Source organism: Ambystoma mexicanum, chromosome 3p (genome assembly GCF_040938575.1).
Source record: "Ambystoma mexicanum isolate Mex_15411 chromosome 3p, UKY_AmexF1_1, whole genome shotgun sequence".
Lineage (NCBI taxonomy): Eukaryota > Metazoa > Chordata > Amphibia > Caudata > Ambystomatidae > Ambystoma > Ambystoma mexicanum.
This window is the reverse complement of record NC_090925.1, coordinates 1,263,716,646-1,264,293,361: the sequence shown is the minus strand read 5'-3', so window position 1 is coordinate 1,264,293,361 and position 576,716 is coordinate 1,263,716,646. Positions and strand designations below refer to the sequence as shown.

General features: G+C 46.2%; 1 long non-coding RNA gene across 1 annotated transcript; it reads right to left on the bottom strand.

Annotated features, from left to right (window-relative positions):
• Nucleotides 1–147,613: 147,613 nt before the first annotated feature.
• Nucleotides 147,614–459,916, bottom strand: LOC138579890 (uncharacterized). The gene is made up of 4 exons (XR_011304154.1): nt 459,792–459,916; nt 161,232–161,309; nt 160,998–161,076; nt 147,614–148,115 (listed from the first exon to the last, which is right to left on the bottom strand). It is a non-coding gene; the product is annotated as an uncharacterized lncRNA (long non-coding RNA).
• Nucleotides 459,917–576,716: the final 116,800 nt, after the last annotated feature.

Genomic DNA, 576,716 nt, shown 5'->3' with positions numbered 1-576,716 from the left:
ATAAGAAAACGGTCATTTGTTACAATATGCTAAAAAAAGGGACTTCCCAAAGAAGTCTAGCATGATCTAGACAAGGTAATAGGGATGGAGGCCAAGAGTTGGCTGGAAATTCAGGCACATAATGTACATTTTTGTAAGAGGAGGCAAGAGAAGGACAAGGAGAGCATGGAGCAGGCACAAAAGGCAGATGCCAAGCTTGTTCTGGAAACGCTAGAGAAGGTTTGTTTGGGAGGAGCAGAAATTACCAGCTCAAGGGAGGGTGAGCAGGGACAATCGGGACAACAGGACATATTGAATCAGGTATAACAGAAAGTTGGATGGATGGGAGGATTTCCACAAGGAAATAGGTTATTTGGCTGGCTCAAAGGAATGGGGCCCCAGTTTAACGGGCCAAAGGGAAATAACTATGAAGGATTGTATGTGATCCAGTGTTGGGCATGTGAAAGGATGGGACACGTGGCATGAGATTGTTGGTGCAGGCCACAGTATTTCAATGTGTGCCCAGCAAATGCAACCCCCGATCATGCAATATGCCCCAGGTTCTGTGCAATCGCAACAGGCACGGGTTGAACAGAACCTGGAGTCTGGGGCTGCACAGATCTATGCGTTTCAACCGACCATGCCAGCACAGGTACCAACGATCTACACCAATCACAGTTGCTCCCCAGGGACCTGGTGTTCGTGCACACCTTTGTTCAATACTGGAACGAACAGCGCTTTCATAGGTCACACTGCATGATTTTCACAATTCTGTCTGCTGTGAAGGTGGAGGGCAACAAGAGTTGGATACATATTGGTGACATGCAAAGGGATACCAGCATCCCTCCACTGGCACACGAGCAGGCTCAAAGTTAAGCATGCCCTAAGGATTGGCAGTTCATGCCAGCAGAAAAGGTGATCGAACAAAGACCAGTGATTGTTATTTTTAAGGATAAAGGGAAAAATGTGGATTTAAAATTAATATTAGGATGGTTGGTTATATGTTTTTCTCATCTTCCTTGTTATTGTGTACAGGTGTGGCAGACAGTATGGATGTGAATGTTTTTATCTAGTATTGTAGACAAAATACTATTGAGGTTGTAAAGAAGTGTTGACTCCGACTTCATGAGCAACGATGATGTAAATTCAGATCCGATTGTAGATAGTAGATGCACATGGCTTTGCAGAAGATAACGTATGGTACAGCCACATGAGGAGAGTGGGGAGAGAGAGCTGTAGGATTTTGCTACATCTTCTCTCTTATCTCTCATGCTTTTGGAGTCCCTGGGATATTTATCCAGAGCAAAATAGTTATTGGAGGCACTGTGCCTAGTGCATCTGGCTTTGTGCAGGGTCCACGGGCAGTTTCAAGAGCAATCAGTCACAGCATCTATCTTACGTGTTGATGATGAATGTTCAGTAACAGATCGTAAAGAGCAGAAGAATGGGCGCTGTATGCAAAGAGTCCAATTGCATTTAAAAGTGTCCATCATAATAAACAACCGATGGGAGCAAGGGGTGAAGAGTTGCAGAGCTGAAGGAATGAGGGGATTCCCAGAAGATGCTCAGAAGAAAGGGTTTCACAAATTAACCAAGAATGTGGAAATGTATGGAACAAGTATATCTGACATGGTTCAAGGAGCCAGAGAAATCTGTTAAGATACAGATACTCACACATTTTTCTCTGGGCCTCATCACAAGTTTGGCGTTATCTGGGCGTAAATACTGTCGAGCGGCATTAGCGTTAACGTCAGGAGTAGTCGCGCAGAAACCGCTGTATCATGAGTCGGCGGACATGTGCACACGTCCCGGGCATTAACGCTAATACCGCTCGACCCCAATAATGGGCGGAAGTGTGCTAACACCCAAAATCCCAGCCTAAATAGCACTAGCATCGCCGGTAGCCAACATCGCGCAGTAATAGCATGCAGGAAATGTGTTGCCCCCGGAATGGGAAACACTGCGGCTGCATTTTGGAAATCACAATCCATAAAAAATCAGAGCCCATGGCAGCCATCCAGAGCAACTGAACACAAGAAGTGTCACAGGAGCGTACAAGGTGCAAATCATCCCAGGATCATCTCCGTAAGATGAAATGTACAGAGTCTGAGCTCAACGTCCTTGTGGAGGAGGTGTTGGGGTACTATGAGGAGCTGTATGGGGCACACGATAAAAAAACAACTCAAATCGCAGCAACCAGATCTGGGGCACCGTCAGCAAGCAGGAGTCTGCAGTCGGCTGTGTCCCCAGTGATGGGGAAGACAACAGGAAATGCTTCAAAGACCTGGAGGTCCGGGGCATCCTAGCCCAGCATCGGACAGACTGCATGGCAACCAGAGGCGGATCACCACAACCGGAGCTCATGCCATGGGAGGAGCGTTGCAGCAGCATCATAGACATGGCAGGCATAGAGGGAGTCGGAAGAGTGGAGGCAGGCGCTGCCACCCAGGAGGCCAAAGATGAGTCTACCCCCTCCTAAATACTAAATGTAATGTGATCATCCCACCACACCACCCCCCAGTGTGAATATCCATGGGCCAGGCATTGCGACTGGGTGCAGTGTGAGTGAGCCACCACAGGCACCCGCACCAGCACCTATGTGCCAGTGCACCTAAGCCACCCCTGTAAAACTGAGCTGTGGGGAGGACAGCCAAGGCACACATCCAAGTGTCATGCAACACACAGCCATGGCGTGGTCACAGCAGTGCACCATTGCCAGATGGCCGTGTAAACCAGATGCTTGCCAGACTGTAAATGTCTACGCCAACAATGTACCCCTGCCATGCCACCACCGGGAAGCCACATCCCCAAGTTTCCCCCCTCCCGTACCAGGCCCAATATATACCAACACACTGCAAAATGCAAGCAGGCCAGGCCAGAGCATGAGTCAAACCACCCTGTGCAACCCGTCCCTTGTAAGTACAGCTATGCATGCCAAAACACATGATCGAATGTGACCTAATGCCATCCCCTATGTCCAGGCTTCAGGCATCACCTGAGGCATCCAGAGAGGATGAGGTGGCAGGGCCATCCCATCGAGCACCCTCCCACACGTCCACCAGCACCCCACAAAGGGGCCGACAGGCCACTCCAAGGCAGAAGGCCCATCTCACCACTCCACACTGCAGCAGTGCCACGCCACCACCAAATGTACAACCCTCCAGGGCCACACCAACGGCCCAACCCTCCAGGGCCACACCAACAGCCCAACCCTCCAGGGCCACACCAACACCAACGGCCCAAGCTGCCTGGGAGACATGAAGGCTGCTCTCTCCTCCTCATTCCCCCTAGCAGGGGAGGATACCCCCAACTGCCAGCAATTGATGCCCCTAAAAACCAGGCAGCGGGGGGATCATGGTCCCTGTTCACAGGACAGGAACATTTTAACTGAATGGAAAAGGGTTAAGGAGGTATACCTCCTGGAGGCGGGGCCTCAAAAGTAAATAATGGGCAGGAAGAGGGCAGTGGAGGTAATGACCTTTTAGCTAAACTAGGTGACTCCAGCTGCACAAATCTCTCATCATTTTGTGACACTAGAGAGAAGTTAAATTCTCAGTCCTCGCTCAACCTGCTGCACGCTTTTATAATCTTAGGACCCAACTACTTTCCTTGCATCAAAATAGCTTTTTATCTGCTCTGTCTTCCCTGCCTGCATGCATGATGTCATGAGAGTGTGGAATGATGTATGTGTGGACCTGTCGAGTGTTCCGAGTATTACATTTTGGAGAGAGCCAGATTAGAGAGTGGGTGTGCTGATGAATGTTCCTTTACCTACCTTGTGTTTTATACTATTACTTATCTGCCAGGAGCCTGCACTTGCCTGCACCTTTAACTAGGATAATAAAGAAGCTCCTTTGTACCTGTGGGTGGCTTCTTGTCAACTTACCTGCGGCTAGCCTTAACACTCTCCTTCATGAGTCTCCCTTACCCCTTATGGATAAATAAGGAACTGTTACCAGACCATCAATAGTCTAAGAATGCATCTATTATTTGTATATACGTGGCTATGTCTGTTATTACGTATTCCTTAAAACGTATAAACAATATTTAAACACAAAATAAAGCCTGTGATCGACAGTTATTTTGATGGACACAACACACACGCACCCGGTCACCACAAGACAAAGACTGACTCTACATGAAGACAAGCCATCTGCAGAGGGGATGCCTTTACTCCCAAAAGCTCCCACTCCACAAAAGCAACAAGCAAGTACATCTACACATCACTCAGGACCCAGTTGCAACTCAGAAGCAGGTGGAAAGTAAAGTAGTATCCAACACCTGAAAGGGGCACCTAGGGGTCCCTTACGTCTATGGAAACAAGGTGAGTCACCACACACGATAGATACGCCAGACATGAGGGTGTATTCCCAAAGCTAGGGTTTATTGCAAAGCAAATAGTCTCAGTTGGCCAACTCGGTCTCACGCCCCGCGACGTGTATCTCTAGACCCCGAGAGATGCAAGAGAGTGAATTACGTACATCAGTTACATATATACAAAAATGCATATCTTACAATCAGCTATGACATGTTTAACACCCCCCTTTATTGGGTTTCTTTGAACTCGGTGTGATGATGGACACTTTCGACAATTATGACACCTTCAAATATCTATTCTAGTAACAATATGCAATTTGCAAGTGCAGAGGCATCTTTCAGTTATTGAACAGAACACAGTGCTTCTGTTCTTGGAAGCGAGATACATACGGGGGAAGAATCACATTCCAAACCTTGCTATCTAAGAGGTGCTATTCGTGTCCTGGGAGCCGATACGCTCTACAGGGCTCAGTAAAGGGGGGCCGTAAGAAGAGCATAATTCAAGCCTTTAGCTGCTTTATTCTAACATATTCTACCATATAACGAGACTGGCTGGCAGCTGCGAAATGATTAAATGCCCTGCAGCTCTGCTTCAAGGCTACATTTGGGAGGGAGCCGGGCATTCTTTCCTGGCGCTGCCTACGTTGTGTTTCAACGAACTCTTGTTATCCTCACGGCCCTGCGGCCTTGTCCTTTCACGTGCAGACAACAATGTTTTACAGTCGAGCAGTGTAAGCAGAAAATGTGCTTCGAAGCAATAAGAACAGAAAGCAATGAGCAATGGTTAGAAAACAAAATGGCGATCCTTGTTACATCAAAATGGTCGTTCATTGGCAAACTCGGAAACCTATATGTCTGTCATATCGTGCATGAGACGGTTGGCCCATGGCCACCAAAATACGTTTGCCGTCAAATATGAGAGGTATCCATTTTTTCTAGACTGACAAACCCTCCTTTGGCCGTATGCCAAACGTCTCATTAATTCATTGTATCCTCCTCTGATGACAATAAGTCTGAAGTACTGATGTCTAAATTTTGCATGCTATTGTAAGCATCATCATCTTCATTAATTTCTATGGCCATCAATTCTTTTACTGTTTTCATCTCATTTGTATCTTGGTCAGCCCGACCATGAGTTTGTTTTCTTTTTGTCATCATATGCATACATCCCTTAGTACATCCCTCAGTTACCTCAGTGCAAACTATCGGTAGGCAGTGTATGCAACAACAGCACATTATGAATATTCCAAACACCACTACTAATATCGGAATCAACTTCCATCCCCAAGAACGCAGTATTCCCCAAAACTAGGACTCTGTTCCCCAGCCTCCTTCTCCAGTAGGGATTTCGGAGTTTAGGACATGCATTTTCTTTATCGCTTCGAAGATTGTAGGGGAATAGTCATCTACAAATAGACAACACACTGATCCCACTATTTTGCAAATTCCCCTACGATCAACCAGGATCACATTGAGAGCCATTCTATTTTGCAGCATCATTAACCTGATTCCTTTTTCTTCCAACGTCATGTTAAATAGTATATCTGTCGTTGTGTTTATGGTATTTTTTAGTATTCTGGACAGCTGCCTTATATTATAGGAGTTCACTATCTGGGACAAGAATGGAATGAATGATTTTGCTACGTCAGTCACTATCAAAACACATTTGCTACTCCTTTTGGCTCTATATCTGGATAGTCTGGCCATGTCTGCTGTTTCTAAGAGGAACACTCCTGGGAACAGTAGACCTAGGTAACATGTACCTCCCCAGTTTCTGGGCAACCAAGGATATGCTTTCTCTCCACATATAAAATAAACTGGATCTCCCACATATACTGGTTCTATTTCCCATTTTAATACCACTGTATTCATGCATCCAGTAACTGTTCCGACTGAAAAGGAGCCTTTCTTATTTAGACAAAAAGGGACAGTTCTTCGGTTATAATTCACTGTGTAAGAAGGGGGAACTGCATCTTTGTTCCCGTCTGTTCTTACACGAAACGTCATCACAGATGTTTTAACTGGTGGGGACAATCTATCTTGTTTATTTTGTCGTGATATCTTTCGCGTAAGGCTCTGGGGTCATCACTTGTGCTTTATGGAATATGGAACAACCCACAGGCCTCATAATTATTTCCTCAAACTCCTTCATGTTTGTTCTGTCTAATTGACCCGTACAACTCTTATTCCATTTCCGATAGAACATTGCACTTAAAGATGCACTACATGCAGAACTTAATGGTAATGGCTGTGCATACCAACCTATTCCTTTCCCAGCATGCTGTGGTAAATGGGCACACACCCAGCAATTTGTTTTCTTTAGAAGTGCATGTGTCATATTCATAATTAATAACGTGTTGTTCCCAAACCCTTCCCTGTGTCTTTCTTCCATTGGGGACAGAGTATAATTAATCACCTGAATCGGGCTTTCAGTAGTGGATATATTAACTATTGGTAAAAACATTCCCAATGGGTGTATCGATTCCGCATACCATAATACTAGGGCTGTCGTTATTGGTGCTATCACACTCATAAAGTACATAATTATTGTCAGTGCCAGCATACAATTCTTTTTACCATGTGTTTTTCTTAAGCTTACAGTCTTTACAATTAACTCATTCTCAGCAGCGGTGCAGGAGGAGGCTGAAACCGGTCCCGACATGTTTCTCATCGTCCTTCTTCTTCCTTATTAGAGTTCGTCGTGGATATCTCTCTTTGTTGCACTTGCTCTGATGTCAATAAGTTCAACGGAATTGTCACAGTTCAGTTCTGCCAGTCCTTTATAGCCTGGATTTGCTTATTTGTTTTTAGGCAAGATCACTTGTCCTTTCTCATACTGCTCAGAGGACTTTTGATCAGTTATCTATTGCCTTAGTACCATGTGCGCCCAGCTTGTCCGCTCTGGTTCCAGACACATGTACTTTTTATGATCGCACCGAAGAGCCGCGAGTCTTGAATTGTCCGACTTGCACAATTCTCACGCTTCTCTCCTCTACACCTCTAGTTCCTTCTCCGTCCATGAGCAGAACCAGAGGTTGACATAAACACCAAAGAACTGTGGATCACTTTGTCTTTCGAGGCCGCAAATTGTATCGCCTCACTCCTGGTATTGTGTGATCCGTGAACAGTGCCGTTGCACTTCCAGATTCAGGCTCAAAGTCAGCCTGTGGCGCTACTGTAGGTGCTGGTGTGCGCCGCGCCAGTAATGCAGATTCGGTCTTTGGCGTGCTGGCAAGGGCTGGTGGGCGCCAAAGGGGTACACGTTTAGTTTCTGCTGGTATTTGCAAGGCAGACTTCGTGTCGGCCAATAGTGATGTAGATTCTGCTGGGCAACGTTGGGGCACTCTTTGCTCTTCCCCCTTTTTGGCAATCGTCTCAGGCTTTGTTTCGAGTTTCACTTCTCGCTTGGGCAGATTTGGTGGTGGCTTACTGGCAACAGTGTCTTTCGTTTCTAAGACCGCTGTCTCTTCCCGGTCGTCTGGGTCAGGCAAGTCTTTCAGTGAAGTTGGAATCTTTTTGGCATGGGTGGCATGGATCCACGACTTCCGTCCATCCACCCGTATCACCGTCTGCATTGCCAAGAGTAGTTGATAGGGGCCACGCCACCTGGGTGCTAACGATGACTTTCTTTCAAAATGTTTAAGCAGCACCCAGTTTCCTGGCTCCATCGCGTGCCCCAGACCGTTGTATCTCACTGGTAAAGCCTCCTGCACCTGCTGATAAATCAAACGCAATTTTTGCATTAAAAGGCCACAATAAGTACTAAGCACAGGATGTTCTACCTCTATAAGTCTTTTTGGCTGAGGTGCGCACCAACCATTTGCCAGCTTCCCCATTACAATTTCGTACGGGGAGAGCCCAGTTTTAGCATGTACAGATTTACGCATGCATAATAGCGATTGGTAATGCATCCACCCAACTCAACTTGCTTCCTGCACATATCTTGCTTATTTTTGACTTGAGAATCCCGTTGTGCCTCTCCACAAGACCGGCCGAACTCGGATGCCTTGAACTATGGAATCTCTTATCAATCTGAAGACCCGCACATATCTGTAACACCACTGCGCCCACAAAATGTGGACCATTATCTGACCATAGGACACGGGGCAAGCCAAAACGGGAAAAATAGTCTTTAAGCATCACTTTTGCCGTGCTCATTGCTGTGCAGTCTTTTAAGGGATATGCCTCCACCCAATTGCTGAATGCACAGATCACCACTAAGACATATTTCAAATTTTGGCATCTCTCCATCTCTATGAAATCAAAATGGATCACCTCAAAAGGCATAGAGGGCGGGCCAAAACTGCCTATTGGAGTCACTGTTCCCTTTCCTACATTGTGTTGTAAACACGTGATACAGTTCTGCACCAACCTCTCTGCATTCTTGTTTATGTTTACATTCTGCCATACTGTAGATAGGTGCTGTATTATCTTTTTTGCACAGATGTGAGTAGGGCTGTAGGCCATTGTGACCATTGCAGTCACATATACGAATTTGTCAACATCCAGTTTCTAGTTCCCTTGTCCACCCAACAACCCTCCAGATCTAACTCAGCAGAGCCCTCTGCCCACCCTTGTATTTCATCGGCCGTAGCTGCAGCCTGCTATTCTTTGACAGTGGTAACTCCATTTTCTATCATACAGGGTACTTCCTCAGTCTGAACCGTCATCATTTTGATATTTAAATCAGTGGCAGTTTGTTTCGCAATACTGTCTGCAAATGCGTTTCCCTCTCCTATTTTGCATGTTACCTTTTTGTGTGCCTCGCATTTCACTATTGCTAGGCGCTTTGGAAGCGTGAAAGCAGACAGCAATCGTACAATTAAAGGGCCATGTTGAATTCTGGCACCATGTGATGTCAAAAACCCTCTCTCAGCCCAGAGTCGACCAAAGTTATGAACCACCCCAAAAGCATACTGACTATCAGTATATATATTCACATTCAAATTTTCAGACATCTCGCAGGCTCTGGTCAATGCTATTATCTCTGCGGCTTGTGGCGCGTTGTAGGGGATTCTTTTGCTTTCTTCAACGCTCTCTAGGGTAGTGATAGCGTACGTGCCAGTTGTCGTGCCATCAGGTAATTTAAACCAAGAGTCGTCACAAAATAACTCTCCATCTGGCTCCTTCTGTGGGGTATTGCTTAAATCAACTCTCCCCTTGGTTTCTTCCTCAGTGACCATTAAGCAATCATGGGGGGGTGATTCATTCTCACCAATTTCTTTTATGGGTAGTGGCATTAATTCTGCAGGATTCAAAGCGCTACACCTCATAATTTGGATATGGGGCGAGAACAAGATAATCTCATATCTTGTCAATCTAGCAGAGGTGAGGTGTTGCGTCTGTGTTCTATTTAATAGAACATCTATGGCATGTGGCACCATCAGAATTAAAGTATGCCCCAATACCAACCCTTCCGTTTGTTTCACTGACGCAGCAGCCGCCGCGACAGATCGCAAACATCATGGTAGTGCGCACGCTACAGGGTCCAGCGCAGAAGAAAAATAGCCGCATGGCCTATTTCTTCCACCTTGTTCCTGTGTCAAAACCGCCAATGCACATCCTTCACTTTCACACACAGTCTAAAAACCTTCTCATAATTTGGTGTGCCCAAAACTGGAGCAGAACATAATGCAGTTTTCAATTGATCAAATGCTCTCTGACATTCCTCATCCCATTGTAAAGGCATAACCGCATCCTTTCTAGTCAAATTCACCATCGGTTTCACAATTAATGCAAAATTACCGATCCATTGTCAGCAATATGAAGCCATGCCTATTATGGCTCTGACTCCTTTCTGTGTCTTTTGGAATAGGCATACAAGAAATACTTTCTATGCGTTCTGGCGTTAGTCTTCTCCCTTCTTTCGAATGTAGGTAGCCCAAATAAGCCACCTCCTTTCGATTATATTGAAATTTCTTCAAACTAGCTTCATGGCCATGTGCCGCTAGGTGTGACAGTAGTAATGCAGTGCTTTCTTTACAAATCTCCTCTGTGTCAGCAGCTAATAATAGATCGTCTATGTATTGCAAGAGTACGCAACCCACTGGTAAGTCTAGCATGTCTAGCTGCTCTTTCAATGCTCTACTGTAAATACTCGAACTTTCCGTGTAACCTTGCGGAATATGCGTGAATGTAAATGATCGTCCTCCTAATGTGAATGCGAACAAATATCTGCTGTCCTTGTCCACCGGAATGCTAAAGAACGCATTTTTCAGATCAACTACACTAAAGTATTCTGCTGAAACAGGTATCATTGTCAATATTGTAGTGACATCTGGCACTAAAGGAAATTGCGGATCTACTACTTTGTTTAGCGCGCGCAAATCAATTATGAAACGGTATGGTACTTCATTACCTCCTTTTTTATAAACTGGAAGAATCGGGCTGTTGCATGTACTGCCTGTAATGCCTTCAATTACCCCTAATTTCACCAAATCTGTAACAATACTCTTTAATCCTTTCTCACCTTCAGCCGAAATTCTGTATTGGGAAATTTGCGGTAGTGTAACACCCTCTTTCAAAATTATCTTTACTGGCTCTATTTTCAAGCATCCTACATCGTTGTCATGCATTGCCCATATACAGGTTGGCACTTTACTTAGTTCTCCTGGTAAAGTTTCAGACATGAATTCTGACAAAGGGGCATCTTGTGGCCAAAACATTAGGAACACCCGTTTGCCGTGCAATGTTTAACGGAACCTAACTTTTTCAACAAATTTAATCCCAACAGGTTCTCCCCACAATTTTCTGTTAAAAGGAAAGGACAATGTTCAATGAATGGTCCTATAGTAACTGGGACTGGTTGGGACACTGGGTTTATGACTGTAGCTGCGAACCCTACGGAAACATTCTTTCGCCCTGACAGTGGTATATCCGGAACCAAGTGATGGTCTATTGAACACTTTTGCGCTCCTGTATCTACAAGAAAGCGGTGCTCCTCATTCCCGACATTTCTACATAGGGTCCTCTCTGATTCACAGGAATAGACACTGGTTCCGACCCCTGTCCTGGGCTGTCCTATTGGGGAAATAACACATCGTCCGATGTGTAATCATTACTGTTACTGTAATACGTGTTTGGCTGTGTATCGAAAACGTTCCCACTCTTCCCTCTATTTCCCCCACTCTGGTTTCCATACTGTTGGTTTTGCTGTCCCTGACTCTGGTTAGGGGCACTTTGGTTTTGGGCTTGGTTTTGATTACCTCCATTATTGTGGTGCTGCTGCATACTATTCCTATTTGGTCCATTCGCTCCTTGGTGCCCTCTATGCTGTCTCCTCTGACCAGACCCATTTCTATTCTGCAGATGCAGACATTGCGCTCGCCAGTGTCCTTCCTCCTTACAATACGCACACTGATTTGGTCCCACTGCTCCCCATGCATATTTGAATTACTCCTTCCTTGTGCATTCCCTCTCCCTCTATTATGTCCTGCTACTTGCTGCAGTAGCACCTGTGTTTTCAATAGGCATGCTTTCAAGTCTGCCCCCACCTGTTTTAACAACGATCATTCGTCCACCATTTCCTTCTGCCCCGGCGATGGTAGCTGCTGCCGTCCATTATGTGACCCCTGCATTCCCTTCTGATGTCTCCCAATATCCTTACCCCTGTACCCAGGTGTAGTAAACATTTCGGCATAATCATTATCTAATTCATTTTTAAGTTCAAAAAGTCCATATACATGTTCTCTCACTTCTTCATCCCTCTCCCTACAGCGTGCTAATGCATTCAAATCTAACAATCGCTGCGGTGGTAATTTCCCAATTAACTGTTTCCATCTCTCCACCAAATATTCGCCCATGCATTCCAACACTACCTGTCTTTCGTTACTTCTTCGGAAGTCATATATCGAAGCCAATGTTGTCGTCCCATCATTCCCGTCTATATACATCTCTGCCTGTTGCTGCAATTCCACCTTCCTTTCTTTGCTGATCGCACTGCGAGTTACCCTCGTGCATCCACGTTGTTCAGTCCCGCCTCTCGCCCCCGTGGTTTCAAATTCTAAACCCGGGAGGAACGGACGGTACTGAGTCTGTATCTAAGGCAGGAGGTGCGGTGGGACAATGGGAACAGGGAGTGTCTGCTGTGGGCCTGGTTGGATAATAGGAAGTGTTACGTGCGCGGTCTGTGGCTGTGGGAGGGCTTGAGCTACAGGAGGTAGAGTTTGGGCTACGGGCGGGGTTTGGGCACTAGTTACTGATGTGTTTGGCCTCACTTCTGATTTTGGGCCTTGTTTTGTATGGGTCAATATGTTTTCTATCAATTCATCTGCTATGTGCAATTCTCGTTGTGGGTATATTTTTTCTATATTCAACTGGTCACGGCTACCTGACCTCCTTAGACTCTCAGTCCACTCCTCCTCTTCCTTCTCTTCCGCAACTTCACCTTTCGATTTATGCCTGCGGGCATGCTTCGCTTTACTTCTAAATCAGAGCATTGCTTCCCTTCTCCAGACCTTAACGATATCAAATGCTGCAGGACGCGCTTTTTTTCTTATCAACACCCTTTCCAAGTTATCTATTCTCGCTATCTCAAAACTACCATTAATCGGCCACTGATGGTCTTGTTGCTTTCTGGTTTGCCTATGCCAAGTCTCACAGAATATTATTGCACCCACTCCATACTTCACATACATCTCATATGCCGGCGTTCCCCAAGGTGGTGCAATTTGGCCATCTTCCAAAGATTGTCTAGCACAGTGGAAAAACCCTGCTACGGTGGACAATACCCCAGGCATGTTTCAACCTTCCCCCTGGTTAATCAACCTTACCTATGGCGTTTGATTTTGCAAAGTCAACTCTCAACCAATATCAGGATTACTTTGAATCGGGGAATGACTCACCTGATAAATCGGACACAAGTCGTTTGTATACTGACGGAACCCATGACGTCGTGTCTGCGTTTCTTGGCTTCCGCCTCGTTTCGGGACCCTCGCCTCCTTGTTCTATAGCCAGGCACGTCGATCAGGGATGAGATGTGTGCAGATCTGCAAAGGAATCTCTCATCACTTCTACAGGGCGCCCCGAACACCTCTTGATCCCGGCTCGATCGTCCCGTCTTCGCCGTTCTCCGCCTTGACACACTTACAACGTATGCGATGGAACAAGTGGGTGAGGGTCCCTATTCGGGCGCCATCTTGAAAGGGGCCCCTAGGGGTCCCTCACTTCTATGGAAACAAGGTGAGTCACCACACACCATAGATACGCCAAACACGAGATTGTATTCCCAAAGCTAGGGTTTATTGCAAAGCAAATAGTCTCAGTTGGCCAACTCGGTCTCACGCCCCGCGACGTGTATCTCTAGACCTCGAGGGACGCAAGAGAGTGAATTACATACATCAGTTACATATACACAAAATGCATATCATACAATCAGCTATGACATGTTTAACACCCCCGTTTATTGGGTTTCTTTGAACTCGGTGTGATGATGGACACTTTTGACAGTTATGACACCTTCAAATATCTATTCTAGTAACAATATTCAATTTGCAAGTGCGGAGGCATCTTTCAGTTGTTGAACAGAACACAGTGCTTCTGTTCTTGGAAGCGAGCTACATACGGGGGAAGAATCACATTACAGACCTTGCTATCTATGAGGTGCTATTCGTGTCCTGGGAGCCGACATGCTCTACAGGGCTCATTAAAGGGGGGCCGTACGAAGAGCATAATTCAAGCCTTTAGCTGCTTTATTCTAACATATTCTACCATATAACGAGACTGGCTGGCAGCTGCAAAATGATTAAATGCCCTGCAGCTCTGGTTCAAGGCTACATTCGGGAGGGAGCCGGGCATTCTTTCCTGGCGCTGCCTACGTTGTGTTTCAATGACTCTTGTTATCCTCGCGGCCCTGCGGCCTTGTCCTTTCACGTGCAGACAACAATGTTTTACAGTCGAGCAGTGTAAGCAGAAAATGTGCTGCAAAGCAGTAAGAACAGAAAGCAATGAGCAATGGTTAGAAAACAAAATGGCGATCCTTGTTACATCAAAATGGTTGTTCATTGGCAAACTCGGAAACCTATACATCTGTCATATCGTGCATGAGACGGTTGGCCCACGGCCACCAAAATACGTTTGCCGTCAAATATGAGAGGTATCCATTTTTTCTAGACTGACACACCCACACACTCAACGTAAGTTAAGATGCGGCAACATGAGTAGCGCAGTGCCCCCAAAACATAGCACACCACTGGCAGAAAATGACCTGTATAATTGAATACACTGGTTCTAACCGCATGCCGGGTCCATGGTGTGGTAGGCCATGGCACCAGTACAGCAAGAGCCAGTATGTCAGAATTCTTCCTCACAAACTTGACCCCGTAGTGTAGAGGAAGAATTCTTTCTATCAATATACCTCTCTGAATGTACAAAGGAACATACAGAAAGATTGATTAATCGAAAGACTGGAATCCTTGGAGACCTCGTGGCTGTGAAGAAAGATACAGTAATTAATAACCTGAATATTTATAACAAAATTCGAGCAAGATATCTATTACACTAACCTGTGAGTTTAGTGGCAAGACCCAGAATTATTAGGACAAGGACTCTAGTCAGTAGTCGTGGAATTTCCTGTAACAGAAACCACTGCGTGAGAACAGAATAGACTGAGGGATCAATGATACAAATAATAGCCTAAACCCCTATGTTAGATAAACAGTATGAGGAGGTAATAATATCCCTTGGATAGACAAACGTGAGAGAAAGGTTCCTATCTAACCCATATGGTTGGGAGTGACCCACTTCCCTGAACCAAAAAGTAACCAAAAATGAAGCACAAGTTACCATACCGCAATGGTTCCACTAGATCTCTCCCACGGTGCAGCTGAGGCTGAGTCCGGGTCTTCAAAGAAGCCTACGGGGTGGCCAGGATGGAAAACACAACAGTCCCACGTAGCAGCGGAGGCTGGCAGGATCCCGCGGTGCAGCTGAGGCTGAGAACTCCTATTCCCGCGGTGCAGCGGAGGCTGATACTATCCCGCGGTGCAGCTGAGGCTGAAACACTCCTATCCTGCAAGGAAGCGAGGGTTGAGAAAGTTATCGGTACAAAATACGTGGAAGTAACAAAAAGTGAGTACACAAGAAAGGAACTCAAACGAGGAAAAACCTGAAATCCGTATAGGCGTCAAAAAACAAGGGGACAAGAACAGCAAGCTAAATATCAGTCCGAAACAAGCGGGCGGCGACAGAACCAAGGAGCAGGCAAGTAGAGAGTCCAAGGATGAGTGCCGTACGTCGAAAAACCAGAAGTTCCAGGTACCAAGGCAGACTAGGGGAATCCAAATGCAGGTCCGAAAAACGTTAGCAGAAATCACAAAAAAAGGCACAGATCGAAGCAGAATACCAAAAAGGCTCCATCAGAAGCACTGATCTTAGAACAGGGCGGAGCTTAAGAAGAGCAAGTCATGTGACTAGTGTGTGCTTCCTGAACGCCGACTCCCTCCCCTTGACAACGGCTTCCACCGTTGCCAAGGTAACATCCAAGCCCTTCTGTATGAATCGGGTCGGAAACGCAGGAGTCTTTTGCCGTATTTCCGTACTACATTAGGTTTAGCAATACTCTTGGCGAATCGTGGAATTCTTGAAACCTGTCTCGAGTCCCGTGGCATGACAGTACCCTCCCCAAAAGGTAGACCCCCTCTCCGAGAAGCCCAGAAGTCGGCAATCAACCGTGGGGCATGGATATGATCCACGGGTTCCCAAGTACGGTCTTCCGGCCCATAGCCCTTCCAATCAACAAAATACCATCGAACACCCTTGGAAACTTTAGTAGAGAGGATCTTGCAAACCTCATATTCCTCCTCACCCTGTATCTGTAGAGGCAGTGGACATGAAGGCAGGGAGGTGTTTGGGTAGAATGGTTTCAGAAGGGATACATGGAATACCGGATGTATCCACCACTTCAGAGGAAGGCGCAGACGCACCGTCACTGGGTTGATTAATGCAGTGACCACATAAGGACCCACATAACGAGGCAAAAGGGCCCTTCGCCCCGGCAAGTGCAGATTCTTCGTAGATAACCACACCTTCCCACCCACAGAATAGCTTGGGGCTGGAGAACGATGAGCATCAGCATAGTGTTTGGTGCGTTCCTGAGCCAGTTCCAGATGTTGCTTAACCTGGCTACGGATCGACACCAAACTTTCCACACAAGAGGCCGCTGTGGAATGATTAGCAGGACAAACAGGGGACAATGGCAAAGACCTAGGATGACGTCCAAATAAGGCAAAAAAGGGCGAGGACTGAGTAGAGGAATGCAGAGAATTATTATACGCAAATTCCGCCATAGTGAGGACTGAGAGCCAGTCGTCCTGATATTGATGGGTCAGACATCTTAGGTATTGCTCCATGGTGGAATTCAAACGTTCCGTTTGCCCATCCGTCTGGGGATGATGTGAGCTAGAATTCCTGTCATCAATACCAAAAGAGGTAGTCAAGGATTTCCAAAAATGAGAGGTGAATTGCGAACCCCTATCCGAGATAATAATTGAGGGAAGACCAAAGAAACGGAAGACATTCTTTAGAAACAACTCCGCCAACACCGGAGCAGTAGGTATCCCATGACAAGGTACGAACAAGGCCAACTTGGTAAAATAGTCGATGACGACCCAAATAGTATCAAAACCGGACACCAAAGGTAGTTCAACCACGAAGTCCATAGATATCATATACCAAGGCTGGTCTGGTATGGGCATGGATTGTAGCAAACCTACTGGTTTAGCATGGGAACTTTTACACTGGGCGCAAACATAACAGTGAGCGATGTATTCAGTAACATCTCTACCCATGGAGGGCCATCAACACCACCGATGTAATAGATCCATGGTTTTCTTAGTACCAGGATGTGCTGCCACCCTAGAATCATGACACCAACTAACAGCTTTCTTCCGAGTAGTCTCATCTGGCAAGTATAACAAACCTTTAACATACGGAAGACCCCTGATGATATCAAGACTCAATCTTTTAACCTCGTCTGGATTTTTCTGCACCCAAACCAGCAGTTCAGAACGAAGAGTGGGTTTTAGAGTACAAGCTCATACCACTGATGGGGTAGAAGCACCTGCTTCTCGGGTCGGTTCAAAGAAGGAACACCATGCATACGAGATAATGCATCAGCTTTGGTGTGTAAAGCTCCAGGTCTGTATGTTAAGGAAAAGTTAAACATTGAAAAGAATTCATGCCACCTGGCATGTCGAGCCGTGGAACACTTTATCGATTGTAGGGCTAGTAAGTTCTTGTGATCTGTGAATACCTGGACTGGTACTGCTGAACCCAATAAATGATGTCGCCAGGTCATAAACGCATCCCTGATGGCCAACAACTCCTTTTCTGTTATGGTATATTTGCTTTCATAAGTTGTTAATTTTCAGGAATGAAAAGCAACCGGGTGTAACCCATGGGTATCTGGGCATTCTTGAGACAAGATAGCACCCAGAGCTATGTCAGAAGCATCGGCTTCAACCACAAAAGGAAGAGAAGGATCTGGTTGTTGAAGAATGGGAGCGGTTGTAAACACTGTCTTGAGATTAACAAAGGCATTAGTACAATCCTCTCCCCATATAAACGACTTTTTACTGCTTGTGAGAGCAGTTAAAGGAGCTGCCACTGTAGAGAAGTCCCTAATGAATCTTCTATAGAAGTTCGCAAATTCCAAAAAAGATTGGAGAGCTTTAAGTGATGTAGGTATTGGCCAATCTAATACTGCTTTGACTTTTGACTGACTCATTTGGATTCCCTTGGATGTGATATCATACCCGAGAAATTCCACTTCAGTGGCATGGAAGATACACTTCTCCAATTTAGCAAACAGACGGTTCTCTCGAAGCCGTTGTAAGACCTGGGTGACGTGTTGTACATGAAGATCATAATTAGCTGAGTAAACCAAAATGTCATCCAAGTAGATAACAAGGAATTGATCGATCATATCATGAAAGACATCATTTATGAAGTACTGGAAGGTAGCAGGGGCATTACAAAGTCCGAATGGCATAACTCTGTATTCAAAAAGGCCATATTTAGTTTTGAATGCAGTCTTCCATTCATCCCCACTACGAATTCTAACCAAATTGTAGGCCCCTCGGAGCTCTAATTTGGTAAAGATAGCTGAAGAACCCAGCTGATCCAACAAGACAGAGATTAGAGGAATAGGATATTGATTCCTAATAGTGATTAGATTCATAGCCCTGTAGTCGATACATGGAGGCAGATCCCCTTCCTTCTTAGGAACAAAAAAATAGGGGGGGAAGCCGCGGGAGACCGAGAAGGACAAATAAACCCAGACTTAAGAGACTGATCAATGTATTCTTTGAGCACTTGGTCCTCCTTGTGTGTCAATGAATAAATCCTCCCGGAAGGTATCTTGAATCCGGGAATAAGATCTATGGGGCAGTCATAGGGTCTATGAGGGGGTAAAACCATGGCACTTCCTTCATCAAATACGTCTTGAAATTCATCATACTCTTTAGGTAGTTCCCCTGTGAGCACTGCTCCGATGGTGGATGTAACATCCAGCAACGGACGACATGGATTATCTACTGGAGATTTTGACTGCCAACACTGGTTTTCACAGTGTTCCGACAAGAATTCAATATTGTTCGTGAACCAATCAATGGTTGGATTGTGTGCTCTAAGCCAGGGAATCCCTAAGATTAACTTGAGCTGTGGAGCTGAAATGAGATCGAATCCAATGGTCTCAGTATGCCCCTGACCAGTTTCCATAACAAGGTCAATAGTTTGATGGGTAACCAAGCCAGACAACAAGGAAGAACCATCTACAGCATTAACAGCCACTGGTTTGTCCCTCGCGAGAATGGGTAAGGCTAGCTCTTTGGCATATTGCAAATCGATATAGTTTCCTGTGGCACCTGAATCAAGCACCGCAGTAGCTGGAACCAATTTCCCAGGAGGGAACAGGAACATAACTGTCATAGTGAAAGGCGTAACCAAACTGGAGTCCATTAACATGGAAGGGCTCGACAAACGGACTCCTCTTATTGTCGAGCTTTCAAGTTTCCCTGTTTCTTCAGGGGTTTCTTAGTACACTACTTCAGGAGATGATCGGAAGCACCACAATAGAAACATAAATGGTTCTTTTTTCTATTTTCCCTCTCTTCTGGAGAGAGGGGTCCCCGTGTGGCTGCCCCAATTTGCATGGGCTCGGGTCCTCCTGCAGTTGGAATAGGGTTGATTGATACTGGAGGAGGTAACCCCTTTTTCTCACCCTTTCTAGCGGCCTTGCGGGCATCGATCTGCAGAACCAGTTCCAACAATCCTGGAAATGTGTTTGGGACGACTGGTACTAAAGCAAGGGTATCTTTTAATGAATTGGATAACCCTTTGTAAAAAAGCGAGGCCTTCTTATCATCCGGCCACCCTGTCTCAGCAGCCAGCTGATTAAATTTGGCCAAATAAGCCAGAAGATTTGAATCCCCCTGTTGTAAACTTAACAACTCCGACTCCATAACCAGGGCCTTGTACCGTGTATCGAAAACCTTACCCATGGCTGCAATCAATGCATCACAGTCGAACAGTAGAGGGCTACCCTCTTCCAATAAAGGGTTAGCCCAAGCTGCAGCAGTACCCCCAAGATGGGATAACAGGAAGGCGGCTTTGGTTGCGGAATCAGGGAAAGATCCTGGTCGACATAAGTAGTGCAACCGGCACTGATTCAAAAATGTCCTGAAGTGTTTAGGATCCCCATGAAACCGCTCAGGAGGAGCTAACGGAAACTGTGAGGTAACGTACACCGGTCCTGCCTCGGCCTGTGCGGCTGCAGCACCTGCACCCGAAGCGGATGGAGGTGGATGAACCGGAAGGGAGGGGGGATGCATGGCCGTTTGTATTTCCAGGATTTGTTGTTGGGTCGTGGCATGTGCATTAGCCATGTCAGTGCGCAAATCTGCCACTAACTGAAACAAATTAGCCAGGGTCTCATTAGATTCCATTTATAAGGTTTCTGATTTTGTCAGAATTCTTCCTCACAAACTTGACCCCGTAGTGTAGAGGAAGAATTCTTTCTATCAATATACCTCTCTGAATCTACAAAGGAACATACAGAAAGATTGATTAATCGAAAGACTGGAATCCTTGGAGACCTCGTGGCTGTGAAGAAAGATACAGTAATTAATAACCTGAATATTTATAACAGAATTCGAGCAAGATATCTATTACACTAACCTGTGAGGTTAGTGGCAAGACCCAGAATTATTAGGACAAGAACTCTGGTCAGTAGTCGTGGAATTTCCTGTAACAGAAACCACTGCGTGAGAACAGAATAGACTGAGGGATCAATGATACAAATAATAGCCTAAACCCCTATGTTAGATAAACAGTATGAGGAGGTAATAGTATCCCTTGGATAGCCAAACGTGAGAGAAAGGTTCCTATCTAACCCGTATGGTTTGGAGTGACCCACTTCCCTGAACCAAAAAGTAACCAAAAATGAAGCACAAGTTACCGTACCGCAATGGTTCCACTAGATCTCTCCCACGGTGCAGCTGAGGCTGAGTCCGGGTCTGGGTCTTCAAAGAAGCCTATGGGGTGGGCAGGATGGAAAACACAACACTCCCACGTAGCAGCGGAGGCTGGCAGGATCCCGCGGTGCAGCTGTGGCTGAGAACTCCTATTCCCACGATGCAGCGGAGGCTGATACTATCCCGCGGTGCAGCTGAGGCTGAAACACTCCTATCCCGCAAGGAAGCGAGGGTTGAGAAAGTTATCGGTACAAAATATGTGGAAGTAACAAAAAGTGAGTACACAAGAAAGGAACTCAAACGAGGAAAAACCTGAAATCCGTATAGGCGTCAAAAAACAAGGGGACAAGAACAGCAAGCCAAATACCAGTCCGAATCAAAAACACAAGCGGGCGGCGACAGAACCAAGGAGCAGGCAAGTAGAGAGTCCAGGGACGAGTGCCGTACGTCGAAAAACCAGAAGTTCCATGTACCAAGACAGACTAGGGGAATCCAAATGCAGGTCCGAAAAACGTTAGCAGAAATCACAAAAAAAGGCACAGATCGAAGCAGAATACCAAAAAGGCTCAATCAGAAGCACTGATCTTAGAACAGGGCGGAGTTTAAGAAGAGTAAGTCATGTGACTAGTGTTTGCTTCCTGAACGCCGACTCCCTCCCCTTGACAACGGCTTCCACCGTTGCCAAGGTAACTTCCAAGCCCTTCTGTATGAATCGGGTCGGAAACGCAGGAGTCTTTTGCCGTATTTCCGTACTACATTAGGTTTAGCAAGACTCTTGGCGAATCGTGGAATTCTTAAAACCTGTCTCGAGTCCCGTGGCATGACACAGTAGAGCAGGTCCCGTAATTAAGACAAGATGTAGTCTCACCAGCCCACAAGGCAATCAGTAGGAATATATTAGACGTAGCTAACTGCAGTGCTTAATTTGTGAAATAAATAAGTGGCAGGGATCAAATATTTTCTAGCACACCAATCAGGATGGGTGGCGTCCCACTCACTGTTGCCGCCACCCATGGCTACTCCCCTCAGTGCCAATAGGCCTGGGGTTAAAGCTGCAACTCCCTCTTGGTCTTTGGGGTTGCTGGATGTACTGACTATGGCAGATGTGTGGTTTACACATTTCAATGAACATAACATAAAATGACATTCTTGTTGTGCCTTGATATGAGTCAATTGTTTATATGAGTCACATGTTTAAATGTGTCTTTAAACACAATCATCGTTAACATTTTGCTCTGATTTTATTGGTGCTTCTTAGGTGACTGGCAGGTAAAATAATGAAGTTGCCAAAACACCACATCAAAATTGAACTGAGTCTGACACAATATGTGCAAGGGCTCAGAAATAAGTGACCAAGCCCCCCCCCCACCTCCCAAATTAAGCACTGGGTAGCTGTAGATAATCATAATACAAGGTCCATACGTCACAGACATCTGTGGGAGAAAACATGTTAGATGGAACACACACAACATTATAAGCATTAGTAACACACTACCACACAAAAATCCTAAAAACAGAGGCCACAACATAGATACCATGCACGCTGTATAGACTAAGTACCTGCCTTGCATAACCTCTAAACAGTGCTTGTATAATTGCAAGCATAGTCAAAGTAAAACTAACGTGAATGTAAGGTTGCCACCAAGAACGGCCCCACATCGCATTTGGGTCCTGAAATTCTGAAGAGAACAAAGTCATACATTGTATTCAGCACGTGTTGGGCCGACCCCAGCACACTCCGATGGGCTCCTAAACCAGACAGCGGGCTAATAAATCACACAGAACCTTCATAATAGGCCACATGTGGACAACGTAGGATTTTATGTTTGCCATCCGTACCCAGCTCCATAAAAGAGCATGTGCTCAAACGACAGCCAGGGACTGAAATTGGCAATGAGAACACTGAGGAAAGTGTGTGTGGTGGCAGCAACAGGGGTAAGAGCAGAGCAGGACTGGACAGCCCTGGAGGAAGGCAAGTCGGCCATTGAGAGCATGAGCAGGGCATACACGGCCACCGAGAGCGATATAATGTAGCACCGTAGCCACAACACGAATTTCAGGTGCAGCAGATCAAGTGTGGTTTCACTGATCCTCCTCCACACGTAAGCTGTAGCAGGCCAGCGTACTCAAAATTCCTACACGTCATAATTGAAGTGAAGAGCTCTCAGACCCCAAGCAGCTTCCCTAATTGGTGACGGTCTCCCACCACAACAGTTATTTATGTGGGTAGGCACATGGAGCCAGTAGGAGGGAATGCAGGATGCTTTAGAAAAGCTTTATGGAGGCCCAGACTGTTGCCGGGCACTACATGGTTAATGTTCGGCCCCCGCTGTTGGAGAGGCGGGGCCATTGACGTTGGGGCTAGGGAAGAGGAAGTTATGGGTAAGGCACAGAAAGCGTCAGTTAAAGTTTGATACTGCAGAAATAAAGAGGTGTGTTTGAAACTCCCTCCGCGTGAGTGCGTTCTCCTTTGGATACAGGCCCACTAACATTGGCGACAAGGTAGTTTCCTGCACTCCCCGGAGTCCTCCACAGCTGTCCGCTCCATCCGCGCGGGTGCCGACGCCTAGCGGCTTCCTCCTCCTCCTTCGGAGTCTCAGAGCGCGGGTGCGCCGACCTGGGCAGGACGCCAGGTCTCCTCCTCCGCCGCAGAAGACTGCAGGAGCGCTCCAGCCACGGCAACGTGCCAGGCCCTTCACTTAGCCTGCGCACCCCTGCTCCTTCTCTACCGCACTACGGCTGGTGCATTCAGCGACAGCAACGTGTCAGGCTTTCCACTCCGCCTGCACACAAGGAGCTGCATACGCGCGCAGAGCGCGCCAGGTCTCGGCAGTTTTCCAGCCCGCACAAGGCACTCTGCCTGCACACAAGGAGCCGCATAAGCGCACAGAGCGCGCCGGGTCTCGGCAGTCCACCAGCCCGCACAAGGTGCACATGTGGGCCACCCCTCCTCCTTAAAACCACTCTGTGGCCGCCACGGACGCTCCAAGCAACACACTGAAAGGGTACACAGATGTCAGAGATCCAAAAACCCACGGATCTCCGTTATTACAGCCCATAGTGCACACGGCAAGGCAATCCACTGCCAACATCCACGGTGACTGACCAAACAGATTCATTTCGGCTCAACAGGCCTAGCAACCGGGCATTTGGATAAGTACGCCTTAACCACGGGCCCACTGGCAGCACTGCCCGCCTCATCTACTCGCTGGTAAGATGCGCAGTACCCTCACCCGACCAGCATCATGAGAAATCCTGCGTCTCCCCAGCCTGTGCGCGCAGCAAAGTCTATTCAACTGCGGATGCCTCCACCATTCAACATGACGCCTCAAGCCACGAAAGGCCCCCGTTGGACTGAATGGATGGAGGATTTCCAGCATTGTGTGAGGGGGTCAGGAGATGGCGACTCCCCCAACATCAGAGACATTTTTCTGAACCTAGTCATTGGTGAAATAAAGACCATTGTGAAAACCATCCCCCTAGCGGAACAGAACAACTTCGCGGAACTCATCAAAGCGCTAGACAAACTCCTCATCATCGAAGTGAACCGAGACTAAGAAAGATACCTATTCAACCAGTGCTCACAGATGCCCCAGGAGATGGTGGACGAATTCATAACCCGCCTGAGAGTGAAAGGGGCGCACTGCCAGTTCAACGCATTTTCTCTTGAGCAGGCGATACGACTGAGAGTAATAGAAGGTTGCCTGTCCCCCGCAATTAAGAAGCAACTCTTAAAAAAACCTCTCACCATCCCCGAGGTCAGTGAACTCGCCCGCATCTATGGACGCCCAAGCTGCATCCATGGGTGGCACCGGCAACCCCAAACAAGATACCAACGAACTAGTTGCGGCCATACAGCCACCTTGCCAGGGCGACAGAGGGCAGTACCAATACAGACCACAAGGCTCACAAGCCCCGCGCCAGCAGAGACAATGCTATCGCTGAGGAATGTCTTTTCCACACTCAGGGTCTTGTCCGGCCCTATCACAACGCTGCTCCAACTGTGGGAGAGAAGGACATTTTCATTCAGTGTGCAGGGAAGGGATACCATTTCCCCCGTCACGCCCGCAACTGCCCACGAGAACACCTTTTCGACCACAACCTCCACAACATAGGCAACCGAGATACTATCAACAACAGCAAAGGCGATACGTCAGAGCGATCGATGAATACCAAGAGCCTGGGCACCCACCCATGCCCGATCAGATGGATCAAGCCAATTGTTTCACTGATGAATACGACAACCCACTGGCAGATTACAGGGCCGAAGAAGTTTATCAAGACGACTCAGTGCCCGCCTACAATACGCCCTATGATCCATACTATCAGGACGAGTTTGTCAACCTTATACTGGACAACGAGGAAGTCAGGGAAGCTCCCAAGATCCCAATCAAAATGGGAAACTGCCAATTTCAATTTATGGTCGACTCCGGAGCAACCGTAAATATCATGGGGGAGCAAGACTATGCCAGAATACCGAACCCCCCAGCACTCAACCCATCTCATTCGCGAATCTTCCAGTGGGGTGCCGCCACACCCCTGCAGACCGTGGGACACTTTACACACCGTTTCCTCCTGAACGGTCACCAAGTAGACACTACCATCCACGTCATTCGCTCGCTTGCCAGGAGTCGATGCCTGCTCAGTTATCACACGGCATCCCGCCTAGGCTTAATCGAAATTCATGTGAAAGCAGGAGACACCATAACTGCAACGTCCAACAAACTAAACACGAAAGACTCTGGTGGTACAGTCGCATACAGTCAATCTCGAGACCTCATCACGCAAGAAGACATCACAAGGAAATTCCCGAAGCTATGCAAGGGCCTAGGGAAGCTCAGTGGCCCTCCCATTAAACTGCACATCGACCCCTTGGTAAGACCGGTGCCCCAACACCCCAGAAGAGTGGGTTTCCACCTCCAGGAGGCAGTGTCAGACGTGCTCCAACAGCTGCTCGCCGATGGCATCATCGAACCTGCTACCGGGCCGACGCCATTGGGTGTCCCCGCTTGTAGTCGTACCAAGGAAGGCAGCAAGATCCGGTTTTGTGTGGACATGAGGGTTGCCAACACTGCCATTCAACAAGAGAGGCACCCTAGTCCGGCATCAAGGACATGATAGTGCAACGAAACAACGCCCATATGTTCTCCAAACTAGACCTGATCCAAGGTTACCACCAGTTGGAGCTACATCTCGACTCCAGGGCGATCACAACCTTCGCAACGCATGACCGGCTATTTAGATATCGGAGACTAAACTTCGGAATCTCGTCAGCAGGAGAGACTTTTCAGGAAACCATCCGCCAAATCATCAGACCAATCCAGGGCGCTTTGAACTACAGTGACGACATTCTGGTGTTCGGCTCGTCAAAGGAGTCCCACGACAAAGCGCTACACGCCACCTGTGAAGCGCTACAAATGGCGGGCCTCACGCTCAACATTAACAAATGTCGCTTTAGCAAAACGAACCTCAAATTCTTTGGACACATTTTTTCCAATGAGGGGATGATGCCAGACCCCGACAAGGTCGACACGATCACCAACTTACGTGAACCTAAGCAAGTCGGAGATGTTCGCTCTTTTCTAGGCATGGCAGGATACTGTGCAAGGTACATACCCCAATATGCATCCCTCACTGAACCGCTCAGTAGGCTTCTACAAAAAGAAGCTGCGTTCGCATGGACTCCAGCATGTCAACAGGCTTTCTCCGATATCAAAAAAGCCCTCACGGAAGCTCATCTCCTCGCCTACTTCAAACCAGCGTGGCACACTGAGGTGGTGGTTGATGCGAGCTTGTGTGGCCTCTGTGCCATCTTGGCCCAAACCAGCGGCGCAGATGTCTACCACAGGCATGTGGTTGCCTACGCAAGCAGAGCTCTGTCTACCCCGGAAGCGGCCTACTCCCAGGCAGAAAAAGATAGCCTGGTGGCAGTCTGGGCATGCAAACACTTTTACGAATTCCTGATTGGAAAACAATTCACCTTAATCACGGACCACCAGGCACTCCTCTCGCTGTTTGAGAACCCACGCACCAAGATGCCCCCAAGGATCGAACGGTGGGGCATTTGCCTGCAGGAATACAATTATGACATTATCCACCGACCAGGGGGCGACCTCAACCCCGCTGACTACTTGTCACGACATCCAGTGGGAGCCCCAGTTACTCGGAAAGGGGATGACCCCTACGTACAGTACATTGCGTCAAACTCACTTCCACCGGCTCTATCACTCAAGACGGTCGCTGCTGCACTGGCCTCAGACCCCACGACCTCCCTAGCCATCAGCCTCACTATGGCCAGCAAATGGAGAGACCACCACAGAGCAATGCTAGCCCACCCCGGTGTAAGCAAGCAAGAAATTGAGAGGCTGGCTAGAGTGCACAGTGAACTGGCCATGAAGGACAGCAACATCCTGCTCAGAGGGTGCCGGATTGTCATCCCAGCCACTCTAAGGAGTGAGGTTGTTCGCACCGCACATGAAGGTCACAGAGGGGGTGAAAACACAAAAAAACAGCTGAGGAAACATGTATGGTTCCCATTCCTAGACGAAACCCCTCCCCCGCTACAGTGCACACAGATACCTGATCGCCCCTGGGAGCGAGTAGCCATGGATTTCTATGGGCCCACGGAAGGGGGTGATTATCTCCTACTTCTGATCGACGAACATTCAAGATATCCAATAGTCAAAAAGGTTGCCACCACAGCTTTTCCACAGATGGCAGCGGTATTGGAAGAAGTGCTTAGCGAGTGGGGGATTCCCAAAACAATCAAATCTGACAACGGCCTGCCGTTCTGCGGACATGAGTTCAGGACACTGACACAACACCTAGGGTTCAGTCACATGAAAATAACTCCTCGCCACCCGCAAGCAAATGGGATGGCGGAACGCTTCATGGCGTCGATCAAAAAGACAATTCAGAGAGCCAGAGTTGAAGGCGTCAGCCCCCAACAAGCTTTATGTCGAACACACCACACAAGGCTACGAACAGGACGCCCGCCGAGCTCATGCTCCGTTATGAAGTGCGAACCCGCATCCCACATAACCTGTCAAGTGAGGAGGCTCCGGATGCCGAAATCCTCCAAAGAGACGCAGAAGCAAAAGAAAGAGCGAGACAAGAAACTGATGCTAGGCGCAGAGCTGCACCAAGAGACTTCCACATAGGGGATGAAGTATTAGTACAACAACCAACACCCAGGAAGACAGATTTCCGGTTCGCCCCAAGTCCCATGAGGGTCACTGCAGTCAAAGGGACGATGGTGACAGCTGAAGATCAGGACAAAGCCATAACAAGGAACTTTCAGCTGTTCAGACATTACAGCAGGAGAGAAGATACAGTGTTACCTCAGAGATCCCGTACCCCGGAACCAAGGTCCTCGAGAGATGACCCGTGGACCCCTCCCGAGGGAGATCCTGGAGGGACAGGACAAGACACAGAAACCCAGGATGCCTCGGGGTCAGCAGCCCAGGATGGGTGACCTCGGCGGACAATCAAGAAACCGACGCGCCTCGTCAAAGAATGTTAAGTTGATGTTCGGATTTAATGTCCGGGGGTGGTGTTGCCGGGCACTACATGGTTAATGTTTGGCCCCCGCCTTTGGAGAGGCGGGGCCAGTGACATTGGGGCTAGGGAAGAGGGAGTTATGGGTAAGGCGCGGAAAGCACCAGTTAAAGTTTGATACTGCAGAATTAAAGAGGTGTGTTTGAAACTCCCTCCACGTGACTGCGTCCTCCTTTGGCCTACAGGCCCACTAACACAGACTACAACGGCCTGCTTCAATGGAGCAGCTAGCATGTAGCTCCTGCTAATATTAATATGCAAGTGCCATAGGATACGGGTGCCCGAGGAGCTCTTTCAGCATAGAGGCATCACCTTGGGCAGGCACAGGGAAGCTATGCATATGAAATGAAGCATACTGCAGTGGAGTAACATTTCTGAAAATGTTGGGGGGGGCTGGGATGGGGTGGAGGGAGGGCGGGTGGTGGCTCTTAGGGATCGTTTCGGACAAATTGTTCGATAAAATTTGGTTGAATGGTAGATTTGACTGAATTCGGTCACCACCATTAGTTCGAAGCTGAAGATACCGAACATGAAGAGCTGGGGATATGGGGATGTCCCCCGCTCCTCATGTTCGGTATTTTTGACTTTGCCGTTCCTCAGCATTGGTGGTAGGGGACCCAAAAAAACAGAAGAAAAAGAGACACTGCGGAGTCAGATCCGACCCGCGTTAGATGGATGGATCTGACTCTGCAGGGTATAGGAGAGGTGGTGGATGGAGAAACGGTCAGTAGGGGGGGTTTATGGGTGTACTGGCGGTTTGAGGGGACATGGTTTTGTTTTTTGTACTAAGGCAAAAACCTATTCGCAGCAAAAATGACTACGGTCAATTTCGCCATAATTATGTACCTCGGTCAAACAACCTAAATCCCTGAGGAATAACACTAGACTACTACACCACAAGAGTCAATTTCTGACGCTCTGTTATAACTTTCATAAGACTGATGGCCTATCTTTAAAATTAATTTGGGCCCCCTCACATCTCCAGCCAACACACATATGCTTGCATACACTCTCACTCACACACAAATGTACCCAGCACCTCCATTGACATACACTGTGTGCACACAACATTTATATGTACATATACAATAACACATGGAAATAGTGGCGCAACGTCCATTGAGCAGACCAGACTTTATGACCCTCTTATCCCTGAAATTTTGGGCTAAGTTGACTTGACCTAGCTGAACTATAAAGCTATGGCCGAAAGAAACAGATTCACTGAAATGTCAGCAATTTTCCTTTAATTCAAAGGCAGAAGCCATCGGTTAATGCAGTGCAGTGGGTGACCAAGTATACCTGGCATCAATTTTTAAATGCCATATATCTCAAAACTTGGGTTCAGCACAGCACCTTATGTGTGTATGTGCAGACAGATTTTGGGCCTCATTACGACTTTGGCAGTAGCCATGCCGCTATTGGCGGCATGGCTGCCGCCAAAATTGGGTCTGGGTTCCCTGAATGGGAAATTACCGGGCCATTCCGAGTTCGGAGGGTCCGCTAATTCCTCCCTCCAGAAACCCGGGCCCGGACCTTCCCCATTCCCATTTGAGCCCCAATAGGGCTCAATGGGAATGGGAGAGGGAGCAAACAAAGGGCCGATTACGAGCGGCCCGTTGTTTGCTCCCTCTTCCCCTCGCGGGACCCGGTAAGGACTCCTGGTTTGACCAGGTGTTACTCACCGGGTCCCGCGAGGGGAGGTTGTAATGAGGCGGAATGGGTTTAACGTGTCCGCCTCCGTTACGGAGCCCGTTAACCTGTTAACCCGTTCCGCCTCAGTCGTAATGAGGCCCTTTGTCTACAAGATTCTGACTGATTAAAATGAAGGGGTATGTTTTCCTGTGTTAAAATGGCTCCAAGCAGTGGAATACCAAGCGGGAGAGGCGGGTGGGGGGGGGCAAGATGCTTTTACGAGCCAGACCGGGACATTTGTCATTGGGACACCTCTCCCGTTCGGCACATCAAAGAGGGCACCCAACGGCAAAGGTGTCCCGCTGGCAGGACAATGTGTGCTGAGCAATTCCTGCTCAGCACGCTCATTGTCTTGGCAGCAGGACATCTTACCCGTTCCGAATGGTAGAGGTGTCCTGCTGCCAGGACAATGTCCCAAGGAGCTCCGGGCAGCAGAGGGTCCTCACGTTGCTCTGTATCAACAGAGCATTACAATGTGAGCCATTAGGCACTGATGGGAGGGAGGGGGTACTATTAGCAGGGACTTTTGTCCCTTTAGAAATGTGAATGGGAGGGATTGATCAGAAGTAAGCAGGGTGCATAATGTTGCATGCTTTATGAAATAATGACTATGGGCCTCATTACAAGGCTTGCGCTCCCGTAATGAAGGGTTCTGGTACGGAACCGGCACCCATCAATACGGGATGAGCAATTACGAGGTTCCCTTTGCGGGACCCGGAACAGACGTCTGGTAATAACGGGCCATTTGTAATGTGCCCGTTATTACTTCCCTCCCCATTCCCATTGAGCCCTATGGGGGCTCAAATGGGAATGGGGAATGGTTCCTTCAAGGAGGAATTACCGGGTCCTCCAATGTTGGAATGACCCAGTTATTCATCATTGAAGGAACCCGGTAAAGGAGCACGGTTTGGAGGCAGTAATGAGGCCCAGGCTTTAAAACCCAAAGGGGATTTGTTAGGCTCACATTAATCTACATGATGCTATTGTGACTTTGCATGCAGAATCGGGAGAATACAACTAAAGCCATACTCCCATTGCTTAACATATTTCTGTGACAATGTATATAGTGTATGGCTAGTTTATTATGTAATGTGGTTTGCTTCCAAGGCATTACTATAAATAATTATTTAAGCACAGGAAATGTAAAGCAAAACCTTAATAAATATCTATATCAACTAAACCTGGAAAGATGTGCTCGGTTGCTTAAATTGTCCACATCCCAGTTTCAACATTTAAACAAGTGTGTGATCCTGAGCAAAATCATTCAATCACATTGGGCCTCATTACACGGTAGGCGGTAAACCATGGTGCTATTAGCACCATGGTTGCCGCCGGTACCATACTGGTACCACCATGGAGGAAAGGGGAATTACCACCCCATTCCAAGGTTGGCGGGGCGGTAATTCACCCTTCTTCCATGGCCCTTCCCCATTCCCATTTTTGCCCCATAGGGCATAATGGGAATGGGGAAGGAGCTAATTACGGTACCGCAAATTGCGGTACCGTAATTAGCACCAAGGTCCCTTTGCGGGTCCCAACTTTAACGGCTGGTCTACACCAAGGTCGGGTCCCGCAAAGGGACCTTGTAGTAAGGTGGTAAGGGTTTACCGGTACTGGTGCCCTTACCAGTACCGATAAACCCTTACCACCTACCGTGTAATGAGGTCCATTGTGCCTTATCTGCAGCTCTGCAAGTGACTCCGATTCACTTCAAAGCTTTTGTTAGTGTATCATGATATAATGGAAAAGCTTAATGACTATAAAGTGCAATTTAAGGTATTTTGCACCACAAAGTTATTTGTCACTTATATATGGCAAATTATTCCAAAGTCACTTCCATGGTGCCTCCAAGTATCAAGGACCGATGATGCGCCTTGCAATGTCCTTTTCTGTGAAGTCACTTCTTTTGGTGCAATCCATATAGTTATTAGGAAGTTTGCATGTATTTTTGCCACAGAGGGCTTGGACAGAGCCCTAATAGATGAGTTTCCTGCATCTGGAATGATCCTGCAGTTTTATTTTAGTTGTGTGTTAAAATGCCATCTTCCACTAATGTTACCAAAAAAGTATATTGGGGCAGGGATGGGCGGTTTGGGGGTGCCAATGAGACCATGTGTAATTCCACACATTCTGTTGCTCAACCCCCTTACCACCCCCCCCCCCCACTCTTACAATGCTGGATACTCCCCTGCTTAGTTTGGTAAGTGAAGCAGTTTTTGGTGGCCTGTAACCTGAACCATGACACCCATTTACAAATGTGCACCAAACCATCCTGAAAAAGTGCCTGCAAAACTCAAAATACTTTTTGCCGGTTTGGTGAAGATTATTTTTGGCAGCAGGGGGAAAGGTTATACAGGGCTCCTAAAGGTGTGCTTTTAACACAAAATCCCATACGGTTCCTTCTGCGCACCTAGAGCAAAAATTGCTTAACAAAGGTTTTCCATGTTTGGAAGGCATATAGCACTGCAATTCATTTCACAGAATTTGCAGAGTACGACATGATTTGGTCACAGGTTTTCTCAGCTTGACTCTTTCCACTCTATTTCGGGTCGGCGCTCCTTCCGCCAACTTCATTTTGAAATTAGGATGGTGGTGGTTTAGTAGCATCTGAAAAGAGGCAAGACTAATTTTAGAGGCATTGCAGGGCTGTGGCTTGCCACAGAGAATGCACCATTTGTTATTATTTTTTATTTTTTTTTATTTACTTGAATTTTAATTAAAAAATAAATTTTCAATTTTTACAAGGGTTTTTCACGACTTAAAGATTCCCGAAGTGAGCGCGTGTGCTTTTGAGTCCGGAGTCCTTTCATCCCAGTCTATTTTCTTGTTTGATTTTACATGCTACAGACATCTCCCTCTTCGGTAGTCAGATTCAGATCAGGCTTTTCTCTGGTTTTAAGTAGCCCTCTCGCTGGAGCCTATCTGGTTTATCATTCGAAAGGCTGCTTCTATTAGCTTCACCATTGTCAGGGACCAACGTGTTGTCTCTCCTGAGATTAGCCTGTACCACAGCATCTCTTTGTCTAGCATTGTTGCCCCTTGCAGACAAGGTTGAAGATATGTGTCTCTGCTTTGTTTGGTCTTTGGGCACTGAAGCGTCAAATGTTTCAAGGTTTCCACTTGGTCAGTATTCTTACATAGACGACAGCTGTTGTCCATTGCCCGATTGCGAATTTCTAGAATTTCATGTGTCCTCAGTAAATTTAGTCTAGCCTTCAAAATCGTGCCTCGCATACCTTTGTTTGGAAATTTCAGGCAATAATTTTGCGTTTTTTTCACTTTGTTAAATGTTGGTGGAAGGTGGGCCAATAGCTTGTTGGCACTGGCTTTTTCAGTTGTTTTGATCCAGTCCATCCATTCCATTTTCAGTTTTACCGGGTCTGGGTTGGATATCAGGTATTCTTCTGTACAGGCCATTTCGGTCAAAATAAGTTGCAGGCTTGCCGCCCAGTTCTTGAAAGCCTTACATGAACCACTCTTGAGTTCTTCTGCGATGATATTGTAGATTGGTAATGTATCTGTCATCAAGATTTTTCTCCATAATCTCATTTTACTTTGTTCTACCAATGAGGCTAAGGAAACGAGGCCCAGTTCTCGCCTAATCGCGGGCATGGAAGTTGACTTTGGTAGGCCCAGTACCGACTTCCAGACATGACCTTCCAGCTGCTGCCACACAGTTCTTGGGATGTTTAATGACGCTTCCATGCCATAAATGATCGATGGGACCACCTTCCCTTTATAGAAATTGATGGCCGGTAGCATGGAGAATTTACCAAATTTCCTGTCCACCGCTCTCGTCTGTGCTGTTAACGTTCCCACCTTGCTCCATAGGTGCTCTTGCATTGCTTTGTCTCTGGCCGATCCGTCGATGATCACCCCCAGGTATTTGAACTCATTCACGACCTCAATTTTTGTTTTGTTCAAATAGCATTTTGGTGGTCGCGCCAATTTCTTTGTTGTTTTTTCGAAAACTAGCATTTATGTTTTTGCTGTATTAATTTCCAAATGATTCATTTCCGTGTATTTCGCCAAGTTTGTTAATTTGCGTTTGAGTCCGATTTGAGTTTGATCGAAGATAATTGCATCGTCAACATACAGTAGTCGCGATATTTGTGCTTTTCCAATTTTTGGGGAAAAGGCTCGGATGTGTTCCTCATCAGTCTGGTAATCCCCTAGAAAAGCAATAAACAAGGCCGGAGCTAAGGGGCATCCTTGTTTGACGCCTCGCTTTACCGGGATCTCCTTTTACAGTACCCCTTGTTTATTCAATTTCACCCTGATTTTCGTGTCAGCATGCAGTGCTTTGATCGGCTTCAAAATTGCTGGTGGACAATCCCAGAATTTTAGCTTAGACCACAGTTTTGCCTGATTTATTTTGTCGAAGGCTTTCGACAGATCTACAAATGCCAGATACACTCTTGGGGCTCCTTATCTCACTTTGGCCTTTAGTATGTTGATCAGTAGGATATTTATAGAAGTGCTTCTGTTTTTCTGGAAACCTGTTTGGAAGGTATCGTTGCATCGAGCGGTTTTGGCCCAGATTCGAAGGTGGTCTAGTAGCTGTGATGCGAAAATCTTCCCCACGATGTCCAGCAAAGCTATAGGCCTATAGCTTTCTGGGTCATCTCTGCCACCTTTCTTATAAATGGGGACGATTACCGCCTTCAGCCAAGTTTCGGGGATCATATTAGTGTTCCTGCAGTGGGTGAAAATTTTGCTGATCACGCCCGCCCACGCTTTTGGTGATTTTTTCAAATCTACGTTGGTCAATCCATCCGGACCGGGGGCTCTTGAGGTTTTTAATTTAAGAATGCCATTTTCAATTTCAGCTACGTTCGATACATCTACCCACTCTGTCGTGGCATCTTCTTCACCCTCCGGTGCTCGCTCTTGCGGGAGGTCAAATTGGGCCGTTAGATACTAGGCCCATTTTTCCTCTGACACTGAGTTTGCAATTTCTGTCGCCGTGCTCGAGTTCGTTGTTTTAATAAGTGCCCAGAAATCGTTTGACTTTTTTGTGTTGAGGGCTCTCATCATTTGCTCGGCGTCTTGCTGGTACAATTGGAGTTTACGATGTTTTAGCCAGTGTTTGTAGCATTTTATTTCTTTTTTCCACTGCTCCCATGCTTCTTCGGTGTTAATTTTCTTTGCAATTCTCTTCGATTTCCAGACAATTTTCCTCTTTTCGACTACCAGTTTGTCATAGGTATGCTTTGGATGAACCGCCTGTCTTTGTTTTCCAGCGGCTGATCTTCTGAATGGAAGCAGCATCGGTAGATAGTTTGGACGTTGTACGCCCCCCTCTAGGGCGTCTACTTCAGTGGTCTTGCCATAGTTCATGGTTATCTTTATGATGTCTGCTTCCATTAGACGTATACGAGTTTGCTGGCTATTGACCTCCACTTGAAACTTATATTTTGGATTGACTGGATGCTTTCCTTTCGATGGTCACGTCAAGAGGTTATGGTCACTATGCGTAGTTCTTTGGACTTTAAATTCCAGGATTCCAGTCAGGAGGCCCTGGGAAGCGTAGGTATAGTCCAAGGTGGCTTTGGCGTTCAGGTTTTCCCAAGTTGGGATGTTCACTTGGTTGGGAAATAGTGTTTCGATGTTGTATAAATTTCTCGGTTTGGTGACCGACCTCCATGCCTTACCCCGTTTAACTGAGTTTCCTTGTGGGGCCTTGTCTTTTGTCTTCGAATGGAGTTCAGCACAATCAGCGTTCAGATCGCCGCACAAGATGATGTCAATCCTTTCAAACTCCGAGTATATCCAATCGATTGTTTCCCCCATTTTCCTGCAGTAGGTTTTTGTATTTGTCTGTTGGGGGTTGCAATATGTATTTATTATTTCTAGTTGGCTAGTATCTTCCTGTTCCCTCGCTGTCATTTGTTTGCTCCAGGTTGTGAGTATCACCAGCATCTCATAGGATTCCATTAGTTTCTTTGGCGTGGAGAAGCCGGAGCTCATTTTTATTGCTGTCAACAGCCCCAAAGATGGACCACCCAGCAGGCCTTTTATAGCCGGTGATATTTCCATTTCAAATCCATCTAGGGTCGGTTTCTCTAGTAACCATGTCTCTTGAAGACACACAATGTCCATGCTGGTTAGATCTACATCACTCACCGCTGTCAGGTGAATGTGCCCTCGTGTATTCCATGAGCCTAGGGTTAGTCTTTCGGGACCTGCATCTATCTTTGTAATTACTGATCCTGTCTGCGATTGTGCCGGGCACACAGTTCGCTGCTATCTCTGAGATTTCGGATTCAGGGTTGCTTTTAGCCATGACCAAGGACCTTGTGGTGTTGAAGCCACCTTTGTTTTTTCCAAGTTTCTCGCTTCATTTGACTCTGGTGATTTCCTGCCTGTTGTTCTTCTTGGGCTACGATTTGTTACCCTTTTCAGCTCCTCTGGGTTAAGCCGGGTGTTATGATTTTGCTGGTCGTTCTCGAATCTTTCTTTCTCTGTTTTTTCTCTCTTTTCGCAGGGCTTCCTGTTTTCATTGGTGATGGTGCAATGGCAATACCGCTGCGCCGGGTCTTCCTGACGGCTGTATCTATTAGGACTGGAATACCTCTTTTCCCGCCACTCTTTGCCCAGTCGATTTGTTTTAAATCGTTCTTCTGTTCTAGATATGTATCGATGTGTTTGTTCCTCCCTGTGTTTTACCTTGCTCGATTTTTCTTCAGTGTTGATGTCATGGGCGCTATTCCCGAGGGGCCAGGACTGGCCCAGCGCCCTCGGAAGCAGACCCGTCTTCCACTACTCCGGACCCAGCAGACCCCTACAGGGGCCCTTTGGACCGTGTCCTGGTGCCTTTGGCTCCAGGCTCATGAAGGGTTTCAGTCCCGGCGCCCTAGGCGCCGGGCTCATATTGATAAACAGTGTGATAATACTTGGGTGGACTTGCCTGAGGCAGACCATGCTGCATATTTACCCAGAACAATCCAGTCTGGTTGAAGTCCCCAGCCATCAGGGCTGGGAGGAACTATTCCCTCCATTCAGGAACTCTTTTCTTACCTGGGTGGAACCGGTGGAAGAACACACACTGGAAGCACTTCTCTGCTATTTAAACCACGCCCGATGTTGAACACGTGCTTCGCGTTATTCTGCAGCAGCAGCAGGACGCTCACCGAGTCGGCTCCTGCATTACAGGTCCAGAGTCATCTTCAGCTTCCGCGCAGCAACCTGTGGATGAAGAAAGACAGAGAACAATACTTACCAGATCCCGGAATCCAGTCACCGGCAAAACCTGCAAAGAATAAACATAAGGTTAGAAAAGTGCAACTCGCTCGCAGCCGCGCCCGCTTATCTAATCCATCCGTGATTGCAACGGAGCTAACCGCGGCCTTCTCTTTGGCAGCTTCTCTGCACCTGAAAGGCAAAGGACATAATTAAAAAGGGGTTCGGGTGAAGGCAGTCGTATTCATCTTAACTTACCAGTTTTTGCACGCGCAGAAGCGGCCACATCAACCGCAGCATCCCGGCACCTTAAAACTAGAAAAAGGACATTATTAGAGGTGCCATTAAAAGCAGCCAACGATCATTATACTTACGTGCATCGGCACGTGCAGTGGCAACGGATATAAAGCCCGCAGCATCCCGGCACCTGAAAACTAGAAAAAGGGCATTATTAGAGGTGCCATTAAAAGCGGCCAACGATCATTATACTTACGTGCATCGGCACGTGCAGCGGCAACGGAAAAAACTACGCCCACAGCATCCCGAGGCCTGAAACAAAGGAAAAGGGACATTATTGAGGTGCCCATCTTTTAAAGCCTAAAGACTACAGTATACTTACAGGCATCTGCTTGTGCAGTAACGGCGGCATCGCTCTTCGGCATCCCAGCACCAGTGCCACAACTAAGGCCGCAAAAGACTTGAGCCTCAACACTGAACTCATCCAGTGACGTAACTGGAATCCACGCACCCCTGCACCAGACGCAGGATGGAGAGCTCAGCATTTATACGCCTAAGGTGAGAGCTCGCCGAGACAAGTAGAAAGCTAGGCTGTGGGAGAAACTGGCGATTGGTGGGAGAAGGAATCCCATCAAACGGTGATTTACCCTTTTTCTTCCACCTGCAGAAAACTTAACCTGCAAGTCAGACATTCGATAAGAGGAAGCCCAGTCCTGAGAGTCGTCCGAGCTCTACGCTTCTCAATTGAAGAAACGATAGCAGCCCAGCCGGGATCAGCGCTTCCGTGGGAATCAGGTGAGCGTTACAGAACGCGAAGCCCACCAATATCCTCCTACCCAGGCGCTATGGAAACTTCCGACACAGACCAACTGGCCCAGTTATTAGGGGAATTAAGAGCTGAAGTTCATGCTGCCCGCCAGGAAACGAATGCCCTTAGGAGGGAATTGATAATATCAAAAGAACAAACTGATGATCTCGCCAGACAGTTATTACAGACACAAGCGGGGCAAACCCCGCTACCTAATTCAGGAGGGAGCTATATCCCAGCGGCTTCAGCTAATCCTGTTCAAATCAACCTACCCGGAAATGTGCCATTGGCACCGCCTGAACGCTTCTCTGGTGACCCTAAAAGGTTTGCAGTGTTTATAAATCAATGCCGATTGCACTTTCTTTGTAGACCTGAAGCCTTTCCGACTGACCAGACTAAGGTAGCCTTTGTGCTTTCGTATCTTAGCAGCAGTGCTGCTGATTGGTCGATCCCTCTGGTTACACAGGATGACCCGATCCTTCGTGATTTCCCGACCTTCAAGGCAAATATGGAAAGACTTTTTGCAAGGCATTCCCAGGGGCAGGCCCTGGACAACAAACTCCTTTCCCTACGACAGGGCAATCAAGATCTTTTGGCCTACATTGCATCATTCAATAGGCTAATCGTGGAAACCAGATGGCCTGAGGACAAAAGAATCACGCTTTTTCACAGGGGTTTGCGTGGCGAACTCAAAGACGTCCTTGCCCATGTAGTGAATCCTCCTCAGGATTGTTCAGAGTACATTGATTTGGTGCTCCAATTGGATCACAGACTACAAAACAGAAAGGCGGATCGATCCAGGTTTGAAACACAAGTGTTCCCTAAGCCTCAAAGTCACACCAAAGGAGTTGAAGCCGTCGAACCTATGCAAATTGGGGTTGTAAAGGGTCCCCTAACCCAGAAAGAACGCGACAGGAGACGACAAATGCAACTATGTCTCTATTGTGGAAATTCAGGACATTTTCTTCGAGATTGCCCAGTGAAACCACCTAAGAAGACAGTGGGAGCTTCTGATAAGAGTTCTGAAAAGCCTGAGCCGGGAAACGACCTCGCCCGACAAGTGTAGAGGTCCGCTTGCCGAGCGTAAAAACCAGTTCTTTGACCTTGCACTTCATAATGCCAATGGTCCTCGTAAACCCAGAGCAACCGGATCGTTTGCATGCAATTAAGGCATACATTGATAGCGGAGCAGTTGGAAATTATGTGGACCGCGAATTGGCTTCCGGATGAACTTACCTCTTTGTCCAAAGGTGGTTAAAGACGTCATTACCACGTGGATGGGACGGAAATCGCCTTCGGACCAGTGACCAATACCACTACTGAAGTGACGATACTAGGCCAAGACGGGCATCAGGAGGTAATTGTGTTCGACGTGATCAAGGCTCCTCAATTCCAAGTAATTCTAGGGATTCCTTGGTTGGAGAAACACAATCCTCAGATTGATTGGCGAGCAAAGACGATAAAGTTCCCAGAGTGCACACCAACTTGTTATCCACGACCCAACATTGGCCTAGCGTCAGTAATGGCTGACGGTCCACAATTACCTCTAGAGTATCGAGAGTTCCAAGATGTTTTTCAAAAGGAACAGGCTAACACCTTGCCACCCCACAGATCATACGATTGTCAGATAGATTTGCTACCCGGTGCAACTCCCCCTTGCAGTAGGATTTACGCCCTTACCGAGCCTGAGAACCTTCATCTGCGACAGTATTTAGACCAGTACCTGGCCAATGGCTTTATCCGTCCGTCGAAGTCCCCTGCATCCTCGGCTCTGTTCTTCGTACCAAAAAAAGAAGGCGACCTCAGAACCTGTATAGATTATCGTGCTCTGAACCAGATAACAGTAAAAAACCGGTACCACTTGTTAAGACGGATTTCTGAGCTCTGTCCTGGTGGCGCAGAAGTTCAGAAGGCCAACCTAATTACTTGGAACAGGGTAACCTCTGGACGAGCCAGACCAATCAAGGTAGCGATCGCGGCGGTCAAGACTAGGTCTCAAGAGGGGTGAGGGTGACTGAAAGCCCGCAATGAGCACACAAAGCAAGATCACTTACAAACTACTCCAAACAGTTGTTATATCAAAAATATATACACATTTATTTAAAGGCCTTTAAAACAATGACCATAGCGAGAAAATCACAGTATCACAATATTAAACCAACACATACCATATCAACACAATATATATACAAATACGACAGTCGCAAGCGTTATATGCACGAAATGTGTAGTCCACCTGCAAGGGAAGGAAAACAGGCAGTGCGATACAATGCTTTAGACTCAGTTCGCCTTCAGAGGCACCTAACTAGATGGAAGTCCGAGCCCTGCGAAGAGTGGAGCCTTGTGCTCAAAAGTACCTGCACACGCTGGTGCCAACGGGCAAAAGGAAAGTCTCTTCTAAGGAAATCAGGCAGTTCAGTTCAGTGCACAAATGAAGGAGAACAAGTTCCGCGACTCAAGTGCAGCCTCCACAGTGGGCAGAAGCAGAGCGCGAGTACGGCAAAAGGGTGCTGTTTTACACAGCGGGGAAAAGCAATGGGCTCCTGCAGGAGGGCGACCAGATCCTAGCTAAACTACTCACCGGTCCCTGATGCAAGCAGACCCAGGCTTCTCCGCGTCAGTTTCAGCAGCTGGCAGGTTCAGAAGAGCAGGGAACGCCTCGTCGTCGTGTTGAGTAAAAAGATGTCCCAATCGAAGAAACCTGCACAGTTTTGTCACCTCAGCAGGGCAACGGAGCGGCCGTGTGTATCTGAGCCAAATGTACACTACTCACTTCCGACCTGGGAACACCAAGTGTACGAAGCGTGTGAGAGTGACAAGGACTCGAAATACTACACAACCTGGCAGCGGTTACAGAGCAAGGCTCCCGTGTAAGCTGGTCAGTCAGCTGGATGGCCCAGAGACGCTTCCGAAGGCTTACTGGCAGGAGATGGTGAAGATGCCGAGAATAGCTGTTCCCGCTATTCCAAAGGGTCGAAGTACCAGTACAGGCCTTCTGGTTCGATCAAAGGTGAAAAGGGTTTCACAAGGCGACAGCAGTGCAGAGGAGGAGTCCTTCAGCGGGTCACCAGCGATTCCTCGGTCCAGCCTCTTGGTTGCAGGATACTTGGCTCCTGTATTCCTTCGTTCGTGAGAACTCAGGAGATCGACATGGTAGTGGTGTTTCCAGCCCCCTCTTATCCACGGTTCCCTTCGCGCCAAAACGGAGGGGACCCAATGGGAGATCCGCTCATCAACACTCACACCATTCGTGGACCAATCACGGACCACGGTGGTCCCAGGCATTCACACCATCCTAGACTCTCTGGCACCCAGGATGTGTATTGGGACCAGACATCCCAGCCCACACCCTGGAGGCACACAAAAGACATGTAGAAGCCCGCGAAAGCATCCGTGTTTCGCGGGAAAGTACATGCCCAAATAAGGAAGGCCCCGGGTCGGCTCGACCTGGGGAAGGTGAAGGGAGCAAGACGGTCAGCGGACAGGACAAAGGAGCCTCGTGGTCTGGCCATTTTGGGAGCCAGGCCACCATTTTGGGTTAGGCGCAGAAAACGCGCTTAGAACGCCAAAAGGAGCTCAAAATACAAAGAAACGATCGCTGCCACCATTCCCGTCCCTGAATCACTTGCACCGATCAAATACAATCCTAAACGAGTATCTAGGGCCTGTAGAAGGCTAGAGACCCAAGAGAGCTGTAACTTAGCTTACAGTGCCCTCTTGTGTCATGTTGCACTAAAGCCGCAACATGATAAAAGAAACTACGGGAAACAGCGTTCCCCGGTACTGACTGTCTTAAGGGCATGTCAGTTTCCCCGTAAGAAAGGAGCGAAAGCCCAGAGGAGTGTGGCAGAAGGCTGCACTTCTCTGGCAAAGTCAAGAACAAGGTGAAAAACAACAGCAAAAAGTTTAGGGGTTGCCACATGGAAGGAAAATTACCTACAATTACGAAATCTTTCCTAACACCACTTACCTCTGATCCCGGAACTCCTTGACCAGGTAAAAAACGCCTGTATTTATACTAAGCTTGATCTCCGGGGAGCTTATCACTTGGTACGGGTCAAGGAAGGAGATGAATGGAAGACGGCCTTTTGCACTAAGTATGGGCTATTTGAATACCAAGTGATGCCCTTTGGACTATGCAATGCACCGGCCGCCTTCCAATAGTTTATTAATGATGTCCTCAGAGAGCTCATTGATGTCTGCGTTGTCGTCTACATAGATGACATTCTTGTGTACTCCTCTTCAGAAGCTGACCATCAAAATCATGTTAGGGCGGTCCTTGAAAAACTTCGCCAACATAAACTTTTTGCCAAGCTCGAAAAATGTGTTTTTCATGTCACTGAGGTCGAATTTTTGGGATTTATTCTGACACCAAAAGGAGTCCACATGGACTCGAGAAAAGTAGACGCTATCCTCAAATGGCCGTCTCCTACTTCCGTGAAAGGCATTCAAAGCATGCTAGGCTTTGCCAATTTTTACCGTAGATTTATTCCAGAGTTTTCACGAGTGGTACAACCCATCACCGCCCTCTTAAGAAAAAATAAACGCTTTGAATGGTCCGCAGAAGCAGAACAAGCCTTCCAAGAGCTAAAGGCTAAATTCACCTCGGCGCCAATACTGAAACACCCACGCCCGGACCTCCCTTACATCGTTGAAACTGACGCCTCCAGCTTAGCAATGGGAGTAGTCCTATCACAAAGAGATCCAGAGACTAACCAACTGCATCCTGTGGCATTCTGGTCTCGGAAGTTCTCGGCGCCTGAGATCAACTACACCATCACAGACAAAGAGCTTCTAGCGATTAAATCAGCCTTTAAGGCATGGCGGCATTATCTCCTTGGGGCCAGACACACCGTCACAGTGATCACCGATCATCGAAATCTGCAGTATCTGAAAACCGCCAATGCTCAATCCTCCAGACAGCTTCGCTGGGCTCTATTCTTTGCTGAATTTGACTTTGTGATCACTTATCGCCCCGGCAACAAGAACGGCAAAGCGGATGCTCTTTCCCGAATTGGAATGGGAGATAACGTTGCCAATCCAGAACCTGTACCAATAATTCCGGAACAAAGGATCGTGGGTCTGATTTCTTCACAATCCATTGAGGATATTGAAGAAAAAACTAAACAACTTGTAACCTCACCAGACTTACTGAACTGGTTACAAAAAGGAAAAGATTTCACCGTAAGCAATGACTTGCCTTATTTCCAAGGACGATTGTTCCTATCACACGCCGATTTACAAAGACAGGTAATCTCCTGCTATCATGATTCATTAATTGAGGTTCACCCTGGCATTGCCAAAACCACAGAAAAGGTGAAGAGACACTTCTGGTGGCCTTCGTGGAGAAAAGACATAAAGGAATTTGTGATGTCCTGTGGTGTGAGCGCTCAAAACAAGGGTCAGAAGAAGAGGCCGGCTGGTCTTCTGCAACCATTAGACATCCCACCGTGTCCCTGGCATACCCTTTCCATGGACTTCATCACAGACTTACCCTCCTGTTCCGGGTACAACACCGTTCTTGTTATTGTGGACCTGTTTTCTAAAATGGCCCACTTCATTCCGCTAAAAGGCTTACCTTCAGCATCAGTCCTAGCCAAAGTATTTCTTGAAAACATCGTCCGGCTACACGGCTTCCCGTCAGTACTAATCTCAGATAGGGGGAGCCAGTTTATTTCCCACTTTTGGCATAGCTGTTGTCGATTAGCTCAAATCGATGTAAGACTTTCGACCAGCCATCATCCCCAGACCGACGGGCAAACCGAGAGAACAAACCAGACTCTCGAGCAATATTTACGATGCATGCTACAACAGTCGGAGAGTAACTGGAAGGACATCCTTTGGATAGCTGAATATGCTTACAACAATTCAGTTCATTCGGGTACCGGGAAGAGTCCCTTCTACATCTTGTATGGGATTCATCCTCGAACCTCCAACCTTGATCCACCTCAAGATCTTGGAACACCCGCCGTGGATCAATTGCACACCGTTATTACCCAAGCTTTTAAGGAAGTGACTGCACATCTACAACAAGCTAAAGAGAGGTACAAAAAAGGAGCAGATCAACACTGAAGCAATGCCCCACAATACCAGGTGGGGGATCAAGTCTGGCTGTCCACCAAACATTTATCGCTTAAAGGGCCTCGCACCTTCAACCCCAAATACCTGGGACCATATCCAATTACGGCCATAATTAATCCAGTGGCCGTTAAATTAGAATTGCCAACCCATATGAGAATACATCCTGTATTTCACGTATCTCTTTTGAAACCCATGCAACCAGATTGACCAATCCTCCAGAGCCCATTCAAGTGAATGGGGAGCCCGAATTTGAAGTAAAAGACATTTTGGACTCTAAAATCATCAGATCTAAGCTATTCTACCTAATCGACTGGAAAGGCTACGGACCTCAGGAAAGGTCATGGGAACCCTATGACCACGTCCATGCTCCTCGTCTAGTCCAGAAATTTCACCGAACCTTTCCCAATAAACCAAAACCCCTGGGGAGGACAAGTTTGGGAGGGGCCTTGAGGGGGGGTGCTGTCATGGGTGCTATTCCCGAGGGGCCAGGACTGGCCCAGCGCCCTCGGAAGCAGACCCGTCTTCCACTACTCCGGACCCAGCAGGCCCCTACAGGGGCCCTTTGGACCGTGTCCTGGCGCCTTTGGCGCCAGGCTCATGAAGGGTTTCAGTCCTGGCGCCCTAGGCGCCGGGCTCATATTGATAAACAGTGTAATAATGCTTGGGTGGATTTACCTGAGGCAGACCATGCTGCATATTTACCCAGAACAATCCAGTCTGGTTGAAGTCCCCAGCCATCAGGGCTGGGAGGAACTATTCCCTCCATTCAGGAACTCTTTTCTTACCTGGGTGGAACCGGTGGAAGAACACACACTGGAAGCACTTCTCTGCTATTTAAACCACGCCCGATGGAAAACACGTGCTTCGCGTTATTCTGCAGCAGCAGCAGCAGGACGCTCACTGAGTCGGCTCCTGCATTCCAGGTCCAGAGTCATCTTCAGCTTCCGCGCAGCAACCTGTGGATGAAGAAAGACACAGAACAATACTTACCAGATCCCGGAATCCAGTCACCGGCAAAACCTGCAAAGAATAAACATAAGGTTAGAAAAGTGCAACTCGCTCGCAGCCGCGCCCGCTTACCTGATCCATCCGTGATTGCAACGGAGCTAACCGCTGCCTTCTCTTCTGCAGCTTCTCTGCACCTGAAAGGCAAAGGACATAATTAAAAAGGGGTTCGGGTGAAGGCAGTCGCATTCATCTTAACTTACCAGTTTTTGCACGCGCAGAAGCGGCCGCATCAAGCGCAGCATCCCGGCACCTGAAAACTAGAAAAAGGACATTATTAGAGGTGCCATTAAAAGCGGCCAACGATCAGTATACTTACGTGCAGTGGCAACGGATATAAAGCCCGCAGCATTCCGGCACCTGAAAACTAGAAAAAGGACATTATTAGAGGTGCCATTAAAAGCGGCCAACGAACATTATACTTACGTGCATCGGCACGTGCAGCGGCAACGGAAAACTACGCCCACAGCATCCGAGGCCTGAAACAAAGGAAAAGGGACATTATTGAGGTGCCCATCTTTTAAAGCCTAAAGACTACAGTATACTTACAGGCATCCGCTCGTGCAGTAATGGCGGCATCGCTCTTCGGCATCCCAGCACCAGTGCCACAACTAAGGCCGCAAAAGACTTAAGCCTCAACAGTGAACTCATCCAGTGACGTAACTGGAATCCACGCACCCCTGCACCAGACGCAGGATGGAGAGCTCAGCATTTATACGCCTAAGGTGAGAGCTCGCCGAGACAAGTAGAAAGCTAGACTGTGGGAGAAACTGGCGATTGGTGGGAGAAGGAATCCCATCAAACGGTCATTAACCCTTTTTCTTCCACCTGCAGAAAACTTAACCTGCAAGTCAGATATTCGATAAGAGGAAGCCCAGTCCTGAGAGTCGTCCGAGCTCCACGCTTCTCAATTGAAGAAACGATAGCAGCCCAGCCGGGATCAGCGCCTTCGTGGGAATCAGGTGAGCGTTACAGTTGATTGTGGTTTTTATTTCTGATAATGTGAAGCCGCTTTTTTCCAATTCTCTAACTGCTATGGGGTTTATATATTGAATTCCAACCGCCTTTACATGAAGAAATGCCTTTGCTGTGTTACCTCTGTGGTAAGGCTCCACTAGTTTGATGTCTTCAGACTTGATGCTTTGTAACGTGTTTGTTTTGCTTATTATTTCTAGAATAGTTCTCCTATTCAAGACTATATAGTATTTAATTCTTTTGGTTTGTTCAATTTTGAAAACGCATTCCTTGTTATCTGTTCTTGCATATTTACTCTGCTGTCTGCTTGCGTTTTTGGCCTCTCTTATAGTCTCTGGAGTTGCTTGCGTTCTTGATCTGTACTTGTCCTCTTTGATGCCTTTGCGTTTGGCTCTTGACGCTCTTCGAGGCATACCCTCTCCTTGTTTTCATCAACTTCCCTCACGTCTTTTCGCTTACTGATTGTTCTTTAGCTGAGGTTTTTATTTCCTCCTCCTTTTCGACGATGAACACCTCCTGGTCTATGTCCCCAGGGTTTTCTTCCCAGTGTTGCGAGAGGTTTATCAAGTCTGAATCTTTCAAGAACTCTTCAGTTGATCTTGGGGAGCCCCTATTGTTGTACTTCTTTTTTGCTGATCCCACAATTTCTGAGCATTCCTTTTCTTGGGTCGCGTTCTTTGGATTCTACCTCTTCAGTTTTTGATTAGCTCCGATGGGTGATCGTGGCGGTATAATCTCCGGACCTTTGACTGTTATTTTAAGTATCCTTGGATTGCTTATAACTAGAAGACTTGGTTCTCCCGTTTTCACTGCCGACGAGGCGCTGGTACTTGGAGTGTCCCTGTTTTTCTCTTTTGCCTTTTCTTTTGGCTCCTGCAGAGTGTCCAGTTCTTTCAGCCTTTCTCTGATGTCATTTTGGTTCCGTTGTGTTTGGTCTGTTCCTGTTTGCCTTTTCTTTTCAGCTTGAAGCGAGTCTACTAGTTTGTTTTTTAAGATCTTTTTTGAGATCTTCTACTTTTTTCTCCCAGCATTTTTGTTGGTTGTTATTTCTTTCCTCTAAGGCAGTAATGTATCCTTCAATGTAAGTCATTTTTGTTGTTAGGTTTGCTAGGATTGCGGTATTATCATGTACTCCTTCTTTTATCACCTCATAAAGTTTACAAAAAGGGGCTAGGGCAATCGTAATAGCTGACATGACCGTGACCATATCCGATTTTTTGATTGGTGATTCTTTTAGGATTAATGAAGGTGTTTCACTGAGCCGTCTGGGTTTCGGGGATGGTATCGATGTCACTGGTCTTCCAGCATTTCGAGACCCCTCCATCGATACGTGGTCCATTGAGTGCTTTCCAGGTTGGTCATGTTCTGACCTATTGCCTGTCGCGGGTCCCCTATTCCTATGCCCTAGGTGGATATTTGTGTCCTGGGCCCCTGATCTAGCCAGGGTCAGAGAATCTTGACTCCTGTTAATGTGAATTTTTGTCCAGTCAAAACGATGATCATTACTCTGAGGGGCTTTTGTGCAGTCCACCTGTGTGACTGCCGGCCTTTCTGTGATTAGTGAATAGCCCTGTCGAACTCTTTCCTCCTCTTGTGGGGTCTTGTTTCTCTCTACTGGCTGGTCCTTTTCCATTTGTTTTGTTTCAGTTTTTAGTGCGATACTCTCTTCACCATGTTCCACCCCACACAGTTGGTTCCCTGTCGGGAGATCTAGTGAAATGGTGTCTTTTTGTGCTTGATTGTGCTCTGTACTTTCCCCTATACCCAATGATTTTTGAGGTGGGTAGGGTTTACTTGTCGGTGGGGTTGCAGCTTTTCCTAGTACCTGGTTGGTTTTGCGGGCTTTACTGGCTGGCGTGATGTCCTGTACAGCTTCCAAAATGTCTGCGTCTGACAGTTCTGTTTCCGTATCTAATTTTCTTTTCTGGTGTTTGCAGAAGAAGGCTTTTAGGGTGACTGACATTAGAGGTGTGGGAAGCCCTTTTGGTTGCACCGCACTTCTTTTCTGAGGTTTTTGCTGCCTGATTACGGCCCCTTTCCCTTGTTTTATTTTCTCTTTTTCTTGATTTTTATTTTGTGGTTTTGACTTTGTCGTAGTGGCTCGTGCCTTTCTTACTGTCATGAGTTTGTCTGCGTTTTTTATTTTATCATTTGTCAGCAGTTGTTTGACTTCTGCACCTGAGCCCGACTCTGAGTTTTTCTCCTCGTCGGATTCTATGTGGATAGATGCGTCCTCGTCGGTTTCCAGAGCGTCGTCACTTTCCTCATTTATTGGACCATATGTCCCTTTATTGTTGAATTCTTTAAGGTTTACAGGCTTTTGCCTTGCAGTTTGTCTGCCTTTTTCAGTGGGTAAGTTGAATATCTCATGTGCCAGGCTAGGGTCCCTGTGTACTATAGCTATGCTGCACTTCTTGTCCCTCTCAATTTGTTGGCTCACGTCCGTGGTCGGACCTACTTCAGCCAATTCACCGGCACATTCCACATTCACTCGCCGGCTTTGGCCTCCAACATCCTGCAGCGCTGCGCCTTGGGGGCTGTCGCTCTCACATGAGGCCGGCTCCGCCCCCCTAGGTGACGCACCCGCAGCCGACGGCACCAGCATCATCGCAACTCCCAGGGAGGCTAGCGCAGCCGGCGGCGCGGGATCCAATGGACCGGTGCCCCAGCTGCCCCCGCTGGCGTCCATGACCGGTGCGCCGCGCCGCTCAGGGTCCAACAGGAGCCGCCCTCCGGCCGCCACTGTTGGAGACCCGCTCGCCATGCCGGCGGTTAGCAGCGCGCTGCACACCAAGTCACACACGCCCCGTGTCAGGGAAGGTGAGTGGATCGAGTCCCCAGTGCTTCCCTTGTTGCTTTGCTGTTTTGCGGGGGCAAGCTTCGGTTTCTTTGATGTTTTTCTTGGTTTTCTTCCTCATCCGCCCTTTGCTCTCTTGGAGGCGAGTTCTTAGGCGACTCCCCTAAACTGATTGGGTCGCTATGGCAGTCCTTCATATTCCGCACCTTTGGGGTCGATTTCATGTTAGTATTTATGTTTTTAGTGTTTTTTGTGTGTTTAGTGCTTCTGAATCGACGGGGACTCAGCTCAGTGTCCATATCTGTATCCGTATCCGTATCCCCATCTGTGGCTATGACTGTGTCATCAGACTGTTCTTGTTCTCGCTCCTTTCTTACCTTTTTCATCTGTAGGAGCTTTATTTGCCTTAGAGATTTCTCGTTTGGCTCCACACCTCGCTTGATCCTCGCAGATCCCGCAGACTCCTACAGACTTCAACTCTCCTCACAACTCCGCTCACCGCTTCGCTCTCGGTGGGAGTTTTTAAGTCCTCCCACAATGGTAGTAGGCAGGGTAGAAAGACTGTAGAGACTCCTGCAGACTCCAACTCTCCTCACAACTCCGCTCACCGCTTCGCTCTGGGTGGGAGTTTTTAAGTCCTCCCACAATGGTAGTAGGCAGGGTAGAAAGATTGTAGAGACTCCTGCAGACTCCAACTCTCCTCACAACTCCGCTCCATTTGTTATTGTTAATGTGTCTTTATACCTGGGGCCTTAATGTGTACTGTGAGCTCTGCTCACATTGTCCAAAGGTGACACACGCCCTCACTAGGGTCAGCCCGCAGCTCAGCCCCCCAACAAACATACATAAACACAATTAAAAATTATTTAAAAAAATGTGCCTCTGCTCTGCTTTCAAATGCCGCCCGGGCCACGTCTCATGTTACACCGACCTAACCTCTTCGCACTCACGCGCCTCCAGACAGAAACCAGAACGCTGATTGTTCTTCCTTGTTCCTGTCTGTGTGTCGCACGAACACAAAGCCGGAAAGTGATTCTCTGCGCCGCGGCCCCTGGAAGTGTTGCTGTTAGCGTGGCAGCACAGGCGCCAGGCCCTTCAACACCCAGTTCAGCACCCTGGCTGACGGACTGGGCCATGCAGGTCATCCCAGCCCTGAATTTGTGGGGGCGCAGATGCCAGGCATCTCAGCATTATGTAATGAGACAGCGCAAGACTTTCTGGGCACCCCAGCAAGGCTTGCGTTGTCAAAATACATAATTCATGATTGAGACCCCCTGCCCTCCCCCCAAAAGTTGGGGGGGACAAACAGGCATGTCACAGAAGTTGGGGGGGATAAAACCCTCTGCCTGCCCTCTATAATCACGCCCCTGGCAGACTGTATGGGAGCAAAGGGAATCCGGATTACATAGGATAGCAAAATAGTAGGCAAGAACCGAGATCTCCACTCACCCAAGATGTAGGATAACAGCTGTGCTCTCAAGAGGCTAGCAAATCAACAGCAGGAGGGTAATCATCATATAGAGGGTGGTGGACGTCACTCAGGCTGACCCTCTGCCCCGCAGCACAGTCTGGTAATAGTAAGGCAGTTGCAGGGTCACTCATCACCAATGTTAAGGTTAGCCATCAGGTAACTAGACTTGGACCTACAGGTACAAAAGGAACCTCTTTATTCTTAGGTATAGGTGCAGGCAAGTACAGGCCCCAGCAGGCAGGTAGCAGCACAAAACACAAGGTAGGTAAAGGGACATCCACAGGCATGTTCTCTCACTCAGCCGGTCTCTCTCCAACTGTCATACCCTGTCCACTTGGCAGGACCACGCACGCATTATTCTACACTCAGAGCTCTCATGGCATCATTCATGAAGGCAGAACAGGTAAAAAGCACATCACAACAGAGTGGTTGATGTTGTCATAGATGTAGCTGGTCTCTGGGTGGGATCCTATTAGTTTTACAACAATTATGGTAAGCACTTTATTTACACTTCACCCCAAGTACCCATCGGACTGAAACATCATTGGCGTCTTCTAGATCTGTGCATACTGTGTAACATGCCCCTCCCACCCAGCCCCCTTTCCACCCTATGATGGCCAGGCGTCATCTTCATAATCTCTACTTCAAAGGATCTTCACTGCTGTATCAGTGACCACTGGCCTGGACTGTAAGGAGTGGTGCTGTGTTAACCATTACCTCTGGGGGTTAACTTTACCAAATGTACCTCCTGCGGTTAGGCATTCAGAGGGCGAAGGGAAGGGGGCATTCACATACTCTATTCTGTCCCCTTTGAGTATTTTATGGTCAGCATGATTGCTTGTGTAACCATTCTTCCTGCAACAAACAAAAGGCATTAGGTTCTTATGACACAATCGTGAGAGAGCGCCAACTAGCGAGGGAAGGGTAGCCTGTGCTATTTTGATTTTTTTAATAAAATAAAATGATACTGGTAATTCTGTTTCTGAGAGGGAGGCCTGCTAATCAGACCACCGTTCACAATGCTGCATGCCAGAAAAAACATAGTTCACTTATGTGCCATTGCTCTGACAGTCTCCTGACATCTTCAGCAACTGCCTTGCAGTGGCAGCAGGGCAAGTTCAGAGGTCGCATGGTATTCATGAAAGCTGCTGGATCAGAACGTTCCAACAGGCAGAGGTGGCTTTTTAGTTTTCTGCACCTCTGAGTCCAAACATAATAATTGTGTAACCTAGTCAGCCTGGCGGCACTTTCAATTGTGAATATAAGCCATGTTTGGTTATCACATGGTGGTTACTGGGGGCATGCATTATACAGCCACATTATTTGGGTATCATATTCATATCAGCTTGGCAAGCAGTGCATCAGCCATAACACGGTTTATGTGTATTAGCTGTCGGGCCTGGATGTCTGCACAGCAATGCAGGGCCGTCGCATAGGAAGCTACTTCTTTGATCCTCCGGTGGAATGTGATACCTTCCTCCCAGGGCAAAGGAACCCTCCCTGGGAGGTCCACTGGCAACTAGTGCTTCAGAGGCAGCCCTGACATAACAAAGCCACTCTCAAAGAAGGGTGCTGATCACTGGAGACGTGGAAAAGGGGTGAAGTTAGAGTAGGCAGAGGACATGTTTAGGTTCTTTACCCTTCCTGCCCTCTCAATTTCCTTCACACAAAGCACACTGTGTATGATGGCAGAAGGCAAAGGATGCTTGTTATAATAGCCTGGATTGGACCAATCCACTGTAGAATGTTACCTTTCTAAGACAGGAAATCCTGTGCCTAGTTGATTCATCTCTGTACTCTCAGAACAAGAAGGATTCACTGGGACTCTATTGGGAATACAGTCTATTTCAAAGTCCTCTATCACAGAGGTAAAAACAGAGCGCTCCAAGGCAGAGGAAAGCTTTGCCCTGTAACCATTCACAGGGCACACTGGGGGTGAAAATGATGTGTATGAAGGCCTCCCTGCTGCCTATGCATTGCAATCAGAATCCTATCCTGCTCACTGGAAGTGAAGGTTTCGTTGCAGGTGTCAGACATCCTTCCTGGAGTGGAAGGCCAGAACAAAGGACTCGCCTTGTCCCTGGAGACTCTGGCTTAGGCCCACCAGGAACTCGGACGCCCAGGATCTGCTCAGAATCCTGTTTACCAACTCAGGACCCATTTGGGCTGCCTCGACTGCACTTGAATCACACCAAGCCCCTAGAGGACTTGCAGTGGTGCTTTTGGCACTCTTTGTTCTTCAAGACCTGCGCTTCTTTTGAATAGGTCAACGTATTGGAGGTCTGCTTGTAGGGAACTATTTTAGCTCTTTCCACATCAGTGCCGAATGAGTGTATTTGATTGTAGCTGGGCTTGATATCCCTTACAACCATGGCAATACGATTGCTCTTTATATAATTATGCTCACAGTGTTTTATGTTTTGAATGACTTGATATTAATTGTCGTAATAATACTGTTATTGCAAATGGCATGTGGCCCTTCACTCTTGGCGAGGAAAAAATGGTGTGCTGTGTTTATGTGTAGGATTGTGGTGTCAAGTGACTTTTTTTGGCTGGCTAGGCGCTTGCAACTTGACATTTCTAGCCCTGTTGAAATTGAAACCGCTTGGAGCCGCCTTATGGTATCAAGCTCTTTTATTCTTCATTTGTTACATAGTCCTAGGTATTTGATCACCCTAACAATTTACACAACTTTTGTGTCCAAGTATCTTTTTTTTCTCTATATCATTTTAGGAGAAAAGCACATTATCTTGGCTGCATTCTAATTCATGCTCCAGCCTATGGATGGGCGCGTTCTTGAGCCGTTCGGAGATCACGGAGCCTAACCAGCGCCGCGACCCTCATTACAGCCGAGTCATTAGTAGCCTCCACGGCTCCCACGTCACACTTCATATGTATATAGACCACTATCCAATACCGCCCTTTTGGTTTTTTTTTATAAAGCCTCTCCTTTGCACGGATTCTTCTTGGCTCTGTTTATCCATTCACCTGTCTATGCTTTCTTTATTTATGCAGACTTTGTTTAAAGAGTAAAGAGAACCTATATTGGTTATTGCATGGCTCCAACAAACAGCTTCTCAGCTCTTTTCCAGTGGGTTGATGCTGCGCATTGATGAAAAAATTGTAATGTGACAGGCTAAAATCAGAACATAATACGACTGTCCCACACGTGTGAGGTGAGCATAGTTCAGACCCATACACACTTTTTTGTACAATAGGTGTATTTATGCCATTTTGTTAACAGTGACGGCTTCATTTCTGTCCAATATAGACTTATGTCTTGCAGACACCTTATTGCAGGAACATTCCCTGGCGCTTTTGAGACCAGCGGACAAGTTGGGTTAGTATTTAGCCCACGTTTTTCTTTTCTTTTCCCTTTCTTCGTAGTAAATCGTTCAGGTTTTGTTGCGCCTCATATTTAGTAGGCTAGGTCAGATTGGCCCTCTTGGTGGCGGCTCCCTCCCATATCACAGGGCTCGGATTCCCCTAGCTTCACCCACCTCTCGCCACTTAGAAATGTAGGACACTGGTTTATTATAATTGAGTGTTCCTAGGCATGTGTCAATTACACGCTATTTGGATTTAAAAGGTTAATGCAACTTGGCTATTGCAGGTGATGTTTTACCAAGTATCCCTCATTTTTACAATTTGTTGCATTGTTTATTGGTTTTGTGTATTAATGTCAATATGTGTATACTCTGTTTTAGTAAACCTTTTAGAATTCCCTGATGAAGACGTGGACTTAATAATTCCATCACGTCGAAACCGGTCGGATACCAAAGAACCTTTGAGATGTGATTTTATGAATTGTATTTATTAGTATTTAGATCCATTCCACCAATCGATGACATGTTGCTACATTTTTGATATAGCATGAAATCAGCTAATGTCGTTGTATGTCATCTTTTGAATGTTTTTTTCACACATCAAATACATTTTTGTGGATGTATTTGCTGTATGTATGAGAATGTATGTAGATAAATGAATGAAGTGTCCAATGCTAATAAATAATAATTTTGATACGCTACATTTAAATTGAGTCCTCTGGACATTTGTTCATTTCACTTTGGTATGATAATACCCTGGTTCAGAGTGTAGGGTTTCCCTGCGTCTTTTAGTATAGCGATTCCTTTTACATGGCCAGAGACTGACATATAATCCAGAAAGGTGACATAGAGTAGTCTCTGATTACCTGTAAGGGACATCTTTTTCTAATAATGACAAGGTCAGGCAGATAGCCAGAGTAGAACTCCCTTTACAAAACCATTTAGAAAAAGAGACACCACCTAGTGGAAATCTATCCATTTGTTTAATTGCTGTAGTATGACCTTAGCAATGATTTTTTCAGTTAGCTCCAATAATGTGATTAACTGATAGTTTCATGGACCTGTTCTGGATTTATTGGGTAACTATGCTCTCCTGACACATGTTTGCTATAGTCCCTGTCTTTGCTATTAGCTTCCTTAACTCGGTAAAATGTGGAGCATGCAGTCTCTACAATCGTGTTACTGAGTCCATTCTTACTTGGACCCTGTGAGAGCTTTAAACTTTTAGTTGTTTTTGTTAAGTCTTTTAAGGAGGCGATAGCTCTGTAAGGGTTGTTTGATGAAATAATGACCTATGTAGATAGTGTTTTAAAGAAGTACATCTTTGAGATGTTCTTTTCTCAATCTGTTTCCAAAATAGGATTTACTAGCAAAAAGTACCCGTACTTAGCATGGGTTCTGTAGACAGACATGATAACGCTAATCAATTGTTGAAAATCAATGATCCTGTAGGTGGCCCCTCTGCAAGAATGAACATGGCGCATTGACATCCAGACGTGGACCCCTTGCTCACTGTGCTCAGAGAGGCACAGCTCTACCTCACTGATGATGCCCAACAAGGCTGAAACACGTGTATGGGGTTGCTATTGGTACTCTTGTTCAGAATTGCCATAGCATTTCGGTGCTGGACTGCCCATGTGGGCGGGACAAAGACTGATATGCAAATTGATATTTCCCAACTGTGAAAGGTACAGTGAGCTAATGTGTGGCTGTGGACTCTCCAGTGGGTCCCTTCCCAAAGAACAGGTGAAAGGGCTATGTTTGTTCTCGCAGAGGGACGCCTATGACTACATTTTGATTGTTTCAAGGGCCTCGGGTCTAGTCACCCTAAATTTCCCAGGGTCATCCAGACATGGACCCCTTGCTCACTGTGCTCAGAGAGGCACAACTCCACCTCACTGATGATGCCCAACAAGGCTGAAACACGTGTATGGGGTTGCTGTTGGTACTCTTGTTCAGAAGGGAATTGCCGAATTGCCATAGCATTTCGGTGCTGGACTGCCCATGTGGGTGGGACAAAGACTGATATGCATATGGATATTTCCCATCTGTGAAAGGCACAGTGAGCTAAAGTGTGGCTGCGGACTCTCGAGTGGGTACCTTCCCAAAGAACATGTCAATGGGCCGGGTTCGTTCTCGCAGAGGGGTGCCTATGACAAAATTTCAGCTCAATATCCTGTCTAACATCAAAAGAGCAACTCGTACTAAAATCGCCCGCTATTATTACAGGATCGTTTGTATATCTAACTAGCAATTCATCTAGATGAGACCTCACTTACTTCCAAATCATGGTCAAACAAGACATTCCAGGAGGACCATATATAATTAGTATCCAAAAGTATTTTTGTCTCAGTGACCTTCGTTACTACAGTGCTTGAATTGCCATAGAGGCAACAGGGATTATGTTCTCTGTATCATAATTTCATGGAACACTGTGGTGCCATCTTAATCATTTTGGCCAACCCCTCGGCAGCAGGTGCCCACTTAATGCTGTGTTCTGATATGTCAACCTAGTTTATAAGCGAGAGATTTTCATACTTCGTCAAACCAAAGTCTCCCGAAATAGCACAAGATGAGCGGCAAAGCAGATTTAGGAGAACAGGGACTGGTGTATAAGTACAGTTACCAACACTGTAACAACAATGACGCAGCCACATAATAGAGCTCCTCAAAGAAGCATACAAATATACTATTTATTGAACCGTAACACAATAAGGTGAAACTCAAGGCTACCATATTCTACAAAGCACATATATATTATATATATATTACATGGCCTGCGGTAGCAGCCGTCTAGTTATGGATATGTTGCTCAACCAATAGGAAGAGCACTTTTTGGGAGGCTTGTAACTTTGCCCCACAGATGAATCCTCACAAAACTTTGCAAAAATAAATGATATGGTCCTGTCAGATTGATTCTGCAAAGTTTTGTGCAGTTTTGTGCAGGCGGGGCAAAGTTATAAGCGGGTCCCAAAAGCATGAGGTGTGTCCGATTTTTGGAAACGCAGAGAGCCCGAGCAAGATGGCGGTGCAGTTATACTGCTCTGATGAAGGCGGGCAAAAACTCACAATTATATATAAGTCATCCTGCATGGTTAGTGACCGCAATGCAAAGGATGGTAAGCGCAGGCTACAGACACCAGACTGGTGCTGATCCCAATCATTCATCTGGATGGGGAAGGTCTCATGTGAGGACGGCATGCGGAAGGCTGCACTGAGCCGGGAGAGGGACGACGGCTTAGTCACGCCAGACCTAGGAGCAGCCTATGTTTAAGACGGCCGACAGGCAGGAGAGAAACCACCAGACCTTCCCAACAGTGCGGTGAAGCGACAGAGGAACGGACAATTGCAGTTGATGAGGGAGCATGGGGTGGATCAGCGCGCACACCCCCCACTGCGAGTCTCCCGCTCGCCCCAGCCTTTCCCAGACGCACGGCAGGGTGGAGCGCGACAGAACCCCGGCTACTCATCACCGGAAAGGACCTGGTATTACATTAACAACATAGATGTGATGGGGCCAGCATTGCAAGAACAGCAGAGGTAGGTCCGCTCCCCTTTACAGCGTCAACCGGGCTGCTCACACAGAGTCAAAACCGTGAATGTAAGGGCGCCCATTGGATGGGGGTGAGGTGGGAGTTGTGCAACCTCACAAAACGCCGATCTTGGGTGGCGAAAGGCACCTGGACCAGATGAACCTTCCTTCTAACATGTATCACAGAGCTGGGTAGCAACAGAACGCTCCGCAGACAGCACTGGGCAAAGCGAAGAATACATGGCAACAATTGGAATGATACCTCAGTGGTTTCAATAATGTAAAGCGCTTTGTTAGGTCATAGTGCCGCCCTGTCTCCCTTGCTGGTGGTCTCATACTCTCAGGGCTGCCCCACGTTCTAACAACTGGCGGTAGGAGAATCCTCCATCACGACAGACACGGAGCACCAGCAATCCGCCCTGCCCATCCAAATGGCATACCTCCAGGGTCCTTAACAACCTGGCTGAAGGTCTCCTGGGTATAAACGGTTTCACCTCTACTTGTGCTCATTTGCTTACACTGAAGGGCCAAGCCTCAGGTTCAGTCAAAAACTCCAGCTAGCCAGGACCTTGCTTAAATCAATTCCCCATCACAGACAAACCCCCCGCACAATCTGCTGGTTTTGTTTGAAGCACACCCACTGGGCGTATACATCTTTCCATACTTGAAGCCCAAGTGGACGCTCTGAATCCTTTCTCTGCCCCTGCTTATTTAACCACCTAGCCTTGATCTGGGGGCTACCGGACATGCCACATGTGAGACGGGTGCAGAACTACCCAACGCGCTAAGCATCTGCGGAAACATCCCTGAACAGCAGCTGGAAACATGGTACCGCATCCCCCTCTATTGCATCGCCGGTCCACCACTGGGGCATGGCAAGGAATCCAACTGCTAACAGCACTAGCAGCAGCAGCGCTACAACCCCAGCAGAATTATCCATACGTCGATCTACGCACCAGCAAATCAAGATGGACATACAGAACCAACTACAAACACTGCTCACAGAAATAAAGGCAATTGGCCACAGCACTCAAGAAACAAACTTCACAGTCCTGGAAATCAAGCATGACATCCAAGACATGCAGACCTGTCTAAATGGCCAAGCAGAAGGCACAACTGACAATAAGTAATGGATTAGTGAACTTTAAGACAATAGCGCAGTGGTGGCCACGGATCTTGGCGGCCTCATTAAGGAAGTACAGTGCCTCGGTGTGAAGGTGGAGGACCAGGAAAATCGCTCACGGCGCAACAACCTCCGCCTCGTTGGCCTCCCCGAGGGGGCAGAGGGTTCAGATCTCGAGGCTTACGCATATCGCTTCTTTCAAGACCATCTTCATATACAACACCCAAGATCGCATGTCATTGAGAGAATCCACAGGGCCCCAGTCCCGTGACCGGAGGCAAAAGATCACCCGCGACCCATCACAATACAGCTCCTCAACTTCCAGCACAAGGTGGTAATACCACATGTCTATAGAGCAGCTGGCACAATCCGTGCAGAGGGGTCAGAAATCCATATCTTCAACGATTACTCTGTCGAAGTATCTCGACAAAGGAACAGATTTTCCCCCCTATTCACTGCACTTCAAGGTACAAACCACACATTCTATCACATATTTTCTGCAATCTGGTGCATTCAACTGGATATAAAATGGCACATTTTCGACGATCCAGAAGACGCGTGGCGATTATTACGGCAGCAGGGCCCAGTCTCTACAGACTTCCTGCCGAAGCAGAGGACTAAGGACCACCTCGTCAAATGGACGCTTCACAATGGCACCTTCAACAACAACAGCGTCCGAGAGGCAAGTGACAGCGTTCTGGCAGATGCCTACATGTGCCCGATCGTAAGGACTCTCGTCCTCCAACGTGAGAGATACTGGTCCATGCTGCTTTCCTCCATTCAACACCACCACACAAACCCAGCCAGAACTTATTGCTGCGCATAAAATGGAGACACCCAGAGTCAGAATATACATTTGATTATGCCATCCTTATGCACACAGAACAAACTAACCCATGAAGATGACAACAATACTTCCCGGCTTCTAAGGTGAGACATCCCCTGTACCCACCCCCAGGGTCAACCGGTACTACTGGTTGCTCCCAATGGATCACACCAGCATGCCAATTAGGAGGGTGAGGTTTGTATTATCTTCCCCTTCCCACCCAGGGCATGGGCTCTCAGGAAGTTGTTTTGGGATGTCAAAATCTTATCCCAATGTTGAAGTTACGGCCTATACGTTCAGGGCCTTATTTGTTATGTTAATGTTCCTAACCGCACACACATACAATCTTCTTGATCAGCACTTCTATCCCAGGAAGAACCATACCCACGCTCATCTACTCCCACTTGCACAACAACCTAAGATCCGAGGTAATGGCTGAACTGCGCCTAGTGACAATGTACAAGGGGTTGGTCACCCAATCAAAAGGCGGCAGGTCCTCAACTACCTGCTTGACACACAGTGCAATATCACGTTTCTACAAGAAACACACCTTGACGCACATGATTCAGGGAAATTGAACCGAGGTTGAGTCGGGACATCAGCACAATCAACGCATAGAGGAAATAGAGGAGTGTCAATCCTGATCCACAAACGTTCTCCGTTCCATGTACTCCACACTCGCTTAGACAAAGACGGTAGATATGTTCTAATTCAGGGCCTGATCTGACAGCACCCCCTAACTCTCCTGAACATATATGCCCTAACCAAGGACACTCCCACGTTCTTCACACAGATTTTCGCAAAATATCCACAATACATGGGGAACCTCACGTTTATCGGAGGGTATTGGAATACGATTCATGATGTGACAATGGACTGCCAGGGTACTCCCCTATCACAATCCCCAACCCCCCGCAAGCGCGCTACCTTACTGATCCTTATCATCGATTTAGGATTATTAGACATATGGTGGATTCTTCACCCACAACGCCGCGATTACACTTTCTACTCACACGGTCATAGATCATTCTCTAGGCTGGACTATTGGGTGACCCCCGGGTGGGCCCTATTTATTTATTTATTTATTTGATTTGTTACACGCCTAGACCCTGCGGTATCACGGCGAGGTTACAGACAGCTTGTTAAATTTCTTGTACAATGTTACAATGCAACAATTAGAATAAACAGTAGGGCAGATGACTCTAGGAACAGTGTAATTGCAAATTTAACAAAGTAATTGCAACTAGGGTCCTGCATAGTTCAAGGATAGTCATTTAGTTAGTAAGGTGAATCTGTCTTGGGTAGATGAAGGTGGGAGGGCCTAGTCAGTCAGTATTGGTTAAACAACCATGTTTTCAGTGATTTTTTTTTAAACTAGCAATGGTTTCCTCATTTTTGATTCTGAAAGGTAGGGAGTTCCAAAAGGTAGGGGCCAGGACTCTGAAACTGCTCCCTCCTGCTTTGGTACTTTTGTGACACAGGATTTCTAGTAGTGCCTTATTATTTGATCTGAGTGCTCTATTGGTCATTTTTTTCTTGATAGCATTGTTAAGGTAACTAAGGGCTTTGTTGGTGAGACATTTATATATAACACATAAGGTTTTGAAAAGGATTCTGGCTTTATTGGGCAGCCATTGATTTTCTTTCCTAATGTTAGAGATATGGTCTGATTTCTTTATACCTAATGCCGCTCTAGGAGCTTTATTCTGCAGCAATTGTAGTTTGCTTATATTAGCATTGGAGGTTCCTAAAATGAGGACGTTACTGTAATCGAGCTTGGTTAATACCAATGCTCTGGCTAGCGTTATGCAATTGGCGGGTGTAAGGAATTGACAGCTTAGAGCAATGAGTTTGGCCGTGTATGCTGTGGAGGATGAGAGGGCTGAGATGTGTTTACACATGGTGAGATTGGCATCTAGATGAACGCCAAGAGTTTTGACCTGCTTGAGAACTGGTATCAGGGTGCCGTCAATATTGATGTGTAATCTGGGTGAAGATAGCCTGTTCTAGCTTGGGATCCTACGACGAGGACCTCAGTCTGCTCATCATTGAGACAGAGCTGTTTATTGCCATCCAGTTTTGAATGATAGCGTAGATATTATTAATGGTCTGGGTATCTTGGGCGTAGTCCCCGGTGATGGGGATAAGGATCTGGGTGTCATCTGCAAAGTTTGTGTAGATGACACCCATGTTGTCTAATGCGGAGAAAAGGAGTTTGGTATAAGCATTATACAGGGTAGGGGAGAGGCATGCTCCTTTGGGTACTCCGATGGGGACTGCTATAGGGTCAGCTGCATCTTTCCCAATGGCGACTCTGGATGTTCATTCAGCTAGAAAAGATTTAATCCAGAGGGTGGCATCAGTGGAGAAACTGAAGTCTTTAGCTAATGTGTCATAGAGTTTGTCATGTTCTACAAGGTCAAACACTGAAGATAGATCCAGCAGCAGCAATATGGCCAATTTTCCTAAGTCTCTGATGGTGTCTATTTAGATATTTAGGTCAGTGAGAGCAGTTTCGGTACTATGGTTCGGTCTGAACCCGGATTGTCTAGCTCCTAGAAGTTTGTTCTGTTCGAGGTGGGTTTGTATTAGGTTATATGCTATTTTATCAATGATTTTGAGAAGGAATGGGACCGTGGTTATAGGCCTATAGTTGGTCAGAATTAGAGGGTCCAGCAAAGGCTTTTTTAGTAACAGCATGACCCACGCTTCTTTGATGCTGGCCGGGACCAAATTGGAACTGAAGGATGCATTAACAAAGTTAGTGATGATAGGGGTGAGGGTGGGTGCACATAGTTTGACTAAATGCGCTGGGAAGTTGTCACCTTTACAGTTAGATGCCTTTAGTTTAGCTATGATATTAAACACTACTTGTTGGGAGACTGGAGAGAAGTGGAAGGCTGGGGTATTGCATACTATGGGGCTGGAGTTGGAGTCCGCCAGAGTATGTTTTTCTGCTAGTATTTTCCTTTTAGTAATGATTTTACTTTGTAATAGTTGGATTTTAGCGGCGAGAGCATCTTGAATGGTAGTGCACCATTCTTTGCTTGGTTGAACAGGGTTGATGATCAGAATGGGGTTTTCCAAATCTTTGAGGATAGAAAATAATTCTTTTGAGTCTGAGGATGAATTACTGATCCTAATATTGAGCATGTTTGCTTTATGTGCAGTGATGGCTGCTTTGTAAATTTTATTTGCATGATTAAAGGCGTCAGTTGTTTCAGGAGTAGGAGATTTGTCATTGTTCACGCAAACGTTTAATTCGTCTAAGTGATACTAGTTCCTCGTTAAACCAGAACAAGGTTTTTTTGTCCGATTGTCTAGTTTTGGTGACACAGGGTGCTAAGGTGTCTATTGTATTTGTCTGTTTCCTTGTTTCTGCACTTATATAGCGCTGCGAACCCTCAGGTATCTGAGCACTGCTTAAATCTCACAGTGTGTGGTGCTCATTTATCAACCTCTGAAGGATGAAAGGTTGAATTTTACCCTGCCGGGATTCGAACCTACATCAACAGGCTCTGCACGGATGTCAAAGCGAGCGCTCAATTTGCTGTGCTATCTGACCGGCAGGATTTGTGACGCAGTTACGGTAAGTATCTGCAAGGGAGCAAGGGTTATCGCTTGTAATCATTTTGTCTGTGAGCGTGTTCTTTAGAATTGGGTTGAGGTTTTCCGCTGATAGTTTGCGAATATTTCTAGTTACATACAAGTACAACATGGTGGGCTTAGGTAGATCAGGTTCATTGCATGAGATAGAGAAATTAATGCTATGGTGATCTGTCCAGGGCAGTGGAATGATCGTTTCTATGGAGACTGGGGTATTAAGGGATAATACCCAGTTCAACGTTCTACCTTTATTATGGGTAGGTGCATTCACCAGTTGTGTGAATAACATGTCTTTAAGAGCATTACGTAAAGCTTCTGCTTTGATTTTGGCTGTCGTTGAATCCGAGGTTCAGGTCGCCAAGGATGATACATTTTGTTTTTGGTTTGATCAGTGGGGTTACTAGTAATGGTATGTCTAAGTCTGCCTAAGAGTTGTTATTAGGTGCTCTATATATCGTTACTAAATTAATAGTGCAGAAATATGTGTCATGATTCCTGCCCCTCATGTCCCCAGCCCTCCAAGATGTCAGGCTGGAGCCAGGCCACGATCACCTACTCGGCCCTCAAGGGCCTCTCCATCCCTCCAAAGACCCACTTGGAGTCAGACTTGGCGCTTGTGGCACCAGACTCACTCACTCCCATAGGATAACATTGGGGATTGGACTTGTAGTGCATTGATGGGGACAAGATGGATGCCCCCACATATTTCGGTTCCCAGAACTGCATGTGCGGTCTAGTCTTTTGGGTGTGGTTCAGCCCAGAGACACCTGGGATACCCAGAGACTATTTAAGCCACACCCAGGCTGAGAAACATGCTTTGTGTTTTCTGCACCTGCAGCGTGACACTCACATGTGTTCGGATCGGTCTCCAGTAGGCCTGCATCTTTCTTCTGCGCTCAGCTCCTGCAAGAACAAGAACACAGTTAGGAACAGCCTTACCTTGCGGCGCTTCTGCCCATCATTCATCGCTCCTTCTGTTCTGCGGACATCTTCGGCGGTGTCATTCCCATCCCGGCACGCCGCTTCCTAAGGAAAAGGGAAAAGAAAAGAAAAAAAGGCATTAGTAAGCATTCTGCAAATCTTCGCTTATTTTTAAATACTGTACGAGCTTCAAACGCTTACCTGAATCCCAGCCGCTCTGGTGGAACTCTGTCTCCGGAACTTCTCATCCATCTGCAAGAGGGTAAAGACACTCCAGGTTAGCATGGAAACATCTAGAGGCGCCGCATACCGCGCTTACCCACCGCATTTGTTCTTCATAACCGCCATCCACGCTGAAAACGTTGCGGCACCTAAAAGACACAGAAAAAGAACTGAGTTCAATGCAAATACAAAAGGGGCGCATCGCGCATCGTCCTCTCACTCACCTTCAGCGCTACTCATCTCAGCAGCACGCCGCCATCCCAGGACGCCAGCCATCATCTAAGGAAAGAAAGGAACGAAGTTAGAGAACTGTTCAAAAGACTCATTATTCTTACCTGTCGGACTCTTGTCAGTGAAGTAACTAGGCTGCAACGAGCCTGCATCAAACAACGCGCCCCTGCGCTGAAAGCAGGATGGAGAGCTCACTATCCAAGAAAACAAGGTGAGCTGTGGATCAAAGGGAAGGGTTGGACCCCAGGGAAGAAGGGGTTCAAGCTCACAGAGACAATAGGGAGTTAAACTCTACCAATCCTGTGTTTCAGGCCCAGTCTCCAGTCGACTAGCCTCCAGGGAAGGGTTCGAGGTCGTAAGAGGTCAGAACAGGCTGAGTGACATCCCCGTGGATACCAGGTGAGCGTTACAATATGTCGGCCATCTTGGAAAGGTTTCCAGGCATCCGTAGCATCATCTGGATGATCGTGATACAGTGCGCTTCACAGGCATCAGCTGATGCAGCTCCGGCTGCAGTGGTATAAGGCTGATGGATGATAAATGGGGAGATGATTATGAGTTTGTCTGGGACAAATCTAATAGAGAAGGCCCTGGAGATCGGGAGGAGGGAAGGGCTCCTGCCCTGCCTGAGACAGCCTATCACAAATTACCAATTGCACGATACTCTCCAAGATGGTCTCTGACCATGAACCAGTACATTTTCAGGTGGAACTCCCCAGGGACCCACCCAATAGGCCACCTTGGCGTCTTAACTTAAGGGCCCTGGCATACACAGATTTTCTCGAGCATTTTAACAAAGACACGGATCTGTTCTGGAAAACTAACCTGACCCCAGGCTTTTCCCCTGCCTCCTGCTGGGATACATTTAAATCCTTCCTTAGAGAGCAATGCATTTCACGATGGGCCCACAAACTAAAGATATGGAAGGAACGGGAACTCCATATCACTGCCATTATTACACTAGTAGAATCCCAACACAAACGGTCCGAGACCCCACCACCTTTGCTTGACTTAATAACTTAAGAGCAAAGCTCAAACAAATCACTACCCAAAGAGTACAAAAATCATTCACTAGCTGGTGTTAAAATGGATTTCTGAACTCTGACCTGGAGGGGCAGAGGTTCAGAAGGCTAACCTAGTTTCTTGGAACAGGGTAACCTCTGGACAAGCCAGACCGATCAGGGTAGCTATGGCAGGCGGTCAAGAATAAGTCACAGGAGGGGTGAGGGTGACTGAAGGACCTCAATGAGCACACAGAGCGAGGACACTTATAAATTACTCTAGACAGGTGTTATATAAAAAATATAGACACATTTATTATAAGGCCTTTGTAACATAGACCATAGCAAAAGAGTTACAGTAACACTAAGTAAACCAACACAAAACTATCAATACAGTGTATATACAAGACCATTGGGGTCTAAAGTGTTAAATGCACGAAATATGTCGACAACCTAGATGGGAAGGAAACAGGCAGTGCAGATAGTCGTTAGGCCCAGTTCGACATCGACAATACACATAACTAAGAGGCAGTCCAAGCCCTAAGAAGAGAGGAGCCTTGTGCTCAATAGTACATGCAATGCAAACGCAGGCGGTTGTTCCAATGGGCAGAATAGGGTCTCTTCACGGGTCTCTATCAGCTCGGGAAGGTGGATGAGGTGATGCAGAACAAGTTCCCACTATTCAAGAAGGACCTCCACTTGAAGGCAGAGGCAGTTCGAGAGTTCGGGATGGAGTCGCTATTTCGCAATAGCAGTGGAAAGGAGAGGGGCCCCCAGTGGCCAGTTGTGCATAAAATTGGGCCCTTGTGCTATGGGACCACCAGTTGGGGTACTGAGTACTCACCAGTCCCCGATGCAAGCAAACCCAAACCTCGGCAGGTCAGTCCACTTCGCTTGCAGCAAAAAGGATGTCGCAGCACCTTTTCGTTTCCGAGATACAGCGATGATTCCCAAACGGGAGAGTGGCGATTTCTCCGCTCCGGTGGATGAATCAACCCAGTTTCACTGCAGCAGGCTTCAGGGGCAAGAGGGTCACAAATGCAGCGGACTTGCAAAGGACGTTGCTGCGGCAGGACAACACGGTAACCGTGTTTACTCTGGTCCTGGCGCACTCATCTCACTTCAGACCTGGGAACCCCAAGTGTACGGAATTCGGTGTGAGGGTGCCGAGGACACAGAGCTAGCAGTGTACCAAGTTTTGAGGGCCTCCTCGAAAGGGCGGCGGTGACAGAGCAAAGCAACTGGGTAAGCTGGTCAGTCCACTGGTTGGCCCAGGGACACTTCCGAGAAAGCTTACTTGCAGGGTTTGATGAAGGTGTAGAGAATAGTTGGTCCCACTATTCCAATGGGTCGAAGCGTCTTCGCAGACCTTCTAGGAGGACCAGATCAGAGGGGTCCCATGGGACGACAGCGGGCTCAGGGTGCCAAACCTTTCAGCGGGTCACCAGCAGTTCCTCGACTCAGCTTCATAGTTGCAGGATACTTGGATCCTTTCCTTTGTTCAGTGAGAACTCAGGAGATCGACATGGTAGTGGTGTTTCAGCCTCCCCTTATCCAAATTTCCCTTTGCGCCAAAAGAGAGAGGACCCAATGGGAGATCTGCTCACAAACACACACTCCATACGTGGACCAATCATGGACCACGGTGGTCCCAGTCATTCATGGCACTCCAGACTCTCTGGCACCCAGGATGTGTGTTGGAACCAGACGTTCCAGCCTACACCCTGGAGGCACACACACAAGGCATGCAAAAGCCTGCGAAAGCATTGGGATTCGCGGGAAAGTGCATGACCAAATAAGTACTGACCCGTATCGACTCGACCTGGGGAAGGTGAAGGGGCAAGATGGCCAAAGGACAGGACAAAGAACCTCAGTGCATTGCCATTTTGGAGCCAGGCCACCTATTCTTGCCAAACGCGAATAAAACGTTTAACATGACAGGAAAGGGTTAAAAATAATGCAAAAAGATAGCTGCCACCAGTCCTTTCCATGACACATCTGCACAGTTCATAAAAAGTCCAGCGAGAGTATCTAGGGCCTTTCGAAATGACTATATACCCAAGTGTGCTGTATGGTAAGATAATTGCACACTTGTTACATGTTGCACAAAAGTTGCAACATGAGGAAAGGACTAAGGGAAACAAAGTTTCCCAGTACTGACTATCTTAAGGGCATGTCAGTTTCCACATAAAAGGGAGCGAAAGGAGTGCAGCTGAAGGGTGTGCTTCTCTGGCAAAGTCAGTCAATGGTGTCTAAACAGCAGCACACAGTTTGGGGGTTGACACATGGAGGGAAAATTACATACAATTATGAAATGTTTCCTAACAGATGGTCACAGACCTATTACTACAACGCCGACAGACCCCTTCATCTAATGGTGCTGGCGCTCTGCACCAGACAAGCCCCCAACACATATCTACCATCCGGGCTCAGTCTGGGAACCTGTTAACTAGTGAAATGGACATCAACAATCGCTTTGCAGAATATTATAGCGAACTATACTGTAACCCCAACCCAATCACCCCTGACTACAGCGATACGTTCCTTGCCACTCTTCAATTAAAATCAATTAGTGACGAGCAAAGGGTAGAACTTGGGGCACCGGTCACAGGAGAAGAAATTACTCAAGCCATCTGCTCTCTAACATCGGAAAAGGCATCCAGACCAGGTGGCATACCTATAGATTTATATAAAGCAATGATTGACCACCTACCCCATTACTTGAAACAGTGTTTGCCGAAGCACTGACACAGGGCCACCTGCCTAGGTCGATGTTAGCGGCCAACATAATTGTGTTCCATAAAGAGGGCCTCGACCCAGAGGACTGCGGTTCTTACCGCCCTATATCACTAATTAACGCTGATGCCAAAATATTGGCTAAATGCCTAGCACGCAGAATAGAGAAAACTCTCCCACAACTCATCCACAAAGATCAGACAGGCTTTATCACTGGTCGCCACTCAGTGGACAATGTTAGGCGATTGCTGCATGTACTTTTCGGAAGAGATGCCCCAGATGAAATGCTACTTACGTATGGTAGATGCTGAAAAAGCATTCGATAAAGTCTGATGGGATTTATTGTTTAGGGCACTTATAACATATGGTTTCCCCAACCCCCCCAACAATCCTAGGGCTAATAAGACTGCTATATATTAACCCCCAGGCCTCAGTGACCACTAACAGCAGAACTGCCTCGAACATGTTTACTATATACTCGGGCACAAGACAGGGGTCCCCCCCCCCTCTTTTATATGCATTGTCCATCGAGCCGCTAGCTGAAAAGCCATGCATGGACCCACAATGGAGTGGGGTGATGAGGGAGGCAGAAGAAAATCGAATGTCCCTATATGCTGACGACCTCCTGGTTTATGTTAGCAACCCCTTAGACTCGACACAACGCTTGCACAGCCTGTTTCACAAGAATGGACCTATGATGGGGTACAAAGTAAATTGGACAAAATCGGAGGTCTACCGTCTCAGACCTGATATACCTTGGGACCCAGGCGGGTTAGCTTCTTTTCGCCTCCAACTCCAATCCATCAAATACTTGGGGGTTCATACTGCCCGTCTGTCCAAGAAATTGCAGATTTGAACTACCCACCTACCCTGGTTAAGATCAAAGCGGACCTCCTGTCATTGACAGGCCGCATCAACACATTTAAGACGAACTCCCTCCCAAAACGTATGTACCTTGTGATGATGCTACCCATCAGCCCAACGCAACAAATGTACAAAGATCTTGACTTACAACTGACCAAATTCACCTTGCGAGGCAAAAAGGCAAAGGTCAGGCTTGAGGTTTTACAGTCCTCTAAAGTTGATGGGGAATTGGCAGTACCTTCCTGGCAGACCTATTTCCAATCTGCCCAAATATGCTGGACCAAAAGTTGGTTGGACACATCAGACACATCTAGCTGGAGGTCGATGGAACTCTCCCTACTTACAACATACACCCCAGCAGAAACTCCAGCCACCCCACTAAATAAACTTCCTAATCGTATCAGATCGCATCCAATTATAGGCCCAACACTGACACAATGGCATAGGATGAGACAGCAGCTGAGCTCCGACATCCGGGCACCTCCAGCTTGGATAAGCATTCAAGCCATCCTCTCGTACGGCCTAGAGCACACGTTACACAAGCATCAGTACTCATACTGGCCCGAGATCAGAGTACAAGATTTATACGACGGGATGTACTGATGGGGCTCCAAGAAGCTAGCAAAGCACTCCGGCTTCAGCACACAGAGTGGATTCATTACCTTAGTACACAAAAAGTGATTAGATCCAACACAACAAGTCAGTCACTGCAGAGCACTCGTTTCGGCAGGAGAACTAGAAATGGTGCAAAACCCAACCGAATACCCGCGAATATGCTAATTTTACACCCCGAATAATATCAAACGTAACACAACCCTTGTAGCACAATGGCCTGATGAACTCGAAATCTCAACAGAAGTGGGTGATTTATATGATTGCTTCAAAAACATAACACTGTCATCACACAAGATCTGCAACAGGGAAATTCAATATAAAATGATCCAAAGGCTATGCTACACACCCAGTAAACTTCACTGTATGGGCCTTATTCGCTTCCCTATGTGCTGGAGACAATGTAAAGAGGTAGGCACCTATGGTCATGCCCACTGATCAAAACATACTGGGAAACTGTCCACAGATGGATCTCCCACATACCCAATGTGACGATTGACCTAGCCCCGGGACCAATGCTGTTTGGGGCAGATGAAGCGGACTGGCAAACAGACCCAATTATAAGAAAACTGGGCCATGCTGTCCTCTTCTCTGCAAGCAAGCTCCTTATTATGCAATGGAAATCACCCAAAGCCCCTACGAAACATGCATGCTTATCGATGATTACCAAGATCTGCTTGCTCAAATGCTGCGTTATGAGACAGCGAGGCAGACTGGAACAAGCAGACCGTTTTATAGAAGTATTGGACACATATATCGAATAAGGTGACCAGTCAAGCAGGTGTACTGATTACCTAAGGCACTAGTGCAATCGTTCATAGTCCTCCCCCACACAACGCGCCTCACCACAGGCCACAGTTAACTGTGAAGCGATTCTAATTGTGCTAACGGGTAACCCCTGTCAGATTTTCTGGGAATGGATAGTCAAAAATACTTCAATTTGTGTGTATTATGATGGGTATTTTCACTCTTACAAATACAGTTGCGACTTATTCTTTGGGTGGGGTTGGGCTAATTATCATTATCATGGTTACATCCTGAATGAATGTATTGGAAAAGGGAAAGGCAGGGGAGTGGTGTTGGATTGTTGATATTACAACCCGGCCTATGTTCCAGGCTGACGGGATATGTACAACTGTTTATTGTATGCTCTGCAAATACTTAATAAAAAGAAGTTTAAAAAAAAAAAGATTTTGGGAAACGCCTGCCATGTTGGATTCGCGAACAGCGGCCGTTGTCCAAGAACAGCACAGTGAATACATGTTAAAAAACACAACATTGCACTTGTCAAACTAATGAAACAATCTTTGGGGAGGTGAGGGGTGATGAGGATGGGATGGGATATGGCCATAAAAAGCCCCAAAAACTGGTGATTTTTCAACTCCGACATCCGCGAACAGTCTGGATATCCGGAGCAGTCCTGTGATGTTCGCGAACATCTCAGCTGTTCGGGGACATCTATGCCTATTTCTGCATTACAGGATTGGTGAAAAGCAGTTTTTGGATGGCTTATAACCTTTGCGCCACACAATGAACCTGCATGAAATGTTGGAATATAATTCTAGACCTCACTCCGAATGGTTCTGCAAAGTGTGCTTCTGTTTTGCCAAGAGAGAACAAAATTAGAGGGGGGATCCTAAAATAATTCAAAGGCTTATAAATGTGGTGCCATTTGACGAATCTGCACAAATGTTTACAAAAATATTCTAGACCTAGATATGAATGTTTTTGCAAAGTGTGGTATGATTTTGTCAAGAGGGGGCAAAATTAGAGGGGGGGGGTCTAAACATTTTTAGATGTCTTATAACTTTGTTGCCGTTTGACGAATGTCGATAAAAGTTTTCAAAAAGATTTTAATGTGTCAGTTTTATTTTTAAGTGTCATTATGCGTGTGGCGGTCACGGTAACAACGGTGCCGGTAAGCTACCGGCACCGTTGTTACTGGACCGACACCCTCCGAGTTCTGTGGGCGGGTGCTGTCCCACTCGCCATGTCTGACCTGGCGGGTGGAACGGCACCTGTCCACAGACTTTGACGGATGTACCGGCACTGTTGCACACAGTGCCATTGCATCCGTCCTCCCCATTCCCATTGAGTCCTATGGCACTCAAATGGGAATGGGGAGTGACTTTTTCCAACGCCTGGCTCCAGCGACCGTCGGGGTTGTAATGCCCTGGTGATTCTCCATTGTCAGGTGCCGGAGAAGAACAACTCTGGCGGCAGCCGTGCCGTTTTATACAGCACGGCTACCGGCGGGGTCGGAATGACTCCCATAATGTAGGTACAAACAATAGTGATATATCTTTGGTGACTGAGGTATAGCCTGTGGCCAGGGGCAGTGGCCAGACTGTCCGGGTCATGGCCAAAGGCCAAAGGCCATGACCCGGACAATCTGGCAACTGTCCATGACCACGAGGAACCAGCAATGGGGTTAAAGTGGGCATGGCCACCAGGGGCTGGCTATGTGCTAAAGTCTTTTGAAATTGGGATAGGTTTGAATGGGAACAAAAATCTGCTCGTGGGTACAGGTTGAAGTGCTGGATGGGATTGCAGCAAATATGCACGAGGAGGGTCATCAAGAACTTCAAAGCAAGGTTTTGCAAATATGTCCTGCGTTTTATTTTTTTGAAAGTGTGAAAATGTAAGTACACCACATAGTGATATAATATTGGTGTCTGGGTAATGGACCTGGTCATCAGCAAGGAGAAATGTGTGCTGTAATTTGCTTATTGGGGCATGCGGCATGGCCGAAGCGGTAGGTTTGAATGGGAACAAATATTCTGCTTGCGGTTAAAGCCTGAAGTGGTGGACTAGATTACAACAAACTTAAATGACGAGTATTAGCATGGACCTGAAAGCATGTTTTTGGAAATATGTCTTGTGTTTTATTTTTCCAAAGTTTAAGAATGTAAGTAGAAAAACTGGTGATATACATTTGGTGTCTTGGGCCTGGCCCTTGGCAAAATCAAATGTGTACTCTGATTTGCTTATTGCGGAATGCGGCATAGCCGAAGTCCATGCCCCATGGATTTAGAGGCTGGCCATGGCTGTAAGCCATGAGCACTGGCCATTGGTTACATTATTAGGGTATAGTGGGAGCTGAGCTAGGATGCAGGGTAGGTGCAGTGAATAATAGGGGTGGTTTCGTTGTGCTGGGGTCATAGTTGAGCCTTCTGCAGTAGGCAATTGAACGATGATTTACACCCCCAGCATGCGCTGCTGATAACGACAGACATAAGTATGTGTTGCAAACAATATGTTTCTTAAAGGAGGTTTATATATGAAAAGAGGAATTATGAATAACATATATACAGTGATGTAACACCAAGAAACATTTTCACTTATAAAAACCTATTAAATTGACAGAAAAAAACGTTGTTAAAGGGATGTCACGGTTAAATGATGTAGGGTCTGAATATCATTTCCATTAAAACAAGGAACAAATTGCTGTTTTAGAAGTGGTCTTATCATAAATCCTACTGCCTCATCACAAGTTTGGCGGTAACCATTAAATGCGGTGGTAACGCTATTACTGCCACATTTAAGGGTCCGCCAAATCACAGGTTTGGCAGTATTTACCCCCAGCTCTGAGCTGGGGGCAAATCTGCCGCGATTTTTCTGATTTTTGGCACTATTACCGCCGCATTAATATCGCCAGCGGTAGTAGCGCCGAAAAATTCCCCATTGGGCCCACTGTACCGCTGCAGCTTCGTTCCTCATTCCCTCCGGCTGCCGCCTCGAGCTCTGCAGCTTCTACCGGGCCGGCAACATCAGCTGCAAGGGAAGAAAGCAAAAGAACAAACTTCAAAAGTGGAACGGACAGCAATACAAGACAACAAACATTACAATACAACAAAAACAGACGAGGAAAGACAAAGGCAAACAGGAACACTTACCTGAAGTATAGTGGCTTAGTCGCAGCAGGACTGGACTACCATGTGCAAGGGACCAGTGAAGGAACTCGATCCAGATCATGCCAGAAGCAGCAGGACGGAGTACTCGCCAAAACTAATCAACAGGTGAGCTTTCCAGGGACAGCGCATCCCACGGGTACCACGGTTTGGGAGAAGGGGTCTGGGAGGGGATCAGGCGCACAAGCTGGCATACTCACGCCCTCTATTCTCCACGCAGGAGCAGTCCCGAGCAGCATCACCTATTACCACTAGTCACCACATAAGCGCAGAGGGCAAAGTCGGACCCGAGCGACCTCACCCCCGGGAGGGCAGCAACCGTGCCCCAATGCCTCCGCAGAGACCACGTGAGCGTAACAGGCAGTTAATGATCAGAATGTCGAATGCTCTCGCATCTGCTTAATGGTAAATATCCAATCTTTTTGCTGCAAAGCTCGTTTTACACTGACAGGATTTTGAATAAGATCGTCCACCGAACGATCACACTGCTTCAACATTTGTCCTGCTTGATTGGACAAATCTTGTAGAAACTGACTGGTTCCACTTTTAAGGTGGGCTGCTATATCTGTGTAGATAGAGTCTTTACTGGGAGACCAGATTGACCTACAGAGCGTTAGTATCTTCCAAGCAAGATATGGTTTTAGGGAATGAAGCCCTAATTTGCACCTAAATGATGCTATGGAGCAGCTTGATGGAACATGGAGAAGTGTTTTCCAAATTTTACCATCCAAGCGTATCCAGTATAATGTGTAGAAAAAGGGTACTGTGTTGAGGTCATATAGAAGTGATGAAATGACTTTTGCTTTATAGAATGTTATCAATGGCCATATGGTGAATTTGCAGTAAGTATTATAGATCTTTTTCATTTGGGCTAATAACGGGATTATCTTAAACTCCAGATCCTCTTCCAGTAACTTTTTGGTGGTGACTGAGGAGAGTGTTATGCCTATGTAGATGAATTATGTAGCTACAGGCACAGTCTGATCATGAAGAGACCACTTAAAATTACTGGAACACTTGCGTGGTCTTCTAAAAGACATATTTTTTTTTTTTTAGAGAGATTCCCCCTTAAATCATTTACCACTGCATATGAGCCGAATGCAGAAAGGAGCCATTGTAATCCTCTAGGTGAGTAGTCAAGGAAGACCACATCATCAGCATACGTGATCCAGTGCAATGGCTGTTTTCCAATTCTGGGGCTAGTCAATGATAGATGGTCAAGTGCTTTGTTAAGGTAGGTTGACTATGTCAAGATTAAAAAGGCATGCAGCCAGGATGCATCCTTGTCTTACACCTCTTTCCGTGGTCACCTCTCTGGACAAGTCCCTGAGGGTATTTAATCTCACTTGAAAGGATGTGCCCGCATGTAAGCCTCTTAATATAGCCAAAAAGCCACTCGGAATACCCCAAAGATGTAATGAGGCCCAGAGGTGCTCCCTGTTAACAGTATCAAAGGCACTGGAGAGGTCTAGCCAGTGTCCATAAAGTACACGCCCTTCTTTTTCTGCCAATGATTGAGAGAGGATTGACATGACTAGACCATTAAGAGAGGTAGAGAAGCCTATCTGCAATTTGGATATGATGTTTTCTTTTGACAACCAATCCTCCAGATGTTTAAGTGCAATTGCTGCAAATACCTTACTGTCTGCATCCAAAAGGGCGATAGTTGGAAGGATCAGCCCGATCGCCCTTTTTGTAGATAGGTATTACGATAGCTGACTTCCATAAGGGAGGAAGCATAGACGATTTTACTCTAGAAAAGACAACCTTCAAAAAAGAGGCTCAGAGGCCAGGGTTCGATTTTAGTATCACAATTGCATTAGAGAGGCAATTTGGGCCTGCTACTCTATATGAGGAAGACTTATTTATGATGTTTACTATAATTTCCTCATCATAGGAATTTGCCATTCAGTTTCCAGATTACTACACTTAGAGGAGAGGGGGCTGCTATAAATAGCATCAAAATATTGACACCAGATGGAATCTGAAATCACATTGCTTTGCAACTTAGTCTGTGACATGTTTTTATTGTTAATTAACTTCCAAAGGTTACAACTTTTTATATTTTTGGCGGTCACAGTGAAATCTAGGCCATTTTGCCCACAGAGAATGCGCGTTTGAAGTAGGTCTTGGAGGAGAAAAGACGTCCGGAACTACGTCAAAATGAGAACTACAATGAAGGTTCACAACTTCATGAATAAAGACTGACGTAGCACGATTCGAGTAGTCGGGTTCTGTTATGAGATTTACTTGATAAGAAGTTGTGTTAGAAGCCACCCACGTCCCATTATCCAGTTGTGCAGCTCTAAGATCGTCGATCATTACGCTACTGCGCAGGTTGTATGATCTGGGCTTTTACCTGGCTGGACATGTCAGGCGCTGTGATTTTCTTTTCAATAACGGGTTGCAAAACGATTTCACAGAAATTGCAGCTAATGTCTTACCTTGCAAAGCCCAGTAACAGGCTCAAAGTCTCACAGCCCATCAGGCACTTTGCAAGCCACTTTGCGATGCGCATGTTACAGTATTGGTTGGGGAAGATGAGGTGGAGGAAGACAGCCTACTACTTGCTAAGAAAGGAACCTTTCTGAGAGCACAGCGGTGGTTGGATTTGGTGTAGCCGCGTATGGAGGTGGTCCGTATGGGTACTGTACAGGTAGTCCGTGACTGAGCACAACGTTGCACCTGGTGCATTTCACTTTGGTAGCTTTAGCCTTTGCTACATTCCCAGCAGTGGTAAAGAACTGCCACACCCATGATTCTCTCTGAGTGCTAGAAGTGCTAGGAGTGGGCACTTGCTCTACCTCATCTTCTTGGTCCTCTTCATTGTCTTTTGAAGTACTGCACTTCTTTTGTTGTGTAGGCCCCCCTTGGGTACGAGAGGTGGCAATAGCAGATGCCATTTTTAAAATAGCAGTTTTGCTAATACTCTTCCAAGTATGTGCTGTGTGCTAGATTGTTAATGGATAATGAGTAAGAATAGGTGTAGGAGCTGTGCAAGGGTACATTTTGAGCTTCAAAGGGCCTAAATCAGCTGAAAATGCAGTTCTGAACTGTTTGCGAAGCACGGATGTGTCTGCGAAGTGCAGACGCATTCGTGGACATGTCATCATGCCACGCGCGAGCTTGTGGTCACGTGACACTGTCTGAAAAGTCTGCGATGATGCCAGACGTTCGCAAACATCAACGAACACAAAAACAGTGCACAAAGTGTATAGAAGTGTTAAAAATTATGCTAGAAGGTGGGAAGGTGGGAAATGGCACAGTTTTAAGGTGAAACTTTGTAGATTGGACATAAATGTTGCTACATATATTGGGGTATAATATTAGTATGTATGATATTAGTAAGTTGTCGGAAATTAGCGTGCACTGGTAATGTGATGTCATCAGTGACGTAATCAATGACATTTGTGATGTCATCTTTCATGTCCCGGGTGTTATTCTTAGCATTGCACAGTGGTGGCACGAGTTATGGTTGCTTAGTTTACCATAGCTGGCGTATTTCTGGGGGTTTCGGTTTTACTTGTAACCATAACGGCCCTTTAACAAAGTTTTTTCATTGAATTTCATAGGTTTTTATTAGTGCAACTTAACAATAACATCCCTTTAACAAAGTTTTTTCAGTGAACATATATATATATATATATACATATATATATATATATACACACAGACACAATTGGTAATCTCAAAGTGAGATCATCTACACTGTACACTACAATCCAGTGATCTAAAGCAATGCAACAGAGTTTAAATTGCAGGTAAGTATCTGTAGGGTGGTAGGAAGTATCAAAGATACACTGAACACGTTTTGGCTACAGCCAACATGTAAGTGATCCATTTCAAAGCACACCTTGTAGAAAAAGGCAAAGGACCAAGATTAGGCGTAGACGCCCAATTGCACCACAATATGAGTTAGCCGGGTGGAATCCTAGGTTAGAACTCCACTGATCACAGCCAGATAAGAGTAGTGCTAGGAGTCAACTTTGTGCCCATGCAATCCTCAGTGGGGAGATTTGAACCAAATGTGGTAATTACTAAACCCTTTACTCCGATTTTCGTAGGGACCAACCCTGGAATACTCAGAATCCCTAGGAACACTTCTAATGCTGAACCCATTGGCCGGAATACAGTGGTCACAGATGCAGTGGCTGAATAAAGAGTCAGGATTGGGTCTTGTTTAGGTGGTGGTTCAGATTACAGGACGGTGCCAACACTCTTGCAACAGACTGGTCAGACATCAGCAGACAGCAGTCACAAAGAAGTGCACAGTAAAAAAGGTCCCCAGATCATTGTAGACAACTAGCACAGCAAAGAAACTCCTGTCAGGGATCTGCAGGCTTGGTTCATGGCAGTGGCAAAGAACAGGCTCCAGGCAGGTGAGCAGCAGTATCAAGGGACCATGATGTTGGGCGGCATGGCGAGGATCTGTAGAGTTCCACGCTCCAGTACACAGTGGGGACTATACAAGCAGTGAGGCCTTTTCAGTGGATTGGCAGGACACAGAAAGACCCAGGACCCTTTAGATGTCAAGATACAGGTGCAGTACTGGTTGATCTCACCAGTCCAGGGGAGGATGGCACCACAAAAGGTCGTCACTGGTTGCAGGAGAAGCTGACGCTTTACCAATAGATGGCTTGGGTAATGCTGTTTGTCCATAGCAGCCATCTGAGTCTTCAGTGCAGTCTTATCTTCTTTGGATTGTTGGCACCAGTGGTCGACCTGTAGAAAGGAGGCAGGTCTCTTCTTCTTATCCAAAATCCAGGCTTGGGAGCTGCCCCACCCCTCCAATGGAAAGGATTGGCACCATTCAAAAGGCAAGGGGCTGTCAAATCAGTGCTCAAATGTTGATTGGAACCAGACAGTCCCCATCTCAGACTTAACAGTTCATTCACACAAAGCACTTTGCCCAGGTGCCAAGCTGGACACAGTGAAAGTGCATACCCTTATTTGTGTGTTTCTGACCTGAGAGGTCAGGAAGATGGCCAGAAAGCAAGATGGCCAACGGACAGGGCCTAAAGCACAAGGAGCAACCATTTTGAGTATAAGGCCGCATAAATCGGCATTATGCGGTCAAAAAAAGATTGTGCATGGGGGTGTACCAGAAGAATGTGTAAAACACGATTCACTGACTCCAGCATGTCCTAGGAACATCCAGAAGGCATATCAAATGTTGCCAGAAGAAATGAAAAAGGGATGCAAAGTACCCCTGTAAGTAGTACCACTTAAGTCTCCGTCCACTGGTAGCCTTAGCGGGTCAACAGGGCCCCAAATACATGAATATAGAATGTGACGTCCATACCATCCCCAACTGCTCAGCGCAAAACACAGAACGACTAGTAGGCTGTCAATGAGGCAAATTCCTCCCCTGGGTATTGATTTACTGCTTGGAGCTACACAATGGGGTTCAGCCCCAGCCTCTCAGCAAGCAGTTCAATCTGGTGCAAATCTCAGCACCACAGGCCCTGAAGAAAGTGGTTGCACTCACACACTACTGAAACCAGTATGCCAATGTTCTCTTTGGGCTGTTTCCACTAACCCAGGGATCCCCCCAAATGTTTGTGTGCATATAACCTAGCACACACGTTTTGTAAAGTTTGTTTTATTACTTTTAATTGGATTTGAGTTCAATAAGCAAGGGAATTAAAAGCAATCAGGTCTCCTGCTTGAACTTGAACACTCTGGGGCACAGCGTGAAGTGTCGTTAAGTGCTTTTAGTTTTTGTTTCTATTAGCGATAGGGCAAGCCGCTCTATGTCCCCTCACCCTAGATAGGCGGCTCACCAGAGACATCTAGTGACACTCAGCAGCATGAGGGCACAGTTAGTATGGTTGGAGGGTCATTTAGGTTGTATACGACTACATGACTAACTAACTAGTAGTTAACTGTACCTGTACAGCGTTTGTGTGAATAACGTAGGGTTTTTGTACAGGTTACATACCCACTCATTGTGCCTTACTGCGTTTATTAGCCTTAGCGGAGTTCCGGGCAGAGTTCCAGTCTGCACCAGCTACTGTTTGGGAAGGACGTGCTTTTGTTGCTTCTCCTGTCTACATGCTATTTTTCCTGGCGACCTGCACCTTTAAGAAAAATAGCCTCCACTTCCTTTAAAAACTCTGTTTCCGTGCGGAGCACGCGCGGAGTTCCGGGCAGACTTCCAGTCTGCACCAGCTACTGTTTGGGAAGGACGTGCTTTTGCTGCTTCTCCTGTCTACACGCTATTTTTCCTGGCGACCTGCACCTTTAAGAAAAATAGCCTCCACTTCCTTTAAAAACTCTGTTTCCTCGCGGAGTTCCGGGCAGAGTTCCAGTCTGCACCAGTCCGCATCAGTATGTGAAGAGTGGAGCGGAGGCCTTTTGCAGCATTAACGGGAGGTAGGCTGTCTTATTCACTACTCCCGTTTGACTCTTACCATGACTCTCTGAACCAGCACTGCATCGCGACCTATTCGTACGGTCTGTCTGCTCTGCCTTCATCGCTGGGAAAAAACAGTGACCCCCTGTCCGAGGCGGCCTGTGCTCTACATCCTCCCTCCTTCCGCCTTCTTTCACCTCCATCCCCCCGGCCTTCACCCCCCTTGCACTCTCCCCTTCCTGCCTTCTCCCGTTCTCAGTCCCCCCCTTCTGTCCTCGTCCCCGTCCCCTTCTTCTTGTTTTCTCCCCTCCCTTCCCCTTCCCCTTCCTTTTCACTTCCCCCCTTTCTCCCATTCCCGTCCCTACCTTTCGTTGCCTTCTTGGCGCCCTCCGGAGATGGAAGAAGACCCGGAGAAGCGCCTCCTGCGAAGTGATCTAAAAAAAAATTGGCTTCTAACGCAGACCTCCTCACCCACGATTCCCAATACGGACCTTCCGGTGGCTGTTTTGACTGCTCCTTTGTCCAACTCAGTCCAAGAGATGAACTGCAAGTCCACTAGCCCTTTCATGGGGCAAGAAGGCCTTAGTGGAATAAAAGCGGCAAACTCTTTGCTTCCCGGAAGGACTCTCCCCACTTTGAATTCTGCGGCAACTAACTGTGTCTTCAACGGGCCTCTGTCACAGGCCACAGTGACAGGCCCCGGAGATCACTCAATCTTCTCCGCCGTCAACCACGGTCTGGGATTGCACACGCTCCCGCTAGCCAATGCCGCTTGCCCCGACACCGCTTCGGTGAGTGGTCTGCCCCCCGTGAGGGTCGGAGGACCCCTGGGGGAGGACCTGAGGGAAGTGGCTCTGGCGGGCGGTCTTGCTCGAGTGGTATCTCAGCTTGTCTCCACCGAGGCAATGCCGGGTGTGCCCAAGCCTCCTGAGCCATCTCCTCAGATGCAGCTCCAGCCACAGGATGTAACCCCCCTTGGGAGGTGTGACCAACTGACTGTTCGACCAGATGCTCTTCCCCCACAAACTATTACGGCCATGATGCACGCTCCTTTGGAGGACTTCACCACAGAATCTGACTCAAGGAAAACTCTACCTTCGTTGTCTTCCACAGTCCCAGCAACAATGGCCCCGTCTTCCGATGAACTTTCACATCTTCCTACTGGGGACTCACCTATGGGCCCTCCTCCATCTAGGGTCGACGAGCAGGACATGGCTGCCCGCCCTATCCCTCAAAGTATGAGAGGCCCCCCTGAGGCTAATTCAGAATCAGATTCCGATTCTATCTCGGACCTCTCCTCTGCATCCCGGGGGAATCCTAAGCCGTCCCTACAGCCTAACATAAAAAGACCTTTATACAAAAAAAAAGGGAAGGCGATTCAGTGAAATGTCCCGTCCCAAGGCCTTATTGGTAAAAGTTTCCCGTTTAATAAACCACAACAAAATCAGGCGGTTCCTAAAGGAAAGAACACTAAACAGACGAAACAAATGGGGCCTCCCTTAACCCATAAAAAAAGACCCTCAGGGGAAAAGTCTCCTTTCAACTCCCATGTTGTCGAATGCCCTTTTGAACTTCTTTAAGACACAGGGGAAAAGAAAGGCACTCATTGACTCCGAACCATCAGATGCAGAGATACTGGAAGCATTGGAGCAAACCCCGCCGGCCTCTAAGTGTAGGAAAACAGCAGGGGTGGCAGCTCCTAGCTCAGTGATAGCTGAGCCAGATGCTCCCCAGGCTCTGGATACTCGGCAAACCACTATAGCGGTCCAATCCACGGCCACACCGCCCCCACAAACTTCAATGATCACTACCCCAGTTCAACCAACATCTCCGCAACCGGATGTAGTAGCAGCTAATCTCACTATCCCGCTATGCAAAGTGCCGCGGTCTCCACTCCCTGAGGCTAGGCCTCTTCGGAACGGAGTCTCAGAGATCTTGGATCTCCTACAGCCTAAAGTATATCCATCCCAAAGAGAGATATCTGCACAAGTGTGGACTTCAGCCCACTTGAACACACCTAAAGCGGTCTCTCCGCCTCAGGAACCTGGCTTGAGACGGAGACATTCAGTTGCCAACTCAACATCGACAGAACCGAAGTCTACACCTGCCAGGAATGGAAGACCCAATGATGTCGAATCTCTGAGGCATAAAGAATCACCTACCATGAGGAAGGACATGACAACGATCATGTCTGCCATCACAATAGCAATGGCTCTGTTCTGCAAACTCCCTGGCGGATACATCAAAAGACAATACTGCACCTCTAGCTATCATCCAATCCAAGCTTACCTTCTTGGAGGGTTTCATCTCGGGAATTGATTTAAAATATGATATTCAACAAAAAAAAAGGGACTTGCCGGAGGCAGGCGTGGCCTGCTCCTCATCATGCACATGTACCAAAGGAGGACTTGTGGACGCGGTGGTCCACAAATCCACACAGACCTATGCATTTACAGACAGGGAGGATCTTGCACCTTTGTTCTGTAATAAACCCTCAGCTTCAACAATGTAAAATAGATCTACGGCGAGGGAAGCACTGACAGGGGGATCTGACTCCGGTCAGAGGCTTCCCCCGCCTGAGGGAATAAAAACACTAAAACTAAGCAGGAAAGAAGAGACGGTACGGTCGACTGCCCAGTCCCTACTCCAAAAACCAGAGATAAGCGGGATAGCCTCCCAGGTCCACCCAGAAGGGGGCACATCGTCCGTAAGGGGCAACCTGCCAGTCTCTATTACGGACTTAACTCAGTCGCCAAAATCAGCAGATGACTTTTTGGACTCAAGTCTTTTAGCAAATATCTACGTTCATCCCGATGAATCTCAAACAGCTGCAGACTCAAAGTCTACAGAAGCTCAGAAGCGGCCTATTGCTATAACTACCCCGCCACGGAAAGCTCACTCTAGGAAGACCTCAACATCCCATAGAGCAGCCCCGGAGGAAACTATGTTTCACCCGCCGGCCCCAAGGGACAGCTCTGCAAAGATAAATCGCCAAAATGGATCTCCGGAATCCCATCATAACAATTCACACAACCGTGTACAATCTCGAGAAGCGGACGTGAACAGGAAAAACCAGACCCGTCTGTTCAAAATTGAACAAATCTCCAGTAAAGACAATTTTATGATTTTAAACCAAAGAACAGTTTTGAAAATCACATCTTCGACTGTTAGGCTAAAGAAACTGAAATCTGATGATTTTAAATGGATTCAGCCTTATCACAGCGACAATAAGGCCAAGGCTTACCTGTTCATATACGCCGCTCCATTACAGGACCTCTCCCGGAAAGTAGGAGATGAATTAAAATCCTTGGGGTTCTTGTTATCAGAAATAATATCCCCGGAAAACACCAGTGATCGGACAGAAGATAGAGTCGCTGCCAGTAGCTATAAACCCCGAAGCCCGTCTCATTATCTCTCTGCATGGAGAGAAGCCTTAAAAACGCATTTCTTTGACTCAGTGGACAAGAATAAAGCATTTAGGGGCCAAAACCAACACACACGCCGCTCACCGGAAGTAACTCGCTGGACAGACAAACAAGTTCGTTCTCCCGAACCATCCCGACGAACAGACCATCTCGCCCGAACGTATGCGGCAGCTGCATCTGACTTCTCTAATAGAAGAGGCCGCAATGAGAAGAACAGGGACAGTCCGCCTGAACAATGTATGGACAAACACCGACCATATGTTCCGAGACATGCTACCAGAGTCCACTCACCGACTACAAGAAATGATACCCAAAGAAAATACCGGCAAGGCTCACCTACCAGGAAGAGCAAAGGCACATCTGAGATCTCGGAAAAAACATCCCCATCAGGTGGTCCTTGGAACTGGATCAAAGGTGCGCTGAATGCTAAACCTCCTAGATAGCAACCATCCTCCAAAGCCAGCGATGTGTGTGTCCAAAAGACTTTGACGCTGGCCTCATGGAACACGAGAGGACACACCCACTTAGCGGAACACAGTACCGTAGATCTAGCATCGTTTGATATTTTCTGTCTCCAAGAGACCTGGCTCCAAGAAAAACCGTCGATGGATGGATTTGAAATTGAGACTTCACCAGCTATCAAGGGCCTGCTAGGCCGCCCGTCTGCCGGACTTCTAATTGCGGTTCACTCAGGGCAGAACCTGAGAATCATCAAGACTATGAAGAGGTCATATGGGGTTCTGGCAGTCCTTATAGAGTGGAATTACAAGGTTGACAGCTTACACCTTGGTACTAAAAGCCGTCCTAAGCACCCTCTAGCTTTGATAACCACGTATTGGAACCCGCAAAGAACAACAGCAGCAGACTTCTGCCAAATCATGGCTGAAACCATAGATGAAATCATGCTGGAATGGAACACCCCGTTTGCAATAATATGCGGAGATCTTAATGCTAATTGCATCCACCCTAACCAACAAGCTCATGTGGACGTTCCCACTACGCAATCAGAACAGAGAGGTAAAGCCTGGATGAACCTCATGGCTGCAAGAGGGCTGCACAACGCAGCTTGGGTCCTGGGCAAAGACATTCACATTCCAACCTGGGAAAAAGGCCAGTTGATGGCAACTCTAGACTACATCTTTGTCTCACAGGAACTAACTGCAGAAACTCTCAACTACCAGGTGGTGAAAACCGAGGCAAGCGATCATAACATGCTCACTTTGGAATGGTCAGCCGATGTCAAGATGTGTAACCAGTATTCTCCTTCCATTGAAACGAATCCCCAACAAACCCGGCTTCGCCTTACTGCGGCCAATGTGCGTTCTTTATCCCAGCACTACGCTGAGATAGCTAAAACTCCTAACACTTCCGGAAAGACACAGAAGCCGAACCACCTTCCGTTTCTGATTGAACATAGAAAAAAGATGGGGCCTAGTAGGACTACTGTACCATCCTTTACTCATAATTACGACAAACTCATAGCAGAGAAAAAGAAGGAGTTAAGAAAACAAAAACCTAGAGCAATTACTGAAAACACACGGGTGGCGAGGGACGTGTGGGAAAACCACAACAAAATCTATAAATCATGGATAAGATCAATGAGAGCAGTCATATATCAAAACGACGCAGAAATAATGCTAAGAGTCCTTACCTCAAAAAAAACTGCCGACTTTTGGAATCTGATAAACCACTCGCATAGTAACACACATAACAACATGATCAACGCAGTGTCAGAAGCAGCCTGGGTTCAATTTTTTACAGCGCTTTTTATGACCCCAAATTCTACCATAAATCTGCGGGTAGAGTTGACGCAGTCACCTTGGGCCGATCTATCAGATAAAACAGACATATCCATGGCCATTCAGAAATTGAAATCCTCTAGAGCCCCGGGTTCTGACGGCCTCTCCAACTTGGACCTAAAAACTCACATTAAGGAATGGGTTCCCTTTGTAAGTCTTCTCTTCAAACACTGTGCCGATAGTAGGAAAATCCCTCTATCCTGGACCAAAGCCATAGTAATACCCATCTTCAAAAAAGGAAGTCGAGACGAACCAGGCAACTATCGGCCCATAGCTTTGCTGGATATTCTGGGAAAACTATTTGATTCCCTTCTGTTGGACCGTGTCCGCCGCTGGGCGCTCTCGTCCCCCTGCAGAGACCCCTTTCAGGTCGGCTTCAAGAAGAACGGAAGCACGACGGTAAACATCTTGATAATCAACATCTTGAAGGCGAAAATCAAACAAGGGGCCCGACAGTATACGCAACCTTCATCGACCTCTCGCAGGCTTTCGATAAAGTGGACAGAATGCTTTTTTGGACAAGCTAAAAAATTGGAAATGCCCAGATGCCATCTGAATCCCATAATGGCACTGCATTCCAACACCACGTTAAGTGTCCGTCTCAATAAACAAGGGACTCTGTCAAAGGAAATTTCAGCCAAAAGAGGAGTCAAGCAAGGCTGTCCGCTGGCCCCGGCGCTTTTTGTTTCCTTTCTGGGTGATTTCAAAGAGTCAGAATCCACTGTGCGCTCCTTTCCTCCGAACTTTGGTGGCTCCAAGCTGTCCCGCATCTTATATGCGGACGATATGATCCTGCTTGACCAAACGCCCATTGGCCTCCAATGCCAGCTGGACAACTTAGCCCAATATATGGACACCAACAACTTGGCCATAAATAAGCTGAAAACCAAAATCATGATCTTCTCTAAAAATCAGCCATCGATGAAAAACATCAGGCCCTGGTCTGTCCACCAAACAAAAATTGAAGTGGTTTCCCAATTCAAATACCTCGGAGTAATTCTTGATGGAAGTATTCAGGATGCTAAAATGCAAGACCATCTATGGGCGAAAGCAAGAAATCTAACGTCACAATTAAGAATGGTGGATCGCAAGTACGGCAAATTCTCTTTGATACCGGCCATTAATTTCTACAAGGGCAAAATGGTTCCGGCCCTGACTTACGGTATGGATGCTACACTTACCATACCAACCTGTTTCTGGCAGAAACTGGAGGGTTTCATTTGGAAATCAGTTCTCGGCCTCCCCAACTCTGTTCCCATTGTGGCCGTGAGAAGAGAGCTGGGCCTTCTATCACTGAGTGCCACGGTGAATGCTTCTACACTAGCACTATTCAGAAAGATTCTCATAAAAGATGGGCTCCCCATCTGTAACGTCATTGCTCAAGAGATGGCTTCAACGGAGTGCAAGACTCTTGTGAACTGGGCTGAACGCCAAAAAAACAAACTGCATGAGCTAGCGTGTACCACGGATGACCTTATCACCAATCCAGTAAGAGTCCGCAAAAAACTGAAAAATCAGGATTGGATAACGACTAACGATCAAGCATATGCTTGCAAGCTGCTGAGACATCTCCCTCCTACGTTCAATAGGCTAAACACTCCCCTAGCCTACTGCTCAAAATTTCCGGATAGGAAACTAAGATCTACTTTTTTAAGAGCACGCTTGAACATACTTCACACAAGAGAAATCGTGGGAATAAGACACCAAACTGCTACAAAAAGCTGTAGACTATGCAAGGATCCAGACTCTATTGAGTCAGTTCGCCACCTCCTTTTGAACTGTCCCTCTTTAACGAAAGAACAAACTGCTTTCCTGTCACCCTGCTGGGTCGATTGTCGATTAATAGAAGAAGACACTTGGTGGTGCCGTCTCATTTCAGGGGAAAAAACCTGCTGGGCTGTTGCAACATCCAAACTGTTTGAAGCAGCTTTGATTAAAATCAATGCCCTTGGGGCATAGCGTATCCTAGCCCATTTCCTCGCTCTAACTGCTTTTGCGAGGTGTGAGGTCCCTCATGGAAATTCTCTTTTTCACATAGAGGCTAACCGCAGTCTACCTGTCACTGGACTTGAACTCTGGTAACTTAGCTCTACACGCCTGATCTCTTCGGTCTATGTATAGCCTTGTAAAAATCATGTATTTTTGATTATGCACAAGTAAATAAAAAATAAAAAAATAGCCTTAGCCGGTCACCAGAGCCCCAAATACATGAGTTGCACTGGAAAGCGAAGCTAAAATGGCTTTATTTGCCTTACAAGGCAGCCACAGTTCCAGGACGCAGTCATAAAGCCAGGGGTCTCATTAAAATCAATGGAAGGAAATGTGGAAAACAAAACCATTGCTCTAGGCTCTAGGCTCTCGTCATAACATGATGATCATCTTTTCCTTTGAGGGTTCAACACTAGAATGTCCCTGTGCTACCTGGCCATGTAGACTGTTGCCTCCACCATGTTTTGTATTTGTACAGCATGCTGTCCGTGGAGGGTCTCTTGGCACTTTGATTGGGGTGGGCACCACCTATTCAGAAGTGGCAGTGAAAGCACTGACTTCCTGTGAGGATGAGGGCTCTGTTTATCATCAGTACCATGGGTGCAGAAGTGCAAAGACGCTCGCTCCTATGGCAAAAAATGCTGATGGCGCAGAATACAACAGTTGACTATAGAATCAGGAATGCAGATGCTCTAGTGAACTGCACATTTTGTGTCTGAAATCCTCCTTTGATTTGATTTCGATTTTGAATATTTATAAAACGCTCATGACAGACTTAACGGTAAAGTGGCGCAGCAGAAATTAGGAATCGACCAAACCAGAGTATTAGTTAAAAACATTTTCGAAGCAGGATTGGTCCCCATCACATGACAATACACTATTATTTGAACAGGAACGTTTTTAGTGCTTGATAAAGTGTCTCCAGGGCCCTAATCTCTCTTGCAATACAGTTTCAAAGTTTTGGGCCAAAAACAGAAAAACTTCTATCACCCCTTGACACACAGACAGATGAAGGAACTCTCAAGAGCAGGTGCTCTTTTGATCGTAAGCACTTCGAAGGTTGATAGCGGCTAATCCTATCGCTCAAGTAGGCTGGTGCTGATCCGTTTAAACATTAAAAGTTAAGGCGTGTCACCTTAAATGTAGTACGCTCTTCCACTGCCAGCCAGTGAAGTGCTCAACAAGATGGGGGATACATTAGCTGATTTATTCAGCCTGAAGACCAATCTAATGGCCATATTATGGGCCTTTTGGAGCCTATGAAGTTATTTAGATGGGATACCCATCAGCAGGCTGTTACAATAATCCAGATGAGCATTCGTTAAGGCTCCCACCACTGTTGTGTTATCTTTGTCTGTAATATATGGCAAGATCTGCCATAGCAATCGCAGTGAGTACAACATTGCCAGTACCTTAGCTCCTACTTTGCTCTCGTAAACCGGATTGTCTTGCCAAATACATCCCAGGTTTTTTACCATGGATGTGAAACCTAACTCTAAGCACAAAACGTTGGGAACTGACAATTATTTGAAGGCTGCGAGTAGATGTCGAGGTCCAAACAGTACAAGCTCTGTTTTGGAGGCATTCAGTTGAAGCTGGTTAATAGACATCCACTCACTAACTTCTTCCAGGCAATGTTTAACCCTAGTGAAGGTTACTTCAAAATCTCCAATTTTGATGAAGATCTGGGTTTTCGTCAGCATACTAAGGATAGTTCATCCCATGACACCTCAAGATCTCCATCAAAGTTTATAGGTACAAATTAAATAGTAGTGGTGACAATGAGGACCCCCTGCGGTACACCACATCTCGTAATAGTGGGATCTGAAATGAAACTGCCAAGTTTAACATGTTGTTGATGGGTAGTCAGGAACGATTCAAACCATTTAATGGCATGCTCTGAAACTCTGCCAACTGCCTTCAACCAATCAAGCAAGCAAGATGTTATGGTTGACCGTATTGAAAGCCGCAGACAGGTCTAGCATCACTAACAATGAGAGCTTGCCCCGGGTAGCAAGCTCTAAAAGGTCATCCTGGACCGCCAGCAAAGCCGTCTCTGTTCCAAACTTGGGTAAGGTAGGTTTTTATTCATGTTGCTAACGATGTCAGTGCTTCGGTGAAGGGTTTTCCTACCGTGACCGCTGCGCCTGGCAGGGTCAGATCTATTAGGTACAGCGGCTCCGGCTGGCAAACACGTAATTTACAGGTCTGCCGGTGAGCTTACCGATACCCTTGTTTCTGGACCGGCAAACCTGTCATGAGGCCCTATGTGTCTGTCAACACCCCCACCTGTTCATATATGGGAAAAAATACAATAGTAGCTACCAAACGTTGCTGACGATCAATGAGAACATGCAATTAAAAATGCTGCAGAGAATAGAGCCCTGGAGACTGACTCAGTTGGAATATGACTTCAAGATCATACACATGAAACGAAAAGAATGCAACCTGGCAGATGTCATGCCACAACATCCGCTCAAGAGGACAATACCAAAAGAATGCTTGCACAGAAATACATCAACTTCATCACACAAGGAACCAATGCAACACCTATGGTGCTGACAGAAAAAGACTCACGATGAGAGACAAAACACTGCAGGCGGTCCAAAACCTTATGCAGAACAAAGGTGGAGCAATGCCATAGACGAAGGACATATCTGACAGCGGTTGACAAAGAGGAACTGAAACTGTACAAGAACATACACGTTGAACTCACCAAATCAGTGAAAGAATAATTGTGAGAGGATCCGGGAGCGTAATCCCCAAAAGCCTGCACCAAAAGATAAATGGCACAGCATGTGAAGGGCACAGAGGTAGGATAGAAGCACAGGTAAGAGGAACCCTATTGCCAAATTCCAATGCACAAACAAACCCAACACGCCAGAACCATCACAAATGTCAAAGCTGCCCGAGAACATATGAGTTGATGTGTTAACATACTCCTCTGGGCCACTGAGGACCATTGGCCATAATGGAGCAATACCCATGGTTCCCCATCATAATGCAAATAACCATCCACAGCAGTAGGGATGGTCATCCCATTGTTAGACAACTCATTCTCTGCATGAGGAACTCCATGACAATACAAATCAGATAATGGCTCCTCCTTTAACAGAAGGGATTTTGCAAAATTCTGCAAACACATGGGGATGACAAAGAGATCATTCTGCTAGGACCTCAATCGAATGGGATAGTGGAACAATTCATGAGAGCCATTAAGGAGACAGTCTATAGAAACAAAGTGTGCAGGGCATCCCTGAGTCAAGCACTCTTTCAGATTACAGAAACTCAGCTCACAGCTCAAAAAGGGACTTGCCCCTCAGAGCTCATGCTAGGAGGAACATTGAGGTCACTTCAGCAGTCTTCTTCACATTTACTCCATACGATCTCTATATATTGATCTCACTCACCTTACACTCACACTCAACCCACTTTCTCCCACCAACCAATACCTCACTTTACACACACCTGCTCTGTCCTTCTTCTGCCTGGTCACCTACACATGTCTGTTTCCTTTGCCCTTCTTATCCTCCCACTTCCCTCTCCATTGGTTCCCTCTCTGGGTCAATTGCTGTCAGCTCTTTCCCCAGGGGAGGTGTTACAGGCCAGAAAGCATACAAAAAGGTTATTAAGCCCCACCTCTTTTACTTGCGTACACATATCTGCCTGTGTTTGTCAATGACTGCCCCACCTCTTTTCCATAGTGTGAGGACTTGGTAGGATGCAACTGACCTGATGCTGATAGAACCTTGATATGCTTTCTGGAGTGATTCTAGAGATCAAGCCCAACAGGTGTCCACCTTGCCCTAATAAACAGGGCAAGAGTGTGCACCCGATGGGCTGAGCCCAAGGGGAAAACCCCCAAAGGAAAACAAAACTGCAAATTTTGTGAAGAAGACAATGTTTCAAAGTGTAAAAAGGCAGCTTCAGTAAGCAGGAAACCAGATGGCGTATCACAGTATCTGGGTAATGGAGACAGAGAAGCGTCGGAGTCAAGCAGGGACTACGGAGCACATGCATGTAGAAGATCAAGTACGGGATGCATGAAGGCAGCCGAACAGGTAAGAAAGGAAAGCAGAGAGCAAGGAAGCCAGAGGCAGAGCAGAGAGCAAGTGCTTGCAGAAGCGAAGCAAAGAAGGCAAGGAACAATGAGGAGCAGCAGCTAAGGGAAAAAACAGGAAGCACAGCATCAGTTCAAGATAGTGATCGAAGTGACGCAAAGTGCTCACCTTCTGCCAGTGTTTTAAGGGGTAGCTTGACTGAGTTCAGCGTGCAGACTCTGTGACGGCAGGGAATCCGGGGCCATCTTGGAAAACAGCTGAAATGCTTCTCGAGCTGTGAAACGTAGAGCTGAGCCACCGCCATCTTGAAGGGAAGTAAACTCCATTAGGATGCTGCCTTCGCCACTGCTGCCAGAGAGACCATGAATTCCCTGCTTTCCTGACACGTGCACAAGTCTGCCTGTGTTTGTCAATGTCTGCCCCCTCTCAACATAGTATTTATTTTCATTTATTTTATTTATTTGGATTTCTAGAGCACACTACAGCCCACAGGCATCGAGGCACTATAATAAGAGCGTAAGAAGGCTTAATAAAGGGTTACAAGAATGCGTCCCAGCAACAATTACTTGGTACAGGTAGTTTGGTTACATATACAGAGATACATGCATGCAGGTGTTATAAGTGCAATGTCAGAGATACACAAAGTTGGTGCATGTGCATTGTCATACAAAGAGCCTGGTTTTGATGGCTTTCCGGAAGGCCACATGAGAGTCAATCGACCTGATGTGAAAAGGGAGGGCGTTCCAAAAGGTGGCGGCCATAGTTGGAAAACTGGTGCCACCCGCAGGTTTTTGGTACTGTGATCCTGTTGGAGTATGCCGCTCTGGTAGGCCTAGATGGAGTGGGTTTGGAGATCCTATGGACTATGTAGGGGGGTGCCAGGTCATGGGCACACGTTTGCATCAGGGCGAGTGTTTTGAAGACAATCCTTTCCTTGACAGGAAGCCAATGGACCTGCCTCCTGATCTCAGAGATGTGGTCTCTTTGTGAGATGCCTGTCGCAGCCCGGAGAGCGTCGTTTTGTGCTAGTTGAAGTTTGGCAAGATTCTTACGTGATGTCCCTACAAAGAGGGCATTGAGTCCTTGCCTTAGCTCGAATCCAGCTCTCTGGGAACATTCTTGATGCCAGCTTGGTAAACAGCTTGCTCTGTAGCCCTGTCGCAGATAACAGGTGGTTTCCTGTGGGTTTGGGAGTGAGCGCTGAGGTCGCAGGAATGTTACGCGAACCAGTGCATGTACTCGCAATGCTCCGGGTCGTGTATCGTGTGTGCTCTGCTGATGTCTTGTGTTGGCTGCTTTATGGCGCCGGAGTTCCCTGCTGTCTCTCGCCTGTTCCGATTGGGTTTTGCTTGGTCGATCGCTACCGCTGGGTATGCTGAATGTAATAGTCTCCTAGGACACACAGAAACAGACTAGCCAGCATTGTGCAGTACTTGCATGGGGTAATCGACAGTGGTATTGAGTGCAAACATGCAGGCACATGAAGAAGGTACAGGGACTGTGGTGGGACTGGCTCTGGTGCTAACCCTCGTATGCCTCCCACCCCAGGCTGAAAGGAGTCCCTATCCCCTCTTGACAGGGGGCATGCTCCTGTCCCTGTTACACTCTCTAAAGGTAACTAAGACTGAAATACATGATCACAGCAACCCACCGAAACTACGCAATAATTCACAATGATTCACACGTCAAGAAGAACAGGACTACAAGAATAAAAGAGGCTAAAGAAAGAAGAATGAGTAGAGGAAATGTCAGAACTAGCTGACCATAGACACGCCAATCAGGTAGATGCATGAACAGCTACAAAGATGCAGAGGATTGTGCCAAAGGAACAGATGTCAGCAAAGGAAGATCAAAATCAGGAGAGTTGTGAGAAGTTGAACCAAACCTCCCCTGGCCTCCTCCCTGCCCCTCAAGAGGGGTATGCCCCCAGGTAACGGACACCTCTTACTGCAAGGAGTTACTGGATAGGAAGTAGGGGATGAAAAGACACTTGTACACCTGACCCACGAGGTGAAGGCACGTAGAGACTAGCTCCAGATCTGTAGGGTATTTGGAGTGACGCTAATACCAGCAAATCCCCCATGGAGTCCTATAGGAACATTCTTGATGCCAGCTCGGTAAACGGCTTGCTCTGTAGCCCTATCGCAGATAAGAGGTGGTTTCGCGTGGGTTTGGCAGCGAGCGCTAGGTCGCAGGAATGTTGCGCGAACCAGTGCATGTACTCGCAATGCTCTGGGTCGTGTACCGCGTCTGCTCTGCTGATGATGATTTGTGTTGGCTGCTTAATGGCGCCAGAGTTCCCTGCTGTCTTTCTCCTGGTCCGATTGGGTTTTGGTTGGTCCATCGCTACCGGAGTCCTATAGGACTCCATGGAATGGGGATTTACCATCCTTACCGGTACTCATAATCTGGTGGTAATCCCACCAGATTGTGTGCCGGTAACGGTATTACCATTTGCCGGTATCCTGGCAGATTTACCGCCAGGATACCGCCAAAGTTGTAATGACCAAAAGATTCATGAACAACATACTTTTATCCTATGTTTCCATACCACTATGTCTGGTATGAGAAGATTGGGCAAATGCCTGGTCTGGTGCCTTGGCACCCCACATCACAAAGTGATACCCGGTGACCTGTCTTCCAAGCTCCATAGCACAAGACCCATGCCTGGTGTGCTTCCTCCCCCCACTCCCCCCCCACAACCTATACCTGGTGACACACTATTTGCTGATACGGTGCAATGAGATACATCTATTTGCCAGGATCACACACTTAAATCAATAGATGAACCCAGGATATGAGCCCGGCCTATATTTGAGGTTCACTTCTCTTTGAAACATGTGGCTAAGTCCTTGCGCGTCGGCTCCCGACGCACAGGGACTTAGCCACATGTTTCAAAGCGAAGTGAAGCTTAGGTGGGATTAACCCGGGGATCTACAGCTAATGACTTCAGCAAGAAATTATCCATGTGTGATGTTGTTTTAAGAATGCCATTGCACGTTTTTGACATAATTAATGCCCGGATTTGAAAAAGGCACGAGATGCTGAAACACATGTAATATTAATGGACTTTTCCACAGGAGTGTATTCATAAGAATTAAACAAACCACTTTTTCTTGAAACAATTTGTGGTGCAGTAATTTTTGAGAGACAACTTTAAACTGCTTATATCGAAGGTTGAGGTTTTGTTTCCCTCCGATTTCTCTCATAAGCATGACACACAACCGACAAAGGATTTAAGAAACAAGTTGCTGAGAATAAGAGGTTGATATTAATGAAACCCATTGAATTGAACAGTCTATATTTGAGGCACTTAAGCACTTGTGTTCTCTGCATGTGTTAATATAAAGCTGTCAAGCGCTAAAGTATGTTATATAGTGGGGACATGAAAAGTACACAAATCACATTACAAACCAGCCTGGCTAGTATATATTGATCCTTATGTAAGCAATAGGAGTATGAATGTAACTTTTTTTTACTCATCCTTAATTGTGGACTACATATACCAGAATGCAAAGTAAAGTCTGCATAAAAACCCCTATGTGTTTTGCAACTCTGCTTCCTAGCTGTAAAGAGACACAACAGCAAAAAACAAAACCTGTATGACAAGTTCACCTGCTCAGAGTCATTTTGGACAGAAGCATAGAACTACATAAATCTATATTGCGACACCCTAGCCAGACATCCTAGCGAAGTAAGGGAAGTAACTTGAACCATTTAACTACTCTAACTACCATGTGTAGAAACCTGACCTCCCTGACCTTCCTAACTACAATCATGGCCTTTGCTACCTACAGCACTAGCCCCCCCCACAGACAGAAACCTGAGACTTAGGGCAAGACTACCTTGCATTTATGAACCCAAATAGCGCAAACAATACTGTTAGATCCCCAACTATACAGACGGACTTGGATAAGCAAACTCAAGCCACGAAACCCTCAACTCCGACCCCGAATCCCACTCACTTTCATAAAAAGAAACACCCGAGTCGAAACAAGCACACAGATAAATCTGCAAGCTATCCTATTCCTAAGAATACTTTATCACTTACTGGATCCCTTATCAACGCCAGATCCATGGTAGCCCATGCAACTGAAATTGCTGACATACTAAACAACAGCAGCATCGACCTCCTTGCCGTAACAGAAACTTGGCTCCACGAGGCAGCAGGACCCTCCCTGATGCTAGCCGTATCTGACAATTACCAGTTCCACAGAGTAGATAGACCCAATGCTAAAGGTGGTGGCCTAGCCATCATCGCTAAAACTACTTTGCCTATCAGACTCACCACCTCACCTCCCTGTGCTTCCTGCGAAGTACTCTCAGCAAAATTGCAACTCTCTAATAACCGCACGCTAACTATTCACTTGATCTATAGGCCCCCAGGTCCCTTGGGAACCTTCGAAGATGACCTTACCACCCTGATAGCTAACAATACCCAAAATCACTTACAAACGCTGTTGCTGGGCGACTTTAACATTGGCTTCGATGAGCCAGATAATACAAATGCCCTCTCTATAACAGCTATCCTAAACGACCACGGCCTTACCCAAAAAGTCCTCACCCCCACACATGTTAAAGGTAGAACCCTTGACTGGGTATCTGAACTTAATTGCACCATAGTCATTACTGACATCATCCCTCAACCATGGACCGACCACTATCTAATAAATTTCACTGCCACACTTGACCTCCTAAGCCCTAAAATTATCAAAATGATACCACCACTCCCCACCAGAAGTAAAAAAGACATTACTACAGAAAAACTCATCCCCCTCCTCCTGCCTACTATCAATGGCCTGGAGAACAATACTGACCAAGACACCCTAGTAGACACCTTTAATAAAGCTATGTCTCATGCACTAGATACTATTGCACCACCCAAACTACGCAAAGCTAAACAAGAAGCCCACCTTAATGCTTGGTTCACACCCCAACTTAAGGACCTTAGAAAGCAGAAACGAAAACTCCAAACTATCTGGCGCAATTCGCCTACTGACGACAACAAAGTTAACTTAACCCAATTCACCAAATATTACAAGACAGAAATTATCAATACAAAAAAAAAATGTATTCAATGACAGAATTACTAATGCCAAATCTAATACCAAGGAACTTTTTGCCATCCTCCGGGAAATGGAATCCCCCATCCAACCAACTGACACGGTCCCCAAGGACAAGATATGGTGCACTAACATACAGAACGCCCTCTCGAATAAAATGTCCCCCTCCAGCTTAAAATAACTAATAAAAAGGGCGCCCTCTCTCCTACTGATCAACGAGCACCTCTAGTAACTGAACCAAATACTATCCCCCCTTTTAGCTTCAAACCTATGTCCATCATCGACACTGAAAAGGTTATCCTCTCACTGAAGCCTTCCAACTGTAAGGGCAACAGTTGCCCAGCTCAAATAATAAAGGACGCAGCCAGAGATTTAGCCCCGTTTATCTAGAAGCTCATTAACTCCTCTTTCAAATCCAACACAGTGCCAGCTAACCTAAAATAATCCTGGGTCCTCCCCCTTCTTAAGAAACAAACCCTTGATCCATCCATCCCAACTAATTATAGGCCTATCACCACTGTACCTTTCCTACTAAAAATCATCGATAGAGTAGCCTATCTCCAAATTCAAGATTACTTAGAAGCTAACCATCTACTAGGCTCACGCCAATCGGGCTTCCGCCCTCTCCATGGCACTGAAACAGCCTTGATAGATCTTAAAACTAAAATTGAGGAATTCAAGGATAGTGGGAAAACAGCGCTGCTACTCCTACTGGACTTGTCAGCAGCTTTTGATTTGGTGGATCATGCAGTTTTATGCAACCACCTCAAGCTCGCTGCCAATTTCAGAGGGGAAGCTATAGCATGGGTCCAATCCTTTCTAGCCAACCGCACCATGAGAATCTTTTCCACCTCTACCTGTGCCGATCCCATCCAAATTACATGTGGAGTCCCACAGGGCTCCTGTGTCTCACCCACTATGTACAACATTTTCACCAAGCCATTGTTCGACAAGTTGGACAGACTGGGTGTCACCTACACAAATTATGCAGATGACACCCAGATCCTCATACCCCTTTCGGGCAACTATGAAGTGGACCTGGCTATGGTGAATAAAATATACATCCTCATTCAGGCATGGATGGCCACCCATGGCCTCTGCCTGAACGACGATAAAACTGAAATCCTGCTCCTCGGATCAGACCTTAACCTTAACTAAACTCACCCCGGACTATGCCTCATTTAACATCGACAATAATACTATTAAGGTTATGCGAGAGGTTAAAACTCTAGGTTTTTACCTCGACTCAACTCTCACCCTTAAAAAGCAAGTGAACTCCCTCGCATCTACAACCACTTACACGTGTAAACTCATCCGTGCTGCCAGACCATTCCTGTCCAGTGCCAGCTGCCTCACCTTGGCCAATGCCCTTGTCATGTCCAGACTGGACTATTGCAACGCCCTATACTCAGGTGCAAATAAGTCGGTCATTGACAAACTCCAGAGATTACAAAATAATGCCCTAGGAGCAGCTTTGAATATCCCACGTAGAGAGCATATCTCCAAACACCGGACTGAGGCCCACTGGCTAAAGATAAAGGACAGAATCCTCCTTAAAACTGTTTCTCTCACATCCAAATGCCTCAACAATCAAGCACCCCCCTACCTAGCTGAAAGAATCAACTGGAGACCCTCAAACCGACTGACGAGATCTGCCAACACCTTCTTACTTGAAGTCCCGAGATTCAAACTTAACACAGCGGTTGGATCTAGCTTCCCTGTTAGAGCTGCACAATCATGGAACATACTCCCACCTGACCTCAGACGCCCATTACCCTACACTAGATTTAGATGTAACGCTCTCAAATGGCTGTACAACAATGATATGTAACGATATTCACCCTTATCTAGCTGATCATGCTATACATATGTTAAGACAGTGTTCTTCTACTCTTACCCATCTTGATCCTATATGTACTGTATCACTTGTATCATTTGTTGTAAGTTACCTCTGTTTTGTAATAGCCTGTGTCAGGCACTGTAACTAAGTTTCGAGTCTACTTGTATTGTTGCGCCCAGCTGCCCAAGGGCTTGGAGCGCATTATCAAATAAACAAACAAACAAACAAACTTATTATTATGTGCAATGTGTACAAAATGTGAAGTTCCACAAAAAAACATATTTTGCACATGTAAAACCAAACCAGCAAACATCATAGAAATAAACTACACAGTCTAAAAGGGGCAGGGGGCTTTATTTTGTGGCTGTTTTATTGTATTACAAGAATCCATATGTTTTGTAATTACCCAGAGATGGTGAGTAGGCTTTCAACTCAAGTCCAAATTCACCAGCCCAGTTCTTATCACCAACTGTTCACAGTTGGAAGTTTTTCAACAGACATTGGACCCTTTCCCGCTGCCATGCAGCTACAGAACTTGCCATACAAATGTCAAAACGTATTTGGAGTGTCCAGTGCCAGGTCCAGCTGTGGGTACAGCATGGCCACTCGACGTTGTGCGAGAGTTCAGAAGCTTGCAGAGCCCCAAGGATCACTGGTCTGTGTGTGGTGTAAGAGTGGTGGGAGGAGGGAGTTTGAAACATTCCAAGAGACAGACAGGGATTGTCCCAGGCTAGGTACGGTGCTTGGGCATCAGGGTAGGTGCCTAATGTTATATTTGCATCTCATGATTGTGGAAAACCTTCTTTCCATAGGATGCAATGGTGAAATCACACCTACCATTGAATCCCATGCATTGGGGATTTCATGGCGTTGCTGGAGGTGAAGCGTCAACAAACTTCCCTCCCCGTTCCCTGCCACTACCTGGCCAAGAAGCAGAGCGGTAACTTTGAAAAATAAAAGTGTGCGTGTGTGAGTGATGGGTGAATGTGTGTGTGTTTGTACCTGGTGTGGGGGTGGGGGTGTTGTGAATTGTCTGGGGTCTATAGGTGCAGGGAGAGGGAAAAGGTGGCTTGTAGTGCCCTGGGAGTGAGCAGGCTTTATTGGGCTACTTTCTATGGCACCAAATTCTCTATGAAAAAACAAAACAGAAGACGTGGGAAACATTGGGTGAGGTTTCAGCGGAGTCAATGGATCATGGAAGGTGGAGAATAGGGAAGTGGCGAGGAAGAACAGGTTCTTCAATGATCCCAGGACCAGTTAAAAGGCAAAGCTGGCATTTAAGATCAGCCTGCAAGGCAAGAGTTAGTAGAAAACTGCATTAATGTGACTCGGTTTTATGGGAATACTAGCAAAAAGTACCCCTGCTCCACACGGGTTCTGTAGACAGACATGACAACACTCTCATCAATTGCTGAAAATGAATGACCCTGTAGGTCGCTGTTCTGATTCACTTATCGCTTGATGTGCGTTGCACTCTGAAGTAAACCGCACTGAGAATGGACGTGTGTGGCTGGTATACATAGACCGGTGCAGACGTGGAGGGGAGGCGAGAGTTGGGTTGCTGCAGCATACCTGGACCTTCTGCGCGCTCTCCTCACCGGTCGCCTGACACTGGCGCGGTGCTTTGTGTTGCAGTGCAAATATCTAAGAAATAGTGCGTCCTAGTGCCTTTGTGGTTTTCGAGAGAAACTTCAAGTTCTGTTCCTCACGTCGAGACGCTCAAAATGAGCTTTGTCCGGACCTTCTACGACCACATTGATGTTTTGTCGATTATCGGCAACCATCTCATGTTTGAAGGGGCTGAAATCAGGGCAAATGTGTGGGGTGTCCAAATGTTCTGTAGCCAGTAATGTCTGAATGGTCCTAACAGGTAACCATGGTACAAAAGGTGGTGCAGATTGGTGGAACAGTGTGGAATTGTATAAGGAACAAACTAACAGATTTTCGGCTTTATATATATATATTTTATATATATATATATATAAAGATAGAGATGTGAAAAGTACGCAATGCATGCCAAAGCAACTTGACTTATTTTTAACTTTTAAAGATGTTAACCAATAGGACTACGACGATTTTTGTTTTATTTTCCCAATCTTGAAAGCAAAGAACCACAATACAAATCAACGTGAGCATATAGAATACCCATTTGGGATTTTCAAATGTAATTTCATTAGTTACATTTTATCCCTATTGTGATACGAAAAACGCCCTTTGGAACAGTTTCCGCATCACTAGAGGAGACGAGTGCATAGGCTGAGCAGATGAGCTGATGCACACGCTTTACAGCGAGCTTCTAGCTGTTTACGCATTTCTCTTGGAACCTTATATAAGAGGCAGGGTTTCAGAGACTCGCTGATGTTCCACTTGGAAGAAACTCTGCTGAGTAGGTGCTCCTTTCCTTGCAGTTTGCTGCTGCCTACTCCTTCACGCAGACCTTAAAGTTTGCAAGGCGGACATTTGTGGAGACGTTGCTGCACAAGTTGCAGTACTTTTTCTTGATTTGTCCATCCAACTGGCAGCTGCCAAACTAGTTGATCTGATTCCAATGGTGGCATTATTAAGTTCAAGGTAACTTGCCGAGTCTGTACAGGAACCCTGTCCCTTTTGTTCAATTACTGTATATTCTATTGGTTTATTTAGAGTAGTGTAGCAAAATGGCTTCTGTGTTTGTTCCCTTACAGCAGGTACTACAAATACTACTCTGGCCCCTAACTCCCAGAACAGCCGCCCTGCTAGCATCTCAGTGTGGTGGGGGTCCTGGGGGAGGTTTGCTGGAGTGTCTGTGTGCTTGGCCCTGTGGCAGAAGCCATGCCAGAGGGATTCACTGAGGTAACCTTGCCAGGAGACATCCAATGCAAACTACCATCCCTATTAGAAGCCCTGACATGAGACTGGCGAATGGAAAGGAAACGAAGGGACTGACGTTTGACCTGCTTACAATGCTTCTGTGTCTTCAGATGTCATGGATTGAAATGCAAGATTTAGGGCCTCATTACAACCCTGGCGTTGGACCATGGTGCTATTAGCACCATGGTCCATGCCGGATTCCACCATGGTGGATGGCGGATTTACCGCCCCATTCCAAGGTTGGCAGGGCGGTAAATCCCCATTCACCATGGCCCCTTCCCCATTCCCATTTTTGGCCCATAGGGCTCAATGGGAATGGGGAAGGCGCTAATTACGGCACTCAGCCTTTTACGGCGCCGTTAACCCCTTAACGCCAGGGTTGTAATGAGGCTCTTAGAGTCCGGTTGCTACTAAGGACGATTTCTGAGGAAAATATGTTGGCAGTTATATAAATATAGCTGAAAGGCAAGTTGGGCCTAAGATTGGATATATTTGTGACTTCAGGCATCCCCAGTGTCCTTGGAGGGCTATGAACCTCATTGAAAAACAAAAAAATAACTGTCATTGGCCTATAAGGTGCCCAGTATGTTCATAGATAGCTATCATTATATCCGTTTTGTATGTATTTTTTAACAAAGCTAGCACATCATTGTCAGATGACATTACTCCAGTTAGCAAATTAAATTAGCACTTATTTAAGAGGCACGAGCCAGTCAGGTGACCATGAATCGGGCTAAGAATGCTGCAGTTATTGGCTGGAGTTGGACGGCGTTCCATGCCTAATGCTGGCTCCTCGCTTTCTGTATGTCAGCTTCTTGACAGAGCATGTCCCTGCTGGCACCCTTCAGAACTGGACACACTCCTCTTCCGCTGACATCTCCACAAACATCCGCACACCTCCCACCTGCTCTCCCATTAAACTTCAAAAGCCCCCACCTAGCTGCCACCTCTCTGCAGGTGCCATCTCCATTGCCTCCCTCACTGCAGGCCACCGTGGTTATGGACAGTGAGCTACTTTTTCATTTGGCCTTGAGGGCATCTGGTTGCTGGCTTTTTCTTTTTGTGGGTGGGGGGATATGGCATGCATGGCTGCGCAAACCCCCCCCCCCCCCAGAAAAATAACCCATTAACCGCCTTGACATTAGGCCTGTGTGTTAATGGTGATAATGCCATGTTCTGAACTCTTTATGCGCTAACTGCCCTTAACCACATTAGAAGACCCTTGCTCTGCTCGTGCCTATGAACTTGGGCTGGCTGGCGAGCCCTTATCGGCAAGTAAAGGGGCAGCCAGGGGTTTTATGGGGAGCAATGTTACTCGGCGTCTCAGGTATTCCTTCAAGGGAAAGGCAGTGCCTTTTTAATGCAGTCTTCAATCCCGATGCAGTGAGGATGGGTTGGTGGCAGGAGGGTAGCAAGTTCTGTTGGTGTAGGGGAAAATGGCAAAGGATCAAAAGCTGGAGATCTTGGTTGTGGGGGGTGAGTCCCAAGGGGTTAAGGAGGGCTTGAGATCTGAGAGTGCAAAGTGGTGAGTTGCAGGATTTTAGTTAGGTTGGGGGCATGGATTAGCTTGGGGATGTATTTGAAGAAGAGGATAAATACTTGAAAGTGGTTTGCACATTAAAGGCCATCCACATGCAGGGGTGCGCATAGGTGGGCAAGAATCCAGAATGGTTAAAAAGAGTGCAGTGCAAAGTGAGGGAACTGAGAACTGGGGGTGTCCCATGAACAGTGACCCTCTTTTTTGTTTACAGGGGGCCTGACTCGAGAGGGTGTATCATATATAAAGCAAGAGACAAGAGTCAGCAGCTACCCCTGTTTAAAGACGATGGTCAGTGTTACAGCAGAGAACTAGGTTTAACAGATACTAGTCATAAGCCATGGTCAGAAAAAAGTATATATAATATTTATTATTGGAACACACATTTAAATGTTAGTAGGCCACTAAATCACACTGGGCCTTAAAAGAGGCATACATTAGCCCATTAGGGCCCAGTGTGATTTAGTGGCCTACTAGTATTTGTTAAACCTAGTTCTCTGCTGCAACACTGACCTTCGTCTTTAAACAGGGGTAGCTGCTGACTCTTGTCTCTTGCTTTATAGTTTGAGATTGCTGTCATAGAGAGTACCCTGGTTGCAATCCTTGGGGGGTGAGGTGAGGCAATCTGGTGGGAAGTATAGGGGGAGACAAAGTTGGGTGAGCCGTTAGAAGTTGGAAGGTAGATTCCCTCTGTTTTAGGGAGTTAAGTATCAGACAGAGTTGTGCCATCCAGGGGCAGGTGGCTGTTTGGCAGTCAGTGACACAGAAAGATAGCTGAGGGGTAAAGGAGGGCAAGGAGATGAAGGGTTGGGTTATGGGCAAAGAGGTTATAATGTGCTCTAGCACTTTGAAGCGTCCTCTATGCACTAGATGGAATTACCAGTAAATACAGGAACGCATCAAATTTAAAACCCTCGCAATCACCCACAAATGCTTATCCAACACAGCACCCACGTACCTCACCTACAGAATCTCCAAGGCGCCTACCACCAGACCTATGAGGTCCCTTTATACTGACTGCCTAGTTGTGCCCAAAGTCAAGAGATGTAAAGCTGGAGGTTCTGGCTTCCCATACATTTCTGCTAAACTTTGGAATGCCTCCCTCCCTTAGAGCTGAGAAATCTTACTGGCTATTCCGCAAAGCACTCAAAACACATCTCTTTGCATAATAAATACCTGTATCTGTCAATTATATGCCGGCAATAACATGCATGATCATACTGTTGATCAATACTGTTGTTCTTGGTTGATCCTACACTCTCATTACTGATGTATCTCATGTGAACTGCATGACAAGCTACACTTACCTGCCATGTACCTGTAACAGTGCCTCAATGCCTCCGGGTTGTTTGTGCGCTTTATAAATGAAATAAAGAAATAAATATCTCAGCCCAAATAACCAGACAGACCTAATCTTAGCAGAAATATGTCAAATATATGTGGTCCGTTCCTTCGACTTCCTTTGTGACTTGCACCCATCTCTCGAAATAGCCTTCTTCATCCAAGGCCAAGGTACTCCCTTATACTGCACGCGAAAACAGCTTCTTCATCAGTTCATCCATTTGCAATCCTAGGATCGTCTTTTGAGGTAGCAGGGTTGATTTCTTAACACAGGCCATCGTCCATTTTCTTCCAATGGCTGTCCTAAACGTTGTATGTATACCTCTTTTTGGCAAGCTTCTATGCATCTTTTCTACCTTGCGCTACAGCGTATTTACAGCTATTGGTCAGCACGTTATTTCATCTTCTTATATTCACGATCACTTTGTCTTTAGGTGCATGTTTCTCTTCGTGCTTCAGTTACATTGTCAGTTTAGCATATTTTTCATGTCGTTTCGGCATAGGTTCATACATATCCTTTATGGCACTAGTCTGTCATTTCAGACTTTACTTAGAGTTCACCCATATTACTCATGACCACATTCTGATATCTTGGTAGTGGGCACCCTTTCTGGTAGCATCCTTCTTCTGCTTCTACGTGAGGGTATAATCCAGGTTCAGACTGGGACAATAAATAGGTCCGGACACCCAAATAAAAGTGGCCCACCCCTCTCCTCACGACCCTCGACATCTGAAGACATCACCGGAAGTGATGTCATTTGACCCCACCCCAAAGTGACATCCTGGAAAGCGATGAAACACAACCTTTCACCCCTTGACAAAACAGGAAGTGGCATCAAATAGCATTGTCCCTAAGTACACTGCGAAAAATATGGTTATGATTTCACTAATGTGATATACATTTCATACAAGAATGGGTCACCATATGTATCATTAATATCTGTGTGTATAGATCCATATTGTCAAATTACTGTGAATGCAAGCAAACGTCCAAGGCCAAATGATAATATGTTATTGTCTTTTGGCTCACATAAAATTGCATATCTATTGTATGCTGATGATCTCGTGCTCATCTCTCAAACTCCAGTAGGCCTGCAGCACCTATTAAATGGCCTAGAAACATACGTAAACGAGAATCAGCTTGTCATAAACACAAATAAAACTCAAACATTAATTTCCAAATGGCACGCTAGTGTGAAGGTTAAATCATATCAATGGAAATTACACAAGGTTGCGCTTGACAAAGTGGTGCAATATAAGTATCTAGGTGTAATATTCTCAGCTTCTTCCCCAAATCCCTATTATGAATCTAACTTGCGAGGTAAACTTCACTCCCTAATCTCGCAAGGTAAAATTCTCATGGGAAAATCTGGCAAATTCACCATAAAACATGTTTTATCTTTTTACCATCAAAAGGTCATCCCGATTCTGACTTATGGTGCAGAATCTATGCTTCCGAGAAATGCATCATGCTGGGATAGACTGGAAGCACTTTTTTGGGAACAAGTGTTACATCTTCCGGGCTGCACTCCCCTCCGTCTAATCCGCTTTGAGTTAGGCTCTCTTTCAATGCAGTCACATGTCATCTGGAAATGCTGTGCTTTTTTGTGAAAATGTTTGTTATCTGTATCCCAACCGAATATTCTAGGCAAAGTGGCTCTCCACCTTTTGTCCCGACAGTCCATGTTCTCAAAAAGTTGGTGTAATTACACCCTAGATGCCATGGCGGGTGCCTCAATAGATATTGACTTGCTATTAACCAACCAAACTCACGCTAAAATTAAGATCCACTGGCATGACTGGTGCACTAATCAATCTAACTGTTTGAGGTACAAGGATTTTGATCGCAGGACATTTGGTCATGAGACTTTCAGATCCACGGCGGATTACTTGCTTAAATTTCCTTCATCCACTTTTCGCAATAAGCTCCTCCGCTTTCGATTAAATCTTTGGCCAACCTTAGATGTTTTGGTCAGGAGGAAACTAATTGTAAAGGATGAAAACATCTGTCACTTTTGTAAATCTCCTAACCAAAGAGAAACTTTGGAGCACTGTCTGGTCTATTGCCCTTATTTAGACTCTCTACGCAAAGTCCATTTTGGAAATTTTTTGATGATCTAAATTCACTCTCGGAGTCTGATATTTGGCCACAAATTTTTTCTTCACCTAGGTTGCCCATCAAAGTTGCGACTGTTCATTTTCTGAATGCGATCCTCCCCCAAATAGTCTAATTAGAATTCTTAATCCTCCTACTGATGTAAGAAAGTACCGAATATTCTCTACAAGTCCAATTAATTGTCATTATTCTAATTTTGGTTAGATTATACCCGTTTTTGTGTTGTATGTTGTTAAGTTATGTATATCTTTGTTAACTATGCTGCCTGTTGAACAATTCAATTGGATCTTATATTTTATATTTGTCAAAGGTTGTTTTAAATTTGTTATTAATTTTGTTGATTGAAGTTGTTTTCCGTTGAAATTAATTGTAATCTTTTGTAAATTTGAAAAGTTGATTTTATCAACTAAACAAATAAATATATATATATATATGTTATTGTATAGAACTTACGCTTAAGCTCTTTTTTTATAGACTAGATATGCATACAATATTACCAAACCTGTGTTGGTACTCATTTATCGACCTAAGAAGGATGAAAGGCTGAGATGGCCTTGCTGGGATTCGAACCTGCAAATCACACACATCGCAGCAGCAAGCGCTCAACCCACTGAGCTATCATATCGGCTATAGTAAAATTAGCAATTATTCTGTAGTGGATACCATTAAACAGGTAACTGAGATTTAACAGTAGACCAGTTAAGTTCATCTGCAGGTCTGGTCTAAGTTGGCCGCATGTCAAGCCTGCATGCATCTACTATCAGGCTTCAGAGGTTGGCAAAATAGGGAAATCAGCGCACACACAGGACATCCCATAGTCTGAGTACTCTTTACCTTATACATGCAAACAAACATCATGAACAGCATGCCAGTGAGATGTGAAAGATAGACACATTACAACAAAGCATTCATTGTGGCACAATGAAGTCAATGGCCACTTGATGTGCTATGGTCAAATATTTGTACACTGTACAGAAGCTTTCAGGCACAAGAATTTTGTCAAGTGACAGAGGACACTGAGATGGAATGTCTTGTGATGATCGTAACAGAGACAACGGCAGAAAAAAAACATGCTATTACTGCAACTTGCAAAAGGCAAAATACATAGTCCGAAATGGATGCTTATTCTTCTCTAAAATTGGTTGTTTATCACTAATATCACTAATACATATTTATCACTAATACAACAGCACAGTATCTCCAGGAGGCACCGTGCCTCCTGGAGGGCAGGCCCGGTGACAGCCGCCGGCCCGGCGGCAGCCCCGGCCCATCAACTTTGCATGCTGCAGCAGCATATGAATGATGCATGCATCATAATTTATGATGCACACATCATACATGCAAATAAATCATCAAAGCAAGGTAACGTGTTACCTTGCTTTGATGAATTATGCCATTGCAGTTATTTTATTTTCTCAAACATATATATATTTTCTTGTTTATTTTTCAAAACCGGCCCAGGCATTGTCAGAAACCGGCCCCCACTCACCAGGGACAATTTTGAGGGGCCAATCCAACCCTGTCTGTGTTATGCTTAATCCCCTCTCCTAGTGTGGCCCCCAGCACGTTTTGCTGGACTTCCAGGCCTTTTTCTTGTTCTCCTGAATGAGGGGAACCTTTTTCACCTCGTTCATTCTTTCCTGCTCTAATTATGGGAATTCTGTTTTACATGTTTTACTTTATTTGATGGAGTCTTGCTTTCCTCCATACCTTGCAAATGCATCTGTGTTAGAGGCTTGCAGCACACAGCACCCTATGTGCAGTGTTCCTGAGGGGCCTTTGCGTTCTCCTTTTTATATTCTATATTTTCCTTAAAAACTACTGTTCTTAAGGATAGGGGGATACTTATTATCCTTCCTTTTTGAGAGATCAGCACACCACAGCTTATGTGGAGTGCTGAGGAGATACCTTGTAACCCCCTTCTCTCTGCTCCTGTAACTTTTGGGTTACAGTAACAACCCTAATGTTATGGCTTGTGGCAGTGGACGTGTTCCACCGACTTTTGTGCAATTCTCCACCACAGACTGTATTCACAGCTGCGGTTATACACGGGAGGGTTACCTATGTTCCAACATGGGGGCTCCTTTCTTTTCTCGCCATTTCTTGTGTGGTTGTTCTTTGTTAGCCCTTCCTCTACCATCCTGGGAGAGGAGGTTTTGATGTGAGTTTTGTCTTTGGCGGGAACCCTTTGTGTACCTGTCAAGGCTCCAATGTGACTGCGAGGACAGGAAGCATGAGAGGATCCTAAAACTCCACTATCCTTTGTCTTCTGATGTGGCTGAATGGAACCAGTTCCCACTGGGGGGCTGGCTGTCTGGATTCGACAGCCACTGAGCCCTTTCTGTAAACTGCAGGTAGAGTTTGCAAAGGACTGAATGGGACATCCTGATAAAAGGTGAGTTTCCTGAGGCAGAAAACAAGTCAACTACTGGAACAGAAGATTGAAAGCAGAAGACGACTAGAGATGCCAGCAGACCCTTCCAGTAACCGCAACGAGACCACTGCTGTCCTGACCCCAATTTCAAATTGACAGAGGAGCTCCAAAGAGGATGATTCCTTCCCTTTGGCTGGTGAGACTAACTAGCAATAAGACGACCTGCAGAACGAGCCATCCCCTGACATGCTGTGACCTTTCAGGGCTGCAAACCGCCAATACCAGGGGACCTCAGACCCAATTACAGTGCATTGTCTTCCCTTGAATGAATCCTCCCAGAACTTTGTTGAGCTCCAGTTGGACTTCCAGAGACAAGACTCCCCTCCTCACAGTCCGCTCACCATAGTGCAGGACTGCAGAATTGCGGCAGATTGGCAGAGTAGTATCCGTTCACTGTTGGAGTTTATAAAAAGGTTCCAAAACTGCAGACCGATGTGGGAGTCCAAATAATTCATTGCTGAAGGTCCTTTCTCATGACAGCTGCTGTGACATCCATTCCAGAGTCCCTCCTTTCATCAGCAGGACCAAGTAACAGTAGACCGTGTCCCCCGCTGCTGCACAGGAAAGAATCCAGATGCATCTTCTGCAATACTCCTAAGGTGCTGTGGGGCTCAAGGTAGTACTTACCTCAAGCCAAATGTTGCTCCTGTGTGACTAGAGTGCTGTATCAGGTGTTTGGGTGTTCACCGATATGAATTGCCCAGGCCTAAAGCTTGTGGACATATAAGGAGTCATTTACAAGGTCCCTAATAACTTTTAGTATTCCACTAAAGCAACCTACCTGAAAGTAATTGAAGTACCCTGTGGAACTTTGCCTTTTCTGCTGCAGCACATGACTTTGCATCCCTCCTCAAAATGACTCTGAAGAACTCTGAACTAGTTAGGGAAGGGTTGCTTAAGCATTTGAATAATTGAAAAGTATTACAAAATAGTATTTTGCTGTTGCTCGTGCTGAAGAACCCTTTTCCTTACAACAGAATATTGTCTAAGGAATCTTAGTACCCCTGCCGTTTTATTCCAGGCGTTCGCCTGGTATATTTGTGTGAACTGGTGTATATGTAGTTTTTAACCATCACCTTTCTTATATGTGTTTCTTGTAGTGTTATCAAGTCTGCCCCAGTCCGCTTTATCTGTGTACCTAACTTCTTCCTCTTTACTGGGGTATTCATGCCCGAACATTATGTGAAAGAATTAGCAACGGTCTCATCTTAGCCATATTGTGTTCTCTCCCATAAGTATTTTGAACGCTCTGTGTATTCTTGACCCTCTGTGTTTTTACAACCCCTCTGTGTTGTTCCCCTTGTCCCCCACCCTCCTTCCCTTCTCCTCCCCACCCTTTCATTCCCGCCCTTAACCCCAGCCCCTCTATCCGGTCAAGGATCGGTATCCTCAGATACATCCCATCCAGTTGGGAACCAGCCCACATTTCTACCCGGACTGCTAAGGTTGCACTAACCTTCTGAGATTCCAAGCGGTGCCCCACTCCCTCCCCATTCAGGCCCGCATATTCCTACTCGATAGCCTCCTCTGTCACTCTTCTCTCCGGTTATTCGCTCGCCCGTTCTTCTCTGTCCTCCAGACTTTTCCGACTGTTATTGTAGGCTATTTTGTATGTCGAATAGATTTCACTTTTTTGTCCCCTCTTATTCCATGGGGGCCTTTCGTTTTGTCTCCTTTCTTTCTGTGCGCGGTGCACCATTCCCATGGCCTGTGTCTCTCTTGTTGGGACCCGTGGCTACAATCTACAGGCTCGTCCTCTCCTTCCTCAATCCCCACTATCGCCAGACCTTCAGTGCAAGCGGTCGCTCTTTGCTGTCTCCCGTCCGAGGGGAATAGTGACCGAAATGGAAGGTCGATTTGTAAGGGATTTATTTTTCCACTAGAGTTCTCGTTAGCGGCCCCATAGCTCTTCTTTTCTGGAGTGTGCTAGCTGCCAGATCTTGAAATAGGCTCATCTGCAAGCCTTTCATAGATATAGTAGCCTGGCACCTGGCTGCCCCGAGTATTGTCCCTTTTTCTTTGTAGGAGGCCAGCACAGCTAACACGTCTCTTGGCCTAGTCAGACCTTCCAGGATTTTGCGGCATGAAATGGCAAATTCTGCAGCACAAACCTTTATTTATTGCGGCATTTTTGCGGGACATTTTGTATTAACTGGAGGGTGTAAGATTCCCACATTGCAGGAAATAGGCAGAGTGCAAGGCTACAACAGAGCCAGGGTATCATTATTATGTATCTTTTGTATTAATTTAATAGGAAGAGTCTCAGATATCTCTGGCTTGGCAGAACAGTGTTTCATTTGGCTACATTTCTGGTTTAATGTTCATGCCTATTTAATAGTATTAACTAAATTGATCATTATCAATTGTAATGCTGAAAATATTCCCCTTCTATGTTCTCCAATCCCCCAAATACCCACACACCTCTCTCACCAACACACATCTCACTAACTCTCCATCACAACTTACATTCCTTAACCTCTCACTCTGTCATACAAATACTCACGTGCTATGTCACACTGTCAAGTCACAATTTGCACTGCCTAGCCCCTGCCACACTTCAAATCATACTCCCAACTCACACCTTACACTCTACAATTCCTCCCGCAATATACAGTCCTTCATTCTTTTGTGCTGCTTCTGCATCTTGCATCCTTCCTCCCATTCTATCGCACTCTTCCCTCATCCTTTTTCCCAATCTGCAGCTCACTGCCTCTTTCTGGCCAACCACTTCCTCTCTGCTTTCTGGCTCAGTGACCACACGCTTCCTCTACTTTCTGTACCTCTGCTCGCTCTCAGATTTCTGGTCCACCGCATCACTGCTTCCTCTGCTCTCTTGTGCAGCGCTTCCTCCTCTGACCCACTGCTCTCCCTCTGATTTCTTGCCTATCACTTCACATCTCACCCATTTCTTTCCCTCTCTCTCATAGTGAAACTATTTTTGTATTTTTTTTAAATGTAGATTTTGACCCAGTTCCTCAAATAATGGGGCATTTAAAAAAAGAACGGAGCATATGCTATTTTTAGACAACCCATTTTTGGAAATGAGCAGGTCACCTTATTCGCAAAGGTGACCGGCGCATTTCCACAGGCTTGATCTGTAGCGCAAATTATGCGCTGTCCAGCTGCCTTGAATGGTGTTCTGGGTTGTTTGACCGAAGTGTAATTATTTGCAGCGGAATTGACCGTAGTCAATTTCGCTGCGAATTGATTTGCACTTCAGCCAAACAACCCAAAATGTACCTTTCACCACCACCCCACCCCCTCCCCTACTTAACAGCTTGGTCGCTGCCACTTCCCCTGCAACCCTGCGGTGCCAGATCCGTCCCTCTAACGCGGGTCGGATCCGACTCCGCAGGGTCCCTTTTTCGTTATTTTCTTTTTTTTCTGTCCCCGCCTCCAATTTTGAGGAAAAAGGGGAAAACACTTCTGCAACCACCCTAGACCAAAAATACTGAACATGGGGAGCGGGTGACAGCCCCGCAACACATGTTCAGTATTTATAAAAATCGATCAAATAGTACTGGACAAAATAGTTCAAATTGTGACATTCGATAGATTTTTGTCATCAAAATGGGCAGTACTTTGAATAGAATCGCTCTCCCGACATTGTTCTAAAAGCTCCCAGCGCCTTTCACAGGGACAGGCCCTCCAGGTGCCTGCCGCTGTAAAATGCGACCCAAAAAATGCATTTTTATCCTGTTTGAGGAACAGAAATGCCAGCGACACAGCAGCGGTTCATACCTTAAAAGAAATGCATGACAGGGTCAAGAAAAACCCTGTCATGCAGTGGCAGCCCCACATCCCGTGCGCGTAGGGTTGCCTAGAATTTCTGCACATTTAAAAGTGCATCTTGCTTGGAAATGAGGGATGTGCTTTTAAATTGACAGAAACGCCACTTTATTTGATCAAGGAGGTGAAAAAGGCCATCTGAATGGGTGCGCATATAAAATGTGCCCATTCATGTGTCCCTTGTGGATTGGGCTGCACTTTTTTGGGGCGCAAGTGATGAGATGTGTTAGCGCATTTCATTTCTTGTGTAAAAATAAGTTGAGAACCTGAGTATTATTTTTTTTAAAACAGTAATTTTTGCAGATTACTTAAAAAAAAAAACTTTTTTTAAACGATAATGTTTTTGCACAAAATGGCCGTTTTTGCGGCATTTTGCGTAAAACTGCCATTTTCGCGGCATTTTGCGGGATCGCAAAATCGCTATAAGCTGGAGGGTTTGCCTAGTGCCCTCGCCGCTCCTCTTGGGACCCACCCTATGTATCCGATCGATCTGTATCTCCTCTGGGACGGTATCGGTCAGTAGTGCTGCGGAGCACTGCTGCGCCGTTGTTTTCAGATCTGCCTCAGAGTTTAATTCAGCCAGGCTTTTAATTCTTATGTTGGACCATCTTGATCGGTTCTCCAAATCCTCTGCATGAATTTCTAGGTAATGCGTAGCTGAGGATGTTTGTTCCAAAACTCTGAGTTCTGGCGCACCTCCTTGTCTAGTTCTGACAGGCCAAGATCAGCCAAGTCCACACTATTTCCTAGGGAGTTGATCTCCTCCCTCACTTCTTTCAAGGAGCTCTTTAACTCCTCTTTTAGATTTGCCATCTGCTCCTGAAGAGCTGTTGTCATCCTCTCCTCCATGCCCTTTTGGCAGGTCAGCAGGTCTTCTTTAATCAGGGCCATTTCCCCCGATGTGGGGGGATCTCACCCCCTTTTTCTTGTTTTCCCGATTCTGCAGGCGCTGTGTCTATAGGGGACCATTGCCAGCACCTCTCTAACTGGCCCCTCCTTGCGCCTTTCTTAGTATTCTGCACCACTGGGGTTTGCTTCCCCTTTGTCCCGGGCATCTTCTTGTGTACCAATGATATCCGGCTCTTCCCGGACTTTTCCAATGATTTGCGTCCTCGCGGGGGTCCAGCTGTTCTATGCCGCCTCCTTCCATGTTGGTTCGGGCCCACTTACTGGCAGTCCCCCTGTCCCCACGACTTGCCGCTTCTGTCTTCTTTATGGCCCCCAGCAAGCCTCCGCAGCCCCCCTTCGTTTGCTGGGGGGCCCGGCTTCATCCCTGGGCTCACTCTCTGCCCTCGCCTCTGATTTACGTGAGCCTTTTTTGGGGGAGGGGGGGAGGGGGCCAGGTTCTGGGACACAGAGGGAGCCGGACCACCACGAGGACCAAGAGTAATCGCCTCCTTTTTGCTGGCGACCCTGGAGGAGCCAGAGCGCTTAATCTTTGCCTGGTGTGTAAGTGCCGGGAGCTCTGCTCCAGGCCGAGCTGCCTCTACGCTCGGGTGCCGTACATCAACCCAGCTCTGTGTGCCTCAGTCTTCTTCCTGTTGTGGCTCCACAACACGCGGCCTTCCTCCTGCTTTCCTGCACCCCTGCGTTGCACTGCTGAGTATTGGAGCACAGCCTCGTCCTTTATTTAGCTGTGCCGCTTCACCTCATAATGGCCAGTTCTCTGCTGCAGCTCTCTCTCGCTCTCCGCCTACCGGGAGGGGAGACAGCCACCCACGATCTTTGGCCTCGGTGGGTTCTCTCCATGACTGCAATAGGCCGCTCCACTCCTCTGGCGACCCGCTTCCTCTCCGCACTGCATCCCCTGCCTGATTCATTCTTTTTCAGAAATGCCAGGCGCTGCTACTTTCTGGCCCTCGCTCACTGGCTGTGGTCCCTCTGCCATTATTTTGCCACAGCCTTTCTCACCAGGGTGCGAATGCTCTGTTTCCTGCTATCTGGGATGCTTGTTTTCTTCCTCCTTTCGTGGGCCTGGCCGGGAGCTTGGAGAGTGTGACTTCACTCCATCTTGGAATCCTCCGACCCACCTTTAACACTGTTCGCATATGTATTAATCCCTTCTTCGAAATACTGGGTCACCGCCCCTGTCTAAACAATGTTCTCATCCATGTCAGTTTCTTTAATATGTTCAATTGGGCTCTCCCGTGTTATCACTGTTACGTGGCATTTACCTTCTTGCACCCCACTAACCCGTCAGTTCTTCGGGCTTACAAAGTGACTTTGGCAGTTCTTGCGTCTCATCTTCTGCTTCTCTCCCGGTCTGCTGACTAGGAGTGCGTCCCATCAGCTGGTCAGCTCCCACTTTGTTTTCCTTTGCTCTGGGCGCCTCCAGTTGCCAACGGTCATGGAGCTGACGACGTAAAACCTCCACAAAATGGAGGAGGCAGCAGGGTAACCCCTGCGGGGTCATGCCGCCGGGAGCGGGGATCCTCACCCGGAAGGGTAAAGGGCAAGGGGGCGGAACGGCGCCAAGAAACTCAAGAGCCCGGAAAGCCCGCGAAGGGTAAACAAAAGGAATGGGGCGGGGCCTGCAGGACAAAAGCAGGCTGGATCGGGGACCATGCATCTCGCTCCTGCACTGGGACCCGGTCGCCGCCACCTAACAAGGAAGAGGAATTTCGTTTCCACCCACCCACCCACGAAATACGAGTAGGACGCACCCGGGTGTCGCTGTCGCAGGGCACCCAGGTCAGAGGATGACAAGTTGGCGGTGTTTGGGCAACCAAGCACAAATGATAGACTCCGGATGAGCCAGAAGGAAACAGAATGGGTCTTCGCTCTTCTGGACCAGCGCCTCTTGGGGGCCTAAACGGCGGGGGCGCCTGGTAGGAACAAATAAGGCTCAGCTTCCCCCCCAAAACAAACGGCGCTCTCCCCACCCACGAACCCCTGCACGGGCAGGATAGGACAGGTACAATGGGTCGGGGGAGTTGGGGGCCTACTATACCAAGTATAGGGGGAAGCAAAGGAAATCCGGCAAGCAAGCGCCACATGTACAGAATGAGGTCACTATGGTGTACAAATACTTCTGTTGTCATGGAAATAAAACTGCGGCCAATTTTGCCAATTGAAATCTTGTGTCATGCCAATTCATGGGGGGTTTAAAGCATTGTCTGCATGAGCAAAAGAATTGGGGGTAAAGGCAAATGGACGGCTGCAGGGGTTATCACGGCTCGGTCTCCCTGCACACCACTCATGTCAGCCTCCGTGCTCCTTCTTAGAATCAATCGGCTTATCTCTGGCATCCTGACCGCCGTGAGAACAGCCTCTTTCTCAGATCCCTGTCAGCTGTGGCGTTTTAAATTTCCTGCCATTGGTCCATATTTTCCAAAGACTACAGCGCTGTGTTGGATTACCGCTTCTGGGCATCTTCATTGCACCATCCTTCTTCTTTGTCTCAGTGAGGTGAGGGTGTAAATCGGGTGATTAGTTGTGAAAACCTGGGAAATTAGTATCTATGTCATAATAGGCCATACAGTTAGCTGCAAAGGTGCATGGGTGTCCTGTGGACCTATGGCTGCAAGATTGTTTTGGTTCAGTGGTTTCCTGCCTCTCTGGAGTTGCTCTTCCCCTACGTGCTACTCCTGCAGATAGCCATATAATTTATGCCTTTCCTGGCCACGTAAGAGAAGCTTCCCTCCAGAGAGTCAGCAACGACATTGCTAGACTTGTCTCACCCTGCGGAAATTACAGAAAATAAACCTGGCTAATATCAGTCTTCTTGAGATTCTGATTTAATTTGATTCTGACAGGTGAAATCCGAAATATTTGCAGCAACTCTGACTATGCTACCCCTCAGTTGCTATTTCTTTTTTTTAAACGTATTCTGTGAATGGAGCATAGCACAGCGGCAACGCGCTGGTCCTGGTAGCAAGCCCACGCAGAGCAACAGAGGTTCGAATCCAGGAATTGCGCTTAGAAACCAAACTCACGTACGTATTAGGAAAACCAATTAAATGTATGAGACTTTGAAACATCTGTTGGTGGGCTGTGGGAAGCTTTCGGAGGTTCGGGACCGTTTTATGGGGGAATACCTATTTTGTCATTACACTATGGAGGCTGATCTATTTTGTAACTGATGTTACTCGGGTTTATTAAATATTTGGGATTTGTAGAATGATATGTTGAAATTTGGTAACAAAACACTAATTATGTATTTAAATGAGGACAAATAAAATATACATTTTTATAGAATTGTCTGTCGCTATGGTATGTATGTCTTGATGTTTGTTTTTAATTGCACTGTATTTTATTTTATATTGTTTTCTTTTTGTATGACCTTTGTGAAAGGTTTATTTTAAACTAAAGCACAACCAATTCAAAAATATATTTTTACTAGTTTGACAATCGCACAGTGGCTCTATTTTCCAATGTATTCTTGTATGCACAATTCAGTATACTCAATACCAATGTATTCCCATTGTGACTGGTCATTTGAGGAGACTAGAGCGGAAGGCTGGGGCACACTCAGGGCCAAGCGAAGACCTCCACTATGCAATGCGACCACTGGAGGTGTTACATGGAAAATCCATCAGAGTTCACTCAGTCTCTCTCTTCTCAGTGCTTCCAGTCGATCCCATAGTTACCCCATCAGGCTAAAATACCTTTAGAGACCACTTATGGGTTGTGTAAGTCGGTTGCCAAGGAGGCTACTCCTTTGGTGAAGTACGATCTGGGGTAGCAGAAACATATAGCCATTAGCAAGAAAGGTTATGAGAAGAGAGGGTCAGCTGCTCGCTTGAAATTTGCCTGGTGGATTAGTCCTCAGAGAAGACAACCTCTGTGCGTCCCAAATCTGTGAAGGTCCCAGGCAGGAGCGCAGAGCGCAGCTCGAGATAAACCGAATGTGTTCTAGCAAAAAGGAGGACACCGCTAAACCGAATGTGTTCTAGCAAAAAGGAGGACACCGCTCTCCTGCACACAACAGTTCGACATTGCCTAAAGGAAAATATAGTGATGTGCAGACAAGGGAGCTGAAGAGCGCATCTACCCGACCGACTCAATCTGACTGGTTGAAAGATGGCGGATCGCTCTTTTCAGTCCTCAGCTCATGGAATCCTGAATGTCAATGAGTTAAGCATAAAACCAATTAGGACGGGAAAGCAACACTTGCAAGGAAGGCATCCCACAGATTGCTAGCCTATCCACTGACCTAAAGCCAAGTTAAAATGCTAGCCAATCAGTGTGCTCAGTGAGGAAAGTGGACCCTGTGCCACAGTAAACAATGACGCAGAAGCAAGCCAGAAGTATGGGAGTTAAGGCTGCATGCCAAGCTCCTCTTGTAGCAAAGAGAGGAGTTGGGAAAGCAGAAGGAGAGAGCAGGCAGTTTCCAAGCCAAAAAAGGCCACACTTTGACAGAATTAAAAGGAACAGGAGATGGTTAAGCTAAATAGGACAGAGTTAAGACTTACAGAGAAGAATAGAGGAAGTACACTGCTGAGATCCTTGACCCTGAAGCTGGCAGGAGCTGCAGCTGAAAAGAAGTAGAGGGTGCATAGGCAGCTGGGGGGACTCTTACCTAGATCCTGGTGGGAGCTGCAAAGCCACCATAGTAAAAAAAAGATGTTTGTATCCTTCAATGTCTGAGAGAACCCTATGTGCTCAAACTAGGAGGTAACACTTTGGCTGGGGGTTCTAATTACTGCAGCCTGAAAATGACCCAAGAAGTCCTACCCAAGAGGGTTGGGAATAGCAAGGTATTTCTCTGGTAAGAGTATAAAGTGACCCCGAGGGCAAAAGGGGTAATCGAACACACAAAATCAATTGGATTAGTTGCCAAAACCTCCATAACATTGCTCCCGAATATATGAACTCTTACGTAAACAAATATGTACCTACAACCTCATCCCAGGTTAACAACCTAACTACACCCAGGTTCAAAAGACTGAAACACGGAGGGAGATACCTTGCATTATTAGTTCAGAAAATCTGGAACTGCCTCCTCACAACCCTGAAAACAGAATGTACCCTCAAAACTTTCAAAAGGAATGTGAAAATCAGATATGTCTGCGTATATTAACCAAATAACCTTCACACCCAACATTGACACACATACTTGGCTTTACAGCAATTACACGTTGTGACTAGCACTTCTGACCCATGGCCATATTCAGATATTGCCTGATAAACTCGAAGCTGCCTGCCTTCGCCCTGCAAACTGCTATCTGACTTGTTCCAAGTCCATTTCTTTTACATTTGTTGTAACATGAGTCACCTGCACACGCCAGAATGTATGCAACCAATGGTGCCTCAGCAAAAGCATCAACAATAATATGTGGCCCAACTATCAGCTCAGATCTCTGATAACGACTGTAACTAAGCAGACTTATTGGGCGTGTAACGTCATCCGATGCTTCCTATTCCTTGTTTATATTTCACACCTTTGAACTGTACTCAATGTCCTATTTTGTTTTATTTGTATTTATTAATTTTTATATAGCGCTTTACACCAAAGCGCTTTACATAAGGACAAAAGTGAATACATAACAAGCATTAACAACATATGAATCAAGTATCATAAAACAGTATATGGAACAATTTACATGAACAAAATGGCATGATATGATATGGCATTCATAGCGCGCCTATACACAAGTGTTTCAAGGCGTGACGAGGCAAGGGAGGGGGAACAGAAGGAAGACAGACAACGATCCTACTGGGCCAGGTGTCATTCAGATTGCGCAAGTGCATAGGAAAGGGTAAGGGGAGAGTGCAAGGGGAAGAGGGAGGGGACAGTGCAGTAAAAGGATAATAGAATAAATAACAATAAGTAAAGTACGGCCAGCAGCTGGCAAGTGCAAGGGTAAGGGGTAAGTGCAGGCAGTGCTGGTAAAGGGACTGTAAGGATACCGAAAAAACAGTCCCCAAGTGCAGGGTTGCAGGAAGGCAGTGCAGGTGTGCAACTGGCGGGGAAGGGAGGAGACCTGGGCCCGAGATCAGAGGGTGGGCAGGTAGCAAGGTCAGTTTCAGCCAGGAAATCAGCAGGGGAGAGGAGGAGGAAAGCAGAAGCAAAGAGAAAGGTTTTGAGGTGCTTCAGGAACCGGAGATGGTTCTCCTCAAGCTTCAGGGGGGCAGGAAGGCTGTTGCAGAGGGAGGCCCCAGCCAAAGAAAGAGATCTACCACCAACTCGTTGCTTGGAGAAGCGACTGACCCGGAGTGAGTTGGAGGTGGAAGAGCGAAGAGCTTGAGAAGGAAGATATTTAGGAAGAGAGAGTTGAAGGTATTGAGACCCCAGGCCCCAGAAGGCCTTGTGGACAATGCAGAGGGTTTTGAACTTAATCCTTGCAGCCACTGGGAGCTAGTGCAGAGATTTCAGTCCTGAGAGATACGATCCCTGGGCTTGAGGCCAAGGACAAGTCTTGCAGTCCTGTTCTGGATGAGTTGCAGAGGGCAGAGGGTGGAAGCAGGCAGATTTAGAAAAAGGCTGTTGCAATAGTCCAGCCTAGAGAGAACCAGAGCTCTGCAGACAGTGAGCTTCTGGGGGAAGGAGAGGAAAGGAAGAATACCCTGAGGAGGTGCAGCTGGTAGTGTGACTTCTTAGAGATGTCAGAGATGTGAGGAGAGAAGGAGAGTGTGGATTCGAAGATGACCTGAGGTTTTTTGCCTCACAGGTGGGAGGAGGAAGAGGGCCAAGAGAGGCCGGCCAGAGAGTGACAGGAAAGGAGGGTGTGGGTGTGCTGATGAGGAGAATCTTGGTCTTACTGGAATTAAGGCAGAGATCATTGGCGGCACACCACTCCTGGATGGCGGAAAGACAGTCAGATATGAGAGAGGGAGGAGAGGTGGCTGAGGGTAGCCTGAAAATGAGCTGAGTGTCATCCGCATAGCACTGGAAAGTGGGGCAGAGCATGGCAAGAAGTGCCATGTATTGGTTGAACAGCCAGGGAGAGAGGTTAGACCCTTGGGGGACACCACAGGTAGAGATAGAGATGGAGGAGAGGAAGGACCCAAGTTGAACCTGGGAGGGTCGATCAGAGAGAAAAGAAGTCAGCCATGCCAGGACCTGACCAGTGATCCCCAGGTTATCATGGAGATGGTTGAGCAGGATGGCTTGGTTGACCGTGTCGAAGGCAGAGGAGAGATCAAGTAAGATGAGGACACGGGTTGTTGGAATCAAGGTTGGGGAGCAGGTTTTCACGGATGTACAGGAGAGCAGTTTCCGTGCTCCTGGCAGCTTTGAAGCCAGACTGATGATCAGTGGTGAGTGGTGTTGGGTCATGGTGAGAGAGGCAGCAGGGATATAGGATGTGGTGTAGGACCATGGCGAGAGAGACAGAAAAGGCGTTAGGATGGTAATTGTAGGGGGTAAGATTTTAGAGAAATGCGGACGGAGGAATAGGAGGAGATGGAGCTGATAGGGAGAGGGAGACAGTTCCATTGGAAAGGGGCAATAAGTTGAAAAGAACGGAAGCGGGATGGGGCACAAGGTAGGGGAAAAGGAGTAAGTAGGAAGAGATCGGCAAAGCAGATTGGGCGGAGTGGGCGAGAAGGAGTATAGAAAGTAAGGAGAGAGGAAAGGTATGGTGGGGCAAGACCATAGAGGGATTTAAAGACGAGGCAGAGAAAGTTGAATTTGAGATGGGAGTGAAAGAAGAGCCAGCCAAGAGAGGAGAGAGACGAGGAGTTGGAATCATGAGGAGAGAGAAGACAGAGTGAACGGATGGCAGAATGGTAGATGGATTTAAGAGGGGTTAGATGAGTGGAGGGGAGACCGAAGAAGATAGTGGAGCAGTAGAAGAGTCTAGAGAAGATGAGGGAGGAAATGAGGAGTTTAGTAGCATGGAAGGTTAGGAAGGGTCGGACTTTACGGATGTTATAGAGGTGGAAGCGGCAGGAGCAGGCAGTGAGAGAGATATGGTGGGAGAGGGAGAGGTTACAGTCGATGTGAAGGCCAAGATTGCAGGCGTGGGGCAGTTGAGAGGGGGAAAAAGAGAATGTGAGGAGGAGGGGGGGGAGAGTGTTAGCTGGGAAGAAAAGGACTTTCGTTTTGTCAGCATTTAGGGTAAGAAAGTGGGAGTACATCCAGGATTTAATAGCGGAAAGGCAGGAAAAGAGCCTGAGATGGATGTCAGAGGTGAAGGAAGAGAAAGAAAGGAAGAGTTGGGTATCAGCTGCATAGACATTGTGAGATATACCAAAGGAAGAGATGGTAGGAGCTAGGAAAGAAGTGTAGAGAGAGAAGAGAAAGGGGCCGAGGACAGATCCTTGGGGGACACCGTGGTTGAGAGGATAGATAGGGGAGGTGCTACCACCCGAAGAAACTGCAAAGGTGTGGTTGGAAAGATAGGAGGAGAACCAGTTGAGGACAGAGTCTTTGAGGCCAAAGGATGAGAGAGTGTTAAGGAGTAGAGGATGATCGACAGTATCAAAGGCGGCTGAGAGGTCGAGAAGAATGAGAATAGAGGAGTGTTTAGAGTGGCGGGCAGAGAGGAGAGAGTTGAGGACAGAGGTGAGAGCAGTTTCCATAGAGTGGTGAGGGCGGAAGCCAGATTAAGGAGGGGGGAGAAGAGAATGGGTAGAGACAAAGGAGGAGATTTGAGAATAGACAATACATTCAAGGAGTTTAGATAGAAAGGGCAAGAGAGAGATGGGACGAAAGTTGGAGACAAGGTGGGGGTTGGCAGATGGCTTTTTCAGGATAGGGATGATAGTCGCATGCTTGAAGGAAGAAGGATATGTAGATGTGGCTAGACAAGTGTTGAAGAAGGAGGTAAGGTACGGAATGAGGGAGAGGCAGTAGGATGAGTTTTAAATAAGAGGAGGGAAACTTCTGATGGAGTGACAGGAGTGAAGGAGGACATGGTAGAGGGTGGGGGAGGAGGAGGAGGGGAGAGTAAGAAGGGGAGCAGAGAATGTCTTGGCGAAGATTGAGGACTTTGTCATAAAATAAGTTGGCAAGATCAGTGGCAAAGAGAGGATAGGCAATGGAATGATCAGTGGTAGGGGGAGAGAGAAGACGAGTTAAGGTTTGGACATTTTGACGGGGTGGGAGGATTGGGAGTGGAGTAAGTCAGAGAAGTAGGTTTGTTTAGCAGAGTGAAGACAGTTGTCGTAGAGGGTATGATAGGAGAAGTAAGAAGATTGGTTAGAAGGGGAGGGGTGTTTTATCCCGTGTCGTTCAAGGTGTCTGAGGAGGCGACGCATGAAGGAAAGTTGAGGACAGAGACAAGGTTAGGCAGGTTTGCGAGAGGGCCGAAACAAAGAGAGAGGGTAAAGAAGGTCAAGAGTAGAAGTGAGGGTAGAGGTTAAGGTGGAAGATGCGTCATTGGCTGAGAGAGAGGAGAAGTGGGGGGAGAAGAGGAGCAGGAAGTATGGAAGAGAGAGGGGTCAAAGTTGCTCAGATCGCGTTGGTAAAAGGGGGTGGTGGATAAGAAGGAGGGAGGAGAAGAAGCAGGGGGAGTGAGGGAGACAGAGAGTAAGGAGTGGTCTGAAAGATAGTTGGGTAGGGTGGAAATAGAAGAAGCAGTGAATGAAGAGGTAAAGATAAGATCAAGAGTGGAACCAGAAAGGTGGGTGGGTGTGCAGGCAATGGAGAGGAGTAAGAAGATCGGAGTCCAGAATGGATAGGAGAGGAGAAAAGGGTGGGTTGGAGGAGAGATGGAGATTGAAGTCGCCCAGTACGATTAAAGGGGTGGGGCTAGGAGAGATGAGGCTGATGAGGTAATCAATATCCTCATAGAAGGAACCAAGAGGGCCAGGGGGACGGTAAATAATGAGGAAAGATATGGCATGCAGGGAATTAAAGATTTTGTACATGAATTCGAAAGAGGGGAGGACTGGGAGAGGAGAGGACTGGGAGAGGAGAGGACTGGGAGAGGAGAGGGACAGGGAGAAGAGAGACAGTTGGGGCGAAAGAGAAGGCCAATGCCAACACCTCGGCCTGAGGATCCAGGGACATGGGCGAAGGAAGAGGAGGAAGAAGTGAGGGACGCAGGAACAGAAGTATTGTGAGGGGGGACCCAGGTTTCCATGATACAGAGGAAGTAAAGGTTGAGGAGTAAGAATAGGTCAAGGACAGCAGTGGTTTTGTTGCAGATTGATCTGGTGTTCCAGAGAGTGACATCGATGTTGGGAGTACAAGCTAGTTGCGGGTAAATGAGGTTGTGACGTCTGATTGATGTGTTGGGGTACTGAGTAGAGTGGGAGTGAGGGGGTGAAGGAAAGTTAAAGGAGGAGATGGCCATGATGACGAGACAGAGATTGTTGAGGGGGGGTAGAGGAACGAGGGGAGAGAAGGGAAAAGGGGTGGAATTGATGGGAGGTGTGATGCATAACAGGGAGCGCAGGCCTACGAAAGTGTAGCGACACCGAGGGGTGACTAGAGAGATGAGGTGTATAGCGAGTGGGTTAATGTCAGGGTAAGGCTGAGAACGTAGAGAGATGTGTCTCACAGTAGGGGTAGTTCGTAGGAGGCAAAGAAAGACACAGAGGCGAAGAAGGCAAAGGCTGAGGAGGTCTAAATAAGGAAAGGTGAAATAGTGTTATAGTGGCAGTCCAACAGTGGCAGAACAATGAGGGATCCTAAGATGATAGTAGAGATGTCGGGTGGACTGAGGTGGTTGCTCCGGTACAAGCGGTAGCAGAGAGGCAGAGATGAACCGAGGTAGTTCAGTAGTGGCAGTCTAGCAGTTGTGGTACGATGGAGGAAGAGAGCAGAAAAGCAGAAGAACTTGGGGGGAGATAGAGTGTAGGATGAGGGAGCTTCAGTTAGTGGCAGAAATATCCAGGGGAGCAGAGGTGCAGGGGTAGTTGTGACAGATCTGGCGGTAGGTGTTGTAGAAGAGAAGGTTGGCAGCAGGAGAAGGCCGAGGGAGGGAAAGCACTGTTCCACAATAGGATGCAAAAATAGTGGCTGAGGTGAAGGCCTGTTGTGGGAGAGGAGCTGAGGAAGAGATATCAGGGGTACAGGGTAGTTGCAACAGCTCTGGCTGTAGCAGCTGTAGAAGAGAGGTAAGGGTAAGAGGAGGCTGAGGGAGGAAAGGCACTGAACCACTAAAGGACGCAGAGGTAGCTGCTGAGGTGAAAGCCTTCTGTGGGAGAGGAGCTGAGAGGGGGCACAAGAGGTCAAGGGGTAGTTGCAACAGTTCTGGTGGTGGCTGCTGTACAAGAGAAGGTTGGGGCAGGAGGAGGCTGAGGGAGGGAAGGCGCTGAGTTACTATAGGACGCAGAATAGCAGCTGAGGTGAGGGCTTGCTGTGGGAGAGGTGTTGAGGAGGGGGCACCAGCGGGTTGAGGGTGAGGCAGCAGCTGTTTGTTGAAAAGGGGTGTCAAAGGCTGTGCAGACACGGAAGAGGAGGAGGCAGGTGGCTACAGTCGAATGAAGCCCAGAATGAGAAGGCTGTGGAATTGGCACGTGCAGCGTCTACTGTGCAGGCCACTTAGTGGGTGAGGATAAAAGGGTGAGGTCAGTAGTGTAGTTGTGGGCGAACAGAGGCAGGGATGGTAGAGCAAGTTAGGGGTCAATAGGAAGAGCCGCCAAGCAGAGTTGTCACGCTGTGCATCAAAGAACACTGGTGATTCCATAGACCCGAAGGGCAGAGAGGAGGAGGAAGGCTGCCGGGGTGAGATGAGACCAGGTGTGAGGGGCAAACCAGCAGCAGTCAGGAATGGCCACGCGGCGATGTGGGTCAGAAGCAATAGGACCCAAGTCCCTTCAGCCGAAGATTGCAGACAGCACTGACAGAGAGGTGGAAGCAGCCAGGCAGCAGTTCCCTAGGCAGAGTCACTGTAGAAATGGCGAGGAGAGCCAGCGGCGGCCAGGCAAAGACTCACCTCGAGTTGGATGATGGTGAGAGGACCCAGCTTTTACTCAGGTGCTTTGTATCGGCACCGCTGCATGTTGGAACATCATAAATCTAAATAAATAAATAAACAACTTGAACACTCTTACCCGAGTAGGAATGTGTCGCACAGCTACAGAGACACCTAGGGGACTGCTCATCGTTGGTATCATATGGCAAGGACAAGCAGGCCATGCACTGAAGAGCCTAGGGCTTGAGCACACCAACAGCAGCAATGCATTTTTGACTCTGCATCAGTTAGAGGGTGGTGACTTGTACAGAATGGTTGTGCAGCACATTTCAGACGTAATAGAGCAGCAGAAGTGAGATGCCATGCGTGTATGTTTGGTTTAGCAGGTGAGGTCATTGTTAGAACATGGTAAAGTTTTGCATGTGTGGTTGGAGATGATGCAGTGAAAGGTCACACATTGTGGGCACTGGGTGCAGTGTTTGCGTACTGTCAGTATGGAAGAGGGTATGGTTGAAGTGCAGCTTATATGTGCTTGGATAGTGTGCTGTGTGCAGATTGTTTGGCGTAGGGGCAATGTTGTGAACATTTTGTGGTTAGGTTGGCAGTGACAATACCTTTTGAGTGGAAGTGGGTAAGACCATAGTATGTGAATGAAAGGGCGTAGGGGTGCCGGAGAGAGTGTAATGTTTGTAGATTATTGTAACTGTTGCTTTTTATGCTGCATAGCTGCTTTGTGGTGCGGAGGCTGGGTAGGAGTGCTGGTGCCAGTGGTGCGTATGTGCATAGTGGTAGATGGTGACATGCTGAATTGCATGGTTGCATTACGATGCGGGGAATATGTGCAAGTAACACACCCACTGCAACAATGCAGGTTTGACAGTGCATCAGGCACATGGTGGTGATCTTTGGAGAATGGGTGTGGAGCACATTGTAGACATGCTACAGCAGCACAAGTGAGTTGAGAAGCGTGTCTTGTGCATTCCATGGTTGTGGTGATAGTTGCAACATGCTACAGTATTTGGTGCACAGCAGGAGATGGTGCAGTGAGAAGTTGTGCAGTGTGGCCACAGGGTGCAGTGTTTATATAATGTGACTATGGAAGAGGGTATGGCTGAAGTGGAGCTTGTATGTGCTTGGCTACTCTGCTGCGTGCAGATTTATTGAAGTAGGTCCAATGTTGTGAAGATGTTGTGCTTAGTTTGCCAGTGACACAATACTTTGTGAATGGCAGTGGGTAGGGGTGCTGCAGGCTGTGGTATGTTTGTGGAATCAGCTAATTGTGACACGTTTTCATGAATGGGTGTTTTATGGGTTGGGGGAGTTTGGGTAGAAGTGCTGCTACGTATGTTACGTTTGTACATAATGTTAGCTGCCAACATGGTCGCATGCATGGATCCATAGTGTTGTGGTGGGTGTGGGCAAGGGCTGCACTGTTGTGTGCATGGCCAAAGGTGTGGTGGGTGCACCTCAGGATCTTTGTGGATGCTGCAATTGTGCATTCTTTAGCAGAAGTTTCTGGTGGAGGGGCTTTGGAATCAAATTGAACGTGCATTGAGAGTGTTTAACGGTAAATATGGAGTGGTGCACAGAAATGATAGTGTGGAATGGAGAGGTTTTGTATGTGATTGCAGCATGCGTGTTTGAAAATTTGACAGCACCCAATGAGCGAGTGCTGCAAAAATGCCAGTGCAAAGGGAAGAAGTATTGTGTCTGCTTTACTGGCCTGTGGCCTTCACTGTAGATGGGAAAGCGCACGTGCCACATACTGCCATTCTGAGCATGGTGGCATGCGTGTTTGAAAATTTGACAGCACCCAATGAGCGAGTGCTGCAACAATGTCAGTGCAAAGGGAAGAAGTATTGTGTCTGCTTTACTGGGCCATGGCCTTCACTGTAGATGGGAAAGTGCACGTGCCACATCCTGCCATTATGAGCATGGTGGCCATGGAAATTTAATTATGGGAAATTGGCAATTAGGTGTTTGGGGTGTGGTTGACAGGAAGGGGTGGTACCATTTTTTCCTAATACTGCGTTGTGAGGTTGGTAGAGATGGAGAGACGCACAGTGCTTATCGTCAGTGATACATGTGTGCACCATCTGCACAGGTGTTGTGTGCAAAGAGGCGTTGGTGGTAATTTTGGTTTGGAAGGAGTGGATGCTTTCTGGGCTGTCAGGGTGACTGCAGTTTTGGCGGGATGATTCGCCTTTTCAGATATTTTGCCTCCGTCACGAATGTAGACTTTGTCATGGTGCACTATGGAAGTCTACATTTGGGTTACATGTTGTGTGGGCGTTTAATCCGTCACCTGAAGAGGTTGCTGAATGCAGCGATGCAGATTTTTCCTACGGCCAAGGTTGTTTTCTCATGCATAACACCAAGAGGAGTATGGGCCCATGCCAGTGTAATTTGTCTCCAGCCAGAGGTCGGAAGGTGTGTTATGAACAGAAGCATGTGTGAATGTATTCAGACTACTGGCATGTTCTCCACCCACTATGAAATCATGAGGTCACAAAATATGCAGTGGTTCCGTAGAAATAGCATTCATATTAGCGCCATTGGCAACGCTGTTTTCTTTTACACTGTTAGCAGCATTAACCAGAATGTGGTAAAAATGTGAGGAGAGGCAAACAGACACGCATATAAAGAGAAAAAACAAAAAAAGTTTCTTGCCCGCAAAACAGAACCTTTATACATCTACGATGGAAGGCCCAATCCCCTACCCAGCTTGCTATTGCTGCCAAGGTGATTTTCTCATGCATACCACCACGATTTCTATGCACCTATTCCAATGATTGCTGTCGCCAGCTAGAGTCTGTAAGGGGTCTCATCAGCAGAACCATGTATACTTTTTTGTCCATTCGCTGGATGTTCTTCTGCAACAATGACCCCATTAGTTGTGGAAATGCGTATTTGTTCCAAGCAAAAGGCATTTTGTTGTCATCCATTGGTAATGCAGTTTTCTTTGCTCATCTACAGATTGTGCTGAAGAGTTTACTGTAACAATGTGAGCATAAAAAAACACAAAATCAAATAAAAACCGAAATAAAGTTGTTTCTCTAGAAGCAACTATAAAAAAAAAAGAAAAACGCTCTTTTGAAAGCTGCCCCTTACAACAAACTCCCTCTACCCTGGTTGCAATTTATTCCCCCACGCACGCACGCAGCACGAAAGCCACATCTGGGAACTTTCAGGATGGCAGTAATGGAAATGGGACTGTGAATGCAGAGGGATTGTGCAATAACATTTCTGGGCGTGGTGTGTACGCAGAGGACTGTTGTACAGAACTGATACTGTTACATGGGGAGCTCTTCAATGTTATTGGTGGATGCGTGTGCAACTTTTTAACATTTGCATTTTCATTGGATTTTGCATGTTAACTTCTTTTCATTTGCAGCTGGGGAGCAGGTGCAAGTGCATCTAGGTCACCTGGCCTAAACCCCGCCCACCTAGTGCCTTCCTGTCTGCCGCTCTTTTTCACCACTTAGCAAGCCCCACCCAACTGGTGCCTTCCTGCTTGCCGCCCTTTTTCACCACTTAACAAGCCCCGCCCACCTAGTGCCTTCCTGCTACCCGCTCTTTTTCACCACTTAGCAAGCCACGCCCACCTGGTGCCTTCCTGCTTGGCACTCTGTTTCCCTACTTAAGGAGCACTCCAGCTTCTTTTCCTTTGCAGATGGGGAGCAGGTGCAAGTGGATCTAGGTCACTTGGCCTAACCCCCGCCCACCTGGTACCTTCCTGCCTGCTGCTCTTTTTCACCACTTAGCAAGCCCCGCCCACCTGGTGCCTTCCTTCACCATCACTGTCTTGTGGCCAATGCTGGATTTGACTTTTATGGACTTCATTCATTCACGGTGCGTCACTCTTTCTCAACTCTCATGCTGGACTTCCTTTGCATCTTGTACTCATGGTGGCCCTGAATCATGCTGTTCCCATCTTCATCTTGTATCCTGGCTTGCAACATTATGTGTTACTACTGACTTCTGCAATTGTATTTGTTCTCCACTCTTGCGTCTCCACTCTTTTTAACTGCTTACTCTCTTTTCTCTCCTCCTTTCCTTTCACCCTTTTCCTATCTCCTCCCCTTACTTTCTTCTATGCACTTACTCTATCAGAATTGTCCCTGGACCTAATATGATAGCAACCTCGTCTGTATCCTCCACCCTCCCATTACTGTTTTTTTCCTCCCCACCACCCCTCCAGCACTATCTGAAATGTCATCATGCCTAGTATGATAGTCGCTTGTTTTTTTCCTCCCCTCCCTTTCGGCACCCCTCTCCCTCACCTTTTGTTTTTCTCCGGCTCTACCAGAAATGTCGTCAGTCCTAGTACGGTAGTTGCCTGTCTGTTTCCATTTCCTTCCCACTCTCCCCCTCCCTTCCTTATCTATGTCTTAGCTCTTGCACTATCTGAAATGTCGTCAGGCCGAGTACCATAGTTAATTTCACATCCTTACTGTTCATGGCCTGTAAGAATGTGGTTGTATTTTCCCTTGTTCCACCCCTTGCCTTGAAGCGCTTTGAAACACATTGTGTATAGGCGCTATATAAATAAATGATCATATTATATCATAACAGTACGCAATGACGGCGTGCTGGAAAGAAGACAGTAGAAAGGGGAAATGCACATGCACATATCCCGGTTTCAGCTTGCTACCCATGACATTGGGACAGTTGGGACTATCACACCTGTGGGTGTGGGTCACAGGAAGGGCCGTTCTTAATTTTCTACATTACTTTACACAGTGAGCCGGACTGACATGGATCCATTTACTTGCAAACGCAATGTAGCGCAGCCCATTTGGTCCAACATCACTTACATGCCAAACCTATGTGGCATGCTACTGTATTCTAAAAAGCTGCAAACAGATTACGGAGCAGCTCTGGGGTGTGGCCTTTCGTAGGGCTGCTGTGGAGAAGTTGCAACCGGAAAACAGGCCTACATTGTTAAAAAACCTAACTACATGAGATTTGTGATGGCATCTTTGATGTCATGGGTGTTAGTCCTTGCAGTGCACACTGGTGGCGAGAGTTATGGTTGCTTAGCTTACCATAACTGGCGAACTTTGTTATTTTTCCTCGGTTTTACCTGTAACCATAACGTCCCTGTAACAATGTTTTTAGCATTTGCAAGCTAAGACAATAAGATACCTGCACGGTGGCATACATAACTGCAGATTTAAAAAAGCATAAAACCATGGAAATATCAATACCAGCATAAAATAGATAGTTCAGTCATGGGTTTTTGCTAGTGCAACTTAACCATAACGTCCCTTTAACGTTTTTTGTTAGTAAGTTGCTAAACTCATAGAAGGACCACTTTTTCAGCGGCTTATAACTTCGCTCCCTGTGGAGGAATCTTCACCAAACTTTGCAAAAAAAAGTATATGGCAGGGTCTGAATTTTTTCGCCAAGTTGAGCTAGGTTTCATGCAGGGGGGCCCAAGCAAATTCTTTTTTTTCCATAGACTGAATGAGCAAAAACTTGCTACACCCCGAACGGCTTGACAGATTTTGCACCAAATTTGCGTTAGGAGCGGGGGCTTGGGTCAGAAAGTGTGCTTGTGTGTGTTTGGTGGGAATCCGATCAGTAACTTTGTTGCAAACAACTAAAATCTACGTCTCTAAACATTAGTGATATCTGGGTCCGCTCCGCTGACCCATTTCACTGTTCGCTCCGCGGACAGAAGTGCCATTGGCTTGCTGAACGGCGTGCTGTCAGAGAAGTTTGGACGCGGCCGGTGGTTGGCTGGAGGGAAGCGTGCTGTGCGGCAACATTTTTTGGTTAATGCCGCCATGTTGTATCGGAGGACAGTGCGCCGGCGAAAGGGTTGGCATGTTTTGGCGGCAAGAAGGGAGGGAAAGGGTAGGGCAGTAAGAAGTGGTTCATGTGACATATGTAAATAGGTGGAACAAGATGGAGGGCTGCCTGCAGTGGCGGATTGGCCCCTCGGCCAATCGGCCAGTGGCCGATGCAAAATGGTCCAGTCCCTGCCTGGGGGCCGGTTTCTGCCCACGCTGGACCGGTGTGAAAAAAAAAGCAAAAGCACCCGCAGCACCACAACGGCTGCAGTAGGAGCCTGGAGGCTGCCTGCAGGGCTGGGATTTGCCTCGCTGCGATCTCGGCACAGTGTCGCCAGCGTGCAACTTAAGTTGCTTTCAGCTTTGCAGGAAGCAACAAATTTGTTGCTTCTTTGCAAAGTTCAAAGCAACTTGTTGTTGTGCCTGGGGGCCGCCGACGCCGGGGCAATTTGAAAGAGCAATGAAGGCGTGTCACATGGCATGGCGAGAAAGTGACAGCAATGGGGGAGGCGGTAGGAGAGGTGGTGATTTACGTTCAGAGTTTCTCGCTAGAAAGGAAGAAGGCAGGCATTAGTGAGCAGAGGCTCCCCAGTCCCAAGAGCTTTCGCCAGTTCTCTGGTCAATGGGCCATGTGGCACGAGATGGAAGAACTGCCAGCCTTTGTCGGAATGGCGATGGTGATCTGTCAGAACGGCCCCCACCAACCCCCCCCCCCCCCCATGTTGGCATCAGGGCAGTCTGTGGCTGGAAGAAAGTAGCTCGCCAGGGTAGTGACAGCCCGGCGCTGCTTTGTCTTCTGGAGCAGATATAGCTTTCACCTTAACACTGCAGCAAGTGCAGCTTTAGCAGGGACTGGGTAGCCTGGCAGCGGAGATAGAGACATTCTAGGAGCCTGGCCGAGAACTAAGGTAAGCATTCATTTTGGACTATGTATTTTGCTTTTTGCAAGTTGCAGTTATAGCATGGTTTTTTTTCAGCCGTTGTCTGTTATGAGCATCACACATTCCATCTCGGTGTCCTCAGACCTCACCTGTGTACACAGTTAAGAACGCGTTACACGTGGCCTCTTACATGTGCACAATGCAGAATACTTTAGTCATGGTGCTGACATATGCACACTAACTTAAAATGACTCCTCCTCATATGCACACACCTCCGGATAATCGGCAATCGCAGACATGGCCTTCTGCGTGTACACTCTCCAGAAACCACAGGTGCACATTGTCTGTGAGATGTCAGCCGGCCTTGCAGAGAAGCAATCAGGCAGTCACTGGTACACTGCCAGAACAAACACGCATGGCCTCAGACACTTTCAAGATGAGGGCCTCTCAAGCAGTGCTCAAAAGCCAAACTGCCTGCTCGTGCCTGATGCACACACTGGGAGCCATATGCTCCCCTTTTGGAAAATGTAAAAATCAGAATGTTAAAAAGAAGCCCCTCTATCTGCCACCGCAAGAGCAGGAGTCGCTCTGACCAAATGCGGCAGTGCTGTCACTGGCATGCTGCACCCCTGCGCACCATGAACAGGCCAGCCTGTGAGCCTCCTAACACTGCTATTCCTTCACTCTAGGGCCAGGCACCTCGGAGTCATTGCCACCACTCCGGATCCCTGCTGTCACGTCTCTGCAGCGGGTCAGAGCGCGATAGAGGCCACACGTGAGAGTGCCAGCAACCGGGGGATGGCCCTCGGTCGGTCACTTGAAAAAATCCTTGTGCCTAAAAGCTTGTGTAAAATGTAGAAATATTTGACCATAGCACATCAAGTGGCCAGGCCACTTGATGTGCTATGGTCAAACATTGACTTAATTGTGCCACAATGAATGCTTTGTTGTAAAGTGTCTATCTTTCCCATCCCCCTGAGTTGATGTTCAGGATGTTTGTTTGCATGGTTGAGGTAACAAGTGCTCGGATTATGGGATGTCCTGTGAGTGCGCTGCTTTCCCTATTTTGCCAACCTTTGATTCTGAAGCCTGAAAAGTAGATGCACGCAGGCTTGACATGTGTCCACATTTGCACCAGACCTGCAGATGAACTTAACTGGTCTGCTTTTAAATATCAGTTACCAGTTTAACGGTATCACTACAGAATAATTGCTCATTTTACTTTGGCCGATATGATAGCTCAGTGGGTTGACCACTCACAGCTGCAATGTGTGTGTGATCTGCAGGTTCAAATCCCAGCAAGGCCATCTCAGCCTTTCATCCTTCTGAGGTCGATAAATAAGTACCAACAAAGGTTGGGTGATATTGTATGCATATTTGTTATATAAAAAAAGAGCTTAAGCGTGCTATACTATAACATAGCATTTGGCCTTGGACCTGCTTGCATTCACAGTCATTTGATAATATGGATCTATACACACAGATATTAATGATACATATGGTGATCCATTCTTGTATGAAATGTATATCACATTAGTGAAATCATAACCATATTTTTCATAGTGTACTTAGGAATAATGCTATATATGGATTGCGGTAGTTGGGCACATGGTGGCATGCATGGGTGCATTTAGTAGCAGTGGGTTTGTTGAAGGATTAGACTAATGGGTGCATGGCCGAATGCCGTAGGCCGTAGGGCATGAACTCAAGAGCATAGGGCTTCAGGACAGCCATTGCAGCAATGCATGTCTGATTCTGCATCCGGTGGACGGTGGTGCTTGCATAGTGTGGTGTGTGCAGATTGGTTGGAGTAGGGCCAATGTTGCCAACAGTATGTGGGTAGGTTGGCAGTGACACAGTACTTTGTGAATGGAAGTGAGTACGCCCATATTATGTGAATGAAAGTGCACAGGGGTGCAGGAGACAGTGTTTTCTTTCTACAGTATGGTAACTGTTGCAATTATTTGCTGCATAGCTCCATGGCGGTGCTCAGGTTAGGTAGGAGCGCTGGTGGCAGTGGTGTGTATGTGGATTGTCGTAGTTGGTGACATGGTGACATGCATGGTAGCATTACATTGAAGTGGGTGTGTTCAAGGCCTAGACTATTGGGTGCAAACTCAATGTAGCCCAGCCCATTTGGTCCAACATCACTTGCACGCCAAACCTATGTGGCCTGCTACTGTGTTCTGAAAAGCTGCAAACAGATTGCGGAGCAGCTCTGGGGTGTGGCCTTTTGTAGGGCTGCTGTGGAAAACTTGCACCCGGAAAACCGGCCTACATTGTTCAAAAACCTACATACATGTACAACGGCCCATTGTGGTGCGTTTGTAATCGTGTACATTCTGAAAAACACTCCCTACCTTCCTCACCACTGTACTTTACCGCTGTCGATGGGTCCAGATCGTGTCACCGAAATAAGGGCCCACGCGTGGGTGCGGTCGCATGGTGACATCGCCACTGCTCTCCTTTCGAACTGCTGTCCTGCGTTTTGGCCGGAATACGTTGTGCGCATGTGCATACCGTAATCACTTCTATACTGAATATGAATAATAGGGCGCCATATGTGTGCCGAGCATTTTGGGAGACTCTGGCTGTTCATGGTATAGCAGGTGGGTTGTTTATCTGTATAGGTACCTGTAGGCCGTGGGTGGGTGCCACGACCTAATTAACGTTTGTTCGCATGTGCTGCACAGTGGCAGTGTTGCCAGGACACAGAGGAACAGATACACATGCGTGTACTTGCGCAACAACCAAATGTCCCCTCCCACACGTCATCGTAGGTGGAGGACAACATGCGGACATGCTGAGTGTGCTGGCTTCTTACGGATGCCTCTATTGTCATTGTGGATAGGCCGGGCAACTGCACTGTCCGTAGGATACCTACCTTTTCCTTAATTGCGCTCATTCCAACCAGGACTGTGTGCCGCTGAGTGAGAACAGCATTTCAACAAAAAAAACATATTACATATACACGCAACAACCTTTCACTTATTAACGTTTACTTGTACACATTCATACACACCATTAGGAAAGGGAAAGGGTAGCATAGGTGGATACTTATTGTGGGGAATTGGGGATTTCCCCAAGTTTGTTGTGAGGGGAGGAAGAAATTGAGGTATCACCTTAACGTCTCCCATCACATAGATTTTGAGGGGATGGCACCCTTTGACATGGGGAAGGGGTACACGTGCATGTCTGCTAGAACTGTTTCATTATGTCAATAATACACTCTTGTATGCAACCTTTCAGCCGGCACAATTGTTCACCAATTTTTCCACTTTGGCTTCCAGCCTGTCCTTTTTGCTATGCACAGTTTCTTTCCTTTGCTATGGCCATATGCTGTTGTCGAATGGTTGCCGCTTGTGCTGCCTTGCTTTCCTTTCTAATATGTTCTCTCACAGAAAAGAAAATGTGTTTGCTGTACATATAGCTATATATATAACACAATGTTCGCTTCACAGTACTGTGCGTACCAATGGGGTTAGTAGTGTAAGTCATTGCGTCATGAGGGGAATTTTCTTCCAGCCACTCTAAGGTGCTTGCCATTGCTCCGTGATAAATGAGACATTATGCTTCTCTACTATTGTTTACTGCAGCACCTATGCAGTTAGTAGACAAACTTCATTGTGCTTACTACATAGCAGTGACGTTCTGGTCTTGGTACTTTCCAGTCCGTACTCTCTGAAAACACGTTGTTAAAGGGACATTATAGTTAAGTACCCTACTAAAAAACTATTGCCTTTACTGAAAACACTATGGTAAAGCAACGTTCTGGTTACAGTGCCGTACTAAAAACCGATGAAATTCACTAACAAAAAATGTTGTTAAAGGGACATTGTGGTTAAGTTGCACTAGCAAAAACCTATGAAATTCAATGGAAAAACGTTGTTACAGGGACGTTATGGTTACAGGTAAAACCGAAAACCCCCAGAAATTCGCCACTTATGGTAAACTAAGCAACCATAACTCGGGCCGCAAGGACTAACACCCATGACATCAAAATGCCATCACAAATCTCATTGATGGCATTTTTTGTTAGTGAATATATATATATATATATATATATCGAAACAAAGAAGTAAAGAAACCGCACTCTCCGCGGGCCAAATTACATCTCCAGAAAAATAAATGAACAAAAACACTCACATCTGAAATGGATACGAGTGGAAGCAATTTAATGAGTTAAAAAGCCCCAGCTAGGATAACAACGAAACAAAAACAGAGGCAGGACGCCGTAGGGCATAGCATGCGACACAATGCGTTTCACGCTCAACTGAGTGCTTGTTCATGTAAAGGGAAAGTGGACTCAATCACCATATAAAAAAAATGTGTAGTCCATTTGCTATGTCGGTAGCTCACCAAGTGTGTGTCACAGTGTGAAGTGTGTGGCAGCCATGATGGAATGGATAAAGGCAGTAAAGTGTCTAGAGTGCAGACATGCGAAGGGCCCCAGAATGCAACTTGAGCATGGCGTGCGTAGTGCACCCAGATGATAAAAGAAAGCATGTCGCCATTCCAAAGGAAAGAAATGGTGCTGCTGCGCACAAACCCCACATTGATCGCACAACATATAAATACACTGACAGAACAGGTAGATTATGGGGCATGAATAACATGATACAAGCATACAGGTTGTTGAAAAAGGTCAATATACAGATAACGGCTCAACAATAAAAATAAATGGCACGAAAGGCTACAAGCGCATGACAGTATGCCCAATTCCTAATGCATAAGCAAAAATTACAAGGGCTGTCAATGTAGGAAAATGCATAGTTGAAATACAACTGCAGACACACATATGACAACAATAATGCTTTGGAATGGAAATCAACATAGTGGTAGTGCAGAAATGTTGTGGTCTCCATAGTATAGGATAAAAACAAGGTGCATTTGCAAGCTAAAACAATAAGATACCTGCACGGTGGCATACATAACTGCAGATTTAAAAAAGCATAAAACCATGGAAATATCAATACCAGCATAAAATAGATAGTTCAGTCAATTGTGCTTAGGTTGAAATGAAAAAGCAAACATGCTGCCTAAGCAAATGCTGGCGTCCGCTACAAAACCCACTGAATGTATAATCCTCTATATATATATATATAGGATTCAGGCAATCATTACTAAGTGGTTACATCCACTTTGCACTAGGTGAGTGACATTCGCAAACAGGTGTATTTCTCTATTTTTTTACAAGGCGGGCCATTAATGACTCACATTGTGCACCCAAAACGTGAAACTATGAGATGTAAAAGCACTCGTTATCTCTGCCATAAATGGTCTACTGCCTGCAATCAAAGCTACATTATCATGCAAAGTGCTTCTCGCGAAATACAGTGTGCTGTGCTGTGCTATAATGACGTTTGGGACCAGGAATCTATTCTGGTAAATCAGACTGAGAGGACGGATTATGTCATGATTACTTATCAATATTACATTAAATAACTGTAATTTGCCTTCATCTGGAAAATGGCAGCATTTTGGCATCATTACCCACTCACCTACACCTGAATACTTCCTTTGTCTGGTGTGTCACTTTACAGGGACTATTAGTTGGTATGCAAATGTACATGTTTAGTTTTAAAAACGTGCATTAACCTGCATCATCCTAACCCCCTCCCTCTTTGTGCCTTATTTTACCTGGATGGAGGCAGGGTTCACTTACAGTACATCTCTGCGAGGAGGCTGTGTTTGTGACAGAGCAGTGGTGCTATTTTAATACTGGTAATCTGCGCAGAACAAGTTGCCCTCGTAGAGCCGGGCGACAGGGGGTATCTACTGCTGATGAGCCTGCACACAGCGTCATGTGTTCCACCTGTCACCATAAGGGGTGTGCGGGGCACACAGTGGATGGAAGGCCTTGATAAGCAGGCCGATGCTGGAGCCTGCTTGCAGTTTAGCCTAGATGAGTCTCTGAAATTGGAGGAGGAATTGTCGCTGCTGCAGCTGGACGGGCTGCTGTGGTTTGTTAGCACGTTTCACTGGGCTTCACCTTTGAGCAATTGTGTTTGTATTGCACAAAGGTGCAGCCTATACAGTGGCTTCACTAGGGGAGTGGGGAGGCATACTTGGCGCTCCTGGTGTTACCCACTGTGAGGGGTGTCACCCAGTGCGGTCCTCAACCCCTGCACCCCTCTAGCGACCCTACTGCTGTGCAAGCAGCTTCCCTTGCCCCACAGTTTGCTTCTGTTTCTGCTACCTTCAAATAATAATGTTCTGAGAAAAGTATTGACAACCACAGTTCTACTGCTGCTACTGCGACTTTGTATTTTAGGCAACTTCAACAAGACTCTTCGACCTCTACAGGTTGGCAAGGCACACTTCTCTCTTGTATGGCAAGAAAGGGCAGCTTCTTTGCCTTTCCTTTCTGTCTTGCAGCTACCACAAAATCTGCATTTAGCTCCCAGACTGCTTCTTTTTGACATGAACAGTCTCATCTCTACAGAAATCTACAGCTCCCTTCCCCAGCTTCATATACAGCTCCTTGTCTCCAGTAGTTACCCCCAAATCTTTATTGCCACTATTCCAGCCTTGGATAACCTTGTCACCCTTGTATCAGAGGACTTTGGGGGTACAGCAGCTTCAACATCTTTAGAACAGTGATGTTCAGTTCTTAATTGAGCTGGTTTAACTTTAACAGGGTTTGGTCTACTGGCTTGGGTAATACTTGCTCTTCATTTGACTTCAAAAACGTCTGCAACTTCTATATAAGTGTTCAGTATGTTACAAGAAGTACGTTGTTTGGGGAAAGGAAATTAGGTACATGCAATTTTGTTTTAATAATAAACAACCACTTTAAAGATGTGTGTTCCCTCTTTTCGGTCAGCGTTTTGCTTCAAAAGATATGTTATGTTATATTATGTTAACGGTACTTATATAGCGCACCGTCACCAACGGAATTGGTCCCCAGGTGCTCTGGAGGATCTGTAAATGAGAAGGTGGGATGGGTTAGTAAGGTGAAGAGGGTGTAGGATAGAGAGAGGAGTGGTGTACTGTTGGCAGCTTCAACTCGGTAGACACCGGGTGCTGAGCTTTGGTGCGAGTATTGGATCGGTGTCAGTCCACGTGTGCTGTTGGTGCGGCTTATGTGTTGTTGCAGTGTGGTGAAGTGCGTGCAGCTGGTTGTGCGAGAGATGGTTGTGTGAGTTTTTTAAGTATGCAGAGAGTTAGAGTTTATATTGGTTAGTGGGTTATGTGACATTTAACATGCAAGCATTCAAAGTTCTGTCTAAGTGTAGCACTTGCTGACCTACACAATTCAGTCTGAGTGTGGCACTCACCAACCCTTACAATACCATCCAGCTACTGAACAGGCCAATGTTCATAATTCTATCCAAGTGCGGGACATACCAACATTCTAAATTCCTTTTAAGTGTAGTGCTTGGCAATCTTCATAATTCTGTCTAGGTGTGGCACATTCTAACATTCACAATCCTGTCTAGATACGGCGCAGGCTAATGTTTGCAAATTTAAGTGTGGCACATGCTAACATTCAAAATTCTCTCTAGATACAGCGCAGGCTAATGTTCTCAAATCTAAGCGTGGAACATGCTAACATTCACAATCCTGTCTAGATATGTTGCAGGCTAATGTCCTCAATTCTAAGTGTGGCACATGCTAACATTCACAATCCCATCTAGATACAGCGCAGGCTAATGTTCTCAAATCCAAGCGTGGCACATGCTAACATTCACAATCCCGTCTAGATACGGCGCTGGCTAATGTTCTCAAATCTAAGTGTGGCACATGCTAACATTCAAGTTTCATTTAGGTGTGGCATATGCTAACATTCACAATCCTGTATAGATACAGCGCAGGCTAATGTTCTCAAATTTAAGTGTGGCACATGCTAACATTCACAATTCTATCTAGATACGGCGCAGGCTAATGTTCTCAAATCTAAGTGTGGCACATGCTAACATTCACAATCCTGTCTAGATACGGCACAGGCTAATGTTCTCAAATTTAAGTGTGGCACATGCTAACATTCACAATCCCGTCTAGATACGGTGCAGGCTAATGTTCTCAAATCTAAGTGTGGAACATGCTAACATTCAAGTTTCATTTAGGTGTGGCATATACTAACATTCACAATCCTGTCTAGATACGGCGCAGGCTAATGTTCTCAAATCTAAGTGTGGCACATGCTAACATTCATAATCCTGTCTAGATACGGCGCAGGCTAAGGTTCTCAAATCTAAGTGTGGCACATGCTAACATTCACAATTCTGTCTAGATACGGCGCAGGCTAATATTCTCAAATCCAAGTGTGTCACATGCTAACATTCACAATTCTGTCCAGATACGACGCAGGCCAATGTTCTCAAATCTAGGTGTGGCACATGCCAACACCCACAACTCTGTCCAGATACGGCACAGGCCAATGTTCTCAAATCTAAGTGTGGCACATGCTAACATTCACAATTCTGTCCTGATACATTGCAGGCTAATGTTCTCAATTCTAAGTGTGGCGCATGCCAACATTCACATTTCTGACATTTCAATAGGAGTTCTATCAAGTGTGGTGTATGCTAAGCCTTCCTAATTCCATTCAATTAGGCAGATGCCGACATTTACAAACCTATCTAGATGCGATGCATGCTAGCGTCCACAATTCCCTCCAGGTGTGACACTTGTTAACATTGACTAGTATGTTAGGATGCAGTGCAGGCAACATTTCAAACACTGCCATGGTTAAAATCCGACTGGTGGTCACACAGATTGCTAAGTATGCATGGGCTAAGTCTATGGCAGTCTATGATATGGGAAGATAAGGTAGAGTGGCGGGGGCATTCTGGTGTAGAGTAATTGCTTTACACCCCACCCATGCCACACTTGCAGTTTTTGTTGGTGTCTGTTAGCTGCTGGCTTCGTTGGCTTCCCCTGCTGACACCGCCAGACAATTTCTGGAGCCACCTCTGTTGGAGCCGCCCTTTGCCTTGGGGCCCTTAGCCACAGGGGGCTGCCGGGCAGGGGGCTGCCCTGCAATAGGTAGTGATGAGCTTGGGGTGGCCAATCGCGGGTGGAGGGACGGGGGAACACCGGGGTTATATGAATAAAGCATGGGGAGATACAGCCAATCACAGGGGTGGGAGGGCCTGGAAGGCTGGAGGAGGGAGGGAGAAGCAGGAAGAAGGTGCTGGAGGCAGAGGGGCACACAGGGCCTGGAGGGCCTTTAGAATGCAATTTCTGAAAAAAATGGGGTCGCTCTAGGAGCCACTCTCACCTGATGCTCCGGTGTAAGTGGAGGCAGGTCACACGGCAGGGTCACTAGGCCCTGGAAAGCTTGGGGAGATACAGCCAATCACAGGGGTGGGAGGGCCTGGGAGGCGAGAGGAGGGAGGGAGAAGCAGGAAGAAGGTGCCGGAGGCAGAGGGGCACACAGGGCCTGGAGGGCCTTTAGAATGCAATTTTTGAAATAAATGGGGTCGCTCTAGGAGCCCATCTCACCTGATGCTCCGGTGTAAGTGGAGGCAGGTCACACGGCAGGGTCACTAGGCCCTGGAAAGCACGGGGAGATACAGCCAATCACAGGGGTGGGAGGGCCTGGGAGGAGGGGGGAGAAGCAGGAAGAAGGTGCCGGAGGCAGAGGGGCACACTATCCCAAAAGATAGTGGGAAACAGTTTCATGTGCGCAACCACTTTTGATGTTAAATTAACTTGTAACATTGTATGAAAGCCAGCTTCATAAGGTTTACCGGCAATGTTCTCCTCTTTAATAGGAGACACACGACCTTTCGGTAGCAGTTTACATTTAACAATGAGGAAAAGAGAGACTTTATCTGCATGTGTTTACTTAAACTTCGATGATATAGCGTGTGATAAAATTCCCTTGGAAAAATGACTTCCCACTTCTGCGAATAACTTTCACTTGCTTTTATGACTACGCAAATATAATTTAAGGTGGCTACAGTTACTGGCAAGGTATTCCTGGTGATTTGGAATACAGAGCTTCCTTCACCGATTACACAATCACAGCGGCTGCGGGCTGCTTCTACTTCCCAAATTAATTTCTTCTGCTGCTGCTGCTTCTACTGCTACAGACACTCTTGGGATCCACACCCCTATGCTGCCCGGGTATCTCCGATCCAGCCTCTTTAAAGGAGATTCTTCCTTTCTCCAGCTTCCCTCTGCTTATTTCTGCACATAGGCATTGGGTGGATGTACAATTTCAGCTCTGCATTCACAGCATTTAGGCACACCTGGAAAGACTGACTTTTTCTCCCAGTCCCTTCCAATGCTGCCACAGCCATTTAGTGTCTGTGAGCACAGGACCAACTCAGAGCCTGCAGGTGAAATCTGCTATTTCTCTGCTCTAGCGTCCCTTCTGGGGTCACACTTCCTAGTGAACTGCCACCCTTGTGCTCTGCTTCTTCTGCTAATTTCCTGACCTTGCCTAAAACTACTAGGCCTGCCTGTCCTTGGCTCCTACATGTTTCTTCAGCCCTCTTCCTCGTCACAGTCCCCGAGGGATTCTGGGACATGTGGTCCACTTTAGAGAAATTAATTTCTCTTACTTGTTTAAAAGGGTTAAAGGTGCCTTTTCCTCCCTTGATGTCATTAGAAAAGGAGTTATAGGGTTTAACCTTTTGAGAGACAGATGGGACATTGTTCCTTTTTGTATACCTTTGGCATTGTGGAGAATATGTGATTTTAGGGGTCAAAAACAATGGCTCTGGTGATGTAGCAGCTTTAGACATTTTAATCCTAGGTTTTACTAGTTTAGTGTTAAGCATATACTGAAAGTCATCAGAATGGCAAGATGCTATAACCTCTCTCGGAATGATCTTACCAGCATCCGAGGAACAATACCATGTCTCACCCTGGGAAATCATCCCACTAGCCTGGGCCTTGTCTCCACACAGGTGATCCTCCCGCCGTACACTGGCACCAGGATTGGGATCAGGAAGCATTTGCCCTCTCCTGGCCACCTGGGAGGAGACTCTATGCAGGATTTTAGTGGGGGAGCCGCAGGATTCTCCACACTCGGCTCCAGACCTGTCATAACTGGGGTTCCTGCTTTGTTCTCAATTATTTTTACATTATGTCCATGTTGTAATTTACAGCTTTCTACAAGTGAAAGGCTGCACAGCAATCAATTGCAAATAGGTCACAGGGCAAGCTTATCTTTAGTAACCTTTTTGTGGGATGTGGCGGGTCGCAAGAAGGAGTCGGATACTTTAAGGACATTTTAATGGTTATTTTATTTAAACTATAAGAAAAAGGCCTATCTTTCCCTCAAGCTAAAGGGATTACCCTATCAATCTAAATAACTAAAGGTGCTTGTCCATCATCAGGAAGTCCAAAACAAGTGTCCTCTATCCAAGCCTAACTCTACCTGACCCTACCACTAGTATGAAAAATGCAAAGTAAGCCAAAAAGAATCTCTCTTTTCTTGCCTCCTCGTAGTCTATTTATAGAAATGTCTCTCTTTCAAATATGTGCTTCTTAAGACAATCATCTTGGATATTCTCTTGATATCTCCTTTATGAGCTCTTGTAGCACTTCCAAAACATTCCTGAATCGTTTACCCTCTTTGGTGATAAGCTTAGGACCGTTTTCCATGAGGCACACTCTCACATTCTTGTTTGTATTTGGTTGTTTATCTTTGGTTGTATATCTCTCACAGTCTTTAAATTCCACTTTCCCTAGGTTTGATATGACTTTATCCAATTCTAGTCTCTTCCTCTCCTGGGTTCTCTGTATTGGAGTATTACTTCTCTTATACTGTTCACGTGACAGTCTTATCTCACAACACTTATTCCACGTTTTTGTGGCGTGTTCTCTGCATTCTTCCCTGCACTCATGGGGCCTTTCTCCTTCTTCCCAGTGTATTTGTTTCCAGTCTCTCTTTACTTCCCATACAAGGTTACTCATTATGTTCTTTATTGGCTTCTCACAACTCTGGTTAGGCTGGTTTAGTGTTCGTATGTCGTCCTTATGACTGGGATAAGTTTCTCCACTCATATACTGTTGCCCCAGCGGCATCCCACTTTTCCCGTTCCCCCGGTACCTTTGTGTAAGCAGGGATACCTTGCAGGGCTCGGCACTCGTTCGATTACTCAACTTTGTTGTCTGGGTTCTCGATCTTGGGAGAACGGAATGCCAGTGAAACTAGTCTCCCTGCGACACTTGGCTTTGCTTGTAGGGCAGCTGCTCTGCAGCACTACTTACAGAGCTTTCGTTCACAGGCTCCCCATCATAAAAGTCAAAAGAATTGTGTGGCAACACTTTAAATCCAAGATTAAAAACATAGGATGAGTTCCCAAAAGGAAGGGAGAAGAAGGATATGTGAACTCCTTAAACCTGAGATTAAGAACAAATGGAGAGATCCCAAGAAGAAGGGTGTGCGAACCCCTTAAACCTGAGAATAACAATCCAACTATTCAAAACCCAGAGTTATGATATGGGGGCTAAAAAATAAAGAAGAATAAAAACCACATGGGTGGACAGATCCTGGAAAGAGGATACACCTTTGTTGATCTTGGAATTCTATGTACAGAGTGGCTAAAGCTAACTTGACAGAAACACATTGCTCACAAAAAATAAAGGCTGAAACAACAACAAATGCCATACCAAGGTTAACCAGGAAAATGTGCAAACATATTTTGTACTCACAAGAAGTCAAATTGCAGCCAAAAGCTGCATGCATTTTAACTCACGCAGCAGAACTCTGAGCAGGGTTTAAAAAATAATGCAGACTCATTGCCAGACGACTGTGCAAAGAAAGGTTTGTAAGAAGATGCTGCACCTTCCAAGTGGCATACCTTCTGTAATTTTAGGAGCTGGTGTAGGATATTAAAGAGCAAAGGTGGTAATAAGAATGGCCCGTTATGTTATGTCGACAAGTGCTCCTGTTCAATAAAGAATAATTCTTCCAAAAGAACATGAGTAATTTGTTCAACTGGGAAGAATTTACTTTAGCTTTCTCTAAATGCTTAAAAGCTCAAATAGTGTCAAAAACCGAAAAGCTCGGCCTACGTGAGAACTTGCTTCTTATGAAACAGCAGAACTGTTTGTGGAAATGGGCATTGGTAACTCCCATAAAACAAGCATTGGCAAAGCCAATAGTTTTGGCGTTTACTGCTGTTCTTTGCATTTTGCATTTATAGGCACCAAGGTGCAAGGAGGAGAGTGCAAAGTGCAAAGGAGGATGCGTTAAGTGGTGCAGGTGTGCAAAAGAATGAGAAGGGGAATAGAGCAAGGAAGCAAGCCATTGTTATAGGGTGCCATTGATCATGAGCAAGAGGAAATATGAGCGAGAAAGCCTGAAAGTGTGAGGGTAAGAAATACAGTGAGAGTGTGAGAGGAAGGATGAAGGGGTAGAGAGAGGCGTTAGGGTGGGTGGACTAATAGAGGGAGTAGGGTTGGTTAGGGCAGGTGGCAGGAATAGAGTGGGTAGGGTGTTTAGGGCTAGAGAAAGGGGTTAGGCTTTGTGGGCGGGCATAAAGAGAGATGGGCTAGGGCAAGGTAGGGGGAGATGGGTCAGGTGGTGGTGGTAGAGGGAGGGGTTAGGGCAGGTGGGGGTTGTGAGAGTGGAGGTGGGGGGTAGCTGGGTGTAGAGAGGGAGGGAGGGCGTGGGGTGGGTTGGACTAGACAGAGTGGGGGTGGGGTGGGTGGGGATTGAGAGAGTGGGGTGGGGTGGGTGGGGGTCGAGTGAGTGCAGGTGTCATGCCACTCAAGTATTCTTTGGTAACAACAACCACAAAAGGATACGTGTAATGATAATAAAGGATACACTTAGGATCTGTGACTTTTCTTCGCAACGTTCAGTGACGAATCCTCAAGGAAGAATCCTTTCCATTGTTTCCACTCACTGTCTGAAGTAATATACAGCCAGAGTGAAGAATCAATTGAAAGGATGAATGACTATGCACAGCCTCCAATCTGTTACAAGAGAACAATTGGTAAATAACAGAACTTCCACTGGGTTATCTTAATTTGCCACTAAACTCTGCACTAACCTTAATTGAATGGATGACTTGATGAAAGTGAAGAACCGTGCTGCTCCAGATGAATCCAATACAAAAGGAAACAACGACACGGAAGGGAAGGTTAGTAGGTAGCTAATCCCGAACGGAACGAGGGCCGGACTAGAGTCGGGATGGTGCAGTCTGGATAGCGTTCATTGTTCAGTGTACAAAACATAATCCTGTATTTTCCAGCATAGTGTGCAGTTAGGTTCTCACTCAAGTGCAGTACTTTATTCACCCTTGTAGACTAGAATCCAAACTAATATTCTCCAATGAGGAACACAACATAATAATAGGAAGTCAAAAACCCCACTGGATTATAAGGCAGTTTCACCCAATGGAGCAAACTATAACAAATAGAGCTTCCGAATGTCCGGAAGTGACTTGTAGGATCCTAAAAGAACCTTATTTAATGATATAAGGTCTCGTATCTTTAATAACCAGAATGCGCCGACGCGGTGGGAACAGCCCCTGGAAGATCGCCGCATAGAATGACTTGCAGCTGGTAGTTTCAGAAGAGGAGCTGGAGTCGTTCCGCTTAGAAGACCGCCGACAGGGAAAGCTGACAACGGAAGCTGAAGTCACTTTGGCTGGCAGGGAAGTCGCTGCAGTAATTGAAAGTTTTCTTGAAATGCACGCGGCCTGTCGAACCGTCGCGTGGAAAATGGAAATGAGGAGTAGCAGAAGTAAGCCGCCGGAAAGAAATGTCCGAAATTGGCTGAAACAGGATACTCCGAGAAGAATGCAGGAAAGCAGTTCGGGAGTGACCGTATGATCCGCGAAGGAAAAACTTCAATCAGAAGCACCGGAGCGTTCTGAGGAAAGGACCTAAATACGTGTCCTAGACACGTGACTGATCATGTGAACCAACGCAGGTTTTCAATACCATTTGGCAGGAAGTTTAAAAGTTTAGTATAAAAGGGTTTGGCTGCCGTTCTAAAGGAGTAAGGATTCTTGCTACCATGCCCCACAGGTGAGTGCATGGCAGCGGGTGGAATGGGTGAGGGGGAGAGAGTGGGGTAGGGTGGGAGGGGTAGAGTTTGGGGGTAGGGTGGGTGGGTTTAGAGAATGGTGGTAGGATGGCAGGGGCAAGAGAGTGTGGGGTAGGTGGGGGTAGAGAGGGTTGAGGTAGGGTGGGCGTGTGGGGTTAGAGACGGTGGGGTAGGGTGGGTGGGAATAGAGATGGGGGTTTGCTGAGTGGATGGGGTAGAGAGAGTTGGGATTGGTGGATATGTGGGGGTAGAAAGAGGGCAGTTATGTAGATAGAGAGAGTAGGGGGTGGGTTGGAGTACAGATGGTGGGGTAGGGTTTATTGAGAGCAGGGTAGAAAGAGTGGTGGGGTGAGAGAGTGGGGGTAGGGCGGGTGGGTGAGGAGGGAAAGAGAGTGGAGGGGTCAGTGGGAGGGGCAAGAGAGAGTAAGTGGGAGTATGGTGGTCCGGGGAGACAGAGCGGGGGTAGGGTAGTTTGGGGTAGAGAAAGAGAAGTGGTATGGTGGGTGGGAGTGAGAGAGAGAGAATGGTGGTAGGGTGAGTGGGAAGGGGGAGAGAAAGCAGGGGTACGAAGGGGGAGAGAGAGTAGGGGCCTACAAAGATGTTGTCTGTTGCTGCCCCACCAAATTGTTTATATATTTTCTGGTACAATCCATTTTCGTCAATTTGTATGGCGGAGAGGAGGGTCGGAATGCAATTTACATTCCTCCGTACCCTTCTGCTACGCCATACAAATCCTCCAGCATTTGAGCCTGCATGCGTTTTCATATGGGCGCAAATGCTGGGGATTTCTATGAAGTCTGCAGGCTTTTTGCACCAGCAAAAGGCAGACGGACTCCATATGGACCCATTGTAAACAGTGCCTGCCATGCATACATGTCAGGCAGTGTTTACTACACTTGCACAGTGGAGTGCCAAAGTGCAGGACAAAAGGTGGCGTACACGCTTGTATGCCGCCTTTTGCCCAGCACTGTTACACTCCACCATGCAAATGACCAAAATCCGGGACGTGGAGCCACGTAAGTGGAAGTTGTTATGACTCCAATTAATAACGCGTTGCGATGCGCAGCGCTGCAGCATGCACATATAATTAAACGGATGTGAAATAAATCAATGAAGCAGGAGACAGTGGTAGCACCTCTGAACTTGTTCTTATTCATGCGCGAACTGCCCCCGAGGCGGTAACCCCGCCTCCTTGCACATGTGGGACGCAACCCACCAACAAAGTAATAAACAGAGGACTGCGCCTCTAACAAACATGACAATGAAGGTAGGACATTACAGAAGTGCACATGTAACGGGTCGCCGAATTCTATGTCAAGACCGGAGGCTCGGATTATGCTTTATCTTCATCTTTACTCTCAGCAGCAAAGAAAACCAAATATGTAAATAACATACAAAAACCAAGAAAAAACTACAATAACCATGAGGTTTTTCGGATTTTGTAGTCCATCACTATAGTTCCTCAAACTGACCACGTGTCCAAATAACCAATAGAAAACATAAGTCCTCCAATAAAAACTCTTGTCCTTTCTCTATTCTCCCTCTTTCTTTGATCCAGCGAGGGTGTGTTCAGTACTCCTTCGAAATTTCATCCACGTCTTGCCTCAGACCCCGGTTTGCTTGTTATCCGACGCTCCTCCTACAGAAAAAATAAATTTACCAAAGGTGACTCTAGACCGATATAAGGGTGGGCAATCGTATACATAAACACTATAAACCGTATCTTCAAGAAATATTATCAATAATGCAAATATCTCGTCATAAGCAGTACGTAGATAAACATAACATGATAAATATCAATTACACATTCATACGATTGATAGGGTGGGATAATCCTTCGCCTCCGTGTCTTTAATAGAATTATGACTTTCTGTAACGAATGTGTGGAAAATCTGAATTCTATGTCAAGACCGGAGACTCGGATTATGCTTGTTCAAAGCTTACTTACCACCAACGATGTCGCACTTTCAATGGGTTTAAAATAGAAAGTTTTAAATGTCGATTCATTCGACCAATCTGCAGCTCTCATAATATCTTCTACCCTAGCTCCTTTGTTATAAGCTTTAGTAGCCATCGCTCCTCTCGCTGAATGGGCGCCATACCTCTCAACATCTATGCCCGCTTGAACCATCACCCATCTAAGCCATCTAGCAATAGTGGCCGGTACAATTGCTTTATAGGGTTTGCAAATCGCTATCAACAATTGAGACACTCCTGGGGGTCTAACATCCCTCGTCGTCTCCTCGTAAGTCTCTATACACCTGACTGGACACAATTTTGGTTGGGCCGGAAAAGACTCATAGGAAATAGATCTCAAACCTGTTTTGGTCCTTTTTGTTATAAGAAAGGTCACCCCATTCGGAGATACACTCTTCCTATCAACCTCCAACACTCTAACATCAGATGATCTCTTGAATGCTAAAAGACATAAAAGCATAGATAATTTGCCTGAAATCGGTTTCCGGGACAAATCTTGATTATCCGGCCAAGATAAAAACAGTTTCAAAACTTTATCTACATCCCACAACTGATTATATGCGTGCGTGTCTTTAATAGAATTATGACTTTCTGTAACGAATGTGTGGAAAATCTGAATTACAGGAAATTCCAGAGCTTCACAATGCTCTATTCCAGCACGCACAGTTGCCCAGCACATACAGGCACATAGGTGAGTAATTAGAACCAAGGAAAGGCAATGTGAGCTACTTATTCAGCTAAGGTCAAAGTTCAGTACCGTTACAGCTCTCTATTTACAAACGGCAGATAAGATAAGACAACAACAACTTCTACTATGCTAGTAATAAACAGAAGGCACTCTTTGCCATTCTCAGAGAACTTCCTGACCCCACTGCTGCTGCATCTGCTATCCCTGCTTCTCTGGATCACTGTGTGTGAAAAGTGATTTTTGATAAATCAAAACCATCAGAGACCGATTTCAAGGAACTAATGCTAAAGTCTCGGGCTCTAAAGCCCTGCCCCTTTTATCAGCAGGACCCTCGTGCACGTTTACAGCCCCAATCACCAGTCCTCTTTTCTGCGCAGATGGGACAGCACCATTAGCAACAACAGGGTGGCCTTTTCGCTATTGAAATATTTATGTATTGGGATTCTTCTTCATGTCTGTTGCATGCCCTATGCAAAGGGATTTAGACGCTGCGCTATCTAAAGCACGTTCATCAATTCTGGGTCCCTTTTGCAGTCCCTGTTAAGAGGTGTTTAGTTGGCAAACTCCACAGAAGTGGGTCAGATTCGTATGCAACAAGAAGGTAGGATCTCCTTTGTTTCACAGGCACACCAACGAAGGAATACCTGCATGACACAGAGAATCTCTGGAGTGATTCATTGAATCCTTTCCCACATTTCTCGGCACTCAACAACAGAGTCTTGTCCGAGATGCAGGAAAGGCCTACAACCAACAGTCCACTCAAACCTAATTCCAGGGTCTTCCCTGAGGTGCAGCTTTGGCAGCCTAAAACTGCCATTACTGCTGAGGTGTCGAGATTGCCTTCCACAAGGTCTAGACCTTTTTCCGAAATCATTCTGGAGGGCTATAGTGGGCCCGTCCATAAGCCCGAACAGCTTCTTACCAGGGTAAAGCCTGAGGCGTGATGAAAGGGTCGATTCAATTGCACCGACTAGGGAGTAGGTTCAGGCAGAAGGACAACACCTCATTGAAGGCGATCACCGTCCACGTGGTTCCAGCAATGAACACCCCTTTAATGTGTAAAAACTGCCCAGCACAGTAAGCAGCTGCTGCATTAAATACATAAAGAAAAGAGCAGGTTACAACTGGTCAACTGTCCACATTTCTTGGTAAAATGCCAAGTTTGTGTGATGACGGTGCAAAGTACTCAGCAGAATTGGATGGAAGCACGTCTACGGTGAAATTCCCAGTACAACATATGGGATCTTTCTCTGTTTCATGAAATGGGGCATGCTCCTCCATGCTCCTTATTGATCCCTACTACCCACTAGCGACACCCTACATAAAACTGCACTAACCCATATATTTTCTTCCTGTATTTTGGGGGTTCAATACAAAGAGAAAACTCAGATTTCATTCACTGGTATCAAAAATGGCATTTCGTTAAACTGAAACTGTGATCAAAGGGCATGAACCCTCTGGCAAAAAAGGCAGACTCCCCTGCTCACAATGGAGTGGTCAACAGACTGATCAATATATTCTGCGGGTTCCATCCTCTTCATACTCCATGTTGTATAGGCTTCCATATGATGTGCTTGTTGCTATAGGAGGCAGCTATTGACCAGTTGGGATTGGGTGAACCAATGACACGCAGCCTTAATCCACTTGTTTTTTATGGTCAGCAAAGAAATCTGCTGGATCTAAATGAAAACATATTGAGAAGAGGGCTTTGTGAGGAATCTCAGGGCGTCCTCACTTCTTTCCCCAAAATATCCTCCTCTCAGGTGGCCAGCGAAAGGCTGTCGCTATCGGATCCTGATCCTTGGGGTGGATATGCAAAGGAGGACTACTTGGGTGGAGGAGACTTGGGGAGATGAGGCACCCTTGGGTGAGACACGGTATCCCCCATTTCCTTTCCACAATGAGTCCACCATCGCCCAGGCCTTTATAGGCTGTTGTCAATCCCTTCCCTATTTTTCCTGTAAATCTTTCCCCAATAGACACCACTTGGTTAATGGGACGAGGAAGAGACCGACCAGAGAAATACATCCTCTCTTTATTGATTCAAACACATACACACACCAGTTACTTACTGTGACGAGGAGGAGGCAAGCAAGAGCAATACAGAACTCCCAAGTCAGCACTGACCGGTCTAGTCCTTTTCGGACCAATCAACCGGGTGGGAGGTTTAAAAGCAGCAAGAATGGGGCAAATGGAGTCAGCTGTGGAAGCAGATCTACAGACTGCTGGAGGAGCGCAGACCTCTCCTGGACAGCGGCATTACAGACAGACTGCTCGAGTGCCCCGGTCAGATGCAGAGTGTATGCAGCGGGAAGCAAGAATAAAGGAAGCTGGAAGCCTGTGGTGAACCCTGGAAGGGAACCGGCGTGACCAAGCAAAGCTTCGGAGTGAGGCCCGAGCTGCGAGAGATGCATTGGTGGCAGGATCGAAGCCACGGAGAGCCGCTTTGGAGACAGAGCGAGCCGCCTCACGAGAGAGTGTTCATGGTGGCCGTCAGCCTCGCTGGAGCACCGTAAGCACCGACCAGTGAGTCAACCTAGGAAGGCGGACACCGGGCCAGCAGGCAAGCATGTCACTTGTGAGAACTTTAATGAATGCCGATCCAAAGGAAAGCAAGCACTTTTTTAATACCGATTTGAATGAAAGCAAAAACTTTTGAATGCCGATTTGAATGAACGCAAGAAAACAAGCACTTTTTGAATACCGATCAAAATGAAAGCAAGTTCTGTTGAAAACTGATCTGAATGAAAACAGTTTTGTGGAATCTTACGCTATAAAGAAACTGTGTAACTTGAGAGAACAAGCATTGGCAAGAGCCATAGAAACATGAAAGTACAACAAGTGAATAGTGGCAAAACAAGCAATGGTAAAGCATCATGAGTAAGTGAAATGGGAATAAACCAAGTACCACTGTAAAGCTGAAACAGTGGCCACAAGCAAACAAGGAAGAAGAGGCAAGACAGGGGTGTTGCGTGACCTGTAATGGGTGGACTGTGTGGTCAGACAACTGCACCTAGACCGAAGACACCTAAACATGCGAAGGCCAATTGATATCCCTGCAGATAAGCCTTTAATTGAATATAGAGGAAGTTTGATATGTACTGAAATGGAACTGTACTTTGTGGAACTTATGAAAGGTAACCAAACCATAAGACCTGGAAGTACCATAAAGAACCCCTTTTTGGAAAAGTTGATAGGCTTGAAAGCTTGGGCAAGGGAACCCCGTTGCATTGTGAACTATCTTGAACCTCGGGGAAGAGAAACCCTTTACAAAGCAAGAGCTGAAAGAAGCTCTCAACTTTTATTTGAACACTTCTCATTCTGATGCTGACATCACTGCACATTGTTTATAAGTAGCTTTGAGGGCAGGTTTAGGCTTTTGGACACAGACAGACTTTTACTTTGAACTTCCTGACGCAGACTATGCTCAGATTATTTAGGTAGGGAATTCCCACCCTAGGATAGGGCAACCTAGGCCTTTTTCCAACCTTTTTTTTTATATTGAATACAAGTGTATACCCCAAACTTTAATTCAGTTGTCTGTGTCTACTTCATGATGCCTTCATAGCTTTTTATATGAACCTGATCCCAAGACATCTATTTCAACAGATTCCTCCCTGCTCAGATGGGTGGCAGCAATGGGGATCCCACAGGTTCATGACCACTGGAGTCAAGAGGAACATAAAGTGCACATCAAGAATCTAGAGCTGAACGCAATAATTTGATGTCTTAAAGCCCCCTACTAATAATTTGGGGCTCATGGGTAATTGTAAAAATAAAACAACATGACAGCTATGCTCTACCACTAAAAACAACAATGTGCAAGATCTCTTCAGACTAGAAAAAAAAACTATGTTGGTGGACTATTAAAAAACGATGCCCCAGTAGCAACTCACTAGGTGGCTTTTTTGAATGTCAAAGCGGATGTCATGAACAGTATGGGCCTCATTTCAAGTGTGGCAGTCCGGAAGCAAGGCTATGAGTCTTCCTGCCGGGGCAGCTGTGCCCAACAGGTCTGGCCCTGCCGAGCACATCGGCCCGGTAGGCTGAATCGTCACGGAAGCTCCAGCACCGTTATCAACGGTGCTGGTGGTTCTGTCTCCCCACTCCCATAGAATACTATGGGACTCTATGGGAATGGGGATTTACAAAATCTGGCACCTGACTTCCCCTGCCGCTGGGACTTGGAATGTCCCGGTGGCACCGGGAAGTCAGGTGCCAGATTCGGTGCTACGGTTTGGCGGCAACCCTCCAGTCGCACAGGGAGGTTACCGCCAACCTTGTAATGAGGGCCTATGTCAGGTGATTCACACGTGGAATCCCCACTCCAATATCACTCAGGAAATCTTCACATGTTGATGTTCATTATTATGGATCTATTTGCAACACAAGACACAGAAGGTTACTCACTTTGCATGACGGAGTGTAAAACTGCAGGGAAAAAGGCGGTGTACACGTATGCCAACGTAACGTCACCCCACCGTCAAATTACGATTAGGAGCAAAATGAGCTCCTAAATCTTATAGATGATTCAAGGGTTTTTATTAAATGATTTCTCAGGGCCCTATGGCGGACCCTCCCTATCCCAGGCACCCCTATCCCCCAGGTTAGTATATACAGAATATTGTCTGCTACTGTCTAAGTTCTAACTTATGCTACAGATGAAAACCTAAAAGCCAAATGCCTTATCTGTCTAACCTCCCACTGGGCCTTCTCAGACTAACCCTACGCTATCCAGTGGTTAGTTGACTAAAAAGGGATAATGGGTTGTGCCTTTCAGTTATGATTCAGTCTTCTTCCTATCACACCCATATTCTCCCTCTCTGATGTTTCTCTCTTACTATTCTCCACCTTCCAACTGCACCCAGCTACTCTTCTTCTACTCACTGCTTCTTCCTTCTCTGTCCCTTCAATGTATCTCACTTCTTCTAAGCCTTGCCTCCACCCTTCGATGATACAATTCCTTTCTCTGCAATCTTACTCCCTCCTCTAAATTACTACTCCCTCCTCCACACTATTACTCCTGCCTCCATACTACTATTGCCACTGTCACACAACTACACCTGCCTCCTTACTACTAAACCCCTGCCACACTGTTACTCCACCCCACTTCCTTCTTGGACACCCTTCTTTCTATCACGCAAGCATTTCACATCCACTCTCTATATTCACTCTCCTAATCACACTTGCCAGTCTTTCGCACACACTTACAATGGAGTATCACTTGCCCTCTCTAACCAATGCCTCAGCTGCTTTATTAATCGCCTCAACACTCCACTCCAATGCCCTTTCTCCTGCTGGTCTCTTGGTCTGCTACTTATTCCTCCTCCAACTTCACCTGAACACCCAACAACTTCCTGAGGTCTTTTTTTTTATAACTCTGTTTATTTGGATTTAAACAGCAAAAACAACATAGGCATAAACATAGGCATTCTTCAGAAAATTATAGCAGTATTGTCAGTGACAAAGGCGACACAGGCATAAAGATAACAATGATACATCTGCAAAGCAGGTAATAGATGGCAGTTCTGGTTGCGGCTAATGTCTTTGAGTTAGGAGAGGGGGTGAACGGGAGAGCAAGGGGGGGCAAGGGGGAAGAGGGCGGTAGGGAGGGGATGTGCCTCAGTGAGCGTCCAGCCATTTCCCCCATATCTTTTCAAATTTTTGGGGGCAGCCCCTTGCATTGTAGATACAGCGTTCCAGAGATGCGCACCTACTTAGCTAGTTGCTCCAACGGTTTAAGCTTATTGGGTCCGCCGAGCCCCAGTTTGCGGCTATGAGTCTTTTCCCTGCACCCTTTGCCACCGCCAGGAAAACATTTTCATACTTGGTAAGGTCAACCTCCCCCCAGATTCCCAGAAGTGTCATTTTGGGGTCTTTAGGAATTAGCGTTCCTAGTATAGTGGAGATTGTATTAGTGCACTCACCCCAGAAGATTTGTAACACTTGACAGTCCCAGATCATGTGAAAGAAGGTGGCTGTCTCCCGTTTCATGTCATGCTGCATAGTGTCCCATGTTTCTCACCATGGGATGGTCACTAGTCTTCCGGCTGTTGGGTACCTCTTTCTATTCCTGTATTATGTCCAATACATCACAGAGGTTTCCACCATCGACCACCTTTAACATTGAGAAGCAAGTGGGTGACTGTAGTGTTTTCCAAACTGCAAACAGAGCCTACATGATTAGGTCATCCCAATTCTGTCCATCATCTGGTGGTTTTCCATCTTGCAGGTGGTCTTCTCCAATGTCTGTGAATTCGCTAGAAAAGAAGGAGAAAGGAAGTCTGACGTATCTGACAACCTCATCACTGATTCCCTGGAAGGAAGCCTCTCTTACGTGGCCTGGGAACAGCAGAACCTCCCTGACTCTGATGCTCGGGTGGCTATCAGCGGGAGGATCATGTGGGACAGAACAAACTCCAGGGAGACAGGAATTGTAATATAGAGATCGACTTCCCAGGTTTTTCTATCCCAGAACCTCATTTATCCCCCCGCCCACCCTTTTTGGTACAGAGACGAGGAAGAGGGATGGAGTAATGAGGATGACTGGACACTGTAAGCCAACACTGTAAACCAATGCCACATTCTAGTAATTGGAAACTGCATAGAAAGACTGGGACCTTAAAAAAGACACAGGTGAATCAAATTGGAGAGAACGAGAGAGTCAGAGACTGGAGAGACACCTGACGGATCCTGAAACTGTGGAGGATGCCAAAGGGAGCAGACTGCAGAGCGCAGCGCAGAGACCAACAAACGAGTACTTTGTGTAGAGGAGCCAGGTTGGTAGAAGTTCACTGCTTATCTGTTTCGGGCAGCCGGAGCTGCCAGACATAGAGGTAGGCAAAGCAGGAAGCTGTCAGGAATAAGGGCTGGCACCGAAGGGGAGTGCTATGGTTTGCATATTGGGGTGATAGAGCGCTGGGAGGACCTGGAACTACATTACCCAGCATCCTCAGTGCATGGGGTAGTCATGCAATCGTGCGCGTTGCCAGTTGTCTCTAATTGGGAACAGCTTATTAGCAGGCAACGGCGTGCTGCAGGTGTGGCTTATTCTGATTCCAGGGAGTGGTTGGCGGCGGTGGACATGGAAGACTGACGGCATTCGTAATTGCTGATACGATCAAGGACCTTGCTGCACGAGGAAGTCAGGATGGCAGCAGACTGATTTAAGGCGCTACGTTCTTCATCTGGGAAGTCCCGAGGGGCTCCCAGACCTCAGATAAGTACTGGGGACAAGGAAATGTATATGTGTTACGAGGCTGCCGGGTTGATTATTGCAGTGTTTTCCACATCTGGGTTGTCCTGAGGGGCTCCCAGACCACAGATAACTACTGGGGGAAAAACGTTTATGAATCTATGGACAAGGCATTGTGTCACACGTTAAATTCGCTTTCCCACTTCAAACATTAGAAGTCCGAGAAAAGCTGTGCATGCGGTTCAGTAACCTATCACCATGTTTACTATCCATTACTGTTTTTGGGCATGAAACTAAGTGCTCCGAGTGATGCAAACTAGGAAAGGAATTATTTCTGTGTTGTGTGTTGCTTTTGCCTGCCCAAGGGGCCATGTGTTCTTGTTTATCATGTTGGGCAAATTCCCATTTGTATGTGTTCCATTTCGTTGCTTGCTACATGTTTTCTGTTATGGGTTATCATGACTGAGTGCACGTAGTAAGGTGTGCTTCTCAGGTATTAGGCCGTTCATCAGAGGATTTGGTGTACAGTACAATCTCATGTTATGTTCTATGTCTAGACAGGTTAGGGTTTTTCCCTGTGCTTCCCCTTACCTATCCAACCTAGGGTTTTCCTTATCCTCTTTCCGGTGTTCCTAAAATCCCCACCCTATCCACAACCTCTTCCTAACCCCTCTTCCCCCCCATTGGCTGCCACGTGGGGACCTGTTATTTGTACCAGGTGCCTGTGCCAACCACGGTCGGAGGGTTGAATCCATTCGGCTTCCGTGGTTCGGGGGAGAGTGTCGATCTCTCTTCCCTTCCATTAAGTTGTGTTGTGACAGAAGCAACCTATTTACAAGGCGCACTGCCAGTCAATGAACCGGGGGCGTAGACACAGGTGAAACACGAGGAATGCTGAAGATGCCGCATAGAGCCGGTAAGCTCAGGGAGAGTGAGCAGGTTATCAGGACAGTTCTAGATGAGTACTGTGGACTGCATACAATCGAGAGAGCCGCAGTAAAGCCAGTGAAATCATTACTGATACAAATTCCATGTAGAGAAAGAGCCTAAGTAAAGGCAGTACAGTTCTTACTGATACAAACATTGTTAAAAGAAAGAGCCTAAGCAAAGGCAGTGGAACTACTGCAGACCCAAACACTGTTGAGAGCAAGAGCCTAAATAAAGGCAGTGGGGTTACTGAGAAAGGGTCACTGACCCACTATTGGAGAAGCGTTGTGAACTGGATAAAAGAGAAACTGAACAGAGAGCGGAGAAGCCTTGGCAGGTTAGTGAAACAGGCAAACAGTGAATCTGGAACTCACACCCATACAAAAAAGTGATGATACCCTGGCAGGCGAGTAAACCAGGGCTACGAAGATAAAGGATAAAAAAGAAAGGTCCATTCCCCTTTTTCAGGAACAAGCAACAATACCTTGGCAGGAGAGTATACCTGGGAAAGGAAGGAGGATTGAGAAAGAAACGGGAAGACTCATACCCCTTTAAGGATTCACAAAAGCTAGGTTGTGATTCAAGAGCACAGTGTTTTGATTCAAAAGAATTGTATACTTTTGAGGAAGCTCAAGGGAAGAGTTTTCCCCCTTGAAGAACTTGAAACTGTGATAAATGTTATCAAAACCACTGGACGAAATCTAGGGGAAGGGAAACCCCCTTTTCTAGTGGAACTTTATTTATTTTACTTTCTACATCTTAGAACTTGATGTTAGAAACTTCAAGAGAAAGCTATACGTCTATAGCTCAGAGAAATCCCCATTTTCACCTTGTATTTAGTTTAAAGTGTAAGGGTAAGTTTAGGATTTTGGACACAGGACTGAAGACGCTTTGTTTGTTTAACATTCTGACACAGACATTCCTTCATTTATTTGAGGCAGGGAAAACCGCAGAGTTAGGGATACATAGGATTTCTCCAACCCCTTTTATTACTTTGACAATAAAAGTTTATAACCAAAACTTAACATGTCACTGTGTCTGTGTCTTACTCTTGACCCCTTACAAAGAGAAAACCTAGCCAGCATTTGGGTTCAAAGGCATATTGTGATGTAAATCGGTATGGTACATAGAGAGACTGGCACATTGGGAGTCCTTTCTGTGCCATCACAGTATACATATATATCAGTAACATTAGAGGTCCATTTAGATTTTAATGAAGCAAGAGGCAATAAACATGAATCTAAGTGATTTTACCGAACCCAAAGGTTCGACTTCCCAAAAGTTCAACCTTTTTTTAAATGTTCTTATTTCCCACAAATATATATGTGGGGGGGAGACCCCCTAATCCCCCCACCTTACCCTTATACATTTTTTATATACTTTACCCCACACATATATATATGCTGGAAATTGGGGGTCGAACTTTTAGGAGCCAAACTTTTGGGGTTAGGTAAAATTGTTCTAAACCAATAACCACAGCCTCATCTTTAGATGCCATTTTTGTAGAACTGGGTTCTATACAATCAAAATAGCATTCATAATCGCAATCCTATTTTATTTCAAGGTATTTAAATGTGAAACTGTTTGTTTGATCCAGACTCAACTCGCTCACTAATGACCAGTCATGATATGCATCCTGGGTAATCTTTTTGTCTTGTCTCTTAATCTGAAATGGACTTTCCCAGAGCAATGGGGGCCCAACTGATTTGCTAGATGATGTCTTGATGATCTTAAACTAGTTCAACCTTAATACACTGTTTCGGTCCAGAACAGTTTGGCAAGCTCCGTAACTTTATTTAGTACAAAGGGGATTTCTACTGTAACATCTTGAAAATTCCTAGGTATCCCAATTCTAGCTTAAGAGGTAAGTTTGGAATCTTTGATGATAATGTCAACAAGTTATTTAGAATTATATTTTCCTTTATGTGTTCAGCTTTGGCGCCATATATCTCCAAAATAGGTCCAAAACACCTGCCGCCATACCTTTTTGAAAACTGTACTACAGGTTCCCCTTGGCGGGCTAAAATCAAACTGCTTTTTTCAACCTGAGTTCAGCTGCCATCCCCACTTCAACATATGCAACATAGTCAATGGCGTTAACCTGTTAGATAGGTTGAAAGGTGTCAGACACATATTAATTATTTCTTGTTTGCTCACAGCAGGACAGGCATTCAGATTTAGCCAAATTCATTGATAACCCTTTGAGATGTCATCTCTCATTATACATCATTAATTGGGCGTGTAGGCCGGGTGGGGTATTTGATATTAGTGCACCGCATGGTTGGTGAAGAGAAGAATTCTCAATCTCTCGCTCCTGATTGAGGGAGAATATTCTTAGAATTGCAAGCAATTTACCAGGTTCAGAAAACCCTCTGCTACAAGATTCCCTTACAGTGTGAACACCATGGGGGTGAGGTGACAATGCACCCCTGTATCACACCCCTATTAACTGGGAAAGATTTTACATCCTCACCACTGACGCTATATCTTATTTTTTGCATAGTTTGCATTGCACAAAGTAGTAATGGCAGATAAAAGCAGCAGAGGAACTGAAATATTTTGTAGTGTCCTCAACAGTGTACCTCTAGAGACAGCACCAAACACAGACTTTAGATTATCACACACCAGCTACAGAGCCTGTTCCTTAACAAAACAAACTTTTGAATTAACAAGAACAAGTGGAACGCCTGGCCTACTGTACTGACCCCATGCTGAAGCCTGCTGGAGAATGAGGAATTATATGAAGGTCACTTCACCAATCCTCTGTTTCAAGATTATTTTCCCATACATTTTAGCTGTGATATCGACCAAAGATGTAGGTGGAAATTCAAAGGACCCATAAAGTTTCCTTTTTTCAAAATGGGGATGAACATGGCTCCCCCTCTAGCTGCCTGGCACAGTGTGATGTCTGAAGAAAGAAATGGGTTGTCAGACCTTGGTGGGCTGCGCCAATGCTAAACTAATCCAAGGTGTAGTAGTACAACAGAGCTGCTATGCTGGGGAGAAACCAACACACAACCAAGTGCTGGTCAATACATAACCAAATTTAAAAGCAACCTCCAAAGCAAGCACTCTGTCTTCAAAACTTATTATTGACCATCATAAAAATTGAGTAGTTACAGTATGAATTATAGTTTTTTCACACATTTCAGGCAATATCGCACAATGAATGTGCATATGTGTTAGTAAAGTGACAAATACAATTAAACAATGATAAACATTGGTATGAGTATGCCAATGACGAAGAATCATTAAACAATAATAAACATTGGTATGAGTATGCCAATGACGAAGAATCATTAAACAATGATAAACATTGGTATGAGTATGCCAATGACGAAGAATCATTAAACAATGATAAACATTGGTATGAGTATGCCAATGACGAAGAATCATTAAACAATAATAAACATTGGTATGAGTATGCCAATGACGAAGAATCATTAAACAATGATAAACATTGGTATGAGTATGCCGACTACATGGCCACGAGTTTCGCCCGATGGGGCTTTGTCAAGATGATAGCAATCACTTGTATCACTTAATTATGAACAAAATGTGTATGATCATTGTCCAAATTGTAATGATCTGAAAAGAAATAGGGAGAGAAAATGGGAGAAACATTTGACAAACCACATAGAAAAAACAAAGACAAAAAAAGAAAATGAAACATGTTAGCCAATAGGCACCAAGGAATATAAATGAGTGACTATTAAAAGCCACGTAATGCTAACCTTGTGTGAAATTAACCTGATGGAGCATTAACCACAGACCTTAATGCCGTTCATCCTATGAAAATGCTGTGCTTCAAGTCTGCAATAATAAACAATAGTCATAAAGATATGTTTCACCTAAAAAATGTTAACAATTCGACAAGAATGTTATCATGTCAACCAGTCACTGCTCAAACTAATTGAATCACTAACCATCCAAAAACAAGTTAAGCACATTGTGCCACTCTTACTCACCTGTCTGCAATTCCTTAGCACCATTCTTATGGTCATCAAGTCACCTTCCTGTTTAAGGCTCACAATGGGCCCATATCTCTACAAACAATAAAACATCCATTATTACTGCCATCCAGACAATGTGTCACGCACGCTTCCAAAGAAAAATAAAAGAACAGCTACAGGTGTTTGAATACCATATACTCAATGTATGAGGGATAGATCCCCTAGGAACTGTGGTGTGTTAGGTACTGTTTGAATGAAACAATGGCATCTTGGAACGTTATTTTGTATAGTAATAATGATGTCATCACGTAAATACACATGTGACGTCATTAGTCGATGTTAGGGGCAGTACCAAACCAAAAGTTAAGAGGGCTCCAACGAGAGTCCTGCTACCTTTTGGCTTTTCTCACCCCTTGTCTGTCCCCAGCCCGAGCAATTTCCTAATAGCTGCTAACGATCTAGGGAAGGGACGAGGAGTGGGAACTCGGATTCCCACCGGCACCATGTCTGCAGATGGAGGGAGTGTGGGAAAAACAATGATGGTTCCCAGACAAGTGCACGGAGCTGGAGCAGTGCCCACACCTTCATCGGCAGATCTAACCCAAGGTATGTTGATGTGACCAGGTTTGGGGCATTGGCTGAGGCAATTGCAGGTGTTGGATGGCATGACTGGGAATGATGCAGAGCGTGAACGATGACAGGAGCAACTGCAAGCGTGAGCCTGCGCAATGCCTAAAGTGCCTATACACGCATGTTTGAGAGTAAGGGTATTGCATGGTATGGCGCGGGCATAGGAGGCTGTGCCCGGCATGTAATGGTAGCAGCTGAACACGTGAATCTGTACATGACCTATGCCGTCTGTGTTATGAACTGACATTGGATGGCTGCCACAGAGTCCCCTCTGGAGAAACAGTAGAGAGTGACTGGTAATCTCTAGGGGCCATGGCCATAAGAAACCACCAGCTTGTGATGTGACCAATTGAGTTGCTACTTGGAGTATCGCCCAGTCACCCCACTAGTGCCCCATCACACATCTGACAGTTTCCTTCTCAGGAAAATGTCCCTAGTGTAAGTCCCTAATAGATCTTGTATAGGAAATGTGAGAGGAAGGGCCCTATACGAGCACGCTTGGAATGGTGAGCTGTAAGGAAGAAGAAACCCTGAGATAATCAGCCTCAGAGACAGGTTCCACAGAGTGCTGTGTGCCTTGGAATGTTGCCAGGTGCTCTGGGCTCACCAGGTGAGTCAGCTCATGGTGTGGGATTTCTCTACAGCTCACCTTCAACATTCAAGCTTCAGTGTGGAGCACGAACCAGAGGCTGAAGCAGAGCAGGCGCCACAAAGAGAGACAACTACACAAAGCCTATGCGCTCAGCACAAACTTCAGTCCAGTAAATGAGTACAGCCAGGGAAGTCATTGGCAACCAGAATGCCAGCGTGGCCGGCTGCAATGATGCCTGCGCCTGTCTCCAAGATTACAAGCACCCCATTTGTGCCTTCTGGCTGCCAAGCCGGGCCTTAAATCAAATTATTATGTTAACAGAGAAGATGGTCTGCAGGCAAAATCCCCACCCACTGAGGAAAGGCACCAGGGATGATATGAAGTCTAAGAGCCCCAAAAGTGCTTTAAAGGCTGCTATGCTGTGAAGAATAGTCCCATGGCCTAAATCAAGAGATCAGGTTTTCTAAAGATTACAGGTGCAGCTTCAGGCAGCATGGACTGCAGATGAGTTCCAGGCAGGACGGGCTGCAGACAAATCCCCTGACAAAGGAAGGAAAGAACCAGCGTTTCAGTCACGATCAAAGGACCCATAGGTGACAGCCCGGTGGTGGTAGACCAAAGAATGGTAGCAGCAGCAACTTACACCATTACTGACCCTTGAGACAGGTCAAAGGATGCTCTGGTTGAGGCAAAAGATAGGATGCTCCAAAGGTTCTCTAATACAAGCACAGCTGCAATGCTCTAGCCCAAGGAATCGAATGATGGAGCCAGCACTTCTAAACAGCAGCCTACATGTTATTCATGATGCAGCAGCAGGGGTTCCTACTCTGGCTCCAGTAGCCAGGCTGTCGCTGCGCCTTTAGGAGACCATACAGGTCTGCAGAGCAAGACGATCCAGCTATCGCTGCTGAATCAGGGGGAGGAAGAGCCTGAAACATGTTTCCTCTGGATGGAGAGCGGAAGACAACCTCACCTTCCGACGGATCTAGAGTCAGCAGCCAATGCCACAGCAAACAATCCTCAGTGACAGCATCTTCTCTCCTGCTTCTCCGACGTAGTTCCAAGCAGGTTCTCATGAACTGCTCGGGACCTCTAAAGACAAACACAAAAAGGGCTGGAGTCTTCCCCAGCCCTCCAATCACAATCCCAGTGCCATTTTACATTTTTGCGCGGATGTGCATTGAGGTGTCGGGCAGACTTTGATCCAGCCTAAACCAGAGTAATGCATGCAGAGAAGCCTTTATATGATCAGTCAAAGTGCACATAGGCAGAACGGCCAAAATAAGTCTTCCTTACGTGAAACCCAGTAAAGAACGACAAACAAAATGGCCATACTAGGCAGCAATTGTATAGGAGCAAGTGGCTGACTTAGTGGTAAAGGGCCACACTTCGATGAATGTTGTGAAGTGGCCACAATGCGCTGCAACTAAATAACAAGTAGATAGCAGCAGTCACACTCCTGTGATTCTGACATACTTTCTGGGTGGGGAACCTCACCCATGGACACAATAGGTCACTTTGCGAGTACCTCTGCTGTATAGCTGTATTGGTTACCAGAGCAGCACATTGGAAAGTAAATTTAAATCTTTAGTGCTAAAAAGTTTCACTATCGACCAAAATAAGTTAGGACACAAAAAAGCCATTAGAAACACTGCAAGACTACCTGAGTCCAACAGTTAGACAATAAACAAAAGAGGAATTCTGACCTAACACCCACGACAGAGCATCTTTAGATAAATAAGAGAATATGAAAGTAATTCTGCTGGTATCCAACTGCAAAGTTTGAGTTCTTTTCACTATGCTGACAATGATGGCAGCACATTGATTAGAGTCGACATATTGTCCTGCCCACCCATCCTGACCCCTCTACTGTGTACCCACAGCTACTGTACTTTATTCCAATGCTTTCTAACTAGATTTGTCCTTTATAAATGACCAAATATATGTTTGTATCGTCTAAGAAAGATTCAAATGTTTAGCTTCGCCTATTAATTGTTTTGGGGATGTGGCCCAACATTAGCAGCACCATTAACACAAGGACCTCTTAATTCTGGAGTGGGATCATCAGGGACTGGAACACGACACAGGTTGGATGTGTGACTATGAGCTGCATTTGTAACTGCCCAGCTCAGGCTGTTTTCAATACATTTTAAATCCCTCTGATGCTTGAGCCATACTTAATAAAGAAGTAGCATCCACACACATGCTAAGAGATCATTATGTGGCTTGGCAAACTCTCAGGGGAATTCTATGGTTACTCGAAGTGTTTTCCATCTGTGTGTGTCCTGTGACAAAGTCCTCTTGCCTGTCCACCACTGCGTGATGCTGGGCCCAGGGGAGTGCAAAGTGGATCACCCCAGTCTACCCCACCATGCTCCAGTAGGTTAGCAGGAGCTTGTAACTTGGAGAATGAATATGCACCTACCCCTTTAGATGAACACTCAGTACACCCTGAGCAAAGGCAACCATATGGAGATAATATTGTCCATGTAGCCACAAGAAACTCAAATCTTTTGCAGTGTAAAATTCCCCCACTCCCAGGATAAGCAAAAACAGTGCGGGTGTCATCAAAGCATGTATGCAGCCTTGATCAGTGTGCCCCATAGGCGTGTACTTGCACTGGGCCTGAAAATATTTGTGTAGAAGGAAATGTGTCACCAACCTTACTGGTTGCAAGCGTAACTGCTCCTATATCATACCCTAGCTATCGGGTTAACTGTCTCTTAACTCACAATGGCTCCGGATTATGTTGCTCGACTGACAATCTCTTACTAGACGGATTTAGACCTCTTGGAAAACCCTTTGTTCTGACCACATAAGCAACCAAACCAAGAAGCTGTCACCCAGGCCTCAATGATAATATTCCTTTGTATATACATACACACACGTCTCACACATCATTAACATAACAATGTACACTTCCCCCACTTCATTGTAGGTCTCATAAGGAGAGACATGACCATCCATTGGAAGAAATAAGATAACATTGTCAATTACATGAGGGAAAAGTAATGGAAATCAAATGAAAAACATATTTTTTGTTTTACTGTTTGTTCTGACAAATATATTTCTTCTAGTATTATTTAAATATTCCTTCCTTTCAAGGTTAGCGCCTAACAGAGGGGCTAGCCATTTGTTTTTAACAATTGCAAACAATACAAACGATGAATATTAGCAATCACTACAACCTGTGGGTGGAGGTTCTATACATTAATTTACTTATTGGGGTTTGACTCAATGCTCCATGGAAACATGAACCTCTTAGGGAAATCTGGTGAGGTTGTTAATGGGATACATTTCATTCAAACTGAATTTTATTACATTTTGCATACTTACAAAAACATCAGCTAAAAGCTTACACTCAGTTCCCCAATATATTTAAACTACACCATTGCCGAATGAGTTCTTCAGTATGCACTTTATTATTATTGATCCATAAGATTCATCTGCCTGGCTATAATTACAATGCTCAACAAACATGATCTCTTTTCCTTAAAATTAGTCATCTAAAGTGTCTAAAGGATTCATATGACTATCGTAAAACACATTTTGCAACAAGTAGATATTCCCTTAATGTCCCCATCCTATTTTAACAGCCCCCCCCCTAAACCACTCCACACAAAGACTGGCCCTTTGGGACTTTTCCATCATAGTGAACTTTCAGGGTACAGAAGTACCTTCATTTCAGCTGTTCTCACAGATCATCAGGGCCTTCTCATGGATTCATACATGAAACAAATAATCATGCCTAGCTTCTGAATATGTTGTGTTAAACGTGAACCATTCTTCTTCTGAAGTTCCAAGCAATTAATTCATCATGTGGGTCGATGTGTTCATTCCATAAATATTGCAGGCCTTTAACAACCATTTTTGTTTTAGTTGAGAGAAATAATATTTTCAAGGCAAAAATCAAGTTATCCCTCACAGCCAATAATAGACCGTGAACCACATGTGGGGAAGAGTAGTCTATAGCTGGCACACTAAATAACACTACGAGGGGATCTAATGGTCGATCAACATCATGAAGCATTTTAATCATGCAAGCAATCCCCTCCAATACACCTGGGCATGCTTACATCCCCACCACATATGCCACTATGGCCCTGATTCCCCAGATCTGCTTCAATGTAAAGGGCAAGAATTAGGGAACAGTTTTAGAGAGCATTTCTGTTCAATATTGCCACTCATGAAGTAGTTTTATCACATTAATTTTATATTGTGAGATATCAGTTATGACACAGTAACTGCCGAATGTATCAGTGAATTGTTGGTTTAGATCCCATTCCCACAGGGATCTGGCTTTGGGGGAATCTCGTAAGCCCACGTTTATCTGTTCTCTATAGAGACACCAACAACACTGATCACCCAGGCACACAGACCTGGCTATAAACCATGAACTCTGAGGGTTTCACACCAGAGCTCACCTGCACCAAGTCCACATTGACAAACACCTCTCCTTCCAGACACACATAGCTAAGAAAACTCAGACAGCTTGGTATCAGCTCTCCCTCTTGCGAAAAGTCATTCCCTCCGCTCCTCAGGACAGCTTTAGATCCACCACTGATCCTATCCCACCTGGATGGGGGCAATGCACTCCTAGAAGGCCTCCCGTCATCCTCTCTTGTACCCCTGAGAAGTGTCCTACACGCAGCCGCATGCCTCATCAAGGGTCTGCACTGCACAGATATGACCACATCACCCCGGCCCTCATCAACCTTCACTGCACGCAGGAATCACTTTCAAGTCTTGCTGCATCATACATAAGGCAGTCGCTCTCAAATCACCCAGCTACCTCGTGTACAAACTCTGCATCTGTGGCAGACAGCACACCATCAGAAGTCAGGAAACGTGCAGACTTGAAATCAACCACTACAAAAAGGAAAGGACCAGAAAACAAGCTTTCTCTGCCTACTCGCCAAAACTATGGAACCTCCTCCCTGTCACACCAGACTCACCCCCACACTCTTACAATTCAGATAAGTGCTCAAGACCCACCTTTTCAAGGAGTCCCTCCTTGTCAACACCTAGGCCCTCACGTCGGCCCTTGCGCCACCTGACTCACTAGATGACAACCCCCTCTCTCCTCCCTGCTACCTGGAACAGCTGTACCCCTCTGTCCCCCCATATCCTACCTGTTGCTACCACTAAAAATCACTCTGTTATGCATCTGTAATGTTGTACACCAGTGCAAAGCGCATCGTTATGTATCTGTATTGGTTTATACCTCTGTAAAGCACTCCGTTGCTTCTCAAAGCTAGGTCCATGCTGTCACGAAGTGCAATACTCAAGCCCACACAACACCGACCACATCACAGCAGGCCACTCCGCAACATCCTACGTGTAGCAGGAATCCCTTCCGGTTGCGCCCCTCCGGATTCCACGGCTCCCGGGGTTCTGCATTGAGGAAGCGGCGCGCAGCGTCATGGAGATTGCGACCGCGGTGGCGCTGGGGGGCACCGGGTTTCATCGGCCCTGCTTCCTGGTCACGTGGCGTCCAACGGCGCCCACATGGCGTTAAGGGGCCGGCCCGCCCAGCCAATCCCGTTGCCGCTTCCCGGTTGCCACGTGATACGCAACACCACTCACGTGGTTCTATGGGAATGCGATCACGTGACCTAAACACCGGCTTAAAAGAACGCTGAAACTACTCCCCCGCGCTTATTAGCTGTTCTTTCATCATCACCAGTGGCTTTTCTACGTTTTGATCCTGATTTCTCAGCTTTTGGACCCTGCTACCTTGTGCTTCTGGATTTCCTCTGCTTGTGTCTTGGATTTGGTGCCTTGGATTTAGTTTCCACAAACTTTGGACATTTTGGCTTTGGACCTTTGGACTTGTTTTCTACAGATTTCGGACTTCTGGCTTGAACATTTGGACTTTGTTTTCTCAGATTTTTGGCTTTTGAACTCCTGGACTGTTCATTGGAATTTTCCTTAGGCTCAAGTTGTTTTTGGACTTCAGCTGCTTCCCACGTCAGGTGCTTCACTCAAGGGGGTCTGGGCCCAGTGCCCTCCTGGTATCATCCCATCATATAAGCTCAAGTTGGCCTTGGACTCCAGTTGTGTTAGGTAGGTGTTACCCTCTTTGTCCATTACTGATTTGATCCCTGATTCTTGACCTTGTGCTCACACTTGCCTAACTTTTTCCTTACAGCGCCTGGTACTCATGTTCCTGACACTTCTCACCTGTGGCCTCAATAATTGGTGAGGGAGTATCTTATATCTCTCCCTCACTGGTGCTTGGGGACCGAGGTATCCATTGACATCGCAGAGTTTTCGGCGTGACACATGCTCAGTAAATACCATAAAAATAATAATAATTAAAGATACCAGCCTTTTTGTACCGTCGTACAGATCTGAAATGCTTTCAAACGTGGTTAAGCTTCTATATCTATTTGTTTCTCAAATGGCACATTTCAGCACCCCATTCAATTTCACATACAGAAATACCAAAGGGGCTCTTCTATTAAGGGCCAGTGCCAGCTATAAAAGGCTTCTGTAGTGAACCCTGAAAATCCTAAAAACAGCTCTGTTTCCTTTATCAATTTAGGAATGAAGACCATAGGATCAGACAAATGGACCAGAACATCATCTGCAAACAGCCCCAGTTTAAATTCCCTGTCTCCCACAACCAGTCCTTTGATTTCTAAGCTATTCCAGATTGAGGCTGCCAGCAGCCCCATAAATAACACATATATTGCCTTTGATCTATGTCAATTAACTATCACCCTTGATGTAGGGGTAGAGCAGAGTGTTTCAATCCATTTAATCCAAGTGTCTCCAAACCCCGTCTTTCTGAGTACTTCCTTTAGAAAAATTGCCAGTTGATTGGGCTAAAGACAAAAAGACAATAAAACCCAGCTAGCTGAGTCAGCACTCACAGAAGTCATCAGGTTTAGTGTTCTACGTATAATTCTGTTCACTGTCTATGCTGCATAAAACCCATGTGGTCACTATGAATATGCGTCTGCAAGATTACATCAAGACTTGAAGCCAGCACTGTACTAAACATTTTAACATCAGTATGAGGAAAATAAATAGGCCTATATGAGACAAAACTTGTATGGTCCTGTCCCTTTTTTGGGATCACTGAGACAAATGCCTCAAATGTTGAAGGTATTTCTTCCTCTTCCAGGCCACTGTTAAACAATCTCCCTATAAAAGGAGGTAAACCGTTATCAAATCTCATATAAAATCTAGTTTTGAATCCGTCCTCCCCTGGTCCTTTAGCAGATGTCAGCTACTTAATGGTATATTGGACCTCTTTGAATATAATATGGGCATGCAAGATTATCACATCTTCCATAGGTAATGTTTTTAATCTATTGTTCCCAGCTATTCCCTGGACATTTAGCTGTGCCCTCCATCACTGTAGTGTACATTTTGTTATAATAATGAGGAAAACATCTCACTATCTCAAGTGGGTAGGTAACTGCATTGTCTTCACTGTCTTGAATATTTTGCACTCAAATACTATTTATTAACAATGTATCAGATGTTGCAGTGACTTCAGTGGTAAGCAAAGAGAGGCTGACACAATGATATTATTTACAACAGGCAATTTTATTCACATGACCAAAACAGGGGTTGAACTTCCTAATGGTGAATTTTGAAGAAAAAACAGGTCTCTTACAAAATCTTTGTGTTTGGCTCCTCCACTGTGTGCTTCGATATGCTGGTCTTTGTCTTTTGGTTGTGGGCTTTCAGGGTTCCCAAATCCCCTTCTGTAGAGTTTGTGACAAGGGATCTCTGAGGCCCTAATGACACAGCTTTGGCAAAGTCTCAGGTTTTCCTGAAGTAGTTTAGGGCAGAGGTGAATCTTCCTTTCTATGAATATGCTCCCCGTAGAGTTGAAGGGTGCACTTGATTAGGTTTCTGCAGCCTGACCACCTCCCTGCACTAGGTTCCTGGTCCCTGGGACACTGCCATGCGTGCTACACCTGCCATAGTCTTCCTGTCCCTCTGCAGAGTTGCACCTTAATGTTACTCCTCCCACCACTGCAGTCTGCCCTGGACCAACCTGGTCCACTGGAACTTCTCTGATCCCTCCGTCTCAGACACTGAAGCTTTCTCTACTTCTCTTGCCGGATGATAAACCCCAACCGTCTTCTTTACAGGTGAGGGCGCTTCTACCTCCTTCGACCCTTCGCAATACTATCCTCCCAATGATCACCCTCCTCCTCCTCTGATATCAATCTTTACAGCCACCCTCCAAAATCTCTCTCTCCAGATGATCCTACTCCACCTCAATACAGTTCTCTCTTGACCACAACCCTCCTCCTCCAGTACATCTCTCTCTTGATGACAACTGCCCTTCTCTAGTACAGCTCTCTTGATGGGAACTTTCCTCCCTCAATGCCACTTCTGCATCCATGCCCCAACTACCTCCTCCAAATAACTCTCCTTTAAGTAAACCTATCAAAAACCATTCATTTTCAAACTACTTCCGTCAGCTCCTAACCGAACATACCACACTCAGATTGAGGAGGCTGACTTTTATAGCCTGGTTTCTCCTCCCCATAGGTCAAGCCTAGGGATATGAACTGTACCTGTGTAATGTGGGCTGGGTTGGTCTATGATTGGGCCATGTGCCTATGGTCATGTGGTCTGATAGGGGATGGGCCCAAGGATGTACAAGACTTGCTTCCATCCTGGTTTTTAGAATGAATATGGGCATGGGGCTGGACTATTTAACCACTCCCCCCCTCATTGTGAGCTCTGCTGCTGCCTGCCTTAAACCTGGTCGCTGTCTCCTCAGCATGAATCGACATCAGGGAACCCTTGTGTGAGCCAGAGGAGCAGTTTAGTGTTAATAGAATGCACTTCATTTGCCCCTCGGCATACTCAATTCATTGATTTGAAACAAACTAGAACAGTGTCGGAAGCGGCCTCTGTAGTTTGTTCATGAGTCTACAAGCTCACAAGAGGTGCGGCTTGACACAAAGTCGGTGAAGGTGCTTTCCTCTGATCCGAGTGTGCGAGTGCGAGCGGGAGCCTGAGGCTGAAAGGCGTGCAGCGTGCAGCGAGAGAGAGAAGCCAGAAGCCTCCCAGCTGACTCCCAGCAGATTCGGCCCGGCTCGGCAGGCTTACGACAGTGACAGTGACTGTGAGGGCACATGAGGGATCACGATCTGTCCCTACCCACAGCGCTGCTTATTGTGAACAATGGGTGAGTGACGGGTGACGGGTGAGTTGGGTCGAGTTGGATTCGGTGAACTCCTGGTGACGAGGACGAGGTCGGAGAAGTCCCCTGCCTTACGAGTTTGGGCTGTCTGGGCTGTTCGACCAGCCCGCGCCAGGGTGCTTGGCTTCCTGCGGTGGTGTGGAGCCTGAGTGTCGGTGGTGTTTTACTTCCCACACTCTCCCTCGTTTTGTCTTTTCTTTGCGTGCGAGAAATCTGCCGTGCCGCGCATGTGGTTTATTGGAGCCACAGGGCACGATTGTACAGCACGTGTGTTGTAGCTATTTTTCGGGGGCTGCGGACTTGAAGGCCTTTGACACGAAATTTGAGGTGACCGGAGTATAATAGTAATCTGTCCCTACCCACAGCGCTGCTTGTTGTGAACAATGGGTGAGTGAATGGTGACGGGTGAGTTGGGTCGAGTTGGATTCGGTGAACTCCTGGTGACGAGGACGAGGTCGGGGAAGTCCCCTGCCTTACGAGTTTGGGCTGTCTGGGCTGTTCGACCAGCCCGCGCCAGGGTGCTTGGCTTCCTGCGGTGGTGTGGAGCCTGAGTGGGGGTGGTGTTTTACTTCCCACACTCTCCCTCGTTTTGTCTTTTCTTTGCGTGCGAGAAATCTGCCGCGCCGCGCATGTGGTTTATTGGAGCCACAGGGCACGATTGTACAGCACGTGTGTTGTAGCTATTTTTCGGGGGCTGCGGACTTGAAGGCCTTTGACACGAAATTTGATGTGACCGGAGTATAATAGTAAGATCCTGCTCCCTCTGGAAGGCAGTCACTCTTCTGCACTGTGCTTTGAGATTAGTTTTAATTGACAGAAGTTTTTGCGTTGTGATAAAAGCAAATTAGAGTGTTTATTCAAAGGACTGTAATGTCAAGAATGTACAATCTCCGGAGTGCCCCTCAGGACTTTGGCTCCAACCTGTCAGGGGTGGCCTTTTTATTCCTTGGAGTATCTATCCCTCAGACCAACAATTAGCCACGGGTTTGGGGCTTTTAGATTTGCCTGCCCCGACAAGACTTGAAATCTGTGAATCCACGCCCCTAACTCACACCATTCGGGATCTACTCCCGTCTAACCAGAATTACACCTTGAGGGCAACATCTATGAAAAATGCTATTGACAATCATTTCTCTGTGTGTTCTCCTAACAGGTTGGTGGACGCTCAGGTTTTGTCATCTGAGGTCTCTGCAAGTCTTCCTTGTCCGGGCGGCTCAAGAGTCTCTCCCTCCAATGTTGATCTGCTGGACGAAGACTTGTTGGAGTTGGATAACAGACTTATGGCTGAGTCATCTTACAAACTTAACGCTTTCTCAGCCACATGGGCCAATGCCCCTAATTTAGGGGCCCCGATGGGGCCACCTCTTCAAAGTTTAAAAAGCTTGGGGATTAAAGAAACAGTGGTGGGAAGTGAGAAATCATCAGATCTGGCCCCTCCCACCATAACTGCTCTTAATTGTGTTCTGAGCTCACTGGTTCAAATATTTGAAAATGTAAAACTAGAAGTGCAACAGCAGTCAGGCACACTTCTGGAAATCACCAAGGAACTAGAAATCAATGAATCTACAATGGTTGCCATCAAAACTGCCTTGAATTATTCTGTTTTGGAGATTCTTGGGGAATTGCATCTGGTTTCTTTGGCCCAGTCTGCCAAAATGGATCTCTTAACGGAACAGTGGGGTGGGGTGAAGGAGGAGGTGAGGCGTATCTCAGAGAAACTGGACGCTCCGACCCGTGGATGTCTCTGGGCAGGTTCTATTACCAACGGTGACTATGAATCCAGTGATTGAGCTGGACGACTCCCCACTTTCAGCTTCTATCATGGAAGAGTTCCTCTGCTTGGTGCAGGTGGTGGATCTTGCTCCCCCCAGTCTTGCTCCAGTCGAAGTGCCTATACCAATTGTTTCCTTGGACTCGGAAGAAGCAGTGTTGCACCAAAGGGGTAAACAAAATACAAAATGGAATGGAATGGAAAATACAAAAAAACGGAAGAAAGTAGTTTGCAGTGGTATGCTTGAAGGCCCATCTAGTAAAACTAGCAAAAAAGGCAAACAAAAAAAAAAATATCGGACGACAGATCTTAATCAGTTTATCAAAAACATAAAAGGATCTTTGGCTCGGGACGAGTCTTCACATGTTTCTAAAAAGGTCAAAGGAATAAAGGGAAAAAACTCCCTGAAAAACCAAAAAGAATCTGGGGAGAAGACCCCTGAGTAGGTGGTTAATCCTAAGGTTGCAGTGGAGATACAAACGCAACCGAAAAAGATTGCTCCCATTTTTATTAAGGCGGCAACTAAATCCAAAACAAAGATCCCTTTAGTGAAACATGCGCCAATTTTCCTGAAAACCAGCTCAAGGGATGGTATTAAGATGACAGGCTTCCCCGGTCCAGTTAGCTCAAAACTGGCTGACACGGAGGTACATGGTCCGCCCAAGCCTGGCGGCCCCAATTCAAGGCCTAGAGTCAATCCTGGTACTGCATCCCCTCTGCATGAGCCTTTGGAGCTCATTATTGGGCCTCCGGCTAACGTCCCGGTTGGGATCCAAGACCCAATGAACAGGGTTTCGGACAATCAGTAACAAACCTCGGAATCCCAAGATCAGGTTTCGGGGTTGAAAATGTACCTGTCCAGGAAGTGTCCCAAAAAGAGTGTTAATCCACCTCTGAATCGAACAACCATTTTGGCAGAAATGAAATGTGTACCATTGTTAAAATACTTTTCGTCTTTTGATATCGATATAGTGAGTTTTCCTCACTCTCCCAACACAGATACTGTTGAACTGGTCCTTAAGTCAAGATTGGGTCTAGAATCAATTTTGGGGGCAAAAGATATTTGGGTTGAAAGAGGCCTCAAGGTCTTGTCCACAGCCTGAAGATAAGCAATCAGGGCTAACTGCAGGCCCTCCAATGAGTTTTGTTCCTGCATAATAAGATCATCGGAGCCCCCCAAGTTAACAATATGTGGGAAATGGTCCCCGAAATTATTTCCCAAGACTTCCATAAAATGGGCCTGCCTCAACAGAGGCTTTAGTTAGCCCGCATTTAAAACTTATTTCCTGGAACACTAGGGGCTATTCCTCCTTCTCAAAAGACCTGGAAAAAACCTCCATTGTTTTGAACTCGGACTTGATCTGTTTTCAGGAAACATGGTTGACTTTCAATTTGGGTATCGACGGGTTTGCTACCTATCAACAGATGGCTCATGGTTCGGGCGGGGGTAGAGCTGTGGGGGGGTTACTGGTTGCCTGTAAGAATTATGTTTTTAGCTCCTCGAGACTGCTCTCTGATGGCAAACAAGGTATTTTGAGAGTTCAGAGGAAGGCGGGAAAGGGAGCTATGAACTGGTTGGTGGTTAACTTGTATTGGAACCCCTCGGCCACCCCCCTGTCTGAGTATTTACAAGATCTGCCTGATTGCTTAGTCAAGTTCTCATCCCTCTTTCCCTCTGATGAGCTAATAATTGCAGGAGACATTAACTCGCAGTGTGTGTGCTCTAAGGATCCGATCTCGGGAAAACTAAACCTGTTACTAGTAATGGTACTCTTTGGTATGGTTTTATGCGGGATTAGGATCTTTGGATGCTGAATGGTAATGTGGAAGGGGACTTCCTGGTTGCTCCAACCTGGCACAGAGGTATGGCTTTTTCAACGATTGATTATTTTTTTGTTTCCAGAGCAATCATGAACAGCTGTACTGAGTTTAGGGTGATGGAAGGGAACAGAGATAATCATGACATGTTAGTGGTCTCTCTGGCCTTGGACGCTGCCTTCACTAAGTATTTTTATACCAAAGAGATATCGCTTAATTCTGCTGGAAACCAGCTCAGAAGGTTTGATAGAGGGGGTCGAACTCTTATTAGTAATCTGAATGAACGGGTGAATCAGCTTTCAAGCACTCAATTGTCAGTGTATTGTCAGTCTGCTACAGTTCTCCCCTTCCTTTGGGATTTGAGTCCTGAAGTGCATGCAGTTTCTAAACAGTGTAAGGCTCACAAACACTAATTCGATGTGCAAATTCTGGAACAGAAAAAGCTTAAATGTTTGGAGAGGGCGCACCTAAAGAAGATGGTATTTGACGAGAAAGACTTGGAAAAACAACAGGTATAGAAACTCGGTCAGCTCTCAAAGGCATCATTTATTGCAGCAAGATGGGGAAATTCTAGAAATTTCTGGGATTTAGTAGGGTCTCTGAACAATTTACCCCCCTCAACCCAGGAAACTATCTTGCAGGAACAGGTATGGGTCACACATTTCTCAGAAGTTTATCGTCCATCTGAACTGGTGGTTCGTAAAATAGCAGTGGGGGGTGCCTGGTCCTTATCTTTCTCATGTGAAGACATAGAGAATCGAATAAAGAAGTCTTCTGGCTCGAGGGCAGCTGGCCCAAATGGTTTAAATAGCTCCATTCTAAAAATGAATCCAACGCTTTGAGCTAAGGTTCTTACGTCCCTTTTCGATAATATTGTACACTCAAAATAAGAGAGTCGTGGAGATCATCTATTGTAATACCGTTCTATAAGAAGGGGGACCGCCTCGCAGCCTCAAATTATCGCCCCATTTCACTCTTAGATGCAGTTAGTAAAATCTTTGTAGGTCTGATCTTGAGTGAAATGGAGGCATGGGCTAAATCCAAAGGTATTATTCCCAAGCAGCAAACAGGGTTTAGAAGAGGATTGTCAACAGCTTTGAATGGACTCGTTGTAAACTGTATTAGCTCACCATCCAGTATGAAGGGAGGCGCCCCACTGTTAGGGGCATGGATTGATCTGTCCCAGGCGTTCAACACTGTCAACAGAAATCTTTTGTAGAGAAAGTTGAGCACCTGGGGAGCGCCTTCCAATCTTTTGTCCATTCTAATTGAGCTTCATCAGAATTCTTTGATGCATGTCAGGCTCTCTAGTTCGGGCTCACTGCCGACTCCAATTGGGGTCTAGAGAGGTGTCCGTCAGGGCTGTCTGATTGCTCCATTCCTCTTCATCCTCTTTATGTCAGATCTGTGTTTTTGGCTCAAGGTGTAGGACTTATTATCCCTAAAATTGGGGAAACAAAACTAAATTGGTTGGCCTATGCCGACGATGTGGTGGTTTAAGACCACTCACAAGTCAGGCTGCAATGACTATTATCAGCGTTGGCGGATTATGCCCCGATTAATGACCTAAACATAAATCCAGAAAAATCAAAGGTGTTGGTTTTTAAACACCCGAATAAGATACTTAAGTCTTATAGTTGGTCATTAGATGATCGCCAAGTCGAACTGGTTACTCAGTTAAGTTATCTGTGGGCAGTGATCAGAACCTTTCCAACAATGAGCCATCTTCTTCAATTTTGGATCACAAGGTAATTAGTTTGGGAGCCCAGAAGAAAAGAATTTGCTCCAAACTGTGTAAATTTTCCTCCAACCTTTAGTGAAGTTCTACATAGGAAAAGTGGCCCCTGTAATTCTTTTAGGCTTGGGTTCGAATCCCTGATCTATGAAAACTGATTGGGATAAATTGGAGGCCAAGATTTGGAAGAGGTCTTTGAATTTGCCCAACTGTGTCCCCATCGGGTGTCTAAGATATGAGTTGAGCTTGTCCTCTTTGTTGGCCATGATGGAGTGGAGATGGATATCGATTTTTAGGTTAGTCCTTGATCCTCCAAAGGGTTCGCTATATGAGGATGTAGCATCACTGTTGAAAAAAGCTGACAGTGCCTTCCTTAATAAGCTCAGTCTAAAGTGTGGTGAAATCCTGGCGAATTCGGATTGTTCTATTGATCTCCTTATCCAGGGACCGGAGACAGTCAAAATGCGTATGAAATAATTGGACTGGATTTGGACGACAAATCAAATGAGGATGGCAAAGCTATCAGCATCACACACGCGTTTTGACAAACCCAGATCCTGGCTTCCTCAGTATTTGAATACGTTTCCTGACCCAGCGGTGAGAACTGAGGTCCTGCGATTTAGATTGAATCTGTGTTTAACCTTAGAGGTTTGCTCAAACCAAAACAGTGAGGAATACCCCTCCCCCATCTGCGATAGGTGTAATAATAATGAACGGTAGTCATTGAACATCTATTAACGCACTGTCCAGGAACGTGGTCACTAACACTGGCAAGATTGCAGAGATTTGTTCACGATCTTGGTTGGTTGAATTCTGATATCTTTTGGGAAAGACTGTCGTCAGGTAATTAAACACTCCTGACGGTCGAAGTAGTTGCTCTCTTAACCGATCTATTGGGGGGCTAGGGAGGAGAGGGGCTTCCTCTGTTGAGGTGTTGGATGTTTGAGTTATTTTATTTTATGTGATATTTCTACCTGATTTATTTTAATTTCTTTTTTTTCTTGATCAGTGTGTTCTTAATCCTTTGTATTGATTCTTGTGTTAAAAGTAATAAGTATGCATCTTATTGTTTTTCAATATGGCTATGACAAAATAAATTAAAAAAAATATATTTTTTTTAAACTAGAGCGGACTGCATTAGGGAGCATAACTAGTTGGAAAACAATTAACCTTCATGGCAAAATATTGGATCCCTAGCAGATTTTTCTTTTTGAGGATTTTAAACAATGCCTACATAAGGGAACCCTGATGTTCTATAACATGTTTTCAAAGAAGAGCAACAATCTTTAGCTCTGATTCTAATGGCCTCATGTCCTTTCCGATTGAACCATAAAAAATGTATATGATAGTGATTGCATTAACACTATTCACAAAATAAGTTTGTAATCTCTTAATAAAGAATATGCTCTATTTTCTAGGTCGAGGGGCTCCCTTCCTAAATATTTAACCCAGTATGTAGGGTGCAATGAAAGGTATATCTATCTTAGATTTAGATCTAACCCGATTCTGTCACAACTTTTACGCAATTTGGAAAAGGATACAGATTTATAAAGGATACAAGGTCAACATCCACTTTTGGAACCCCTTCACTCTGGGATGTCCTGGATTATCACCAAAATGGTTCTGGGATATCTTGAATGCGATGATTGCACAAGACTTTCCCCCCAAGAGCGTAGCCTGTAGAAAGTATACCAACTAACAGGCCAGGGGCTTAAGTGGAAAGGCAGGAGCAGCGACAACAGAGCTAAGGGAACAAAGAAAAGGATAGTTCAAGATAGCAGCCAAAGAGGTACGTAAATACAGCACTTGTTCCCTCCCCCCGTAATTGCCCCCTCTTACCTGCTTAGCAAGACAGGAAGTCCCGTAACCTAAGAGAGTGCAGTAGGATGGTGATTTGATGATAGAAAATGGAAGTTCCAGTTGAAGGAAGTCTGTGCAAAGGTCCACCTAACCCGAACGGCACGAGGGCGCAACTAGTAGTGTTCAAAATAATCCCCAAGTGTATTCAGCAGAGCGTCCCCAAGTGTAAGTAACCAATCCATGGAGTGACCACCAGAAACAGGAGAGCGTCAGTTTGGTCACTTCAGTATGTAGAGCGTTGTCTTCTTGTGAGGCGGGCAGCGCCGTGGATCTGTCCGTGGTAAAGAGTTTGTATATGTTCTGTGTAATAGGTGAAGAGGAAGGGAAGCAGGAAACTCGTGCAAGAGTGATAGCACAATAGAGAGAAAGAAACGTGCGTGGAAGTTTTCAACAGAGAGTAGCACTGGAGGTCTTTTATTCTTGCATAAATCCAAATACCACAACATACGGGAGCAGACGGAGAACAAATCCGAAATGGGAGCCAGGTGTTTGTTAACCAGGGGAAACAACCGAGTGAGTCAGGAGCCAGAAATCGAAGGAAAAGACGTTCAGAATAGTCCTTGACACAATGCCGGGTCAGGAATAAAACAGGAATCAGAGTAACAGAATATCGAGTACTCGAACTGAATAGTCAGTTTTAGGAGCACCCGTTACAGGGACACGCCACACTAAGTACTGGAGTCTGTTTCAGAACGCGAGGCACGTTGCGGGTGTTTCACGTGACCGCAAGCAGATGGAATTCTGGACCTTGTAGTGCGGCGGATTCCGTGAGCTGTAAACAGTCTCCAGGGTAGTTTCCACCTGGAAGTAAACACCCGCAAGCGTCCAGAAACAGGAATGCGGGGCATGACAGTACCCCCCCGCAAAGGACGACCACCCCTGCGGGCACGCAGTCTTTCCAACCAAAAGGCCCGCAAGAGTCGGGGTGCATGCAGATTCGAGGCCGGTTCCCAAGTCCTATCTTCAGGACCGTAACCCTTCCAATCAATCAGGTAGAAACGCACTCCGCGACGCAGACGGGAGTCCAATATAGCACGTACTTCATATTCATCTTCACCCTGTACAATAATTGGAGCAGGGGCAACAGGAAGCCGAGTGCCAGGTATAAAAGGACGGAGCAGGGATATGTGGAAGACTGGGTGAATCCGCCAATGGGATGGTATGTTCAAACTGACAGCAACAGGATTGAGACAAGAAAGGATCTTGTATGGACCTACATAACGAGGCATGAGTTTCCGTTTACCCCGAATGTTGAGATGTTTAGTTGCCAGCCAGGCACGATCACCCGGTGCATAGGAGGGGGCAGGCGACCGATGTTTGTCCGCTTGCGTCTTTGCCCGGGACTGCGCAGCTTGTAGATGTGACATAACGGAATCCCGTATAGCAACCAGAGTGTCCCTCGTGGTTTTTGCTGCAGGGATTTGGTCCAAGGAAGGCAAGACAGGTGGAAGGATCCTTGGATGTAATCCATACAAGGCGTAAAACGGGGAACATCCTGTTGAAGTATGTCGAGAGTTGTTATAAGCAAACTCCGCTGTTCCCAGAACGGATAACCAATTTGTCTGATGTTGCAAGCACAGGCAACGAAGGTATTGTTCCATGGTGCCATTTGTGCGTTCGGTTTGTCCGGCCGTTTGAGGATGATAGGATGACGAAAGCCATGCATCAATACCCAAAGAATGGGTAAGGGCTTTCCAGAACCGTGAAGTAAATTGAGTACCCCGGTCAGAAATCATGATTGTGGGTAGGCCGAAGAACCGTACCACATGATCAAAAAAAAGAGTAGCCAATGATGAGGCAGTAGGTATACCTGAGCATGGTATAAATCGTGCCATCTTTGTGAATACGTCCACCACCACAAGCACCGTTGACATTCCCCTAACTAAGGGCAGTTCTACCACAAAGTCGAGTGAAACCGTATGCCATGGATGTGGAGGAAGCGGCATGTTCATCAATAGACCGAAGGGTCTCCCTGGTTGCCTTTTACATTGTACACATATCGCACAGGTAGATACGTATGACGCAGTGTCCTTCTTCATACCTGGCCACCGGCACCATCGATGTAACAGGTCATAGGTTTTAAGCTGACCTGGATGTGCAGCTAACGGGGTATCATGGGCCCATTCCAAAGCCTTCCGTCTGGTGTGGTTGTCAGGTAAGTATAAAAGACCATGAACATAAGAAAGACCCGTGACAATCTGGGCACCCAAGGTATCAAGATAAGAGGCGTGTTCTTTGGCCCACTGTCGAACTTGTTCCAGAAGTGAGGGGGAGACCGAACAAACACAAATGACAGAACCCGAAGGTAGCATAGAGGTAACCGATACCCGGGTGTCGAAATCGGCACCGACACGGGATAAGGCATCTGCCTTTCCGTGTAGAGGTCCAGGGCGATAAGTAACTGTGAAGTCAAATAGCGTGAAAAATAAATGCCAACGTATTTGTCGAGCATTGGTACATTTTGCGTGTGAAAGAGCCTGTAGATTCCGATGGTCGGTGTACACAGTTACTGGATGTCAAGCACCCAGAAGGTGGTGTCTCCACTCCTTAAAGGCTGCTCGAATTGCTAAGAGTTCCCTCTCCATAACAGTGTAATTGCGTTCAGCCTGGGATAGTTTACGGGAGAAATAAGCCACTGGATGCAGTTGCTGTGTAGTGGGGCAGATCTGTGACAGAATGGCCCCCACCGCGATAGCGGAGGCGTCAGCCTCCACTATAAACGGAAGGGAAGGGTTTGGATGCTGCAGAACGGGAGCAGTAGTAAAGGCCTCTTTTAATGCCTCAAAGGCCGACTGGGCTTCGTAATCCCAAAGAAATGGAATCTTCGGGCTGGTGAGACGGATCAAGACGCTACTATCTCAGAAAATGAGGCAATAAATCGCCTATAAAAGTTCGAGAAACCCAGAAAAGATTGAAGTGCCTTTACAGAATCTGGGACTGGCAAGTCCCTAACTGCTTTAACCTTGGAAGTACACATGAGCACCCCTTTCGCAGATATCTGAAACCCCAAGAACTCAACTGATGATGCATGAAATACACATTTTTCAAATTTGGCATAGAGAGAGTGTGTACGTAAACGCTGCAGTACAGAGCAAACGTGTTGGATATGTTGAGTGAATGAATCCGAGAAGATCAAGATATCATCTAAGTAGATCACCACATAGCAATCTAGCATGTCACCGAAAATATCATTAACAAAGTGTTGGAATGTGGCTGGAGCGTTACAAAGTCTGAATGGCATGACGCAATACTCATATAGCCCAAACTTTGTTTTGAAAGCGGTTTTCCATTCGTCCCCGCTTCGTATCCTCACCAAATTATATGCCCCTCTGAGATCTAATTTGGTAAAAATAGTGGAGGATGTCATCTTATCAAGCAGTTCCGTTATGAGGGGCAAAGGGTACTGGTTCTTGAGTGTTATCTTGTTCAAGGCTCTGTAATCCACGCAAGGGCGCAGATCCCCCTCCTTTTTCGGTACGAAAAAGATGGGAGAGGCAGCAGGGGACCGGGAAGGTCGAATATGTCCCAGACGCAATGCCTTCTCCACACACTCTTTCAGGTGTTCTTCTTCGTTTCTGGTCAGGGAGTAAACACGACCATGAGATACCACTGCCCCAGGTACCAAATCAATGGGGCAATCATAACAACGATGTGGAGGGAGTTTTTCTGATAGCCCTTTGTCGAACACATCGGAAAAGTCTTTGTATACTGCTGGTAGTTCGGGATTTGGATCTCCCAGCGTGGCATTAACAGAGGAGACATTAGACACCAAAGCCAAACAAGGAGACAAAGGCGTCACACCGGGGCTTCGAGAGCAATGTTGGGTACAGAACGCAGAAGAGAAATGCACTGTTTGTTTGACCCAATCAATCATAGGGTTATGAGTCCGGAGCCAAGAAAGACCAAGAATGATCCCAAACTGAGGGGCTGAAATAAGGTCGAAAACTATTTGCTCAATGTGGTCTTCTGAGGTAAACATGCGAAGTGGGACAGTCTGTTCCGTTATCCATCCGGACACCAGATGAGAACCATCTACTGCATGTACTTCCTCAGGTCTTTTTTTAGGAATCACCGGTATTCCATGGTGTTGAGCTAATTGTATGTCCATATAGTTTCCGCTAGCCCCTGAATCGATCATAACTGGACTGGTGAAGGGCTCAACACCAGGGAGGACAAAACACATGGCAAGATAGATGTGTGAGGAGGAAGGGCATTGGTCCGAGCCATCCATATGGCGACTCATCCTTAGGGCTCGGTTTAAGGACGAGTCTTGGCGTTTCCCGCTACCTTAACAGGTCTCTTAGGACATGCACGAATGAAATGGCCAGATTGACCGCAATAGAAGCATAGGTTGTTAACCATACGCCGTTCTCGTTCGGCTTTGGTTAGAGGACCTCTGATGGCCCCTATTTGCATCGGCTCGGCTTCTCCTGAGGAAGTAGTCGGAGTCGTTTCTGACTTGACTGAGAGGCGAAGGTCAGGACTACGCCGTTCGCCACGTCTTTGCCGCAGCCGAGCGTCGACCTGTAGACCAAGTCCAACAATTCCGGGAAGCCGGTTGGTAAAGCGGGTACCACTGATAAGGTGTCTTTTAACTCATCCGAAAGACCCTTATAAAAGACAGCTGCCTTCTTCTGTTCGGGCCAGGTGGTTTCTGCTGCTAATTGATTAAAGCGAGCAAGGTAAGACAGAAGGTCTGATTTGCCTTGACTGATAGCAAGGAATTCGAGGTCCGAGGTTTGTGCCTTGTAACGCATATCGAATACGGTATTCATAGACTGAATAAGGGCATCAAAATTATATAGGGCTGGATCATTGGCTTCGAGTAATGGGTTAGCCCAAGCCGCTGCTGTTCCTCCCAGATGTGAAAGGAGAAATGCTGCTTTGGTAACAGCGTCAGGAAATGCCAGCGGTCGACAAAGAAAATGGAGACGGCATTGATTTACAAAGGTCCGATAAGTCTTAGGATCTCCATAGAAGCGTTCTGGAGGGGCCAAAGGGAACGGTCCAGGAAGAACAATGGGTGCGGAAGCAGAAGATTGTGCCTGCGGCAGCAGCATCACCAAACTCCTCATCGGGGGGTAAGGGCTCCACAAAACTCTGTAGTACATCCATACGTTGATGGAGAGTCGCATTCGCAGATGCCATATCGGTGGGTAAGGTCGCAAAGGCTTGCATCAAAGCAGCCATTGGATCGGCTCCAGTTTCCATGACCGATAGGCAAAATTAATAGGCTCCTAAATCTGTCACAACTTTTACGCAATTTGGAAAAGGATACAGATTTATAAACGATACAAGGTCAACACCCACTTTTGGAACCCCTTCACTCTGGGATGTCCTGGATTATCACCAAGATGGTTCTGGGATATCTTGAACGCGATGATTGCACAAGACTTTCCCCCCATGAGCGCAGCCTGTAGAAAGTATACCAACTAACAGGCCAGGGGCTTAAGTGGAAAGGCAGGAGCAGCGACAACAGAGCTAAGGGAACAAAGAAAAGGATAGTTCAAGATAGCAGCCAAAGAGGTACGTAAATACAGCACTTGTTCCCTCCCCCCGTAATTGCCCCCTCTTACCTGCTTAGCAAGACAGGAAGTCCCGTAACCTAAGAGAGTGCAGTAGGATGGTGATTTGATGATAGAAAATGGAAGTTCCAGTTGAAGGAAGTCTGTGCAAAGGTCCACCTAACCCGAACGGCACGAGGGCGCAACTAGTAGTGTTCAAAATAATCCCCAAGTGTATTCAGCAGAGCGTCCCCAAGTGTAAGTAACCAATCCAGGGAGTGACCACCAGAAACAGGAGAGCGTCCGTTTGGTCACTTCAGTATGTAGAGCGTTGTCTTCTTGTGAGGCGGGCAGCGCCGTGGATCTGTCCGTGGTAAAGAGTTTGTATATGTTCTGTGTAATAGGTGAAGGGGAAGGGAAGCAGGAAACTCATGCAAGAGTGATAGCACAATAGAGAGAAAGAAACGTGCGTGGAAGTTTTCAACAGAGAGTAGCACTGGAGGTCTTTTATTCTTGCATAAATCCAAATACCACAACATATGGGAGCAGACGGAGAACAAATCCGAAATGGGAGCCAGGTGTTTGTTAACCAGGGGAATCAACCGAGGGAGTCAGGAGCCAGAAATCGAAGGAAAAGACGTTCAGAATAGTCCTTGATACAAAGCCGGGTCAGGAATAAAACAGGAATCAGAGTAACAGAATATCGAGTACTCGAACTGAATAGTCAGTTTTAGGAGCACCCGTTACAGGGACACGCCACACTAAGTACTGGAGTCTGTTTCAGAACGCGAGGCACGTTGCGGGTGTTTCACGTGACCGCAAGCAGATGGAATTCTGCACCTTGTAGTGCGGCGGATTCCGTGAGCTGTAAACAGTCTCCAGGGTAGTTTCCACCTGGAAGTAAACACCCGCGAGCGTCCAGAAACAGGAATGCGGGGCATGAAAGATTCCCACTCTGGAAAACCTAGGGCCCAGGATGGATTTCACAAGATGGTTTTTGCAGTTTTGGTAAAGATACTTGGGCTGTCGAAACATTGAAACATCTAGTTACTTCTTGTCCATTTTTGAAAGATTTGAGAACATTTCACTTCTCAAAATTTGTCTGGGCCTTTACCAATCATGCATCTCAGACCTTGCGGCAGAGATTGATGAGTGGAGAGCAGGTTTTAACGATTGTATCTCTTACTCGTTTTATAACTTCACTTAATGACATTTTAGAATCATAGATTTATTATGGAATGAGAGTCTACTTTTTTATTGCCATTTTTAGAATCGGTTATTTATAAAATGGATATATTCGTTTTATGAGTGTTTTATATATGTGACATTGTGATGTTTATTACTACTGTCAATCTATTTGTTATGAAAGGTTTATTTTTAAAACCATAACACAATAAATAAATAAGTTAATGGAATTCTTTCTGCTCAGAGAAACAGTAACTTTGTATCCGCTGCAACCTAAAGAGGACAATTAGCATTTGTTTTGAAGTTTCTGCTGGAAGCGCATATGATTTGTGTCACTAACCTTGTTCAGCAAGTGGCACTTTGTGTCTGTGGGACCCTGAAGGCTAAGTCAATGTGGTTTACTTCAGACAATGATTTGCCTGGTAGCTGTGCCAAAGGAAAATGTATCAAAACACCCACCAGGGATCGTGGGGGAACAAATGCAGAGTGTTTGGGTCTGGGCACGGTGATGGAATAACTCTCCTTCTGTACTGCAGCTATTGTTATCATGAAGACTGTGCTTCATGTGTTTACAGTTGTTGTCTTCAAGGACTGTTGGTGTGTGCTTCTTCTTGTGAGTTACTCCAGCCCTAGTACAGTGACCCAGTGCGGTAAGGGGGTCTGGGGATCCCCCGGTGTAACTTCTATGGATCCAGTATCCACTAGAATGACCACTAGAAATGCCACTTTGATCACCCTTCTGTACAACTGCAAGGTTAGGCAGGGGATGTCATCATAAAAGCTTTGTACCCTTTTTCATAATTTTTGTTTCATGAAATGTAATTTCCTGAATAGCCTATTCCCCATTAGTAAAGTTGGTGGCTGGTGCTTCTTTTATTCCCATAGAAAGATCCAAGTCCTCTTCTTTATTCATGTATAGGGCATTCTTCATATCCGGTATCTCTCATTTCAATTTTACCTCAATTATTATGGTCCCGTCCGCAATTCGGACCTCCCTAAAAGTAGTCCAACTTGACTCAGACACGTGTCTCATGTATTGTTTGTTTCTAAGAAGCATTGTATCTCTCCCCTCATACGTGCTCTAAATAGGATGTTGTCCATTTGGAGAGTATCATTGCACCTCCAAAGACTTCTTTCCCCCTGAACATTGAGAGTCAATAGTAGCATATCATGCTCCCTCCACCCAACCACCTGCATTTCACAGTAGCATACCTACGGGCCCTTCACAAAGGGCTAGTAAGAGCTAACTTATCCGAGTATAAATTGGATGTGGAAGGGAGTGAAAGGTCAACCCTTTCTCTGTGGTATAGGTCTCCAAATGCAACGTTCCAAATGTTGGCTACATTTCTCTGCCTCGCTATCTCTTGTCCGGCACATTCCTTCCATGAGTGTTAATCAATCCAGATTGGGATCTGTCCTAACATTGAAGTCGCCTCCCATTATAATTAATATCTCTACCCAGTGCTCAACTATTCACAGGGCTTCCACTGCAAATGCTGCTTGTCCCCAACTGAGTCTGTGTACTGATCCCAGCGTAAGCAGCATGAACCCCAGTCTGCTTTTACTATGTGTAAAAGTTCTTTAAATGCCCTATTGATTATCAGTATCTCAAGTCTGAATGATTTCCCAGTCAGAATCTCTGCCCCTTATTTTTGGTGAGTATCAGAGTCCATAAATGCTACCCTATAGGCCCTTCCCGTTCATTCATCGACAGGAATTACTTTGTAGTAATTTGCTACAAAGTAATTCCTTCCGTATTTAAGGACTAAGGGGCAGAAGAGGGGTGGAATGGGCGTGAGGCGACCCCCCAAACAAATAAAATAATAATTGATGTAAAATTTCAAAGGAATTACTTCGTAGTAAATTACCGCAAAGTAATTTGTTTTGATGAAATGACATGGACCCATATATTCTGTAGTCCTCTCTTTTTTGAAAATGTGTCTCTTTTAAAAACAAAACTGAAAAATGATTCCCCTTGAACTCCCTCCTTATCAGCACCTGCATGGAGCTCAGGTATTTTACATTTAAAGTGGCAAATTTCCTGCCACAAGAGGTCTCAGCCATTATCCTCCTATAACACAATCCTCGAGTTGGGTACCTCCTTTCGCGTCTGTTCAAACCATCGCAATTCCCAAAATATGAACAATCTTTTTTTCCCATTTCTTTTTACTCCACCACGGGAAAGGGTAGTTAGCCACCCTGCATAAAACATTATTAACAAAGGAATTCAGTAAAGGATTGTGATACCGCACCCCTGGGGCACCCACTGACTCTGGTCCTCTGGGAAAAGCAGACCTCGCTTTCCAGCCACTTAACCCAAATCAATGAAATGCACTGAAATTGATATGCTTTTTGAGTTGTATCCCCCGTAAACATGATACATTAAGTGAAAGCTAAAATTGTCATGAACATTTCAACTCACATGCTGAATATTTCTAAGACAGTATTAAACCACTCACCGATCTTCAGTTAACATCCAATAACTGGATGAATCTGTCCTTAACCAGTAAGAGCTCCCCAAAGGTTACTCAATTTAAAATGTGATCTAGCAACCCTATTCAGGTCTTAGCCAGAGATGGTGTATTCAGTTTCTGAAACATTTGTGTACCAAACATTTTACGCCTCACCTCTCGCATTGGCAGCGGTCTGTGTGGTTTGTCTGTTTTGGTCTTGCGATTCGTTTTTTCACTTTTATTTGGTAGATAATGAAGCACTTGTGCTGCCTCATATGTGCCTGTGTGCAATATTGTAATGCCACATGCTCAAACATTAGTGTAAAAGGGTATACTAATCAATATCAGTTTCCATCATCCCCAAGCCATGACGTCCGCTGCATACACTCTCTGTTTCGAAAGAATCAATGTTTAGACATCCTGCGAAATGTCTACACCTGTGTATCCATTTTCCATGCGTTCATTTGGGCTTCCACATTATCATGTTGATAATGGCAATTTTCCTGCCATGATTCATCATGGACCTTTTCATGTACTCTGGCAAAAACTGTATCTTTACCGCCTTCATTTCTTAATATAATAGTCATATATTTTGCAAATCGTTCCACATCCCGAGGAGTCTCATGAGGAGCACCCCACATGTAGATGTTACAGGGACGGTCCCAATTCTTTTCTCCATCGTCCAGTATCAGCTTGAGCTCCACTTCTATGGTATCCAACTCATTAAGCCGTTCTTTGTATTTCATTTCTAGTAAGTCAGTTGACAGCTGCCTATTTTCAAGAGTTTCCACTTTCCCCTCATTTTTTTCTGTTTGCTGCGGTAGGACTGAAAAAGATGACTGAATATGCTTCGTAACCACTATATGTTTCAGAAATTGTGGATATCTTGCTCCATCTTGGTCACCACATCCGTTTGATAGTCTGTAAGGATGCTTCCATTTCTCAGGCTTTCACCAGGATAGAAGGACCAAACTTCCCCTGGAATCTTTGCAATGAAAATAGGCTAGTAGGGATCTGTGCTTTACCGCTCATAGTATACACTCAGAATTGTTGCCAGGAATATGGAGGTGAGCGTGCCACTCCTACCAAGCAACCTAGATACTTTTTAAAATGGCCCACCACTATATTCTTTGAGTTAGGATCCTTTTTCTTCAAGTACTGGCACAAACATTTGTCTTCTCGACAACTTTGAAATTTCATCTGTAATTAGTTCTATTTTTCACTCTGATTCCAGGCCCGACTCTCACGTCGCCACACAGAGGATAGTACCTCTGGTTTCTTCAATTAGTATATTATGTACCACTCACATGTGAAGACGGGTGCCCCATGCCTAGAAATGTTATTATTCAATATCTAATGTTATTCTCCTGGACTGGAATCCTTTAACATGAATATTTTTCCTTCTATGCGTCGCACCGTAAGCCTAAAGATACCATGATATATTGTGATCTGTTCCCCTTGCTGGTGAGATGCGGTAGCAACTTGTCTGCAGGTATGATTCTGCCAAGCGGAGCAATCACAAGAGGAGGGACCTACACGATTGTTCCCTCTCTCACTGTCTCCATGAGTCTCGTCCTACCTTGATGGGAAGGTCTTCTGTTCGCCCTGGCATCCTACAGCGGCTCTCAGGGCCCACTACCTTTGTGCAGCTCCCACACCCAGGGACCCTTGTGGCTCCCATGCCTTACAAGCCTGACTATGGGTCTTTATTGGCTGCTGCTGTGCTGCTGTAGGGCTATGTCCAGAGGCCTCACTCTCTTCGCTGGGGTTTTATTGTTTCATGTGAGTCGCCACTTCTGGGGCGTTTAGAAGAATTTCAGCAGTATTATAAGGGGTTTAGTGTGTGGGCCTTTCAATTAATTTGGGTGGCTGGACAGAGCTGTTACGCTAGGCAATCAACTTGCCTTTGCCCGATAGTCGTCTCGCATCAAAGACAGATTTTTTATAAAAATGTAGGTCAAAATGTACATCTCGAGGAGCCGCAAGGGGGCGCCGAGATGTGCTGACGGGTCTCGGCTGATCTCCTCCCTTGGGCGCGAAATTTGTCTGTTTGGGCCCCCCATCCCCAAGGGAGCCAAGGTCTGACCCCCCCCCCCTGAGTGAGCTGAAGTCGGGGGGCGCCGGGGGACATGCCCGTGGGGTTGCTGGGCTCCTCCAGACCGGAGTTTGACCGCCGGCCACCAGCGAGCAGGAAGTGGAGCAGCGGCTCGTCTGGCGAGAGCCAAGCGGTTGCTGGCTGCCTGTCGGAGGGGGAGGGGCAGAAGACTGGGCCGTGGCCCCCCCCGCAGCGAGCGCGAAGACGACGGCCGCGGTCCCCGTGGGGGCTGCGAACGGGGCTCCTGTGGCGATCCTGGCGGGCCCTGATTGTGGTACCATAGGTGGCGAATCCCGCTGGCTTGGAGTGGCCCGCCGCCTTGTTCCACGGAGCTGTCCCGCTGTTGTGGCTGCCCAGGTTCATGATGCCTGTGGGGGGGGGTGGCCCCCTAATCCTGTGAAGCCCGTTGGCCCCCCCCACACTGGACTTTTCCTGGACTGTGTCTGATCTTGACGGGAGCCAGCGGCCCACCTACACTTGGTTTGTCCCCGCTGCCCCGGGCCTCCGTGGACTGATTGCTGCATCTGGGGCTTGTTGGGACTGGGGCTGGTGCCCCCCATGGTTCGAGAGGCGGCGGGAGGTTTATGTCTTGTGCGGTCCCTTTGTGAACTGTGGCACCACGGGGGACATTCCTGGCCGGTCCTTTGTCCCGCATTCAAGGGTGATCGCCAGGTATTTGGATCTAACTGTCTGGTGGTGAGGCTCCTGGGTTTCTGTGGCCATGTTCCACTACGTGGAGGGCTCTCGTGGGCAGGCCGGGGAGTGGATGTGGACAGCTCTGGAGTGAGCCGAGACAGTGGTCTTTGTTGGTGGCTCTAGTGTTCAGGCACCTACTGCCGGATCTATTTGTATTATCTCGCAGCTGAGGCCCACCTGCTATTGCGCTGGAGCGCAGGGAGCTGGCAGTGCCTGAAGTGCTGGGAGGACTTGGCTGTCGGTGTGGGGATCTCCTTGTGCCTGCCTCTGGAGCGAGCGTCTCTGGTGATTCATACCTGTTTAGCTCCTGGATGAACGGGGTGAAATCTTTGCAGAAGTTCCGGCGTGCCCCCGTCCAGGTGCCGGGCGGGTCCAGTATGCAGGCAACTGACCTACCGGAGACATCAGAGGCTCAATCCATGAGCCAGAACATGGCGGCACTGTTGGAGGAGATCCGCGGCTTTAGGGCGGATATTGGCAGGCGGCTTGACTCCCTAGATAAAAAGGTGGACGCTGTCGAGGACCGGGTCCAGGCCCTGGAGGCCAACCAAACATCGGCGGACCTATTTGAAACGCAATTCGACATGCGCCTGGCAGAATTAGTGAGGTGAGAAGAGAAGGTCGCTCTTAAGCTTGATGACTTGGAGAATAGGGAAAGGCGGTCCAACCTCAGGTTTCTGGGTATCCCGGAGCGGGAGGTGGAGACCCAGATGGAAATTGCGATGAGAGTCAAGTCTATTATCAATAAGCTCTTCGATGGGGAGAACACCAGTGAGCCCACATTTGACAGAGCCCACAGAGCGGGAGGTCGTGTGGGAGGCCCGAGATCCATTCTGGTTAAATTTCACTACTATGCAAAGAAATCCAAACTTCTGGAGCTGGCACATCGAAAGGGCCCCTTCGAATGGGAGGGCGCTAAAATATCGATCTATCAGGACCTTTCCGGGCTCACCCTCACCCACCGGAGATTATGCGGCCCACTCACAAGGTGGCTCCAGACTAAGGGAGTGCGCTATAGGTGGGGGCATCCGTTCTTACTTACGTTTGAGCTGGATGATTATAAGTACTCCCTATCTACGGAGTCGGAGATTCAGAAAGTGACTAGTGAATTGCTGGGGGCCACGTCCTCAGACCCGGGGCTGGGGGCCGGGAAGGAGGGGAGTCGGGGAGGTCCCTCAGACGCATCGGGTCAGCGCCGCGTCCGGGGGCACCGGAAGTACAGAAAGGTGGCGCTGCCTTCCCCGGAGCAGCTGGCGTTGGGCCCCTGATGTGGAATCTTCTGCTTTGAAGGCAAATTTCGAGTGCCTAGGGACCCTATGGTTGGCTATTTGTCCTTGTGTTTAATTGTTGAGACCTTTTTAGGTTGTGTCTCCTGGGCTATTCTCTGTTGGTGAGGAGGGGGTTATGGGGTTTGACTTGTTGGATTGTGTCATTATAGCTGGGGGGGCCCAGAATTTCAGGTTCATCTTGTTGCATTCCGCCCAAGTGGAAGCGATCCTTGGCGGCCTGGTGGTGCGGCAGGTGGATGTCGTGTCCAGTCCAGGTGCTCAAGGGTAGATGGGGTGGAGAGTGGAGGGGTTTCGGTTTCTTGGGGAAGGGTGTTGGGGGGCTCTGGTTCTAAAGGGCTGTTTTTTTTTTAGAGTTGGGGTGGGTTGTTTTTTGCACTTGGGTCTACCTGGTTTATGGGGTCACTCCAGCCCTTTTTTGGGCTTTAAGTGTGCACTGCGGTCTAGGGGTTGGGCACTTTTTACTGCCTCCCCGGTGGGGGCGGAAGTCTTTTTTGGCTTTTCTTATGGCTGAGTCTGTACAGTTGATGTCGGTGGGGTCCCTAAATGTGCGGGGGCTGAACTCTCTGACTAAAAGGTCTCTGTTGTTGAGGGAGTTTGCTAGACTGAAACTTAATTTCCTTTTCCTACAGGAGTCCCATTGGGTCCGGGGGAGGGAGCCCGTGCTCAGGTCAAGGACTATACAGCAATCGTTTCATGCCTCCTATGTGGCGAAAAAGCACGGGGTCGTCCTTTTGGTCTCTCGGGACGCCCACTTCTCCCCCAAAGCCCACAAAACTGACCCTGAGGGGCGGTACCTAATGGTTAAGGGAGAGCTGAAGGGCCGACCTTTCACTTTTGTGGGTGTTTATGCCCCGAATGAAGGGCAAGATGCTTTTTGGGAGGGGATGCGGGAGAGGATCAGGATTTGCTGAAGGTGCGCTAATTGTTGGGGGGACTTTAAAATGGTTTTGTGCCCAGAGAATGACAGGAGAGCCCCCAAACCTTGCCCCAACCTCAGATCTCAGTTGAGAATGGCGGATTCATTCAGCCGGCTTAATGATGAGCTGGTTCTAGTGTATGCACACCCTGTTCGGCGTGACCGCGAATCCCTCTTTATGTTTTATTCCACGGTACATCAAGCTTTCTCGAGGATCGATTATTTGTTGGTGGACTCTGCGGTCAGGGATTGCGTGTCTGATTTCGCTGTTGTGGCTGTCCCATAGTCCGATCACGACTTAGTCCGAGTTAATCTAGGAATCCCCCCCCCTCTGCCCCGAGTAAGTCGAGGTGGATATGTAATGACTTGCTTATTACGGATAAGGAACTGAGGCAATCCCTTCTATCTTCCATTGAGGAATTCTTTAACCTAAACGACACGGGTGAGGTGGAGCCCAGAGTTGTGTGGGATGCATTTAAGGCCACGCTTAGGGGTACGTTGATTGAAATGGGAGCTCGGAGAAAGAGGGAGTGAGCAAGGGAGGAATCCAAGTTGAGGGAGCAAATCGCAGCAATTCAGCCCAGGGGTAAGTTGAAAACGCAGATTCCTCCAGGTCGGCGTCAAGCCCTTCAGAGCCTCAGAGCGAAACTATCTGCTCTTCTTGTAGGTCAGACGCAGAGAAAGCTTGCGTTCTTAAAACAGCAGTACATGGAAAAAGGGGAAAAAGTGGATAAGCTCTTAGCCTGGAGGCTGCGAGAGTTGCGTAGTAGAAGGAAGGTTAATTGGGTTTCGGGTCGGGCGGGAGAGAAAATCTTGCAGGATGGTCAAATAGCAGAGCTCTTCAGGCAGTACTATGAGGCTCTTTATGCTTCCGAATATTGTGGGGATGGCAAAGAGGTGGACCAGTTCCTGGACTCCCTCCCTGTCCCCTGTCTCGCTCGGGAATCCTCAGAGTCCTTAGAGCTCCCTATCTCGTTGCAGGCAATAATTGATAATATCGCGTCCTTGTAGAATGGTACGGCTCCGGGTGATGATGGTTTCTCGGTCCGATTCTATAAGACTTTCCGGTCCACGTTGGCCCCCTTCCTGTCCAAGGTGTATAATGCGGCCCTAGATTCTGGCTCCCTTTCCGATACCATGTTGTCTACACTTATTGTGGTGCTTCCAAAGGAGGGGAAAGATCCCTCGCTATGTCAGGCTTATAGACCCATCTCTCTCCTTAAGGTTGATGTTAAAATATTGGCTAAACTGTTGGCGAATAGGTTATCTAAATTTCTCCCCTTGCTGGTCCATGGTGACCAAGTAGGCTTAAACCCTGGGCCTCCTGCATGAGGTGTCTGTGCGAGACTCGGAGGCTTACCTCCTTTCGTTGGATTCCAAAAAGGCCTTCGACCGTGTCGAATGGCCTTACATGTGAAGGTCCTTCGCAAGATGGGCTTGGGTGACAATTTCTGTGGCTGGGTCGCAGCCTTGTATAATGGCCCTCTAGCGCGGGTACTGGTGAACGGCTGTATCTGGGCCGATTTCTCGCTTTCCAGAGGTACCCGTCGGGGGTGCCTTCTCTCTCCTCTCCTGTACGCTCTTGCAATGGAGCCCTTCGCCATTGCGATCAGAAACGATAGTGGTCTCTCGGGGGTGCGATGTGGGGACTGCGAGTTCAAACTATCCCTCTTCGCGGATGATATTTTAGCATATCTGACCAGGCTTCATGAATCCCTCCCGAACTTACTTGGCTTGATCCGCTTCTTTGGGGCGTTTTCGGGGCTTAAAATCAATGTATCCAAGTCATGTATTATGCCAATGGGCAAGTTAGATCGTGAGATCAGTGGTAAATCAGAGGTGCTTGGGATGAGAGTAGAGCGGGAGGCAACTAGGTATCTTGGCACTAACATCCCTAGAGATCTACATAAATTGTATGAGCTGAATTATCCTCCCCTCTTGGCTGGGATCTTTAAGGATCTGACTAGGTGGGCTCCTCTCACTCTCTCTTAGTTTGGGCGCATTGTCTTGGTTAAAATGAATGTGCTTCCCCGTCTCCTCTACCTTTTTTCGTCCCTGCCTTGCAGTATCCCGGACTCTTTTTTCAACTCTCTTCTTTCCCGTCTACTGCGTTTTGTCTGGAGCGGCAAGAGGGCAAGAGTGAAATATTCCACCCTGATCCTCCCAAAGTCTCACGGTGGGTTCGGCCTCCCTGATTTTAAGCTGTATTATAAGGCAGCCCAATTGCAAGTGATGCTAGAACATCTGAGGGACGACCTTAGAACGCACTGGACGTATGTGGAGGATGTTCAGGTCCATCCCTTCAAGGTCAGGGATTTACTTTGGGCTCCTCTGCAATCCCTCCCCGCAGTGGCTAAATCGCACCCAATCCTGTCTGTTCTGTGGGCGGTTTGGAAGCACAATAGGGACAATAAGCTCCTCTCTTCTTGGCCTTCTCCCCTCACTTTTTTATGGGGCCCCCCACTCAACATAGGTTCCAGAGGGTTCCGCGAAACCCAATCCTGGTCTGACCGGGGGGTGTAGAGGGCGGCGCAACTCTTTCATCATGGTGAGTTTATTGAGTATGGCTAGTTGTCGGAGGTGTTGCGTGAGAAACCGCTTTCCATCTTTGATTATCTTCGGCTTAAGAGTATCGTTACTCAGGCTGGGTGGCGGGCTTCTTTTACCCATCCCCTAACCCCCTTCGAAAAGGTTTTTGTGGAGGCCAAGTCCAGGAAGGCGTCACTCTCCAAGATATATAATGTGTTGGTTACTGCGAACCTAGAGGGTAGACAACCGTTGAAGCGTGTTTGGGAGGAGAGGCTGGGCATAACCATTGATGATCTAACATGGCAGGGAGTTTTCAGAGCCATCTTTAGGGGGGGGCTTGTATACGGCTGCTATGGAGCATAATTTTGAGATCCTCCACTTGTGGCACCGTCCTCCAGTCACCTTATCTAGTATGTTTGCTGGGATTTCCCCTATGTGTCCCAGGGATTACTCTCTCCGCGGAACTTCATTCCATATGTGGTGGGATTGTCCGGTCATTCAGGTCTTCTGGGCGAAATTGCTTAGTTGGATCAAGGGCATTCTGGGGTCGTGCCCTTCTCGCACCCCCTGGAGATCCTTCTGGGCACCCCTTCGCCTGACAGTGAGTTTGTTCCCTTCACCAGGGTGGCGAGTGCTATGCTACGAGCGGGGAGAATGGCAGTAGCTCAAAATTGGAAAAGTTCCCGTGCTCCCACCAGGGCGGAGTGGCTCACTAAGTTGTTGGTAAAAAAAAAATTACATCTCATAATTTGCCAAAGCAATATTCCATTTCGAGTTTCTTCAAGACCCAAACAGGAGATAGTAATTTGCACCCAATATACTAGGTGTTCACCCTAGCTGTTACCACCTATGCGAGGTCATCGTAAAATTGATTTTGTACCAGCCAAGCTCTTACCCTCTTATATATTGCTCTGCACAGATATGCTCAGTACACAAACGCCTGCTATGATTTCCCAACTATGTAACCACCTCTAGCTTTCAGTATCATGTTGAACTTCCACTCTGAAGGGAATAGGTAGCAGATTTCTATTAGTCCCTCACGTTTCTTCTCAATTCCTGTCCATGGCTTATTCTAGGGGGTGGATGATGATGGGGTATTTTGTGAGGCAGCACTTCACAGCGCCACCCAGGTATCTATCTTCAGCTCTTGCTCCATCAAAGATTAGTGCAGCTGCTGTTAGGGGCACTGTAAGAAACCTGACAGTGTCTCCCTGACTAGTCCCCAGGGATCTGTCATCCAGGTGGCCAGGACACGGCCATCGCTATTGGATCCAGTTCCTGGGGGTGGACTAGTGAGGGAGGATCACCTGTATAAGAGGTACTTGGGGAGTGGGACACCGACCAGTGAGGCGCAGTATACCCCTCCTTCCAACACCTTTTCCCCAGCCTACCACGTAGGACATTCCAAAACACTACCCCCCCCTTTCTGTACACAAATACTTTTGCACAACACGGAAGACAATGGACCAACACAAGAGCCATTTACCGAACATGTCCCAATACAAGTGTCAGGCAAAGTCAGGCAGTTTACCAGAATTACACACACCTGATGGCCCTTTCCCTTCCCCACAGGGATTAAAGGCGGAGCACAAGAGCACAGAATGAGCAAGGCAGACCTCACAACGTGAGAGCTAGTTCCGTTCGGCAGTTCAAGAGGAGGTGAAAGATGGCGAGAGTCGAGAGGAGACAAGGGGGAGAAGTGACCTTGTCCTTATCGACAGAGACCCGTAAAAGCATTGAGAGAAGGAATTGTAAGGCCAAGAACAATAGCCTGCACGTGTTGCAGCAGATGTCAGGCACACGTGGGTGCACGCTTATGTTGATTACCCGATTTGTGGAATTACAGGAAGAAGAAAGCCTTGGGAGAAAAGCGAGACAAGGGGTCAAACAGGGGTCAAGTTAAATCCTCTGTACCGTCGAAAGTCTTTGACCAACAGATTATCGTGAAAGGGAGGTGAATGCCGCTTGGTAAAGTGAATGCATGAACTCTATATCGCAAAGGTTGGCAGAGAGATGCTGACAAGAAGGGGCAAAGTCTGAATTCCCATGAGCACTGTGTTAAGAGGAGTGAACCCGATCAAGGAGTATCTACAGAGAACTGTCTGTAAACATTAGCTAGATTGAACCCGGTATGATATGATATGAAATTATATGATATTTTATTTATAGCGTGCCTATACAGAAGTGTTTCAAGGCACGAAAGAGGGATGCTGACAAAAGGGGTTAGCACAGAAAACCCTGGAGCTTTATTGAAAAAGACATTAAGATTTGTGAAGCAAGACGTTTTGCATGACAAGGAGAAGTGAACTGTCCCGCTTGTCATTTGGGATGCAAGACCGGCTGAGGGAGATCCAGGGGTGATAGTCCACCACCCATAGCTCATGGAGAAAGGAAATGTTTGAATAGTCGAGTAAGAATGTGAGAGGTCTGCGCCAGGAAGAGGGAGGCCTAGGGGTGAAGCCATCACCCAAAGCATTTGTATAACAGACCTGTGTATTTGTTTTGTTAAACTATCAGGCCCTTGAGGGCACAAGACTTTTTTATTGGAAAGAGACTTTAAGCCATCGGAGAGCCTGATAGCTGGAGCGGAACTGTCGGCTTATGCTGTCGTCTTATGCTGGGGAAAGCTCGAGTGTGTGCTGTGCTCAGTAGACCCACCTTGTGCCATGCTGAAAACGTGGGGAAGGGAGAACCCTGACTTATTATTTGAGAACACTTCTTTCTTTATTGAAGCTCTATCCCACACTTCTTTTTTATTTAACTTAAGGGTTGGCTATAGGGTTTTCTCAGTATAGGCTCTTTTATTTTGACACAAGGCCACTAGGACTGCCTTATTTTCATTTGATGGTCGACACATTTTAGATTTAGGTTAGCCATTTTTCCACCCTGAATGAATTGTTCAATAAACACCCTTGAACTCTGATCACTTGGTTCTGTCTTTACTATTGCCACCATGAGTCCTTACAGGACTCAACAGATTCTACCCCAGTACTAGCCCCCTACTGGAAGAAACTATCGTTCTTAGACCCTTCTTCACCGGTACCCCACTGCTTCTTCAGCCAAGTAGGAGGACCTGATCGTATGCATTTCCATATAAGCCTCATCAGGCTGGTAAACCGGCAAGCACTACACTTTTTTAATATAAATATATATATATATATATCAGTGCTGAAGAAGGAAATAACCAGAGGAAGTGGGTGCTCTTACTAAATCTCCTCCTCATCAGACATATCGCTAGGGGATTGTGAATGAAGCGTCTTACTTGGTCTTTAATCTTAACTAATCACAAGCAAGGCCCCCTGTAACGCTCACCTGGTATCCACTGGGACGTCACTCAGCCTGTTCTGACCTCTTACAACCTCAAACCCTTCCCTGGAGTCTACTCGACTGGAGACTGGGCCTTGTTTTCTTGGAAAGAGTCCGACAGGTAAGTATAATGAGTCTTTTGAACAGTTCTCTAACTTCGTTCCTTTCCTTCCTTAGATGATGGCCGGCATCCGGGGATGGCGAAGTGCTGCTGAGATGAGTAGCGCTGAAGGTGAGTGAGAGCGCGATGCAACCCTATCATATTTGTATTGAACTGAATTATTTTTCTGTGTCTTTTAGGTGCTGTGACGTTTTCAGCGTGGATGCCGGTTATGAAGAAGAAATGCGGTGAGTAAGCGCGGTATGCAGCGCCTCTAGATGTTTCCATGCTAACCTGGAGTGTCTTTTCCCTCTTGCAGATGGATGAGAAGTTCCGGAGACAGAGATCCCCCAGAGCGGCTGGGATTCAGGTAAGCGGTTGAAGCTCGTACAGTCTTTTAAAATAAGCGAAGATTTGCTGAATGCTTACTAATGCCTTTTTTCTGTTCTTTTCCCTTTTCTTTAGGAAGCGGCGTGCCGGGATGGGAATGACACCGCCGAAGATGCCCGCAGAACAGAAGAAGCGATGAATGATGGGCAGAAGCGCCGCAAGGTAAGGCTGTTCCTAATGGTGTTCGTGTTCTTGCAGGAGCTGAGCGCAGAAGAAAGATGCAGGCCTCCTGGAGACCGATCCGAAAACGGTGAGTGTCACGCTGCAGGTGCAGAAAACACAAAGCATGTTTCTCAACCTGGGCGTGACTTAAATAGTCTCTGGGTATCCCAGGTGTCTCTGGGCTGAACCACACCCAAAAGACTGGACTGCACATGTAGTTCTGGGAACCGAAATATGTGGGGGGATCCATCTTGTCCACATCAATGTCCAATCCCCAATGTTATCCTATGGGAGTGAGTGAGTCTGGTGCCACAAGTGCCAAGTCTGACTCCAAGTGGGTCTTTGGAGGGATGGAGAGGCCCTTGAGGGACATGTAGGTGATCGTGGCCTGGCTCCAGCCTGACACCTTGGAGGGCTGGGGACATGAGGGGCAGGAATCATGACACCCCCGGGGATCAGTCAATGGATCAATTTCAACAAGACATAAATAGGCTTGAGGGAGAATGTGTAAGTTACTCTAAAGACAGCATGGACAAGACGGTGTGTGATCCTCCTCCACACTGCAGCCTTTCTATAATGGTTAAAAGCAGTGAATTGAGAATGTTCTCCCCGCCTGCCCCAACACTCTTTTGGATCCAGGTTGTAGGGCAATAGCAGTCCAAGTCATTTAATAACGTGACATGTTTTTTGTATTTTTCAGCATTCTGCGGTCATTTACTGACCAGAGAAACAAGTGTTTTGTAGTAAATAGCCTTACACAAAGAGTAAATGGTAAGGAAAAAAAATATATATATATTTTACAGGGCCTGCGATAGCGGCCCTGTAGTTATGGTTAAGTTGCTCAACCCATAGGAAGAGCACTTTTTGGGCGGCTTATAACTTTGCCCCCCCCTAGGCGAATCCTCATGAAACTTTGAAAAAAATGTATATGGCCCTGTGAGATCGACAGTGATATCTGGGTTCTGTTTGCGTACCCACTTGCCTGTTCGGTACACGGATGGGCCTCTGATTGGCCCAGAGCGCTGCGTGATGTCTGCGGACATCAGACGCGCCCGCTGATTGGATGGTGAAAAGCGTGAAGTGCGTCAGATTTTATTTGCGGACAACCACCATTGTCCACGAACATCGGGTTAAAAACATACTGAAAAACACAACATTGCACTTGTCAAACATATCAAACAATCTTTGGGGAGGTGAAGGGTGATGAGTTTGGGATAGGATATGGCCTTAAAAAGCCAAAAAAACAGGCATTTTTCTTCCCCGATGTCCGTGAACAGTCTGGGACAGCACTATGATGTCTGCGAAAATGTTCAGGGAGGGGCAGGGGGGGGCATCTATGCTTATTTGTGCATTACAGGGTTGGCAAAAAGTAGTTTTTGGATGCTTATAACTTTGGCGCCACTCAATGAAACTCCATGACATTTTGGAATTTCATTCTAGACCTCATTCCGAATGGTTTTGGAAAGTGTGGTGCTGTTCAGTCAAGAGGGAACAAAATTAGAGGGGCGTCCAAAAATATTGTAAAGGCTTATAAATGTGGTGCCATTTGACGAATCTGCACAAATGTTTGCAGATCCAGATGTTTTTACAAATTTTGGTGGGATTTTGTCAAGAGGGGGCTAAATTAGAGGGGGGAGATGGCTTATAACTTTTTTGCCATTTGACGAATGTAGATAAAAGTTTTCAGGAGTATTAGAGACCCAACCTTGAATGTTTGTGCAAAGTTTGAATTGATTTTGTCAGGTGGTGGCTAAGTTATATGACTATTGTATCTACGTACATTTTGACACTTTTGAAAAAAATAAAATATGGGCGGATTTCCAGCAAATTCCTGTAAGCAGCATTGGCAAGGACCTGAAAGCATCGTTTTGCAAATGTGTCTGTGTTTTATTTTTTGACAAGTGTCATAATGTAGGTATAATAAATAGTGATATACCTTTGGTGACTGAGGTATAGCCCGTGGCCAAGGGCAGTGGGCAGATTGTTTGGGTCATGTCATAAGGTCATGACCTGGACAATCTGGCTACTGACCATGACCATGAGGGACGACCAATGGGGATAAAGTGGCCATATCCACCAGGGATCGGCTATGTGGTAAAGTGTTTTAAAATAAGTATAGGTTTGAAAGGGAAAAGAAATGTGCTTGTGGTAATATGGTCACAGGGTTCTCGCTTCGCCTTCTGCAGGCGGCCATGGAAAGGGAAGAGAGTTCTGTATGGAGCCCCGCCTTCCCTTTCCATGGTGGCCATCTTGGAAAAGGATTTTCCTTCCTACTGTGGAATGCCGTGCGTGTCCCGATGTAGGAAGAAAAATCCAGCACCCCGGGTTACTGCTTTGGCAATGCGGGGTGCAAATGGCCTTCATCCCCTATTGCAGGCGCTGGAATGGGGAATAATGGTCCGGAGCCTTCGTTATACACCCTCGCTTTGCTTGGCCGATAACTCGGGCTGGCGGGCCGTTATCCCCCGTTCCAGTACTTGGAACGAGGGATGCACGCTACAATATTCCCATTCGCATAACACAAAATTCTAATGGAAATGTTGGAAAATCTTAATGTAAAGTAGATAGAGTCTATACATTTTGTTTTTTAGTTCTATTTTTAACTGTGAAAGGTGGTTCCTAAAGAAACTTTTTTTTTGCAGTATTGCAGTAGAAGTTAGAGCGTAAAGTGGAGAAGGAAATGAAGGAAGAGGCACGAAGCACTAATATGGAGAGGCAGATGGACAGGGGAAAATGGTGCACGTGTGTTACATCTAAGGTATGGGGCAGTGTTTCTCATGCTCCTTGATTAGAGCTTCAAAAGCACTTCGAAATTACTCCCCCCTACAGAGTGGTGTGTTGCAGTATATACAGAGGACTGTTGTCTTCGAAAGATATGGATCAAAAGCCTCTTTTATTGCATGCAAGGTAGCTGGTGGGATTTTGCGTTCTACAGAAGTAGGCTGTGTAGTTACAATATTGGTTGTGGAAGATGAGGTGGAGGAAGACAGCCTACTACTTGCTGAGAAAAGAACATCCTTTCTGAGATCATTGCAGTGGTTGGATTGGGTGTGGCGGCGCATGGAGTTGGGCCCGTAGTAGTACTGTCCAGGTAGTTTGCGACTGAGTATAACGTTGCACTCAGTGCATTTCACTTTGGTAGCTTTAGCCTTTGGTACATTCCCAACAGTGGTAAAGAAACGCCACACCCATGATTCTCTCTGGGTGCTACAGGTGGGCACCTCCTCTACCTCATCGTCTTGGTCCTCTTCATTGTCTTTGGAAGTACTGTGCTTTTTTTTGTGCAGGTCCTCCAGCTGGTGGTGGTGGCGGCTCTTGGAGAGGAGGGATGGAAATAGCTGAAGTCATTTTTAAGAAAAATAGCAGTTTTGCTAATATTTTTCCAAGTATGTGCTCTGTGCTAGATTGTTAATGGATAATGAGTAAGAATAGGTGTAGGAGCTGTGCAAGGGTACATTTTGAGTTTGAAAGTTCCTGGATCAGCAGAAAATGCAGTTCCAAACTGTTCGCCAAGCACAGACCCGATCGCGAAGTGCAGACACATTCAAGAACATGTCATCATGCCGTGCGCGTGGTCACGTGACACTGGCCGGGAAGTCTGTGATGATGTCAGATGTTCACAAACGTAGACGGACACAAAAACTTACTACACACTTGTGCTAGTACAAGCAATACATATGAAGACACACAATGTATACAAATCAGAGGCACATACAGGGAAACTAAAGAAAGGAAGCAAGAAACAGCATTGCCAGAAAATGTTAATAACATAAAAGTTTATCTTCATGTATACAAATAAGTTGTGTGTTTGAGGCCAGTTTATTGCCCCATGTACTTGCACCATGAGCTGAGAGCAAACCCTAAGTAAAGTACTTCAAAAACCACCAACAAGGTTAACGTCTAGATATATAGCACCTTTTGAATTTTAATATTCTGACTGTCAGTGAACAAATCCACCTGGCCTAGATATGTCAGTGAACAAAGAAAAGTGGTCCAGATATGTGATGTCATTGGTGATGTCATCCATGACATTTGTGATGTCATCTTTAATGTCCTGGGTGTTAGTCTTAGCAGTGCACGGAATGGTGGTGCAAATTTCTGAGGTTTTTTTCGGTTTCACTTGTAACCATAACGTCCCTTTAACAACGTTTTTTCTTTGAATTTCATAGGTTTTTATTAGTGCAACGTAACCAAAACGTCCCTTTAACCAAGTTTTTATATATATATATATATAGGAAAGTCCATTTGAGCCAAATCAGGAATGTGTGATTTGTCTCAAATGAACTTTCCTATTTTCACATTTCAGGTGAAAGGTTTTTTTTCAAACCTTTTTACACCCACCGCAGCTTTCTTGGTCTTATATATATATTTCTGAGGCTTGTGGAATCTGCTTAGATCACATGCTGTGCATAGGCCGACATCTAGTGGAAGCTGCGGAGTATTACAGTTTGTTTTTCGAAAGTCGAAAATGGGCGTCGACACAGGCGTGCCAGTAATACTATCCCTAGTGTGACGTCCACTGTACCCAAGATCCCTCACGCGTGTAGGATCCTCAGATTGTTTTTTTCCGCCATACTGGTCGGAAGCATCTTGCGGAGTTCCCTGGCCTTAGCCATACTTTTGCTGTTATTATAATTTTAATTCTTATTCATTCCCTTCCCCACCCCAACGTCGACCCTCAACCTCGACGACGGCTGGAGAAGTCATCGACCGTCGACTGCTGCACGACGGATCTGGGCCTCGGTAGGCCGCTGGCCTCGGCCCGGGCCTAGTAGGCCGCTGGCCTCGGCCCTTACAAGTAGGGAGAGTGGGGGGTGGTACATACTCTTCACTCTTGATATATAGTTACATTTATATATATTCCTACACTTAGCAGCCCGCTGCCTTAAGGTGCGTATGGAGGGTACCCCTTTTCAATTCTGCCCCAAGTGCAATCGCAAATACCCTTGGGTCGACAGGCACGCCACGTGCAATCTCTGCTTGCCGAGGGATCACCCCGAAGCGAACTGCAGAGCGTGTAGTAGGTTTAAACCTAAGACACTTAAGGACCGTTCGACAAAGCGTTGGGCCCACCACGCCAGGCAGGAGGCCATGGCAGCGGAGGGCGCCTTCAGCGATGGCAGCGACGCCGTACTTTCGGACGGCGAGGGCATTACGGCGTCGAAAGACAGCCGACGAGCGCAGGTCCCCGACCTCGGAAGGTCGTCCGGCAAGGCGGCTATGGGGAAGACCCCCGGCGACGCAAGCGCTACACACCTAACACACACTAAACACACTAAGACCAACCGGACCTCGACGACGTCGACTTCCCGGAAAGAGGCACAAAAAGAACGGTCCGACTCGGTGTCCTCTGGGCGCTCTCGATCGAGATCGCCTCACGACGCAAGGCAATCATCCACTCTTGCCAAGAGTGCCTCGCTACACACACTAACGGAAGTTCGATCGTCGGGAGACGAAGACGACTTCCACCCCCAGGCCGCGCTCCAAGATACCGAGACCGCGGTTAACACCAGTGAGGCCCCACGCCCGAAGCACACAGATACCTTTCCAGACCCTCGACGCCAGGCGTCGAAAGTCTCTGGGGCCCCCAAGGGACAGGGAAAACATTTTTCCACGCACGGAGAAGGGGGGAAACAGCGGAAAGCACAGCCTTCCACCCCTGTAAAGCCTAAGCAGACAAGCAAACACAAGTCTACCCTTGAAAATAAATCACCTGCTAAAGTAATACCCTGTTCCAGGGAATGGTCCAGTGAAGACATAGACAGGGTTATGTCTAGGATGTCTTCCTTGGCTGATTTTTATGATAAGAACCCAGAACACTTTCTTTCATATAACCCTCAAGGGGCCACACCCTCAGGCTCCTCCGATCCTATCCCGCTAAGTAAAAAGCCCCGGGTCGAAAGACCTGAACCCTTCGAGGTTCAGCCTTACTCCACTCCATATTCTACTCCACTCCCCAGTTATCAGGGACAAGTTTTCCCTGAAGAGGACCAGGAGTTTGCAATTATGGAAGAACAAACCGGGACAGATTACTATGCAGAGGATGAGGACCTGGAGGAGGGAGAAGATGAGCAGGAAATTTACAGAGTAGATTCCCCAGTACAAAGCGAAGCCCCAGTTACTGACTCTCCAGTTGATAACCAGCCCCTCCTTAACGAGGTTCTCGCTCGAGCAGCGGAACACTTCCACATCGACACCCACGGTGTACAGGAGGAAAGGGACTTCGCGGAGGAGTTTGTAGGAGAGAGAAGACCGGTCGCTCAGACCATCCCTATCCTCAAATCCATCCAACGAAGAATAGATCCTTCCCTGGTGAATCCTAACCTCACCAGAGCTGTCAACCCCAGAATTGAAAAGATTTTCCGGGCAGCCCAGTCTGACCCTCTGTATATAAAGGGACATCTTAAACCAGATTCCCTAGTGGTGACCAACACTAGAAAGAGGGCTGGCACGCCCTTATCTTCATCAGAAGCTCCTCCCGACAAGGAGAGCAAAAAACTTTACGGGTTTGGCAGAAAGGTAGCCTCAACGTCCGCCTACCAAGCAAGGATTGCGAATTCCACCACCCTGTTGGCTAGTTACAATTGCCATCAATGGGAAGAAGTCGCGGCGCTCATTGCCTCTGCTCCAGAACCGTTAAAGGGCCAGCTGGCTCGGATCTCGGCAGAGGGGAGAGCCGTGTCTGGTTGCATTTTAAAAGCAACTTTCGACGCCGCTGACAACGCAGGGAGATTGATAGCAGAAGGTACTGTTATCAAGAGACATGCGTGGTTACGGCAGTCGGGATTCAAGACAGAAACCCAGGCTTCTTTAATAGACAAGCCAGTGGAACCCGACCTATTGTTTGGGAAAGCGGTCGAAGACGCACTTAAAAATGCCAAAGATGAATATGAGACTCTCAAATCCCTTGGCCAGCTTACCAACAAACCCCCTAACCAGAGGGGGAACAATAATTTTCGTCGCCCACGCGGCCAAAATTCACAAAGAGGCAACTATGCCCAGGGACAAGGTACACAATGGAATAACAACCAGCAGTCTACCCAGAGTTACGGCAGGGGTAACAAGAGAGGTCGTGGAAGAGGCAGAGGCAGCCCCAACAAGGGCGGTGGCACGCCTCCACCAAAACAGTGACGCTCAGTTCAGGGTCCCTTGCCACGCAACCCCAGTAGGGGGACGCATTTCCACCTTCACCCAGGCTTGGGAAGGGATCACCTCAGACAGATGGGTGCTGTCAACAGTATCCGCAGGATATTGTATAGAACTACTGCAGCGTCCCCGGAATCATCCTCCACGACAAAGAGTGCACTCCCTAGAGCATCAAAGGATCCTTCTCGAGGAGATCGCCATTCTGCTAGAAAAGGACGCGATAGAACTCGTCCCAGGACACCAGGTAAACAAGGGTATCTATTCAACTTACTTCCTTGTGCCAAAGAAAGATTTGACAATGCGCCCAGTATTGGACTTACGGCCTGCCAACAAATATGTCAAGCCCCAAAAATTCCGTATGACCACGCTACAAGAGGTAATCCCCCTCCTAAAAAAGGGGGATTACATGGCAACCTTGGATATGAAAGATGCTTATTTTCATATTTCCATGCTCCCAGCGCACAAAAAGTACTTGCGCTTCAAGGTGGACAGTCGCCACTACCAATTCAAGGTACTGCCCTTCGGGATAGCTTCAGCACCAAGGGTATTCACCAAGGTACTGGCGGTGGCGGCTGCACACCTACGCAGGGAAGCAATCCCGGTGTACCCTTATCTGGACGACTGGCTCATAACGGGGGAAACCCCAGGAATTTGCAGGTCAAACATTCAGAGGACTATCGACCTCCTCCACGAATTAGGCTTCTCCATCAACGAGAAAAAGTCAAGTCTGGTGCCAGGCACCTCAAAACAGTTTCTAGGAGCTATCCTAGATACTCAGAAAGGATTGACCTTCCCTTCGGAAGAGAGAATTCGGAATATACTTCTGCAAATTCCGCATTATCAGTCAGGTCAACAGATAACAGTACGCAAAGCTATGCGGTTACTGGGCATGATGGCGTCATGCATTTACCTGGTCCCCCACGCGCGTCTGCGCATGCGTCCCATGCAGGAATGGTTGGCGAAACAGTGGTCTCAGGCAAGTGGTCATTGGGACGATCTAGTGGTCGTTTCGCCAACACTCGTACAGAGCCTACACTGGTGGACAAGAGAGAATCTCGCAAAGGGGAAACCCTTTTACGATCCCGAAGTACAAACCGTGGTGACTACAGATGCATGCCTGACTGGGTGGGGAGCTCACCATCTCCACCACACAGCTCAGGGTCTCTGGTCTCACTCAGTAGCCAAGAACCACATCAATCTGCTAGAGCTTCTGGCAGTATTCCGAGCGCTAAGGGCGTTCGAGCCCCATCTACTGAACTTGTCGGTGCAGATCAGGACGGACAGCACGACAGCCATGTTCTATCTGAACAAGCAAGGGGGGACTCGTTCGCCAAATCTGTCCAAGCTTGCCCAGAAAATATGGATATGGGCACTCAGACGGAACATCTTCCTGTCATCGCAACATGTTCCAGGGGAGCTCAATTCCCTAGCGGATGCTCTAAGCAGAAACTCCCTCCCAGAAGAACACGAATGGGTCCTTCACAGAGACGTAGTAGAAGATCTCTTCTCTCAGTGGGGTTTCCCCACTATAGACCTATTCGCCACAAGCGAAAACAAACAATGCCCAGGATTTGCATCCAGGTTCCCCCAGCCGGACTCCCAAGGGAATGCCCTGTGGATGAACTGGTCAGGGATGTTTGCGTACGCTTTTCCACCAACTCCTCTCATCAGGAAGGTGGTGTACAAGATGAACAAGGAATCTATGACGCTCATCCTAGTTGCTCCCATGTGGGCGAGACAACCATGGTTTCCACACCTACGCAGGATGGCGGTGTGCGAACCCATCAGACTCCCAGCCTGGTACAACCTACTGTCCCAGCAACAGGGTCAAACAGTGCATCAGGAACCCAACTCTATGAACCTAGCAGCATGGCTCCTGAAGTCATAGAGTTTGGACATCTCAAATTACCACAGAGGTGTATGGACATTCTAAAGGAGTCCAGGAAACCAAATACAAGGCACTGTTACTTTGATAAGTGGAAAAGATTCGTTATCTGGTGCCAGAATAAACAAATCAACCCGGTTGATTGCACTCCTTCCAACGTTGTGACATACATGCTCCACCTGCTGGATGCAGGGTTGGTTTTTAACTCGCTGAAAGTACACCTGGCAGCCCTCTCGGCTTACACCACATCCCATAACAAGGTCTCGTGGTGGAAAGTACCAGTGGTTAAAGCCTTCATGGAAGGAGTAAAGAGACTTCACCCTCCTATTTCGAACCCACCGCCAGGATGGGACCTCAACATGGTGCTAGCTAAGCTCATGGGACCCCCATTCGAACCCATGCATAAAAGTAGTCTCAAACACCTGACTTATAAAACGGCCTTCTTAGTAGCCATTACCTCCATAAGAAGGGTCAGTGAAATTCAGGCTCTGTCAGTGCAGGATCCTTTCTTTACTATCCACAAGGACAAACTGGTTTTACGCACACACCCTAGGTTTTCACCTAAATTCATATCCAAGTTCCATGTAAACCAGTCCATCGAGCTTCCGGCTTTCTTCCAGAACCCGCAAAGCTCGGCTGAGGTGAAACTACACACCCTAGATGTGCGTAGGGCGGTCCTATACTATGTAAATAAAACCAGACCGCTAAGGAAAACAGATCAACTGTTTGTCTCCGTAGCTACAGGCAGAGAGGGGGATCGCGTCTCTAAGGGCGCTATCTCGAAGTGGATTATCAACTGTATACAGCTGTGTTACTCTCTTTCTGACAAGACTCTGCCTTTTACGCCAAGGGCCCACTCTACTAGAGGCATTGGTGCCACTCTGGCTTTCATTGCAAATGTTCCCCTCGACACCATTTGCAAAGCGGCTACTTGGAGCTCTATTCACACTTTTACTCAGCATTACTGCATTGACACTCATTCCAAGACAGATACACAAGTGGGACAAGCGGTTCTAAGACACCTGTTTGCTCATGACCCTTCTCACATCCCACCTCCTTCTTCTGGTACTGCTCGCTAATCTATGCACAGCATGTGATCTAAGCAGATTCCACAAGCCTCAGAAGGGATACATTACTCACCGTAATCGTATTTCTGATGCTTGTATCTGCTTAGATTCACATGCGACCCACCCTTCCTCCCCTCCGAGAGAAGGCGCATGATTGCTTGTAGTCTTACCTTTTCTGTCTATCTGCTTGGATTATCTGTACTCACGCTACTCCTCATGCTTCCTCATGTCAGAAAAAATACAATCTGAGGATCCTACACGCGTGAGGGATCTTGGGTACAGTGGACGTCACACTAGGGATAGTATTACTGGCACGCCTGTGTCGACGCCCATTTTCGACTTTCGAAAAACAAACTGTAATACTCCGCAGCTTCCACTAGATGTCGGCCTATGCACAGCATGTGAATCTAAGCAGATACAAGCATCAGAAATACGATTACGGTGAGTAATGTATCCCATATATATATATATATATATCCTCAACGTGAACAAGCGGTCTGTTGCACGAAACGCGTCGTTGTTTTCGTGTTGCTATTTCTGTCCTGGACATTATATTAATTAAAGCCATTTGTGTGCCTGTAACACCCTGGCTTCCTGTTTCTGTGTTTGGTGAAGACCACTAGCCCCAAACTTCTTCCTGGAGTGCCGCCCACTTTCTTTGTACCTCGGTACAGGGACTTTTTGAAAATATACATATATATATATATATATACACACATATATATATATATATATATATATATATATATATATATATATATATATATATATATATATTAACTTGACCTTTGAATGGAGGGGTACCATTAGTGCATTAGTTCTATCAGGCCTCTCAATTGATTAATATACAATGTGTTTTTCTGAGTTCAGTTTTAGGAAAGTCATCAAATAAATTTGTGAGCTTTTCAATAATGCAAAGAAATAAATCATTTATAATGCAGTGTGTAAAGAGGTTATCCTTTGTATTTACATGTTCTCTAATTGCTTTACAATTATGTCTCCGCTCTAAATGCACATATCATACAAATACTGTACACATAACAGATCTTCGAAGTCTGAGAAAATGCCTGTGGTGCTGGCCCTGAAGAGATTCGAGAAATTAATTACACCCTGAAATGGCCATGGCCCAAAACAACTGTTTCTCTACGCCTGATGAAACCGGTTTATCATGCTGATTAATTCTGCTTATAACATGGTGAAAATAATGAAAACAGGTTTTTACATGTACATTGTAGAGAAAGTTCCAATGCTTCAAACCTCTTGTAGCATATCAAAAAAGAGCATGTTTTTGATTAACATCTTTATTTACAAATACATGGTTTAGAAATTGGTTTAGAAATGATGTCAAAATATGGTGTAGTTCATGTTGAAAATGAGTATCTCCTTATAAGTGATATGGGTGATGCTTCCATTGTGTACGAATGGTGGCATTTGTGTGCTTTGTGAAAACTGTAAAATCTTTTTGAACAAGGTCTTTCTCTTTGTACATTGTTATATTACTTGTGAAGAAGAAAGACATCCTGTAACCTGTTATTGATGCCGCCATGTTTCTAGCATTCTGTCCTTGGGTTGACGTATCTTTCACCTTGAGATGATTGATTGTTATGAACACACGTGGACGCCGATTTACTGCCAAGAGGAAAGAACAATGCCAGGGGCAGGAGAAGGCCGAGCAGAGCGCTGTTACTGGATAATCTAGTGAGCACCATCCATTTTCATGGGCCTTTAATAAAAGGAAAGCAGATTGCCTGCATCTAGATCACTACAAGAAATGTTCTATTGGTCTCATTTCCTGTATAACAGTACCTTAATGATAGTTATATTCACTCAGCGGAAATGAAAATGAGGTATTGCAGGACTATATACAAAACAGCTCCACTAAATATTCTTTATGCGTGTGACAGTCCCTGACTAGGATGCCATTGTTCTCTATACAATATAGCTGGAATGATAACGTAGACCCTTTGCAGACTACCATAACATCAATAGGGTAGCTATTAAGAACCGTTATCAATTGCTTCTCAAATGATCACTCCTAGATCAATTTAGGGGGGGGGGTCATCGCTTACTCTAATATTGATTTATGTCGAATCTACTATGTTCCCCATATTTAATGTGCCAAAATGTGTGGGGCTGCTTTCCAAATCTATTCCCGCCTATTTAAATATTCAGTGATACTGTTTGAGTTGTGTAAAACATGCAAAAAACAAGCTGGGTCCTTGGAGTCCCTCTGCCAGATATTAGTCCTGGTGGTTATGAGCAAATTACCCAGAGTCTTTAGCTCACTATCTTTCACAGAGCAGAAATATATAAAACATATCAGTCTTTGTCCTGTCAAGGGAATTCCTGCACCAAAATGCTAAGCAATCCTCAACTGAACAAGAGTACCAACAGCAACCACAGGCACGTGTTTAGGTCTGGTTGGACCTCATCATTAGGGATGAGGTGTGCCTCTCTAAGAACTGTGAGCAAGGGTTCCACGTCTGGATTCCCCTAGTAACTTAGGGTGAAACCCAAAGTTACTTAATATGCAAAACAAAGGGGGTTCTGGGAGTTCCTCTACCGGCACAAACATGGCCCATTGACCTGTTCTGGGGTGGATGGTCTCAACTAAGTATTTCGCTCACTGTCCCTCACCATCAGTGTCTCAACAATTTTTCATATAAAGTTGCCTAGATGTACTCATATTGAAAGACATCTTCTATTTCGACAATATACCGATGTATGCCCGCAGGATGGACAATTATACCTGCTGTGTGCTAAGCAACAGCATAATTTCCTTGTCATCCGATTCTCAGGCCATGAAAAAGGCGACCCACGCTAGCCACCCAGTATTATGGTCAACCATGAATGTTTAAGACGGACAGAGAGAATCTCTCAAATGGAGCAATCGTGCTGCAATTTTAGACAGAGGCAAACAATGCCCATCTGCGTGCATACTCAGAGCGCACTGAAAGAGTACCTCATAATTGCTGTTACGCAACGATAACCACAAAGCTTGACGTTTCCTCCACGGCTGGCCTTATTGGAAGCTTTAAGCCTGGGAACCAGAACCCATGGACCCAGTACGAAAATCCTGCTACACTCCAGCACAACCTCTCATTTGCTTCAGACAGTATGTGCATCATGGCATGTCTCTGTGCAAGATTGCGCACCCAAACTGTATCAGCATCATGTCAAGCTTCTGCACCATAAGGCTGCATCAGCATCATTAGATGGTTCTACACCCACTCAAATAACTCTCAGACAACATCATAACTTGTCTCCGCACCAGGACACATGTTCCAGACACTATACGTGTCTTGGCATGTCCCTGCACAAGCACATACGCCCCCAGAAAGCATGGTGGCATAATCCTGCACCAAGTCACATGTCACTCAGATAGTCACAGAGTCATGAGATGTATCTGAACAATCTCACTGTACCTAGAATGTAACTGTAGCATGACACATCGCTGAACCAGGCCATGTTGCCTGATCCATGGGGATCATTTAGAGTGAAACTCCGCCGGTTTTCCAACGGTCTCCACTGCAGATATGGCGGTATTTAAAGTCTGTACTTCAATGGCTTTAAACCTGGAATACACAGACAGAAACCTGTCAGAAAATCCACTGGTCCCCATGCATGGCAATGGAGACCGGTGGATACTCTGTCAGCTTTCTGCCTATGGCTTCCCGGTGTTAAGCCAGTGCAGTGGCAACTCGCAAAGGCTCTGATGTCCAGTTATGCTTCTTCTTCCAGGTATTTAATGTGAACATGACTGTGTGACTGTGATGGCATCTAATTTCTATAATGTTGCTTCTCTCTTCTCACCATTAGAATTATTTGAATTGGAACTTGTAGTATGGATTCACGGAGACGATATTTATTAAGTTATAACCACATGTGAGGAGAGATCCGCCTGCCCCACTCTCCTGCTGCTCTCCAACTGACACTGTCCACGCCGCACCATCTCGTAGCCTTCCAAGCTCCTGAGCTTCATGTGGCCGTCCCTCTATGAGAACAGCCACAGAGGGAATAGTTTCACAATACACACACCCTTCTCTTCACAATGTTCCACCATATCCTCCACCAAGTAGTGTGGTCCTTTCCTACACATATTCCTTGAGACACTCTGGCTTCCAACATCTACTTCCAGACCGCGAACTGAGCGGTCCTTCATCTTTCTCAGTTGGCAAGGATAAATCAACACCAGTGTTTTTGTCACCCACTCTGGCATCACTCACCACACCATCAGATCTCCTCCTCATCAACATCACCCTCCCCATATTCCACACTCTGACATCTACCAGTCTAATGGCATGTATGAACACTTCTTTCACCTTGATGGCTTTCGACCATCTACAACCCCATCCCTGAGGGCCACGGGCAGTTTGACTCTCACCATGTCTCCCACTGCAGGAAGGTTGCAACTCTTCACACCCATTCTGTCACGCAACAATTAGATTCTTGGCTGACTATTCCTGATATTCGCCACACATTCTACATTTTAATCCCTGGCACGGGAGCTCTTCCCATTAAAGTGGGCAATAGCTTGGTATTCACCTTCCTTCCCCTGCTGAGTACAAACGGCAAAACCCCAGTGGTGCAATGAGGGGTGAACTTGTGAGGTATTACAGATTACCTCACCGCATGCTTCCAGTCTCTAACGTGGGTCTGAACTGGCGTTGCAGTGTCCTTTTTTAAATAATTTTTAGATTGTCCCGCGCGACCATCTAATAGAAGCAGGGTACACCACTGCAACCCCTGACCCCACTACACAGACAAAGGGGAGCAGGGGCACCCCCACCACCCGTGCAACCCTAGCTCCCAATAGTCGTGTAGTGGGGGTCTGCATTTCGTTACTGCACAAGTTGGATTTTTGGGGACACCATTTTGGTATAATTCCATTTAATGCAGTGCTTGGCTGTTCTTTCCTGAATATTTAGCTGTTGTGCGTGGGGTGTCTTTCAGAGATCTGTCTAATCTAAGGCATGGCCACTCTTGGCTGACCTCTCTAGGTATGGCGCATGATTGGGAGCAGGATGGTGGGGCATTTTTTGGTCCTCCTTGATTTCTCTGCTATTGTCCCTTTTCTCTGTCATTGGCCCTTTGTGCATTTCTTTCACTTCTCTTTGTTTTCGGTGCTATTGCCCCTTTGTGCTAGTCATTGGCAGTTGAATAACCATGTTTTTAGTCATTTCCTGGAGGTGAGGTGGTCTTCTGTGGTCCTAAATTCCTTAGCCATTGTGTACCATAGGTTAGCAATTAGGCAGGGGAATGCAGTTCCCCCAAGTTTCCTTTTTGCTTATTGTTTCGTCCCTGTTTGGAGGTTGTTGCTTGATCTTGGTCTGGAGAAATTCAGCTCCTTGTCTATGTAAGGATGTGTGGGCAATGCTGAGGGCCTTGAAGTTAATGCGCTTTTTAACTGGTAGCCAAAGTAGGCTTCTCAGAGTGATGTGGTCTCTTCTGTTTAATCTAAGGATTATCCTTGCTGCAGTGTTCTGGAGGCGTTGATGTTTTTTGGTGAGCCTTTCAGGCATTCCTAGGTAGAGAATGTTCACGTAGTTGGTTCTTGTTAATATCAGGGATATGAATGTAAGGGGTCTACGTGGAAAAGAGATGCATAGGAGCATCCACTGAGCAGTCTCAAGAGATAGAAGCACTTTTTTGTGATAGCGTTGACATGCGGTTCCAGGGATCTATTAGTGTTGTGTGGCTAATTGTGTCGAATGCTGCAGAGATGTCCAGTAGTATGAGGGTAGATTGAGTGCCATTGTCTGCATTTATCTTTAGGTTGTCCCATATGGATAGGAGTGCTGATTCTATTCCTCTCATTGGTCAGAAGCCAATTTGCAAGTGGTCGAGTATTCCATTAGTTTTACGTATTGAAGTAGGAGTTTGTATACATGGTTCTCCAGTATCTTCCCCGTGTAGGGCAGGTTGGATATAGGTGTGCAGTTGCTGGGATCTTCCGCACTTTCTGTTTCCTTTTATGAGTGGTTTGATGTATGCCGATTTGAAGGGGTTTGTTACTATTCCTGTGATTAGGGACAGGTCCATTATGCCATCATATTTTATTTGTATCGCGCTCAGTGTTTCAGAGCGCGACAAGGCTAGGGAGGGGAACAGGGGAGAACACAACAATGATCTTACTAGGGCCAGTGACATTGAGAACACGCAAGTGCATGGGAAAGGGAAATGGGAAAAGTGCATGGAATGGGGAGAGTGGAAAGTGCGGAGCAGAGGAGAAACAGATAAATAATAATAAATACAAATAAATAGATAATGGAGGCAATAAACAGTGGTAGTGCAGCCAGCAAGTCGCAAGTGCTGTGTTTATGGCAGCAGAACTGGGTAAGTCTGATAAGTGCATAAAAAGAAGAAAATGGGGTTGGGGGTTGCAGGACTGTATGGGTACAGATACAGTCCCCAGTGCAAGGGGTGGCCAGGAGGCAGTGCAGGAGGATGGCAGGGTGAGCAGGTACCTGGGCCCAGGGGACATAGGGTGGCCAGGTGCACAGCGCCAAGAGAGAGCAGATCAGCAGGGGAGAGGGGGAGCAAAGGCAGAAGCAAAGAGGAAGGTCTTGAGGTGCTTCCGAAACCGGAAATGTTTCTCCTCAAATTTTAGAGTGACAGGGAGGCTGTTCCAGAGGGAGGCCCCAGCCGAAGACAGGGATCTGCCCCCAGCTTGTTTCTTTGAAAAAAGACTGACCCTGAGGGAGGTAGAGGAGCGAAGAGCTTGAGAGGGGAGGTATTTGCGAGGGATAGATTAAGGTATTTTGGACCCAGGCCCCAGAAAGCCTTGTGGACAATGCAGAGGGTTTTAAATTTAATCCTTGCATCCGCTGGAGAGATTTCAGAGCTGGAGAGATACGATCCCAGGGTTTGAGGCCAAGGACAAGTCTCGCAGTCCTGTTCTGGATTAGTTGCCACGGGCGAAGAGTAGAGGCAGGTAGATTTAGAAAGAGGCTGTTACAATAGTCCAACCTAGAGAGAACCAGAGCTTGGGAGACAGTGAGCGTCTGGGGGAAGGAGAGGAAAGGCAGAGTACCTCTGAGAAGATGTAGTAGGAAGTTTGACTTTTTAGATACCTCAGAGATGTGGGCGGAGAAGGAAAGTGAGGAGTCAAAGATGACCCGTGGTTCTTAGCCTCGCAGGTGGCGGTAGGAGGAGGGCCAAGAGAGGCCGTCCAGAGAGAGAGAGGAAAGGATGGTGAAGGTGTAGCGATGAGAAGGATCTCCATCTTGCTGGCATTCAGACAAAGATCATTGGCGGCACACCAATCTTGAATGGCAGTTAGGCAATCAGAGATGAGAGAGAGGGAGAGGAGGTGGCCGAGGGCAGCCTGAAAAATAAGAGTTGAGTGTTGTCAGCAAAGCACTGGAAATTTGAGCAGAAAATGGCAATGCAGTGGGCGAGAGGTATTGGTTGAAAAGCCAGGGTGCTGGAATGTGATGCTGGGGTCTTGTCGTTCAGGATTTCTTTGTAGGTGTGGAGAAAGTTCCTTTTTTTATTAATTCAAAGCAAGTCTTGCTCTGATCGGTGTTTCGCCAGTTACACATGCTTTAGTGCTTTTATTTGTATTAGCATGGTTTGTGTTGATGCTCTATTGGATTGTTTCTATTTCTGATCTGAGGTGGTTGGTGATGTTGTGACATAGTGCTTGTGTTGGGTGATGTCTTTGTTGCAGGATGAAATTTTTTTAATCTCTTTGATGATTCTGAAGATCTCTTTTTGGGGGTTGGTTGCTGATTCAACTCTTGTAAGGCAGTATTTCTTTTTTGCTTTGAGTACTGTTGATTTGTATAATGAGTTGTCTTTGGTATTTTATTTTGTCCGGTAGGTTGTGATGTTCTCTCCATATATTTTCCGTCTTGCAGTTGTTTTTTTTAGTTCTTTCAGCTCTTCAGTGAACCATCTTGCGACAAGTTTTTTTGGTATGGCTTTGAAAGGTTTTGCTGGTGCGAGTTGGTCTAAGGCCTCGATGATACATATGCCGAGTATGTTTTCCACTGATTCTGGGGTCATTTCGTTAAGCTCTGTGGTGTTTGGTTACATTGATTCTAGCATACCTGGATTCCCAGTCTACACTGTTCCAGTTTCTTTTCCTAGTGACATGCAGTATTGCATGTCCGGTTGGTAAGCGGGTTTGAAATTTGATGTATAACGGTATTAGGTATGTAGATCGCTCCATACCATTGGTTTTGGTGGGGCGGATGTGCAGAGTCCTTCTCTGCAGAAGATTGCATCCAAGGTGTGTGGGTGAATCGTTTTCTATTTGTTTGAAGTGGAGTGCGCACAGGAGTGCGCACAGTGAATTCGCTGAAGTTTTATTTTGTCTTTCAAACCAGATGTTGAAATCTTACAGTATAATTAGGTTGTCATGGTAGGTTGATAGGATGGTGATGAAGTCTACTAGTTTTGTCGTGAAGTTCGTGGGGTTGTAGGATGGCGGTCTGTAGATCAGGAGAAACACTATGTTGGCTTGGTCATTGAGGATGATCGTGACAAAGAGGGATTCACTATCTTTTATATCAGTTGAGGGTAATGGCAAGGCATAGATGTGTTCTTTATACACCACTGCGATTCAGCCTCCTCTTTGGTTTTTTCTGTTGACGTGTATTCATTTGAAGTTGTCTGTTATGGCTTTGTGGGCGATAGTTTTGTAGTTGACTGGTAGCCATATTTTTGTGAGAAAGAGCGCGTCTGTGCCTCCCTTGCTTAGGAGGTAGTGGATTTATGTTGTGTGTTTTACCATGGATATTACGTTGAGAAGGCTGCAGTATAATTTGTCTATTTTGCCTTGTGAGTTGTTGTTTGTTCTTTCATCTGTCTGAGTCGGTGTGGCGTAGGTCAGGTTTCCGTTACTGGTGGTTTTCTCCTGGTTGTGTTTGCTGGGTGGGATTGTTCTTGGGTGTTTCATCTCTTCATCAAGTAGTCTGATCAGGTTTATGACCGGGTTGCTTGGTTTTGGTTCATGCAGGTTGGTGAGTTGCTTGATTGTTGATCCTTAGTTCCAGTTTTTGGTGATGTAGGGTGTGTTGAAGGTTATGGACTTGAGTTTGTCCCTGATTCTTGTTGGAGGTTTATCGAAGGTGTTGTCCAGGTTGGGATGTTTTTTTTTTTTGGAGTGCTTGGTTTGGTGTCACATTTGTTTCAGTTCTTACATGTGGGTTGATTGCCGGTTGACTGTTATCTCCTGCTATGGAGCCATAGGTGTAGAGGTAGCTCTTTTCTTGGTCTCTATGCTTTGTCCGTTCAGCATTGTCTCCATGGGGTTCTTAGGTGTTGTGAATTCTTGAGTATGGGCTCCTTCCTGTAGGGATATGGTTTCCCTCTTGCTTCTGTTTTCCTTTCTTGCTTCTCTGTCTTTCCTGTGGCGAAGCATGACATGGTCTTTTGTTGAGTTGTGGGTTACATCTTTCAGAGTCGGTGCCCTCTTGTTTGGGTACCTTCCTGGTCCCTGGTACTATTTTCTTCACTTTTGTAGTTTACCTTTTGGTTGAGGGGTATGTTTGCTGTTAGTTGTAACTTGTTAAAAAAATATGAGTTGTGAAACCAGGGGCGTGGGCCCTCGTGGTTCAGTTGTTGTTTGCTGTTATGGTTCCATGTGATCTTGGTGTCCTTTAGGGTTGGAGTGGTCCAGGTATGTAGGGCTGTGGTTAATTGTAGGGCACAGCACAGTTCAACCCTGTGGTTAGCTAATGTGCACAGTACAACTTGGGCTAACTTATGCGGGAAGTACTAAAGGCTGGTTATGAAGCGTAACACAATTCAACAGCAACAAACTGTCGGGGACGCAAAGGTTAGCTAAGAGCAGGGTAGTTCAAACACAGTGGCTAGCTATCGGGCGCAGCAAAGTACAATATAATAGCTAACTAGAGGATACAGCACAATTTGAACCGTGCCTTGAAAATAGGGTGCAGCACCATTTTACATAAGCTAACAATGGATTCAAAGTACAAAGGCTAGTTATATGTTGTGGCAGAGTTAATCACAATTGGCCCAACTATGGGCGTAGCACAGATTCAAACAGAAGGGTGGTGCAGTTCAGCACAGTGAATAGCTATAGGGCACAGCACAGTTCAATGCAACATTGTTGTGGGTCAGGACACAGATTGACACAGGTTAGCTATTGGTATGAAACACAGTGGCTAACCATCGGGTACAGCCCAGCAAAAGCCGCTTGGGATTTACTAGGGTACAGCAGTTGAAGAGCACTCAGATTCAGCTTTGGTGCAGCAGTGGGAAAACACCTAGCATCACCATCAGCACAACAGTGGAGAAACACTCAGGTTCAACTTTGGTACAGCGGTGGAAAGACACTCAGAATCAACTTTGGCACAGCAGTGGAAAACACCTAGAATACACTTTAGCACAGCCATGGAGAAACACTCTGATTCAACTTTGTCACAGCAGTGGAAATCACATTGGACCTCATTATGATTTGTGCGGTATTCCGGTGGTAAATACGATGGAACAGTGCCCAATGAAATTACCGTTACTGCCACTTGGTCCAGCGGAATTATCACCAGATAACAAGGGACAGAGTTAATCCCCATTTGTTGAGAGTCCATTGGAATCTATGGGGCATTTTTGGTGGAATTACAGCCACAGTAATTCTGCTGATTTTGCCGATTCTCAGCGGAAAGTGGGAGGGAAGATTTACCTCCAGCATAATGCTGGAAGTAAATCCCCCACTCCAGGGCCATACTAGTATGGCAGTGTGAGAAAAGTGGTGGTAATTCTGTTACCAACATTTTTTTCCTGCACTGCCATACTTAAAGAGCCCCATAGAATCCATTTTGGCACAGCCGTACAGGAACACTCAGATTCAGATGTAGAGTGAACAATTTTAGAAAATGTCTAGATTTGAGAGGGAGGCAGGGCCTAAAATGCTTAGACTGGCATTGGGTGAACAATTTTAGAAGACACCTAATGCAGAATATGGCTACACTACCCAATTTAGCTAAAATGGCTACCTTATCCGATTGGGATAAATGTAAGATATGGTTAATTAATGTTGATGGGCCGAGAAGTAAGTTGAGGCTAACTGTTAGGGGTCAGGATTGTGAGCTGGACAAAAAGGTAAAGGTTTCTCAAACTGTGCCATTTATTCAAAGTAAAAAGAAGGTTGGATGAATGCCTAACTTTCCCAAACCTAATAGAGAGATCCCTGCCTAGCAAACTAAAACTGAAGAAAACAGACCTCATGTCCAAAATATCTCTGGCCTTCACACTAATTTCTAACTCTTTTCTAATGCTTCTTCTTGTAACTAACTATTTTTCAGGATAGCAAACAACTACTTGCCTCAGTGATGCAACTGTTTGCCTACAAATGATAAAGTACATAAGTTCTTTTCATTCAACAAAAGTTCTTTCAACAAATCTTTCTGCCACATAGATATCAAACCATTATCTCCTTTTCATGGTCCACTCGCCTGCCAGGATTCACTACTTTCATCCCTTTCCTGGTATACTCGTCTGCCAGGAAGAAAAACTCGTACCACCAACTTCAAACTTGTTGGCTTGGTTTCAATATTCCCCACACAAGTCTTTTGTCGTGGTTTCACAACTTCTTGACAATGTGAGATCTTTGCATTCCCAAAATTCTCTCTCTTAAAAGGGAATTTATGCTTTGGTTGTCTTATTAAGGGTTGTTCACAACTTCTTGGTTGATGGTAATATTGGTTATGAGCTTCCCCAAGGGGTTGTTCGGCCAAAGTCTGTTGACAGCCTTGTGGCTATAGATAGTATTGGTTACAAATGTTCCCCACTTGGAGTCTATCCAAAGTCTTTTGACAACCTCTTGGCTGTATGTTATACCGATTACAATCTTTCCCCTCTTGGAGTTTGCCCAAAATCTTTCTTTTTAGCCACTTAGCTTTGTTTTTCTTAATTAAATGATATTCATCAAATACATTCTGCTTAGAATTCTTAATTGTTTGGTATTCAAAATCATTAGTTTGTGGCAGCATTCATGCTCAGAGCTTCCCGGGGTCAGCACTCACTCTCTGCCAACTCACCAGTTCTTTGTGGCGTCTCCATCTGGCTGTCGGAGCTTGCAGCAGTGTTTCTGCAGTTAGTCTGCCTTCTATCCCACTTTGGTGAGCTTCAGGTAAGTTGTGCAGTGGTCTCCGGGAGCAATGAGAACGTCTGTTGATCTTCTGCGCCGTCCCCAGTCTGCTTCACGTTGCTTCGGTAACGCATCTCCTTCACAACTGAGTTTCTTCTTAGTACGCCATATTCCCCTGTGCGTACTCTGCAGTTCTTCTGGTTTTCACCAGTTGAAGTAACTTTTACTGGCGGGCTTCTCTCTGTGGCTGTTCCTGCTCCTCGGACAGCTTGAGCTCACCCTGATGCGCCTCCCGCACGACCAAGAACTGCTTCTCCCCCTGCTTCATCTTCACTACTCAGCTGGGTCTCATTCTGGGTTTTAAATTTCCCGCTCTGGTTCTCTAATGGGAAATTACTAGACTGCACTTTTGAATACTCATCCTTCTGAGTCCTCATTGCCTCCGAGTTCCTCTTCTTCATCCCAGTACTTTTGCCATTATGGGAATCAAAGTCCATAGGAGAGTGTGTAATAATAAGTTGTTCCATGTTATTCTCAATTAAATCAGATTGTCCTATAAACTGAGAGTTACTAGAGTACGGGGAATTGGGTACAAAGTCTCTAATTTCACATTAGAGTGATGATTTTCCATCAAGACAGAATCACGACAACTCAAGGGTTTTGTCTCCAATTCTTGAGTCTTTGAGATACCAACTTTGTTCGGTTGAACTGGATTTTTACAACAGGCTCTCTGAATATTGATGTGACAGGGATTGGTACATTGAGCACATGCCATCAAATATATGGGAATGGCTTCCTCCTCATTTTCAAAAGAAGATGAATACCCCATCTCTCCTAGTGGAGTCACCACTTCCCCTTGATAGCCGCCTCGCCCCATGTGAACCTTCCCCCGATACAACCACCAGGGTTAGTGTCAGATAGGTGCTGCCTTCCCCAGGCTATATGGGACAAGACATTAGGCTGGGGTTTAGGGTTTACTCCACAGGATTCATCACATAGCCTACACACTAAGATTACATGCCAAAAATGGCTACCTTACACAATGAGGCTAACAGCTAAGCATGGCTACCTTAAAAATAAAGCTAAAAGCAGAATTTGGCTAGCTTACACACTTTGGCTAAATGTAAAATATGTCTGACTAGCGCAGATGGGCTAGATGCAGAATATGGCTATCTTACACAATTAAGCTAAAAGCATAATATGGCTACATTACACAATTAGGCTAACAGCTGTGTATGGCTACCTTACACAATTAAGCTAAAAGCAGAATATGGCTACCTTACACACTTAGGTTAAATGTAAAATATGGCTAACTAGCGCAGTTGGACTAGATGGGCTAGATGCAGAATATGGCTACCTTACACAGTTAGGCTAACAGTCTAGTATGGCTACCTTACACAAGTAAGCTAAAAGCAGAATATGGCTATCTTACACACTTAGGCTAAGTGCAAATTATGGCTAACTAATGCAGTTGGGCTAAATGCATGTAGGCATATGATATTAGGTAATAGGAGTGGTAGGGTTTTACTGGAGTACAGTAATGGCTGTATTCCCACCCACATCAGACTTACCTTATCGGTTGCTGCAATCTGCGGCAGGCGTCCCAGGCAAACACGGGCAAACACAGAGTGGAGCTGCTTAGTAGGGTGCTGACCTTTGCCTTGTGACTCTTACCCGGTGACTGCCTTAAATAGGGCTGCATGGCTCAATCTGTGGGCAGAGGGCAGGATAGGAGGGGGTAGTCAAGGGAATCAGGAAGCGGGCGGGGAGGGAAGCAAGGAGAGTGCGGGATGGCAGTGAAAGCATCTAAATTAACAAATAAAAATGAAAAATAAAGAAAAAGGGGGTCACCTAACTAGAGGCTGCCCAACTCACCCCAAAAGCACGCTGGTGCAAAGTGGCTTGGGGTGAAGCACAGGCGTTAAGACCCTCGCTCTGTTTTTCCAGTGGCCCGCACGACCCAATCAGAGGGTTGAGAGCAGGATGGGAGGCGAGAGTCAAGGGAATAAAGAAGTAGGCGAGGAGAGCAGCACGGAAAGTGAGTGATTGGTGCAGAAAGCGCCTAAATTGACAAATACAAATAAATGAAAAATAATTGAAAACGGGGTCGCCGACCTAGAGGCTGCCCAACTAACCCCAAAAGTACGATGGTGCAAAGTGGCTTGGGGTAAATGCACAGGGACCTACACCCTCACTCTGTTTTCCGAGTGGGCCGCATGGCCCAATCAGAGGGCAGAGGGCAGGATGAAATTAAATGAAATTATATTTTATATATATCGCGCTCATACACAAGTGTTTCAAAGCGCGACCAGGCAAAGGGAGGGGAAAAGGGGAGAACCAAAAAAAAAAAGTCTTACTAGGCCCAGTGACATTAAGAACACGCAAGTGCATGGGAAATGGAAAAAGGTAGAACTGCATGGAAGGGGGGAGAAGTGGAAAGTGCGGAACAGAGGAGAGAACAGAAAAAATATTAATAAGTAAAATAAATAGATAAAGGCGATGAACAGTGGTAGTGTAGCTAGCATGTGGCAAGTGCAAGGTTAGTCAGATAGGGTATAACTGAGAAGTGCAGAAAAGTGGGTGGGGTGCTGTATTGGTACAGATACATGCCCCACTGCAAGTGGTGGTCCAGAGGCAGTGCAGGAGGGTGGCAGGTTGAGCAGGTACCTGGGCCCAAAGGACAGAGGGTGGCCAGGTGCACGGTGCAGAGAGAGAAAAACAGATCAGCAGGAGAGAAGAGGGGAAAAGGCAGAGCCGAAGAGGAAGGTCTTGAGGTGCTTCTGGAACCGGAGATGGTTCTCAAGTTTCAGGGTGGCAGGGAGGCTGTCCCAAAGGGAGGCCCCAGACGAAGACAGAGATCTACCCCTAGCATGTTACTTTGAAAAACGACTGACCCTGAGGGAGTTAGAAGTAGAGGAGTGAAAGGCTCAAGAGTGGAGGTATTTACGGAGGGATAGTTGAAGGTATTTTGGACCCAAGCCACAGAAAACCTTGTGGACATTGTGGAGGGCTTTACATTTAATACTTGCATCCACAGGGAGCCAATGGAGGGATTTCAGAGCTGGAGAGACAATACCAGGGCTTGAGGCCAAGGACAAGTCTCGCAGTCCTGTTCTGGATTAGTTGTAAAGGGCGGAGAGTGGAGGCAGGTATATTTAGAAAGAGGCTGTTACTTTAGTCCAATCTGGGGAGAACCAGAGATTGGGAGACAGTGAGCTTCTGAGGGAAGGCGAGGAAAGGCAGAGTACCTCTGAGGGAGGAGGTGAAGTAAGAAGTTTGATTTTTTAGAGACATCAGAGATGTGCGAGGAGAAGGACAGTGTAGAGTCAAAGATTAGCCTTGCAGGAAGGGGTCGGAGGGGGGCCAAGGGAGGCCGGCCAGAAAGTGAGGGGAAAGGATGGTGAGGGTGTACCAATGAGGATGATCTCAGTCTTGTTGGCATTTAGACAAAGATCATTGGCGGCACACCAATTTTGAATGGCGATTAGGCAATCAGAGATGAGGGTGGGGGAGAGGTGGTGGCTGAAGGAAGCCTGAAAAAAATGAGTTGGGTGTCATCAGAATAGCACTGGAAATTTGAGCAGAAAAATGGAAATGCAGTAGGCAAGAGGTGCTAGCTATTGGTTGAAAAGCCAGGGGGGAGGTTAGATCCCTGGGGAACACCACAGGTAGAGCGGGAGATGGAAGATGGGAAGGACCCAAGTTGTACCTGGGCGGGTTGATCACAGAGGAAAGAGGTCAACCAGGCCAGAGCCTGATCAGTGATACCCAGGTTGTCATGGGGATGGTTGTGCAGGGTGGTATGATTGACCATGTCGAAAGCAGAGGAGAGATCAAGTAGGATAAGGACAGAGGGAAGGTTGGAGAGCGCGTCTTCATGGATGTTCAGGAGAGTAGTTTACATGCTTCTGGCAGCTCTGAAGCCAGATTGGTGGTCATGGAGAGAGCCAACAGAATCAGAATGAAGGCTAAGCTGAGAGATGGACAGCATTTCCAGATGGGAGGGGAAAGATCAAGAGGCAAAGGAGAGGTTGCAAAAATTGGCAAGGGCCAGAGCGAGGGTATTAATGTGGTCCTTAATGGTTTTAGAGGAACAGGGATGGACCTGTTTTGATGAGGCTTTCAAAGATTGGACTTGTCTAGTACCTCATCAGGGGAGAAAAGAGGAAAGGAGGAGAAAGAGGGAGAAGCAGAAGCTGAAGGTGGGTCAGTAAGCTAAGAAGGAGAAGGGAGAGGATGTGGCGTGGAGGAGAGGGTGGACAAGATGTCCTGGGTTTTAGAGATAAAGTGAGAGGCAAGGGCATTGTAAGGAGCCTGTGAGGCGAGAGGAGGGGTGGAGACTGCAGCAGGGTTGGCCAGCTCCTTACAGATTTTAAAGAATTCAGACGAGTTGTTAGATGCCGCAGAGACATGGACTTGAATGTGGGCTCTCTTCTTGGTGCGGACAGAGAGTCGATATTGCCTTTGGAGGAGGCTGCAGGCCAGTTTGTCAGAGGATGAGCAAGAAGCCCTCCATTTTCTTTCAGCCACCCTACACTTACGTTTGAGTGTGGCTAGGTCAGAGTCATACCAATAATTGCACTTGGCTTTGGACTTCAAACGGATCCTCGTAACAGGGGCAAGAGCATCAAGGGTAGCAGGAATAGAGTAAAGCAGGGACAGGGATGTGTCAGGGTGTGAGTCAGCCAGGAGTGTAGGGGGGGAGAAGGTGGCACCGAAAGCCTCGACTGACACACGCTTCATGGGCCGGATGTACGAGAAGGTGGGTGGCAATCTTGGGGTAGGCTTGGCTTGAGGGGAGGAGGTGGAAAGATTGGAGGCAGAAGTCAAGGGAATCAGGAAGTGGGTGAGGAGGGGAGAAACGGCGCAGAAAGAATTAAATTAACAAATAAAAATGAAAAATAGAGTCTTCCCAACTCACCCCAAAAGCACGCTGGTGCATGTAATGGGCATTAAGTTTCAGGACCACAAACACTTTGTGTGTGAATGGCTTGGTCGTGACATCTAATCCAACCCGGACCTGTCTGTCTCTCCGGTCCAGCTAAACTTTCAAGAATTTTAGTTGAACAATTACGTCTTTTGATATAGGTCTGGGAAGACCCTAGAACAAGCTACCAACTTTCAGAGAATATATTTCAACTATGCAAATGTTACCAGCAAGTGACAGGGCATGGTTTCCAACTTTCAGTTCCCTTTTGCAATTAATCCAAAATGACGACCACTTTCAGCTCATATCGGTGTCCAGTGTTTGTTGATGTTATTTCAATCCATTGGGCAACCATTTAAAACTCAGGTCATCTTCATTACACCAAGTTGACTGAAGGAGTTGAAAGATTTGTATTGGTTGGTTAGGTCAAAGTTTATGCCAAATTTACAGACGTTTTTACACACAGCTACACATCATCTGGCTATAGTAATGTGATCAAATTGCATTGTCTGACTGCATATCTCTCATTGTGGCTTCTGAAATGTACAGGTTTGTGCTTATTTTAACTTTCGGCTCTGTTTTTTCCAAACACATGTCACATGGAACACACAACTACTGAAACCTGAATAACTTGAAAGGGTTTTATAAAGCAAAAGTAAATCATGAGACTATTGCATGGAAATTGTTTTCAGAATGGCTGTAACATAAAGGTTCTTGGGAAACACAGTCCTTGAAAGCAGGATTTTTTATAAAGGACAACAAATAAAAAGGCATACAGAAAGTCCCAGACCGTACCGTCTCGTGCTTAGTGGTTTATAGAGCTCTGTTCTTATCTTTTCTTCAGGACGCCACAAGGCCACTCCGTCTCGGGATTCTAAAGCTTCCTCGCTTTGCCAAGTGTCCCAAAAGCCCTCCCCTTCTTGGAGCCCTCCTTTCCTCTGTTACTTACTCCCTTCTTCCGGGCCAAGGGGCTCTCCCCCTCTCTTTGGGATCAAAGTCACTCTCTCTTTCTCTCTGTACTGTAGCATACCGGTCTTCTGGGCTCACAGGGCTCTCCTCCCCATCACTAGAGCACACCCCTGCTCTGGGGTTCAAGGGGATCTCTTATTCTGTTGCCTATCCCAACTTTTCTGGAGATCAAAATCACTCTCCATTACTACCTTTCATACTCCCCTTCTCTTGTGTCAGGGATCTCTTGTTTGGTCTCAAGGACTTTCTCCCCCCTCACTAGGGCACATCCCTCTTCTGGGCTTCCAGGGGCTCACCTCTGCCTCACAGTATAGCACCCTTCTTCTGGGGCTCAGGAGGCTCTTCTCCCCTTCACCGGAGACCACCCCCTTCTAGGGCTCTCTTATTCTGGTCTCAAGGGGTTCCCTAGCCCTAGTGCTCTCTAGATTTCTCAACAAACTTCTCTACTCAGCTCCCAGCTTAAAGACACTGTCTGTGGGTCTAAGCCTCAGCTTTAAAGCCCTCCCCACCCTCCCACTGGCTGAGGCAAACATTGGAATTGATTGGTTAATTTGCATCCTATTTAACGGCAGGGGAGGTAAATCAGTGAAAGGCTTGTAGCCATTTTGGATTTCTTTTAGTTTGTTTCCAGTGCAGGAACTGGTGTTTACCTGCTGCTCTGCTCCTACCTTGCCTCCTGGTTGTCGGCTGCCCCCCTGTACAGAGGTTCATTTTGTGGGTTTCTGGTGTTGAAAGGCCATCAAAAGAGACAGGAAAAGCTCTAGTAATTTCCCACCTGTGCAAAATGGCCTTTCCATTGAGGATTGGGGAAGGAAGTATGTATTTACTTAAATGCTTCAGGGGAGGGAGAAAATCATTCTATGTCCCAAGCACTGCTGTCGGGGGCGGGTAGGCGGAGGAGGGAGGGGATGGGATAAGTAAAATTTGTTTTCCTTCGAGGATCCGTACCTGTTGACTAAACAAACTTTCTGGATGTGGTAGTGTTCCCCATAGTGTATAATTTTCAGAATCCCTGAAAGACATTCCGGAACGAACACCAGGTTTTTGATTTCTAAACCTGATGTATCTTGGGAGAAGCAGTCCAGAATACCCTGTTTCTTTGGGGCCTGGTAGTTCCTAATTAGTTGGTCTCTCAAGGGATTTGGGAATAGTTCAGGGCTGGACCTGTCAGTCCCAATCTTATGTGGACCGTGGACTGGATGCGATATTGGCACTTTGACGTTGTCACACACTTCCAGTGGAATACTTCCACTCTACTGAGTTATTTTTTTTAAACTTCTTTTTATCAGGTTTCATTAAACAAAACATACAAACTTGGAGCGTTCCCTCCCCTGAACCTCCGCCTACCTTGGCAGTATGAAGCAACTAAGCATGTAGACAATGTAGATTTCCACATTAGCGCATAACCAACAATTCACATGAGGAACAGCGGTACATTCACAAAGTTTGTTGTAGCTAGCATTAAAGACAGTGTCTACTTTACCGACTTCTCAAAGCTGTACAGTCTGAGCAATGTCATCTCTGACCATATAATTCCAGAATGGAGGCCAATAGTCTAGCGGCCGGCTCGGAGGGTTGACGCATATTGTGTCTCTCTATGTTCGCACATATTTATAAAGGATAACCATTCACGGAATTTGGGAGTAAAGGCCCTACTTCATGTCCTGGCCACGATGTACCTTGCCCTGACTGACACGATTGCGGCCAGCTGCCTCTCAGCCTTAGTGCCCAAGTCTATGGGCGCCAGCATCCAAAATTCCAGCGGGAATGGCCAGGAGCCCCCTATCATGGCGGCCGCAGCCGCCTTGACTGCAATCCAAAAAGGACGTAGACGGGTGCACGACCAGGCCACATGTAGAAAGTCTGCTTGCACTTGTGCACATCTACGACATACAGATGGCCTATTTGGGTAAAATCTGTGTATCCTTGCCAGAGAGTAGTACACCTGGTGAAGGAACTTGTCATGAATTAGGCGTAGCCGATTAATCAGAGACACAGATTTTTATTGTTGGCAAATCCCTTTCCATTGAGCATCGGGCAGTACCTTTCCGAGCCCCCGTTCCCACCTTATTCTAAATCTATTACCATCCAGCGGTTTCTGCCATATCATATCTTTGTATAACGAGGATACCATTGTTACGCTCACCGGGGGTGCCACAAGATAATAGATGGAGGTCTAAGTGCTATCCCGGACCCCTATCTGCTTGGTTATGTGTCGGGCATTGGGTGGCCCTATAACAGGAAAATAGAGGGTTAAGATACTGGTTCTGAGATGGGTGGACTCCCACTTCCCTCTTGTCCAAATCCCCTCCCTTGGGGTTATTGCTCACCTTAGGTTTTTGTGCGATGAACTCTCCGTCCTGCGTCTCTATGCAGGGGCGCGTGGTTGGTGCGGGCTTTCCGTACACCTAGTTGCTTCATTGGTCCGTGTGCCCTTATGTCGAGTCCACACCGGCTGTGACTCCGACTCTGCTTGCTGTCTTGCAGGTGAGTTATAATGTCTTTTCCGTCTTTATTCTGTCTCTTTCCCTCCGTTTTCTCTGTCTTCTCGCCGTCTTGCTCCAATATGCTGTTCCCTAACAATGTCTCTTGTTTTTCACAGGAATGGTTGCGATCTCGGAGTTGCTGCGCCGATGGCAAAGACCACAGTGAGTTATTGATGCACGGAGATCTGCGCTGTTTATTGGTGTTTATTGCTAACCTGTGTTCTCTTCTCTTCTTTTTGCAGGTTGCAGTGATGTTCTGGAGTGATGAGCGATCAAAGCGCTGCTTGCCCAGGTAAGTGCTTTGTTAATGCTGACCTTGTTCCTTCTCCCTTGCAGGTTGCGGTGAAACCTGGAGATGGGCGAGGTAAGAGAAGCGCATGATGGATTCAAGGCCAGTTACTTCACAGGTAAGTGCTCTTGCTCGCTAATGCTGTTCTTGTTCTTCCAGGTTATTAATGGAATCCAGATCTAGGGCTTCAGGATCGGGCCGCCGGAGAAGCAGATGAGCAGGAGCTGGACACGGTGAGCGTTACGCTGCAGGAGTGCAGAATAACACGAAGCATGTTCTGCTGTTTGGGTGTGGTTTAAATAGCCCAGGTAAATTAGTTCCAGGCCAAGTAGTTCCAGGCCCAGCCACACCCAAAACACTAGCCCGCATGGCTTGGTTCTAAAGAACCGAGCTGTGTAATAGGCCTCCATGTTGGATTAAGGTCCAAAACTGGTATTGCTTTATTCCTGATAATGAGACTGACTCCATATATGTTTCTGATGGCGGTTTAAGACCCTTGGGGCCAGTGTGAAGGGCTTTAGCTGCACTGCTGCCAGAGGCTGTTATATCGGAGGGGGTGAGGGGCATAGATTGTGACAGCACTCCCCCTTAAGGCCCCTCTCAAGGCATTTCTTCTGTCTGGCCTTGGTTTGGTAGGGTGGTTCTGATGAAATCGTTTTACCAGGCGTGGCGCATGGACGTGCTCGCTAGGCTCCCATGTCCTGTTCTGAGGGCTGTATCCCTTCCAGTCCACGAAGTAATAAAACCTGGACCTGTTCAGTTTAAAATCTAGGATGTCCTTGACCTCAAATTCGGGTTCTCCGTTAACCAGTACCGGATTTGGTGGTGTTTTGACCCGAGTTCCAGGTTGAACAGGTTGTAAGAGTGACAGGTGGAATACGGTTTGGATCTGCATATTTGGTGGTAAAGCTAGTTTTACTGCCACAGGATTTATAATAGCCTTGATGGTATAGGGCCCTAGATATCTGGGATGAAATGTTCGAGTTCCTCTTATGGGCATGTGCCGAGATGCCAACCAGACTTCATCTCCGATTTGATAGTCTGGGGCTTTTCTTTGGTGTTGATCAGAGAATCTTTTCTGTCTTTCTTTGGCTTAGATCAAGTGTTCTGCTGCCTTTCTGAAGGCTTGAGTGATGGTCGTATGTAAAGTCTTCACTGCGGGCATTTCCAAGGCCATGGGGGTATCTAATTCGGAAGTATGTGGGTGCCTTCCATATACGGTATAGAATGGACTCTGTCCGGTACTGGTGTGTAGCGAGTTGTTGTAGGCATATTCGGCTATCCACAGCACATCCTTCCAGCTTTCTTCCACTTGATGTTACATGCACCGTAGGTATTGCTCTAGTGTCTGATTTGTCAGCTCCGTTTGGCCATCAGTTTGGGGATGGTGACTAGTGGACAGACGAATATCGATTTGGGCAATTGCACAACTCTTCCTCCAGAAGTTAGACATAAACTGACTCCCTCGGTCAGAAATCAGGACGTAGGGGATACCATGTAATCGTACGATTTGCTCTAAAAACACCTTTGCCAGGCTGGATGCATTTGGTAGACCCTTAAGCAGAATGAAATGGGACATTTTAGAGAATAGATCAACAACCACTAGCATAGTGTTGAATCCTTAACAGGCAGACAGATCTGTGATGAAATTGAGGGAGAGTGTGTGCCAAGGTGCAGGTGGAATTTCCAGGGGTTGAAGAAGGCCCGCAGGTCTTTGTTTCTGGGATTTATTCTGTGCACAAAGGCCACATGACAGAATAAACTGCGTAATGTCCTTTCGCCAGGTCAGCCACCAATAATTTCTTTTCACCTTGGCTAGGGTCTTGGCAATTCCTGGATGTCCTATCAGGGGGTTGTGATAACCAGAAATTACTTATTCTTGCAGTGCCTTTTTTGGTAGATATAAACGCCCCTGAAATACGGGAGTTGGTTCTTTGTTGTGTAATGTTCACCTTGAGTGGTCCAGTCTTATAGAGCCTCAGTGTTCATTAGGAGACGAATTTCCTTTTCGAGTTCGTCCAGCGATAACGTTGTTGTAAGTCCTAGTAGTTTGTCACCTGGAATAATGGCCACCAGGTCTGGGGTTGAATATGCGTTCTCATCAATACCCATGCGGGATAGGGTGTCGGCTTTTCCGTTTCTGCTGTGATGTTCCGGAGTGATGAGCGATCAAAGCGCTGCTTGCCCAGGTAAATGCTTTGTTAATGCTGACCTTGTTCCTTCTCCCTTGCAGGTTGCGGTGAAACCCGGAGATGGGCAAGGTAAGAGATGCGCAGGATGGATTCAAGGCCGGTTACTTCACAGGTAAGTGTTCTTGCTCTCTAATGCTGTTCTTGTTCTTCCGGGTGATTAGTGGAATCCGGATCTAGGGCTTCGGGATCGGGCCGCCAGAGAAGCAGATGAGCAGGAGCTGGACACAGTGAGTGTTACGCTGCAGGAGTGCAGAATAACGCGAAGCATGTTCTGCTGTTTGGGTGTGGTTTAAATAGCCTAGGTAAATTAGTTCCAGGCCATGTAGTTCCAGGCCTAGCTACACCCAAAACACTAGACTGCATGGCTTGGTTTTAAAGAACTGAGCTGTGTAATAGGCCTCAATGTTGGATTAAGGTCCAAAACTGGTATTGCTTTGTTCCTGATAATGAGCCTGGCGCCAAAGCCAGCAGGACTGACACCATGTATGTTTCTGATGGAGTTTTAAGGTCCTTGGGGCCAGTGTGAAGGGCTTTAGCCGGACTTCTACCAGGGGGCTGTTATACCTGAGGGGATCAGGGGCATGGATCGTGACAGCATTGCATTCAGACTGGGGGATGCTGTATAGCAGTGATGGGATCACAGGGGTGAGTGGGTAGTTAGGCCAAAGGTTCTTGAGGACGTCCCGAAGGCAGAAAAACAGAAACATGGTCACCAAGTTTCATTCCCCTCTAGTTTTTAGAGCCTCCAAAGTGATCAGGCGACCATCAACCACAAGGTCCCCCAGGGACTGAATCCGAAGAGCCGCAAAGTGAACAGAGAAGATCTTTTCATGTGTTAGTTGGACACCCCGGACCCTGTATATGGCAAAGAGCGGGGAGTATAGAGTAATGTCACCCAGGATGGCTGCTAGCTTTTTCCAGGCCCTGCATGTTACCCCTATTGTCTGTATTTCAAGCCAGTTACCTGTTATCAGTCCCCGCTAAAGCAGACCCCTCAGATCTTCCGTGGCCATGATCGCTTTCTCCAGGGTCACATGGGGGAAGGTCGGCGGAGGAGTTCCACCACCAGAACGAGTACTGGAGTTGTGTAGCCAGATGATATAAGTGCAGTGCTGTGTATTCCAGCCGTCCCATCTCGTATGGGCCGTTAGTACGTTGTATAAAATCCTAGCCTGTTTCCCTGCCCAAATTAGGCATATCATTAGTCTATTTACCGTGGACCAGAAACCAGGGCGAGGCCAACCCGGGGCGTTATTGAAAATATATAGGAACTTCAGCAGGACAACCATTTTAGCCCGAGCCATCCGGGCAACTTGAGACATTGGGAGGAGGATCCATGACTCTACTCTATGTGCGAGATTTTTGTTAAAATCGTCATTTAGTTATTCTCAAACAGGACTGATGGAGATGTGGTTACATGTATACCCAGGTACCGGATGCCCTGCAGGCACCATTTAAAGTCTGTGCCTCTATCGCCTGGACATACCGCAAGGGTCAGGGGTAATACCTTTGATTTGAACCAGTTGATCTTTAGACCAGAGATATCACAGAATTTGTTGAATGGCACCAACTATCGGGGATAGGTTTTCCCTGGGGTGTTTTATGTACAACAATTTATTGTTCACGTATAGAGATATAATAGAGACATGAGAATGGATCCTAACCCTGCGGTGAAGGTAGTATTCCCTGAGAAAACATGCAAGAGGCTCAATGGCGAGGGCAGAGAGGATAGGCGACAGGGGGCAGCCGGTCTCGTGCCACTGGATGGAGTGATATAGCCTGATAAGATTTTATTTATGTATACCGTCGCCTGAGGTGCCTTATAGAGTAGTTGCACCCACTTGAGATAATGGAGGCCCAGACCGGAACGTCTCAGGACTTCGAGTAGGAAGGGCCACTCCACCAAGTCGGAAGCCTTTTCAGCGTCCAGGGAGGCAAACACTATGGGGATGTCCGGGTCGACGTTATGTGAATAACCACCTCAAGTTATTTTGTGTGGACCTGCAAGGGATGAAGCCCGCCTGGTCTGGAAGGATCAGTTTGGGCATAAATATGAGAAGCCGGTCAGCTGTGATTATGGCTAGAATTTTGTTATATGTGTTTACTAAGGATAGGGGTTGGTATGGGGAGCACTTTATTGGGTCCTTATCCTGTTTCGACAACACAGTCACGATAGCCATTCTGGTGGATTTGGGTAGAACTCCCTGGGAGAATGCTTCATTGTACATGTTGCAGACGTGTGGGACTAGTATCTCTGCATATCCTTTATATAGCTCTATGGTGATCCCATCTGTTCTGGGGGCCTTCTTATTGGGAAGAGAGAAGATAGTGTTACGGATTTCCTCCTCTGACGGAAGGGCGTTGAGCAGTTCCCCTTGTGTAGGATCCATCCACCCCAGGGCGAGATGGTCCAACTACTGAACTATGGAGACATGCCCCACATGAAGTTGCAATGTAGAAGGTTGTTTATAGTAGCTGGTGAATATCTCGTTAATCTGCAGGGGGTCCCTACTAGAGGTCCCATCCATGCCTTCAATCCCCCTGATGTCCTCCAGGTGGCGCTCCTGCTTAATCGCCCGAGCTAATGTGCGGCTGGGGTGGTCTCCCTCCCCGTATGCGGTCGCCCTAATAGGGTCAACCAGGAATTTCTCCTCCCTGTCCATAAAGAGACGCAACTCATCCCGTTTGATTTTAAGGCCTCCCGGATCTGCTGAGAATCGGCCACCCTAGTTGAACCCTGAGGTCTTTAATTTCCCGCTCTTTATTGGAGATGGATTGGCAGATGGATTTCAATATCCACCCTCTCTTGATATGCAGCATCCCAAAATAGACACTTTGAAGGCCTCCAAAACAATTCTATTATTAGGGACAGATCCCAGGCTGGCCTCAAAGAAGGTGTGGATATCCTGTCCGATGCCCTTGCGGAAAAGGGCATCCTCAAGGGTGCGTGCCCTAAAGCACCAGCACAGGAATTCTGGGGGCTTTGGGGGCAGGCGAACAGGTCCCTCACTGGGGAATGGTCTGAAAGGGAGCGGGGCAGGATCTGGGCCTCAGTGGTAGTTTGAAGCAGGCTCACCAAAGCCATAACACAGTCGTTCCTGGAGCGGCTGCTATGAACCCCAGAGAATAAAGTGTATTCCCTACAAGTCGGGTGAAGTGCCCCTCCATACGTTGTATAGTCTGTGGTATTCAGCAATATTGAGCCACATTGTCGCCGCTTTGGGCAGTGTGCTCTGTTGTGTCGAGGATGTATCCAATTGTAGTGTCATTGCTATATTGAAATCCCCTGCCCATATGATGCCTTAATCAGCGAATCTGTGTAGGTGATTGGCACAGCTTTGAAAGAAGCCAAGAGAGTCCACGTTTGGGGCATATATATTTATTATGAGGACTCTACTGCTCAGGACCTCACTGCTAGAAGAGGAATCGCCCCTCGGGTCCCTGTTTTTTTCATGGAGATTTAAGGCGAGCGCCCGATGTATGTACGTAGCGACTTCCCGGGAGTGTGTGGAATAGGAGGAGACATATCTGTGTACCCCCCATCCAGGCATATTGGGAGGGTCGGTGTCAGGGGCTAGGTGTGTCTCTTGTAGACAGGTGTCAGGGGCTAGGTGTGTCTCTTGAAGACGCATAATATTTATGCCGTGATTGCTGGCATAGTTTGCTATGAGTCGGGTCTTCTTGTGATTTGTAAAACCCTGTATATTCCAGGATAGCAGTGATATGTTGTCCCCTACTTTTGTGCTAAGTGAAGACATTGATACCTTTTGATTATACAGCAGAGCTCGTTCTTTTGTTCCCATGGTGGATCATTGACCCGCCAGTGGCTAGCCCCCAAAGACTGATGGAAAGCGTGGAAACAGAATAGCTGCACTCAGACTGCCATGACCCCTCCTTACAATGCGCTCTGACTTAACCACCCAAACTCCCAATAACATTGTCCTGTACCTGCCTCCCACCCATGCCAGGAACCAGAACATATCAGCCTATCCCCCACCCCCAAATAGCAACCAGAACGTATGAACTACAACCCACAATTACTGTCGAAAGGGGGTGCCAGTGGCAGCCGAACGGCTCTGAGAGACATGGGCTCTTGGTGAAGACATATGATACCTTCCTGGAAAGCCTGAGCTCCAGCCGTTAAGCCGATCACTCCTGGGAAATATGAAAGCGTTGGGGATGCCCGTTAGATCTATTAGCGGCAATTAGAGAACTGCACACAAACACCTCCATCCGTGTAAGGCTGGATCAATCAGGGCAATTATCCAAAGCAATAAACACCTTCAAAGGAGTCAAACAGGGGTGTCCGTTAGCTGCAGTACTATTCGGCCTTTTCATCGCGGACATAGGCGAAGCAATTGGAGTAACAAAAGCATTCCCACCGAAAGTGGCCAAATCGCACTTAAATTGGCTACTATATGCTGATGACTTGATCATCCTGGACCGGACTCCTATTGGGCTCCAAAGAAAGCTAAATGCAGTTCGACAGTATGTTATTTCTAATCAACTACTGATCAACACGAAAAAATGTGAAATTCTGGTCCTGCAAAATCTAAAAGGCGGCTGGGTGGCGCGGAAACGCACCCCCAACTGGACGCTAGGCCACGAACCCTTGCAAATTTCTGCCAGTGTTAAATACCTGGGAATGACCATAAGTTCTTCTTTAACGGATAGACCGTGGCAGGCTGACATAAGTAGAAAATGCAAACAACTAGCGAACCAGGCACTAATTATACATCAAAGATACGGAAAATTCTCGTTAAAACCTGTGCTGGCCTTCTACCATCAGAAGGTAATCCCCGTACTGACATACGGGGCTGAAAATGCTTTTGGCTGTTCTCACGAAATTTGGGACTCTTTAGAGAATTGCTTTTGGTCCAAAGTGTTAACACTCCCGAAAGGTGTGAAGACTGCTTGTATAAGATATGAACTGTCGATAATATCGATTCATGCTAGGATCTGCTGGAGTTTACTAAACCTGTACCGTAAGACATGTTCTAGAGCACAAATCCCTCAATTTGACATCTTCTATGATGGTTCAGTTAGTGACTCCAACGTCATCACAATGTGGTCAAACAGGTGTGAAGAGTTACTACAAAATCTCGATATCAAGAGCGAATTGCTCCATGAAAATCCGGATGCGGCAAAGCTTAAAATCTGACGAGTCGACTGGGAGCTTACATGCACAAAGAGAGCGATGGCCAAAACGATGCGTGATGTGCCACTGGAAGCACGCGCCTTCAATACCCAGCAGCGCTATATCACCCTGTTTCCAGATCCACAAGCAAGAAGGCTGTTCTTACTGTTCAGGCTAAATCTGTTCAAAACTACTGATCGTCTTCGCTTATGGAAGAACAATGAGCACTTAAAACCTGAATGTCGATTTTGTCTGCTAGCCAAAGAGTCACTAAAACACCTAGTGCTATTTTGCCCTAAGCTGAAATCTGAAAGATCAATCAACCTGGGCCCATGGAGCGTAAACCATCCATCGTTTTGTGCCGATGACTGGTGGAATCAGATGTACCAAGGAACCGACTTGAAACTGATACTTCCACTAACACGTTTCTTGGAGCAAATTGAAAAACATCTGATGATGGCACCATTAGGGGAACCAAATTAGTAAAACCTGACACGGTATAACCAGTACAATAACCTTGTGAATGGAACTCGCACAAAAGGCTAATATGGATGATTGTTTACTTGTATCGTCTAAGTATTGTTGTTTTGTTTGTACATGTGTCGTAACTTTTAAAGGTTTGAAAAAACCAATAAAATAAAAAAATAAAAAATATGAAAATTAGGTCTGGGGTCAAGGAGAGCAGGCGGTGGATTAATTGGGTCCGGTAAGTCCACTGCAAATCGCTCCGCTGCCTCAGGTGCAGTAAAGAACGTGGCTTTGCCCTGGTGGAGCACTCAGAGGTCAGAATATCATAGCATACCGAACGTTCTTCCGCATTAGGATGTCCTTCGCCTTCTGGAAGGTCCTTCGCTGCACCTGCAACTGAGGGCTGAAGTCTGGGAATAGTTGAATTGTGGCAGACCCACAGCAAAGTTCACCCTGCTACCTGGCCGCTCCAAAGCAGAACATCTCTGTTGAGGTAATTAAAAATGGCGCAATGATGGGGTGCTCTGGGGCGCCACAGGGGGTCTTTTCTTTACTGTTTGTTGTAGATGGGAGACCTCTCTCTGCTGGCCGATACTTTATCCTCCCCTTCACTGATTCCGGTTTCTGCCTCAGTAATGCGCCTGCATGGTTAGTCGATTTGCACCACCGATATCTCCACCTTGGATGTCAAGGCATCGATTTTACTGCCCACGAAGTGTTGTTTTTAAGAGCCATTATAGTGTGGTTGAGGGCCGCAACGTCCAACTGGGAGGGACCAAGGGGAGGAGGTGGAGGAGAGGTGGTGCGTCCATTTTGGCAAATTGGTCCAACTTAAATAGTTTTTTGGGGTTCACCATCTCGGCCTGCTCTGCAGAATGACAGTGTTTCCAGGTGTTTGGCAGAAGGAATCACTTGGGTGCACACACGTTCTTTATGATGCCAGCGAGCTTTGCATTGTGTCGTGCACGGTGAGGTCAGGCTGCTTCAGGTGTCCTCAAAGCACTCCCCACACCACCTTTGTGCAACCAACAGAGCCGGGAGCATCTATTTTAACTGTGTCCCCAAATAGGAAGTCCACCTGTAGCAAGGGACGCGGGTGCAAACCGACAGGTTGGAGAGCCAGTCCAGCCATGGCACAAAGTGAGGGATGCCAGCACAAGCAGGTTGCGAAGCGACACCCCGGAGCAGGGCTACAAAGCGGTCTCAGAGCGAAGGGGACAGCGGGGGCTGTGTGTGGGGTCATAGGGTGGTAGAGGAGGCCTCAGAGGTAGCCTGGGAGTCTATGGGCTTCACCGTTGGGAAGAGGAGGAGCCTGCTTCTGCCTGCAGTGTTCTAGGGGCCTGCATGCGGGACCCAGCACCCTCCTAGGGCACACAACAATCTTCAGATGTAAGGGGTACCGGGGTACCAGGGTGCAGTGCATGTCAGCAAATGGGACTCTGGTGCCACCCGGATGTCCAATGGCCTCCATGTTGATGTAAGTGAGCCCCACAGCATACTCCAGGTGTGGGGAGCAGCGGGGAGCAGCGAGCGGCAGTAGAAGGGACCACTATGCAGCCCGGGGGACCGTGGGCTTCACTGTCAAAGGGAGGAGGGGCTTGAAACCGTCCGCAGCACAAGGAGCAAGCACAGTCCCGAGCGGTAGCCCAGGGGGGACTGGGAGGGGGCATGAAGCACCTCAGAGCCCCACACTGGCTGGGTCCAGAGCAGGTGCCAGACCCACAGGAGCCGTGTCGGGCTTCCTCCTCTTGCGGTTGGGCAAGTCCACCAGGGGGACCAGCGACCCAGGAGCTCCATGGCTTCCACTGTCCACATGCGCTCAGGCTGCGCTCCAGGCCAGCAGCGGTTCCTGGCCTCAGTTTCCCACCGAACACAGGTGGGTCTTAGTAGTAGTGATGAGGACCTCAGCTGCAGACCTTTGTGGGATGTGTGAATGCTGGAAGGCAAGGATATTTAGGAGGATAGACTAGCCCGAGCCGGAATACTTTCAGGTGGCAGCCATCATCAGCATTGTGCAACAGCACCTTCCCCTCCCCACTCTACCGAGTTAAGATACTTTTCTGTGTCCTGTAGGGCAGCCACAACATTCAACTTGGGTCAATCAATGACATGGTGTCAAACAATCTGTGCAATTCAGTTAAGTGGAGTAGACTGGGTCAAAGCCCGACTAGTCTGTCTGTATCGGGGTTGGATAATACTTGAGAAACAGGCTTAATAGCAATGTATATAGTATGTTATTACCAAGGTTCAGCATTGAGAAGGGCCTGCAGGAAGCAAAATATGTTTGGGGATCTAGCTTGCTCCCTCCTTTCGTCCCAGCAGTTTTATTTCAACCTAGTCCAGAACATCATGAAAAGGATGGTCGTTGTATGCTGCTGTAATGTCCTACAATGTTTGAGAGAAAAGGGGCCCACACGGAGGATCCGCGCCACTTCGGTCCACTGCACCTAGTCACACAGAGGTAGTCTGTTGAATATAACAGTCACACCCCTGACAGCAGCAATGCTGCTGTAGCAGACGAACGTCTTGCTAATATGCAACGACTATCTAGAAGGTGCCATTGACGGCCCTCTAGACTCCACGTCCTCTGTGCACGCAGGGCGCACACTGAATTGCCAGCAGTTCCAAGTATAGATGTTGGTGGTTTTGTGGAAACACAACCTGTTGGGTGGGATCATCTTAACTTTCCGTGCTACATCATTAGAGCCCGATGCATACCACAGGCTGTGAGCAACCTATGCCACAATTCATGTCCTGATGAAGACCATTATACTTGGAGCTACCCAAATGCAATAGGCCAAAACACTATTGTGTCGACTCTCTTTGTTTCAGTATGCCAATTAGGCAGAAAAAACATCATGTTTAACTCTATATTATCCCACTTTAATCCCTTGGAAATACAAGGTTTTATACGTTACAAATCACTAGATGATTGAAACATGTACCAATTGGTTTAGCACATAGTTTTTTGTTTTTGTTATAAATGTGTTAGGTTCACTATGTTCTTATTGTATGTAATGTTTTTCAAATTGTCTGTATGAATACATAGAAATGGCAATTTTGTGCTTGAAAAACGATTGAATGGTCAGCGTGCTTTTTACTGTGGTTCTGTCCGGGGTCGCCCTGACCAATTGTTTGCACATAATGTGCTACAGAGCTTTAAAGATCTAAGAAATGTGTCATTTATTTCTGGGACTCTGTTATGATGTCGCAAACTTTGTCTACTATGCCCAGTACTGTATTCTGTCTACCGTTCCCTCTTGAATGCATATCTAGCTGTCTGTGACTGGAGTAGAATGTTCTGTTTGTCATTCGTGTTTTTCCTTTGGGGTGCAGGTTCCTGACATCCGGAGGGTTGATCTCTTTCTTCCTCCTGTCTTACAGTGCCATCAATCCTAGGGGTCCGTTTTATTGATCAGCTGAGGTGACTACATGGGAGCTCTCTTCTATGTAGGGGAAGAGCTGTACCTTGTTCCACCATTTCGATTGGATAATGATAGTAATGTATGTAAATATGTCCTATGTAAAGTGCTTTAGATTAAAGCGTTACATTAAAAAAAGTATTATTTAAATTCAATTACAAAATTATTAAAATGTATCTTGGGAGGGTGTAGGTAGGTTGGCATGTGCACTGTCCTATCGGAGGGATGTATTTTGACATTTGGTCTGACAGGATTTTGTTTAACGAGAAAGGGAGTGCATGAGAATGCTGAAGGAACAGTGTTTGGTAAGGGGTAAAAAATAAAAACACGTCCGTCCCTGGACTAAAACTTTTGGTAGGATTCCCAAAATTCCTACTCATGGCTAGGAGGACGAATACCCCAAACATACAACTGCATTGGGTGTTGACAGGTTGTACTTGTATGACTGAATGGATATAAGAATGAACCCTCAGATTTGAAATCCTGCTGTACTAAAATTGAGCACAGCACCTCGCAAGCTTTGGGAGCCGATGATCAGTGAATTTGACTAACTCAGACTGACAAACTGATGACCGGTTGTTTACAGCAAGGAGGAGGTAAACACAAGGGTGGATAATGTCACTTGAGCTGTGCTTCCAGGTGGCTCTGGCAAGCTCCCTTGAGTAGGGAGGAACCTCCTGAGGAGTCAGTAGGGCGGTCGTGTCTTTCCACATTGCACGTTTGTTTGTAGTTTATGACTCTGCAATGATTTGCAATCGCCAAATGTGGTGTGTGTGTTCATGCATTCCGCCATCAGGTGTGCTGTTGTTTAAATGCCCAATTAGTGTTAATCAATGAGGAAAGGTAGAATGGGTGACTAAAACGCAGTGCGGTGGTCTGGGAGTGCCCCCACAGGTGCTCGGGTGGAGAGTGCAAAGTACGCTCTGACGCTACATGTCAATTTAGAATGTCTCAAGGGTGTTGAAAGGGTACACTAGGAATGATACAACAGTTCAGAAACTACTGGCAGTGTTTTTACACGCACGCCCTCCGATAATAGGTTAATCCAGTCTAGGGCGGCAGTTCCCGAGTGGAATGCATGGAATCCCCCCGCAGTACTCTAGCACGGCCATTTTATAACACATGGGAATCGCCTGTAGCGAACCACCGACTCTAGCGCTTACCTGCTCTGGGGGTGCCTGGCATGCAATTGCAAACCTTCACGAGTAGGAGGGCAAAAGGAAAGAGTGAATGAAAGGGGGGCAAACTCACTTTTCCTCTTTAATTTACCCCTCTCTCGTGAAAAAGTAACCGCTGTCTGCAAACACGCTTTACAAGTACAGTTTACTAATTGATTCCTTTGGTATCCACCTGGGTTTAAACAGGTGTAAAACAAAGGTGGATGCCATAGGGATCCAATCCATGTGTTTGTTCGCCTGCATGGAAATCTCATGCAGGATTACAACGAGACGGAGGAGGACTGAACGGCGCAGATCTGATCTCCCCTCCTTGCCCCTCTTCCATCTCATCAACGTTCCAAAATAGGAGGACAAGTTAAATTGAGACATACACGCCTTACGTTGCAGTGCTTTAAGTGGGCCGGGGCCTGCTGTAGCCCCAAAAATGGGGTTGACGCAGGCCCCGTTCCCACCACCACATTGGCGGGATCAATTATCCAGAGAAACGCCCGCCATTAGGTCAGGCAAGCTGACACACATTGCTGTACCTGGCTGGCACTTCTGTCAGTCACTGTAACTTCCTATGCTGACCTCTCTTTGTCGTCTGGAAAGCTTTATAAAAGATGGATTGAATTGTACACTTTTCAAGCCATCTTTTATAAACATAGAAACGTTTAACAAAGATGGCTTGGAAAGTAGACAAACCATAAGGTACGCACACAAATATATAAATGTTATATATTTGTGTGCGTACCTTACTATGGTTTGTGTACTTTTCAAGCAATCTTGAAGTACACAAACATAGTAAGGCACGCAAACAAATATATAAATGTAAGGATTTATATATTTATGTGCGTACCTTACTATGGTTTGTGTAGTATGCAAGCAATCTTTTATAAACATAGAAATATGTTATATATACAGACACAAACCATAGTAAGGTACACATCCAAATATATAAAATGTTTGCGTACCTTACTATGGTTTGTGTACGTTTTAAGGCCACGTCCGTCCCACAAGCCACGCCCCCAAATGAGGGCCCCCCCTCGATTTCTTACCCCACTTAAAGCCCTGCTTCCGCCTCTCCTTTACACCTACATGTAATGTGGCACCCCATTTAAATTGAGGACGTATGTGACCCTTAGTGGGATGGGAGAGACTAGGAATCCTGGATCCTGGATGAAAGAGTGACTAGGATGATTTTGTCAGCAGAGTTTAGCGCCACTATGCAAAGTTCCCGTTATTTTCTTGTGTACAGTTTAGGGTTAGGCTGAACAGCAGCGCTGAGAGAAAAACATATCATTCATTAGTTATTCTTGTTAAGGAAGCCTCACCCCTTTTATTTAATTAAGCGCACCAAACCCAGGGGCATTGGCGCCAATGTTAGCACAGTGTGGGGATTCTTATTCACAGTTTGGTGCCCCACACATATTTATATAACGTGACCAAGCGTTCAGGGAAGCGCGAAACGCGTTGTTCAGGACCCCCCCTTGGCATCCTGTTTTGTTTGCTCTGTGTGTTTTTGCCATGTTTTTTACCTTAAATAAACTTGTTTCCTTATCTGGATTCTAGTTTGTCATTTTTGGGATTTTTTAGCGCCTCATCTCTTGGAGTGCATTTTTTTCCTCTGCTGTTTCACGATATGTATATATATATATATATATATATATATATATATATATATATTATTATATGGTTAAAATAACCTTTAAGAAATACAAACATACAGAGAATATAACAATCAAAATGACTAAATATACCGGCACCATCTCATTATTCCTTATTAATTCACCACGTTCCTAATCAGGTTAAAAGTCAATCTTAAATTCATATCAATTCCAAGGATAAAATAAAATAGCCCTTACAAGGTTAAACCCTCCTTTAAAAAGGGCATTGCTGCCGCCATCCATTGGTTGTGTCCATACGATCCCATAATAAGCTGCCACGCCAAAGAAAGGACCGCTGTAATGATAACGCTGGTCATTGGAAGCCTGCAGGGTAACAAAGTAGGACGCAAAGATACCAAACAACCAGACCCATCACAGAATCTGCAAGTTATTTGGTGTCTTGTTTCTAGCGTCCATGTTGGTAATACATTCAACCTTAACCTTATCATCTGCGCATGCCATGAAAAACTCAAGGACTTTTCCAAATAGGTGCGGCAAACTCCTACTGGTCTTACATCAATGAACATATCTGCATATGAGTGGTAAGCTCTCACCTTATCAATTGTTTGAGCCCAGTCCATGTCTCTCAATTTCTTTTTTGCCTTCAAATGGAATTGCAGGAGCAGATTTTCAGATATGCAGAATTCCTCAGATTGCTTTTCCCATTCATTCAAGGAGGCCCAATCCTTCCTCTCCATTAGACATTTCATTTCCCACCAGACTGAGCCTTACTCGGCAGAACATATCCTATTTAGTAAGGAAAAGTGTTTCCATGCCACATAGAATTTCATCGAAGATGGGCCCAGCTCGTAGTGGATAACAGCTGCCGGGACTCGATTAGGAAATTGCAGTACTTTGCGCCAGAATATACCCTCCAACGCATCACGATCCAATTGAATTGGGAGCTCCAGATGTTCGGCCCGTGTGTCATTAAGGGCATCACCTTGATTTTCTTTTATATGTAACACTGGCACCAGAGAGTACAGACCAAATCTATGGTTCAGAACCGCTGCGGTTATATATTGATTGATTTACTGTCATACAGGTCTGAATATTAATTCGAAATACTAATGAAATAAAACAGTTTTGCCAAATCAGAAAAAAATATTTGTGGTGATTCTATATACATGATATATTTTAAATGACTCTACCAATGTTGACACGTGGGTAAAACGGGTCAAGGCTCATGCCGTCCTTGGTTTGGTTAATCACTGGCAGGTTTAGGCATTACATTATTCTGCTCAGGTGTTGTAAGTCTGCCTCTTCTGCCACTCAAGCTAGCAGCTGTGTTGCCGCTCGCTCACACCATGCTAGAGCGTCCTTCAACAGTACACATGCAAGAGTAGTCATGTGAACATGGAGGGTGGACATGTTAATACTTACCTCACTTCACCAGTTGCTCATGTTTCATGGCACTTACTTTCTTTTCTGAGAAGTTTACTTTCCTATCCGCCACCTTGCTAAACTCATGCCAGTAAGCCACTGTGTCAAGAGGTGTCATACTGTTCTTGCAGTACCTCAGCTCTTTGGAAATGCATGCCACATGGATGGAAGTCTCGCATAAATATGCAAATATGTTGTTTAAAGAAAGCTTCTTTGCCTTTTCTCAGGCGCCCAGCAGCAAGGTTGCTCGGTCTGGAGGTTATGCAAGGTCAGAGGACCAGCTTGCCTGTGGCTTACTCAGCGGCAAGAGCTGGGTTAGAGGTCCGGGTCTCCTCCACCCTGCCTTCCTGACCCTTGCAGGCCCAGCCGTCATTCCACAACCAGACAGCAAGGACATTGGCTGAACGGGTCCCATAGCACAGCACCAAATGCCCCAGCACTGGGCATCATACAGTGAAGGGCTTCAAGGCTGAGGGAGCTTCCTGGTTGGCCTTGCTCAGCCCTGATGGGGTCTAGCACCACACATAACACCAGAGTGTCCCTTGCCTAGCCACTTTTAACCCCTCCTGCTCTGCCGATCAAGACAACCATCTTTTAGGAAAACCACCTGCCTCTCCACAATTTGTAACTACCGATATCATTTCACATATTTTTTTAATCTTCATTATCGGTCCCCTAAACAAACGTTTATTTCTGTTGATCATTAGTGTCCTAATTGAACAAAGTTTTTTTCTGTTTGCTGCTACTGGCTAAATTGCAAAAATATTTTTCCTGTTGGTCACTAATGATCTAATTTCACAAATATTTTTTTTGTCTGCTGGTTCCTGCTAGCATAATTACACAAACATGTTTCTGTTGGTCACAGCTGGCCTTATTACTCATAATGACCCACTCATCTCCAGCCACTCAAGGCATACATGCTCCCTCACCTATTCCTACTGTTGATTGCAATCGTCTCTCTACCAAGCCTCTTGGCACCCCTCCTCACCATCTTTCCCGTAACTATTCTATGCATCAGCCATCAGAAACAGTAGGTATATTGCTCAGCGGTTTATTGTGGCATTTAGTTTAAGTTACCTGTTTAATGCGGTAGGTAGATATGCACATTTCACTTTAGTGTTCCTTCTGTGGAGGAGGAATCCCTGCGGTGTCTGCTGGTGTAGATGCGCCATAGGTCACATATTCCACTATATGTTCGTCCTCATTGCTTATTAAATTGTAGTTGACCTTTCACTGTATTACCAGGGTGTACAAATGATACCGTCATACTCTTTTAATAAGGTCTAATTCAGGTCCTGTGATGAAAGGCTTGACAAAGGCTATTTGCTATACATGTGCCACCGTCCCTTGTTGGAGGTGAAACATGCTGAAGAAATGGGGTGTAAGCGTAATACAGAGTAGAGCATTACGTTCATTGGTTTTCTGCTCAATGCATGTGTAATTATACCAACACCACAAGACTTTGACATGTTTAATTTTGGTTGGAGAACTCTGTCATTATTCATTGGCATTTTTTGTTCCACACGTTGGGCGGCACCACATGTATTGTACTGAGCCAGGGGATGATTTGGGATTATATGTGTGGGCACGCAAGACCACATTTCATGCACAGATGATGTGCTGCAGTCAATTGTAAATGTATGGTGTTGAGAACTTAGAATACCTGAGATTTCAGCTTGCAGTTGTGTTGTGCTGTTCGGACATTCGATATATACCATTGAACAGCGTTGGGGTTATGTCTACAGATAATTGGGTGGTCTGGTGGGGGAGACGGTCTGTGTATCTGAGTGGGTTGGGATATGGCGGGGGAACTGAAAACTTTATACAGTGTTGGATTTACTGTGTGGAAGTTGCAGTGGATATTAAGTTTTAAATGTTATAATAACTGAGTTATTTTATGGTTTTCTGTTTCCTGGCCTACAGGGGACTTATTAGGGGAGTTCGAGTTATTTAGGAGAGGAGTCCAGGATGTTGGACGTCTTGGAATGTGTTTTAGAAGGGAATAGTTTCTTACCTGTAACTCCATTTCTCCAGCATTGGTATCTTTCATGGATTCACATGCTTTGAATATTCCCCGTCGTCAGGCTGGGAATCCCCGGTACATTATATAGACCCTTTCCCGTAGGAAAACTTTTTCGACGCTTATGCGTCCTATCCACCTCGTTTTGTATCATGCGTGCCCGTGCCGTCAGGACGTCATGATATAAATACAGGCCCCGCCCCCGCGCTCCCTCAGATTTCGGCCCCCAAAGTAGTGGGGGAACCGGTTTGCATGATCAGGGGAGGCAGGTGGGCGCATGTGAATCCATGAAAGATACCAATGCTGGAGAAATGGAGTTACAGGTAAGAAACTATTCCCTTCTCCAGCATTGGATCTTTCATGGATTCACATGCTTTGAATAGATTACATAGCAGTACTACCCCCAAGAGGAGGTGTGCATGCAAACCCCTATACATTCTTCGCAAAAGGCCGTTCCCTAAGATTATGTATACATCAGTAATAGTTTACATAGGGAAAAAACGGACCACATACAGTCATAAATTCCACAGGATGCCACCCCGCAGCCGGGGCTTACCTTACTGGAATAGGTGTCGAAGCACCGCCTGTCCCATCCGGGTGTCTTCGGCATGTTGCTGCGACAGGCAGTAATGGCGGGTAAAGGTGTGTGTAGTCGCCCAGGTAGCCGCCATGCAGATGTCCCCTAGAGGGACTCCGGCCCACAGTGCCGTCGACGATGCCGCTGCTCTAGTTGAATGAGCTCTTGGCCGTCGTAGAAGAGGCTTCCCTGCCTTGGAATGGCAGTACGAGATGGTAGATGACACCCATCTTGAAAGTCCTTGCTTTGAAATGGCTTTTCCTCTAGCACCCAACCCATAGGCCACAAACAGCTGTCTCGTTTCTCTGAACGGTTGCGTACGATGAAGATAAAACTTGAGAGCCCTTTTTACATCCAATGTGTGTAGCATGCGCTCCGCTCCCGAGCATGGCTCCGGAAAAAACGTAGGCAACACGATAGAAGAGTGTTTATGAAACACCGAAGGAGCTTTTGGTATGAACTGTGGGTTAGTGGCTAGGACTACCTTGGTCTTGAAAAATCGTAAGTATGGTGGGTCCACCATTAGAGCCTGAACTTCTGAGATACGTCGGGCTGAAGTGATGGCCACCAGGAAGGCCAATTTCCACGACAGAAACTTCAGAGACGATGATGACATTGGCTCAAACGGAGGTTTCATAAGAGACGTTAAGATCAGATTGAGGCTCCACTCCGGTGGAAATTTCTTCTCTGGAGGGAAACTCCGAAAGAGGCCTTTAAGGAAGTGCTTAATCAGGCGGTCGCTGAACAATGGTGCCGAGTGCCGTCGACGAGTAAACCTGGAAATGGCTGCTAGGTGTACTTTTATTGACGACACCGACAGGCCCATTTGAGCTAATAACAGCAAGTATGGAAGGAGCTGTTCCGGCCTAATCGATTGCGGGGCCAAACCTGGTTGATCCTCACACCATTGACAGAACCTTTTCCATTTGTACGCGTATGAGGCGTTTGTGGAAGGTGCTCTTGCCGCTTGCAGGATACGTCGACAGTCCTCCGGAATCGTTAGCCGACCAAATTCGGCGAAGTCAGGAGCCAGGCCGTCAACTTGAGGCTGTCCGGGTCGTGATGCCAAACGACACCCTCCTGTCGAGACAGAAGGTCGGGGGTCTTCTGGAATCTCATCGGTTCCGCCGCCGCTAAGTGTAGTAGGTCTGAAAACCACACTTGTCTGGCCCAGTATGGGGCCACCAGAATTACCCGACATGGGTACCTGAGGATCCATTGCAACGTCCTCCTGACAAGGGGAAAAGGAGGAAATGCGTACAGGAATTTGTTCGTCCATGGGAATGAGAACGCATCCCCCAGTGAGCCCTGCTGAGGCCATCTGCTTGCGTACTGATGGCATTTCTTGTTGTTCTTCGTTGCAAACAGGTCTATGGAAGGGTGTCCCCATTCCTTGAATACTTGTTGAAGTTGTTGGTCGTTCAGCACCCATTCGTGAACTTCGTTCATTTCTCTGCTGAGGGCATCGGCTTCCACGTTTTTCACTCCTGGTAGGTGAAATGCTAAGATTTGTATGTTGTGTTGAAGGGCCCAATGCCAGATTTTCTGTGCCTCTGTCGATAGGGACCTGGAACGTGTCCCTCCTTGTTTCCTCAAGTAGAACATCGTAGTGGTGTTGTCCGTCATGACACGCACCACCGAGTCCCTCAGTTGCGGAAGAAAAGACTTCAGAGCCCATCGCACTGCTCTCAGTTCTAGCAGGTTGATATGCAGGGAGGACTCCTGCAAAGACCACTGGCCTTGTACCTGTAACATATCCAGATGAGCTCCCCATCCGCTCAGCGATGCATCCGTCACCACCGTCTTTTGGAACTCTGGTTCCAGTAGAGGCATCCCTCTCGTTAGGTGAGTAGACACTTTCCACCAGCCGAGTGCTTGAACTAGTTGTTCGTCGACGACCAGTCTGTCGGACCAGCGACCTCTGCTCTGCGCCCAACGGTCCGCTAGAAATTCCTGGCAAGGCCTCATAAACAGACGGCAGTTGTTTATTAACGGAATGCAGGACGACATGGTCCCTAGCAGGGACATGTACTTGCGCACAGAGACCTTGGTACCGCCTCTCCATTCCGACGCCTTGTTTTGAAGTTTCTGAATTCTTTCGCTGGATGGTTTCACCAGGCTTGTGTGTGTATGAAACTCCGCTCCTAGAAAGACCAAGGTCCTCGAAGGCTCTACTGAGGACTTGTTGAAGTTTATTGCGAAGCCCAGTTCCTGTAAGATGGACATTGTGGCTCGTAGACTGTCTCGTGTTTGTTCCTTGGATGACCCTCTGATTAGCCAGTCGTCTAGATATGGATAGACATGATGACCATCCTTCCTTAAATGGGCCGCTATAGGGGCCAAGCACTTGGTGAACGTCCTGGGGGAGGACTTGAGCCCGAACGGGAGGACCTTGAACTGAAAATGCTTTCTCCCGACGACGAATCTTAAATATCTCCTGTGTCGTGGGCGTATTGGGATGTGAAAATAAGCATCCTGAAGGTCTAGTGAAGAGAGATAGTCCATGGGTTGCACCGATCTGATAACCTCTTGGAGTTTTAGCATTTTGAATTTTTGGCTCTTTAGCCACTTGTTGAGTACCCTCAGGTCGAGAATGGGCCTCCATTTGCCGTTTGGCTTTTTGACAACAAAGAACCTGGAATAAACTCCTTGGCCTTCCTGTGCCACAGGAACTCTCTCTACCGCCCCTTTTCGCAACATAAGCTCCGCCTCTTGTCGTAGGATTTGGAGGTGGGGCTGTGTCGAGAATAAAGGAGGAAGACGCGGAGGCTTGTCTTTGAATTGCAGCGCATGACCCATGCGAATCGTGTCTAGGACCCATCGATCTTTGGTGATGCATTTCCATCGGTCGAAGTGATGAGAGACTCGACCCCCCAGGACGTTCCGAAGGCCGTCATTGGTTGCTGGTTTGCTTGTTCTTCGTTGACGACGGACCTGAGCCTCGCCGCCTGGAGGCTTGATAGTCCCTGCTTCCACGTGCCGACTGGGACGCTCGTCTGAACCCTTGTGAAGAGTACGAGGGCCTGTTAAATCCACGGTTCCTCGAGGCTCCAAAGCGGGAGTTTCCAGAAGCACCTCTGAAAGGGCGAAAAGAGCGAAAATTTCTACCCGTTTGAAGGGCGCCGAGGGACCTAGCAGTATCCGTGTCTTCTTTCATCCCTTTCAGCGCTTCATCAACTTTTTCGCCAAACAGGTGCTCCCCTTCGCATGGCATGTCCAGGACTTTGTACTGTACTTCAGGACGGAAAGTAGTACATTTGAGCCACGCTTGTCGACGAAGCACTACTCCATGGTTGATTTGTTTGAAACCAGACTCTGCTAGGTCCACTGCGATATTAATAGCGTGGTTCGAGGCCTCCTCGCCGTCCCGCACCAGTAACATAGCTGCTTTTCGGTGTTCGTCTGGCAGGTGTTCTAGGATAGGGGCTAATTTGTGCCACATTTCCCTATCATATCGTGACACGATCGCTAAGGAATTGGCTGCTCTTACTGTCGTCGCTCCGACCGAGAGCACCTTCTTTCCAAATGCGTCCTGCCTCCTAGCCTCGCTTTCCGGTGGCGTTGAACATTTCTGCTGGACCCTGGCCTTCCTAGCTGCTGCCGCCGACACCACCGAGTCAGACAAAGGCTGTGATGTTAGACATTTTGGAGTGGACTCAGGAGCTTTAAACTTTTTCTCGATCCGTCCCTTTATGGCTGGTTCCGAGAACGGATGGCGCATCGTTTTGAGACCTTCTTGCCACACGTGGTCAAGGATTGGGATGGCAAATACCGATTTTCTCCTTTGACCCATATGGTCAAAAAGGAAACAGTCTTTCCTCTGCTCCTCAGGAATCAAGCCGAATTCGGAACACGCTTTCCCCATCATTGCATGGAAGGCTCCCACATCATCAGGGGGAGATGGCTGTGTCTGGCTCCTCGTAGACTCCAATTCTACATCCGAATTCCATGTCGGGTCCCTCGACGGTGACAGGGAGATGTCTGACCCAGAGTCATCATGTATAGAGTCGGACTCCGACAACTCACCCTCCTCCTGAGCTCGAGGACGATCTTTTACCGCCTGGGGAGCCGATGGGTGATTCGTCGACGAGCGAGCCGTACAAGTTTGCTCGTCGACGGAAGGTACAGACAGAAGTGACGATGACGTCCCAGGTTGAGGGAACTGGGTATCCAGCCGCTGTAGTAGCTTCTGAAGAGTATTAAGCACATCCAGAGACAAAACTGTCTGGGGGTTCAGCAACGTGGATGATATAGGTACCATACCCCCGCTCGCACTCGTCGCCGTCGTCGTCGACGTGGAAGGCCGTAAGCCTAAATCCAATGGCTGCAGAACCATGTCACCTTCCCCTTCCGCCGAGCAGGCCGTGTCTGGCTGCAGTAAGACCTCAGGGGGGATCGGGTCATAGACCTCAGGCAGCCAAGCCATAGACTGAGTTTCCGTCGACGAAGGAATCCCAACCGCTGCTGCTTGAACGGTAATAGGCATCGTCAACGACACCGAGGTCGACGAGGAAGTCGTCGTCGTCGAGCCTTTAGACTTCGTTGTCGATTTTGATGCCGACTTCCCGGCTGAAGCTTCTCGACTCACGGAAGACCTGGGACGGTCCCCTGAGGAGGATTTAGACAGCGCCAGCCTCTCCGTCTTAGATGATGAGGAGGAGGAGGGCTTTTTATGAGATGAGGAGGATCCAGCATGTTTCCCCTTATGCTTGTCCTCAGGGCGAATTTCTGCTGGCCGCACCTTCTTCGATGGAGGCTCCGACTTGCTCCTGGAGGCCGTGGAGCCAACTTCCGAAGCCGGGTAGGCACCCGCTCCGTCATTAAGCCAGTCGACCAGCCTTCTTTTACGGTCCTTAAGGGTTTTTTGGGAGAAACCCTGGCATATCTCACATGTATCCGCCGCGTGGTGCGGGTGGAGACAGTAGATACAGTCCATGTGGCCGTCTCCTTCATAAACCTTTTTGAGGCCACAGGTTGCACATGGGCGAAATAACGCCTTTCCAGACATAATTCTCCAGATTTGAACTTCGCTTACGCGAAACAGACAAAAAAAACAATCTAGTTATCACTAGTAGTAACACGAAGATCCCACTGCTTTGAAAGACGGTTGAAATCTGAGGGAGCGCGGGGGCGGGGCCTGTATTTATATCATGACGTCCTGACGGCACGGGCACGCATGATACAAAACGAGGTGGATAGGACGCATAAGCGTCGAAAAAGTTTTCCTACGGGAAAGGGTCTATATAATGTACCGGGGATTCCCAGCCTGACGACGGGGAATATTCAAAGCATGTGAATCCATGAAAGATCCAATGCTGGAGAATTTTTTTTATATACGCTGTTCTTGTTGTTTTGCATCTGTTTCGGGGGGGGATTTGGGGTTTCGGTTGGGGTCACACATACATTTGGAGGTTTGTTGAGGGGGTCCCGTTTGAATTGGATTGGGGTGGATATTCTGTGTTTGAATATGGGGGATCAATTGCGAGTTATCTCGTGGAATGTGAATGGTCTGAACAATGTACAGAAAGTTTTGGCTTATCTGAATGACTTAAAAGGGTGTTTATTTTCTCCAGGAGACACACCTTTGGAAAGCAGATTTGGATGGTTTGAAGAAAGGTTGGGTTGGGAGGGTCTATGGCTCATCCTTTGAGTCTAGGCATAGGGGTGTGGTTATTCTTATAAGGAAAAATGCACTGATCAAGTTTGTCAAAGAGATATGTGATAAGGAGTGTAGAATGGTTGCTATTTTAACTAATATTCAAGGAAAGGAAATGATTTCTTTGTAATGTTTATGCACCGACGTCAGATGATGGTACCTTTTTCAGAAAGGTGGCTCAGGCGATTCAAGACCTTAAGTCCAGTAACATAGTCTTGGGTGGAGACTTCAATACGGTTATGGATTCTGCTTTGGAAAGGAGCAATACTAGATATTGCAGAAGGATGGACATGCAGTCTCGGGCATTAAAGGATCTGCTAGAGGAACATAATCTGAAAGACTGTTGGCGGATAGAAAATCCTTTGAAGAGGGAATATACTTTTTATTCCGGTGCACATGCTTCATATTCCAGAATTGACATGGTATTGATGGCAGGAGATATGTTGCAAAACTATAAAACAAGTGGTATGGGTAATATTGTGCTGACTGACAATGCTCATGTTTCAGTGGATTTGAAGTGGAGTTACACTATGTGTAGACAAAAAACTTGGAGACTAAATACCATATTGTTGGACAATCTAGATGAGATGGACAAAATTGCGACCGAAATAGACTATTTTGTAGTGGAGAATTGTACTGGGGAAGTTGGATCTGATATATTTGGGAAGCATTTAAGTGCACAGTTCGTGGTATGTTTATTAGTCTGGCGAGTGGTTTGAAAAGAAAATGGGACAATACGCAGAATGTACTGGAACTGAAGATTAGGGATTTGTCAGGGGTTCTGATGGTGGATCCTACGAGAGTGGAATTGCTTCCTGAGTTAAACAGGCTGAAAAGAGAGTTGAGGGAGTTAATATCTAACAGGGTGGATAAGAAGTATTTCCATCAAAAATGCTCTTATTTTGAACATGGGGAGAAATGTGATAGCTGGTTGGCGTATAGATTGAGGCTGAGAGAGTCTGAGCGTTCGATCAGGTCTATTACTGATTCAGATGGTCAGGTCACATTCACTCCGGATGGTATAAATGAAGTATTCAGAAAGTTTTATGTGGATTTATATAAGAATGAATCCCATATTGATGTGGATAATGGAGACTTCTTGGAAGGGGTTCAGGTCCCGGAAATTTCAGTTGAGGAAGCTACTTTACTGGAGGAAGATATCTCGGTGGATGAAGTCAAGGTAGCAATATCAAAATTGAATGTTGGTAGGTCTCCAGGGCCTGATGGATTGCCAGTCGAATTCTATAGGTGGTTGCCTAATTCAGCGTTGACACTTTTGACGGATATGTATAAGACCTCCAAGGCTAGGGGTATACTTCCAGACTCTACTAGACATGCAACTATCTCTGTCTTTCTGAAGAAAAACAGGGATGAGACACTGGCGTCCAACTACAGGCCAATTAGTTTGATCAATGTGGACAATAAGATTCTGGCCAAGATTCTAGCTCTGCAAATGGAAAATCTTCTGCCGGGGCTGATAGATCGGAATCAATCTGGTTTTGTTAAAGGTAGGATGACATCCAGTAACATGCGGACACTGCTAAGTACTATCGCGAAGGCGTCAGAGTTGTGTGAAGACTCGGCTGTCCTATCACTTGATGCAGAAAAGGCATTCGATAGAGTTGACTGGCAATTTATGTTTAAAGTATTGGAAAAGATGGGTTTTGGGATTCAGTTCTGTTCTTGGATTCAACTACTGTATACCAGGCCTACGGCTGATGTCAAAACTAATGGTCAGAGATCAACACCTTTTGGATTAGAACGTGGGACGAGACAAGGTTTTCCATTGTCTCCTTTGTTATTCGTACTGAGTATTGAACCTTTGGCTATAGCATTGAGAAATGAGGTGGGTTTACAAGGCATAAGTTGTTGGGGGATGCTACAAAAAATGTGGTTATACGCTGATGACTTGTTATTGGTCCTCAAGAACCTAGGTGGATCAGTGCCGGTCCTTATGAACATTCTCGAAGCTTTTCACCAGTGCTCTGGATACAAGATTAATTGGGCAAAATCTGAGGTTTTACCATTAGTGCCGTTATGTGACAAACAATCCATTACCCGGTTGGGATTCAAGAGGTGTGCTGAACAACTATTGTACTTGGGGGTTTGGATTTTGCCTAATGTTGCTGATTTTGTGAGGGAAAATATGATGGTGTGCACTACTTTCAAATCGGATTTGAAAAGATGGACTTTGTCGCACCTTTCCCTTTGGGGGAAGGTGAATGCTTTAAAAATGGTGTCGACTCCTTGAGTGAATTTTGTTCTGAGTATGATCCCCTTAGATATTGAGAAGCATCATGAGTTAGATAGACTCATGCAGGACCTTTTGTGGGATAATAAACCTCCTCGACTGAAGATTAGCAAATTGCAATTGCCTTGGTCTAAGGGTGGGCTGGGAGTCCCTAATTTCAAGGCATACCATCTGGCTTTTATGTCGCAGAATATATTTGATTTTCTCAAATCGGAACATGTGGATTGGATATGTGCTGAGTCTAGCCATATAGGCCCTTTGTCGCCTAGGGCCATTTTGACCAGTAAGCCACTTCGAACAAGGGTGGAAGGACTACTGACTAGGAGCTTACGGAACTCATGGGTGGCCTTGTGTGAGTGTTTGGGTTTCAACGCATTAAGAGATCCGAGTGCTTCAATTTGGCTGAACCCGAGCATTACGCATGAAGGGAAAACTTTGTTCTGGCAGGATTGGTATCTAGCTGGGGTGCATTGGATTAGTGATCTGTTCAATGGTTTGAATTGGATGACGGCTAGGGAAATACGGTTGAAGTTTGAAATTCCTACTTTTTGTTTGACGGACTATCGGAAGATCAGGAGGGCGGTGGGGGAGGTGGATTTGGAAAAGAGAATCAACATAGACATGCTTGGTTGGGTGCCTGAAGTGAGTGGATGTGGCCTGGTTAGCTATGTTTATAGACTGATGGTGTCGAACTATCGGTCTAATGATGCTTTGAGATTGGATTGGAATCGGAGAATTGGTGAGGATATTACGGAGGATGATTGGATACGTATTTGTGAGAATGTGAAATTGTGTTCTGTGAGTCTTGCTGATAGGTCTTGTCAGATAAAGATTTTGAGTAGAACATACTGGACACCTGAGTGCATGATGAAAAGAGGGATGAGTGACAGCTCTGAATGTTGGGCATGTTTACATGAGGTGGGCACCTTGGAGCATATGCTGTGGGAATGCTCAAGGGTGAGAGGCGTGTGGTTTGAGTTTGACCAGATCTGTGAAAAGATTTTGGAGGAGAAGGTTCATATGGATTTTAAGACAATAGTGTTGGGTAGTGAGGATTTGTTAGATGACCTGAGTACTTCTCAGAAGAAATGGATCTTTCGAGGGGCAATGTTGGGGAAGAAACTAATTTTGAGACATTGGAAAGCATCTAACCCTATTACTATTGAGGAATGGATTTCAGAGATGCACTCTTTAGCGGATATGGAGAAGGTGCAGTATTGGAGAGATAAGAAAAGTGCATTATTTAACAAGATTTGGGGTAAATTTCTTTTACTATATTAGACCAGTTTATTGATTGTTTTGTGACTCCTGGGGGGCTGGGGGGTTTTCTGGTGTATATAGTTCTGTTGGCTTTGTTATGATTATCACATGATGTTATATTATGTACATGCTGTTTCTCTGTTATGAACTTTTTGAAAATAAATTTTATTTAAAAAAATTAAAAAAAACAAAAAAAAGAAACAGTAGGTTGTCAATCGCCCTCCAACTAATTAGTCTTCTTCCTTATCCTTCAGACTTCAAAATGCCCATTCATTATCCAATTAAACGCCCTTTCATTCTGACCACTTTGAATCTCATAACACACAGACCTGAATCATGGGTATGATGGAAACATGGATTACCACCCACGGAACTGTCTCCCCTGCTACTCTGCACTCTGACTCCTCCACCTTTATCCACTCCTCTCGCCTGACCAAGAGTGTGGCAGGTATTGGCATGATGATCAAAAGGGCTAACCCCTCTGCTGTACCTCTCTCTTCTTTGATAATACCGCCGCAAAGCAGCCCCCTCCCTGCTCCCGTCCATATCTGCCTTACCTATTGGTGACCGGGCCCACTTACCTCTTTCCCAGACCTAAACTTTTTCCTCAAGTCCTTTTCTCACAGAAGCCCCCATTGCGCTCATGGCAATTTCAACCACTCCAAAATGTCCTCTGCCCACCAACTTGAACTTGACTGGTCTTTCCAAATACTCACTCAAAAAGCTTTCCCACTCACATCCGTGGCCATACCCATAACCTAGTCTTTCTTCCTCCCTCTTCCCATCTAGCCTCACGTTTGACTGCATCCTCATTTGAACGCACTCTTACCCACTCCAACATCTCAGTCACTCTACTGATCTCCCTCCCACCTACCCTAATTTTCAATGCAAAGTAAACAAGAATTGACAAAGCCAATAGTTTGGGCTTTTGAATAGGCACTGTAGAAGCATTTGGCAGGTATTACTATCCCATGCTCAGCTACTCGCACATTTTGGAAGCTATTGGCCACATATGTCAAAGCACTTGCATTATCACCAGGGTTGGACAAATGTCCCAGTGCACAAGCTATATGCATTACTTTCCCTAAAATGCCAAGGTACTCATACTCACAATACTGGTGTTTGTGTGTTTTGTGTGTGTGTGTGGGAGAGCGTGTGTGTATGGAGGGGAGCGTGTTTGGGGGATAGTAGTGTGAGGTGAAAGGGCGGAGTGTGTGGGGACAGTGTTTGTGTTTGGGGGGTGCACTGTGTGTGCGGGGGCAGTGTCCTTGCAGGGGGATGAGTGTGTGGTGATACAGGCCGGTGTGGAAGCAGTGTGTGTGTGGTCTTCTTTGTGTGCATGTGGGAGAAGGGTTTGTGTGTGTGTGGGGGGGAGGTCAGTTGTATGTCTGGCGGGTGAGCAGTGAGGTGGCAGTGTGTGTGTTTTGGGGCAGTGTGCCTGGGGTGGACAGTTAGTTTGTGTGGGGAGGTGTGTGTAGAAAGTGCATTTGGGGAAATGTGTGGTCTCAATGGGTCAGCAGGGACAGTGTTTGTTTCAATGTTTGAGGAAAGGGTATATATAGAGTGAGTATATGTGTGGGTGCAGTGTACATGGGGAAGTGTTTGTGGGGGGGCAGTGCAGTGTGTGCAGATTTATAGGGGAATGTGTGTGTGGGGGGTGGGCAGTGTGTTTAGGCAGTGTTATTGTGTATGGGCAATGAATGCATGTGTGATGTAGGCCAGTGTGTATGAGGGGGAAGTCTGCATGGGGCAATATGTGTGGCGGCAAGGTGTGTGGGGGGCTTTGTGTTGTGTCCAATGTAGCGTGTGTGGGCAGTGGGTCTTCGTGGGGAGTACTTGGGGAAGTGTATGTAAACTGTGGGGCAGAGAGAGAGAGAGAGAGAGAGAATGAATATGTTTGGGGACACTGTAGGTGGACACTGTGCATGGGCGGGTTGTTGTGCATGGAGCCAATGTGGGTTGAGCAGGGTGGGAGACTGTGGTCGAGTAATGTGTTGTGTCTGGACTGTATGTTTGGGGAATTGTGTGGAGGACAGTGTGTTTGTGGCAGATGTAGTGGTTGTGAGCAGTGGGTATGTGTGGGGAGTGTTTGAGAGCAGTGTGTGTAAAGAGAGTGAATGTTTGGTGACAGTTTGTTTTTACAGTGTGCATGAGCGGGTGAGTGTGGGCAGGGTGGGGGTCTGTGGTCAGGCAATGTGGTTTGTGGGGTCAGTCTGTATGAGGCAGTGTGTGTTGTATGAGCAGTGTTAGTGTTAGTGGATAGTGGGTGGAAGTGTCTTTAGGCAATGCACGTGTGTGTGTGTTTGGGCAGTGGGTCTGTAGAAGTGTGTAGGGCAATGTACCGTGTGGTGAGCAGTGTGTGTGGAGGTCGGTGTATGTGTTTGTGTCTTTGTGTAGGCCTCAATGTGTAGTGGGGCATTCCATGTGTGGGGTAAGTGTGTGTGGGGGTGGGGCAGTGTTTGTGTGAGGGGGAGGGAAGTCACAGTGTGTGGATGGGGAAAATGGCTATGGGTGGTGGAAGTGGAAGTGTGTGTGGGAGCAGGATAGGATGTGTTTGTGGGGGGGTGCAATCTGTGGTGGTAACCAAACAAATATGGCACAAACATAAAACACATAGGAACAAACAGCCTTTGCCTGCGAGTGTGGCTTCCAGGTATGGGTAGTGATGTGCAGGGACCTCACATGGGGAGTCAATGATTGACCTCTGTGAGGTCATAATTCACTTTTCTATTTCCTTCAGTGTCAACGAGCTGCACATTACCTGCTTACTGATACGCCTGTGAGACATGCAGCTGATTCACAACATGGTAAAAGAGTCTGTAGTGGGTGTGGTTTGGGCAGGGAGGGATAGATGTGGGTTGGGAAGTCACATAGTCCTTAGCATGGCCATGTGTGTTGACGGGAGGGGAAATAACCAAACAACATCTTCAGGTTGTGTGTCCCTCTTCAGATTCAATCTGCCCTATATCTGCTATTCCCATGTCAATAGCTTATGCTTTCTAGGCGGCTGGCGACACCTCATAGCCAAAACCTAAAAACCTATAAATGACTGAGCCCACATAACTAAAGTCAAATCCTCCCTTCTAGCTCTCTCTCCCACTCAGGCCTCATCTATTGAGCAAGCATTCACTGACCTCAACCTAGCATTGAGCTTTTATTTTGAATCCCCTTCACATACCTTCTCATCCTCCATCCCTCCAGACCACGCTACCCCTGTACTCGAATTATATATCTGCCTACCTCTCGGCTAATTGCTTTGCCACTCAATCAACTCCATCTTCTTCCTTCCCCTCCGGTCCCCACTACCTACTCTTCCATTTGCTCTTGTCCCCTATCTCACCTTCCTATCCATAAAACTGCCAACCCATTGTGACTCAGATTAACCCTTTTGCCCCAAAGACCATCAAAGAGATTGCATCAATAATATGTTTATAACTCTCATTTCTCTTCAATCTCTCCTTTACTGCAATCTTTCCCCTGTGCTTAAAAGTAGCAACAGCACTTTCTATCTTCAAGAAGCTATTCAAGACCTCCAACTGCCCTGCCAACTACCAGTCTGTGTGTCTCCTGACCCACTACTCATTAGCACCCTGGGAGCGGGCACTGGCCAATCTGGAGACTCGGAACACAGGCTGTACTGTATGGCAGAAACCTGCATTCCAAGCCTGCCCTGAGCTAATGGATGCTGGAATCCAGGTGAGGTATACAGGGGGGTCCTCAGACCCCCTCCGCCTCCCAATTGGGCCCCAACAATAGGACAAGGGTCAATTTCAGGAGCACTTCCATACCCACAAACACCAATGATAACCAGGGTAAGGGAGTTAGGTAGACCCCATAAACCCATAGTAAGACCCAAAGACCCAACAAAGGAATTAACAACACCTTTTGCTTTAAGGAAACAGATGCAATGTTTTGAATTCACAGGCAAGTGTAGAAGAACAAGTTACTTACCAACTGGTAACTTTCTTTCGACTGTATGTTCCTCCCACATATTCCTCATCTTTGATATACTTATCTCACCAGCTTTGCGGTTTTGGAAAAGAAATTCTCTCCAGAGGGCGCTCTGCACGATGTTGTGGCATCGATGTCACTCGAGAGCAGCCGTGGCGTGTCGACGTCACCAGTAGTATAAGTAGCTTGTACCGCGCCCGCTGGCTTCAGTTCTGTTTTTTTGTTCCATAACTCGAGGAACTAATCAGGCGTACCCCAGACTGCAAGCTCTCACGAAACGCAGATGGTAACTCAAGTAAATTGTACAGCAGGGTAGGTTGGGAGGGGCAATGAGGAATATGTGGGAGGAACATCCAGTCGAAAGAACGTTACCAGTTGGTAAGTAACTTGTTCTTCGAATGGTTTGTATCCTCCCACATATTGCTCATCTTTGATAGACTCCCAGAGCAATGACAATTTGGAGGAGGGAGTACTATTTAGATTAATCATGAATGGAATGAAGGACTGCCTTGGCAAAAAGGCCTTCTTGAGACGAAGAGGCGTCTAAGCAGTAATGCTTAACAAAGGTATGAATTGACACCGAAGTTACAGCTGAGCAAATGTCAACTATGGGGACACCCCTTTGAAGAGCCGCAGAAGTTGCCATGCCCCTCGTGGAATGAGCTTGAAGCCCTTACGGCGGGTCCTTTCCAGCAAGTGTGTAACACTCTCCAATAGCCAGTGCAATCCACAAAAAGTTGGTCATTATGGCGAAATGTTCCCATTCTCACAATGTAAAAACTCAGAGCCCTTTTTGGGTCTAGTCTATGCAACCTCTCTTCCTCTTTGCCCAAATTGTCAGGGCTGGCTGGAGTAGGAATCAGGAAGAGTTTGGCTGGAGTAGTATTCAGGAAGAGTTTGTACATAGAATTAACATTGTGGTTGCCCAAATCAAGATGGAGAGAAAGAAACTTAATCTGATTGAGTTAAGGAACAATAGTATGTTTGGTTTGTATGATTGGTGGATAGGATAATGGGTTGGATTCTTGGGAGGTGAGCAAGATTCTAAACTGCCTTTCATCCATAGTAATTCAGTGGCTGATTGTGTATTAGTTAAGCTCCTTAAGTAAGGCCTTTCAGAGTTCAGAAGATTTACCAAAGAAGTAAGAAAATCGTTTGGTGAGCCAGAGTGAACTAGAAGACATCAGGTGGGATCGTTCTTTTTAAAAGCTAAAAGACTTTCACAGTGAACTTTCATCTTTCATAAGAAAAACTTAAAGAGTTTACGAGTTTTAAAGATTATTGAGTGAAAAGACGTTTTACAGTTCTATTACTATAAGAAAACACGTGTAAAGACTGTGCGCTCAAGTTTTAAAGTTGTTTACTGCATGAAAAAAGTGTTTCAAGACTGTTTAAATGCGTGCGCGAGTCCGCGTGACGTCAGTAACGTTGTTATGGGAGCGCGCGGGTATTCTTAGCGATAGAGCGCGTGAGAGACTTTGCATAAGAAAGCGCGTGTTGGGTTGCGATAGAGCGCGAGTCCATTTTTAACTAAGCGCAAGTTGTTTTGAACGCGTGTACAATTTTTAAGTGAGTGACGTGGTGTATAACCACGTGTGTTCGGTAGCGATAGAGCGCAAGTCCATTTACTTAGCGCAAGTTGTTTTTTAGCGCGCGTACACTTGTTTTCACGCATGCGTGTATTTGTTAATATGCGCGTGTGAATTTTATACACAAGGACAATTTTTCACGTCTTGTAATTTTGCGTGTTTATCGCAAACGCATGTCGAGAAAGAAACTATGCGTTTGTATGTGTAAAGAGAAAAGGTTCACACGCAGAAGGAGAGCAGCATTCAAGAAAGTTTATGAGTTTCTATTTAATGTAATTTTATTCAAAAGGCATTCAATTCTTCAAAGAAAGACTGCATTTCACAAAAGCATTTAAAACTCGAACTTTATAGAGTTAAAAGAACTCAAAAAACAAAGAAGAATATCTAAATCTGTAAGGTGCTTGCAAGGGTCATTACTTTAGGATACTAAAGAGACTTGAATGGTTTGAGACTATATGCACTAAGCATTATAATTGTTTACAAGATATTCCATACAGATAATTAACCTCTCAGTCTTATACAGAGGTTTAAGAGGTAATGAAGTTAGAGTTTATTTTAAAATAATTTTAGAAAAGAAGTTTATATTAATATATAAGTAACCAAGTGTATTTGTTTACTACAGATACCAGAGCCTACCAGACGGTTGCAGGGCTGCAGTGTCTCAGTTGTTATTTTCTCCAAATTCCCCTTTCCCTTTCTTGGGGTTCTCAGCTAAGCTTATAGTTAAGGGTTGAGAGGTGAACTCCTGGTGAGGGTCTGTGGGGCCAGCATCAGCTCCTGTGGAATACAGTCAAGCCGGACCCTGACAGGATGAAAGGCTCACAATAATTTTTCCACCTAAGCTGATATGGATCCCACAGAAGCATTAGCAAGTTCCATTAGGGACATGTTTTCAGAGTTAAGGGAGGAGATGAGGGCTGTGCGAAAAGAGAACCAAGAATTACAAGTTAAGTTTGAATAATTAAACTCTAAGGTTACCCGGAGGGATGAGGACATTTCTTTGGAGTTAAGAGTTTCAGAGAATCCTAGAAGAGAATTACCAGTGTTAATTAGAGAGGATTTGGGTGAAGGAACGAGTTCTCAGGGGATAAGTAGGGGAAGTTTGAATATACCCATAGGTCCAGTCCCTTTAGCACCTCCAGAACGTTTTGGGGAAGATGCCAAGAAATGCCAAATTTTCCTTACACATTGTGAACTTCATTTCCTTTGTAGACCTGAAGCTTTTAATACAGATGCTACTAAAATAGCTTTTATGCTGTCTTACTTTACTGGTGAGGCGGCAACGTGGGCAGTGTTATTAGTTGGTCAAGAGAATCCTATACTAAAGAACTTGTTAGCCTTCAAGTTAGAATTTAAAAAAATGTTTGACAGACGACAATTATCTCAAGAAGTTGATGGAGAATTATTAGAGTTAAAACAGGGAACCAAAGATTTAGTGTCTTACATCACACAGTTTAGATCTTTAGTATTAGAGAGCAATTGGCCAGAAGAGAAGCAATCATCTTTGTTTTATAGAGGCTTGAGAGAGGAGTTAAAAGATGCTTTATCTACAATTGTTAATAGACCCACTTCATGTGAAGATTTAATTAATCTAGTCATACAAATTGATTATAGATTAGGGGAGCGCAAGGCTGAGCGCAGAAGAGGAGGAGTTGAGCAACCCAGAGTTTTCCCTAGAGTTGATAAGGGAAGATTAGAATTTGTAAATAAAGAATTGAGAACTGGGAATGCAGAGAGAGTAAATAAAGTGGGAGGTCCATTAACTAAGGATGAGAAGGATAGGCGAAGGCAGAATAATTTATGTTTATATTGTGGTAGATGAGGACATTTTGTTGGAAATTGCCCTTGGTGTCCAAAAACCTCTTCGTCTACAAACAGTTCCAGAAATCAACAAGTGGCAAATACAATCCAAGCTGCGGTACCACATATTACATTTTATGTATCCTTGTATATAAAAGGGGAATTAAAGGGAAGTGGTCCAGTAGTAATTGATTCTGGAGCCACTGGTAACTTTATGGATTGGAATGTGGTTAAAGATATGAATGTGCCTTACATTGTAAAAAATATACATAGAAATATACAGAGAATGTGAGAGCGGTGGATGGGTCTCAACTGACTTCAGGTTTAATTACACATGAAACAATTCCATTGGGGATGGAAATTGGAGGACACTGGGAGGAAATTGTGTTTGAGTTAATAGATACTCCACAGTTGAACATAATTTTGGGAATGCCCTGGTTGACGTATCATAACCCTCAGATTGATTGGGGAAGAAGAGTGGTGAAATTGGATTCTTTGTTTTGTGTTACAAATTGCTGTAAGGAAAAAGTTCAGGAGGATGTTTCCAGTAGTTGTTCAGAAGTAGTGGAAGGTTTTTGGAATTGGGAACCACAGTACATTCTATTGGGGCAGTAATTGGAGAATTACCAAAGTGTTATCAAGATTTTAATGATGTGTTTAGTGAAAAGGAAGATAACGAATTACCTCCTCATCGAGAATACGATTCTAAAATTGATTTAGAACCAGGAGCCCACATTCCTTGCAGTCACATCTATGCCCTGACTGAGAAAGAGAATCAACATTTAAAAGATTACATTCAAGAAAATCTGGCTACAGGGTTCATCAGGCCTCTCAGTCGCCAGCAGCTTCTCCACTATTTTTTGTTCCAAAAAAGGAAGGTACTTTACGGACATGTATCGGTTATAGGGCATTGAATAAAATTACAGTTAAAAATAGATATCCTGGAGGCCACCAGGGGGCGCACAGGCAATGGCTGCCTGGGTGCGTAGCTCCCGCCGTGACCGGGCTTCTGTAAGGGATTGAGCCCCCCTCAAGCCCCCCCGGCGGGCCCACCCCAACGATTTCGCCGGGTGGCCCCCCTGAGCACCCTCCGGGCGAAAGAGCAGCATCCGAGGTCCCCGGGAATCGGAAGATCGGGACTCGGGATTCCCCGCACTGGGAGAAGAGCGCGGCCCGGGAGGCCACGGAGCCGGAGGAGAGGCGGGCCCCTCCCGCATCCTGGTGGGCCCATAGCCCGGCCCGCCCCCCCCTCGACTAGCTTTTTTCCCCGACCTGGTACGGGGACCGAGTCTGAGGCAACCCGAAGACATCACCGTGGTCCAGGAGACGCGCTCCCTCCTCACCAGGCGCTTCAACCCGACCTGGCGGAATACGCCCAGGGATTTCCCCTGAACAGAGGACGGCGGGACCCACCCGGAGTCCGGAGGCCCGAGGCGGGCTCTGGGGACCTGTGCCTCCCCCCCGGCCCACGAGGACTGAGCGAGGCTGACGGAGCGAGTCGGGGTGTGAGGCCACCCCACCCCCCTGGATCTTCAAACGTGGGCTGCCACAGCCCAACGAAAGACGAAGACAGCAGAACCAGAGGAGGTCCAGGGACCGCTCCCCGCGGGCGTGCGGGCCGAGGTGAGAGGCCCTCCCCTCGCCTGTAGCCGGCGGGTGCGGACCCTGGAACACACCGGAGGTACGAGCCGCCCACCCCCCACCCCATCCAACACATTAGCACCACCAGACAGGGGGGTTACATGGGTGTGAGGCCCCTGCCTGTCGAAGGTGGGGCGTATGCCGCCCGGGGGTGGCTCCCCCCCCCCAGGAGGGGAAAAAAATGAAAAAAAAGCCACAGACAAACAGCTAGGCCACCACTGGTCAGGCGCTGGATCTAGATCGCCCTCCCCCCCTGCAGACTCAAAGAAGCCCACGAAACTAGCCCTACAGGCTTCCGGGTTCCCGGCGTCCCTCCAAGGGGTACCCAGTAAAGGCCCGTTCGGACGGGGTGTGAGGCCCCCGCCAGGTGGCGGTGGGGCGTGTACTCGCCCCCCCCCCCCGCAACGTTCTACAACTCCGGCTGGAGCCGGCCCGGGACAGGTCTGCCCCAGTGGACGGTCCCTTGGTCTTGGGGGCCCCCCCGCTGACGTCCCCAGGAGAACGGTCTCACCCCCCGCCAGGGACATTGAGGCCCAGACAGTGGACCATGGGAAGGCACCTGATGAGCTGGCGGGAGTCCCTGCAGGAATATCGCTTCCAGGAGGACAGAAAAGGCGACAAAGGTACAAGTCTGAAAAGAACCATGGCCCAGTCGGAAGACGCAGCCCCTTCCTCCTCAGCCATGGAAAGGGGCTTCGCCTCAATTTTACAAGAAATCAGGGACATGCGTTCTGATATTGCACAGAAGTTTGAAAAAATGGACCAAAGGGTGGATAATATTGAAGACAGATTGCTTCAGGTCGAGACTCAGCAAACGACCTCGGCACCCCAAGAGATTCAACTCAACATGAGGCTAGAGGCCCTGGAAAAGAGGGACGAGGAGAGAGCCCGCCAGATGGACAATTTCGAAAATAGGGAGAGGAGGAACAACCTCAGGATTTTTGGGGTGCCCGAAATGGAGGGGGAAACGGAGAGGGACGTCACCAGAACGGTGCGGGACATCATTACTCTCCTGTTTGCGGAGGAGATGACTACAGAGCCTACATTCGACAGAGTGCACAGGGCGGGGGGCAGAGCAGGGGGCCCCCATTCGATCCTGGCCCGGTTCCACTACTATTCGGAAAAGACTAAAGTGCTGGAGGAGGCCAGGAAGGCCCGAGAAATCACCTATGATAATGCCCAGGTCTCATATACCAGGACCTCTCTGCATACACGTTGGCTAAGCGGAGAATGTGCCGCCCCCTCACGCAGCTGCTAAAGGAAAAAGGGATACGCTATAGATGGGGCTATCCCTTCTCCCTGACATTCGAATACATGGGCCAAAGATCAACCCTGATCACAGAAGAAGACATCCGCGGTGCGATCCAGGAATACGTGGTGGACACGAACCCCCGGAAGGGCCCTTCGGGCCCAGGGGGGGACAGACTCGGTGACCCCGGCCCGTCGAGGGACAGGAGAAAGAGAACCGGGACGCGGAAATTTAGGAAAATGAACACCCCATCTCCAGCAAAGGAAGGCAGTCGGAACGATTCCGAGGACTGAGAACGGACTCGAACCGTTATGATCTAAATGGCATTTGGAGGAGTCAGAGGTTTAATCTTTAACTGCATCCCCACGAACAGCAAGTATATGGGTCTCACAAAAGGAATGCAGCCGTGGGAGGGTTTGGGGGGCTCAAGAGAATCAGCTTCAAGGGCGATTAGCCTGGCCACAGGGGGCAGGCTGGTGGTTCGGCCAAAAGCCAGTGTTGGCGGAACTATTTGGCTGGACGCCGGGGAGGGGGAGTACACGAAAGTTGAGGGGGTTCAGTTTGGATTTGGGGTAGGGGGGCAGTTGGGGTTTTGTTACATGCCCGCCCGGGGGGGGAAGGGTGGGGGAAGAGGGGAGTTCAAAGCACAATTCAAGGAGCAACCGGGATGGAGCGTTACAAAGTCATTGACCGTGAGGGAAGATTACTTAGATCATGGCTGAGAGTCTGCCTGCCCTGGGTGTGGGTTCCCTCAATGTTCGGGGCTTAAATTCCCCCACAAAAAGATCCCTGGTTAGTAGGGAGTTCCGAAGAGCCAAGCTCGACATCCTCTTATTGCAAGAGACCCACTGGACTCTGGGGAAGGAACCCAAATTGCGGGGTGGTGGGATTGGGGAGGTCTTCAGCGCTTCCCACAAGGGAAAGAAACGAGGGGGTGGCTATACTATTAGCTAGAGGCGTCAACTTCGAAAAAGAAACCATATTGAAAGACCCGGGGGGCCGCTATCTGCTAGTCCGGGGAGCCCTGCAGGGGGCCCCACTCACCCTGGCGGCCATCTACGGTCCAAACGAAGGCCAAGCACAGTTCTGGGAGGAGATGAGGGATAAACTAAAACTTTTTGTTCACGGTACGGTGGTGGTGGGTGGGGATTTTAATATGGTCCTGGACCTAATCCGGGACAGGAAACGAACAGGCCCCCAGATCCCCAGGGCAGCGGATGAAATCATGGCCCGAACCTTCCCGAGGGTCAATTCAAAACTAGGTCTGGTGGATACGGTCCCGACCCCTAGATCCGAGACCCCCTCCTTTACGTACTACTCAGCAATCCACACATCGTTTTCCAGAATAGACTACATCTTGGTAGACGAGTCCTTGTTCCCATTTATATCCGGCTACAGAGTTGAGCCGGTCCCCTGGTCTGACCACGACCTGGTCAGAGTTACTATAGCGAGGGAAGGGCTGAGTGACCGCAGGGGGAGATGGAAGTGTAATGACTTTCTACTAAAAAATGAGGTACTAGCGCAGGAGGTACTTGAGGCCATCACTGAATTTTTTTAGTTTAATGACAATGGGGAGGTAGGTCTACACACCCTTTGGGACGCCTTCAAGGCCACCTTGCGTGGAGTCTTGATCAAAATAGGAGCCCGGGAAAAAAGGGTAAGGGCCGTCCAGGAAAGGTGCCTGAGGGAGAAAATTGCCCAATTCCAACCAGGGGGTTCCCCTGCGGAGCCCTTAGACCGTGACAGGATAGCCGCCCTGGACGATTACAGGCTCCAGTTGAAGGAACTCCTCCTCCAAAAAACCGAGAGAAGTCTCCAGCTGGTCAGACAGAGGTACTATGAGAAGGGGGACAGGGCGGACAGGATCTTAGCCTGGAAGCTGCGAGAGGTCCAGAGAAGCAAAATGGTGAGAACAGTTAAAAATGAGGAGGGGAAATTAGGCCACAATGCATCCCACATAGGAGAGGCATTCCGCATATATTACGAAAAACTATACTCGTCTGAATATAACGGGGATGATGAGGAAATCGAGGGGTTTCTGGATTCTATACAGATCCCAGCCCTTTCCAGGGAGATGGCGGAGGGGTTGGAGGGTCCGGTGACCGAGGATGAGGTGGAGCGAGTGATTAGCGGCATGAAGGGGGGTACCTCCCCGGGTGAGGATGGCTACTCAGTCTTCTTCTATAAAAGGTTCCGTTCTACCCTGGCTCCGTACCTGGTAAAGGTGTTCAACGCAGTGTTGGAGGGGGGGTCTCTCCCCGACTCCATGATGGAGGCGATCATAGTGGTGCTCCCCAAGGATGGTAGGGACCCCTCGGAGTGTGCCTCCTACCGCCCGATATCCTTGTTGAATACTGACGTGAAGATCCTGGCTAAGGTGATTGGGAGGCGGATAGAGGGGGTCCTGCCGAAACTAGTCCACGGAGACCAAGTGGGTTTCATAGGAGGTCGTCAGGGCTCAGACAACATCCGAAAAACTATAGATTTGTTCCACCATGCCCAGAGGTCTGATCTTGACGCGAGCGTCCTGTCCTTGGACTCGGAAAAGGCGTTCGACAGGGTCGAATTGAGATTCATGGCACTCACCCTCCAGAGAATGGGCTTTGGGCCACAGATCCGGGACTGGGTGGCTGCACTATACAGGGCCCCGAAGGCTAGGGTTCAGGTGAACGGCAGGCTATCAGACCCGTTCTCCCTCTCGCGGGGAACCTGGCAGGGATGTTCGCTTTCCCCCCTAATCTAGTTCTTGCAATGGAACCCCTGGCCATCGCAGTCAGAGCTCATAGAGATATCAAGGGGATTAAGAGAGGTGAGGTGGAATTTAAGCTATCCTTGTTTGCGGATGATATCCTGGCTTACCTGGTGGACCCGCGGCTCTCGCTCCCCCCCCTCTTGTCTCTGATGGCCACATTTGGGCGCTTCTCGGGGCTCAAAATTAACGCATCCAAATCGGTCCTACTCCCCATGAGAACATTAGACCCGGGCTTGGACTCCCTGGACAGGTTGGAGGGGATAACAATGGGGAAAATCTCTATCCGATACCTAGGTGTCCTCCTCCCCAGGGACCTTTCCAACCTTGCCCCTATGAACTACGACCCTGTGATGGTGGGGATTACGGCAGACTTGAGGAGATGGGGCTCCATGATTCTGTCCTGGTATGGCCGCATGACGGCAGTCAAGATGAACATTCTTCCACGGTTATTGTATCTCTTTACCTCTCTTCCTGCGGTCGTCCCCGACCAAACCTTCAGGGTCCTCCAAAACGCGGTTTGTGAGTTTATATGGCAGGGTAGGACACCGAGAACCGCAAAAACTGTCCTGACTTTACCTAGAGAGGAGAGAGGGTTTGGGCTGCTAGATTTCCAGCTTTACTATCGTGCCGCCCAGTTGCGTGTCCTCCTGGAGCATATGAAAGAGGGGCTGTGCACATACTGGTCCTATCTGGAGGACATGGATACCCATCCACTAAAGGTTCGGGACCTTCTATGGGCCCCACGAAAGTTTATCCCGAATAAATTAAAGTCCCACCCAACATTGGGCGTTCTCTGGGCGATCTGGCGGGAGGGCCCCCAGACAGCACACTTAACGTCATGGCCGTCCTCGATGTCCTCTCTATGGGGCCAACTCCTCAAGCTGGGCAGTAGGGGGTTCCGCTGTGCACAGTCCTGGTCCGACTCAGGGATGGAATGGGCAGGGCACATGTTTAGGGAAGGAGAATTCCTACCATACGAGGAATTGAGGGATGCTCTTGGTCAGGGGTCACTATCCATTTTTGTATATCTCCGCTTGAAGGGCATCCTATGTGACCAGGCCTGGGGCCAAGATTTGAAGAGACAACTGACCCCCTTTGAAAAGTTTCTTGATACAGCGTCCTCCAGGAAGGGGGCGGTTTCAGGGATGTATAAAATTTTGAACACTTAATTTGGGGGAGAGGAGGCGGTTCCGCTCTTTTTGGAACGAGTTGGCAGGGGTAGAGATCTCGGAGGACGCCTGGTCCAGGATATTTAAAATAGCCTTCCACGGGAACTTATTTACCGCGGATATGGAGCACAACTTTAAAATCCTCCAGGGATGGCACAGAGACCCTGCAAAGTTGTCAAAAATGTTCCCCGGTGTATCCCCAGCATGCCCAAGGGGTTGCGACCAGGTTGGTTCGAGGGCACACATGTGGTGGCACTGCCCGAAGGCACAGGCATATTGGGAGGAGGTAAGGGGCTGGATCGCTGAAATCTCTGAGGAATTGCTCCCCCAGAACCCTCTGACTATGCTGCTGGGCCTCCCCCCAGAGGACACGGACACATTGAGGTACCCTAGAATGTGGGAAACAATGCTACGAGCGGGAAGGGTTGCCCTCGCCCAAAAGTGGAAGAGCCCTGAAACTCCCTCCAAGGTGGAATGGCTACAGAAGGTTAAAAATATGTTCTTGATGGACAAACTGACGGCAATGGTAAACAATGTCTCGGCCTCTTTCCAAGCGAACTGGTAAGGGGTGCAACAGACCTGGGGATGGGATATCCACTGATCCGTAGCGTGGAATTGGGAATGGTTGGGGCGCCCATGGCCCGGGAATCGGCAGACGGAGTACAGCCATACTAGAAGTCAACGCTCATGCTCGCTCCCAAGCTCCAGACTAATAGAGCTTGCATCACAAAGCCCCGAGAAGGGGGATTTTTTGTTGGGGGGGTGCGATTGTATTGGGGTGGTGAGGGTGGGGGGGGCGGAGGCCTCCGGGCCTTTCACTTGATTTCAGGTGAATATGCTTGGTGCCCTAAAGTTTGTTTAAGAAAATGTCAATAAAACCAAAGTTTAAAAAAATAAAATAGATATCCTCTGCCCTTAATCTCTGTGATGTTGGACCAGATTCAAGGAGCTTCAGTGTTTACCAAATTAGATCTTCGTGGTGCATACCATTTGGTGTGAGTACGTCAAGGTGATGAATGGAAAACAGCATTTAGAACAAAATGTGGTCTTTTTGAATACCAAGTAATGCCATTCGGACTGTGCAACGCCCCGGCGACTTTTCAATTTTTTACAAATGAAGTGTTGAGAGATTTTATTGACATTTTTGTAGTAGTATACATTGATGACATTCTCATTTTTTCTAAGGATCTACTGCAACATGAACAACATGTTAAGAAAGTTCTACAGCGACTAAGGGAAAATAAATGATTTGCTAAGTTAGAAAGAGCCAATTCCATACCCAAGAAGTGGAATTTTTGGGTTTCATTATTTCATCCAAAGGTTTGGAAATGGACATGAAGAAAATTAAAGCAGTAGAACAGTGGCCGATTCCAACTTGTGCAAAAGATATTCAAAGCTTTCTGGGTTTTGCAAATTTTTACTGGAGATTCATAAAAGATTTCTCTCAAACTGTTTCTCCCATCACCAAATTATTGAAGAAAGGAATGAAATTTGATTGGAAAGATGAAGCGGATCAGGCCTTTAAAAAATTGAACTGTTTTATATCTGGACCAATTTTATTACATCCGATCCTTCCCAACCATTTTTTGTTGAAGCAGATGCTTTCAATACTGCAATTGGAGCAGTACTTTCTCAAAGGCATCCTGAAACTGGGCAACTGTATCCTGTGGCCTATCTATCCAAGAAGTTTCTTCCTGCCGAGATAAACTACACGATTACTGATAGAGAACTCCTTGCAATCAAGAAGGCATTTCAAGAATGGAGACATTGGGCCTCATTATGTCATGCGATGAAGTAGTAGTTGCTTGACAAATACCCTCCTTGGTTCCCTCCTCCTTCTCCTCACCTGTACTCAGTTCTTCTGATGAACTGTCTGTGTCTATGGCTCTCCTTTCTCTCCAAAGGTCCAGTCCTTTCTTGTTGAGTTTGGGACGAGCTCCACTGGAAGCCACCCTGCCCGCTGTCAAACAGCAAGGCAGAAGGGACCCTCAGGGAGTCCGCCCCCAATTCCAGGGAAAAGCGTGGCTGAAAAACCCTGGTGTGCTTGGATGTAGTAGCACTACGAATATCAAGGCTGAAGGCTTTCCGTTGAAGTAGATGAGAGGACTTCAATTCCCAGAGGACACTGCTGGAGTCGAGCTAGCGTACGTAGCGCTGTTTGGATGGAGACCGTAGCCGAGGAACGAGGAAGAGGTCTGCAGAAGGCTGCGGTGGGAAGGAGCATACAATCGTAGATGTATGTACAAGAAGTTAGGGAAAAGCACTAGAGCGGAAGAAGGAACAAGGACTACAAAGTGGGAGGAACAGAGGAGTGGAGGAAGTACCATGAGAGATCAAAGGCACAAGCGGGAATAAACAAGGGGAGTCAGAGAGGAGCATTAGCGTACAAAACCTGGCGAGGAAAGCAAGGTTGCAACGCATCGATTACCGCGTGTGACGCCTATATATATGCGTCATGACGGTAACGTGCAGTACGTGGGAGACTAGACCGCTGGTGGAGGAACGGAATCAGCCCTTCCATCGGCTCCATAGCTTCCATGGAGCGCGCGTCATGACAGTATAACCCCTTCGCCAAGGCCGTCCTCCAGGCTTGCCTGGATGGTGTCTGTGGAATATGCGTAGGAGTCTGGTGGCATGTAGATTTTTGGCTGGTTCCCAAGATCTTTCCGTCCAAGGGTATTCTTTCCACAGTACGAGGTATTGTAGGACTCCGTGTTTGTAACGTGAGTCTAAGATGCGTGAAACCTCATACTCTTTGGCGTCATCATCCACACTGGGTATCTTTCTTCTTGAGGTTCTCAAAAAAGGATCAGGTTTATATTCCTTAAGAAGCGAGGTATGGAACACTGGATGTATTCTTCGAAGAGAGTGTGGGAGGTTTAGCCGAAAGGCCACAGGATTGATCCGTTGTTTTATGGAAAACGGTCCAATATATCTCGGAGTGAATTTGCCTGAGTGGACTCTCCGGGGAAGGTATTTAGTGGATAACCATACCATGCTTCCTTTCTTCCAATCAGGATTAGGTCTTCTGTTTTTGTCAGCCCATCTCTTGTAAGTCTGGCGACTGGCTAACAGGGTTTCTTGAGCAGACTTATGAGTTTGTTTCAGAGTGTCCAGTAGTAGGTCTATGGTAGGGACATTAGTGGGTTGAATAGTAGGAAATGGGAAGTGTTTGGGTTCGTACCCATATGTACATTTGAAAGGACTCATTCCTATTGTAGTATGTTTGGTGTTGTTATACGAGAATTCTGCAACCGATAAGAGATGATACCAGTTATCCTGAATCTGGTTGCAGTAACATCTTAGGAACTGTTCAAGTGTAGCATTGAGGCGTTCGGTCTGTCCGTTTGTTTCTGGGTGAAAGCCAGAAGACAACGCTCTCTGAATCTGCAACTGTTTACACAAGGTTGTCCAAAACTTGGAGGTGAACTGGGTTCCTCTATCAGACACAATTGAGGAAGGTAGACCATGGAGACGGACTATCTCCTTTAAGAACACGTCTGCTGTGGTAGTGGCAGAAGGATTGCCTTTAAGAGGAATGAAATGAGCCAGCTTACTGAAGGAGTCGACCACTACCATGATGGCAGAACATCCTCCCGATCTGGGTAACTCAATGATAAAATCCATAGATATATGTTGCCAAGGTCCGGCAGGTGGTTCATCTTGTTGTAGCAGCCCCAATGGTTTAGCCGAACTGTGTTTACTTTGAGCACAGACTGGACAGGAAGAGACGTACTCCACAACATCCTTATTCATCTTTGGCCACCAGAAATGCCTCTTCAATAGTTCCAGTGTAGCAGTACGGCCCTTGTGACCAGCCATGGGCAGATCATGGCACCACGAAAGAGCTTGGTTCTGGAGATCTTGGGTGGGTAGGTAAAGCAAGTCATCTTTAAACAGGTATTCTCCTTTGTAGGATAGAGAGGGGTCTCTTGGAAGAGAGGTGGTTTTCTGGGCTTGCAGAACCTGTTGTAAATAATTATTTACTGTTCCTATGAATCTCTTCCCATTGAGCAGCCATTCCTGTTCGGGGTGATTCCCTGATCCTTCTTGATGGCTGCGGGAGAGTGCATCAGCTAAGTGATTGTCTTTACCCGGTAGGTATGTGAGTATGAAATCAAATTGGGAGAAGTAATAAGCACAACGAGCATGACGAGAGTTCTTGCATTCCATCTGTTGGAGAATACTTAGGTTCCTGTGGTCTGTTCGTACCTGAAACGGGTATTTCGCTCCTTGCAACAAATGGCGCCATTCCTCACAAGCCTGTTTAATTGCTAACAGTTCCTTTTCAATCACCGAATAGTTTCTTTCACTGGAGGTGAGTGTTCTGGAATAATAGGCAATGGGATGTTCAAGTTGATCCTCCTTCCTTTGTAGCAGAGCTGCTCCAATAGCCCCTTGTGAGGCGTCAGCTTCTACGATAAAGGGTTGAGACTGATCAGGCTGCCTGAGGATAGGTGCGGAGGTAAATGCTTGTTTGAGCTGATGAAAAGCGTAATCTGCTTCTGGCGTCCAACGGAACTTCACCCCTTTCTTTAGCAAAGCTGTGATAGGTAGGACTATGTTGGAGAAGCCTGTGATGAATTTTCGATAGAAATTTGTCACCCCCAAGAACCTCTGGATGTCCTTGACTGAGTTGGGAACAGGCCAATTGTTAATAGATGTAGTCTTGTTAGGGTCCATCTCAATGCGGTTTTCTGACAGAATAAAGCCCAGATATGAAACTGTAGAAACCTCAAAAAAAGATTTCTCTGGCTTGACTAATAGGTGGTGGTCTCGTAGTCTCTTGAGCACTTCTCTTACGTGTAGACGATGTTGTTCGAAAGTGTGAGAGTAAACTAAGATGTCATCCAAGTAAACTACAGTGAACTTGAACAGAAGATCACTGAAGACCTTGTCCATAAATCTTTGGAACTGGGCTGGAGCGTTAACCAAACCAAAGGGCATTACCTTGTACTCGAAATGACCTAATGGAGTACGAAAGGCGGTCTTCCATTCGTCCCCTTGTTTGATTCGTAGGAGATGATAAGCCCCTCTGAGGTCTAGTTTGGTGAACCATTTTGCCCCTTGTACTGCTTCTATGATCTCCTTTATCAGAGGCATCGGGTATCGATCTCGGATGGTTTGACTATTTAGGCCCCTGAAGTCAATACAAGGTCTGAGTTCCTTGGTTCCCCTCTTTGGTATAAAGAACAGAGAAGCTCCAGCCGAGGAAGTAGATTCTTGTATCAAGCCATTCTGTAAATTGCTGGCTAGGTAGTCTCTTAATGCTTCCTTCTCCGGGAGGGATAAGGGATACATTCTCCCAAATGGAACCACCGCATTAGGTATAAGGTCGATCTTACAATCCTCGGCTCGATGTGGAGGAAGAGGTCTGGGAAGAGTGTCTGCAAATATGTCGGTAAATTCTTGATAGGCTACAGGAATGGAGTTAATACTCCTCGCTGGCACTGTGTCACCCTGATGTGAATGTTGCCCTTCCTCCTTCAAACAGGACTGCATACAAAGGTCTGACCTGAACTCTATAAAGTCACCCAGTCGATTCCCGGATTGTGTTTTCTTAACCAGGGTATCCCGAGTATCACGGGAAAGTGGGCAGCCTTAATCAGATCGAATATCACGGTTTCATGGTGAGTCTTCATCTTAACCATGACTTCTGTGGTTTCTTGTCGGATAAGACCGGAAGACAAGGGGGTACCATCCACTCCTTCTACAGGTATGGGTTGAGGCTTTTCTCTCCTAGGAATGGCGTATCTACTGGCCCATTGGTCGTCCATAAAGTTCCCAGCTGCACCACAGTCCAGCATCGCCAGACACTCAACTGCTTGGGTAGAGGTCCATTCCAGGACGATCTTTAGGACCATAAGTTGGTTTGAGGGAGTACATGGTATAGGTGGATTTGTAACACAGGGATTAGCAAGAGAAGCCCCTTCCGTGTCCCTGCTCAGGGTCGGGGTCTGTCGTTTCCCGATCTTCGGGGAGGTACTTCCGGACAGTCTCTTAGAAGGTGCTTCTCAGAACCGCAATACATGCACAAGTGCAGGTCTTTTCGTCTCTTTCTTTCTGCTGCGCTGAGGGGACCCCTTGCTGCACCTATTTGCATGGGCTCTTCAGTCTGGGAAAGAGATCTGTCTGGAGCAGCTGGCGTGTAGGAGGATGGTGTAAAAGGCGGATTGGATCTGGTCTTCCTTCTTTCTGCTCGTCTCTCGGAAATTCGAAATTCCATCTGGAGGGTCAGAGCGACCAGTTCTTGGAAGGAGGAGGGTCTTGCTACTCGAGAGAGTTCATCCTTCAAGTCTTCATGTAGCCCTCTCCGAAAGAGAGTCTGCTTAACTGAGTCAGGCCATCCTGTCTCCAAAGCTATCCTCTGGAAGTTCGAGGCATAGGTTTGTACATCAACAAGACCTTGTTTGAGGTCTAGTATGTTTTCATAGGACGCGTACAAAGTCTCGGTCCTTTCAAAGCGTTCTCTGAATTGTAGTACAAAGGCATTGTAATCATTCAGCACAGGATCAGTTTCTGTAACCAACGGGGTGGCCCATGCTAGAGCGTTACCCCCAAGGTTTGAGACGAGGAAGCCTACCTTTGCTTTGTCGGATTCATACATCTTTGGGCGAAAAGTGAAGTATACTCTACAAGCATCGAGGAATTCCTTAATCTTCTTGGGGTTCCCTTCATACTTCCCACAAGGTAAGGGCATAGGTGGGAGATCTCCCCGAATTTCTTCTCTCAGAATCATTTGTTGTCTCAGAGCGACATTGTCAGCCTTAAGGGCGGTATTTTCTACCCTCATGGTTTGGAGCTCAGCAGTTATCCCCTGTATGGCATTGACCAGTTCTTGATACTGCTCTAAGCTAGCCATCCTTTGGCGTTGCAAACTGTCATGCGATGAAGTAGTAGTTGCTTGACAAATACCCTCCTTGGTTCCCTCCTCCTTCTCCTCACCTGTACTCAGTTCTTCTGATGAACTGTCTGTGTCTATGGCTCTCCTTTCTCTCCAAAGGTCCAGTCCTTTCTTGTTGAGTTTGGGACGAGCTCCACTGGAAGCCACCCTGCCCGCTGTCAAACAGCAAGGCAGAAGGGACCCTCAGGGAGTCCGCCCCCAATTCCAGGGAAAAGCGTGGCTGAAAAACCCTGGTGTGCTTGGATGTAGTAGCACTACGAATATCAAGGCTGAAGGCTTTCCGTTTGTCAGGGTACCAGAAGTGCCAGGCAGAAGTACAGACTGCCCAGCGTGCGAGGGAATAGAGTTTTGCCCTACAGAAGGCCTCTTCATCCTTTCCATAGGAAGAAGCCTTCCAGGACCACATTTCCCAGCACACTCGGCGGCAAAAACTACACTTCTCAAGCCACACGGGGTGTGGCGAGCCGGCGCGCATGCGCGAAGCTCCGAGCACGGGGCTTGTGCTCAGAACTGCATCGTGAGCGGTCGCATCTTCCGGAGCTCCAGCCTGAGGGGACTACGCGAGGGGCCACGCCCCACGGACCTTTCAACCCGGCCCCTCGAGGCTCTCAGATAAGTGACGCATGCATGCTCAGCTGTGGGAGAGAGAGTTAATGGGGAATCACGCGCAGGGGGTTAACGCCCACACTCTTAAGCCCCCCTGCGCACGGCTAAGTTAAGTTCTGTGCACAGTTGCACTGGATGACATTTAATCCAGAAGGCAACGTTATTTTTGAGTTTCACATTAACCCATACGAGTGTGAACTAACAGCGCTTGCGGTTAATCGTAGGCCACGTGCGGCTCCCGCATGTCACGCCCAGACCCCAAAACAATGCCGGAGCGTCTTTAACCATGTGCGGTTCTTTTTAAACGCACGGATTGACGACCAGGAAACACAGCCGGCTCAAAACAGTACTAGTTGAGGCGTGAGGACGCTTCAGCCTTATGAGCCCTATTCTGGTGTGAGAGTCAGGGGGAACCAAGACACGGCAGGGGCCCCGCGTGGCTTACATACTAATCTTCGTGTTCTGAAGAATGGGACAACGTGCATGCATGAGTGAAATGGTGCTGTGTCGCTGTAATTCAGAGCTATAGGGAGCATTGCCTAATTCTTGCTCTTTTTACAGCGATCGATCGCTTCTGATACCGACCGGACCTGGAGTGCGCAGGCAGGTGGCCAGCACTCAAACCCTGAGCTAAGTGCCCTATTGTTTTGTTTGTTTGGAGTCACTCCCCAAATGGGTGTGGCAATGCATGGATGTATGTAATGTCATAACTTGGTTTTGAATGACTTTTTCCCTATGTTTCCCGTGTCCTATCCAATACTATACCCTGCAACCTCAATCCGGTATTCCTACTTCCCCGTACCCATCCAACCAGCGTTCCCTACCCCTCTTTCCCCGCTGGGGTTGCGGATGTCTGCGTAAGCCTTCGCTTGCAGGCGCCAAAACCTTAGAGGGGGTGGTTGGTTCGTGCCACTCCTGCGCCTGGACTCCTGGAGCCCTGATAGTAGCACAAGCCCACGTGTGACAGGCGCCCGAGTGGTACGACCCATCCCCACTATGGAAGAGCTTACTAAAGTGTTACAGGACTTGCAGGCCGAGTTAGCCGCCTCTAGACAGGATTATGCTACCTTGGCTTCTCAGGTGCGCAGCCTTAGTGCTCAGGCGGTCCCCCTGCCCAGTGGAGGAATACCAGCCCCGACCCCAGTGCAGGTTCAAGTCACTCCTGAATCTGTGGTTCCCTTGGCCCCTCCGGAGAGGTATTCAGGAGACCCCCATAAGTTCCAGACATTTATTACTCAATGTAGGTTACATTTCCTCACTAAGCCTGCCGCCTTTCGCTCTGTACAGGCACGAACAGCCTTCGTGATTTCTTATCTTAGTGGTGATGCGGCGGCATGGGCAAATCCGTTGATACAACGGGATGATGGTGTCCTATATGATTGGGACGAGTTTTTGGCTGAATTCGAAAAAATATTCGATCGAAGAGCTGCAGCATTGTGTAGGGACCGAGAGCTATTAACCTTACGACAAGGCAACAGGGAGCTGATCATGTACGTGACTCAGTTCAATCGTCTGGTGGCTGAGGCTGATTGGCCTAGGGAAAAAAGGATGTCCCTTTTTTACCAGGGTTTGCGGGATGAATTAAAGGACTTAATCGCCCAGGTGGACCCACAACCCATTAGCTGCCCAGCTATGATTGATCTAGCTCTGCGGTTGGATCACCGTCAGGCAGAGCGACGGGGAGATAAGCGACGCGGGGATTTACGCCCGTTCGCCCGTCTAGATCAGTCACGCTCAGCTCGAACACCCGAGAAAGCGAGTGGGGAAGAGCCCATGCAGATTGGTGCTGCCCGGGGACCCCTTGTTAAGGAAGAAAGAGATCGCCGACGAAAGGAGGGTCTTTGCATGTATTGCGGAACCTCAGGACATTTTGTCCGAGAATGTCCCTCGAAACCCAGGGTGCAGGGAAACGTGTCAGCTCGACAGTAAGGGTCATACAGTCGAGCCAGGATGTTTTAATGGCCCCAAGGAACAACAGTACAAGTAACACCCCACATATTTCTCTGCAAGGGTGCTTGAGTTTTCTAGACCAAGAAACCCAGGTTACGCTGTTTCTGGACTCAGGAGCAACTGGTAATTTCATAGACATAGCTTATGCTGCCAAATTAAACATACCGGTATGCCGAAGGGAAAATCCAGAGGCAGTACGGGCAGTGGATGGCACAGTCCTAAGTTCCGGGCCCATAACCCATAGAACCCAAGTTCTGGAACTGCGTTGCTCGGGAACTCATCTCGAGAAGGTGCAATTCGACCTTATAGCTGCGCCACAGTTTCGCCTCATCTTGGGGCTTCCCTGGCTCAGGAAGCATGACCCACAGGTGTCCTGGTCAACAGGCACAGTTACCTTTTCATCAGACTATTGTCAAAAAGGTTGTATAGTTCCTCGGAACGATCATGATTCCCTTCTACGGCCCGTTATAATGCTGACGGAGATGCAAGACCTCCAGCGTTTGCCCACAGAATACCATGGGTTCAAGGACGTGTTTGACAAACAAGCAGCTGAGACATTACCACCACATAGGTCTTTCGATTGCCGTATAGATCTGGAACCCGGGGCAGTACTCCCGTGTAGCCGTATCTACGCCCTTACCGAGGCGGAAACGGCCCACCTTAAAAAATACATCGATGATAACCTACGCAGTGGGTTTATTAGGCATTCCAACTCGCCAGTCTCGTCACCGCTCTTTTTCGTCCCCAAAAAGTCTGGTGAATTAAGAACTTGCATCGACTATCGCGGGGTTAACAGCATCACAATAAAAAAATCGATACCCATTACCCCTAATACCAGTTCTATTAGATCAGGTGCGAGACGCCACAGTCTACACCAAACTGGATCTAAGAGGGGCTTACCACTTGGTGCGAGTCAGAGCTGGGGACGAGTGGAAAACGGCTTTTCGAACAAAATTTGGTTTATATGAATACCAAGTGATGCCGTTTGGTCTCTGTAATGCCCCTGCAGCTTTCCAACACTTCCTTGACGAAGTACTTCGTGAGTATCTTGATGTATTCGCTGTCGTGTATATAGACATCTTAATTTACTCACAAATTATGCAGGAGCATGTTCAGCATGTGAAGGCAATTTTACAACGCCTTAGAGAGTACAACTTGTTCGCCAAGCTTGAGAAGTGCGAATTTCACTGCACCACGGTTGAGTTCCTTGGGTACTTTTTGACCCCGTCAGGAGTACAAATGGACAAAAGAAAGGTCCAAGCAATCTTGGATTGGCCAGCACCCACTTCCGTGAAGGAAGTGCAGGCCTTTCTTGGCTTTGCTAATTTCTATCGGCGGTTCATTAAAAATTTCTCAGAACTGGTAACCCCAATAACTACGCTATTACGGAAGGGTCGAGCATTTCGTTGGGACGAATCTGCCGAGCGTGGCTTTCAACAACTCAAGTCGGCATTCACGTCTGCACCAGTGTTAAGGCATCCAGATCTGTCAATACCATTCGTGATAGAAACAGACGCGTCTAGTTATGCTCTGGGAGCAATCCTCTCCCAACGTGATCCTAAGACTGGCCTTCTACACCCAGTAGCCTACCATTCTAGGAAGCTGCTCTCGGCAGAAGCAAACTATACCATAGCCGACAGGGAACTGTTGGCAGTGAAGTCCGCCTTTGCAGAATGGAGGCATTATCTGTTAGAGGCCCATCAGAAAATAACCGTCATGACTGACCACCGCAATTTGCAGTTTATAAAAACCGCTAAGACACTCAGCCACCGCCAATTACGGTGGGCTCTGTTCTTTGCCGATTACGACTTTCTTATCACGTATCGGCCTGGGACCGACAATCGTAAAGCTGATATCTTGTCTCGGTATCCCGAGCCTGAGGAGAAGCAAGTGAGTGAGACCCGACCAATAATACCCCCACACCAGATTATAGGAGTGGTTGGTAGACCTAACATCTTTGAGGATGTGCTAGAAAATATGTCAGCTTCGGAGTTAGAAGAATGGAGCACTAGAGGGTCCAAACATACTATTGTGAATGGCCTTCCCTATTATGAAAAGGCTTTGTATTTGCCCACGTCAGAGTTGCGGACTGAGGTAATGCAGTGGTGTCATGATTCCACACTAGCTGGACATCCAGGTATAGCAAAAACCCAAAGAAATGTGGCGCGACATTTTTGGTGGCCCACTATGTTGCGAGATACTCGAGTTTACGTATCCGATTGTGACACATGCAGTCGACAAAAGGCTGGCCATCAAAAACCGGCAGGATTACTGCAACCCTTACCCACGCCATCAGCTCCGTGGCACACCGTAACAATGGATCTAATTGTGGATTTACCACCAGTGGATAAACACACTTCGATCCTAGTCATTGTTGATTCCCTCACTAAGATGGGTCACTTTGTCCCTTGCAAGGGCGTGCCCACTGCAGGGGAGGTAGCTGAGTTATTCCTTAATAATGTAGTACGTCTACATGGTCTTCCCTCTCGTGTTATTACGGATAGGGGACCTCAGTTTACATCCCGATTCTGGCGGGCATTCTACAAACTGATCAATATGGAAGTCGGCCTGTCGTCTGGGTATCATCCTGAGACCGATGGGCAGACTGAAAAGGTCAACCAAGGTCTAGAGCAATATTTGCGCTGTTATGCCAGCACTGCCGAAACTTCCTGGGTGCAATATGTCTGGTTGGCCGAGATTGCCTACAACAATTCTGTGCACAGCTCAACAAAGTATACGCCGTTTTTTGGCATGTACGGTTATCATCCACGGACCATGCCCATGTCGCCGATAGCCCCTTCATTAGATTTACCCACGCTTGTAGGACGGCATGCACACGTAAAACAAGTATGGGGGGATATACAGCACAACCTACAACTGGCCAAAGAAACCTATAAATCTTATGCAGATAAGAAAAGGCGCCCTAGTCCCGTTTACCACCAGGGGGATCGGGTATGGTTGTCCACCCAGCATATACGTTTACAGGGCCCTCGTAAATTACAGCCCCGGTATCTTGGGCCTTTTACGATCACTGAGATAATAAATCCGGTGGCTGTTCGTTTGGCCTTGCCGACTCAAATGAAAATCCATCCCACGTTTCATGTGTCTTTACTCAAACCAGCTAGACCCACTATTCGCACTATGAAACCACCACCCGTGTTGGTGCAGGGTCACCCCGAATATGAGGTGCAAGCTATCTTGAACTCACAACTGCGAAGCGATGGTCAGGTGTACTATTTGGTAGAATGGGTTGGGTATGGGCCTGAAGACCGCTCCTGGGAACCAGCTTGTAATGTTCATGCTCCGAAACTTGTAAAACTCTTTCATGCTGCTTATCCCGGGAAACCCAATCCTCGAACCCTTCGGAAGGGGGGGGAGTACTGTCAGGGTACCAGAAGTGCCAGGCAGAAGTACAGACTGCCCAGCGTGCGAGGGAATAGAGTTTTGCCCTACAGAAGGCCTCTTCATCCTTTCCATAGGAAGAAGCCTTCCAGGACCACATTTCCCAGCACACTCGGCGGCAAGAACTACACTTCTCAAGCCACACGGGGTGTGGCGAGCCGGCGCACATGCGCGAAGCTCCGAGCACGGGGCTTGTGCTCAGAACTGCATCGTGAGCGGTCGCATCTTCCCGAGCTCCAGCCTGAGGGGACTACGCGAGGGGCCACGCCCCACGGACCTTTCAACCCGGCCCCTCGAGGCTCTCAGATAAGTGACGCATGCATGCTCAGCTGTGGGAGAGAGAGTTAATGGGGAATCACGCGCAGGGGGTTAACGCCCACACTCTTAAGCCCCCGTGCGCACGGCTAAGTTAAGTTCTGTGCACAGTTGCACTGGATGACATTTAATCCAGAAGGCAACGTTATTTTTGAGTTTCACATTAACCCATACGAGTGTGAACTAACAGCGCTTGCGGTTAATCGTAGGCCACGTGCGGCTCCCGCATGTCACGCCCAGACCCCAAAACAATGCCGGAGCGTCTTTAACCATGTGCGGTTCTTTTTAAACGCACGGATTGACGACCAGGAAACACAGCCGGCTCAAAACAGTACTAGTTGAGGCGTGAGGACGCTTCAGCCTTATGAGCCCTATTCTGGTGTGAGAGTCAGGGGGGAACCAAGACACGGCAGGGGCCCCGCATGGCTTACACACTAATCTTCGTGTTCTGAAGAATGGGACAACGTGCATGCATGAGTGAAATGGTGCTGTGTCGCTGTAATTCAGAGCTATAGGGAGCATTGCCTAATTCTTGCTCTTTTTACAGCGATCGATCGCTTCTGATACCGACCGGACCTGGAGTGCGCAGGCAGGTGGCCAGCACTCAAACCCTGAGCTAAGTGCCCTATTGTTTTGTTTGTTTGGAGTCACTCCCCAAATGGGTGTGGCAATGCATGGATGTATGTAATGTCATAACTTGGTTTTGAATGACTTTTTCCCTATGTTTCCCGTGTCCTATCCAATACTATACCCTGCAACCTCAATCCGGTATTCCTACTTCCCCGTACCCATCCAACCAGCGTTCCCTAACCCTCTTTCCCCGCTGGGGTTGCGGATGTCTGCGTAAGCCTTCGCTTGCAGGCGCCAAAACCTTAGAGGGGATGGTTGGTTCGTGCCACTCCTGCGCCTTGACTCCTGGAGCCCTGATACCGTTGAAGTAGATGAGAGGACTTCAATTCCCAGAAGACACTGCTGGAGTCGAGCTAGCGTACGTAGCGCTGTTTAGATGGAGACCGTAGCCGAGGAACGAGGAAGAGGTCTGCAGAAGGCTGCGGTGGGAAGGAGCATACAATCGTAGATGTATGTACAACAAGTTAGGGAAAAGCACTAGAGCGGAAGAAGGAACAAGGACTACAAAGCGGGAGGAACAGAGGAGTGGAGGAAGTACCATGAGAGATCAAAGGCACAAGCGGGAATAAACAAGGGGAGTCAGAGAGGAGCATTAGCGTACAAAACCTGGCGAGGAAAGCAAGGTTGCAACGCATCGATTACAGCGTGTGACGCCTATATATATGCGTCATGACGGTAACGTGCAGTACGTGGGAGACTAGACCGCTGGTGGAGGAACGGAATCAGCCCTTCCATCGGCTCCATAGCTTCCATGGAGCGCGCGTCATGACACATTACGAGTCCGGCGTTAACCAAGGCGGTAAAACCGCCTGGTTAACGCCGGACTCATATTACCATTCCGCCTCTGTGATTCCTGGAATTACCGGGGTATTACAACCCCGGTTTTCCGGGGATCACGGAGGCGGAATGGTGTAAATCCCCATTCCCATTGAGTCCTATGGGACTCGATGGAAATGGGGATCATGGAAACACCGGCAGCATCTCGTAAGGCTGCCGGTGTTTCCTCGTCCGCCTGCATGCGGGGGTGTTAAACCCGCCAGGTCAGACCTGGCGGGAACATCACCTCCCGCCTGCAGGGGTCGGACTCAGGCAGTCCGGAAACAATGCTGGCGGCGGGTTTACCGCCACCGTTATTTCCGGACCGCCTGGGTCGTAATGAGGCCCATTATCTGTTAGAAGCAAGATTCACAATAAAAGTTTTAACTGATCATAGGAATCTTCTGTTTTTGAAATCTGCTCGAACATTATCACCAAGACAACTTAGATGGTCACTTTTCTTTTCAGAATATGATTTTGTGATAACATTCAAACCAGGGCGGTTAAACGGTAAAGCGGACGCTTTATCTCGACAAAGTTCTTCAGATGAGGTAGAAAATCAGTTATTACCTGAGCCAGTGATTGCAGAAGATAGATTTATTCTAAGTACTACGAAAGAAGAGAATATGCTTCTTGAAAAGATTTGAAGGGAATTACCGGAAAAGGCGATTCAATCTTGGCTTGCGGAAGATTCTGGAAGACATTTAATTGATGGATTTCCATGTGTCCATTCTAAAATGTACCTTCCAAGTAAAGAACTGCAAAAGGAAATTATGCAAGAATGTCATGAATCAGAGTTGGTGGGTCATCCTGGTATTCGTAAGACAATTGAATTGGTGGAAAGAAAGTTCTGGTGGAAAGAGATGAAAAAAGATATTGAAGACTATGTGAAAACTTGTGAAGTCTGTGCTCGAGTGAAATCAGGAGGAGAAAAACCATCTGGATTGTTTAATCCGTTACCAGTACCCCCTAGTCCATGGTTTACAATCTCTATGGATTATATTTTAGATCTTCCTAAAGAACAAGGTTACACTACAGTATTAGTCGTTGTGGATTTACTGACCAAAGCTGGGCATTTCATTCCCATGAAAGGAGAGGCCTGTGCAAGGAATCTGGCAAAGAGTGTTTTGCAAGAAGTGGTGCGACTCCATGGATTACCAACACAAATTATATCAGATCGAGGGTCTCAATTAATTTCTAAGTTTTGGCGAGCTTTCTGTAAGGAGTTGGGGATTGAGATAAAGCTTTCTTCAGGTTACCATCCACAAACCAATGGCCAAACAGAACGAGTAAATCAGGAGTTAGAAAAATATATCAGAATTTATTGGCAGGAGAAAGGGAGCTGGGTGGATCTTCTTTGGTTGGCAGAGTTTAGCTATAATAATTCTGTCAAAGACTCTACTAATCATTCTCCTTTTTTTCAGTAATTACGGTTTTCATCCACGATTTTTGAAAGAAGTGTTACCATCTGAGTATTCCAATCCAGAGGTTGATCATCGTTTGACTAGTATTAGGGAGGGTTTAAAAAAAGTAAAGAAAACTTTGGAGAAAAGTAAATTAAGGTTTAAGGCTTTTGCTGATAGAAAACGTCAAAATGCACCACATTATCAGGTGGGTCAAAAAGTTTAGTTGTCCACAAAAAAATCTACGCTTGAAGGGAAGAACTAAATTTAGCCCGAAATTTATTGGTCCATTTGAAATTGAAAAGATAATAAATCCAGTGGCAATCAGGCTGAAATTACCCCCCAGTATCAAAAGTCATCCTACATTTCATGTCAGTTTAGTTAAACCTTGTGTGTTAGGGACTAGATTTGGAAAACCACCACCAACAGTTTTTACAGAGAAGAATGAAGAAGAGTTTGAAGCTAAGAAAACTTTAGATTCCAGGTTTGTTAGAGGTACTTTGCAGTATCTTATTGATTGGAGGGGATTTAGGCCTGAAGAAAGATCTTGGGAGGATAAGATTGATGTACATGCCCCTCAATTAATAAGACAGTTTCATAGAAAGTTCCCTGCTAAGCCAGGCCCTGGGTCAGGGCTTTGAAGAGGGGGTAATGTCAGGGCTGGCTGGAGTAGGAATCAGGAAGCGTTTGGCTGGAGTAGTATTCAGGAAGAGTTTGTACATAGAATTAACATTGTGGTTGCCCAAGTCAAGATGGGGAGAAAGAAACTTAATCTGATTGGGTTAAGGAACAATAGTATGTTTGGTTTGTCTGATTGGTAGATAGGATAACGGGTTGGATTCTTGGGAGGTGAGCAAGATTCTAAACTGCCTTTCATCCATAGTAATTCAGTGGCTGGTTGTGTATTAGTTAAGCTCCTTAAGTAATGCCTTTCAGAGTTCAGAAGATTTACCAAAGAAGTAAGAAAATCATTTGCTGAGCCAGAGTGAACTAGAAGACATCAGGTGGGATCGTTCTTTTTAAAAGCTAAAAGACTTTCACAGTGAACTTTCATCTTTCGTAAGAAAAACTTAGAGTTTACGAGTTTTTAAGTTTATTGAGTGAAAAGACGTTTTACAGTTCTATTACTATAAGAAGACACGTGTAAAGACTGTGCGCTCAAGTTTTAAAGTTGTTTACTGCATGAAAAGTGTTTCAAGACTGTTTAAACGCGTGCGTGAGTCCGCGTGATGTCAGTAACGTTGTTATGGGAGCGCGCGGGTATTCTGAGCGATAGAGCGTGTGTCCAAATGAATAGCGCGAGTGTTTTTTGAGCACGTGCACATTTTTAACGTGAGAGACTGCGTAAGAAAGCGCGTGTTGCGTTGCGAAAGAGCGCAAGTCCATTTTTAACTAAGCGCAAGTTGTTTTGAACGCGTGTACAATTTTTAAGTGAGTGACGTTGCGTATAACCTTGTGTGTTCGGTAGCGATAGAGCGCAAGTCCATTTACTTAGCGCGAGTTGTTTTTTAGCGCGCGTACACTTGTTTTCACGCGTGTGTGTATTTGTTAATATGCGCGTGAATTTTATACGCGAGGACAATTTTTCACGTCTTGTAATTTCGCGTGTTTATCGCAAACGCATGTCGAGAAAGAAACTATGCGTTTGTATGTGTAAAAAGAAAAGGTTCACACTCAGAAGGAGAGCAGCATTCAAGAAAGTTTATGAGTTTCTATTTAATGTAATTTTATTCAAAAGGAATTCAATTCTTCAAAGAAAGACTGTATTTCACAAAAGCATTTAAAACTCGAACTTTATAGAGTTAAAAGAACTTAAAAAACAAAGAAGAATATCTAAATCTGTAAGGTGCTTGCAAGGGTCATTACTTTAGGATTCTAAAGAGACTTGAATGGTTTGAGACTATATGCACTAAGCATTATAATTGTTTACAAGATATTCCATACAGATAATTAACCTCTCAGTCTTATACAGAGGTTTAAGAGGTAATGAAGTTAGAGTTTATTTTAAAATAATTTTAGAAAAGAAGTTTATATTAATATATAAGTAACCAAGTGTATTTGTTTACTACAGATACCAGAGCCTACCAGACGGTTACAGGGCTGCAGTGTCTCAGTTGTTATTTTCTCCAAATTCCCCTTTCCCTTTCTTGGGGTTCTCAGCTCAGCTTATACTTAAGGGTTGAGATGTGAACTCCTGGTTAGGGTCTGTGGGGCCAGCATCAGCTCCTGTGGAATTCAGTAAAGCCGGACCCTGACACAAATAAAGAGGAGGGTAGAAACTTGGGAGTGTTATTTTTTGTGACAAATGAAAGTCAGAAACTACTTTCGGCAAGAATTATGGTTTACATCTAAGGACTATGACAAGTAGTATAAGGAGGTTTGCATGAAAGAGCCTGCAACTCACTTACCCTGCGGGCTGATGTTAGTGCTACAAGAAGAGCAGTTTTCAGTGTTAAGAGCCTTAACAGGCAGGAATGTAAATGCTCAAAGGGTATATATGTTAGAAGCTTTAACACAAAGTTTAAATCCCAAGCAGGGACATGAAATGGTACTGGAGGGTATATATTAGGGAGTCCCTTCAGAAATTGGACAATTAATGGTATCTTGAAATAAGAAACCTCCTCAGATGAGCACTTAAAGATGGAAAGCGCTGCTAGATATCCCTTTATCGTTCCAATCTGGAGCCACAGATTGGCCAGGTGCAACAAAAAAGAAAGCACCATAGGAGTGTCACATTGAAAAGGGTCCACATTCTTGTCCTTGCACCAGTTACTGACTTTATTCCAATGACACCGGTACAAGGATTTGGTTGGCCGAAAGCAAAATCTCCATTATGTCGTCTGGGAGGTCCCAATCCTTATATCTCAGCCTCTCAGAAACCATGCATGAAGGCTGAGTGTCTTGACCTCTGGATGGAGAACCCGACCTTCCTCTTGCGAGAGAAGATCCTCTCTTTGTGGAAGACGTATTGGAGGGCAGATGGACATGTCCAGATGGTCTGGGTACCACGTCCTCCTGGTCAAATCTGGAGCAACTAGGATCATGGTTTTCCTGAACTTTCTCAACCTCCTGATTACATGAGGAGTCAAAGGGACTCGAGGAAACGCGTACAGGAGTGGAAATTCCCAGTCCACTACGAACACGTCCCCTAGAGTTCCTCTTGGAGGAAATTCCCATGAGCAGTACTGATCGCACCTCTGGTTGGCACCAGTCGCGAACAGATCCACTTGAGGGGTTCCCCAAAGGGTGAAGATCTCTTGAAGGACTTCCTGAGCTAGTTCCCACTCGTAGAAGACTGTGCTCTGCCTGCTCAGACCGTCCGCCGCTGTGTTCTGCTCTCCCGCTAGGTAAACTGCCGACAGAGAGATTCCTTCTTGTATTGCCCAGAACCAGAGCTGCGTTCCCTCTCTGCACAGTGGTAGTTACCCTTCGCCTCCTCTCTTGTTGAGGTATTACATGGCCACTTTGTTGCCCGTCATTATCAGGACATTCTTTCCCCGTACAGAGGGCAGAAAGGCCTTCAGCACTAGTCTGATTGCCCTCAGCTCTAAAGGGTTGATGGGAAGTTTGGACTACAATGGAGACCAACAACCGCTGATTGTCAGTTTGTTGGTGTTGGTTCCCCTCCCCATGAGTTATCTCCAGCCATTGTTGCCAAAAAGATTGTCCCTTGAGAATGTTGTCCTCGCAAGCCCACCAAATTAGGTCTTGAGCAACTCTGCTCGGAACTTGCAAAAGATCCGACATGTTCCCTGAAAATTGGGACCACTGAGTTCTGAGAGCCCATGGAAGGGATCTCATTCTCAATCGTGCCTATGGCACCAGGAAAATGCAGGACGCCATGAGACTGAGCAACCTCAAAAAATCAAAGGCCGGAAGATGTTGGACATTCTGGAATTTTACTACCATCTGCTGAACGTGTTGAGCTCTCATCTCGGGAGGCAAGGCCTTCCCTGAAGAAGTATGCAAGACTGCTTCAATGAACTGGAGTCTCTGGAATGGTGGTTACATATGGGACTCCTTGAAATTGGGGGAAAAGCCCAATCTGTAGCGGGAGTGGCAGGTGATACTGAGATGTTCCTGAGCTTTCTCGGGTGAACGAGCCCTGATCAACCAGTCGTCCAGATAGGGGCAGACGTGAATCCCCCCTCTTCTGGGACTTGCTGCCACTACCACCATCAACTTGGTGAAATCCCTCGGGGCGGATGTCGGTCCGAATGGCAGAACTCAAAACCGATAATGTCAACCGCCAACCGCGAACCTCAGGTACTTTCTGTGCTTGAGATGGATTGGCACATGAAAGTAAGCATCCTGAAAGTCCAATGATACCAACCAGTCTTGAAGCTGGAGAGCCTGAAGGATCTGAGAAAGGGTGACCATCTTGAATTTGTCCTTCCTGAGGAACTTGTTCAAGTTTCTTAAGTCCAAGATGGATCTCAATCCTCCGTCCTTCTTAGGAATCAGAAAATAAGGGGAATACCAACCCTTGTTCCTTTCTGCTACAAGTACCTCTTCTATTGCACCTTTCTCTAGCAGGGTTAAAATTTCCTGCACAAGGGGCAGATCTGGAATTTTGACAGAGCTGGTTATCAGTGGATGATCCTGAGGCCGTTTTAGAAAAGGAAGGCAGTAACCATGAGCTACTGTTTCCAGTGCACAAGCATCTGAAGCAATGCCCCACCATTCGTTCAGATGCTGAGAGATTCTGCCTGCCACCGGGGTCTTGTGGCTCAAGGCATCAGGGTGGCCTAGAGGCAGCTGCAGCAGCAGCTGAGGGTAAGGTTGCGGCTGGTGGGGCTGATTTAGCACCTCTTCCTCGTCCACCGCGAGGGAACCTTCTTTGCCCCCTTTGAACGGCCTGTCCTCTTCCTCCACCAACTGAGTAATAGAAGCAATAAGAACAACCTCTCCAGGAAGATGAGCCTGAATAAGGTTGTTGAGGTTGCCAAATGGAGGAGCTAAGGGACTTAGCCGCCGCCTTGAAGGTCTGCAGCTTCTCCAGACTTTCATCTGCCTTGCTGCCAAACAACCTCAAGCCATCAAAGGGCATGTTGAGCAGCCTGGTCTGCACGTCCGGTGCAAACCCTGACTTTCTCAACCACGCAAATCTGCGTAGTAAAGTGCTTGCAGCCATGGATCTGCTAATGCTGTCAGCAGTATCCAGTCCTGATTGGAGACACTCTCCCATCGCCTCCTTGCCATCCTTAACTAAGTTCAGAAAGCCATCCCTTTCCTCGCCTTCTCATATATGATCATCCGCCAATCTCACACAGTCCCACAGGGTGTAAGTAAACCTAGCCAGGGTACAGGTAACATTAGTGGACTTCAGGGCCATACTGCCGAAGGTATAAACCTTGCAAGCCCATGCCTCCCCTTTTTTATCGTCTCTCTCCGGAGGAATAGAGGGATAGGCAGACTGCTCGGTCGAAGTTGCAGACTGGACTACCAGACTATCAGGCGTAGGATGTTTGATGATATAGTCATGGTCACTGTTTGAGGGTCTAAATTTCCTAGATAAATTCCTGTTGACAGAGGACCAGATTCTGGAGCTTCCCAGTTAGCTACCACCTTCCTCTGAAGGGCCTTATGAAAAGGTAAAATTGGGTCTTTTTGGGGACCCTGGTCTCGGATGTCCATCATGTCCAAACGTTGGTGAAGCCCTACTCCAACCCATGTACTCAATGACCCTGTTCATAAGATTCCTATACCCTGAATCAGCATGGTCTGATGAGTCAGGTTTACCAAATTCCAACTCTGTTGATGTATCAAGACCACTGGCAGAGTGGAGGTAGTCACAGAGATCTTTCCTTTTTGACTCAGGGCCAATTAGCTCTTTAGACACCTCTCTAGTGCCAAACCTCACTCCTAATGGAGAAATATCCTCATCTGAAGCACTTTCCTCTTCATGAATTGAGGACATTGACTTAAAAAAGTCTTTCTTCGGTACAGATTTGAATATTTTCTCCTGAACCAGAATGTCGTTTGATGGAATCGAAGGTACCGTCAACGGCGTCGAAAGGGTCTTCGATAAATCTCTTGATTTTAGCGTCGAAGCAATCGGCGCCGATGGCGTTGACAAAATCGCCAAAGGTTTCGATGTTTTTTGCTTCTTCGCTGGTATGGAAGACAGAGTCGACTCAGGAGTCAATATCTTCGACACCTTTTTGTTGGGTCAAGCATGTTGAGTCTCCGACTTACTACTTGACTTCGCCAAAGTAGTTTTTGACCTTCCTGAGTCATCCAAAGGAGCGACCGGGGTCTGGCTCTTGCGTGACTCTTTTGAGTGGGTCCAGGCCACATTCTCAAAGATCTGCATCATCTCTTCCCTAAAAGCAAACCATTTACTGGGGGGAATTTGACCTAGTCGGGTATCTTTTAACCTCTGTAGAGGTATCCGATGACGAAGAGGGAGACCTATGGTATCTCTTCTTTGAAGAAGACGAAGATTGTCTTGACCGACTCCTCGACTGGGCCCTCTTCGAATGTTTATGCCGAGTGGAGTCCTTAAACTCTCTGGACTTTGTATACTTCTTCAAAGTAGCCTTCGAAGCTTCCCTCCCCACCACCAATTTACCTTTGCTTTCCCAGCGAGCTTTTTCAGTCATAGACTGACAGAACCCGCAGTCGTCGGTCCGGTGGCCGGTACCCAAACACCAAAGGTAGACACAGTGAGGGCCTGTTTTATCGACATTTTCACACCCGTAGTCGTGACATTTTTTTTATCCCGATTTAGGGGCAGAAGAGGATGAAGAAAAAGAAATTTTTCAGAAGAAAAACAAAGCGCGCCGTTGTTACTCTAAGTGAAACTATCGGAAAAACTGAACTGAAGCCAACGGGCGTGGCACGAGCTACTTATACTACTTGTGAAGTCGACGCGCCACAGCGACCGTCGAGGGACACAGCGCCCTTTGCGAGAAGTTCTTTTTCCGAAGCAGCAAAGCTGGCGCGATATGTACATCAAAGATAGAGCTTCCAGAAGAAACAGCCACAAGAATGACTCAGGATCTTTCCAACTACTTAACACACAGAAAAGAAAGAAATCTCTGCACCAGGGACAGAACAAACAAACACTTTTCTCCCGTTCCTGCTAGCATCACAGAAATGACAAAGTTGATATTTCCCCACGACAAAAGCTTTACTATGACAACTAACATCTTCTCTTGCTTACCAAAGGTTTTCCTGGCATTTGATGTACATGTGGGAAAAACAGAGGGACCAAGTTTAAAGCAAACAGTCTCAGCAGGGACTCCACATGAAAGGGATGGTCACCGCACACACTTCTGGGACAGATTTAGAATCCGAGTTGGCAGCGATTGCCACTATAATCTCATGCCGCACAAGACCACAGTCACATGGTCTAATCAATCAAGGAACAGGCCTACCTACACTGCATAAGTTCAATCCATGTCCCTAAGCGCCACCCAAAAGGAGGAGACTCCAGACTATAATAGTCAACTTGCTCAGTCATAAATTGTGGGTTGTTCAAAAAGGATCTGGAGGGAGGTGTTTGGCAGCGGGAGGTCTATTGAGAGGACAGCAGGGAGGAGATTGTTGGAGGTTAGAAGAAGAATTATGACTGGACAGAGTTATACTGAGGGGAGATGTAGGGAGAAAACTAGCAGGGTAGCAATTGGAAATAATTACTTACTTTCGATTCATGTATGCATGGTACAGGAGTCCCCCTATGTTGATGAAGGGGGCTATTTAAAGAGTTTGGCTCTCTGTTTCAGAAACCTGTTCCAAACTCCACTGATGTGGGGCCAGGGAGAATATCTTTTGGAGATCTTTTTGCACACCAATTGGACTATCGGTTGGCTGGGTTATATGACATAGGTGAGACTTCTCTAGTTAACAAGGACTACTTTGAACTCACCTCAGCAGTCCCCATAGATTACTCCTGATCCTACATCTAAGGAGTGTTTATGGGCCAATCCTGATTTGGGAATAATTGGCCATATGTGTCTTTAGGTACTCCGACCATCCGTCTGGTTTTGACTAGTACCTTGCCTCAGGATGGAATGATCATCTCATCTCCATACAAGCCACATCCTGTTACCCTCAGTGTTGCTCTGGTGGGAATTTGGGCAGTCTTAGTCAGTTGATCCATCCTCAACATCTCACTTGGCTGTGGGCTACATCTGCATCGGCGTCTAAGGTATCCCACTCTGACACTGCATGTCACAGATAGTCTCAAGAACACTCCAACTCTCATAGAATGCTCAAGTGTTTGTATTCATATTTCTGCAAAAGGGATCACTAAGGGCAGTCCCTCTCTTCCTCGCCTCTTGTGGGCTTTTCCTTCCCTAGTTTAGGCATACCTAAACCCCAAGATTGTCACTAGAGACCAGTACCCTTACTATCTCAAATCTGACTTACTGACTATGATGGCCTGAAGGCAAACACCTTCTCTATCTAACACCCTCCAGGAATTCCTAGTGGGTTCCTACTGTGGGGGCCCACAGCTCTACCAATTATCTTTACAACTGGGTTAAGTTGCCTCCCTTCCAGGCTCCACTTGAACTTTCCTTGCATACTCTTGGAATCTTTTCCCTGAGCACCCCCCTGTCTCTTTCCCTCCATGCTACAGTCCCTGCTAATCCTGCCACTGTCTCTCCTCTCTCTCCCTCACACCCACTTCTATCCCTCTGATGGTTATCGCTCTTTCTACTGCCTGCCACTCCTTTCACAGTACTACACTCTCCTTCTCAAATTATACTGTGCGCTGCTACACTCCCCCGCCCTCACACTACACTCCACCAACACCTCCCATAGTTACCTTCCCTCTCCTCTCTTGGTCAGCCTTCTCAACAACTCTCAATCACCCTGTACACTCTCCCCTTAAACCAGCCCCTTCTGAATCTGTAATCCGTTCCACACCTAGAATGAAGAATAACCAGCATAATAAATGGAGCAGCAATCCACGCGCTCGCATCAAGGACAAACTTGGGCGTAAGTCGCTCCTTGCGTGCACTCACCTTAGAAAGAACTGCAAGCCAAGAATCACCAAAGATAAAGAAAGCAGAGTAGCACCCGAAATTATGCAATAGAAGAGCGAGACAAGTGCAGCAAGTGCACACAGAAAGCGGTTAGAAAAGCTTTGCAACAGCCGAATATAGAAAGCGGCAACAGAGAAACCATAGCAAGATTACAGAGAAGACAAAACAGACATTAGAGCAGCAAAACCAAAGGAAAGCAGCAACAGAGAAAACATAGCAAGATTACAGAGAAGACAAAACAGACATTAGAGCAGCAAAACCAAAGGAAAGCAGCAACAGAGAAACCATAGCAAGATTGCAGAGAAGACAAAACAGAAATTAGAGCAGCAAAACCAAAGGAAAGCAGCAACAGAGAAAACATAGCAAGATTGCAGAGAAGACAAAACAGACATTAGAGCAGCAAAACCAAAGGAAAGCAGCAACATAACACTGCAGCAAGGCTGTAAAGCATAAGAAAAGGAAGAATATTGCAGCAGTAAGGTGAAACCCAAGCAACAGGAGAAACGCAGAAGAGAAAGAGACATTAAAGCAGCAAAAACAAAATCAACAAAAGACAACCAGGCATTTGAAACTCAGCTCCACAAGCTGCAATTGCAAGTCACAGCAGGCCTGGGCATGCAGCCAGTGAAGCAACTGGCAGCAAGCGCAATCTTTAAGCCCCAGCATAATCGCTCAGTAAGGTGAGTCTACCCTACCCCTATAGACAGCTTGAATAAGGGAAGGGCAAGGGCAGAGTCAGTACACTAGAGTGACGTTTACTTCTTGTTTCTAGGGGGGGACCCATAACAACCACAGAAAACTAAGCAATGCAGGCATCCACCTGCATCCTGCAATCCCAACCCGTTCTAGCCTATACACGGCAGTGCACCGTTTTAGAGCGCTGCATGTGTTTTGGGTGGAAAGAGGTGCAGGGCACTCAGCGAGATATGCAGGCGCTCCTGCAAGGCATCGGGTAAGCCTTACAATTACAACAACCCACACTGCCCTGGTCACATTGCCACTTTTTATCATCCCCCTGTTCCCCAGTCAGCTGGTTCCCTCGGCCAACCGCTGGCTTTCTTTCCCCTAGGGGCTGTGTTACAATCCTCAAAGCCCATACAACGGTTCTTAATCCCCACCCCCTTTTAATCAGTGGGTCTACCTGCTTTTGGAAATGGCAGCCTGCTGAAACAAAAGTGATTTCTGTAGTTTGTGTCCCACTTAATTGGGAAATAAGCCACGTTCCTCAACTGCTCAGCTAGCCGCAGCCTCTCACTCTGGTGCACTGCCAGTTCGCGACTCCTCCACTATGCATGCTAGTGCACATAGTCCTTCAAAAAAAAGAGACCGACGACTGCCCAGCATGGTGCGCAACAGGTATGGAGAAATTCAGTGGTACTCAACATATTCATGCAGGGACAGGTAGAAGGGACAGGGGCTGGAGCCCTTCCAACTCCCATTCCCTGCTTCTGGTGCAGAATTGGCTCTGCAAATCCCCATGGTAGGCCTTTTACCCCAGGTTGAGAGATGTCCCCACACTATCTTGACAGGGCGAGGTCCTTGACCCTGTCATACCCATCAAACATGCCCAGCAGCATCATTCACATTAACAAACCATGGAACAACAATGGACAGTAGCCTGAAGCTAGACCCACAAGTGAAAAAGCGGTTTCCTCCAACTTCACATGCTGCAATACATACCATACCTTTTGTTCACTCTCAGAAACCTGTCCGTACTATCACTTGTCATAACAAGACTGGATTATGCACACAGCCTCTATCAAGGGCTCCTGGAAAACCTTATGTCAAAGTTCCAAATTAGATCGGAATGTGGCTGTCAGACTCCTCCTTAAGATGAAAAGGTTCTAACACATCAACGCTGCTTTCGGGATGCTGCATTGGCTCCCCATCTAAAAAAAGACTACACTTCAAAGCCCTCTGCATTGCCCCCATTTTCTGGACTTCAAAAGAAATTGAAAAGGAGGATTCAATTTCTGCGTTTTGGCTACCAAACTTTGGAACACCTTTGCATATAAGGAAACCACAAAACAACTCAAAACAACTAAGCAAACCCAATATGCAACAATGGATCCAGACTAACCTAAATGGAGTAAACATCTAATATATATCTCAATTCATAAAGCATTTACACACTTCAATGGCCAAATCAACTGAACCCCTTGATAAAAGTGTCTGATCTGCTGAGACTAAGCAAATATACCATATAGAGGCCAATCAGGACACCGGGCTTGCGAGAGCCGGCCTCCGTGAGAAGGCATTGTGAAAAGGCTCAGATCCTGACTGAGCCCCAGTTGCAGTTCGTCCTCCCTGAGCAGGAGCTCTGGGCCACCTCCAGGATCATCCCTTCTGCACCCCTTACCTGCCGACACATGCAGGGAAGTGAGGACCTCTTTATCCACCCACCCCCAGCCCAGTGTGAGCGTTCAGGAAAATCACTGAAATCGGCGGATTTATTTATTTAAAATCTGCGACGTGACAACAGCAAGATTGCACCCAGCTCCCAGGCCACAGAAAGGTGCTGCCTTCCTCTGCAGCCACCAGATGCCATTTGCCCATTGTGTGAAGCACGAGGCTTTTTGTGATTCCAAGATGGCCGCCTCGAGTGCCTCGATCTGCTCACCCCTCTGAGATTGCACCAACAAGCCCTGATTGGCCTCTTAGCAGGGGAGGGAGCCAATCAGGACACCGGGCTTGCGAGAGCCGGCCTCCGTGAGAAGGCATCGTGAAAAGGCTCAGATCCCGACTGAGCTGACCGAGTTGCAGGCTGCACCAGGACACTAAGACTTATCACCATTAGCCTTTTTTACTGCCTTACTTGTCCTTGCCCCTCTGGTTCTTGAGCCCATCCAGATCATCTAGAGCCTTGGACCTTGCCCTCGCAGCACACCAGACTTCATTGGTGCTCCGACGCAGTACCCTACTCCATAGAGGTAACTTAAACGTGAACATTGATTGCCTGTAACTGTGATACTATCTGTCCCATTTGCAGCACCATTGATGACTGCTCCCAAGTTACACCACATGTTATCTATACCTAGCCACCTGCTGCATCACCTTCTGTCAGTTACATCTATTGTGTTGCCTTACAGTTGCACATGCACATGCATTTAGCCTGCTACTACACTGTTATTTGATAGCTGAACTGCCATCTGATAGTTGTAGTTAGCCTGTCACTACACTGTAATTTGAAAGCCTATTAGTGCATTGCCATTTGATAGTTGCATTTAGCCTATTAGTGTTTTGCCATTTGATAGCCTGTCACTACATTGTAATTTGAAAGCTGCATTTAACCTATTAATGCATTGCTAATACTTCAATACTAGGTGAACAACCAATGCATTGTGCACTGTGCTTGCCAATAGCTCTACAGCTACCAACACGCTATATTGTATTCAACCTAGTACTAGCCAAGTAATATTGCCTATGATTGTATGCCTCCCATTGTGTTACCTTGCATACCAGCCTCATACCAGCTCACTTACGCCATATGCGCATCCTTCCTATTGTTTAGCTATAGGTCCTTCGCATATGCATCATGCCAGCCTTGTTAGATCTACTCTGCCCTGCCCTGCCTGCAAATAGACAGTAGCCCTACTCTGCTATACCTACTGCTTGAGCCATATGTTCAGTGCCAAATTATAGACCTGTGGTCCCATTTATGAACCTGCCTTCATGGCTACCCACACAGCACATCTATCCCTGGCCCATCCCGCAACCGGCCCTACGCATAAGATCACAATATGTACCTCACACCATTCTACACGGTCCTACTAAGGACACTCCTCCACATAATCACCCTGCAAGACTTCACTATGTTACACTACACACCTATACCAGCGTCCGCGCAAAATTTCCCGAAGCAGATTGACACGATCTCTAGACCTTGTACCCTATTACAGAGGAACCTCAAATTACACGCAAGACTCCCAAGACTGTACGACACTCTGCCTAAAAAAGTAGCAAGTAATGCTACTACTAGCCCTTGCAAAACTAGCCATTCACAGCACCCCCTCCAACTGAACAGTAGACTCTTCCGAGAGCCCTCTTCTGCCCCGAAATGCAATCTTAAGATACAGCCTTCACTGCCCAAACCAGCACAGTCTGGTATTAAGGGTGCTCTTATAAATGCCCGCTCTATGGTTGCCCACGCAACAGACATAGCCGATCTAATACAAAAAGAAAATATGGACTTCCTAGCGATAACTGAATCCTGGCTCCACCCGCAGCTGGTCCAGCAATTATGGTAGCCATCCCAGATGACTACATCTTGCTAAGACTAGATTGTACCACCTCGCGAGGTGGAGGCCTTGCCATAATAGCTTAAAACCAACCTTACACTGAGACTCTCTCCACCCCACAACACTGACACTTGTGAACTTCTAACCACCAAGTTAGATATATCCAACACGCAGTCAGTATCCATCCACCTTATATACCGACCTCCAGGCCCTCTAGGATCCTTCGAAGAGGACCTAACCAACATCTTATTCAACAACCTTAAAAACTCCTCTCAAAGCATTATACTAGGAAACTTTAACCTTGGCTTCAGTGACCCCCTAGACCTTAATGCAACCTTAGTTAACAACTCCTTAGAAGAATTAGGTTTTACCCAAAAGATTACAGCTCCTACCTACACCAAAGGCAGAACCCTTGACTGGATTGCCGAGCACAACTGCCCAATCACGGTCACTTCCATCATGCCCCAGTCTTGGTCTGACCATCATTTGATTATGTTCTCACTAGAGGCTTCAGCTCCACTGCTTATCGACACTATAGCACCAGCGGTCCCCACTAGAAATAAAAGGAATATTACTCCAGAAAACCTCTTCCCTTTGATACTACCCACTCCCAACTCTATCTCAGACTACACTGATCCCTTTACTATGGTAGATATATACAACAAAGTGATGTTATCATCCCTTGATGTCATAGCACCATTATAAATGAGAAAGAGCAAACTTCGCAAGCACGTGAATACCTGGTTCACTCCACACCTAAAAGCAATTAGACAAGAGAAACGTCGTTGCGAAAAAATATGGAGACTAGATCCATCTGAGACTGATAGAATAACTTGAGCTACCCTCTATAAAAAAGAAATTATCCTTGCTAAACAAACTTCCTACAACCTCTGCATCTCCCAAGCTAAATCCAACACCAAAGAGCTTTTTGCTATTCTAAAAGAGGTAGAATCCCCTATCCAAACTCCAGACTCCTGCCTCATGGACAAAAACTGGTGCACGGGCATACAAAATGCTCTGGCCAATAAAATTACAACCTTACAAACTAAGATCAATAGCAAAAAAAGACACTCTTCTTACCACCTCGAAATCCAGCAACACTAATACAATAGCACCGCTACCAATCTTGACTCCAACCTATCCAGCCATCCCCCACTTTAACTTTCGCAAAGTATCCACTATAGAGGTTGAAAAAGTCATCCTTACTCTTAAACCTTCAAACTGCCATGGTGACTTACGCCCAGTGCAACTCAGAAAAGATGCAGCTTGTGAACTCTCCCTTTTCATTACCAAACTTATAAATGCATCCTTCACCTCAGGTATCATACCCAATAACCTGAAACAATCATGGGTCCTCCAACTCCTCAAAAAACAAAGCTTAGACCCCTCCATCCACAACAACTACCGTCCTAGTACCACAGTTCCATTCCTACTTAAAATCCTCGATAAAATAGCATACCTACAAATCCAACATTACCTTGAATACAATAACCTCCTAGGAGTCCGACAGTCAGCTTTCAGACCCCAACATGGAACTGAGACCGCGCTTGTAGACCTCAAGGCACAAATTGATGAGTTGAGAGACGAGGGCAAGACGGCACTACTGCTGCTCCTTGATCTCTCAGCAGCATTCGATTTGGTTGACCATGAGATCCTCTGCAAGCACTTAGAGACGGCAGCCTATTTCTCCCAAGAGGCAATTGACTGGATTCACTCCTTTCTCAACAACAGAACAATGCGAGTCTTCTCCCCGTTAGCAGCTGCGGACCCAATACCTATAACTTGCTGTGTGCCACAAAGCTCCTGCGTCTCGCCCACTTTGTACAACATCTTTACAAAGCCCCTTTTCAATGATCTTGACGGTCTGGGTATCACCTACACAAACTATGCCGATGACACCCAGATCCTCATCCCGTTGACGGGGGATTATGACAAGGATTTGGCCTTTGTAAACAGAGTGTACCTCATCATCCAGGCATGGATGGCCTCCCATGGTCTATGCCTGAATGATGACAAAACGGAACTCCTCATCTTGGGCACAACAGCTAACCTCAACAAACTTGGCCAGAACTACTCTTCATTCGAAATTGAAAATAATACCATTGCCGTGGCTAAGGAGGTAAAAACCCTTGGCTTCCATTTAGACTCTATACTAACATTAAAAAAACAAGTAAACGCTATGGCTTCTGCCACATCCTATACTTGCAAACTCATCAGAGCAGCCACACCTTTCCTCTCCTCCAATAATTGCATTACCCTAGCTAGAGCTTTGATCCTGTCCAAGTTGGACTATTGTAATGCCCTATACGTAGGCAGTAACAAATACATCACAAACAAGATTAAAATCTTGCAAAATAATGCATTAAGAGCAGCCGTCAGTCTCCCAAAGAAAGCCCACATTTCCGATATTAGAAGATCTGTCAACTGGCTCTCCACGACAGACAAGATCTTCCTTAAATCTGTCTCTTTGATCCACAAATGTCTCCACCATTCTGCCCCTTCTTTACCTGACAAAGAGATTTACCAGACAGGTTTCCTGCCGCCCCTCCAGAAAGGTCAACTCAAACCTCCTATTGGTGCTGAGATTCAAAAGCACTACGACCGGGGGGAGTAGCTTACCCGTCAAAGGAGCACAACATTGGAACTCTCCACCGCCACCCCTAAGGGAAGACCTTCCTTACATACAATTTAGATCCAGTCTCATCCACTGAATCAAGGAACACAACAGCTAACGTACTTGCTCTTCTCACCTACCCTATATTCTTAGCTATTATTTGTACATTTTGTATATTATACTTTCTGTAAATATGTTTTATTGTATCTGTTCTCAATGATGCAGATGTGTCCAGTACTGTAACCATAGCTGGACTCCATCCATTTCGCCATATATAACCTAAGCTATACAATCCTCTTGTTGCTCTTGCGCCCTGCTACCCCTGGGTTAGGTGCACATTACAAATAATAAAAACAAACAAACAAACAAAACAAACATATACAACTAAAATAAATCACCAAACATGAAACAGGCTCCTCCTTCCTAGCCACTTCTCCCTCTCCAATTGCTCACTGGTAAATAGTCCATCTTTGCACAACACATTTCAAAAGCCATCAGACGACCCACAAAGTCTAGCACACGCCATACAGATTTGTTCGCTGAGCTTTCCCTGGCAACACCTCTCTACTTCCACTCCAATACATCCACAAGTATTCTCTCGACACCGGCAACACCCTTACGGTTGACACAGCCCAACGTTGATCTCCCTGTACGAACACAGCAATACCCATATTCAGTACACAGGTAACAGATGTTTCCGACATCAACACCTTAGTCTTTCTACTCTTTGATGACCTCAATATTCCTACCCAGCCCAGCGTGTTTCTTTACATAGGCAAGCACATTGAGGCCAACATTATTGACAGAGGGGCACTATACCAGACCAATTTATCTTACCTTTAGCTTACTTGATTTAGAAAGATATCCTATTGAATAGAGAGTTGGCTGGCAAACGTCATGACCTATCACCTCTGCTTGCTCAAACTAGTGACCAGCGCTAGGGAGCTGGACCCTCCAGGGAGAGCCCACAAACCTATGTCAAGAAACCCCTCATGAAAGTTCAGCAGTGATGATTTCAAAATCTAGTGTGTGTTTTGAGCGATAGCAGCACTGGTTGTAACCAAAGATCACTTCCAGTGAACGGATGAGAGCCTGTGAATGCTGCACTCACAACAACAACACTGCCCAGTGGGCCCCATAGCAAATAAAGAAGTCAGCCCTATGGCTTTCAGGCAGGTTCTGGAAAATGACCCTCACTGCTCTGCTTGCAATCAGCACTGTGGTTCCTTTGCTTGCCCAGACTGCTCTTTCATGGTGGTCAAGAGCTTGTGCAATGCAGCACAACTATGTACATCTTCAATGGACTGCTGTCCCAACTGCACATCACCACAAAGGTCTTCTAGCTGCTTCAACTCCAAGACCCTTAGCCGTGCTGTGCTAGAAGATCTACGGTTACAAAAGGAGTGAAGGAGTTATCCCAATCTATGTGGATCCTCTGTGCTGTTTACCAACAACTGCACATTGCAGTTGACACATTAAGACCCCTCTGGAAAACTACAACTGCAAGGATCCTCCAAGAACCAAAGGCAGCTGGAAATCTTTGAGCACAAAATCCATCAACAGTACCAAACAGATCTTCAATTTTTCTGTAATTGACTTTTCCCACATTTCAACAAATGCAAGCGTCCATCCTCAGAAATCAGCTCTGGGCCCAAGCAATATGAACACATTAGGACCAGGTTCATCCAAGAGAGATGGGCAGCCAAGAAATGGACACTGCAGTTAATGAAAGGTCTGCTCGCCAAAGTAAAGCATTACTGCATAGAATAACATTGTGTATGTGCCTACTGTAATAACGTCATGCCTAGCTGTCAGTGGAATGTGATGGGGTCATTGGAATGTTGTGTGCTGGTTGAGTGGGTCTGTGTTTTGGAGGGACAGTTGGAGTAAGCTTGGAGTGTGGATGGGCCAGTGTTTTTCTGTGCTGTATATGTATGTACTACACTACAGCTACAAGTGTACATCAGGACCGAATAAACATACATACAACTTACATGGTTTCCAGCTTGGTACACGGTGTACCTCTTTGAGTTAGTGATGGGTTCATTTCTTCCTAGGTGGGGAAGAGGATACATTTAGGTTTTGAGGCATGTACTTACATGATGTTGTTTACGTCTTGTGAATTGTTTGTGCACTGTTTAGGTAGGTGGCGTCAGGATCCTTCTTTTGGGCATCTTTTCTCAGGCAGTATTTATTTGTATATTTGGGGACCTATTGGTTGGTCTTAGACTGTTGGTTACAGTTGGGGAGGTCGTGTATGGAGTTTTGTGTTGGAGTTTCACACGGCTGTTGTCACAGTCAAGTTGGCGTTTGTCCAACGTTTAGTTGCAACATGGCATAGCTCAACTGCAGGGACAGTATGGCGCAGTTCAACTGTTTGGTTTTGGTGGGCGTGTGTTAGCTGTTACAGTCAGGCGAGCTTTGTGATGGCACTGCTTGTCATTTGCTATCTGCCATGCCAGGTGCACAGTATGGGTGGTCAGTACCTGCAGTAGTTTGGTTTTGGCTGTTGTGTGCTGTGGATGGTGCACAACATCTTAGCTAACGGTTTCAAAATGTGTTTTACTTACCTGGTGGTTGGTGCTGTTTACGGTGGGTCTGTGTTAACATCTGCTCTGTTGCCAGACATTATCTGTTTCTGCGTGGGAGTGTTTCAAGTTAGCACCTGTGCTCTCATTGCTGGCTGTGATCCTTTCTGGCAGGTTCCTTCATTGCTGGTTTGTGTACGAGTCGGTATGGGAACATGTGGATCACAATATTTTATTTTGCTATTGTATTGGACCTGTTTAAAGGAGGGATAGAGAGGTTGTGGGTCTTTGAAAGGTTCGATTAACTGTGGGAGAGTTGTAGTAATGTGCCAGTATGTACGTTACGTGTGCGGTGCTTGATAAACGGTGGGAGAAGTGTTGTAATGTGCCTACGGTTACATTATTCTGATGGCGTGTTTGATGAATGAACGGGGGAGAAGTGCAGTAATGTGCCTACTGTACATTGTGTCATGCCTAGCTGGCCGTGGAATGTGTTGGGTCATTGGAATGTTGTGTGCTGGTTGAGTGGGTCTGTGTTCTGGAGGGACAGTTGGAGTAAGCTGGCTTGATGTGGGGATGGGCCAGTGTTTTTTCTGTGGTGTATATGCATATACTACATTTAAGTTACAAGTGTACATCAGGACCGAATAAACATACATACAACGTGCATGGTCTCCAGCTTGGTACATGGAAGAAGAATCCATCTTACGTTATTTTACATTGACCCCATGTTCCTCTATGATTATGATGGCTCGAACCTCTCCCCCCCCCCCCCGACCCTCTCATTTGAGGTAGAGTCGGTTTGGGATCAGAAAACCTTCATTGGTCAGGGTTCCTTAGGTTTAGATGTATTTGTAAAATACAACGTTTGCCATTTTCAGGACTTATTGCAACCAACAGCTGTCACAGAGATAAGCAGATTCTCCCCAGGAAAATGTGCTCAGAATGGAGGGTGGGGCAGGGGAGTTGGGGGAATAGCTGTGCTACAACTCAGACACCACACAGCATGATGTGAGTAAGTGTTTGGCTCAAGGTTGGTCGGGCTTTGAGACCTTCCCCAGCCCCTAGGTGTCAGTGTTGGAGTGGGTGGGTTTTAATGGTGAACAGGCGAGTGCACTCCCTTCTACTCCCTCAGTGCACTCCCTTCTACTCCCGCAGTTCTGAACTGCCTCAAATGAATATGTTCAATAAGCAGGAAGTCTGGGTCTAATTACAGTAACTCTTAAAGGACAGTGGGCTTTGAACTGTGGCTCGCCTGGAAGCAATGCCTAGACTGGGCCTCCTGGGTGCCCTTGAAGACTGCTAGGGCTTTATGAGGATGGTATAGGGATGTGGGAGGCTAGATATGTAGTGGCCAGAGCAGGGCTAGTCCACGAGTAATCTGCATACTCCAGCTTATTCAGGTTGCCTTTACCTGTTGCTGTTGGGTCCCATCAGGGAGTAGAGTCCTTTTACAATATGTGACAAGCGGTTGGGGTGAAAGATGCAGATGAACTGCTGCACAGTGGGTGGCCCTTTTGAAATGCACGTTCTCCTGGAGTTTTGGAAGTTGTCCGGGTGAGTAGGACATACTTTTCGGTGGGGAATCTATTGAAAACGTGTGGGTTGAACGTAGGACTTAAGACATTGCAAGCAGTAGGCGTGTTTCGGCTTGGGAGATTGGAGCGTGATAGTTGTGTTTACATGGGAGGGGAGAGACTGTACAAACTCATGTATATGCCCTGTGTCCCCCAGACCCCCCCCACCCTTGACACATAAATACACACAACCTGCACCTTTCTCCAAATTGTACCCATTCCAACTAAAGGCTGCTTTTCTGCTGGGCTGATAAAGCGTATTTGAGTCTGATATGCAGACAGTATATATGGATTGTATGGATCCCAAATCATATGAAACCCTGAGGCTTTTCTTCTCTGCCAGATCTTAAAGCAGGCCCAAGTAATTGAATAAGGAGATGGGGCCAGCCTGCTCTGCCAGGGCCCCATTTGAAAACAAGCACGTATTTATAAGCCCAGTATTAAACAACAAAAACATAACTTTTGCCTCAGGGCTTATAACATATATTGTGAGAGTTCTAGTTTTCTTCCCTGGTATTATAGAGCTCTATATATCATTGGCATGACCTCAAAGCGCTTGTGGGTTGAACGCCCTTGGGGATCACAGTCCAGGTCAGTCGAGAGAGTGAGGTATCATAGGGTGCTTGGGTGCACCCAATATGTGTGCAGCTGAAGCGATAGGCTGATGGAAGCTGCATCCTAACATTAGGCTTGGAGGTATTGAGATCAGTCAAATGTGTGAAGTCTGGAGGTTGTTCTCCGGGACTGGTTTCTGGATGTGTTAGGCCTGTGCAGGACGGCTATGTGTGCAGCTAGGCCGATTTTTCGTGGGGTATATTGCTGCGTTTTAGCAGGGTGTTAGGTGTTCATGGAGAATATTTCGTATGTGAGCAGCTAAGCCAAATTGATAGAGGCGTGTAGCTGCGCTCTATTGTGTGTTGGTGTAGAGTAGAGAGTGAGCATAGTGATAGGGGAGAGGAGTGTCTGGAGTGGAGGTTTTATTCTTACGTGCACACTGTTCTGGGTTTCATTTACGCGTTTTTGAGGTTGCTGTATTCACAATTCTATCTAAATGTGGCAATGGCTAGCATTGACAATCCTGTCTAGATGCGACACAGGGTCATATTCACAATTCTATCCAAATGTGGCAATGGTTAACATTTAGTCATGGCATGATGTGCCGCAGGATAATATTCACAATTAGATCTAAATGTGGCACTTGCTTATATTCAGAATCCTGTCTAGATGTGAAGCAAGTCAACATTTATGTCCTGTCGAGGTGTGATGTGAGCTAATGTTCACAATTCAAATTAAATCTGGCAATCGCTGATATTCGCAAGTCTATCTAGATGTGGCACTGGCTAACATTCACAATCCTGTCGAGAAAAGACGCAAGTTAATAATCACAATTATATCTAAATTTGGCCATGGCTATTATTTGCAATTCTCTCTAAATGTGGCACTGGCTAACGTTCACAATCCTGTCTAGATGTTCTGGTGTGTATGTTTAGAGTACTGGACATATATCTTTCTTGATCTGGGAACTTAGTGTTGAACTGTATTGGGTGTCATCTCACTCTACAAATGAATCACCTCAAACTAGAAACTAGAAATTACATTCCGTGCAGCCCTTATTTTCATGGCATCAAAAGGACATGTTGCTTTATCATTTTGCAAAGTTACCTTTACATGAAATATCCATCTTTTTTATCTCTTGTCATCCTAGCAGAATTCAGTTTTATTAGTGACCACATATTGTGCAGGTATTTCAAGAAGGTTTGGGCAACAGCCGTTCATCATGTTACATCAGCGCAGTGATTGCTCGGCCACAGCTACACCAGGTGTTGCAGGAACGCCGCGTGGCCTGTCTAATGGCAGAAGGCATATTACACAGAATACTCGCCGAGATGAACAAGTGGCAGGCGAAGTAGGCAACGCAGGAGGCACACAACAAATAGGAGATGGCCTTGCAATGGAGGAGCCGCAAAAAAAGCACGAGCAAGGCAAAGGGACGGTGGGGGGGAGCTTTGGGTGAAGGCTGGCCACCAGAGAGGGAGAGAGAAGAAAAAGAGTGAGGGGAAAAATAATGGAAACCACGGAGGAGGCGACTGCATACACTGCCATGGCACAGCAGTAGACAGAGAAAGGAAGAGGGCAGTTCACTGCTGCCGCTAGTAGAAATGTCGATGGTTGGGCCAGGAGGAAAATGTGGCACAGAAGGCCAAATAACTATTTAGCTGCTGCAGATGTCGCACCCAGGTCATAACAAAGTGACTTACTACATTATGTGATGTGGGATTGGGGCTATATGTGCGGTTACCAGACTTGCCTTGGGTAACCAAGGAATCGGATTACAACACACTAACGTAAGCACTTACTATTTATTTTCAGCTGCTGACTGTGGTAGAGCTCCTTTTGAGGGTGCCCTAATAAAAAGGACTCACGGCGGCATGTACGCCAGTACAGCAGCGGACTCGGTAACACCTGTGTCTGTGTTCATCATTTGAGTGTGTGAGCCCCGTGTGATCACCACCACCCCCCAAACATAACAATGGCGATGAGGTGGTTGCAGTATCCGTAGCTACTCGATCCATGTGTGCAGTCCCCAGTTTGTCTAGGTTGGGTGCGGTGTTGTCACTGTGCTCCCCAACTTGCAGCTGACCGGCGCATCACATCACGCTCGTGGTGTGGTGGCACCCGCTGGCTGGTTTGTACGCTTGCGGAGCGAGCCTCACGCTGCAGTCGGCAGCCGTGAGTTGGTCTGGGCCACCCGCTGGCTGCTTTGTGTGCCCACGTGCGCGCGACACACTGCGATCGGCAGCTGTGTCTTGTCTGGTGTGGTGGACCAGAATTGTTCATGTGGGCGCCGACTGGGACATCGGATGCCCTTCAGGTGTGTGGTTCCATCAGTTTGATGGTTGCAGCTCCTGCTGGAGTGTTCATGCGCCCTGGGGAGCATTCTCCTCATCGTTACAGGCCTGAGCCTCACCATCACTGATGCACATTGCTCTCTGTTCACGTGGGCCATGTCCCGTTTGCTGAGGGAGGACGACAATTAAAAACACCATCTATTTCGAGTGTGGCACACAAACATTGTCCAACGGACTGTGATTGAAGCTGAACTGCACACAATACTCTCATCCAACCCACTGCCATTGAGGCAGTGCTGAGCCTGTCTCTCTCTGTATTGTCACCATGGCCAATGAAGAGAATGGAGCTCCTGCCATGGCTAGAATTCCACGCCAGCAAGGCGCACTGGCACCACTGACAGAATTCGACAACTCAGGATCCCCATGTAGTCTAGGGCCTCGTTAGACTTTGTGGATCGAGCGTCTTGAAATGTACTTTGAAGATGTGGGCGAGATGTCTGATCATGCAAAAAAATCCAAGTTATTATACTTTGCGGTCCATGAGGTGTTCAAAACCCTTCGCCCCGTGCACAATACCTATGGGGCACCCAATGTGCCACTACATGAATTCTTCATGCCAATCATAAATGTGGATTATGAATGCTTCATCATGCGCTGAGCGAAGCAGAAGGAGGAAGAGGAGGTTAGACAGTAGATCTTCCAAGGTTGTCACTCTATCAAAATGAGGAGGCAAATCCTGAGAGAACCGGGGATTACACGAGTCAGAATTCTGGAACTTGACCGGTCCCATGAACTAGCCGATGTAAGAGCGTCTGCTATGGATGCTACTATGAGGACAATAAAACTTGAAGTAGTAAGTGCGATTGGGAAGCAACAGCCCAATATATTTGCCCATAGAAGTCAGTGGCTGAGGAAAGACAGCCGAGCTGTGCGCACATCATACTGCCAGCAATGCAGATATGATCTGCCACACACAGGTGACTGCCCCGCTAAAGGTCACATGTGCGGCAAGTGCGAAACCCTTAACCATTTTGGGAGGGTATATCGAGCTCCTGCACCTGCTACTCCATCTAGAGGCCAGGCAAAACAGAGGGTTGACAGTCAATGATCAAAGCAGACAGTCACTCAGGTATCATCAACAGAGAGGGAGGAATATGTTGAGGAGGACGCAGATGAAGAAGATGTATTTTTTGTATCCAGTGTTCTGGGGGTTGGGCAAAAGAGCAAACACCACCCTAAATGTATCATGCAAATTGCTAGAACGGACATTCCTGTCCTCATTGACAGTGGTGCCTCCATGAATATTATGGCTTTCTCTTACTAGAAGGAGATGCGTGGCCCCCCTACTCTATCTGAGACAGTGGTACGCATTTTCACTTTTGGTGGACGGACGCCTCTTCCTCTGGGTGGGTGTGTTTGTCACGAAGGCATGTCATGAACAGACGGATATGAAAGCATGATTCTTTATGACAAAAGTGAGCAAGGTGACGCTGCTCGAAAGTGCCATGGCTGAAGCCCTGCAGATAGTGAATTTTGCATTTGGAGTTTATGCAGAAGTTGTGCAGTAACTCATCGCGCGTTTCCAGGATGTTTTAATGGAATTGGAAGAATGAAGGATGACTGAGTGTGTCTTCATATTGACAAGACCATTCAGCCCATTGCACAAAAGCATTGACGCATCTCGTTTCATGTCAGGGCTCAGGTGGAGCAAGAGCTCGAGAAGTATGTCCAGCAAGATATCATCAAGCCCGTAAAGGGACCTACCCCGTGGGTCACGCCAATTGTAATATCGTGAAAATCAAAGCAACCTGATGCTGTACGCATCTGCATGGATATGCGCCTACCCAACAAGGCCATAATGAGGGAATGTCTTCTGATACCTACGATTGACGATATTGTAGCAGACCTACAAGGTGCTGTATTCTTTTCAAAACTTGATTTACGGATGGGGATCACCAGCTGGTGCTGCACCCAGAGTCAAGATGCATAACAACTTTCACCACACACAAAGGCCTGTACCGCTATAAACAGCTTAACTTTGGCATTTCTTCTGCCGCAATGCTCTTTCAAAATGCAATACGAGGTGCGTTGGCAGGAGTACAAGGGGCGCTGAATATTACCAACGTCATCCTGGTATTCTCATGCTCTGAGACTGAACCCTTGGAACGATTGGAGAAGGTCCTGACCAGGATACGGCAGTTGGACCTTACTCTTCCTAGGGACAAATGCAGTTTCTTACAACAGAAGAATAAGCCCATTGACGAGATACGGCTTGTCTCCTCGGAGGATGAGTGCTTCGAGATGATGCGGGAGGCGATCACCAGAGGTTAATGGAAATGGACACTAATGAAGCTGGACATGGGCACCGCATTCACCAAGAAATTGCTAGAACAGCTATGGTGCGTGAAAGGAGAGCTCACATTTACAGATGATGGGCTAGTGTTGAGAGGTTCCTGGACAGTTATTCCAACCAATCTTATCCCCAAGGTCCTAGCACTAACCCACTGGGGACATCAAGGATCTACAAAAACAAAGGCATGCCTATGTATGAAGGTGTGGCTCCCTGCGTTGGAAGAAAGGGTAGACAACTACATCTGAGGATGTGTATGGTGAAAGGCAGCAGGCCTAGCACACAAGGAACCTGCCATAGAATCCACGCCGAGAGGATACATGCCCTGCCAAGTTGTTCATGTTGACTTTGGGTCCACCAGTCGGGATGAACATTTCCTTGGCATGGTAGACCAGTGATCCAGAAACCCAGAGGTGGAATTTGTGCCCTTCACGTCACCCTTGGTCGTTATCCCAGTTATGGAAAAGATTTTTGCCACACATGGCCTACTTGAAGTGATCTGCTCTGACAATAGGGCGTTGTTTCAAAGCAAAGGATTTGCAGCGGTCATGCAGAGTCTTGGGATACGCCACAGGAAAATAATGCGATTGTGGCCATGGGCCAACTGTGATGCCTAGAGGCTCATGAGAACCCTAAGCAAAGTATTCCAAATAGCTCAGGACCAGGGGAAGTGCCTTAAGAGGGCCTTATATCAATTCCTCATGCAATACCGCACCATTCCGGACTGCTCAAGTGGACAGCCACCTGCTGAAGCTCTATTTCAGAGGTGCCCCAGTGGTCTAATACCTGAGGGAGGTGAATTGAACCCAGGAGTCATTGACGACTTTAGGGTTGACCAGGAGAGGTCAAGTGCTCATGCGAGGGAAAATGTGCAAAGGAGACTATATGAATATCGCCTGGTGATTGGTGTTGCTGAATTGGTAAAGTCAAGGAACGCCACGGGGATGTTAGCTTTGACCTAGGAACCTGGCCCTCTGCGTGTGGTCGATGTGAAAGGGTCGATGGTGACAGCATCTGATGGGCGTAACACTGTAACAAGGAATTCATCCTTCTTCAAGAAATTCTCTGAGTTGGGAAAAGATCCAGTGGAGGACTCACTGACAGGTGTCGCATCATTCGATGAAAGGAGCAACGCGGAAGAGGAACTGAGGGATGACCCAGAAACTGCAGAGGAGGAGCTGGTCTCGAATGATGCAGAGGTAATGGGCAGCGCTGGTGATATCCTGTCACCACAAAGGTACACCATCAGGGAGTCGCAAGGACGCCCTGCATACCTAAAAGACTATGGGCCTCATTACAATAGTGCTGGCCTGGAAACAACGGTGCTGATAAGCCTACTGGCACCGTTGTTTCCGGACCGGCACACTACAACTCTGCGGGCGGGTGCCGTCCCATCTGCCAGGGCCAGACCTGCCGGGCGGGACGGCACCCGCTCGCAGAGTTCTCACAGGAGCACAGACACCATTGTTAACGGTGCCGGTACTGCCTTGTCCCCATTCCCATGGAGTCCTATAGGACTCCATGGGAATGGGGACAAGGGAGTACCCATGAGGGAGAGTGCAGCCACAGGAGGTGGCACTGTGGAACCCCCTCACCCCGACACCATGGGAGGAGAAGGCCAGCTCCATCCTCCACGCAGAGGTGATCGAGGGGATGAGTACCATGGGCAAGGGAATGGGTAAACACATGGCAAGCCGTGCAAAGGCACAGTGAGTACAAGCATGTGCCAGGAGAGGAGGCAAAATGTAGTAATGCACATGCACTATCAGTGAAATGTACATGCTGACACATGGAAACATCAGAAGCACTCATGTGTGCCATGACAGTCCATGTTGGCAAGTGACCCTCCCGCCCCCTCAGTACCCCCACAACAAGCAACTCTGGCAGGCCAACAGGCAACGTGCGTGTGCATGCACTATGTACACCCTCAGCAGGCCCTACCTCCACCTATGCCCTGAAACCACCCATGGCCATCATACAAAATGTATGTTGTACAAACCCAATGTCGCATGAGTATCTTGCTAGTCCACTAACATGTATGCAAGATGAGTGACAGCATGTCATTATCCACCCAACAGGTACACAGTCTACTGATGAAGAGGCCAAGGCCTCCACTGCCCTGTACACCTCCACTGCTGGCAGTTTGTCCACCACCACCCCTGCATAGGCCAGACCAAAAGCAGCGGGAGGAAGAGCAGCAGCAAGGACACAGGACAACACTGCAGTGGCAACTGTAGCAGCCACTGAGGAAACCACTGTTCCCCGATCAGTGCCGAGTGGCCCCTCCACCGCCCACTGGGCACCACTTGGTGGTGGGTGGGGAGGGTGTGTTGGAGATGGTGTTTTGTGACGGGGAGGTGGGTGAGGATGGTGTTTTGGGGATGGGGAATTTGGGGGGGGTCGGGTGTTTTCAGATTTGATAATTAGATAACTACTTCACTTGAATCAATGGTAGGACATTCCTTATTGTTTGCATGTGTTTAATTCATAGTTTGACTATATACAGTGGTGTGTTGCAAGTGGATTTCAATGTGCTAAAAACAAGATTGCCCATAAGTTCTTGCTGAAATAGATGTCCATCCTTACCCTCTTCCTACCCACTGCGTGGCAGCACAGCACCCTCAGATTGTGAGTCCTCCTCTTCTGGGGGCGGCATGTTCTCATCAGGGGAAAGAGGGACATTCTGCTTGAGGCAAATGTTGTGCAGCATGGCACAGGCAAGAACAATTTCTCTGACCTTCTCTGGCCTGTACACCGAGTCCCTCCCTCCCCCGCGGACTGGTTTTGGCACTGGAAAGGAGCATTCAATAGGCCCAAGGTCTGCTAGATGAACAGCCTGGTCTGGACGTGTTCCTCGTTGTAGGCCACCCCCTGTCTGTGGATTGTACACAGGTGTCATCAGCCATGGTAACTGGAGTTATCCAGAGTTACCTGCAAGGGCAAAGGTCATAGGTGTGAAGGGCAAAAGTCATAGGCGTCAGTCACAGGGCATTGTGGATGTGTTGCCTTTTAGAACGGCATGTTGATAGACACTCTGTGCAACACATTTTACAAGTATTGCCGCACAACATGATTCACCATCACAGTACTTGACTTTGGGGTCATTCACTATTGGGGAACATTTGCATTGTTGTGTAATGCCCTGCACACAGCTCACGGCCAGCACTCATCGCTTTCAGGGTCTGTGATTGGCATGGCAGAATGCCATGGTGCCTGTGTTGGGCCTGTGCATTGCTCTCATGCATTTTCCCTGATGGGTGATTAGTTGTATTTCTGCAGGTTTGTGTTGTCTGCTTCTATTTCATAATGGCTTCACACACATGGTTACCTGAGTACATTGCATTACTTCTTGTCAGTGTTGCTTTGTATATGTGCAGTGTTGAACTGTGTCCTTCCATGTATAGGGATGTATAATGCTGCATTTGGTTCCTGTTATCCTGTGTGTGTTGCTTGCCTTTTGTGGTAATATGTTACGCTCACCTGATATCCCGGGGGCGTCTGCAAGGCTCTGAGATCTGGAGCCCTGGATGCGTAGTTGCCCAGTGCTGAATAATGAATCTGTAATTACAGAAGGGAGGATTTGTGATAATTGTCTCTAATGGGTGAATCTCCCACCTCCCTCTGACCGATTCCCTTCCCACTGGGTTCTTTTCTCACCTTAGTTATTTGTAGGGTGAGCTATCCGTCCTGCGTTTCTTGTGCAGGGGCGCTTGACGTTTGTTGGTGAGCTGACCGAGTTGCTTCACTGGTGCAGTACGCCTTCCTTGGGCCCAGGCCTGCTGTGACCCCGAATCTGCTGGTAGGCAGGTAGGTTTGTTAATTGTAAGTCTTTGTTCTGTTTATGGTGGCAATTCGTTAATGTCTTTATCTCCTTCTTTTCAGGTGCGAAGGTCTTGATGCTGGCGTGCCAGATGGAGAGGCACGTTTCTAGGTAAGAGAAAGCGCAAAGCGCTGCGCCTTCATTGTCTTTAAAAGCTAGCCTGTGTTTTCTTCTTCTTCTCCTCACAGGCCGCTGTGGTGCTGCGAGTGGATGAGAGCGCGATGAAAAACAGGCCCCCGGAATCCGTTAAGGTAAGTACAGCGCTGTTCGGTTGTTTAATATTGAAAGCGAACCTGAGTATGTCTCTTTTCCTTTGCAGATGTTGCTGTGGTGCTCCAGATGGAAGCGTGGCATAGCGCGATGGAATTCAGGTAAGACTGATGGAATTCGATGTTTTGGAAGCGCACATTCTAATATTGTTTTTCCCTTTTTCGTTATTGCAGGTCTCAATGTTCGAACAGCAGCTGTGGTAACGGTTCGCCGAAAGTCCTTAAGCTAGTACTCACAGGTGAGTGATGTTTCTTCTTCTCGCAGTTTCCACAGATTGCAGCCCAGCTGAGGTGCTGAGTTCTAGATGGTGTTTTCTCAGGTAAGACAGAATAATCTTGTTCTTGTTCTTGCAGGATTACAGGAAGATGCTGGAGACCAGGACCTGGACACGGTGAGCGTCACGCTGCTGGTTGCAGAATAACACGAAGCGTGTTCTGCAGTCAGGGTGTGGTTTATATAGCTCAGGTTAAGTAGTACCAGGGAAAGTAGTTCCAGGCCTGCCACACCCAAAACACTAGACAGCATGGCTTGGTTCTTAGAACTAGAATAACTAGACTGTGTGGGTGCTTCCATGTTGGATTTAAAGGCCCATGTACATAAATGGGACCTAGTTTGAACAGCCCTTCCTTCCTACATATGAGCCTGGTGCCAGAGGCGCCAGGACTGGCTCCAGGAGCCCTTTTGCAGTTGTTTGAAGGCCCTCAGGGTCCTGGTGGGAGCCTGCTTGTGGCACAACTTGTTCCCCCTCACAATGGTCAGGACACAATATACATTGGTGACTTGCTACTGCATTGTCAAGCATGTCTAAATCCTCTGGTTTGTAGGCTGTCATGTGCGGGGTGTTAGGGTAGGTCCTGCATTTACAAGGCCTTGACAGGGCATGTATTGTTCTTGTGTTTTAATGCCCCCCATCCCATGGTATTTCACTGGTGCTGCAAGATCAGTTTGTGTGCTGGCACTTGCACTCATCCAGTATCCATGTTCGTTGCCCTTTGCACCTCCCCATGTATCCAGGACCATGGCATTGTGGGTGGAACCAGGGAAGCAAGCACAATACTGTGTTATGAGAAGGTGAGGCTTGCAGGTGGCCTGGACATTGAGGGTGTGATAATTAATATTTTATTTGTATCGCGCTCATACACATGTGTTTCAGAGCGCGACAAGGCAAGGGAGGGGAACAAGGGAGAAGAAAAACAACGATCTTACTAGGCCCAGTGACATTGAGAACGCACAAGTACAGGGGGTGAGAGTGGAAGTGGAAAGTGCTGAGCATAAGAATGAAAAACAACAAATGGTGGTGCAGCCAGCAAGTGGCAAGTGCTATGTTAAAGGCATAGATCAGGGGGTGCCTGATAAGTGAAGGGAAAGGGGGGGGCTGTAGGTTTACAGATACAGACCGAAAGTGCAAGGGTTGCCAGGAGGCAGTGCGGCTGCATGGCAGGGTGGGCAAGTACCTGGGCCCAAAATCAGAGGGTAACCAGGTGCACAATGCCTAAGCAGAACAGATAAACAGGGTAGAGGAGGAGAGAAGGCAGAAGCAAAGAGGAAGGTCTTGAGGTGCTTCCAGAACCGGAGATGGTTCTCCTCAAGTTTCAGAGTGGCATGGAGGCTGTTCCAGAGGGAGGCCCCAGCGGAAGACAGAGATCTACCCCCAGTTGAGAAATGACTGACCCTGAGGGAGTTGAAGGCGGAGGAGTGAAGGGCTCGAGAGGGAAGGTATTTGAGGAGGGAGAGTTTAAGGTATTTTGGACCCAGGCCCCAGAAAGCCTTGTGGACAATACAAAGGGTCTTCAATTTAATCCTTTCAGCCACTGGGAGTCAATGAAGAGATTTCAGGGCTGGAGAGATACGATCCCAGGGCTTGAGGGCCAGGACAAGACGTGCAGTCCTGTTCTGGATGAGTTGCAAAGGGTGGAGGGTAGAAGCAGGTAGATTTAGAAAGAGGCTGTTGCGGTAATCCAGCCTAGAGAGAACCAGGGCTTGAGATACAGTGACCTTATGGGGGAAGGAGAGGAAAGGCAGAATACCTCTGAGGAGGTGCAGTTTGAAGTTTGACTTTTTAGAGACATCAGAGATGTGGGCAGAAAAGGAAAGCATAGAGTCGAAGATGACCCAGAGGTTCTTAGCCTCGCAGGTGGGTGTAGGAGGAGGGTCAGGGGAGGCCGGCCAGAGAGTGACAGGAAAGGAGGGTGAAGGTGTGCCGATGAGGAGGATACTGCTTCCTGTTGCAGTATACTTCTTCAGATGCCTGGGGGGCCACCAACACCACATGGGTGCAGGCGAGTACAGCAATCATGTTGCGCTGCTGCAGAAAAACGTGCCTTCATGACATTCTCCTATGGGGGGAGGTGGGCTAGGAGACGTGCCGGGAGACATGGCGATGGAGTGCTTCCAGCACCTGAACAAGCACATTATAAAATGTGGGCAGGGTCATGCCATGCAGCATGACCACGGCGTGCAGGAGGGTGCTAGTTGCCAAGAAATGTGGGACCGACACTTGTTTCAGCAGCAGAGGTAAGGCTGTTCTAATATTGATCCTGCTCACTTTGCCATCAGGGTGAGAAGCTCATCAAGGGTTTCCCTGTTCAGCCGGTACAGGGTGATTAGCTGGTTGTCAGTCAAGGTCCAGGTTGAGGGCCTGACCCAGGGTATGGGTGCTCGCCTTGCATGGTGTCTCCTCCTCTGCGCGCCCTGTACCCTGTGCTGCTCTTCCAATCTGTACAGCTCAATGCAGAGCAAGAGCAGCTGGATGTCCAAATTCGCAACAGTGCCAACATGCTGTTGGTAAGTGTTTGGGGAAAGTGTGAGGCCTTATGTGTACTCTTCCTGAGTGGATTGGGTGCACCTGTGGCCTAACTTCCATCACATGTATGCATTTACCTCCACCTTTAAGGTGGAGGTAAATGCACTGTGTTTTTGGTGGAATTACCGCCCATTTTCGACTGTATTTTGGCAGTATTTCAACTTGTAATAGAGCTGAAATAACGTTGTGTATGTTGGCCGTAATTCCTCCAGCAGAATTAGCACTGGGGCTAATTCCGCCATATGGCAGCAGTAATTCCGCCAGCGCTAATTCCACCAGGGCTAATTCTGCCAGCGGAAATACCAACTCATAATTCGCTGTTATGATAAAAGTGGCAGTAATTCTGTTACCGCCAGTTTTACTATACAGCTCCAGACCCATTATGAGCCCAATTGTGGAGAAATGGTGCAATATTTTGCTTCTGCAAAATTGCTGATTCTTCACCTGACACTGCATCTGATCTGTGTAGGTCCCATCTCAATGAAAACATTAATGCTGGCCAACCCTTGTGCCCTGAGGTCTGTCTTGCTTTTGACATCGAGATGTTTGTTGTGGCAGTGTCTCCTTGGTCTTCCGGCTTGTGTCTCTGTTGCTGTCTTTCACTGCATTTACCTTTGTTTTCTCTAGTTGTAAATTACCCCGTTTTTCCTTGATGCCAGTAGTCTGTATTTCGGCTATCTTTTTGGCATGTGATGTATTTAACACCTCCTTTGGTGTTAATGTTGGTCTGCTGAGTTTGTATTGGTGCAGGAGCCTTTTATTAGGGCACCGTCATGATGCCGACTCTTAAAGGGGACTCCATCACACTCCTCCTTTTTCATAACAACAAACAAACAGGAGAAAGTGAATTTAACAAACATAACTAGAGTCAGAACAACAGGTGTAATCTAGTCCTCAACCGCATACTGTTATCCATTTAACATATAGGACCTTATTACGGGTCCGGAGGTAACCCTGCCGGTGAAAGAAGCGGGTTGCCGCCAGACCCGTAAAAGATTACCGGTGCCACCGGGTTGTTCCAAGTCCGGTGGCAGGGAAGTTAGGCGCCAGTAATTTTGTTGGTCCCCATTCCCATGGAGTCCTATAGGTATCAAATAGAGGGTGGTAATCCTGGAGAGTTTACATTGCTTCCTGCTGTGGAAATTGGTGGACAAGATAACACATTTCTGGCATAACAAAAACACTAACAGGCCGATTCATGGAATAATTAGCGCGGCGCAAGTGGGCAAAAACGTGCGAATCGCAGTGGAATAGCGAAAATCGCAGTGCAATTGCGAAAATCGCACGAAAAGCAGCGCACGTCGATTCATGAAAGGCCGTGCGCGAGAAAACCAGCGGATGTGCGATAAAAAAGTGCGCGGCGCACGTTGGCGCACAGGCCATCTAACAGCGTGCGCCAGGTCACAGCGAAAATCGCACAGGCCACAGCGAAATTCGCACATAGCGCGGCGCACACAACAAAAGTAGGCGGAACACGGGCGTAACACTCGGAATGGGGAACAACTTGCCAAAACGTGGGCGTCACGGGGGAAGTACAGGGCACAAGTGCGCGGAACGCCCACACGCTCGCCTACAACACGTATTCATGGAATAGAATAGGGCAAAAAAGCGCACGCTCAAACCAGCGCACAGGCACAAACACGACCGCCACAAGAAAGCAGGCGGTAGCGTCTCTGCGGCTGTAAGAAATGTGCGCCAAAAGGTGCGCCAACAAATAGCACCTATATACTGCCATGATGAATGTCCCATACTGTGGCCCTCCAGGAAAAATGACGTGCAAAGGGGTACCCACAAACACGGACACCCGCTGACAAAAAATACGTGTGCGTGTATACCGGGGTGCGCGGGAAGTCTAACACGCGATTTCAGCAGGGTACGTGCATCACAGGGGTTCGCGTGAAGTTATTCACGCGATCGGGCCTGGGGGAGCGGGCTACGTGTATTTCAGGGGTTCGCGTGAAGTTTCACACGCGATCGGGTCTGGGGGAGCGGGCTACGTGTATTACAGGGGTTCGCGTGAAGTTCCTCACGCGATCGGGCCTGGGGGAGCGTGCTACGTGTATATCAGGGGTTCGCGTGAAGTTTCACACGCGATCGGGCCTGGGGGAGCGGGCTACGTGTATTACAGGGGTTCGCGTGAAGTTCCTCACGCGATCGGGCCTGGGGTAGCGGGCTACGTGTATTACAGGGGTTCGCGTGAAGTTCCTCACGCGATCGGGCCTGGGGGAGCGGGCTACGTGTATTACAGGGGTTCGCGTGAAGTTCCTCACGCGATCGGGCCTGGGGGAGCGGGCTACGTGTATTCCAGGGGTGCGCGGGAAGTTCCACACGCGAATAGCCTGGGGGCGCGTGTATTCCAGGGGTGCGCGGGAAGTTCCACACGCGAATAGCCTGGGCGCGTGTATTTCAGGGGTGCGCGGGAAGTTCCACACGCGAATAGCCTGGGCGCGTGTATTTCAGGGGTGCGCGGGAAGTTCCACACGCGAATAGCCTGGGGGCGCGTGTATTCCAGGGGTGCGCGTGAAGTTCCACACGCGAATAGCCTGGGCGCGTGTATTTCAGGGGTGCGCGGGAAGTTCCACACGCGAATAGCCTGGGCGCGTGTATTTCAGGGGTGCGCGGGAAGTTCCACACGCGAATAGCCTGGGCGCGTGTATTTCAGGGGTGCGCAGGAAGTTCCACACGCGAATAGCCTGGGCGCGCGTGTATTCCAGGGGTGCGCGTGAAGTTCCACACGCGAATAGCCTGGGCGCGCGTGTATTTCAGGGGTGCGCGGGAAGTTCCACACGCGAATAGCCTGGGCGCGTGTATTTCAGGGGTGCGCGGGAAGTTCCACACACGAATAGCCTGGGCGCGTGTATTTCAGGGGTGCGCGGGAAGTTCCACACGCGAATAGCCTGGGCGCGCGTGTATTTCAGGGGTGCGCGGGAAGTTCCACACGCGAATAGCCTGGGCGCGTGTATTTCAGGGGTGCGCGGGAAGTTCCACACGCGAATAGCCTGGGGGCGCGTGTATTTCAGGGGTGCGCGGGAAGTTCCACACGCGAATAGCCTGGGCGCGTGTATATCAGGGGTGCGCGGGAAGTTCCACATGTGATTTGACAGTGTGGGTCCTCCCAGGTGTACCCTGTACACCCTCCACGGCCCCTGCAGGCAGCCCACACCACAGGGGACTACCCTGCATCCCTGGTCATGTCCCGCAGGCAGCCCACCCACCATGGGCATGCCCCCCAGCAAAGGCACATGTCTCCTTGAACTAATGAACACCAACTCATGTCCCCTTGCACCCCCACCCCCCAGCACTGTGGGGCACCTGCCAGCAGGCCCCCACCCATGTCCAACTCATGTCCCCCACCACCCCCACCCCCCAGCACTGTGGGGCACCTGCCAGCAGGCCCCCACCCATGTCCAACTCATGTCTCCCACCACCCCCACCCCCCAGCCACCAGGGTCACCCTCCACCAGGCCCCCACTCATGTCTCCCACCTCCCCCACCCCCCAGCCACCAGGGGCACCCTCCACCAGGCCCCCACTCATGTCTCCCATCACCCCCACACCCCAGCAGTGCAGGGTCACCCTCCACCAGGCCCCCACTCATGTCTCCCACCACCCCCACCCTCCAGCCACCAGGGGCACCCTCCACCAGGCCCCCACTCATGTCACCCACCACCCCCACACCCCAGCAGTGCAGGGTCACCCTCCAGCAGGCCCCCACTCATGTCTCCCACCACCCCCACCCCCCAGCCACCAGGGGCACCCTCCACCAGGCCCCCACTCATGTCTCCCACCACCCCCACAACCCAGCAGTGCAGGGTCACCCTCCACCAGGCCCCCACTCATGTCTCCCACCACCCCCACCCCCCAGCCACCAGGGTCACCCTCCACCAGGCCCCCACTCATGTCTCCCACCACCCCCACCCCCCAGCCACCAGGGTCACCCTCCACCAGGCCCCCACTCATGTCACCCACCACCCCCACCCCCCAGCCACCAGGGGCACCCTCCACCAGGCCCCCACTCATGTCTCCCACCACCCCCACACCCCAGCAGTGCAGGGTCACCCTCCACCAGGCCCCCACTCATGTCACCCACCACCCCCACACCCCAGCAGTGCAGGGGCACCCTCCACCAGGGCCCCACTCATGTCTCCCACCACCCCCACACCCCAGCAGTGCAGGGTCACCCTCCACCAGGCCCCCACTCATGTCTCCCACCACCCCCACACCCCAGCAGTGCAGGGTCACCCTCCACCAGGCCCCCACTCATGTCACCCACCACCCCCACACCCCAGCAGTGCAGGGTCACCCTCCACCAGGCCCCCACTCATGTCACCCACCACCCCCACACCCCAGCAGTGCAGGGGCACCCTCCACCAGGCCCCCACCCATGTCTCCCACCACCCCCACACCCCAGCAGTGCAGGGTCACCCTCCACCAGGCCCCCACTCATGTCACCCACCACCCCCACACCCCAGCAGTGCAGGGGCACCCTCCACCAGGCCCCCACTCATGTCTCCCACCACCCCCACACCCCAGCAGTGCAGGGGCACCCTCCACCAGGCCCCCACTCATGTCTCCCACCACCCCCACCCCCCAGCCACCAGGGGCACCCTCCACCAGGCCCCCACTCATGTCACCCACCACCCCCACCCCCCAGCCACCAGGGGCACCCTCCACCAGGCCCCCACTCATGTCTCCCACCACCCCCACACCCCAGCAGTGCAGGGTCACCCTCCACCAGGCCCCCACTCATGTCTCCCACCACCCCCACCCCCCAGCCACCAGGGTCACCCTCCACCAGGCCCCCACTCATGTCTCCCACCACCCCCACCCCCCAGCCACCAGGGGCACCCTCCACCAGGCCCCCACTCATGTCACCCACCACCCCCACCCCCCAGCCACCAGGGGCACCCTCCACCAGGCCCCCACTCATGTCTCCCACCACCCCCACACCCCAGCAGTGCAGGGTCACCCTCCACCAGGCCCCCACTCATGTCACCCACCACCCCCACACCCCAGCAGTGCAGGGGCACCCTCCACAAGGCCCCCACTCATGTCTCCCACCACCCCCACACCCCAGCAGTGCAGGGTCACCCTCCACCAGGCCCACACTCATGTCACCCACCACCCCCACCCCCCAGCCACCAGGGGCACCCTCCACCAGGCCCCCACTCATGTCTCCCACCACCCCCACCCCCCAGCCACCAGGGGCACCCTCCACCAGGCCCCCACTCATGTCTCCCACCACCCCCAAACCCCAGCAGTGCAGGGTCACCCTCCACCAGGCCCCCACTCATGTCACCCACCACCCCCACCCCCCAGCCACCAGGGGCACCCTCCACCAGGCCCCCACTCATGTCTCCCACCACCCCCACCCCCCAGCCACCAGGGGCACCCTCCACCAGGCCCCCACTCATGTCACCCACCACCCCCACACCCCAGCAGTGCAGGGTCACCCTCCACCAGGCCCCCACTCATGTCTCCCACCACCCCCAGCCACCAGGGTCACCCTCCACCAGGCCCCCACTCATGTCTCCCACCACCCCCACACCCCAGCAGTGCAGGGTCACCCTCCACCAGGCCCCCACTCATGTCACCCACCACCCCCACCCCCCAGCCACCAGGGGCACCCTCCACCAGGCCCCCACTCATGTCTCCCACCACCCCCACACCCCAGCAGTGCAGGGTCACCCTCCACCAGGCCCCCACTCATGTCACCCACCACCCCCACCCCCCAGCAGTGCAGGGGCACCCTCCACCAGGCCCCCACTCATGTCTCCCACCACCCCCACACCCCAGCAGTGCAGGGTCACCCTCCACCAGGCCCCCACTCATGTCACCCACCACCCCCACACCCCAGCAGTGCAGGGGCACCCTCCACCAGGCCCCCACTCATGTCTCCCACCACCCCCACACCCCAGCAGTGCAGGGGCACCCTCCACCAGGCCCCCACTCATGTCACCCACCACCCCCACACCCCAGCAGTGCAGGGTCACCCTCCACCAGGCCACCACTCATGTCTCCCACCACCCCCACACCCCAGCAGTGCAGGGGCACCCTCCACCAGGCCCCCACTCATGTCACCCACCACCCCCACACCCCAGCAGTGCAGGGTCACCCTCCACCAGGCCCCCACTCATGTCTCCCACCACCCCCACCCCCCAGCCACCAGGGTCACCCTCCACCAGGCCCCCACTCATGTCTCCCACCACCCCCACACCCCAGCAGTGCAGGGTCACCCTCCACCAGGCCCCCACTCATGTCACCCACCACCCCCACACCCCAGCAGTGCAGGGTCACCCTCCACCAGGCCCCCACTCATGTCACCCACCACCCCCACCCCCCAGCCACCAGGGGCACCCTCCACCAGGCCCCCACTCATGTCTCCCACCACCCCCACACCCCAGCAGTGCAGGGTCACCCTCCACCAGGCCCCCACTCATGTCACCCACCACCCCCACCCCCCAGCCACCAGGGGCACCCTCCACCAGGCCCCCACTCATGTCTCCCACCACCCCCACCCCCCCAGCACTGTGGGGCACCTGCCAGCAGGCCCCCACCCATGTCCAATCCATGCCCCCCTGCACCTGGGTCCCAACATTCCCCAATCATGTCCGTAATGCCCATCCTCCCCTGCCAAAAGGCCCAACCAACTATCACACCCACCCACATATCAAAGGCAATTACATGTTACACCCCCAATTTAAATAATGCAATTGAACACATGTCTGTCACACACAATGGCTGCAAGTGAATGACAAAACACCCAACATGACATGCCTGAAAGCAATGAGATGATACGACACATTGAAGATTAAAAAAAATAATATGTATTGAACAGCAAGTAGAATGGAAATGAAATAAGAAAAAACACAAAGCAAATCAAACAAAACAAGATGAATGTCCAAGAAAATAATCTGAAAAATTAAAATAAGCCAATGAAGAACCATGAAGAAGATCATCCTGGGTCCATGAGCCCAACCAAATTAAACCTAACTATGACTACTAACTAAAAACTGAACTATATACAAAAAAGTGGTGCATTGTCCAATCGCAACCAAAAAAAAAATCAAAAAAACAAAGGAAACCTAACCCTAACTATACAACTATATACAAAGGCAGCGGGCTATTCGGACGGCTCACTGGTTGTTGTCATGGGCCAGGGCATCATCGAACTCCTGGTCAATGGCTTGGAGGCGGGCATGTTCCCTGGCCCCGAGGTCCCGCAGGGATAACGCAGTGTCAAGCTCAAACTCCCTGCGAAGACCCTCGAGGCACTCAGCCCGCCTCAGCGCCCTCCGCATGGAGTCCTCCGCCCTGACCATCGTGAGCCGTTCCTCCTCTGCCCGCTGCCGCTCCGCACCTATCCGCTGGCACAACCGCTCCCACACGGAAGCCACTCCCATTCCAGGGTTCTCCTGCCCTCCGGCCGATGCCTGCACCCCTGATGTTGATGGCCCCGAGCCATGATGCCTCCCACGTTGAGCCTGCTGCTGCCTCCGACGCAACTGCCTGTGCCAGCACGACGGCATCCAGGCTGATGGAAACCACTGACGCCGTCGTGCACGTGCCCTGCCCGATGATGCCGTCACATCCTCCATCTGCTGGGGTCCAGTTGCTCTGGTGTCCACCCCTGCTGGATCTCTGACTCCCGACTGTGGCAGGGATGGGATCCCCACCGAGCTGGCTGCATTGGTCGGGGCAGGTCCACAGGGGGCCCTGGTGGCATCTGGGCTGGAAGACGGCAAGGAGAACGACTGGTGGATAGCCTGCACAGAGGAGGAGAGGGCCGCCACATTGGCCAACACATGCAGGAAACCCCCGAACATGGCTGATCCCAATTGGGCCACGTCGGCACGGTGCACTTCGTGATGACGTGCGTGCTCCTCCCGGGAAGCACGCACGGCATCACGAATCACAGCCGTGCGCATCGCGACCCCAATCAGGACCTTCTCCGCACGGCCAGGGGTTCCCACGTCCGCAGGTGGAGGGGAGTCAGGTGACATGGACATCCCCTCTACCTGCGGACAGGCCTGGGACGGGGCATCCCTGCTGGTGCATGGTGGTGCACTCACAGGGTCAGGGACAGCGACATGCACAGGCCCCTCCACGGTGACCTGTGCTGCCTCCTGCCCCTGGCCCTGGACTGCACCACTTGCACCAGCAGGGATGCCCCCACCAGGCCCCATGTGTGCCCCAGTGGCGGCCTCCTCCTCCTCTGTGCAAACCACCAACCTGGATGGCTCCTCACCGTCTCCCACCGTAGCAGGCCCCTGTGGGGGCTAACCCACCCCTTTCGCTGCAGCCGTGGGGGCATCCCCGCCGCCTTGCTCCACAGCGCCGTCTCCGCCCTCTTCTTCACTAGCCGCTGCGTAGAGGGAGACAAAGAACACAAGCATCAGGGCACTGTACAATGGTCCCCTAGACAGGAAGCAATAGCAGATGAGCACCACTGTCAAAGTACACTTCCATCATGTCCCTCCACAACACATGGGTCAGTCCAGGCAAAACACACACAGTAACAGGCATGGTGCATGCCATGGACATTTCCATGCATGTCCAATGGACTCTTGAAACATTCAATGATATGTAACTCACATGCATCATGGCTCATGCCCATCACATGCACACACTTCACCTCAGTCACATCCATCTGGCCCCAAACACACCAAACACAGCGGATACAAGGGTAATTTGGCTGCTTTACTGAATCTGTGCATTGTCACACACATGTGTCATGCATCCATGGCATGCACAAGTCACAGACACGCAGGTCAGGCACACAGACATGGCTACCATATATGTACCTGGCATCAGCACCCATCCCTCACCCCCACCCATGTCCAGGTACAGAGACTGGCATGCTCTCATGTTCAAAATCTGCATAGGGCTCCCCATGCGGCATTTCAACACATGCAACAACCATGTGCATCACACATCACTGGTCGCACATGCATTACCATGATGTCCCTGCACACATACATGCATACATACATGGCCTATGGCACACATACAGGCAAGTATCATAGAACCAGCACACCGCAACATGCCCTGTCTCACAGTAATGCATGGACACTTACCGCTCAACTCCAGACGGGCCTCCCTCTCAAGGATCTGGGCGTGGAGCGCTGGGCGTTCCAGGACCCTCATCTGGATGGAACCCATGCGGCCCCGGCCCCCCTCCACGAGGCGCCGGGCCTTCACAAGGGTCCTGGACCTCAAGTCCTCCCAGCGCTTCTTGATCTTCAGGACGTCGCGGGTTGCCACCCCCTCCGCGTTGATGGCAACCACACAGTCGGCCCAGATCCTCTGCCGTCCTTCCTTGCTGGCGCGGGACGATCCAAAGAGGGCATCATACTGCCCCAGGACATGCTCCACCAGGACACCAACTTCGGTGACAGTGAAGCTGGTGCCCCTCTGCCCCTCTGGTCTGGGGTTGCCACTGGTGCCAGATGTGGAAGTGCCCGACATGGCAACCCCAGAGGCAGGTGTGGGTGGGCAACTGGGTCCTGGGGCTGGGCTGTGGAGCGATGTAATCCCAGTCGGGAGTCTTCAGTTCCAGCAGGGGTGGACACAGCAACTGGACCCCTGCAGATGGCTGATGTGCAGGCACCAAATGGCAGGGCACGGTGGCAGCAGGCAGGCAGGCAGCAGCAGATGGCACGTGGGAGGCTGCTCGGGGCACTGGGGGGCAGTAACTCGGCCTTCTGGGCAGGAGCGTGGTCTTCCGTGTGTTTTCGCGTGGCCAGCTTGATACGGAGTGATTTGGCACGTGAAAATCCTGCTCGTCAGCGTGAAATCCGAGGAAAGGCCCTTAGCGCGTAAGCGCGTCAGCACGCATACGCGATTCTATTGGACCAGAGTCCCTCAGCGCGTAAGCGCGTCTGTGACGTGACCCGCACGGGTGTTCCCCACTCAGCACGTGATGACGGGGCACACGTGGAGATACTGCACGTCAGAGTGTCATCGCGTGTAATTGGACAAAAGTGCGCGTACACGCGATTGGCCTATGTACGTGTATTTAATGGGTGCGCGGGCACTTACACACGCAAGTACGTCAGCGAACCTGTATCCCGTGGTGCGTGTGAATTTCCACACGCTATTGGACTGGGAACTGGATTCCAGGGGTGCGCGGGTCACACGCTGTATCCCGTGGTGCGTGTGAATTTCCACACGCTATTGGACTGGGAACTGGATTCCAGGGGTGCGCGGGTCACACGCTCGCCTAGAACACGCGCAAAGCATAAATTTGCGGACTTTAACAATAACAAGCTCAGACGGCAGGATGAACATACCGTTCCTAGCAGCAGTGGCAGTGGGCTACCAAAGGAGGAGGAGGAGGATAGTCAGGGCCAGAATATTCACACCCAGAACCAGCCTTTTCGGGATGCCTGATGACCAGGTGTATGGGAGGTACAGGTTTCCACCACACATCATACTGGACCTGGTGAGTGAGTGGGAGGATGACCTCACATCACCCACCCTGTGCTCCCAAGCACTCAGCCCCCTGGAGAAGGTCCTCAATGTGCTGCACTTCTTAGCCACTGGATCATTTCAGCGGACAAGTGCCATAGTGGGTGGGGTGTCACAGGCCACCCAGTCACGCTGCCTACACCAGGTCTTGAACATCATCACTGCACGCCCATCAGTCCGCAGGCACATATACCTGCCCAGAACACCTGCAGAAAGGCATGCTGCCGCCCTGGATTTTTACGCTGTGGCACGATTCCCCAAAGTGCTAGGTGCCATCGACTGCACCCATGTGGCTCTACGTCCCCCCAGGGCATCTGAGCACATCTATAGGAACCGCAAGCACTGGCATTCCATCAACGTGCAGGTAGCATGTAATGCCAAGGGAATCATCACCTCAGTATATGCCAACTATCCCGGCTCCACCCACGACAGCTTCATTTACCGAATGTCCACCCTAAGCCGGGACCTAGAAGCTGGGCGGCATGGCGATACATGGCTGCTTGGTGAGTATGTATGCCACTGCACATGCATGCATGTTGGATACTGAGCAAGGTCACAACCCCACCAATGATACCAATCACCACCTCCACAGGGGACAGTGCCTACCCTCTCAGCCCCCACATGATGACGCCAATTCGGAACCCCACCACGCCACCCCAGGTAAGATATAACACAGCCCACATTACAACCAGGGGCATAGTGGAGCGCACATTCGGAGTGCTAAAGTCACGCTTTCGCTCCCTTGACCGTTCTGGCGGGCAGCTGTTATACGCTCCCCCAGTAGTGTGCAGGATCATAGTGGCAGCATGTGTCCTGCACAACGTTGCAACACGCCGGGGCCTGGCCGTGGACATGGTGGTGGCCCCACATCCCCAACCACATGCACAGCCGCTGCGCATGGGAGGGGAAAGGGCACGGGGGGAGGCAGCCCGTACACAGCTAGTGGCTAATTACTTCACATAGAATTCACACCCCTGTGGAGTGCACACTGCCCTGGCACATTCCATCTGACAATCAATGATGACTCAACCTGACACTGATCCTGAATGTCTGGAGAATGAACCGGGAATACCATGTCAGCCTGAGATTGTTCACCTGGAAGTGTCACAATGTGTGCATCCCTACCCACACAGACACCACCAATGCAGTTTTGTGAAGTTACACATTGAAGCAGCTAAAATGAATACCCACTTGCAAAATGCAACAAGAGGACAGTGCCATGTCAGCCAACCCAACCCCAGCACCGCCACACGACACACCGTGCCATGTCATGCTAATTGCAGGTAAACAAAGTAATCCCCACAACATGACATCAGTCTCACTATGTACAGTGACACTATTAGAAACCTGCAACACCTGAAATGCTCACAGCAATGCCGGACCAACAACATACTTGAGCACGTAGTACCATTAACATGACATCACAAATGTTACATATTAGTAGTCTCACCACCTGGAAATGCCTGCACTCCAACCACTACCAACTGTGCAGTGTTGTCGCCATGTAGAGTTGTAGGTGCACTGCTGCCAACATGGTCCCCATCTCCAGACTAGAGGTCCTTGTGTGGACATGAGGAAGGGACCTGCAAATTGGGAGGTAGACACAGAAGAAGAGTTACACATCAATGCAACATGCAGTGTACAACACAACAGCAATATGCACTAGGAATGTATACACAGTATTGACTACAGACTGGCCACACAGCTCATGGGAGTCCAACGTCACTGTGTAATTCACTGTCACTTGGGCACACCCTTTGCAAGCCCATGGAAACGGGAAGCAGGAGGGGTGTGTGTGACTCAAACCCAAGCATCTGAACCAAATACATTACAAGCCTGCATGTGCCCAGCCACAATGCAGCGTATGCCCACAGGAACCACGGAAGCCAACAGATCGTCCCAAAAAAATTGGGAATAAAAGAAATCAAAATAAAAATAAAAATAAGAAACAATCAAAAATGGCCATTGATGGGCCCGGGGGGGTTGGGGAGGCCACCCAGGAGGTCCGAGGACAGGATGCACACCAGAACCCACCTGCGTGGATCCTGGGAAGATAAAACACCTCCATGGGCTCATGGCCCACACGGCTACCCTATTGTGGGAGTATCACTGCTGTCGCTATTATCACCCTGTGCAGCTGCATCCGGAGGTGGTTGCACTATGGGAGGCAGCCCACGCAAGGCCCTAGTCTGCTCCTCCATGGCTGCAAGCATGCGGGTGTGGTAGGTCTGGTTCTGGAGGATGAGTGTGCGGAGGTCCCCATGCAACAACTCACGGGATGCCCGGACCTCCGCCCTCGTTGCCTGCATCTCAGCTGAGAGCGTACGGGTGAGACGCTCCAGCTGCTGTTCTGTCCTTTGGTGTGTTGAAGCCTCAAGCTCAACAAGAGTCGTCCTGAGGTGAAGGAGCTCCTGCCTCAGGGCTTCCCTGTGGCCCTGGGACTCAATGGAGATGGCCTCCTGCAGAGTCGCCAGTGCCGCCCGCCTGTCCCTGTTGGACCCCAACATGTCCTCCCTGTGTGACTGGCAGATGGAGTCGGTTGCCTGCTCTAGTCGCTCCATCAGCCTTTCTGGGGGGACAATGGAAGTGGCCACCCTATCCATGGCCTGAGCCATCATCTCGGATGATGCAGCCTGTTGGGTTGCCATACCGTAAATGGATTGCTCCCATGCGGTATTGCCGGGTGGCGTACGGCCACCACGTCGGCGGGCACCACACCTGTCTGGGGCAAGGCGAACTGCGCCTTGCTGTGCCGGCACTGCCTGAGGCTGCAGGACTGCATTCCCCCTCTGATCTGCTGGCCCAGGAACAGGATCAGATGTCGCGGAGTGTGACCCTGCATCCGTAACCACCGAAGGCGTAGCTGCCAACACTGACATCCCCATGGAGGGTCCTGACCCTGGTGCAGGTGGGTGAGACAGAACAGAATCCCTCCCTGGAACACTCACCTGCGACGGCACGTAGGTCTCATCCGAATCAACACCTGAGTACAGCTCGGGGGAGGTGCAGCCAGAGACACCCCTTGAGAGCACGACCTGCAGCACTTGTGGGTTCTCCCCCACCACCATACCACGTCCCTCACTGGTGGTTGGTCGGCCCTCGGACCCCTCCTGGGTCTGCACCATCTCCACAACCCCAGCAGTATCAGGTGCGTCTTCCCCTGCAAAGACATGAAAACAAAGAAATGGAAACAGGCATTAGCACCATGGCACACAATGAGGGCTGAGAAGCAAGAGAACCAGTACTTGATTGACACATGTCCCACATGACTAAAACCCTCCCATGCATGCACCCTCACTGCGTATGAAGTGCAGGCAAATGGCACACACTGATGACACCAAGATGGAAGATGAACACATTTTCTGCATGCTGCCTGGCAGTGGCATCACACATTGGCCTGTGATTGCCAGGTGAAACACACATGCCATCACACAGATGGCATGTACCATTGCTATTGAGTGAAGATGGAGAGGAGGGCAGCACCTATTCATTCAGTCCAGTTCCCGCATGTAATTGCTTTTCTAATTCTAACAGGTCAGATTTTTCACCTGGAGCTGCCAGTCAGAAATGGTCCAATTGCACAGGGACATGTGTGTACAAATGATATCCAGGTAACAAAGTCACTCCACTTTACCATACCCATGTCAGACATGTGACTAGTGGACAGCGACATGCCTAGTGAAAGTGGTGGAATGCAAACAAACTGACTGAATGAACAGTGAAAAATAAGCAAATATGTTGTGGCAAGGTGACACTTCAAGGGCAACTGGCGTGCAGTTGGGCTAGATGTCTACTGTTGGCAGAAGGGATACTGCTATGGCCAAATGCAGCTGCGCAGGAAGGATTGCATGAAGCACATGGCTGACCCATATGACTCAGGCGCACACACTCTCACCTGGCACACAAACAGAAGCCCTCACACACACACCATGCACATGGATGACACACACATGCATGTGCACTCACCGGACAATGCCTCGTAATCAGCCAGATCTCCCACGCCTTGGATCTGTTCCTCCGTGACGTAGGTCCCAGCGACTGACTCATGTGGAGTGAGTTCCATGTCTACTACTGGAGACCCACCTCCAGTCACTAGAGTTGCGGCATGACTTGAGGCCAGCTTACTCTTTGCCCTGCGCTTTAGGTCATTCCAGCGCTTATAGCAATCATTGGCTGTGCGCCTCACAATTCCAAGGGCACTTACGATGTCCGCAACGGTCTGCCAGTGTGCCTGGCGTTGTGCAGGTGTGGTCTTGGATCCTGCAACAATGACCATCTCGATGTCATGTCCGGACACATACTCGACAAGTGCATTCAGTTCGTCATCCGTGAAGCTGGGCTTCCTGGACGGGCCGGACTGTGTAGCCGTGTCTGGGGCATCAGCCTGTGCCGGACGAGCACTCTTCCTCTTCCGCTTGGAAGGTGGTGGTGATCCTGAGTGTCCTGCGCCGCTCTGGACACTAGGGGCAGGAGCCCTGGTGGACTCTGTATCAGGAGTGTGGGATTGCACACTCAGCATGGGAGTTGGTGCAGGCATTGGCTCTAGTGTGATGGTGTCAGGGGGAATGTCAGCAGCATGGACTAGGACCGACACTGTCCTGGCTGGGTGTGTGAGGGCTGGGGTGGATGGAGCCGCAGCTGCCCCTGCAGCCTCTCCGCCCTGCCTCCTTGGTGCAGCAGATGACCTTGCTGCCCCAGATCCACGTGGCATGATGGCATCAACGTGCACCAGCGCACGTGTCGTAGCCCTGCTGACCTGGAAGTCAGCCATGGAGTCAGCCAGGTCTGGTGCCACAATGGGCTGGTCCAACAAGGGCTGAGCATGGATGGTGTCAGCCACATCAGCCTCAGTGGGAGGGGGGGAGGGTGGGGGGATTATGGGTGCCCGTGACTGGTCCTCCACACATGGGGGGACAGGCTCACCCTGCAAGTTAGGACCACGTCCCCTACCGGATCCACCACGGCCACCACTTGTGGCACTTCCACCTTTGCCACCCTTACGGAATCCTCGCCTCCCAGCCATGGCACTGATGTTAATGTGCGTATGGGAGTGGATGTAGACTATTGTCCTGGGCAATTGGGGGTCAAAGGGGTTGGGTACCAGATGGTAATTGTACCCTAGTGCTCTAGCAAGGCTGAATGTAACCCCTGGGGAAAGATGACGGGTCACGCAACGCACAGGAGGCCCAAAAAAGGGAGATTACGTGCACGCAACCCCTCCTAGACCACGTGTGCAGAAAGAAAAACCTGCACTACGCTGTGGCACCCAGAAACACAAGAATGAACGTATGCGTGTCACACGCAGCCTAGAATGACCTCTGAAGGGGTAGGCTACACACGGGGCAAGCACAGATGTTAGATACGTGCGTGACTCACCGTCTGCCTGGTAAACGAGCGTGTAAAAGGAGCACATTTGGTTGGCAACACCCCCGCCAAAAGAAGATTTGTACGCTGTCTGAGGAGACAGGACAACAGTAGAAGGGAACACTGTTTGAGGGAACAGGCCCAGGTAAACCAGTAAAAGCGAAAGAAGAGAAAAAGCTGTCAGAGGTAACAGGGAATACGAACTTGAAACGCCGTGAAGTAAATCGCGTGTGAAACGACAAGAAGTACAGAATTTACCCACTCGCTCTCCACGAAAAGCACGTACAAGGAAGTGGTGTTCTACGCGTACCTTTTATACAGGCCCACACGTCCAGCGTCACTTACGCGGCGTGTACGCGCTAGGGCCATTTCCACCAATTACACGCTTTGTCACTTCTGCGTGTAGGGACATTTCCTCCAATTACACGCTTTGTCACTTCTGCGTGTAGGGACATTTCCTCCAATTACACGCTTTGTCACTTCTGCGTGTAGGGCCATTTCCACCAATCACACGCGATGAGACTCTGACGTGCAGTCTTTCCACGTGTGCTCTGTCATCACGTGCTGTGTGGGAAACACCCGTGCGGGTCACGTCACAGACGCGCTTACGCGCTGAGGGCCTTTGGTCCAATAGAATCGCGTATGCGTGCTGACGCGCTTACGCGCTAAGGGCCTTTCCTCGATTTTCACGCTGACGTGCAGGATTTTCACGTGCCAAATCACTCCGTACCAAGCTGGCCACGCGTAAGCACACGGAAGACCACGCTCCTGCCCAGAAGGCCGAACTACTGCCCCCCAGAGCCCCGAGCACGCTCCCACCTACCATCTGCTGCTGCCTGACTGCCTGCTGCCCACGTGCACTGCCATTTGCTGCCTGCACATCAGCCAGGGGTGCTGTTGCTGTGACCACCCCTGCTGGTACCGAAGACTCCCGACTGGAATTCCATCGCTCCACAGCCCAGCCCCAGGACCCAGTTGCCCACCCACTCCTGCCTCTGGGGTTGTCATGTCGGGGCAAACACCATCTGTGACCACTGACAACCCCCGGCCAGAGAGGCAGAGGGGCACCAGCTTCAGTGCCACCGAAGTTGGTGTCCTGGTGGAGCAAGTCCTGGGGCAGTATGATGCCCTCTTCGGAAGTTCCCGCGCCGACAAGGAAGGACGGACTCGGATCTGGACTGACATCGTGACTGCCATCAACGCGGAGGGGGAGGCAGTCCGGGACTTACAACATGTCAGGAAGCGCTGGGAGGACTTCAGGTCCAGGACCCTGAACAAGGCCCGGCGCCTCTTGAAGGCAGCGGATGCCAAGGGGCGCCGGGGCCACTTGTCGGAAGAACAGATGGGGGTCCTGGAACGCATATCCCCAGCGCTCCACGTCCAGGTCCTGGAGAAGCAGACCCGTCTGGAGTCGAGCGGTGAGTGTACATGCATCCTGATTGTGAGCAGTGCGTGTGGTGATTATTCGGTATTGTGCAGGTTGCACATCTGTTTGTATGGGGTCGAGTATGGGTGGGGGTGTACATGGCCGTGGGGCTGACACATGCGAGGGCTGTAATGTGTGAGACATGGATGGTGCTTGTGTGTGTAGGCTTGCATGGCAAATGCAGTTGTGCGTGCACACATGTTTGTATGTATGTGTATGTAAGTAGACATGTCCGTGATGTCACGCATGTAAGTTGTATTGGGCTGCATGTATGAGCACTGTGTACATGTGCATGTGTGTGTATTTGACAAGGGTGCAACAGTGATGCAACATGGATGCATGTGACTGCGGTATGTGTAAGCCTGATTGGCAGATGTGACATGGATGCCCGTCTGAACAGTGCGACACTTGGCCGAGGTGTACACATGCATGCAAGTGTGGTGGTGTGTGTACATGTGTGGTGCACTTCCTGTGTTGCATGTGATGTCTGGGTCACCTTTGGCTGCTCATGCTGTTGTATGTGTATGGATGGTGGTGGCAGTTGCGATATGGCTGTGGTATGGCTCATGTGTGCGAGTTGCAATGACATGTGTGTTGGGGATTGTGATGACATGTCTGAGGTTTGCCAATGCCACTCATGTGCAACTGTCATGTGTGTATGTGTCCATTGTACAGTGCCCTGATGCCTGTGTTTTGTTTCTCCCTGTCTGCAGCGTCAACTGATGAAGAGGGCGGAGAAGGTGCTGTGGAGCACAGCGGCGGGGATCCGACCGCCAGCCGGAGACGCAAGGCCCGGCTCCCCTCCCGTGTTGTCATCTCGTCGGGGAGTGAGGAGTCCGGTGCCGCAGCTGCCGGGGGGAGGTCCAAGAGGCGGAGGTTGGAGTTGGACTCCTCGGCAGCAGAAGGGGCAGCTGGGACCCCACAGGGCCCAACAGGGGAAGATGGCACGGAGTCATCCAGGTTGGTGGGGGGTCTGGTGGAGGAGGAGGCCGTGCAAGCACCAGAGACGGGGTCTGGAGGTGGGGATCCCACTGGTGCTAGTGGTGCAGTCCAGGACAAGGGACAGGAGGCAGCACAGGCATCCGCGGAGGTGCCTGTGTGCAATCCTGTCCCCGATCCTGTCCCTGCATCATCTTGCACCAGCAGGGATGCCTACGTCCAGACCCGTTTCCAGGCAGGGGATGAGCTGACGTCAACTGGCCTTCCTCTGCCTGCGGACGTGGCTATCCAGGTCCGGGTTGAGCCTGTCCTGGCTGGTGTGGCGTTGCGTCAACGGGCCATGCGAGGGGACCTGCAGTCTTTTCATGGAGAGACTGCACGTCATCTCGAATGGCTCGTTGACCACGTCAGCCTGCTGGGACAGGTCACCCAGGCCGGATTCCTCCGTCTGATGGGGCTTGCTCCGACCCCCTCCTCAACTGGACCCCCTACGCGCCAGTCGTCCTCTGTGCCATCTTCCCACCCATCAGTCACCTGGGTGCCCTGTGGAGCTGCCTCTGACGGTGCGGCCAGGCTGGTGGAGGAGGCATCCCTGCCACAGTCGGGAGTCGGTGGTCCAGCAGGGGTGGCCACATCAACAAGTGCACCCCAGCCGGCGGAGGATGTGCAGGCAGCAGGAGGCAGTGCACGGGCAGAGGCAGAGCAGCAGCAGCAGCAACATGGTGGGAGCCATGAAGGCTCGGGGCTTTCGACATCGGAGGGGCAGGCATCGGCCGGAGGGCAGGGGGACCCAGGACAGAGAGTGTCTTCCGTGTGGCAGCGGTTGGGCCACGCCATAGGTGCGGAGCGGCGGCGGGCGGAAGAGGCGCGGCTCACAATGGTCAGGGCGGAGAACTCCATGCGGAGGGCCCTGAGGCGGGCCGAGTGCCTCGAGGCAATCCGCAGGGGGTTGGAGGAGGACACAGCGTCGTCCCTGCGGACCCTCGGGGCCATGGAACTGGACCGCCTCCGGGACATCGAACAGGAGTTCGATGATGCCCTGGCCCGGGACACCACAGAGTGAGCCGCTGGACTTGCCCGCCGCCTTTGTATATAGTTCTTTAGTTTTAGGTTTCCTTTCTTTCGTATTATGATTTGGAGTCGACGGACACTGCTCCACTTTTTGTATATAGTTGATTTTTAGGTAGATTTTTTAGTAGGTTTCCTTTGTTCAGTTGGGCTCATGGACCCTTGTTGTTTTTGTACATAGTTCTTTATTGCATGGAGATTTTTTTACATTTGACTTTGGACAAACATTTTTTCTATTTGGATTTCAAGTTTTATTTTTTCATACGGACATGCAGCTTATTTTTTCTCATTCACATAGTAGTTTGTTTTCTTTCTTTAGCATTCTTATTTTTTTTCAATACAATTTTGTTTGCATACTTCACTGTGTGGTATCATCTCATTGGTTTCATGCATGTCATGTTGTGTGTTTTCCCATTCAATTGCAACCATTGTGTGTGACGGACATGGCTTCATTAGCTTCATGAACATTGGGGGTGTAACATGTGATTTCCATTTCCATGTGGGTGAATGGGTTACTTGGTAGGGCTTTTTGGCTGTGGAGGCTGACCATCACGCACATGATTGGGGATTGTGAGGACCTGGTGGGGGCTGCCCATGGTGGCAGGGCGGTGGGGGGTGGTGGGAGACATGAGTGGGGGCCTGGTGGAGGATGCCCCTGGTGGCTGGGGGGTGGGGGTGGTGGGAGACATGAGTGGGGGCCTGGTGGAGGATGCCCCTGGTGGCTGGGGGGTGGGGGTGGTGGGAGACATGAGTGGGGGCCTGGTGGAGGGTGCCCCTGGTGGCTGGGGGGTGGGGTGGTGGGAGACATGAGTGGGGGCCTGGTGGAGGGTGCCCATGCACTGCTGGGGGGTGGGGGTGCAGGGGGACATGAGTGGGGGCCTGGTGGGGGCTGCCCATGGCGCCTGGGGGGTGGGGGTGGTGGGAGACATGAGTGGGGGCCTGGTGGAGGGTGCCCCTGCACTGCTGGGGGGTGGGGGTGCAGGGGGACATGAGTGAGGGCCTGGTGGAGGGTGACCCTGGATGCTGGGGGGTGGGGGTGGTAGGAGACATGAGTGGGGGCCTGGTGGAGGATGCCCCTGGTGGCTGGGGGGCGGGGGTGGTGGGAGACATGAGTGGGGGCCTGGTGGAGGCTGCCCCTGGTGGCTGGGGGGTGGGGGTGGTGGGAGACATGAGTAGGGGCCTGGTGGAGGCTGCCCCTGGTGGCTGGGGGGTGGGGGTGGTGGGAGACATGAGTGGGGGCCTGGTGGAGGGTGCCCCTGCACTGCTTGGGGTTGGGGTGGTGGGAGACATGAGTGGGGGCCTGGTGGAGGGTGCCCATGCACTGCTGGGGGGTGGGGGTGCAGGGAGACATGAGTGGGGGCCTGGTGGAGGGAGCCCCTGCACTGCTTGGGGGTGGGGGTGGTGGGAGACATGAGTGGGGGCCTGGTGGAGGGTGCACATGCACTGCTGGGGGGTGGGGGTGCAGGGGGACATGAGTGGGGGCCTGGTGGGGGCTGCCCATGGTGGCTGGGGGGTGGGGGTGGTGGAGGACATTAGTGGGGGCCTGGTGGAGGGTGCCCCTGGTGGCTGGGTGGTGGGGGTGGTGGGAGACATGAGTGGGGGTCTGGTGGAGGGTGCCCCTGGTGGCTGGGGGGTGGGGGTGGTGGGAGACATGAGTGGGGGCCTGGTGGAGGGTGCCCCTGGTGGCTGGGGGGTGGGGGTGGTGGGAGACATGAGTGGGGGCCTGGTGGAGGCTGCCCCTGCACTGCTGGGGGGTGGGGGTGGTGGGAGACATGCATTGTTGATCAGTAGTGCAAGGTGACATGTGGGTTGGCTGGGGGGCATGCCCATGGTGGATGGGCTGCCTGCGGGACATGAGCAGGGGTGCAGGGTAGTCCCCCGTGGTGTGGGCTGCCTGCAGGGGCCGTGGAGGTTGTGGAGCATACACCTGGGAGGACCCACACGGCCAATTCACGTGTAGTACTCCCCAGAACCCCTGAAATACACATACCCTGCTGAAATCGCGTGTGGAACTTCCCGCAGAATACACGTACCCTGCTCGCACTGGGCCAATCGCGTGTGGAACTTCCCGCGCACCCCTGGGATACACATACCCTGCAGAAATCGCGTGTGGAACTTCCCGCGCACCCCTGGAATACACATACCCTGCTGAAATCGCGTGTGGAACTTCCCGCGCACCCCTGGAATACACGTACCCTGCTTGCACGGGGCCAATCGCGTGTGGAACTTCCCGCGCACCCCTGGAATACACGTACCCTGCTTGCACGGGGTCAATCACGTGAGAGACTTCACGCGAACCCCTGAAATACACGTAGCCCGCTCCCCCGGCCCGATCGCGTGAGAAAGTTCACGCGAACCCCTGTAATACACGCAGCACGCTCCCCCAGGCCCGATCGCGTGAGAAACTTCACGCGAACCCCTGAAATACACGTAGCCCGCTCCCCCAGGCCCGATCGCGTGAGAAACTTCACGCGAACCCCTGAAATACACGTAGCCCGCTCCCCCAGGCCCGATCGCGTGAGAAACTTCACGCGAACCCCTGTAATACACGTAGCCCGCTCCCCCAGGCCCAATCGCGTGTGGAACTTCCCGCGCACCCCTGAAATACACATACCTTGCTCGCACTGGGCCAATCGCGTGTGGAACTTCCCGCGCACCCCTGAAATACACGTTCCCCGCTTGGCGTTTGCTGTTTGCCAGCCCGGTGAACTGGTCCAGGGTTAGCGCAGCCCTTTGCGATGATTTAGCGATTTTGATGGCTTTTCCTTGCGCGAGGGCGTTCTTCGGGGCGTTACTGCCGCTGCTGCAGGGTCGCTGCGATTCTCTGCGCCACGGCTGGTTTGGGAGCCGAAAATCCATGAATACGCTGTGCGCGGAAATCGGTTTTAGCGCACATGCCTGGCGCAGACAATCGCACGCGGACACTCTGCGCCAGCCGCTTGCGACACTTTTCTGCGAAATTCTATGAATTACCCTCTAAGTCAAGAAACGACAACAAGAATACAACCACGACTGGAGCTAAAAATGAACAGACACTGTTTTAATAATCTGATTTGCACCTGCATGCCAATTAAAGTGATGGCAGTCCAGAAATACACAGAAATGAGGAACCTACTGAAAATGATAGATGATGACATTGTGATGTACACATTTGGCAGCAAGGTTCTTTTGACTGTGTATGCTTCATAGCAAGTGTAGAGACCCCTATGGTGAACCAAGCAGTCACATTTTATGAAACAGTGAAAGAAGAAGGCATCCTTTTGAGTTAGTTATACCACCGCAAGGGACCTACACCTAATTGAGATTGAAGGATAAATTGAAGTTTGACGGATGCAATAAATCAAGCAACATTATCCTGCTCTGTTTAGAGGCATGGCAAGCTAAAATGAAGGCAAACGACTGCACATATATATTACCAATGAATCAATAGCCATCCTGAAGAACAACATATCCTTCATACAGAAGAAAAAGTAGAGGAAGAGCTCAAATAAACTTGAAACAAGAGACATTATCAAGAAAGTGTACAACATATTTTTGCACAGGGGTGTTATGGAGATTCCAAAATGGTTTTAGAAACTGAAAAGACAGACTAGGGGAAATATGACAACAGTGGAAAGAACCCCAAGCAAAATAGGTTGGGTAATTTAATGAGGTGAACAAACGCCTAGGCCTGACAAATGGATGGAGGACATGCATGGGGGATGACATGGGATTCACAGGTCCATTACTCCTTTGCTCTAATACTTGTACATCAGCTGCTTACCTCCTGGTTAGTGGAAACAAGTACGTACTCTAAGCCCTGGACAGACCATGATTTAGTATCTTCAGGCTTAGGGAACTGGGCTAACCCCAATCAGAAGGGAAGGTGGATTTGTAACAACTACTTGTTAAAGCAGAGAGGAACATTAAATATTATTGTAAACTAGCGAAAAGTACCCGTACTCCGCGCGTGTTCTGTAGACAGACATGACATCACTCATCGATCGCTAAAAAATCAATGATCCTGTAGTTCGCTGTTCCAAGTCGCTTATTGCTTGATGTGCTTTGCACTCTAAAGTAAACTGCACTAAGAATGGGCGTGTGTGGCTGGCTGACATACCCCGGGGGAGGGGGAAGCGAGAGTTGGAGTGTTGAGAAATGGTGCGTCCTAGGGCCCTGTAACGTGGTATTCTAGATCCCCTTCCTTTGAGTTTTGTTCCTCATGTCGAGACACCTAAAATGAGCTTTGGCAGGTCCTTTGACAACCACATTGATGTTTCGCTGAGTACAGGAAACCGTCTCATGTGTGAAGGGGCTGAAATCCAGGGAAAGGGTGGGGTGTCCAAATGTCATGTAGCAAGAAATGTTCCGCAGGGTCCCAACAGGTAACTATGCAAAATTTGGTTCAGATTGGTGGAACGGTGTGGAATTTCATTAGGAACAAACTAATAGATTTTATATATAGAGAGATACAATGTGGAGTATGTAGACGTAAATGATAATGGAGAGGTAGATAAAGGCCATAGAATGGGAAGGTCTGAAGGCTACTGTAAGGGAGAGCTGATTGTATTGAGGTCCGCCAAAAATAGGTCAGAGAATCTGAGCTTAGAGGGATGATTAGTGATTTACAAACAGCCTGAAAGATGCCCAGGCCCGTCTAGAAAAGTTTGCAAAGGAATTAAAGCTCTGAAAAGCAGAATTAAATGACCACCTGCTCTAAGAAATGGAGCAGTAGCGAAGATTCCTATGGCAAAAATATCACAAAAAAGGGGGAAAAAGTGGACAAACTCTTAGTCTGGAGTTTAAAAAATGAGAGATGGTGGCAGAGCGATTGGAAGTTTATTGGGGTCAGGGGAACTATATGGGATAACCAGGAGATAGTAAACAAATTCAAGTGCTTCTATGAACGGCTATATAAATATATAGAGACGGGCATAAATGTGTATTTGGATCAACTGAATCTCTGAGACTGAGCATGGGGGAAGCCTCAAGAATAGGTAGTACCATCACACCAGAGGAAATCATCAAGGCAATAAAGAATATGCCAAGTGGGAAGGCCCCAGGAGAAGACAGGCAACCAATATGATTTTATAAAAATGTTTTAACCTTCCTGGCCTCTATTCTCACAAGGTTATTTCACAAGGTTTTAAAAGGCCATGCCCTTCCAAAGACCATGTTGCCCACTTTGATATCCGCAGTACCCAAGGACGGTACAGATCCCCTGGTTTGGGAATCATATAGACCTATTTCCCTGTTAAATACTGACCTCAAAAGTTTGGCAAAATCCCTGGGGAATGTACTTGAGAGGGTACTCCTTTCCCTGATCCATGGGGACTAGGTAGCTTTATCCAGGGGAGGAAAGGGCAGACAACATCAGGAAAACATTGAATATTATCAGCCTAGCCCAGGAGGGAAATGAAGATGCCTACCTGATTTCACTGGCCGGGGAGAAAGCATTTGTGTAGTACTGGAAAGGGCAGGGATAGGGAACAACTTTAAATCATGAGTTGGGGACATGTACCAAAAGCTGAAGGCCAAAGTTTGAGTAAATGGTATGACATCAGAGGAATTCCAATTGTACAGAGGAAAGAGAAAGGGGTGGGCCCTATCAGCACTTCTGTTTGCTTTGGCGATTGAACCCCTGGCAATGGCCATTTACAAAAATGAGGTAGTAAATGGCTTACTTAAAGATGGAGTGGACTGCTAGATGTCACTATTTGGGGATGGTGTATTGCTCTACGTAACGAATCTGGAAAGCTTGCGCAGATGCCTATGTAAGGTGATTCTCCATAGGGGGCAGGAGGGGGAGCAGCAACCTGTAGGAATCCTGAGACAGGGATACTACACCTTACCACACACATGTGTGAATGGGAACCCAGGGGGGGAATGGTTTATGCTTTTCCCTATTGGAAGCCCAGCCCTGGTGGCTAGCTGTCCTATGAGTGAACCAGGATAAATAAACAGTCCCAGCCTCATGTGATTTGGTAGGAGTAATCTCCTTATTTATATAATAGTGTTAGCAAAATAACAGTTCAGCTCCTCGGTATGCCTGAGTAATATGGAATTTACAATATCCCCTAGTTCAGGTACTACATAAACATTTAGAAGTCCTTTTTACATTTCCATTAACTCCAGTGTGGTCACTTGGGAGGAGTGGGGGGCGGGAGGCGTGAACTAGACCATTCTAAGTGGATAAACCAGTAAATGAATACCTCAGTGGGAGCACTTATGAGCTTGATCATTCACACTGGGTAACCAAAAAGTGTTTTCCCTTTAGCACATCATCTTTCACATATGGTATGAAATCAAATCTTTCACATATGGTAAGTAATAAATAACCTATCATATATAATAACCACCTGTTTCACATGGATGGGGAACACATGCAAGCGGGATTATTCACATTTGATAAATAAATAACTCTCACCTTTTTGGGGAGCTTTTGCAGGCAGGGTTATTCACATTTGATAAATAAATAACTCACCTTTTTGGGGAGCTTTTACGAGTGAGATTGTTCACATTTGATAAATAAATATCTCTTTCATCTCATGTTGCGCTCTTGCAAGCAAGATTATTCACATTTTGATAAATAAGACAAGGAACACAAGGGAGGCATTGAGGGAATGAAGGTTAAGAGGGAGAAGATAAAACATTTAGCCATAATGATTCCAAAAGTCCTCAGGTGGCTCTACAGCCCTAAATATGAACCCCTTGTGAGAACACTCAGGGTGGACCTCAATAGGTGGAATAATCCAACAGTAACGTGATTGGGACAAATTAACGTGGTAAAGATGAATCTACTACGTACGGTACTATTTTTCATCACAATGCTTCCGGTGAAGGCTCCAAAAAGCTTCTATAATAAATTATTATGACATAAACAGATTCATATGGGACGAAAGAAGGCTCTGAAAAAGTAGACCCATGATCTCACTGGCAAGGTACGGAGGGGCCTATGAATTCTCCAATCTAAAGACATATTTTAAAGCTGCCCAACTCAGACTTTTTCTTGAACACATGACAGACACATTTAGAACATATTAGAAGACTGTGTTACACACCCCAAAAAATGTAAAGTAAAAAATGCAGAAATCACCCTGTGCTGGGAATTAGCTGGGACATGTTGAAGGAGGACAGTAGAAATTAACACCTCTCCTCCAGGCCAACACCAATGAGTTCTCTTTGGGGAGACCCAATAGACTTGCGAACAGTAGGGGGAGCAGCATCTCAGAGATGGTCAGACGCATGATTAGAGCGAATAGGCCAGCTATTTATAGATGGCATATTCACAGAGTATGAGCCAGTCAGGGACCTGCTAGAAGACGAACGATTTAATGTCTTCCATACTTGAGAATAAAGTGGACAATCCTAAAAGATTAATGGAACGACAGTGTAGCGCGGAGACTCACACAGGTGGAGAGCACATGGAATATGTCCCAAAACAGAAAGGGTATGATACTGAAACTGTATAAGGCTATCTTGCTCGGATCTATGTGATCACTGCGCTGCAGAAAATGGAGACAAATAAAATGCTGAATTAAAAACCGGCGAGGTGCAGTGATCACATAGGGCCTCATTACGAATCAGGCGTTAAGGGGTTAACGGCGCCGTAAACGGCGCCGACCCTTAACGCCTGATTCCGAGGTCCCTTTGCGCCATGGTGAGTTTAACGCCTGCTTTTTGCAGGCGTTAAAATCCATGGCGCTAAGGGACCATGGTGCCAATTACGCCACCGTAATTTACGGTGGCGTAATTAGCGCCTTCCCCACTCCCATTATGCCCTAGGGGGAAAAAATGGGAATGGGGAAGGGTAAAATGGGGATTTACCGCCCCACTCACCTTGGAATGAGGCGGTAAATCCGCCATCCACCATGGTGTAAACTTGGTTTACACCATGATGGTAAGGGTACGACCCAGGCGGTAACTTACTGCCTGGGTCGTAATGAGGCCCATAATCACTTTTGCCCGCATCACCATACCCGATTCCCCTTTCCCTCCTAACCTTTCAGTGGCACACTTCTGTTTGTGACACCAACTCCCTTCTATCCCTGCAAGGTCAGTCCCCTTCCACTTATGTGGGTCAGAACGGGCGCTGCAGGGTCATTTTTTCTTTTTTTTTTTACTTTATTGTCCCTGGCAATCCATGTAATGGAAGCGAGGGACACCCACAGAACCCCTGAGCCCATTACACTGAATAAGAGAAGCGGGGGACACCCCTGCAGCCCCCGCTCCCCTTATTCAGTGTAATGGGATTCAGGATTATTTTTGCCACTGAATACGCTGTAATCACGCATTCAGCATTTCTTTGTCAGCATTTTGGCCGATACCATCTTGCTCAGTATATCACAGTAAGGTCCTAGATTCAAGGAGCAATGGGAGAAAGATCTAGGGTATGCGTTTCCAGAGAAACTATGAACAATGATTTACAACATCACTTTCCATGGGAACCTGTCCACTAATACCATGGCCCACAAATGCTGCAGAGATTATAATTATAATTGTTATTTTATAATGTGCTTAATACCAGAGAGTGGTTTCTAAGCGTGGGATCGGGATTCGAAGCTGTGTTGCTGTGTTGTCTTGCCTCCAAAACAAACGCGTTGCCCCTGAGCTATCCCTCCTCACCATGGTACTACGACTCAGTTAAAATATTCAAAATGGTCCTTTGGTGCTCCTCTAAATGTCCAAGAGGTTGTGCTAGCCCAGGAACGTACTTCCACATGTGATGGGAATTCTCTTGTATCCATTTCTAGTGGACCAAGCTCCTGAGCTGGATCAATAGAAATTACAGGGGACAGCCTGCATAAAAAGCTCCTGACTATATTGTTTGGTAATCACCCTAGAGAATACAGGCACTTTAGACTCCCCAGGACGTGGTAGGTGTTGCTCAGCACAGGGAGAATAGCAGTAGTGCAAAAATGGAAATCCCTGTCCCTGTCAGACAGGGCAGCATGGCTATGTAAGGTCTGGGAACTGTGTATGATGGAAAAGCTCACATATATGGCACACACTGATGCGGGAACATTTATAGGGGAATGGTGGGCCTTTCTAGACAAGCATGCTTTACAGCCAGAGGCTATTGCATTTCCACAGAAAAATTCCCCCTTCTGAGTGCACCAAGGACAGCCGGACAAGAAACGGGGGAAGAGAACAAATAGTTTAGGATGTTTGATGGAAAAGATGGAGGAATGAGAATTAATCAGCACACCTCTTCCCTAACGCCCATGAAAGGCTGTAGTGTGATGAATAGTAAGAGGAAGATCGCACACCTCATGGCAGAGAGGAGATTTGAGAAGGTACTCAAAAGAGGGAGTACTCGTGGGACACTTTTTTCCTCTTCTTCTCGCAATCCCATCTAAATCGTATACATGACAGAATTTGTTTTGCAACCACACAGATGAGTTTCGCCAAGGAACTAGAAAGTGATGAATTCCTCAGAGATAAAAAAAAAAACGAAGACTGGTGAGAGCAAGTGGAACACTTAAATCGGTACAAAAGGAGGATCGTCAATTTGAATAACCTGGGGAATTATGATAAGCGGGCGCCATACCCCGGATCAGAGTAAAATTAGAACATGCCCAGTGATAGTATGCACATGGCTTATAGATGTCTAAAACCCCTAACAAGAAAACAAGTTAAAGAAGAAAGTGAATGAAGAGTGGGAAGGATGACGGCGGGTGGGGGGAGGTTAAAGGGGGGGAGGAGAGATGGTGGTTTGGGTTCTGTTCTCGATCATTTTAAATGACCAATGGGGGTATAAATGGTGGTATCCCGGACGCTGGAGATGAAATGCTATACCAGAATTTTGCAGGGCATGATGCCTCAAGGAATTCATGTTTTGACTGAAGATGACAAGGTTACAATTGTCTTAATGTTTCTCTGTGTTCTTAATATTTTTCCGGTTTATATTTTGCACTGAACTGTTAAAATTGAAAAATTGCAATAAAAATAAATTGTAAAAAGAAAAAAAAAAGAAAGTGACCAATACTATAGGCATCCCCAATTGTCATGACTTTAAATTCAAAACAATCCAGCGAGGTACGCATATGCATCGGCCTTATCAAGCGATAAAGGGAGAACATCAATTCACTCCAAATATCGAAGACATCACAGCATAATTGCGCTTGTGACTTTTCAAAAGTAAACCTAAGATCAGGATACCATCAGCTATAGCTAGATGCAGCTTTAAGAAACATAACAAGGTTCAGTATGCAAATGGGACTAGGACGTATAGTTGCCTCAACTTTGGAATATCTTCAGTCACAGAGGTATTTCAAAATGCCATCCAAGAAGTACTTGAAGGCAGTGATGGTGCAATTAATGTAAGCAACGCAATTCTGGTGCTTGCGAGAGGAGAAGAAAAACATTGGAGAAGACTGCATGCAAGAAGACTCACAGCAGATGGAATGTCACGTGATCCTGTTAAAGTGAGAGCCTTTCACATTACGGTTCTGTTCATTCTTCACTCGTTTTTTTTTCGTGGCACTTTTTAGTGAAATATTTTATGCTGAAAAAATCGTTTTTTTTATTTGGGCCCCCCCCATTCTCCCTTCCCCTTTTATTTATCCCTATATATCACCCCTCCCTACCACTCATATGCCTCCCCACCCCCCATATTTTTCGATGTTTGTTTCGGCAAAAATGTTTTGGAAAAAAGTGCCACAAAAAAAACACAGGGATGAAGAAAGTCGTACCCACAATACACTGGAACCGGAAAACAAGAGAGAGCTGAGCAGTTTCTTAGGGTTATGCAACAAACAAAGTTCACAAACATTAAGGCACTCCCGTCCCCTGCACTCTATCACTAACGTATCAGAAAGCCAAACAGTTGCAAATATCTTTATATCAAATAAATGTAAATTATTAAATTATTTCAAGCAAAAGCTTTGTTTTATGTGCATATGCCAGACAAGCGTTGCACAGTTCCTTTAATATACAAACTTTTATTTCATTAGCAAATGCTGACCCAACCGGTTTCGAGATACATACACTTCATCAGGGGTCTTGAAGTAATGATTGATCTAAGGAGTGATGAATTAAAGACATTCATTTCTTCAAAAAGACGTTATCCCAAACATTGTAATTCATACTATACCATACAAGTAATTCAGTACAAGGATACATTAGTAATTTAGAACATCAAGAATCAAATATCAAATAGATTTGGCAAAAGTGGCATGCATTAATATGCGATGACATGGCCAGAGAGCTAGCTCACATCATAGGTAGATTAATGTTAAAAATCACATGAACAATCCTTAATGTTTGTAGTCATAAATTGTCCCACAGGTGTCAGTGTACTATCTGGCCCATCAGTCCATAGTGCGAAACCATTATTAACTGGATAATCATACGTTACTTTTGCAGTTTCTTAGGGTTAGTCACCTACTGTGGTAGGTTCATAAAAGGGCTTGCAGCCTTTACAGAACCACTAAGTGAATTAACAAAGACCAAGACAGCATGGCAATGGACAACAAGAGAAGAGGAGGCCTTCTAGCCAAGACAAGACACTGGCATATTTTGCACCCGGAAAGAAAACTGAGCTGCTGGTGCACACAGGCCTGGTAGGCTTCAGTACAATTCTGAGCAAAACAACTACAGAGGTGAGGTGGTAAAGGTAGCATGTTCACGTCGGTTGCTAACAACGACAGAAAAACATTCACAAAACAAAAACAAGCTCTAGCCATTGTGTGGTGATGGCACCACTTCTCGTTATTTTTGACTGAGCACCCATATGAGGTGGTGACAGACCATAACCCGCTAACCTACATCTTCAGTAACAAGTCATCCACTCCACCTGCTTGGATTGAACATTGGTGATATTTTACTACATATTTGTGGTGTTGTAGCCCAATAGGCCACACCCCCATCAATAGGATGCAGAATACCACCCAGGAACACATAATCCAGTCAAAGATTTCTTGACACATTCAAGACCAGAGACTCCTATAGAAGAAGACAAAACTAAAGACCTAAACCTAAAGTAATCCTTACATTTTGTAACAAGACACAATATACAAAGCAATGACTAACAGTGATCAAGTTAGGAAAGCAGCCCAGTGCGACACTTGTCCACAGCTAATGCGAGAGACTTCCGCCAAAGGCACCTATGAATGGCTGCTAAGGACCTTGTCAGAAGGCACTCCAGAAGTAAGAAGTAAGAGCAGAAATACAAGCCATTTCACAAGTGCAGAGAGAATTGAAAGCAACCCCAGAGGGGTGAACATAGTGATGCCAAAAGAGCTATGGCAGCAAGTCAAAAATCTGGCATACGAGCAGGATGGCAAGATTTGCCAACCCAAAAACATCAAAGGTGGAGAACTTATATATGAGCATTCACAATGATTAAGTCCACACAGAGTAGTGGATATATCAATGTTATGAATTACTGTGAAGGCATCATGAAGCAAGACCCAGATACAGACTTAAAGTTCAAACAAAGGTTATTTATTAACTCAAATGTCAAGATGGCAGAAGGTCTAACTTGCCCAATGCCAAGGTTGGATTTCCCTGCCTGAACAAAAATAAAGTCTGAGTCAAATAGTTCAACTTAAAAGCCTGTGTGTCCAAAACCTATGCTCGCCCTCACAACTAAAGCTAAACAGTCTGTAGGGATGTCAATAATCAAAGAAATGGTTATCAACACAAAGCTCCGAGCTTCTTCCAGCTCTGAGCTTATTCTTCAGCTTCCCTTCCCCAAGCTCAAGAAAGTTCCACAAAAAGGTTTTTAGGATTTACCTTGCTCAAGTTCAAACAGTTCCACAAACTCCTCAGGGCTCCATTACCCAAGTTCAAAGTAACACAGTTCAAACAAAATGGGTCTTAAGTCCCTGTCCTCAAGACAGTAGTTGTAGTTCATCAAGTCTCAAGGTTGCCTTCCCCAAGACTTCAACGTAGATAGCAACCAATGTGTGATTTAGTCTTTTAAAGTTCAACTTAACTATGGGCCAACTCAACTCTCCTTCTGGTTTGCATCACCAGTTCACTTGCAGTACTCCTTCTTGGTTGGTTTCATAGTATATTTATCTTTCACAACGGAGGGCTCACTGGTCTAGGCGCAGTTATCAGACCACACGGTCCATCCATCAGAGGTTGCCCAATCAGGGCCCTTTGGCTCTTCAGCCCACACAGGTTCATCTGCATTTGCCCCCGTGTAAAAGGTTACATTGCCCTAGTTTCTCCTTGTTGGCCTCTTGGCTTTCTGCACAGTATTTACATTGCTCTGGCTTCTCCTGATTAGCCTCTTTGCTCTGCCATAGCGTGTCACACACCTCTTGCCAGTCTTTGGCCTTGCCACACTGTATTTACTCACAAAGTTACCCCACCTTTGGTTGCACTCCTTCACACTTGTTACTTTCCCCATAGGTTGCTTTCATATGGTCATTTTCCTTTTCAGTCTGTTTTAGCTCTCTGCTTTGCCTATAAAGTTTATTTTTCCGCTAATAATTCAATATCGGTTAAAATATTAGGTTTTCAGTCACTTCGCTATTCAATCTGCTTGGTTTAACACTGTTTAAAACTTCCATTCAGTTGAGCGTTCAATATGCATTGTTTAACACTGTTTAAAACTTCCATTTAATTTGGTATTCAATGCGTATCATTTTTTTGCTGTTTTCAATGTCCATTCAGTTCGGTATTCAATATGTATAGTTCAGTGCTATTTGAAAACTTCCATTCAGTTCGGTATTGAATATGTATAGTTAAGCGTAATTTGAAAACTTCCATTCAGTTCGGTATTCAATATGTAATTCATCTTGCTTTGAAGCTTTCATTTATATACAGCGTGTCATTAGTTGTACGCAGCACGCCCGGAGAGCCCCAGTTTCATAGTGTCTTTCCCCCAACATTCACCGGTCTATGGTATCTTGCTCCAGCGGCTCTTGCTGCTCCTTTGGCTTCGCAGGCTGGCACTCCAACCTCTAAGAGCCCCGCTCGCATGCCGGTTTGACTTCTGCATGCACCAGCAACTTTGTTGCTTTTGAGTGGACACAGGCAGCGTCCTCTCTCTCCCTCTCTCACAGCTGCTTAAACTCCACCACAGAAGCTCCCACAGCTCAGGGATGTTGGTTGGCGTCCTGGTCACACTTCAGGTACCACCACGGCTGCCTCCTCATGGAAAGGGTCCCCTGGACTCTCCTACACAGGACTCCCTGTTGCTCTCTTTCTCTCTTCACTGGTCTCCCTCAGGTGTGGATGTCTAATTAGACTTGTCTGACCATGATGAAGGGGACATGCCTGACTTTCACCATACTTTACAGGCATCTTCCTTGTCTCAGTAACTGAGTGGAAAAAGGAAGGTGTAGAGTTCATTACTCTTAGTCTCCTCTCCCTCGTCCCAGTACTTTCAAATGTTAAATGAGGGGAAATGAGGGGAGAGGTCTTCCAGTAACCCATAAAGGTCGGGGGAGGGTTAGGCTGGTCATAACTAGGGAAAGGGGGATACCTTGTCTCGCCTATGGGTACCACACGCCCAATCTCCAAGGACCCTCCACCCAGGTGATCCTCCCTCGCTTCTCCACCACCAAGGTCGGAATCCAAAAGCGATGGCCTTTCCCTGGCCACCCGAGAAGATGATCCAGGGGGTGAATACCCTCAGGTTTCTCACATTACACAGTTAGAGATATAGGGGAAAACAATAGAGTGAGCTATCCCCCAAACAAAAATAATCAAAACTCACATACTCAACACATTGTTAAAAATATAACCTTACAACAGTTACTCGAAATAGACCTTATTCATTATAATACAATTTGATTAACACATACTTTTCCAAACAATAATACTAAAAGTCATATCAAACACTACACAATTAATTAATTCAATAAAAACAAAAGTTACAATTCATCATATTTCATTTGATTATATTAAAATGGACAATTCATTGTGCCATATTTCATTGTCCTAACACTAGTAAAAGAAAACAAATAATGCAGTTGATAAAAAAAAAAAAACTAGCAATTATCTTAAACATTTTTTGCCAGATATAAAAGATACTCAAATTCAGATTATATATACGCCCATGGCTGGTCACTGTGCAGTAGATTGATATTGAGCAATCCCTTGTATGCTTGGACATTTTATTTACTTAACTTGGGGAAGTCAGCAAGCAGGTGTCGAGAGGATCCTATCTCTGTTTTCCATATCCAATACAGTCGCTCCTGATACGGGAATGCAAGACCAGGCCCCAATACGCTCAAAGGTTGGAAGTTGAGCAAGTCTTAGTTGAAGTATAAACCTTCTTACCTTTGTCTTATTAATATTAATAATGTAACTAAAAGGGGCATTACAGTGGAAGCCTCGCTTTATATAATAAACATTTTTAGATTTCCTGGCTAAATTCTGCATGTGATTATTCCTATCCCAAACTAGGGCTTTCTGTTTGAGTTCTTTTAATACCAGGCCCAGATTAAGAGGTTCTTCTGTAGAATATCCTATTTCCGCAAAAAAGATCTTTATCACAAGCATCCAGGTCATTAAGGTTCGATGGGGATGCGCCAAGTTCATCTGGACTGAGAAGTCTGAGTAAATTGATGAAACATTATCCTTCTCAGAGAGGATTTTAAGTTCCCACAAGCAAGGTAAAATGGGATACTAAAGCCGACTCGCTACGAATGGCTTCCACCGGTGTAGAGTTAGACATGTCCAAAGCTGAGTACCACAATTTGGCTTCCAGGCTAGTAAGCCATAGGGTCTCATTAGTGAATACTTCAATCCCATAAAGGGCACACAGTATAATATTAGCTCTATATATATTTAGTAATAAGCCTTCAAGAGAATAACCTCCCCTATTAGATACACAGCATTGATAATGGCATTAAACTTTCTACAAGTCTTTCCTGTTATATCCGCTGCTAACAATTTAGCAGAGGGCTTATCAGAAATAGAACCACCCAGATGGGTGTTTGTATTTGCCACTTCTATCAATTCATTGCTCATCTTCCAGACATAATTCACATGTTTGGTCTTACCAGCAGTTACTTTCAATATTTTCTTTTTCCTAAAATTGCTTGTGAGATTATTTTGAGTAGCATGTTGGTGCAACGTAGTTAAGCTCATCTGGAGGCCAATAGGTGTTTGATCTACTAAAATAGTATCATCTGCATAGGTCAGCCATGCAATCGGAAGCAAACCCACATATTATTACAAATGGATAAAACATCATTCAGATCATCCACATTTGAATTAAAAAGTGTTGGAGCTAGCGTACAATCTTACTTCAAACCACAGGTTGTTTTAATGACCTTACTATGGGACCCTTCCTGGTTGAACCTCAATTGAACTGTTGTGTCTGTACATAATGATTTAATAAAATATAAGACAACAGATGCATCCCCAGGCCTTTAGTTTCATCCAAAGAATGTCATGGTTAACTGTATCAAACACACCAGCGCAATCTACATAACATATGTACAGTGCAGTGCCTTTCTTCATAAAAGTATCTCTCATTAGAAAAATTAAGACCTACAAATTAAAAAGAGTGCTGATGCATTTTCTAAAACCAGTTTGTTGTTGGCTAAGAATTTTACAATCTTTAATCCATGTTTTCACCCAGTTCAACAAAAATGTGCCAAGTATCGATATGCAAAACATTTTTGAGGAAGAGTCTAACATAGCGAGGAATCGATAGTTCTAAGGTACTTCACGAGAACCCTTCTTGAAAATTGGACTCAGCATTGATTTCCTCCAGTTTAACACAGGTCTCTAAAATGGAAGCAAACATTTTATTCAAGATCAAGGCCCATTTTGTTTGATTTTCCTTAAACAAAATGTTCGGTAGGCCATCGGGCCCTGGTACTCGAGAAGACTTAAGTTTATTTATTGCACACTCAATATTCTCAGTTGTATTCTGTAATATACCCTGGTCCTTAATGTTACAATAATTAGTAGGTTGATCGGTCTCAGATGTATAACATTGTTAAGTTCTCTGTATATATACAATCCAGTTCAACTCAGAAATAGGATTCACTTCCATTTTGGTAGTACCCATAGTAGAGTGGCATTTAATAATGGACAAGAATTTTCTTGAGTTATTATACCTGGTTCTTATTCGAGTAACTGCCTCCCCCCATCCCTCCGAATAAAGACGTGTGGGATCTTTTAATGTCTTTAATATCAATCTTCAGTTGTTTCTTCTTTGTGGCAATAAGCACATCATTAAACCGATAAGTGTTGTTCTTTACATAGCTGTGTTATTTCTTTTTTTGCATATGTTCAACATTTCCGAAGTCTCTCTTTAAAGTTTCCGAAAAGGGTTGGATTTAGTCTATATTGCAAAACTCAATTTTAAAAAAGTTACTAAAACAAATGATCATTAAACATGGCAATATTGTGCCTAGCCCAATGTACATGATTACCTGTTGCATTAAAACCATAGTTTCCACTGAGCTTAGTCAAAACTCTTTTCACATTGCAATCTATAGAGAACTGAATAAGCACATGATCACTCCTGTCAGTATCAATCTGCTTAAAATGTCTCATACACTCAAATAGGCCATAAGGAATCAATATGTAATCTATCCATGACCAGTGCTTACAACTAGACCAAGTGTAAAGTGTGGAAACATCCATCATAAGGTGCTTAACTGGTTGTCCAAGATCCTTAGCCACAATTAGATCAGACCAATTATCCTCTTTATCAGCTGATCCCCCTTCCCTGACCAGCACAGCAGCTATGCTGTGTCGATCATTTATAATATTATTCCACGCCAGCTCAACAGTGATGTTATGAATTGAGAAGCATTAAAAATAAGGTCACACGCCATTACAAAGCGACCTGATGGATTAGCATAAAGCCACTCATCTAAAATCGCTTCCACACTGGCCATAATCATACCTGTGGCAATGTTACAAGGAGGGTTATATATATTAATCACCAATACATATGCCTTCATTGAGGAAAAATGATGAATAACCATGCATATATACAGGGAACCTACTAAGATTACACATCTGAGACTGATCAACATACTAATTATTGTAACATTGAGGAGCGGAGTATATTAGAGAATACAATTGAGAATATCCCAAAAAATGGGCCATGATCTTGAAAAAATATTTGCTTCCATTTTGAAGACCAGAGTTATTCCATCCAGCTGGAGGAAATCGATGCTGATTCCAATTTTCAAGAAGGGTTCTGTTGAAGTACCCGAGAACTATCAACTCCTCGCTATGTTAGACTCTTCCTCAAAGTTGTTTTGCATATCGATATTATTCGCTTACCTATACACTCATTATAGTCGTATCATGTAAATATGTCAAATGCACTTTTCTCTGAACACAGTGGGACAGCTATCTGATTGGTATTCGTGTTTGTGTTTATAGCTGCCAGGAGCCTCTGAGCAAGTATGCCAATTTCAACTGAAATATCATGAGTAGGGAGTACTACTAGTTTTCCAATAGATTTAGGATTGCCCTTTTGAACATGTGTCTTATTTCTCTCGACAATGTATCCCTTATCAATAAGCTCATAGGCATGCACCATAACCAATTCAGAGATAATAGGTGACACAAACTGCACATTGCCCAATTGGGCTCTGATGTACATTGTGGGATCTCAACCAAAACAATATCTTTTTTAGGGATCATTTGTAAAAGAGGGCAACTATGTAACAATGACAAAATGTTATGTCGATTTAAAAAAAGGCTAGATGTAGTTGCTTGAAATTCAGTAATTTTAACAGGCAAAGACAAATATTTCGTGCCCCATTGCTCTTCAGGGGTGAGATGTAAAGAGATGGGTAAATACGTAGATAACACATGCAGGCTTGCCAAATCATTAGCAGCCACTTTTGGCAAAGAGGATTCTGCTGCATGAGACCCCAGATAAGTTCCAGGGTACAATGAAAAAGTATTCACTTGCAGTGGGACTATTTGTTTCTTATTTAGCCACGTCTCCACTGTCTTTGTTGAGTTATGGCAAGTAGCATTCGGTAGGGCAGGTGCAGAATAAGCTGTTGGAACTATTTCAAATTGATCAGCAGCTTCATGGCATATCAAATCACATGAGGAGGAAGCTGCAAACGATTGAGATGAATGTGATGGAACACGATTGGGAGCAGCTTTAGTAAATTGCTTCTATTTCTGTTCGTTCCCTTTCCTTCTATTATGTTGAGCATGACAATCATTTGGGACGCTTGTTGACATGGTGCCCCATGTTGTGTTTATTTTGTATGTGTCCTTCCTCATTCCCAAATTCCGTCACAGGCAAATCCTGCACAAATTTAGGATTCATATCATGCACAGTTATAGTAGATAATTGAACCCGAGTATCCACTATGACATGTGTTCCAGGTAAATCTCCGGAAACCTGTGGGGGGGGCACTGTGGAGCAGCTGACAAAGATGGCTGCTTAGTTGCCAGCTCTGCTCAAGTGCACTGGAATCCTTTGAGCCTAGCCAGCCTAGTTGCACTACATTCGATTCAGCTGGTGGGAGAAGCGAGGTGAGCCGGTGCGGCATGCAGGCTGTGCTCAGGAGAGGTCCATTGCTGCAGATGCCGTGCTGCTGACAGCTGCGGCTGGAGTGCGCATTTGTGGCAAGCGCCTCAGCCAGCTGAGAGGGGTCGGCTTGCAGTTCCCAGGCAGCGGCTCGCCTGCCGTTGAGTGATACATGCATGCGAGGGGCTGGGAGGTGCTCCCAGCTGAAGGGGAGCGGACCCATGCTGCAGCAGGCTGATGAGCTGTGATCACCAGCTGGGGCCAGGCAGAGCTGTGGGGACTAGCAGCATGGCTGGGGGCGATCCACCCCCCATAAATAATAAATATTCCTCCCCAGCCAGGGCCAGATTCCTGTAACAGATCAGCAGCCTGCATAGGGGATCACTTGAACGTGGCTCACCATAGACATAAGGGCTGCAGCAGCACAGTGGAGGATGGGGAAGTGCTGCCCGGGGCCGCAGAATAGAGCAGGCTCCCAGATTCAGCATGAGTTCACTAAGTGTTATCAGCACACATGTGCCCACATGCTGGGTGCCTTTTGGGATCAGGGAGTGGGTAACACATGCTACTAGTGGCACTGCATTGGTGAGTCCCCCACAAAGGCCTGTCATCAGGAGATTGTGCAGGTAACCAGGGTCTTGATTCTTTCAACATTCTAAAACAGAGTGGGCTTCAGCTTGCTTCCCCATACAGACCTGGGTGGCTGGGCCGGCCATCAAGGAGCGCAGGCTTGAACTGCCCGCACCTTAGATTGCATCATGATAAAGCAGGCAGGGGGTGGGAAGATAACTGGCAGAATAGACAGGTTTGCCAAGGTGACACCTGGGGCTGACAGCAACCACCACCAGGCTGCAGTGGCAGTAGAAACATCGGAGGTGGCATAGTCCACAGATAGGCAGCGCATGTTGGATACAATGCAGAAGGGCTTCGCGGCTGTCCATGAAAAAATGGACAACATCATGGCCAATGTCACCTCAATCTGGCTGCAGCTGGTGAAAGAAGTGCCGCGTATTAATGAAGCAGAGGAACGCATTGGCACGGCGGAAGACACAGTCCAGGAGCTATAAACCACAATGAAACCGCTGGTCAAGGACCTGAAACACATGAAAGTAAAATGAGAAGACCTAAAGTCCATATCTGACAGTAATAAATTGCAAATAGCGGGGGTCCCGGGAGATGCTCTGTCGGGCAACATGTAGCGGCCAGTCGAAACGCTCCTTAAAAGCTTGCTCAATGATCCGGCTTTGTCCCTGTTTTTGCTCATTGAGAGAGTGCACTGGGCCTTGGCTCCAAGACCCAAACCGGGGACTTCCCCAGGCCAATCATAGCTAAGAGTCTGAGCTACTCGGACAGGTACCTACAATTGAAGTTCGCAAGAGACAAACTGGAGCTGCGCCTAGGGTCTCAATTTATCTGTATTTTCCCAGACTTTTCAACAGTAGTTCAGCAGGAACTCTGCCAATTGCTGGTAGTGAAGAAACATTTACGAAAGCTCAATCTGTAATAAGCTATGTTATATCCCACCTGCCTACACTTCCAATTTCAGGAGAAAATGTATGTGTTCACTGTACCGGATGAGGCAGTGAAATTTATCGAGGCCAAGATACCGTTACCACGGTCGGGGTCGTCCGCAGGAGGCACGCAGACTTGAAATTGGACAAGACACTGAAGCATGCTAATGGTTGCAAAGTAACATTGGTAAATGGTAAGGGAGAGTAACAAGATAAGGTTATCCTTTGTTTATACGTAATGCGCACTGGTATGTCAAGATGGTGCATGAGTGGCAACAGCTCGCCCCATAGCGATTGCTCAACAGTTATGGGATGGGGAGGGAAAGGAGGACTGACACTGCAATTTGTGGATGGGCAGTGAGGATGGGATGGTGTGCAAGGAAGTTGTTGGGGTTTACAGTTACAAAATGCTTGTCAAACTGTACAACGGTATAATGATGGCGTATGCACTGGCCCAGTTGCACGATTATTGTACAAGATTAGCAGTGCTAAGGTCCCGTGAAGGAGTAAGTCAACTGAAAGTACTGAGCTGGAATGTTAGAGATTTGGTCAACTGTGTGAAGACCCGAAAGATTATCGGTCAAGCGAATCGCCCAGGAACTAAGATACTTTTCTTACAGGAAACTCATCTAGTAGAGCGGGCGGCAGAGCAGGTGGCGCCGAGTTGTGCAGACCATCGCTATTATACCTCATACTCTACCAAGGCATGTTGGGTGATGATATTAATATACAAGACACTTCAGTTCACTTGTCACCAGGCTATTGTTGATGAGGGGAGACTGTTCATTCTTGGTGGACGGGTACCTGTGCAAAAAGGAAATAGTGCTCCTTAGCAGTTGTGGTGCCAACACTGATGACCCAGATTTTTATCCAGATGTAAATGACCATCTTGCTGGATTCCCTACGGCAGCGCTTCTAAGGGGAGGAGATTTTAACACGATAATGGATATGTCACTAGACAGGTCCACGGCAGGGGCACACGCTCTCACAAAGGCAGCGCGCATAATCACTGAGTGGACAAGATAGCTGGGCATGGTTGATGTGTGGAGGGTGCCCATCAGGGGGTGAAACAGTTTACCTATTATTCGACATTCCATGGGATGCATTCACGCATAGATCTATGATTTCTCTCTGAGTCTTTGCTACATGTAGTGGACCATTGTAGAATCTATCCTAGAACGTTATTCGTTCACTCTGCCTTATTACTAGTACTAACATGGGCGACAAAAGGGCGTCCATGAGCTACTTGGAGGTTCAAGCCAGAGTCCTATTGCAGTCTGGCCTTTGCACTAGTTCTGCAGGACAACATTTAACTGTATTTTCCGAAAATGTGGGGTCAATATCCTCCATTGCAATACTCTAGCAGGCATTTAAGGTGTATGTACGGGGAGTTGCCATAGCATCTGAATTTGGTGTCTTGAAGACGATTATGTGGGAGTTAACTGAGGTAGAGGGGAGGCTGCAGGAGCTGCAGGAACACTATGCTATGGAACCCACACCATCGCTATTACCAGAGTCTAAGCTTCTCCTTGATGACTTCTGGTTAGGTTGCTGGACAAACCTAGGATGGCGCTCAGATACGGGAAGGCTTACAGACCTGGGCAATTGTTGGACAAGTTGGTAAAACAGGAAACGGGTAGGATCCCGATCATGTACATCGATGATGGACTGGGCACTAGAGTATACTCTGACAGGGACATTAACACAGTATTCCATGCTTTTTACTTAAAGGCGAGTCTGATATTAAGTGTTACTTGGATGCAATACCAACATCTTTATTGTCAAGGAAGGCATTGAAGGCCCTTGAGGTCCCGCTAACAGAGGATGAAATTAAGGGGCAATCAAGGGACTGACAAACGGTAAGGCGCTCAGGACGGATGGCTTGGTGGCAGACTTTTATAAGGAATACTGTGATTTACTAACCCCATATCTGCTTCAGATCTGGGAGGAGGCGCCGAGTACTGGACATCTCCCTGAGTCTGCCATCATTGTGCTATTGAATCCACGCAAGGCCCATAGTGAATGTGCCTCATACCACCCACTCTCCTTGAACAACATGGATGTAAAAATGTTCGCAAAGGTGATAGCAAGTAGGCTCCTACCGCTAATGCCACACTTAATTCATAATGATAAGTCGAGTTTCAAGCCGAGGAGGGCCACAGCAGTAAACCTGAGGAGACTGTATAATATAATGTCACTATTGTCCCCAAAGTCTAGCGCAGTAGCAGTATCCATCAACATGCAAAAGGCATTTCATACCAAGTACTGGCCCTTCCTGTTCCAGGTACTGAGAAATACAGGGTTTGGTCCCAGATTTGTTTCCTGGGATCAACTGCTGTATACCGAACCGGTGGCAAGGGTCAACGCCAATGGGACTCTCTCAGAAGGTATTAAACTACAGGGTGGCACGAGGCAGGGATGCCCTTTATCCCCATGTTTTTTGCACTGGTGATCGAGCCACTGGCAGACCTGGTGCATTAGAGGCATTGTGGATGTGGGATAATATTGGGCATCCTTCCAACACTAATATCCCTTTATGCGGATGTCATTTTATTGTAGCTACGAAACCTGTCCAAGGATGCAGGCTCGGTCATTGCCACAGTGGAAGAATTCAGGATATACTCATGACTACACCTAAACAGAGATAGGTCAGAGGTGTTCCCACTGACAAACGCCACTAAAGGCCTGATGGATTTGCACAGGCTAAGTGTAGCGAAAGCCTCCCTGAAGTATTTTGGTGTAGCAGTTCTTAAAGGGGTGGCTGAGGCACTGAACTACACCAGCTACGTAACACAGCTTAAAACCAAGATTGCGCACTGGTGGAAAATCCTGATGTATCCAATGGGGCGGCTCTCGATATTGAAAATGACAGTGCCCCTGAGGCTGCTATACCTGTTCAATAACATCCTAGTCTTGCCAGGTAGACAATCGATATGTACTGCATTCCTTTGGGCCAACCGAGGGGTCCGGCATGGGCACCAATGACTCGACCGTGGGAGGAGGGTGGACTTAGGGTACAGCACTTTGAACTATACTACCTTGAAGCACAGGGTCTATATGCAGCTTTTTGGGAAGACATAGAGGACTCCCCCTCCACATATTAGATTGGAAAAGAGCACAGCAGAAACTGTGCCCCTACAAACCATATTATACAGGGGTGCTAATAAATCCAGGGGAGCACTTGACCCGCTTAATGCTACTAGGCAGGCCTGAGCCAGGCTTCACAAAATGCATAATGTTGCGCCCCCCTATGATAGGTGGGCTCTGCTTTGGGGGCATGTCGAACTGACCGCTACGCTGGACCCCTCGATAGAAAAGAGCTGGAGGCTGGCGGGGTGAATGCTCTGGATTGCATGTAGGTGCAAGGGCATTTTATAGAGTGGTAGGAGTTCCTGGAGCACGTAGGTGATTCAGTATTGCAGAAGCTTTATTACTGGAGAATGAGAACAGCTTTCAGGATTAAGTGGCCTTGTTTACCGAAAGAGCCAGCGAATTGCCTGGGAGAGTCATATATCCACGAGTATTAGGTAAAATTTCACTTACTGCTACTTTTCCTCTATATTTCTGGACCCCCCTCCACCAATGTTTTGCTTTTGTTTCATCCTCCTGTCCTGACTTTCTGCCAGTGAAGCAAAGCATTCAGCTGCACTCCACTGGGCTTTCACTCATTGTCAAGGGAAACTGACTTGTCCTTCAGACAGCCAGTACAGAGAAACTTAAATCTGAGCATTCCGTGCATAAACTACAAGCCCCTTCAGTGACTCCCCATTTAGTTAACACTGATCCGGTTTCTTCCTTTTGGGTTAGGGAACTTCATCAAGTATCTTGGTACTACACCCTGTTTTTTCCCGTACTTAAAAAACCCTTCACGAACAGAGGTTGATCTCACCATATCCCCTGTTGTAATCCAATCTCTCAAAGATAAGGACTTCTTAACTTTCAGTGGGTTTAAACTCAGTGTTAATTTATCTGTTTCACAATAAGTCAGCAAATTTTCTGCTATCTTTTGGAGTTCTGTCAAAGTGAGTGAGGAATTTAGGTTCATATTTTCTAGGAGATTTTCATATAGTGTGTTAGTCATTGGCACAATAATAGACCTATACAAGGACAAGAGTTTCCAGTCAACTGCGTATTTTAGAGATTTTAATCCAAGCTCGTATCTGAGAGTTATCGTATGTAGTCCTTTAGGCAATCCTAATACCTGTTTCCAAATGTAACCTTCTATTTTCTGCCAGTCTATTGACCACAATAAAGGTTTAGATTCAATCCCATACAATAGTACTGGGATTACTTTGGCCACATACAAATTTATAATGGGCATAATTGAAAATTTGCCATAAAGGCTGGCAATCTTCTTCATCTGAGCTATTAGTTGTGTCCCTTTAGCCAGGATTTCGCCATACTGTTTCCCAACTGTGGGGGTCGCATACACTGTGATGCCCAGGTACACTACTTCTTTTGCAACCGGTATCTGGTTATTGCCAATTGACCACCGATATTTTATTTCTTTGCGACCTTTCTGCTCAAAGATTACGATCTTAGATTTATCGGGGTTAACCACCAGGTCGTTTAATTTCATGTACTTGTCGAGGGCGTTCAACAATCTTTGTAGGCCGATGGGAGACCTATCAAAAAGGACTATATCGTCCGCATACATAAGCCATCTTACGGCCAAGGACCCCACCTTAGGGCTTATTAGTGATGAGGATTCTAGGGCAGCTCCAAAATCACCCAAGTAAAACTTAAAGAGAAATGGAGCAACCATACAACCCCGTCTAACCCCCCTATCTATGTTTATATGTTCTGACAAATAGCCATCCATATTTAGTCTTACCCTAGCTGTATTTCTTTCGTGAAGTTTTACTAGTATGTTAATTAAAGTTTTGGGTGCCCCTTGTTGTTCCAACTTACTCCATAATTTATCTCGATTTACCATGTCAAAAGCGCTTGACAGATCGATAAATGCTCCATAAAGTCTTCCTTTATTATTTTTATCTTTCAGATTTGATAATGAAGCTAATATTATACCATTCAAAGAAGTTGAATGGCCTTTTCTAAATCCAGTCTGCTGTTTAGGGATTATGTTGTTTTGTTTTGCCCATGTTTCAAGTTCTTTTAATATCAGACTAGTGAACAACTTGCTTTCTACATCAAGCAGTGTAATTGGCCTGTAGCTAATTGGGTTTTTACGATCCCCCTTCTTGGAGATCGGGATTATAATTGCTGTCTTCCAAGAAGATGGAATTATTCTATTTGCGATTACTTTATTGTACAGGGTATATAAGATTTCGGCCCACAGTGTCTCATTTCCTTTAAGGACTTGATAAGTTAGTCCATTTGGGCCCACAGATCTCGACGCCGAGGATTTTATGATCAAGTTTAAAATATCCTCTTTGTCAAAATTTAAACCCCAGTTTCCATTGTCACTTCTATATTTTTGTCCTCCCACTGGTTCCTGATATTTTGTACCGAAATAGGTTAACCAACTTGCTTCCGACACATTATTCGTCTGAGCAATGGTTTGATGTGTTTGGGTAGCATTTATTAGTGACCAGAAGTTTCGCGAGGATTTATTTTGTAATGCACGCAGCATCTCTTCCCCATCTTTCTGCCATAGTTTTCCTCTATGTTGTCTAGTCCAACTCTTCAAATCATTTTTAATTTTTTTCGATACTATTTCTAATTCTAGTAAATTTTTGGTCTGTTTCTTAGCAAGTCTTAACTGTTTTTGCGTCTCACGTTTTTTTTCCCAAACTGCTTCGTCAAAAAAGTGTTTGTGTACTCGCTGCAAACCCTTTTGGGTACTTGACGGGGGATCGATTGACCATAAAAATTCGTGAAATCGTGATGGGTCACAATGCTGATGCAAAATATTTTGTTCTCCCAAGTTGGCAAATCCATTCAGGGCTTTATTTAACCGCTCCCCTTCTCTCTTGTATTTTGTCAAATGATTTTTCTGTGCATTAACTTCTACTCTTTGGTCCCAGATTTCTATTTTTTCCTCACTGAACCAATTTAAATGAGCAACTAATCGCTTGTGATCACTTGTTCCACCTTCGACCACTGAAAAATGTATACAAGTGTTGAAACATTCGGTTGATAAAAGCATATAATCCAGTGTCGATTCCGAGGAACCCCTCTCCCACGTTGTGACCGATGGAACGTCACCTTCTATAGAGCCATTTAGGAATTTTAAATTCCAGTCCTCAAAGAAGTTCAACCATTTTCTTCCATTATTTGTTGCTTCTTTCATTTTCCCTGTATGGGATTTGGATTTGATACATTGCGAATTTAAATCTCCTGCTACCAATATATGTGCTCTAGAGTGCCTTATATTGATGTCACAATGGGTTGTCGCAATTGATTCTAGAAACTCAGAGTTTTTCCCTCACGGGGTTCCAATACAAATTCACAATTATTATCTCCTTACCCAGAGAACCTTTGGGGGAAGTGGTCACTCTCACACCAGTATTCCTTCCTGTTTACAAGGTAACATTGTTATTTCTTTAAATAAAATCTTTCTACAGGCGATCAGCAAACCTCCCGTCGGTCTTCCCGTGGCTTTGCAGTTAGCTGGTTGTGCTATCAATGCAAAGCCTTCAAGTTCCGGGGTGTTTACTAACCATGTTTCCTGTAGCAAGATCAAATCGTTTCCCCCAAACAACAACGCACTCATTTTATTATTTTTAAATGAACTGGATCCCCGAGAGTTCCAACTAGTGATTCTCAATTTGTCACTATTAAAGAAATCTCTGTGATACACCCAGCTTCTGGCAAACTTGCATAATTATCTCTGGTAACATTGACCAAGATGATATTTGTGACCCGCCATTAATAATATTTTCGTTTTTTCCCCGGTTAGTTTCATGCAGTAAGGAGAGGTTTCCCTTGGTTAACTCATATTCCTCAGTTTCGATCGTTTCTATTACGTGAGATGGCAATTGCTCATATACTTCCAAATCCACCTCCCTTAATCTTTCTTGTAGATTTAAAAAAGCTTTTACCCCCAATTTAGAAACAAATCCAACTTCAACTAAGCTAATGCATTCTGGCTCCGGGAACCGAACATATTCAATGTCTTTTGTTGAGAATAAATATAATTCTGGAAGTTTTTTAACCAGTGATAGAATCGAGCTCCTATTCAATGGTTTACCAGACTTACGATTTTCCTCATTAGTAAACCACAGTCTCGGGATTGCATATGGATTCAGATCTTCTTGGGGATATGTTGTTCTTTCAGTTACCATGTCGGAGGATGAGTTTCCCGCTGGGATATTTATAGTCTCTTCTCTTCTTACCTCTTTGGTTTGATCGTGGTCATCCGTATTCGATATTGATGGTTGAATGCATATTATATCCTCTGCAAGTCCCATCCTAGAACTTTGGGTGGTCACTAAATCACTAGTCTTTGTTTTTATTTGGTTGAATATTGGAGCGATTCTTGAGCCAGTCTGGGTCTGCGTTGGTGCTTTGAAGGCATTTTTCTGTTTTGGAAGAAATATTGGAGCTGTTTTTAACAATTTCCCTGTAATCTCTGATCTAATCAAGTCATGTCGAGGTTGATTTCTATCCAGATCAGCTGTTTTTCCTTCTGTTTGAGTACTCGTTGATTTCTTTACCGGATGTACTTCTCCATCTACTTCGGGAATTCTATCAGTCTCAAGTCTTTTCCTTTGTTGTTTTCTGGATTTATTTATCCCGACATTTCTTTCTTGTTGTGGAGAATCGTTACCTTTACTTCTACCATCTTTATCCAAGATATTTTGGTTCTCATTGATTTTCGCAGGATCTGAAATCCCCTTAACAAAGCTGTTTACCTTTGATTTTTTTGATCCAATATTCTTCACATTTTTTGTTTTCTTTTCTTGTCGACCTCGTGACTTTGAATCTGTATTATTTTGTTTTTGATTCTTCCGCCTTTCTCTCCTCCTTCTCTTATAAGATTGTTGCGAGCTCTTCTTCCACATGTAGTTGTTTTCTGCCTCATCTTCAAGGTTCTCTATAATTTCCCGTCGATCTTCCACCAGCTGTTCCACCGTTGACTCAGCAATCTGTGCTAATCGGCAGAATTCTTCCATTATTGATTCTGATAATGGAGTATCATCCCCAAAGGTGCTCATTTCAGGGACTAAATCTATAGTTTTAGTTGCTAGATCTTGGTTTAATGAAGAAGTCGGTACATTTCTTACATTCATTTGCAATAACAATTCCTTAATCTCCTTATTCTCACTCATAAGAGAAGTCATTTGGTGCTTAATTTCCATTAAATCTCCACTGTGCTTTGTGTAGCCATCTCCCATCTTTATCATTAGGGGCAGAACTGAACAGTTTATTACATTGTTTTGGCCTACGACTGAAAATTCTAGTTGTTCAATATCTTTTGTCATTTCCATTAAGATCCCTGAATGGGTCTGCACATCTCTTTTTAGAAGGTCAAAAACCTTCTCCAAGGAATTTAGAACAAAATTTAAAGCCGAGAGAGAGGAGTCACCATCATTTGGGTCTTGGTTCTTGTTTCCCTGTATCATACTCGGTATTTGCACTGGTAAATCCAATAAGATTCCATCAAACGCGACCGCGTCCCCTCTCGATGCCACTGTTGAATTTAATCTTTCCTAACGCATTTGAATATTCTGCACCGAGTTCAACTGATGATTTGGGGTCTTTAAAGGTTCCGTAACTAGGATGGATGATTCAGATCCACTAATCTCCGTTTGTGAGTTAATGTTTTGATTAAAAGTTTTTAGGGAATGTGGCGTAGGTTCATTTAAATTTTCTTGAACAGGTTTCTGGAAGTAATAATCAATAGTCCCTTTTATATTAGTTGATGTCAAGGTGAAATCTTTCACCTGTCTGAATGGGATGTTCTTTGTTAAGTCTCTTGTAATTTCTCCCTCCATCAATTTATCCGCTTGAGGTTCTTGATGGATTTGTGCCTCTGTTATATTGTTATTCCTTGTCGAGGCAATCGGAGTTTGGAGATTAACGGGATTCACATCCTCATGCAGGGATTTTTCGATATAGGAACCATCCCATTCTGGAGCTCTTAAGTCATCAACGTGTTGTCCACTCCTTAAATTATAGCGGGCCATTTCTTATCCCTTCGTTGATTGAAGATTAGGCCAAAGAACAAAGGGGGATCAAAGGAGTAAAATCTCCCACAGTCTCCCCCTTTTTTTAACTTTTGTTGCCTAAACCCGGTCCCAGCCACTTCCTTTCTACTATCCACTCCAAGTTGCCTAGGCTCCAAAATTTCCATTGGCGAACTGCGGATTAACTCAGAGTTATCTCTGATTCACTCATTTAAGGAGATTAGTAAAGGGACTTGCAGCCCGAGAGCACTGATGTCTAAAAATAAATGTAAATGACAACAGCCCACCCTTTATCAATACCGATATTAGTGTTTGTATACTAGCACAAACCCAGGATTCGCTCACTGTCTCACTGTCTATCCAGCAAGCTTAGGTTCATGCAAGGATGCTGTCGGTATCAATAGAGCTAATCAGGGTGGTTGTCACTAGTTTGACAATATTGGTCACGCGTTAGTACTAGTATTAATACTGGCGTTTATATGTGGCCCACCGAACGTGATAATTTGTGGAAATAGCAGATGTAGCAGAGGTCGCCGCCGCGGGCTGCTTCAAGCTGCTTCAAGCCGTTGCGAACACTCACATCTGTGGCCCTCTGTGGCCCGCGAGAATGTAAATAGAAGAATGCTGGGCTCGCTGAGTTCGCTCCCACAGGCTGCTTCGGGCCGCCGCCTCCGCGGACATGCCACAGGCACCCGCCTCTGCCTCTGAGCTCGCTGAGCTCAATCTCCACTTTTCGTTCCAACTCCGACGCCGTCCAACGCCGTCGTCTGCTCGATCGATGGTCCAGGTCCTACGACTTCCTGCTAAAGGAAAGGACCCACACATACGCACGCACGCTTACTCAACGCCGGCAGTCAAAGCAGTCAAGCCGCACTGAGGATCTGTACCAATGGATACTGTGCACAGAGTGTCAGCCGCTTCCGACCACAGAAATGACTTTGTTTCTCTTAGTCTTATGACTTTGTTGCCACTTTTGGCAACTGTATTTCACTGCGCAAAGTACATTATTGTACCGTGCACTGGGCTCCTTGCGCTTTTGGACCATCAATATCCCTTAAGGATTTTTGGGTAACTGGACAATGTGCCTAGTAGTAAAGTGGGCCCTGGACAGATCGGCACTGGCTGATCACAGAAAGAAACCGCTAAGACATAGGGAATCCGGAGTTAGGACCACGACCATGCAGTGAGAGCTGTAATAGCGGAGACGAGGATGGGACACTGAGACTCTGCCACTGGAGACTGGGGGACAGAACACAGGAGCCCCCAGGAACAGGCGAGAACCCAGAATTCCAGGAACCTGTGCTGGAAAAACCTGGTTAAGCCCAAAGAGTCGCAGGATGCGTAACAGCAAAGTAGCTGTGACAGCACTGAAGGGGCCTCGTGCTGGGTGAAACCCTTAAGGGGACTGCTGAAGCCTGGTGTATAGCCTCAGCCTCTGTCAAGGAGCAGAGCAGTGAAGGATCGGTATAGACCAAATGGGTCAACATTGAAGCAAGCCAGAGCAAAGATGACATTTGTAGATGTGATGATACGTCTCTCTGCCACAGAGACGCCTGTGATACCCATCGGAAAAGAATAAGGATTTGAAAACTTCCCTGAAAACCAAAGTTACATGTCTTGAAGATGGCTGGTGTATGTAATACAGATAGGTTAGCCAGCCGAAACTCAAGTTTTGAAATTCCTTATAGACTCAAATGTGCGGCAGTTTCTCCAAATGGAATAAGGCTCACTTTTGTGTCAAAACCTGGAATGATACATGCCATTAAGAAAAGGGATGGTGCATTAATGACCTTATTTTTAGATGTTTGATCTTGGTGCAATATGAATGAAGTAGAATGAGAATGAGTTATATGGTTTGATTGCGTGATTTTAGGTTTACAGGGTTATGCATTTGTATGTACAATTTAATATTCAAGGGTGATTATTTGCACAACTTAGATGAAATGTGTTCAGAAAAGATGTGATTTTATGTATGAACATATTTATGAATAAATAGTTGTGCAACAAAGATGGGGACTCGATCACATCTGTGCATCTGGTCTCTGATATAAAATTAGTGTCAAATGCTAAGAGGGGATGTATTGTGTATTAGGAGTAGACTGGTGGCAGCAGAAGCTTTTTCATGTGTTTTTACAATTTCTTTACCGAGCCACATCGTTCTTACTGCGTTTGGCTCCTGACTGTGGCCCGTGTCCGTCATGGTCTTTTGTCTTCTCCTTTGTCCATTTTGTCCATTGGCCTTCCTCCTAGTCTTTGTAACCCTGGGAGTCCTTATTTGGGCATGCATTCACCCGTGAAAGCTTGCGCCTTTCGCAGGCTAATGCATGTCACTTGTGTGGGTACCCAGGAAGTGGGCTGAGACTGTCTGGTCCCAATCCACACTACTGGTTCCAGGATATCTGGTGTGCACGAGAGCATAAGAGCCACAGTGATCCCCGATTGGACCACTGCTGGCGTGCATGAGTGGGGTAGATCTTCTGATTGGCTAGCTGTCTGCAAGCACTCACTGGACTTTGGGACATGAGGAAGGGGCCTGAGTGCAAGACCTTGGATCACCCTCACTACTCCTGAGACTTAGCTTTGGCTGCTCTCCAAGCTACCTTGAATAGTCCTGGATAACTTCACAGAAGTGTTCCCGGTTTCACTAACAAGGGTGGCCTCCTAAATATCTGTTCACCAGCAATGAGGCTAACTTTGGGGATGGAGCAAAGAGTGTATCTGTGTTAAATAAATAGCTGTTGGGCGAGATTAGGCATAAATGCCCAGACAATAAGGCAAAACCGGAACCAGAGTTTAATACGGAGGTCACTGATAAGAAGTGGTCAGATATTTGTAACCAAATTAAGAGTCTCTTATAACTCGAAGTTTCGTTTCATCAAGTTCATGTTTGTGAGTAAACTGCATTATTCTCCGACAGAACCCTGACTGTTTGGTAGAGATTGTTCGGGTAAGTAGTCCAGGTGTGCAGGGGAAGAGGCTAACTTCTTACACATGTTTTGTACCTGCCCATGGCTATCAACATATTGCAATGGATTATGTGTGGTGTTAAAAGTCACAATTGGCCAGGACATTCTCCTACCCACCTTGGTTTGCATGTTGGGCTTCACTGGCAAAATGGCAGAAGAGAAGCAGAGATTTTTGAAACTGGGCCAATTGTTGGCCAATCTTGATGTCCTGAACACAGAGCCGACCCCCGTCGGTAGAAGCATGGATGCAAGACATACTGTGGGCTAACAATATGGAGGAAGTTTATGGGTCACTCATCCATGTAAGCAGCAGGCCAAGGAGATCTGGTCGGACTTGCGCTGATACTTAAAAGACTGTGGCAAGGCCACAGCGATACCAAATGGTGACAATGAGAGTCATTCATCCCTGTCTAACAGATAACCTGACCTGAGACTGAATTGTTAATCTTTTCAATGCCTTTGGTTATGTGTTGTCACCATGTGCGTGGGGAATTGGGGGGACATGGAGGATAATTCCCCACACAATTTTAAGCAGGGGGGATACAATATGATTTATCCCCCCAGAATCTGCAGAAAGTGAAAAGAAAGGCTGTTTATTTTTCCAATTGGGAAGCATGGCCTTCTGTTTAGAAACCTACCTTTCTTTTCCCAACTGCTAGAAATGTAAACAGACAGTGTTTTCCTTGCTTTGAATTTCCCATTAAAGTCAATGTTCTGTAGAGTAGGGGGTGAGTGGGCGCATAGCTGGATGCCGTCACACCCCCTCTCATCTTCCTGTCAGAGGCTGTAGGGCAAATCGGAGAAATCAAATGCATTCTTCAGAGCATCTTTTCAAAGATAGTAAAAAGATGTTCAATGTTAAGATCGCAAAGTCACCAAGTAATATTTTCTTTGTATGATTCAGAGCTTAAAAGATATCAATATTCAAATGGAATGGCTGTAATGTTGTAATGTATTAAAAGCAAAATAAAAGCCATTTAACTCCTCCTTGCCCCTACCACACCCACTGATCTGTGACAAAAGCACAGCCAGCGTCATCTTTGGGGTGCCAAATGATTTCAGATTAGCCCGCCCCATTTACCGTTAAATTTTTTTATTTTGATTTATCAAGGTGAGAATTGCTTTCCTGTTAAACACATACTGGTTATTTTTTGCATCTGATGGGTTGGAGAAGAGACCTGTGATATTTTGTACCAGCAGGATACAAAAACATCACACTTTAAGAAAGAGGATGCTTTATTGGCAGTTCGTGCTGAGGGCCTGCCCAGAAATCCGTTGCAAAACTGATATTTTACAGTTTGCTACAGAGAGAAAATGTGACAGTTGTTACTGGTAAACACATTCTCCCTAGTGTACCCTCTAATTCCCCCCCACCCAATGCCACATCTTTCAATTGCTTCCCGTAGTTACCAGTCATCTTTCTGTTCTTTTAAGAGTTAGGGAAACCCCTCCCTTTGACCAGATTCGCCTTTTCTTCCTCCATTCTCCTACCCCTTCAACCTCTCGTCTGTCAGGAGGGTTTTAGATCCTGAGTGGATGCCAGTTCCTTCAGTATCTGCCCCCAGTATACCACTCGTGCATGATTCCCTTCCGGATGTGTATTTAGATATTCCACTTCAGCCATGTCCCATCTGCGCACCTCAAGTAACCATTGTTTCACTGATGGACCTGTTGCCCTCTTCCATTCTATCGCACTTCGCCTCTTTGTCAGATTCACAAGGAATTGCACAATTTTATTCCCCATTGGCATACCTCGTGGGTGCTTTCATAACTGCTCCCTAACAAAGCATCCACTCTGTCCATGACCTCTTCCCAAAATTTAGCTATTATTGGGCAACACCATACCATATGCCAGAACCCAGCATGATCCTCCCCACACCGCATGCAGGCATGTGGTATTGCATGATTCATCGCGTGTAGTTTCCCGTGTGTCAGGTATACCCTGTGTAGGTAATAGAATTAGGTGAGCTGGAATCGTGCATTCATAGACATCTTTTTAACCTGTTCCCACATCTGCATCCACTTTTTTTCCGGGATGGGTGCTCCCGAGTCCCTCTCCCACTTACTCTTAACCTCTAGTTCTTTGTCCTCCCTCGCTGCCTGCAGTGCTCAATACATCCTTGAGACTTTGCCCCCGCCTTCCACCAATTCCAGTAGCGATTGCATTAATCGATGCTCTTCTGGCTCCTCTGGGATACCGTCCCATATTGCCGCCACACGTCTCACCATCTTGGCGTACGTGAGGAAGTGCACACTTGTCACCTAGTACGCTTACCTCCATTCCTCGAACGTCATCAATTTGCCATCTCTGAAGACATCCCCTAATGTGGTGCATTGTCTTTCCTTCAATGTTTTGAGCCCCACATTTTGCAGCATCGTCCCAATGATGGTGTCAAAACCAATTGGCAATCCTCTCCCGTATAACCCTCTGGCTCATGCTTTTTTCAATAGTTTCCACCATACTAATCGTACCACTTTAAAGACCACTGTGTCACCTTTAGCACCTATGGTTCCCCAAAGTAGTTCCACTACCTGTCTCTCTGGTGGGATTCACCCCCAGTAATCCTGCAAGCTCCCCTCTCGGCCCAGTTCGCCAGTGTGCCACCGCCTGTAATTGTGCCACCATGAAATATAGTTTGAAGTCTGGCATGTTGAGGCATCCTTCCTCTCGCCTGCGACGCAGTGTCTGTATGGCCACCCTGGTGCACCCTGTATGCCACAATTCCCCCAGCATTTTGAAAAATACCACCTTTACTGCACGAGATGTCCTTCCCCTTCCGTTTCCTAAGGCCTGCCAATGGGAATACCAAAGATTTTCGTTGTTAACCTGAAATCCCGATAATTTGCAAAAGTTGCCCAGCACCTCCAATATCACTGGGATGTTTTCCAGTGGGTTGTCCACATATACTAACACATCATCCGCGTAGAGCGAGATGCTGTGCATCACCCCCCCGCTCGAATACCCGTTCATATAATATATGTCCTGAAGTATCTTGCCAATAGTTCCAGCGCCAGGGCAAACAAAATAGGGGAAAACGGAGACCCTTGACGTGTTCCTCACTCTATTTTTTTTTGAAACACCAATCCTGTGAGACCCATGCCCCTGTTTTTATCCTAGCCGTGGGGGTACTATATAGCAGTCGCAGCCACTGCAGTATTCTCTCTGCCAGCCCGCAGGCCTCCAGTACCTTGAATAACCATGGCCATTCCAGCGAATCAAAGGCTTTGACCACATCTATTGCCACCAGAGCCATTTCCCTCTGTAAATCCTTGACTAGGTCCATGAAGTGATGCAATCTATGTAAATTCATTCCCGTATCCCGTCCCCCTACGAATCCACATTGGTCTGGATGTATCAGGCTAGGAGCCACTTTCACTAGTCTAATCACCAATACCTTCGAGTTTACATTTAATAAAGAAATGGGCCTGTAGGAGGCACAGCGCTGCGCCCCCCCTTTTTTTTTCGAATATAGTTATCACTGCCTCCCTCATTGACTCCGGTAACTACCCCTTCTGAAGTGCTTGATCATAGACTTGCTTCAACTGAGGGACCAAGATGTCTGCAAACGTCCTGTAAAATTCCACCGGGAAGCCATTGCTACCTGGTGCCTTGTTAGCCTGCATTGTCTTTATTGCCCCTAATATTTCTCCCACCTCTATGGGCAGATCCAGACTTTCCCTGTCTTCTCCGTCTAGCCTGGGCATGTGTACCAGATCCAGTAGGTCAGATTCCTCTTGGTCCGAATAAGTCCCTTCAGTTCAGTATAGTTGCTTGTAATACTGCTGGAAGGCCCCATTTATCTCCTGCTGTAATAATACCAGGCTTCCCATCGGGTCCTGTATCTGGGTGATCGCCCCCCCACCCCCTGGACTTTCTCGCCTTATCACCCATGCTAAGAGCCGCCCTGCCTTGTCGCCTTTCCCCATGGATTCTCACCGTATATGACCCCTTGTCGAATTGCTCCAGTGAGTCTAGGGCCTTCCTTTGTGAGCTCAGTTTTCTTGCCAATGTTTCACATACTTGCTCCCCCCCAAATTGATCTCTAGCTGCCATATTTCACCTTCTAATGGTTTAATACTGCCACCTAGTGTTCACCTTACCCCCATCGCCTGGGACATACAACTCCCCTCAGTGTCACCTTGATGCCTCCCACTGTACTCCAACATCACTCACTGACCCCTCGTGAGTTCAAAAAAGGAAGTAATTGCCTCCCTCAAGGTCTCTGTATTGGCCACGTCTCCTAGCAACCCCTGCATCATTCGCCACAGCCTCATATCGGACCGAGTGCGTGCACCCTTCAATCCGGTGAGCAGTGGGGAGTGATCCGACAGAGCTTTATCCAGATACCTTGGGTCATGGAATCAGTGGAAGCTCTCTCTTCTCACAAATAAGTAGTCCAGTCTGGAAACGACCTGTGCCCCCTGAGTGAAAGGAGTACCCATTCTCTAACCCATGTGTTTCCCTCAAAGATCCATTCTTTCCACCACTAGTCGCAGTGCCTCCTGTGCCTGTGGTTTTAACAAGCCCCCTCTTCCTGTGCAATCTAATGCTGGGTCCACGACACAATTAAAATCCCCCCATATATATAGTACTGTACGTTGGCCCCCTATCAATTACATTACTGAGGTAAAATAGGCTTTATCGTCCACAATCAGAGCATAGGAATTCACAACACAAATTTCCTGTCCCTCCCACTGACCCACCAGGGCTATCATCCTACCTTCCGTGTCTCCCATCGTTTGTTCCACCTGTATGAGGACCCCTGAGGCCACCCAGATCAACACTCCTCTCACGTATGTAGAGTATGAGGACGCAAACACTTTGCCCCCCCCCATTTCGTTTCCAGCCCCTTCAAATCTTTCCCCTGTAAGGGTGTTTCCTGTAGTAGCACCAATTGTATTCCTTGCCGTTTCAAGTATTGTCCCACTTTGACCATCTTACCTTTGCTTCCCAACCCCCGCACATTCAATGTGCTTATTTCAAGGTGGTTCCCACCCTCGCCCATGTGTATATTGGTTCCTCCTGTGTCCGCTACAGTCCTGAAGCTGTCTTTTCTGGCACCCTTCCCCTCTATTCTGAACAGCTCTTGGGATCACTTTTTCCCAGATCCCCAGCAAACAACCGTCCCCCTACTCACCAGCCCCACCATGTCCTCCCTCCCCCTGGCCACCCCAGGTCTCTTGAACTCCCTACCACTCCCTCCCTTCTGCCTCCCACATCCCCTTCAACCTGCTTCGACCGGGATAGACCTCCCAACTGAATCTGTTATCCTATGCATCAGGTGGGTCCCAGTTCTGGGGTTAGCTGGACCCACTTCCTGCTCCAGCCCCATTTCTCCATACACCCTTGCAGTTATCCTGCAAGGGCATCCCATTTCCTCATGTTTCAAACAGGTGAACAGTTATTGGCCATCTCCGACGCCTCTGTTCAATTCTCCACCAGCCGGTTTTCCTCATTCTCTTCTTGCTGTTATCGGTCTTCCGACCCATGCACTGTCTCTCGTGGCACTCTGGTATCCAGCCAGTCCCAGGCATCTTTCAGGGATGTGAATATATGTGACCGTCCCCCATCCATCACTTTCAACTTTACTGGAAAAATAGTCATATATCGAAGGTTGAATTCTCGAAGTCTGCAGCGGGTTGAGTCGAAAGATCTTCTCGGTTTCTGGACCTCCTGTGTAAAGTCTGGAAAGATCAGGATCCTTGCATTCTCCACCTCGATGTATCCAGCTTTGCACACTACCTGCAGTATCGTGTCTCTATCCCTGAAGTTCAAGAGGTTGGCTATTATCGCTCTGGACTGACCCCCCGGGGGTGGGGGCCTGCCTGCTACTCGATGTGCTCTCTCCACCGTAAATAACATTGAAAGACTTTTCGAGCGTAGGGTTCCAATACTAGTTTTTCCACGTACAGTTACTCCCCTCTTGGCCCACCGGAACTCCCACCAGGCATATGTTATTGCGGCAGGAGTGGCCTTCAGAGTATTCTGCCCTTACTTCCAGCCCCTGTGTTTCCCCAATCAGGCCGTGTACTTGTTTTTTAAGCATGGTCAAATCGTCCTCCACCGTGTTCATGCACTGTTCTACCTCTGTCACCCTTTCGCTGCCCTTGCGTAGGTCAGCTCACAGCAGAGACACGTCCACGCCCATCTACTGCATCTTCCCTTCCAGGGAAGTTCTGGATTCCTGGATGGTGGCTAACAGTCCCACCAGCATGACTTCCTCACCCTTCTCAGCCCCTGTTCCTGAGTCCTCACTCTCTCCCTCCTGGCCCTTTATTGTCTTTTGTTTGGGGGCCGCATAGTGGTCGATTTTCTGTTATCCTTTCACCATTGTGACAGATTATGTGCCGTGCGTCTGGATATGCAGCGATTATGTCGTCTGTACTGTTCACTGTGGTGTGAGAGGATCACCTCCCGCTTCCTACTGCCTGTGTATCTTCTTTTCTGCTTGTGTGAGCATGTGCCAGCATCTTCCCTTCACCCCTGTATCTGTCAGGGGTCTCACAGTGCCTCACTGGCGTATTCCCCAGTTATCTTTGTGGGCCAAGCGTCAGGATGTCCTTGGCACTACTACTCTGCTTTTTCGCTATTTCTCCTCTCCACATGTTGCCACCTGGCATGTACTCCCTATGGGCTAGTGCCCTTCTCCGAGTGTCATTCCGTCTGCTATAAATCAGCCTGTAATCATGTATTGTATGTACCTCTGAATTCTTTGGCCTCTGGTTCCCTTGTCATCCCTCTGTAACTCACTGTTGGAGTCCTCTCTCAGGCCCACAGCCCCCTTGAGTACTCCTTATTCTGTACCAGTTTGATTGCACGCACTTTATGGACTTGTGGCCATGCGCCTGTCGCCGCAGGTATTTTCCAAGATGCCCGCCCAGAACGGGGGTGATGCTGCTCTTATTGTTCTGCACCGTGGTCTCTACTCCCTTTGTGCCGGGGGCCGTCCACTCCTCCCTGCACTCGCCGGGCTTGGATATTTCTGCTCCTACCTCTCGTCTCGTTACCTGGGACTTCTCTGTCAATAGTGGCTCCTGCTGTGTGTGTCTGCCTGGACACTGGCACCGATCGCTCCTCTCCTTTTGCTCCATACCTCTTGCGTCGTACCTCTTTCTCACTGCCCTGGGGGTGGATCAGCCGTCTTCCGTCCCGCATGGGATCGCCTTCTCCTCCGCTTCTCAGTCGGTCCTGCACCGCTGCTCGTGGTGCATGCGCCTCCTTCCTCAGCAGCACACATCCCCATAGCCTCTTTCCCTCTTCCGGATGCTGCAGTGGAGTGCCCAGTTTGCCGCAGTCCATCAGAGGTGGGCTGTGTGCCTCTCGCTGGATCGTCATTCTCTGCCTTCCAGGTGGCGGCCATCTTGCCGTCATTTCATGCTCTCCCTCTCGCCACATTCGGATGCTAAACAGTGTCCACGCTTCTTCTATCTCGAGAAATGCTGTCCTGGGCTCTTCTGACGTCCTGTCCTGCAACAATTTGACTTCGGGATGCTTTTTTGACAAGATAGATGCCGGATGTAAGTGTGGCCTGGAGCAGGCGCTCTGGGGCGTCACTGCTGCATCCGTTGCTCGCTGGCCACGCCATTCTTAACTTTATTATAATTTAAACACCCCACTTGCGCCTCTGTTTTTACCAGTTGTATGACAAATGGGGCCTCCAAACATCATGCTGAAAATCCCCACCAGCCTTGATACATCTTCTGCTGGCCCTGCCCCAGAGCCACCTGCCAGACGGACCCAAATTCTACAGAACACAGTTTATATTTGCTCATAAACACATGTAAATACGCTCAGTAAACGTGTGCTTGTGCAATTCTGCTGGACATTTACTACATTGACATGATGTAGGTGGTAAAATAGCTTAGTGGGTTGATGCACCAGCTGCATTCCATCAGAGCCAACTCATACTTTCATCATACTGAAAGTGATCAAATGAGTGCCATTGAGTGGGTCTTAGAAACATGTATTGATTACAAGAGTGCTAAGAAGCTGCATGATTGTGTCAGGAAGTCTTTTATTTAAAATTTTCGCTAAAGGTTGGCAAAACAAAACTTCTTTAAAAAGTGTGAAAAAGGCGTTTCTTTTCGATTTAATAGGTATGTTGAAAGTTAATGTGTTCTGAGATGTGTTCACCATTATGGACCTTCTTTAATTATAAAGCATGAAGCATGTACAACATGTACAACATTTGCCCAAGTGAGCTTTGACAATAAACATGCCAGAACTGAACAGGGAAATCATAGCACTGCACATTTGCAAACACCAGCTAACACAAACCACGAGCCACATACACACACAAACCTCCCCAGCATTGTGCACCAACCCACTGCACTGCATACCCAGCCCCATCGCATACCTGCACGACCTAGCACTGTGCATACACACTGCTCACTCCATTGCCAAGCACAGTTCAAACACACCACCCCACTGCACACCTACACTGCTCTACACTCACAGCATTCACTGCACACATGCAGACAGCCCCAAAACTGCTCTACACTCGCATCATCCACACAATGCATGAATGTACACAGCCCCAACCCTGTTCCTGGCAAACTTCCTCCCACCCTGCACTCACATCATTCCCAAACTGTATAGTCTTACAGCCCCAAAGCTGCTCTGCACACACTGACACACTGTCTCCAGCACTCACATACACGCTATTTCACTGCAAACATCCTCACACACTGCCCATCGTATTGTACTGTACACACAAATCAACCTCACCACCACACACATTGCCCCCAGCAATTCACTGTAGTGCTCCGCACCATGCACACACTAGATACACATACTGCCCCAACACTGCACACACAAACTGCCCCAGCATTGATTGCACAGACAGCACTACTTCAGCATGGCCCCGGCACTAACCAGCAAGCACAAACCACCAGCCCAACACTGTATACACATACTGCCCAATTACTGCATAAACACCCCTGAAGACTATGTGCACACACCACCCTAAGACCTGCACTGTGTGCGTACATACACACACACACACACACACACACACACACACACACACAGACACACACACACACACAACGTTCCAGCAGTGCACCCCACACATCTCACTGTAGCACACTCTGCCCCAGCACAAAACATATTCATCCAACTGCAGCGCACACACACACACTACTACAGGATATGTCTTTGAGGGTTACCTGACATACTGAGGTCTGGGCTTACTGTGCTGGGTGTCCTAATGGTATCTTGCTTTATTGTGATAAATGCAAATAATGGAATTCGGCCTCACTGTGCTAACTTACTTCATTTAAATCCACCATGGCTTTTGATAACTTGGCATGTTGATATCTGGCCTTTCTGTGCAAAGTGGGCATAATCAAAGCTGCCATTGATGTCCAAGTTGGGTGTAATGGAATCTTTTACTGCTGTGCTATCTAGACACCGGGGAAACTGGACCTGCTTCCTAATTGGAATCATGGAGATTGGTACTATTATACTAACTGTGCCAAGCCTTGACAAGGGTGTGGGTAGCTGGATATTGAATGGCAATGGTGCAAGAACATGGTTTATTGAATTACCTGGTAATGGTATACATACCATGAATTGTGATAAGAACCCCTTGAAATTGTGAGTGCCAGGTTTTTTGATGTCAATACCTGGTATAGGGTAGCAAGATATGGTACATGGTGCGAGTAGCAGAGCCCATCATGACAATTTCCTGACAAACGATGGTACTCTCTGGGCTCATGATGGAAATAGCTGTAATCAGCATTAGTGCTGGGTTATGATGACAATGCCTATACAGTGCTTAGAGATTAGCCAAAACTGTTGGCTTCCTCAATACTTGTTCTAAGTGGTGTCTTAAGTGTTACAGCAGGAATGGTAATAGGCAAATGAGTGATTGGATCTGATGACCTTTATTCTGCTCATTATAAATAATTGGGTTCTTATATTGCGCTTCATATCGAAGTCCAGCCTCAAAGCACAGGACCAGGTTTTGAACCTGTGCTGCTCAGGGTTGTCTTCTTTCCCAAACAGCATGTTGGCCCTGAGCTATCTTCCCGACCCCAGTATCTCTGACTCCTCTCCCTCTCTCAAATGCTCCTCAAACCCGATCCTCTTCTTTTGCCACCACTCGCACTATAATTTGTTGACAACTCTCCTGTGGTCTACTCCCTTCTTTCACTCTCCCCCACCTTCCGTTCTCTTCCATTTAACGCTTTCACCAACCAGCGAGAGGCTCTGAAACAATTGTTAAATACTCAGAAATCCAATATTTCCTTCACTCTGGACAATTAACAACCTTATCCAGCATCACCAAGTATTCTTCAGTCTCAGAACTGGTAGACATTTTTTGAAAGGATCCTGCCCATTGAAAGAGCTTTCTTTGCACAGGTGAAGCCACTACGGATCCTCTTAACTGTTCCAGTGTTGTCCTGCAAGGCTGGTAGAAGCGTCAGTGCTTTGTAATGAATGAAAACCTTGCAACATTCAGCAATGTCTCAGAAAAGACTGACTCATGTTGCGGTCTACAATATACATAAAGATAACTTGGATCTGGGAGAAATACAAGCAATTGCAAAAGAATTTGTCATGCATACTGAATGCCACAAAAAACAACAAATGTTCATGATCCTCACGGACTATGAATTAATTGGCCCTTTTTACTACATGGCTATTCTTCCAAATAGAGATGGTGAAGGAGAAGGCAAACAGCAGTCAAGGAGATAGGGCTGACCGGTCTCGATGGAATTTCATGTTTATCCTATTTGTCATTTGAAATGTATTTTATATATTGTATTTCTGAGTTATGTTTCTTTATACCCTTGTAAATAAACCAGGGTTTTATGTAGTACGTATCTATGAAAACAAACTATATATTGTGAAACGCAACCTATTTTGTGGTTCTGGTTATTGTTTATGGATAGGGGAGATGTTTTTATTAATAACCAGATCAGCTCACACTACAGTCTTAATGCTGCATGTGAATGTTGGTGACAACGTCAATGGTGTAAGGATGGGTCTGCCTTGATCTCCTGTCACTCACCATGTGTTATCGACCAGCAATCTGAGAAAGCGTCCATCAGTAGTGTTCTGTTAGTGATCTGGGGCCCTAGCACTCTGAACTTCCCCCATAGGGGCACCCAATGCAACTGAAATCACATGTATGTTCTTTCCAACTATGCCACCTCAGTGCTTAGGTCACCGCCAACAGGGCTTTCTCCACAGATGTATTGTCAGTGATATAAGTCTCCAATGTAGTTTGTATAGCAATAGCTCCAAAGGTACCTTTAAAAGAAAATGCATTTGGATTATTTGATTGCTGAATCTAAAATAGATTTTTTGAGACAACCGTGAGCTTCTCCCTCCTGTGCGCAATGTTACAGGAGTCCAGCAGTGCAGAAACATCTGAACTTTATTTACTCATTTGGAGGAACCTCATTCAAATATTGATGTTTACCTTTTTTGCATAGAAAACAACCAATTATTGTGACGCTCCATAAAACATTCTTCAAGTCCAACACATCAGTTAAACAATATCAAATCCCCCTCACTACAACTACATTGAGATCTTCAAAGCGATTCAGAGAACGGTTTCCTTAAAATACCCATTGTTAGATATCAAACGTTTTAGCAGTACACATATACCTTATTTCTGTATTTTTCTATTTATTTGAGTTTATTGAAATGTTCAAAGTCATGTAAAGGTGCATTACAGAACATTGGTCAAATAACGGACAAATCCAATGTAACATATCTGTGTAAAACATTTACATCCCCTAAAGAGAAAGGCCTATACTTGGCTTGGAAAATAACTTTCTTTTTCACACCCCCCCAAACCCCCTCCCACCCCAAACAATCTGTCCCCACCTTCCAAAAGTAATTAACATATATATTCAAGGAATAGTGAGTAAGGACTTGTGCACATTATAACATATCTAGTATTTACACTGATATGGGTTGTGTTAACATAAAAACCTCTGGGTCACACGGTATGTCTTTTTCCTCAGAACAAGGTAGGAGCTCTCCCCATGAGAGGGGGGGGATGCGGCTTTTCGGTTGCAGTGCATAGTTTACTGATTCATTTTTGGCATGTACTTACATACAAAGTCTCCCCACAATGTATCACATTGGGTCGTTTTCGCGCAGGGTTGCAGTGATCTTTTCCATGACACATATGTTTGACGCAACATTGTGCCATTCGCCCTTGCTCGGAGGTTGTTCAGATTTCCATTTGGTGACTAAGGTGGCCCGGGCCGCTAATAATAGGTGGGCTGCTAGGCCCTTGATTTTCTCTCTTTCTTCATCACATTGTTTAAACCCAAAGAGAACTAAGAAGGGATCAGCAGACCTCTGGACTCCATCGAGGTCCTTGATCCATAGTGGGCTTAGTGATTGAAACATTCTGGAGAGCCTGAGGGGGTCATATTGCCACCTATGTAGTAATTTTATTGCATGCAGTTTATATTTGCAGGCTATAGTGGCTTGGGGGGCAGCCCTGCACATCCTATCCCACATGTTCGAGTGAATTTCTTCCCCAAGGTCCCTCCCCCATCCATCCCTCAGATGTAATGTGGAACCTCTTCCCATGCCCACCAGTTCCCTGTACATAGCGGATATCAAGCCTTTCATTTCTGTTCTAGAATTCAGGAGCTTCTCGAAGGGGGCGAGTTCTCTATCCATTTTGTCTTTCCATTGGGCTCTAGTCAGTGCTCCCTTGATTTGCAAAAAGTGGAAGACAGGGAGGGGACCCAGCCCGAGGTTCTCACCCAGGTCTGTAATTGTAATAAAGGACCCCTGTTGCCAGAGTTGACCCGCCCTCTCCAGGCCTGCCTCGAACCAGGTTTGGAATCTGTCTAAATTAGGAATTATCTCTCTGATGCCAGGTGCCCATAAATGATACAGGGGGGATGGCCAGGAGGTTATACCCTTCGTGTCCCTGCTCTCTCTCCATGTCTCCCAAATGGTCCCCAGTATTGGATGATCTCTAAGTCTATGTACCAATTTATTCCTCGGGGCCCATAACCACTCAGAGACTGTTGCCAGTGACAGGTAGTAGTTGTCCCTCGCAAACCATTGAGGTTCTTTACAATTTCGTAGATGGGGAATCAAAATGCGGAGTTTGGCAGCTTCATAATATTTTTTCAGGTCTGGCAGTCCCGTTCCCCCTTTATCTTTAGGTAGTGTTAAAGTGTCATAAGATACCCTCGCTCTTTTGCCATCCCATAGGAACTTCACTATGGCTCTCCTGCTCTCTTCGAAGAAAGCGTTCTGTATTTGTATGGGGAGCATTTGGAAGGGATTAAGAAAGTGAGGGAGACCTACCATTTTTATCACATTAAGTCTGCCCATCTATAATATTTTGAGTTTCTTCCATTTGGCTAGATCCGCCTGGAACTTTATAAGGAGGGGTGGAAAATTGGCTTCATAGAGTTTGGTGGTATCTCTCGTGATCTATATGTCTAGGTATTTAAACTTGACATTTTCCAAGATAAGGCCCAGAGGGGAGAGTCTGTCACATCTGCTTGTATGGTTTCGTGCAGGGGGAATAAGATTGTTTTGGCCTCGTTGATTTTGAAACCCGAGAGGGTACCGTACTCTTTAATTAATTGGATTACCCTGGGGATCGAGGACATAGGGTTCGAAATGTGCAAGACTAAGCTGTCCGCTACAGAGCAACTTTATATTCTATGGTACCCAGTTTAAGTACTTCGACCGGAGGGTCGTTTCTCAGTTTTTGGACAAGGGGCTCCACAGAGAGGGCAAAAGGGATTGCTGAGAGAGGGCATCCTTGCCGTGTTCCTCTGCCCAGTTCAAACCTGCAGGAGCATGCACCGTTGACAAATACTGAGACCTTGGGTGATGAGTATACTGCCTGTATCCCTTGCCTGAATTTCAGGCCTATTCCCACCTTGCCCTCAGAAAGCCCCATTCCAACCTATCAAAGGCTTTCTCCGCATCGACTGAGAGGAGAGCTGGGTCATTCTTGATAGTTTGGGATTCGTTAACTAAGTGTAGGGTCTTCCTCATAGTGTCAGCCCATTGTCTGCCCAGTATGAAACCGACATGGTCGAATGTATTAGGCGCGGCATATACGTCTCTAGCCGGGCTGCTAGGATTCTTGTATATATTTTAGCCTTGATATTCAGTAAGGATATGGGGCGATACGAACCGCATTGCTTGGGGTCTTGACCTTCTTTCGGGATCACCGAGACAAGGGCACGGACGAAAGAGTCCAGGGCTTTCCCGGTGTCCAGGATCTTAAATAGTTCTGCCATAAAGGGGAGAAGGGAGGAGAGGAAGGATTTATAGAATCCAGCGGAGAAGCCATCTTCACCGGGGGATTTGCCCAGTGACAGTCTCTTGACCGCATTCTTGACCTCTTCTTCTGTTATCAGACTTTCTAGTGCCCTGCTTTCGTCTTGTGTTATCTGCAAAATTTTCACAGAGGATAAGTATTGGTCAGTATCTAATTCCCCAAAGTGGGTTTCTGATCTGTACAGAGTTTCGTAAAAGGTGGCGAAGACCTCTGGGATATCTGCATTGGTTGCGATGTGATGAGTGTCCTGGTTTTGTATTTCCAGCACTTTCCGCTCTGTCTGTTGGGCACGTAACCTGGCTGCCAGCATACAGTCTGCCTTATCCCCTTTCACAAAGAACTTCTGTCTGAGGAGCTGAAATGTACAGGCTATCATTCAGTGCTCGAGAAGGCGAAGTTCCTCCCTCTTTTTCTTTGCCTCCAAGATCTTATTTGCTTTTCCAGATCCGTCTTCCCTTGCCTCCCTGTCCAAATGATAGATCTCCTTCCTAAGTTTGTTTTCCATCAAGTGTTTTTCCCTTTTTTCCATCTCAGTTTTGAAGACTGAGTCTTTGCAAAGTGTCTCGTTACATCGCCATCGGCCTTCTTTCCTGGGTAGTATTTCCCAATCAATGTCAGCCGTGACCATGTCATGGTCTGACCAAGTGATCAGTACGATCTCAGACCTTTTCGTGGCATTGTGCATTTCTTCTGTTAAATAAAGATAGTCTATCCTAGTAAAGGTGTTGTGCGGGACAGAATAGAAGGTGAACCCTTGATCTCCTGGGTGGAGTTGCCGCCAACTATCTCTCAGGCCAAATATCTCAAACATATTTGCTACTTCACTGCGCTCTCCTGTACTGGGATCTCTCGCTTCCTTGTTACCTGCTTTTCTATCCAAATTGGGGTCCACCCACAGATTGAAGTCGCCTCCCAAGAGGACATGCCCAATTGCTTCTAGCATGATTTTGGGGACGGTCTTAGCTAGGAATCTTGCTTGGCCTGTATTGGGGGCATATATGGTTGCGACTGTGATGTTTACCGTTCACACAGCGCCTGCGATGAGTAAAGCCCGCCCTTCAATATCCCCCCCATATCTTAGAGGCTGTGAAGCCTAGTCCCTTTCGGAGGAGTATCCCCACTCCTCCCCTTCTAAGAGGTCTGGAACCCCAAAATTCTATCCCTGTTCGTGTCCCCAGGAGCTTTCGTTCCTCCCCCGTGGAATATTTAATTTCCTGCAGGAAGAGGATGTCTAGTTGTCCCCTGCGGAATTTGCAGTTTACTAAGGATCTCTTTGTCGGGGAATTAAGACCTTGAACGTTTAATATCCCCACCCTGAGGAGGTCTCCCACCAGTTAGTTTATGTTATCTGCCATTTGTGTGCATATGTTTTAGAAGACTCTTCAGCAATATTTGACACCCTGTCAGCAGGTCGGTGAACCAAGCGTGCGTCCTTGCAAGCCCGAGCTGGGAATCTCTCTTTGACACAGCTCCCTCCTTCTCCCTTCTCCCTTCTAACCTTCCCCCTTCACCCTCCCCTTCCCCCTTCCCTTCCCCCTTCATCCTCCATCCCTGGCTGCTGGCGTCTGAACTGGATCAGTTGAGAACGTCGAATCAGCATCGAACCACCAGTGGGAACCATTACCTCACGGTCCGTATAACAAAAGAAAAGACCAATCTCAATAATGTTTGAGCCCCCTTCACTTCCCCCCCTCATGCCCCCAGGATCGTAACATTAACTCAATAAAAGGATATGTGGTATCTTATGTGACTCTGCCGCTTGTCATCAACAGTTTTTCCGCCTTCCCTTTAGGGTGAAACGGAATGTCTGCACTTTGCAATTGAACCTCAAGCGGTTCGAACACTCCAACCTTCTCATTCGGTCTTATTTCTTATCTTAGTGGTCGATGTGTATGGGACATTCTGGCCATTTATCTTTATTTATCGCTGTCGGGTGTGACATTGCCTGGTCTGTATTTTCTTGATCCTTGACTCTTTTCCTCTGTGGTCCTTGAAGTTCCCAACGTCTCAAACTCTGTCCTTCTTCCTGTAATCCACCGTCCGAACACATTTCCAAAAGATCAGCGATGCAATCACAAATCTCCCTTTCCGATGTCAGTTGTATTCGCTGGTCTCCATGCTCAAAAGAGAGGAAGAAGGGGTAACCTCATCTATGTCGGGTTCCCTGTTCCTTGAGCCATTTCGTAAGGGGGCCGCACATTCATCTCAGTGCCAAGGTCAGTGATGATAAGTCTTGAAAGATTGTGATCTGTGCTCCCAGAGGGTGAGCGGGCCTCCATTCCTGGCCTTCTCGAGAATCCTAGCTTTCTCCTGGTACCTGTGAAACCTGGCAAGGACGGATCTCGGGCCACCCGCAGGTCCGCCGGCCCTGTGTATTCTCTCCGTTTTGGGCTCATCAATTTCTTCATCCGCTACCAATATTTTGATGATATCATGAATCGTTTTTCTGAGGTCCCATTCTGTCTCACCCTCATGTTCAGGGATCCCAAAAAAAGCATAGGTTATTTCTTCTCTCTGGATTTTCCAAATCGTCAATTTTTAGTCTGAATTCCTCTTCTCTTTGCTCCACCTTTCTTATTCGTGAGTCCATCTGGGTTTCAAGAGTATCTATGGAGGCCCGATTGCTTTCAACACCTTCCAGTCTCACCTCAATTTTATCAATTTGTTGCGTTATCTTGTCTATTTTACCACCTATGTTGGCTCCCATGGTCCTTATCTCATTTAGGAAAGCAGCAATGTCCCCTTTTGTCGCCGCAGCTTCTGTCGTGGACATCTCCATGGTTATTGTATTTGTGCTGTCTGAGGCTGGTGATGATGGGGAGTAAACATACTTGGCTAGTTTCACTTTAATGTCCATATATTGTCTGCTGCTGTGGAGGAGGCACTCGCCCCGTTGCCGGGGGTCCAACCCTCCATATCAGTTCTCCTTGCTGGAGGCTTTGTTGTGATTCAAGGGCTGACTAGGCATTCAGTGCATCTGTATGGGTGGTAAGTCGTTCAGCAGTGCCTGGACCCCTTCACTTCGTTATGTGTGGCCTTAACTACTCTAGCAGTGCAGGGTTGCCGTCTTGTTACCACAGTCCTCGGCGCTATGTTCTCACCCTGCCGTGGATCGTGTGAGTTATTTCCCGCTATCGGGGTGTGGTCTCGTGACACCCTGAGGATCCGGGTTTTTGAGTCAGGACCTTAGTTCCGTACTTACCTCTGTGGATATGTGGCGTGTTGAGGCACTGGTTGCGGTCTATGGGGCTTGCTAGATCAGATTCACCCCCTCACTCTTTGTTCATCATAGCAGTCTTCAACTAGAGTGTGATTGCTTCAAGTTCTTTGCAGAGCTTGGTCACCAAATCATGTGTCTCCAAGCTGATTCCAGGATTCCCCAGCCAGGATGGGCCACACGGGGAATGTGTAACGTAGTGCACATATGGAGAGGGGCCTTGTAGTGCTTGTGGGTCCTGTTCTACTGTATTTCCCATCATGTGCCAGGCACTGTAAAATGTATTTCCTGGCTTTTTCTGCCATAGTGTTGTCTCTCATTAAGAGGAGGTGCTCTTAATGCTCTTTTGCAGTCGCTCCCCCTTTCAGATATATTGCAGCGGGGGCGCTCATATGCGTTGGGGAGTGTAGCCCTCAGGGGTTTCAGTCAGATCACTGCCATTTCTGCTGGACCGTTCACGCACGTGTAGCGCGTATTATCCCAGAGGGGGTCCACGCTCTGGTTGCCGAGTTAGGTAACTCCTCTTCAAGCTGTAATACGGGGAGGCAGCGGTTTCACTTTCTTCCCGTCACGACTATGGTGGTCCCACAGTCAAACAGTGTTTTCTTTCCTAATCCTACGGCGATTTGACCCAGGTTTTCGCCAGTATGTGGGGGGCACATTCATGCAACACCTGCTCGTGCCTGGTCTGAGGGGGGGGGTGGTCCAGGAGTGGGGGCTCAAGCCACTTTCCGGAACTTAGAGGGAGAGCTCACACGGAGGAGGACCTCATCCGTGCGCCCCCTGGTGGCCCGCCCTTATTTCTTTGATAGAAATTACAATCATCTTTACATTTTGTGCCATAGATGAGAAATCTACAACTTATTTGAAGTGTATCTGTGTTTTTAAAACTGACATTATTTGGTGTTCTTTCTTAAAATAAATCTAACAACACATATGTTTATAGGGGTTTTAAGGCTTCAGCATTTAGCCCTATGGTTGTTTGGATTGCGCCTGTAGCAAAGACCCCAAGGTGTCCCCTGTCCCCCTCCAGATTTTGAGGGTCTGCTACGCCCCTGATTGTCACCGGGCAAACCTAAATAAAACTTTAAAAAGAAATATCCCACAACCTCAGCAACCGTAGCATTGCTGGCTTCCAGCACAGTATCAACCAAGCACATAAGACCATTTTTGATGATCTGTTCGTTTTAGAAACTGTTGCAGAGTGTTAATGTTGCTTTCAACATCAAAGAGGATTCGGTAGCATCAAAGTGATCGTCCTTGGAGATGTAAGATGAATAAAAAGCAGCTGTGTGCCAATGAAGAGGCATGGACATTCTCGGCAAGTCTAATTAAAATCGGGAGATTTGGATAGGTTCTAAAAGGTGGCAGCCATAGAGTGTGCAGCCTCCTCAGTATGGATGGCCTTCCTCCCGTCACCACCGCCCTGCAAGGTGTGAATAGCTTTGTTTTGCAAGTTTAGACAGAGATTTAATAAAAAGTTGTTGTCGATAGGCTCGGCCTCCGATATGTATGCAGAGTTCGAGACATCTACAGAAGGAACAGGGGCAACTTCTTCCATTAAGGTGCTACGATCCACGTTAGGACCTTGGGGTATCATGGAGACAGTAATCATGGCTTAAGAGTTGAAACACGTGCCATTCTTTTCCTTGACGCCAGTAACTGCTGCAGCCGCAGGATTAGTTTGCAGTTTAATTTTTGTTCTTTTCTTAATTAGGTAATTAATAACAGTAGAGCGTTTAGCAGCCGCACATGCAGTACTGCGTAGCTGGTATTTCTTATTCACAGCCAGCATTGAAAGTGGAAGTTTATATTAGCACCGTTGAAGCAGCACTAAAACACTTATTCAAGGGAGAACAGAGGTGAATAGAAATCTCAAGCCTCTACGGCATGCAAGATGATTCCTTCTGTTGGATAGAGTGGCTAGGCACCCAACTGTTGTGTGGCCCTTCTATGTGTATTGCCCTTTTAAGAGGTGTCATGACTGTCATGACACCATGCTAATAAAAGGAGCTCCTGCACGCATTGCATGTGCCTTAGAACAGCGGCAGACTCCAAAAATGGATTTACTGTGTCTATCTCTCACTCCGGGCCTACAGGCTCATACCGTGTGATCACGGTTTTGAAGGCCTGGCTGACCTGGGGCCCTCAGGCAGCATGGTGCCCTGGGTCCGCCCATGCCATTCTATCAACCGGGAGCATCCTGCATCCATAGGTGCACGACACACCAGGCCCGTATCCGCATGGTCCATCAGGGTCCGCACTGCCACCCAGTAAGACAGAGTGATCCTGGCAACACAGCAAGGTGCAGGCACCCCAGCACTGATGCGGCCGGCTTAACTGGCCCTTGCCAGATCCCACAGCACCAACTACCTCAGACCCCCGCAGACCACAGGAAACCACTTCTCTGCCACATGCCATGCTATAATGAGGTTATATAGCTATAGCGAGCAAGTTGGGAGTCTGCCTCCAGCAGTAAACAATGTAGAAATTCTCTGTGTTTTGCACACTAAGCCGTCCACCACAGCAAACCACTTTCCTGCCACCACTCATTAATGCTCAAAACCGTTAACACATTTTAATAAGTAATTTACACAAATTCATATTTATATATTACATATTGAGACAACTACCAATGAATGAATGCACAAATGAGTGAAGCGTGTACTGTTATTCATTGCTATGATGCATGCAATGCAGATCTGTGACTTGGCTCCACAATGCTGCTCTGCATGCCATAGATCTCGCTATACCTGGAGAATATAAGTGCTTGCACACTGATCGTACATTTGGTCGAAGTGGTGGGGTTGCAATCATATTTAGATCCACATTGGACTTTTATATTTCTACCTCCTCTCAACTAGATTCTTGTGAAGCAATACAACTTAAACTGAATACAAACGATACACATTCACTGAGCCTACTAATTATATATAGACCCCCACTTGAAACCCCTCTCTTTGAAGAGCAACTACTGGCACTCGTAGGTGGCGTATGTAAAATAAATACGGCTGTTGCCATTTTGGGAGACTTCAACCTTTGGGCCAATAACCTTCAGGATATCGAAGTCCAATCCCTACTACAAACACTATCTTCTCTTGGCTTTGCACAATTAGTGGACAAACCCACAAAGCCGGTAATACACTCGATAGAACCATGCCCCTGGTAAGATCATTTCCTGGTGCACTTTGCCATTGAATCGCAATCTCGACCCAAAGAAAACAAACATTGTGTCTGAAACACACAATATAACAAATAATTACTGGTGATGCTTTCAAATCGACCATACAAACTTTACTACCACCTTTAAGTGGGAAATTATCTTTGGAAGAATTTACTATGGCTTTCAGGAATGCCACTAACAAAGATTTTGATACTCTCGCTCCTCTGTCAAAAAAAAAGAGGAAACAGAAAGGATTCAAACTGCGTTTCTCTCCAGAAATAATTGCGGCTCGAAAAAACAAAAGGGAATGTGAACGTCAATGGCAAAACAACCCATCTCCTTCTACTTTGCTGAGCTATAAAATATCAGTTAAAGAGTATAAACACCTTACTCTGGAGGCAAAGAAAATGGTCTCTTATCGATAGAAATTGAAAAGGCCTCAATAAAATTGAAATAACTTTTTTCAGTTCTTAAAGAATTTAAAGGCCCCCCTACTGAACACAGGTTCGACATAAATGACGATTGGTGTCAGAAAATACTTGATAGTTTCTGTCAAAAGACTCAGCTTCTCCAAGACCGCATCAGGGAAAAGATAGAATCTCAAGGTCTAATGGAGGCACCAGTATCCCCACTTCTGGAAGTACAAAATCAAGAGATAAAACCTTTTTCATTCACTAGAATGTCAGAAGAGGAGGTGCTGACGATCATTGAAGGACTTCAACCCACTTCATGTAAGGGGGATATTTTCCCCACATCACTCTTTAAGGAATTTGCTACTACTCTTACACCATGGGTTACAGAACTCACTAATCGCTCATTTGATGATGCAATTGTTCCTACTAGCATAAAGGAGGCATGGACTACGCCATTATTAAAGAAGGAAAATCTAGACCCCCTATTGCCTGAGAACTATCGTCCTATTACGAATGTTCCATTTATACTCAAAATACTGGATAAGATAGCCTATACACAGCTACAAAACTTTGTTGAAACTAATAACATCTTGGCTAAGGGGCAATCTTGTTTCAGAACTAATCATGGTACCGAGACAGCCCTCTTGGATTTAAAGGCCAGCATAACTGAAATCATTGAGGAAGGAAATTCGGCTCTTCTTCTGTTGGACCTCTCCTCTACGTTCGACTTGGTCGATCATGCTCTCTTGGCAGAGAGAATTCAGAAAATTGGTTTTCGAGTACCCACTGAGTACTGACTGCAGGTCTGCAGACTACACTGTTTTCTACGTGCTCAACTGCATCCTGTGGACTTTACTGTGTCTTCAATTTGGACTTCCTGGTTTCCTCAAACCACGCCCCTTCACGTCTATTTAACCAGAACCCGCGTGCACCCGCTCGAGTACGGACTGCAGGTCTGCAGACTACACTGCTTTCTACGTGCTCAACTGCAACATGTGGACTTTACTGTGTCTTCAATTTGGACTTCCTGGGTATATTCTTATATACCATCAAACCACTACTTAAATGACGTAAATTACTGTGTATTTCAACTAATATACACATTTTGCTTATTTTTTTATTTCGTTTCCTCAAACCACACCCCTTCACGTCTATTTAACCAGAACCCGCACGCCCAACAGCTCGAGTACCCACTGAGCACTGACTGCTGAGCCGCGGTGCAGCGAGTCAGGGTGTCAGCTCGGGAATCACATTTTTGTTTCTTTTCCAAATCTCTTTGCCTTGCTCTGAACTGTAAGTGATCGTTTTTGAAGTCAGTTCAAGTTCCTCAATCTATAATTTTAGGGACCTCTACAATTGACCAGCTTGCAGTTCCTTGTGACACCCGCATAATCCCCTCTAAAAATGAACCGTCTTACTGCGGGCATGCCACGCTTCCCAAATGACTTAATGCAACAGCAACTTCCATCAAAGTCTCCAAAGCATTTATTTCGAGTAATTCAGCGTTTCCTTCCCCGAAAAATATCGGGTTTTCTCCTGACGTTTGTACCTTTCTTCTGAACAGCGAGCCTGTTCAAACTACTTCTTCAAGCTCTGAACATTGACCAGACCGCTTTAGCTTCCCATCAAGCTCCCTCTCGATCCAATACAACCGTGGCAGTTTTGCCACCCCTACTTTTGGATGCAACCATGCAAGGCTGCATTTCGTCTGCCAATATCCCAACTGACATTGATACCTTTCACACACCGACCTACCTGCCAGAGTTCTCTATGGAGACTCAGGCTTTCAATCCTGTCCATTCTGCTCAACCTCTTTTGCCAATTACCTTATACTCTCAAATAGTGGCACCTCCAAACCAAAGAAATGAAGCTGGTAATAATTTTGTTCATCCCGTGACTAACCTCCACAATTTAACCCTTCCTCTCCCTATACCCTCTTCTCACTCCATGCAATCCTCTGAAAGTACACCTGCTCTAGGTGCTCTTCCTGCTCTTAACCTCCCCGAACCAACGCTGAACATTCATCTCTTTCAAACTCCCCTGAGCTATATCCCACTGATGCTCCAGAGGACATAATCTCGTCAGGAGAATCTGAATCATCCCTGGTAGCCTAATTTTCCAAACCAGTTCCACAACCATCATTTGGGTTCCCCTCAAATTAAAATCCTGTCCTAGAATCAGCCCTAACAGCCATAAACTACTCAAAATGAATCGACAATTTTATTTCACAGTAAACTTGATTGGCTGGCCACAAATAGACCAAACTGCTCTAATGTTGAAGTGGCTTCTCCTTGTGCTCTCTCTCCGACACTTGAACATCGAAATGTGATACCTTTGGAGATGCCACAGATCGAGAGGGAAGGCGACAATACTCCAATCTTGTCCCAGTCTCTCTTGTCACTGCAAATTGAGGCCATTGAATCGGAATCACCAGATATTCAAATCATAGAAAAACCGGTATGATCTTTTTTCTAGAACCTCTCAAAACAAAAGAAGGAGAAGAAAGGGAAATAGGAAACGTACATGCCAGCGATTCAATGACACTAACCCTAATCAGAATATTAAACAAAGAAAAAATAATAAATCCAAAAACGTATCTTCTCCATCAAACAAAAACTCCAAATCTAAGACTAAAATATTTGTGGCAAATATATCCTCTCCTCAACATTTGCCAACTGACGCTGTTGAAGAATTGAGCCCTCATTTACCAAATGTGCTGGAAGAAATTGCAAAAGCAGCCAACCCGCTTGATACGGTCATTGGCATCTCCAAAGGTAAGAGCTTTGACAATTTGAAGCCTTCATGTAACGGGTCCTAATCAGATTGTGGAATTTCCAACCAGATAAAGAAACACTACGCATGACCAACTTATGAACCCTTCAGTGTATTCATACAATAACAAATCCATTGTTGAGGACGTTCAACATGGTCTTCCTGACAATTCTAATCCAGAACAACGTTTGATACTGACCTTCCATGTAAATTGTGACATCCAATCGCCCTCTTTTAAGACTATGGATCAACAACGCAATGACTCGGCCATAAGTGCTTCTAGGCCTCAGGAGAGAATGACTTTTCCAACTCCAACCCCATCTATTCCACTTGATTCTCCTGTAAAATTCATCCAAACTCAGTTGAAACATTCTATGCCGAATGTTGATGATACGTATCCTACTCCATCAACAAATCTAGGCCAGTCCTCTAGGTTTCTTTCCCAGAAGACCTTAAATACAATTCACGAAGAAATTAGACCAACTATTTACTACCCGGACTCTCCGGGCCTCAAAGATGAGAATATTTGCGTTACAATGATTGACAGATTATACTCTGATCCCTTTCCAAACCGAACAACAATTCTCATGGTGTTGAACTCTATCACTTCATCAAATCAAATAAAATCTAGTGATATTGAGTCAGTGAGATATCCAATTCCTGCACAGCAAGACATCTCTGTGATTACTATTCCCTCGAAAATTGTTAAAAATGTAGTGTGGGGGAAAGACAACAACTATTTACCAAAGGGATGCGTCTTGAAGCTGTTATGCCTCCCCCCTCCCAAAGCAATCAAATTTTACTGCAGGGCCCGATGCAATCAATCTCAAATGCAAAAGATATAGTTTCTTGCAGCCCCAATGACATGCTTATCTGTAGATGTCTGAACAACGCTCTTCCAATGTCTAAACCCCCTCCTTCCAAATGGGATTGGGACAGAAGTGTCAACAAAAATAACCAACACTGGGATCATCTACTTTTCACTAAATCCTCTCAGTTAAACAAATTTGATATAGTTGTTTTGCAAGAAACTTGGATGCTAACAGCCCCAACATGGGCAAACCATCAAATTGAAATTGTACAAGCCTCCAAAACCACGAGAGGACGTCCTGCTGCAGGCCTTCTAGTGGCAATTCGCAATGATTTCCAACTTGCTCTTGCGGCTTGGCTATCCCCGGAAATTTGACCACTACTAACACAAATTATCCTCTCTTTTCAAGTTGTGTTCTAATAAATATTTATTGGAACCCTGTCTCACCCTCTGAACCAAAGTTCACTGATAAAATCTAACAAAATCTTACTTGAACCCGATATGAAAACCACAATACTAGCAGGTGATTTTAATCTCAATTGTCTTCTAACTCCCAATATTCGTCCTAATTCAAGAGCCTCAAAATGGTTGAGCCTAATAAACCTAAGAAAATTCACCATGCTTAATGGCTCAACTCCGGAAGACTCGCCTCCAAGACCAACATGGACGAGAAATTTGAGTCAATCAATTCTAGATTACATTTACATCTCCTCTGACTCAAACAAGCTAATAGCTTCATTTCCAGTTCTACCTACTACATCCAGCGACCATAACATCCTTAAGGTTTGCTAGCTTCCCCATACGCTTTCAAATTCATCCTACTTCAATCACAAAGTTACAATAAATAACGCCGGTAATCGTATCAAATGGTTTCCTAGCCAGATTAACAAACTACACCAGAGACCCATAAAGGCTGACTCTGAAACATCTCCTTCGACGCAAATCTTCTATAATGATTACATCATGATGCTGAAACAAGAGAGTCGCGGTTCAATTCCTCCAACATTTGCTCACAAATATGCACGAATACCAGCTATTTTTAATCTCAAACAAGAGCTTAAGTGCGCATTAAGAACATCTTCCGCAAAGCTATCCAAAAATATAAGGACTCAGCAATAAGATTAAACAATTATTACTAATGCACAACCAAGAACAGGCGGAATTAATGTTGAAAGCGCTTATCTCCAAATCATCTGGAGAAATATGGAAAGTAATCAATAAATTCCCTTCCAATGCTCATCAATCTGTTCTTTTAAATACAATATCCGAGTCATCATGGACCTCCCATTTTCAAACAATTTTGTTAAAGTCTTCCTCGCAACAAAGCATTTATTTCACATCTCAGCCTGATCTAAAACAACTTAAATTTGATACATTAGATATTCACACTATAATAAAGAAATTGAGTTCTTCAAGAGCCCCGGGTCCTAAGAATCTAACTAATGCAATACTAAAATCTCATTCTGAGACTTGGGCTTTGCTACTTGAAACTGTTTTGCCAAGAGTGATAGAAACAACCAAAATCTCGCCATCTTGGCAGCAAGCTATCATCATACCCATTTTTTAAAAAAGAAACCGATCTAATCCCGACAATTACAGACCTATAGCCCTATTAGATGCTCCTGGCAAAATGTTTGCGAGACTTGTCCTACGTGATTTTACAAAATGGCTTATACAAAACCAATTCATGGACAAAAAACAATCTGGCTTTGTAGCAGGTGTTGGTACTGCCCTAAATCTTTTAATATTGTCTATTGTAAAACAAGCCATTCAAGCCAAACCGCCTGTTTTTGTAGCGTTTATAGATTTTAAGCAGGCTTTTGACTCGGTTTCAAGACAAATGTTATGTTCCAAACTTTTTTAAACAAATTGCCCTTTGTATATTAGTTTCTTAATTTATCAATTTTACGCAAATACTTCAATTAGGGTAAAAATGACAACCAACAGGCTTTTATCCGAGCCAGATACTGGCTTAAAACAAGGTTGTCCATTTGCCTCAGTTCTTTTTAACTTTTATATTAATGATTTAAACTTCGCATTTCACTCTGTACGTTCATTTCCACCCAAACTGGGCAAGCACGAAATATCTTACTTGTTATATGCCGATGATCTCGTTCTGCTAGACAGAACCCCAATTGGTTTACAGAGAAAGCTTTCTGCTCTCTCTGACTATGCCTTGAAAAATGATTTGGTAATCAATACATCAAAATCTAACATCCTTATTTTTCAACATCACCAACCCTTATCAAATTTCAAATTTAATTAGAAATTGGGAAAGTGTTCGCTACTACAGATACATGAAATCAAGCATCTTGGTTTAAACATCAACTCACACCCTTTAGATCAACTTTACAAGGGAGAACTGGCTTCCAGAATGAGACTTCTAGCAATACAAGGGAAAGCGCTCGAATCAACCTACGCTAGATTCTCTCTTTTACCGGCTAGAACATTTTACATTCCAAAAGTTGTACCTATAATTACGTATGGGAGTCAAACCAAGGTTACTCCAAAATCTGTGAGGTGCGATATCTTAGAGGGTATTTATTGGAAGCACATTCTTCCTGTACCTGTAAGCACTCAGATTGCACTCATTAAGTATGAACTTGGTCTTGTCTCCCTTCAGGCATCTGTATCTTGGCTAATGCTAGCAACTTATAGAAAATGTCTAATATCCTCAGACTCATCAGCAAACTTGTTCCCTGTCCTGAAAAAGATCATTCAGACTCCAATCTTTAGGCTGTTGCTTCAGTGGAAACAAGTGTGCTGTGCAATATTACATGAAGTTGACATTTCTGAATCCTTGCTATTAGAAATCCCAGATAAAGCAAAAATCAAACTGTGGAGACAAGATTGGATTGCTACTTATGACAAAATCAATACATATGAACCTGTTAAGAATGGTTCATTCCAATTGAAACCAGCCAATATACTTCCTCATTATTTAACAAAATTTCCAGATTGAACATACGCAGATTCTTTTTTACGCTTTCGATTCAATCTACTTCCCACTAAAAATAAGCTTGCAATTTACAACAACCTACCCAATTCAGCCAAGATATACGGTTACTGCAAACTAGCTGATTCCATTGAGACCTCTAGACATCTCATGATTGATTGTTTACACCTAGTCAACATGAGAACTCGATATCTCTACAAACACTTTCGTCACCTCACTTTACAAACTAAAGACGAATTATGGTCAGCAATATTTAATGCCTCATATAACTCACTTATTATTGACATTGTAGAGAACTGAACTTGTTTCCATTGTACTAGGATTTTCTTGATACAATAACCAATGCTTAAAGTCTCTCTTTGCACTAAATGATATCTGCCTACTTTATGTTCTCTCTGCGCACTACAAGGTGCTCGAGTATGACATCTACCACTGTAACTGAGCTTATGCAACTCATTCAAAGTAATAACAACTGTGTGTAATGATCAGAATGATCGCATCAATAATCAATCAACAAGAGATGTTGTTGCCTATGTTAGCTATATTAGCTGTGCAAATGTTTAATGTACTCAAATGTCTAATGATTTCAACCTGCAACAATTCATCAATTGTTGAAATGATAATGTAACAACAATTGAAAAAAGTTGCTAACTCAACTAAACCAATATTTGAATAAAAAAAAAAAAAATTGGTTTCTGCTCCCCAGAAGCAGTCCTATGGCTTAAATCTTTTCTTGGCCCTAGGAGTGCTTCCGTTGCTAAAGGATCCTTTAAGTCTATGAAAGTTCCCGTCACATGCAGTGTACCTCAGGGATCAAGCCTGCCCACTTACTCTTCAATATATATATTAAATGTCTATGTGACCCATTAAAATCTTTGGGTATAAAGTTTGCAAACTATGCCGATGACACCCAGATAGTTATTAAACTATCTGGGGTCTATAAAGATGCCCTAGCTGCCATAAATATGATTTATGAGGCAATCCAGAAGTGGATGGCTCTTAATTCCCTTGCCCTTAATGACAAAAAAATAATTTGCTAGTCATCAGCACACCTCATAGGATAAAAAACTGGACCCATGTGATAAGGCCTTTACAATAGGTGGGAATAGCATCCCTGTATCTGATCATGTGAAGACCCTGGGTATGTTCTTTGATACCCATCTAAGATTTAAGAAACATGTTTCCTATCTTAAATCGTCATGTAGTTCCGTACTCACCTTTTATGGCAAATACGTCACTATTTGTCAGAAGCCAACAGAGCGTCTATTGCAGCAGCAATAGTTAACACTAAACTAGACTACTTCAATAGCCTCCTAATAGGTACCACTAAAGGGAACATCAGAAGTCTTCAAACAATACAAAATGGAGCCGTTCGAGCGTTTTGTGGACTGAGCCGTCAATCCCACATCACTGATCATCGGAAGAAAATACACTGGCTCCCTATTGAGCAAAGGCTGAAATTTAATGGGCTAGTAATAGTCTTCAAATGCCTTTCAGTTGAAGCCCCAGAATACCTGAAATCAAGGATCAAAATAGACATCCCCAAGCGTATATTGCGTTCCAATAGTCAGATGCTACTTGTTCAACCACGCACCTTCCTGAAGAAACTAGGTGAAGCAAGTTTCGATGTCTGGGCCCCAAAAAATTGGAACATGCTTCCATTCTATCTGAAACAATGTACAACACTACAACAGTTAAGAAAACACCTCAAGACATTCCTCTTTGATGCCTAAAGTCACTCACTGGCACTTGTTAACCTCAGCCACTCTCCTAAGGATTCTGCTAGTCGCTGTTTTAAGTGACTTCCTTCTCTCCCCCTCTGAGCCTATTTGTTATGTATGTTGTTTGTCTTTGTGAGCGCCCAGAGGCCTTTGGGTGAGTGTGCGCTATATAAAAACCTTTTTAGTTAGTTAGTTAGTTAGGAAGATATTGGGACGGCGAGTGATTTCACTGCACAATTCAGCACACTTCATGGAGCGGAGGCATGCTTTGTGCGTTAGGGGTGTCCATCTCAGGCATTCCAATTGAGAGCAGGCGTGTTACTAGCATCTGTCCGGGTAGTGTCTAGGCTGGTTGGACAGTACGGACCCATTCTAATTTGCTTGGGTCATAACTGTGCCTTTGCTCATTTTATTTATTTTCTTCAGGCGGAGATGGGAATTCCGTTGCTTTCACTTCACCATCTGACACATCGCAGTGCATGCAGTAATGCCACTAATGGTTGCTTTGTGCATTAGATAAAACAGTCTCTGTTCTAAATATTGATAACATCTATGTTACCATTATCTGTCTCTGTATTGTACAGCCTGTGGGTAATGAACTGCTCCATACCATTTGCTCCTGCGATTGTTGCTTTGCCACATGGCTCATTTAATTTCTTGTCAACAGGAAAAGAAGGCTTTGGCCAGTTCCGTTTCCATACACATTGCACTCAACGTGTCTATGGCAGCCATGGTGGTCTACTATTGTTATTTATTTTTAGTGGTTTGAAATAGAGAGCAGCCATGCCACTAATATCAGTCTTGACCTTTTGGTGTATTTGTAGGAAACTGGGGTTTCACCCTAAGTTACCCAGGCTACTCCAGACAAGAACCCCTTGCTCACTGTGCTTAGAGAGGCACAGCTCCACCTCACTAATGAGGCCTGACTAGGCTGAAACACGTGTCTGCGCTTGCTGTTGGTACTCTTGTTCAGAGGAGAATTCCCTAGTATTTCACTGCTGGACTGCCCAAGTGAGTGGGATCAGACTGATATGCAAATGGATATTTCTCCTCTGTGAAAGGTACAGTGAGCTAAAACTTGGCTGTAGACCCTCCCAAGTGGGCACCTTCCCATAGGACAGGGTATTCGGCTGTGTTCGCTCTCGGCAGAAGGGCTCCCAGACCTTTGTGTGTATTATTAGCGAATAGGCCCAATAGAAAGTATTACCCAATAACATTTGCCAATGTCTTAACTGTCTTTTTCTCTCAACCCCCTTTCTGTCCTTTGTCCCAGGAGCTGACCGGGATGTCAAGTGCTTTCACAGCCCCCTGCGACACATCTCTTGGAGCACAGATGTACCACTGTGGGTCGCTGTTTGCGATAGGGAGATCTGTGTCTGGGATTGCAATTGAGAGCAGGCATGTCACTAATATTTGTCACAGTAGTGTCTAGGCCTAGAAGAAAGTATGATCCCATCATATTTGCTCGTGTTATAACTGTGCCCTTTGCTCTTGGCCCTTTTGGATTGCTTTGCTACATTAGGACACCTGGATCAATAGTGCTTTCACAGCACACTCTGAAAAATTGCATGCAACGCAGGTATGCCATTTAGTGTTGCCTATTGCAGTAGGGAGATAGATCTCTGGGGTTACAATGGTGAGCATGCATGTCACGAATATCAGTCCGCTTGATTTGCTTGCGCTCTGGGTTTAGACACACAGATACGCAATAGAATCCCCATTTCCTCTTAAAAGAAAGGTATTACACCTGGTCGTTAGACCATTTTCTAAAAGATATGGCAAGTGGTATACTAATAAGTACCAGTCTCTGAAAATTGATTGGGGTTATGAAAACGACTTGGTGTGGCTACTTAGCGCGAGACAGAGATTTCTCTACATGAAGTTTAGATTCAACATTTTACACGTAGCCTCATTTACTACCAAATGGAATAGAAATTCCACTGACAAGTGCCCTTTTTGCTTCAATTAGACTTAAATGTGAGAGGCATTATATTTTCTCTTGTCACCTTTATATTAAGGCCAGGAGCAAACGACTTTTACCAACTTTGCTAAACTACACATTTTTAAATACGTTTGATGTGTTGACCTTTTTTAGATAAGCATTCGATCCTGTTGTCACGAGAGCCGTTGCCAGTTTCATTAATAGTGCATGTTCTTTTATATGCAAATATATGAATTCGTAATAATGAAAGATGATATTAACAGTGCCGGAAATAGCATAACCGCTAGAACGGGAAGGCTGCCGCCGGCCATTTTAAAAACACAATCCAAACTGAATCCCCCGCTTCCTGCTGCCATCCAGTACCATAACTGCAGGCATGTCCCAGCAAGAGAAGTCCCAGGCACCAGATCTACAGCTCCGCATGCCTAACCTTTGTGAGGCGGAGATCACCGCATTAGCAGATGCTGCGGTACAGCATTATGAGGCCCTGTTGGGAGTAAGCACAGGAAGACCAGCATGCAGAGGATGAGCGAGATATGGGCCGATGTCATGGCAAGGGTGACAACCGTGGGAACTGTTCCCCGCAGTACCACGGATTGCCAGAAGAGATGCGACAGTCTCAAGGCAAGGGTCCATGGCCTCATAGCGAAGCACAGGAAGGAGCGTGCCAGCACAAGGGGAGGTACGGTGGACACCGTCTGCCTCATGCCCTTGCAGGAGACAGCCAGCAGCATCCTGCACATACAGGGCATTCAGAGGATAGGCAGTAGGTACCACTGCATGTACATGTGCATGTAGTCCCCAATTGCATGGATCCACCAGCACAGACACACAGAATAGTCATGTGAAATAGCCAAACACATGACAGGCACAGCAAATGGCCTGTGAGCACACACACACACGTGCCAGGAGATGCAGGTAAATTTAAAAGTGCACATGCACTGTAGTTGAAACATGCATGCATGCACATAGACACAGGAGAAGCACCCATGTGTGCCAAGATCGTCCACATCAGACAGTGACGCCCCACCACACTCATGAGAAAAACTCACCTTGGCAGGCCAACAGGCAATGTGCACATGCATGCGCTGTTTACACACTCAGCAGGAACCACCACATACATGCAGAAGCACCCGTCAGGACAATAGCACCCAAGTGATCCACATGAAATGTGGAACTCTGGAGAGGGGGGGGGGGCACAATGTTGCATGAATGTAATGCAAGCTCACAGATATGTCTGCCAGATGACCAACAGCATGTCACTGCATTACCAACAGTAACACAGTGCACGGACAGTGAAAAGGCCGGACCCTCGACTGCAGCCACATCAACTGCCCCCACCCTTAAACACTGTAAACCACTCACCGACAGAAGCAAGTGGCAGGGCAGGTCTGCCAGGCCACGAACACCAACTGCACCTGCACCTCCTCCACCTCCTCCACCAATGCGTGCAAGGCTGGATGTCAAAGAGGGGCAGCAGACAAACATCCACGCACTAGAGGGCCAGCAGCTGTAAGAAATGCAGGCCATGAGGAACTGCCTGCAGGGGTGCACCGGCAGGATTGCCCGCTCATTCGGCCACGCCACTGCAGCCCTGGTGACCCTGGGGCAGAGAGTGCATGAGCAGACATACTCCTACTCGGCCTCTGCACAGTCGCTGAATCCGCCCATTCAGCGGACACTACAATACAGCCAGACCCAGGGGTCTGAGCCATCCACATCTATTACCCCCACAGAGGGCACACTGCAAAGCACACCCAGGTGCCATTCACTGCACTACCCCACATCCAGTGAGCAGGTGCAGACCCCCAAGGCCAAGAGGGCAAGAAAATTACATTTGGGAACTGCAGGGGTGTTTTATGAGGGTGGGTGTTTTGGGGAGGGGAGATGCTGTTGTGGCGATGGTAGTTACAGGTTGCACATTGCTAGATAAATAAATTCACTTGAAGCAATGACGGGGCATTACATTTGTTTCAAATAAGTGTTAACAGTGATTGTGCATGATATACAGCAAGGTGCAAGGGGGCACCGAGTGGAGGGGTAAACTCAGAAAAAGTTCTCAATGAGTTGTTGCTGGGTCATGCGTCCATCCCTGGCCTCAATGCGCTCAGTGTGGGGGTACATGTGACCGACTGGCACAGCAGAATCATCATCTGGGGGAGGAATGTCCAGATCTGGGGGCAGGGGTATATTGCACCTGATGCAGGTTTTGGCAACATTGCAATCTGTCCCACCTTCTCTGGCCTGTACATGAGTGCACCCCCAGACCTGTGCAGGTGCCTGAATCGGGCCTCCAGGAGACCAAAAAAGTCAACTCAATCACCACCCTGGTCCTCACATGGGACTTGTTGTATGCCACTTCCTGCATCATCTGGGGATTTCTCAGAGGGGTCATCAGCCACAGAAGCGGTGGGTATCAAGAGTCACCTACAAGCTGGAGAGAAACGCCCTTAGGACTGTTTCAAATCAAAGTCCTCCCTTTTGGCTTCCACAGCACATCAGCCACTTTCCAACGCCTAATGGATAAAATCTTGCGTCCTATTCTGATATCTGTGGCACTTATATTGACAATATCATAATTTACAGTAAAACCTGGGAAGCGCACCTTTTTCAGCCTTCATACTGTTATGAGAGTCCTAAACCAGGCCGGCCTAACTGCTAATCCATCTAAATGCAGATTGTGTCACGACCCTCGCCCAAAAACCCCTCTGGCAAACCCATTGGCCAGGTGGAGTCAGGACTTGGGCCTCTAGAGCCTGGCATCCTCTTCAAAAGCCCTCATGGGGCCAGTCCTGGCACCTATGGTGCCAGGCTCATACACCATGAAAAACAATGTGCTTGGGAACTACTTTATTGTATTGTCAGCCAACATGGAGGCATCCACATAGCTTGGTTCCTAAGAACTAAGCTATGCTGTCTAGTGTTTTGGGTGTGGTAGCCTAGGGACTACTTTACCTGGACTATTTTGTTGGGGATATTTAAACCACACCTGAGCAAGACAACACGCTTCACGTTACTTTGCAGCTTGCAACGTGACGCTCACTGTGTCCCGCTATTCCCTCGTACCTCGGAGAAGCAGAACCCACAAGGAGACAAAAGGAACATCATTAGTAGCAGCATCTTACCTGCAGTCTTCATCTTTAAACACTTGCAGCTACTGAGAACAGCTTCCTCGAATCTGCACGCCTCCCGGACAGAACGACCTGAAAGAGGAAGATGGAGGCAACATTAAAGAAAGCAGTAGAGACATTTACAAATTACGAACTGCTCAAAAGGCTTACCTGGCTGGTCGCCTCTCGGCTGGCACCACTTCAGACATTCCACTCGCGCTGAAGAACACCGCGACCTACAAGAAAGGAAAACACAGGTTAGCAAAGGCAAGACCTCGCAGCGCTGCGCATAGCGCTTACTTACCGCATCATAGCGCTCTTAATGCGCCATCATTTACCAGCGGGGCTCAACCAATCAAGTTCGCCACGCTGAAGCTCTGCATACCTAAGGGAGAAAAAAAAGAGACATTTTAAACAAAGAAAGGCATGCAGGATAGCAACAAAATTAAGAACAGCAATAAGACCTACCTGAACAATATCAAACGGGCCGGCGTCAGTGAAGTAACTGGACCGCACTAGCCCATGAAAAACAACGTGCCCCTGCAAAGAAGGCAGGACAGAGAGCATGCCTAATTCTACCACAAGGCAGAACCTTCCCCGCAGACCACATCAGGGCAAAGCTGAGAAGCATACCAACGAGTAACCCGGCTGGGTGGCGTCCCTGTGGATACCAGGTGAGCGTAACAGATTGGCACAGTCAGCCGTAAAAAATCTTGGGTTTTTTGTAGGAACGCGAACGTACTGCCCCAACATAAGAAAGTGAGAGCCGTCCTAGATACACCTATACCCAACACTAAAATGTATCTTTGAGCCTTTTTAGGGTTAATAGGATATTACTGCAGGTTTATCCCAATTTTTTCAGACAAAACTGCTAGGCTGGCAGATCATCTTAAGAATGCTGAACCCCAGAAACTTAATTGGTCTGAACAGGATGACATATGCTATAACACCATGAAGCAAACTCTGTGCCAGAACCCAATCCTGAAGGTAGTAGACTTCTCCAAAGACTTTATATTGCAGACAGATGCCTCCCTTATCAGATTAGGAGCAGCCCTATCTCAAGTTTAGAACATCTCATCTTGTTCACAAGTCACAAGCCCTTCCCATGTGAACAAAATTACTCTGTGCTGGAATTAGTGGCCCGGGTCATTAAGTGGGCCATTATTCATCTGAGATACTACCTCTTAGGCTGAAAGTTTACATTAGTCACCGACCATTCGCCCCTAGTTTGGATTAGCCAAAGCAAAGACACAACCCCAAGTGTCATGCAATGGTTTCTAGACCTGCAGTCCTACTGCTTCACAGTGGAACACTGGAAAGATAAAGACCAGGGGAATGTAGATTTCCTGTCCCAGTTCCCGTGTGAAGCAGATGTGGTTACATCGCATGGAGGAAGGGTATGTGAGAAACCTGAAGGCGTCTCACCCGCTAGTCCTTGGAGATCTGTTGTCCAGGTGGCGAGGACACGGCCTTCGCTATTGGATCCAGTTCCCAGGGATTGAATCAATGGGGAGGTTCACCTGGGCGAGGGGTCTTCGGGGAGTAGAAGTAAGACACTGACGGGTGATACGCGGTACCCCATTCCCTGTAACACCTTTTCCCCATCCTACCCTGTAGGATACTCAGAAGATGTACTCCCCCTTCCCAATCCGTCACAAACACTTTCTTACACCGTAACAGACAACGGACTAACACCAGAGCCGTGTCATGATCTCTGCTTCCAAAAGGTCAGGGTTTTCCCAACTCCCTAGGAAGCAGATCCATAACCCAGGTTCCGAGTGCCAACCAGTCCCAATTGGGACCTTTTGGACCCAGACCTGGCGCCAGTGGCACCAGGCTCATAAATATGTCCAGTCCCAGCGCTGGAAGCGCCGGGCTCATAATGCTTGGGTGGACTTACCTGCAGCAGACCATGCTGCTTACTTGCCTGCCAGTTGATCCTCTGATCCTCTTCTGTTTGGAACTACTTTTCCTGTTGGGTGGGGCTGGAGCCACTCCCTAGATTTAGAACACTGGAACTCTTCTGGAAGGCAGGAACTCTTTTCTTACCAGGAACTCTTTTCTTACTTAGGCGTGGCTGTGGAAGGAGACACCTAAGCACTACAGGAGGCTATTTAAACCACACCCGGTGGATGAATCTTGCTTTGCGTTATTCTGCACCCTCTGCAGCAGGACGCTCATCGTGTCTTCTGCATCCAGTCCTGGGCCTAAGGAAAAAGGCTTACCATCCTGAATCCAGTCTTCAGCAACACCTATAAAGACAAGAAAGAACAGGTTAGCATTCCGGCATCGGAAAGGCAAAGGCTTACCTACTCTTCGTGCGCTCCGGAGGTCTTCATACTGCATTCCGGCATCTGAAAGACAAAAGCTTACCAACTCTTCGCACGCTCCGGAGGCCTTCGGCGCTGCATCCGCATCTGAAAGACAAAACAAGGTGCGTTTAAAGACATTGGGGAACTTTAATACTCACGTGCCATTACTCCTTTCCACCTCTAATCCAGTGGGTATTCCGGCACCCTGCAGCCGCTCCGAACTCGTACCTGCAAAATAAAAAGACAGTTAGAGCGCATCGTGAAGCAGGCAACAAGCGCTTACTCACGTGCTTCCAGGCGCTTCTATTCATCACACGGGCTCCATCTTCAACTCACTTCAGCCCGTCATCCGCCATCGCCGGAACCCTGCAAAACAAGAGACATCATTACTAAAGACTTTAAAAAGACATTTGAATGACTCGAAACTTACCGTTCGTGCAGTAAACGACGGACAGCAGTCCTCTGAAGTCAAGAGGCCTGCGCTACCTATCCAGTGAAGAAACTGGCTACAGCACCCTGCCCCGAGGCAGATGGAGAGCTCGGCATTCACTTACCTAAGGTGAGAGCGTTAACCTTTGGGGTCTACAGGAGAGGAGAAGAGGAAAGAGATAGGGACACCCCAATAACCCCAGTTCATTAACCCCATATTTTCTATCTGCAGACATCTTACTCTACACGTCAGGCATACAGTGCACAGAGGTCCAGCCCAAAGAGCCAACCGGGTGCTACACATCACCTTTGAAGATACGGTAGTCGCCCAGTCAAGACCGGCGCCTCTGCGAGAATCAGGTGAGCGTTACAAGCCGTTTACATGACATGTCCCATCACGCAGGTCAGGCGGAGTCAGGCAATTGACAATAACCACGCACACCTGACAGCCCTTTACCTTCCCACAGGGATAAAAGGCGGGGCATGAAAGCACACTTCAGGCAAGGCCAAAAGCACGGGAAAACAGCTACACCAAACAGGCAGTTCAAATGGAGGAGAAAGGCGCAGAAACCTGGAAGGCCGCTGAAGGGGGGTGGGGTGGAACTACCCTTGCCCTTTTCAACTCAGACCCATGAAGCCTCCGAGAGGGAAACCACAAGACCGGGAGTTACAGCTGGCGTGTGGAGGAGCAGATGTCAAAGGTGCACGGGGACCTCCCGCATTGATAGCACAGGCGGGAAGGCATGCTGGCTACCGTGGTACCGTCCTTGAATCCAAAAGGCAATACCAGCCAACGGGTTCAACACAACCGGTAAGTCGGAGGAAGTTGATTTCAACTGATGTGTGTTGAGCCCAAAGTTGCAAGTGGCAACATTTGATGAATGCAGGAACTTGAAACAAAGAACTTGCATGTATTCAAACTTTTGTGAAAGCCCAGAGAAGGGCCAGCTGCAGAGTGGTGTGCTCAGTCGAAGGACTCTCGCTGGCCCCTTTTGTGTTGAAAACTTCAAGTACCAGAAGGCCCTATGAAAGGGCGATATGAGTGGTCCTACAAAGGTCACGTCAAATCCTTTGTACAATCGAAAGTCTCTGACTCATAGTTGAGAGAAAGCTAGAGGAAGGGAACCCGGCTTTCCGAGAAGATTGTGAACTGTGAAATAAGGGAAATTTCCACCCGACAGAGGGATGCCGAAAGAAAGCTAGGGGAAGGGAACCCACGCTTTCCGAGAAGATTGTGAACTGTGAAATAAGGGAAGTTTCCACCCGACAGAGGGATGCCGAAAGAAAGCTAGGGGAAGGGAACCCACGCTTTCTGATAAAAATAAGCAAATCACGAACTGTGTGGAAATTACATGAACTGTGTTAAAGAAGGCCGTAATGAACCCGGCAGTGGGAGGCCCACTTGGCAAGGAGGATCCGAGCCCGGCGGAGGGATATCCTAGGGGGCGAAGAACAATCGCCCAAAGGTACAAGATTACTGAAGGAACTTTTTTTTTCTTTAGCAAGAGACTTTGAGGAAAGAGACTTGGCCCTTGAAGGTTCTGGTATCGTTGAACTGGAATTGTGTGCTGGAGAGCCCCAGGAGTGTGCTGCGCTCAGGAGTTTTGCCTTGTCCCATGCTTGAAACGTGGGGAAGGGAGACCCATACATACCATCCTGACTTATCATTTTGTGAACACTTCTTTCTTTTCTGGTGAACATTATCCCACACTCTTTTTGTAACTTAGTGGTAAGGATTAGCAATAGTTTCTTTGAGTATAGGCCATTTTTAATTTGACAAGACGCTACTTGGACTGCCTTGATGGCTGTGGCTTGCTCCCATCTTAGCTTTAGGTTTAGTTTAGGTGTTTTTTCTCACCCATTATAAAGTTCAATCAACACCCTTGAACTGTGATCACTTGTGTTTGTCTTTACTGTTGCCACCATGAATTCCTTACAGTGTGAATGTCCTGTTGAGGTTGTAATTGCCTGCTCACTGACTGCCACATCTCAAGTCATGTACTACCCCTGTGTGATGTAGCCTGTCATTTCAGGGGTGCGCTGGTGGGTCCTGCATGTGCTTGGTGCATTCCAGACATGCATTCTTTAATTGTTATACCCCCTCACCCCCCATTGCCTGTCACTCAGGCTGCAAGGTAGATGGGATTGTACATGTACTCACCCAACATCCAGGTCCTTTGTCCTCTGTGATGCACCATGTATACTGGCAAGATGCTGTTCCGCAGGACCATAGCGTTGTGGGTTGATCCTGGGAACCGGGCGCAGCAGTGTGTCATGGTCACAGATCACCTGGACATTGAGAGAATGGAACTGCTTCCAGTGGCGTGGGGGGCCACCAGCTCAGAATGCAAGCAATCCAAAGTTACCACCACAGTGGGCATGCCCATAATGGCATAGAATTGGGCCTTGGTGGCGTTGAGCTGTGTCAGGGGGTTGGCAGGGCAATGTGTTGGCCCACATGGTGCAGGGGGGACTCCAGCAACTCCACCAGTACTCTGGAGAATGCAGACTGCAATATGTCATGCAGCTGGCTCAAAGAGTGCTGGAAAGTTTCAGTGGCCAGGAAATGCAGGACCGAGACAAGCTTCATCAGCAGTGTTATGGCTGTCCTGATGCCGATCATGCGCCTTATGTCCTCATAGATGTGGATGAGGAGTATGGTCTCACTGTCATGTCGGTACAGGGTGAGAATTTGTCCGGTCTGTCTAGGAGGGTCCATGGTGTGTTCCTTGTACAAAGGATCACTGCACACCTCCTCCTCACCACCTGCATTTCCATCTACATTCTCCTCCTCCTTCTCTCCCTAGCCTTATGTCGCCACTGCTGGTACTACAGTCCCATCAGCTGTACTTCAGCATGGAGCACCTCCAGTTCCATTTTGGCAGCAAGTAGTAGCAGCATGGTTGATTTGGGAAGTGTTTTTGGGGGAACGTGGGGCCCTTTTGTGGTCTTCTTGTGTTCATTGGGTGAACCTGTGGCCTGTTTACCACCACCTGCGTCCATTTACCAACTACTATGAGGTGTTGGTATCTCCGTTGGCTAATGGTTGCCGGTATTACCGTTGTGCTGGTAATACCGGTGTCGGGTTCTTGGACATCCGGTATTCTTTTGCCGGTGTAACCGCCGATGGTCATTCTGGCAGGTCTGGTTTCCGGCGCCAGTATTACCGGCAACAGTGTTTCTGCCCACTTGTTATCTGCCAGTATGTCCAAAGTGCTGGTAAACAGAATTACCAGCACTTTCAATGTTTACTGACAAACTCGTAATGACCCCCATTGTGCTCTATTCAATATGCTCACACTGTCGATTTACTTGTTTAGCAAAGTATAATTACTATGTTTAAAATCAATTATTAATCAGAAATGTAAATGTAATTTTCAAAGACATCATACAGCCTTTACAATTACTTCAAATAAAGGAAAGAAAAGAGAACCGTAAAACACAGACACCACCACAAGCAAGGGATGCAGGCTGTGAAACAGCAGCAATTTGGGAATTGATGTCGCAGCAATCCAAACCATCACGCAATGTACTAATGAAGAATGCCTACGTGAAGTGGTCTGAATTTGAGTTAAATAACAGCACAGAGCCCTGGAAGGTAAAGCAAGATCATTGCTACAAAATGTATTTGGCTCGGCTTCCATTATCAACAGAAGAGGTAAAACAAACCCAGAGCCTGTGAATATCTTTCACAATCTACAACTTCAAAGCTATATTTGGACGTTAGTGGGAGTGGTTTCTCATATCACCGATTTACATCCATCATCTGTGAGAAACCCAAGGGTATTCTCCTATACAGATCCCGAGAATCCTCTATTCAGGTGGTCAAGGGAGGCCCATCGCTTTTGGATCCCAACCCTGGGGGTGGACAAGCAAGGGAGGATCACATGGGTAAGGGAGACCGGGGCTGCTTTCGGGGGGAGTGCCCCAAGGTAGACGCAGTATTCCCACTGGACAAAGGAGGATGAGAAAGTCCCAGATGACTTCTTGGGGTGCTATGGTTCCCATAACCAAATCCAAATGACAGGGTCTCGTTCTACTCATCCTGACCCTAGAATGAGAAGGGAAAGAGTTGAATACCTATGAGGGAAAGGAAGGAAGGCCCCAGTGACACAGAGCCAGACCTCTGGAAGCAAGGTTCAGTTATTATATTCCAACTATAAAGAAACCTGTATAGAACCTTGCATATATAAACCATCCATAAGAGTAAAGGAGAGTATACATCCTCTTGTCAGGAAGGGCAGCTCTCATTATTCTTATCAATATCAAGACACCATCTAAATCTTGGTTCCCACTTAAACCTTTTTCCTTGAACTCAAGGGGATGTTTACAATCATGCATCATTTCCCCCTCCCTAATCTTGAGAAATACTGAGACGAGGAGGAGGCCACTGAGTTAGATGAAGATTACCCATAGGAATAACATGGGGAAAGCCAGGGCAACCGGCTGTAGAAAACACTCACACTGTCCTGTTGATAGAGTCAGGCAGAGTCAGGCACCCAATGTGGACTGTTTCTAACTGACTCAACTTAACAAGCTGGTTCCCTATATATGGTGCAGCCATGATCAGGTGAAGGAGCGAGCTGGGGAAGCACAGAGGACCAGAGCACTAGAGAAGCTGGGATCTGCAGGAAGAAGGATCAGGAGGAGCGCGACGTGTTGGAACGCTGGCCCAGTGTGCAGAGCAGGCTGTAGCATGTTGGAGGAGCTGTACCTCCTGCAAGCTGGAGGAAAGCAGCTGGGACCCTGCTGGCAGAGTCCGTGCGAGTGCTCATTCCCATGGGCCGTGTGCCAGGCCCAAGGATGTCAGAGGGGCAGGTGGTGAGACCCTGATCTCAACACAAAGCATCCAGACAAAACCGCCTGCCAGCGCCACGCTACCTGGTGAGTTTCGCATGTGGGAGAGAAACTGAAGCGTGCAGGTGGCTGGAGCGGGTAAAAGAAAGAGAGAAAGTGTTAAAGTCAGATTTGAAAGCGGATCGAAGCAAAAAGCGGAAAGCAAAAATAGTGAGTGAGAAAGTAAAAGGAAGAAAGCAGTGCAAAGGTAAAGAGGCGCAAAAGCGGCGCAGAAGCAAAAAGGACAGAAAGCAAGCAGAACTGAAAACAGGCAAACACCCTGAAACAAAAGTTCAAAGCAAGTTGAAAGTACAGCTGGGCAAGTCGCCCAAGAGGAGCAAAGCAGATTTTTTTCTTTTATTAAAAAGTACTTTATTATAAGCTTTTACTTAAAAACAATATAATTAATTTGGTTTATCAGCAGTTGATTGATAATTCCTTTGTCTCTCGAGTTTAAGCAACACATGGTATCTCAAAGTTCTTTGGAGAAATTGAGTCAGTTCACGTTATTTCTGTTACAAAGTTAGTTACAGCGAAGATCAACTTGAAATAATGTCCTTCATGACAATGTTCCCACCATTCTTCTGCAGAAAGATGTTGATTTTTCATAATTAGTTCACTCATGTAGTTGTTTCTGATCTTAGGCTATGGCAAAAGAGCATCAGGTGTTGTAGGGATTCTTCATAGTCTTTATAGAATATACAAGCATCGTTTGTTTCTGCGTTGTGTCTTGCTAAAATAATTTCTTTTGTTGACATGATATTCAGCCTGAATCTGAGGTACACATTTCTGTGGTACACACTTGGAAATTTTATAAGATACTTTCGAACAGTATTTAAAAACCTAGATTTTTTTTATGTGAGAGTTGATGTTATATTTATTTGCCTTTTTCCATTTCTTCTCAATTATGGCACCATAACCTCCTCTGGATTATTTACCAGGGACCATTCATTTGCATTGATGTTTGCTAGCACCTCTTTGCATCTTGTTGACCACAGCTGCATGGTCCAGTCTGTGGTTTGTTTCGTATTTACGTTCAGGATGTTAAACTGTACAGGACTGTCATTCATGATTATTTTTGGTTTTCTGCCACACAGATTTCGTAGAATTAAAATTTCTGATTTTTCGACGTTGATTTTTAGGCCATTTTGTTCGACATTGCCTTGTAACCATGCGAGGCTTCGCTGTAGCCCTATTGGGGTCTGCTCTAGATCGGCAGCATAGACCATCCAGCCGAGGGGTATGCCGTTTATTTTGGGTGGGCATGCTGATGGCAGATTTTGGGTATCTTTCAAGTCAGAGATGAAGACTAAACCGGGCCAATGCCAATGGACAGCCCTACTTTAGCCCTCTAGATGTGTTGTTCACTTCTGTCAGTAATCATACAGCCTTCAAACATATTTGAATGGTTGTTTCTTCATGGAGAGCGATGATTGCGGAAAGCAAGTTCGGTGGGCAGTGTCAGTTGGTCATTTTGCTCCATAAGCGATCCTGGTCGACACTGTCAAATGCTTGATGTAGGTCTACGAAGGCAAGGAACAGGGGTTTTCTGTCTTTTATGCCTCTTAATTTCAACATGTTAAGGAGAAGAAGATTCAGATTACAGCCTATGCCCTTGAGGAATCCGGTTTGACGGACGTACAGGGTTCCAGAGTCTGATGACCATTTCTTCAGCCGCTTTAGGATCAATGAGGCACAGAATTTCCCTAATACGTCCAAGTGGGCGATTGGACGATAGTTTTTTGGGTTTGCCCGCTCCCCCTTCTTGAATGTGGGGACTAGTACTGCACGATTCAATGAAGGCGGCATTTGGGCTTTCTTCATTATGTGAAAAAATGCAATGTAGCAGAACCTGCCCAGTTTTCAGAAGCAGTATTTGAGATGTAATTTGATAGCCCATCAGTTCCTGGAGCTCTCGAGTTACTAGCACTATTAAAGTCAATATTTCATCTTTCTCTAATGGAATGGACCATGATTTGCACTTCTCCTTGTTCACATTATTTCCTTTTTTTGTGGGCATGTTGTAGAAGGCTTTATAAGGGTGGATCCAAGTCTCGTCTGGAACAGGGATTGACAATAAAGCATCTTCTGTTGCATTTAAATTGTTTATGATTTCCCAAAACCTTTTTGGGTTTTTTCCCAGAATGGTTTTAAGCATGGATTCGCCATCGTTTTGGGATATGATACACTTGTGCAAAATCACCCAGTTCCTGTATTGTTGTTTATGCCTCTTACAGCTTGTAGATCTTATTAGTTTTTCCACTTCTGGTAGCTGTTTTATATCTTTCCGCAGCCTTTTATTTTGCTCTGCAATCTTTTGATCAAATACCTGAATACACTTGAAGTTGGGCTTTTTCTCAGAGATTCTCTTATCTTGATAATCACTGAGAATTGGTCTATAGTCTGTCATCAAATCATCAGATGTGATCAATAGTTGAAGGTATTTTGTCAGTCTGGGGATATCAGTTGGCGCAATCCGTATTCTGTTTCATCCTGGTGCCACTTCACTTGTTTTTGTCTAGCAGTTTTTGTCCATCTTTGAAAGGTCTGGACCATGTTAGTTTTAGCATTGTGTGGTCACACTTTGAGGGACTTGATTTTGTGTAGAATATTAAACGACATGAAAAAGAATTGTCTAGAGTTTTTTCCGTATGGCCTCGCTACCAAATGGGGGCACCAGGGATATCACCTGGGGTATTACCATTTAGCATGTGCATGTTTCTTTCTTGCATGGTTAATAGCCAGGAGGTTGGTCTTATTTTGGGGGTGTTAGCAGTGCTTTGCCAGACTGTTGGATCCATGTCCATATATGCAAGAAAATCTGTGTTTAAATCTCCACGGATAATGACCATGAGGTTTTTGTGTTCTACGACCCATTTATCTATCACAATTGAAACTTGTTCAGCAAAGTCTTTTGTCGTAGCATAAGCTGGATTCCAGTATAAGTTGATTAGTGCCAGCCATTGGTTTCTCTAAGGGTTATGAAAGTTCACTTCCATTAAAAATGCTTGAATATGTACATTGGGGTTATATGATTGTTTTATCTTAAGGCCTGCTCCATTTTTTATGATTGTCAACAGACCCGACATTGGCCGGCCTTTCAGTCCCTTGTGCGCTGTATTTAAGTGTACAGAATAACTGTCGACAATTGCGGTGTCTCTCAACCAAGTCTCTTGCATGCATAAGATTTCAAATTGGTCTTCAGCATGGTCTGTGTTGTTAAACAAGTGGTTGAATCTGCTACTGTTCCAAGAAAGGACTGTGACTTCATCCTTGATTTGCTGTTAATTTCCTTGGCGGGTTGAGGGGGCCTTTGCAAACAATCCCCACGATTCAGGATTGTCTATATTAGATCTTTTTTTGGGGGTTTCCCATTTAGATCTTCTTGCCCCGCTCGTAGTATTAAAGGATACTTTAAGAGAATGTACGCCACTGGTACTTTTAGATAGAGGTTGAACCTCAAATTTAGACGAATATGCTGATCACTTTGAGTTCTTCTTAGTGAACATGTCCGATGTAGGTCCTTGATCACACAGTTTTTCTTTCCTGCGGTGTATGCTATTATGCTCCTTGTTTTTTGTTGTACTGTTTTTATTCTCTGTGATGTCAAAGCCCATAGTTCTTAGTGTTGTAGAGGCTTCTGGTAAATGTTTGTAAACTAGAGCAGAGGGGGTGTGTAGGCATACAATCAAGTCTCTCTTCGCCACAGAACTCTACAACAGTGATGTCTAATGATGTAATAGCAGTGAGTTCTGGGACGTGATGAAATAGTCGAAGAATATTCTTTCGGTTAAAAGTTAGACCGTCTTCTGTGTTTAAAATGCGTTAAAGTATTAGCTGATTTGAGATATACAAGGATTCTTTTTTTGTTGTTGTTGGTGGTGGTGGTGGTTTTTGGCCGTACTTTGGACTTCTGATTCGTGATCAGAGCATTTGGATGTTTTTCCATGTGAAGGTTTGTGGGATGATAGATACAGTGCATCTTTTGTATGTTTCCCTGTCTGTCTAACTTCTGGTCATATTTGTCTCTGATGATTCTTTTTAATTGCTTTGTAAGCTCTGTTTAATAAGTCTCTCTTTCCAGCCAGGGTCAAAAATGATGAATTGTTTTTATCATGGATCTGTCTCGGGCAGGTGGATTCACACTTACTTGTTTGAGAGGACAGGCTGATGGAGTCTTCACTCACTGTAGATAGAATTGCATTGCTTCTTGCTGAATATATAGAGACATCTTCGTCGTCATAGACTGATAACTTAATAACTCCTGGTCGATATTGATAGGAGTAATTGTCTCTGGACCCGTTTGTTCAGCTTCTTTACTGGACTCTAGTTTGGGTATTGTGTTTTAAGGTTTGTGAAGTTGAAGCTGTAACTTCAAACCTTAGATTTCTCATGAAGTTCCTCGAGTGTTTCGATTTAATTCTTCTCATGGATGGTAAGTTCTTTGATAATTTTTTTGCTGCTGTGGTGGAGGCTTTGCAGATTCCTCCTTCTTTTGCTCAGAGCAAAAGATTGTAAAGTGTTGATCTTTTTCGGGCACTCCTTTCGCTCACTCTTCAAGCACCAAGTCAGGGGGATTTGAGTTTCCTTCTATTTCTGATGTTTCATCTGCTGCTGCAACCCATTTTCGTTCAAAATTGTGCAGGCTGTATTATTTGGTTGTTGTTTTTGTTGCTGGGTCAAATGCGTATTCATGAATGCATGGACTGAAGACACCTGAGGAGAGGCCATGAACTCCTGGATATAGACCGCAGCAGAATATTGGGGTCCTGGGCGAGAATCAACAGGAGGTTCATCAGGTTTCACACAGGTGTTATCGTTTTAGTTTGTTTCTTTGAATGTGGTTTCCTTATATATTTGTAGCAGCTCCATCATGTAACTGTATGCTTGCTTTTAAAACATCTTTAGTTAAGCCAAGCAGGAGTTTTTTTTCTTCACAAACTTCTTTCAGTAGAAACATTAGGTCGTTCCTGATGTTCGCAACCACCTCTCGATCTTGAGCCCATCTTTCTTTTGTAATGTCCATGAAAGATTCAATGTAGATTAGTTTTGAGATCATCATGGCCATTAAGTTCGATTTATCTTTGAAATTGTCGTTTATGGCCTTGTAATGTTTTATGAATGGGGTGAGAGAAATGGTAAGGACTGCTTGAGTGCTGCCAGAATTTTTTTGGGTCTGAGTTGGCGAAGGTTGCATCAGGTTTTTATTTGTATTTTTTGCAGTCTCTTTGTGGGACCGTAATCACTCCAATTTGAAGGGGGTCAGATGTGGAAGAGTTTAAAGTGGAAGATTGTGTGAAAACTGGTTTGGGTGCTTGGGATTCACTTGGTCTACGAGCATGGTAATAAGAGAAACATTCCTCAGCATTGTTGTCAGTCGGTGGTTGAATCAGGGATTGATCATTCATATTCCTTTTCTTTGCCGGTTTGACCTGTATGTCAGCTATGCCTTGTCGGTGTTGACAAGTCGGAATTGCTAAAGAGTTTAAATTTGATGGAGGAGCAGTCATCAGCAAAGAAGTTGAGCAGTGTGAGAAACCTAAAGGTGTCCCCGGGGCTCTGTCATTCAGGTGGCCAGGACACGGCCATCGCTATTGGATCCAGTTCCTATTGGTGGATCAGTGAGGGAGGATCCCCTGGATAGGGGTCCTTGGGGAGTGGGACACCAATGGGTGAGACACAATATCCCCCTTCTTTCAACACCTTTTCCCCATCCTACCACGTAGTACATTCCAAAATACTGCCCCCCCTTTTCCGACACACGCACTTTCGCACAACACGAAAGACAACGGACTAACACCAGAGCCGTTTCCCTGACATGTCCCAATACTTTCCCTTTCCCGCAGGGATAAAAGCTGGAGCACCAGAGCACAGGAGGAGAAAGGCAGACCGCATAATATGAGGGCTAAATCAGCACGGCAGTTCAAGACGAGGTGAAAGACGGCGAATACCGAGAGGGTGACAAGGAGAGAAGTGACCTTGCCCTTTCCGATCCAGGTCCATGAAACCTTCGCAATCGGAAACATAAGACCGAAGACAAAGGCCAGCGTGTGTTGCAGCAGATGTCTACAGTATGCAAGACCCTCCTCTGCTAATAACCAAGCCGGGAAGAGACACTTGTCTCAGTGGTACCAACCTTGACTCGAAGAAGAAGAAAGCCAAGCGGTTCATCACAGCCGGTGAGTTGAGGGGAGAGTAGATACGAAACCGAACTGCGTTGAACGAAAAGTAGCAAGAGCCGATTTGAACAGCACTATTGAAAAAGAGGGGGGAAACCCGTAACAGAGGCAACTGGCACAACGTGGTTGCTCTCGCAGGAAACTCTGGGCGATTACCAGATCATAAGAGACTACCGTAACCAGATGGGCTTGGGAAGAGGCGAAGTGAGGTCAAAGTGGTCATACAGGGGTCTTGTAAAATCATCTGTACCATCGAAAGTCTTTGACCGACCGATGATTGTGAAAGAAAGTGAAATGAATCCTGCATGGTGAAAACTAGTACATAAACTGTTAAAAGTTGCCAAAAGTGAACCCGTCAGAGGGATGCTAACGAGAAGGGGCGAAGTCTGAAGTCCCTTGGTGATATAAGTGTAAATGTTGGCGAGAGTAAACCCGGTACAGGGAAGCCAACAATCCGAGGTGAAGCCTCAAGAAATGTTTAAAAAGACATTAAGACCCCTGAAAGTAAGAAGCATTGAAAGACCAGGGGAAGTGAATGGTCCCCCTTGTCAAGTAGGTCCAAGTCCCCAACCAGAAAGGAACTTTTTGTTTGTTTGTTTGTTATTGACTACATCAGGCCCTCAAAGGTAAGAGACTTTGAATTGAAAATAGACTTATCCATCAAAGAACCTGATAGCTGGAATGCAACCGTTAGTTCGTGCTGGGAAAGCTTGAGCGTGTGCTGTGCTCCAAGGTACCACCTTTTCCTGTGCTGAAAACGTGGGGAAGGGAGAGCCCTGGCAATCACATACTGACTTATTATTTGTGAACACTTCTTTCTTTATTGAACCCTTATCCCACACTCTTTCTGTAATTAGTTGCAAGGAATTGGCAATAGGTTTTTCTTAGTATAGGCCCTTTTATTTAGACAAAGCCACAAGGACAGCCTTATTTTTCATTTGATGCTAGACGCTTGCTCCCATCTTAGATTTAGGTTTAGATCAGGTGTTTTTTCACTATGCATTTACAGTTTAATAAACACCCCTGAACTGTGATCACTTTGTCTTTACTGTTGCCACCATGGGTTCCTTACAGCAGGTCTCTTGGTCCTTATCCATGAAGGCTCTGGGTAGGGTTTTGTATTTAACTCTGGACCTACTTCGGGTTTCTCTGGTAGAATCACATTCACAGTTTCAGGGGTTGTTTTAACTCCCTGCCGCAAATTCTCATGTGGTGCTTCACCAGGGCCAACTTGTGTCTGTGTTGAGAGCGTTTTGTTGGCTCGTTCAGCTGATAGCATTGTTTTGGCTGTCTTTCCTACAGCTTCTTTGAGTTGTAGATTTCTGCGCCAAGTGGAAGGGATGCTTTCTACTTCTACTGAGGCTGCAGCAGGAGATCAAAATCAGACACCTCGCCATCTGTTTGAGAGGTGGAGCATTTATCCTCCTTGGTTGATCTTTCGTGTTTGTTTGAAACATCTGCGAGTACTTTGGAAAGGTTTCGAGTTTGATACAAAAAAACCTTATTCTCTCCATAGGACAACAAAAGGGGGGAGCTAATGGCAGAGCTAGTAGCCCGCTCTGAGTTTTCGGGCTGATGGCAGGGACTATAAGTATGCCTGCTTCTTTAGGTCCTACTGAGTTTTGAGGCCCCTACTGAGTGATCGATTAGAATGCTACATGTGGAGGGCTCCAACTCATTGGTGCTTTCAAGTGGCAAAACATCAATCAGCAGGGTCAACGTCATATTCAGTGTGGATGTGTATGGGGAGGGGCTAGTGCACTTTAAATTACATGCACCCTGTGACACTATGGGGGCGATCCGCTCATCTGTGGAGAGCTTTGGAAGCTCTGAGAGATTTGATGTGAGTTGTTGGCCTTCTTGCCTTCTCATGCATTGGAGAATGATATGCGTCGGCTCAGGTTTCATGGAGGAGATCTCCCATTGCGTGACTGTGGCTGAGTTTGGCCTTGGGCCACAGGGAACTCAGGCAACACACTCCAGCCAAACTCTGCTACGCTCCGTGTTAGCAGGCTTGTTTTGAAGAGCTGCTCCTCCTCAAACAAAGGAAGTGGAAAAAAGGCTGCAAAGCTCTGTTAGCGGTTCAGGCTTATGCAACACACTCCAGCCACACTCCGCTCCGCATTAGCAGGCTGGTTTTGAAGAGCTGCTCCTCCTCAAACAAAGGAAGATGAAAAAAGACTGCAAAGCTCTGTTAGCAGGTTCAGGCTCAGGCAACACACTCCAGCCATACTCCACAGATAGAAAGAAGCAAAGTGAAAGAAAGGAAAGTGCAAGAGTGCACGATTGAGTCACAAATGGACAAGTGACTCGGGAAAATAGGAGTAAATGAAACAAAAAGGTGCAGGTGCACAAGCAAAGCAGGAAGGTGCAAGAGGCATGAACATAAAGTGAGAGAAACAAAAGAGAGAGGCACAACAGGGTCATAGTGGTCACACCTAGGAAAAGCCAAGAGCCTGGCATTTTTTTTTCGAAAGCCTCTGTTCCTGCCCCAAGAGGAAACAGTGTATGAAAGAACTGTTGAGTAAAACATATTCCAAGAGTGATGTGTGTTTAACAATTGGAACTTTAAACAATCAGAGTACATCCCGATAAAGCGTGAATTTGTGTTTAAGAGTTGAAAGGGACCTGTGCTTGGGGGAGGGGGCCTCAAGTGGCCTGAAGACTTGACATTTTGGTTGTGTTGTTAGGAGGTTTTAAGCTTGGGTAAGGGAACCCCAAGAAGCTTACAGAAAGAACTGTGATACAGGTTTTCTTTTTATGGTATTTTGGAGTTTGACCAAACTGAAATGTGGGGAAGGAACCCCAGAGAACCTAAGAACTTTGTTAACTACAAGAGACCTAAGAAGAGGTCCTACGAACAGCTCTATTGTTTGACATTGACTAAGCAGCACCTGGTATTAAGTCCACCTAGAACCAACCCTGGTTCCCATTTTTGTTGAACCACTATTTTCTTATTTTTGAAAGACTCCCTATCACATTTTTGCATAGAGTGAGAGCAAGCATAGGTTCAGACACAGACAGACTTTTATTTTAGACTACTAGACATCGACGGCCATTAGAAACATCAGTTAAGGGAACTGCCCCTTTAGAGTTAGGGCAAAGCCTTAGTAAAAAAGGTTTTCAATGTAATCCTTTTGCGTCTGTCTCTCTAGATACCATGCCTGTCTCACACATCCCTTTTTGAAGGTGTAAAAGACCATCAGGACATTATTGATGATAAAAACAACTTGAATCAGACTACACAAATCTAGTGTAGAGGAAATCGCTACCAGGTTTGAGGATGAAGAAAGTGAATTGGCAAACGAATAATTCACTGGGAACCTAAATAATTTGTGTTTGAGGGCTGCCTGGTGAATACTTTCCAGATGCTAAGATGTGCCACATTAACGGATGGTACTACTTGTTGCAAACCATGGATTGATTTTGAGAAAAATGTAATTGCAACCAACTTGACAATTCAAGGGACCTGTGAGGATGAACCCTAAAGCCTTTCTTGGTCCATTCAAGCACTTCTTGGGAATGATACGTCGGACAATCTGCTAAATTCAAGCACACTCTTGTTCAGCGGTTAGACATTCTCAAAAATCATAATTTTCATAACTTTTTGGGATTATAGTTCATATTCAGTAACTACATACAAGATAAAATACTTCTTTCCTGCAATAGATGTGGCATGGTGAAAAGAGCAGGCAGCAATGGATAATGCTCTCACAGGAAAAAGACTTTAGTTGGCAGGAAGCGGTAAGCGAGACAATCCACGATGCAGTGTAAAGTATTGCGGTTATCATTTCCAGGACTTGTGCAATCAACCAATGTTAATCTCAGTGGTAGTCCAGGTTATAGAATGTACTTCTTCAGTTGTGAATGAAAAGCATGGTTTTGTAAAATTGATTGAACCACTTCAGTGTCGAAGGTTAGAGGTTAAACTGATTACCACTTACAGATACGCGAGCATAGCCAAAGTAAGTGCAAGTAATTCCCACAGATCCGGCATCAATTGAATGTTTGCCATGCGTCAAAGTCTGTGACCAAGAAAATAAAGGCCAAAGGGAAAAAAGGTTGCGACAAACTAATAACATGTTCAAAGTAAATAAGGAAGACTAGTGAGTCTCCTCGTTACTGAAAATTGGAACAAATCAATAAACATTTTTAAAATGCGAAACAATAACTAAATAGCACAAGCAATTATTATCTAAGAAACATGTGTTTGAAAACAGACATTCAAGCATCAATACAGCATTTCATACATCATAATCACTTAAAAGGACATAAATATTGAAATACAAAATAAAATATTCAGAATGCAGAAGAACAGATCACTAATAGCACACATCACACAAAGTCATGATTTAACAAAACACATTCATTTGAAAGGAAAGGATACACACACTCACTCAGTATCCTGAATCAATCTGTACCGTGGATGAAGAGAAAAACTGAGTTCCCACACAAATTCCATTTAGGTGTGGTATTTAACATTTCCGCCTTTCATAGTGTCGTAAGGCTTTCCCAGAAAACATTATATGATATTGCCAACTTAACCTTTGGTCTAACAAGCCTATGATTTAATATGGCCAGCCTTCTGGAGTGTGGAAAACAGATCAATGATATTTTCAGTTCCTTACAGTGGATCTGAGAACAAATACAAAAATATAATGTATACATATATAAACCCACTAAATCCCTCCAATCCATGTCAACAGTTACAAAGTTTCATAAAGCTAGTGCAACACCAAAAAAGCTGGAGCCAAGAACAATTTCCCCAATAAGTGTATAGGATCTTCACATTAGAATACATGAGCTGGCCATTAAAGTTCTTCATTTAAGCAAGTGCTCTGTGTGGATAATCTGTACATCCAAAGTTGTTCTAGTTTATTATGTTGGTCAAAAAGACAATCTTTTCAGAGACAAACTCCAAAAATCAAACAATTAATGAAATGATGAAAAAACTGTGCATAGGCGCCCCTCTGCGAGAACGAACATGGCCCATTGACCTGTTCTTTGGGAATGTACCCACTCAAGAGTGCGCAGCCACACTTTAGCTCACTGTACCTTTCACAGATGGGAAATACCCATTTGCATATCAGTCTTTGTCCCACCCACATGGGCAGTCCAGCACCGAAATGCTATGGCAATTCTCTGAACAAGAGTACCAACAGCAACCCATACACGTGTTTCAGCCTTGTTGGGCCTCATCAGTGAGGTGGAGCTGGTTACCTTCCCAAAGGACCGGTCAATGGACCATGTTCGTTCTCACAGAGGGGCACCTAATAAATTATTTAAGGGACTTGGGTTTAGTCACCCTAAGTTTCCTAGGGTCATCCAGGTGTGGACCCCTTGCTCACTGTGCTCAGAGAGGCACTGACGAGGCCCAACAAGGCTGAAACACGTGTATGGGGTTGCTATTGGTACTCTCGTTCAGAAGGGAATTGCCATAGCATTTCGGTGCTGGACTGCCACGGGGGCGGGACAAAGACTGATATGCCAATGAATATTTCCCATTGCTGAATGGTACAGTGCGCTAAAGTGTGTCTGCGGACTCTCAAGTGGGTACCTTCCCAAAGAACCGGTCAATGGGCCGTGTTTGTTCTCGCAGAGGGGTGCCTATGGACTATATTTTAACTAATGAAATGATGCTGGTGTCTAGTAAAAGTCACTGATGCACCAATCTGTATTTTACACTCCTGCATCGAATATACATTGAAACACTGTGTTCCTACTGTTTTCCTCCTTGGTGTGCAATATTCCCTTCTGAGCCTAGGAAGTGATTTCCAAAAATATATCCTAGACACTGATAGCCCTCCTGGCAGTGTTCAACATTGTGTTGCCCTTTGCTCTGCATCTAAGTTCTATAACGGTGTTAAATTCATATGTATTGTGTATACTACTTTATTTAGAATGTAATAGGAAACCTGTGCTAAGTTCTGTTCTGTACCCTTGGATCCTAAACATGATAATCTTGCTTACAATATTGTCTACGGGGCTTTTTCTTACCTTACACCTGAAAGCTTATATGTATAGAGCATAAGCACTAGGTATGGGGCCTACATTTTAAGCGAAGGTGTGAGTTTGGCATTTACGAGTCCTTTACTCTTTTTTATGTGCACTATGCTCTGCTATGTGTTCTGTGTAGCCAGAGTACTTATTTTTTCAATCATAAATATTTGTATGTGTGACCTTAGAAACAAAGCGTAAATATTGTAGTATACCAGCGTAGTGCATTCTTTTGTGGTGTCTGCTGGGATTAATTGTACCTCCCTGCCAACTTTGCTCCCTCCTAAAGTTAAGCCTGCCTACTCTGCTATAGCTACCATTGGAGAGTCTGGTCTTTACTTTGGGCGACACACTGTTTCACCATTAGGTTGGATGATAAAACAGCCCTCACCAGAGGTTTGCAAAATAATCTCCCTAAGAGGGAGTACGCAACAGGCAAGAACTGGTGGTAGTGCGAAGCGAGAGGAAGGTAGTGGAGAATTGTGTTGGGGCTTGGCCTTCACCAAACGAAAGAGTGGGTAGCCAAGTACATTTTCAAACAATTGCAATTTGAGCTTGTGTACAATCTGGTGTTAATCATCATGGCAGTGGAGAGCCTTGAGTTTAAAACTGGATTTAGAACAAGTGCAGAACCATTGCACAAATAGAACCTCCTCTAAAGTCTGCCATTGTAGCCCAACCAAGTACTCTATTTCAATGAACATGTGAGGTGGTTTTTGTTATATTTTTGAGGTTTACATTAAAGGCCTATGTCATGATCAAATTCTCCAAATGTGTATAATGTATAAAATAAAGCTTGTGCATTCAATAGAACAAACTGGTTTAGTCTTTCGACATGCCATTTGCTAACAGATCTTGAAAATAAATTATAATGCTATTTTTATGCATATTACTGAAGTTTTTTTTTTTTTTTACTTTTTGAAGTGGTCAGTCTTCCTGTGCAAGACTGGTGTTTTGTGTTTGGCATCTCTCCAAAGGGTGGATCATAAACACATCTTGTGAGGGAGGATCAGCCACATGCCTGCCTGTTTCAAAGCAGTGAATGCACACATTATGTCGACAAAATAGGTCCCGTTGCGTAGCCTGGATTTCCTGCAAGGGCATGCCTTCACATCATACACGTTGGCTCTTGGACAGTGGCCATGCAACTAAAAGATATTTTATCTTACAGGGTGGTTTTCTTGCATACACTCCTATAGACCACGAGAAAGCTTTAACTATTCTAGGACTTTGAATAATTTTAACTAGTTAAAAAAAAACAATTCAACCAAATGCCAACTTTCCTTTTCCTAGAATATAAAGTATTGTGAACGCAAAAATAATCTCTTCTGAGTTTTACGACTTTACTTTCAAGACACACACATCAAAAGAAACTGTGCTAAAGGTACCTGCTTGTAGTCATTGAAAAGGGCATGCAGCTTTGTTTGTGTGTTGTGATCAAATTGTAAAGTGCTATATAGAGAGGAGAGGAGCTTTACTTTGTGATTCAATGTGTTGTTTTAGATTAATACATTGGTTTATGGGGTATGTTAGGGGTTTCAAACCAGTTGCACCTATTGCGGTATGAATTACTCAAACATTCGCACTCACCACACACTCAACAGGAGGAACGATCACATGCAAAGGAGTATAAGTCACTGCATCATGGTGAGTTGTCATTTCATTTGATCAACGGTGTAAACATAAATAAAAGTTGGCACTCGCAATTTTCAGGCTCAAGCATATGCATGTATTCTCTTATGGAGCGGAACAGTACAATTCATGTAAAGTAACTGCTGAATATGAGAATTCATGAGCCTGCTGAGGTAGGAATGCAGAAAACGATCACCTGCCATTTTGCATTCCTGTACATATTATAAATGCAGGGGTACACATACCAGAGTGCCAGAACTGGTTTATTATTTTACACCCGATATGGTGCAACTTGAGATCTCTGCACACTACCCCATGGATGGCTGTACTTCTTTCAAACGAAGAGAGTTTGTGTGATAGTAACCTGTCTTTAGTCATTGTATGAGGCATGCAAACATTTTGGTATTTTAGATAATATGCATAACATTTGTAAATCTGTAATTTCTCCCAGTGCTTTCCTTTATGGCTGAGGACTCCGGATGGGAAAGAGGGCTAAATATGCATGTAAAGCTTCCATGCATACTTGTGCATTGTAGCGTGAACATTCAACATCCTGCAGTCCAAGATGGCAAATACTCTGAAACAGGATTTTTACTCTTTTACCCCTGTGCCCATGATCCATTTGCATACATGGAAGGCACAGAGGGTGAAATTACTATGTTATCTAATGGAGTAAAGCAAACTGCAGACAGTGACCTGGTGCACATGGGGCTCTAGTTCATTTATCTCCTGATCTGTTCTATGTCCCCTGTGAGTAAGAGTCTGAACCTTCTATCTCAGGGTCATCTGAACATAGTTTGGGGCCCAGGTATAGACTACTTTACGATCCCCCCAAACAAATAAAAGCAATCCAATACTCGCTGGTCTTCTTCCCCCTCCTTGACCCCTTTGTCTCTATTGCAACGCATAGCTTGATATGTTGCCTTGATAGCGATTACAAAATAGTGTGGGAACTCAACCATAGTCCTCTTGACCCCGTCACCCATCCTGGAATGAGAATAATAAATGAAATGGCATCACAGTGGCAACATTAGCAATTCATGGTGAGGGTACTTGTGTTCTAGAGGACATATTTTAACATGACAGCCCCAAGGAAGATATATGGGCAGGAGCAGAAATTCAGGACACACATCAATAGATGTATGATCAAGCTAAAGATTCCCCTGCATAGGCAGAGAACTCGGGATAGCATCCTAACAGATTGTACAACTGCTGAAGCATGGATGAAGGAGAACAACCGGAAGCAATGAGTATACCACAGCGTGCAGAGGATGCAGATCGGAAATTTACCAGGAAGTTGATTGTAACTGGACATAGGCTAAGATTAAAAAAGGCCAGTGCTGTTTCAAGTGGTATTGCCATGAGGGTCCCAAGAAAACAATGGGCCTCATTACAAGGTTTCCGGTCACGATACCGGTAAGGGAATACCGGCATTGTTTACCGGACTGGATCATTACGACCCGTGAATGTGGTGCCACTGGAACCGGCATGGCCCCTCCGTGACCGGCACCCCCCCATGCCGGTATCAGCCCTGAAACACGCCAGCTGTGCCAGTGGCATGCCGTAGGCAAGTTCACATTCCGAGGTGCATGGACATGCAAATACAGGCATGAACTTACCGGTAATAAAGCCTAAAATGATGCCGCAAACACCAGCATCGCGGGACAGGCGTTAACAGGAATCAGGTGAGCATAAACCTGCCACAGGTGGCCACAATCAGCACATGTGGAGACCATTGAAACCCAGGCACAGCATAAAGGCAACACACCCACACACCACACCACTCTCTAAGCAAAAATGCTACCACTAGCTCTGCTGGAGCAGGAGTACATGCAGGAACAGCTACTCTATGAGGAGGCAGTGAGCTAAGCCATGCAGCAAATGCATCGGGGGAGAAGGCGGGCAAGAAGGGGACAGCACATGCCCAATGTGCAGGCCATTGTGCCCCGCAGGTTCCCCACCAATCCCCCGCCAACGTGCCAGCCCATTCACCCTAACCCCTACACAAATCCACACCCTGTAACGGCTGGACAGGCACCATCACCACACTAGTGGACCTCATACCCGACGACCTTGTGAGCGTCAGCAACATACAGTCAGCCATCCCCCCACCCCAGCTGAAGGTAGTGTGTGTGTTCCACTTTTTGGCAACAGGAACCTATCAGCACACAGTGGGGCAACTGCAGAGGATATCAAAACCCTGCTCCTCCCGTGTGCTGACGCATGTACTCAAAGCACGCCTCAAACATGTACGTGACCACATCAGCATGCCACGGACTGCAGCAGAGGTCAACGCGACCAAAGTCGCATTCCATGGGATAGCAGGCATGCCCAACGTCATTGGTGCGATAGACTGCAAACATGTCGAGCTGGTGGTGCGACATGCCGTTGAAGTGGTGTGCCGCAACAGAAAGCAGTACCATTCGCTAAACGTGCAGATGGTGTGTGATGCCAGCCAAATCATAACACACTGCTGTGCAAGATACCCAGGTTCCACACACAACGCAATGGTCCTGCAGAACTCAACCTTGCCCCGCTACATGGATCGACATAGTGGACCTCATACATGGTTGTTGGGTGAGTCTGACACAGGGGCATACACGTTGATTGGGGGTGGGAGGGGTTGTTGCCAGCACTGGGAACCTGCCTGTTGGGTGGGCCATGTTGGGTAATGATGTTGGGTAATGATCGGTGTTGCCAGCTCTAGGCACCTGGCTGCTCGGTGGGCCATGTGGGGGAATGATGGCAGGGGGTTTGTTTGCCAGCCCTTGGAACCTTCCTGCTGGGTGGGCCATGTTGGGTAATGATGGGGGGGCGGGAGGGGTTGTTGCCAGCACTGGGAACCTGCCTGCTGGGTGGGCCATGTGGGGTGTGTGAACATAGCACATCACTGCATCATCCTGGAGCACAAGTACACACTGCATGAATTAATTCCCCGTGAACCCTGCCAAAACACATACACAACCAGGAGGGGTACATGACCCAAATCATCACAGGTATCCTTTTTCTTGCCAACATGCAGGTGATGCCAGGTATCCCCTGATAGGCTGGCTACTGACCCCAATCAGACGTCCATGCAACCGACATGAAGAGGCCTACAATTTCTCCCATGCACGGACTCGCGTGACTATCGAACAGACATTTTGGCTGCTGAAGAGCCGGTTCCGCTGCCTTAGCAGGTCTGGGGGTGCCCTCATCTATGGTCCCAAGAGGGTGGGGCATATTGTGATGGTTTGTGTAATACAACATGTGCATCCGTCATAATGTACCTCTGCCCCCGGACATGGACATGATGACCCCGGATGATGAGGATGAGGATGCTGGAATCCCTCAGCAACACCATGGCCATGATGGACAGGCCACACGACAAGCATTGGTTGCAAATTATTTTGATGACATTTCTGACACATGGGAATGGGCATGGGTCACACTGGGTGACGTGCACTGTGGATCATTAAAACCTTACACACTCAAGAATGAATGTCCAGACAAATTATTTTTTTTGCAACACCAGTGTATTCATGTTTGCTGAACCATGTACATCATGACAATTTTGAACATACACATCTATCCATTTGTGGATGTATGAACTCCCAAAACCCCAACAGCCCCACAAACAATGCCCCAACACACCCTCCCCGGTAACACAGATCCAAACCAACCCCGCAAACACCACCCCCCAAGTCCACTGTCACATCCACCATTGCCCCAACATCCCTTCCCCACAAGTAGCCCCTGCCACACACTGTAGTCCAAGGCCTACTTGCGTCCCCTTTTCGGTGCAGGTGGTTGAGGCCCCTGCAAACGTGTGATTCTCAGTGAGCGCCGCACAGGGTTCCCCTGTGTTGTTGGGCTTGGTCTGGCGCTTGCAGAATCCACTGGTGGCGTGATGATGTACCGTTATTCGGCGATAGCAGTGACCAGTAGATTTATGGATTCGGCCATCGAGAACATGACCTCATTCCCCTCCTGCACTCTTCGGGACAGTTGGTAGACTGCCTCAGTCGCCTGGCCTAGCATCCGTGAAGTGCTGCGGGTGTGGTCCTGCATAGTCTGCCTGGTGAGCTCCCCTTCAGTGATGTAGCGTCTCACAAGGGTATGGGGCATGGGTAGTGGGCTGCAGGGGCCTGATGGGCTGAATACAGGCTCCTCATCCTGGTGGACATTGCCATTGTTTCCTGGCCCAGTGGCCTCTACAGTGCAGCGTGCACCTGCATCATGCGTTGACCTTCCCATGTTTAGCGGATGGGTGGGTGTTGCCGAGTCCTCAAGGTCAGGCATGCTTGGGATTGGGGATAGTGGATCAGCAGGCATGCTCAGGGCTGGTGATTGTGGGTCTTTGGCCATGTCCATTTCCGGTGACACCGGTACAGGTTGTCGAGGCGCTGGTCTCATGACAGGTGTACTGGGAGTGACATGCCGGATCTGCCACTGCTGTTGTTCTATGCTGCTGCTGATGACTGCCAGCAGGTGTGTGGTGGTGGTGGCGGGGGGGGGGGGGCTGTGCAGTTGAGGCTGTAGACTCAGGTCTACTGCCACTGGTTCCTGGCTCCTGGGGGTGTTTTTTTTGCTCTGTCGATGTGCACTGGTAGTTGATGGCGTAGTGGCAAGCTCGCCCTCACTTCCTGATGAGGTGCCATGTGACATGCATCAGACTTGGTACAATTCACAATCATGTGCATCTTTCTGCTCCCCGAGTACAAGGGTTGCCAGGAGGGCAGTGCAGGTGTGCAACTGGCGGGGAGGGGACCTGGGCCCCGCATTCAGAGGGTAGCCAGGTAACCAGTGCAGTTTCATTTTCAGCCAGGGGATCAGCAGGGGAGAGGAGGAGAGAACGCAGAAGCAACGAGGAAGGTCTTGAGGTGCTTCCGGAACCGGAGATGGTTCTCAGTTTCAGAGGCAGGGAGGCTATTCCAGAGGGAGGCCCCAGCAGAAGAAAGAGATCTACCACCAACTTGTTGCTTGGAGAAGCAACTGACCCTGAGGGAGTTGGAGGCAGATGACTGAAGAGCTCGAGAAGGAAGATATTTAGGAAGAGAGAGTTGAAGGTATTAAGGCCCCAGGCCCCAGAATGCCTTGTGGACAATGCAGAGGGTTTTGAACTTAATCCTCGCCGCCACTGGGAGCCAGTGCAGAGATTTCAGTCCTGGAGAGATACGATCCCTGGACTTGAGGCCAAGGACAAGTCTTGCAGTCCTGTTTTGGATGAGTTGCAGAGGGCAGAGAGTAGAGGCATGCAGATTTAGAAAGAGGCTGTTGCAGTAACCGAATCTAGAGAGACCCAGAGCTCTGGAGACAGTGAGCTTCTGGGGGAAGGAGAGGAAAGGAAGAATACCTCTGAGGAGGTGCAGCTGGTAGTGTGTGACTTCTTAGAGACGTCTGAGATGTGAGAAGAGAAGGAGAGTGAGGAGTCGAAGATGACCGAGAGGTCACAGTGGGAGCCAAGAGAGGCCGGCCAGAGAGTGACAGGAAAGGAGGAAGGAGCAGGTGTGCCGATGAGGAGAATCTCAGTCTTACTGGCATTAAGGCAGAGATCACTGGCGGCACACCACTCCTGGATAGCAGCCAGTCAGAGATGAGAGAAGGAGAAGAGGTGGTGGAAGGGAGCCTGCAAATGAATGAGTGTCATCCGCATAGCACTGAAGGTTGGGACAGAGAGCGGCAATGCGGTAGGCAAGGAGTGCCAGGTATTGGTTGAACAGCCAGGGAGAGAGGTTAGATCCCTGGGGAACACCACAGGTAGAGGTAGAGATAGAGATAGAGGAGAGGAAGGTCCCAAGTTGCACCTGGGAGAGTTGATCAGAGAGGAAAGAAGTCAGCCAAGCCAGGGCCTGATCGGTGATACCCAGGTTATTACAGAGATGGTTGAGCAGGATGGCATGGTTGACCGTGTCAAAGGCAGAAGAGAGATCAAGTAAGATGAGGACACAGCGGGTGTTGGAATCGAAGTTGGAGAGCAGGTCATCATGGATGTTCAGGGGAGCAGTTTCTGTGCTTCTGGTAGCTTTGAAGCCAGACTGATGGTCTTGGAGACAACAAACAGATTCAGTGTGAAGATTAAGCTGGGAGATCGCCAGCCTATCCAGGAGTTTATCCAGGAAAGGAGTGATGGAGATTGGGAAATCATTCAAACCTTAAATATTAACAACAAATAGTATACTCTATTCGGCAATAGGATATGAGACAGCTAAAAACATTGATTTCAATTCTTTACTGAAAGGCTTGAGAGCCAGCAGATTCTAGGAAGAAACTGCAGAATATGGACATGATGGGATTGGTGTAAGCATAGAAATGTTTTCCTCAGGTTTCAATTGATAGTGTGGCCAGAGGGCTTTTTAAAAGTAAGGATTGTCAGAATAATAGGTAATAAAAAACAGTTAATTATTCCCAGCAGAGCTAGCCTGGCCTTTTCTATTGCAGGCTGGGGCTTGTAGTTTTGCTTTTTTACATTATTGGTGTGTACGTTGCACCATGCAATGGGAAAACCAGAATGTCTCAAGGTTGACACTGGACCACTTAAAGGAATAGTTCACTCTAAAATTTTAATTGGTTCAAAAGACAGGCCATGATCAAAAATATATATAAAACATATTTTTTATGAAACTTCCTATGTAAACTTTTGAGCAAATGAGGCTCATAGTCAAACATTTCAAGCACTAGGAGGCATCCATTTTGTGAAATGTATGAGCCTCCTGTGCCTGTGTTAATCTCTGCCTTTGCGGCACTAATGAACTAATGAACTAATGAAGCAAAAGCCACCTGCTGGTAGCTTTTATTACAGCAACTATTAGTGCCAGAGAGCAGATAAGGCAGGCAGGAAGGCGCTGCCGGTAAGTACTTTTAATTTCATTATTTTTTAAAACCACAGCAATCATAAATACAACTTTGTTGTATTTATAATGGCCGTGCTTTTCGTTCTATGTTTCCCGGGCTCCTCCGAGCCGGGGGAGCCCGGGAAACCTAGAAAGGAAACCACAGCAATTAAAAATACAACAAAGTTGTATTTATGACTGCAGCAGCTTTCGCTTTGAGTCTCTTAGGCTCCGCTGACCCAGGGGAGCCCAGAAGACTCAAAGCTGAAGCCACCGCAATCATAAATACAACAACATTGTGTTTATAATTACTGCACCTTTGCTTGTAGGCAAGTCCAGGCAATTATGAATACTTGCCGGCATCCGGCAGAGTTTTCATAATTGCTGCGACTTTCTTTTCTAGTTTCCCGCACAATTATGAAAACTCTGCCGGCAGCGGAGAAGTCTTTATAATTGGTCTGCCTTTCATTTTACATTTCCCTGGGCTTGGGGAGCACCAAAAATGTAAAGTGATAGTGAAGGCAGCCTCCTCTCCATGTTCAGCTCATGTTCTGGCTGCAGTAAGGAAAATCTCCCAGTAGGGGGCTTTTGCTGCTTGATTAGTGCCGCCAGGGCAGAGGAGGCTGCTTGAAATGAGAAAATGGATGCTCCCATGTAAACACTTTGAGCCTCGTTTGCTCAAAAGTTTACAAAGGAACTTTCGTAAAAAATATATGTTTTTGATTATTGCCCATCTTTTAATATAACATTTATTTTGAGCGCACTATTCCTTTAAGCAGCTATTAGATGTGAAAAGGGACTTGTGTGATTTGTTAAGGTGGTGGGGCAAGGAGAAGTTACGTGGGATTTGTTAAGGTGGTGGGGCAAGGAGAAGTTACATGGGATTTGTTAAGGTGGTGGGGCAAGGAGAAGTTATATGCAATTTGTTAAGGTGGTGGGGCAAGGAGAGGTTACATGGTATTTGTTAGGGTGTTGGGGCAAGGAGAAGTTATATGGGATTTGTTAAGGTGGTGGATCAAGGTGAAGTTACATGGGCTAAATGCAGGTATGTTATTGTCCTCGCCGGGTACTGCCTGCAGACGTGCATATGCTACAGTATTACAATACTGCCCGATGGGTTGTTCCGTAACCATTGGTGACCTGCCTTTCTAATGCCCAAATGCAGTTATTCTGGACAATGGACCCGTAACGGTGGTTTCCCCCCACATAGTTACCGTTATTTGCAGCAACACAATACTAAATCTTCTGTGAAACACAGATGGAGAATTTGCCATAGTAAGAAGAAAACAATTTGAGAAAAAAACACATCACAACTTGCTATCCGAGTTGCCATAACAAAGAATGAAAAGGTATTCTGTTCCTTTGGTTTTGCGGATTGCAGAAAGTTGATCTTGCTTCAAATTGCCATGAAGCATACTACCATGACTGAGATGTGGAACATTGAAGTACTTTTACAGATTTGGTTGCGTTAACACAACACAGCAAGGATTTTTTCAATTTGACTTTGCTTTTCACAGCAACGTGGTTGCAGAATAGAAAAGATGATGTAAAAATGATGTCATTTTTAGTTTGGGCTACTAGGTGTCGCTTGGAACACCTATAAGCCTAAATATTGCAGTAGAATACAGATAGGCAGAAATGGCATATGAGGAGGGACACGCAGCTTGTAGGTTTTGTTTGGCTATTTGCCCAACCATTGACTACCCACGGCCATGCTAATCCCTATGGCCATTCCCACCCAGTTCCTGTCCCTCGTCGCCCAAATCACCTCCTCACTGGAACTCTTTGACCTCGCTTTAAGCAAGCCTTGCCATCATACTTTGTACCTGAAGGGCCTTCCAATGTTTTTTCAAAACAGTCTTCTGAGAGTTAATGGCTTAAAGTTGTAAACCCGCTACTGGTGTAATAAAAATGTCTTAACCAGGTCTGCCTTCGACCACTCGATCTATTAGCACTCTGTAACGTGTCTTCAGTGAAGGACATGCAAACAACCATTGACAAAGCTAACTGTTTTGACTTGTGTATAAGTATTAGGCATTTGCCAGGCACTGCTAGTAGATGTCCAGGTACTCGCACCATAATGCACCTGCGACCATCAATGGGCGGTTACTACCACTACAGCAGTGCCTGGCAAGTGCCTTTCCCTTGCCTAGACAAAAGCTCAAACTGTTGGCATTGCCAATCCTTGTTTTTATTGTGCACAATGATCCCTGTCCGGGCGTCTTCACAGTGGTGTATTTCTACAATGATATGTTAATACAAAGCCTTAAATTTCATTACTGTGTTGACTGCTTTAATTATTTTAGAAATCATATTATTTAAAAAAAGATTTAGAAATAAACTGAGAAAAAGGCACTGTTGGTATGCATTGGTAGGCAGAGCAACTTCTGCATTTGCATGGGGAACCGTGATTAAGAAAATGCGTTTAGAGTACATTCTTCTCCGGTGGCCACATCACCAGCAGGGGAGTTTGCTGTGGTTGGTGCTGCCAGGGCAGACTATGTTAGCGCGACCGTGTGTATCTGTCAGTTACCACAAGATGTCTGTTTGAACAAAGGTGGGTGGGTTACAGTGATAAGTGCATCAAAATCTAAGTGATGCTACATAGAAAACACACTTATGATGCATCGCTATGCAGTGCATAGCGGGTGTACTGAGTCATGAAGAAAAGGTTCTATGTGATAATCCTGAAAATTGAAGGCTGCACGCAAAAAAAGACCAATTTATTTTCAGCCATTTTGGTGACGACTTCAACTCTAGGATCATCAAGATTTCTGGGGTTCTAGGGGTGAACCCCCAAACCCCTCACTCCTGAACTCCGTGGCAGCTCATCCCCACCGTTTTCCGCACCGGCGGGATTTCCTTGAAATCAGGGGGTTTCACACCCCAAACCCACTTTGCTCCCCCACCCCCTTTCTGCCCCACAAAAAACATTCCCCCTGACACCACCCACAGACACACACTTAGACTTACCTGCTCCCCATGCCCTCGTGGATCATCCCTTTCATCCCCTACCCCCACCCTTCCATGCTACATTCTTCCTCAACCCTTGCACAGACACACAAGCACATCCCCCACAACCTCCACACAGACACACATTTGCACACACCCTATGCCTGCGACTTCCATCTTCCAGGCTCGGATGTGCCCGTCAGCCCCTGCATGCATTTGCGTGTGACGAAGTGCATGACAGGCCAGAGATATATGTGGTTAGAGAGGTCTTTCTCCCATACATAAGTGTGCAGCGAGTGTGGTCTACACTGGAGGCGAGACGCTGGGAGCTGCTGCTGTTACTGGAGTCTATCTTCACTTTCCATTGAATTGGACTGGGTCCCACACCTTTAAACCACCACTCCCACGCAGAGTGTTCAGTGAGTGTGGTCTGCTGTGGTCTGGGTGATGGGTACTGTCCAAAGGTCTTTCAACAAGGACTGCTGAGTAACCCGGGTGAGCTTCTGTTTCTGTGCAAATAACATGGAGCCGCCCCGCCCCCCCCCTGTACAAGGGGGAACCTCTGCCTGTTAAGTGACTCTACGCTTTTAAAGAGGTCGGTGTGAGCGCCTGCAATAAAAGGAACATGGAGGTAAGTGGTGGTGTACCTAAGAGGATACAGCAAACAGTGATTGTTTGTGACCAGTTAGGTTTGACTCAGAGGCATGAGTGGGGCTCTATTGAAGGGGAGGACACATATGTGGAAAATGATTTGGAGTCAGTGGAAGGGAGCCGGGAGGGAACCTGTGCCAGGGGGGTCAGTGTGGCTAGACAGGAGCAGCCTGTAGTAGAGAGGCTGCATGGAATAACAGACAACATCACAGCTGACCCCATGCAAGGGATTAGAAAAAGGGGAAGGTATCGCAAAGCACAACTCGCGATACAAACAGGGGCACAAACTGTAGCAAACCAATAGTTGCTAAAACATTTTTAGGAGCTTAATACTTCCAAGTAAGACAGTTCAAGAATAATTCAAAAAAGAGAGGAAACTTTTTTATATTCCATTTCAAAATGAACGTTAGTCAAAGTAAATAAACGACAATAAGTTCTTGTCAATAATTTTGCAACAATTTCAAAAAACAAGTTTCATATAAAGGAATCTCAACATAAGAAATTATAGGTTACATTTGCCAAAGAGCATGTTTAGGTTATACATACAGTTGTTGACCAATTATTAAATTCAAATATTATACACTGATATCTAGACAGGGAAATATTGCTGTTGTTGTGTCTTCTGTCCTATACTACGCGTTTCGGGTCGTCAATAACCCTTCTTCAGGTAATGATATCAGATAATTCTTTCTGAAAAATTAATGGGAGGTAATTAATATAGATGCGTTTTTTCTGAGAAGTCAAAAAAAGAAGAAAAAAGAAGAAGAACCAAAACTAAGGGCCGTGATAATTAGTCACTTAACTAACCTGTATTGGAGGGCAACAAATTTGGTCAGTGTTCGCAAGAAGTTTACTCCTCCTCTGTTCGAGGACAAATACTATATTCAAATCTCTGGAACCTCAATGGGTGCCGCGATGGCCCCTAGTTACGCAAATATTTTCATGACATACCTAGAAGAAACGAACGTACTCAACAATCAAATGTGGAATCAAAAATTGAAGCTCTACACTAGGTACATAGATGACCTCTTCGGTATCTGGAGTGGAACAGAAGAAGAACTAACACAATTCTTTATGTTTATGGACACACTGGCACAAAGAATCAAATTTACATACAAAAAGAGTAGAACATCACTGGAATTTTTGGATGTAATGGTATATGAACATCAAGGGAAACTCTCTACCACGGTATTCACTAAATCAACAGATAGGAACAGTCTTCTTCTTGCATCTAGCTTTCATCCAAGAACAACGATTGTAAGTATTCCGTTGAGTCAACTATTGAGATACCGAAGAATTGTGTCCGAAGAGGATGAATTTGAAAAGAAAGCAAATGAACTAACTAAGAAATTACTCTCGAGAGGGTATGACCAGACACGACTACAACAGGATAAAGAAAAAGTTAAGAACATCACACGACAACAAGCTTTGAGCCCAGCTGTCAAAAGAAATACTGCAGACATAGTGTATGTCACTACTTATTCACAACAAAGCAGACAGATTAAAAAGATAGTGAAGAACAATTGGGAGAAATTGTCACTAGATCCTAAACTAGTAAATTTGTTCCCGACACCTCCACTTTTTGCCTACAACAAGAGCAAGTCAATGCGAGATTGTCTGATTAAATCAGACTTCTCAGCTAAGAAAACACAATTGAGCAATTTTAAGGGAACTCTCCCATGTAACAATTGTAATTGTTGCCACAATGTTCTACAAGGTAATTACATTCATCATCCACATAAAGGCAATCAGATCGCATTAAATCACACCTCTACATGTGACACCACGAGTGTGATCTATGGCATCAAGTGTCCCTGTGGGCTCTATTATGTGGGCCTTACAGGCAGGAAAGCAAAACAACGATGGTGTGAACATAAATCAAATGTGCGGTTAAAACTTATGAAATCTCCTGTAGCACAACATTTCAATGAACGAAATCACACAATTGCACAAATGCAGTTTGTAATTTTAGAACATGTTAAATTACCCAGACGAGGAGGCAACTTACAAAGATTACTCCAACAAAGGGAAACTTTTTGGATAGACAAATTGGACTCTATGGCCCCTCGGGGAATGAATTTAGAATGGGATTTGTATTGTTTTTTGTGATGGTCTGTTGTTTACAGAACTCTGTGACTGAATGTTCATTACTGTGGTTTGAGATCTGATTGGGTATACCTCCTTATTGAATTATTCACTGCAATTGTTTGTGATTTAATGTCTATCACCACTGTTGATCACTATAAGTACTCTTTTTCTTGTACATCTGTTATTGCAGTTGTGTGATAATAGAGAGAGCCGGTTGTGCAAATCCATAAATCTGAGGGAATAATGACCGTTAGGGTAATTTTTAGGATAAACCTGTGAACTAATGGCATTGGAATAGCTAACTGAGTCGGCTCACACTCAGACAACAGCACAGATTGGAGTTTTCCTCTTCCAATATGGCCGCCACTGGGAACCGTTCGTACACCCTAGTCTATTTACTTTTACATGTTGCCATTAGCAACGTTGAAACCGAAGGAGAAACAGGAAGCCCGCGGTACTCCCGCTAGACAAGTGGAGAGCGAGACTCGGACTCGGGACAATAGGTAACCTTTTCGCTTCCATGACAAACACAAACCCGCTAGACAAGTTGCGTTCTTGATATAAATAGACTAATACAGGGGTGCAATCTTTTTCCCCTCTTTCGCAACAGAATACTATAACAACAATAAATCGCTGGGACCCTACCGGTCTTATCACTTTTGAGAAGTGTAACGGCGTCGAACGGCAACACCTCCACTTCCACCTATGAAGTTATACTACACGCTCGGCTCCAGGTAATCCCTAACAATATAAGCCAAAGAACTTAATTTGATCTTGTATTTCCAAGACAAATTCAAAAACTATAATATCTTACTCCTTGATTACAGCTGACTGTATGTTTCCCCCAAATTGCGGCTAAGAACAGTGGAAGTACCCCACGATCTCCATACGGACCATTGATTACCCTGATAGGTGAGCTAATTAAACTCTTCTTTTTAGTTTGGCGATCTGAGAGTGGGACCCAGCGCCTCGTTGCGCTACTGGTCCCACTCCAGATCACCGATTTACTCACTACTGATATCCACCTCTAGCTTGACAGTAAACATCACTTTCTGTCACCTTTAGGTTTAGGAAATCTACAGAGTAAACTTCTTGCGAACACTAACCAAATTTGTTGCCCTCCAATACAGGTTAGTTAAGTGACTAATTATCACGGCCCTTAGTTTTGGTTCTTCTTCTTTTTTCTTCTTTTTTTGACTTCTCAGAAAAAACGCATCTATATTAATTACCTCCCATTAATTTTTCAGAAAGAATTATCTGATATCATTACCTGAAGAAGGGTTATTGACGACCCGAAACGCGTAGTATAGGACAGAAGACACAACAACAGCAATATTTCCCTGTCTAGATATCAGTGTATAATATTTGAATTTAATAATTGGTCAACAACTGTATGTATAACCTAAACATGCTCTTTGGCAAATGTAACCTATAATTTCTTATGTTGAGATTCCTTTATATGAAACTTGTTTTTTGAAATTGTTGCAAAATTATTGACAAGAACTTATTGTCGTTTATTTACTTTGACTAACGTTCATTTTGAAATGGAATATAAAAAAGTTTCCTCTCTTTTTTGAATTATTCTTGAACTGTCTTACTTGGAAGTATTAAGCTCCTAAAAATGTTTTAGCAACTATTGGTTTGCTACAGTTTGTGCCCCTGTTTGTATCGCGAGTTGTGCTTTGCGATACCTTCCCCTTTTTCTTTACACTTTGCGTCTAGTAGCATAGATCCTAACAGGGAGCACTACGAAGTATCAATATACATATAAACACTTCTGTACCCTAACTAACCCAGTGTGCACCTCTACAACCACTCTTGTTTCTAGTATATCCCATGCAAGGGATTAACCAGAGTCCAGCGAACATTAGACTGCGAGATGCCGTTGATCCGTTCCCTGCTCCCCGTGTGAAACAAGTCTTGAATGCTGCCCTCCTCAAAAACATGGGAGGGGATGGGCCCTCTGGAATGGCTTCCGGTTTAGTAAGGAACGGGTCGAAGAATTTGCAACTGGCAGCAAATGTCAAAGCGATAAGCCGAGGTCATGTTGCCCATCATCCCAGCTGAAGTGAAAGCTCCCTGCCCACTTGGAGGGTGATAACGACCTACTGAGGAAAAAAAGAATTCTATTAAAAAAAAAAACCTAGGATACACTGAGGAACTTGACTGCTTTGAAATAGCAGACCGTGTCCAGCTGGAGTAGGCGGACTTGGGAGAAAATGAAGTGCAGGATTGTCCAGTGAAAGAAGACAGTTGAAGGGTCAAACTAGTGAAAAACAAAGTCTGCCCGCTGCCTCCCAATTTTGATTTCAGCTGCATCCCAGAGTTGGAGGATGACCAAAGACTGAGCCTCAAAACTGTTGCAACATGAAAGGAGACCTGGAGTGACAACGAAGAACACAATTCTAGCTCTACAAAATAGCCCTCCACTGGTGCCCTTATGAGAGAAAGGCTGTGTAGGCACAAAGGGTAACACAGACACTACTAACATATGGGAGGGGAGTGTACAGGATCAGCCACCCATCCACCCATCTTCCGACACAACTGAAAAAACAGCTGCAGCGAGGTTGGGCAGAGGAATCAGAGGAACCGAGCCTACAGAGGGAGGGAACAGAACTGAGGAATGCCCCCTGATTTGCGACCCACTAGGGACTTCAACGGAGCCCTCTATTGTGGGGCAAACACCCCGTATGCAGACCTAGCAGAATCGCAATTGGGCCGTCCTCGTTCATCAGAGCCCCTGAGAGAAGATGGGCTGTAGGGTACGAGGCTGCAGCGGCCGTCGTCAACCTCTTCCAAGAGTTCGCCATTCTCAGAAGCTTTTAGCACTCCCACTGTGGCTGGATGCAAAAGGAAAAAAAAGGAGGGGGAATTATATCCAACCCAGACCCAACCAAATAGGGAATGAGGCAAGAGGAGGCCTCGATGCGGGCATGATGTCAGCTGTGAACATAACCTTGGCTCAGTTTCTAAAGCTTTACAAGGCCCTCAATGACAATCTAAAAGACCACTCAACCATGCTGGCTATGATGCAATCTAAATTGATTTACATTGAAGGGTGTATAACTGCAGGTCAAGGTTCATATGAGAGAACTTTAGAAGCGGATGCCAACTCCTTGAAATCTACCTTGGAAACTCTCATTCAGGATCGCCATAAAAAAAAATCCCTCAGGTTTGAGGCAGAAGGAGGAAGGAATTAGAAGTGCTACCCTGCATCCTGTAGATCTGGGTGCTGAGGAGAGCATTGGTGTGTCTGAAGTCGCCATGGGAAATGACATAAGTGTTGTAGAGGTTGCCGGTGGCGGAGAGAGGCTCTGCGCAGAAGTAACCAGATGTTGTCCAAGGGGGTGATTGAGTGCGCTCAACGGCATTGCTGACCGACGGAACCCTCAAAACAGACCTGTGGTGACCCTAGCCCTTAAACAGCTGGAAGTCCACCGTTAGGTGGCGTAGCTGTGAAAGAGAAGTAACAGACAGGAGTCCTCCTTTTCTCCCCCGGTCTATCACAGAGACTACCCGATATTCGAAAGGAAAAAGATGAAAAAGCAAATTACGAGGCACCATCATCATCCAACTGCCACGAAATCAAAGAACTAGTCTCAGGGTAAAGAAATCAAGATCAAATGGCTCAAGGAAATTGCTGAGGAACTTATCCCTGCCAAGCTCCACTGAGAAATATTTAAGGGGTTTGAAATCAAGTGGGGAAGCCAATATAGTGAGTTGGCGCTCATCGAACATGGGGGGCGAAATCTTCGAAGCAGAAGAGTCCTCAACGGCTTCTGTCAAACTGCTAGTGAGCATATCACATACCTCTTGGAACAATCAAGCCCAAGGCAAAGACTCACCCACCCTCTGTGGGAAAGCCCACCCCGAGAAGAGGGAGCGAGACCTGACCAACAGACGGACAGAAGATGGCTCAGGGGGTGACAGAGAGGGTAGAATCGACCTCGCCCAAGGACAGGCGCTTGGTCGATTAAGATCTGCCCAAACGGGCCAACAGAAAGAGCTAGCGGCGACTTGGCACAGCATTGTGAGTGCACACCAAAACCGTGAGAGTCCAAAACCGATTCAGGACCTTCTCTCAACGTACACGTGGGGGAATTACGTATCCCCTCACTCAGAGGAAGCATCACCATATCCCACTACTTTGTGGCCTGGCAAACACTTCAACTGGGGTGCAGTGACAAGCTTTAGCTGTGCCTTTTCTCTCTTTTGTATCTGCGCCCATAATAGGTGCTGAGGTCCTGAAGAAAGTGGCGCATTGGTAAAGCCACTGAAACTGGTAGGCTTGGTATATTTCCTCTTATCAAGGGCTTAGTACCAACCCCCAGAGGAAAAACAAATAAATAAGTATCATTTGGTAAAGAGACACTTCGGAAATGCCATACCTGAGCTGGTATTTTGCGCATCTTTATGTGTAGAATTTCAAAGTACTGTTTTTAAATGTGTGTGGGGTCGCAAAACAGAAAAATAAAAAACGACATTGTTCACCTGTATGGCCTCCAGCACATGCTATATGGTTCATTCTTTAATGTCCATAGATAAGTGTGTATTTTACAACATTGGGATCTGATCAAACATTTCATTGCCTGAACTAGTAAGGGCAAGCCTCTTTCAACTGTCCCCTAACCTAACCCTAGATAAGCGGCACACCAGCACACTCTAGGTTCATACATTGCAGGAGGGATCACATAGAATGGTTGGAGGGAAGGTTTCTAGGTTGCACATAATACCTGAGAAATGGTAGACAGGTGCCCTGTCCTTTATGTATTTTCCTAAAACTGGGACATTTAACTATTTAGAAAATGTTTGTTGGGACTGGGGACATGGAGGGAAAACCCTGGATTGTCCCCCCCCCAAAACCGGTGTGTCTGGTCACACTACACACAAGAGCCATCAAGGTGCTGTAGAAAAAAAAGTGACATTATGTAAAAAAATTAAAAGTCTGGGTCACAGGGATGGTTGACCTAGCACAACAGGTAGTTGAACACTGCCCACTATGCCAAGCAAATGATGGGGTGGTTAGTAAAGCTCCCACTGAGATAGAGGGGTGCATGTTGCGTGCGCCATATTTCTGACTGGGGGTGTGGAAAAGTTAGCGTAAGGTTGCAATTTTATATATGTATCCAGTGTAGTTGAAGGGGATGTGTTACTTCAAGTGTTACTTTGTATTCAAGTTGATACATATTAGATTTGCACGCAAGCAGCAAGATAAATGTCAAAATTAAATATAAAAACGATCCAAATAGGGTGTGCTGTGAAGTACCTAGAAGCTGGGCGACGAGGAGTTTCATAATGCGCATGCGAGGAAGGGGAATTGTCATGAAAAACCCACTGTAAAGAAGAGACAGTTATTAAACATACATGCACACTGATATACATACACAGGGAATTGAAATCAAAAACAGCTGAAAATGTAAATCCTGCATTGGACAGAATTGTTTTGTGCATTCCTGAAAAAACTGCAGACAGACAACGGTTCACCATTTCGTGAAGAGGAGATTAGGGAATATGCATAGGTCATGGGGTTCAAACATCATCAGATAATCCTATAGTGGCCACAAGCCAATGAACAACTCGAGAGATTAATGAGAACAATAAAGAAAACCTTGCAAGGGCCAGTTAGTAGTATCTTTGTGAATGATCTTCTGAGACAATACTGAACAACACCACACTGTACAATAGGGATAGCTCTGATAGAAGTATTACTCGGCTGAAACCTTCAAACAAAGCTACCACAAGAAGGGAGTGACCAGAGGAGAAAGCAGGTCAATAAACAAGGCTCCCAGATAAATTCAGGTATTAGATGTTGTTCAGTGAACCATGTTGGTAATGCGGTTATACCAGCATTAAAAATAGATAATGCTAAAACATGTGGATTAGCTCGTTATGCAGCAGGAGTCTGGGCCATTATGTCTACTGATTGCATAACGAAGGCTGAGAGGGAATTTCTGAAAATGTTATTTGGTGTTAGGAACTATACAGCAACAGACCTACTGTATCTGGAAACAGTGGCTGTCCCAATTGATGTGTTACCATCTGCTGCTCTTGCCATGCTACGGGCTTGACATATGGTACAATGGTAAAGCTAAATTGACATAGCTGACACAATGGGTTTAACTGCTGTTAATACCTTAAAGTTACTAAATTATGTCATTTGAAGAAAAGAGTGTGGTAACAAAAAAAGAAAAACAGCAGTTGAATATTGAAATGAAGACATATGAACAATTAATTATAATATTCACGGTAGATACAACTGTTTCGCTTTAGCCAACTGCCATTGTATTCTTCAAGCTAAATGTATCATCTGACACTGTTTTCAAAGGAACCAGTAATAAAAGAGGGGACTTGGTCCCCGTCAAAAACCTCGAGAAAACCAGGAAATTGATTTTGAATTAGGATCTGCAACTATTTGTGGTGCCCAGAGTCTGCAGGGTCAACAACAACTTGGCAGCCAGATGGACACACAAGCTACCGAATGTACTCGAATCGCCGATGACCGAGCCAGAACAAAGAGGAGAGGATGCAAGGAAGCTATATTAGTTCGGAGGGATGTCACATTGCGTGCATACACATAAGAGTAATAAACAGGGGACAGACATTTTATGACTAGTTCCCATGTGACCTTCATCCTGTGCATCGACAACGCATGGATATCGGAGAGCTCTAGCAGTACTTCTTAAAAGGAATGCTGGCTACTCTACACTGGTGCCAGGGTCTGGTAAACCCCTGACAAACAAACGGATACAGGAGAGCAAACGCAGAAAGTCAGTGTAATGCTACAGACCATGTTAAGTCTGGGTTTAAATGGCACACAAAGAGTTCAAAGTCCCGAGTTGCAAGAGGCAAGCTGGTCAAGGCAAAATAGAAACTACGGAGCTCCACATCAAGGGGCAGGCTTGTCGCATTTTGTGTACTACAGAAGGCAGACAGGCTGCTTTAGCCATGGATATTAAAGGTAGGGAAATACAGAGCACTCCGTCACTGTGGACAAGATCTCCCAGTTTTGATATTGTAGGCAGGACACCGGCATTAGCTGTAATGAAACCAACAGCTTGAGTGGATGTGGATAGGTAAGGGCTGCTACAGCAAATGCCTGTCAAATTTATCACCTGAAAGAGCAGAGTATTTACGTTTAAACAATCATTAACAGGTAGCAGCAAGAAGCCAATTATGGCAGAGGACAGAAGCCTACCCATATCAATATACTCCTCCCCATTGCCAAGCCAAATACTTAACTGCTCTGCTAAGCAGTGAGATGGCTCTTACCTCCTGATGATAAGCAACTATTTGAGAGACAAATTACCTCAGTATTGGGGTGAAAGATGAATCTATTGGGCCAAAGAAAAGCGTCATTGATATTCACTCTCCTGACCTCAGAACAAAAAGTGTACTGCACCTACTGCAGCCATCTTTGCAACCTGCAGACAACACATCCAGTTCTTGGTGAGATACCGAAACAGGTGTGCTTGCTATGCTGAGATCTGTAGACACCTCACATCACCTCTAGAAAAGACCCCGTCTTTGATTCCCAGCAAGTAACTTATTATGCTTCACTTTTTTTCAGGACAGTTGGGAGCAGATAGCCAGTAATATACACACCTGTCAACCGTCTGAGTTACAAAGGCGGGTGAAAAAGAAGGATTTTGCTAATGCTGGTGAGAGCTATGTTGACACCTTTCAACCGGTACGGGGAATGGCGGGTGAGGGAACTGGGTAAGGTGGTGATACCCTCCAAAAGGCTCAGAGTGCGCAAAGCAAAAGACACAACTGATTGTGGACTTCCAAGCACATCAAGAGCCATTGGGGTTCACACACAGCCCTACATGCGACCCACTTTTTTTTAAAAAACTGTCTGCTACACACCCTGCCACCGTGCTTTGGTGAGAGCGAGAGAGACAAAACTCTAGGTCACTAGAGACAGGGGGCGGGGGAGTAGCAAGGAGGCCAGGGCTGTGCCAGCACATTCTGGTCCCATCTCGACGCAGCTAAATGGTGTCATGCAGATGCCAGGGCTCAGAGGCAGAAGGGGGAAGCCCTGAAAATAAACTAGGACTGCATTCCTCCAGAGTGCCTATTCATCGCTCACATATGCCTGGTGTGTCCCATACTTACCAATGGCGTACACTGCAGCGAGTAACGCCTCTCATTAGCAACACCTGACATCACCGACTGGTGTCCTCCCTCAGAACTGGCCAGGCCTGCCGGGTTATGCTCTGTTAGAGGTATTTGTATAGCGCCCAAACAGGATTGCACGTGTCATGCAGGCATTGCGCAATTCTAGGTCAGCTCTTTCAGAATCACCCACCCGGGAACTAAGGAATGCAAGATTAATGGCCATGCTGCAATTAGGCCCGCGAAATGGAGAGCACGGGACTCGCACGGACTGGACACGCTTCTCTCTGGAAAAAAATGAGAGCTCTTGCTAAGGAAATTGGTCGTATTTTGTTACACTGAGGGAATGACGCAGGAGGCCATGCAACATTCGACCTTCATTTATCATGGCCAGCAAGGCGACCACATCGGACACAACATCTCTTCCACACACACAGCCAATTACCACCTCAGGCATTCAGTCACACCACGACAGATCAATCCTTTTCAAAGCTCACAGACTCTGGCCTTGAACAGTAAGAGATATCAGGCAGTTTACCCAGGTCTTGGGTGAGTAGGTCGGTGTCCAATAGCAGCGATCTTGGATTGCGCAGATATAACTCAGGATTTACGCATAGATCTATCCACACCGGGTCCCTCATATTACCGGGTGAGGGCTCAAGCAGCAGCACTATCCCTCAGTCAACACAGCCCTTACAAACTCAAACCTCCCACAACAGAAAGCTTTGATCACACATATTGTACATGTTCAGGTGGGATATATTTTAGATACTGAGAAAGGCAGCAGGGCGAAACTTCGGAATAGGCTGATTTGACTGCCTCACTAGGCCCCAAACAGCATAGCAATCCCCCTTCTTACACACATCTCACCATTAAACTGACAGCATATCTATCATTCAGGTTAAGCTGACCTTGCGGGTTATGGCCCAAGAAAGCAGAGCTATCCTGCAGGCATAAGAGAGCAGGGCTATACACCACAGACTTCACGCAGCAGAGCTGTACATCAAACCTCCTTCCCTTTGCAGATTTCCTCTCTGTGTTATTGGATAGGAGGAACAGGTGTGAGTGGCCGTCTCTGTGACAAAATGTCATCCTGTTCACCCGGGCTTGCTCGTCAGACGTGCACAGTCCTGGCCAACATATCTGGCATTTAGGAAAGCGTAATCACTGCCAGTCCAAGCCAAGCCTATTTATAGAAAGTCTCTGAGACAGCAGTTATCCCTCAGGTTACACAGATATTGCTGTCTCTCAGAAAGCAGAGTTCTCCCTAGGCTGCAGAGATCTTAAAGGAGCAGGTATCGGGCAGCAGAGCTATTGCTTACCATGTGCAGATATGAAAGATCTAGGCCTCAGGGAGCAGAGCTGATGCTCATATTACTCATGATTTACAGGCTTAGGCAGACTTCAGACAATATACCTTACACGAGTCATATAGGCTCAGCCCCCAGACAACAGAGATATTTGTCAGGCTATTCAGATGTTTCAGTCTTAGAAAATCCATCCTTCAGTTTACGCAAATCTTATCTCAGATAACACAGACCTTAAAAAAAATTCCCATTCCCAAAGCAACAAGCAGTAGGTCACTGACCCATCCTCCAACTTCTGTTTTTTTTTTTTTCAGAGTGAGGAGTAATGTACACAAAAATGCTCGCCTTTTATGTCAACAGGGTGTGCAGACCCGAAAGATCCCGTTGCCCCAGCCTTTTCCTGTCCCTTCCTTTGTTTTACCCCATACCCTCTTTTTCTTTTGTCTATTCTTTACCTACTTTGCTTAACTTTTATTAAATGACCATACGCAGACTGTGTATGTATAGTCAATATGGCAATTGGACAAAAGAGGGTCACCAAACATGGATTTATCCACTCTTGTTTCCCCTTTTGCTGAATGAACCCAGTGCTTGTATGAGGTGGTAGTGGTTGACTGTCCCTAAAAGCGTGGGTCTGGGCCTACTGCTTTGTAACTATTATTGAGGCGCTACCACATTTATTTTCAGAGGGACAAGACAGCTTTAGGTCTCACGTGAATTCTTTACCATTGCTAACCAGTATTGACCCAGGAAAACCGACTTGGTTATGCTCTGGAAGGAGTGAGGTTGCAGACAATTTATATCAATGTTTTTTTTTTGTTTACTTCAACAGAGCACTCATGTTGTCCCGTTTGAGGAGGGTTAGCTTACGCAGGCACATTTTATTTCTTTGAATTCTGGAAGAGGTTATCTTACATTTAAAAGTGGAAAATCAAAACTATAAACACTACAATGGAAAGAAAAAACAGAACTGAATGGGTCACGTATGTCTGACATAGGCCAACTAGGGATTCTGCTTAAATTGAAAATGCATGTCATGTCTAAACCCTGTAGGGCACAGCACCTGCCCTCCTTGTGCCATTGCAGCTTCGCTAACTCCGTCCCCACAGCGTGCACTTTCTCACTCTGCACCAGTTCCTGTCAAAGCAACATTACTGAGGCACCCCGATGGCAGTACAATCAGTTGTGTTGATTAATGCAGCAACGACCAGATTACCCGTCACTAGCGCCCCGAACCTGGGCAAAGTTTCTTTGCCCACTGAAAAGAACCATTGTAGTGTGCCAAGCACGCAGACCACGATGTGTACCCGACCTAAATGCGCCACCCTAACACTGCCACGGCCACACAGCAGATGATGAACATAAAATCTAGTCTCAGTGCTGTGTTAGGAAGCATTTGTGATGCTCACGGTCTGCCATTTTCAGGACCTCTTGCATTGATTTGCCCCGGAGGCTGAGAAGATGTTTTGCTGGGAGTGGTTAGATACTCCCAAGTTTTCAAGAGCTTAGTGGGAGCTGCAAAGCCACACCCCAACACCCAAGACAGTGACGGATTATCCATTAGGCCAAGGAGCCACCGGCCTATGGGCCCCACTCCGTTTAGGGGCCCCGTGACAACGGATCAAAATAAAGCGGTGCAGACAATTCAAAACATATTAGGGGATCATTTGCGAGGGGGGGGGGGGCAGACATTTCAACTGCCTTGGTGCCTCCACAGGGTTTAAACCAGCACTGACCCTAGAATGGATGTTTAGTATGGTTTATTAGCTGAGGGTGGTCAGGCTTTGAGGCCTTCCATGATAACTACATGTCCGTTTTAGTGTGAGATTGTTCATAATTCTGATAAGTGAGAGCGGGGGCGGGGGTCTCTTGCTCAGGGTGATCGGTGGGACCTTCCCTGATGCCCTTCTGTCAGTGATAATGGGCACTGGTTAATGCCTCAAGTGGGACTGGTCTTCATCTATAACAAGGTGTCTAATGAGGCGTAGAGCGAACGAAGGGAACACAAAATGCCTCCTGCTCCTGCATTGTGTACATATCAGAGGTCCATTATGGGTCTCTGGAAACAATGTCCGTATATCACCCCGAGAGTCGGGTGTGCATACCTTATTTCATAAAAACCTTAAGGCCTATTCCTTATAAAGAGGAGCAAACAGATGTGCGAGACATAGGCGCCAACAGGCTACACAAAATGTATTATTCACCTGTTTTCATCTGGTTCCTATTTTGCATGTAGATAAAAAAAAAAGACTCATTCTTTGAGGCACCATTTCACATCAAAGACAAACACAATTCACATCTGACATATACAGTTTATAAAACATATACAAACAGTTTATAAAACGTATCACAAATGGCTCTAGATAGAGTGCCTCTTGGAAACACTTATTGTTTCTTTGTCAACCACTATCAATTCTAGCTACTTTTGAGAGATTGATGTTTTTGAAGGTTTTTCCTTAGCCTCTTTCCTCTTAGGGGAATTAGTGAGCAGTGGATGAAGCTGCTAAATGTTCATGTCACTGATGGGGCGTAGACACATCTTGGTGCATATAAAAACATCAAAACAGAAAACATTTTAAAGCATTTAAATAGCACTGAGTTCTTCTGCTGAACCTAACCCCGCACCCCTCTCACCGGCAAACTGCCCTCTTTGTATCCTCACCCCCAACTTGAGTACAAAAAGAAGCCAGAACCAGTGGTCAAAGTGTACGAAACGAAGTAGTGGAACCATGTTCCCTGCTGGCCTGCACCCACTCCCTGCAAACCCCATCACCACGTCCCCGCCCACACACAATACACACCCCCAAACACTTGCACCTGCTGTTTAAGGGAACGTTCAGTGCAGTGCACTGAAAGTGCAAGTTTCAACTTATTCCTGCACATTTATTTTAAAACGAAACCATTCCAGAGTGGTTTCTTTTTAAAACAAAAGTACAGGAGCTGTAAAGGGTAAGTTAAAAAAGTATAGGAGCACCGCTCCCGCTCACTTCGACCACTGGCCAGAACCACTGCTCATATTGGGGCATAATCACAAAGAATAGCGCAACAGAAAAGCGCATAGAGGTTGCTCTTTTTTCACTTGCGAGATTCTGAGATTTGCCCAGGCCACTATGCATTTCGCAGGGGCTGACGCCAACGCCAATAATGACCTTGCCATTACCCTTGTATACGTTGATCTATACTAAGTTCACTGTCGCCTGTGGAGGATGGGACAGCGTTTTTCAATGACGGCCCTTATGGGCCCATATTGAGATGTCTGTTTGAGGGATGGAAAGACAACCTGAACAAACTAAAAGCAAATGCACAAAAGTCAAACATGTCCCCTTGGTGCACTGTGCTGGGCAATATTGGGCCACGTTTTCTAGTTATATGCACTTTTTAGAATAATTCACGTTTGTGAAGCCGCTTGGAATTTTTTATTGTGTCGCTATGCCCCCTTTGATCCCACTGATTTGGGGAATTGAGCACTGGGGCTGAGGGTGAAGGAAGGGGCATCTGAATTTACGATGCACAAATTGAGATGCCCTTTGTGAATCAGGTGCACATTTTTCTGACACAAATGAAAGAGGATGTGCTAGCACAACCGCTTCTGATGCACCGGAAAAGGTTTTGGGCATTGGGTCCATAATGTCTTACGGGCCCTAAACAAATGTTTGTCAGACAGCATTCACAGATGCAGCCACAGACCATAGGACATCTTTCCACTCCCACGGGGGTAAAGTCAGCTCCTTAATGGTCACATTTCACACATTGGCATTTTGTTGCTGAGAAATGGCTTTGGGAGCATGGGTACAGATAGTCCTGCTCATCCATTGTCTCCCTCTAGAAAATATGCATTCCCCAACCTGGGTATAGTCTTTGTCCAGTGCCTAATATTGTGGTTAACCTGACATCTACAGGAACCAAGGCATTGGGAGTGGACGTGATTTGACCAAGATTACACAATGGAACACATTTTCCAAGTCTGTAAATTGCCACAGAGGGAACCTTTTACGTTTGCACTTAGGTGTGAACAAGTTTGTTTGTTTGTTTTGTTTATTCATTTATATTGCGCACCAGACCGGAGGGTAGGGTATGAGGGCGCAGAAGCAACAAGGTTATTCTCAGCTTGGTTACTTTGTTGTACAGTAATTACTTAGATAATACAGTTGTAAAGGATGCAATAGAAATAGTTTGTAAGTATACATATTTACAAGATTTGCACAGTAATTTAAACAGTTGTGGGTATGTGTAGTTGGACAGTTATTGGTCGTTGTTCTTAAGCCACTGAATGTAATTGCGTCTAAAGTGTGGGTATGTTTGAGGTGTCCTTTGTGAGGGTGGTAGAGAGTTCCAGTGTTGGGCTGCTTTCACCTGGAAGCTGTTACCGCCCATTTTGGTTCGTTTGAACCTGGGAACTATGAGCAGGTTAGCATTGGTAGTTCGGGTGGGTCTGTTCGGGGTGTATCTTATTATTCTGTCGGCTAGGTAGCGGGGGGCTGCATTGTTGAGACATGTGTGTGTTAGGGAGGCTACTTTGAGCAGGATATTGTCGGTAGTGGTGAGCCAATTGTGTGGTCTCCTGATGTTGGAGATGTGTTCTCTCTTGGAAATGCAAAGTGCTGCTCTAACAGCGTTATTTTGCAGGGTCTGGATTTTATTGGTGACCTGTTTGTTAGCTCCTACATAAAGGGCATTACAATAGTCCAGTTTGGAGAGCACAAGGGCTCTGGCAAGGGTGATGCAGTTCTGTGTTGATGGGAAGCGTTTGGCTGCTCTTATAAGCTTACAAGTGTATGTTGTAGATGAGGCCATGGAGCTGGCCTGTTTGTGGAAGGAGAGGGGGCGGAGTCTAGGTAGATTCCTAAGGTTTGCACTTCCTTAGCTACCTTGATAGGATTGCCGTCTATAGTGAAGCTAGCATATCTGTGGTCCAGTTTGTTTAGATTGGGGGTGGAACCGAAGATAATGAGTTCAGTCTTGTCATCATTCAGGCATAGACTGTGGGAGGCCATCCATACCTGGATGATGAGGTACACCCTGTTCACCAAGGCCAAATCCTTGTTGTAATCTCCCGTCAACAGGATGAGGATCTGGGTATTATCGGCGTAATTAGTGTAGGTGATACCGAGACCGTCAAGATCTTCAAACAGGGGCTTTGTGAACACGTTGTACAGAGTGGGGGAGACGCATGAGCCCTGAGACCCCGCATGTGATGGGCATGGGGTCAGCGGAGGCTGAGGTGGAGAAGACACGCATGGATCTGTTACTCAGGAATGACTCAATCCTACCGATGGCTTCCTGTGAGAAGTGAGCTGCCGAGTCCAGGTGGCTGCATAGAATTTTGTGATCTACTAGATCGAAAGCTGCAGAGAGGTCTAGAAGAAGCAGTAAAGCAGTTTTCCCATTGTCTCTTAGAGTATCGATTTGAGCCTTTAGATCAATAAGAGCAGTTTCTGTCCCATGTTGGGGTCTAAAGCCTGATTGCCGGATTCCCAGGAGATGGTTTTGCTCAAAGAATTTTTGTATTTGTTGATGGGCTGTCTTATCTAAAATTTTGAGCAAAAAGGGGACGGTGGTGATGGGTCTGTAGTTGGTGGGAATAGAGGTGTCTAAGGAAGGTTTTTTGAGAAGAGGGAGGACCCAAGATTCTTTGAGATTGTTGGGTATGGTGCCTGATGCGAAGGAGGCGTTAACGAGTTTGGTAATAAATGGTGAGAGGTCTCTCGCTGCATCTTTGATGATTTGTGAGGGACCTGGGTCGCCCTGGCAGTTTGACGGTTTAAGGCTGAGAATGATTTTTTCCACTTCTAATGTAGAGACTTTGGAGAAGCTGAAACGGGTGGGGGGTTTGGGTATAAGGTTCTGGGTTATGGGGCGTGATGGTGGAGTTAGTTAGAGATTCTTTCTTGTTATTGATTTTGACTTGGAGGCCTGCGACTTTGTTGGATAGGGCGTTCTGGACACTCGTGCACCATTGTTTATCTTTCACACATGTGTTTGGGATTGGAACAGGCGTTTCCAACTCTTTGATTATAGTAAACAGTTCTTTAGTACTTGACTTGGCTTGTACTATTCTCTGGTTATAGGATTCTTGTTTGGCGATAATAATATCTTTTTTGTGTGTGGCGGCTATTTTGTTGAGGATCAACTTGTTGGAATCTGTCGGAGATTGTCTCCAGGCAAGTTCCTTTTTACGTTTCTCTGATCTGAGCGTTTTTAAGTGGGTGGTGAACCAAGTGTTCAGATGTTTTTTTCGGTTTGCATTTTCTCAATTTTAGCGGTGCAATGGAATCTAAGGCTGAACGCATAATTTCATTGTAGCTTTCCACCAAGTGGTGAGTGTTGGAGGTAGCTGAGAGTTGGTTCAGAGTCGGGAGAATGCTAGGGATACGTTTTTCCACTGTAATGTTTTTCTTGCTTCTCGTGGGGATAGCTGTAGCTAGTAGGTTGTTGGTGATGGGGCTAGAGGCTTCAAGGGTGAAGGTGAAGAGGTGGTGGTCAGACCATGGTTGAGGGGTGTTAGCGGTGATGGAGGCCACGCAGTTGTGGTCTGCTACCCAGTCAAGGGTTCTCCCTTTGTTGTGGGTAGGGGAGGACACTTTTTGGGTGAAGCCTAGTTCTGTCAGTGTATTGTTAGTCAGGGTAGCTTGGGGGTCTTTAGGGCCATTGAGGCCGAGATTGAAGTCTCCTAAAAGAAGGCTCTGGGAGGTATTTTTTAGGTTATTGGAGAGGATGGTGGTGAGGTCTTCCTCAAAGGAGCCTAAGGGTCCAGGAGGTCTGTAGAAGAGGTGGATAGTGATGGTTTGGGAGTTAGCAGTGGGAAGTTTAGCTGTGAGTGATTTGCATGATGGAAGGTGGTTAGTGGTGTCCAGTCTAATGTTGAGGGGTGTTTTGGCAATTATGGCGAGGCCTCCGCCTCTAGATTCTGTTCTGTCCGCTCGGAGGATGGTGTAATCGTCGGGAATGGCTACCGAGAGAGCTGGGCCAGCTGCTGCATGGAGCCAGGTCTCAGCGATGGCTAAAGAAATCTAGTTCTTCTGCTAAAATGAGGTCTGTGATGTCTGTGGCATGTACTACTACAGATCTTGCATTGATTAAGGCGCCTCTTATGGGTGGAGGTGGGAGTCTTGGTACAGGTGGGTATGGTAGTTGAGTTGTGAGTCTTAGGCTTGGTTGTAGTATTGTTATGGCTATGTTTTGTTGAGTCCATAGGACAGATGATAGGAGTGATTGTATGCGTAGGTAGGGTCCCGTTGGTCAGTTTAGTTTGGCTGGAGTCCCTGGCTCTGGGCTCATATAGTTTGGGAAGTCTGGCTCGTAGTTTAGTATTTCTTGCGGCAAGGCTACATGGCATGGAGTGGTGCATACCAGGTGGATGAAATGTGCCTGTGGGCGCAGGGCTAGAGGTGCTGCTAGGAGAACTGGCTAGGTGGATGAGGTGAAGGATTACTCTCAGCAGTGCTGAGTAGGTGCCTGGTAGGTACATTCTGTTAGTGTAGGTGATGTGCAGTGGTCAAATGATAGGGCAGGTGACTGCTGGGTACGTCTTAGAAGGGCGGGCGTGACATTCAGTTGGGTTCGAGATAGAGTTGTCAGAAGTAGTAGTCAGATAGGAGGCCGGTCGCTAGTTGGTGCGTCCGGTGATAGATTAGGGCAATATTGGCGGCAGATGTTTATCTAACTGCGAGAGTCATAGTCTAGGCATGTGACACCTAGTGTGGCAAGTCCAGATCGTTCTAAACTCAAGAAATCTCTGTTTGGGCTAAGGACGTAGTGTGCAGGCATGTAACATCAGATAGGGTAGTGAAGTTTGTCTAGAATCGAAATTCATTATTAGGGCTGTAAGCACAGTATGCAGGCATGTAACAACCCACAACAAGTAGGTAGCAAGGTCTATCTAGATTCGAAATTCACTATTAGGGCTGTAAGCACAGTATGCAGGCATGTAACAACTCACAACAAGTAGGTAGCAAGGTCTATCTAGATTCGAAATTCACTATTAGGGCTGTAAGCACAGTATGCAGGCATGTAACAACTCACAACAAGTAGGTCGCAAGGTCTATCTAAATTCGAAAATCGCTATTGGGCCGTAAACACAGTGTACCAATAGATGCAATATGTAGTAGCATGAGCAGTAACGTGTGGTCTGTGGATGGTGGTTGTGGAGCCTCACTTCAGTTTTCTGGTGTATGCTGGGTACTGGTTTGCTAGTCTTATGTGGGCAACCCCGTAAGTGGGCACAGTGCCTACGTGTCGATCTACTCGGTACAGATGGGCACGTTGATGGCAGGGTCATGTAGTCATGTGTGTGATATAAGATATCAGCAGGACAGGATACTCATAACAAGCCTATACAAAAGTGTGTACTAAGTGGCAGGTGTGTGCAAATGCTGACCACAGGCAGTTTAGTAGGAGCAAAGAGTCGAGGGAATAAATGCAAAGTCTAATAAAGTAGCTACAATTAAAAAAATCTTACATGACTCAAAGTTCGTAGCCGATGTCCGGTATAGTTTGCAGCACAATTAGGCGAGCGCGTAGGGTTTCTGGCCCCGGCCTCCGAACAGGCTTGCGACAGGGCTGTGTGCCTTAGTTTCGTGCCTTTGTTTTTGCCGGCTTCGCCTTCCGGCGAATGGGGATTGGCTATTAGATCTGTGAGCGCCCAATCAGCTGTTGGGGCGGGCTACTGGTAGGCAGTGCACCGACCAGATCACATTAGAATGATGGCGGCGGCCATCTTAGAGTGGATGGAAGCCTTGTGGTTCTCTGTGGCGACGAGCAGGGGCAGATGCATTTCTGATGTTGTAGCTTCAAATCGGGATGCCTGTGGATAATGTAGCTATTACTCTACTCGTGCAGGCACTTCCTCCCTTCCAGGCTATTGTTGCCACTTGTATTGTGAAATGTAAAAGTGAAGTGTGAACTGCTTGTCAAAATCACCTTTAATCCTCCTTTTTGCACATAACAGTGAAAACGTAGTAAATGCCCCATGACATCTAAGCATGGCAGGCAGCGTTTACAATGGATTCCAAAATCTGCATGGTTTTTGCTGGAGTAAAAAGCAGACGGATTCCATAGAATCCACAACAATTACACCAACATGAAAACATGTCTCTGGAGGATAGCTCTGGGGCAACGTGCTCGCCTTGCACGGATCCCCGGGTCCGCGCTTAGAAACCTCGGGGTATTAAGTGTGTTATAAATAACCTATCATATCATATCAAAATGTCATGCTGGCTTAAATTCTCGTGCACTTGCATGGCGGAAAGGATGGGGTGGCGTAAACTGATATTGCATTCTGTGCCCCCTCTCGACCTTACAAATGAACAAAAATATTGCATGGTCTAAAAATCATACCTAAAATGTTTACACATGATTTTTACTCTACGCCATAATAAGCATGAGCTCCAATTTGGTCAAGACAAAAGCGGAGGTAGAAGCCCAGGTGTCCTGTTCTGCAGCCAACAAACATTGTATTATGGCTGGGGTCGGTGTCCTGCTCTTAAAATAGTGGGACTTGAAACAATTGGTATTCTTGATATCAGGTAAGCAATATATGGATACAGTAGTAAACGATTTATCATTTACACTATTAAAACTTATTTTCTCCTTTAAGCTATTCGTTTTGCGGCCTGATGGTCTCTACAAAATCGTATACAGAAGACAAGAATATGCACATTAATATATCAGAAGAATGTCTAAAATGGCTGTCAGAGTGCTTCCTTCGGAGTATGTCATACATGCCAACCCTTCTGAATCCGTTAACAAAAACGTTGCTATTTGTTACTCTCTCCCTCTTAAAATAATTGTAACGTCAATGCAATTTAATGGGGAAATTCCATTCTCCCGATTTCGCTGAGAGAGTCTCCCTCCCAGGTGCTGCAAAATGTTGGCATGAACGGTATGTGCACGTTTAGGCAACATAAACATTCGAATTGCATGTTTCTTTTTCGGGCCCACTCTGTTCATCCAGCAAACGTATGCATTACCAAGAAGGCATACGTCTCTGTTCGTTCTCTATAGTGGTGCGACTAAAGATAAGTTTTAACATCAATATTTGGATTATTTGGGGGAGGGAGGGAGAGGCGAGGGGTCTGGCAGGCATCACACACGTAAGACGTTCGGCTCGCCCCAAGGCGGCTCCCCTCTGAGAAGGCGTGTTTGGGAAAACAGCTCAAAAATATACTTGCGATTTTTTTTTAGGATTGACATCACGTAGGGACTACTTTCTCTGGCAGGTTCCAGCTGGGCGGAGGGATACCGTACACTGTTTGTTTCTCCTCCCCTCATCCGGGTGAGAGAACACGAGAGAGGATGGTGTGGGTGGAGCACGGAGATAGGATTTTTTTTTGCACTTGCTAAAAATACAGGCTTCGTGCTAGCAACAGGGTCCTCATTGGTTGCCGGCGAGGCGTAGTTGTCTTATAATTGGTCATTCGACTGGCCAACCGTTAGCTAGTACTGTGCTTGCGTTGGTATGACGGTGATGGTGGAGGAGGGCATTGTAGGGTGGAAGGAGGCGGAGATGAAGGGGGAGTACACGACAACTATGGCGTTTACATGTTAAGACGGGTATTTGGGAGTCGTAGTTCTGCCTTTAGTCACTTGAAACATGAGACGGGAGGAGAGTTTTTATAGCCTTTTCAGCCGTGTTGTGTTTATTGTTTAAATACATAACGCATTAGCGCTCCACCTGGACTAATGTTTACTATCGTCCCATATGGTAACACCTTTCCCCAAGCCCTCCACTACACGGTAGGATCAACGTATTCTCATTTTTATTGAAAATAAATCGCTTACTGTGGTAACCACTCCAAAGATTAAAGTCTACGTTGGGCCAGGACCTCAGTGTCACAGGACGCTCAACATGACTTTGAAAGGTTGTACGCTTTGCTCTCGCGATTTTACACACAAACAGGATCCTAGGTGATGGTCTGGAGTCTTGAAATGTATGGATTTGCTAGTGACAGTGAGTTCATATAAGGAATGGGATGGGGAAATCTAGGATAACTGACACCACCAAAGGACAGCCCCACCATACAGCTATGGATTTTGCAATTTATATGACATAGTATCTGCTGTGACTTCAAGCCCCTCCCAGGACTCGTGCGATTTCACGTGTTGGTGGCACCTGGTACACCATGTGATGGTCCCAATGAAAGGGGCACACAGCTTCCCCAGTTCCCCTGCACCAGTTATCAACTGAACTCACTGGCTCCTGTGTCACATTTCATGAATGCATGCAGGAGGGGGCACGGTCTTACCTGGCCCTATAACAGCTGGCGACAAAGGAACTTGACTTACGTGAAGCCTGGCCGCGCTGCGGTGCTGGAGCGCATAGCTCTCAACCATTTATGTTGCAAAGGCGTGTGAAAACACTCGATTTTATTTTTGGCGGGTGAGAGGCCCATTGAAACGAATGGGCGTGCAGGAGCCTTGGCGGGTGAGTCAGCTGTTTACAAGGCGGGTGACACCCGCCAAAAGCGTGTGAGTTGAGAGCTATGGGAGCTTGCTGTTGTGAGTCCCCGCCCTGAGGAGCTCACACCCTCTCGGATCTTTCTCGTAACCAGGACTAATGTCTGGCAGAGAGACTCCCAGGACCCCCTTTGTTATTTGCAGACAAAAATACCATGCTTTCCCCCTTGGCCCCCCAGAGCCAATTGCAAACTGTTTGGCTTTTTACCAATTTTTTTTAAAGTATGCTCTAAAATGCAACATTTGAACCCATTCTTAAAAATAATTCATGGCCAGAAAACCCCCCACAAACCTCCATTGATTGGTTTGGGCTGCACTCGGTCGCTATGGCATTTTTGTGAGAAATATTTATGCACCTTCACTTAAAAAAATCACGAGCTTCCACTGGCCCTCGGACTGTGTTGGGAATGGGGTGGGAGGAGCCCAGGGACTGTGGTGGGAGCAGGATGGGCGGGAGCACTGGGATAGTTGTGGGAGCAGGGTGGGGAGAGCCCAGGGTTTGTGATGGGGCTGGGTAGAAATGGGATGAGGGAACCTAGCGACTGTAATGGGAGCAGGTGGTGGAGCCCAGGGACTATAATGGGAGTAGGGTGTGGTGACGGCACGCAATAGTTCATAGCCATTTGTACATACTGTCCATTTGGCATTTTTAGGGTGCCCGGGCTGCCCAAAATTTGCTCAGGGGGGCCCAGGCCAAAAAAGTTTGAAGACCACTGCCCTGGACCAATAAAGTGTCTTTGTGTGTATAATGTCCAATGACCCACAGGCTGACTTTTAAATGTATGTGACAGTGTTGTGTGTGGAAGCCCCAGTGCTCTCTCCCCCTCAACACCCGGTTGATTATTGTAATGTGCAGTGGTTGATCTATGTAATGTTGATTAATGATGTTGTTCTGATCATTTAGCCTTTGCATGGAATGTTGTAACTTCAAGCCCCTCCCAGGGCTCGGGCAGTGTCACATGTTGGTGACACCTGGTACACCATGTGATGGTCCCAATAAAAGGGTATCAGGTAATATTATCCCCATATATATGGTCGCCGTAAATAATATCGCCGGGAAAAGGTCGTGGCGATATTATATGGGTGACCATAAATATGGGGACAGGGGCAAAAAAAAATAATTGGGGGTTGCAGGGGTGTCCCCCGCATGTTCCATGCAATAATGTCGCCACAAAAAACGGGCATTTTACGGCGATATTTTTGCATGGCGAGATTTTTGTGGTGACATTATTACATGGAACCAATAAAAGGGCCGCACAGCTTCCCGTGCGTCAGTTATCAACTGAACTCACAGGCTCCTGTGTCACATTTCATGAATGCAAGCAGGGGGGGGGCAGGGCTTTACCCCGCCCAATAACAGTATTTAGTGGTTAATAATAGCATATAATGACCCCGTTACTTATCGGTAATCTCCGTTACTCTTATATTCTTCCTCTTCAAAGTACTTACTTGTCAGGTCCCAACCTCCATCTCAGGAATTCATGCCATCCTTTTACTCTTACATATGGCTGCTGCCCCTCCCCTGAGAGTACAGTATCCCCAAACACCCACAATGTGTCAGTTTAATACTACCTAACACATCATAGGATTTTTTTACCCTGCATCAAGGTGGGCGACGAGGGTTGTAAGTACTGTGACGAGGAAGAGTAGACTTGGAGTAATGAAGATTACAAGTAAGAAGTTGGGCTATTTCCTCCATGTCCCTCTTCCTCTTCCCAGTGCTTGTGATGCATACCAAGGACAGCAGTGAAAAAATGATCCATGAAAAACAACACAAACCAACCAGCGTGTAGTTCCAACACCCCATTACCAATGTATTTCCAAACACCACAACCAATCACCCTTGACCATGTGTACCAGCACTCCCTCCCCAAAGGAGGAAGACCCCTACACATGCAGATTGAGGCGATAGTGTGTGGTGAACGTATTCCGGTTGGCCGAGGCCACCGCCCTGGAGATGTCCTGAATCAGCACTCTCTGTCCCTCAGCACAAGACGCTGCCATGCCTCTAGTAAAGCAACTTTGAACAAAAGCCAGCAAAGAAACCTGCACCTCTGAATAGGCTTAGGCAATTGCCTGCTGAATCCATTGCCTTATAGTAAGCAGAGCACCTCCATGCCAGGCTTTGGACCCCCAAATGTTACAATCAAACTGTTCGACTGCCGAAAAGAAAATGTTCTGTCCGGGTAAGCATGACAGACCTTTAAGCATCCAATTTGTTCCATCGATGCTCCTCTGGAGAAGTGGGACTAGGAAAGAAGGATGGAAGCACAATATCCTGTGCCTGAAAGAACTTGGAGATTACTTTAGTAAGGAACCCCAGATCACACATGAAAACCAGGGAATCTGAGAGAACATGCAGGAATGGAGCCATACCCAACAGCGTTCCAATTTCCCCCACCCTCTCAGCTGAGGTTATAGCCACACCAGGAACACTGTTTTCAACGTGAGACACTTGATGTCGATCGATTCCACAGGTTCAAATAGAGAGTCCTGAAAAGATTGCAAGAGGATACCAGGAGTGCCATGGCCACACCAGTGCTACCAGTATCACCTCTGAGTCCCGAATCTTCAGCAGCACCTTGGGAAGCAGCATAATCTGAGGTTATGTATAAAGAAGCCTCTACGGCCAGCCCAGCATCAAGGCAACCACTCTCTAAGCCCCCCGAAACTGGGGCAGTTGTGCATCCAGAGGCGAGGCACATAGGTCTGGCATCCCGATCCTCTGGCAGAGCAGGTGAAACACAGACCTGCACAAGATCCAAAAGGATGGAGGGAAAATTCTTCTTAGGTTGTCAGCTTGGATGTTGTCCACCCCCCCTGACATGCACTGCCCACAAGGACAGTAGATTGCGCTCTGCCCAGCATCCCAACTGGAAAGCCAGTGACTCCAGCTGCCGTGACTTAGAACCACCTTGGCAATGCACATATGCCAATGCTGATGTGTTGTCTCTCCAGACCTTTAGGATGGAACAGGAAAAAATGTTTAGGGCCAGGAAGCTCCCTGCTAGCTCCCTCCAATCTGGACACAGAGTGACTCTGAAACTTCTTAAGGCCACTAGATGTACCCTCAGAGCGTTATTGTAGCTTGTCAGCGTGCTTATCTGTCTTGAAAACACGATCCATCCTGTCCTCCATCAAGTCGCCAAACAAATCTTTCCTTCAAAAAGATTTTTCTGGACAACCGCTCTCTGATGCCCATCAGAATGCCAGTCTCGGAGGTGCAAGTGACAGTGGGCCGATACTGCAGCCCCCATGGTTGCTTCTGCAGCACAGACACCATCAAATGCCTTATCCGACAGGAGCTCCACCTGCAACTGCATACCCTGTAGCAGAGGTGGCAATCCGCGTCTCCTCCACAAGCTGTGCCAACTTCTGAAAACCACCCAACGTAGTTTCAGCCATGTAGGAGGCGTATGTCGCAGCCTGAAAGGCCATGTGCGCCCTACCGTAAGACCTCTTCAATGCCAAATCTGCCTTCTTGTACACAGGATCCAAGACTGCCACTTGCTCAGCAACCATCAATGAGGGACCCGCCCGGCTCGACAGGAAAGTATCCATCGGAATCACGTACGGAAGCGTACCGTCATCCCCATGTAAAGGATAAAGTTTGGCATTAAGTTTGCCAAAACTAATCACCCTAGCAACTTACTCACCATCAACCCCAACCTCACAGACCGAAACATTAGACTAGGCACTAGACTCCCCCATATGAATAGCAACCCATCAGCTAAACCCCTTACTAAGACCAATACAAATAGCACAACTTCCAACAAGTCCAAACCACTCCCTTTAAAAGGAGCTCTACTAAATGTAAGATCCCTTGTGGCCCATCCTACAGAGATCGCTAATACCATCCTGACCAATAACCTTGACTTCCTCGCCATAACAGAAACTTGGCTACATGAGGCAGCAGGACCCTACTTAACCCTAGCTATTCCTGACAACTACTCCATCCTCAGAGCCGACAGACCCAATGCTCGTGGAGGTGGCATAGCTATCATCTTTAAATCCTCACTAGACCTCAGATCAGTCACCTCCTCTCCACTAAAATCATGTGAACATCTCACAATCAAGCTGCAGCCCTCTCCCAAAAGTACAATCTCCATTCACCTAATATATAGGCCTCCAGGTCATCCTGGTTCCTTTGAAGAAGGCATTACTTCTTTAATAGCTGAGAATTCTAAACCATCAGCACAAACCATTATCCTTGGGGACTTTAACCTTGGGTACAATGACCCCAATGACCCACCAGCCTCCTCCTTAACAACCGCCCTAGCTGAGCATGGCTTTACACAACTCAGCCCTCAACCTACTCATCGGAAAGGTAGAATTATCGACTGGGTCGCCGTGCTAAATTGCAATATTACCTGTAAGGTCTCCCCACCTCTTGCATGGACTGATCATCATCTCATCTCACTAGATATTAATATCAATAATCCAGAACCTAAAAAATCCCCCATCATACCAGCTTGTCCTACCAGGAATAAGCGCAACATTACTGTTGAAGCCTTAATACCCCTGGTACTTCCCACTATCAACGGACTTCCGGCCACGGCCGACCTGAACCTACTAGTCAACACCTATAACGATTCCATGGCCAAAGCCATTGACACTATCGCCCCACTGAAATTGCGCAAAGGTAAACCCAGAGCACACCTGAACTCTTGGTACACCCCAGAGCTAAAACTATTGAGGAAAAAGAAAGCCAAATTAGAGACACTATGGAAAATGACACCTTCCACTGAAAATAAAAAAATCTCACTATTATCACTTCCCTATACAAAAGTGAGATAATAGGCACGAAAAAAGAAGCCTACAACATTAGGATAAGCACTAGAGAACTATTTAACATTCTAAAGGAACTAGAAAACCCTAATCCGCATATAGATACCTGTATAAAGGACAAACCCTGGTGCACCAGCATCCAGAATGCCCTCTGCAACAAAATCACAGGGCTCCAAACTAAAATAGAGTCCAAACGACAATTTACCTGCAGTAAGGCTACCAGCCCCAGCACACTACCCACCATTGACACTAACTCAGGCTTTACATTCAAAAAGATAACTATACCTGAAGTACAAAAAATTATAGCCTTTCTGAAACCTTACAACTGCAAAGGTGATAGCTGCCCGGCCCAGACTATAAAAGATGCAGCCAAAGATATATCCCCTTTAATTACTAAACTTATACATCTATCATTCTCTACTAACTCAGTCCCTAGTAATCTGAAACAATCTTGGTTTCTCCCACTTCTAAAAAAACAAACACTAGACCCGGCTATTCCCACTAACTATAGACCTATCACCACGGTTCCATTCCTGTTAAAAATCATAGATAGAGTTGCGTATCTGCAAATTCAACATTACCTAGAGACAAACCAACTACTAGGAATTCGTCAATCTGGCTTTAGACCCCTACATGGAACAGAAACGGCCCTTGTCGACCTCAAAAGACAGATTGATGAACTTAAAGATAAAGGCAATGCCACCATCCTACTTCTTTTAGACCTATCAGCAGCCTTCGACCTGGTTGACCACGAAATCCTCTGTAACCACCTATCATAAGCAGCTCACTTCTCCTCCCCTGCTGTCATGTGGATACAATCCTTCCTCACTAATAGAACCATGAGGGCCTTCTCACCTGCAGCAGCAGCTGACCCTATCCCCATCACATGTGGTGTCCGACAAGGCTCCTGTGTTTCACCCACTTTGTATAACATATTTACAAAGCCACTCTTTGACAAACTGGACCATCTGGGTGTCACCTATACCAATTATGCAGATGACAACCAGATACTCCTGACCCTATCAGGTAACTACAATGCCGACGTTACCCGGATCAACAAAATCTTCACCATCATTCAGGCATGGATGGCCACACACGGCCTCTGCCTGAATGATGAGAAAACCGAACTCCTCCTAGTCGGCTCACCCAACAACCTGCAGAAACTCAGCCCTAACTACAACAGCATCATCATCGATGGAACACTATTCCCATTGTTAAAAGTGTAAAAACTTTAGGTTTCTATCTTGATGCCAATACCAACCTCTCTAAACATGTCAACATGACTGCCTCAGCCACTGCCTACACAGGTAAACTGATCAGAGCTTGCAGACCCATCTTGTCTTCTAATAGTTATCTCATACTGGCCAGGGCCCTCATACAGTCCAAATTGGACTATTTCAACAGTCTTTACCTAGGTGCAAACCAATCCATAATCAATAAACTGCAGGTACTCCAAAATATCGCCCTACGACCAGCATTAAACATTCCCAGGTGAGAGCACATCTCTACCATTAGAATATCATGCAATTGGCTCTCCATCCAACAAAAAACCGATCTAAAAACAATCTCCTTCACATATAAAGCCTTGAACCACCAAGCCCCCCCTTATCTCACCAACACATTTACATTGAAATCTGCTACTAGAACTACAAGATCCACTAACGCCTTATGCCTCTTGGTGCCCAGATTCACCCTAAAAAGAGCCGAAGAATCTAGCTTCACGGTCCTTGCCTCCCAACTGTGGAATACCCTACCACTGAACATCAAATCCATCTCTACCTTTCAATCATTCAGAAAACACGTCATCTCATGGCTACTGAATAAAACCTAACAATTACCATCCTTATCCCTCAATATCCATCCTCAGAAGGACATCCTTGCCTTTTTACTTCAAACGTGATGTATAACCTCTAAAATGTACTTAAATGTGATGTATATCTTGCCAAATGTATAATGCACACTGTAACCGCTTACTTAAGCGCCCTCTTACCTCTGGGTCTGGAGCGCTATATAAATAAAATAAACAAACAAATAAAGCTTGGTCATAAAGTGAGGAAGTGCCACCTTTCCTGGCTTCCGCCTGTCTCTTAGTAATCTCAGGAAGCAACTGTAGTCCCCCCTTATTGTATGTTTAAATTGGCATTGAGGAGGCCGGGATCCATATGCTACACTACCCATGGGAGGCGGCTTCTGAAACCCCATGTAGTCTGCCATCTTGTCCAGGAACGTCCCTTTTAGGATCCTCAGCATTGCCAGGCACTTCCTCAGTCAGAGGAAGAATCAGAAGGCAGCACCAGAACCCTGAACCGCCTGGACCTCTTCCCCACACCAGCCTCCCCTGTCAGGGCATTATGGCAAATGCGGACCAGCTACCTATCTGACACCGCAGGAGCCCTCTTACGTTTGGAGGAGGGACACTGCTGTGTCACCCTCCATGTCGGCATGCTACAATTTACACAGCTGCTTAACAGGAGCCATGGCACCCAGAAACCCAACAGGACGGGACACACATAAGCACTACAGTCAAACACCAGCAAGACCCCTGTAAGTTAGCAACAGAAACCCAGAAGAACTGCAGCAGGGCTACCTCGGGACAGCAGGAGCAGGACACCAGCAGTCAAGCACCAGCAGGAAAAGAAACCCAGCATAGCCCCTGCGTAAAGGCCAGAAAGAGCCAAGCAGGTGAATCAACCTTACATAGGCACTGGGGACCACCTGCACCCCTAAAGGAAGCCTCTCCAGCCACCTGAAGCTCCACCAATGCAGCCACGCACAGAAAAGCCCTACCCCTGTCTCCACGCACACACATACCAGCGTCGGAGATTGGGGACTAGGTCTACACGGCTCTACCGGCGGGCATCCCACAGAGGAGGGAGCTGCACAAGCCAGTTCCCCCTCAAGGCTACCAACACTGTCACAGCCCCTGACCTTGCACCGTAGGAAAACTGAGGGCTCTGCCCTCAGCCTGCACTCACACATGCCCAGGCGCGGTTCAATTCTCTGTCCCAGGAAGATGACCACAGAGGGCATCTCGGCCGTACTCCGAGCAGAACTGTCCAGGAGAAGGAGCTAAACCACGCCCTCTGCGCAGCAAATGGTCCTGAGAGACTGAAGGCCCCAACCCCATGCACCCAGAAGCAGAGGGAATGGAAACATACAGGTGCCCCTCCAAGCCAAGCAGGGAGAGGAAGACCGAGCAGGAGATGGCCCAGCCACCTATCCACCCACTCAAGATACTGACATAGGTAGGAAAATTAAAAAACGTACACTTTGTGAGAGTTTGAGGGTATTGTACTGTCAGGGGCGGGGTGGGGCGGGCATATGTAAAAGTAAAAAAGCTGGAATGGATTACTAAGATGGAGGTCTGGACCTCACAAGTAAGTACTGGGATGTGGAAGGGCACGTGGAGGTAATAACATGCTGATATAATATGTTAAGATGGATTTGTAGACTCTGACCTGGTGGGCAGAGGTTTAGGGGGTCACCCTAGTTTAGTAGGCCAATCGTGGTCCATGGTGTTTCCAGTCATTCAGGCTTACCAGACATAATGGCACCGGTAGTGTGGATTGGAACCAGACAGTCCCAACCCTCTTCCTGTGCACTAGCACACTTGACATGCAGGACCTCGCGAAAGATGCAGTTTTCGTGGGAGGCTGCATCCCAAATAAGGAATACCCGGGTCTTTCGACCTGGGGGAAGGCAAAGGGACAAAATGGCCAAAGGACAGAACAAAATACTTAATGCCACAGCCATTTCCGGCACTGGCCACCGTCTTGGACCAAACGTGTAGTGGTCCATCAAAAAAAGAAGTAAACATACTTTAAAAGTAAATTGCTGCCACCAGTTTATCCTAGGCACACTTGTACAAACATCAAAAAATCCTTAGAGGGTGGCTAGGGCCATACATCCAAGGACCCCTATGCACGGTACTGTAAGGTACTTGGCACATAGGTAAAAAGTTGCCAAGAAATGGCAACATAGTCAAAGACTAAGGGAAACATAGTTTCCTAGTACTGATAGCCTGAAGGACGTGTCAATTTCCCCATAACAAATGAGCAAAAGCCCAGAGGAGTGCAGCTGAAGGCTGTACTCCACTGGAAAAAGTCAGGTTAGTTAAGCCAAACAAAAGCAAAACGTTTGGGTGGGGGGTCCATAAATGGAAAACCTTCCTAACATAATAACATAAGCTCTCAACTGAATCCCTTACAGGGACTCTAGAAGAAACACAGATTAAATGATTTCAACAAACTATGTTACTTGTACTAGTGTCATACGCCCTTGTCGTGGAGAAGAAAAGGAAGACCAAACAATGCCTCTTATTCTCCAAATTGTAAGCTTTGAATTTTTAATTTTTAATTGTACATAGATTCAAGGCGTGCCCTTTGCGATTACACGTGTTTCGACGCCTGCGTATTTTTGAAATCAGGGCTAATCAAGTTGCATTAACAGAGTTATTATTATCATTTGCAAAAACGAAAAAGATAAATGAGCAATAGTTGTATAGACATTCCAAATAAAACATAACAATTGCATGCATGCATGTTAAAGGATGGCCATTGAGGGAGGGGAAAGGGTGGGAGTGTTAGGGATGGTTGACAAAGAGAAAATGCAACAGATAATGATAGCGAACATAAACAAGAAAGAAAGACATAAATTGCTTTCAAATTTCCTACATTCATCCAACACATAAGGAAGCCCGTAACAACATATGTAATACCAACAGTCTAACATCAAAAACAAAAGAACTAGACGAACAGAGTGAAAACTAAAGTAGGACTTAGCCGACCAGTTTTCATGGCCGCAATAATAACAGTAAGACGGCACAGAGCGAACAGGGACTCTTTGAGACGTAACACGCTGACACAGGTAAAGTAAGCGTGCTGGAGGGGCTCCCGCAGGGGGGCTTATTTCACATAATGCGACCGCAAGTGCTCAACACGTGGTGGCACGATCGACAATGTTTAAGGTCCAAGAACGATAAATACGAATGCTAGCGTAACTTTAGCTTCAAGTAACTATGGTAAACACTCGCACATCTGGCATGCAAACACGATTTATACGACCATGGTTGATTGATATGAAGACCCGGTCCAATGCTTATTTTCACAAATAAACTTTAACAGATTAGCCCAGATTGTAAGTTTACAACGTTGAGTTCAAAATTAAAGTCACTCGGGAAATTATATTATGATATTCTTTAAACAATTTATAGCTCACTCCATTCACTGGTAAAGTGCACTTCATTAATTGTAAGGAAGGCAGCTCATTAATGGGCCATATGATGTTTTTATTTTAGGGATTTAACCCATGACTATTTAACTCAAACTACCAACACATGAACCTTGAATCAACCTTACTAGGTAAGAAGAAACACACCCCCCTCTCTTTTTTGGGTTGATTAAGGATTAAAAAAAAATTCTTTGAAAAGTGCAACAGGACCTAATTTATTAACTAATTATTTCTTTATGTCTTTCTTTCTTGTTTATGTTCGCTATCATTATCTGTTGCATTTTCTCTTTGTCAACCATCCCTAACACTCCCACCCTTTCCCCTCCCTCAATGGCCATCCTTTAACATGCATGCATGCAATTGTTATGTTTTATTTGGAATGTCTATACAACTATTGCTCATTTATCTTTTTCGTTTTTGCAAATGATAATAATAACTCTGTTAATGCAACTTGATTAGCCCTGATTTGAAAAAGACGCAGACGTCGAAACACGTGTAATCGCAAAGGGCATGCCTTGAATCTATGTACAATTAAAAATTCAAAGCTTACGATTTGGAGACTAAGAGGCATTATTTGGTCTTCCTTTTCTTCTGCACGACAAGAGCGTATGACACTAGTACAAGTAACATAGTTTGTTGTATTCTTTATTCAAACAGAGTAAGGGAGCCAAGAAAACTCTGTTGTTACACAGTCATGTGACCGTGACGTGTGAGTCAACAATTATTCAGGAAAGGGCGCTGAGGTCCACCTGGAAGGGAACCCAACAAAATAGGCTCCTCACTCACAAAAGGAGATTAAATGATTTGCCCAGGAACATACACATTGGTTAGAAGGGGAAACAAGATGTGGGCAATTTAAGTAGTTGACCCCATATCTTCCCAGGCTTAGTTGTGTGTAATATCCGAAGAAGAACACATACACAGACACAGTAAAGGCATGCTCTTACTGTGAAGTTTAAAGTAAAATAAGACCCGTTTCTCCTTGTAACTATGGGGTGTTCCCTGCCTATCTTACTAACTATGGTGCTCGTCGGTCAGTTTAGTTTAGTTTAATTTAGTTTATATATTTATAGAGCGCTCCGAGCCGTTAGGCAACTGGGCGCTAATCTTACATGTTACGAAAATACTGGCAGTTTATAGAGGAGGAACATCAATAAATCAAAATATTACAAGATTTGCAGATATGCAACAATAAAACAAAATTTACACAATTCCCGGATATACTTAATGAGACCAACCTGTGGTGCGAGGATTAAAAGTCTATACATTAAAATGTGCATCAAGTTTGCCGTGTGTAGAATATATCCAGGGAAGTGACTATCAGTACATGGTTAAGCGATGGGGCTGTATTCTTGCTCATGGAGCCATGCTTTGGTCTTTTTTCTGAATAGGTGGTAGGATGGTTCGTCTCTTAAGAACAATGGGAGGGCATTCCATGTTTTGGCTGCAAGGACAGGGAAGCTAGCCCCACCTGCTCATTGTTGCCTGAATCGAGAAATATTGACACAGTGCCTCATGGCTGATCTGATGAGGTGTGTAGATGTGTGACAGGAGAAGGTGTCGGACAAATAGGTAGGGGCTTGGTTGAAAAGGCACTTGTGAGTAAGGGACAGTGTTTTGTAAGTTATTATTTGCTTGATGTTGAGCCATTTTAGCGAGTGTCTAGTTTCAGAGATGTGTAGATTCCTTGGGATATTTAGAGCTGCTCGAATGGCGTTATTTTGCAGAACTTGCATTTTATTAAGGTTTTGTTAAGAGATGCCAAGGTACAGTGCATTACAATAATCAAGCTTAGAGAGGACTAAGGCTCTAGCTAATGTAATACAGTTGGCTGAGGATAGGTACGGACGGGAGGCTGTGATAAGCTTACAAGTATAGGCGGAAGAGGAAGCCATGGCGTTAGTTTGTCTAGTTAGTTTTAGTGGCGAGTCTTAAGTTCCTAATGTTTTCACCACATTGGCTACTTTGATTATGTTGCCGTCAATGTTGAAGGAGGAGAATAGTGCATCCAATTTGTTCAACTTGGCAGGAGAGCTCTGGAGGAGCAGCTCTGTCTTATCAATGTTAAGACAGAGCCCATGCTTCGCCATCCAAGCTTGTATGATGAGGTAAATGTTGTTGAGTGTCCCACTATCCACAATGTAATCACCAGTGATAGGGATGAGTATCTGGGTGTCGTCAGCGTAGTTGGTGTAAGTGACACCCAGATAGTCAAGCTCATCAAAAAGCGGTTTGGTAAATACATTGTAAAGTGTAGGAGACACACAAGAGCTTTGGGGCACCCCGCAGGTGACAGGAGTAGGTGAAGCAGGGGCAGAAGGTGCAAAGACCCTCGTAGATCTGTTATTGAGGAAGGATTCAATCCAAGCGTTGGCTTGGTCTGAAAAGTGAGCAGCTGTTGAAAGGTGTTTACATAACATTATATGATTCACCAAGTCAAAGGCTGCTGATAAGTCGAGTAAGAGAAGCAGAGCCAAATTGCCTTTGTCTTTCAGAGATTGGATTTGAGTCTTGAGGTCGATAAGGGAGGTTTCGGTTCCGTGTCTGCGTCTAAATCCTGATTGCCTCAGTCCTAGTAAATTATTGGATTCTAGGTATTCTTGTATTTGCAGATATGCAGCACGGTCAAGTATTTTTAACAGAAAAGGAACAGTCGTGATGGGTCCATAATTGGCTGGCTTGTTAGGGTCTAGGGAGTTTTTTTTTTAGGAGCGGGACTATCCAGGCATCCTTTAGATTGTTAGGTGCTGTACTGGATTTGAATGAGGCGTTAATAACTGTGGTGATAAAGGGGGCTAGTTCCTTGACAGCTTCCTTGACAAGAGGAGCAGGGCAAGCGTCTCCCTTACAATTAGACGGTTTAAGTTTCACTATAATGGTTTCAACCTCTTTAATGGATAGCAGTGAAACATTGAATTGAGGTTGTGTGTTATTGATAGTGGTGTGTGAGTTCAGGATGGGGTCAACATTAGAAATGAGCGATTTCTTCATTTCTGTTTTGTTTTGGAGCATAGTGATTTTGTCTTGGAGTGCATTCTGTATATTAGTGCACCATTGGTTGTCTTTAATGCACGTGTCACGGGGTGGGACAGGAGATTCTAACTCTTTCAGGATGTTGAAGAGTTCCTTCGTGTTGGACTCGGCTTTGGAGATACAGTCATTATAGGTGTCTTTTTTGGCTTGTATTATGGCTATTTTGTAGTTGAAAGAGGCTGCGGCAAAGTTGGCCTTATTTGATAAGGACAGGGTGTTTTTCCATGAATACTCGGCTGATCTTTCCCCACAGGCCATCCTCACTGGTCCATCTGTGTTGTTCCCTTGTGCCCCCCCCCTTTCTGCACACAGGAGGCTGTCCTGATACATTCTGGTTTCACCATCACCGTCTTGTGGCCAATGCTAGATTTTACTTTTATGGACTTCATTGATTCACGGTGCGTCACCCTTTCTCAGCTCTCATGTTGGACTTCCTTTGCATCTTGTACTCGTGGTGGCCCTGAATCATGCTGTTCCCATCTTCATCTTGTATCCAGACTTGCAACATTATGTGTTACTACTGACTTCTGCTATTGTATTTGCTCTCCCCTCTTGCTTCTCCACTCTTTTTGACTGCTTACTCTCTGTTCTGTCCTCCCCTCCTCTCTCCCTTTTCCTATCTCCTCCTCTCCTCCCGTTACTTTCTTCTATGCACTTACTCTATCAGAATTGTCCATGGACCTAGTATGATAGCAACCTCGTCTGTCGCTCCCCCATCCCCTTACTGTTCCCCCCTCCCTCCAGCACTATCTGAAACGTTGTCAGGCTTAGTACGATAGTTGCTTGTTTTGTTCCTCTCCTCCCTTTCTGCACCCCTCTCCCTCACCTTTTGTTTTACTCTGGCTCTACCAGAAATGTCGTCAGGCCTAGTACGGTAGTCACCTGTCTGTTTCCATTTCCTTCCCACTCTCCCTTCCTTATATATGTCTTAGCACTTGCACTATCTGAAATGTCGTCAGGCCGAGTACGATAGTTAATTTCACATCCTTACTGTTCATGGCCTGTAAGAATGTCGTTGTATTTTCCCTTGTTCCCTCCCTTGCCTTGAAGCGCTTTGAAACACATTGTGTATAGGCGCTATATAAATAAACTATCATATCATATCTTTGGATTTTCTTGAGAGACTTAAGGTGTGGAGTGTACCAAGGGTTTAGGTGGGTGCATGGTTTGGATTTACGTAGTTTCATGGGTGCTAGTGTATTTATTGCCTTAAGAATGGTGTGATTATATATATCGACTAGGACTGTAGGGTCTGAGGTGGTCGTGGTGGGGTTGGTGATTGGCTGTAACAAAGGGATGAGTTTGTCTAATGTTAAGTTACGTTTGATCCTGGTCATCATAGCTGGTGCTTGTATCTGGAGGGTAGGTGAGGCGGTTTCTATGATATTGAACAGAATGAGGTGATGGTCAGTCCAAGCGCAAGGGGTGTTGGAGAGGGTGTCGATATTGCAGTTCAGCTCAGCTATCCAGTCAAGGATTCTACCTTTAGTGTGGGTGGATTCAGAAATATGCAGAGAGAATCCTAGTTCAGCCATGGTATCCTTGAGGTCCGCTGCTTTCTGGTCATTGGGGTCATGTAAACCTAAGTTGAAATCACTGAGGATGATGACTTGGGACTTATTCTTAGTGTTGGTGGATAGCAGGTGTGAGATATCGTTGTTAAACGTGGTGGTGGGACCTGGTGGGCGATAAGCAATATGGATGGTGATAGTCGAAGTGGGTGACGTGGGTAGTTTGACAGATAAAAGGTCTGCTGAGGGCAATAGAGATTGGTGATCTTTCTCAGACCTAATGATGTCTTGTAAATAAATGCAATGCCTCCTCCTTTGGAAATGTTGGCATCTCTGTCTTCGCAGATGATTGAGTAATTGTCTGTAATGGCAAGGGCAAGTGAGGGGCCGGATGCTCTATGCAGCCAGGTCTCCGTGATGGCAATGAAGTCAAGGTCATGTGGGGTAATAAGATCTATAATATCTAAGGCATGTGCCTGAAGTGATCTAGCATTAATAAGGGCTGCTTTTATAGGTGCTAAGCTAATGTTTTGTTTACCGTTCGGTAATATGAGGCTAGGTTCAGAGGCATGTGTCATAAATCACCCAAGTATCTTATGAAAAGGATACGGTAACCAAAAAGGATACAATTGGTAGGGCTCTCACGGATCCTTGACAAATCACACGGCTTGACAGTACTGAAGTCAAAATTAGACCTTCCAAATGATACAACTCTCTGACTAGTAAAACAGCCAGAGAGAGGGATCACTGGAAAGGGCGTGGGAGCATCATAGGAAGTCAGCCTAAGATAAGATAAAGTATAATGAGAAGGTGTCCCGACTAAACTCTCCCTAATAGCACAGCAATAGCACTTAGTACAACACTAACCTGTAGACTTAGAACTGGAGTCTCCACCAACAAGTCTCCGAAGAAATGCAGGAATGAAACAACGACAAAAGGAGGGAAGGTTAGTAAGGGAAACATATCCCGAACGGCACGAGGCTCACGCTAGATACCGGGTTGGTGCACCACAGGATAGCGTCCAAAGTACTGTGCACAATCACCTTCAAATAAACAGTTGTTGGTAATATTTCCTTTCCCACGTAGAACAGAAAAATGATGAATAGAGTCCACCTGTTATCTCCTCACAGGTGCCAGGGATTAAATCCAAAGCGAAGCACAACTTGCGTGTGGAATTACACGTTTTTAAAGAGTTAAAAAAAAACGTGTGCAATTATACACGCAACAAAAGTTCACGCAGCCTGGACAGCCGCGCTTGAAAAGTACAGTAGACAGCTTGGAGTTTTACACGCAACAAAAGTACACGCAGCCAGGACCGCAGTGCGTAAAGAGTACAGTAGACCGCGTGTGGTTTTACACGTGACAAAAGTACACGCAGCCAGGACAGCCGCACTTGAAGAGTTCCAGAATCCGCGTGGGATTTACACACGAACAAAAGTACACGCAGCCAGGACAGCCGCGCTTGAAGAGTACAGTAGACCGCGTGTGATTTTGCACGCATCAAACTTACACACAGTCAGGAAAGCAGCATGCGAAGATATTAGGAACCTGCATGTGTAAATACACGCGACTGAAGTGCACGCAGACAGTGCTGCCAGAACTCGCGTGTGAAGGAAAGCCGTCCGTTGGTCTTCTAATGGACGAGTGCCGAAGATAGCATGTAGAAATTTACACGTGAACAGGAAAAAACTGCTGTAAATTCTAGAACACAGCTCCAGGAGTTTGCATGTGGAAGAAACACGCAGAAGAAGGCTAAAGTAGTAACTGAAGAGATGCGAGGACGCAGATGAAGGACTCAGCTACCAAACGCCATGTTGGTTCAATCAGAAGCAGCAAGCAACGTCTCCACGCTGCTTATGAACATAATGCAGTAACACACGTGACTAACCTGAATCACGTGAATTTCAACAACGTGAATAATGCAAACGTCGTTTTCCAGGCAGGACATCAAACAACCTCCATTTAGAATAGAAAGGTCTAGCAGTTCTATGAGCATAACCCATTCTGTGTGAAGACGGTGTTCCAGGTCCAGAGGTAATATATCCACCATGCATGACAGCATGTGAGGCCGAGGGCTTGGCTGTAGTAGTTGCTGTAATGGTATTCCGTGTGTTGGTAGGGAATTGTCATGTAAATCTCAAACTAAGTCTGTAGTTTCTGTGGAATGTGGTGCAAGGCTGGGTGGGAAATACAGTAAGTGTGCATGCTTGATGAAATGGGACGTTAGTGGAACCTAAGGGGTCAGCAGCATTAGTGGTACCTAAGGGATCAAAGGCTGTGTATGTAGGTATTGTGTTGTTGAAAGGCGAAGCTTTGGGCAAGGACCGAGCTATCGGTTTTGTGTAAGAGCCTAGTAGTGTTACCTTTTGCGGCTGCGCAGGTACATTGTCAAAACAGGATGGTAAGAAGCATGATGGAGGTATAAGGGTAGATGGTGGTAGATTGGATGACATAGATAAGCTAATGGTAAGCACATTGAGGTCGGTAGAGGATTTCATGGGTTTCAAGACTAAGCTAGATAAGGTGAACACTGAGTAACAGGCTCAGATAGGCCAGGCCGCTAGCAATGGTAGTTAGAACTAGGTATTGTGCCTTCATGGCTGTGATGACTGCTGGTTGCCAAAGTTTATAGGAACAACACGGAGGATGGCCCAATGCAGATAGGTCGCTCTAATGCAGATAGGTCGCTCTAAACATCAGCACCAGTCAGTGCCGTGCAAGGTAATAACAAACTAAGTAAGTGGCATCACTAAGAAAACATGATAAAAAGCATCACAGTGGTTCAAACATAGCAAGTGGAGTACTGCGTGGCATCACAATAAAAGTATGTTGAAATGCATGAAAGTAGGACAGGCATAGCAAGTGGAACACTTGGAGATGACATAGAATCTCTGAGGAAATGCAGCTTGGTGAGTCTATCGTGACATATAATGAGCTGTAGGCATAACACAGTAATACCATAGCTAATCAGGACAGAAGTGGGAGTAGCGTAGGGAGGTGACCCCTAGGACAGAGCAATGGATGTTTAGCACAGAGCAATGAGTATTTAGTACTTCACATTATAACATGACAGAGCACGTATGAATATCTAAACGGCAGGACTAGCAAAACAGCGTAGCGTGCAGCAAAGCTCCAGTGTGTGGTGAGGCATCGGGTTAAAACATACATTACGTGAACTGTTCTAAAGACAAGGTCAGGATGAATGTCCAAAAACAAATACGTCCTCTGTCCAAATCTAAGCTGTCTGACCCTACCACTATTATAACTAACTAAGGTCGGGACAGTGACTCCCTTCTTCTCTTGCTCTCGTTTTGGCACAAGATTCTTCTCACTTCTCTTTCTCCTTTCACTAGACCATAAGCAAATTGTCTCTTGTCATTCACTATATCAAGTATTGCAGTTCTTTACAGGGATTGTTAATTCCCTTCTCCTTATTCTTCCTGGTCAAATAATCTCTTGTTATCCACTATGTCAAGTTCTGCAGTTCTTTTAAAGGAGTTAGACATTCCCTTCTTATTGGTCCTGATCTCACTTCCCTTGCTCTATTCAATAAACCATATGCAAAGAGTCCCTTGTCATCCACTGTATCAAGTTCTGCAGTTCTTTTAGGGGACTGGTATTTCCCTTGTCCTTATTCTTCCTGGTTAGTTTAAGCCTATTTAGGTTCCTTTTCTCCCCATTGCAGGGTTCCTGAATCTCTGTTACACTCTGCTCCTCTCTTTTGTGGTACCCCAAGTTCCAATTCCAATTTACCCATTCACTGTGTGCAGTTTCATGTATGAGTTTGGTTTTCCTGGCTTCACAGGTTTGTTCGCCCCAAATGTCTCTCTTTTCTGTGCTCTCTTTCTTATCTTATATGAGTGGGCATTCCTTTTTCCCCAAAGTGATAAGCCTCCAATTCTATTTCTTTCCCACTCTATGGTTTTCGTATTTCATTTTATCTCATTCAAACAGTTCTGTTTAACTGGATTAATTCTAATAGTTCTCACATTAGTATGGGGACGAGTTTCGCTTAACTTAGAATAAGTCCCACTCGCCTTGCCGGTATTCACATTCCCCGTTTTACCTTCTTAGTTCCGGGGCAACGTCGGTGGTACCTGCAGGCCCTTGGATTCACTTTCCTTCTCGTTGCTGCTGCGCAGCTTACATTCCACATTGGGGGTCATTACGACCTTGGCGGTAGGGGGTTAACGGCGCCGGTAATGGTGCTGGAGCCGTCAACCCCTTACCGCCCCGTTACGAGTCTGCTTGCGGGACCCACAAAGGGCGCCTGGTATTACCAGGTGCCCTTAGCGCGTCCCGCTAACAGACCAGGGAGCTAACAACGGGCATGTTATTAACAGGCCCGTTGTTAGCTCCCTCCCCATTCCCATTGAGCCCTATGGGAGCTCGAATGGGAATGGGGATGTACCGGTTCCGGGTTCCTCGAATGAGGAATTACCGGGTCCTCCAAGGTTGGAATGGCCCAGAAATTCCTCATTTAAGGAACCCGGACCCGGTACCCGGGAAGGGGGTAACCATGGCGCAAATTGCGGCATGGTTACCTCCAAGGTCGTAATGACCCTGTCTCTTTCCTTTATGTGCCATTCTAGTCTTTGGGACATCACAGAGATCGTGACTTGGACTAGGAGCTGCTTACTCCCCCAGATGGGGTTGGCCCACCACTATTATTCTATGGTCAGGCCACCATCGCTCTTTCTCCTCCGCCTTGCTTGGCCTTCTTCAACTTTCGCATGCCGGTTGCTAGGTGTTTCTGGTTCCTCGCTGGAGTGTCTCTGTCGTACGGCAGCTCCATGTTCTCCCAGAGCCCCACCTCCTTCCGCTCGCACGGGGAGCTTTCCCAGCATCTCTTGCATTTTCGCTCTCTCTCTCGGCTCTTGGCCCTCTCACTGCTCTCACCCTCCTCTCGCTCACTTGTTGGTCTCACATCCCTTTTCAGCCTCCTCATCGCAGTCCATTGGAGACTTGAATTTAAAGGGATATCTTCCATTTCTTGACACTCATAATATAACTTCACATTATCTTCATGAGTTTGATAACAGTTTGGTATATTGTATATGTCCATATAAGCCATCACTTGGAAGCCCTGAGGGAGTCCTTGTCCCCAAAGGGGGAGTCTCTCCCGGTGAGGTCTCACTTGCCTCAACCTCCCTCGCCTCACAGGGGAGGGCTCCCACTTGGGGAGAAGGGACGAATTCCCTCAATTCGTCACAAACCCCACCACTTATCTTTGAGGCTGCCCCTTCTTTTTTTTAAGGTAGCTCTTTTCTTCTGTCACTCAAGTGCATATTTTAGTTTTCTCTGGTTCAAGAGCTCTACTCTTGACACAACTAATGAGACGAGGGACAAAACTCCTGATGACTTTGTTATATTTGGCACCTTTCCTCCCCATACCGGGTCTTCCATGACTCCTGTGTCCTCTTCTCTGGTCGGGACACGTCACTGGTTCTTCCTGGGGTATTAAGTTACTGCTTTCCTGCTCTCCTTGCTTCTCCTTCCGCTTTCCGCTGCCATGCTTTGGCTCCGCAGGGTCTCCGGCCAGGCGGTGTCGGGGCAGTTAATGGACTGATCGGTCCACCTCCTCGAGGTCACGCCACCGTCGGTCGGTTCCCAGCTTCCAGTCAGGGCCACTCTGTGTTGGCCTGCAAAGGACTCCTGCACCCTGCTGTCGGCATTCTCATGACGAGGTTTGCTTCTTGAGTGTAGCTTCTTGCTTCCAAGTTTAAACTTCCCAAGTCTGCCAGGCTTCACACCTGCTTTGCTTCTCAGCGAGCCGATTCTCCAGTTTTATGTTGTACAGCTGGGTCCTCCCCAGCAGAGTGTCACAGTCCTTTGTTTGTGTCCATTGTGTATTCTTCATGGCTCCTCTGGGGCACTTCTTCCCAGTACCTTCTGTACTTGGCAATGCAGTAGTTTGTATAACTCCATTGATCTTCTTCGTCACAGTACTCTTGGAGGATGACTTGAGATCAGACTATATGGGCCTCATTACGGGTCCGGTGGAGTCAGGCGCCGATAAGTTTGTTAGTCCCCACTCCCATGGAGTCACATAGGACTCCATGGGAATGGGAACACAGGACCACCGGCACTGTTAACAACGGTGCCGGTGCTCCCATGAAAACTCTACAAGCGGGTGCTGTCCTGCCCGGCAGGCCTGACCCTGGCGGGACGGACGGCACCCGCCCGCAGAGTTGTAGTGTGCTGGTCTGGAAACAACAGTGCTGGTAGTCTTACTGACACCGTTGTTTCCGGACCAGCACAATTGTAATGAGGCCCGATGTCTATTTTAGTCTTCCTTATCTTGATGGTATCAATTCCTACAGGAAGGAAGGAGTATTGCAATAACAATATATATAGAGAGAGAACAGGTTACGCCTCCCTTATTTGTTTGCTTACTTTACGGTAGCACACACGATTCGCCCAATGTTGCATTAATCATCGAGTTTAGCAACAGAGTTTCTTTTTTATCTAAAAATATATTTATTTTCATTTATTAAAAAATATTATTGCTCTTCTTTAACAACCAATCACATACATTTCACAAGGTAATACATAAGCTTCAAAGAAATTAAAAAAGACAGACTTCATTGTTTGTGCCTAGGGGTTAGTATCAACAAAGTGTTTTGTTTATACCAAGACCCATCGGTGTACATAGCAGATGTTTCCAAAATTCTTGAACAGACATCGAATCCACACACAACACACTTCGTACATTATGTAGAATGTATGGCATATGACAGGACCTCATTCTAATCTGACTGTATTTTTCATTTCTTAATATTTTTTTAATGTACTTCTGTGTCAAGTTGTGGGAAAGGTAATGAATTGTCCTTATCGGGAAAAGAGACTAGTCAGTTGATGGTGTCAAGTCGGGTCTTGGTCGACACGATGTGTTTCGGCCCTCCTCTTGAGATACTCTTGTCTCCTGCGTCCTCATGTTTATTAATCTCAGGCCTTCATTAGGACAGAAAATGTACTTGTTTGATCTGCGATTTTATCCGGTGTACCCCTGTTTGTTTGTGCCAAACTAAAAAACAAACAAACATAGACCTATTACTTTAAAATTATCTGTGCTATTCAAAAAATCTCTTCATTATACTAGTGTGTCACTGTTGCTATCACGCATGTAGGGAAGACTTCTGATTATTCCAAAATATTTTTAATCTAGTTTTATCAGTAAAGTCTTTTTTTTCAAGATGGATTCCTGATAATTATGGACTTCCTTCTAAATGCATCTGATTTACGAAAGAATATACATCCTGATATAATGTAATCGAGGGCTGGACGTACTATACTTCGGTTAGGTACCAGGATTTGTTTATTGCCAAACAGACACTTGGATGCCTATGTCTTCATTCACATCTGGAAAAATTGAGATGTTATTAATTCCTTAAACTGTTATTAATCATCACACTCTATCTCCAATTATTTTACCTCAGGCTTACTAACCTATGGCAAAACACCTTTCTATATGCCTGATTTTTTGCATATTCTTCTCTTCTGAAGGTTCAATTGCAGCGAACAGGCCAGTGTTCCTCCATATGTTTACCCATGCATCAAAACTCCCCACTGAGTATTTGTATTTAATCTATTCTGTACCATCTCAAGTTTGAACATTTTGTTCTGCTCTCTGTAGAAGTATATCCCGGTCTCCCCCCCTCGGAGGTGCTTCACTCACCTGTATTATAAATCAAAACATGTCTCTTGGTTTATGCTTTAGTTGCTTAAAGTGTGCCACCAGGGGATTTTCAGCCACTTGGTTCTTCAGGCAATACCAGTGTTCACAAATACTCTGTCTAACCCATAGGCACAAAAAAAATGAGGTCTGTGTCTTTTTGAAGTCTCTTTGAAGCTTATGTATTACCATGTGAAATTTATGTGATTGGTTGTTAAAGAAGAGCAAGAATATTTTTTGATAAATGAAAATAAATATATTTTTGGATGAAAAGAAACTCTGGTGCTAATCTCGATAATAAATGCAACATCGGGCAAATCTTGTGTGTTGCCATAAAGTAAGCAAGCGAAAAAGGGATGGGTTACCTGTTCTCTCTATATATATTTTGTCCAAAGAAACGTCCCATTTTAGAACAGGTGCCCGAAAACAAAAAATAGGGAAGTACCCATAAATATCATATGTATTGCAATAACATACAGTAGTGCTTTCAGATTGTCTCCCAGCAGACTTTATAGTTTTAAGGATAAGAGGGTTAGGGAGTTCCATAACGGAACAGGAGTCTTTGTCCCCATGAGTCTCACTTTCCGCCATTCCTAGGGGGAGTGTTGGGTAGCAGCTCACCTCCCTAGCCTCACAGTAAAGGGCTTCACTCTCCCCTGGGGAGAAGTGATGTGACGTGATTCCATGAATCGTCACATACCCTTCCCCTAACGAGATCACCTCACCTATCTACACTAGATAGGAAATCTACTTTACCTTGTTCTTTCCCTCTGTTAAGTGTGTAAAATGACGTTCAGGATAATTGAACTATCTTCTCTCCGAACACCAGAGGACATGCCTATGTAGTCTGGGGAGGTGGCTTTAATGAATTTGTGTCCAAATATAATGTTATAGATGCACATGAAAATGGCTATTTAAGCCATTATTTATAGATGGTAGGAATTTAATTGAAGAACTGGCTTGCAAGCAAAAGATTAGTAGACCCTCGAGAGGTTTATTAACAGCTGTAAATAATACACCTAACAACATCACAAACCTTTCTCTGGATATTAAGAGAGATTGATGATTTGTTAGCTGGTTCTTGTGAGATGGAATGGTCAGTCACACTGCTCTGAGGTACTGATTGTGAATAATAATAATAATAATTTAGCATATATATAGCACTACGAACCCTCAGGTATCTGAGCGTTGCTTATTATTACCCACGGTGTGTGGTGCTGAATGTTTATTATTCACCAAGTCTTTCATATTTCTGTAGCATTCGGCCATCTCATTTTAAAATTGGAATCAGTGCATCCTGATGGCTTCATTATTGTAAAGGGAGACTTCAGTGCAAAATGCCCAAGGAATTTATGGGATGATGATGACAATTAAATATTGGACAAGGGATGGAGTTTAATTCCTCACACATTCCTACAGAAAACCATGAATAAAAAAGGGCCCCTTAGGCATTTATAAATGTTAAATGGCAGAACCTTCCGGGGTATCCCTTGTCAGTACACTAGAATAACCAATAGATCAGCCTCTTTAATTACGTGTTTGTTTTAGGAAAGGATTTTAGGAAAGCCATAGACCTTAAGGTTCTTACATGCATAGAGAGTGACCATAACCCCCTTGCCCTTACTTGGTTAGTTGGTGCCATCGCCGATAAACATGCAACTAACTCCTACAATATAACTATTAACTAAGCAACACATTTACTTATCTAGACAGATCAAAAGTTAGCTCAATTACAACTGAATCACATTGAAGATGTCTTTAGAGATTAACAAGCAATTCTTACATCTGATAGCAGTAATAATGAGGACATCGTGAATTTTCGATGAGTATGTTAATGCTAATTAAATTAACTCTGGTAATCACTTCAGTTGTACCTTTCCATGATAACCAGGATAATATTTGGATACATGAAATATCTGAGATACGTAAAAGAATTCATACAAATGGTGTATCACACAGGGTCAGATGGTATTGGAATATACAAGAGTGCAACATTGGTGAAAGTTCCGTAGATTTAATAAACAAGCTTAGAATTGGCCAGTAATGATTGAAAGTGTACGGAATCATGATATTAGGAGATTTTTGTCATTGATTAACTGTAGCAACTTTCATCAAGACATACACCAAGCAGACCCCATTTTGGCCAAAACTTGAAGGGGGAACAAAATATTCTGACATAGTTTTTCTACTCACTCACTCAAGGCAGTCCCAAGGAAATCCCATTTCGACCAAAACCTGTAAAGAAAATATTCTGACGTTGCTAATAATAAAGCAAAGTCTTCAAGAACTTCAGGGCCAGTGGCCCATTTAATCTAACACTTAGAAGGGACCCAGTAACTTGTGGTAAAGTAATTATCTGAGTAATCGTGGCAATCAGTAATTTTGGAAGGATCCCATATTCATGGCAATCTAGTACCTTGATATATATATATATATATATATATATATATATATATGGAAAACAGAGAAAAAAGCCACAACAAGCGGCAGAACCGCATTCCGTAGTCAGAAAATGCCATAACAAATAAACAAATGCCGAAATAAATGACTGACATATTTTATTGTTAAACAAAAAAACAAAAGAAAATACAGGAGCACAAGGACGTGAAAGTCTGACGTGGTGTGTTTTGCACTGTCAAGTGTTAGTTAAGTTTAAGTTTATTCGGATCATGAAGTGCCCTAAGACTGTACAAAAAAGCCAAAAAATGTACATATGCATAACCATTGATAGAATAGTTATGAAAAAGATACAAAAGAGGTAAAATTACAAATCTTGCGCAGAGGACAGTTTTGACCATGTTTAAAAGGTTCCATGTGTTCATATCGCGACAAATATGTCGCCATACAAGAATGGCGCCGTTTTTGCTTTTCTGCAATATTACCCCATGGAACCTGCGGGGGACAACCCTGCAACCCCAATATTTTTTAAAGGGAGCGGGGGCACCCCGCTCCCATTTAAACCTAATATTAACCCCATCAATGATATTGCCTAAGCCATTTCCCAACAACTATATATATGGCGATATTATTGGTGGGGATAATATTACATGATACCGTTTAAAATACATTAGAGTAACTTATGGGGTTATTACATATGATAGATAATTGCGTGATAAAAAAGCATTTTCAACATTAAAGGAAAGACACTGCGCCATATGTACATTTGGAGCAGAAAGGAGATACATGAAAGCCACATAAGCATGTCTCACATCCCATCCCCTCCGCAAGGGGAGAATACATCTTTTTCTCAAACTTGAGAAGACAGGGCAAAAAAATTAAAAATGCTGGAGATCATGTACGTTATACTCGGGAACATGCACATTTTCATCCTGCGAGGTTCTTATTCTGCAATAAGTGTGCAGGTGTGTACGCAAAGTGTAGATTTGTCCTAAAGCGGAGGATAATTCCCCTTTTTTTGGGGCTTCTGAGACAGCAAGTGTAATTCGATCTTGGAATGATCAGAATAATATTTTCGTGATAAAATTGTACACTAATCTTTTGCATTTCAGTTTCCCGCCTAGCATTTACACGATCAGAAATAAAACATCAAACAAATTCCCTTTCCGCAGACTTGTCCACCATCACCACCTCATTTAAATAATTTTGATAGCCAAGTCTGCGAAGGCAGAGTTTAATGTAATTTCAGCCATGGCGAAAAACTCTTGTCATTTGAGGACATTATGTCTCTGACCAAGGCCTGGGTTGGAGATACTCTAGGCCTAACCCAGAGACGCAGCCAGTATATAAGTGGCTGTATTAAAATCAAGTCCTGGACATATGCTAGGTTGTAGGCAGTAAGTACCCAGGGAAACTCTGTGATACGGCCATAACTCTTCTAAATAATTTATCTTCGGAGACCTGTATCACCTGTGAACTCATAACCCCATACAGCACCATTGTAGATCAACAGCTGCATTATTTTTGTGGCATAGATGCGAAATACGTGCTGTATGGGGAGCCCACCCAAACTTGCACCAAATCTCAAGATCGAACCGTAAGTTTGTGTGGCTTTTGTTGCCTGCTCTTTAATATAGATTTAACAAGGGGGGTCCTGGGAGTCTCTCTGCCAGACATTAGTCCTGGTTACGAGAGACTTACCCAGAGTCTTTAGCTCACTATCTTTTCACAGAGAAGAAATATCCCAAACATATCAGTCTTTGTTCTGCCCTGGGGCAGTCCAGCACCGAAATGCGAGGCAATTCTCCTCTGAACAAGAGTACCAACAGAAACCCCAGACACGTGTTTCGGTCTGGTTGGACCTCATCAGTAGGGTGGATCTGTGCCTCTCTAGGAATAGTGAGCAAGGGGTCCACGTCTGGATTCCCCTAGTAACTTAGGGTGAGACCCAAAGTTACTTAAATATGCAGATTTAACAAGGGGGTCCTGGGAGTCTCTCTGCCAGACATTAGTCCTGGTTACGAGAGACTTACCCAGAGTCTTTAGCTCACTATCTTTTCACAGAAAAGAATTATCCCAAACATATCAGTCTTTGTTCTGCCCTGGGGCAGTCCAGCACCGAAATGCGAGGCAATTCTCCTCTGAACAAGAGTACCAACAGAAACCCCAGACACGTGTTTCGGTCTGGTTGGACCTCATCAGTAGGGTGGATCTGTGCCTCTCTAGGAATAGTGAGCAAGGGGTCCACGTCTGGATTCCCCTAGTAACTTAGGGTGAGACCCAAAGTTACTTAAATATGCAGATTTAACAAGGGGGGTCCTGGGAGTCTCTCTGCCAGACATTAGTCCTGGTTACGAGAGACTTACCCAGAGTCTTTAGCTCACTATCTTTTCACAGAGAAGAAATATCCCAAACATATCAGTCTTTGTTCTGCCCTGGGGCAGTCCAGCACCGAAATGCGAGGCAATTCTCCTCTGAACAAGAGTACCAACAGAAACCCCAGACACGTGTTTCGGTCTGGTTGGACCTCATCAGTAGGGTGGATCTGTGCCTCTCTAGGAATAGTGAGCAAGGGGTCCACGTCTGGATTCCCCTAGTAACTTAGGGTGAGACCCAAAGTTACTTAAATATGCAGATTTAACAAGGGGGGTCCTGGGAGTCTCTCTGCCAGACATTAGTCCTGGTTACGAGAGACTTATCCAGAGTCTTTAGCTCACTATCTTTTCACAGAGAAGAAATATCCCAAACATATCAGTCTTTGTTCTGCCCTGGGGCAGTCCAGCACCGAAATGCGAGGCAATTCTCCTCTGAACAAGAGTACCAACAGAAACCCCAGACACGTGTTTCGGTCTGGTTGGACCTCATCAGTAGGGTGGAATAGGAATAGTGAGCAAGGGGTCCACGTCTGGATTCCCCTAGTAACTTAGGGTGCTCTTTAATATGCGCAGACCATTTTAGGTTGCGTGTGATTGTGACGCCCAGGATGTGGAAGGAAAATACCCAGTCCAGTTTCTTCCTGCCTATGGATAAGCCATTTGCCCAAGGTCTGCTATTGCCTACGCACATTGCCTTCAATTTCTCAATATAGTTATTAAATCCATTCAGCAGTAAACACTATCGGAGAAAAGATCGTGAATAAATAAGCAATTGTCCTTCATCCATTTCCCTTGACAGGTACAACCCAATACAAACATTAACGGCATGTGGCCAGACATGTTGGGATGGAAAACATAGGAATCATTGCCATGCGCGCTCCTGGTAAATTGTACACATGCTGTTGAAACACAATTGAAATTCATATCGACAAAGGTAATGCACTGCACAGAATTACATGAAAACAGAGTGCCATTATTAAATGAGGATTTGCAAAAATCACAAAGAAATTCAAATGATCAAAAACATCAAGAAATTGTAAATCAGTGACACACAGACAATCATAAAGTGTTTATGCATTGACTAGCCATGAATGTCAGACAATTCCGACATTCAATGGCCGCAATAAGACAATGGAAAAAGGAGCCTAAGAATCGTTGGTAGCTCCCGTAATCATTACATGTGGAAATCGACTGCTGAAACACAAACTACTGCGTAATGATACAATAGCATATACAGAGTATCATATGACCACAGTGCCCATATTTGAAGATAAGTGGCGAATACTGACAATTAAATAACATTGTTAACCTAATCTAGGAATACCGTCAAGGACACACGGACAGTCATCAAGTGCAAGTGCATGAAGCAGCAATGAATGTCAACGCATTCTAGGTAAATAGCAGCAGGGAAAACCACACAATGGATAACGTGCAAATGCAGTCCTATAGGTATACCATGAAGTGCAAGTGCATAAAAAAAACAAAATGTACCACAGAAGTCCCAGTACAAATAGCAACAGCAAAATAATGCAGAAAAAAAACATGCTAAGATCTTAAAAAGCATGTACACAGTGCACTGTGTTGTCGAATACGATTCAGCATCCTAAATGGCCGGAAACCCCCGCATGAAAGCAGGTCTTGCAGTGACCCGAGCCTGGACAAGTTCCCTCGCATTAAATTTGGCACCGGGATAGCCAAAGTCCCTCCACGTCAGAGGTCATACTCCCTTGATGAACATTGAACACAATTGAATACAGCTACTCGACTATTGTCTTCCTTGGTTGGGACCACAAAAGAGTTGGGGTGTGGGGGAGGGGGAGGCTTTCTGTCTCTTATTTTTTCACCTTTCTTTTCTATCCTTCTCTTCTCCTTTACTATTCCCCCTCCAATTTCTGATTCAGACTTGTTTAATTGTTGGGGGTTCTTTCACGCACCTGTTATCTTCAAATTGAAAAATGTATTGCCAGTGATCGCATTGTTAATTTTGTCAACTGTTTTGTTGGGCTTTTGGCCAATGTATTTGTCGATCATAATAAAAACATATTTCTTTTAAAAAAAGCATGTATAGACCACGGGCAAAAATGTAGCCCATGCAGTGCAAGTGCAAAAATAGCAATAGCGCATAACGTGCTTGTGCAATATAGCAGAAACCCCTCATTGAGAATAATCTGTGCAAGGCAGACATATTACACATAATGACTGAATAGTTCAATGCTCGCTACACAGTAAAATCAGTCACCATGCTTGATATATTGCTAAATAGTCATGATCATGCCCTGTTAAGAGATAGCAAAAAAGTGCAAGTGCAGAGCAACCATTCCATAGCTACTATTATTTCTTTCTTTTTATTTATCGGTTTATATTGCGCCGGAGCCCGCAGACATCAGGGCGCAGAAGGAAAAGAATCAAGAGAACAAGAAGGCAAAGTCGAATCGCCAAATTCCAAGCTTATTCAAAAAGGTACTACTAATCAGTAATCTAGTTATCCACAATGCCTGACTATCAAATGCACGTCTTAAGACTGATAATGAAAAAGAGAAGAACCAAAAACCTTCAAACACCACAATGGTGCAAAAACGTCTTAAATAGCCGACAATGACCCAGTAATTGGACAATACGTGTTGCACACAAATAAGATTTCAGCAGCAGAAACCCATCAAGATAGACCTGGTAATTAAACACCAATAAAGGTATACATTTCCTCATCAATATTGTAGCCGTGCAGAGTTTTAGTATCAACGTCCAGGAAAAATGTGGTTTCAAGTTGGCAAAGTTTCAAAGTCCTGTCTCTGCCTCGAGGGTGAATTGGCACATGGTCAATACCAAAAAAAGTTAACAGCTGAACATTGCTTGCATGATGCTCCTTGAAGTGTTTGGCCATAGGGTACAATGGATCTACTGCTCTTATTGCCCCGATATGCTGACGTATCCTCATCTTGAGCTTGCAGGTCGTACTGCCAATGTGCCATTGTTGCACAGGCAATTCAGAACAGACACAACAAAATTGGTATCACATGTAATAAGATGTTGTAATGTACGGGGTATAGCCAATACTGGATGCACATATGTTTTTTAGGAGTGGCAAGAGGGCGTAATTTACATTTGTGGCACTTAACAAACCCGTTAGGACTTTGGGAGAGCCACCCACTATGTGTAAACACTGTGTTGGTATGTCCAAGAAAACTGGAAACCAATTTATCTCTAACTGATGGTGACCGTCGAAAGGTTAGGCAAGGTTGTGATGAAAGCAAATGAGATGAATAGTCATGGGTCATAATTGTCTGATACATTGTTGAGTCTCTTGATTTTCAACAACTGATCCCTCTTGAGTTCTCTGGCTTTAACACATGCCTTTTCAATAACCCCTCTCGAATAGCCACAAGACAAACACATTTGGGAAGCCTGTGAACAACATTCATCATATTTGATCAGATAAGAACAGTTCTGACAGAACTGAACCAATTCCCCATAGAGGATACTGTTCTTACAGTTGATGGCATTCAAAGGAAAGCTGGAGCTGGTAGTGTTTTTGTACACCGATGTATGAATCCCATCAAGATCAAGAGTTACATTGCCATGTAAATACACAATGTTGGTAGTACTGTGGTTATCAGCAAAGGCCAGATTTACTACATTACTATTGATTTTCTTGACAAAACCTAGCCAGCCAGACTCAGTGCCCTTCCATATGACTAAAACATCATCTATGACTCGCCACCAGGCAACAATTGACTCAGTATGCATCTCTTGTAGCACTTCTCTCAATACTGTATCCTCCCACCAACCCATGGTTAAATTGACGTACAAGGGGGCAAAGGTACGGCCCATAGCAGTACTCTGCACTTGATGAAAATGCGTATTCTCCAACAGGAAAAAATTGTCAGACAGAAGTTGAGCATCTCCAAGATCATAGTTCTACGTGCCAGAAAATACAAAGAACGGGTGCCCAGAAATGTTTTGCAGGCTATAAGGACCGTCAGAATGATCGATAGATGTGTACAACGACACAACATCTAATGTTGCCAACATCAGACATCTTCCCACGGAACTTCATTTATATGTTGAAGAAAATCCTTGGTGTTCCGTAAAAAGGAGGGCAAAACATAAACAAAGGAAATCAAAGTTTTATCAACAAAGCGAGAAAGAGTTTCTAGCAAAGAACCAGATAAAGTAACAATGGGTCTTCCAGGTGGCTGAACCAACGATGCATGGATTTCAGGTAGAAAATAAATGGTGGGGGCAGTAAAGAAGGAAGGAACAAGAAATGTGCAAGTATCATCATCCAAGATGCCCAGCTCACATCATTTATTGACCAATGTCACCAACTTGGATTGGATCTCAGTAAAAAAATTTGTGGATAATCTGAGATAGAATGTAGTATCATGTAGTTGACGAAAAGCCTCTGTCACATAGCTAGCACCATTTTTTAGGACAATAATGGAGCCCTTGTCTGAGGGTTTTGTTAATGACCTCAGTCAAGTTCTGTAATACTTGTAAATACTCCAATTGAGACTTTGTTAGATTGTGATGTGTCAGCAATTCAAATGACAGACGTAATCTACATAGATCGACAAAAACCAAATCATGAAATGCTTCTGCACATCCTCCGCTTGGCATAGGTGGATCAAATGTAGACTTGCTCTGTAGTCAGTGGTACTGGCCCAAGTGGAATCAATATCAAAGCCATCAAGGTTAATATATTCAGAATCAAAAGAGATATTGGCGAGAGCAGCCAGATCAGTTAAAGAGTCAATATTGGCAATGAGGAGATCAGTTCTGCCTGATCGTGGTGCAGACTTCGAGGCCTTAGGCGGATAATTCACGAAAGAATCTTTTCAACTTGATCAAAATCTAGGCGAGTCTATACATAATCGTACAAGATGGTGGGACAGAAGTTGAGACCCAGATTGACAAGTTTGGTCTGTTGATCAGTCAAAAGATGGGATGACAGATTGATGACTTGCATGTTAGTACCACATGTCACTACTTGCTGCATCCTCCAAAGCTCATTAAATTGCTTTGGGGGTCTCTGCTTATATCATTGCCCACGGCTCTCTCTACAGCTTTTTTCCAACAGCCTGATTTTGTCCTAAACCTCTTGCACGACCCCAGCCTCATTTGTTTGTCTTGCCATCTTGACACAAGAGCCGCATCTGCGCTATACAAATTCAATCTATACGTAGAATAAAAATATAATTAAAAAAAAAATTGAATCTGTCCATAGGTACTTCATTCTCAGAATTATAGATATCCAATTCAGAGAAATTAGAAGCCACACTTGTAGTCTAATCGACCTATGCTTGCAGAAGGTGTTTTCCTCATTGTGTCAAAACGTTTAGCAAATCATTTTCGATGTTTGCGTTGTTTGATTTCGTCTTCATAGGATACCAAATTGGCATCTATCTTGGCTCTGAGTTGGCACAATCTGATTTAGCATATTTGACTAAAAAAGTTAGACAGCGTGCAGAGCATTAATTGGTGACCTGGCCCCACTCTTCCAAAGTCGCATGTTCCTGATCCTCAAACGACGGAGTGGTGATCATTTGTAGTCCTCTAGGTATTCGTTCAAAGTCCAGGTGATCTTGCAAACAACGCTTCTGCCACCACTTGGGAGTCTCCTTTTTCTGGTGCTTCTCCAATTCACAGAGCAAAGTAACCTCTGTATTATCAGTAGTCTCATTCTGTTTCGTAATATTGCCCACACGGCCACTGGATAATGTCTGCTGTTCATCAAACAGTGTCTGTGCCTGTATCAGGCATGCCCCACCTCCCCTGTGCCCTGAATAATGTAGGAAAGTCCTGCTTTCACATTTCAGGTGAAAGTTTTTTTTCCAGACTTTTTTAAACCCACCATAACTTTTGGTGTTGTGCGTGTGTGTGTGTGTTGTATATATACATATATACATATATATATATATATATATATATATATATATATATATATATATATATATATATATACATGTGTATATATATGTATATATATATGTATATATATTCAGTGAAAAAACTTTGTTAAAGGGACGTTATGGTTAAGTTGCGCTACTAAAAAGCTATGAAATTCAGTAAAAAAACTTTGTTAAAGGGACGTTATGGTTCAAAGTAAAACCGAAAAACCCCTGAAATTCGGCAGTTATGGTAAGATAAGCAACCATAACTCGCGCCGCCACCGTGCCGCCACCGTGCACTGCTAAGACTAACACCCAGGATATCAAAGATGACATCACAAATGTCATTGATGACACCACTGATGACATCACATGACATCACATGTGCATTTACTTTTCATGAAAACTCTGTAGAAGGGATTCTTATTGTAATATTGACAAAAAAGTGTCAATGATCATTGGAATAAATATCATGATCTAATTAGTGCATTAAGGAATGTGTTGATATACATAGCATTCTATTATGAAGTTCTATCCAGTATACTAAGCTATTCATGCAGAAACATAAGCAGTGTGTGCAGCATAAATGATGAAGGTGCAATATTCCTAATCTTGCCATGTTGAATACTGAAATGATAACTGCTTTTTTATTAGAGTTTTGCATAATGTGAAACATGTAATAGCTAATAAAACCCAATTACTACATTATTGCATTACTGCACACCAAACACAAACAGACAATAACACATACAAATAGAGCATATACAGGGAAAGTGAAGTAAACAAAAAAACAGCAGTATTACCCGACAATTTTCATAACGTAACTGATTATCTTCATGTACCGAAATGATTGCTCTGCTTCAAAGCTACTACTTCCCTATGTATAACTATCACATATTGTAACTAGACCCTAATGAAAGTAGTGTACGTGCAATGTGTACAAATATGAGCATATTCAGGGAAAGTACAGTAATAAAAAAACAACAGAACTATAACACAGTGTTGATAACCGTACTAATCATCTTCATACATAGAAAGCATTGTTGTCTTCCAAGTCTGTGTTTTCTCCCTTGTATATGGTTCATATGCTTTGAGTGGACCCTAAGTGAATTACTGAAAGAACATATTTGTAGTATAAGTCTACAAACATAGTACTTTGTATTATAGTATAGTGAATGTTTAGTTCCTGATTGTAACTGGCCTAGATATATCAGTAAAGGAAAAAAGAGGGAGCCAGACATGTGATGTCATCAGTGATGTCATCAATGACATTTGTGATGTCATCTTTGATGTCCTGGGTGTTAGTCTTAGCAGTGCACGGTGGCGGCGCGAGTTATGGTTGCTCATCTTACTGCCGAATTTCAGGGGTTTTTCGGTTTTACTTTGAAGCATAACGTCCCTTTAACAAAGTTTTTTCACTGAATTTCATAGGTTTTTAGTAGCGCAACTTAACCATAACATCCCTTTAACAAAGTTTTTTCACTGAATTTCACAGGTTTTTAGTAGCACAACTTAACCATAATATCCCTGACTTCATATACATGTAACATAGAACATACGTACCCCCTCGTAGTGATTTTCATGTCCGCGGACACATCGAAAATCTGAGCATGGTGAATGTAAATTTAAATATTGTGCCCCATTTCCCTTTGAAGTTGGCTCTGAAAAGAGCCGTTGTTTTTTTTTTTACAGATGCTTGTCAGACACCTGTTATTTTGTATTTTTTTTCTTGTTCTTTTTTCTTACTTTACTCCTAAAATCTTTACATAACCTTCTCCAAAGCAACCCTTACATTCCAAAATAGAAAGGCATTTCCCGTAAAAGATAAAGAAATGCCATCTTCTTTAAAATTAACAGCATTACTGGCATCATCGTGGCCATATCCTCACAAACTTGTACAATTCCCTGTACATTGCAATCAGGCACAGTGCTCCACACCACCTCCACTCCTTTCACATCAAAGTTCTTTGCAACATGCCTGCATTCAGCGTACTGCTGTAAACCATGCACAAACATATCTCCGAGCACCAACACCCTGACTTTCTCCACTTCTGCCATCTTCACCATACACAGTCTCTTTCAACACAAATCCACAACCTCGACATCTGATTAGCTGATCCGTACAGTCTTCTTTCCATGTTGGATTTCCTGGAAAAACCCAGATGTAGCACGCCCTGTCCACGAACAGCCGCGGTGTCCGCGGACACATCGAAAATCTGAGCGTGGTGAATGTAAATTTAAATATTGTGCCCCATTTCCCCTTTGAAGTTGGCTCTGAAAAGAGCCGTTGTTTTTTTTTTACAGATGCTTGACAGACACCTGTTATTTTGTATTTTTTTTCTTGTTTTTTTTCCTTACTTTACTCCTAAAATCTTGACATAACCTTCTCCAAAGCAACCCTTACATTCCAAAATAGAAAGGCATTTGCCGTAAAAGATAAAGAAATGCCATCTTCTTTAAAATTAACAGCATTACTGGCATCAATATTCTCATTGTTACAGAAGAACATACCAGCTCTAAGCATGAAGGCACACATGCCTCGGTTGACGACACACCTAGCAATGCTTTGCTGAGGACAAAAAACTGAACTATTGTCCCATATTGCCCTAGGTAGTAATCCAGAAAAAATTACTTTCGCATTTGGAAGGATCTTCATTACGGCTTCAACCAAGCGTTCCAAATCAGCCAACAAAGTAGGGGCACTGACGTTGCCCAAATGGAAAGCACCATAGTGCAAACTACCACATGCGGACTGTTGATCGTGGCCATATCCTCACAAACTTGTACAATTCCCTGTACATTGCAATCAGGCACAGTGCTCCACACCACCTCCACTCCTTTGACATCAAAGGTCTTTGCAACATGCCTGCATGTTGCCTACTGCTGTAAACCATGCACAAACATATCTCCGAGCACCAACACCCTGACTTTCTCCACTTCTGCCATCTTCACCACACACAGTCTCTTTCAACACAAATCCACAACCTCGACATCTGATTAGCTGATCCGTACAGTCTTCTTTCCATGTTGGATTTCCTGGAAAAACCCGGATGTAGCACGCCCTGTCCACGAAGAGCCGCGGTGTCCGCGGACGGCGTCCACTTTACTCTCTGTGCCATTCCCTCATTGCATACAGCTAAGCAATCACACAATACGAATAACGTCCTCAGAACACCCCCATTTTGTGAATTTTCAAACATTTCAGGACAATTATCATTTCTTTATTCAACATATTAACATTACAAATATTATACTTTCATCTTCTACTCAACACACAATGCTATGTTTCTCCATTAGTAGCTCAGTATACTAGATAGAATCCCATAATACAATGCTATTTATATGAATGCATCTTTCAAAGCACTAATAACGGTATGATATTTATTGCCATATCCTTGACACTTTTTTCGCAACATTATAATAAAAATCCCTAGTACACAAATTCCATGAAAAGTACATACACATGTGATGTCATCAGTGATTTCATCAATGACATTTGCGATGTCATCTTTGATGTCCTGGGTGTTAGTTTTAGCAGTGCACGGTGGTGGCGCGAGTTATTTTTCATAGCTTACCATAACTTGCGATTTTTAGGGGTCTTTCGGCTGTACTTAAAACCATAACGTCCTTTAAACAAACTTTTTTTACTATCACGTAATAAATATACAAACATGGCGTACAAAAACCAACTTCTCACAGATGGCTTTACACAGAATGTTGCAAAGTAAGAATTTATGCTCGTTCACAGTGAAGGTCAGCTGCTTTCATTTTTCTCTCGGGCCCCGGAGAGGCTCACGAAGCGGACTATAAGGTTGTATTGTGTTTTGACCTTGACAGACAGAGATTGTGATGAAAGACTTCTCTTGAAGGAGTGTTGCTAAAACGTAAGAGAAGATAAGGATGAAATTTATGAAACGAAACCACTTTTATATATTATATCACTATGCGAAAGATCGTTGGCACACGCGGAGTCGTATTTTGGGACTGCACCACTCGTAGACAATGGAAATTGCAATTGTACTGTAAGTAACCCTTTAGGTTATTTTATACCAAATATAATTACAATAGCTTAGCATTAAAGACCGCTCAAGTTGAACTTGTTCGTTGAAAGTGGCATAATGTTTTCTACCGCGCACTATCAACGCCGAATTGATCCCCTGTTGTTTAAAGGGCTCTGAAAAAGGCAGACGACACAGGGTGGGTTAATACAAATAATTTAACCGGTCTATAGGCGGTCAAGCGCTCTACTCGCTGTGCCACTTCACTGTAGCCTGTCAAATGGCACAGCGAGTACAACGCTCGCTTTGACATCCGTGCACAGCTTGCTAACGCAAGTTCGAATCCCGGCAAGGCCAAAATCAGCCTTTCATCCTTCCGTGGTCGATAAATGAGCACCACACACTGTGGTTAATAATAAGCACCGCTTAGATACCTCACGGTTCTTAGCGCTAGATGAATGGGAAAATATTATTTTATTATTAACATACTCCGTTGCACTATCTTCGATAGCAAATAGTTTCACGCCCTAATAAATAAAATGATGATTTTTAATGAAGATCGGCTGGTGAGACTAATTTATGTTTTTTAAAACAGGTATGTGGCCCCATTTTGCCTATGTCACGATTTACAGACTCCAGCGGATGGGGTCTTCAACTGCCAGGTGCAGGTCCAAATATGCAACTTCATGACCCTCACCATTTTATGGGACAATCGCCAAGGACCAATATGCCCTTACGCAGTACTTGCGGCTACAAACAACATATCAACCAATAGGGTGGTCTAATGGCTCGTTTTTGCACCAACCTTCCGATTATCAGAGCGACCATTTACTGCTTTTATCATAAACCAACAGCCTATCTACCGCAAAGGAACAACGCGTGGCTCCAAATAAACTTTTGCTGATCGACAGCAGAGACAATAGCAAATCGCTGAATATTCACTAAACATTTCATGTGAAATAAATGTACTTTACCAAATGTACAATCCTGCTGTTTACTTTTAAACCACAGTTTCATATTTCCGAATTGTGGCGCACTGAGTAGCAAGCTGATCTAACACCCTCTGTACCGCAAAGGAACATCACGTGCCTCAACATGATTTTTTGCGGATCAACAACAAAGACAAATGCAAATTGCTGAATATTCTCTAAACATTTGCTGTCAAATAAATGTACTTTACAAAATTTACAATCTTGCTGTTTGCTTTTAAATCACTGTTTCATATTCCAAATTGTGGCGCGCTGTGTTGTGACATAATATGAGTTGTCATCCGGGTTCTGTGTTTAGTCACTTAGGACTGGAGAGGACTGGGAGTGTTTGATGACGCACCCTTTAACGTCACGGAGAGAGGCGGGGAATATGAATGCTTCGATAATATCAGGTTTAGGGGCGGGAGATATGATTTAGTGTCGCAAAAGCAAGTCAGCCAGGTCAATAGCGTTAGTCATAGGATTATCACATAATGTCGGCGCACACCAGCCGGAATTATCGTTTCTTTAGTGGACAAAAAGTCGGTTGACGCCCGTAGGAAATTGTACTATTAGCGGACAAAAGGAGTGGTCTTAAAACACTTTCACCCTGACAACGAACAATACAAACAACATTCTCAGAACACCCCCATTTTGTGTAATTGCAACCATTTCGAGACACCGCGAGTGTTCTTAGAACACATTCAACTAGACAGATTACAATACAGGCAGCGTCCTGAGGACACCCCCAGTTTGTGTATTTACGAACAAGTAAGTACACCGCAAGTGTTCATAGCTCATTTTTACCTTCCTTGCGAACAAAAATGACACATACTCCGTCCTTTAAACACCCCACCATTTAGTTTATTTACAAAATGCCAGGACAGCCGTGTTCTCCGCGGACAAATCGAATGCAACAAAAACGTCTAGCACATAAATAAAATACAACTTTGAACCTATCTCATACTCCCCCATCCTCCCCAAAGACTTCTACACACCAACACACTCTACTAAATACACATTTTGAACAAACTTTCACCGCGCTGTCCGCGGACGTCCGCAAATGCAAGATGGCGGGCGCGACAGAAAATCTGACGCGCATCACGCACCACGCCGCCCAATCAGCGAACACGTCGCATGTCCGCGGACATGACGCAAGCCGCTGGGCCAATCGGGGTGCTGTCCGCGGAGCGAACAGGGAAGTCCGTCCGCGAAGCGAACACAGATATCACTAATTTGCCTTACATTTTGGTCATTTTTTAAAAAACTACTGGACGGATTTACACCAAATTTGCAAAAGCACGCTTTCAGGACCAGGCCGCCGCTCCTGCTGCAAATTTGGTGTAAATTGGTCCAGCGGTTCGGGCTGTAGCCGTGCACAAAGTTTTTTCCCATTCAGTCTATGGGAAAAAAAAAGTTTTGGGACCCCCCCCCTATAGCTTTTCCCCCCCTGGACGAATCCTCACCAAACTTTGCAAAATAATTCAGAGTGGGCCATATACTCTTTTTGCAAAGTTTGGTGAGGATTCGTCCAGGGGGTGTGAAGTTATAAGCCGCCCAAAAAGTGCTCTTCCTATGGAAACACCAACTTAACCATAACTACATGGCCGCTACCACGGCCATGTAATATATATATATATATATATATATATATATATATATATATATATATATATATATATTCAATGAAAAAACTTTGTTAAAGGGACATTATGGTTAAGTTGCGCTAATAAAAACCTATCAAATTCATTGAAAAAACTTTGTTAAAGGAACATTCTGGTTAAGGTGTGCCAATAAAAACCTATCAAATTCAGTGAGAAAAAACATTCTTAAAGGGATGTTATGGTTCAGTTTTCCTAATAAAAACCTATCAAATTCAGTGCAAAAACCTTGTTAAAGGAATGTTCTAGTTAGTTTGCACTAATAAGAACATATGCATATTGTGGTTACAAGTAAAACCGAAAACCCCCCAGAAATTCACCAGTTATGGTAAGCTAAGCAACCATAAGTCGCGCCACCTCCGTGCACTGCTAAGACTAACACCGATGACATCAAAGATGACATCAGAAATGTCATTGATGACATCACTGATGACATCACATGTGCAGTTAGTTTTCATGAAAAGTCTCTAAAAGAGAATTGTGACTATCATGTTGGCAAAAAAGTGTGAGGGGTGTTTGGGAGACGTATTATGAACTACATACTTCAATAAGGAATGTACTGATATAAACAACATTCCATTCCAGTGTTCTTTCTAGTACAGCAACCTACAGAAATGAAAGTTCTGTTTCAGGCCTGGTTCTTCCCCTATCTATATGCATCTGTGGAAATCAGGACAGTAGCCGAGGTTGCTGTTGATAGACCTTTATTAAACACTGGTTAAATGCTCTGTATTAACCACGATTCTTGGATTCCTGGCTGTCCCACAGTTGCTTCACGGTGGGAAAAGAACCAGGACTTGCTCTCCTTTTGAAGTGTCTCCTATACACTCGGATCCGGATAGGCCCACCAGTTGCTCTCACTCTCCTCTCCTTCTCCCTGCAAAAAGCAACAACACTGCTATTAGGCCAGTCCCCTTTATACCCGGTGCTAGGAGGGAAAAAGGGCCAATCAGGGACACTTTCCTGCCCCCCCTTATGATTGGTAGAGCCTCTAGGCACCCACCCTCTAGAAGTAGAGCTGCCCTCTCCCTTCCTCCTCCTTTCCCTTGGTTGCCTGGTTCCATCTCCCCTTCCACGCCTTCAGCCCCTCCCAGGTTGTTACTGCACCTGGGTCGTGCCTGATGCATGTTTTCCCCACAGGCCCCGCCCCCAAACATGATGCTCTACTGGAGGTCTGTCCCGCTTGAGGCCCCACGTCGGCAGCTTTGTCAGGTAAGGAGGGGGTTCTGTCTCGCCCCCACCTGCTCTTGGTCTCCCCTCTGTATTGCTTTCCTCCGAGGCCGAGCGGTCAGCACAAGCCTGGCTCCTGGCTTCCCAAGCCCCGCCGCCGCTCGACGTCGGAGGCTGCGGTGTCAGACAGTGTCCCCGGGCTGCTCCGCCGCAGTGCCAGTGACCCGGGCCTCTGTGGGAGGGCATGACGCCACGGCAGCAAAGGCGGCTCCTCCGCGGAACACCAGCAAGGCGTCCCTGTTGTCAGGGACTCCTCCCCGGCGCTCCCCGTAAGCGCGGCCCGCGGCGGCGTCTCCCCCGCGTGCTTTGATTGTGCCGACTGAGGCAATGCAGGCTCCGCCGTACGGGCGGCCTGCCTCAGGCCCACTGCTCTCATCCTCACAGCATCACAAGATGCAAGTGAATCAAAAAGAAAGTACTATAAGGGTAACATCTACAAATACAGTACTTTTTGAATTTTCCGTTTCTAACTGTCAGTGAATAAAACCACCTGGCCTAGATGTGTTAGTGAACAAGAAAGAAGGGGCCAAACATGTGATGTTTTCAGTGATGTCATCAATGACATTTGTGATGTCATCTTTGATGTCATCAGTGTTAGTCTTAGCAGTGCACAGAGATGGCGTGAGTTATGGTTGCTTAGCTTACCATAACTGGTGAATTTTTGGGGGGTTTCGGTTTTACTTGTAACCATAATATGCATAGGTTCGTATTAGTGCAAACTAACTATAACGTCCCTTGAACAATGTTTTTGCACTGAATTTGATAGGTTTTTATTAGGGCAACTGAACCATAATGTCCCTTTATCAGAGTTTTTTCACTGAATTTGATAGGTTTTATTGGCGCGCCTTAACCAGAACGTCCCTTTAACAAAGTTTTTTCACTGAATTTGATTGTTTTTTATTAGCGCGACTTAACCATAACGTCCCTTAAACAAAGTTTTTTCACTGAATTTCATAGGTTTTTACCAGGATCCCCTTAATGTGTATACATGTACCATACAACATACTGAACCACTTGCTCCAACGCTAATAATCACAGGGCCCGCGGACCAGCCACTGTTCGCGGTTATCGGGCAGCATCCACACTGCCCAGTAGCATAGGGTTTCTTTCACATTATTGTCGCATACAGCAAAGAAACAGAACATCTGTAGAGACCAACACATAACTGAATTCTAACAAAAAATTAAATAGATCTACAAACTCTGTATTTACAAAAGCAGCAGTGCAATTGCATAGAGTGTGCAACATAATGGAATGCAACAATAACAAAAATCACCTGTGCTTCCAACAGTATTACCACAATGGTGCATTACATACAAACTGAGAAGCAACTGTCAGCGGAAGAAGTGGAAAGTTCTCACAGCACAACTGTACTACAAAGTGGTAACTACACTATATTTCTTCCTATAACTGTGCAGTTTGTTCTATGTACAGTAGTAGAAAAAAAAATGTCAGTTTCTTTTACACAGAAATGGCAAGCACCCTGGAGTGGCTGGAAGAAACGTTTCTGCGTCATGAAATAAGTAAAGACAGTAACTCCAAAGATGCATATTGCAGTATGAAAAGTAAGACAATTAATACACATTGCTTCACATGTACCTCAACATATTTTTTTCTTTGACAGTAAACGGGAAATGAAGACAAAGGCCCAGAAACAACAACTCCTCCACAAGTCCATGGGCACATGGAAAATGAAACGAACATTGTTAAAAATAAACTAGACAGCCTGGATGCAAACATTTTGCAATTGCTGAACACTTTTGCCGAATTAAAAGATTTTGTACAGGGACATATCATGGAGAAAATTAAATAGCACTGCCCCACCTGCATCTGTATCCCTTCCCCCTATCCCAGCCAACCATCCCCACAAATTCCCTGTAAACAAATACGTTACGATGAGATCTCAATCCTTGCCTCCCCTGAAGCCCCACCTGTGGAAAACCCTAATTCCCCTATTTATGTTTCCATGTCTGCTACCCCTTCTCTTTCCTAATTCTCTGTATTTCTGTGTGTAAATAGAGTTCTATGTTCACATTTTAACATTGTGTCTGTGTTTTCTTTTTTAAAAGCCCCATTTTCACTCCGCAATTAATCAAAATAAAGGTGTCCTATGGACACTGCGCCTGTCCAGAAAGTCTGAATTGAAAGTGGAGGTGTCCATAGGACTCCCTGCCTGTCCCCATGACCGCAAACCTGTGACGTACCTTTAATTACTTTGCAGACCCTACCTCTGTCCTGCTGACTCCTGGGCGCATGCACATCATATCCCCTGTGTCCTGCAGACAATGCCCCTGTCAATCATAACCGCAAAGTTGTGGCATATTTTTAATTCGTTTTGGGACCCCTACCCTGTTCAGCGGACACTTGGGGGCATGCGCATCACTTCCCCAGGCTCCTACGAACAACGGGTCTGTCCAGCATATCCGCAAAGCAGTGACGTACTTTAATCACTTCGGGGACCCCACCCTTCTCCGGCGAACACCATCACAGAGATGTACGTTGTATGCTACGCAACCTCAGCCCACCCACCCACATGGTTTGTCACTTTAAATTGTGCAGAGTATGCATGGGAAGACTTGCACCATTTTCTACACATAGCAAACTAAAACAAAGCTGGAATAGACATGAAAACACCAGGAGAACTCTGCTCTCTTGACCCTGTAAATGTGTCAAGATACTTCCATCAGCGCTTTATTGCAATGCTGCACTTCAACTGTAATAAAAACAATTCCTCCCCTCGGAGAAGTGCAACACTTCTTTTGGGGGAAAGAATATCAATCTAGAGGAGGACCACACATCCACATGCTTTTGTGGATTAAAGATGATCTTAAATTTGGGCAAGACAGTGATGCCACTGTTTTGCAGTTCATTCACAAATATGTCACTTGCAAAATCCCCTCAGAAAGCGGACATAGTGACCTACATTCACACACTACACCAAATGCCGCTTTGGTTTCCCTAGACCAGTTCCAGCAAAAGGACAAGTAAACAGCTTCATGACTTCTGTTAGACACAGTGTGAAAGGCAAATCACCTAAGAATACATACTGCATAAAAAGAACCAAAGTATCAAAGTACATCAATGATTACAATGCAATCATTGCCCTCCTGTGGAATGCAAATATAGATGTGCAGTACATTGTAGACATTCCACTGCAGTTGCACAATATGTCACAGCCTACTTAACCAAAGCTTAGAAAACAGAGCTCAAAGACCTCTGGGATGACATCTCATCTGACAAAACAATGTCACAAAAATTATACAGCTTTGGCATAAAAATGCTCTCTCATAGAGAATGTGGCTGCTACGAAGCCACAGACCGTTTAACCGGCACAGCCTTGTACGGGATATCTGAAAACATAGTCTGGCTAAGCCACGGTCCTGCATCCAGAAAAAGAGTTCCCAAATCGTACCAAGACATAGAAACAATAGCCAAAAAAGATCCAAACAGCCGGGACATTTTGAAAAACAATTTACTGGACACATCCTACACAAACAGAAGTACTACTTTGGAAGCCATGTGTCTATACCATATAGCCCAAAACTTCTCATACACAAATAATATAAATACATACTCAAAGTTTGTGAGGGCAACCTGGTTAAACTTACCAAACACACCCTCATTAATCCTATGAAGCTATCATTAAAAACTCCCCAACATAAATAACTTTAATATATGTCCCTACTGCATCTTTTTAAACACCCATGCCTCCTATGAAGATGCCTTCAATGCAACTGAAAGCAGATATCAACTTTGCACAGTACAAAAACATGTTGGGCAATGAACGCCAACAAGAAGAAGAACTTCAAGCACAACTAAATGTAGACACTCCTGAGAGCAGTCAACCTTCGATTACAGGAAGCCAAGGACCACTTGGAGACCCACTCACAGTAGATGAGGCAGAATTACTGAAGTAGAAAACACCATGTGTCAATATGAGCAATCTGAAGAAAACTTTGCTGTACTGCAATTACAACTCAATAATGAGCAGCATAACATTTTCCTAGAAGTAACTAAAGTAATTGAACATGTTGTGCAGCACAACATGTAAACTTGTACCTGTCAAACTATAAACCTGTACTCCTATATGTAAGTGGTCAAGCTGGTTCCGGCAAAACATTTTTAATAAAAATCATCAGCAAGCTCCTCCAACAATTGAAAAACAACAAGCTTTCAGCTGTTGTAACTGCCCCAACAGGTTTAGCTGCCTACAACATAGGCGGTGTTACTTTACACCGACTGCTACTCCTTCCAGTAGAACACCAAAACAAATTTGACTACAACAAACTTTCAGCAGAAGCTGCTATGGAGCTACGCCGAGTTTTGAAACAAATGAAAATGCTCCTAATACATGAGGTGAGCATGGTCTCCAACCTAATGTTGGCTTTGATTCACCTCAGATTGCAAGAGGTCCTCAAAACGGACTACGAAGAACTCTTTGCAGGAAAACACATAATTTATTTTGGAAGTCTTCTTCAATTAACACCAGTGAAAGGTGAACCTATTTCTAAAACCTTAGGACCCAAACTGTGGCATTAAGGACATCCATTTTACATTTCTGTGTGCTAATTATTTCATGACATCAGTAGCAGATGTCTTATGCCTGTATAGCTCATGGATGGGTCTGCTACTTAAACTAGACTGTCCTTCCTTAGACAGCACACCAATCTGAATACTTTTTAAAATGTTGGCATAGGTGACGTCTGCAAAATGACGCATGTTTTCAGTTTGTGTCCTAAGGTTTTAAACATAGGTTCACCTTTCACTGGTGTCAACTCAAGATCTCTGACAACAATAACGTGTTTTCCTCGAAAGAGTCCTTCGTAGTCCAATTTGTTTTGGTGTTCTACTGAAAGGAGTAGCAATCAGTGTAAAGTAACACCACCTATGGTGTAGGCAGCTAAACCTGTAGGCACAGTTACAACAGCTGAAAGCTTGTTGTTTGTCAATTGTTGGAGGAAGTTGCTGATGATTTTTATTAAGAATGTTTTGCCTGAACCAGCTTGCCCACTTACATACAGGAGTACAGGTTTATAGTTTTGACAGGTAAAAGTTTTAGTTCCGTGCTGCACACCATATTCAATTACTTTAGTTACTTCTAGGAAAATGTTATGCTGCTCATTATTGAGTTGTGATTGCAGTACAGCAAAGTTGTCTTCAGAATGCTCATACTGACACATGGTGTGTTCTACTTCAGTAAAAGGTTGAACACAGGTGCACACCTTTGGTTCATAGAAAATTGTGAACTAATACAAGAGTTAATTTTGATCAATTTTAGGTGCGGAGGAGGAACTGGGGTCATGGCACAAAACCCCGACAATAGACAGTGAAAAGGAAGAGGATTCAACCTAGGAATTCTCCCGTCCCCTGCACACTTTCAAATGTTTGGGCAAGACCAATACTGTTATTTAAATAAAGCTGTAAAAATTGTACGAATACTAATTTATGAGAAATGTAAGCAAACACAGAAATGTGTGACAAAAAAATATTTATATCAGAGCAATGCTGTTTCAAAAATATTTTTTTCTCAAAACAAAGATATTTACAGAACAAAGAAACAGGACAATATCAATAGATGACACCAAAATTGAAGAAAAAGTGAAGTCCAAATCAATTAGCGACCCGTTTCGAGGATGACCTCTTCTTCATAAGGCCAGATTTGGACTCTTAATACAAAGAGAAAACATTGGTTCAGAAACTTTTATGTAGACACAAATTACAATTTTTATATACCATACTCTCCATTTTCAACTTAAATATCAGTCTCCCATGTTGCGCCTAAGGCGGTCCTCACCCCCATCAATATAGGTGAAAAGATTCAACATGTTCTCATATGTGTTGTCATTGATAATACACTCTTTGATAAACCCAATAACCTATGTTTAAAGATATACAGGGCCATATAGTGGTCCCCATCCTGTAAGCTTGACAACGTTAGATCATCAGTATAAGTATTCAGTAAACATAGCCAATATCTATAATTGGCAAGTAAAAGGCACAAGTAGGCTACATACGTTGGAAGTGAAAGATTCCTACTAATTCACAAAATCTCTAACTCTGGTATGTAAGCAAGAGGTAATGCAGATATAAATAATTACCCTTAAGTGCACAAATCCAAACAATTTAGAACCGGAAAGTAGAAAAGGAATAGTAAGCATATCGCATTTGGTGTTCTACTTCAGTCATGGCTAATTCTGCCTCATTTACTATGAGTGGGTCTCCAAGTGGTTCTTGGCTTCCTGTGAGAGAAGGTTGACTGCTCTCAGGAGTGTATACATTTAGTTGTGCTTGAAGTTCTTCTTCTTGTTGGCGTCCATTATCCAACATGTGTTTGTACTGTGGAATGGATGTCCAATAAATCTTCTTTTCTCCATGGTTTAAAAAGTTGCAGTAGGGACATATAGTAAAGTTCTTTATGTTGAGGAGTTTTTAATGATAGATTCATAAGATTAATGAGGCTGTGTTCATGCCACGCACTCCATACCAGTGCACCTCCACATGAGGGAATCCAAGATGTGTACCCACTCCAAGTTTAACCAGGCTGCCCTCACAACATTTGACTATGTATTTACCTTTTTTCTCATCTGGTTTAATATTATTTTTGTATGAGGAGTTTTGGGCTATGTGGCAGCCACGTCTCTTGAAGACAGACAAGGTCAAAGTCCTGCAGATTTAGAGATCCCGCACCAAAGTGGTGGGCAAAGCCTCCCGTATTCCTAGCAGAGGCACATAAGGCACTCCGTTGGAGCCCTCACTGACCCCCCTTTTTCCCCGAGGCACTATGCCGGGCACTATGATTAGCCAAAGCGCCCCCCAGCCAGCCCCAGTGTTCTTCCAAGTCGGACTGTCGAACGTCAGGAGACTCATTGATATCTTTAGGCTTCCGATTGTTTTCCACTACTAGGCGAATCAACCGATTTTTTCGGGGCAATGGCTCCATCTTGGGTGAGTGGCTACCAAGTGATGACGGCCCTCATTTCTATATGTTAGCCATCTGCCATTTATCCACGTGACGTCTGTCTTGGTCAATCTTATCAGCCCCCCTTAGCGCCTCTATTTTTGGGCTGCTTTTGAGTATCATAGTCGGAAAGGGCAAAGCCCATAGATGACAATTTTTCCCTTTCCCTTAAGAGGATGTCCTTCTTCTTAGAAGAGGATAAATACATAAAGATTTTGTCCAAACAGGCTTCCCCAGTGAATTCTACCAGGTGTAAATCCTCCAAGTGGGTATCGTTTAGCGCAGGAATGCTATGAAAAAGGCACAATAAGTTAGCTCTATTCAGGATCAAGTTGTCTTTAATGACTGGTACTCTTTCCAATGAAAGTCTGGGTGTCTAGCAAAAGACATTATGGTGGTCTTTAGATCCTGATCCTTCCTTGGTGATCGCCCTGAGATGCTTGGCCTTCTGTTTGTCGTGGATTTGTGCATTGCATTTCTTAGGGGGTTCATAACTCGGACTCCTATTTTCCCTCCATTTTCTATTACAGACTTCTGTCCTCCAATGTTTTAAAGTGAACACATTTCTCTTGCTGAGCAAAGCCATTTGCCACCTCCTTTGGGTTTACTAAGGTAGCGTCCTCAATAACTTGAACTTAACATTGAATTTAAACGTATGTCATCTGTTTCAGACTGCTGGATTTCAATCTTGTCCACGTCTTCGCTTTGACTCATCTCATCACTCAAACTGCCTTGAGATGGTGATCTACATGGGACTGAAGTCTCCTCCCTCTGGACATCTATCGTCATCCCATCATCCTCCCGAAAAGAATATGTGGAAAGATAAATGAGGCCCCACTGCTCTTCATCCTCTGAAGCTACAATAGTCTGTCACGGTAAGTTATCCCCAATCTCGCTCCTTCGAAAACTGGCGGAACAGTTTCTTTCACCTGGGGGATTGTGAGACTCTTTTTTCCTCTTTTTTTCCACTAATTTCGATGGAACTAGGTTTGTTGCTTCCTGGGTACAGATGTTGGCTGATTGTGTTTGGGGATACGATGAATCGGTTGCTCTTTAATAGTATTGCTCCTTTCTTTAGCCAATTTTCTTCTTAGGGCAACCTTTATGCTTTGGGACGACTTATTCAAGGGGGCATTCACCTTGCTGTCTTCTGACAATTTGGCAAAGATTTCATATTACTTCATTGGTGGAGCATTGGCAGTGGCCAGCGGCCCTAAGATGGATGGCTTTGCTTTATTACCTGGGTCAGAGGACGGTACTGTGGCCGTTGCTGGAGTCTCCTCAAGTGATACGAGCTCCGGAACCGAACATCGCACAACTGGCGTTGTTTCCGGTGACCCCACCTCAAATGACTGAGACTCGGGCACTTGATCCTGCTTAAGAGGCCTCCTCCTCGGAAGACCCATGTCAGTCTGAGCCCCCTCAGCCACATCTTTCGCAGGGGGATTCCCAGCCTGAGATTCTAAGTGTTCTGAGATTTTGGTCCAGAGACTCAATCGATCCGCATCACTACGCCTTTTAATTTTTTCTCTGGATGCTGTGTAGTATATTAGTGATTTCCTCCTTGTTTTTGTCTAGGTTTCCCTGAATGCCAGTAACAAAGCCTACCAAATATAAGAGTTTTGAATGGAGCATGGCCATCACTGTGGTCTGGTCTCTTATTTGGTCACTCAGGGTTTCGTGCAGCTTCATGAACAGCGCCATCGTTACCATCAGGGATGCAATGAGGCCTGTATCTGGCTGTGAGGTTACCAGGGTCTGATCCTCAACTTACACGGCCGCCAGGTCCATCAGGAGGTCTTCGTCCGAGAGTGGCCGCTCCAGGATGTTTTGTTTTCCCTCTTTGTCATTTATTTTTTCCACTCCTGTGGGGGTTTGTAGACTTAAAGAGGATTTCGGAGTCATCCTTGCCGGGGTATATTGTTGAGCCCTGTCTGTGGTCATTTTAGCCTTTTTTCTCGGAGAAGGTGGCAGCTCCCAGGCTTCTATTTCCTCAGCTGATCTTTTTTGCGATGGGCTCGTAGGGGTGGCCCCCAGCCTGTCAGATCCTTCTAGGGCTGATTGACCAAGCAAGGTCAAAGTGCTAGCAGCCTTTTGAGGACGGAACAGGACTCTACCAACCCCCGAAACACTCTCTACTAACAAGGGGTTTGGTGTTGCCTCGTCTTGCAAAGAAGCGCCCCCACCCTGTGGCTCCATTCCCCGTCTCTGGGTTGGGTCCTCCGTCTTCCGGTACATATTACTGTACTTTCACTAGATCGTCTGGCTGCACTCTTTTCCATCCATGGGACTTTGTTTTGTATTAATAACCCATATCCTTGTTAATGTTGGTACTTCACATCATTCGTCCATCCATCCATTTCCACATGTTTTTTTGTTATCCCAGTGGCTTGGGCTGTGAGATGAAATCATGGCACACACTCACACATGTCAAGTCATTCTATTTGCAAGAGATTGTTTCAATAGTGCTGAGTGTGGATATTGTGAGTAAAAGGTCTTCATGTGATGTGTCTTTACATTAATATTTGTTCATGTAAAAAGGTGGGGGCTGCACCTTGAAGTAACTCATCAAAATGGGACCCTTTATCCAAAAAGCAGACCCACGTTAGCATGGTGGCCCTGAACATTTGTCATTGACATTGTTGCCCTAGGTTCCTGTCCCAGCCTGATCATACCTTGGGGTTTGCAGTCAAGCTACATGGGGGTACTAGGATGGGATGACTGGCATGGATAATGAAAATGTCTTGCTAATTAAAAATAAATCTGTTTTAGATCTCAAATGAAAATTTTATTTCTTTCAACTGATGGTACCATCTTGTGGCATAAAGAGCATATACTTGGTGGATTCACGACAAACTCGGAACCAATGTGTGTCAAGTGATACATGTGTATGTTCCTATTATGAAAAATTCCCAAGTTCTACAGGACATCATTTTGGATTTCAGAATATAAAAGATATTGAAAGAATATGAACCGTATAACAATAATTTTCCAAAGTAAATAAATCACACAGTATTTTTTTTAAAAAAAAATAAGTGAATGTAAAAGTGATGATTTCCACCATTGGCAAAATGTCTACTAAAGATTTAAAATGTATTCATGTAGCATCTTGTCATTCATGAACTCACAAACAAAGTAGGTAGTTTCAAAATGAGGTTCTAATCTGGTGTCATGTATGTGAATTTGATGTGCCATAAGGCATAGGAACTCAGTGTACTTTATTCGAGAATGAAACATTTGCATAAAAGACTAAAAGACAATATAAAATACATTACATATACAACACGAGTTGTCAAATAAATACAAATATAGCAAGTGCAACTCCATGCTCTACTGAAACCCATCCATTTGTAGCAATTGACTCCTTAGCACAAAGCTAAATCCAAGTTCATGTCCTCGGAGTACTTACAGAACATGGCTGTTCATAGCAGCATGTTCCAACATTGCTAAAGCTTTGTCTCTAGCAAAGCGCCCCCCAAAACGTGCAGCTTCCCCCACCAAAGGGGGCCCTTATAACGTCCATGGTGTGGGTGTTGGGGTGGGAGGTGCAAGGCCCTTTTATAAGTCAGAATTGTGACTTCCTTTTAATCAAAAATACAAGAATGTCTGTGGTTTTTGTACACACTGAAACACCTTAAATAGAAAATCACAGAGCTTTATTTATTTTAAAAATAACAGAGAAATATCATTGTAAGCCAGGAATTTCAGTATGTGAAGTTTTGTAGGCTGCCCATAATGACGTGTGGTATGAGCAATGTGTCTTCTGTCGGAAACATTCTGGATCGCCCTGAAAAGGCCCCTTTGGGGTGTGAGAACACTCTTCATCGACAGCACTATGCCCTTGTACCATCTCAGCTTTATGTGGTCATAATTATTTCCAGATATTTCGCAGTTGGTTCAATTCACCTATCAAAGGATTATTGGCCTCGGAGACATTCCACAATCTGCCCGCTCACATCCCTAGACATTCTTAAACATTGAGTGTCTTGCAGGGCAAAGCCACAGTGTTAGCATAAAGAAAAACCAAGAGCTTCAACATAGGGACAGCCCACTCGTCACATAATCCTGTCAAGAACACTTGATATACAAAAGCACTTGCTCACAGGCATTGACTTGGGTGTCCCCCAGGAGCATTGTGCAAGTATTAGAAGATGGCACAAAAGTTATCTTTTCACCGTAAATTTGATGATCAAATGTCAAAGATGGACTATTATTACTCAGGGGTATTCCTGTGCTTTTCTTTGACCCATAGGGCACCGGTTACAGACATGCCAATGTTATGTATAAGCAAATATCAGCCTTGGTCGTAAGAATGTATCCTCTCTGCCACTCATTTGACAGAAGGACATAGAGCATCACATAATGGAAAGATGTGCAAACCTTTAGAAATATCTTGAGGTGGCATATCTATGAAGTACTGTTTGTTTTTTGTTGTTTTTTTTTTTAAAACAATTTGTATTATTTCAAACCAAAACAACTTACAACAGGTTATTCATGCTTAACATCCGTTACAGACTTGCATTTATGTTTTCATATCTGTTGCTTGTACCTCCTACTCCCCCCCATCCGAGCCTACTCGCTTCTTGATGTGCCTCTGTTTCTTCTTCGGGGTCACTTTTTCCGGTTTCTTCATCTGAGTCCTGGTCGCTCGACCAGTCCTGGGCGGGCCCGTATAATGTGGCTACTAAGTGTTTCCAGGGAAGTACTGTTTGCTATGTGTTACACATACAATTGATTTTGAGTTCATTAACATTGCTTTTTATTTGTTGGCCTTAATGCATGAGTGCCTTCAAATGCCTTTACTAATTAACAGGCCAGCTTTCTCCGTAGAAATGCAGATAGTTTAGCAGCTTTGATTACTTCATCAATTCGATTCTAGATCCTTGTCATGTTTAATCACTTAGGTGGTATGACCTGTGGCCAAATCTGATTTAATCTAACTGTGAACTTCACTTACACTAAATCCTAGGCTTTTTATTTCATCCCACTGCCTCCACATCCAGAAAAACACAAACAAACCTTAATAAAAGAAACAAAGAAGCCAAAGTAAAACCTTCGTGAAATCATGCGAGAACAGTGTCAGCGTCTATTGCACACTAGCATATTAGGCCTGCAATATTATTTAAAACCATCTTTACAACCAACCCCGCGTTGCCCCTCCCTAAGACTTCTAGAGAACATCAAGGTTTAAGGTTTATAAGGTTAACATGGGATAGGAATTAAGATGAAGCACTAGGATTATTTTTTACATCCCTTGCCTTCTCTTGTGCTCTATTTCTCCACAGAACCAGCTTTCACCTTTTATGACTCTTCCACATTTGAATTAGGCCTCTGAATTAAGATGGGCTGTGTAGTCCCAGAAGTAACGTCTGGGAAATATCTGAGGTAATTTAAATGGATGCAGCAGATATATAAAGCCTACAAATCTGCCGGGATTGCCCAAGCACGCTGATGAGACCCTCACACATCCAACACTACTCAATATTTAATTTAAAGCCCTTCCTTGGAGCCAAATCACTTATGCTATCTCAATAAATATAACTATTCTCTAACTTTCTCCAGAAAACAATCCATATAAGATTGACAAACACACATCCAGCTTTACACAGAGCACTTCTCTTTGCCCAACGTCTCCCCTGATATCCATCTTCTCTTCCTACTCTCCCCTCTTGCATTCCTCAGTTTTGCTCATGATTCCGCAAGCAGAATAAGGTCTAGAGCACCCTGGGCTGGGGTGCAGTATGCCATGGACAAGAATCAGGCACTCTGAAACTACTACAGCAGTGATTTGGTTCTGTATAAAAATGTGACATTCCACAATCTGCCCACCCACAGTTAGAGAGATCTATACATATTTTGGGTCTAGCTAGGCAGAGCCCGACCATTAAAACACACAAAAACAAAAGAAAGCCCATCCATTCTCTGCTTCCATGTTGCATAACTATGTCAAGAGAGAACTGTATACAGCAGAATTTGCTAATTGAGTTACCTAGAATGTTACACTGGGGAGTGGGACTACAGGAGTGATGTACACGTCTTAGAAGATGGCATAATATGTCTCTATTCAATGTTAATGTATCTATCAAAGGCATTAATGCTTCCATATATAGCACAATCTGCCTGCCCACGGCTCAAGACATCTGACATCAATACACATCGAGTGTCTAGCTGGGCGAAACCAGATGCAGAAAATACACAAAAACAAAAGAAGAACCCCAGTCTCCGCTTACATGTTGCATACCAAGATCAAAAAACCACTGCATATAATAGCCCTTGCTAATTGAATAAACCAGGATGTTCCACAAGGGCAAGTCAGGACATTGCCGCTTATGTCACTATCTTTTCTTGATTGCATCATCAAATATTTTAACGCCATTGACCAATTTGGTGATTTTTTCGGTTTAATCAAAAGGTACAATAGCTTCAAAGACAACCCGAAATCTGCTATCTGACAGCTGTAGATATTTGTAACACTGTGTGTTGGGCAGGGCAAATGCAGAAGCGTTAAATACATAAAAAGCGACAAATTGCCCATCCAGGGTCCTCCCATATGTACCATAAGTAGGTAATCGCAGGGTATAAAATGGTATCTGATTCCAAACGTCCATCATTACTGCAGATTCAATTGAGCACACGCTGCTAGTCAGGTAGTCAGGCAGGGACGTCATTTAGGGGTAGCCAGGGGTCGCAACTGCGACCCCCGAGGTCACCCTTGCTACCCCTAAAAATAAAATTATGTTAAGAAAAAAGGTTTTTATTTTAAAAAAATCATTTTTAATGTAAGCTCCTGGGCTGTGGCCAGTGCCATGTGGCTCCTTGCTTCCGGAGTAGCTGGTTTTCTTGTTCAGGTCTCTTAAAAAAATTAACAGGGGTTCCACAAGTCTAACACTTTCAGCAGTGACCTTAAATAAGAAAGAATAGGAATACCAAATAATGTGTCTTTCTGGAATTCTATACAATCATTTCTAGACCCGTTAAGGGTTTATTTCAAGCACACTTCAGGAGGTGAGTCACTGATTTAGTCTGTTCTTAAACACTGCAACTCTGCCTTTGATCCCTCTGAGGTCGATAAATGAGTACCAACACAGGATGGGTGATAGTGTATGGATATTTTTTCTATATAAAGTGCTTAAGCGTAAGAGCTATATAATAACGCATCATTATCATTTGGCCATGGACGTCGGCTTGCATTCACAGTAATTTGGTAATATGGGCCTATACAGACTGATCTTAACGATACTTATGGCGATCCATTCTTGTATGAAATGTATATCACATTATAGTGATATCGTAACCATATTTTTTGTAATGTACTTAGGAACAGTGCTATGTGATGCCACTACCTGTTTTGTCAAGGGGTTAAAGGTTGTGTGCCATCGCTTCCCGCAATATCACTTTGGGATGGGGTCAAATGACATCACTTCACGTGATGTCATCAGAGGTCAAGGGACGTGTGATGTCAGTTCTGCTACCCCTGGCGTTTTGGTGAAATTACGTCCCTGTAGTCAGGCCAGCATTTTTCAACAACAACGACCACTAAAGGTATGCAATTATTTTTCTCATTTATTTATTTTTTAAAGATGGTCCTCATTCATTTTTGTGGTAAATTCAAAAACGTACGAAAAGATTCGTTTCAAATACAGAGTTAATTTTGTTTAGAATTGTGATAATGCTTATCAAGACTTTGCAAAGATGTATAGAAAAAAAAAATCCGTTTTAAGTTTTACTATTCAGTGGCGCTTCTGCACTACCTATAAGTAGAGTGCAGCTGGGAGGGAGATGGCTTGTGAGGAGGGACATACAATTTGCAGTTGTTGTTTGGTTATATATCCATCAATTGCTTGCCCCTGGCCACACTAATTCTTGGATTTATATCTATTCCTTGCACTGAAGTTCTGTTAAAAACTACCATTTTATTTTCATTTTATTGTTTAAAGCACTGACCTAGCTTGAGAGCAGCAGAGCGCTGTACAAGGTTTGGATAGCGTGACGAATCCCAAGATGTTGTTACTGCATCCAGAGGGGGGAGCCCATTCCCATGAGGCCAGGGTGGTGAGGCCGCTACCCGATAGTCGTCTTGGGGGTGGTACTCAGCGGGTGGATCTCCTGGCAGTGGAAACCCCCTTTGGGACCAATTACGACCACATCAGCAGAACGCTGTATCCCCACCAAGCACATGACCCTGGTACCCCTTTCCACACTTACCCACCTTTCCTTCACCTCATACCCTATGTCCTTTTCTAGAGCAGTCTAAATAGAGAGTACTGAGATGAGGAGGAGTCTTACTGAGTTACTATATCAACACTCACTTGGTACTGAGACGCGGAGCAATAATGAGTACCCATTGGAACCACTTTCAACATTCTAGTGGTTAACGAACAGTGATTGGAGGAAACTAGATAAAAACCAAAGAAGGACTTGACAAAGCGTCAAGCCCTCCCTGGAGGAACTGCGAGAGCCAGAACGAGCCTGAGGTCCAGGCGTGTTCTGACAGGACGCCAAGAGGAAGGAGAGAGGGTCCGGGGCTGATCCAGTATGTGGGGTCCATGCTGGCTGCAAGCAGACCAAAACTTCAGACACCCCAGAGATCTGGGGATTGCGAGAGTGCAGAAACACACTCTCACTGAAGGGAAGAAGACTGCAAAGCCACGCGAGGAGAAGGAAGCTCTGGAAAGTTACCAGAGTGCAGCGAACAAGGCTCCAGAAGCCCCAGAGAACCGGGGACCATGAGAGCGCAGAAACACACTCTCACGGAAAGAAAGAAGCCTGCAGAATATCCACAGGGTAAAGGAAGCTCCAGAAAGTTATCAGAGTGCTATATACAAGCCTAGCTGCCTCGTGGGAGCCAGTACTAACGCAAGCCATACCACCAGGTACGCGGGAAACCGAAATGGCTCTGAACACTGGAGGAGGTGGTTGCAAGGCTGGGAAAGGAGGGGCTGGGACCCAAACACCACAGTGGAAGGAAAGCGATAAGGTACATAGACCTGTACTAAGGCTTGGAAGGAGAGTAAACAAAGCCTACAGAATGGAAAAGTAAAGCCGGAACTGTGGGTCTGGGACCTGCACCCAAACAAAGAGACTTGGAAAGTAGTAGAAAGTCCACAGTACTTGGCAGGTTAGTGAACCAAGTCTGTATGACCCACTACAACTTGGAAAGCACATCCAAACAGCTCTTCTTCATCGCAGCCCGTGGTGAGAGGGAACCAGGTCTGCACCCAAGGGCCAACGAACTACCACAGCTTGGAAAAGACATCCAACGACTCCTCTTAGTCATAGTACTTGGTGAGAGGGAACCGGGTCTGCACCCACGGGTCAAGGATCCACTACGGCTTGAAAAGGTCATTCAGGCACTATTCATCGCAGTACTTGGTGAGAAGGAACCAGGTCTGCATCCAAGGGTCAAGGACCCACTGCAGCTTGCAAAGAGCATCCTGGCTGTTCTTCTTCAGTGCAGTATCTGGCTAAAGGAAGCAAGGGCTGCCAACCAGGGTTTGGGACCCCAAGGAACTGATCACATTTCTTACCAGGACAAGAACTGTTTTTTGTCCAAGGCAAGGGAGTCACTCCTCTGGACCAAGAAGACATCTCCTTTTGATTTAGTTTGCTGAGTGTGTAAGGGACACGATAAGGATTTGGACACTGGACATTGGGACTTTTGCTTTGGATATTCTGGCACTGGTTATTTCAGTTTAGGCAGGGAAACCCCTCTTAGAGTTAGGGCGAGATCTGGTTTTCTTTTCCTTTTTGCTCTTGAATAAAAGTTTATAGGAAACACTATGCCCCTTCCTGTCAGAGTCTTACTTCTGCATCCTTACAGTAGCCAGCGTTTGGACTGGCATCTTTCAGCAGTAGCGCAGTCCTGTGAGTTGCATTCTGTGCATCAATTGGGATTAGTCCATGGTCATGTGCCATGGTCATGTGTTGTTGAAAAGGCTAAATTCTGAAGGATTTGCAAAATTGGAGAGTTGTGGGGGCATTCCGAGTCGATATTGGGATTGAGTTGCAGAGGGTGGGTGTGTGACAAGAGAAGGATTGTTTATGGGGATTGAGAAAGCCAACAGTTTTATCTGACTTTCTCAGACTACTCACTCTTGACATGATTCAGTATGAGAGTTGTAAAGAAATGTGATTTCATTTCGCTATTATATTGGATAATGTTTTGCTACCCAAGTCTCAGTGCTCAGTATATATGCTTTTGAGTTTCCCCAATGCACAAAAAAACGGGAAGGAAGTGTGCTTTTTGGAACACAAGAACTCACTTCCTCTATCAATTGGATTATAAAACTGGCGCTTATCTGGCCGTTTATTCACTTATATAAATGATACAGAATAAAAGAAAGGATTACATCACAGTTAGCCTTTGTTTGCAACACTTCATCTTTTGCCAAGAATTTCACTGGACAGCTTTCAAAACCCCAGGTTGGCAAAGAGACACTCGCCACGGGAACAGACTGGATAAAAAGATATGTCTACTTTCTTTCAATCCAATAGAAGCAAAAGCGACTCTTTCTTTTTCAAGCCTTGTCTGATATTTCCCACTCTAATGTACACAATTACAACTCAATACTTTTCCAGAGAGGTTGACTGCCAATACAATTCCACAACTACCCAGCCGGTGTATGCTGCAGAATTCCACTGACATGTAAACACCCTCTGTTTTGCATGGGAGCCGAGAGAACTTGCCTGCAGCTCCTTGCAGAATGCAAAACAAACGTTGTCTGAACACCATACAAACTGTTTTTCTACTGCTTCAGCAAATGCAAACAGTTTTCTGAAATAGGTTTTCACTGAGGCTTTGAGTCAAATGTTCACTTGTGCGCCCATATACATTTCTCCCAGACTCCATCTTTGAGTCAAAGATTACCTTTTTAAATGCAATACAGATATATTCCCCACCATAAAATGGGCAGATCCAGACATGTTTTCCAGGTACAAGAACAGGTTCTGATTTGTGATTGCTTGTGAGCAGCTTTGAACTGGTGGTGCCCATTGCACACCTCCATTAAATGTTTTTGCGCGAATGTATTCTTTAAATCTAAACGTTTATTAAGTGGCCATCACTTTGTTTCTTAATAAATGAGTTCTATCCAATGAAATTTCAGAATGTCTTATTGACGCATGACCTTTGTGATATGAATATCGTTGTTTTTGGTAATTATTGGTCCAAGCTTGTTGTAGACGATAGTTAGGAAAAGCCATGATAGTGATTTTCGAAAGAAAAGAAATTCATTTGTTCATGTGCTAACTGGCACGTTTGCACAGTGCCAGCTTTTGAAAGGTAAATATTTCCATGTCCTTGATTATTTCAAAGTTTAATCCAAATGTGTTTTCTTTATGTTGCGCGCTCCATTCCTAGTTTGTCTAAACCTGCGCATATTCTTTTTCTGCGACTGCTTTTTGAGTGACCACATGTCCTATCCTTGTAATTCACATACCCATTCCTCAAATATTTACAGCAACTCCTTTTATCAGTTTATCCTGCTTTGTATGCTGGAGTGGAGTCCTGGAGGGGAAAAGTTGCTAGGGTCTAATCACAATATACCACTCTAAACACACTGAGGCAAAGCAAAATATTTTCTTGAAGTACGTTTGAGCTCACTGATAACATTGCACTCTAAGCTCAAAAGTTTAAATCCTGTCGTGTAGCCGGGAGGCAGGAATCACAGAGGTTGCGCGTTTCCAATGGCCATGCATGAAGAGGCCATCCAGTCACTTATTTGCTTGGAATTTTGTGTTCACGTCCCAGGATCCAATGGGAAAAAAGAGGAATCGATGGCCTTCATAGGCCTTGCCACTAGAAACTTGGGTGCTCATCAATCACACGTTTTAAAGGTAGAACTGTTATGAGATAAAAAACTTAAGGTATGATTCAACAAGTTTCACAATACGTGGCAATAACGTCTGCACCATAACGCCAACAAACATGCATGGGAAGTAAACAGATACTTTCATGCCTGCAGGCACCTACCAATGAGCGAGGAACAGGACAGGAGGAAGAAATTGCTGGATCCTGGTTTGCGCCTCATACAGCTCTTGTGAAGATTGTATGTGACAAGGGGCTGACCAAATATTTAAAGGGTGTCACAGAATTTTGTCACAGAGGGGATTTAGAGGTGTTCCATAACATGTGTCTCAAATACCATTTAAAAGATTGCATTTCAACATCAGTGGCGTGGAGGTGAGTAAATGCTCAGAATTCTAGACCCACAATGAAAACATAGGTAGGCAACAGGGAAGAACTGAGGCTGTTGGAAAGGCAAAAGGAGGTAGTGGAAACGTGTGTTGTAGATTGGCCTTCACCAAAAGCAAGAGTGGAAAGCCAATCCAAATAAAAAAAAAAAACATTTCAAATTTGTGCATGACATGTATTAATCGGCAAGGTATTGGAGAGCCGTGACATTGAAACCGGATTTAGACAGCGCCACAGAAACATTGCACTTAAAGAACGTCCTCAAAAGTCTGCCTTTGCTGCCCAATTTAGTAGACAATTTAAGTGAACATGGCGTGTGCTCTTCTGTAGATTGTTAATGTGTTATAGGCACAACTAGGTCTGTTTCATCAACCAGTCAACCAATATTTCTGTGTACCATGTAAAAAATAAAGTTTGCGTATTCACTAAACCAAATGAGTGTAGTCTTTTTGGGTACTATATTGATCATGTGCTTTAAGGAATATTAATGACAAGTGAGTGCAAAGATGTTTGGGAAGATAGCTCTGTGGGTAAAGCACTTTCTGAAATGATCTGTGTTCATGTGCAAGCCTTCCCTTGTACCCTGCATTTCCTAAGAGGGAGGCCAAGCCATAAACAGAGTTGTGGCATGAGGATGGGGCAGTGACATCTTTGTGTGAAGGCAAAAGAGGCCCAGGCCCAGGGGCCACACCTTGAGAGGGGCTTCCACATGGCTGCCTGCTTCAAAGAGGTGAGTGCCCCACATTTGTTTGCAAAACACCTATGTCATGATATTGTACAGTGCACTACGGAGGCACACATTTCTGAGCCTGCTGCCTGGCTGTTTCAGACAACTTCCTTTTGGGTTTATAGTGATCATTTTGAAAACAATAATGTCGAAATTCATTATTTCGAGAAAAAAAATGTCGAAAAAAAAGTCGCATTTTTTTTCAATACGTTTTTTTTTCGAAATGGGGGGATCCCCCCCCCAATCCCCTCTTTTAAAAATCTTTTTTTGTTTTACCCATTTTTTTTTTACTCCCGGGCCCCAAAATAAATATATAATTTTAAAAAACAGAATACGACATTTTTTTTCGACATTTTTTTTTCGACATTTTTGTCATACGACAATATTTTTTCGAAATGATGACTGACCACCCCACTTTTGATCTGATCCAAGTAGCCTCTATTGTTCTTTGTTGCACATTGATAAGTTAGAGCGCCATTCCTGTTCTGGAGACTTGCCACTGTGTTAAGCACTTGTTGCAGAGATCAGCATTCATCTTCCTGATAACAGTACAACATTCAGGCTACGCTGAAGCAGCCTTTACGCTCACTGGGGTCGACAGGGGGCAGTTATCCTTTGGTGATAGTAAGGCCTGTGGTGCTACAATACAAGGGACATACAACAGATAGCGTTGCCTTTAACAACTAACACAGCATCTGTATAGTGCAGGTCTAGAGTCTAGAGCTCTGTTTCTCTAAAAGATGGTTGCAAAAGTTGTTAGCCACTGCCAGTCAAGAGTGTCAAATGTTAGCCGGCAAAGGTTATTCAGCAGCTAATTTCAAGACGGTGGAACTACAGTGTTGAGGCCCAAATCGCAGCATTGCCACCGGATGATGATGCAGTGAAAATGGTGAAATCATCTTATCTCAATATCTAGTACTCTACTGTTTTCTGCAAAAAGGTTTGACTGCTCACATTTTGGTTGCATCTTTTTAAGTACAGTCCCTGCTCTTTCTTTTCACCTAGGACTTTTGCGTGAAAGGGGTTTTGGATAAATGAGCACCAACCAAATGTCATAGGCCTTTGGCTGATTTATTTTCAGTGCTGCTTAACACAAACAACTATTTGCTTTTTGTACAATTTCAAATTGTTCTGTGCATCATGAATAATCGCAAGTCTGTGAGTTCCGTATATTTAAAACTTAAATACAGTAGTACAACCCAGATGAGATATTACAGACTCAAATCAGTTATTATTATGGTGCTTTTGCACTGTATGCCTACAAAAAAAGGAAAACATTCACACATTATTTCATTTAGTTTAAAATAGAATTGGGTTACAATATGGGCACATGCTGGAATATCAGGCTGAGCTCAAATACCAGCTTCAGCTCAAAATCAAAGGTTGTCATCCTGTACAAATACAGTCTCCTGGTCGTCAACTTGTCAATACAGCCTGCGCCTCATTCTTTCAGATTTGCCAGCCCCTAGGAGAGATTTGATATTCAATGTAACTCTTCTCTGCACCTTATAATGTTGCTACATATATAATATTAGTGACTGTTAATAACTGCACACCACAAAGAAATGTACCTCTTTGCTCACTAATGACAACACCTCTTGAAAGACTTGTCGCGGTTCTAATCTCAGTTTTCATTATCTATGCCAGAGTGTGTGCAGCATTTTTATATGGCTACTGATCTGTGGCCTGCTTCTATACTGATCAGGCTTGTACCAAACAGGCACAGTGGAAAATGTGTGGGACATAGGCATTCACTTAGGAACAAAGGCATTGAAATGCATGTATGTATGTATACTGCATGTTACCGTATGATGTGTTGTATCTATGATTGTTACCTGCATTACCCTGAAACTTCTGTACTCAAGCTTTGCATATCCTGTAACTGTTGCGCTCTGGAGCGCATTACTAATGATTAAACAAACAAACAAACAAGCACGTAATTACTTCCAGTGACAGTGGCTAGCAGAGCTAATACCGGCCCTGGTAAAACAGCAATAAATTAGGGTACCACGGTTTGATGCTGGTTGAGACTTATTTACTGGGCACCTGCAAACGAATTTGGCAGATGGTATAATTGACGGTATTCCAGCGATTGGACCACACAGTTGCTACTTTTGAATTATCAATTTATTTAAATTAAATGCTATTTTGTTTTCTAATAGGAGAGAAAGAGGAAAACCAGCAAGGCAGCAGACAAAGCAGCAGCTTGAGCTGGGAGCTCTTGCTCTCCCCAGACATTAGATGAGCCAAAGATAAAATAAGCACAATAAACAGCAAGAAAAATATTGTGATAGCGGAAAGCACTATCCAGATAAAAATAAAAACTAAGCTGTTCAGGCCTGATATGGAAGGAGAGACTCCAATTCCAAAGATATGTATTTCCTGGTCCTGAAGATGGCTACGGTTGTCGAAGAGGTGAAAACCACACTTGGAGTCTTATCCCCAAAGGTGATCCAACTGGAAGGCAGGGTGGTTAGAATGGAAAAGAAATACGAAGAACAATCTGAAGAAATGGCAGGGAGTTTCAACGCTTAAAATGAATTGGTGGAGGAAATGACTAAACCGCGAACAGAGAACACTGAGCTGAACATAAAGAACAGGAATCCTAACCCATGTCTGGTAGAAGTGGAATAATCACCTGAAAATGAAAAGGTTATGAATCAATTTGTGACAAATGCCCTTAGAGATATATGGAAAAGGAGTAAGTAATCCCCTGGATCTGGGCGTTGTAGGAAAAGTGATGGAGAAGAGGCCACTTCAGATTATCGTTACATTGACTAAAATCAGTACCAAGGAAAAGATAATGCGAATATCTAGAGAAAAAGGCAGGGTGATGTTGAAAGGGTCGCAAGTTGCAACCCGACTTTCCCAAGGAGGGTGTGGAAAAAAAGAAAACCTCTGGTGTGGTGAAAGCATTCGGCGGGGCCCTTAAAATCAAGCTGTAGCTCAACAAACCAGCGATATCCTGAAGGGATCAAGAATATTGAGGACCCAGGGTAGGCAATGCAATGTTTAAGAGGGATTCAAACAGAGGCAATGTAGGTTTGATAAATATGTACATTGGATTATTTGGTAGTTGATGGCTAATTCTTGGTCCTGAGGGATGGAAGTATAAAACCATGATTTCCATCTCCCCACTGGTGCACAATACATGAAGCAAGCTACCTGTGTTTTATTTAATTTTACTTATTTAATAACTTTAGTTGGAGTATACTGTGTCCAATCTGGAGACTTTGTCCCTTCTTCCCTAGGAGGGCCACCCCTTTTGAGGCTAGGGAGGTGAGCCTGCTATGCAAAACCCTCCTTAGGGGTTTGGGAAAGCTGGACCTCAATGGGAGTGACTCCCCTTCACGGGACAAGGACTCCCATTCCAATGGGGAACTCCCTACAGACAAAGTATTATCTGCTTACATTGGAGTAACTAAAATGGACAAACTACTATGCTTTGGACTTCAAAGAATATTAAACTTTCAATGTGTTTAACGTCCTGTGACGAACGGTACGGCCCCTCTCGTTACTGTAATGAGAATAAAGTGCTAGTGATCCCGGAGTGCAGGAAGAGAGAGCACACACAGAGGCAAGGCTCTGACATAGCTATGTCAGAAAGAGCCAGAGCTGCACTGAACCACGGAACCGGCAGTGGTGCAGAGGAAGGCAAACAATGGAGAAAGACAACGCTGTGCACACAGAGAGCTGGGCAGGACTGGAGAAGTAACAGCAGTCCCCACCTAAACCTACCTGGAGATGCAACCATTCCACGGACGTGGTGGGCCAGGGGCCCGTAGCCGGCAGCCAAAACCCTGGGCAAAGAACCAAAGAGCGAAGTGACTCCTTCACTCACAATGTGAAAGCAGAGAGGGGTGCCGCGCTGAACCAGGGAACTGAGCAGAGTAACTTCTTTGCTCACGATGAGAAAGCAGAGAGGACTGACACGCTGAACCAAGGAACCAAGCGGAGTAACGGCTTTGCTCATGATGAAAAAGCGAAGGGGAATAAGTACGCCAAGACGAGTGGAAAGCAACAACCGCTCGCACCCAAGCAAGACGAGCGGAAAGCTGTGGGCTACTTCACTGATGCTGAAGAGTCCCACACTATCTGCAGCAGACCCAATACGCCTGAAGGTCTGAGGGTTGCCCATATGCAAGAGACCTACAAAGGGGAGAGATCAAGTGGGGAGAAAGGAAAGACTATCCTAAACATAAAGCCAAGGGAGCCAATATATCCCAATATAGAAAATAAGAAACAGATAAGTAGGAAGCACATAGGCACCCAATTACTGAATATTGTAACGAGAAGCCCAGATAGGTGATAGGCAGGGATTAGGAAAATAACCCTCCAGCTGAAGACACTTGGACATTTTGTTTCCTCAGGAACTTGAAACTCTTTGTGTTGTGTGGATTTTTGGGGAACTTTTGTGAACCGTGGATTGTTTTGGAAGAACTGTTAGGAGATTTGGACACTGTAATTAGACCTAGGGGAAGGCCCCTGGAATACCCAAAGAGATTTTCTCAGAAAACCAAGAGTGTAGGGCACTCTATCTATTTGATTTATGTTTTCCTCTAAGTGGTAGGGCCATTTAGCTGATAGGTTTGGGCATAGGACTATTTTTATTTGGGCCATCAACAAGCACTTCAGTTTAGTTTGTTAAGCAGGGAATCTCTCTCTAGCACTAGGGTCAGTGAGGCATTTTAATTTAAATAAAATCCCTTGAAACCTATGTCCTCTGGTCCAAGTCCTTCTTCTGGCTTACCACAAACTATATATATTTATCAAAGCGGGGATGTGACCAAGCGTGGCACGGAATGGCGGGTTGAATCGGAGCTCCCACTCTGTGACTTTTATCCATGAAAGTGAGGGACATTAAAAGCCTCAAGCAACTTCCTTTCGGGCTTATTTGACCTCCTGGTGCTCAAAGGAGGGGGGGGCATTGTTTCCCTGCACCGTTAGCTGTTTATCAGGTAGAAGCTGACGCCGCTTTTCCTGTCAGCAGTGATTGATCGTGTCTGTGACGAACAACACTGTTCCCTGTCTGAAGGCTCACTCAACCAAAACAAAGGCAGAAGGAAGGAATACGGCCTCCTTATCAGTGGTGTTTTCACCTTCTAAGGTACTGTTAACCACCTAATAAGGTTTCTTTCTGCAAATTTTTAATGCAATTATTTCTTACCTGGTTTGAAACAACAAGGAGTAATATTTCTACTACTTCTCTGTTTTATGATATTGATATCATGTCATATAATATTCCTCCAGAACCGCTTAAGGAACATTGTCATTTTGTACAACTCAGCCCTCGGGTCCTCATAAGGGATGTGGCTGTTTAACTCTTTGGAATGGAAAATCTCACATTGGGTCTATCTACGTCAGCTGAGGTCTTTTACAAGTGACTTTGGTTTAAAGTAGTCTCCCACAAACATCTCCAATTCAATAATGTGATTGGTGAATATTCAGTGGTTTTCCCTTCGGGTCACAGCAGACACCGAAAAGGCCTCTTGACACTCTGGTGATTTATTAATACGGGGGCTGACAGTCCTGACCCTCATTCCGTTATGTCATCTCAAAAGAAAAAAAACGAAGGGTCCCACCAATAAAGAAGCAGCTTTTGCCACATTAAAAAAGCCTAAAAGTGCCCCCCACCCCTACTAGAACCACGTTGGAAACAAGTAAGGAGACAATGATAATTGAAATTAGGGCAATCAAACCCTTTATGGTAACCACAAACGCCGAGCTTCAACAAATAAATGAAATATGGGGAGCCTAGAGAATAGGGTTAAAGAAGTAGAAAAGAGAATTAGTGTGGCTGAAGATGTTGCTACTAAAGTTGCTCATATGGTGGAGTCCACCCTTACTCTTCAGAAACAAAATGAAGATTTGGAAAACAGGAATCGCAGAAACAACTTCCGAGTGTTTGGCTTTTGCGAAAGAGTGGAGGGGAAAGATGTTGCCCTCTTTCTAAAAAAAAAGAAACTTCCCGGCATTCTGAATCTGCAGCCATCCATTGCTCTAAACATTCAAAGAGCACATCGAATTGGACCTAGGAGGGCAGAGTCATGCAGGAATAATTCACCAAGAACAATAATTGTCTTGCTTCTGGAGTACACCCAACTTCAACTAATTCTCCAGAAAGCCAAAGGTATGGAACATCTTATCTGGAATGGGCACAGGATCTTTATTTCACAGGACGTATCCAGAATTACTGCACATCGGAGAAGAGACTTACTCTCATATCATCCTGTGCTCAAGCAATTAAATGTGAGGTATGTCCTGATTCACCCATGCACCTTCAAAGTCACTATTAACGACAGTACTTCTTCCTTTGAGGACCCTGAGAATATTAAGAACTACATCAGACTACAAAAGATGGAAGCAATGGATATGGGGTCTGCCAGTTACACATGATGTTTCTTCCTTCCCGACTAGTTTCATAGCCTATGACTCCGCTTAGAGGAAAGCTTTCCTGGAATAATCATCGCTCTGGATTTGTTAACTTAAAGACTTTGTTGGAGTGGATTTGTCTCTGGTTTTTCTCTGTCTTTTCACCCTTTATGGGATGGCCCTACACCCCCTTATGGCACTAGACATTGCAACTCTGACTTCTGAGCTTTTTATTTTTGCTTGATTTTACCTTCTCATTATTGTCAGGTGGGAACGTTTTAATCATCACCGAGTTTCAATTTATTTATTTATTTATGTTGCGAAGTTGGTTTTTCTTTTTTTCTTTTTGTCTTTTTCACCTATTCTTACCATTTTATGACAATCCTTGCAACTTTTGCCCTTTTCTGGCATACTCTAACCTCCGGACAAGCGAAAAGTACTTCATGAATAAACAAGTTTTTATGAACTCATTCTTTGTTATTATCACCATTATCGTTATGTTTTAGAATATGGCGTTAATGTTTATGATGTGGAATGTTAAAGGTTGTAACAATCCTATTAAGAGACAGATAGTCCTAGCTCATATTAATAGATTTAAGTCAACTGTGGCGTGCTTGCAAGAAACCTACCTATCATTACAAGAATCAATAAGCTGAAAAGATTTTGGGTAGGATATGTGTTCGCGAGCCAAGCTGATGGCAAACACAACGGAGTGGCAATTGTAATTAAGAAGGGTACTAAATATCAAGTCATCATCAAGAACACAGATTGTAATGGTGGGTGGGTTTTAGTTAAGCTTTCAATAGACCCCAAATTGTCTCCATTCTTAATGTTTATGGGCCTACTAACCCCGATCCCAAGTTCTGGATGGAACTGAAACAAATGATCTTGCAGTCAGATCTCCCTAATTTGGTAATTTGTGGAGACTTCAATAATGTCATCGATGCCTTCTTAGATAGAGGATCCCCATGTCAATTTAAGCGTACTAAATCACATACTGAATTTATTAAATGCCTAACCGAAACCGGAGCTGTTGACACACGGAGACTCTCGTACCCCACTGACCTAGATTTCACCTTTCACTCCCCGCACATAATTTGCTCTTGCGTATCGACTACATATGTGTCACCAAATCTCTACTAGGTGCAATTGTTGACTCCACGATTGAATGCTCTCTAATATCTGACCATTCCCCTGCAATCACCAACATAGATCTGGGATGTGTTAAAGATGGAGATTTAACAATTTGCTTCTTCAGGACACCAACTTTCTTGATTTTCACCACTTTTTCTTTCACATTAATAAAGATGATGACACCTCTCCTGCCAATAATTGGGATGCATATATAGCAGCTTTACACAAACACATTATCTCATTTGTAGCCGAAAGGAAGAAAAAAGCCAAGAAAGAAGTTGATGCCCTGTATGATGAATAGAGAGTATTAGAGAAAAAATACAATACTAGAGAAACAGTACCTTACTTAAACAAATCCTGACCCTTCGTCTTTCCATTAACAAAGAGTTAACGGACACGCCTGCAGTGTGGTATTGAAGCTTAAATCTAAAATGTATCAATCATCTAATAAAACCGGTAAAGCTTTAGCCTCTTATCTTAAAACTAAAAAAGAAAAATATAGTATCACTGTGGTTAACACTGAATCTGGGAAACTAGTATCCTCTGACACAGATATCCTGGAAGTTTTTACTAAATGTTACGAAAATCTATATTCTTCATATCACATGCACTCTAATCTCCCCAAAAACCATATATGGCAATTGCATTGGATGCAGAAAAGGCATTCAAACACATTGAGTGGCATTTTTTGCTACCAAGATTTAAAGTTTAAAGTGGCATGGAATTGGTGATGGTTATGTTGGACTGGTTAAGATTTTATATTCAGACCCAAAAACGTCAATCTTTATCACGTACCAATTACTAGACAAGGATGTCCCCTGTCTCCCATCCTCTTTATGTTAGCCCTAGAACCGTTATTAGAATTAATACGAACAAATAAGGATATTAGAGGTATTAGGTGTAAGGGATTTGAGTTTATACTTGCAGCCTATGCAGAGGACATATTAATCTTCCTTGACAATCCGAGTATAACGCTACCCCATTTACTAGATACAAATGACCTGTTCTCCCTCTCCTCTGGATATAAATCGAATAGTGTTAGGCACGATTGTATGCAGTACCCTTGGGGAACACTACAACAACCCTGACTACCGGTAATAGGAAACCCAACCTTTGATATAAGCTTGTACTACACAGTTTTGGTAGCGTGTTGAGCAGCCAGGCTTATCTCAAGAGGGGCCAATGTGAGCTGTAGTGGGGTTACACAGAGATTCACAGTGACAAGTGTTCAAATAAACTCTGACACACAAGGTTTCTTGAATAAACAATTATTTGTTTATTTATCGGTCAGTTAGAATAAGCCTTTTTCAGAAGGGAGCAATATAATAGTACCACACAAATACACTTCAATACTATACACACTAAGTTTCTAAATCAGTAAAGACCCTTTTGGGATGGCCCACAGACACAACCTATACCCTCAGGTGACTTCAATAGCTAGGGTGCTGGGGACATTAATATCCTATTGTTTGCATTTAGAATACTTTTAGAAGTTGGTAAAAAGGAAAAGGTGATTAGAACAAACAAGAGACCACAAATATTCTTAAGCAGGCAAAGCAGAGTCATTCAGTATAATAGGCTAAGCTAAAGTCAATGGGCAAAAATCTTATACAGGATGAAGTACCTCTGGTAGGTAAGTAGAAAAAGTCTTTGTACAATGTTTTAGAAGTCTTTGAAGAAAAGAAGAATCAAATGTAGGGCCACAAGCTGTTTAGACATGTGAGTGGTAGAAGATGCAAGCAACTCTACAGCAAGAAGTAAGTTCTCTCAGACTTTTACAGTACTGTATTGAAGAAAAAGTGCAGCAGATGACTTCTGTTCCTGAGAAGCTCTGCAGATCTCACTGTTCCTGGGCCTCAGTCGTGGGGACAAGAGGGAGGACTTCTCGGGACTCCTGCACTGCAATGAGATGGTCACCGCTCGCAACCGGCAATCTTCAAATAAGTGGCTGTTCAATGTTTCAGCTCCTTGCGTCTACCGCAAATAGCAACACTGCGGTTCCTGACTGTCGAGATGGACTTTCCTTGCTTTTGGGGTCCCATACTCTGTTGAGGGGGCTTAGGCTTGGTCAGTCCTGCTTCCTGGGAGTCCGGAGGATCTTCCTGGAGCTCTAGGCACCTTAAAAGCAACACACGCAATCTGGTGTTCCTCTCCCTGGCTATACGGTTTTCAGCAGCAACTCTGGAAATTCAACCAGCTACGAGAAGGATATCCAGGTGGCTTACTTTGGAGTTGATTGGTCCCACCAACTCAAGGGGAGAAGTCATCCTTGCAGGGGCTTCTCTGTTGATACGAATTTGGAGTTTCAGCACAGCAGCAGGGCTTCACCGGGCAAACCAACGGTCCAGGAGCTGCAGCAGGTGTCCTCTTCAAGTTCTCCTTCGGTTCCTTCGTCCAGTCGTCGACTCTGCCTTCCAAGCCAAAAGCCTTGCCTTTTATTCAGTTCTCTCCCATTCATTCCAGCGTAGCTGTCAGTCACCCAGCAGGGTGGCTGTCCTTGCCAGACAGTCAGCCGACCAATCACTACAGAGTGCATTTGGGTCTCCTCAGAGACTAATCACAGGGAGTTTCGGGCACCTCCCTTATTTCCTGCCCACCCTAGACACCCTGGAGCCAGAGGCGGACTTCACTCGTACTTCCTGCCAAAGGCAGAGTGAACAATGGGACCAAACCTGGTTTGGGGTTCCAAGAAAAAGAAAATAATTGCCTCTAGCAAGCTAAAAAAAAAACTTACTGGAGGAGTTAATTTTCCGAAATTTTTAAATTATCATAGAGCCTTCGTTCTTAAGCAAGCTAATTATTGGTTTTCCTCTAATGAGGTCACAAAACTGCCTACACGGCTGACTGTGAAAAAATACTGGTCCTCCCATTTGATAATAAAGATAAACATTCTGCCTTACCAATAATTATTTGAAGGATTTCCTTTTTCATCTAATTAATAAACCCAGCATAGCCCTCTCTCCTTTTATATGGTGCAATAAATATATAACCATAAATAACAGACAGAGTTGTTGCAAAGTTTGGGTTACTAAAGGAATTACATGTATGGATCAAATAATTAGGGGAAGTGTTATCCTTTCCTTAGAAAAATTCAAAACTGAATTCTCATTACCTGCTTTCCCCCTCAGTGAGTATCTTAACTTAAGTGATGCATGTTTAGATGCTAGCAGCGGGAGCGATCTTCAACTATTAATTGTGGATCCCACTAGACATTGCATTATTAAATCTTGTGACACCCTCAAAGCCTCTATATTTTATAAAGCTATTATGTCTGAAAGAATATTCAATAATCTGTGGGCATCTGAATTGCAATGGGAAGAAGATTGTGGGTCACGTTTTGGGGGTGAAATGTGGTCAATGATATGGTCCAAAATTAAGCTTGTATCCGCATCTGCTAATCTAACTCAAACCCTTTATTTCCTCATACACATAGCCTTTGTTACCTCCAGAAAATGTTTCTGCCTAAATTAGATGATCGTGATTCATGCTGGTCTTGTCACTCAGCTTCCGGGACCTTTAAACATATGTTTTTCAAATGTATCTTGGTAAATTCTTTCTGGAATCAAATTTGATCCCTCCTTCAACAGATGTTTAAGGTATCAATTTCACTAAATCTAACCAATGTTTTACTGGGCAGCCATGCCTTTAATGAGGGCAAAAGTAAGGCGACTGCCATAATCTTTGACCTGTTTATTCTTCTGGCCATTCGATTAATCACATCTAATTGGAAAGACTTTACTAACATTTCTATGAAATTTGGTGGAATAATATAGATAGGAAAGGTGTATTGCCAATTCACCCTCTCTCTCTTTCCAACATGACAGAAAATGGCACCTCTTTGTTAATTACTCAAATGATACGAATGTTTAATTGACTTGCTATTTCAATGATGGAATTACCAACTGTACTGTGAACCTATTTACTATCTTTGCTTTTTTACTTCACTATCAGCCTGATGTGGTTATGCCAGTCCTTTTTTTCACTCTTTTTTCCACCAATTTGATCAATTTAAGTAGTTCACATTTGTATTGTTGTCTTTTCATTACCACAACTGTATTATTAACCAATATATAACAGAATGTGTAGTAATATTTCAATTGTTTGGTCATATATTTGACAGCATATATCTGTTTAGATTGTTGATTTGTATTGTGATAACGAAATAAAAGAAAACATTTACTTTTTTTTAAAAAATACATATATATTTGCAGCAATGCACTATTATGGATCTAAGATGGTGCTGTGATGTGATGTCACTTAAACGGATTACCGGAGTGTGATCTGCATCATCATGTTTGCTATTAGTTGAATTGGTTTCTCAAGCCGGGAGATGGAAGAATGAAAAAAGGGCCATGTGGAATGTGAACCATCAGGGTCCTTTAAACAGAGTTCAATGGGTTGTTCTACTGAAATTGTCTGGATCATTGATCTCAGTCCGTGTCATGCGAACTTCCAGGATCTGTCAACTTCGCTCCTACATCCAGGTCACCCCACTCCCCTTCCTCCTCACTTGTGGTTTCTTGCTCAGGATCGACTCCAAATCTCTTCTTCCAAAGGGCCTTCTCTCTTGACTGAAGATAAGGTCTGCCTCGGAAGGAAGCCACCCTGCCCCTCAGACCCGGGATCAAGGGGGGCCCCCGTACTGGAGCAGACCAGATTAGGGGAAAAAGCCGCTAGGCATAAAAAAAACCTTCCTGGGCTGGGTTTGGACAGTCTGATACCACAATGAAGAGCCGAGTGGAATGTTCCCGAGGCTTGCAGACTCAGAGCAGATCTGATGTTCCAACCTTCTACTGAGCTGATGAGTACAACCTAGGTAAGGGAAAATACCCCCGAGGGTAAGCAAAGGATGGCCAGGTAAGCAGGTGAGAAAATAGGGCGAGAGTACTGGAGAATAAGCTGCAGGCAACAAACACCGGAATGGGCGCGGTGTTAAAGCACAGAATAATACTGATCACAAACACGGGGCTGGGAAAGACAGAGGAGGCAGTGCTCAAGCGGCGTACAGCAGAGGGGAGAGAGAGAAACACAGCGTACCAACCCGGAAGCCTAACGCGAATAGGTTGCAAAGCACAGGCTTCCGGGTTGGGCCACGTAAAAGGACTGCCGATGGCAGAACGCCAAAAAGACTAGACCGCAGGCGTGAGAAGCGAGGAAGCGTGACGTCACGATTTAATGGCCGACCAGACGCCGACGGCTCCACACACGCCAGCAGTCCCTGCGTGTGACAGTTCGTTACACCGGGGTATGACCAATCTAACAAACTTTGCAGAGAATGGGTTGGTCAGGTGTTTTCCTCTGCATATTACATGCATTCTAGGGGAGGGATGATATTATTACGAAAGAATATACCTGCAACAATGATTTCAGATAAAAAGGACAAGGATGGTCGAGTGGCCATGTGGCCATGGTACAACTTAGTGTACAAGAGTCAATAATGACAGTGTGCAATGTCTATGCTTCATCCATTGGTGGACTCTGTTTCTTTAGTGAACTAACGCATGACTTACATAACGCCCCTGCTGGAAACATTTTAATGGGATCGGACTTTAATGAAGCCCTTGATCGAATGTTAGATAGGAGTGGAGAAGGGAATAAACGCATGGAAAACAGTAAGGGACATAGGCCCCTCCAACATTTACTTAAAGAATTTAACCTTACAGATTTCTGGAGGTTGGAACACCCAACAGCCAGAGATTACAGCTTCCACTCCGGTGCTCATGATGTATATTCAAGGTTAGACTATGTACTGACTTCAAGGTGTGCTACAGAAAGCTGTCTGAATAATGAAATAGGGAATATGCATATTTCTGACAATGCCTCAGTCATTGTGATGGTGCCCTTAATTTCACACTAAGGCAATAAATTACTAACTCAGAAGACATAATTTGCTTTATTCAAACCCAATGTCTTTATTATGGGTATGGGGGAAAATGTAATCTACTGGCACACCGGCGGAGGGCACCTGAAAATGACATATGACCGTGATTCAACCAACAGAGAATTCAGCGACTTCTATGAATGCCTTTATACAGCAGACGCAGCAGTTAATGGAAGAGAGCATGGAAGAGAGTTGGGTCAATTTGTTACTTTAATATGCTTGCCAAAATTGATTCTTGCAGAACAGGAAGAATTAGACAAAGAATTGTTGGCAGAGGAGCTAATTAAGGCGTCAAACAGCCTAAATATGTTTTTAAGATTATGGCAGGAGTGGTATATGAGGCACCTAAAGGGATGTATGGAACTTCAATTGAAATGGATCATCTGCCAGCAACACTGAGATATGGGAATATTACATTAATTTTATATAAAGATAAAGATGCTACTCTGCCAAGTAGATGCAGACCGAAAAGCCAAATGAACACGGATTGCAAAATCTTGGCAAAAGTGTTGGCAAGGAGACTGGAGAAGGTTCTACCAAGTATTATATGTGCAAAACAAACAGGCTTTCTGAAAGGTTGGCAGGCAGCAGTAAACATGCAACATGACTGAGAGCAGGAAATAAAACACAGCTGTGGCAGTGCTATTGCTCAATGAGAAAACTTTTGATCATATTGAATGGAGGTTTGTATTCAGGACGTTAGAAGAAATGGACTTCGGACACATCTACCTAAAATCGATGCAAGTACTGTATTGTGCACCACTACTACCTCAATTGGCACATATGGACTTTATGGATTTTTACACTAAGCCGATGAACAAGGCAAAGATGTCCTCTCTCCCCACAACTCTTTGTACTGGCACTGGAACCATTGGTGGCATGTATTAAGGGGGAGGGAGGAATCCAAGGAATACGATTTGGTGGTGTGGAACAAAAGCAATGGCTTTACGAGGAGGATTTGTTACTAGCAGTCTAGAATTTGGAAGATTCACTACCTGTCTTGATGGAAAAAGGAACAGCTTTACGGATATTTCCAGATACAAAATAATTGGTCAAAGACTGAAGCGTTGCCAGTTACAGAATACTGCCACACGGATCATCTGGTTCAATTTGGTTTCTCTAGGTGTCCAGTTAAAATGAAATAACTTGGTATTTGGTTCACCCCTGACGCAAGTGAGAGGATGATGGTCAATATATCATAGCAATATCGAGATAAAAGACAAAATTGGGGAGAAGATCAGCTTTAAAAGTTTCTCTTTGGGGAAAGTTGAATGCGCTTAATATTATCGTGCCCTGAAAATGAATTATCTCTTTGCAATGATTCAGCTATTTCTTAATAAAGGGCTGTACAGGGAAATAAACAGGACCATTCAGAGTTTTCATTGGGACCTGAAGCCTGTGAGATTGGCAATGTGGAAACTTTAACAACCAATATAAAAATGAGGGCTAAGTGTGCCTAAATGTGCCTAAATGTGATCCATATCATTTGGCTTTCTTGGCACTTCATTTGCTGCCACTTTTGGAAGAGGATACTGATGCATGGGCGAAGGCTGAAGCTACTACGTTGGCACTGTTTGAACCATGAGCCTTACTGCCTATTGTCATGAGAAAGAAGGACGAATAAAGAGACCCTAAAGAATGTATAAGGTGGTGTTAGAGGGAGATGTCAAGACGGATGGCGCTACACCTATACGTGAGATAGGTTGTTGTTGTTGTTTATTTATTTAGTATAGCGCGCAAAACCCAGGGGTAACAGGGCGCAACAGAGGTCAGGAAGATAGGATTGCATAAAAACTTGGTTACAGAATAAGATAGGCATGAGAAAAAGAGCATTGCATTTACAGTTACATTGTGTGGGATGTGCATATATACATATAATTGAGCGAAAGCTTACAGGTTTACATATTAATACTGTGCATAGGGGCAGTTCGGTTGCATTTACATATTTACAAATTTAAGGCTGTACATGGTAGTCAGGTTATAGCACTGGCATGATCAGATTAGATGGCAGGGTTAGTCGTGAGGATCATTGGCCCGCAGCCAAGTGAGGGTGTTTCGCCTGAAGCTAAAGTAGGATTGGTCAGTCCTAATGTGGAGTGGGAGGGCGTTCCAGTGTTGGGCTGCCAGGACAGGGAAGCTGCTGCCGCCGGTTTTCTTTTGTCTGAAATTGGGTACTTGCAGGCAGTAGGAATTGATCGATCTGGTGGGGCGGGAGGACGTTTTTTTCTTTATTCTGGATGCGAGATAGGGGGGGGCTGTGTTGTTTAAGCATTTGTGGGTGAGTGATGCCGTTTTGAGGGAGATGCGGTCATGGATTTTAAGCCATTTGTGTTCTCTTCTTTTGTTGGAGATGTGTTCCTTAGAGGGTAGGTTGAGGGCTGTTCTGAGAGCGTTGTTTTGTAGTGTCTGTAGTTTGTTGGTTATGCATTTGTTGGCTCCTAGGTACATGGCGTTGCAATAGTCCAGTCTGGATAGTATTAGGGCGTTGGCTATGATGATGCAGCTAGCTTGGGTGAGGAAGGCTCTACTTGCCCTAATTAGCTTACATGTGTAGGCGGTGGAGGATGCTAGTGAGTTGACTTGTTTTTTTAGTGACATGGTTGCATCAAGGTGAAAGCCTAGTGTTTTCACTGTTTTGGCCACTGTGATGGTATTGCCATCAATGTTGAAGGCCTTGTAGTTAGAACTGAGTTTTTTGAGATTGGTATTGGATCCGAGGAGCAGGATTTCGGTTTTCTCATCATTTAGACATAGACCGTGTGTGGCCATCCATGCCTGAATGATGAGATATATTTTGTTTACCAAGGCCGTATCTGAAGCGTAGTTGCCTGAAAGGGGTATGAGGATCTGGGTGTCATCTGCATAATTGGTATATGAGACACCCAGTCTGTCCAGCTTGTCAAATAGGGGCTTGGTAAAGATGTTGTAGAGGGTGGGAGAGACGCAGGAGCCTTGGGGCACCCCACAGGTTATTTTAATGGGGTCTGCTGAGGCTAGGGTGGAGAAGACCCTCATAGTTCGGTTGTCCAGGAATGATTGGATCCAGGCTATAGCCTCTTTCGAGAAGTGGGCTGCTGAGGCCAGGTGTTCGCACAGGACTGCGTGATCCACCAGGTCAAATGCTGCCGACAGATCGAGGAGTAGTAACATGGCAGTGTTCCCTTTGTCGTTAATCTCATTGATCTGGGTTTTAAGATCGATTAAGGCTGTCTCGGTGCCGTGCTCCGGTCTGAAGCCTGATTGGTGGGTGCCTAGTAGTTTGTGAGTTTCAAGATATTGCTGAATCTGCAGGTATGCTACTCTATCTATTATCTTTAACAGGAATGGCACCGTGGTGATGGGCCTGTAATTGGTGGGGATAGCGGGGTCTAGGGTTTGCTTCTTGAGGAGAGGCAGGACCCAAGATTCTTTGAGGTTGCTTGGTATGGTGTTGGAGGAGAAAGATTTTTTTTTTTTTAAAAAAGTTTATTGATTTTTCAACACAAACAACAATACAAACCAAACCGTAGTGCAATTAACAATATTACAATAAAGCATTTAATCATTAGTGCGCACTACCTCCCTGATCCCTCCCCCCTCGCGATCCAGTTTCCATGTCACATTCCGTATCTGCCGCACATGAGCGGGCCTCGTTGTCATCCGACCCTCCCGAAGCCATCCCTGTCCCAAATATGCAAGATATCAAAGTCCTCCATGCCATCAAAGAGGCCAGTTCCTCCTCCCAAGACATACAACTCGCCTCCTGCCACACTGCTGTCTCGGCCTCCGCCCATTTCTGTAGGTCATTCCACCACACCTCAACCCGTGGCTTGCTACATTTTTTCCAGCCCATGGCTATTCTCCGTTTGGCCAGCACATACGCCAAGTCTTTCAGTTTACACACATGTTTCTGCTTCCTAGGTCTGGAAAACCCACCCAGCAGGCATGCCCAGGCGGTGTCTATGGCAAGCGTGACCCCTTTCTCTCCTAGCTTGCGCGCCACCTCCCTCCAGAACCCCTCGATCACTGGGCATGCCCAGAACATATGCGTCATGTCCGCATTTTCTTCGTCGCATTTAGGGCACGCCTGTCTGCCCGCATTCCGGAATTTGGATATCCGCAGTGGGGTCATATACGCTCTGTGCGTGACATATAGCTGTACCTGCTGCAGTCTGGCATTTCGAGATACTTTCCTGTGGTATCTTAGAGCCCGTTCCCACATCCCATCTCCCATCTGGGTCCCCACCTCGCACTCCCATTCCGATCGTAGGCCTGTCAATTCCTTCCCAACCTTCAACATCACCATCTCATACAACCTAGAGATCTCATGTCCCCCTTCCGTCGTGTCGTATATCCCTTCCAGCGTAACCTCCGATTCGTCTGCCAAGGTAAATTCAGGCCATAGTTCCCGAATTTTCCTCCCCAATCTGTGGTATGTTACATATTGGCCTCCATGTAATCCAACCTCCCCGCTAAGTTCCTCAAACGCTCTGATGGCACCCTCCTGCCACACATCACCCAATGTCACCAACCCCACAGATTCCCAATAGGTCCTAATAATCCCCCTCAGCTGTCCGTCTACCCCCGCCAGGGCAACTAGTGGAATCTGCGGAGAACACGGGAGTGGGTCTCCCATCAGTTTGCATGCTCGTCTCCACATCTTCCATCCCAGCCTCACCATCGCCGGGTACTTTCTCGTAACAGTTTCTGGCAACCAAATGACTTCCTTCAGGAAAAATGGGGCACAATCATGCCCGAATAATCTAAGTTCTGGGGTCTCTTCGTCGGAAAGCCATTTGGATACAAACTGTAGTTGGCTCGCTATGTAATAAGCCTCAAAGTTTGGGAGTCTAACTCCCCCTTTTTCATGAGAGTTCTGCAACTTCCAGAGTGCTACCCTGTTTCGAGTGCCATGCCACAGGAACTCTCTGCAAACCCCATTTATTTTAGCAAAAAAACCCTTAGGGATCATATATGGGATGTTACTAAAGTAGTGTAGCAGCCTAGGCAGAACCACCATTTTAATCATTGCTCCACGCCCCATCATCGCCAGGGGCAACTTCTGCCAGAAACTCATGCATGCGCGTATCTTCTCAACAGCCATCTCAGTGTTACACTTATGTTCTTTCTCTACCGTGTGGTAGACATCTATTCCCAGGTAACGAAACGTGTTAACTGCCCAGGGCACCTGTAGCACCGGCAGCCTCTCTATGGGGACACCCGTATAGCAGCCCAATGGGAAAATGTTCGACTTCTGGGGGTTGACCGCTATGCCTGACAACCTCGCATATCTCCCCATCACGTCCAGGATATACTGTAAATTCTCCTCCGGATGACTCAGGTACAATAACAAGTCGTCCGCATACAGGGATATCAGGTGCTTTTCCCTCCCAATCTCAATACCCACAATGTCGTACTGCTGCCGCAGGTACAGTGCCAGGGGTTCCAGGGCCAGGATATACAGCATCGGGGACCAAGGACACCCCTGTCTAGTGCCTCTGCTGAGTTGCCATCTCTCGGATATGATTGCCCCCGTCCGGACCCTGGCCAGTGGAGCACTATACAGCAGCTCCGCCCATCTAACGTATCTTGGACCCAGTCCGTATTCTCTCAAGGCCGTCAGCAGCCACCCCCAATTAACCGAATCGAAGGCCTTTACAGCATCCAACGACACTATCGCCATTTCCCCGTCGCTAATGGATCCCATCTCTATCACCCGGTGGAGGCGTCTGTGGTTTTGGGTGATATTCCTCCCCGGGACATACCCTGTTTGGTCCGGGTGTACCAGTTTGCCTATCACCCTCCGCAGTCTGTTTGCCAGGACAGCCGTTAGTATCTTGCTGTCCTGATTCAGCATAGATACTGGCCTGTACGACCCACAACTATGCCTGGGTTTATTGGGCTTAGGGAGCGGTACAATGACCGCCTCTCTGAGCGATTCCGGCAACCTCCCCGTCTCGAACGCCTCATTGAGCATATCAAGCATCGGGGGGAGCACTTCCGCTCCAAAGGTTTTGTAAAATTCGCTGGGCAGGCCGTCCGTCCCTGGGGTCTTACTAGTGGGTAGTTGCCGGACAACCGCCTCCAACTCCTCCAATGTTATCGGGGCATCTAATTCCTCTCTTTCTTCCGTGCTTATCCTGGGCAGCCCAATATCTTGCAGGGTCTCCAGCATATCCTCCCGGTCACCGCCACCCGGATCCCCGTACAATTCCCTATAGTAATTCACAAATTGTTCGTTTATGCCCTCTTGGGTATCTATCTGCTTCCCATCCTCTCTAGTAATCGTCCTAATCGGGGGTCTCGGGGTTTCTTTCTTATATAGCCATGCCAGGAGACGGCCCGTTTTGTCTCCTCCCGCGTGTTGTCTCTCAATATATTTTTTATAGTTTAGGTTACAGAGCCTCCCCCAATGTTCCGTACACTGCTGTTGCAGTTTAAGCACCAGCTCGTTGTCTATGGGCTCGCTCTTCAACGCCCGTTCCAACTGGCTTTCTGCCCTCTGTAAATCAACCAGGACCCCATTCTGCAAGCCTTTCGATTTGGCAATCGCCACCCCTCGCATCACAACCTTAAAAGCCTCCCACAGAGTTCCCGCCGAATCAACGCTGCCAGTATTGGTATCGAAATAACTAGCTATTTCCTCCCGCATATCTTCCCTGAAAACCTGGTCTTTAAGCGCCTCTGCGCGCAGACGCCACGTCGGGATCCGCGCTCTGGGGCGGCCATATTGCCAACCCACCACCAATGGCGAGTGGTCCGATAGGACCCTCGCTTTATATTCCGCCCTGGACACCTCTGTCAAGACATCCGATGTGGCAAAGATATAATCAAGCCTGGTGTGCAACTGCTGCGGGGCCGAGTAGTGTGAGTACTGTCTCACATTGGGGTGCTTAGTCCTCCACACATCCTCGAGCTCGAAGTCTCGCAGCAGCGTCCGCAGCGCCCGGGCTGCCGGGGCGGGCCTAGTCACTTTATCGTCGGATCTATCCATCCCCGGCTCCAACACACAGTTAAAATCCCCTCCCCAGAACACCGCACTCCCAACACACCAGCTCAGGCTGGCACTCATAGTCCGATAGTACTCTGCCGTGCCCTGGTTCGGGGCATACGTGTTCACTACACACATCTCTTTATTCTCGATTGCCCCTCTTACCATAGCCAGGCGCCCCTCAGTATCCAAGATTTCCTGCCTCAGTTGAAACGGGACATGTGGCGCCACCCAGATCAGTACACCTCTGGCATAAGCCGAGTACGTGGATCCCACCACCGTTCCACCCCACTTTTTCTTTACCAGCTCCAGTTTATCTCGGGTCAAATGCGTTTCTTGCAACAATGCGATGTCTATCTTTTGCCTTCTCAAGTATAGCATGACTTTATTCCGTTTTAGATAGCTATTGAGACCCCTGACGTTCCATGTTAGCAATTTTAGCTCCCCCATAATTCACTGGTATCCTGCCCACTCCCCCCCAACCCACCCCGCTCATCCGTGCCGTCCAGATATCTCATCCAAAATGTACTCCCAGGGCTCGCGGTCAAACTTAAACTCCCCAACGCTATGTACACCCCAACTTTCCCCGCACCCCCCATTCCCCCCACCCGTCCCCCCAACACCCTCCCCAACTGTTGCCCAGCTCCACCTCGGGAACTCAGGCCCCCCCACATCTAGTTCTGGCTGTTACACACAGAGCCCAGTAGGGTAAAGTCGCCCTAACGGCCACTTAACTAAAAAACACTAAATGGGGGTGAATGGACTAGCCCCGAAAGGCTCCTTCGTATAACCACAGGTACGGTGCAAACAGTGCATTGATCATTCAGTTCCAGGCCCGACCTCCCCCGGCCATAACAGTAACTATATTCAAGTCCCATAGTCTTCTGGCTGCACTCTTTATCGTCGTAGCGCACTTAACTCTTATTGCCACCTTCATCAGCCTGGACCTCCGGCTCCTGGGGGCTGCCCTGCATGTCCAACCAACCCATGGCTTCCTCAGGCGACTCGAAAAACAAGGATCTGTTGTTGTGGATCACCTTCAATTTGGCCGGGTAGAGGAGCATATACTTCTTCCCCGCCTCTCTAAGTCTCCTTTTGACCGCTGCAAAGTTCATCCGACTCCTCTGCACCATCATGGTGTAGTCTGGGTAGGCCGTTATGGTGGCCTCCCCCCTCTTGATGGTTCCTCCTTTGCGAAAATGCTCCAAAATCCTCTCTCTGTCTCGGTAGTTGAGGATTTTGGCTATCATTGGCCTGGGCGGACCGCCCGGCGGAGGCCTCCTGGCCAATGCTCTATGCGCTCGCTCCACCGCAAAACCCTGCGACAGCACTCCCCCAGTGATCTCTTGGAGCAACATATTCTCAATGAAGTCCGTGGGGTTGTGACCCTCCAATCCTTCCGGGATGCCCACTACACGGATATTATTCCTCCGGGCGCGCCCTTCTGCTTCTTCGGCCCTGTTCTCCAGGTTGCGCACTTTCTGTTCCAAGACATGCAGGTCGGCCTTGTGTGAGGCGCAATCTGCCGTGTTGGCGCTCCCCTCCTTTTCCAGGCTCTCCGTGCGCTCCGACAGAGTCCTCACATCTTGTCGAAGTAGGTTCACCTCCTCCCGAACTTCTCCCACTTTGAGGTCAAGCACTGTTTTCAGGTCCGCCACCACCATTTCGAGCTTGGCTTCCCAAGCGGTTTTCAAATCCGCTTTCAATTCTGCGAGCGCAACTAACACGTCCTGATTTGGGCTAGCGGCGGCCATGCCGCCTGCAAATGGCTTCTCCTTGCTCCGAGCACTTTCTGGGCCTGGTGGTGTCTTGGTAAACTCATCCAATGTGGGTTGTTTCACTTTCTGTCTGACGGATTTATTCGCCATTCCACCACCACTGTATGTCGCGGGCCCGTACACTCCCGCCTCACCCCCACCCCGGGAGAGAGGAGCCCACCTTCCGCTCGCAATGGAGCGAGTCGCTTCTCCCGCACCAAGTGTACCTCCGCAGTCACTCCTTCCGCCACTCGACTGGGTCCCTACCAGCGAGTTCCTACACAATGTGGGCCCTCCGTCCCAAGGCTGCCGCTTGACCAGCACGCGATGCTCCGGCACCCAAGGCGGGTGGTCAGCTCGGGTGGGTCCTAGTGCCGACCACTGACCGTCACTGTCCAAAGCCCGTGATAAGTAATCGGTGCCCACCGAGACTCGCCGGTTCTCTCCCAGAGGCCATTCTCACACTTCACAGCTTACTTTGCCACCGATCACTACGAGAATGCCTCTTCATCGCCCCGCATGTATCTCCTCCGTTGTCCGGCATGGCCGCCATCTTCCCTCCGTCCGGGCCGTGACTCCCGGATCTTCGATCGCAATTTTTCTGTTGTTGCCGGGCTTACGAAGGATTCAGCTCCTCAATATTTATGCAGCATACATTCATGGACGGGTTCCTTCGTTCCTGACTCGCGAAAGTTAGTCTCAATGCACTTTTACACAGGATAAATGCAGGATCTTCAGGAGCTCTTCCAAGAGCGCGTCCTCTCACATGGCTTCCAAGCCACGCCCCCCCGAGGAGAAAGATGCGTTGATCAGCTTGGTTATAAAGGGGGCTAGATCCCTAGCAGCATCCTTGATTATCTGGGGAGGGCAGTTGTCGCCTTTGCAGTTAGATGGTTTAAGTGAGGCTATAATTTTTTCTGTTTCTGGGATAGATATTTTGGTAAATCTGAAGAGATTATGGCCTGGGCGGTTGGCTGTTTTATCGTGGTTGCTGGGAGATGTTTCATTGGTGGTGAGAGAGTCTTTTTTCAGAGCGATTTTGGTTTGGAGACTTTTAATTTTATTAGTTAGTGCGTTTTGGACGCTGGTGCACCATACTTTATCCTTAATTATATTGTCTGGTGGGGGTATAGGGGATTCTAGTTCCCTTAATATAGCAAATAGTTCTCTGGTGTTGGAGCTCGATTTTTCGATTCTTTCATTGAATAGTTTCTTTTTGGTGAGTAGGATTTCTTTTTTGTAGTTGTTTGCACAAAGTTTGAGTTGTGATTTGTTCTCTTCTGTGGGGGAGTTGCGCCATTGGCTTTCAAGTTTCCTTTTGTGCAGTCTAAGTTCTTTCAGATGTGGGGTGAACCAGGTGTTCAGGTGGGCTTGCTGTTTGCTTTTTTGCAGTTTTAGAGGGGCAATGATGTCTAGTCCTTTTTTTATGGTATTGTTATAGTTTTCTACTAGGAGTTCTGGTTTTAGATTATCGGGGAGAGCATTGAGGGTTGGCAGTAGTAGTGGTAGGAGGTTGTCGGGGGTTATGTTTTTTTTTGCTCTAGTGGGTAGTGGTGGTGCCATGATTTTTCCTTTGATGACTTCTTTATTGAGAGATAAGGTGAAGTCAATGAGGTAATGGTCTGTCCAGTGCTGGGGAGTGGTTTTGGTAATGACGGTGTCGCAGTTTAGAGTGGCGATCCAGTCCAAGGTCCTACCTTTATTATGGGTGGGGGTGAGCACTCTTTGGATTAGGCCGTGTTCATCTAGCATGTTGGCTATGGCTTGTGCTGATTTGTCGTCAGGGTCGTTTAGTCCTAGATTCAAGTCGCCTAGCAATAATATTTGGGTGGTGTCTTTTATGTTGTTGGCTAGGAGGCTGGATAGGTCTGCTTCGAATGAGCCAATGGGGCCGGGTGGCCTATATATTAGAAGGATGGTTAAGGTGCGACAGTTGGAGATGGGTAGTTTGGCTGCTAGGAGTTCGCAGGATTTGAGAGGTGCTTGAGGCAGTGGTCTTAGCTCGAGGTTTGTTTTAGCTATGATGGCTAGGCCGCCTCCTCTGTTGTTGGGCCTGTCCATTCTGATTATTTGGTAATTTTCTGGAATGGCTATTGAGAGTGCTGGGCCTGCTGCTTCGTGCAGCCATGATTCAGTGATAGCTAGGAGGTCGAGGTTGTTTGAGGATAAGGTGTCTGCTATTTCTGTGGCGTGGGCCATTATTGATCTGGCGTTGATCAACGCTCCGGATATAGTGGTAGTGTTGGGTGTATCCTGGATTGTTATAGGGATAAGTTTGGGTAGGGTGGAGTTGTAGCAGGGTGTGATGTGGCTCGGGTGGATTTTGGTGTGTTGCAGGGTGGGTCTCTTGTTGTGGTAGATGGGCTCGTAGAGACGGGGTAGTCTGGCTCGTAGTCTAGTGTTTCTTTCTAGGGTTGGACAGGGTGCATTTTCTGCAGGGTACATGGTTATGGTGGCAATGAAGGTGGTAAGGTGTAATATATGTATGAGGAGATACAGTAGGGTGGTTGTTTGGCTCTTGCTGGGGTACATTGTACGGTTTGGCATGTGTAGTTAGGCAGGGGGTTTACCTGAATTCGCAACTCAGGCTAAGAATGGCATGTGCAAGTAGATGCAAGTAGGCAAGGGGTTCACCTAAGAACAGTAATCACATTTAGGTTGAAAAATGGCATGCGCAAGCAAGTGGTCCGTTAGCGACCATAAGGCACAACATAGTTCAAGTGGTCCGTTAGCGACCGTAAGGCACAACACAGTTCAAGTGGTCCGTTAGCGACCATAAGGCACAACACAGTTCAAGTGGTCCGTTAGCGACCATAAGGCACAACACAGTTCAAGTGGTCCGTTAGCGACCATAAGGCACAACACAGTTCAAGTGGTCCGTTAGCGACCATAAGGCACAACACAGTTCAAGTGGTCCGTTAGCGACCATAAGGCACAACACAGTTCAAGTGGTCCGTTAGCGACCATAAGGCACAACACAGTTCAAGTAATCCGTTAGTGACCATAAGGCACAACACAGTTCAAGTGGTCCGTTAGCGACCATAAGGCACAACACAGTTCAAGTAATCCGTTAGCGACCATAAGGCACAACACAGTTCAAGTGGTCCGTTAGCGACCATAAGGCACAACACAGTTCAGGTGGTCCGTTAGCGACCATAAGGCACAACACAGCTCAAGTGGTCCGTTAGCGACCATAAGGCACAACACAGTTCAGGTGGTCCGTTAGCGACCATAAGGCACAACACAGCTCAAGTGGTCCGTTAGCGACCATAAGGCACAACACAGTTCAAGTAATCCGTTAGCGACCAAAGGGCTCAACTGCATAGGATCATGGGTACCTAGATTAAGTTAACAAGGGGGTAGGTACAGTTCAGAGACATCTAGATGCGAAGAGGCACAGATGGGCGATCAGCAGCAGTGCAACGCAATTTGCTGGGCACAGTGTAAAGTGTTCTAGGGTGTAGCCAGGTGGCACGTTCATAGGCAGGGGCAGCAGAGATATATGCGAACGTGTGAGGTGGCAACAAGTTAGGTTAGGCAAGAGCGTAAGTAATATTCTGTAAAATTAGACTTTCTATGCAGCAGGTGGCTTACCTGGAGCAGCACGGGCAGAGTTTGTGGCCCCTGGCTCCAAACAGGCACACAACAGGCCTTAGGATGGCCTGCCGGCGGTTCCTGTAGTGAAAACGAGGTTTAGCCTCGCTTTCGTGCCGCGATGCGCCCGGCATGGGCAAGTCAGGCACTTGTTGGGACGGGGTCAGGCAGGCCCTGTCCCTCGGCGCGCTCGCTTCCTCTTTCTCCTCGGGAACCTCTGCTGGGCTGGGGTGCTGGGGGGGCTCCTGCCCTCACCCCTCAGGATGGATGTTAGGAGTGGGGAAAAGCATTGTTATGGCTTAATCCAAAATTGGTTCCTAACAAAAACTTCATTGGCCAGCATGGCACCTGGCTGGAATACAAATTGACTTGATAGTAGATGAGAAATTGATTCCTTTTGTGAATCCACAGGGGAAGAAAATAATGGAGGGATGCTCATATGGACAGTAGAGAACTCTGAAAAATATTATTATGAAATCTGACAAATTTGGGCAAGGAAGATTGGAGGGTAATGGTTTATGAGAGAAGTTAATGCAATTGGGGCATTTAGGTAATTTGACCTCAAACTGAGGGATCGGAAATCACGCTTTGTTGACAAAATGGTCTCAAGTGCTGGGGCAGCATATCTCTGAAGGGAAAAGGAGTGAGTTTTGTGTGAATGTTACACTGTCATCGTTAAACTGGGGAGACAGAACAGGGCAGGTCAAGTTACTGAAAAAGGTATTTTGGACTCCGGCTAGAATGGCTAAAAGGGGATTGAATGATTCTGATATATGTTGGGGTTGCAAACACAGAAGAGGTACTCTGGAACACATGATCTGGAAATGTAACTGAGTTAGTTAATTCATGGAGGAGTATATAGAGACAATGAACACCATTTAAGGACAGACTTAGATTATACTTTTGAAACATTGATACTAGGGGAGAGACTCACAAGTAGAAGATTTGACGTTCCCACAGACATGCTGCTTATTAAAAAAATTATATTGGGGGATCGATGATGGTGAAGCCACCAACAAGGACTGAAAGATATCGCTGTTTGAGAGGATTCTCTAGAAAAGAAGGAAAGAATTGAAATAGTTTAAAGAGATTTGAGCTTGATTCATCCAGAATGTACTATGATTGGAGTTCTGAGATAAGAGGAAAAAGGATTACCAAGTCACGGGATGGCAATTGTAATATGAATGGACACTATTGTACTTATATATATATATCCGCTTGCCAACTTATTTAAATAAAAATATCAGGTAAATAAAAAATTATAATAATAGGAGAGAAATAAAACAGTTATCCTGTGTAATGTTTTCTTTTCATCTGTCACTCATCAATAGCAGGTGTTGGCATTTGAAGCTTTCCTAATGATATTGGGGAAAGCAGGGAGTTCTCTATATCTGTCATGGCCTTGGGATTGCATGCATCCGGCAAACCTAAAACCAACACTGCACAGGAGCGTATGAAGCTTTGATTATGCAAAAAGAATGTAACAACTACGGCTATTCACTGTGCAATTTTTTCTTTAGCAACACCAGTATGCAAACAGGAAACATATTGATATTGCTGCAACGGTTAAAGTCTTCAGAGTTGGTGAAAGAAACAAATAACAGAATTATTTTTTTTAGCGCGTTGATGCTTTCATTGGTGTAGGTTTGCGCTTTACACATTTGTATAACATAACATAACTGTGCTGTGAGTACAGAAGTGCATGTGTTGCATGGGAAGTGATAGTGTGGTTATGGTGCTTTTTTAAGGTAATGATTGTGTTGGGATGCACATCTTGTTCCCGCCCAGTCCCAAACGATTCAGGTTGCAGAAAACATTTCTAGAGCACGCAACAGTGAACATGCATCGTCAAAGGGGGGGTGAAACTTGTAAAGTGGGGACAGTTGTGTTTGCGATGCCTATAGGAATGTAGGCAGGCCGAGGTAGAAGGCATGAGGAATATTGTATAACGGTAGCGTAATAATGTGTATAACGATGCTGATGCAGGCACAGGGCCTGGATGAGGGAAGAACTGAAGCACTGCCATATTAGAAATGAGGCCTAGCATTTTGTATTCTTTGTTGGAAGCGTAGCAGTAAAACACAGTGAAGAGCTTGAATCATTTCCCCTTTCCCATGTTTTAGTATGAGAATAATGTGTGTTCAACAGATAGAGGCTCAATTGTATCAAGCGGTAAGGCTGCGAAACCAGAAAGGAATGCGAATGGCTGAGCATGAGTAGGGCTGTGCCCTTTCCGAAGGACAAACTCATGGGAGTCAAAGGTCTGAAGCTGCCAACATACCCGGCATAGATTTAGGACACTAGCGACCCCCAGGAGAATGGCCACCCAATTGGAACTGCAAGAGGACCACAAAATAGAAGGCCTAACCCCATCTGAAGTTGGTTGATTAGTGTGGCCCAGAGAAGCCTGGAAGAGGTTCTGAGAAGGGGCAGCTGATAAGGGGGGAACAAAGAGCGAAGCATCCCATGATTTGTGATAAAAGAAGCAAGAGGTGATGCCAACAAGGGTAGTTCTGCGGCAGGGAGGGGGGGGCTGCATGTCTGGAATCAAGAAAAGCACTCCTTTATTCTGAAGGGAAAATGTGACCTCAAAACCATCCACTGAACTCATGTCAGCGACCAGGTGCACCCCACATGACTAAGCTCATGAGGCGGTCAACATGTCAAGTAACCCACCAATCTAGTAGCGGGGAACCAAGGTGACAGAGTAGAAGAACCACATGTTAGGGGCAGGGGTAGGTTGGAGTGTGGCCGATCTATCGAGCGGATATAGGGGACTGATAGTATGTATATAGGTGGTAGCCAATGAGGGTGAGGGGTTAACACTGTATGTTGCTTACATCATGAATGATGATTGTTTTCCTTAAAACATTGTGACTGCTTTGAACTAACTGAGATCTCCGTGTCAGTTTCTTTTCTACAGGACTTTGTGCCACCTTTTTCCTTTCTGTATACAAAATAAATTGTGTTTTCCTTGCAAGGAGGTGCACCAAGCTTTTTTCCTCAGAGGAGTGTTTTTACTGTCTGGTTGTCTGGAGGTCTGCCTTACAATTTCTTGGAAAATATATGGGAGCATTCTATTATGCACATGGGACATGTATAATTTCTTAAGGGGTTGAGGCAAAGCAAGATTCCATGGGCTAACAGTTGTTATTAAAAACAGAACTCTGAAGAGTATTATAAGAAATCTGTCAATTTTGGGGAAGGAAGATACTGTCTGAAGACGTGCCTGTGACATGGTCTTACCTTTCTGACTGATGGCTTCTTCAGGGGCCCTTTTGTGACCGTCATTCCTACATGAAAATGTCTCTTAATTATCATGCTTGGTGTGCGAACTCCAGTTTGTCCACTCATAATTGCAGTTGTTTACTGCAACACACTTCAACTGAAAATGCGAAATGCAGATGAATAATTGGTCAAAGTTAAAAGAAAAAAAATTAACATATATCACACCCTGCACTGTGAGGTGTCAGGCTAAAAACTAACAATGTGTTCTTGTTCCTCTGTTTGTTTGGATTACCTAATTTTGATCTTGCTTGAAAATGCCAAGTAGCATACCACGATCAACAACATCTGCAATGTGAAATGACTTGTTATAGTCCTTGTTCAGCGACATTGCCACTAACACATCACAGACTTGTTTCTATTTGACGTGGTTGGAGACTAGAAATGATGGTATAAAAATAATCTCATGCTTTTTACCTGTGTAGAATGATAACGCTCCTGTGCTACCTAATCATATCCAATGACAATTTCTTTTTCAACTCTTTTATATTTAGTTAGACGACACAACTTGAAAAGAAAAAACATTACAAATGTTTTCTCAGTTTGCTTGATCATAGCCTAACCCTTTTTTGCTGTTGCAATTAGCAGGTATGAAACATATTACACAACAAAGGTTCAAAACCCATAACATCAAATACAATGTCACCCAAAGTAAAATCTCATGCCACTTTAGTGTGACTCCCCCACTGTTGCGTCATCTTAACGCCCTGTTCCATTGGAACCGTAAATCAAATAGATTGATTGTCCTAAACTGAGTCAAACACATCAATATGTCCATCTCATCCTGCAAATATATTAACACTGGTGCCCATCGCGTTGTAAATCTTCTGACGTTAACACGTATGGATGCTATTATCTTCTGCATGTACATTATTTGTTAAATCTTCGCATTCCACAGGAGAACGGAAGGCAGTTCTGTCTTCTTCCATTGTGGCGATGTAGCTTATTTTGTTGGCAATAATAAGAGGGACTGCAAGCGTTCATCCTGTATCCTCCCCCCTCTGTCCAATGGAGATCCATGGCCTATTAGTATGTAAGCCAGGTTCTCTGTAATTTCCCTTGCCAAGATATCGCTGATCTTGGAATGTGCTTCTAGTCAAAAATGTTTCAGTTAAGGGCATTCCCAAAGAATATGCACTAATGTACCCTGATCACTACATCCCATCCAGAACCTAGCCTCTCCTTGATTTAGAAAATGGGAGAGGCGGTCAGGTGTCAAGCAGAAGAGAATTTTCCATTGTGTTTCCACCAAATCGGAGTTCAGTGAGGCTTTCCAAGCCCTCTTGCCGACTTGTTCACACTTCTCTTCCGCCACCTGGCAGTTTAGATCTTTAAGCCATTTTTCTTTAAATTGGCAAGTAGTTTCTGAGATCTTAGACATAAACAGTACAGACTTTGGAGATCCGGCTACCAGAAGATTCAGCCCCCAGGAACACTTTTTATAGTTGGATTAAGGGCCTAATGACCTAGGGTTTTCCTAGGAGGTGTAGTAGCCAATGTCTAAAATGCCAATATTGGTACCTACTGCACTCTCCAATTTTGATGGCCTTTTAACAACAGTGATGTATTTTTACAATTGCATGTTTATACAAATACTTAAATCAATGTGTCAACTGCTTTCTTTATTTGAGAAATAATATTACTGATAACAAAAAGAATTGAAAATGAACAGAGAAAGCGAATGTTGATGTGTATTAAAGGGGAGAGCGTCTTATGCCTTTCCATGTTGACAAACGAGTGTGTAACTACTGTTAGAGTACTTTATTCTCCAGTGGCTGCAGGCATCACCAACAAGGGTGTTTGCGCTGGTTTGTGCCACTAGAAGAAAGGACATTAACTCGACAGTGTTTGCTATTTGTTACCACAGGATAGCTGTGGCAAACAAGCTTGGGCCGCAGTGATACGTGTATCAAAATGTAACTTATGGGCCATAAAAACACACTTCTAATACATCGCTATGAGATGATGAGTGACTGTACTGATGATTCATTGTGAAAAAGTGTGGGGTAACCATACATCTTCTGTTGCTCTGCCTGGTTCAGAAAGTCTTTTTAAATTAATGCAAAAACAAATAGCTATCCGGTAAGGTCACCCTAACTATTATTAAGCACCTAATCCTGGATCTTGTTTCTGCGGCAGCCCCTTTAGTAATGGTATTGAACCAAGTGACAGAATTAGCCATACTGTCCATGAAAGGTAGCATTTCACTTATTAACAAAGTAACACAATGGATAAATACTAAAATCTCAGGCGCCCCCGATTAGCCCCAAAGATGTGTTGACGGCTAGTAGGATCTCATGGGTAGGTGTCATGATTCACCGTCCCTGGAAAGTGTGGACACAATGGAAGAAGCATTGAGTCGTTTTTTGAGAAGTGTATGCAGCGGTCTAGTGTTTCTACCTGACCTGACGCATTGAAATACGTGCCGGCAGGGCTCTCTCGTTGCGTTGCAACCCTGTGTTTACTCCCCAGGTTTACACACTTTTCGAGCATACCTGCCGTCTTCTGATTTCCTGCTTCCTCTCTTCCACTCTGTTTACCTCCTCGTTCCCTCCTTCCTAACTGTTTGTCTCTTTCCCTGTGTGTACGGAGTTTTCATCCCTACGTGCCTTTGAGCACTTTACCTGGACTGGCTCCTCCTTGGTCTCCACTCTGGAGCAAAGGTCCAGCATTTAAATCCAATCCTATCCTGCCGGTGTATTGGCTCTCTGGAGCCTGCTTGGGTTTTCCTGCCTCCACAGAGAAATAATACCAGAGTCAGTATCACTTCATTTTCTCCGACCAAACGTTACCAAGTGCACGCTGGAAGTTGTATTCCTGCACATCTCATCGGAACGCCAGGAATCTTTCTCCAACTTCTGCGGATCAACTCATCAAGTTCAGGGTTTTTTAAGCAAGGCTTTTTCCCTGATTGTGGGGGTTGGCTCACTGGGGGTCCCCGCTGCCGGGCTAGTAGCTGTTAGACAAGGTGGCCTCCAGAAGAGCTCATCCTAAGATCCACCAAAGAAAATCCGACACCGCCTGGAGAGAGAGGAGAGAGATACTGACGGAAGGATCCTCCTCCGACGTGTCCACAGGTGAGGAGGAGGAGGTGGGTGTTAAGAATACGATATCGGGTAATTGACTATCAAAGTTTGAGAGTTTGCAACGCCCAAGAATGGCCAGCCTGGAACAATACCAGGAATTGGTTAATGCCATACAAGGGATTACGGTAGAAGTACAGACCCTAAAGGCTGTTAACACTTCTCTGAAAGCCGACAACGCGGCTTTACGTCAGCAGATACTTCAAAGGGAAGAGAACAGAGGAGACTTGCCACCATTGCCTCTGTCCTGTGGCAAGTACGACGGAAATCCCAAAAGACTAAAGGAATTTCTAGATGCCTGCTTGATTTACTACACCTTCTGTCCAAAAACCTTCGAACTCGATAGGGCAAAGGTCAGATTCCTTATATCTAATCTAGCAGGAAACGCTTTAGCATGGGCCACTCCGTTAGTCACCAATGCGGATCCAGTCTTGAATAATTACGGATTATTTGTACAGCAGTTCCGTACCAGGTTTGAAAGACCAGAAGTATTATATACCTCTTACGAGAGCCTACTAGATATGAGACAAGGGTCTTCGGACGTACAAACATATGTTTCCAACTTCCAGAGAGTAGCACAAGAAACCGGATGGCCGGATTCAGTTAAGCAGACACTTTTCAGAAGAGGTCTACATGAAGACATAAAAGGACGAGTTGGCCATGACCGCCAGACCATCGACCTTTCAGGATCCCGTCTCCCTGGCTCTACAGATCCAATAACGAATTACAGAATGAAGGGCAGAGAGAAGAAGACCCAGATCTTTCACCCCTTTACCTCCGAACCTCCCTATCACCTCCGAAAAAAGCTCCATCAGCGTCACTATCTGATGAACCTATGCAGATCGGATTTGCTAGAGGACCCCTGACTGCTGCAGAAAGAAAACGACGCAAAGAGCTCAGTCTTTGCCTATACTGTGGCTCCGAGAAGCACCTTCTATGTGATTGTCCCGAAGTGCCTCCCAGGAGATCGGGAAACGAACGACCCTGACCCTGAGCAGGGACAAGGAAGGGGTTTCGGCTGTTACTCCCTGTCTTCCATTACCCTCAAAACACTTGGACTTCTCGCATCAGTTAATGGTGTTTAAGGTATCTATAGAATGGACTGAAGACCATAAGGCGGAATGCCTAGCTATGTTAAACTGCGGAGCAGCTGGTAATTTTATGGACGATCAGTGGGCAAAGAACCAATCCATACCAAGAAGAGGAAAGGACCAGCCTATTCCCATAGAAGGAGTTGATGGACCACCTCTGACCTCCAGACCCATCACACAGGAGACCTACGAGATAACTGTCAAGATCCCTCCCCATCAGGAAAGAATTGTCTTCGATCTTATAAAGGCAGCACATTTCCCAGTTATACTAGGAATCCCTTGGCTCAGAAAACACAACCCCCAAATCAACTGGGAAACCAATACAGTGGAATTCCAATTAGAGTATTGTTTACGCTCTTGCCTTGGCCTTACCACAAAACAATCACACCAAGAAGAACCTGTGCCCATAAGGAATGTAAACGTAATTCCTCCTGCATATCAGAACTTCGAAGATGTCTTTTTAGATGTAATACCCAGACCTCTACCACCTCACAGACCAGAAGACTACAAGATTGAACTAATTCCAGAAGCTGTGGTTCCATTTGGGAGGATGTTTCCATTACCTCTACCTGAGAAGGAAGCCTTAAGAGAATATTTAAACATCAATCTCCAGAATGGTCTGATACAAGAATCAACTTCCTCGGCTGGAGCTCCACTCTTTTTCATTTCTAAGAAGGGAACCAAAGAACTCAGACCTTGTATATATTGCAGAGGCCTTAACAGCCTAACTATACGAGACAGATACCCAATGCCTCTAATAAAAGACATAATGGAAGCTGTGCAGGGTGCGAAGTGGTTCACTAAACTTGACCTACGAGGGGCTTACCATCTGCTAAGAATCCAGGAAGGGGACAAATGGAAGACAGCCTTTCGAACCCCATTAGAGCATTATGAATACCGAGTAATGCCTTTCGGCCTGGTCAAAGCCCCAGCACAATTCCAAAGGTTTATGGACAAGGTTTTTGCCAATCTACTCTTTTCTTCAGTAATTGTATATCTGGACGATATCTTGATATTTTTCAGAACTCTTGAAACACACCAACAACATGTGAAAGAAGTCCTTCTGAGGCTTCGTCAAAATCATCTATTGGCTAAACCTGAAAAGTGCCTGTTTGAAGTCTCTACTGTGCCATATTTAGGATTCATTTTGTCTAAAAATCAAATGGAGATGGACCCGCTTAAGATTGAGCCCATAACTCGATGGCCCACTCCTGGCTCTGTGAAAGAAATCCAGAGGTTTCTGGGTCTAGCTAATTTTTACAGGAAGTTTATTAGCGGGTTCTCTGACAGGATCCTGCCCATCACGGCTCTACTTAAGAAGGGAGTAAGATTCACCTGGACCCCCGAGGATTATAAAGCCTTCAAAGAGCTTAAAGAAGCATTCATAACAGCACCCATACTCCGACAACCTGACCAATCTTTACCTTTCATAGTAGAGACTGATGCCTCTCAAGGACCATTTGGAGCCATGCTCTTGCAGAAGAAAGAAGACCACCTAGAACATCCCATATGTTATTATTCAAGGACATTAACCCCCAGTGAAAGAAACTACTCAGTTCTTGATAGGGAACTTATGGCCATCAAACAAGCCTGTGAAGAATGGAGACACCTCTTACAGGGGGCCATATATCCTTTTCAGCTCCGTACCGATCATAAAAATCTCAGTGTTTTACGACAGATGGAATGTCGGAATGCACGCCATGCTAGGTGGGCATACTTCTTTTCTCAGTTTGATTTCAATCTCACCTATTTACCTGGAAGGAATAATCAGGTAGCAGATGCTCTCTCTCGGAGCTATGTTGATGAAATAGAAAGTCACACAGAAAAGGAACTTTTGTTGAATGGTAAACGGTTCATTGGCACTATTACAAGGTTTCTTCAACAGGTATTGGAAGCCCAGAGAACAACCCCTATTCCCTTTGATTCTACTATAAACCGGAAGGGGAAATATTGGTTCAAGGAACACCAGTTGTTTCTGCCCACCTCAGTGCTTCAAACAAAGGCTCTCTCTTGGTGCCATGATATACCCACTGCTGGACACAAAGGTCAAGCTGCTACACTTGAACTAATCAGACGACATTTCTGGTGGCCTAATGTAACCAAGGATACCAAGGATTATGTTTCCTCCTGGCCTAAGTGCGCCCAGAGTAAATATAGTGCAGCCAAACCCTTGGGACTGTTACAACAATAAGGGCCTCCTGTAGGAACCTGGCAGCATATCTCAATTGATTTCATAGTTGAGCTCCCAGAATCCCAGGGGCATACTGCAATAATGGTGGTGGTCGATTCATTTAGTAAGTTAGCCCATTTCTCCCCACTGAAGGGGGCCCCATCAGCCTCTGTGACAGCAGAAGTATTCCTTAAATATGTGGTGTGTCTTCACGGAGTTCCTCTCACCATTGTATCTGATAGAGGAACACATTCACCTCAAAGTTTTGGGCCTCTCTCTGTAAACAATTGCAGATTCAAAGAGCCCTGCCATCTGGGTTTCATCCCGAAAGCAATGGACAGGCAGAGCGTCTAAATGCTACTCTGGAACAGTATTTACGATGCTTCTGTAACCAGGCTCAAGACGACTGGTATCAACTTTTGCCGGTAGCGGAATTCTCCTACAATAACACCATTCATTCTGCTATTGGGATGAGTCCGTTTAAATGTACCTACGGATACGATCCCAGACATCTACCTTTTTCGGCTTTCCAACCTACTAAGCTACCTACTATAGATCATACATGAATACCCTTAAGGAAACCCAGAAAAGGGCACAGGAGATCTTGCTATGAGGTACAACAAATGGGCAGATTTGGGTAGATGAAAGAACCCAGAGTGGCAAGTCAGTACTAAGGTTTGGCTATCCACCAAATTTCTACCCCAATGGGTGCATCCAAGAAAATTTGCTCCTAGATACATAGGTCCCTTTTCCATAGAAGGACAAGTCAATCCTGTGGCTTTCAAGTTATCTCTTCCTGATTCATTATGCAGAATACACCCAGTGTTCCATACTTCTCTACTAAAGGAATACTGACCTGATCCCTACAAAAGACAAATAACCAAGAATACCTCAAGTCCAGACCACTCACAAGAATATGAAGTGTCCCGCATTTTGGACTCCAGATACAGACATCAAACTTTACAATACCTCATACTATGGAAAGGTTTTCCCTGGGCCGAACGGTCTTGGGAACCCGTAAGGAACATAAACGGACCCCGACTGGTACGTCTCTTTCATAGGCTTCACCCTGGGAAACCAAGAGGGGGGCCCTTGAGAGGAGGTCATACTGTCATGATTCACCGTCCCTGGAAAGTGTGGACACAATAGAAGAAGTATTGAGTATTGAGTCATTTTTTGGAAAAGTGAATGCAGCGGTCTAGTGTTTCTACCTGACCTGATGCATGGAAATACGTGCCAGCAGGGCTTGCTCGTTGCGTTGCAACCCTGTGTTTACTCCCCAGGTTTACACACTTTTCGAGCATACCTGCCGTCTTCTGATTTCCTGCTTCCTCTCTTCCACTCTGTTTACCTCCTCGTTCCCTCCTTCCTAACTGTTTGTCTCTTTCCCTGTGTGTACGGAGTTTTCATCCCTACGTGCCTTTGAGCACTTTACCTGGACTGGCTCCTCCTTGGTCTCCGCTCTGGAGCAAAGGTCCGGCATTGAACTCCTATCCTTCTGGTGTATAGGCTCTCCGGAACCTACTTGGGTTTTCCTGCCTCCACAGAGAAATAATACTGGAGCCAGTATCACTTCATTTTCTCTGACCAAACGTTACCAAGTGCATGCTGGAAGTTGTATTCCTGCACATCTCATCGGAACGCCAAGAATCTTTTCTCCAACTTCCGCGGATCATCTCATCAAGTTCAGGGTTTTTTAAGCACGGCTTTTTCCCTGATTGTGGAGGTTGGCTCACTGGGGGTCCCCGCTGCTCGGCTAGTAGCTGTTAGGCAAGGTGGCCTTCAGAAGATCCTAAGATCCACCAAAGAAAATCTGACACCGCCTGGAGAGAGAGGAGAGAGATACTGACCGAAGGATCCTCCTCCGACGTGTCCACAGGTGAGGAGGAGGTGGTGGGTGTTAAGGATACGATATCGGGTAATTCACTATCAAAGCTTGAGAGTAGGTCCGACAACTAAATGGCTGCAGGGGAAATGTGTGGTAGTCACTTGTAACTCAAGAATCTCTAGTCAATTACTTACTCATTGTTCTGTTCTTGATGGTCGTGCAGATTAATGATACCTCCGTCCCCAAGTACCACACGGGTAGAAATATCAATCACTACCAGTGCAATCTTTGAGGCCACAGGTGTAGAGTGTGGTCAAACTGGAACCAGGAACGCCGGAAGGACCCCCTGACCGCTGTAAGGCAATGTATGATTAGTCAACAGGTGCAAATGGACAGTAATGCAGTGTGAAGGACAAGTCGTAGCAAGGCTTACCTAAGAGTAAGGATGACAAGGGCCTTAATGGAAATAATCACCAGCAGGGGACCAATAGCAGAGACGTGGGACAGGATACCAGCGACACTCGGGGTAATTCGGAAAACACCTGAACCAAAATGTTCTGTACACGGGTTGATCCTTGAATCAGTCCAGTTACCAGAATCGAGGTCGATAACCAATAGAAGCCAAGAGCCGAAAATGTTCAATACAGAGGATGGCCTAGTGCAGTCCAGTGAACAGATCCAAGGTCGGGAGCCAGTAGAAACAACAAGATCCAAAGTAATGTTCCAGCAGGTAACCAATGCGAGGAAAAAGTACAGGGGACAAGAAAAAGCAATCCGGGTATCGTTCCGTGGTCGTAGTACCTAGTAATCCAAGAGTAATTCAAACGCCAAACAGTCCTTACGAAAAGCAGCTGTGAAGCACTGTTTCCGTGTTTTCCGATCCATTTAACTGCGCACTGAAGTCACATGATGAGGGTCATGGGGAGGCATACAGAGCGTGTCACGTGATTCGCGATTTTGACCAAGGCTCTTGTGGATGCCTCGTCACGTGACGCAGGACTCCCCGTGCACCCGGGCGGCAGCGCCAGCCATGCGGGAGTTTCCATGGTAGCTGCCAGCAGAGGGAGGGTCGGAAAACTCTCCGATTGCAGAAAATGGATCTACCCTGTCTGGCGGAATGTCACCGTTGCTTATGTGCATGGGCTCGTGAAACACAAGTGCCCCGGTGGTGGGTGGTCGCTGGATCAGGTAGGTGAGGGCTAGTTGGTGTACCTGTAGTATGTATAGGCGAGTGTGTGCCGGGAGACATGACACTCATATCAAATCAAACATTTTCTGTTTCCCTATGTAAATTGCCCTTTTTTCACTAAGAGGTTTGTATTCTAACCATGCATGTTTTAATCACTCTTATGGAAGGGCCAGATCATTTTTATCGAGGGTGGTTAGTGGTGAGTCAAATACACCTCCTCTCCCTTTAATGAACCAATTTCAACCATTACAATCTTTAAAAAATGTAGACTAACTCAGCAATAATACAAAGGCTGTGCATTGTAATGATGAGATAACCATTAATGAGGTAAAGCCATCCTAGTGCTAGCCACTACTCACTCTCGTAATGTAGATGGGGTCAAAGGAACTTAAGCTAACATCATGGAATATTGCAGGGGTTAGTGACAAATTCCTTGATCACAGCACAGCCTCCTTTTTATTCAATTATGGCATTATTTCGTTACATAAGATTTCGTGTTTGGAACCACCACACTTGGATGGCGTTGTACCCACTGAACATCACACCACTAAGAGGAAAGGAGGTTGTAATGGTTCTTTGTTCAGTCATCCCAGTTTTTTTTGCTGCTTTTTTTGCCAAAGATGTTTTGCAAAAAAATCCTCTAATTCTTTACCCCAATGCCATCCTCCCCTATTATTCATTCCCTATACAAAACCCCACCGTACCCCTGATGTGCCCCCCCATATTTTCCTATGTTTATTTTCGGCAAAACATTTTTGCCAAAAATGCTGTGAAAATAAAACAGGCGATGAATGAACGTCGTACCGTTGTAACTCAGGAGGGGGGGGGACTAGCAATTATGTTAGCCATAACCATGTTTTTTTGTTTTTTTTTTGCTTAATTGTAAATGCAGAATGTTGTTTGGCTATACATATACAACAGCAATCTAAAGAGACAATAGGTATAATAAATAGTTCTAACAACAGTGGGACAAAGAGTTTAGAGAGTTTATGCTTCTTGTTTTTTTTGATACATTGCTGATAACCAGCTGTGTACTCTTTGGGTGAGATTTCAATGCTAAGTTGGAGGCCGATCCAGGGAAACATTTCTATGACCCCTGTAAAGATGAAGTTCAGGCTATTCAGAGCCCAGAAATCATGTGGATTCAGAAGATCTTATTTTTTTAATCAAATTATGTCTGAGATACAGACCCTTTATTGTTGATGCACATATCATATCCCCTCTAAACGTATGTTTCTGGTATATCAAAGTAACTTAACCAAGGATTACATTTCCTTATGTCTCTCACTGGCATTACATTAAGGAAGTTGAGGTAACACACAGGACTCGTCCATGATATATTATTTTTATGTTTTGGAATCTCAATTGGTATAATCACTGAGGGTCCTGTTGTTATCAAAAGTCACTTTGAACTGCAACCGGCATTCTTTCAGATGGGCCATGACAGATGAACCGAGAATAATTTAGAATTTTTTAAATTTTATCTTCACAATATTGTAAATTGGCTTAATACTTCTACTTTTTTAAATATATGTTAGTGAATTTTGCATAGCTCATACAAAATGTACAACTGAAAACATCTTGTAAAGTGAATTCAGAAAGGAAAAGAAAAACTTAAGGAGCAGTTGGTTTGATTTTTTTTATAATTTTTCTATTTATTGTTGCATTTACAGTTTACAAAAAACCATACACAGCAAAATACAAAATAAGAAGAAGATAAGAGATAATAAAAAGAATAAAATACCATTCAACAAGAGACATCTTCAAAAATTAAAAGAAAAAGAAAACATTACAATACAAAATGACTTCAGTTTACAAAAATGACTTCAGTTTACAAAATGTTATACTTCCAGTTTTCTTATTCAACTCAGAAATTAAAAATATAAGAAAGTGATTTAGAGGTAAAACTAAGGAAATAGCAGTGCCCCACATACAACGACACCAAAACAAATTTCTCGATACCTCTGAACATTCAATGGTGTTATCCTTGAAAAACCCAGACCGTTCTTTATCAAAGAATGTACACTGGCTAACAGGTGTTTCAGGGTTTCACAGGTGTTGTTTACCCCACAAAACATACATTCATTATTTAGTCCATTGGACACATCCAGCATTTTCATCCTCCGTCAACTATTACATTTCTCATAAACAGGTAGTTGATTAAACCTAAAACGCATGAAGCTCATGCGTACAACAGAGCTGGGAAACTTTTGAATATATAAAGGCAGACATTCCCTAGCATGGGTAAACGTAGAATATTCCACAAAGCTTGCTGTGGTTGGATGTTACTTAGTCTAAAGCTGCACTTATAACAGCCATCAGACAGGTACATACACGGACTGTAGATGAGGTTCCCCAAGCCAGTAATATGTGCTCCATTTCACTAAAATGAGGGAAAGCTCAGCTGCTGGAGACCGATGGGAAAATAAAGTCATTGCAGCAGGGGGAGTTAAAACCCGACGATTTTTGGAAGTGATTGATAAAACACCAGAGTACATGGTGGATGGATGGTTTCCTTCCTTGTACGGTATCAGGTAATATTGTCCCTGTACATAATGTCTCCATACATGTAGTCTCCGGGGAAACGGCATAGGCGGCAATATATATTGTCATGACCCACAGAACGCGCCCCTTCTGGACTTCCTGGTCTTTGTCACGGCGGGGTTTGCATTAATTGTTTCTCCCAACATGGCCGTATCACGTGACACGCCGCGCACCAGCCTTCACGGTGCACGTAGTACATTCCATAAATATGCCACGCCCCCGCGGGCCCGTGCGTCTCAATGCTATTGCGAAGTAGCGACCAGACGTGTGTTCCATAGCTCGCGGTATCATTCCCTTGCTTCTTCCACCCTAACCCAATTCTAGTACCTTCCTCCCTTTCTTGATTCCTGCACTCGTGTGCTAGTTGCGCACCCTGTTATTTCCTGGATTCCTGGACCCTTGCTTCCCGGTACTTGAACGCACGCTGGAGTCAGAAGAGACTCGAGCAGCCTTATTCAAGACTCAAGCAGTACGCAAGAAGGCATTGATCAAGAAATCCAGCAAAGATCGAACTCAGGTGAGAAGGGGGGAACTCCTTGACAGTTTGAGACGCCACCCGACCAAACGCGATATGGACATGGAAGCGGCCGTCCAGGACCTAATGCATGGCATGCAAGAGCTATCAACCGAGGTGCAGAATCTAAAGGCGGAACACGCCGCTCTCAAACAACTAGTTCTATCCCGCGATTCTGCCACAAAAGAAAGTGTATTGCTGGGCGGTAAAGTGGACAAATATGATGGCTCACCAAAGACCCTTCGAGGATTCCTGGATACATGTTTGGTTCACTTTACTTTTAAGCCCTACTACTTTTCAACTCCCAGGGCTAAAGTGGGCTTCATAATTTCCCACCTTTCAGGAAACGCCTTAACATGGGCTATGCCCCTCGTTAATTCCAGCGACGTTCTTCTAGATGACTATGATGGCTTCATACAGGCCCTTAAGATCATGTTTGACCATCCAGAACAGGTCTATAGTGCCCAGGAACGCCTGTTAGACTTTCAGCAAGGATCCCAGGATATGCTCACCTATGTTACCCGATTCAAGCAGTTAGTCAAGGAAGCTGATTGGTCCCCGGAGGCGAGTTTTACCCTTTTCAGGAGAGGACTGAATGAGGAGATTAAGGATGGGTTGGCCAGAGTGGCTCGCCCAAACTCATACCAGGCACTAATGGACCTTTCCATGCAAATAGATTTTCGTATCCAGGAAAGAAAGGCAGAGAAGAAGAAATCCAAAGTTAATACTCCGAAGCCGTCCTTTGAGAGTACCGCCAAGGCGGACACTAACCCAGGCTCAATCTCTGAACCAGAACTCATGCAGATAGGAACCTTCCGTGGACCTATATCCCCGCAAGAAAGAATGAGAAGGATTCATACAGGGTTGTGTATGTATTGTGCCTCAGACAAACAGCTGGTTAGGGAGTGTCCTCTGGCCCCTCCTCAGCGTTCGGGAAACGCCAGCTCCCGATCCTAGATGGAGCAGAGCTTCGGGAGAGAGATGTTTGCACCACATCAATTCCATCCTTGAACTCTCCTGGACAAAACAATTTGGTGATTCTACAAGCCTTCCTGTTGCCCTCCAAGAATAAGACCTATCCCATTCTGGCCTTGGTGGACTGCGGAGCTATGGGAATTTTCATTGATCAAGACTGGGTTGTTAGTCATCATATTCCGTACGAGACACGAATCACCATGCAGCCGGTGGAAGCAATCTACGGAAGACCCCTCTCTTCAGGACCCATAAGCCTGCAGACAAAGGAGATCCAACTTTCCATAAACCATCACCGAGAGCGGATTACATTCGACATCATTAATTCAGCCCATTACCCCATGGTATTGGGTATGCCCTGGTTACAGAAGCACAATCCGTATATCAATTGGACAGCAGGATCACTATTCCTAGGCTCTGAGTTTTGTATGTCCCACTGTCTAATCCTGGATACCTCCTCCACACCCCTTAAAGAACCACCAAGAGACCTGAAAACACCACTCATGGTTTCTAATATCATACAAGTCCCAGAGGCCTATCAGGGATATGCTGATGTATTTTCAACTGCCATAGTCCAGGCCTTGCCCCCTCACAGACCTGAAGACTGTGCCATAGATAAAGATCCCTCCGCAGTGATTCCTTTTGGCAGAATGTTCATTCTTTCCGAACCTGAGAAAAAGGCCCTCAGAGAATACCTGGATACCTTCAAAATCTCCAGCGGGTGCTTCATTGTTCTTTGCTCCCAAGAAGGACACTAAGGAACTCAGACCTTGCCTCGACTATCGTGGCTTAAATCAATGCACCCTCAAAGATCGGTACCCACTACCCCTGATCACGGATATCCTGGAAGCTGTGAGAGGCGCCGTAGTCTTCACGAAGTTGGATCTCCGGGGTGCCTATCATTTGATCCGTGTCCGGGAAGGAGACGAATGGAAAACAGCCTTTAGAACACCCTTTGGTCACTATGAATATCTAGTCATGCCCTTTGGACTAGCTAATGCCCCCGCGGTTTTTCAACGATTTATGGACAGGGTGTTTTCTGATATGTTATTCCTTTTTGTCATTGTCTATCTGGATGACATATTGATATTTTCCAAGGATCCTCTAAAGCATGAAGAGCATGTAAAGGCAGTACTGCAACGACTCCGTGAACACAAACTTTTAGCTAAACCCGAAAAATGCTTGTTTCACGTTACTTCTGTTCACTACCTGGGATTCATCCTTAGCCCAGAAGGAATTGGTATGGACCCTTCAAAGGTAAAGGCCATACTGGCGTGGCCTGCTCCCACCTCCGTGAAACAAGTTCAATCCTTCCTAGGGCTTGCCAACTTCTACTGGAAGTTCATTTCTTCCTTTTCTGATATGGTCCAGCCGATTGTTGTTCTCTTGAAGAAAGACACTCCCTTTATCTGGTCTACACCACAAGACAAAGCATTCCAGCGATTGAAGACGGAGTTCACGCAAGCCCCCATCCTCGCCCAACCAGACATAAATCGCCCATTCCTAGTGGAAACGGACGCCTCTAACTACGCCAGAGAAGCGGTCTTGAAACAGGAACTTGAGGAAAAAACTGGAACACCCCATTGCTTACCTCCCACGAACCCTGACTCCCACTGAGCCACACTATTCCTTCCTGGAAAAGGAACTGTTAGCCATCCACCAGGCCTTCACTGAATGGCGACATCTACTTCTGGGTGCTAGATATCCAGTTCAGGTCCGCACGGACCATCGGAATCTTCAAATTCTACAATCATTGGAGTGCAGGAACAGTCGTCAGGAGCGTTGGGCCTACTTCTTTGCCCAATACCCAAAACCAAATCACTCATGTTCCCGGATCACAAAACATGATTGCTGATGCCTTATCCCGACGTCCTGACTATGTACCTACTGAAGACAAGGCCTATCCTAAGATGTTTCCCCACATGATCTTTGTAGCTCAAGCAGTCAACCTCCTGGAAGAAATTCAAGTACAAACCCAATCCTCTGATCTCTGGAAGGATATTTCAAGGAAGAATCCATGGATCCTAAGACTTAAGGAAGGATACTTATTCAAGGACAATGCACCGGTCATTCCTACACAGAAATTACAACAAAGAATGCTAAACCTCTGTCATGATACCCTTCACTTATACAAAGACAGTTTGTGTGGCCTGAAATGAAGACCGACGTACAGCAGTACATCAAAACTTGTGCTGTCTGCAGTCAAAACAAACATGATAACAAGAGACCGGCAGGTCTTTTAATGCAACCATCGCTGCCAACAAGGCCATGGGAAGGCATTGCAACAGACTTCATTGTGGAATTACCACCTTCCCGAGGGTACACGACCATCATGGTTACCATAGATTTGTTCACTCATTTGGCTAATTTTACACCTCTGTGTAAGTTACCATCCTCGTCCGAACTTGCTGGAATCTTCCTGGAACACATATTTCATTTACATGGACTCCCTTCCAAGATCATATCTGATCGAGGACCTCAGTACGTCTCTCAATTCTGGAAACATCTCTGTCGCATTTTGGGAATCCAACGCACCCTCTCATCTGGTTATCATCCCCAGACCAACGGGGCCACAGAACGTGCTAATCAGACCCTGGAACAGTATCTTCGATGTTTCACCACCAAGGTTCAGGATGACTGGTCGCTCCTGATACCCGTGGCTGAGTTTGCCTACAACAATTCTGACCATTCAGCAATTAAGACCAGCCCCTTTTGTTGTAGCCAAGGGTTCCATCCATTAGTTCTACCCTCTGTTCTCCCTCATCCTACACCAGTACCTACTGTCGACTCCTGGATTGAAACCCTCATCAACGTACACCAAGAGGCCAAAGAAAATTTAGAGAAGGCTATAACTCAGACTAAGAGGTATGCAGATTTAAAAAGGAGACCAGGTCCTTCTTATGCAATTGGTGATCAAGTCTGGTTGTCCTCGAAGTTACTACCCCGGCATCTACGGCCAAACAAGTTGGTCCCTCGATACTATGGTCCATTTCCCATTAAGGGAATTATCAACCCGGTTTCATATCGGATTAGTCTACCAGACTCTTGGAAGAAAATTCACCCAGTATTCCACACATCCTTACTAAAACCCTACCACCAATCCTCCAGGAAATCCTACCGACCTCCTCCTCTACTGGTAGACAACCAATTGGAATATGAAGTGTCTCGAATATGTGACTCCAGCTATAAACGGGGTCAGCTTCAATACCTGGTTGAATGGAAAGGATATCCTCCTAGTGAAAGAACCTGGGAACCACTTTCTAATCTCAAGACTCCTCGACTACTCAGAAGATTTCACCTTATACACCCAGGCAAACCTGGTGGAACAGCCTTTCGGAGGAGGCATGCTGTCATGACCCACAGAACGCGCCACTTCTGGACTTCCTGGTCCTTGTCACGGCGGGGTTTGCATTAATTGTTTCTCCCAACATGGCCGTATCACGTGACACACCGCGCACCAGCCTTCACGGCGCACGTAGTACGTTCCGTAAATATGCCACGCCCCTTCCGGGCCCGTGCGTCTCAATGCTATTGCGAAGTAGCAACCAGACGTGTGCTCCATAGCTCGCGGTATTATTCCCTTGCTTCTTCCACCCTAACCCAATTCTAGTCCCTTCCTCCCTTTCTTGATTCCTGGACTCGTGTGCTAGTTGCGCACCCTGTTATTTCCTGGATTCCTGGACCCTTGCTTCCCGGTACTTGAACGCACGCTGGAGTCGGAAGAGACTCGTGCAGCCTTATTCTAGACTCGAGCAGTACGCAAGAAGGCATTGATCAAGAAATCCAGCAAAGATCGAACTCAGGTGAGAAGGGGGGAACTCCTTGACACATATGGGGACAGTACATGGGGTAAATGAGAGCAGCAGTGTCCCCCGCTCCCTTTAAAAAAAATGTAAAATAAAAAAAAAACCTCGCCATTCTTGCCAGGCGACATTTTTGCGGGGACATTATCACATGTAACCCCTCGTACTGGGTAGATTATTATACGAATTTATATAAACAAGATGGAGGGTATGCTATCCTGAATACTTGAAGGTTTGGACTCTTATGCTAGTAGAAACATGAATTATATAAAGTGTACCATAGATGAAGCGAATTTGACCATAAGAGGAGCTTCAGATTGTGTCCAGGCTGATTTTTTTAAGATGAATCCTGAAGCATAATCCCATTATTGTGCAATGTATTTAATGCCATGATGCTTTCTAATACATACCCACTCTCCTGGGATGTGGCCATAAATATTCAAATCTTTAAAAAGGGAGCTAGACAATTGAAAATCCGTTATAGGAAACCCTGCTTCACAGTACTGTAAATTATTTTGGGAAAGCGATTTTGTGCAAATTAGAAGACTGGATTGAGACCAAAAAGATACTCACGCCTAGACAGTTAGGCTTTAAAGAAAGCCTGGATGCTGATTTACAGTCTCTTTATTTATATTTTATATTGGCTAGGTCAATTCACTTCAGGAAATAAGCATTTGTTTCCACTTTCATGGGCCTTGCAACAGCTTTTCACACAGTTGCTAGGTCTAAGCGTTGGCAAGTTTCTTTAGGTATGGGTATTCCCATTGAATCCTTTAAGATTCTCATAGCTCTACACACTAACAATACTGCCATAGTTTGTTACAAGAGGGATGGTGCTACAACTAATCACTTTAACAATAACAGTGGGGTTAGACAAGGCTGCATCTTAGCCCTACATCTTTTCAACCTATTCACAAACTCTCTTAATAAAGAACTGTAAAGCTGTAAATGTGAATTCACTTATTTTTGATGATTTGACAATACTGTTCATTTCATAGGTAATTGACTCGATTTTATAGCTAGTGCTCCAGTAGGCCTACAAAACCATACAAACGCCTAAAAGGAAATGCAACAATTCTGCCACAATACCATTTGCTAAAAGAGGCAAAATATATTTACATTATAATGTCAAGTGGGGATGAGATGAGTGTAAGGATTCATTCCTTTAATTATCAAGGTGTGAAGTTTGATGAAACTTTAACTCAGGGATCACCTTTTGTGAGAACAAAAAGCAGAATGGCCCAAGCAAAAGGTGGCAATTTCCGATTCTGCAATTTGTATAATTCCCAACATGTAGATGATATGCTTAGAAGACCAAAGTGTTCTCAGTTGTGTCCTATAAGGTGCTGCATCTGGGGGGTTGGGAATTTAACAAAATAAATGTTCCTTAAAAAATCGTGGGTCTCCCGCGTAGTCTGCACCAATTTACACAGTACACAGAGAATTGGGCTTAAATCATCTTGACGATCACCTTAGAGCGTACCCGTTTTCACTGTTAACCTCAGGAAATAACTCTTTCATCTGATCATTTCTTCTATCTGGTGCTAGGAAACATTCAAGTGCTACCCCCTGGGTTGATTTCATAGTAAAGTAAGAGAACAAAGTTTCACGGATACAGGATGTAGAACATTTAGGCAGAATGAACAAGCCCACCTGTTTAAGGAGAAATTAGGCACTCTTCGAGCAGCACTTTAAGTATTTGTGCATTGGAAATAATATCACAGTGGATTAATCATCAATCTTACCTACATGTCTCACCCTTTGCTTACAGTAGATTGTTGATTAATCCTATTGAGTTAACTTGCTTGGAGGGAGCTTAATACTTTTATATCCAAATGGCACAGCGACTCAGAAGGGAACATATTTAGCTGTATTTCCAAGACAGAATGATGCACTTGTTATGTTTTTGTTATAAATATATTGACATTAGAAGGTCCTGAAATTGTATTGTTCTAGGCATTTCAAGCCGGCTGCATTATTTTTCATATTTGCAATGACCACAATAGGCCCATGGGCACTTAATTCATATTTAAGACAAGCCCTACATTAAGAAGCTTATTTCCAATCACTTAATGACGTGATGTCCACAGATAAGCACATTTCTAAGGTTGGTTGCTCCTTCCATTGTTAAAGCCTTAGGACCACTATTATGTTTTATTTATTTATATTTATGTATGTACTTTTTAAATAGCTATATAATGCATATACATGCTTCATTATGTTGTTTTAATGTGGCTTTTACTCTAAATAAAGTTGTATTTACTGACTGACTGAATAGTTATGTTTACCTGGGGTTTAGTCTTTGATAGTAATTCATCTTGGAAAAAACATCAGGCCAAAGAAATGGCAATAGTATCTGAACTAATGTTAGCTTTAAGGAAATTCCACATTGCAGATTGAATGTTTATGTTTATGCCTCTAATAAATGCATGCAAGCAGCATGTTGTACCTATTGTTTTGTGTGGCCAGGATGTCTGGACTTTTGGTAATTTAGCCTGGTTGAAAAGGGGTGCAGGCCTCTGTTGACAGCTCCTATGGGTCTACCTCAGACACCCTCAATGGAACACATTTAGCTCGAACTAGGCTTGGAGAAGATAAACCTGATCAGTGATCCAAGGCAGTGTCCCCTGTTGCCATGGGGTGCCCGCCCGACCTCAAAATGGCCACTGTGCAAGCAATGATCACGGCAGCGTCCCTATGACACCGGGGACTCCGTCTGAATATAAAATGGTGGCGTGGATCACGCAGTGATGTGGGTTAGCCCCCACACTAATGGGGTTGCCCTGAAGATTCAGAAGGGCCGCAGTTGCTGGGGTGAGCATGGGTGGGCCCCCGAGCCAATGGGACCCACCTTGAAGATGGCACAAGGCTGTGGGGCGTGGCAGTAGCTACAGGTGGACCCCCACTTACGCAGGGGGCCACCCAGGACATTCAGAAAAGCGCAACTGTGCGTTGAGTGAAGGTGGGCCCATATGGTGGATGGGGCCACGCCCCATGAAAAAGGAAAAGAGGGGCCAATCCCTACCATACATTTGCAAGGGACAGGTCCGCAGGCAGCAATGCCACCAAACAGTCACCAGGCAGCCATGCTCCCAGCCAGCGTTACTACCAGCACAGAGCCAGTCCTGCCACCAGCCAGCCCATGGAGAGTGTCACCACAAGAGACAGACTTTAAGGTACAGAAAGGGGGTGTCTGACTGTGCCAGTCCCCCCATTGTGACATAGAGGCTCATTACAAGTTTGCTGGTAGCCTGCAGGTAATTCCGGCAGGATACCGGCAAAATGCCCCTTTTGTTTCCGCTGCATGATATGCCAGAATTACCAGGATATTACAGGCAACGAAAAGGCCGGTAAATCCCCATTCCACCCTATTCCACTCTATGGAGCCGATTGCCAGAATTACCGGCACCAGTATTTATTTGTGGTAGGGGACTCATCTGCCTCCAGATGAGGACTGGAGGTAAATCACTACCCCCACCAGCAAACTTGTTTTTTGCCGGTCCAGAAAGATTGTCAGCGCCGGAATTATCAGCAATTTTACCAGCAACTTTTCCGGACCAGCAAACCTGTAATGAGCCCCATACAGTTTTCTGTAGTATATATGTTGTATTTCAATGAATATATGTATGTGTAGTTATATGCATATATTTATTAATTACATTTTAAGTAGGTTAATTGTTAAGTAGGGAGTAGGGTCTTTTATTGGGAATGCTAAGTAGGTTTAAAAGTTAAGTAGGGGTAGGATATTAATTATTTATAGGTATGTTAAGTAGAGAAGGGGGAAGAGGAGAGGTACCGTGGTGTGAGGTAGCAGAACAGTGAACAGTGTGTCGGCCTGTCTGAGGTCGCATAGCGAGATGGGGCCACCTAAAGAGGCCATCCTCCATGTGGGTAGTACCTAAGTTTAGGTACGGGGTCTGTTGCACCAGACTCACCCTCAGGGTCCCCGAGACCCCTCCAAGGAAGGGTGAGCTGACGTAGCAGGTCCCCAGTGAGTTGGTGCTCACAGAAGGGGAATCTTAGGGACAGTAAAGCAAACCAAAGGTTTAAAAGATAAGTGTATTTCATAAATAAAGAGAGGTCCCCGTTGGGATCACCATAAAATTCACTCCGGTGTCTATGTCCCTTCCTGATCTAAGAACTCAGGGTGTAGCTCATCTACTGTTATCAGTGATTTTATTTAGCAGGTGCAGCGCCCCTCCCTATGGCCAGGCCTGGGGTCGGGGGGTGATTCCCATGGGGACTGACCCTGGAGCGCAGTATGGGAGATGAATGCCCACACGCAGCCCGGAATGGGCTGTTCTTCTTTGTTCCAGGCAGTACCTGGCAGGTTGCCTGGGCCCTGGATACTGTGGGCTTGTTCGGCCTGGCCCCTGGGCGGGCGACATCCGCCTCGGCCCAGAGTGGCCAAGCTGCCCCTAGCATTAGAAGCTCAACCCCCCAGCTTAGTCTCTGGGGGGCCCCCACATGCTGCCTAATGCGATTTTATCGGGATTTGGTCCCTGTTGGGAGGGCTCGAGGCAGCGATCACCGATGTAAGTCTTTTTCTCTCTTACCTTTCTTTCTCTCTCCTCCAACTTTCTTTTTTCCAACTGTCTTTCGTTTTAAATCCTAGTTGAATGCTTTCCTCCCCTGCCCTATTGGGCAGGGGAGTTCTGCCCTATTGTTCTTTCTTTTTTTCTATTTTTATTGAACATGAACATTACATCCATCCCCATGGTAGGCTGGATGGTTTAATCCAGACTGAAAGGAAATCCAGCTTGAAAAGGGTGAAGAGGAAAGATGAGCAAAGTCAGGTGAAACATTTAAGGAAGTGGAGGAGGTGCCCAGGTCAAAGGACAAGGGATCTGTTGGAGTGCTTGCTACCTAAGTGCTGGGAGAGATGTGGCAGTGTCTATGACCAGCACCAATAAGGCTAAACTTGCTGATTACTGAGCCCTTTGAGATCTTGGCAAAGATGTACCAGGGGTAAAGGTCACCCTAACTATAGATGACCCTCAACACAAAAGTTGGTGGTGACAGTTTCACACCTCGATGGGATCAACATCCTGACAAGTGCGACGAGATACCAACCACAAGAAAGAAGTGTTGTGACAATTAAAATCCCAGAAGACTGTGAATTACTCTTTGACCACAGGTTAGAAGAGCGTAAGGGATGAGGGAGAAGCCAGAGCGACTATGCTCCTCCAGACAGCCTGAACAATTACCTTGTTTCCATTACGAACCATGTTGGGCCAGTCCTACTGAATCCCTTAGCATTGTGTATTGTTTAATAAAGCCGCTTGATGCACCTTAAGAGCTTGGCTTCCAGTTGTCTGTCAATCCCTCTACTGTGATAGTATGTCTGCATATATCAAAACATTTCTCTTTTAAATTGTGCATTATGTAATGTGCTGTGCTTGTATGACAAAAAGTATATCACAGATTACAGCATCTGGTATGTGGGTGGGTCTGAAGCATTTGTCTTTTCTTACAGAGGCGAGGCCAGAATCACCAGTTTGAACTCTAGCAGGGTGGGTAACTGTATGTATTTCTAGGTTTGCGTGTATATTTAGTGTAATGTTATCAATTTTGGCCGGCTTGGTAAGTGAAGATTTCACCCCGTTTGGTAGCGGACAAATGTATGCTCCACCAGAGTATGTACTTAGTTTGTTCGCGTGTGATTTCTTGTTAACTCAGCATTTGCGGGCAGTCATGGTGTAGCGTTGTGTACATGAATGACTTAAGAAACTCTTTTTTTAAATATGAAGTATTCACGTATAAGAGTGTATGAGAAATCATTATTGCGCTAATTAATGTACGTTTTTAGCAGGTATCTTGTAAATCAGGCTTTTCTGTTCCATGTTTCTGTTGTAGATTAAGTGGCCCTGTGTAGTTAGTTTATAGTTAGTGGATCCTTAGACTTAATCATTTGGGTTTGCTGAAATTGAAAATAGAGCTTGGAACTGACTTACATCTTTGAATTGAACTTGTAGGAGGTATTTTGAGCTAAACGTTTGTGGTTTGGACCAGTGTGACATGTGCCAGTGTTCATTTACTGGCTTGGATACAGAAGCACTAGGGGAGATGATTTGTGTTTCTCTCACCTCATGAAATAGCTCTGAGGTTTTGGGACCACTGTCCGGAGCCACCTGCGTGTGTATGTGAAAATCTTTGGCTGGAATCTGCCCGTATTGCACAGACAAGCCTATTGGGGCTGTTATTTGCTATTAGAAGGTGTGTTGACACTGCTTACCTGTACTTTTCTGGCTCCAAGCACTGAGAGCGCAGCACTGCGAGCGTCCGCTCTTGCTGCATAAAACGCTCCCAGGAGGGGCAGAGCATCACCCGGTCACGTGACGGATCACGTGATGCTGCAAGGAAGCTTTTATTGCCGGCATACTCACCCCTGTATCGTTAAACCCTGGAGGCTGTAAGGGCTGGAGCTACTGTTTAGCTGTTTGGCTGTGACCTGTGTTCTTGTCCCACAGGTCATTTCAGAGACGTGCCAGACGGCCGCCTATCGCCCAGTCGTGAACATGTGAGTTCTACAAGACTCTTTGAAATACCATACTGTCATACTGGTTGCCATAAACTGCTTAAGTCTACACGTTGAGGGAGGAGAGTCGGACTCAGGTAGCTCCTCAAGCTGTCGGGCGTTCCTTACCCTGTGACCTTGGTCAACACACCTTCCTCTGGAATACTTGCTGCTGTCTGGGAAACTTGAGTTTTAAAATCGTTTATATATTAGTACCTATTTGAAATCCATAAGCAGCTCTTTCTCTACATCTCTTTTTTTATATGTGAATGTTTTAACAGTACTATTGTGGTAATATATATCTATTTTTAGTCTCTGACTCTATTCAGTTATCACTCCTATTCAGTGCATTTTATTGAAATAATTTGTTTTTTATTATACTATATCTTACCGCTCATGATTCTTGTGATATGTACATTTTGGTGACATACTGCCCCTGCTGGCTCGAGAACTGTTTTCATCTATTTTTCGTTTGTTTCATTGGCTCTTCAGTTCTCTGTGTATACTTCTATCTGGATGACTCGTAGGGGTCTCAGGAGTCAGTCAAGCCATAGAGGCTACCCTTGATTCTCTGAAATCTGGTGAGGAGTCTCATTCTGCAGATTCCAAAGAAGGCACTCTCCCTCTATCCTCCTCTACTGTTCCCCTGGGCAAACCTCCTAGCACTCAAGTTCTCGGCTCTTTGGGTTCTACTGTACTGAAAAGTATTGCCCATGCCCAAATTCACCCTCAGGATAGGAATGAGGTTTTTAATGCAATGGGCATCATTCCACGTACTTTGTGTGACAATAGTTGTATTTTCAACCGAAATCATGATATCTCCATTGATGCTCAGGAAGAGCGTTTAGCAGCTACTTTAGCCCTGAGCTTGGGTGATGGGGGTAGTTCTATTAGGGCGGGACCCTATACTGATGAAATGAATAATGAAATGGTGAATGCTACGCAATTGGCTCCTACTGCCCTACAGACAAATACATCTTTGTCTGTTCCTCAGTTGGATGTTCTTGGTTCTAATTGCATGAAAGTCTCTGCTGCTACTAGTGTCCCCATTGCCCTACAATCCTCTCAATTGGAGGGCAATATTAATCATACAATCTCTCCTCCTAACTTATCCGGGAGGGTGTCCTCTTCAGGTGGGGTGGCTAACCGGATCTCAACTATACATATGAATCTTTCTGTTTGTACTGCTGAGAATTCTGACAGCCCTACCTTGCTCTGCTAAGGAAACCAATGCTTAATACTTCCAAAACAAAATCTAAGCTGGGCTTGTTAGGGGAACCCATTTCGGGGAAAGAAATCTCTTAACTATTTTGGGAAAAGAACAGCTACTAGTACTTTAATTAAACCTCCTCACTCGGCCTATTCAGTTGTCACCTTAGATCATCTGCATTTGGCAGAAGTAGCGAAAAGATTGGACACAGAGGAGGCTTCCCACAATGATATTGATGACATTAGTATTATCGAATGTGCAGTCAAAGCAATTGCCGAGAGTGGGTTAGAACCTAGTCCGATTGATACTAATAATGGAACTCAGCAAACATGTGATGCTTCTTTTATGGGCTCTCCAGCTGAATCACAAACTTTATCGATGAATATACTGAAAAGCAAAATTGGCTGAGAGAAAGGGGTCTACTCCCGGAGCCGATAAAGGAACATGCTAGTGATTCTATGTTGCATCACACTCTCAAGGAGGCTGATGAAAGGATAAGACTGACACAACCTACAGTTTCCGCCGAAATATGATGCTGAGTACTTTTCTTAGTCTCTACGATAATATTTGGGCAGAGGTCAGATCCCATTCTCTCCTGCTCTCAGAAATCTTTGGCAGACTAGAGGGGCTTCATAGGTTTGAAGAGCTGGAGAAGATTATTAGGGAAGATAATCCCATAATAATTAACCAATGTTCCGACTCTGCCCTACTGTCTCAGATAAGCACTGAAGGGGGCCGTATCGCGAGGGCCTCGGTTTTGGCAACGGCTAGCGCCCCCTGGGGAAGAACTATATAAGATACCTTTCCGCATGTCCTCTCTTTCTCCAGGGAGCGTCGTATCGGCTCAAATTCCTCCAACATCATCTCTGCAGAACGAGGGAGATGCTACTGCTCATGTCATAGGAGCAAAAGTACCACGAAACCTCGAGAAGGTGACTGCTTTCATAGACCTAACTAAATCGGCTACTCCCCCTAAGGATGCTTCAGATAGGTTGACTGTCTAAACTCCCTGTCCATCTGCCCTTACAGGCGCATGTGACTCTAATACACTTGAAGATTCTAGACGAGATAAGGGAGCTGATGATATTTCCACTC